Below are 498203 nucleotides of genomic sequence, written 5' to 3'. Positions count from 1 at the left end.
AAAACACAGTAATCTGGCAGCTATAAGGAACAGCCAGCCAGCTTGTGTAAATGCTTGGTCTCAACAGAACATTGGGTCATAGCTGATTGCTCACCCGCTTACCTAGAAGTCCAATTATGCCGATAATGAGGTCCAGGAGAGATAAAACAAAGCTCTGTAGGCTTCCTTTCTCTCCTGCAATAATAGCATTTCCCATTGGCTCTTTCTTATGGAAATTGAGAATATGCAAATGCAGGCATTGAAACAGAGTTGGTGAAATGTCTTTATTTGATTACTGCTTTAACATATCAACAAGGGCATTAGACCCCACAGAGAAAAAAATATACCGTGGCTTGACTATTGTCTTTGAAAAGTCCTCAAAACTGAAAACAAAGACCCTACTAATTTGCCATTTTTCCAATTCCTCTCTAAAAGAAGGGGGGGGGGGCATTTCCATTAAACATGTAAAACAATAGAATGCAGTAGAAATTCAAATGGTGCTTAGTGACACAGTATATTCTTAGCTTAGACAAGGGCAAAGATTTAAATCCTGATAGCGCTACTCCAATATACCTTTAAAACTTCAAATAATCGCTGGTCTCTAATAAACGCCAGGGCTGCTGGGAAATATGGTAAATAGACGCCGGATATATTTAAACGCCAGGTTATGAATAATAATATAATGCGTCATACTAAATGTTCCAGTGAATACACACACATGGCTGTACAGCGAGCTTACCAATTTGTTTTTCAACAGCGATGAAGAGACCCTGAGGCTGTTTTTAGTGGATTTTTCTGTTTTTATTATCATTATTATTATTATTATTATTATTATTATTATTATTATTATACAAACTGTTACTACCCGCTGACACAACCTTTAATGATGTTGCTGGAATGTTGTATATTACTTATGTTGATTCTATAAGGCTGTGTGTAGGCAGCTTTTTCATGGTTGCATCTGAAGTACTTGCACATGTTAGTGATCTTACATAATAAACGGCAAGTCTCAAATAATCGCCGGGGCTACTGGCAAATATTGGGTATTTGAAAGTTTTATGGTAGTAGTCTTGTGCTTGTTTGTCTCACAGAGCAACACTGTAAAAGGGAAGTGATGTCGCACCTCCTTTATAAACACTGCCCTTTCACCTCCACTTTTGGAGGCTTGGTGTTATTCCAGGGGTAGGGCTCAGTAAATTGCTCTAAATCCTGTTGATTTACTAATCTTATAAATAGGGCTTTTGATTTTCGGTTTTAACCAATAAAACCCAATAAAACACCCCCTTGAATACTTTAAACCCACCCCAAGTACTGAGTGACAACACATTCCTAGATTTCTATTGGAGACTCCGCTTGCGAGATTTAAAACGAGATTAAAACAGAATTGTGGCGAAATGTAAAAAAATGCCTACACACAAAAACCCCAGAAGAATGTGATCGTCACCATTGGGATTTCATTGTGGAAGACAGCAAAGGAAAGAAGGTACAACTTAAGTGTGCAAGTACTGTCGAGTTACTAAACATATTTTGACAGAAAAAAAAAATGCTAAAGCATTTTGGAAAGTAACCGAAAACACTAATTTCATACAGTATATCAAAAATGAAAGCCCCGAAAAAAAACAATTTAGATAGAACTCGAAATTAGCTAAAAATAAGCCCCAGAAAAATACAATTAATAAAAACCGAAAAACAGAAGCTCTACTTATAAAGACCAAGCTCACCTTTTCCAAGTAGTTCTTTCTCCTTAGTCTCCTCTTAACCTCCTTTGCAACTGAACCTTCCTTTCTGGGGTCCCCATAAGCCAGCCTGTCAGCCTGGTCAGGTGCATTGTGGAGGCTGTAGTTTTTGAACAGGTGCTTATATGCATAGCTAGATCAGTGCTGGCATGGCAAGTATGTAAACAAATATACATGTACAGCCAGTCAGTGTTAGTTTCTAGTTTATAGATTTTCTAAACGTTTATTATTTGTAAACTAAACAGAGGAGTGTACACGTTTAAAGGATTTTTTGTTTCCTGCTCTTTCACTGCTTAAACCAGCCATAGTAAATAGGATATGGGTTTGGATTGAAACTGTATCCATGTTTCTTTTAATTGTTTCAATATGAACTCATTTCCAATATGTGATAGAGACATCTTCCTTTTTTCAAACCTGTCTACTTTTAAACTGCAAAAAAAAAAAGCAACGTTGATGAGAGGCCATTAAAGTAACTTTTTTTCTATATAAATGGAAATTTCCCAATGCCATTATAGGGAGAGCAGGACTGACAACAATGGACTGAGGTAGAGCTTGCACTATTACAGCTGCATCCATGGATGGTTTAAAATTAGCCTGAGTGGTGTGCATTCGGGAGATAAAGAGCGGTCACTACTAATAAAGTTGTTGTTTGCCGTTCAGTCCTTAGATAATAATCAAATTATTTACTGCTGCCACAAATCTGCTCCAGTTCAGGGAACCAATTATCATTTGGGAGAAAAAGGAGACCTTAAGGACCATAAAACATAATTGGGACCCCTAAATTAACAGCTCCTTCAGTATCTGCAATGTTTGTCTGCACTGAACATTACAAAAAAATGTGTCTCTAGTACATTTCTTTACTGTGTGTGTTGTGAAAATCCATGTCCTTTCTTTGATAGCTGTGAGAATGGGATTATTTAGTCAATGGAATACATACCCGATGCTTGGTATCTGAACTCCACTGGAGGTGAGATTGAGGACTCGCTAAGTTTCGTTTAGTTGGAGCACCGAGTTTTAGTTACAATTTACCAATGTAACTAACTGGATTGTTTCATTCTGTTTAGGTGCCCTTTAGTGCTTTACAAACTGTGATGCTGATTTGTGAACAATGGTGTCTAACGTGTGTAGCTTCTAACTAATATGCCTCTGTTTTTACGAAGCCCTGGAAAAAAGGATCCATTTGATAAATTCTATTTTTGTAAATGTGAAAAGCATATTTTATCTTAAATAAAAACATTGAATTCCATCTTTGCTTGTTCTCTGCTTTTCTTGTGGTTCATGCATTGCTCCTTCCCAATAAAATAACCTGTGCTGTTAAACTAGGGCAAAACTGGGAAACATTACATTTGAAATGCTCTTCCTTTATAGAGCTGGCGTAGTCGGATTGCTGCATGGCATAGTCGTGGCTTAGCCTGAGCGCAGTTGCCCCCGCTGTAGCTGCGTTCCCTCCTGTACTGGTTTTGTTATCCCCCCCACCCCTGTTACACAATTATTAATGGAAGTCAGGCAGAGAGCGTGACCTACAAACCCTTAACTGAGAAATGGTGTTCTGAAAAAATATGTGATACCCCTTAAATCAACAGAACAACTTTGATTGAGTGCTGCGTCTCCTGCTTTCTGAAGCTTATGCCCCTAATGAAGCTCTTTGAGTACCTCTAGACCATTCTCACCCTGGTGAAACTTATCTATTCCAATTTAACAAACACAGATGCCCATTTAAGCAGTGTATGTGAAAAATGAACCATTTCAGTTAAAGGTAATCACTGGGAAATCACACTCAGAGCCTGAAAGTGCATAGATGTATTTATTTTTTAACTAAAAGTCAATTTCTAGTTCTGCAGCATTTACTTTGTCCATGAGATGAGCACTACTTTGTTGCTAATACACTAATTTGCTCACTCCATGCTGTGACAAAGTCAGTAATGGTTTGCTTTAGTTCTCTACCTTCATACTGTCCATTTACTGTTCAGTACACATGCTTCTTAAAATGCTGCTTGCTGTTGTAATAGTTTGTTTTTATATAGGTCCAACATGGACTAAATTATTAAATGTTATATTTTTTATGTTTTTTAGGTAAAACAAAATGTTGGACAGATCTCTAATCTGCTTTAGATAGTATTTTCCATAAGACCTGCCATTTAAAGCACGTTCCTCCTACTAAATTGTTAAACTTGTCTCACAATGTTCCATGGCCAAGCAATGAAACTATCTTCAAATGCTTATGTTGATGGATTAACTGATAAAATCGTATCTAACATAAGTCATTTCACTACATAGGGTACATTTTTCAATGCAGACAAACCACTTGGTGTAGTTAATCCCCCTAATGCTCTGTCCAGGGTCCTGATTTTAGAGGCGGTTAATGTCTGAATATACCTTAACTGCGACTCTGTTTGAACTACTAGCTCCTACGATTCCTTACTTCTTTCCTAACAGGAACAGATACTACCAAGACATAAAAGATTAATTGAATCAGAGAAGATAGGGCTGGCTTTAGCCTCTTGATTTTATAATATTCTTCAGGACACTGACAGTCTATGTGTAAAACAAGGTCAAACTTTTGAATCCATTATAAATCCTACAGTAAGCAAGGTATTTGCACACCTTTTAATGGTAGAATTACAGTCAGTAAGCCTTTTAGGTCTGTTCTTCAGGCAGTGACAAGGCAACATCAGACACTGCCATTGATTCTGGTTGTAAATGTAATAGTGCTGTCACACGCATGCATGAATGCAAGCAGTTTATTGATAAACGAAACATGCACTGGGTTAGTGTGACGGAGAGATTGAATATTGTGAAACAAAATAGGCTAAAAAGTAGTGTGCTTCACTAATGGTGTAACTAGCTCCTCAGTTCAGAAGAGGTTGGAGTTTCCAAACAGCCATACAAGAGTTAGCAATTAATGGGGTGGCATTTGCCAAGGTCCCAGTATCTACATATTGTAACTGGTTTCATGATAGCATATCAAGTTTTCAGCTGGCCAGTATGTTTAAACATATTGATCATTAATTTGTTTTAAGAAAAGGAAGTAACTATAACTTTTTTTACGGCAAAATTCTATTGTCAAATGCTACCTTCCCAGATTGTGTACCTAACATTAATTCTTTATTTGTTTAAATTATTAATGTAGTAAACTCTCTGTCATATATATATATATATATATATATATATACACATATTTAAATATATATACACACATATAACAGATACATATATTGCTAATAATATTTTACTGATGCATGGAAGACTGACAAGTACATCGTTAATTAAAGTAGACTGACAGCTAGTGTTATTTATAGCTATGCACATTATATGCTTTAGGATACATAAAAATACCAATTAAAATAATAATGATGCAAATGATCCATTAGGGTTGCATCCCTGCAGGTAAAACCTGATCCGAGAAAGGTCGAGAGAAGCTCATTGACGACAAGGTGTTAGACTGCCAATTCTTTACAATCTCAAAACTTTTCTCTTCTTTATCCTTCACTTCTGCTGGGACTTTTTAGTTGTGTCCCAATTAGTATGGTTATGGATGTTTATGGTGTCTTGCTTGTGTTTCATTGAAGAACATTTTCGGCCCCTTGTGACCAGTGCAGCCCCTGATGAACAAGGTGCACAGCCATTTATCTTTTTAATACACAAGTCACAGAGAAACACCCCCAAATGATTCATGCATCCTGCTCAGTCTTCTCCTTTCTGGGTGCCTTGGAAAGAACACTGGGTTATTTATCACAATAATGTAGTTTAAGTTTAGTTTAAACTTAAATATTTGTTCATATAAAAAGACCACAATAGTTTAGGGATCTGTTATAAGTGGTTGTATATACATACATAGATAGACAGATAGTGTGGTAAAGTTCTACAAAGCCAGTATGTCAGGCTCAGAATGCATATTTTGTTATTCCCAGCAACGCTAGATTGTGACCAGTAGAGGTATCTGTTTTTCATTTAGTCACACTAACAATGATATTGGATTGGACAATGACTAGTTTATGGGCTAATTGCGTAATCGTAACTTGTTCACTAAACTGAACCGGATTCAAGCCAGTGCCCTCCATGGAGCTCATAGTTAGAAAGGTGAAGCAGGTTACAGCTGTTTATCTCTGAGAGTTAACCAGGCAGAGCGTTCTTCATCCTCCCAGAGGAAGACACCTCACCTCATCTCTTCTCGTTCTGCATGATAGATGAAAATTCTCATCTCACACAATCTCTCAATCTCGCCTCCTCATTTTTCTTCTAGTTGGTCAACTTTTTAAACTTTTGTTACCATTGCAAAGTTTGCATCACTTTTTTTTTTTTCAAAGAGTATATTCATATTCCTGACCTCAGTTGTTTATAATTTGTTTTGCAAGTTATTTTCTCAATGTCAAGTTAATTTATTAGTCAGTAAGGGCTGCTGTTTGATAGCCAATGTTTCCTTTTTGTTTCTCACCAGGTTAAAATATTTATTGTTGTTTATGTTGGTCCTCTGGTACGGCTGTCTGGCCTACATTTTCAAGGCCAGCGTCTCTCATTTGGGTGTCGTCATGCAGGTGGACTCAAAACACACACAAACTCCTGCAAAGTATCCCATCCACATAAATCTCAGCTGTCATACAGCCTAAAGTATTTTCATCTGTGCTAAAAGCATAAATCAACTGTAGAATATTCCCAACATAAATCTTGTAAAGGCCTTCATATGCTTCACACCTTTAGATTATACAATTTCAATCTTTTGTTACCAACTTTTTACTTGTAATCTTTTACCAAGGTCATTTTCAGTTTTGGGTTTCCTCATTTATTGTGTCTGTCTGTCTGTATGTCTGTCTGTCCATGGTGAACAAGATAACAGCCTGGATTCTCACAAATCTCCAAACCTTTATCATAGACTCTCAGCTTCCTAGAGACATTTGAATTTGTATATATACTGTATATCTTGCATCTTATAAAATCCTTATCCCACATTTTACCAATGCAAAACATTTTACCTAAGACAAGCCATCTGGATGGCCTATAACTAAGGAGCCCACAAATGTGAAAACAACTCACAGCTTCGGCTGCTGTCTTTCAGTCCCCTTCAACTGTTTTATAATGTTGGGGCCTACATGCTTAAATGGGCCTTCAAAGCGATTAAATGGCTTTTAGTCTAACAGCTCTGAGGAACAAACAACTAAATTGGTTTGTAGCCAAACTTTGAGCTAATTACAAGGGAAGATTAATGAGGGGATTTGGAGAAATTTATAAACAGTTCAGGCATTTACTATTTAGATAGGAGGTTATATGCAATAATTGAGACATGTAGAAGTAATTCTATGAAAGAGGCTCAGTCATTCAATGTCCACCTGAGACCTTATTAATAATAGACACCTAAAATCTGCCTAACTTCTCTCCTCCAGCTAGAATAATTATCATATTGACCTACTTATCTCTTTGTTGGTCATTCTCTCTAAGGTATTTCAATGATTAATGAAAATGCAGCTATTATAAAATAGCTGTACTGTGTATGTGCCTTAGAAAGTATAATTATGCAAAACATTTTTACAGAAAATCTAAAAATGACAAGCTCAGCAAAAATAAGTTAAAACCATTTTTATCACCTGGTGACATGATATGCTAGAGTCACTTCAAACCCCAGGCATGTCAATTGCCCTGACAAGGTGTGTACGCTATTTGCACTCTATTTGTAGAGACAGTATCCAGTAGAACCCACAAAGTTATTGCCTTAGTACCACAAAAAAACAAAACAAAACAAATAAAAAAAACACCAAGTCCATAAAGATAAGAATCAAGTTATTGCTCGTTTATCTGTTACGTTATACATGACAAAGCTGTCGATACATAGGCATAACTAAGTTTCCAGTGGTTTGGATGAACCCTTCCAGCCCTTATATGTTTTTTTGTTTAGTTTTTCTGTACTATTGTGTACGGTCTTAACACTGTATATCTCAGACTAGCTATGGCATGTTAAACAAGATGGTGCCACTGAAATGATAATCAAGACTGAACTAACCAGTGAATTTTTTTGTGGTTTTTTTTTGTTATTTCCATACAAGAGAATGACAGAAGAATGTATAATTAGCAGTGTAATCTGCACTGAATTCACCAACAGCAATACATTTCAGTGAGTAAACACTTTTGAGTGTTTTGTACTGCATTTTGAGCACATTACTGCCAGTGTTAAGTATGTACAGTGTTTTTAAAGGGACTACAGTAGTGTTCTCAGTTTCACTAACAGACCATTCTTGTTTTAAAGGGGTGTGATGGGGTAACCCCCACCCCTGGGTGTATTTTGGGTTATTTTGTATAGTGTGGGTTATGTAGCACAGGTGATTTCAAATGTATATTGGTGAAGGGTTCAAATAAATATTAGTTAAACAAGTAGTATGAAATGCTTGTGATGTGTGTGTAAGCTATGTTGAAATATGGATAGGCAAGTCAGCGCTTTACAAGGACATCGCACTAACGCTGTGTGCTGAGAACATCTTGTGTGTACCGAGAACATCTTGTGATACTTTGTTTCCTTTTAAGATGAATATACGTTCTGCTGCACGCACAAACTATTTTGTCTCGTTTGTGCATTACTATAAAAAGCTGTAACTTGTAACTGCGTGTCAGAGAAGCATTAACAGATTGCCTGTGAACTGTTGTCTCTCCAGAATTCTGCTTGAATAAAATTACCTTCTGATCAGCAACTCTCAGAGAATCTTTATTTGAAATTTGGTCCCTGTATTGTGCACAGGGATTGCACAATCACTTAACGTGCGGACTGTGCTGGGGCCAGTGATTGAATAGCAATCAAGTCCCGGCACAGCTGCTTAAAAAAGGTGCGTGCAGTTCTAACACTCGGGTTGGTGTTCAGAGTGGAGAATGGGAGAGAGAAGTAGGTACGGAGAAAAACTAAAATACACCCATCCAAATAAAAACAAAGCATTAATATCGTACTGTTATCATATACACACGGATTGCACAATAACAGAAAGCAAATTCAATACTTGCTGAAGCGGTTTTTATTTTAGCCAATGAGGTGTTCACTTGTGGCAGCAGCAATACACTAGCAAAAGTCACAGAGCAGTGACGTCAACTCCTTAGCAACAAGCCTCCTATGTTGAGAATGGGATTGTTTCAACGCAGCGGGTTTGGGCATTTGAGAAAAGAAGACTCATGAAAATTAATTGGAGACTGAAGTTGATGAGAAGCAATTACCTTCAGCAGTACGAATTAAAACGGTGCGCTGCTTTTTATACAAAAAAATGAGAAAAAGCGCGTTGCGTGGAGGACTTATACTGAACCCTGACGCCCCCGATAAAACGAGGGAGTGGTTGTACAGTATTTGTTATTAGCCTAATTGTTTTTCTATGGTCTCTCGCTATATCGCGGCCCTTGATATATAGCTGATTTGTACAGGACCCTGACACCCGCGATATATTGAGTGGGTGGTGTAGTAACAATTGCTACTCGTGCTGGAAGGACCAGCATGGTAAGCTACTTGGTGAGTGTCAGTGTTTTTGTGATCGTGAGTTATTTTTGTTTAAACCTTTATTTTGCTCGGTGAGTTGTTTTGCGAAAGTGTTTTGTTTTGTTTCACTGTTATTTCCATTTGTTTAATAAATCTGTGCAGCAGCGGCTTTCAACCACAGTACTGTGTGTCCGGTCTTCTTCCTGGTCTGACATCACCCACAAGCTGTCCTGCTACAAGGGGTTATAACTAAGGCCCTGTGTAAATTGCAGGTCATGGGTAAAGTGCTGTGTGTGCACAGAACTATTTTATAAATTATGTGTACAAATCATTTAGTTGACTGGCATCATCAAATTCAACATCAAAGTTATTCAAGCACTTTACTATAGCTTGTGAAACAGTGTTATAATTAACAGCCTGTAGATACGGTCCATCTGCAAGGACAGCTTTCAGTTCTATTAGTTGCATGGCCTTGCAAAACAAATACAATGTGTAACATCAGTCGACTCATCAGTGACCACTGACAAGCAGTTGTTTTACCAATTCCATAATCTCCTGCTTGTGGTACTCGGCAGCTTTAGATAAGTATTCATGTCTCAGCTGGGCTGATGAAGGAATCACTCCACCATTTGCTACACTCAGTCTGAAGAATTTCCGTAACTTTTGGTTGTCCAGTTTTTCAAGAGGGATATTTGCGCAAACAAACGCCTGTCATGTCAAAATGTAATAAAAAACTTGCCTCAATCACTTTGTAAAACTCCTGATGGATACTGCTTTACGCAATCTGCTGCAGACACATTTTTAGCCTTTCTAGAGACATCTATTTTCTTTTAATTTCCTGCCTAGATTGCATATAGTCACATGACATAATCACTGCACAGCACTATGTGCATGGTAAATATTACACGCAGGCACACAGCAGAGCTGTACAGTTTTGTTGATGTGATTTTTTTTGTTGAAATACAAATAATAATTATGAAATAATGTATTTTTATTTAAGAATATTGAAAAATGTGCGGTATTAGGTTAATTTCACAATTTCCACACAGTGAAATTACAATTTACACAGGGCCTTAGTTATACCCAAAAACTCTGTTTAGCACATAAATGCAGTACTCACATAATAAATAAATAAAACATCCCTCACTGCCAGCCATACTAATAATATTCATTCTACTACTGAAAATAATACTGTAAAAAATGCACATTGCCCCTAGCTAGATACTTTTCATGATTGATTTCCCAGTTTTTTATTTTCTAATCTTTGATCATCACATTTTTTTCATTTTTACAGCATCATGAGATGTATTCTTCCTTTTTTATAATTACCAATCTCTAAACAGTATTTTACCTTTTTCACTAAACTTACATTTCCATTTTCCCTCCTTGTTTACTTTCAACCCATCTCTCTGCACTGGTCGTTATCTAAAACTCTTGACCTGAAGCAATTTTGTCCAATTGCATTAAGATTGATTGGATTCCTGCCACATTCACTTTATTCCTCTTCACCTACATTTGCATATCGCTTCGTGGCAATTTTTCCATTGCCGAGCTCACCAATCACTGCTGTGTCATATGGCAATACACACAATGTTGTTACTATTTTTAAGAGAAGAGCACGTCAATGTTTTCCATTTGATCACATTGCTTAAAGACACGTTACAAAACTGATCTTATACGGTTCTCTACTTGCGTGCAGTACTTCCTAAGCTACATTTTAAGGGCCTCATTTACTAAAGGTTCTTATGCGATAGCACACATGTTATCCAAGCATAAGGCGCGTGCTAGATAATCCCGTATTCATCAACCAAGATAAAGTGCGATTTAAAGCATAAGATGTGAGTTAGCACGCAGGCCTTGAAAATAACACGATGGGGTACATTAGCATCTGCTGAATATGCAAAATGCATGGTGATGTATTCAAATGAAATGGCATGAGAGCGCTAATGAGGCTAATGATATTCAGACGATATTTATATCAGCCGACTGCATAAAATAAATAAAGAAAAACAACTTTTGAACAAAAATGCGTCTATATACAGGTATATTATGATCACATAAAACTGTACAAACAAAATAAGTAACAGAACATTGAAAATAAATGTGTTTATGTAGCCTATAGACATAAAAAGCATGCAAAAGCTTACTATGCAAACCAAAAAAAAATGGTCATAACTTACTGTGCAAACGAAAAAAAAGACTGCGTTCATACAGACATCATTGAAACACGGTAATATAAATAAATAAAGGAAATTGGGTTTACAATCACAACAGCACATAATATCAAAGAAGGAAGTGTTCTCCTAAATCACATACCTGCATACAGTGCACTTATTTTTCTCCACACGATTTGGGCATGCCCTTTTACTTTGTATCTTGAAACACCTCAGTTTTCACGAAAGGACCACTGATGCATATGGAAATGAAATTCCAAACAACAGTCACTTGATCCAGTTCTGAGATGCGCCCATAATGATATAATGAAATAGAATAAGCATCCGTGTACAATGCAGCAGCCATTACCTGCTAGAGAATTATCTACAGTTAATGATGGCTGCAGAGGATATTAATGCTGTTATAAAACAAACAAATGTTTTTGTGTATGAAGACATTGTTAAAATGTGTTTGTTTTAAATCTGATCACTTAGGCTGCTTGAAATGTATGTTATACTGTTTTGATCATTTGGGATAATGCTGATTTATCCAGAACCTGATTGGCTGAGATGATCTGTGTGGTTTAAAATGTCAATTACCAATTTCTATAAAACACAGTTTACAAGGATTCACCTACATACATTTACATTTGCAAAAGAAAAATGCAAGCCTCCAGTAATACCACATGCTGTATAACTCCTTTTCATAACTTCTATTGGTTTGATTAAGGGCAGTGAAGGCTTTTAACTGGTAAGAATAAAGGTCTATCTGCTAATGGAGGAAGGCTTTCATATGCAAATATTCTGCAATACGAAAAAGAACAATTCTGCTATTAAAGTCATATACTGCGATCCAAATTAACACTTTGTGGTTGTCAGGAATCTTGTGCATAGTAATGGCACCTATCCTTTTGTAAAATATTTTATGCTGTCTGGAATTTAGTCTCTATCAATTGAATGCACACTTATAATTCTAGGAGTATGTCACAGTCAGCAGCATCTCCAACTGGGATAATCTGGACTGGAGTGCCTGCAAGCTTCCCTGAAGGCAGTACCCATTACTGCTTGCAGCTTGATCAGTAGTGTCGCTGCTTGACTTTCCAGTCAAAAAAGTCAAATAGTATTACAACCTCAATACATTGCAACTCTGTGTTCAACTCTACTGGAAAGCAATGATATAAGCCCTTACCTCCCAAGTAAAATGTGTCAATCAGGTGAGCTGAGACAAGCAAATAATGAAATGAAACACAGATCCTGATGGTAAACATTCCATCGGAACAGTTTTTGACATCAGTCTACCTACATAAGGGTCTACCAGTTATCCACATGTCACTATCAGGACAGGGCTAAGCCATAGAGTCATACACACACACGTACACACGCACATACGACAAACCTTTTCAGTAATGGTTTCGGCATTACTAGGCCTACTAGGAGTTATCATCGTATTATTATTATTATTAATTAATAATAATAATTAATAAATAAATAAATAAATAAATAAATAAATAAAAGCTAATGTTAGATTTCCTTACAATTTTTCTGACTGCATCCTGAACCTTCCTCAGGCACTACATTTCATGAAAATCTAACAACCCTCCCCCAACCTGTATACAAGTGGTTGGATTAAAACATTTGCATGAGGGCTGTAAATGATGCATATTATAATTCCCTTGATAGTGTATCAGGTACAGCAGTTCTTCCTCAGCCCCTGTGGGGAATTCTGTCAGGTCCTTTAATAAGAAACTCCTTGGGAATGGAAATTCATTTGAGGTTTTCACTCACTCTTATCATGCCAGTGAAGCAGCTGCAGGCACAAGACCTCCTGAGCCCCCAGCAGAATGAAAGCATTGTAGATATATGCACATGTTTCAAGAGAGACAAAAAATACTGGAGACACTTTAGTGCCTCAGCTCGTTGCATGAATACAAATTTCTAAGGGAGAGACAACTGTGTGCCTGCATTATGGCACTTGCTAGAAGAAAATGTTCTTTACTTTAAAAAAAAAATCACAGCAGGAAGTGATAGGGAACTACTTTAGAATGCACAACACATTTTAAACTAAAAAAAGAAAGGTTACACAGATATACTGTACATGTGGCTACCAGTATTGATTATATAGAGACGTCAAGGCATCTTCAACAGTACTTTTCCTCAATTGCTCTGCCAATGGTTTATTGAATGGAGACTTTCTCATGGTGACTTGAAAGCCATTATCAGTGCCAATCAATCAACAAGGCAATCAATTTATTTACTGTTGCCGACTGCATAAATATGAAAGGGGTTAGATTACAATTATGCATCATGGTGAAGTAAACATACATCTTATATTGGTATACATACAAATGTACAATTATCACATTCCGGGTCTGATTTACAATATTTTGGTCAACTAACTACCTGCATGTACTGCACTATGGCAACTAGCTTGCTAAAAATAGAAGAGAAAGGATGGGGGGGAAAAATCAAAACCAATAGCTGCATGAATTAATTGAAGTCATGCCCTACACTCAGAAAAAAACATACAAGGACAAAACCATATATATTTCTGGTCACTTAAGGGACCAGTAATATGACAAGACACTGGGCCACTGGTATTCTAGATTTTTGGGCCATCTGACTGAAATGATATGGACACTGAAATAGATACAGCTATCAGGTACCTCAGACAGTTGCTCAATATAATATCCAATTGTGGATTCGATTGTGACATCAAAGCAAACAATAATAGTCAATACCCCAAGGGTAGTTTTAACCATTCTTGTGATGCCATATATTGGAACTGAATATTAAAGACCTCTGGTACCCTAATCTAATGTTCTGGTATGATGCAGTTTATAAACTGCTCATGGGCATGCCCTTTCAAGAAATTCCATCTCTAGACGATTCTTGTAGGGCAAATATCATGCGAGGCACCCAATGCATTTCAATTAGAAAAGCTCATGGCAGTTTTTGATTGGCTGGCTGTGGATCCTGGTGGGCATGTCTCAGCAGTCTCGCTATAAAAAGTAGCCGCTGACACCCTCAAGGCTGATGAGCCAGGAAGTGATGATCCAATGGATGGTCCTTAAAATGAAAATTAGGAAGTGCATGTAAGACTGAGTCTTAAAATGCAGTGGAGACTTAAGCTTTAAGCTATTCATAGCTGGAGTAAGGGTTTTATTGAGCATTGAAAACTGGTATGTGTACCTAATGCCAGTATTTAATTGAAAGGTAAAGTGTTGAAAAAGGCTGGCATTGCATTCTAATGCACAGAACTGTTCTGTTTTAGCTGTGGCTGACACTTTACACATTTATCTCTTCAAACTTCAGAACGATTAACACCTTTTTTGTTCTGAAACTTTTTTTCTACAAATATCAGGAAGGTAAAACAGTTACAAACCATGATTAGTAGAATTATAGGTTAGTCTGATGACAAGACCTATATCCAATCAGTCTCTTAATAGTTCAGTAAAGTTTGCTCTTCACAACAGGATAGACATTTTTTGGCCTGCACACAGGCATTTAGTAATCAGTATGGTGTACTGCAGAAGATCAGGGAAGGCTTTACTTGTTGAAATCTAAGCCTTTCTAAAACTGGCCAGGACAAACTATACCAAACCTTTGACTCACCAATATAGAATGCATGAAGGAAAGTTTTACAAACCTCTCTGCATAAACACCTTGTGTTTGTATTACTACAAAATACACATTGAAACAGAATACCTCAGCATTCGGTATGGTCCAGGCTTTAGGCTCATGCACACCCCATCCTGTGACATTAATAGGGCTTGCTGGAGAATGATAACAGAGATTCATATCAACCAAGGATAAAAGAGCTCAAATGCAAGTCCAAGCTGTTTCAAATTCATCTGTAACTTCTTTTTTGAGCACTTATCTGGGAATTTGAATTGTCAAACAGGATGAAATAACAGCTGCTAATGCATACAAGTTGGTGTCACACTGTCCAAGAATTTATTTCAAAACACATCTAGAGCAATGCATTAGGTCTGATGTAATAAACATAAGGGGTCATGCAACAGATGCTACAGATTCATTGACTCATTTTACTGTGTAAAAAGGTAAAAAAAAAAAATAAAAAAAAAAGACAGACACCGTTTTACGCATTGATATGTTAAACTCGGTTTTAAACCAAGTTAACTTTCGCAAATAACAACATTAATATATGTCATAAACTGAATATTTACAACACAGCATAACAATTCATATTTAAAAAATAAACAGTATTTTACTAAAGAAAATAAATAAGAGAGCGAGCATTTAACTGTTAACAATCAGCAATTCAGCTACCCAAATTTAAAGGTGTAGACAGTAAATAACAATTCTGCACAAAACAGTAACAACTCTCTCTCTCTCATATATATATATATATATATATATATATATATATATATATATATATATATATATATTAAATGTATTTTTGTTTCTCACAATTTATATAAAGTTTTTAATTATTTCACAGTTTAATTAAGTGGCCTGCTTTTTAACACTTAGCTTGGCTCTACCAGCTCCTTCTCTCAACCTCCTGGGGAAAGGGCAAAGCTTTTACCACTGTAGAGATTGCCCTACTTAATTGAGGCCTTGTTATATATCCGTTGACAAGTCAAAATCTAATTATTTCCCTTTGCACCACGCAGGCCCACAGGCATTGTCAGAACCCTGTCTATATGTCATCCTTGATCGACAAATGTCAAGGTCAAACAGAAGCTAATCAGGGCCCTCCCTCCTCCCTCAGAAACTAAGTGAGCAGAGCCAAGTATTGATCAGCTATATTTGTTTCACAGACTTCTCTCCCCCTTCTCCCAACCCACATAAACATCATATGTCCCTGGACTGAAGGGAAGGTGGACATTCATTATCTCAGCAGCTAAGCTAAAACCAGCAGGTAAAGAACTTCTTCTCCAAAAAAATGTTTCTAATTTCAAGGAAAAGTATGCTGACAGTGCACAGATTTCTTCCTGACAGCTATGAGTAAGAATATGTGTAAGTAAAGCACTTTGGTAGTGTTTTCTGTATTTTATACAAGCATTTCCTGATGGAAAACATTGTGACTACTGGTTAAGTTCAAAGTTGATAAAATAAATAAATAAATAAATAAATAAATACAAACTTTCAGTTTAAACCCACATTTCAAGTATGTTAAGTAAATAATCTTGTATGAATTTGTACAGATGCTGCTGTACAGTACAGCTCTGTAAATAGCCTGGGGCAAGGTTTTAGCTACTGTAAGTGCTGGATTTTAAACAGTGCCATCATGCAGAGAACTAAAACTGCATTTCAACAAGATTAAAGGCAATACTGATCTTTACTGTACTTCGAAGAACATGTAGATTGTGAAAAATATATTATATAGCAATAAAAAATATCTTTGATTGAATTACTGCAATCTTCTAAATTAGTTACAGTCATTTACTTTGGGATTAATTAATTATGTGCCATACATTCCCTAATACCTTCTGTATCCATCACAGAATGGTGCGATGACCACAAGTCACCATGGCATTAACACATCAGCAACAGTATAGATGTTGTGTCAATTGAGAGGATCAGAGCCAATTATCTGTGGTTAAAAGACAAATTTCCTGAAGAACGACTCTGATGAGAAGAGTAGGAATCAATTCAGGTGCTCATTTTAAAACATCTACGATCATAGATCATAAAATCATATCTGTGAACAACCACATTGTATTAACAGATGTAAGAGGCAGAGTATAAGATTAACTTAGTTAAAACCGCCACTAAAACTAAGAAATTGAATTAAAACATTTTACTAAAACTTCCAAATTAGCAATTCAAAGTGAGAACATGTCAATCCGTAAGTCACTCATTTTACCATTGTTATTGGTTACTGCATTATGGCAAATTTATATAGTTTAAGTAATGGGTAGAGGGTATATTAGAAATTTCTTAACATTATTATTATACATATATACTGGTACAGTATGATACAAAATGTATGCATATGAACTTCCTTAGAGTTGTAACACAGGTTAGCACTCAAATATGAACAGCTAGCCAACTGCTTATCTTCTTTACAAGCACTAATAGAAAAAATAATTATATATTGTAGATCCCTTTAGATGACTAACAAATAGCATTAACCAAAGCTGTATTAAAAGTGAAGGCAGACACAATGTAATTTTCTGAGAAGCCTTTGTGAGGAGACATTCAGAAGACCTTGAGTGCACAGTCCTTTCATCTCTGCCCAATTCTTAGCAACACCCTCTGCTCCATCCAGCTCCTTCTGACCAAATTGTACAAAATCATACTACACTGCTACAAGATGATCCTTCAGTCCGGGGCAGTGTTTCTGCTGACTTCATGTCTTATCTTTAGTATTCACAGTATAATGAGGGATCCACTCATTTGTATTCTGAAAAACTGAATGACTTTGGCTGTGCAAGGTGATGTGGAAGCAATTCAGTTCAATTCAGTCTTAGCCTTTAATGAAATCTGTGATGTCTAGATACCTTCCTATGGATACTAAATACAGAAAAATATAAATGTGTTTTTGTTTTTTGAAATGGAGCTTGAGCACCTTTATGAAAACATTATTATTAAAAATTAAAATTCAACTTCTCATACCAAATGAACTTTGTTGAGTGATTTCAAATTAAAGTGTACATAAGGACCTTTTTATTTTATTGTGTTACATGTTCCCATGTGTTGCTACAACTGTTTATGTAAGGAGAGTGTATTGAACATCATTCAACTTTATGAACATCATGTATCAAAAAAACTACAAAATGATACTGCAAAAGTCTACTGAAGCCATAATAGTAGTACAGTATTTCATATTCATTGTCACATTTTTCACTTATATAGAAAACCATATTATATAGAAAACTTAGTATATAGAAAACTACAAAGCGGTATGTAATTCAATATGTTAACGTAATATTATTTAGCAGGTTTCATTCTATTTTAAGAAGCAAAATGAGTTAATTCTATAGGGTAACACAAAACCTTTGGCCACAGCTTTACTTGCTCCTGACTGCAAGGAATGTGTTCACAGCAAGTGTAAGAATTCTAAAACCCTCCAGCCTACAGCAACCCTGCCTTCAAGGCCTTATTACAGAACAGCAAGACTTGACTAGACTGCTATTCCTTAGACTTCTTGTTGTTTAAATGCACAATTTACCGTTATGAAAAGCATTTGCGTGGGTTCCAACCAATAACCTCACAGTTTTGCCCAAAGATAACTGCTGAAGAGGAGCATTTGCATAGATTATGTGTAATAAAGATGTTGCAAATTGAAGGATTTGTTGGCTGCTTACTTCGCTCCAAGAATGAACAGTTTCTTTCCGTGCCTACTGGGTTATTTCTGTGCCTCCCTATCCATTATTCTTGACACTTCAACACTGTTTAAATCAGCCAAATGCTCTGCCAGTCACAGATGCAACTGCTTTTGCCTCCCCCGCTAAACTCTTGTTAAAACCACTGTTCAGACAGGCCCGCAGAGATAGCAAACTTACGGCCTCCATATTAAAAATTAATGGCTCTAGTCATGCATTCATTGAGTCTGCATAGCGGCTATAAAGACTACAGGTGTAAAAAAAGCCCTAGACTTAACCAGAGCAGGACATCAGAACATGTTTCCTTGAACAACTCTAAGTTTTGTTGTCTTTAAAAAAATACAGCATTGTACAGATCATGATCCTGAGTCCAAAAGTATTATTCTTTATTTCTTAGCAAACGCCCTTATCCAGGGCAACTTACAATTGTTACAAGATATCACATTATTTTTACATGCAGTTACCCATTTATACAGTTAGGTTTTTACTGGAGCAATCTAGGTAAAGTACCTTGATTGTACAGCAGCAGTGTCCCCCACGTGGGATTAAACCCACGACCCTCCGGTCAAGAGTCCAGAGCCCTAACCACTACTCCACACTGCTGCCCAAGTATTTATCTACAGAGCAGGAGTGTGTTTCCAATGTTACTGCGCTCAAGCAGGCAATTCTGTGCATTTGGTATTGAGGTGAAGATATCATTCTCTGCCCCTCAGTGACGTCTTTTCCTCCTTCGACCCTGTGTGCTTTCAGCCTGCATTTGAGATGCATTCTTATTTTAGACAAACAATGTTTTGATTTGCTGTCTAAACTTGTCATGTTTGACCTGTCAGGTTGCATGGCTGGCCATTGAAGTGGGTTTTTCAGTACCAGAGCTTTGTCTCAATAGGCTGCCTTATTGCAATGCACAACAGTTAAGAAAGATACATTAGAAATAACTGTGCTGGCCTTATTGGATTGTGGAAAGTACTAAAGATGAAGCTAAAGGTCATACTGAATGGAATTACATTATATATATTAAAATAAATAATACTTAAAATGGTCATTTCAATACATTTCAAACACAAATATATGGTTACATTTTCTAGTGGTGAAGTGCCTGGTTCTGCATCACACATATTGAATAGAGTGTTGTATGTTCATTCTCTCTCAAGAAATGATTGCCCAAAAATACTGACTGGTGCACAGCAGAGATTTCATTGTCAACATCACCTTTTTAAATTACACAATCAAAAGGGCTGTCACCTGTAGCTCTGCAACTGATATTCAGCAATATGACAAGAAAGAGATGTACACATTTTTAATGGTCTAGTACATGCCTACATCAGGGACAAAAACAAAACAAGGCAAAACAACAACAACAACAACAAAACAGCTATGGTGGAAGAATACATGCTTAGCAATGTTCAGGGTGTTTAACGTGTCTCATCAGATAATCAAAAACACACTTACAAACCGCTATAGGGAGGAATAAGGCAACAGAGAATGCAAAATCTACACTCTCATCAATCAAATCCAATTACTGTTTTGGCGACAACTGTGAGCATAATCCACTCTGCATAAATAAGAGTTCTGGCTGTTTGTACTATTTACTAATGTTGGTTTAACACTGTAGGAGCTGACCAGCTGACAGGTTTTTTCATAAAAGATGTACTTCATATTTCATATTCAGTCCAGATACTGCTGTCCAGAGTAACACTAAGGTTCTTCGCACTGTAATGGACAGTGAATGTACTGTATATCTCATTTGACAGAGTTCCTGCCAGGTTGAAATTAGGACTCCTTTGTGCTGTTGTAGTGAATAAAACAGTGACGAAAAGGTAAATACCCTTTTCCCTACAGGGCCAAGATTTGAAGCATTCAAAAATGTGAGTTATGGTTACCCCTAACACTTGGCAGAGTAACTGGCTATGTCGCATTAACATCATAATTTTGGTCCCTTAGCGGAGACCCTCAAAAAGGTTTGAATGAGCTTATTTTACTCCCCTTCAGGTCTCATGTCTTCTGTGAAATTATAAATTTATATTAAAAAAAATGCTATTTTTATATTTTTATAATGCAGATCTAATAACAACCAGTGTACGCAGATGTACGTAAACTGGTACTGCATATCTTATAATGATCATGCAGGAGGGTTTAATCAATCTGTTTTGTTTTCAGGAGCACTGGGATTTTCAAGCTGCCTGATGAAGAATTACCTTGACTTCATCAAATTTGCCAAAATTTTCTTTTCCTTCACATTTGCAGTTGCTTTCCCTAATCCCCTTTGAGGCCCTTGCTGTGAAATGCGTGACCCTGGAACAGCTTCAGACTTCCAAGGCCAGTGTCCGGTGCTGAACAGCAGCAACCTTTAAGTTGCTTCAACTGGATTTCCTACCAGCAGTAGATACCTTATACATGCTCTTTTACAAAGCAGACCTGATTCTCAGCTTTAATTAGGATAAAGTGAGAGAAGCTTATGCATACTGAAGTTCACCCTGTGGGTATCAGAAGCACTTTCACTTTTGGATCAGATGGTTGCAGGATAGAATTTCTCAGTGAAAATAAACATGCACCATGTACAGTGATTTCATACAGCAGTTACTGTTGTGCACATCACTGTCAGGATTAGGGTTCCTGTGCATTCTATTTGGAAGCATTCCTTAAGGTTTTCTCTATATGCAGGTATTTTTCTTTTAATTTTTATCTTGGGGATTCTAAATATCTTCATCAGGCAAAGTGCTCTTCTTGTTGTTTTTGAAGAAGATCAAGTAGATATCTTTTACATTCCAACAAAATAAATTCCAACATAGACCTCAATCACAGCTAAATATACTAAGATGACATGCCTTATTGCTCAATAAATGTTTTAGCAATGCAAATATTTGTTGAACTTTTAAATTCGTCTATTTCTCTAAAGGTGCAGATGAATTCTAGCAATAAATCAGAACAGATTTGACCAATTAATTATATGACAAGGCAATTGGGGCAGCATCTGCCTGCACTTCTGAGAATGCAGCCAGTTGTCTGGAGTATCTGTCAATGAATGTGTTTTACGGTAAACCACAGCAACCCGTGTGAGGTAAATCGACAGATGGTACATATAAAGGGAATATACCCACTTTAGTAATAAACACCTTATAGAACATGTCCCAGTACTGCGGTTTACTTCCAGCGTGTTGTTCTTGCTATCTCTGTGTATAAAGTAAATAAGCAGGGAACACAGATAGCTGCAGAAGACAAGATCACATGTGAGAAATCCATCCAGAATTCTAATTTACATTAAAGGGGAGCTGTTTGCAGATGTAAGTGGAGTATATCAGTAAATGAAACATCATAATTAAAAAGCCAATAATCATAAAACAGCTGCAGTCTTATTTAAATTCTGGGGGAGTTAGCTGATTGATTTCACAAAGGGGAACCAAAAACAATTTCATTTTAATCAATTCAAACATTATAGCTCCGACAGGATGTTAAACTCATGGTATGGTTGGAATCAAAATTATGGATTAAAGTTGCTTACAGCAAATAAAATTGATGTTTTTGATGTCTAAAAAATCTTTAGCTGAAACTGAAATTTAAAATAATAAGCATCAAATTGGTAGATTATACCTTACATTTCACCTAATGTCAACTGTGCACTAAACTGATTCAAAATATGTCCTCAGTTACACTTTCTTAGAGAAATGGATTGCATTTTTAATAAGACAGTCTTTAATTAACTGTTGTATAACTCTATGCCACCAACTAGGGTATTCATTTAATTCCCTCATTCTGATTAATGAAGACTGATGTACCTCTTAATGTACAAAGTGACTACTACTAGTATATATAAATATTCTGTGGGGACTACAAACAGGTTTGCACCAGTCACAAGCTTTTTTTTTTGCCACCCCCCGAACTGTATACTGTATTGTAACATAACCATAGTGACGTATAACCAATCACAATGAAGGTTGTATTGTTAAAACAATAACTTTCAAGACAGGTTATCTTGTCCATGGCCTCAGGATAAGGATTCGACAAAATGGTAAAATATAAAATTGTTAAACATACTCATCCTTCTCAGCTGTAGAGGTGTGATCCAAATTTCAGACTGGATGGACAGTTCTATGGACTTTGAATGCAGAGCTAAAACTACAAACAGTCCACCAATAAATGTATTGCTTGCTGGGTCATATTTCATGAACAGGCTGGCTGCAGGGGTGACCTCAGGCCAGAAAGGAACACACAGATAGGCAGTACTGGCGGGTGAAACTGAACACTTAAACAAACAGTGGACTAACAGACAAACAAACACGGTGAGTCAAAAACAAACAAGTATCGTGCTGGTCCTTCCAGCACGAAATAGCAATTGTTACTAATTAGTCTTTTATTTTATTTTACTTTTTTATTTTACTCTCCTTCTCTCTCCCATTCTCTACTCACCGAACACCCAGCCCCGAGTGATTGAAACACTGCATCTTTTATATAGCTGTACCGAGACTCAATTGCTAATCAATCATTCAATTTGGAATCTTGGTACATCTGCACGTGAACTAATTCATGCACTTCCTCGTGCCCACATACAAATACCCTTTTTACTCTGCATGTTATATTTCTACAATTATATATTTTAAATCACTCGTGCTACACAGACCCATTTGTATCCTATAGACCAACAAATTAACATACCACACACAACATATAACACAAAATACACACAGGGGCAGGGCACACTGCCACAGACACACAGAGCTTTCTTGGAGGATACATTACTGATAGAATCATCTATTCCCATAAATACATAAGTAAGCCTACAATAAGGCTATTTAATCCCACTCTCCCTAGTGCAGGGGTTACCTTTCATTATTATTTGTTTCTAGCCTAAGCTCTATTATCCTTTTAGTTCTACACTTAAATTATACCGTTTGTACATTCTCGGTGTCATTGCTCACCCTCACCTTTTCAAGATAAAGCTGTTAAGCTTTACATTTGTTTCTGTCTCAAACCTGTATTAAAAGGATCATGAGAGAATCGATTACAGAAAAGTCACATTCTCTTGGACTTCATATGCCAGTCACAACTGAAAGGACAGTTTTACTCCAGGATTGCTATTATATATTTTTAATTAGTGTCTAATGTTAATGAGATACAATTACAGGACAGGGGAGCAGTCTTTTTTTATATAAACAACACAGTGTCAAGCACGAAAAAATATCAATCTTTATCAATATTTTGACGATTTGGTAATAGTTCATTAGTGTTATTCTATAGGCTTAGATATTGTTTATAATACCAAAGGCTTATAATACAAAGGAGCCAGCTCTTTTGTACAGTGGTATCGGTGCTATGCTTTAGTGTGACAGGTTTGCGCCTGCCCTCCGCTTGTGTGTGGATTGCCTCGCCCTGTGCGATGCGCCTGCCTGTGTTAACCAAGATCGCTACAATATATATATATAGCAACGTGTGACTTTTTAATTAAATATCTGCTGTCAAACAAGGCCTTTTTTCTTCTTTCAATTCAAAATAAACACTCTAATTTTCATACTAAATAGTACTTAATAGTACTGTACATGCCACTACGCACCATACTCCATTCGCAAGACAATTGCTTAACCTTCAACATCACACCCAGCTTGAGCAAACCCCTCAGAATGTGCGGTAATATGCAGGAAAAGAAGGGTGTGTGTGTGTATATTTCACGGCATAGCCTGTGACTGCCTACTTGTGCCACTCTGCAATCTACTTTATGTTGAAGAGAAATGCTCAAGCTTTAAAATGATACCCTGCTTGAGATGGCACATCCAGACTATGTGATTTCCCCTAGAATGTGAGCTAATATTCAAAACGTAACTGTGTGAATAAGTATCTAACTTCAGCCCTCGAATCGGGAATAAGTAACTAACTTCGTGCTGGTCCTTCTGCAAAGCTCGGAGCCCCCATCCAGAACTCGTCTGTTGAGTGTCAGTTTTGGTTTCCAGCTAGTTAGCTGTGATTGGCTGAACGTGTTGGCAGACAGCAAGAGCAAGCCCTTTTTTCCTCAATGGCGAGGCTGAGGGGAATGATTGACACTTTGTGGTTGCACTATTTTTTTATACAGCTCAAATAAAGAATTTCAGTTTAAGGTATGCTATTTTTTGTCCTTGAGTAAATCGAATTTCAAGTGCCGCCCCTGCTAGCTCTGCGACGCTCAGCCAATAGGCAGGGACGGGGCGTTGAAAAGAATTGGGGGAAATGTGGGATCAGGCATAGAAGCAAAGGGATATTTCAAGGTCTTAAAATGACATTTCCCACAATTCTTTTCAACGTCCCGTCCCTGCCTATTGGCTGAGCGTCGCAGAGCTAACAGGGGCGGCACATTCAAAATTCAAACTACACAAAGACACGGAGCACTTAGCTTATTTGTTTTTAAGTTACTAACTGTCTCTGTTGAACCGAATACTGTTTTGTTTTTAGCCGTATTTTTATTTTCATCGGCAGACGCGCTCTGGATGCAAGCACAGTGCTGACATGTCATTTCCTAAAATTATATTAAGCGAGGTTTGGGGTAAATATAGAAAGAAAAAAGGGAGTGTATATTTGAGCACTAGTACAACAAGACTATGTACGGAATTAAAATGAATGGACTATAGAATAGTCTTTTTTTGTAACAATTTAATTGGTTTAAAAGCAAACAGGATTATCCATAAACTAATGTTAACAGAAAATAAATATAAAAAGAGAATTTCGACAAAAGCTGCCGGGAAGCACTGTCGCTGCTGATTGCTTGTTTCTACGCGCTGTGAAAAGGGAGTCTCCTCTTCCAGAATATCACTTACAATGTGCGCCATTAAAATAAAAATAAAGTTTCTAAAGAAAATGATTTGAGAAAGCTAAAACACCACACGAACACTTGTCATGTGACACTTTCTGTATTGGCTTGCTAGCTTGCAACTGGCTGCTGGTCCGTGGCAGTGCGGCACTGAGCGCTGGTTTAACATGTTACAGGTGTTACACGCCAGCGCCAGTAAGCACTGAGCGCTTTTCACCTCCAGCGACAGCGTGTCACTGACGCTGGCATGCATATCGGGTGCAAAAACAAACAAACAAAACAAAACAAAAAAAACAGCAGTGACATACAGATCCTGGTCCTGGGGACCCCCTGTGACTGCTGGTTTTCATTCCAACTGAGCTCTCAATTACTTAACTAGACCCTTAATTGAACTGATAATTTGCTTAATTAGACCTTTTTAATTGTTTTCAGCTCTTAAACAGTTGCAGAGTTCAAGTTACTTAGAACATGTTACAGCTAACTTTAAATATACAACTGTTTAAGAGCTGAAAACAAGTAAAGGACGTATCTGTTTAATTAAGTTTAATTAAGTAATTGACCAGGATTGGGAAACCCTGGTGTAGAACATGCATATTCAGGAAAACCCTTGGAATATCTGTTGAAAACAGTGAACATATAACTGTATTAGCCTTCAGATAATGCATCCAAATTCTAATTTTATGAACACATTTTACAGTTTTACATGTATCCAGAGAAATGCTCATCCAGTTGTGATTAAAAAAAAAAAAAAAAAAAAAAAAAGATTGCTAAGGACATCGCACAAGTTATTCAAGTATCAGAATCTGTGGGGTATATGCTCATACTGCTGATGTAGGTCATGCTGATCCACTTTTTCATTATACTGGAAAGTATTTCTGGATGTTCACACTGTGCCAAACGATATATTATTACCAATTATAAACTGCAAAAAACAAAGATTGCACTCAGGAACTACTATTAAACATACAACAGGAAAACACAGGAAAATAATTACTGGAATTGACACATTTTTAAATGGTGATTGGTGATTTAAAAAGTATTTATATCACTCAAAGAATTCAGGATAAAAAACAAACAAAAAAAACAACATTAAGTATTAAGTCCCTGAAAAACTCATTTACAAGATGTGACCAGATAGACCTTACTCACTGAGTTTTTAATTTAGTCAGCTATATTTCACTAAACTACAAATAAAGGAACTGACAATAAATAAAGACATATCCAGGAAAAGACCAATGCCATGGATTGAATTGTATCTTTTGAAATGGAAAAGGTTACAATTACTATCAATTTAGAAAAAGATGTGGCTGATAAACCAAAACTACATTAATGAGAGAAAAGAAAATACGGTGATGGGTTAAATGAATAAGTCTATTAAACTGAGTATCCACTGCGGTTCCCTTCAGGTTAATGATCCATGTAGAATCTTAATCTAGCAGAGATGAGCAAAACTAATACAAAAAAAAAATTAAGAGAAACCCAAAGTGAACAGAAAGAAAATGTGCATTACCATAACAATACTTAAGTTCTAACTTGGAAGAAAAAAACATAAATACTGGTTCAATTTACACAGGGCTGGAATTTCATTTTTGTGTGCGGGGGGGATTTCTCCCCTATGCTGCAGCCAATTGGGGGGGGATTGGCAAAAGAAAATGCACTTTTGCATATAAAAAACGAAATATATATATAACTGCATCATCATTCACACTGGTGTTGCTTTAAAATAAGCTGCTTTCGGGAGACCTACAGCTGTTCATCACTGAGACAGAGCACTCTCCATTGCTTTTGCCATTGCCTGATGAAGTGTTTGCCTGTTTTTCACTGTTTTCATTGATGTTTAACTACTGGATAGTTTGTATGGCATGCATGTAACATATCAAATGAAAGGCCACAAAATTTCCGTTCCTATTATGTATGTTGCAACAGGATCAGGCATACTACATGTGGTAGAGATGAGAATATATGTAAAAAAAGAAGAAAAAATGTTTTTCCAAAACAATCATGTTTGGTCACTGCTATCATTGAACCTCAATATGAAATGAACATGGGCGGGAAGTTGAGCTTCTAAGCTTTCCAACGATACCTCCTCTTTCAGTCTAGCTGCTACAATGACAGAGCAATAGGTTCAAAACGAAACATAAGCGGTTAACTCTGTCACATGATGAGAGGCTTAACTTCAGCTGATTGTATTTCCGGCTAGGAGTACCACATACACACACTGAATATGTCTTTGGAAAGCCCAGAGTCTGTACTTTTAAACAAGCTATGTAGGTGGCTTTTACGGTGCCTGAGTAATATGTGCGTAACCTGCGGTGCCCTAGCACCCCAAAATGAATGGGGCTGAGTTTTAAGAGTGAAAAGCAAAAGTCACCACTTGCAAAACAACGCCTACATAATACGACTTAATATCGTCTTTTTTTTTTCAAAACTGTTTACTTACTGCAGTGTACTGAGTTTCTATAATCCTTAGACAGTGGCCGAGAATCACGTACGAGAGAATAAAGTCTTGCGGTACTTCAAATATCCAGCACTACTTTTATTTATTTATTTTAACCAGAACTATTCAGAATGCAGCTCATAGTGCTTTCGTCACCGACACCCACTTCCTTAGAGATTGTTGTAGCATTTCAGGCATTCTAAATTGGGTGAAAAATAAAGTAGCTTGGTGGCTTAAAATATCTATGCAGGATTTCCCCGCACTGAAAGTTGCAGGTATGCGGTAGCAACTTGGAAAATGCGCGATTCCTGCAATCCCGCGCTGAAATTCAAGCCCTGTTACATGATAAAAGTTATCCCAAAGGCAATATATGCATTTAGTGTTAAAATGTCATTGGAGTTTTGAGGAGAAACAGATTTGCATCTAATGCATCTTGAAAAGCAGTGAGAAAAATAGTTTCTCAGCCAATATGTTGTGAAACCACTGTTTAAGAATACTGAATTCTGCTATGGAAAACTGACCCCACGCAAAACATGTTTTGTGCACTGCTCCAGATAGCAATTGACAATATCGGTCTATTTTTATCTCTCTGGTTGAATTTAATGATGCTTCCAAACTGAAATTTAAAATCAGACTGTCTGCTAGCACAGGCAGTCATCATTGATTTTTAAACCTGACACTGTTTTAGAGTCATCTGCTCCAGTCCCTGTAAAAGCTCAGTGTTTCAGATTTAAAATAAAGCAAGGCTGTCTCAATTAAACATGTAAAACAAAGCGTCCCTGAAGTGCAGTAAAATGAGATTGCCAACTCTGTGATAAACAAGTAAATCGGATAAAAAAAATAAAAATACAAAAAGATTATCCCTAGAAATATGGTAGTCATTTATACTGTGGCAGCAAATTGGTTACTTTTTATTGGAAAATGACCAATCCAAAACCTATTCAAGAGAATGACAGAATACATCTGCGTACTATATGCAAAATAAACCATACCAGTGTCCATTCTACCATGTGGATATCTTAAGTCTTAGAACTTTAATATGTTACTGACACATTCAGTTAGCAGTTTTTATTTAACCCTGCAGTGAGGACAAATGTCCAACAAAAAGGGCTGTGTACAGTTGTGTACCAAATAAGACGGCAATACCTCAGTTTTTGGAGCATCATCCAGAGAGTGGTGTGTGAGTCATATTAGGTCATAGGTCAAGTGAAAGGCAGCCTTTCATTTTTCAAGTTTCCGTACAATTTTAAATATGAAGTTTGTAACTCAAAGTGTTTGAGACATGAACAATTAAAGTAGCAGCAGATTTACAAAAAACAAATTCTCACCATAAGGATGCTTAAATTACACAGTAGGCACTTGTACATGTAAAACTGAAATCAAAGCAATGTCAAAGGCACACTCGAGAACTTGATTCCCACAGAGAACACAAATACTATTTCTAAGATATATGCATAATAAAAAATGTGTTCTATAGACCTAAAGATTGAAATGAACAAATAACTGCGAAAAAACATTCTAAATATTTTTAAGATCTACCAAAGCATGAACACAAACAGCAGTCCTGCTGAGCCCTCATAACAGTTGCTATTTTACTAAAACTGTATTCATTTTTAGTTGGTTGCACACCTCTCAAATTGTATTATTTGGATTGAGTTTTAACTTTGTCTTAAAACCTACCTGAACTTTAAAATGAAAATAAATTAGTGAACTTTATTAGTCTTTTGTTCAAGTATGTAACACATTCTTTAAACGCTATTCAGGTATCACCCCGAAATCACACTTTCATAGAAGAAAAACACTTACCAGCAAATATATTATCAAATCCACATTTACCATAATTTGCATTTATTTATTTTTGAAATTCCAAACTCTGAACACTTTGTGCTATTTGTTAAGCCAGTGCGAGTCTGCCTTCTGATAAAAAGTGTTTAAACTTAAACTTTATTCAAAAAAGAAAAGTTGAATAGATTTCTTATGATAACATTTGCACAGAACTTCTCCGTCTTTATGCTTAAGTCCATAAAAGTCCACATCAGGCCGGAATCTTTCTTCTTTACACAAGTGATTTACTGATAAAAATTGAAAAACATAAAAAAGTTCAAAAACAAAATGTGTAGTCCTTTGGAAATGTTCTTGTTGAGTGCTGTTGGGTGATGGTTTTGGTAGCCAAGTTGTGGTAGATTTCATTTCATACAAGTTCCAGTACCTGAAACATGACAAATAAATGCTGATGTGTAAAAAAAAACACACCACCACACACACACACACACACACACACACACACACACACAACAACCTTGCAGTATTGACTGGAAAGTATAATTTAAAAGTAAAACAATAATGTTACTGAACTACAGGCATCTTCAACAGGAAAACGCACACTACCTCCCCCAAAATAAATAGCCTAATGCAAAGAATATAAAATACAATCCAATATAAACTAAAACTATAACCAAACACCCCTTCTCATAGGGAAAATAAACCAAATTGAATCGAGCCACAGCAGATATGCACAGCCATCAAGCATTTATTTTAACTATATTATTGAATAGAATAACTAGATTTAAACCCAATGAAACATGTCATGGCGCAAGTCATTGACTAAAAGCTACAAACCAACCAATGTATGTCATCTACAAATGCATTAGTGCTGGAATAAGAAACTATGGGAGTAGAACATTATCCAGTTGAGACTAATGTGTTTTAAAATGTAAATGAAAATCAGCACCCTAAGAAACCAGAATGAAGTATTTTTTAAAAAAAATATTTGCAAAATCAAAGGAAGGTCAAGAATAACTTACATAAAATAGAGAAATAAAGCCAATGTCAAAATATCAAAAGGTAATTTTGAAAAATACATCCCAACCTCAAAAATAAAGCAACATTTACCCTGGCATTTATTCCCCTGCCAATTTTGCCCACTGGTAATGATATTTAAATCAATGCCATATTGAACAATGGAAGTGTTTAAATGAAGCACTGAACCGTATTCCTTAGTTTCCATTAACCAAACTGCTTATGTCTTTTTTCTTTGTTATTCCCTCCACACACTCAACTGATAAATAATGTCCCCGGAATGCAAACATAAAACAGGCAGGGTTGTTTTACATTATTATCTGCCATTGTTTCAGAACATTAGAAAGAACAATGCTACTTACCCCAATGGTTTCTAAGCACAGCTCCAATAGCAAATCACCCCTATCAATATCAAAGCTCCTTACACTTTATATAATCAGTTATGTTTATATTTTTCTTGTTAGTGCAGATATGTATAACAGATTTATAACCCTGAAGATGGGTATTCTGCAGATTATTCCAGCAATTGCATTTTTGATATGCATTGTGAAATGTATAACATTTCTGGGAGAGAATCACAATAAGGATTGTTATTTGTATACCATATTAATGCTCTAAATAGGTCTGGCAGCATTACATTTAATTTATCAAATGAAGACACAGACACAATATCATTTACTTCCTTGCTAGATCTTTAAGAATTGTTTTAATAAATCCTGCCCACCTACAGCTATGCTGTATGTGTGGGCTTATTCATGTAGCTACACCAAAGATTTGTTTAGAAAATGAATCCCTCACCTTGATTGTACCTTGGCTGTTGGCTGCGATCAACACATTGGACTCCTGAGAAATAAACAGAATACTTGACAATTAGATTAAAAAGTTAAACTGAACTAACTTATATCCTATTTCCTGTTGTAAGGAAAATTTCACAGTAACAGACACCACTAGATATCAAAGTTCAGAAAAGAAATAGTTGCCATAGGCACTGGCAGGTTAACTACCTGTTGTGTACAGATAACTTTTATAGAAATCCCAGGAAGTCCTCTGACTTAGAGAACTGTTTTAGCCATTTCTCTTCTTTTCTCACAAATAAGGTAAGCAGGATATTACTGTACGGGACAGGCTGCTTCTCACCTTGGTATGGTCAACAGAATTACCACAGAATCTCATTTACAAAGTCAAACAATTCAATGCATTTTAAAAAATCCAAATTTGAGATTCTGGACTTCCTTTCTGACTCGCAGCTGTTTTTTTTCTGTTCTTGTCTTTTGTAAGAGACTTTACATTTCCTATCATATAAGTGGACTGACCAAAGGGATTTTTGTGAAAAAGGTTATCAAAAATAAAATTAAGCTTAAGGTCTCATATGGGAATATATACAAGAAACAATCTCTGCTGTAATCCATATAATTACATTAAGCAGAATTTGTTTTCTAGGTTTTGGGCAAGGATTAAAACGTAGGACTGAAGGCAAGTACAGTACATGATTGCAATAAAGGCACGCTTACAGGGCCTATTCTCACTTGGTTTATGCACTATTCACGCGCTGGAAGAAGAGTGTAAGTGACAATAGGGCCCTTAGAGAGTAATGGTAAGGGAAGACATAATTCTATTACCTTCTCTTGCGGGATTAGCAAAATAACAAGACAAGTTTATTTTAAAGCCAGAGAAAAAAAAACTTCTTATAACAAATGTAATGGACACAGCAACTTCATTTTAAGCTCCAGTTAACAATAAAAAGTTAACTGCACTCACTTGTCTATTACACTAATGGAACTCATGGTTCTCTAACCCCCAACATTGCTGCAGTCTTTAATGGTGTCCCAGGGTAACATGCTGGATTGGCCATGTTTTCATTGTTCAAAAAGGCAATGCAACAAAACATTTTAAATCAACAGTTATTGGTGATGATCAGTGTGACATGCATTAAGCACGCTAGTAACCACTATGACTACTAAAACATGCTAATTTATCAAGGTAGAGTCATTTCAGTTTAAATCTGAACAGGATGTACAGTAACCCACCAGTGTCGCCTTGGAAACCTACACTGATTCAAGAACTGGGCACATGTACTCTGTGTGATTAGAAAGCTTTTATTAAAATAGCATTTCAAATGACAGCCATGCAATTACTTGTAATCTATAAGATTTTTACTTGGCTGAATGAGCTCAAAAGAGAGACAGGAATTAATACCAATTTTTAGGAACCACCAGCAACAAAAAAAAAAGATGCTTCTACCCAATACAGAGAACCAGATACATTAAACAGGTACCCTTTGCAAATGTATTGAAATTTAATGTACTTGTTTAAGCATGTAGGACAAACTGATAACAGTTTCTCATTTACAGCACTGACCTGGGAAACAGGAAAGAGAACTGTATGCTAAAACTGTTCAAAATAAGAAAATATGTTTTGCACAGCAGAGTGGCATCAGTTGGACAAGTGTTGTAACAGCATCAAACCCATTTAAGGGTAACATTTCTGTAACCTTAAATGTCTGCACACATCAATTGGTAGCACATTAAGCTGTGTTGCTTCTGCTGTTGATGAAAGACAATTAAACACTAATCATATATTAAATTATGTAGCACAGACTGCCAGCCACTGTTGGTATGCTTGAATTATTTTCTTTCTAATTGTAACTTTTGTCACATTTTTAGATTCATGATGTTAGATTTGCATCAAAAATGATTTTGTATAAAGCAAATGCAAGTAAACAATACATAATAAATACAGTATATATTTTAATAGATATTAGCAAATAATTCTGTTAAGAATCAATGGTTAGTTTTGTGATGTGGAATTCCCTTTATAAAGAGACAAGAACTCACCATGAAATTGAACACTGGGGGAATTCACTTTTGTAAATTTATAAACGAGTGGTTATCACTTAATTATGTATTGCAGATTTCAGTTAATGAACCATTACCACTTCATAAAGATATCATGCAAATGGTGGTAGAAGATGCATTGAACACTATCTCTAGAGGTACAAAATGACCATATCAAGACACATGAAAATTAGGTTATGACAAATATTTAAGGACATAATGCCTAATCCTTCCATATTCAATGCAAAATAGTATTTACATTAAAAATTATGTTTGAAATAACAAATCATTGCTTTAAATATAAAAGAAAGATTTACAAGAGGCCAGAATTAACCATCTTATTTTAAGGCTGGATTTTGTCCAAAGCAAATTAGCTCCTGCACGTCGCCAGGGATAATGGGTGATGGTTATATGAAGTATTTTCTGATAGAATCAATCTGTTACAGTCCTGACCGATGGATTCATGAAAAGCGGATAAACTAGTGCAGACTGTAATTATGTTTACAAAGATCCATGCCTTTGAAAGGGTTAAGTCTCAAGATAATCCTCTACACCACTGGCCTAAGCCTGGCAATTCTGACAAGGGTAATGATGTTGTCTGCTGTTGGATTTAAAGTATTTAAAAATAAATAAATCCTACTATTACCAAGTCAATTTCACATGTCCATTTGTCTCAAGAGGGGTTATTATTAGCTAGTATGACCAGGATCTTGCTAGGTGATACATTCATGATCTCCTGGTCTCTGTGCTTTGTGAAACTCCTAAATTTTAAAATCCAACCCCCAAAATATTAATTTCTGTCATTCAAACTGCTGTGAAAACATCTCCAGCTTAGCAGGCAGCTCCATTTACAAAATGTCTAGATGCAATGCAATGCAAATCTTTGTTGGAGTGAAGAAATCTTGGAGGTATTTTTTATTTTTTATTCAACAGTTGTTCCAACAAAGAAAACATCAAATATCTTCCTGCATTGAATTATCTACATTTAGTCCAAAGTTATGAGAAAGTCAATGTTAACAGCATGCCTCACTGAACTTAGAGATTTGAAACAAATGCAACACCTTAATTTGCATAATCACATTTTGGAGAACTCATTTGAATTAAAAACACATTCAAATGCAATCACATCCTACAACTGTATAAACCAGAAATGTAACCATAGATCATATTACTGCTGTTATACCAACCAGTTTCTTTAGGATCTGTAGCTACCATTTTGCTCATTAGGGCAACAAAATCTTATGTTTTTTTATTTTATTTTTTTATGTTTAGTCTGTTATCTGATAATTATCATTCATCTAACAAAACCCATTTTTAAAGATAAATACAGTCTTTCTCTTGCAGAATATCCAGCAGTTAGTCTTACCCCATCAGGCAATGCCCTCCAGCACACAGCACTGACAAACTCATTGGTGTCATCCTCCTTTTTATCTTTATCCAGCACACTTTTCACCGTATCAAATTTAAACGTCAACAGTGTCTTTGAGAGGCCCTTATAATACAGGTAAAGGGAGTTGTTTTCACTTCCTGAGGAGAACAAACAGCAATTAGGTTAAAGAGCATACTATAGCAACACTGTTCAACAGTAACATTTGCTTACAAATTACTGAAGCATAATACTCAAACTTGTTATCAGGGACAGTATATATAGATAGTAGGGCTGCTACGATTCAATCAAAAATCGTTTTCTCAATCGATTCCACTCCTCATTATATACATCGATATAAATACTGGAAAATCAATTACATTTTCGTAACGCATATAGTTAATAACATTATTTAAGTTTATCAACGAAACTGCACCGAACACTCTGCCTTGCTATTTAAGACAAACAGTGGGCGTGCTCTTCTTTTCCTGCTAGTTTTAACTAGCATCTGATTTGCTGGTCCCATTCTACCAGCGAATCGGTTTTGAAAATGCTTTGCAAGTACGTGCCCTCTGTATATTCGATGTAAAAAGAAAGCGCGTCGCCTTGGATCCGAGCAGGACGACAGGCTTGTATTCCTGGCAAACAGCCTGTAAATAAATTGTGCACATTGAAGAAAATTGACTGTATATAGTGTGCGCTTCTTTGGAGTTTCAAAATGAAATGTTAGTTTGTTTTTTTAACGATACATTTATCAAAACAGGGCTGCGTGCTCTGTCCACGTTTCCTGATTGACGACCACAAAGATATAGTCGATGTAAGTACAATCAGTGCCGCACACAGCTGATAAAACTAATAATGTGCATTTGAGAAGATTTTTGGAATCGGGTCCGAACCGGGTATCTGTCTTTGGAACCGGGTATTTTGAGTCCGATTCCCAAACGATTTAGAAATACATGTCCGTATGTCAATGTGTGAACCTATAAACATATATATATGAACAAGCACTATGCTACAGCTTTACATCAGCATAAAAAAATTAAAAAAACACATTAGAAAGACCGCAACGATCACAAAGCAAAAAAGAAGTCAAACTAAACTCATCACAGCCGTGATCAGACAGTAGTCAAAACATGGACAACAAAACAGTATATAGTCTAGCTAAGTTTGTGTTTTTTCTTTTTAGAAGTATGAACACGTCCAGAAATTAAAAGTCTTTGTAATTAACTATTTTATGTTTTTTTAATAATCAGTTTTATTAAAAACATGAGTACTCACTGGAACCGGACCCTTGATATTATTTGTATGCGGTTCATCGGTTCCAAAGCAGAAACTAGGTACCCGGTTTCAAAGCCTGTTTTTTTTTTTTTTTTTTTTTTTTTTTAATGCCGGTAACTCCTACAGTACCACATGAAAAGCTATATTACAGTTAATTATCTCATGCATTCAACTGTTGTGCACAAGCTTTTACTCAACAGCAATGATATTAAAATAATCACATCTTGGTTGGTAACAACTAATGTGACAAATTGCTTTGAATTGCACTATTGATGTGAAGCAGGCAGCGATGTGGGTTCCACTGGGACATCTTCAATAACCATGTCAAAAAAACCAAAAACAACTAACTGAACCATTACTCTGTGCCACCCCCGGTCATATAGGAATGTATTTTGAATTTGGGAGGGGAGGGAAGCAAAAATTTATGTGGGCAGTACAATCATCTATTTATTTGAACTGTATTTTGTGTGCCCAATAAATAAATTTGGAGGCTCAACTGACAACCCTAATAGATAGACTAACAGGCGACTAACAGCACACGCTTCAGAGGACAGCGTGTGTTCGTCTTCGCCCCTCCCGAGTCAGCACACGGGTGGTAGCGGTGAGCTGAGCTAAACAAAATAATTGGACACTACTAAACTGGCGAGAAACCAAAAAAAAAAAAAATAATAATACTTAGTGAATACTAAATAAAAAAAGATATGTTCAGTACGACTAAACAGGTTTCACTACAGCAACTGAACAGCATTCCTGGTAGATAGAAAGTTAACCACCTGTATGGTTTTTAAAATTATTATAGGATTAGTAACATGAATCAAGGCAATTCGCTCCCTGATGCTTTGTGGTAGGAAGAGTGCACCTAAAAAACATGTGTTAACCATACACAATAAATACAAATACACAGTAGTGAATATAAAAGCTTTGTTTAGAAAATAAATTACAATAATAATAGAAGAGAAATCATATTGAGCACGTGTCATTATTTTCTCATTGTGTGCATCACGAAAGTGGCTTCCGACCAGGAAAGGCTAGATGGTACAGCTGTCAGCTGCCATGAAAACAATGACAGTGATTCATTATCTGCATTTACATACAGTACATTTAATTTAACCACTACATTTCAAACGAAACAATCTCAGGAAAAAAAACATCCTTCGACACAGACAACACAAACATACCGCATGCAACATAATCTCCATTAGATGCCAGACCAACAAAGTTTTTCTCGTTAATGTGACCCTTAAATGAACGCAGGCAGTGGGGCTTGTTTACATTCCATAACTTCAGCTGGCTGTCTGTAGATCTGCAAGGAAAAATAAATAAATCACCACCACTATGAAGATGTCTAGATAAAAAATAAGCTCCATTCAACACAGCAGACGAGTTAACTTAATTTGTGTACTTAAATTCCCTATTGTTAAGTAAAATTACTATTCATATGCAAGTAGAAAAGTACAAAACACAAATAGGGTTACTGTTGGCACAGATAATTGGGAAAACATACAATTCAATGTATAGTGTAAATAGCACACTCTTTAAACCACTGCCTGTGAGTTATTTAGACCGATAGTTTTTTCGACATTTTAAACTTACGCAGACACAATTTCCTCTCCATTGACAAACTTGGCATACGAGACTGCCTTCCTGTGGCCCTTGAATACCATGATAGGCTGCTTCGTGTTTCGAAGATCATAGTAGTGGACACAGTGATCTACAGATAGTAGAAGATAAGTTATGCTGTCACAAAGAGAAAAAAAAAAACATCTACCAAAATTACACTGGCAATTACTTGGTTAATACATTTCTGAGATTAAAGAAACAGCACTGTATAGTGGGCTGTCAATCAATTTACATTTATATTTTATATAATTGTCATGTTTTTTAGTACAGCTGAACCCTTCCAAACACCTGTTATAGTCTCTGAACCATGGCAAGTTACTACATTGCTTAAGTTTGTTATTGCTTAGTAATAACCAAATATGTTCTGGCAGCCTCTGGATACAGGAACATGATCATCAAACCCTGTTATTCTATGTACCAACTCCAGAGCTTATCCACAACCGTCCCGTTATTTCAGTAATCGTTTAACGCCAGCAATATTTATATATATATATATATATATATATATATATATATATATATATATATATATATAGTTTTGTCATGTTTAGACATTTGAAAAAAAAAAGAAAAAAAAAAAGAGGCATCCAAAAATATGAAGGCTTCTTAATTTAAAAAACGCATCTACCTGCACAGCCAAAAGCAAGGTGGTAACGTGATGTTGGGCTGAATTTCACACAGCACACGTTTGCCTTTGCCTCAATGCTAGCTACCGAGTTGTCCAGGTTTGTAGACCACAATTTCACTGAAAAAAAAGAAATAAAAACTGGAAAAGTGTTTTGATTTGTCACTCCAAGAATGGCATAAACCAAAAGGTTAGACATACTTTAATTGGGATCGCCACCATATGTCAAGTCTATAGCAAAATAAAACTTTAAATAATCCCAGTTAAACCAATTAAATCTCTCTACACTTTAAAGCTATCTAGAAAAGCTTTCCTTCCCTATAAATACTCTCTGGATTGTTGTCCGATTTATTCTATGCAAATGAATGCATGTTTAGTTCTACAGCAAGACCTGAGTTATACCTGACCCTCTTTCTTCCTTACCTTTTGCATCGTCAGAGCCTGAAGCCAAGAGCTTAGGGTCCATTAGATTAAAGTCGACACTCCAGCATCTTTTCTCATGCTCCTGTGAAGTAAAAAAAGATAAAGCATGATCCCAATAACACAGGTTGCATTTCCTTTATGCAGTAAAGACAATGCAGGTACGCGTTTGTATAGCAGCAAACGTTTACAACCCCCCCCCCCGCAAAAAAAATATAAATAAATAAATAAATAAATAAATAATAAAAAGCACAAGCACTCCAATAACAAGCCACCATAAGTTTTAACATTTAATAGAAAGGACAGACTAAAGCCACCAAACCACCATGTTTATGAAATATAAAAACATTTGCATAGACCGCATTTATGGTACAAAAACGTATGCATTACTATGAGCGCTTTTAACATGGACTGCCAGTAGTGTGCAACATTGGTAATTTAAGATGTAAAGGTTACCTTACCAGATTAAAATACATCCATTCCTTACCTGGTAGACCTTTGATCTCTGTCCAGTGAAGCCATCCCACAGGATAACAGTGCCTTCATAGTCACTGCTGGCTAACAGGTTCTTGTGGTAGCTACTCCAGCTGATACAGCTGAGGAAATAGAAAAAAAAATAAAATAAAAAAAGACCATCAAAACGTATCGTTATACCTATTGTATTGAGACCTGCATCATTATACCCCTAAAAGAATGTGTTAGTTGGAACCTTTAATTATTAACATGCAAGTCAGTCCTCAGTCAAAAACACTCCTGAAGCTCCATGAACACCAAAGGAAATGAACATATAGTAGCAATTTAAATACTGCAAGGAATGTCAAAAGTCTTGCCCTGAGATTTCTTATCTGAAAGCAAACTATAGGGTCTGAGCTGAAACAACAGGTTTTCATAGTGAGGTATATCAAATGATGCCACTAAAACCTCTCAATAAACAAACATCTTGAATGTAAATCGGCATGCTGTAGACAGGATGCAGGTCATATCGGATTACATAGAAGTGTGCTAGACCACATGCGAAGCTTACTTTGATACAGGTTTTACATTTTTTTTCTTGTGGCGTGGAGTCATACTACACATTCACTTGTCCCTGCTGTGACTAAATATTTAACACTATTAATTTTTACTATGACTGACTCAGTTGGCAGTTTGTGAGCCCAGCCCAGCCTGAAATACAGCCATTAGACAGATGCTACAAACTGGGAGATGCCACCCAATCCAAAGGGGCAAACTGTATCATGATATGAAGATTTTTTTTTATTTTTTATAATGTTTACTAATATAAAGACACTTTATATTAGTAAACTAGCCTAGATAAGTATCTAGGACAGGCAACTAGACTTCATAGCATACCTCATAATCCAAGCACCTAGACTTTTAAAAAATTGAGTGATTGGAAAAAAGTACTACTCCGAATGACTGCAAACATCATAAAAGGGGACACAAAAAAAAAAGAAAACATATCCTTGTGAAGACGGAGTTATGCTGTCACAAAGAAAAACATCTACCAATTAGACTGCAAACAATTACTTGGTTAATACTGAGGTACAGAAACAGCAATGTATAGTGGGCTGTCAATCTATTTACATTTATACTTTATAATTATCATGTTTTTTTAGTACAGCTGAACCGTTCCAAACAAATGTTATAGTCCCTGAACCACAGCAAATTACTATATTGATTAGGTTTGTTACGGCTTAGTAACAACCAGTATGTTCTGGCACCCTCTGGATACATGAACTTGATCATCAAACCCTGTTATTCTATGTTCCAACAAGATGGAAAAAAGAATTACCTGATTTTGGAGTTACAGGTCATCTCATTGACAGGATAATGAATGTCCACTGCATCCTGGATCACTGTTCCATACTCAAATACTTTAATTTTCTTTGTAACACCAGCAATGGCAAAATAATCACAGTCGCGGTCAAATTCAATACTGAAACAAAATAAAAGTAATTGTTTTGATGTCAAAGACTGGCGTTACAATTATTAAGGAAATCTACTTGAATTGTTTAAGACACACCAAACTATGACATTGTGCAAGGCAATCAAATCGAACCGCTGAGAATTTTTTCTGTTGACACTGATGGTTTGTAACATGTTGTTTCTTTCATTTAAATAACTAGATTTACATAATACAGAGTTGAGAACTGTTTTTCACTGATCCGATAGAAAGCAAGAATTTCTAGATGATTAAAAAAATAAAATGCAGTCAAGTCAACACACACAATACAGACTACTTAGTGTATATAGCAAGACTGACCTCTAGACATCTTTTGTGGAGATAGTAATGTATAGTGTAAATCTCATGCTCTCACCCCATCATCCCTCACCTTGATAAGGTTTTTAAGAAATAATTGTGAGAAAAATTTGATATTTTATATGCTATGAAATATAAATGAGAATTCAAATTGGTTTCTCACTTTGATATATAGCCCCAATTCCCGATCCCAGTACTATTCAATTCAAGCATTCAAAGAAATGATATGACGGGCATAGTTTGCAAATACACTTTACAATTCAGTCACGCTTATTTTATTAGTATTCAAAAAACGGAATAATCTATTGATATGAAGCTGAAATGACTAAGATGCTGCCTGAATTTTATGTTGAACATGTTGTCTGATAATGAGTAGCACAAAAAAAAGAAAATGTCTATAACAAACACTATGCTCTGTGTTGCTGGATTGTGTTTTGTTTACGTTTACTGGTGACCAAAAAGGGGACAGCAGAAACACAAATATAACGGTATTCAGGCCCCTTCTAGAAGCTAGAGCAGGGGGGGGGGTTTCAATTGGGGGTACACAGGACAACTCAGAAATGACTAAAATACAAATTAAAGTAAAATAAAATAATGGTAGTATATATTATCTCTAAACCACTGTGCATAAATGTTTCATTTTTGTTTAGCAGCTCAAAAGGTTAGTACAGTTTCAAAATTATCATCCACATGCACGCATGCATGATTCTGATTCAGCAAATTTCCACTCAGATAATAGGGCGGGTGAAGCAGGCATCTTGCAATTCTGCCTATAGAAACCTCTGCTTAAGAGTGTTCTGTGCTGCTCATGAAGTTTGCAGTTTTCAACTCGTCATATAATTGAATACTAAATAAGTGAAGCACAATCTTTCTGCATTTTTAGAAGTAGAAATGCTCTGGTAAACAAATAATAATTACAATACTCATACTTAGACATTTTTTGTTTTATTTATTAGGCGCAGCTGCACTTTAGTAACAGTAATAGCTGCTAGTTGAATTTGTTTTCGGTGTTTGATAGAGTACTTCCAGACTATCCTGTGTATCGTTTTGAGTAAAAAAATGTATCCATTTCTTATTTGCAAAAGAAAAGCAGAAAAAAACACAAGAGAATCTACAGAAAGTGCAAAGCAACAAAGTCATGCCGAATCCTTTTGGATAATTGTTATGTTGGGTTTAATAAAAAAGTTTCATTGTTGGTTGTTATAGTTTTACCTTGAGGTTAATGTTTTTGATGTTGTAAACATTTTAAATGGCACACATAATTATGATAAGATGGGAAGTAAATGGTAACGTGATATATACAGTGCAGAGCCAGACTATTTTGGAATACCTAACTTAAGCGCTTCCCAAACACTGTCTTTTGATTCTGTGCATCCAAAGACTGTTCTAAACCAGCAGTTTGTCAGTCCCAAACTGTTGTGACAAATTATATTATTAATTAAGCGGGAAAAATATATTTGTTAATCAGATTGTTCAGACAGGAGGGGTACAGTTTAAAAAAAAAAAAAAAAGGTTGAAAACTACTGAACAAGAGCATGGCATTACACACACGGCTGGCGAGTTCTTAGATTGTGCTGTCGAAAGGTATTGTGGGTCATTGTCTTCCTATTAATTCCATGCTTTTCCTGCAGTCAGGACAGTTGACAAGTCTTGCCTTGCACAAGAGAGTGATTCTTTTGATTTTACCCATTTAAAAAATACTACCGTTTTGGTATTGTTTATTAGTAGCCAAAAAAGTGTATTCAATGGAATACTATTGTAACCTATAGTGTTTGGGCCACTAATAGAATAAGCAGAAAGTTTGGTGGCCCTAAAGCAGTCTATGCTGTAGGTGTAAACCTAGACAAATTAACAGAATCAATTTGAGTCAGGTGAATCTTTAATAGCTAGCAAATAAGTCACACTGCTGTAAGAGAAGGAAACCCTGCCACCTTCCAATTAAAATAAATAAAACACAAGGACATTGTGGCGGTCCAATGCTTCTTCAAATCAATTTCAGTAAACAATGTTTTATGGAAATTGAATTACTTTTTCATAGAAAAAAAACATTTAATAGTCTGTTGGATAGCAATTAATGGTGATGCAAGTCTAGAATGTAGCACTTAAGTGCCTCTACAGATTTTTTTTACCTGGAGACAATACTGGAACCATTGTAGAGATCACTGGCATAGGACAGTGTGGCTAGAGGTCTGACCGAATTGTAGCGTGTGAATTTAGAAAGACACTCCATAAAATCATCCAACTGGTTGGCGGTCCTGCTTTCATCTAGAGGAAAGGAAAGAGTAAAAGGTTATTTGTAGTGTACATGATATAAGACGTGACTGTGTCAAAAAGGACCCTTTTTTCTACAGGACTGGTTGTGCGGGCTGTTAATGCACAAGCCTTTCACCTCCAGAGACCTGGTTGGGAATCCAGGTAAGGTCACAGGTGGGATGAGTTTGAGTTTTCAAATTGCTATCCATTGGGCTACATTCTACAGAGCAAACAACACCACTTAATTTTGCATTGAGTAATTTTGCAGATTATCTAAATGGATTCTCTCAAGAATTAACAATACAATAAATATTATAAAATAACATACGCTTATAAAAATAGATTGCTATCTAATGCCGCAATTCCTATAACTTTCACAAGCACCAAAATATCATCTAGTATTCAATTTAAAATATACAATAAACTAGATTTCTCTTTCATACAAGGCTTCCCTGTAAATATATAGCTTATGTCTAGCATACAACCCCCACCACCTCCCCCCCCCCCCCCAAAAAAAAGTATTGTAGCCTGAAAACAGTTCTGAGACACGATTCTGCTATACATGATCGATACATATCTCACTACATGCATTTTGTACATAACAAATGTTGAAAGATATCCGTTTGGGACAAAAAAAAACAACACATTGAACAGTTTATTTTCTTTTCTTTCTTCTGATACAGTGTGTATCTCATACAGTTGAATTATTTTCTACAGCAGCATACTAATGAATTACGCAGAAAGCCGTAATGCAGGGGTCACATTTACATGAATTATGGTAATGCCATAACAACTATTTACATGTTTTGTATCCTGATGACACACGCACAATAATTAAAGTCTCTATATAATTTTAAAAGTGAGTGCCGATAGGTATGACCATATGTTTCTGTCAAAAATAGTAACATAACTGAAGTACTATAACTTACTCGTTAGGTAAACAAAGAAATTAAGAAACAGACAACCCACAGTCCACAAAACGATTTCCTCTGAGTGGGTGTTCAATAGGAGTTTTGTCCCCGCCTGTGTTGTTTAGGTGACATGAATGTTTCAGCAGCACGATATTTGCTGGATGAATTAGCTTTTCTGATAACCATGATCTTAAAAATTGCATCATAACTTCTTCATAATCCCTTTGACACTTGATCCCTTTTCAATCCAGTCTTCCACATGATCACTGCAGCTAGTTTTATCCATTTTCATTACTGTGTACTGTACTCAATACACACTTTCGTAACAGCCTTGACTTGAAGGCAAGTTGCATTTTTCAAATCTTATTTTCATTACAAAAAAAACAAAAACCTTATATAAAGCCTTATATTTGGGCTAATACAGACATTATTTTTTTTTATATTATATAATATATATATATATATATATATATATATATATATATATATATATATACACACACATATATATATTTTTTTTTTTTTTTTACACACACCTGTGTGTGTGTTCATAGTGGTTTCCTATAAAACCTCAATGATGAATTTATTTAAAATAAAATATATTTCACGTGCACTGAACGTACCGCATCTGACTTCAACCTGATTCGTTGCTTGCTTCTAAATCCCATGCTATATTCAAGTAAGTCACCCTCCAGATAATCACTGTCGAAAAAGTGAGCACCACAAACGACAGAATTATTTTGGTGAACGGATTTCGCGGTGAAGTCCTCTCTTTTGACTTGTACAAACCGCACCACGGAGCAAAATACAGCACTCTTTTTCCCCCTCGAAAGGCATGCACCCGAAGCCCTGGCAGGCTGGATTTCGTGCAACCTCCGCAAACGCATGTATTCACCATATTATTATTACTATTTTTTTTTTTTTTAATCTCACAAACCTGTAGGCCAGACATGCAGGCTGAGAACTGTTTCCCTTTTGAAACGTCACGCGTGACGTGGTACAAAAAGGTTGTGTTTTTGGTAGTCATAGTCCATGATCCACATTAATTACATTTTAGTGGCCTATAAAATGTTTTTTTTTTTTTTTTTTTAATAATAATGCTAATATTCTTAATAAACACTGCTGCATCCATTTCAGTGATATATTATATATATATATATATATATATATATATATATATATATATATATATATATATATATATATATGTGATATTATATATATATATATATATATATATATATATATATATATATATATATATATATATACATATATATATATATATATATACACACACATACACACACAGTGCCTTGCAAAAGTATTCAGACCCCTGACCAATTCTCTCATATTACTGAATTACAAATGGTACATTGAAATTTCATTCTGTTTGATATTTTATTTTAAAACACTGAAACTCAAAATCAATTATTGTAAGGTGACATTGGTTTTATGTTGGGAAATATTTTTAAGAAAAATAAAAAACTGAAATATCTTGCTTTCATAAGTATTCAACCCCTGTGCTGTGGAAGCTCCCAGTTTACACCGATGAAAGAAATTGCCCTAACGAGGACACAATTACCTTACCATTGGCCTCTACCTGTGAACCATTAAAGTTGCTGTCACATTTTCTGGATAAAAACCCCACTGTTGAAGGATCATTGGTCAGGTTGTGAATCTGAAGGAAAATGAAGACCAAAGAGCATTCTACAGAAGTTAGAGATAAAGTAATACAAATGCATAGATTAGGGAAAGGGTACAAAATCCAAGTGTTTGGATATCCCAGTGAGCACAGTTGGATCAATAATCAGGAAGTGGAAGCTGCATCGCACCGCCCAGTCACTGCCAAGAAAAGGCTGTCCCTCAAAACTCAGCGCTCAAACAAGAAGGAGACTTGTGAGAGAAGCCACAGAGAGGCCAACAATCACTTTGAAGGAGCTACAGAGTTCAGAGGCTGGGAGTGGAGTAATGGTGCACCAGTCAACCATATCAAGAGCTCTGCATAACACTGGCCTGTATGGGAGGGTGGCAAGAAAGAAGCAGTTACTGAAAAAGTACCATCTGAAAGCACGTCTGGAGTTTGCCAGAAAGCATGAGAGTGACCCAGCTGCGATGTGGGAAAAGGTTTTGTGGTCAGATGAGACCAAGATACAGCTTTTTGGTCAAAACTCAAAGCGCTATGTGTGGCGCAAACCTAACACTGCCCATGCCTCAAGACGCACCATCCCTACAGTGAAGTATGGTGGTGGCAGCATCATGCTGTGGGGATGCTTCTCATCAGCAGGGACTGGGCATCTTGTTAAAATTGAAGGAAGAATGGATGGAGCAAAATACAGGGAAATGCTGCAAAAGAACCTGCTTCAGTCCGCTTAAACTGAAGCTTGGGTGGAAATTCACCTTTCAGCAGGACAATGATCCCAAGCACAAGGCCAAAGAAACATTGGAGTGGCTCAAGAACACAAAGGTGAATGTCCTACAGTGGCCCAGTCAAAGTCCTGATCTCAATCCCATTGAGAATATGTGGCACTATTTGAAAATTGCGGTCCACAAGCGTCGTACAACCAACCTGGAGCAAATCTGCCAAGAAGAATGGGCCAAAATCACTCCGGCACTGTGTGCAAAGCTGGTACATACTTACCCCAAAAGACTTAAAGCTGTTATTGCAGCGAAAGGTGGCTCTACCAAATATTAATGTGTGGGGGTTGAATACTTATCAAGCAAGATATTTCAGTTATTTTTATTTTTCTTAAATATTTCCCAACATAAAACCAATGTCACCTTACAATAATTGATTTTGAGTTTCAGTGTTTTAAAATAAAATATTAAAACAGAACGAAATTTCAATGTACCATTTGTAATTCAGTAATATGAGAGAATTGGTCAGGGGTCTGAATACTTTTGCAAGGCACTGTATATATGCAAGACACACTTTAAGAAGCTCCTGTGTTCTTACCAGTTATCCGAGACATCCGGTTAGAAAAGTAACACTGTTCTAAATCCTCAAAGTGTGCTGTGAGTCTTTTCCGCCGAGATGCAAGTGTACTGTTGTACCAAGTCTGCCTCTTTCCCTGTAAGGGTAAAATATTTTTATCGTAAATATCCACTCAGCAAATCATTCTTTTTTTACTTTAACATTTTTCCGACCTTCTTTCTCATAGGAAGATTCTTGTGAAGTAAATCAAAACCAACCAGAAATGCAGTCACTGTATCAATGGATAATGACACACACCCCTGGTTGTTAAGTACTGTATATATGAATTACGTATCACTAACCGTTTTCAAAATATGTCATGGTGTTCCAAGAATGACACATATTGGAAAACATCAATAAACAAAGAATATAGAATAAAAGCTGCGGACCAAATTTTACAACAAGATAACATAACCTGCCATCGCCACAACTCATTTCAAGTTGTCTCATGTAAAACTTATACTGAGACTTAGAGAATCTTACAATTTCAGAGCAAGTTTAAGTCTATGGTGTTTTATCATCTCAAAATTGGTAACAATGACCACTTCCCAAAGTGGTCATTGTTAGCCAGTACCTATTTATATATAAATCATAGTGCAGCTCAGCATTAGTTACCTGTGAGCTTCCACTGAACCCTGGTGGCTGGCTGTACTCTGTAGAGTCTATAATACTGCTGAAATAAAGAACAAGATCATTAAATATCATCAAAACTGACATGTATGACAAGGCATAAATACCCTACATAACAAAAAACTAACTAATTTTTTTTTATTAAATCTGAAAAGAAAAAATTGTACTAATGTGATATAAATGTATTCATAACAATTCGATATAATTAAATGTACTTTACAAAAATGTATTAAAAAAGGAAACATTTTTAATCTTTCAGGAGAAAAGAAGTGCTAGCCAATGGTGCTACCAATTCATTTTCTTTTAACTGTGAATTTTTGAATGATTAAAAATGTCTTTTAAGGCTCCTGTTCTGTTAATAGCTTACTTTTACATAACTTGTAGGCAATTGTATTTATATTCCACATTATGAATGGTAAAATTCAAATGTGGATTATACTGAAGAACACACATACTGGACACATGTCCATATATTCTTTTTGTTAAATCCCAAGGTTGTGTACATACGTTTTACAAATACAACCTGTTAATATAAAAAGTAAAAGGGTTTTATTTAAAGATGCAATACCAAATTCTGACTATTAAAAGGAGATTCTCAATACCTGTGTGAGGGAGAACGGGCTTCAAACTGAGGAACAGTGCTATCCAGATTATGGTCCAAATCACTACCAGGGGAGTACAACCCACTCATTTCCTAGAACAGAAAAATTAAAACCTTCTAACGTAATCACTATTGTTACTCACCTGCACATTACACAATACTTGTTTATACAAACACATAATGGCATTTCTGCATACTTAATATGAAAATGTGTATTCTCAACCTGTGTACAATTTTATTTTTAATACCACCCAGGAGGGGCTACTAACATATTAGTGTTTGAATTGGAGAAAATGGGGAAATAAAGTAAACACAAAAATAGCCTTTATTTTGGTATATTTAAATCATTATAAAATTCTCACTGGGTAATACTTTACAATTAAAGAAAACGATGCAAATACAGCCAGGTTGAAAGACAAATATATATTTTTTTCAATATACTGATATACATCTTTTGCAGCAATAAATCATCAGTCATTTTGGATAATACATTGCTAACTAAAATAAGCTGTTTTCTGTTACTTCATTTATGTAAAGTTCAATCAAATTCTGTACTTAGGTGTTTGAGGAAATAATCTACTTCATGGCTGCCTTTAGCAACATTCAAAAATATTAATAAAAAAATGTTATTGTAGATTTCCTAACAAAAAGAGAAAGAAAAAATGTAAACAAAGGCACTCTCCTACATTTCAACATTGCAGACTGACAACAAAACAGTGATGTCATGTTTTATCTATCTCACCTCAACACGCTTGATATCTTCCTCCAAAAAGTTCAGCTCCTTCTGCAGCTGCTCCAGTTGCTATAGAATGACCCCAAACAGAAGACAAACAGAGATTCACTATTTCACACAATTAGCCTTTTTTCTTACTGGCACTCAAAACCTAAATTATTCAAGAGCAACCCCCATTTACACCTTGAAAGAAAACATTGCAAGATCTATATTATTCTGAAGCAGTAAAGTAAAACGTGAGCTACTACTGGTCTATAAATATTTTTATTTTGAAGATCGACAGATCTGACTTTAGGGCACTTTCACACCTAGTTCATTTGCAAGTGATTCGAATCATGGTTCACTTGCAAACAAACACATTTTTTTCAAGTTTGCTTCGGTTCGTTTCACACCAGAGAAATTCAAGCGATCTTGAGTTTATTTTAAAGTGCTTTCAAATTAATTTGTTTGGTTCACTTGCAGCTTCATCCAGACTAGAGTTCTGTTGGTTTCACATTGAGCTTTTCCAAATGCACCGGTCTCTCTTGCTTACTAGAGTGGAAGTTCTCTCTGGAAAAACGGTTTTCCATCTTGCCCAACATGGAGAATAACTTACATGATGTGGTTGTGCTGTTGTCCATGTTATTTTGGTTTATTTAATAGCTTGTTGTAAATGTTGTATGAGTGACAGTGTGGTGAGATAGATGCAACAGGAGCTAGTTTACTAAACTCAGGCGGAGAAGCGCAAATGCAGCAATGACTAATGTCTGTACAGACAGTACCGCTTTGTCTTGGCATGTTTTCCCTGCGAGTGTATATGGCACAATTATAATAAAGCCAGACATAATACATGTGCTAAATCATTATTCAATTGTCATTTCACACTTTTGTTTGTTGGTGACAGTTTTGCTATTATGCTTAAAGAACACGCATGATGCAATAGTAATTAAAACACTATTAACATCATTTCATTGAATAGCCAGTTGTGCCAGTTAGTAAATCAGCCGCATTGTATTTTTGTGATGTGCTGTTGTGTACATGTGACATTATGGTGTTCTTGTCTGGTATGTATTTTTTGACAAGCCCTGGGTTGTGTATGTGCGACAAGCGGAGACACTTTACTTGGTGCTTGCTGAAGTACGTCACTTCCATAAATTGCTTTTTCTGTTTGGAGTAGTTTGTTTCACATACTGGAATACGTTTTGTTTCACATTGCAAAAAATTGAAATGGAGCAAAGTGGCAAACGTATCGAGCCCCCTTCTAAGCGAACCAAGATCACCATTTCAAGCGATCTCGGTTCACTTGGTTTGATGCGCATCCTGGTGCGATTACGTGGTACTCAGAGGTTTCACATATAACTCCAAACGAACTGAACCACACTTCAATCCGCATCAAAGGGTGAAACAAATTAGGTGTGAAAGTGCCCTTAAAAAACAAGGCACGTAAGTATTGTTTTGACAATGTCGTTTTCATTAGTGCCAGTTCCTCAATTAATGCTGGCATTATAGCCATCCTGCTGCAAGTTGGAGGAGTTTTAGTGACAATTATGCCACTTTAGTGAATCATTTTGTTCAGGGGCTAATTACGTGTTAGCTTGTTTACTCCTTTTTAAGCAGGTCTAAGTGATGCCCTGGTGAGATTGCAATTTAGTTAACAGGGTAGCTCACTCAAATATTTGTTTAACAGTCGTATTTCATAAGGGATGTGATAGGAAAGTGAGTATATGACTGAAAATGCCAATACACAAATAAGTTACCTTTTCCTGATGGAGCTAGGTTTATACAAAACATGATAAATAGATGAATCTTTGAACTGTGTGTAATACCTGGTTGAAGATGGAACTAACAGCAGCCCAAATCTGATTAGATATTGAAATTTAGTTTTACTGTTTAATGGTGCAGTTAATATTTCTACCAAAGGATGAAAAGGATGATAAAACAAATTTCACACCTCTCTCTTATTTCTTCTGGCTTCCTTTAGAAATTCCATTAAAATCTGGAGCTGGGCTGCTTGTGACTCCTTAAGAACAAACACAGGATAACAAAATAAAAAACTTGCCACAAATATAAGCCAACAGTCAAGAGGTTTGTGTCACGTACCGCCTCAAGCTGTTTCTTTTTCTGTACGAGAAGCTCCAGCATGAAATTAACATTGGCCAGGTCCAAGTTCTCTTGATCTGTACCAAGCACATCTTGGAAAACTTGCCATCGGTGTCCATTCTGGAAAACAAAGAAAAAAATATCAAGTACGGGAATTGTATTGCTGCTGTCATTAATTATAATGAGACAGGGTACGCGGGGAACAGATTAACAGTTTAAATACAAGTTAGGCGTGTTATCTTTTATTTAATTCATAGGATTGAAAGCACACCCATCAAGGGTTGATCTTTGGTAAAAGGCCAGCATTTCAGGAAAGGTGGGTGATAAATCAGCAATGTCTTTGATTTGAAAATATAAGATCGTTACCTTTATTAAAAATGTGCACGGATGAATCTACCGATTGATTAAACTAATGCCGAAAAATTAACCGATCAAAAATTTTAATCGAATGACAGCCCTAATATTAATATGAATGTAATAGCAATCAAAACATTTTGTCCTGGAAAGTATATCTATCAGAAATCAGAGAACTGGTTCCCAGCAATGCTACTGTGACCTGCTTAAGTAATTCCCCATTTATTTCAATGCGATAAACTGAGCTTGGAGCATGAAGGACCTTTTAGGCTAGGTTCCACATTCAGTATAGAAGGGAAACTAAAATGCTCCCACTCAGACAATGTGAACCCAGGATAAATGGCAGGGACACAACATTTTTAGTCAAGCACTGGTGGCAATGCAATCATAAATTGATATATGTTATTGTTCTCATTAGTAGCTAGCCAAATTGTTGTCAAGTTATTTTGGCAGCATCTCTTGATTATCATTTTGTCCATGACATCCTGGCATTTTCAATTCCACAATGAGGTGAATGTTTTAACATTTTCTATTTTAATATTTTGATTAAAAAAAAAAAAACACTGATGTTGTTCTGGAAGGTAGAATATTTAGCACCTACTCTAAATTGGGTTGATAACAGCTCTACAGTGAATGAATTATTTAGAGGTGGGGGGGAAGTTACTGCAAACGTTCTTTTTCCCCAGAACATGCATCTCCTGCAGTACCAAGTAATTTAGGCAAACAGGTTTCAATGACTTTATAGAAGATTTGTTTTAAATACCTGTTATACTGTTAATCATCATCATTATTATTATTATTTTTATTATTATTATTATTATTATTATTATTATTATTATTATTATTATTATTATTATTATTATTATTATTATTATTATAAAAGCAGTTGTGTGCCCAAAATATATGGAAGCATATTAGAATTACTTTGATTCAAACTCCTCACAGCACATGAAGAGTTTGAATAAAGAGGCTCCAGTTTACTGGAGTATAGCTGGATAAATGAGGTCCAACTTTAAAACGAAAAAAAAATACTTGTTTATACTCTTACCGGATGGTCCAGTTTCAGTCGTTTCTCGTCCAACCTCTGCTTTTGTTTGAGGATTAGTTCGTTCACTACAAAACAAAGAAACAAGCATGAACAGCAGCACTGGATTATAAGTGTTAGTGCAACTAAAATGGAACATTACCAGCCATAAAATACACATGCAGGCCTGAATAAAAGTCAGATATTTCTTAGTAATTTCCTACAAACGCAACTTTCATAAAAGAAAAAGAGCGCCATCTAGTGCTTTGCAAAAACACTTCTGAGCACATACCACATATTTATACTGTGTTAACACACTTACAAACTCGGACCTGAACTGAGTCGATCAGATTCTTATCATTCAAGCCACCCAGCTGGCTTTGGCCCAGTATATGCGCGCATAACTCCTGAACTGTAGTGAGTGCCTGATAACATTGCGTGAAGACATTTCTCCTCCCCAAAACACAGAGACAGAAGTATTTAAATCAACAACGAGCCTGTCATTTGTGTTGTGTGTTTCTACTTCAAGGTGGTTGTGCCTTGCTGATTAATCTTATTTTGCCATTGGACATGGAGCGAAGCACTGAAAACCTGTTTATCGGATATATAAAGAAACAGGTGTAATAGGCTTAATTTACACATCAGTCTGACAGCACTTCTTATATGTAAATGTAAACAATAACTCCTGTTTATTTTCTTACCCATGAAAAATACTTATTTTTGCTATTCAACAAAAGCTAAACTAATTAGCAGAATAGCTAAAAAGAAATCTGTAACTTTCAATTGTGTACATTCAGCCCCGAGAACGCCAGTTTATTTACCATATACTAACAACGCATCACAGTACTATCAATGATACAGTTTAAAAACTAAGCCCTTCATAAATCAATAGTACCTTATTTTGACCAGTAAATTGATTTATTTTTTTAAGTGCGTAATTTAAAATTACTTGAGGTAATTTAAACTAGAACGAGAGTTTACCTAGAAAGTTAGGGTATAGCTGATCCACATTGTCAATAATATAGTTACACTTTGGACATCTGTTGCTGTCTTTCAGACTCTTTCGAATACACTTGTAACTAAAAACAAACAGAAAAAAAAACTGTCAAAGGCAAACCAACCACTGACTTAACATACATCAAAATTAATCAATGTTAGTATTCACTGTATATTGCCATATGCTCTGCTAGTCAGAATAAATCCTATCAACCTCATGATTTTCCTGATCTATAATTTAGTGTTTTTAAAGTTTAGTACATGTCTCATCTATGCATTGTGGGAGATATATTTATTACTGGCTTAATGTGTTCCAAGGCTAAAAGCTTGATGAGACATTTAGCGATTTATAGATGAAACTGACCAGCTGAACTTTGTTATAAATTGTGCTGGTGGAGATCCAAATCCTCAAAACATTTACAGTATGTTTTGCTCATTAGGTTTTATACTTTTAAAGTAAGAGGATAACGAAATGCAAAAATGGAACATAAAACCATACATCATTTGTGAACTTGACTGTTTCTTAAAGTTTCTCTGATGAAAATTTTAAATGACCCAGCACAGATTTATGTAAAAACATAATGGTTGAGGTGCATAAGTACGGAAATGTGGTTCCTAAGAAACGCCCCATCAAAATATGATAACTGGAAGGCACTGTCTATGCAGAATCCTGGGGTGAAAGAGCTGGTTCAAGTAAAAGCTTGGAAGACGTTATAAAATAGTAAGCCTTGTAACAAAACTAACTAGATTGCGGCCTACTAGTGTTCAGAGTCACTTACCAAAAACTATGTCCACATTTTGTCATATGAGCTTCCTCGATCATCTCAAAACAGATTGGACTAAAAGACAAAAGGAGCATAGAATTAGCAAATTATGAGCCAGCACTGAACATTTAATTCAGAGGTTCAAATAACTTCTCCTGCCATTTTATGCACATTTGATCTCACACAGGACTTTCTTGATCAACTAGAGGTGACCAGAAGTTGTGTTGACTCAACATTACCTGGCTTTTTTAACTTATAATTTATAGTCAAGGAACATACAAAAATAAATAAATACATATTTTACAGAGCATGTACAAAATTAAATTTACTGGTTGCATAAGTATTCAGCCCCTTAAGTCAGTACTTGGTAGCACCTTTTGCAGCAATTACTGCTACGAGTCTCTTTGGATAGATCTCTACTAGCTTTGCACAGTAGGATGGTGCTCGTCAATGGACTGCAATCTTCAAGTCTCGCCATAAATTTTCGATTGGATTCAAGTCAGGACTTTGACTGGGCCACTCAAGAACATTAATTCTCTACTTGTTCAACCACTCCAGTGTGGCTTTGTGCTTCGGGTCACTGTCCTGCTGAAATGTGAATTTCCTCCCGAGTTTCAGAGTCTTGGCTGACTCAAACCTGTACTTTGCACCATCCATTCTCCCCTCTATCCTGACAAGCTTCCCAGTCCCTACTGAAGAGAAGAATCCCCATAACATGATGTTGCCACCACCATGCTTGACAGTTGGGATGGTGTTGACTGGATGATGTGCATTGTTGGGCTTGCGTCAGATGTAACTCTTGGAATTTAGACCGAAAAGTTCAATTTTTGTCTCGTCTGACCACAAAACCTTTTTCCACATGTCCGCAGTATCATCCACATGCTTTTTCGCAAACTCCATACATGCTTTAAGATGAGGCTTTTTGAGTAATGGCTTCTTTCTTGCCACCCGTCCATACAGGCCAGCTTTGTGCAGGGACCGGCTTATTGTTGATGTGTGAACACTGACTCCCATCTCAGACACAGAACTTTGCAAATCTCTCAAGGTCATTGTTGGCTTCAGAGTGACATCCCGAACCAGTTTCCTGCTTGCCCAACTGCTCAGTTTGGGAGGGCGACCTGATCTGGGTAGTGTCTGGGTGGTATGATGCATCTTCCACTTCTTAATGATGGGACTTCACTGTGCTGGGAGGGATAATCAGCTCCTATGGAATATTCTTGTATCCTTCTCCTGCTCTGTGCCTCTCTACCACTTTATCCCTGACTTGTTTCGAAAGCTCCTTGGTGTTCATGGTGTTCATGGTTGTTGGATCACTATGAGAGTTGCAGCTTGAAGGTCTTTATATACCTGAGGGACATTATCTACAAGTTAAACCACTTTGGGGCTGAAACCATTTCACTAATTTTGTGACCTTAAACAAATAATTTGCACCCGAGGTGATTTAGGGCTGCAGTAGCAAAAGGGGTTGAATACTTATTATTATTTATTTATTTATTTCTTAGCAGACGCCCTTACCCAGGGCGACTTACAATTGTTACAAGATATCACATTATTTTTACATACAATTGCCCATTTATACAGTTGGATTTTTACTGGAGTAATCTAGGTAAAGTGTCTTGCTCAAGGGTACAGCAGCAGTGTCCCCCACCGACCAACGACCCACCGGTCAAGAGTCCAGAGCCCTAACCACTACTCCACACATCTGCAACTGAGATTAATCTGTTTTTCTCTGTAAATCTTACTTAATTATACTCTATATGCATTTTTAACTTCATCAGTGTGGAGTAGTTTGTGTAGATTCTACATGTAAAGTCTAATTTGAAAGCGTTGTGGAGTACACTCGGGTGCAAACAAAATAGAAGGTACAACTTAAGTGTGCAAGTACTGTCGAGTTACTATACATATTTTGACACAAAAAAAAATGCTCAAGCATTCTGGAAAGTAACCGAAAACACTAATTTCATACAGTATATCAAAAACGAAAGCCCCGAAAAAAAAACAATTTACATAAAACTAGAAAATAGCTAAAAATAAGCACCGAAAAATACAATTAATAAAACCCAAAAAACAGAAGCCCTAATTATAATCCTTGCATCGAATAAAGCTACTGTTATGGAACGGCCACCCCTAAGTCACGTGAACTGGACCTAAATTAAGTTCCAAGTTATTTGGTTGAAACATCAGTATTAGTAACCAGACAACCAAGAAGCAGCAGGGAGGTTGGAAAGTATCATTAAAATTGCCCTTTCACCCTTTGCAAGAAATTAAATCACTGTGAACATATTTTCATAAACTCGATCACTAACACGCCTATATGTAGACATTATTCTTGAAAATGTTTCTTTGCTATGGCTTATCCCAGAAGGTTGAGATGCAATGTTGGGTCTATTTACAAAGATACATATTAAATATAGAACACAGTAAAACATTGCAATCGAAACGCAGGAAGCAGCATCTTCGGAAACAGGAACCATTTATTAAATACAGCATCCAGTTAGTTCTGCCTGCAACAGACGTGTTTTGCAGAATGATTTAATTCAGCTCTACAGGCAGTGTTCTGCAGCGCCCAGTGCTGTGCTGGGAAATCATGGTGGGGGGGGGGGGGTTCAATTTATTGACTTTCAGATTTGAAATGTTTTTTAAAGTGTACTGTATGAATACTAGTTTCCTTTGACCTAATTTGTCAAAATTGAAATATGACAGATTTCAGATATTAATGTTGCAAATCATGTTTAAGATAAATAAAGATGCATTATTTTAAAACAAAAAGCTGTTTAGTGTCTAAAAACATGTACCATGATAATATTAATATTGCACAAAAAAACTCAACTTACGTAGGAGTTTTAAAGCTAAATTTCTGACTTGTTTGACTTAATTGCTGTTAATTATTTTGTTATTTTCTGAATTCCATCAAGATTACAATTATTGCAGATTTGTTATTTTTAATAGGAGACTCATCTCTTTCTTTTGTTTCCCTCTACTACAAAAATTACTTTATTTGCAGCAGACTTTTTATGGCAATTTTTTTCACAGTGTAGAAAAGAATGTACTGACAGTCATTAAGTGTTGCAGTGATAATGCTGCTACATTTTAGTCCAAGTGGTTTCATTCCTTAGAGCTACTTGCCTATAGCATAAAACAAGGCAGTTGTTATGTTTCAAGATGCACCCTCAAAATGAGGCCGAGCCAGCTGTGAGGTGGAGAAAGGGGAGATGGTGGGAGAATGAAGCAAGATGACAGTGTAACTAATGAAAGTACATCAGGGGTTATTAAATGTACTGGAAAATAGCACTTGCCACTTTTACCAGGCACACACTGCTTATTCAGGAAATAAATGTTTTACCTACCCACCGTATTTTTTTTTCCCCCCCAACATAACCCGAACTACACTTTTTTTTTTATTTGGCCTGATTAACAGGAGCTTAGAAAGTGTTAATTCCAAATCAATACACCTAATGCATGTGTTGTATATTTACTGAAATAATAGCAATACCTCATTGGCATGTATAAACACTAAAATAAGTTTCCAGTGTTTATTTCATGCTTATCAATTGCTTTCAATGAATGACTAACTAACTGCAAAAAACTGTACATTTTACATAAAGAAAATAAAGTCAAAAGTGTTAAAGCAAAAAAAAACAAAAAAAAAACAGTATGGTCCAAAATATTATACCGTATGATATAAAAACTGTCAGGCATAAAATGTAAATATTGGCAGCTGCCAGATTTGCATTTGCATTAAACTGTTCACAGAGACTCAAAAAACTTTGCTTCTGTTGAAATCTAAAAGAGGATATAAGACTCCTTCCTATGTGTGGCCTTGTGAAATTGCTCAACAGAACGTTGGCTGGATATAAGTTATGTCATCATAGCACTCAGGAACTCAGCTTGCGATACAGTATATGTACAAGACAGCTAAACTACACATGCGTGCCCCTCTGGCCATTTACTGTGGTGTTTGGTCCTTCTTATAAATACATACTAGATGAAGTATAAACACATATTTAGAAAAGCTTGGCTTACAGAATGCATTACATTTAAATTGGTTTGATAAGTTTTCTTCAGTTCATATCTACAATAAAGACACAGACTTTACACTTTTAGGTCAGTCTGCACTTACACAGGAACCATCTCAACAAGTGTTAAAAAAAGTTACAAACAGACTGCAATTGTAAACAGATTTTCGAAGCTACTAAAGTAGTACCACAGGGGATATACTCGTGATGCAAACACAATAATAACTAGTAGACTGCTTTGACTCCGAGAAATGACCGCACATACTGCGATGCATTTGTATTCTATCAAAGTCTTCATCCACTTGAACCGCAAATCTTTTAAGAATACCGGCCTTGGGTAGCTGTAAAGCCCAAGAACACTCACCACACAAAATCATTGCTCTTGTCCTCGTAGGAATTGATGAGGCCGTTGCAGAGGGGTGTCGGAAGGGGCCGCTTTCTGCTGCTACTGCCCGAGGACGAGCCAGGTCTCCCCAAAGAAACTGCGCTACTACGGGAGGAGGGAACCCCCAGTATAGGCACTGCTAATGCCCCAATCCCAGTACCCAGTGTCCGTGACGAGACCGCGTTCCCACTCCCGTCCCCGTTACTAGTGTTACCGCTGCCGCTACTGCTACTACCGCCGCTGTTGCTGCTGCTAGTCCCAGGTCCCGACCCCACTCCGCCGCCGTTCTGATGCTGTTGCCGGCTGGTTGACATAATTCAGACCGCTGCTCAATTCAGCTCTTCCAGGCCGCAATCTACTGCTCACTGCATCCGGACAAGGGAGTGTTTAAATAAAGATTTACACATTGTAATTTAAAAAAAAAATTATATATTATATATATATATATATATACACACACACAATAATAATAATAAACAGCAGCAGCAAACCCCAATTGACTTGTCTGTTCTAAAAACAAATAACAAGAAGAGTTGTTTTAAAAGTACAAAAACAAATACACAATATTCAAGGACATACTGCCAATCACAGAGTTTCAAACTAAAAGCGATCTCCCCGGTTACCGAGATCGGCTGAATTACAGAGCAGCCACTTTAGCGCAACTACGTCAGCACGCAGGACTCCCAGTACGTGCAGATTTAAAAAAATAAATAAAATTTTAAAAAATAAATAAATAAATAAATAAAAGACAACGGGCATCTGGGAGATGGAGTTTTTTTTTTTTTTTTTTTTGTTTTACTAATTTAAAATAATTTATGCTATGGTGTGATTCATTCCTTTCTGCTAGACAAACAAACAGGAGAGAGATCTGTGAATAAATGACCGTTGTGACTAACATGGCATAACTACAATGAGCAACAATAAAACAAAACTAGATATCTCATAATAATATTTATATTTCAGTGGTTCCAGTAATATCAACAGGTGTGAAATGTCGAATAAAAAAAGAATGACCTTACACTGCAGTAAGCACTATTAAGTAACTATTGTAAAAAAATATTTTTTGTTCTGATATATATATATATATATATATATATATATATATATATATATATATATATATATATATATATATATATATAATTTATTTATTTTATTTTTTTCTTAGACGGCACTGCGCTGTGCAACCACAAGAGGACATACGAACATAAGCAACATTAACCAGATTTTGGAAAAATCTCAAGAGACAGACAGAAAAAAAGACAAAAATATGCATTTCGATTTTACATACATGAAACAGCGTAATAAATGAATAAATAATTAATTCCTAATATTATATGAAATTAAAGCCTTCCACCATGTTACCGGTGTCATGTCAGACCAGCTTCACAGTGGTCTACGTCATGGAACCTCTTTAGAGATGCCTCGTTGACCGATATTTGTACTGCAGCTAGCTGGGCTACTCCACATACATTACCAGGTTCTACCAACTTAATGTCATAGATCCCTCTATGCCTTGAAGTTGCTCGCTCACACCACCAACACCAGATGGCAGTAGCGAGATGTCCCTCATGTGCTGTCCTCTCATTATTATTATTATTAATACAACTGGGTTTTTACTGGAGCAATCTAGGTAAAGTACCTTGCTCAAGGGTACAGCAGCAGTGTCCCCCACCTGAGATTGAACCCACAACCCTCCGGTCAAGAGTCCAGAGCCCTAACCACTACTCCACACTGCTGCCCTCATTCTCCCTCGCAACAGCTTTGGTATACTTTCCCAAAAGTATTGATTTGGCAATACTTTTGGGAAAGTCATCTTCGAATTGAAAGGGAACGATAGGTTACGGATGTAACCCCGGTTCCCTGAAAGAGAAGATGACTGCCAACTTTGCGAGGTCGCATCACTCGCATTTGCGGGTTCAATGCAAAAGAGACTGCGGTCTTTATTACCTCGGGAGGCGGGACCGAGGACGTCACTCCACGGAGGGGCCTATCGTCAGTTTTGATATAAAATGCTCAGCAAATACCTGACAAGCAGGCATATCCCAAAAGCATTGATTTGGCGGTCATCTTCTCTTTCAGGGAATTGTTTTTGTCAGTGTTCCAATTTGACCTTGCGTGACTTCTGATATCATCCAGTTTTCTGGGTTTACAAGAAGTTTTTAGGTTGTGCTGAAGAACCGCAAGTGCAGCCTACCTCATTTGGCCACTAAAAATATAATAAAAGGGAAACAAAATCAAAAACCCAGACATAGCGTTACACAAATACAAATAAATAAATAAATAATTACATAAACATAAATAAAAACAAATACTGTACCAACATTCCATAAGAACACGCTTTGTACTGTGCATGTATTATTTGCTAAACATTGTTTGACAGCATAAATATTTATTATAAACCTATTATACAAGTACATATATAATATATACAAAGTTTACTACAGGACGGTGGCTTCAGCAATTCTGATCCTTATGGTAGTCTACCAGCTAAAATCCAGCACTTTAGGTCAATGATATAAAAAATATCCATTCAAAATGTTTAGTTATGAACCTTTTCAAAATACTGGTAGTACATCTACAATAGAATACCTTACTCTACCACATTTGTGAGCTCATAAGTGCGTGTTATGCCACATTCTCACAACAATGAAGAGAGAATTTTGACTTTCTAAAGTGCATGTAAACCAAGCCAGTGAAAAGAAGCAGCAAGTTAAAGGAAACTACCAAATGGGAAACACAGGTTAGTAAAAAATAACACTGACGCACAGCATTGTATATCATGTAAGTCTTTAAATGTCACTCAGCTGATACGATCCAGATACCTGTTGTTTTGATTTAAGCCCAGGTTTCCCTCTTAAAAATAACATATTTCAACACAGAGGAAGTTCCTTAGAGCACCACAAGATGGTACAGTACAAAAGAAAAAAAAAAAAAAGAGAAGAATCTTTCTAGAAATGTTGATTAAGAATTTATCACATAAATTGTAGACATATTTACCAGTACGCTAATGTCTATAATTTCTTATAGTTACAGATAAACATTTTTTAAGACTAATTGCATTAATTATTTTTTTATTATATATCAATGTATTTATTCTAATTTGCATTTTCCCTACCATTTTCAAAACTTGAACTTCACTACATGTTTTGCAATCTACAGAACTTTGATTGGAAGCAAACCGTTCAATTCTTTATAGCCCACACTAAATCAGACTGGGGGGGGGGGGGGTGCGGGGGGCGGTTTTTATTGCTTATTAACCACAATTAACCCCCTGGTTCACTTATTATTGTCCACTCTTCAGAAATAAGGACAAGAAAGAAATCCTGCAAGGGCAGTGCAACTTCAAAATGCATTTATTTATCTTTTTAATCTTCTCCTTTGCTATCTTTTGGGCAATAAATAATGGACTCCACTGTCCAACAGTTACTATTGATATTTATATGAAAATTATTCAGCTTTACACCACAATTCAGCTCTCTGAATTAACATTTGAATGTTGTGATTTTTTGACACTGTAAGTGCCTCTTTGGCTGCAGAAGAAAGGCTATGTCTGCAGTGGTTTATTTTCAGGACTAGTAAATCAGGTGTTCAGAATGAACACATAAAACTGCCTCCCTGTAAGGACAGGGGAGAAAACTCAATGTTTAATCCGCCATCTTGTCCTTAAAATAAAAACTAACTTTCACTACCTGGCCTGCATTAACTGTGGATGCAGAACTATCTTTTTGTCAATGAAAAGATTAATCTACAGAATGGTGAGTAATCTTCCAACCACCTAAAAAGGGATCAATAGAAAAAATACTCTCTCGGAAACCCAATTTCCATAGTTTGACCATGGAGATCAAGTTTTTGGGAAGAAATGAAGATCAGCGTTTAAAATATGCTTATGAAGTATCTTAAACAATAGTGTGGGGACCAATATTCTACAAAACATAATCTAAATTGTATTAGAACTTAAAATGACCATATTTGTGTTCAAGTATCAAGTTCAGGTATATATATATATATATATATATATATATATATATATATATATATATATATATATATATATATATATATATATATATATATTGTATTGGTATGCCAAAAAGATAAGACCTAATAACTTTTACTCTTAAGTAACCCTTATAAATGTTTACTGTGGACCAGGGTAAAAAGCAAAGAAAGTTTAGTTAAAGCATAGTGATAGTCCATGGTAAACTATATGGTTAGCACGGTCTCAGATTTGAGAACATGGTTGATAATGGTAAAGCAAGATAAATAACATGCTAGAAGCTACAAAACTGCAACATTACCATAAAAATGTACTGCGGTAACATTCTGTTAAATGTTTTCATACAGTATTAGTGATAGTGTACAGTAGTTATGAATCTTTATTTGAATATGTTGTATAACAGATTAATCTATTGCCTTTATTAAACTCTACAGGCCTATTTTTAATCATGCTTTTCTGCATATACTTATGTGGCAGGGACAGGGTTAATATATAATCTATAAATATAAAATCTGTGTGTTGCCATATTGTTTAGAAGGTTCAGTGAAGGCTCTGCCCAGCCTGGACAATTTTGTGGTATTTTGTTTAAATCTTTATTTTGGCCCTTGTGCCCTTTTGTTTGTGTTTTTATGTCATTTTGTTTATTAAATGTGTGCTTTAGCACTTAAGCTGAAGCTTACTAGTCTCTGAGTCTCATTCTTGATGCTAACTGCTGCTACATATGGTTTCAGATGTGGGATGCGCCTCAGAGACTCGGAGCAGGACTGCAGGTTTTATTTTGGTTTCGGGGGGAAAAAAAATTGTCATGGACTTTAACAAGGATTGGCACGACGAGCAACGGCTAAGGCAAGCTGAAGGGGCTCTAAGGTGCACAGCCTGCAGGTTGTTTAAAACGTTCAGTGACAGCTGTGCCCAGCCTGAACAGTTTTTGCGGTATTTTGTTTAAACCTCTATTTTGGCCCTTGTTCCCTTTTGTTTGTGTTTTTGTGTAATTTTGTTTATTAAATGTGCATTTTAGCACTTAAACTGCAGCTTCCTAGTCCTCAGTCTCATTCTTGATGCTAACCTGCTACACTTATGTGAATTGTTGTACTTGCCTGTATTTCTCATTTTTGAATATGCTTTACAATACTTACCATGGTAATCAAAAGCAAACAAGGGTGTACAGTGCTGGGTCACAGCAACTATACATGCATTATATATACATTGTTGTTCGACAATTTTGAACTATTGTGAGTGATATATATATATATATATATATATATATATATATATATATATATATATATATATATATATATATATATATGTATATATATATATATATATATATATGTATATATATATATATATATATATATATATATATATATAGTGATGGAGTATGTCTCAGATAGGAATAGGGGGCTTTAGGACCCTGGGGAATAAGGGTTGATGGATTTTTTAAAAGGGCTAAATGGATTGGGTGTATGGAGAGGTGAAGGTAAAAACAGGAAGATTAAAGAACAGTGGTTTTGGTTTGGGGTAAACAAGATTAGCTTGCCCCTTATTAGTCAGGGAAACTGACTAATAACTGACTGAGTGGGATCATATGGTGTACAGTGTAGGACTCTTTGGGAAGAGTTAGGTTAATTTTGTTGGCTTTGTTATATTGTAAATAATAAAAGCACTTAACTGCAAGTTATTGTGTCTGGGTACTATTTTCAAGGGGACAGACCAGCCTTGTCCGGGACGTTACTGGCTGTTCAGAATGTTGTTTTGTCCTGTAGAAATCATTGATTGTTATCTAATACAAAATTAATTTCTATTAAGTGTTGCTCTGCCTTTAAGTCAATTCATTTCAGTTCAACTCGATTTTATTACACTAGCAGAGAAACCCTAACTTTATAAAAACTCATTAGCAAGAGGCTCCTGGCCAGACGGCAGGAGCACACATTCAGACAGGCTATAGAGCCAAGAAAACAAATCCATTTATATCACATACATCAAAGCAATCAGTAACATTAATGCATACAAGTCATTTTCAAATAAGTTACTTTTACAGAGATAAAAGTTTCCACCGATGCCAACGTGACCTGTGAAGAACAATCTAGATTTAAACTCTATCAGACCAGATTTCTGCTGCTTCTGACCCAGTGCAAACTTTGGACTGTTTTCTAAATGACAAATAAGCTATATATAATTAAGTTGCTTTCTTCCATTAACAATATGTGCTTAGCTCGAACAGGTAATAGGTGGAGCAAGAGCAGTGATTTTCATCTGTATGTTTTGATGTCAGAAACTGACAATATGGTCACCAACTACATTATATACCAATGCGCAGTGCCGCCCACACCGGGGGTGGGGGGGGGGTGGGGGGGGGGGGGGGGGGCGGGGCAACTGGAAATTTTGTCCTGGGCCCAGGCATTCCAGGGGGCCAGGTCTGGCCGATTTGTTTTTACAGCTGTGAAGAAAAATTAATGCTGGAGGTGGGGAGCTGACTTAAAAACTTGTCTCAGGCCCTAAAACGTATGTGGGCGGCACTGCCAATGTATATACACGCCACCTACTGGATGCATAACACATTACATCATTCTAAAATGAATGAAGAATAGCCACCCAAATACTGGTAAATGTAAAATTACAGCTGATTGTAGTTGGGTCCAGGTAATTAAAAAAAAATGGTCAAGCTATTCCATCAACTTGCCTAAGTGTCAAAAATACCCTAGCAAATATTGGGCTAGAATTGTCATGTAAAATAATTTTACAATTCTAGTACGTGATTCTGTGTGTGTCACTAGAAAGGAATCTAAAACTCATAAACAATCTGTAACTAAAAGACAAAATAAAAGACTACTAATTATAAAGAGTAAATCCAGTTTAAAATATTGCATGAATCTGACAGGCTTAATGGCTGTTAGATAAAAAAAAGACTTTTCAATAATATTAAAAGTTTTAAAAGGAGCTACTTTGTGGTCCTCATAAAGCCTTTGTATAAATCAGAGCAGCATTAAAAGCACTGGGAATTACATCCTTTTTTACAGATGGATATTTAAAATAATGCTTTTGCCATTATTCTTAGGACAATTATCAAACTGCTTAAAAGTAATTATTAAACCATAAAAAATAGTCTTATATGCAGTACTTACTGTTGATTGAATACGTACCTGGATTACAAACGCCTTAACTAAAGGTTAAGATATTTGTAATAGGTTATATCCCCATTTCCTCTGGCACATACAATTTACATTGTGTATTGAAAGTTTATAGAGGGACTCATTAAATGTGCTTCAGGGGTACATTACAAGATGTCATTGCATTAAAAGTAGATGAATATTTACCATAATTTTTGCAGAACTTAACAATTGATTCAAAGAATCAAGAAGGACTGGCACCACTATACCTCAGCCACTGAATTTCAGATAACATCAAGTCTCTTACACATAGAATTGAGGGAATGCAAGGATTTGACTGTCACATTTTGCTGCAACTGAAAGTGTATACCATAACAGACTTGCATTGTTTCCAGCGCGTCCCTTCCATTTGGACAAGTACCGGTAGTATGTTTCCAATGTATTCATGCGCTTTGACATTTTGTAAGGAAATTTAATTAATGGTACAATTCATACCTGATGTTCATGGTGCTATGAGACTGGTGTGCATTGTTGCATAAGATTTAAGATTGTGTTAATCTTTTCCCCCTTTTTATTGTCGTATCCCAAGTTTGTCACCAAAAGCCTTAACAGTTACAAACATGCAACCTACCCCCTTATGAAAGTGAAACCTTAGCAAATGTGTATTGTTTATACTACTACACTGAAGTCTATCACAACCAAATTGTTTGTCTACTTGGCTTTGGGGTTGATTTAATAATCCTATTCCCAGAATAAATAGTTGATCCAATCTAGGTGGGTTCCCTAGTACTGTACAATCCAGATGTGGTTTTTCCATGCAGGATTATTTGTCGAATCCATACCTTTTAGTTTTTATTCTGTTTTTGAATAGAACACTGAAATATGGAACAATGTCAGAAGGCTCAGCAATCTGGAGTTAAGTTAAATCCTTTTTCCAAATGGAATAAAGCCCTCTAACACCATGGAGCATTAGTTGAATTTTGAACCCGTTGGGAATACAATACATGGAACAGAGTACATGCCCAATACCACCTGCAGAACCTGAGATTCCTTTGAAGCATCCTGACCAGGCCTAACTCTTTTTTCCTTTGTCATTTGATGATGACAGTGTGCTTTATCACAACAGAGAGACTCCTGAGTTCCCGGCTTCCACTCTCTATGTACACCTTTTAATTATACATGAGAACACCATCTCTGCCATCTGAATAATTTATATCTTTCTCAGCATGCAGGAGGGACCTTGACTGGATAAATACAAAAGCAAAACATCTGCTGCTCAGCTCAGGCGATCGGCAGGGGTTGTTTACAGAAAGGTGTTCCATAAATCAAAGGACCATTCAAAAGAATATATATATATATATATATATATATATATATATATATATATATATATATATATATATATAGTTTATTAGCAGACGCCTTTATCCAAGACGACTTACAGAGACAAGGGTGTGTGAACTATGCATCAGCTGCAGAGTCACTTACAACAGCGTCTCTCCCGAAAGACGGAACACAAGGAAGTTAAGTGACTTGCTCAAGGTCACACAGTATATATGAAACACCCGCAAAGTTGGAGTTTTGTCAAATAGAGGCTCCACTCAGAATGTGCTGACACACCACTGTTTTTGGCTGTGTATGTGATCTTCAGGATTTGGGGCAAAGGCTGGATGCAGATGTAGTTTTATTTGTGTATACCCAGACAGCACTAACAGCCTGTTATGAAAATTAGTGCTTTACTACTTATTTGCTTTGTTTCCTACATGTATAAGAAAGCATATGTTTTTTTTATGTTATGTTTAATTTATATATGTGTACAGTGGGATGCTGTGTACAGGAGGTAGTATATACTGCACAGTACTGTAAAAAAAGATTAAATGGTACATGATGAATAAAGTACGCTCAAATGATTTATGGTGTCCCATAGGGGTCATTTTAACTCCATGCTATAATAAAGGATTGATGAAATTCCATACAGTGATCTGCTTTCTAATGCCTAAAACTGAGAGACCTTGTCTGACCCTTTTCCTGTATGTGTTTGACCCACAGCGCCCCTATTAAGATTAAGAATGCATTAAGGGGGTCCTAGTTAAACAGCCACAGTAGCACTGGTCATATTATCCACTTCCATAAATCACAGCGGATTAAAATGACAAAGTCAGAATTTTACAAAGACCTATTTTTTTTTGTCAGACAATAAATATTTACATTTAAACTGAAAGGCAGCAGTGTTTTTAATGTTAGGTTATGTCCCCATTTCCTCTTGCAAGTACAACTTACATTGTCCATTGAAAGTTTATAGAGTGGCTCATTAAACGTTGCTTCAGGGTACTTTACAAGATGTCAGTGCAGTAAAAGTAGATGAATATTTACCATAATTTGTGCAGAACTTAACAATTGCTCCCTTGATTGCAGTTAATGCAGAGTTTTTGAAACTTGCACAAATGTCCTGGAAGCCTACCAATAACGCTTTTAAACAAAAGATGAACCACTCCAATTTTCATCTCCCTTTTCAAAGAAACCTTTCTGATTTCCCACACAATACAGAAGGACAGGCACCAATATACCTCAGCCACTGAATTATAGATAACATCAAGTCTCTTACGCATAGAATTCAGGGACTGCAAGGATTTGACTGTCACATTTTGCTGCAATTGAAAGTGTATACCATAACAGACTTGCATTGTTTCCAGCGCGTCCCTTCCATTAGTATGTTTCCAAGCAGGTATTCATGCTCTTTGACATTTTGTAAGGAAATTGACTATTAATGGTATAATGAATGTTTGATGTTACCTGATGTTCATGGTTCTATGAGACAGTTGTGCATTGTTGCATAAGATTTAAAATTGTGCTCATTTCTTCCCCCTTTTTATTGTCTTTTCCCAAGTTTGTCACCAAAAGCCTTAACAGTTACAAACATGCAACCTACCCCCTTATAAAAGTGAAACCTTGGCATATGTGTTTGGTTTATGCTACAACACCGAAGTCTAGGCTCATCTTTTCCCTTTTGTTATGGAAGTATTCCGAGTTTATCACCATTCACAGTAAGTAAAATGTTATGCAGCAAGTTGCATTAATGCATATACAGTGCAACTGTTACACATTCATTGTATGGCATCTAAGTAAATACTGAGGGTCTCATTTTAACAACCTACACAGTGGCAATATTTAGATCTGTTTATATAAATTGAATAGACCCCATTGTTTTAAAACAATTATATAAAAAAAGGTAAACAATAAACCCTGTTCAAAATAAGTATATGATAGTAAATGGTTGGGGGTACCACTGCACTGGTGTGCTTGTGTTTTAAAAGGAGGTTTTCTATTCAGAGATAGCAACATGCTTAGTAAGAAAGAGACCAGGGTGTGGTGAAACAACCCCCTCATGTTCATGGTATGGACTGGGTCATTTGGTTGTAGTGAAGGGAAGGATGAATGCCTTATCTTATAGTGACATTTTGGACAACTCTGCTTTGATGCAATATTATGGTGAGGGGCCCTACTTCTACCAGCATGACAATAATGCCTTGCCATACTAGCATTGAAAATCTGCAGTGGCCAGCCCAGAGCCCTGACTTAAACCTAGTCAAGCCATTCTGGAACCAACACAATCCACTTCTGAACTGGTACGTGCTCTGATGGAAGAAGGGTGCAATATTACACCTGACATTTACCAACAATTTGGAACAAAGTGTTAGTGACAGGGTCCGAGCTGTGATTGTTGACAAATGTGGACCAACACCCTATTAAAAATCAAATAAACTGTTGTGAATGACTGATCTTCCAAAATGACTAACTGTCCCAATACTTTTGATAATATACTGTATAATACACTTTAGTAAATCTACCCTATACATTATATTGTAATTTTACTTCGATAAGAAAACTGAATTTTTGCTTTATAAAATATGTCACAGGTTGTGCTCTATATGATAATCCACATGTGTATGATGGGTTTAAACATGCCACAGTCTTGCTGTCTTCCCTGCTGGGAGATTTGGAAATGGAATAGCTTTGTCTCCTGGCAGCTACTGTCTGGCATTCTTCTACTTCTAACCATTGCTGGAACCTCACGCTCTCATCCAATATGCACTTATCCTTTCACAATGCTGTATTTTTATATATCCAGGCTAACCCCAGCTAGAAACAGAACCACAGCCTCATGTGTCAAAAGGCAATATATGTTTTGAAGCTAGCCGCCTCATTCTTCTTATTTAAAATGAAACTAAGCTTTCTGGTCCATATTTTACTAAACTTTTGAAAATGTATTATTATTATTATTATTATTATTATTATTATTATTATTATTATTATTATTATTATTAATAATAATAATAACAATACCAAGATCGTTTGTATCTGAGTATAACGATAAGCAAAAGGTCCTAGCACTGTAAAGAAGTACTGTATAGTCATCCAGCATTTTATTCCCAGACTGCCTTTGAGATTACCAGTAGGTCCGGTTGTTCATCTCTTTGTCATTTGAATTGGTGCTAGATTGGAAGGTAGTCTTGTGGTTCTGGCAGTGGGGGTGGGGTAGGGGTAGCTTTTCTGTTGGATTTAAAAGCACTTTGATAAATACAGAATTTTTTGCAGACAGACCCACAGGCCTGGCGTGGAATTCTTGCCTCCTGCTGCTAGGAACCTTTACCCCTGAAAGGGCCCCTGCCTTAACTGCCAACCATTAGTATTTATGCTGCTCACAGATCGTGCATGAAAAAAAAGAGAAAAACCTAAAATCAAACCAGCTGAGTGACTGCTTCTGGGATTAGTTCAGTTTAGTTTTCGTTTACTTTGGAGGGAGCCTTTTGAACGTGAATCATTTTCTTAATATGCTGTTGTTAAAATAAAATAAAAAGTATATGCACCTGCACTATTAGAGCATTTCAAATAAGCAACATTTCTATATATTTTCAGCACATTTTAGCTTGGGTTATGTATGAAGGAAAGCAGATTTTTTTTTTTTTTCGACTTTCGACTCATAGATTAGATTCTGTTTGTCCCTTGACTGCGGCCACCTTTTTTGATTTTGCTAGCTGTAACAGGGGAGATCTGGACTGACTGTCTGGCACATCCGTATTACTGCAGGTAGAGGGCAGCAGTCTCGTGGGATCCGCCTGTCGGTCATGGCGATGACACGGAGAGGTGGGGAAGAGGGTGTGTGTGCTTTCCCTCTCTCTGAGTGGCTGAGGGGCGGGCCTTGGGAGACTGCTCGGCCCATAAGATCTGGTTTGGTTGGGCGCTCGGGTGGCCGTGTTTGAGGAATACCCAGTGACACTGACGAAAGACGTCAGTTTTAAAATAAAACGAGGCCAAACTGGCTGAGAGAAACAGCCGGCCTTAAAATAATTTATCGAAAAAAGACATAACAGAAATCACCACGTACCCGAGGGGACGTGCTTAGTTGTACGGGGAACTCCGGCCATCCCAGTGTATAGAGGGTAATTGAGCGTAGGACGGAGGCCCGTTCTGACCGGCTTAGCGGCAGTGGGGGCACTGCGTAAGCAGCACTTTTTGTTTGTAGTTTTATTACTGTGTTTTATTTTCCCTTTTTCTTTCGCCTTTGGTTTTCATTATGATTTGCGAGCACTTGTTGTGCCTATACCTGTATTGGTAAACGCCGTGATTCTGGTTACTGTTGTCAGTATCCAGAACACGGACAACAGCGCCATCTACTGCATCAAATAAATCAGTACGCCTGAGCGGCGCTACAAATAAAGTACTGTCTCCTTGTGTCAGTGAATTGCCCACCACCCTTCCACACGTGGTGTCAGAAGTGGGATTCACTGGCACTGCCCACATAAAGCAGTGCAAAATCAGGGAGCAGAATGGATCCCCAGCAGTTCACCACCTTAATGGATCTCCTGCGGGAAACCCTTACTGCGGTGGTGCAGGAGAGTGCAAGAGCTGCGGGGCCAGACCCATGGCTACAGCAGCCCACGAAAATGACGGCAGAGGACCGACCAGAAGCATACCTGGAGGTATTTGAGGCGATGGCGATCTCTGCCGGGTGGGCCCGCGAGCAGTGGGCTAGCTACCTCCTGCCCCAGCTGACAGGGGAGGCACAAGCGGCGGCGAGGACCCTGGATCCGGCGGCAATGATGGAGTACCCCACGCTGAAAGCTGCCATCCTCAACCGCGTGGGTGCGACTCCGGAGTGCTACCGCCGCAAGTTCAGGGAGGAGAACTTCTCGGCAGAGGAACACCCCAGGGTCATCGCGCATCGTTTGCAGGATTACGCGCGGGGATGGTTGAACCCGGGAGCCACCACCACTGCCAGGCTGGTGGAGGTAGTGGTGGTCGAGCGGTTCCTGCAGTGCTTGCCTCCGGAACCGCGGGTGTGGGTGCAACGGCAGGCACCCGCCACCCTAGAGTTGGCGATCCAACTGGCAGAGCAATACCAGGCAGCGGAACCAACGCCCGCTAAGCTGCCTGGAAACCGTGCTACACCAGCATCACCCCCTCTACTGGCCCCATGGAGGGCGAAGGGACTGGGGGGGAAGGGTAGCAAAGTCTTTGGACGGAGTGTGGCGGTGGGAGCTCCCGGCCCGAGAACTGGGGCAGAGTGGGGTCACCCACGGGCTGCTGCGGTGTTGGACCGGGGTCTCGCGCGGCCACGCTACCGTCGATCCCCTTTGATGGGTCCTGTGTTTCGACCTCCTGCTGAAGCTTCATGGCGAGAAACTAGTTCACTGATGTGTGGAACAAGCTGGGAGGTGAGCCACATCGACCGGGATTGCCCCGCTATGGGATGTGACGTCATTCGACCAGGTAAGACTGTTCCATTACATCAGTCACTCCAGCAGACGGGTTTTGTGATTCCTGTGTCAGTGGATGATACACAAACCCAGGCTCTCTTAGATTCAGGGTGTAGTCAGTCCCTGATACAAGAGAGCTTAATCTCACCGGGGCATAAGCAAATAACGGGACAGGTGCATATAAAATGTATTCATGGGGATGTGCGCACTTACCCCAAAATGTACGTAAATCTGAAAATTGGCCAGCAGGTGACGCGAGTGCAATTGGGTTTGTGTCCTCGATTGCCGGTACCGGTAGTTCTGGGACGGGACTGCGAGCAGTTTAAAAATTGGTTGGCTGCTGTGGCGGCCCCGTCCTCCTTATTGGCTAAGAAAGAGGAAGTAATTGGCGAGATCTTTCCCTTTCGTGACCCGGATTGCTATTGCCACAGATTTAGACCCCGCAAAACTAAACGGGAACGCCGGGCCGCTAAGAATGAGGGCTGGCAATGGAGGGAGTCCGAGAAGTTTCAGGTGGGGGCGATTGGTGAAGAGACTGGGGGGGAGGCCGCGGAGTCAGCGCAGGGGACTGGCTCTGCTGCCTCCGCTCAGGACCGACCTGATCCCGAGCTGGAAGCCATGGGAGCTGATTTTCTAGCTCGTTCCCGTGACTTCCGACTCGAGCAAGGGCGTGACGACGTGCTGGGCAGGCTCTTTGACCAAGCAGCGGTGGTTAATGGTCGTGTGGTCGAGCCCAGACGCGCCGCCACGTACCCTCACTTTGAAATTGATCGAGACCTGTTGTACCGTGTTGAAAAATTACCCAGGACGGGGGAAGTGCGTCACCAGTTGCTCATTCCTCAGCCCTTTAAGGAGGATTTGTTGCAGCTTGCCCACGCTATTCCCCTGTCTGGTCATTTGGGAAGGGACAAGACTAAAGCGAGGCTTGTGACACGGTTCTATTGGCTGGGGCTGGATGGTGACGTCAGACGTTTTTGCGAACGCTGTGGGGAGTGTCAGAAAGCTAGCCCTAGAGCCGTCCCACGAGCCCCACTGGTGCCATTGCCCCTAGTGGAAGCTCCGTTTGAGCGTATTGGAGTAGATATAGTGGGACCGTTAGAAAGGAGTGCGGCGGGATACACACACCTATTGGTCATTTTGGATTATGCTACCCGTTATCCAGAGGCCATTCCCCTCCGATCTGCGTCTGCTAAATCTGTTGCCAACGAGCTCGTGAAGGTTTTCTCCCGGGTGGGGATCCCCAAGGAAATACTGACCGACCAAGGCACCAACTTTATGTCCCGGCTAGTCCGCGGAACATGTAAACTTTTGGGGATTAAGACCATTAGGACCTCGGTTTTTCACCCCCAGACTGATGGTCTTGTGGAGCGCTTTAATAAGACCCTCAAAAACATGTTGCGCAGATTTATTAGTAGTGACGTGCGTTACTGGGACCAGCTGATTCCTCCCCTTCTCTTTGCGATCAGAGAGGTACCCCAGGCTTCCACGGGTTTTTCGCCATTCGAGTTGCTGTATGGTCGGAGACCCCGGGGTGTGCTCGATCTGGTCAGAGAGATGTGGGAGGAACAGCAGGACAATTCGACCAATACTGTCCGGTATGTGTTGGACCTGCGCAAACGTCTTGAGTCTGTGGGAAAATGGGCGCATGACAATTTGCAGCAGGCTCAGCACAGACAGGAGACCCAATATAACAGGGGGGCTCGGTTGCGCACGTTTCAGCCGGGGGATAAAGTGCTTCTATTGTTACCCAGCTCTGAGTCCAAACTTCTGGCGAAGTGGCAAGGACCGTTTGAGGTTACACGCCGGGTTGGGACGGTGGATTATGAGATCTGCCAGCCGGAGCGACGGAGAGAAAAGCACATTTACCATGTAAACCTGCTGAAGCCTTGGTTACAGCAGGAGGCTTTGTTAGCGGCGCCAGCAGATGACGTCACCGACCTGGGACCTGATCTTTCTGTGTTGGCGAAACAAGGGTCGGTACAGATTGCAGATAATCTGACACCAACACAGAAATGTCAGGCGCGGGCGCTGGTGGCGGAATTTCCTGATGTGTTTTCTCCCGTCCCGGGGCAGACTCGAGTAGCCCACCATCACATTGAGACTGAGCCGGGGGCGCTAGTTCGCCAGAGGCCGTACCGCATACCTGAGCGCAAAAGGCAGGTAGTAAAGGCGGAGATTGACGAGATGCTCAGACTGGGGGTAATAGAGGAGTCCCAAAGTGACTGGAACAGTCCGATTGTTTTAGTGGATAAGCCGGACGGGTCAACTCGATTTTGCATTGACTTCAGGCGGGTTAATGAAAAATCGAAGTTTGACGCTTATCCCATGCCTCGGGTAGATGAGTTACTGGAGCGTCTGGGCACGGCTCATTTTATGACGACACTGGATTTAACGAAGGGGTACTGGCAGATACCCCTGACCCCGGAATCCAGAGAGAGGACGGCGTTTTCGACTCCCTTCGGGTTGTACCAATTTAGGACCATGCCCTTTGGGTTGCACGGAGCACCAGCCACTTTCCAGCGGATGATGGATCGCATTTTGCGGCCCCATCAGCAGTACGCCGCTGCTTACATAGATGACGTGGTTATCCACAGTGAGGATTGGCCGAGTCATCTGCGTAAGGTAGCGGCGGTGCTGCAATCCTTGCGGGAGGCTGGGCTCACTGCTAACCCAAAGAAATGTGCCATTGGGAAGAGTGAGTCGGAGTATTTGGGGTATCGAGTAGGGAGCGGCCAGATCAGACCGCTGATTGCTAAGGTGAAAGCCTTGGCTGACTGGCCGGTCCCTACGACCAAAACCCAGGTGCGCTCTTTCTTGGGACTAGCGGGCTATTACAGGAAGTTCATCCCGAGCTTCGCCACGCTCGCTGCTCCCTTGACAGACCTCACCCGGAAGGCTGCCCCAAATACGGTTCAGTGGACGGAGCCGTGCCAGAGGGCCTTTCTCGCTCTGAAGCGAAGGCTGTGTAGCAAGCCAGTGCTATGCAGTCCTGATTTTAGTAGGAGGTTCACCCTGCAGACGGATGCGTCAGAGACAGGTCTCGGGGCAGTGTTGTCTCAGGAGGTGCGGGGAAGCGAGCACCCGGTCCTGTACATCAGCAGGAAGCTCCTTCCCCGCGAGAAAAACTATAGTACCATCGAGAAGGAGTGTCTCGCAGTAAAATGGGCAGTCGAGTCACTCCGGTACTACCTCCTGGGGCGACACTTCACCCTGATTACGGATCATGCCCCCTTAGCATGGCTTCACCGGATGAAGGATAACAACGCCAGAATCACGCGGTGGTACTTGGCCCTGCAGCCCTATGCCTTCAGGGTTGTCCACCGAGCAGGGAAACTGCATCAAAACGCAGATTTTTTCTCTCGGGAAGGCATGGGGTTGTAGGATTTTCGAATGGACCGGTGGTGCCATTCTGAGGGGGAGGATGTGTAACAGGGGAGATCTGGACTGACTGTCTGGCACATCCGTATTACTGCAGGTAGAGGGCAGCAGTCTCGTGGGATCCGCCTGTCGGTCATGGCGATGACACGGAGAGGTGGGGAAGAGGGTGTGTGTGCTTTCCCTCTCTCTGAGTGGCTGAGGGGCGGGCCTTGGGAGACTGCTCGGCCCATAAGATCTGGTTTGGTTGGGCGCTCGGGTGGCCGTGTTTGAGGAATACCCAGTGACACTGACGAAAGACGTCAGTTTTAAAATAAAACGAGGCCAAACTGGCTGAGAGAAACAGCCGGCCTTAAAATAATTTATCGAAAAAAGACATAACAGAAATCACCACGTACCCGAGGGGACGTGCTTAGTTGTACGGGGAACTCCGGCCATCCCAGTGTATAGAGGGTAATTGAGCGTAGGACGGAGGCCCGTTCTGACCGGCTTAGCGGCAGTGGGGGCACTGCGTAAGCAGCACTTTTTGTTTGTAGTTTTATTACTGTGTTTTATTTTCCCTTTTTCTTTCGCCTTTGGTTTTCATTATGATTTGCGAGCACTTGTTGTGCCTATACCTGTATTGGTAAACGCCGTGATTCTGGTTACTGTTGTCAGTATCCAGAACACGGACAACAGCGCCATCTACTGCATCAAATAAATCAGTACGCCTGAGCGGCGCTACAAATAAAGTACTGTCTCCTTGTGTCAGTGAATTGCCCACCACCCTTCCACACTAGCCCACAAATCAGTCTCAACAATGACTTGTGAAATTTCTATAACAGGTATTAACATTTTTAATTTGTTTGTAACATTTGTAACATTTGCTTGGGGACTGGTTTTCAAAAGTGACATCACAGTATGTGTGTGTTGAGGAGCTGTATTTGATGCAGGAGAGTCAACCCAAGGAACCCCTTTGACAGATTAAATATTGTTGTTAAACGTAATAGCCAATACTAGGTACAGGTCAACCACTTTCAGCTTTCTATAATTTACTGTACTTAATACCATAGTATACCATTGGAAACGACAGTGTTTTTGGACAGTATAATTATTATTTATACAGGAAGATGTTTTACAGTTATTTTGTATTAGTCTGTGTGTTTATTGAATATTCATTAAGCATCATAATGCCGGTAAATGCACTTCAAATTGGTTCAATTCCCAGCACGTTAATGCTTTTTTTCATGTTTCCCCTTTTCTAGAGCAATTTCATCATTCTTTTCATTTGGCTATGCGATAACAGATTTAGTTGTCTTATTTTGGTTGAACTGTTTTAACATCATAAAAAAAACACATTATTAATACCGTATATAACAATAAGAATGAACATTTGTATAGTACTATAATTCAACAGCAGCTGAATCATGCATACAGTCTAACTGGTCTAGTTATATGGATAGCTGCTCTGAAATGTTGTGGTGTTGATACTAGTATGCATCATCCAGGGAAGTCAGGTCAATGTGAACCCCTAAAGTACCACTCTAAGTATAAATACACTTAATAAATATGTTTTTTAAAGTGTTCCACCATTGAAGCTCTCTGTCCGTATGTTGTAGCAGAGACTCAAACACACTTCTGTTTTGCCATTTCATTTTTAAAAACTGTGAATAACAACCTTTTAGAGTGGGGTCTGTTCCATATCAGATGTCTACATCAATCTTGGTTTAGTTTACTATTTTAATCAATTGTCCTAAATGACAGTAAGACTTACATTTCCTTGAACAATTACATAAAAAAGGACGCTATCATTTAAGTAAAAAAAGGGGTGTAACTGTATTGAACATACCTAATTTTTAGTACAAGTATTACAAGTATAAACTATTCTCATAATGTATTTTAAGTTTATATATGTATTATCTTCAGCAGTTTTATTTTTACCATATTTTTACCAAATTTATATAATTCATGGCCAGTTTATGCACCCGCTTTACAGTTTCTTGAACCCTCTTTAAACTTTAAACACTGAATCACAACTTATTCGGTAAACCCTAAAAGAAGTAGATACATGCCTGAAGACAACTGAAAACAACATTGGGCTAGAAGATTATGAAAACCTGCTTAACAACCTTAAAACCCTAAAGTTTTGTAAATAAGTAAATAAGAAAAAAAGCTATGCATCATTTCTGGAGTTGATAGTGGTCTGGTGATGACACATGCAAAGGGACCTTAGTGACTCAGCATATCCACCAAACACCTCCAAATAAAAGGTGATTGTGATAATGATGCATGCTGTCTTGGCCACTGTTACACCACTGAAGTGAGCTTGAACTACAACACAATTAATTGGAACTTTTTTTGTACTACTCTAGATGCAGGAGGAAACACGTCCAAAATAGACAGTTATAGAGGTAAAGGGGTTAAGTAGTATTTAAAAAACAACCAATGATTGCTTTATTATCGTTTGTTTAAAACGTGTTTCAATTAAGTTAAATGGATTTAAATCAGGTATAATAATACCAGATGGCTGTCTAATCTATCAGCAGTGCAGTACCAGTTGGCTTCTTTTTTCACAGAGCCACAGTTGGTCTGCAATGTAACTCAAACCTTGTTTTATCTCCCGAGGAAAATTCCACCGTAGAATCCCAACCTTTTTGTTTCTAATGCAAAATTTTGAAATTCTTCCTAAATACCAAACTCCTGTACACTTGGTTTAAAGCCCATTTTTGCTTCTGTGAAACGAGTGTTTAAGTTAGGAAATGTGTAAAAACTCCTTTCTGCTTTGCAAACCCTTTTCATTCAAACTGCCATCTGGAATTGTTTAGGAACTTGTCTGCATATAGTAAATAATACAATGTTCATATTTTAACTGTCGGGATAAGTTATAGTATACATTACATCTAGTTCATAGCTTTCTATATGATGTCAATATGATGGATATTTCTTTAAAATATCCAAGACAACTGCAGCTACAACACTATACAAGTGCATGATACAACTGAACCTGTTTTTCAGTGTGTTTTTTATTTTTACATGCACAGGGATAAGGTTTTTAATAGTTATTATTATTATTATTATTATTATTATTATTATTATTAAGAAGAAGAAGAAGAAGAAGAAGAAGAAGAAGAAGAAGAAGAAGAACATATTACTTCTAATAAAACTACGACTACTGCTATTAAACTGCTTAAGCATTTATTGAGTGTGTCTTTTCTTTCTCTGATGCCTTGTGAGGGCTATTCATATACACCTGTCTCGTCACAATACGATTCACATGAGTTTGCTTGTATGAGGCACATATGCAAACACTACTACTACTGTACTACGACTACTACTACTACCACTAAGTCACATTTATTTATTGTGCGCCAGGCTGCAGCCGTTTTTCCTGCTGCTTAGGAATCTGTTGCTGCAGTTCTGGCTGCACTTTTCACCCACCCTCCTCATTTTCGGGCACCCTGTTCGTGGCTCCACCAGGAAGAGGGACCTCCTCGTGAATCTCCTCCTGGCTCGTGCTAAACTAGCCATTTACAAGACCAGGAAGCGTAAGATGATCGGGGAGGGTCTCTTTGACTGTGGGGCCACGTTCAGGGCCCTTGTCCGATCCCGGGTTCATTTAGAGCACGCCCATACGGAGTCTGCTGGTGACATGACCTCTTTTGTCGACCAGTGGGCTCTAGGGGGTGTGCTCTGTACCACCTCCCCTTTGGTTTTGCGAATTTAATTTGCAGCTTTTTTGACCCGGGTTTTTTTGTTAAATTAGTTAAGGCTCAGTCCTTGTTAGCACCCCTATTTGTTTAGGGGTGCTAAAATGAATTTTTTCTCCGGTCACCTTTGGGCGGCTGGTGCACCGGCTGCCATTGGGCAGTCGGTGTAGTCCGCCCACTAGGGCCTTAAATAGGACTACTACTACTACTACGACTACTACTACTACTACTACTACTACTACTACTACTAATAATAATAATAAGAAGAAGAAGAAGAAGAAATCCTGGATGTTTCATATTCCTAAAATCTGCAAAATAAATTTATTCTAAAATACACTTTTTATTTTAGTTTTAATTTCTTTTTCTTTTTTTGATGGTTGATTTTGATGGATGATGTTTCCCCACTACACTTTTTTGCACATGTCCAGCAGATGTGATCTTTGTTTATGGTACTGAAATCCTGTGTTAAGAGAGAGAAGGGGTGACTCAGCCCCGCTGCCAAACACATTACAGATTTACAAAAACAGAGAGTAAAAGTGGGGAGAGCTTCTTGAGTTGAGTAAGTTTTGGTCAATAATTACAGGAATAGGGGCTGGATCTGTGAGTGATGTCATCGTGAGGGAAACAGATAAAACGTTTCAGCGCCTTGGTTTGATAAATAATTTTGAATGAAAGGGGGAAGCAAGAGAATTACTGAGAGACGAGATTTGTTATTATAAATATATTTTTAAGAATAATGATGTTGAGGTTTTGGATTTTACGCACAGAGAGCTGAGGGATTTTTCCAAAGTTTATTTGAAGTTCCAAAGGAACAACATCCACGTTGTTTTTCTTCGTCTAACAACCTTCCCAAAAAGAGACATTGTAACAGTGGAGCGTATTCTTTTGAGGTTCTTTTAAATAGCATCAAAATTTGGGGGAAAGTCACTTCAACTATTGCGTCTAGACGCTTGTATTTTACCTTGTCACAAAAATATAGAACGAGTCTTTTTACTATTTTAAAATAATATACTTTTTCATTTCTAACATGTACTGCAACGTTACATTAATGTACTATTAATAACTGTTACAAATATTATGCAGCAACTGAGTGTACCCAGTAAGAAAACATTTAGGACAAGATTTTTAAGATGGGTGAGTGAAAGCTAGACCTTAAATGAACTGAGCTTACCCGAATGAGGGGGTAGGTGGCGTGGGGGCTTCACGTAGGTAACATTTACCAACTGTAAAATCACTGACAATAACGTGTCGTATTATTTTGAAATAGACAATTGCATTACAGAAACAGCATGGAGAATAATTAAAATAAAAAAGCACGGTGATTGTTTAGACAGAACACGAGCTACCGTTGTGCGCTATTGATTTAGCTATAAAAGCACCACATTGATCTGCTCAGCCAAAGGAGCGGGCAGGAAAGTCATGTCTTATTGATTTCTGTCGTCGGTCTCAAGGAGAAGAAGCTGTTTTCATCTTGGAGAAGCTGAACATCAGCAGGTTTGGTCTAAGGAGCACAACGCGATAGGAGATGATGCTCGCCCGGGAGGCTTTGTATTCACTAGGATTTCTTAGATGTTGAGAAGTAAGAAAACACCTGCATCAATAATACTTTTTCTACAAAACAAGTAAGGAGCCGATTAAAAGCAAAAAGGACGTGTTCCGCTTCCCCGTAAACGGTAATTGATGCAGCGTAACATTTCTTCAGAAGTATTTTTAAGTTGTAAGATTGTTTAGGATGCACTGACTGTTTTGATTTTTTACGCCGTTCTGCGTTGAAAGAATGCTCTCACAGACACAAGGTGCAAACGAGGCAAGGGGAGAGTGAGACTTGTAGCATAGGAATTTAAAATATATATATATAAAAAAAAGAAACCTTAAACATTCCTAAATGAAGATGTACAGAACACCGGTGTGCAGTGCTATAGCGCTACATAATTCTCATTTATAATAGTGCCGTGACAGCTTTTAAGAAGTGAAGCTTTGTTACTTTATACGGAACTTTTAGCTAAAGAAACGGTACAACTTACTTTTAATGTTATGCAGTGCATGCTTTTCATAGATTTAGCAATGAAGTACGTGAAGGAAACAGTACAACACATTGATGAACAAAATTGATGAAAGCAAAAGATAAAACTGCCCAGTGTTTAAATGAACCACGTCTTAAAGGCTAGATTGTACTAGCGGTACACTAGAAAAAGGCAACTGACATTTTACACAGGTGGTATATAGTGGACACATAAATACTACTACTACCACTACTACTACTACTACTACTAATAATAATAATAGATAACATGCTGTGTCTTAAACTACTGGTCGTTTCATTGGTGATACTGAATATATGGCTGCTAAATTCAGTTCAATCAGACCGTGTCAGGAGGTACAACTACAAGCGGGCACTAGCTTTGAGAGCAGATCAAATCCGTGCCTCCATGTCGGGTGAGAAGTGCTGGTCAGCTAGCACTGCCCGGCAGCGACGTTCTGTGGCTCAACATCACCCCCTTGGGGCCTATCTGAGAAATCGCGCAGATCCAGGAGTCTACAAAAACAAATCTGTGCAGGGATCCAGCCCATTGGAGCTGGAAAAGAATATGCATGCCCAGCAACTTCAAACAGGCACTTCTAAATCTGGGGTTAGGAGTGAGATGAGACCCAAATGGGAAGTCCCGAGTTTACACCTTGGGTTTAGGAAGGCAAAAACGTCCCCTGAACAGCAAGATCAATACAATAGTGAAGATAATCACCCCTGTTCTAGTGAAACAACTACAACTGTTGAATCACAAGCCGCTGTTACTGGACCTATTGGGGTGTTGGGGGATCCAAAAGAAAAAACGAAAACTGATCCCCTTGCCCATACTGCAAAGCCAGAACAGCACCCTAAATCTCTATACAGGACAGGAAAGAACAGACTGCCAAGGAACACAAGGGTACCCCACGGCAGGAGTCCCAGAAGTCTAGCAGGGGAATTTGTGGAGGATGAGTTACAAGGCTATCCTAGGAGCAGGGTATTAACCCACAGGGGAAGGCAGGCATTGAGACTCACAGATTACTCTGCAGAGAAGGAGGATTATTCAAGAGAGCATGCCGAGTCCTTTGTCCCTAGCAGTGAGTATTGGGGCCCGGGTTCCAGTGCAGGGTCCCAGAGGCACCTGACAACCATGTACTTTTCGGGCAAGAAGGAGCAAGTGAAACTCCACCCCGCCTCAGAGTTGGAGTTGCCCCGCTCAGAGTTCACTGTGGAACTATGGGTGAAGCCAGAGGGAGGGCAGAGCAACCCAGCCATTATAGCAGGTAATACTCCTCTCCAATAATATATTCCTCTTATCTTCATTTTTACTTGCAATTATTTAATTCATTCATTTCCTTGACCTTTATGCTCAATAAAGGACAAAATAGGCAAGAGCAAATCCATTGAATGTTATCCTCATATTTATGATGTTAATAGTTTCGTTTGATTATAATGGAATTTTTCACCATCATGCCATACAAATAACCAATAGATAAAACAGCACAGGGAATAAAAAGTCCCTTTGGATAACTGTACTGTGATACCTTAACTTTCAGCTATTTTTAGTTTTTAGTTTCCAATCAGTTTCCATCTTTTCCATCTTTTATACATCGACATTTTCTAATTTTTAGTCAACTGGTCATAACTTGCTTGTGTGCAATAAATGTTAGTTCTTTCTGTTTTTTTCCCCCTCACTAACTGATGTTGTCTTGCAGGTAGCAGATATATGTCAATTAACACCATTAGACTATATGCAATTGCATATTACAGTAGAGTACAATATACTTTTTACGCTCCAGTTATATATATTGAAAACTAGACACGTCTTAATAAAGCGCAGAAAATGTTCATGTTTCAGAAAGAGTAACAAAGCCATGGAATGGAAGAAGGCTATATTTCTGTGTAAAAAACAGTTCAGATTGGTAATGTGAACCAGAGAAGAATACTATTTTATGAGGTGCAGATAAAATGAATATGTGAGAATAGATAATAAGGAATAATGCACAACCTGACTTCTCTTACTACAATGACTCTTTTACAAGTGCGTTAGGTTTAACTTTACACCATGTTGTGCTTTGGAAAACGTTAAAAAGCAATCTATTCTCTAAACATACAGCACAGATAGCACCTATGATTGTATCATTAATGTTTCCTGTTCAGATATAGATATCAGATATTGAGCTGGATTTTGAATATTCTTGAGTTATACATTTTGTCAAGTTGACTTTGAAGTCTGTCATAAAATTTTTCTGGTGTGCTATTAAATAAGCCAACAACAGTCTAGAACAGTTTCATGAAAGAAAACTTTATTTAATTCAGTAGAAAGTAAAATCCTTATAAATCTATCCTAAATATTTATACCCTTCATAAACATAGAATTTAGAGTAATACTAAAGGAATTGTCATATTATGCAGCAGAGCAGACTACAAATAATTTTAAACATATGGCAACAGTTAAGAGTGAAATGAGTTACAAGATCAAAATGATCCATTTTTGACTGGCTGTCAGAAATATTCTGTATTATGACATATTTAACTACCAAACGAGAGTCCATGCGTTGTTGAATGCAAAAGTCATGGGCTCCAAAATACTAGTATGGTTTTCCATCACCAAATTAAACTGGCATACAGTTTGAAGACAAGCACCAACTATGATGTATTTTAATGACTGTGGAGCTTTGTAACTTTTTATCTTTCATTTGTATACTGTGCAGATAGAAGCCTACTGGTTATTTGAATATAACTGCCCAAGTTGTATCTAGATATTGGGTGTCTATAGATTATGTGCATCTGAAAGATACAGAGAGTTGTAATGTCCTAAATGTCCAGCATGTGGTGTTGGTGCACATACTTTTTTAAATGTATTTTCTGCTGTATTATAAATACATATCTGTATATTATTTTTGCAAGAAAATCTAGTATATCATTTCAGATTCACTGCCTCCTAGTTAGCAGTGCTGAGCTTCTGTAGTTGTATTCTTAAGTTCATAAGTTCATTAATTAATGAAAAGATGAAGGTTTATGGTAAAAGTAAAGCATGCAGCCCCAGAGACAGATGAGAGTCCTTTGTTACTATTCTGTTGACCTGAAAAGAAATGTCGAGAAACTGAATACCCCACAGAATGTACCTTAATATTTAGGTTTGATTTGTGCCAAATGACAGCATAAAGAAAGTCATAAAATAATATAAAATACATTTCTAGCTCTGGGATGTTTTTTCAGTCCTGACAAAGTCATTAAACTGTACTTTCTTAACTCAAACCAGCAAAATATGTGATGTAATTGTAAATGTCACCTAGTTTCACTTAGTGTGACTGTCATGGTTACGATGACTTCAAGAAAAAAAAAGTGACGTAATGCTGTGTGTGAACAAACCCTCTTGTTGCCTTTCAAAATGAAGGCATCAATATTGTAAAACACAAGTGTATACATAACCCATATGAAACCCTTATAATGCTATTGGAGTGCCCCCCAGAATGACAAATTAATTGGTCCTTAATAGGTTAAACCTCTTTGCCATTTGAAGCTAACAAGTGGCAAAAGTAATGCAAGAATTAACATTTGTTTCCGGTACCCTGTACTCTGTAGTTTTTTTTTTTAATTAACTAATTTTTTTTGGCTACAGCTTGTGATTGTGAAAAGGGCATTTTTTGGCAGATTAGCAAACAATGTAATTGCTGATATTAGAAAACCAAATGTCAGTCTCAAATCACTCTTAAAAAACAAAGAGAAAATATGTGCAGCTAACCAAGAGGTAATCTGATCCTAGATTCTTTGCTATGGAAGTGCTGTATAAAAATGAGCTGTTATTGCAACAGCAAGCACAACATTGCTGCACAGCCCTGATCAGGGTATACTCGAAGGAGCAGTGTACATGGTCAGATTTCTCTTTGAAGATAACGCCTGTAAGAGTTTACCTAGTAGTCTGTGCTGCATGATCTTGTGTATGTGATACAGATATAATATAGAATATCATAAAAGGTCAGAATTGATTAGAAAAATATCTCGTGTAAAATGCTTTTTTGGGTTTCCGTTCGCTCAGTTTATTTTACTCGAGTAAACCGGGCTTTTCACCCGACGTCATGCAAATGAAGGGAAAAGGTGGGGGTTGATATGTAAATTAGCTATGCGTAAAGTACTCGTGCTGTTTTTGAAGATTACTAGTGAAATTTAGTGAAAATGTGGTTTCCATGCTCAGAGGACTGGTACACGAGTGAATCTAAGCTGCTGTAATAAAGCAAAATACCTCATGCCTGGTTGGTTAATAATGTGTTTTACTGCTCTTGCCCGAATTGTTTTTCAAATGTCATTAGTGGGGTGTCATGTCGTCAGTAGTGAATACTGTTTCAACTAATTTATCTTACGACTCATTAATTCAAAATGTCTCTGAGGTATAAAATGAAACTGACCGACAGGTATTGCAGATCACATGGCTGAAAACCGACGGAGACGTTATATGTATATATATCCCTTTCATTCAGGCAATACAGCATATAGGGGATCAGGTGATGCTGCGTATACTACCCTTGCTTAGAAACCCTACCCGTCTGGATGGCTGAGGAAGCATTCAACACCACGCTTGGGCAAATACGGGTAGTGGGCACTTGAAAGGGAGGTGGCAGGTACTTATGAAACGGACTGAAGTGCAGCATTAGTTTGTTCCCAAAATTGCCACTGCCTGGTGTATCCTGCACAAACTCTTGTCAACAACAAAATGAGGTGTTCAGGAATCAGTGGCTATCTGTGAGACAGATGGGGAAGGTTATTAGTGTTGCCAAGTCTCACGAGAAAAAAAAGTGGTACTACCTTTCAAAACAAGCCCAAAACAAGCAGACTTGGTAACTGTGAAGGTTACCTCAACTGTCAGTTTCAATTAAACAGCAGCGATCTGAGGAGGAGATTCTCTCCTTTCTTTTAAGTTGTGTTGGATTTACTGTTGTGTTAAATATTAATGATGCAAACAAATAAAACACAATCAATACGTTCATTTGCAATTTTATTTGGTCAGTTCTGAGAGAGTATCAACAACTTGTTGGATGTTGTCACGCTGCTTTTGGGCGATCGAGCTGGCTCATGACATCTAGTTCATCAACTATATTTATTAATGTGGAGGGTGGACATGCGTTGTCTTCGGACATAGCTCGTATCAAAAAAAGGACAGAAATGAATTCAGTTAGACATTTAAGCAGCTCACTTGCTCTTCGTGTTTAACTTCAGCCTTGTTTTTGCAGCAAGGGTATTCTCAAACAGCTGCTTTAATACTATAACAAGGGCATAACACAGTTCATGGTAAGTGGTTTTATACAGAACTGTAATCCCACAAGAGATATACAACATGACAGACTAGACAGCAAAAAAAAAATAAATTAAAAAGCCGCCCGCATTATCATTAAGGTGAACTACACCACTGCTAACCATAAAACCGCCCATCAGCCGCTTACTTTCTGCCGTCTTGGAGTGCACAGTAACAACTGACCTGCTCCCTTGCAATATTTATAGTGATGTCACTTAAGGGTAAACAAGCTCATTCTCATTTACATGTGAAATACGGGTTTCCATGCGAAACTGGGCGTGGATTTTCACATGTTTTTTTTTTATCATTTACACGAGTAAATGAGATTTACCCTGTCCCTCTCTTTGGCCTTTTTTCGGCCACAAACCTGATTTACATTAGTAATTCTCCAAAATGTGCGTGTGCATCGCCGTTTCACATATAAACCCCGCATGGAAACCCCATGAATGAGAACCCTTGGTTGGCGGTTGCTGGGTTACAGTTATTCATAACAGCTTTCTACAAAAAAAAAGAAAAATAATAATTAATTTACATAAGGTAAACTTGTGGTATATAGGATAGATGATTGTGGGCTATTAAGTACTATCTATTTTGTTCCTTCCTTGTTGACATACCCCTACCTAATAGCTTGGAATCAGCTATCCTATACTTTCTCCTATAATTGGTTAAGAATACCCTATTCTGTTTCCTATATTTTCCAAATCTTTGTGCTACACGTGGTACATATAATAGTGATGTACCTTAGAGCAGGAGAATGTTCTCCTGAGCCTTATTATTTGCCAATGACTTTTCCAGATTACAACAGCATTGTTTTGTTTTGAAGAAACACATGTTAAGACACTTGAAATATAAATAAACAATTAGGCAGGAGAAACACATTCTTAGGGGGAATGTTAGGAATGTAATTTTGAGAGTCCCTTTCTTGTATTAGTATTATTTTATTTGGAAGAGAGTTTGATCGCTAGTGTATAGCTAGTAGAGCCAGCATGCTTATTTCCAAACAGATTTTGCAAAAAAAGTTTGCAAAAAAGTAAAGAGTGTCTCATCTATAATCAGATGTTTAACAAAACAGACCCCTTGCACACCTTTCTTGGGACCTGATAGATTTATCTAAATGAAATGTTTGTGTACCTTGGCAGAAATTGCAACAGCAAATCTCGGCACCAGGACTGAATGTGCTGCGATATTGGGAAATGTAATTATAAGCTATAGATAGCCCTCTCAGATATGAAATGTCCTTTTACAGAGGCAATACTAGGTTTACTCTAAAACACTGAAATGTGACAATCAATAGAAAATACTGGAATACAATCTTCCCCTCAACCTAAGAAGCCTGCCTGTTTTGGAGTAGTGGGAGTTGAATGGCTGCCTCCCATCACGGCCACTGAGTACAGTTGTTAAATTATAAGATTTGTTACAGGTTTAATTGCTGTAAAACTATTAGTTAATGTTAGGTTTAAATACAAGCAGTTAAATGAAAGAATGATTTGTTTCTTTCTAGTTTGAAAACATTTGCATTATTATTCTCCTGCAGTTGCAGTGCTAGAAATAAAACAAGGCCCATTGTGCTATTATTAGATCTAATTTTGGTATTCACAGGGTTCTTAGGCACACATCTCATAGAGTATTAAATCAGTGCTTGTCAGTAATATGTCAGAAAGGCAGGGCTGTTAATCCTTTTACTACTTTAAACACAATTTTAGGCAAATTTATGACTGTGCAGAAGTAGTTCTATATTGCAGTTCACATTGCACATGATTGTGAGAGCTCAGGGAATTGATGTTGATGTTATACAAATATTAGCTGGGAACCCCCCCCCCCCCCCCAAAAAAAAAAACAAAAACAACTTTTCAGGGATATTTACCCCAATAGAAAGAATAAATGATTTGTAGATTTGTAGATGGTAGAATGGTTGGTTGCTTGTTCTATATTTTCACCAGTTACACAGTAAGTTGATTTCAAAAAGAGCCTGTCTGCCAAATTAATGGCGCCGTTTCTTCTTCACCTTCACCAGCCATGGTCTGCCTTACCCACAGCATTTGTAGCTGAAGTTTTGTTTTTGTTTTACAATTTATTTCAGATGTCTTTGCAATATTTGACATTCCTTTATTGTGTAGGCTTTATTCATAATGGTGAAGAAAAACATAACACTTTGGAGCTTCTTTTTGTAACATTGATATTTGATTTTTCTCACTTAAATTACTTGAAGAACTGCATCTTTCCTCTTGGAAGTAGTCTGTTTTTCAAAATGACACCTACATTTCAGAGATTTAGGTTCAGACTATCTGAGAAAATGGTACAGGGTCATAAACAATCATTTGAAGAAGCTGATTTATCAACTAACCTTTACTTGCAGGGCATTGTATAATAAGAACTTTTAAATTGACACCCATTGTTTGCTGACATCAGTGGTTACGTAATTAATTATCAAGTGCTGTAATCATTAAGCGTGTTTTTGGCAAGGTCTACGATGTGTAAATAGATTCCAAATAAATACAGTATTTCTCCTCCACTCTGTTGATCGCATGACCTTATAAATTCCTTCAACGTTTCATTCTAGCTAAAAGATAATTGGATTACTTACTGTTTTTATATTGTTGCTACAGGAGCATCACAATACAAATACAAGTTTGTTTTCATTTATTAGACACAGTAGCGGTACCAGTATCTCATGCCTTAAAGCGAGACGCCTGTACAGCTGCTCTGATTACTGAGGAGAGCACCGATTTGCACCTCAGCGTTTTTGTAGATCGCTTAGCATGTTATTTTCCTCTTATTTTCCTTATTGAATGAAGGTTTTGGCAGTCAACGGCTATCACCTTCATTGAAACGAGTGAATGAAATGTCAGGGTGTTCCTCAGCTACACTGGTAGAGGCTTTGTAAAGCATTTTCCCATGGTGTTATTTTGAGAAAGGGGGTGGGGGAGAGAAGGGTTCCCTGAACTAGGGTTGTCTCAGGCAAGCCAATACATCTGGCAACCTTATGAATATAGTCTATGACGAGCAGCTGTGAATCCCTCAGTACCGGAAGAGGGAATACCTTTATTTATTTTTTGGTCTGCATGGCTTAATTTTTTTAATAGGTTTACTAAAGAGTAAGCACAGGTTTATGTAATTTTTCCAGTTTTTTAGCTCTTCTGTTGTTCAATAAAAAGCTTTTCAGTGCCTTTGACAAGAAGTACCGCTGTTTTACTGTCTCTCCAAATGTATTTTTTTATTACCGGTACTTAGAACAGTGTGTTTCCTAAAATAAAAATAATTGTGATCTCTTTAAAAACGGCACTACTCTTGTTGGGATGTTTTTTTGTTGTTGTTGTTGTTGTTGTTGTTGTTGTTGTTGTTGTTGTTGTTGTTTTAAAACACTTTTAATATAGGTAGGGACCTGCAATGTCTTATCTAAGGTTGTCATTTTCAGTGGCCTGTTTCAGAAAACATAAATGACAGTAACTATAGGTATTATAAACGTACCGTGTGAAACATTTTTTTAGAAATCTAAAAAGTGTTACTTCTCAATTTATATCAATAATTGCATGTTTGAAAAATACTTAAACAAGGATTTTAATGGGAACATGTAAATGTTTTACCTTACAAAGCAGTAGCATTACTGTTCTATTTAGCTTCGCAAGCAACAAGGTTAGGTCAGAATGAAAAAATGATTTTACATGTACTGAATTATTTACCAAAGAAGAAGTCCCTTTGGGGTGATGTCATCTGGCTTATTACGTTGTCCTTGGAGAGGACACATGAAAGAGCAATGCTTTATTAGTAGTATAGTCCCCACTGTTGTCTTGCATTTTAGTTTATAATTATTGTCTGATGTTCCAAGAATAACTGAATTCAACGTTTTGGCACATTAAATAATACTAATTTAAAAAATCAGTTTCACAAATAGTTAATTCTGACTAAAGAATACTTTTTATTAATAATATCAAATACTTTTTTTTAAGCATCTGAAAAGTTTCTAAAAAAATATCCTACTCTCCCAGGAGCAGCTGTTGATTGCTGCTGATGATATTTTTGTATTTTATGTTATAGCAATTCCTCATCTGATTCACTTGTACTCACACCAAGCAATCTTGAGAGAAATCTTCTTTATAGTCCATTTGCTGTATGAAAACACCTGCAACAAGCGTTGGTTCTGTGCAAATACTGTAAATCCCCATAAATAAAGAAAATGTTTAGCAAGTCATTTTCTCACTTTATAAACTCAGCATTTCCCTACTTTCTCTGTCAATGACGAGAGCAATTTCCCCTGCATTGCCGGTAGTCCAGCAGCTTTCACATTTACAAGGTATTCCATAAATTAATGAGACTCAATACCCACACAAAAAGCAAAATATATTAAAAAAAACAAACAAAAAAAAACATTTTTATTAAGAATAAGCCATGTACTGCAGGCATAGTTACCACAAGGGTCTCCACATGACAACCACCTCTCTTCTGCTGCTGTACCCAACTAACTATACAGGGGAGAAGGAAACATCAAACTAGGCTCAAATTAAAGATGAAAGCTTGCAAATTGCTTTTTAAATACGCCTCCCAATTTATCACACAATCCTAATTCTTGGGTATTACCTATTATGTGAAATATTTCACAAATGTACTCCTAAATGCTATTCAGCCATGTAACAGCAGTACCTGTGACCATCTGGCATCTGTGAATAGATTACTTAACTGAGACACCAGAGGCCAATTAAAAATCATTAAGAAAAAAATAAATAAAAAATGTAAGGTCTCCCTAATGTTTGAACTATCTCCAAAGGGAGAGTGAGAAGATGAGGGGAGGTTTTGATTGTGAGAGGCCGTGGCCTGGTTGTCAAAAAAAAAAAAAAAAAAAAGCAAAAGGAAAAAAAAGAGAAAGCTTGCAAGCCCGTCTCCAGGGAGAGTCTTTGTGGAGAATGGATTACAAAATAACAAGCATGACATCATCCCTCCTGGCCCTGTCCACTTGAAGAGAGATGATTGCTTCTCCAGACTCCCAGCAGAATCTCACCTTGTGGCCGAGGTCTACGAAATTGCACTTTTCTCGCTTGTCTTTTATTTGGCACGTCCAGGAAACAAAATCCTGCAGTAAACCTAACAGCATCTATTGTAAAAACGTCAGCTCCAAAATGATAATAGTCAAACCAGTGGCAGTACTGCAACCATACTGACTATGCTGAATACATCCATTAAGTATGTACTGCATACTGGATGTATTGTTCTTATTATAGAGAGGCAGTGTGGTCCATTGATTAGAGCAGGAACTATGAGCCATATATACAGACGTGCTCAAATTTGTTGGTACCCCTCCACAAAAAACGAAGAATGCACAATTTTCTCTGAAATAACTTGAAACTGACAAAAGTAATTGGCATCCACCGTTGTTTATTCCATATTTAATAGAAATCAGACTTTGCTTTTGATTTTTTATTCAACATAATATTGTAAATAATAAAACAAATGAAAATGGCATGGACAAAAATGATGGGACCGCTAACCTAATATTTTGTTGCACAACCTTTAGAGGCAATCACTGCAATCAGACGTTTTCTGTAGCTCTCAGTGAGACTTCTGCACTTGTTAACAGGTATTTTGGCCCACTCTTCCTGAGCAAACTGCTCCAGCTGTGTCAGGTTTGATGGGTGTCTTCTCCAGACTGCAAGTTTCAGCTCTTTCCATAGATGTTCGATAGGATTCAGATCAGGACTCATAGAAGGCCACTTCAAAATAGTCCAATGTATTGTTCTTATCCATTCTTGGGTGCTTTTAGCTGTGTGTTTTGGGTCATTATCCTGTTGGAGGACCCATGACCTGCGACTGAGACAGAGCTTTCTGACACTGGGCAGTACGTTTCACGCCAGAATGCCTTGATAGTCTTGAGATTTCATTGTGCCCTGCACAGGTTCAAGGCACCCTGTGCCAGGCGCAGCAAAGCAGCCCCAAAACATAACCGAGCCTCCTCCATGTTTCACTGTAGGTATGGTGTTCTTTTCTTTGAAAGCTTCATTTTTTCGTCTGTGAACATAGAGCTGATGTGACTTGCCAAAAAGCTCCAGTTTTGACTCATCTGTTCAAAGGACATTCTCCCAGAAGGATTGTTGCTTGTCAATATGCATTTTAGCAAATTCCAGTCTGGCTTTTTTATGTTTTTCTTTCAAAAGTGGAGTCCTCCTGGGTCTTCTTCCATGGAGCCCACTTTCGCTCAAAAAGCGACGGATGGTGCGATCAGAAACTGACGTACCTTCACCTCGGAGTTCAGCTTGTATCTCTTTGGCAGTTATCCTTGGTTCACTCTGGGGTCGATTTTCCTCTTGCGGCCGCGCCCAGGGAGGTTGGCTACAGTTCCATGGACCTTAAACTTCTTAATAATATTTGCAACTGTTGTCACAGGAACATCAAGCTGCTTGGAGATGGTCTTGTAGCCTTTACCTTTACCATGCTTGTCTATTATTTTCTTTCTGATCTCCTCAGACAACTCTCTCCTTTGCTTTCTCTGGTCCATGTTCAGTGTGGTGCACACAATGATACCAAACAGCACAGTGACTACTTTTTCCATTTAAATAGGCTGAATGACTGATTACAAGATTGGAGACATGTGTGATACTAATTAAAGAAACTAATTAGTTTGAAATATCACTATAATCCAATTATTTATTATCTTTTCTAAGGGGTACCAACAAATGTGTCCAGGCCATTTTAGAATATCTTTGTAGAATAAGCAATAATTCATCTCTTTTCACAGCTTCTTTGCTTTATTCTATGACATACCAAAGGCATGCAAGTATACATGATAAAATAGCTTTTAATTTCATCACTTTTCAGGAAGAATGAAGCATTATTTCAATGAGCTGTAAGGGTACCAACAAATTTGAGCACGTCTGTATATGGACAAAAAAATGGAAACACCAATGTAAAGTCACTTAATAGGGTGTTGGGCCAGTATGGTATCCCGCTCTGTGGAGTTCTCGATGGACCGTTTTTGATGAAACTGGCTGCTCGCGTCCCAGGTTGAAATTTGCAGTCAGTTGATCTGCAGTTGCTCGCCTGTTTTGCCTTGCACATTGAATTAATGCACAGATATCACAATCCTGGAGTATGCACTTCTGCCCACTGTTGCCCTTTGCTGATGATGTCGGACTTCCATGCCAACATCACCTTAGACACCGTTGCTCGTGAAACATCAGCAAGTTGAGCTCTCTTGGTCACTGAAGCTCCTGCCAAACGCGCCCCAACAATCACCCCTCTTTCAAAGTCACTGAGGTCTCCTCTTGCAGTCATGCTATCCATAATTATAGGCAACCAGGCCTGTCCAGCATTTTTATACATGACCCTAAGCATGCTGGGGTGTTATTTGTTTAATTAATGCATGAGCCACACCATTTACCCAGGTGTTTCCATTTTTTTGTCCACTACTTGTATATATATCTATATATAGATATATATATATATAGATATATATATATATATATATATATATATATATATATATATATATATATATATATAGATAGATAGATAGATAGATAGATAGATAGATAGATAGATAGATATTATGGCTTCTAATTGCTTAATGACCCCATTGCACTGTATTTCAGGGGTTTTCGACAACTGCTCCCACTCGCTGAGTGACAAGGGCTGGTCAGTGGGCATCCAGTTGGTGGAGCCTTCCAGCAGGAAAGATGCCCGCTTCTTCTTCACCATCCACACTGACCGCTCCCGCAAAGCCACCACAGTCATTGGGAACAAGCGCTACCGCGCCAACACCTGGACACACCTGGTGGCTAGCTACAATAGCCAGCAGATGACTCTGTATGTGGATGGTGCCAAGGTTGGTGAGAGTTCTGGCCAGTCCGGCGATCTCTACAGCCCTTTCATGAATGCCTGCCGGACATTGCTTCTGGGGGGCGACCACTCAGATCTTGGACACAACTTTCGTGGACACCTTGGAGGGATTCTTCTCTGGGCAATGCCTCGACCCCAGAACGAACTGTCTGGTGGCTACTACCAAGCGAGGGATGATGAACCCTTTCTGGTCCTCAAGGTCGATTTTTCTAAAGCTGAAGAGCAATGGATGCCCTACAAAGATGGCGCCCGTCCCATTTTAGAAGCCATTTCATATCCGGGAACGGAGTTTGTGTCCCCCTTCCTTCCTCCACCATGTGGGCTTACAGTCTGCGACAATACAGACGTCATCCTGAGCTACAACAGCCACTGGTCACTCAGAACAGAAAAAAATATCCGTTACAGAGTGGTTAACATCTGTAATGATGATGGATCTAATCCTACTGTGTCACCAGAGCAAATCGCCCTCCAGCATCAGGCCCTCAACCAGGCTTTCAGATTGTACAACATAACCTGGGAACTTACAGTGCACCAGGTGCACAATTCCACCCTCTGGCAACGCATCATCCTGAGCAACTGTGAGACCAGCAAGATTGGAAATGACCACTGCGACCCTGAGTGTGACCACCCATTGACCGGTTATGATGGGGGAGATTGCCGCTATCAAGGCCGCTGTTACACCTGGAAGAGGCGGGACGGCATCTGCAACATGGAGTGCAATAACATGCTGAATGATTTTGATGATGGTGACTGCTGTGATCCGGAGGTGACCAATGTCATGAAAACATGCTTTGATCCTGAATCGCCAGACAGGTAAGAACTTCACAATGAGTAGTGTTCAGTCAGTGTCTGCAAACAGGAGTTAACTTTTCTTCTCACACATTGAAAAATTGACATGGCACCTTCCACATTTGTCCCAATGCTCTCAGCTACAGGATTTCAGCTGAACTTATAAAATAAACCATCTAGAATGGATTATAGAATTGAACTCTACTGAAGAAGGGTGGAGCTAAAGTGTGTAAGTACTAATAACAGCCATAACTTAATTGGCAGTTGATTTATTATTATTATTATTATTTATTTATTAGCAGACGCCCTTATCCAGGGCGACTTTCAATTGTTACAAGATATCACATTATTTTTACATACAATTACCCATTAATACAGTTGGGTTTTTACTGGAGCAATCCAGGTAAAGTACCTTGCTCAAGGGTACAGCAGCAGTGTCCCCCACCGGGAACTGAACCCACGACCCTCCGGTCAACTGTCCAGAGCCCTAACCACTACTCCACACTGCTGTCCACACTAAATTTAAGGATTTAACAGCAGGGGCGATGTGTTCCAAATTAGTTTTTCCTGTAATCACTTTTGCTGTTTTATTTTCTGTTTTTTTTTTCTAGTGGTAAAAAATGTAGGTTATGCACATAATTTGTGATTCACAACAAACCAAAACCATATTTTCCCTGTTAAATGTACTGCGTCTCATTGACATCCTCAAGATCTCCATCTTAAGATGAATCAATAATAGGCAAAAGAGCAGGCACATTAACTAGACACTGTACTTCCAGTTCAAATCAGTAAGGTAAAGAAGTGGCCATTTTTCCTGATTGTTGGTAGCGCACAAAAATATTTCTATCAATAAAAGTGTACAGTTGCTTGTAAGGGCTATTGTGGGAGATGTTAAGTGCATAGATGATTGTGAATTAAGCCAACCAAATAAGTTGTGAATTTGACTACAGCACCCACAATATAGTATGTCCGATATTAATAAAATATTCATGTTTCAGTTCCACTCTAGGGGTCTGTAAGTAATGAGGAATCAGAGATGCAGTAGTTTGTTCTTCCAATACACATCTATGGTAACATGGTAGAAACTCAAGCCATTGCCACCAGTGCTTGTTTCCATAGCCAGCTTCTACCCATTAAAAAGGCTTTGGTAGAGGGTTTTTTTTTTTTTAGTAAGTCAGTGCTCTGTATCTGTTCTCAAAGAATTCCCGCTGAGATGAATTGGGCCCCAATGATACATTTGGACAGGAGTCCGAAAACACTTGGCCGCACCACCGTTGTTTTGTTCAGGGCTGCCTTGTATTAATCCTTTAAAGACTACAACAGCAGCTCCAGAGCCAGGCAGTCCAGGGGAAGGAGGGGATAGGGGGATGGAGATGAATGTCAAAATGGAGGTATTCATTCCTGGCATTAATCTTACAAAGATGCACTTTTCTTTTTTTACAGGGCCATGATGAGATTCAAATTAAGCCCTCATAAACAACTCAATACATACAGGCTTCTCAGTGGAGTGTCATTGAATTTCAGTTTACCCCCTATATTATTAAGTTGTGGCTGGGGTGGTAATAAGGAGGTGTGTGATTCAACCAAAGTGCAATACAACTTGCTGTGTCAATAGCTGGAAATTGAGTTTTTACACAGAATAGCCATTCTAGAATGTAGTCTAGGCTGATCCCACTTCAGAGCCAACCATAACTTACCCAGTCCAAATGCACAAGAGGAATTCATATGAAAATTACATTTTGAAGATATTTGTACACTCCTTTTCTGAATCATTCCGAATTCTTATTTTACCTTCTTTCTATTATTATTATTTATTTCTTAGCAGATGCCCTTCTCCAGGGCGACTTACAATTGTTACAAGATATCACATTATTTTTTACATACAATTACCCATTTATACAGTTGGGTTTTTACTGGAGCAATCTAGGTAAAGTAGCTTGCTCAAGGGTACAGCAGCAGCAGTGTCCCCCACCTGGGATTGAACCAACGACCCTCCGGTCAAGAGTCCAGAGCCCTAACCACTACTCCACACTGCTGGCCCATTATCTACTCTGTACAATTACATAACTTAATGTTCTCTCAACAAGGCTTTTCAAACTGAAAATATGTTCTTTTGAAATTAAAAACGTGTTTGGGTGATGCTTTACATTTCTTACATACCTTTATTATTTATTATTTACAGTTAATAAAGGTAAGTAATAATAGACAAGTCAAGTCATCAGTCGGTTGTAGTCTGTTTCCTTAATTGGCATTATCTAACAGTAGTAACATAAAGGGAATAAAGATATTAAATTAGATACACTTTTCTACTAGCAGTCATCTCATTTCTAGTGTTACTAATGTTACGAGCATATTTAAAATACTATATTATTGTTTTATTTTAAAAGAACTTGCCACTTGGGTAAATTGATTAATAGATGTTTGCAGTTGCATCTCTGTAATGGACCTTTGTTGAACTGTCAGAATGTGCAAATTGCAAGTTGTTGTAAATTGCATTGAACATACTAGTGTTCCACATATTGTTGTAATCTTGCCTCTTTAATATAATCACCAATGTTTTTTTTTATTATTATTATTATTATTCACAATATGTCATGGTTAATTAATCAACTGCATTTGCCAATATTTTTACAAATGGCATAGAAAACACCAGAAGAGGTATTGTAAGGACAAGTAATAAATATTTCAAACAACGGACCGGGTGATGCGGCCTGTTTTTTCCTCCAGAAATCGCTAGCAGCTCTAAGCTGTACATAAAATTGTAGTAGGTCTCAAAGAGGGGTTCAAGCTTGAAAAATAACCTGTCTGGTAGTTTACCACTAATATCCAGGGCAGACATGCAAGAAAAACATTTATTTATTTATTTATTTATTTATTTATTTATTTATTTATTTATTTATTTAAGTCTTTCAGGTTGATAATTATTTATTCAGAAATGCCTTTTTCACGAGCCAGGGGAGAAATGTTGGGGCTGCATTATTTTTCTTGGCTGCTGACGGCTGATTTGAAACCTTCGGTGAAAAAAAAAGAAAGAAAATTATAAGAAACTATTTTTGAACGTGGCTTGGTATCTTGAAAATCTTTACCAGACAAGCTGACAACTTGTGGAACAGCCTCTACTTTAAGGATCTCCTGTTTGCTTGTCTGAGTGTTATTGTAAGATACGGTTGGATTGAAAGAAAGTCCTTATTAAATGTAGTGCTTATACCATGCACCATGTTTAAGTTTGGATTTTGGCATGTTGGTGTGGTGAGAAAAAAGATCCAAGAAAGGTCTTGGTTTGAATTACATTTAGTCGTTGGCCATGCTATTTACTTACCTCTTTATGGTCCTGTTTTGATAAAAAAAAAAAAAATGGGCAGTTGAACATGACTTGGCTACACTGTGTAAACACTGCAGTTTTTTTTTGGGGGGGGGGGGGGGGGGTTCACTTTCCCTTTCATATCATTGCCACAATTACAGCAATTGGCCAAACTGTTAATATCACAACCACGGAAACATTTGGACCCCAGTGGTGCTATTTACAATGCAAAAATATCATTAGAACTGAAAAGGGAAAATTTAACAGAATAAGTTGCTATTAAAATATATCATAGCCCTAATTAATAAAAACAACCAATAGAAATTTTGCAGCACATAATCTAATATTAATGAATTCATGTAAATGGCACAGTAAAGCTTAATAATAATATCCAGTAATAATCATCATTATAGACTCTGCCCATAAACACCCGGTTTTGACTGCAATAGCTGCCTGAGTCATAGTAAATTCCTGGCTTGGACTGTAACGAGGTCCGCAGCCTATGCCAGTAGTCTTGATTCATAAGCTGTGAGTGAAACCATGCTCTCGCCTTGTATGCAAGAACAACTTTTCAATCAACCAATTAATAAAAAAATACTCTTTGAAGCAAAAGTAGCGCCAAAACCAAACACGCCACTTGAAGTCAGAAACAAGGCTTATTAAAGAAGATGTGAATATCTGACAGCAGGAATTTTAACAGCTAAACACAGCTCTCCTAGCTTATCATTATTCCTCATGATAAAGACCTTTTATTGAGCAAAAAAGTTTCAGAATGACAGATATTTCAGTCTTATGAACATCCTTCATTCCCTGTTTAACTTTGGGGTTCTTCTGCACTTACTCTTAATTGGTTCTAAAACAGTTTTGATTTCATATTATTTCAAGCCTGATTGTGTTATACAATTATTTGGTACTTTTCCTAATTTGCTTTGTCTTCTAGGCATATGTGACAGGGTGGCTGGGTGGACAGAGATTCAAGCGCTGCTGCGCAGGTTTATTAAACAAAAATAAGAAATCAAAACACAGATCTAATAGCAAAGTAAAGGTTATAACAAAAACAATTACGTACCAAAAAAATGAAAAAATGTATTCTTGTATGTAATTCTTCTGGGCACGTTGTAAATATGAGGATGTCGTCAGCAAATCGTAGTTGATTCAAGTAGGCTCCATTGATCATCAGCCCCTTATTTTCCCAATCCAGTGTTTTAAAATGTCTTCTATGGTGGCCATGAAGACCTTTGGGTAAATTGTATCTCCTTGACAAACTCCTTTTTCAATCTTGATTTTGTGGCTGTTTTTATGGAGTCTTACTGTGGATGTTGCATTCTTGTATATGGTGCTGATCAAGTCTCTGTACGTTTTTTCAATTCCTTGTTTTTTTCAGAGAGCTTAATACAGATCTTGTGTAAACAGAGTCAAAGGCTTTTTCATAGTGAATGAATCCCAAGCAAAGTAGTAGTTCGTACTTGTTGCTGGTTTGAATCACTTGCCGTACAACTTGAAATGATCCATTGTACTAAATCCACTCCTGAATCCTTCTTACTCATTTAATTGTGCAGAGTCAAATTTATCTTGAAGTCTGTTGGTGAGTATCTTGGTAAAAATTGTGTAGATTATAGGAAGTAAGCTGGGTCTGTAGTTCTTGAGGTCTTCTTTATCTCCTTTCTTATGTAAAAGTATCACTGATGCGTTGTTCCAGTTGTTTTGCTTAATACAATCTGTAAAAATACGCAACAGTATTTTTGTCAGTTCTTCACCTCTTTTTTTCACGATGTCAGTCGTTGTGCCATCTTCTCTGGGCGCCTTTCCTGTCTTCATATGTTTGATAGCATGCTTCACTTCTTCCATTAGAACGTCTAGAACTTTTCTGTAAAAGTCTTCAAATTAATTTGTGGTTCTTGATGACAGACCCGTCCTTTTGTTTGATTGGTAAAAATCTGTTTTTTTTTCTGACGATTAGTCTTTGTTTTACTTTCTTCACGTTTTCAATAGTTTTCTCTACCAACCTACAGTTGAACGACCATATATCCTCAGTAATGCGCTTTCTTACCGTCTTGCCGAGCTCAATGTATTCAATCTTTGACTTCAGAGCTGCTGTTTGTTCCATTTCCCTTCTTTTCTTCATGAGGTCTTTTGTCTCTTGCATGATCTTCTGGTCGCATTTTGTACTCTGTGATCCAGCGATTTTTTTTTCTGTTTCTACAATTACTTGTGTCACTTACTCATAGATTTTGTTTACCTCGATTGCTTCATCTTTTTGCAGATCTTGAAGAGCATTGAATCTTTTCTTCAGTTCCAGTTGAAACGCCAGGCTTTGCTTCTGGAGCATTTCTACGTTGATTGTGTTGGATTTCATCATCACGAGTTTCGCTCTCTCCAGTGCTGTGTTTAGGTGTATTTTGCATCTTACAAGTCTGTGGTCACTTCCTGTGTTAAAATTGTTTAGTACTGAGACGTCTTGTACAGTGTGTTTCTTGTTGGTGAGTATGTAGTCAATTTAATTCTTCACTCCGTTGGGTCCTATCCATGTTTAATTCCTGATGGGTTACTTCTGGAAGAAGGTGCTCATGATGAATAAGTTCTTATTCTCTGCAAATTCAACTAGTCTGTCATCCCTCTCATTTCTGTCAACATGTCCAAATTTGCCAACCGAATTCTCGTCCTCTTGCTGGGCTCCTATTTTGGAGTTGAAGTCACCGATGATGAACATATAGTGGCTCTTTGGTGTGCTGTCAATCTCTACTACATTATTCTTGATTCTCTTGTGGACAATGATTCCAACGCCTCCTGTTCGTCCATCTGTAGTGCCTCGGTAGAAGAGAAGATGTCCACTCTTGAGTTCTAATAGTCCTTTGTCTTTTTGCCGTACTTCGCTTAGTTCTACAATGTCCCGCTTGATTCTTCCAAGTTCTTCTTCCAAGTTCTTCTTCCAACTCTTGAAGTTCACCAGAAAGACATCTGCAGGTGTACGTGGCCAGGGTCAGTGTTCTGTGGCAGCGTAAAATCGTAACCCGGTGATTCTTAGCACCCTCTGCCTTCAGCCTCCGGGAAATGTGGGCCATAACTCACCACGCTGGTCAGGTGGGTTGGTGAGTGCCCCTTCCACTTTGGCCAAGTATGTTACTCAAGCTTTCAAAGCATGGTTGAACCTGCCAGAGTCAGGGGACCCCGCTGTACTTAATCTTGTGACACTCCTGCCACTTTGAGGCAGTGGAAGTTGGACTTTAGGAGGGATATATATATGTATCATATACTGTATATGACATCATAAACAAGACCCCCCACAGAAAACATGGTGCAGTTCCTAGCGCCGGGTATGGTTTGGTGGACTTGGATGAAGGGCCTGCAAGGAACACCAACTGCTGCACAAAGTGGAGGTGGTCCTTTATAAGCTACCTGCTTCAGCATGACAATTGTGTGCAATGTACTACACATGGTTCTGAGAAATAAAAGCAGATATCTACTTTGAGCACAGTATCCTAATGGCTCCAAGTCGAGAGGGGGTGTAATAACCTCAGACTGATTGTTCTTAATTCCTGTAGGAGTTGAAAGAAAAGCATAGGAAGTTGTTGCTGGAGCTCCTTTTCCCCTAAACACAATTTCACCATGGCTTCATTTTAGATTCCCTGCTAACAGCGCAAAGTATGCTCAACATTTCCCCTCACGTGCCTCCCTGTCAAAAACACTTTAGTGGAGAGCCGTCAGCAGCAAAGTCTGCAGCCATCTGAAGATCTCTCACCATCTCCCAGGAGCGAGGAAGGGAGGCCAAAAACAACCACTTCTTTTTCTTTTTTTATACAAAAAATGGAAAAATAAAAACCTTAAAAAACAACTTGACATCATCTTTGTTAAGCAATTTTCATTTAAATAGCAATGAACATTTATGAGCCATTCTGTTTAAAATATGCTTTAACAGATTAAGTCAAGGTCAGGGAATACACCGAGTGTATGGGAAATATTGTTTCTTTACCTTTTTATTCCTAGCCTTTTGCTTTTGCCACCTAATTTGCATTAGTCATCTGTAGAATAATATCATTAAAGGACTGCCAGTTGTTAACATGCAGATGAGAAGACATGACTTTGTGGAGATGCTCCTCTACCTGTGCTGTACAATCCTTGTTTTTGGTAGCCAGCTACAGTATTTCCAATAAATTCAATCCCCACTATCGGTCCATGCCCTCTTATATACAGTACTGTGCAAAAGTTTTAGGCAGGTGTGAAAAAATGCTGTAAAGTAAGAATGCTTTCAAAAATAGACATGTTACATGTTAATAGTTTATATTTATCAATTAACAAAATGCAAAGTGAGTGAACAGAAGAAAAATCTACATCAAATCAATATTTGGTGTGACCACCCTTTGCCTTCAAAACAGCATCAATTCTTCTAGGTACACTTGCACACAGCTTTTGAAGGAACTCGGCAGGTAGGTTGGCCCAAACATCTTGGAGAACTAACCACAGTTCTTCTGTGGATTTAGGCAGCCTCAGTTGCTTCTCTCTCTTCATGTAATCCCAGACAGACTCGATGATGTTGAGATCAGGGCTCTGTGGGGGCCATACCATCACTTCCAGGACTCCTTGTTCTTCTTTACGCTGAAGATACTTCTGAATGACTTTCGCTGTATGTTTGGGGTCGTTGTCATGCTGCAGAATAAATTTGGGGCCAATCAGATGCCTCCCTGATGGTATTGCATGATGGATAAGTATCTGCCTGTACTTCTCAGCATTGAGGAGACCATTCATTCTGACCAAATCCCCAACTCCATTTGCAGAAATGCAGCCCCAAACTTGCAAGGAACCTCCACCATGCTTCACTGTTGCCTGCAGACACTCATTTGTGTACCGCTGTCCAGCCCTTCGGCGAACAAACTGCCTTCTGTTACAGCCAAATATTTCAAATTTTGACTCATCAGTCCAGAGCACTTGCTGCCATTTTTCTGCACCCCAGTTCCTGTGTTTTCATGCATAGTTGAGTCTTTTTGGCCACAAGTCTTCCATGAAGGCCACTTCTGACCAGACTTCTCCGGACAGTAGATGGGTGTACCAGGGTCCCAGTGTTTTCTGCCAATTCTGAGCTGATGGCACTGCTGGACATCTTCCGATTGCGAAGGGAAGTAAGCATGATGTGTCTTTCATCTGCTGCAGTAAGTTTCCTTGGTCAACCACTGCGTCTACGGTCCTCAACGTTGCCCGTTTCTTTGTGCTTCTTCAAAAGAGCTTGGACAGCACATCTGGAAACCCCTGTCTGCCTTGAAATTTCTGCCTGGGAGAGACCTTGCTGATGCAGTATAACTACCTTGTGTCTTGTTGCTGTGCTCAGTCTTGCCATGATGTATGACTTTTGACAGTAAACTGTCTTCAGCAACCTCACCTTGTTAGCTGAGTTTGGCTGTTCCTCACACAGTTTTATTCCTCCTTCACAGCTGTTTCTGTTTCAGTTAATGATTGTGTTTCAACCTACATATTGAATTGATGATCATTAGCACCTGTTTGGTATAATTGTTTAATCATACACCTGACTATATGCCTACAAAATCCCTGACTTTGTGCAAGTGTACCTAGAAGAATTGACGCTGTTTTGAAGGCAAAGGGTGGTCACACCAAATATGGATTTGATTTAGATTTTTCTTCTGTTCACTCACTTTGCATTTTGTTAATTGATAAATATAATCTATTAACATGTCTATTTTTGAAAGCATTCTTACTTTACAGCATTTTTTCACACCTGCCTAAAACTTTTGCACAGTACTGTATATATATATATATATATATATATATATATATATATATATATATATATATGGTTAAGTGAAGGCTTAGATTGAAGTCTAACCCTAGTGAGAAGCTTGCATCCATTCATTCATTTCGTTCTAGGGTCAGTGGCCTCATTGAAACCTTTCACATTCAATTTCATCTTGGACGCAAGAGCTCTACTAAAGGGTTGTGTCAGCTGAATTTTGAAGACCTTGGGCATAATTAAAATGATGGTCAATGATAATAGGTGTCTGTTTTTTCTTTCTGCCACAGGGCCTACATGAGTGTGAAGGAGCTGAAGGAGGCATTGCAGCTGAGTGGGTCTGAGAATCTCAATGTGTTCTTCGCAAAGAACTCTGTCCGAGAGGAGCTGGCAGGGGCTGCCACTTGGCCCTGGGCTAAAGAGGCTCTCAGTCACCTGGGTAACATATGTCCTTTTTTCATGTTCCTGGTTTATGCCTGAAAAATATATATTAGTAAAAGAAACAGATTAACAAAATTACTGTAGGGGTCAGTAAGGGGGCATGACTATGACTAAAGAGGCAGTTCTGTAAAGGATAGAACATTTTAAATAAATACATAAATGACATAAATACATAAAGTTAAAATATTCAAGTGTAAAAATAAAACAGTACTAATATTTAACAGTGTTTTTCCCTGATGTAATGTAAATCGTGTATTTATTCCTAGATTAAAAAAAAGTTCAGATTTAGTTAATACATAAAAGATCACAAACACATTCTTAAAAGTTTTGAAAGGTGTACATTTTTTTTTGCAATTGTAGTATGCAGAGGAGGCGGGGAAGTGGAGACATTGGCTCTCGGAGTGTAATGGCAGCTCTGCAGCATACAATGCCAAATCAGATGCTTCAATGGGCTCATTTAGCTTTAGATTTAGCTGGCAAAATAAATATTTATTTTATGAAAACCCAGTTTTATTTTTTCAGATTTAATTGCTGAACGATAATGTTTTTCAGATTTATCTGTTAGGTAAATGTTGAATCGCCAAATGTAAGAAAAAAAAGATTTAAGTTACATGTATATTTTAACAGAATTATTTGTTAGAAATGTTAGCTAAATGTTTTTTTGCCAAGTGTAAACAAAATGTATGCTAAGTAAGGGGGGCGGCTTGTGCACCTCTGGTATACCATACCAAGGAAGAACAAAACCTGCTAGATGACTGTGATTGAATGATGAGAATTGATTAAGGCATGGAGCAAGTAAAAGTAGTGTGTTTTGGAAATGTATATAATTAATTGAAACACAGTACAATAGTTTTTTCATGACTTGTTAATGTTAATTTACAGCAGGGTCAATTATTGTCTCAAAAATGTTAATATACTGATATTTATTTTTTATAATGTCACTTGACATCATCCCAGCCTGCACCAGATAAAGATATTTACTTTCGATGCCTTGTCTACGTGCTCTTTGGTTACTTTAAGTGTCCCGTGCAATCTAATGGTGCAGAACAATACTGCAGGAAATATCTTTCTACAGTTTCTTTTAGTTAAACAATAAAAACAAGAAGAAAAAATAACAACCTCTGGGCAGCTGGAGCTGTAAAAACAAGGGTTTTTTTTTCTGGATTGCCATGATGTAGTTGTTTCTTTAAGTTTACATAGAAACAGCTGTAGTCACTGGCTTTGGCCACCAGTTAAACATGCTGAATGGTTGGAACCTAGCTCTATGAGGGTTCTGCTGGCAGCATGCTGTTTTCTATGAAAGTTTGGCCAATTGTTACTAAGTTTTGCTGTTAATCTTACCACTGCTCTGCTGCCGTGACCAGGAGGGAGGCTTGCTTTCCTTGTGCCCTTGACAATCATCCTGTGCCCTAATGCGTATGAACTACAACTCAGAGTACAAAAGCAAAGACTTGGAGCATAGACTTCTAGGCACGCTGCCTTCCCAACAATTTGGACCCTTTGCTCAAACAAATGGGAATTACCCTGCTGCCATATATGCATGATTGCCAGGTCCCCTGCTTTTATTTTATTATTTTAACTAGTGAGTTATTTTAGTGCTCATTAAATCAAAGTCTGCTCTTCAGTCCAGGTCTCCCATGAATACCTCAATCCCTTTAGCACACCCTTTTAGGGCTCCATATTGTACTGTACAGTATATACTCTTTCTCCAAATAATTATTCTACCTGGCTGACGGCTGCAACCCCTGAACCAACTCGAGAGAGAGACGAAGACGAACACTGGCGTCCTCCGAAATGAGTGCCAATTGTGCGCTGCCCCCTGGGAACTCCCTTCCACGGTCACTAGTGGCATAGCTTGGATTCAAACCAGCGATCTCCAAGCTATAGGGCGCATCCTGCACTCCGGGTGCATTTACCTGATGAACCACTCAGGAGCCCCATGGAAATTGTTATCTTGACAGAACCGCATCTGAAATAATGATCTGCATCTGCCATGTAACCTTGATTTGCTATGTGGAATATCTTTAACTGTTTTTGACCTTTAGCTATCTCAAATCAACCTGCTCCCAGTGATGTGACCAGGACTGTGAACTGCCAGCTGTGTACCATGTACTCTAAATAGCGAAATAGTGGCCTATATTTAGGGCTTCTGATTTTCGGTTTTAACCGATAAAACCTGATTAAACACAAAAAAATAAAATAAAAAAATCGGTGGCTAGCCAATAAACACCGGAAAACCGGAAAAACTGTGGAAATGGTTAATCAATTCACGTTGACTTTACCCTTTTCCCATTAAAAAATAAAACCTACTACAAAAATAATAATAAATACATTTTCCCGCCTTCCTGACTTGCATCTATCATTATTTTGTTCTCAATACTTTAAACCGGCCCCAGCTACTGCATGACAGCACATTCCTACATTTCTATTGGAGACTCAGCTTGCAAGATTTAAAACTAGATTACAAGCAGGATGGAGGCTTATTAGCAGGATTTCAAGCTGTATTACAGTTAAGATACGGAGGATTTAAAACAGAATTGTAGCGAAATGTACAAAAATGCCTATACACAAAAACCCCAGAAGAATGTGCCCGTGACCATAGGGATTTCGTTGAACCCACATAAAAGTGACAGATTTCTCCATTTCATGGCACTTTTTCTAGCTAATGTTTGACCAAATTTTTCCTTTGCAAAGCAACCTTGAATGGAGAATCGTGTGGGAATATCCTGTGCATTTTGTCAGAAAAAATACATACTCTTGATTAGTGGGAGTAAATGCTTAAAACAAACCCTTCTATTTTAGATTTATTTGGGCCAGATGGGATGTTTAGAATCTGCCAGCTTTGGGTAGAAAGAAAAGCTGATATTTAATGTAAGACTGCTGTTTTTGGCTCTGTGTTTTACAGCCCACTTTATAGAGTCCCAATAAGAAAAAAAAGAAAATAAAATAAAAATTGTGAACATTTTTGTTTCTTTTTGGGATTATGCATAATTTCCCAGTTTTTTACAAGCATACCAGGGAAGGTAAATCCACTTCCACTTGTTAATAATGAGTTCTGGGGGACTTTATAAAAAAGTCTAAAGCATTTTTACAAGCCTAATACAAGAATGTGTGTGGAAAGGGTGGGGTGTAAATTAAGACTTCGGGACACCGATCATTTATTTTGCTTTTGAAGGAGTGTACACAGAGGTTTTAGTACAGATGTTACATAACATCATCTTCTTAACATAGTGGTATGGGATTATTAAACAGCTTTTTTGTAATATAAATGAAGGTATTGCCATGTCATTAAACGCATAGGATTGCAATGCACCTACCAGTACGCTAATGCTAATAAATATAGCTCCTTTATTTCAATCTAATTTGCCATCCAGCTCCAGGGTTTACATGGTTTTTTTTTCAATAAAGTTTTAGCATTGTTCAGTTTCGTGACACCTAAAGCTAACTACAAATTTTTTTTTTAAAAAGTATTTCTTTGAAGTAAACCAGATTACAAGTCAGATGGCTTCTTTTGTGCCTGTTGGATAATATCATTTTTTATGTACTTAAACAAAATCCAAATACCATACGCTCCCTCTTCATTAATGGGATAACGTTTATTTATTTATTTTTATTTATTTAGAATCTCCCATTTATTTAAATTTTTTCCCAATTTGGAATGCCCAATTATTATTGTTTTTCTCCTTCACCGCGGCGATTCCCCACACAGCTCAGGGAACCAAGGCTCAGTGGGTGTCCTCCGACCCCTTGAGCCAATCTGCGTCTTTTTACACCCAGGAACTTGAGAGCAGATGTCAATCGACGCCTGGCCTGTAGAGGTCGCCACAGAGCGGTGTGGAGCAGAGTCTGTCGGCACATGCACCATGTTGTCACCAAACCGGTGTGGGCATGCACTCTCTGCAGTGTAAATCTATGAGGAAATCTGTGGTGCAGAAATGTTTTATTTGTTGTAATAAGTTATTAAAATTACATAGAGATTTTAATAACTTCGTCATCTATAAATTGAGGGTTAAACCTTTGCTAAATTGATTTTGTTCCTTACCGCTAGCCAGCATCACAGTGTTTAAAGAATAAAAAAAAAAAACACAATACCGTCTTCAGTTTTACCAGGTGAGCCATTCGGGGACCCCCTAATGGGATAAGTTTAATATGTGTCATGCTTTGTTTTCTCTCTTTCAGGTGGAATGGTGTTAAATCCTTCTTATTTTGGGACTGTTGGGCACACCAATACCATGATTCATGAGCTGGGACACATTCTGGGGCTTTACCATGTCTTCAAAGGGGTCAGTGAGCGAGAGTCCTGTGATGACCCTTGTCGGGAGACCATACCCTCCCTGGAGACAGGCGACCTCTGTGCTGACACAGCACCAACGCCCAAATCCAAAGTCTGTCGTGACCCAGACCCTGTCAATGACACCTGTGGCCCAACACTCTACCAGGGAACACCCTTTAACAACTACATGAGCTACACAGGTACCACAGCCAGTATTGCTGACTTCTGAGTGGGAGGTTATACAGTAGGCTATACAGTCGGGTGACTACTAGGTTAAGTACATGTCTCTCTAAAACACTAAAGCACTCTAAAATACTAAATACTTTTTTTTCCACAGATGATGACTGTACCAATAGCTTTACTCCCAACCAGGTGGCTCGAATGCATTGTTACCTGGACTTGGTGTACCAGACATGGGTCAACAGCAAAAAGCCTGCCCCTATCCCTGTTTCTCCTTTTGTGATTGCACAAAGTGCTGATTCAGTATCCATTCATTGGCTGCCTCCTGTGAGTGGGATGTTGCACGAGAGGTATGGGACTTTCATTACAGGAGTGGGGGCATAAGCCAAAGCTCTGTAAATCTTTATGAAGTTGCAGGTTTTTGCAAGAGTGGCTATACTGTGTTAATTGTTAGAATAGATGCATTAAGAAAGGTTACCATGGGATTGATACAGCCCTTACATCAATGTCTAAAAGGTTATACCTTAAAAACTCAATATTTAACTTGTGGATCTTCTCCTTACAACTTGTGGTGAGAGAACTGCATCAGAGATCATGAACAGTGCACAATTCTTGGGGGGAGAATTACAATATTTCATTTTTCTATTTAAATTATATAGTGATTGATTTGTAGTTCTTTATCAGAAAAAGACAGCTAGGTTATGAAACGCCAGTGAACAGAGTATTTTGATCAGCTGAGAGCAACTCAATAGTTTATAATAACCTGTATATTTAGGCTGTGTTACTTTGTCCCCTAGAGAGGAGGGGACAATATGTGGTGCCTGTGATGAAGATGGGACATTTCGTCAGTATGCACACACTGCAACTTCACCCCGGGTCTGTGACTCCTCAGGATACTGGACACCCGAAGAGGCTGTGGGTAAGTGTGTGTGCAATCATTAAAACCAATTGACAAATCAGTTTTAATGTAACATGTGCCTGTATTTTACAAGCTATACAGGTCCAGTGTTAATTAACTGAAGAACTACCTAAGTAGCCTTTATTGGGGGAAAGCCACTTTTCCAAATTTCCAAATATTCTGCTTTTGTGCAAGTCAAGTTTAAAAAAGGAGTAGGTACCGGAATCTATTTTCATTGTCAAAATGAATTGCGATTTCATGTTTGTAGATATTAGAAATATCCACAGAAAAGAACCCATGATATATATGTTGACATGCCCTGCAATCCAGTGAAAATGTGATGTCTCTTTTATTTTAAAGAAAGAAATGTGAGAACAAGCCAGTGTTGGGTCAGTGAACGTTACACTGATCAATACGAGACTGATCATTTGTTACCCTGACTGCACATAAAGCTAAATCCAACACCACGTCAAACAAGAGATGTCCTCTCATAATGACATCTTTATTTTTATATAGCACCTTTCATTGTGGACCACCATCACAAAGCGCTTCACAGAGATAGGCTGTGAATTGTGCATTATATGCAGAGTCACTTACAATAGGACATTGATTTAACATCTCATCCACAGAATGGAGGTTAAGTGACTTGCTCAGAGTCACACAGTGAGTCAGTCAGTGGCAGAGGTAGGATTTGAACCGGTGACCTTCTGGTTACAAGCCCTGGACTTTAACCACTGGACCACACTGCCTCCTGCAAAAATATATATATACACTGCTGTGAAAAAGTCTTAGACATATTGCATTTTTCTACACATGCATTATTAGCATCAACAATTTACTCAAAGCCTCCACTAGTGTTTTCTACTATTATAACAACTTTGACTTGCATAAAGAAAAAAAAAACATTGAGTGAAATAGCTCGCATCACTTGATTTTCAAGGTGTGGTATCCAAAGTATAATCAACAAGTACAGAGAAACATCATATGTAATTGACAAACCCAGGACTGGAAGACCCAAAAAGCTGTCTAACAAGGATGATCGACACTTGAAGATAATATCCTTAAGGAATAGAAAGAAGACAAGCGTTGAATTGACAACAGAACTGGCCGAAGGCACAGGTGTCGTTGTCCATCCATCAACAGTCCAAAGCACCTTTGACCATTGTTCCATAGTCCAATTTCTGCGTCCTTGTGCATATTTTAGCCTTTTAGTCTTGTTCCCCTTTCTTAACAGAGGTATTCTTACTGCAACACATCCTTCAAGTCCTGTTTTCAAGTGACCTTCGTACTGTTGATTTGATGGACAACGACACCTGTGCCTTCTGCCAGTTCTGTTGTCAATTCAACGCTTGTCTAAGGATGTTATCTTCAAATATTGCTCATCCTTGTTAGACAGGTTTTTGGGTCTTCCGGTCCTGGGTTTGTCAATTACAGATGATGTTTGTACTTGTTGATTATGCTTCGGATACCACACCTTGAAAATCAAGTGATGCAAGCTATTTCACTCAGTGTTTTTCCTTCTTTATGCAAGTCAAGGTTGTTATAACAGTTGAAAACACTAGTGGAGGCTTTGAATAAATTGTTGATGCTCATAATGCATCAGAGTAGAAAAATACAACATGTCTAAGACTTTTGCACAGCAGTGTATATATTGTTTTTCTGTAACTCTTACTGTAGTGTTTTCTTAACACTATTTTAATTTCATAACAAACATCTCCCTTCCGTGCTGCAAGGTGTAAAGCAATTTTAATTGACCCTTGTATTTTAAAAAATTCCAGTTATGATTATAATAAAAATGTAAATTTAGTGCCTCTACTCCTTGCCATCGTGCCGAAGGGTGTTTGTGAAAGAGAGGTCCACTCTCCTCCTGTCTGCCATGTGCGTGCAAGGTAACTGGAAAAGATGAATAGAAAAATGAATCATAAAGGGAATAATTGCCTTCATATCTTAAGAAAAAGCTGACTCTCGCTTTGATCCACTAAAAAACAAGGGTGCTCAGCATAGTTCTGCAGTTTGGTAATGCTGGTTAGGAGCCAGGTATCAGCTGTCATTAAAAAAACAATGTGTACCCTATTTTCCTGAAACTGTATTCTTTGTGCAACAGATGTAACTGATTATTTTAATCAGGATGCTTTTATATTGGAGCGGAATGCACCTGTAATTGATGGCCATCAAACCTTTTTCTTTACTTTATGTCATTCAAACTTAAGAGTCTTCCAGCAAGACAAATATGGTAATGATTTTACTGTAAATAGTAGACATATGCAAAAAATGAAACAAATGGCACAGCATATCTAGAGAAGTACAGTAGCAAAATAAAACAAAAGCAAATGTTATAACAATGAAGAGGATACATGCACAAGAATAAAAACAGAAATAATTAACTACTTCATCTTTTACTTTTTTTGTTTTTGTATTTGTTTTATACTTCATCTTTTTTGAAGTTCAGTTGACAAACATAATTTATCCAGGCAGATCTGTTTGGATTTAATATCCTAGCAGATCAATTGTAGGACATATTCACATTTATGGATCTTCAATTTTACATGAAACAACTGATTTGGAAAGCTTACGGGTGGGTTAGACCTGGGCATACTTGTGCAAATTGATAACAGTGGCCCTTATGACTGATTACAATCTTGCTATAATTCTGACTGTGTTCACCAGGTGTCCAGCAGGATATTTTAATAAAAGTCTGGAAAGATCTGTCAAGATAGAGTTATCTTTTTCTTCACCCATGGCAGGGAATTCCAAATCTGAATCCTCTGCACATCTGTAGTGTTAAACCATCAAAATGTGAGATGTGTTTTTAAAATGCCAGAATGCTGTTTGCTGTTTTCTTTTCCTTGAAATCTGAGTTGGCGTCTTGTGAAGCGGGCAAGATTGGAAAGTCATAAAAAGCCAAGCAGCGTTACGGTAAACTTGTTCAGGGCAGGAAGGATGAAACAGCTTGATTTTCAAATCGTGCTGCATCCCCCATCAAAAACAGTCACATCTGATAGAATAATTAATTGACTGGAGGTCAGAACTTGCCTGCTTATCTGACCAATTTATTTTTATAGTTTTCTTTGGCTTTATGCTGTTTATTCTTCATAGATCTGCACATGTGAAGACACATCAGCAAAATACTGAGATCTTAAAAAAGGATGAATTACTGAATTAAAGGCACATTGCAGTCTTCTAGCTCCTTCCCAACAGACAACAGTAAAAAAATAAAGAAACAGTGTGGTGGCTGTTTGCCTGTGCCATCTTGGACTTAACTTAAAAGAGAAATTGTCCTCAATAAGTTACCTGATTTAAGCTGCCCGATTGCAGTCAATGGGAATGACAAGTTTATTCACCATACAATATTAATACAGTGGGTCTTGCAGCAAGCATGTGACATGTGAGAGGTGTCCAGCAGGCACAGATCAATATATATTGAAAACTATAAGCCTAAGTAAGGGATAAACAATGACAAGTGTTGAATCTGTAAAAAAGAATTCACTGTTTCAAGTTTTGAGTTGTTTATGCCACTTAAAAGATTTCTTCCTAATAGATACTTGTTCGATAACGAGATTCAATTGATTGTTCATTTGGTAGCTGGTTTTGGTTTTTGCTCTTTTGTTATGCTTAGTTCAAACAGTTAAAATATTTGTCTCTCATAATGTTGTCATGAGTTCATCAGAGTTTGAACTTCAAATCCTACTTACACGGACAAAAGGCTAAATGAAACTCAAACTTTGAGTTATTTTATTCTCGGCCACACAGGCCCACCTGATGTTGATGAACCTTGCGAGCCCAGCCTTCAAGCCTGGAGCCCAGAACTGCACCTCTATGATGCCAACATGACCGTGCCCTGTCCTCAACCTCAAGGCTGTGTTCTAGAGCTCAATTTCCTCCACCCTGTCATTGCAGAGAGCCTCTCAGTGTGGACCACCTATATCTCCACAGGTGATCTTGCATGTTCTTTGTTTTCAGTGTAGCTATAAATAAAGACACAAAAACTAACATTTCTACAGAATATTGAAATTCCATCAGATAATGGGCAACAAGACTCTAGGATGACCGGGATGTGTTTTACATGCTTAACAGTACAAACTATCTGAAGTAACAGTTTAAACTAAACCATCTTTTTCACACCATTTCAGGCTTATGCAGTATAATATATTTTTTTATGTTTGTGACCTGTCCACAGACTCTAATGCCATCTCGAACATTGAGGTTCTCACTGACGATGGGGGACCCCTTCAGCTGGGTCCCCTGCACACATTCTGTGATATGCCGCTCACCCTACGCATCAACACCCGAAAGAAGGTGACTGGTGTGAGGATCTACACCTTAGATGAGAAGATGGAGATCGACGCTGTCCTCTTGAGCTCTCGGACCCGGGACCCTCTCTGCTCCAGCTGCCGGCCACTCCATTACCAATTACTGAGAGAGCCGTCTTTTCCTCAAGGGCCAGTGACACAAACAGAGCGCACATTTACAGATATGTAAGTCAATGGATCTTTCATTGCATGTGTGACAAAAGATCAGTGGCTCACAAACACAACTGCCATACTTTTAAGCCAACTTGAGTTTTAAAAAAAAATACTAAGAGCTTGTTGGTTGTTGTAATGCATCTTTTAAAAAGTAAAAAAAAGCATGAATATTATTTAATTAAATCTCTGGACAAAACAAGTCTCCAGAGGGGGGTAAGTACGTACAGGCTAAAAGGTTTGCCATCTGAAATACAATTTATGAAATATTGCGGTTGCTAAACTTGAGTTTTCTTTGTCTCACACCAAAAAGTTGGCCACAGGAACTGGTGTTTATCACTTCCACTGGGTGCCAGACCACAGAATTACACTAGAGTGCACAGAACAAGTGCAAGGCGCATTGACTACACCCAGGGCCCCTGTCTTTCACTTAGACTCTGCATACTACCAGGCAGCAGGTGCAGGCACTACTTGGAAGCCACTTAAGAGTTATTGGTTGCAGCTTTAACTTAAAACATTGAAAGGCAACCTGAGCTTTTCCTTAAACCATATTATTTATTATTGTTGTAACAGAGATTGGAATTTGCATTTAAAATATAAAGTATTTATTACCTGGACCTGAAATCAAACAGTATTGTGGTAAGCATGTGCATACCTTTTAGTACTGGATTTGATCCATGCCCAGGGTTTACTCTGCAAAAACAGAAAATATTGCCTTTTAAACACACAGTGCACTGTTCCAAAGAGGAATAAAATACTTTTAACAGTATAAAACTAGCAAGAAACTGCGCTACACTCCCCAATTTAGTATTATAAACTTAATAAAACCATAACAATATAAAAGCATAAACCAATCAAATAAATTGTTTCCTAAATGCTAAAAATATTACTTACTATTGCTTCTTCAGGTAGCTTCCTCCTGATAATTAAATAGTGGTTCTCTTTAACACGTCAGTGTGTTCAGCACAATGGACAATTCCTTGGTGCATCCATCTACCATTCCTGAGGGACTTACTCCACCTACTGTAAGGGGGCAGATATGGCCAGAGTACTGGGGCCCTAACTTTTCTTCAAGAAGTGCTTTTATGAACTTTTATGAGTAAGAAGCATGATGCCATTTTAAAAGGGCCATTACCTTTTTGTGATTTTATATCAAACCTTCAAGTAAGCTGACAGGAGTTTCTCAGCTACAGCCCCTATCAAGATATTAAAAACCAAACAAAACAAAAACACACACACACACACAAAAAACCCTATCCATGACTGCAAGTTGAGCCATACTAGAATACCACCAGACATTCTCATTGAATAATGAATGGAAAACATGTTTTATAATTAATGAGTGCAATTTGTTTAGACGCTTAAATAAAGGTTATCTGAAAGTCCAGGGTAATGAGACATATGTTGCAGACTTTCTGTATCGTTGGCAGGAGACAAAGGTAACCCCACAATGCTGGGAATCCAAGGGCATATTCTTTTTATGCGGCAACTTCTGAAAAACAAATTGATAGTATTGCACTGTGACCATATGTGTGTGTATATATACAGTATATATATATATATATATAATCTAGGGCTCATAATGGAATGTGAAACAAGCAATGTGATTGGTCGAGCAAGGTTCCAGCGTCTGTATATTGGATGGATACAGACAGTTGGAGCCTTATCTATTCTAAATCACTGCACTGTCTCACAGTATTTAAAGTCATCTTGCTTACACTTACAGATGTACAGCTGTAACTATGAAACTGAGTGACCAATTACCTGCAAAAAATCCCAAAGTAGTAAGCAGACATGCCAATTTGGATGAAGAACAATTAAATGAACTGGAAGATGGCGAAACAGAAAAAAAAGAAAAAAACCCTGTCTTTATGCTTACTCACCCTGACTTGGTCACTTCAAATAATGTATTTTTAGCGGTTTGTAAACGCTAAAGAAAAACACAAAAAGACACTTGTGCACATTATCCACCCCTCTCTGACACAGATCTTGAACAAATTACTGAAATCCGAGACGTCGTTGAATTTATTTTTATTCCTCACATCTGTTCTGCTCAGTGTGTCTGCACTGACAGGAAGAAAAAAAATGCCATCAGTGCCGTCTCAGCTCCACCCCCCTGGTGTATTTTCTCAATGGCAATGTGCACACTATCAAAAAAATGATTTACTTTCTTTTACATGTTTTAATTGAATTTATTTATTCATCTTAACTTAGTGTGTAGTTCAAAGTTATACATGGGACTACTTTATTTGCCGTAAGGTTATTTAATAAAAAAAACACTAATAATCTTTTGCCTTAAACATGATTTATGCTTTTTTTCTTTCTTCAAATCCACAGTTTTACCTGGATTATAAATGCAATAAGGCTCTTTAGGGCATCCATATACGTTGAATATATGGACTTCTCTGGGATCTGAGGCGTCCGTTTATTTGACATAGACAGATGCCCAGTTGGGCTTCATTGCATACATATACGTACAGTGTATATGAAGTCACTTGTAACAAGTTTACTGCACTGTGTTTACTTTTCTTTCTACTGCTGAATGTTCAAAGTTATAGAATTCAAGTATCGAATAAAAAAAGTGAAACACTGACAAGCCTGCCTGCATATGTGTGTTTCAGGGATGTGACTCCAGGGCAGGTGTACAGGTACAGGGTTCAGGTTAAAGCTGAACAGGCTCTGAGTGTGCCCTCTCCAGTCTTGCCCTACGTCCATGGCGCCCCATACTGTGGAGATGGACAAGTGCAACTGTAAGAAAAAAACACTATTCTCTCTGTTCAGAAAAAAAAACCAGATACAGATTAAGTAATACAAAATATATATATAAGAACTGGTATCTAAATTGTGTTTTAATATTTATCTGTCTAATGGATTTTTACTTAGCACTTGCTGCCACCCGGTGGACGAATATTGTAGTTGCTTTGTTGTTTTCAAAATGTGCAAATCCATGGTTATTCAAGCTGAGCTAACTGCAGCCGTCTCCCCTTATTCCATGTAGAATGCGAGGAGAAGAATGTGATGATGGCAATCTGCTTGATGGGGATGGTTGTTCTAAAAAATGTTACAAAGAGGCAGGATTCAACTGTAAAGGTAAGTGGCTTCTTTGAACAGTCAAGATAAGACACACAAGGCCACCAATCAAACAATGTTTTTGCAAAGCGCATCGATAGTGCTTAGGCATGGAGTGGGGTGGGGGGGAGCGAAATTAAAAAACAAAAACATTAACTATGCTATGAAAGCAGGTATTACATTAAGTAAACATCTTCACATTTTAATAAGATTTTTTTTATTTATGTTTATGTTATTTAGTAAGTTGCAACATGTTAAAATGGTTTCATGCCTTGCCAACAATTTTTAGAATGTTGCAAAAAGTTTAGCACGTTGCTATTGCTAACTTTTATAAATCAGACTCTGCATTTGTGGTGTGGAATCTGATTATGACTTACTGTTTACACCAAAAAAAACTTTGTACATTGTCATTACCAAGTTACTACTTCTCTGAATAAACTGAATCATGTACAAAACGGCAGGCAGTTCTTCCAAGCACCATGTTTTTATTTGATTATATATATATATATATATATATATATATATATATATATATACAGACTCAAATTTGTTGGTACCCTTACAGCTCATTGAAATAATGCTTCATTCCTCCTGAAAAGTGATGAAATTAAAAGCTATTTTATCATGTATACTTGCATGCCTTTGGTATGTCATAGAATAAAGCAAAGAAGCTGTGAAAAGAGATGAATTATTGCTTATTCTACAAAGATATTCTAAAATGGCCTGGACACATTTGTTGGTACCCCTTAGAAAAAAGATAATAAATAATTGGATTATAGTGATATTTCAAACTAATTAGTTTCTTTAATTAGTATCACACATGTCTCCAATCTTGTAATCAGTCATTCAGCCTATTTAAATGGAGAAAAGTAGTCACTGTGCTGTTTGGTATCATTGTGTGGACCACACTGAACATGGACCAGAGAAAGCAAAGGAGAGAGTTGTCTGAGGAGATCAGAAAGAAAATAATAGACAAGCATGGTAAAAGTAAAGGCTACAAGACCATCTCCAAGCAGCTTGATGTTCCTCTGACAACAGTTGCAAATATTATTAAGAAGTTTAAGGTCCATGGAACTGTAGCCAACCTCCCTGGGCGCGGCCGCAAGAGGAAAATCGACCCCAGATTGAATAGAAGGATAGTGCGAATGGTAGAAAAAGAACCAAGGATAAAGAGATGCCAAAGAGATACAAGCTGAACTCTAAGGTGAAGGTACGTCCGTTTCTGATCGCACCATCCGTCGCTTTTTGAGCGAAAGTGGGCTCCATGAAAGAAGACCCAGGAGGACTCCACTTTTGAAAGAAAAACATAAAAAAGCCAGACTGGAATTTGCTAAAATGCATATTGACAAGCCACAATCCTTCTGGGAGAATGTCCTTTGGACAGATGAGTCAAAACTGGAACTTTTTGGCAAGTCACATCAGCTCTATGTTCACAGACGAAAAAATGAAGCTTTCAAAGAAAAGAACACCATACCTACAGTGAAACATGGAGGAGGCTCGGTTATGTTTTGGGGCTGCTTTGCTGCGCCTGGCACAGGGTGCCTTGAATCTGTGCAGGACACAATGAAATCTCAAGACTATCAAGGAATTCTGGAGCGAAACATACTGCCCAGTGTCAGAAAGCTCTGTCTCAGTCGCAGGTCATGGGTCCTCCAACAGGATAATGACCCAAAACACACAGCTAAAAGCACCCAAGAATGGATAAGAACAAAACATTGGACTATTTTGAAGTGGCCTTCTATGAGTCCTGATCTGAATCCTATCGAACATCTATGGAAAGAGCTGAAACTTGCAGTCTGGAGAAGGCACCCATCAAACCTGACACAGCTGGAGCAGTTAGCTCAGGAAGAGTGGGCCAAACTACCTGTTAACAGGTGCAGAAGTCTCATTGACAGCTACAGAAAACGTTTGATTGCAGTGATTGCCTCTAAAGGTTGTGCAACAAAATATTAGGTTAGCGGTCCCATCATTTTTGTCCATGCCATTTTCATTTGTTTTTTTATTTACAATATTATGTTGAATAAAAAATCCAAAGCAAAGTCTGATTTCTATTAAATATGGAATAAACAATGGTGGATGCCAATTACTTTTGTCAGTTTCAAGTTATTTCAGACAAAATTTGTTGGAGGGGTACCAACAAATTTGAGCACATCTGTATATATAGAGCAGTGTGGAGTAGTGGTTAGGGCTCTGGACTCTTGACTGTACCCTTGAGCAAGGTACTTTACCTAGATTGCTCCAGTAAAAAAAAAACCAACTGTATAAATGGGTAATTGTATGTAAAAATAATGTGATATCTGTATAATGTGAAATAATGTATAATGTGATATCTTGTAACAATTGTAAGTCGCCCTGGATAAGGGCGTCTGCTAAGAAATAAATAATAATAATAATAATAATAATATATATATATATATATATATATATATATATATATATATATGTTAATACTGGTTCTTGCCTGATATTGTGCAGTCCACAGCTTACAGTTACACAACACAGCTGCCACAGCTACATTTTATGAGTAAAAAATATTTCATTAATGAAAATTCAATTCTCAAGAGTTTGCTTTACAAACAGCAGCTGGATTTCTGTCATCCCCTCATATGGACCTCATTTTCATCAAATAACATATTACAGGAAGAAGCACAAAGCAATTATTTGTATATCTTTTATACCTTTCTAGTGAAAGGACATTTCCACTGATTAATGGAAGAGAGACTCAGATCATATGCACATCAGTATAACCTCCTTGTTTTCCTAATAGGAGAGCCCAGCCAGTGCTATGTGTTTGATGGGGATGGTCTGTGTGAGGAGTTTGAGAGAGGCTCCAGTGTTCAGGACTGTGGAGTCTTCACCCCACAGGGTTTCACAGACCAGTGGGCGGCCAAAGCCTTTGCCTCCCATCAGGACGACACCAAGTGCCCTGTGCTAGCAGTGAAAGGAGAACCCTCGCTCAACCAGGTACTGCAATATGAAGTATGTGTATTGTATTAGTTTTTATAAAAGTACAGTAATTGTGCAGTTTTCTATACTTTTATCATGCTTATGCCATTTACCGTGTTTTTTACCATGGCTAACCATTTATGATGCTTTACTGTGGCAGGGCGGAATGTAAGCTTTCCCAATTGGGAAATGGCCACAACTGTAATTGCTGGCAGGGACAGATTTAACCCCATCCCTGCCAACCTTACATTTCCACACACACATACTTTACACAGGCAAGGTTTCCGCCCTGCAACAGTTACCATGCCTACTTGTCTTTAGTAATGCTTTACTATACTTTATTGCTTTTACTGTGCTATACCACAGTAAACTTTTATAAGCAACACCCATAAGAGTTACTGGGTTTAGGTTTGGTGTTGCTGTTACAGCCTTGTATGGTTTACTTGTCCACACGTTTATTATTCGTTGGGTTATTCACAAAGATGGATTTGTGTTTTTAAACAACTAAGCCATTTCAGATACATACTTATTTGGAATGTGACATTTTGGTTTCCAAATGAGAGCAAACTTTGACATATTAACTTGTGTGGTACACAATTGTATTCTTCATCAAATATGACTGTGCCACATCTGGCCACATACATGACAAGCACGTCTGTTAAAAGGGCCTGTCACATTGCTGTTGCCACAGAAGACGCTTAGATTTTTTCTTCAGTAGAACAAAAACTTTTCAGTCCAATGGTATATCACTTCACGAAAGGGGGCTTACATTTTTTAAAGTTGTAATTGAATAACTGGTGCCAAGTAGTAACCAATTGGACTTGATTAAGAGAAACTTACTGTTACTATTATTGGTTTTATGAAAGAAACCTACTGGTAAATCTATGGTAGACAACATCACCTAAGTCTCAAAAATATAAAAATGTTTCAGATAGAAATATATGTGTTTGAAAGCTGCCTCCTTAATATTTTAATCTGACAATAATGGTTTCCAGGTTTTTGCAATACATATCTTCTTGCCACAAGCATGCTGCATTGAAAAAGCATAGCTAAATAGAGGAGGTTTTTAAAAGAATTTCAATGCTCTACTTCAAAGCACTTCAAGTATGTATTACCTTGGAACAACTGGTTTTAATTGTGGGCTCTATGTGAAGGGTGCCACGCAAGAAAGTTCAGGCCAGTCTATGTTTTGCAATACATATTTTTTCAGGTGTGCAAGTCCAAATTTCTGGATGGGAACAGTGGTTTGTCACAATACGCCTGGTTTCCTTGCACTGCCTACTCTGAGGGACACTCTGTCCCTGACCAAGTGGAGACGGTGTGGCTGAAGGTATGGATTAAATAAGTATATTGTGTGTACATTTTATTCACTATTGCCAGGACTAAGGCACTATTTGTTAAGATTTTTCAAATCACATTTCCATTCCTTTGTGTCTAGGTGTATTTTGCTCAACCTGCAGTGGCAACTTCAGTTATTATCTACTTGGCTTCAGATGGTTCTATTCTTGGAGATCAGATCAGGAAAACAGCGGTGATCCAACTTGGCGATACAAATGGAAAAAAACATACTCTAGGTACAGCACGTAACATTTAGTGTTTGACCATCAGCCACCATAATACAGCATTTGTTGTACTCGGCTACTGTTGATACATTTTTAGTACAATATGGAATTCCTACTATAGCACTATAGCATGTAGAGACTGTTGGGCAAATGTGTTCATTTTATTTTTATCACCCTTTGAATTCTAGGTTCATACCAGCTGTCTTGCCAGCGGAACCCCCTTGTCATCAACATGACCCACAACCTGAGTCTCCCATTCTTCTGGACTGCCTCAGTCCTCCTGAACTTCTCATCTCCGTTGGTGGCTGTCTCTGGCATTGCATTGCGCACCTCTTCCCATATTAGTGCCCTTGCCCTGAACGGGTGCGCTGAGGGTGGGGTCTTCAGTCAGCAAAAACAGATGTACTTACTCGTACCCTATTTTCCAGAAGAGTAACTGGGCAAGCAAGTTGCAATGTCCTGCCATTCTTGTGGTTAAGTTTCAATTTCATGCTTCTTCTATTTGTCCTAACATACCATTAAATCACGTTATTTGAACTTGAGTATTTGATGTGAAGTTAAAAAAAAAACAGGAAAAAGAAAGCGAATCTCAACAACAAAAATGGCAAGTAGAAGAGGCTGTGTACCATTCCACCAAGTGACCCTTTGAATGCATGACTGGGTGCTGGGTAACTAGACTACAACAGGTATGGAGTAGCTGTAGACTCATCTAAAAGTCACAGTGTGTAAACAGTTTCTTCTGGTTCAGTTAACCACTACGTTTTTTCAAGGTGTTACTTTTGAGGACAAATGTTCAATTTGTTTACACAAACAGAATGAAAATCTGGCCTGCTATCCTGTATTTTACTCTTTGATTTTAAATAAATAATAATAATAATAAATTGTCTTCATAGATGTTTTATTTTTTTTTGGTACCACAGAAATCTCGAAATAAACAATTATTTTATTTGATGCTAATATGCTGCTGAGGGGAAAAACAATAGGGGCTACTGCGATAACCCTCATTAAAATAATGCCCTCGACCTTAGTCAAGCAATACCATAGTTTTGCCAGTGCTTTATGAATATCGCAATAATATGTCTGCACTTAAGTTAAATGTTTCAGTGGAAAAAGCTTCTGCCCCAGCATTTTGTTTAACCATGCTCGGAAGGTGTCTGAAAACTATTGTGATGTTTCTGGGTATTACTGACTGACTGACAGTTATCAGTAGAAGTACACAAAAGAACACATATACTGTACTGTAGTATTTAATGCTGTAATTCCATTTTGGGGCACTGTAGTGAATTCTGTTATAATGCAAAAACAACAACATAGTAATATAGTTATTAAATCATGATATTGACACATTTTTTACATGAAGTGTATTTTTAGTACTACTGATGGATATGGATAATCTGAACAGCTAAATCAGTTCCATACAATAGAAGGACTGCCTTGTAATGCATTGCCCTCTGTTTTGCGCAGTTGTGTGCGGAGGTCCAGCAGTGCTGATAAGTGTAGCTCCCCACAGATCCGACGAGCCTCAGTAAATTGCTTCCATGAGGAGGCTCAGCACCTCAAGTGTACCATTTCCTGTAATCAGGGGCTCACACTCCAAGTGGTTGGTGGCATTAATCTACATCCTAGCCAGGTGGGTTTTTTATTGCCTAATTGACCTGTAAGATGCTGGCGAAGTCCTATCCAATGACTGAACCAATCTGTAAACTGGCAAGTATAAATTAACCAATCAGTTACAAATAAAGTACAAGGTATTTTAATAGTTCCTTTTTTTGTTAGTGAAGGTAATTGAATTCACACAGCAGCAATCAATGTTGTTACTTTCTGCCACTAACATTGTTTCAGCCAGTGGGTTTCTTTTCATCCAAATGTGCTTCCACAACTGTTTTTCACATTTGATTGAAAAAAATAAAACACATACATTTACAGTATGGTCTCTGGATAAGCAAAGTAGGAGGTATATGATTAATCTCCAAAACTGTTATTATCAAGAATAGAGAGATTTTTTTACAGGATAGATTCACTCAAAGGAAATCTCTAATGTTCTAGACAGTCATGCTCTTAACCTTTTTACACAGTATTCAATTAGAGCTAGCAACACCACTCCACTTGCTGTTCTTTTGAGGATTCTCATTAATATACTGACTGGGAAGAGTTGTATTTTTCCTCCTGCAGAAGGAGACTGTCCTGGAGTGCATGCATGGGAAATGGGACAGGATGGTGACCTGTGAACCCATTGACTGTGGGGTTCCTGATCAATCCCACGTCTACTTCGCCTCCTTCTCCTGTCCAGAGGGGACCATGTTTGGAAAACGATGTTCCTTTTCCTGCAACTCGCCGGCTAAATTGCAAGGTGTGGCATAAATCATTTTATATACTTTTAGAAACAAAACATACCTGCTACAAAAACCACAGGTGTGATGGTGCTTGATGGTATGCATCAATCTCAAAATGAGCTGCCGTTTTACTGCTGGTGGACAAACTGTAAAAATGGTTTTATTGAGTAGTATACATTTTTTAATATTTTACAGTATGTTCCAATACTTTCCTGAATTTTGTGCTGCTAATGCTTTCCTGTTTAGTGTTGTACTTACTGGGAGCTGCACACACACTGACATTGTGAACTTTCTCAGGAGCATTTCAGAATCACATCAGCAATCAAAGACTTAGGAGAGGGCTGGAACTACTATTAAAATTCAAGCAAGTCCACATTTGTGGTGACTTTATTGGCCAAACAGCCTTCATGCCAGAAAACACAAACAGTGTTATTTTATGTCTGCTGTTTAAATAGAAAGCTATGCAGTTTCAGGTTTGGTGGGTGAGAGTCACAGAAAAATACCGTAACATGGCAATGTCAAGTTACAAATGAGACCTCTAACTGTCCAGCCAGTACACAGGAAAAAATGTGCACCCTATCAAAAAGTGCAGCCTGCATTACGACATTATGCCAATAAATGGATTTTAATACAGTAGAAATATAGAAACAGTGGTGAGAAAGTTTGAGTAATGTTTTTTTAAAACAGAGGAAATGCATATCATTTAGCATTTTATCAAATAACAAACAACCCTCCCAGTCTTAAACAAAAAATAAAATAATGTAATATAAAGGGGCCCATAGAGTTCAGTTTTGTTAAATCTCACTCAGTAGCCTATGTAAGCAATGATTCAGGTACGCTGCCCCAAAGGGACCTTGCAGCTGCTGAGACAGAAAACCACAAAACCATTAGCCATCCATTAATGTTTTTTTTCTTGGGGAAACTGCTCCCTGGTGTACCAGTACCTGAAATGTATTTTTCCCCAAAAGACCCTGGGATTGTCCTGAAGTCTGTTATATAAGCTGTGCTGATGCCAGGCCTGCTTTTCAGGTTTTGTTTAGACATAGTTGTAGTTTTAATGTCTGAGTATTTTTCATGAAGATACGTACAGCTTTTGCAACACATTATAGAATTAAGAAATTCAAGTCGAATGAAACTTGCTGAATACTATGACGTTAACATATTTAATTACATACCGCTTTGTGGTTTTCCATATACTTAACGAAAAACTGACACAAATGAAAAATGTGACATTTCAAAATTTAACATGAAATACTGTACTGCCATTATGGCTTTTGGTAGACTTTTGCGATATCATTTTGTAACTTATTTGATTGCATGATGTTAAATAAAAGTTCTAAATTATGTTCATTTTTTTTTTTTTTTTTTTAATTATGTCTCAATCCTAAAATTCTAGGGGATGCAAAACTTTTGGCACTAGCTGTATATATTCCACACATAATTTCTATGTGTAAAAAAATACATTTTTTATCTGAAATATGATATGAACAGCATTTCAGATTTCATTTACATACAATTGTCAAACTTACTTAGTAAGAGGTTTTTTTTTTCAGTCCAATGCAATTGCATGCATATTATTCAAAATGTTGGATTACGTTTTGTAATACCAACATTTTACTGTAGGTATTTACACAGCTATATGCCAGATCCAATGAAGCTTATAGCAAGCACTGTTCAGGTAGAAATTAAAGCCATACCTTTTAAAATGTCAGTGATTTTTTTCCAGTAGAGAAGCCATGTGCCTTAATTTTAATACATCAACATCATTCATTATTATTTAATGACTAATAACAGGGTTCTGTGCATGATGTAATAAAATAAATATCTGAAACCATGCCATGAAAATATCCATAAAGTCTTCTACAGTGCTCAAATGCAGTCTTAAGCTATCATGCATGAAGAAAACACTGTGTATGATTTATTTTATTAAAAACCCTTGGTATTGTAAAAAATAAATAAATAAAAAATAAAATAAAAAATAAGTATTTTTTCCACCAAAAAACTTGCAAAATAACATACATTTATAAGAAATTGTAGGCCAAGCAGTATTTAATGCTTTTCATAGTATCTACTGTGTCCACAGCACTACCTGTCATTTATTAAACCCTTCGGTAAGGATAGAATAAACAACTGAATTTGGCTTTAGGTATCGTTCAAAAACAAATTACCCCCTTTGTGGCAGTAGTTTTACAAATCTACCACTGCTGCACTGTCCAAGACCATTTGAGGTACTGACAAATCACTAAAGCACAGTTACTGATAATATTAACACAATTCTCAAAACAGTTAACACAAACACCAAAACAGTTGCGCGATTTCCAAAACATCAAATACAATTGCAAAATAAAGCAAACATGTCAAATGTGTTCATATATCTTGCAAAACTTAATATTTACATCAATTCTTCAAACATTTAGGTTCATATCGTTTACCTCTTCAACCAAAATAAAATATTTAAATTGTGAATAGATCATGCAATTCAAAGGCCTTATCAAACAGAAAAGCAGTATGCACAGAACTTGTAATGTTTTTGTCATTTTACTATATTTAGTATTTTTTTTTATAATAAAAAAAAAAAACTTGCATGATCATTGTCTGGTATTACAATTATATTTTCATTCTGCATCACTAAGCATTTAATCTATATCCCAGTGGCTGTTCTCCTTCACCACCATGGGCAGCTCTTTTTTCAATCCATATGCATGTTTACTGTATAAAACATAGTAGGGAGCTGTGTCAATATGCACGATGCAAACTCTATAAATGCATGTAATAGGTTACATAAAATACTGCTATTCATACTTACCTGTTCTCAGTTTGAAATGTATGAATTATAGATGCAGCTGTTGATCGCCACAGATTTGCTTGCATTGCTAGCCCTGACATGGTCCACAACTGTTTCACGGATTTCATTTGTTACAGCAATATGCTGTGGTCTTACCTGGGCTGGCTGTCACCAGTGTCGAATACCATGACCATGACCACGATCACCTCTCTGTTCACGCCCACCACCACATCCACCAACTTGCCCATGTTTTCCTGCCTGCTCTTTGTTTCAGCAGAATTTGTAACATCAACCTTTTATGCATTAGTGACATTTGATTAGATATTGATAAATCGTGAAATTTGCATTTCCATGTGAGGAATGCTTATCTAAAGTAAAGAGGTGTGAGCAACACCATACAGATATATGTGTTTTGAAAAAAAGACACTCACATATGAAACTTGTATTAAAGTGATGGAATTACATTAAGTGAACCATACAGATGGTTTAGAATTTAGCATTCTGTGTGTTAACCAGAGAAATTTGTCAGTTTCGGTGTTTGTGTTAACTGTTTTGAGAATTGTGCTAATATTATTATTATTATTATTATTATTATTATTATTATTATTATTATTATTATTATTATTTATTTCTTAATAGTTTCAAGAATGTTACTTTAGCAATTGAGAAAATCTGTAACCCTATTTATTCAAAGCTTTCCTTTTGGTTACTTTTCCTGTGTTAAAATGCATGCATTTAGCACTGTGAAGATCCCATTCTCTTGGTTGCAGTGGATAAGTAAAGAATGGGACCTCACAGGTAGTTTGGAATGTTGTGATTTCTATAAAGTGACTCCAGATGTACATGGCTACTGTACTTTATTTTTTACATAGTTTTTTTTTTTCTGTCTTCAGCAACTGACAGCAGCAAAGATCTAAGTTCCCTGTTGCCACACTTGTGGAATGACACAAAAGTGGTCTTTCCAAAATGATCCCCCTAACCTCACAAACATCCCAGATGAGAGCGAGCAGCTCTGTGACTGTGCCCTCTTTTGTGTGAGGGGAATGCTAAATGTAATCTTTCTAAAATGCAGACAGCTGGCTACTGTATATCTGAGAGTGATGTGCTTTGTTCATTTATGTGCTGGCAGGAGGGAAGGATTGGCTGGTCTGCCAAGAAGACGGACTGTGGTCCTTCCCTGAAGCGTACTGTAAGCTGGAATGCACTGCTCCATCAGCTGTGCCCAATGCTAAGCTTCTGGTGCCTCGATGCCAACTGGGAGGACACGATGTAGGATCCATCTGCCGATACATGTGCAACCCCGGGTATTATGTCACAGGCATCCCCAACAAGATGCCAAGGAAGTGAGTGTTGCTTTTTATTCCTTGCTCACTCTGCTTCATCAAACTCCTAATAGAGACAAGATTTTAAGGAATATACATTTAAAATGAAATAAAAGCTTAGTTAAGCCAGAACTTTTTTGCAGCTTAATAACCCATTTTCAATATACAGGGTGCCCATTAATCAGGCGTCATAGGCAATATCATATATTATGCTGATTAGAATGCTCTGAGTTAAACCACCCACCTGCCTGCAACACACGTCACGGAAACAAACTGCATTTCCTTAAAGACATTTCACACCTGAAAAAAAAAGAGAATTGACCAATATTAACAATTATATTTATGAAGCCTGACTTATGGTACACCACGTAGGGCAGGATTTTGAAAAGTTTGTATGTAGCATTGATTTGGGCATTTTCAAGCGGTCGTTATGCTTATTTCATTATTAAATAATCGTCCTAATGTGATTTCTGAAATTATGTTGATTTACGAAATAATGTTAATATCGTAACGCGCAGTGCTTCTTGCGACTATTTCTTTTGTTTGTGTGGGAATTTAAAAGCAAATCCGTATTAATTGTCATAATATATCAGAAGTTAATTTGCACCTGGAAAAAGAGGGTTTTAATTAATGAAAGAGTATATAACTGACCTTGAAACAGACATTTAACAGACCGCGCCTGTGACACCGACGATTCAGAGAGAGTGTACAGGACCAGGGTTAATTTCTTACAGACTACCTCAATAGTTCAATATTTGTAATTATGAAAATATTTTAGCCTTTTCTATACTTGTGGTTATGAATGAGATTTATTCACTTATTTTAACCATGTGTAACCTTATGGAACATTTGTTGTATTGCTAAAATTATAGTATCGTTATTTTCACCCAGTGTAATGTTACTACCAAGAAATTATCACTTCAACTGTAGCCTATTTTAATTCTGCATTCGTACATTATATGACAGCTGACATCTACTGTAGATTTTATTTGAATTATACAACCGAAATCTTGGTATAGAAAACGATTTTTACCCACACGTCAGATAATCGTAAATCAGCATTTTATATGGGAAGATTTCTAAATAAATGTACATTCTGCATGACAAAATGCACAATTTTAAATGAAGTTTACAAATTATAAACTAAATAGATATTCCCATTATTTTTTATTTCCGTTTGTACGCTAGTAGTTTCCATAACAGTGAATTATGCTTCCATTCATTTTTTTTGATCTTGTTAACATGCATTCTGATTAACAAGTTCCCCTTATTTAGTCATTTTGATGTACGGTACCTGCGACAATTAATCTTTTTAATGAGAAATGCGTTCATTAACGACCTAATCGGCTCAATTTCAAAGCATTAACGGATTGATTTAATTAACACATTTCGTTTTAAAATCACTTGCTACTAAAGCTCTCGTTACTATACCACGAGCATGATACAATAACATTGTTTTTTGAAAATCCTGCCCATAGTGTAGAAATTGTTGGCAATTGTAAAGAGTTATAGAAATAAAAAGGGAGGGAGGCAGTATGTTACAGATAGGGGCCATTTGTTCATAATAAAGTTCTCTTGTAAATTTGGACTACCTACACTTCTGGTAGCTACTGACGCTAATTAGAGTCTTACTAGTTGGTCAGTGTCAAAGGTCGGTTTATATAACCTGTTGTGTTTACCAATCAGAAGGCTGGTTGGAAGGCTTTGCCTCTTGGGGTTCATTAGTGGCCTGTTGGTGCACGGTGTAGTGTGGGAGTGCTAGCACCTGCAAAGCTTTGTGAGTTTTATACACAAAACCTGCTGCGATGATATAATATTTCTTTTTTAAAAAAAATATTGAGTACTTTTGTAATGGAGTAGCAGCATTTGGTTAATGAGTCCAAATCAGGTTTTAAAATTATTTTTCTTAACTCCTAATTAGGACTAGCAATATTAGCACTGTTTCTTGTGTTGCAGATCCTATAGTACTGCCATGTTTTTCTACTTTAATTCAGGCCACACAGAGCTATAGATGAAAAGATGCTGCTTCCTGGTCCTAATAATTTAATGTGTGGTATTTCCAACTCACTCCATTGGACAATACAGATAAAAGAAAAAGCAGCATCAAATGTAATTAATTTATCCCTTTTTTATGACGTTTGCTGCAATGATTGCTCTAATTACTGGATGGGCTGAGATGGGCCGAATGGCCTCCTCTCCTTCACAAATGTTGTTAATATTGAGTTATTATCATGTTCTTTCTTTATATGGCTCTGTACTTTCTTGGAGATTCAATGATAATATTAATTGCTGGCACCGAACAGGCTTCCTTATTCGTTTGTATAATATTTAACTAAATGCTTCCAGTTTTACACAACCCAGTTTTTGGAAGGTAAGTAGTAATGGTGTTTACACTGGTGTTTCTGAGCTCCTGATTATGTTTTTCTTTATGCTGTCAGGAGATTCCTGAAGATTGCGTGCCTGGAAGGAGGGCAGTGGGAGGAGGGGGGCTGCACCCCAGTTGTCTGTACTCCTCCTTCCCTTGTGTTTGAGGGTATGTACAGCTGCACCAATGGTCTGAGGTTTGACAGCCAGTGCACCCTCAACTGTCCTGACTCAAGCGAAAGGGTAAGACAAACAATGAATGAGGTTTGACATGTATTGTTCGCTCACTTTTCTACTGGATCTGGAGCATAGAGAGACATTTAAACTGATATATTCGCATTCCAATTGCACATTTCCTTGAGCCAGGGAGAGATGGCTTCAAATGCACAATGACTAACACAAGGTTGATCCTGTCCCCAAGGTAAATGGCCATTGCTTTGAAAGCACAGAAGTGTCTTTGCCTACTGAAGCAAAACTCCTCAACAGGATTGTAATTGAACTGTGTTGTCATTTCACCTTGACGAAGTAACTGCCTAAAATTATTTGTGTGTGTGTTTCTTTTTGAAGCACACAATTCGCTGCACTAAAGAAGGTAAATGGACTGAGGAGTTCAAACTGTGTAAAAAGCTGCAGGGAGTGTGCCCACCACCTCCTGAATTGAACCTTGTGGAGTACAGCTGTGAGCAGGGATACAGTGTGGGTAAGTGTAATGCTTGCCTTCTTTAAGACCATCTTTATTATAGATCTACAAGTTTAAAAATAGAAAGGATAATGTTTAGATAATAGACACAAAACACTATAAGCATTGTTCTCTTAAACAGTTCTCTCTCTGTATAAAACAGAGACTGTAGTATAATCTGATATACCTGTACAGGGTGACTTTAATGTCACTTTCTGAAACTGCTGCACAGCAAATAAACCAGGCATTTGAAGGCAACATTCAATGGGCAACAAGATCCTAGCAACACCAGCAAGGGTTTTAGAGGATACATTGTAGCTCATCTAATATTTATTACATTAATATTAATGTTGTGAAATTCTAGCTGCTATATGTTACCCATTGTGCATCATCTCCCTGAGTGACCCAGTGATACTTCCCAATAACATCACGGCTGACACAATGAGCCATTGGATGGAGCCAACACAGGTTGAGGTAAGAGGAAAATATACATATGCATACAAGTCTTTTCCTTTTAATTCAGCACCTGCCCACTTTATTACCTTCCCCTTACTTCCAATGACCTTGTTTCTAGACCCTGAGAGGATGAAAAAATGGATAGGCCACTGGGGGTACAATTAGTTGTCATCAACTACTCAGAACATAACTGAAGACATATCAGATCTCAATTTATCCTTTTATGGGAGACAAACAGCCTAATGAAATCTATTGATACCCGGTCAATAGGAATCAAATGTAAATAGCTTTATTTGCTGAGCTACTATTGGGTGACCTTTCAATATGCTAGAAGGCTATGACCTCTCAAATCAAATAGTTTGGAACTGAGTTCCATAACGTTTGTCATATTTCTGGCCTCCTGTTGCCAAGGAATGGATAGCATTACTTCAAAGCTAGACAGAGTTTGCATCCAAAGCTCTTACCACCTCATGTTTTGAGGGCCCAGAGGAGAGTTCATTTACTGCCTCTGGGCATTCGTTGTTTGACGAACGGCTTATGTTGTAAATCAGCATTTTAAAATGAAAACAAAAAACAGCTCTTTAGATTAAGGACTATTGGAAACCCATTGGCCCCATGTGGATTGTTTGATTACAAATGGCAGGGTTCCCGATCTGCAAAATATCATATTTGTTTAAACAGCTTTCTAAGGCTGCAGAATGCGGTCTGTGTGGTTACTGTTAAGCAATGAGCAGTGTGCCGCGCAGACTACATTGGTAGAGTGCCATTGTGTACTGTGGTACTGGAACTTGATACCTGCTTCATGAAAACCAACCACCGTCTCCCAAAGTCGCTGCAAAGTTTATGTTCAAGCTAGCACTCTCGTGGTTTATATGTCACCAGAAACTCTCAATATAATGACAGCCTTATTATGCACAGTTGGGTATGCATTATGCATTATTCCTTATATTATTCATAATTCAAAACGGCTACAAATGAACAGCATGTGTAAATCAAGTTTGTTACGATGCTACACAACCAAGAACAATCTTCACTGAACCAGTCATTGTGAGTCTTAAATTTGACCTAAAGAATCAGTGGGTGTATTACATTTAATTTAGTTTTGCTCTGTTCCCTAAGTTACCAATTTCAACAGTTGTGTCTTTTTAATATGTTTTGTTTGCAAATAGAACATTGATCATTGATAATGTGCACTACTTTGGGCTTCCACTAATTTCATTTACACTTCCGAACAATTTACCACACACCAAACATACGTCTTTGAAGTTGTGATGTTTGCTGAGGATACTTAACAGCCAACACATGCCAATATTATGTAGGACTGGCTTTTACCTACTTTACAAGTCCACAAAAAGTAAAAAAATAACTCTGCTTTAATTAGTTCTGTTTCTTGATTGTGTTTAGAGTATTGTGTGCACAGGACTAATGAGATGGCACCCGGACCCAAACCTCATTCACTGCATACAGTCCTGCGAGGTAAGTCAAAACTGCATTTACTCTTTAAAGTATTTTAAAGGTGGATACAGCACTTGATTCAAGTGTTGTGATCTTATTTACAGCTGCAGAATGGGTACAGGTGTCCATTTGGGGATACAGCTACAGAACCTCATTTTGCAGAAGATTATCATAAATTTGTCAAAGTAGTTCAATAGACACTTGCATTTTCTCAGTTTCTCAGTGTGTGCTCAAAGATATGCCTTTCCCCCTTGCCAATATATGTCTTTGGTATGTAGCAACATTTCTGACCTGGTTTAGCCTTCCACAGGCTCATATAATTGGTGGTATCCACGACTGGAAATACTTGGGCTTGGATTAAAGTTACTTCTCAGCAGGTGGCCACCAGGCCTTACATGGATTATAATAATAATTTTACATGTAGGAGATCACAGGTACTTTCAGTCCAGTGACAAAACTTGTGATTACATAGTTTCATTCAGATTTGTGACTGCAATGAACTGTGACAGCTAAATACGAAATGTTACTCCCTCTTTACTCTGTTATAAAAGTGTTGAGTATAGCCAGTGCTGCAATATGTCTTATTAAGAATCAGAATTGTAAACAGTCATGTACAAGGAAGTAGGATAAGGGTTTAGTCCAGTGATTGAGATCTAAGGAAGAGACATGGAAGTTGTATTCAAAACGCTCCTCCAGATTTATTTTTGTACAGCAGCACACAATTAGCCATCGGCTGGTACCAACAATGGTATCACCCAGGCAACAATACACAGTGGTGTAAAATAAAGAAATAAACAATGCGCAAAAGAAACTCAAAACAAAAGGGTCTGTGAATACGCTGTTCTCACGAAACAAAGAGGTCCCGCTATACTTTATTTTATTTGTTTATTAGCAGACGCCTTTATCCAAGGCAACTTACAGAGACTAGGGTGTGTGAACTATGCATCAGCTGCAGAGTCACTTACTTCTCGCCCGAAAGATGGAGCACAAGGAGGTCAAGTGACTTGCTCAGGGTCACACAATGAGTCAGTGGCTGAGGTGGGATTTGAACCGGGGACCTCCTGGTTACAAGCCCTTTTCTTTAACCACTGGACCACACATCCTCCTCATCTAAGAATCCCGAAACGAGTCCCTGTCCCTACAGGAGAATGATCAAATGCTGATCCTGGTTCCACTCGCAGTGGTCAGAAGTTAATGACATTTTATTTTTTAGTTTTTATTCTTTATTTTTTCTCCACGGCATGAACAGATTTGTTTTGGCTCACAATGGCTCCCTTTTGAACACGCCCACCAGCCGGTTAATGAACCGCAGCCGCCCAATCCTCGGCCACGATTTCCTGTAAACAAAACACAGCTGCAGTGCGTCACTGGCCGAGCATCTAGCTTTTTCCTGTGGACTCATGTGTGCGTTCCAGAAGCCAGAGGCAGTATGTTGTCCCTGTTATAGGCCCTTTAAAATATTTTTCATTATGTGTAGTTAATTCTTACCATTGTTACTCTGCAACACAGAAACTTGGTGATGCAGCACATTTCATTCAAATGTTGTTGGTTCTGGGCAAAGGTTAAGGGGTTAAGGTTGATGTGACCTATTGCTATCTCTATCAGCTATATCCACATGTAAGGAGCCCCTATCTGTGTTTGATCATGCTTCATTACCTTCTTCCAACAATAATAGGTATAATCATTTTAAAAACTCTTGTTCAACGGTGAGATCACTAAAACTAAAACCAGATGTACCCAAACATCAGTCATCAGTCTCACAACAATAATCCTGATCCGTTTAATAAGTGCAGTCCTGCTCATTCGTACTGTACTGTTGATTAGCAGAACATGACAGGCACCTGATGGAACTGCCGCTGTTCTCAATAATTATACATTGCATATCCTCCGTTAAAGATCTAGTGACACTTAAACCACTAAAAACAACTTTAAAAATAAACACTAAAATTAAGAATACCTTATCCAGAAGAAAAGTACTAGAAACAGGGTAACAGCAGCTAAGCCAAAATACAAAATGTGCTACTTGTAGTTTAAAAGATAGATGGCCAATAAATCACTTTATTAAAAAAAAATGTAATTATCTTAATTATTCATACATGGCAACACTGAAGACCTCTGCATCCACATAGATCTCCTGCAAGCATTATTTATGTCCCTTTTGTGACTAACCCCCCTGGTGGCTGACAAGTGTCATCACTGAATGAACTGTTTTAGTAACTGGTAGCCCTTTACTTACTGGTTAGTGCCTATATCTGCACTATGTGAACAGTTATCCACTTACTTTGTCCTGCACTATGTGCTGAGCATCATTCAAATTGAAGCAGCCATTGTTACATATATGAATCAGTCCTTAGAAATTCTGGCATGTAATTGGTCAAAAGCTCATCACATCACCAACAACAGATCCAGCTATTGCCCCAGTGATGCTGTTTACGGTCAATAGTTTTTTTTTTTTACAAACTCCCTCAAATTACGTCATCATGCTGAGATATATACAGATATATACAGTGCAGTCTGTTTTATAAGAATCACTGATATAAGAATCAACCGCATTTAGTGATCAAAACCACTGGGACCAAATCATTCCTATACCAACCAATGTAAAATAATCCGCTTATAAGAATCATTTCAGGGCAAACTGACTGCATGCAAGTGCAATGACATGTACAGCCAATAAAAGCTGTTTTTGAATTTGAATTTGATCACATCTCACGTGATTAGGCACGAATGCAGTGTGGATAGTGTAATGATGCAGGAAACGCTGCTTTGTTTGTAATCAAACGTGACTGCGCCACTGCATTGTGCAGGTATGTTTTTTGTGTTCTCTTTTAGTGAAAATGTGTTTCAATAAAGTGAATACAAGTTCATTGAATACATATGGAGTACAGCAGTGTTATCGTGTGATATGCATGTAGAGGGAGTGGGATTGCGGCGCAGTGAGGAGGAGGAGGGGAGGGGATTGCAGCGCTTTGCATCTCCATTTAATGAAAAACTGTGAGATTTGCATCGCAACAGAAAATAATTAAGCCATAGATGTTTAAATGCAGTGGTAGTCCTGACAGTAAAATACTGTACTGTAATGTCATTTTAATTTAAAGGCCATTACACGTAACACCGCACAGCAGTTAAATTAGGCACCCTCATGCTTCTCACGTATACTGTAGTAAAATAGGATTCTGCAGCCTTGAGTAAACATAAGTCATAACCATGATTGTATAACAAGCTGCTTACCCATGAGGGCTTGTTTTGATGTATTGTCCTCAGTGATTGAGCATCATTGACATCTGTATACTGTATTTAAACTGCTGATGGCATGCTTTTGTTAATTGTAATGCAACAGAGTGGCCAAGGACAGTGTAAATTATCAGGCTGGAGTCTTGATTTACAGTTTTAAACCGGTGTTGGTTTTATTTTTCTTACACTGCAGTGACGAAAAAACGCTAATAAAATAAACAAAGTAAACCTAGCTCTCAGCTGGATCACTAACTAGCAGTACGTTGTGTGGAACAAACACTAGATCTCTTACTCGAGTTTTGGTTCCTTTTTGTTATTCCTGCTTCCTTACGCCTCTATACCCCCATCACAAAGCTATCGGTTAAACCATTTCTATCGAGGTGGCATTAACTTTAACAAGCAGTTAACCAATTCACTATTATTCATAATTCATAAAGGAAAGCGGTGGATTTTTTGTGGGTGTGCATATCTAGTGGTCAACCCATTACACTGCAGCCAGGGAACAAGCTCTTATCATTCTCATACTAAGTTTGATTCTACACCACAGTAATCATATCGGTCCGCTTTTAAGAATCAACCGCTTATAAGAATCAAAACACCCGGGACGGATGTGATTCTTATAAATGGACTGCACTGTATATACATTCATTTAATAATATATTAAATTATTCATTTTTAAGCTTCTAATTAGGTATACACACACATACATAAAATAAACATGTGGCTGTGAGAATGTGAATAGCCATTCTGTATGTCTATAAAATTTTTGATACATTTTTCAGACCTCTGACTATAAAAGCACCAAGTCTTTAAGACCCCACAGTATAATGATGTATAAATATTATTACTGGATTAAGCCTGTCTGCAGAGTCGCTGACCTGTATAGCTGAACTCTCCAGGTGCTTTATATTACTGAGGCAAACATGTCAGGTTGTCTCTATGGGATTTCCAGTAGCTTTTCCACAAGGCCCCGTGCTGCAGTGATTTACAGTCTGTGCGATACAAACTCAAAAAATAAATCATGAAGACTGGAGGCCAGAAAATCACGTCATCTTCAAACAGACCTGATTGGAGTGAAATCCAGGGGCAGTGCTGGAATCTGTTGAAGCCCAAACCACAAGGGCCAGATCAGCTCTTAAAAATGAACAAACATGAGACCTTAGCCTTCCACTGTTGGCCACACAGGGGGATGTTGTAAAGCATTGGTACAGAGCTGGTGTATTTATTGTCACATATGGCAGGAGGTCATTGTTTTCACCTCCAGTTTGTATTATTTTATTAATCTTTCTAAACTTCACTGCATCCCTTCTTGCAATATTATTATTATTATTATTATTATTATTATTATTATTATTATTATTAATAATAATAATAATAATAATAATAATAATAGTAATAAATATATTTAGCAGAGACCATGTATTCATGTTTTTTCCTATATACAGACATGATTAGAGACAGATTTCTGACTTTATTTCTAACAATTTTATCCCCCTTGTCTTTCGCTTTATGTAAAAAAAATGCACTTTCCCGGTTTTATTTTAAATCAGAATTTACCATAGGTATGGTAATAATGACATCTCTTCAGCAAAACTCATGCCTCTCTAAGTGTGATTTAGTATTACTCAGTTGAACTCATTTCCTAAGTGCATGCAGGTTTTGCATTTCAGTGAGAATCATAGTGTGCTACGTCATTTTGCTACGTCAAACATTATTTTGTATTGTGAATTGTTGCCAGACAGTGATCATGGATGTAAGTAAAAGAGATAGTTTACTACCATCTCCTTAGTTATTTTATACATTGACTGCTGCACTGGTAAATCTACACATATACTGGTTATTTTATAGATTGACCACTGAGCTGGTGATTCTACACATTTACCGCTTAATCTATAGATTTACCATGATTTTTTTTTTTTAACTCGAGACATTTACACAAGAAAAATGTCTTGTCAACAAGAAAATGAGGTGTTCAGGAATTAGGCTGCCTGTCAGACACACGGGGATGGTTACCCGTGCTGCCAAGTCTCACGAGAAAAAAAAAAGTGACGCTGCCTTTCTAAACAAGCCCAAAACAAACGCAACCCATGTTAGAGTATGGGTGTTTATGCAAAATCCAACCCGCGACTCTCAAAAACAAGCCCAATGCCACTTATTATAAGCAGACTGTGAAGGTTACCTCAGCTGCCAGTTTCAATTGGACAGCAGCGCTCTGAGGCTCGTGCTGTCAGAGATTCTCTCCTTTCTTGTAAGTGGCTTATGACATCCAGTTGACCAACTATATTTATTAACGAGGAGGGCAGACATGCGTTGTCTTTGGACATAGCTGGGATAAAAAAAAAGACAGGAATTAATTCAGTTAGACATTTAAGCAGCTCACTTGATCTTCGTGTTTAACTTTAGCGTAGTTTTTACAGCAAGGGTATTCTCATACAGCTGCTTTAATACTATAAGTGGTTTTATACAGAACTGTAAACCCACAAGAGATATACGACATGACACACCAAACACAGCAAAAAACAATAATAAAAAAAGCCGCCTGCATTTGCGTTAAGGTGAACTACAACACTGCTAACCATAAAATCGCCCTTACTTTCTGCCGTCTTGGAATCCACAGTAACTGACCTGCTCCCTTGCAATATTTCTAGTTAAGGATAAACACGGTCATTAACATTTACACGTGAAATGCGGGTTTCCATGCGAAACTGGGCGTGGATTTTCCTGTGTGTTTCGTCATTTACACGAGTAAATGAGATTTACCCTATCCCTCTCGTTGGCTGTTTTTTTCAGCCACACACCTGATTTACCCGAGTAATTCTCCCAAATGTGCACGTGCATCGCCATTTCACGTGTAAATTGACCCGCATGGAAACCCCATGACAGACATACACCTTGATTTAATCAGCCGCTCCCAAAGGATGTTATTTAGTTAAAAAAAACATTTTCTGTCATAACATTTTCATTATAACCCCAGCAATATGGTTTGCATTTATGGATGAAAGAACAGGTGTTTCATTTTTTTTTTTTTTTTTTTTTTACATTACCTAGTTTTTTTAACTGCAAACTTGATTGTTATTTATGGAATCCTTTTTACTTCCACCAAAATACTAACTTTCCAACTCTGGCTTCATCTCTTTCCTGAAAAAGCCAAAAAGAAAATTTACACAACAAATGGATTAGGAAATAATTAACAGGTGTTATATGTGAAAAAAGACATAACACACTTGCTTTTATTGGTTCTATGAAAATAGTTCAAATTAAGACAGTCCACTTTGATCTAATATCCTCATTCAGAGACTTGGCATAAGTAAGTAGACACCCAAATTTGAAAGTATTATCTGCATTATGGAGTCCCGGGAAATGGATTTACTGGGGCACGTTTGCAGGCATTGGTCGAGGATAGCCCACATATGCTCAAGTTCATGTCCGGTGATTAGCCAGCCAGTTGTGATGCCCTGACTCTCTATCTTTGCATTCTATGGGCAGTGGATGGTCACAGTAATGGCCTGCGAAGGACCTGTAACTTTTACATCAGCATTCTCCAAGAGGGATTTCTGCCTGTCTATGACAATGGCCATCTGTCCAAAGAGGGCAGTATTCTTTTATGGAAGATGGTGCCTGCTTGATAACGTTGTTGCTGAATGGCTGTTATGATGTCATAAGAAGAAACGGCGATGGCTTCTCAGTCAATGAAAAAAACAACCTGCATATTGGATTATGCAATTTTAAATAAGTATCTTTACATGTATTTATCTTTCTTTCAACTTAAAAATAAATCATTTCTACCAGCATTTTTTATAAACACAGTTTTTTCTTACTATTTGTCAGAATCGTAAGCTTCCTTTTCTTTCAAAACATACGTAAATATTGCATTTAAAATAATACAAAAATAAAATAATATATCATGGTACACATTCTGTCTACCGTTACTGTTCAAAAGCACTAAAACACAAATCATGCTGGTTGGTTTTATGGAGTATTACGGAACAATAATAAATAAGAATACCGTTTTCCTTATTTTTTCTCTCTATTTCTTTCAGAGAAACCGATAGAAATCAAATACTGTATATTATAACTCACCAGAAAATCATAGATCTCAGTTCCTAAAGCATTGAAGTTCTTCAGCTCTTTTCCAAAAGTTCAAGGATTCTTTTAAACTATTTTCTCTCTTTTTTTTATAAATATAAGTCCAAACAACTTCCTGTTGCTTGCGATTTCTTTATCTTTATTTCCTAAAAAATAATTAAAACATACTATCTATTGCTCTAACAACGTGCTCTGTTGCTTACAATTTTCTCTTCTGTCATTTGTCTATTTTTCTAGAAGCTTCTCTCAATTGTATCTAAAAAAGATACAATAGAAACTCTGTTTTAGAGTGTGCTTAACAAAACAGGGTTACACATACAACACAAAACAATGTGTGAAACTTGGAGTGGGGTTGTATCTTAGCCTTGCTGAACCACCTTCTTTGCTTTGAGACTTCCAGTTGCATGTGTATTGGCTAAAAAGGCCAATTCTTGAAAATAAACTAAGATCAAATAATGTGACATGACTGCAATAGGATATTTAAGTTTTCAACTCGGGTAACACTGTGGATGAGTTTGTAAACTGAGTTTATTATTATTATTATTATTATTATTATTATTATTATTAATAATAATAATAATAATAATAATAATAATAATATGTTTGCAGCTAGTCATTGGCAGTTAATACATTTCATTTGACTGTGGTGTAGTAAACAGTATAATAATACATTGTTAACTTTTATAGTTTGGTATAATATAAGCATATAAACAGCAGAATTAGGCATGGTTATTATTAAAAACACATTATTTATTTCTTACCTCGGGAAACCTTAAAAAAGGTTTGCCTTCTATATATTGCTCTGGAGTGGACCTTTTAGAGAATAGATTTGATGGTTCATGAAGTTACAGGTAAAATAAATGGATTTGGAGGGAGATCACAACTGAACTCATAATTGGCAGGAGCTGCCTAAGTTTAAAAGCCAGAGATATAATTTGCAGCATTACATTTTTGTTTCATAGCTGTAATAAAACTGAAAGCTTTTGTCTACAGAATCAATGTAGAAAACTCATGCAGGTACACCTTTATCCACAAAAATATATATATATATATATCTAACACAACTTAAATGAAGAAACACATTTAAGTCTAGAATATTGTATGCAAGAGACAAGAATCTTTGATTACAACTTTTTTAGTTCCTTTTCAAAATAGTTTAGCAGAGCAAACATTTTGTGAGAAACAAGAAAAAGGAGGAAACCTTGTCAGATCTGGAACCATCTACGGAACACTTAAACTCGGATAAAAACTTTTTCTGTTACCAAAATATTCCTCGTACCTGCCAGACAGTTTTTTTCCCCCCCCTTATTCTCCTTTGTTGCTAAGCAAAACAGTTGCTTGCCACTGGAGACGTAGTGACAACATAATAAATTACACCTCACCATATGTCTTTGAATGTTCCTCAGTAGATCCTATCCAGATGCTTTCTGACAGTAAGGGCTGATAATAGGTTGTACAGTGATGTAAGACTTACATTTACTTTTAAGTCTTAGCTCTTTGTGAAGTATTATTCTATTCATTAATCTGTTATTTCAGCGTGTCAATTTGAGGATGGGTGGTGCAGTTGGGGATATATTCTCTTCTGTGTCAGTGGTTTGATCCCAGCATTTGTCTTACTCAATTCAATTTGAGAGGACTTACAATAATAGATACTCTGTGTTTGGCTAAGAGGTCTAAGTGGACAAATGTCCATGCATGTTAGGAATTTCTTCCATAACTTCAAAAAACACTCGACGTAAGTTGTGCCAGGCCCTGTCTTGTGCTTGCTGGCATCAGATTTATTTTTAATATCTTTCATTAAGTCCATCAATTTTTTTCCCCCTGGAATTGCTACATGCACATTTTGTTAAGACATGTTTTCTTTCTAATGCAGCACAGAGAATACGGAGCAGCACTCTCATTGAAGGAAAGAAACTACACTCCCCGTAGGATTCCTGTCATTCTATTGTGTAGATACATTATAGATACATTTTGACATGTTGACAATGATTTCTCGCAAATTACTTTTTTGTTTTAGGCCAGCAAGACTAAGTAAAGCTGGAGGAGCACTTGAGCTGCCCTTTCAACCACTAGATCTACAGTATATGTTTTCAGTCAATCATCTTAATGCGAGGTGAAAATATTATAAAAACGTACATGTCATAGATTATTCATTTAATAAAGTTTTCATGAAATACAGGACATTATATACCTAAACAAAAAAAAAAAAACATTAATACAGACTTCTTGTTGACTGTTCTTGACAAGTAAGTGTTAATTGAGGGTTTAAGGTATAATAGGAGGGATACTTTAGTTCAACATTACCTTAATGTAATATTATATGTATTTACAAGCAAATTACAGACACATAATGTATTCTTCTAGAATATGGATATGTACAGCTGTGGCCAAAAGAGTTACATTACCTATCAATTTTAGGATTGAAACATAATAATAATAAGACTATATGAACATAATTTAGATCCTTTATGTAACATGTAATCAATAAAACTACACAATTATATCACAAAAGTCTACAGGAAGCCATAATAGTTGAGTAGAGTATTTCATGTTAGATTTCAAAATGTCAATTTTTGTTAGTTTTTCATTAAGTATATGTAAAACTACAAAGCGGTATATAATTCAATATATTAACGTAACATTATTCAGCAGGTTTCATTTGACTTGATGAAGCAAAATTTATAGTTAATTCTATTGGGTGAAAAACCTTTGGCCATAGCTGTAGGTAGCGTTAACAAACATGTCTGTAAGATTGCAATAACAGTGCAATGTCAGAACAGCAACAACAAAAATAATCTTAATTAATTACGTACATGGTTTTAAGATTCCAGCAGCAACACTACTATCCCAGAAGTACCAGATTCCTAACAACCTAGTGATTGTTGCTAGGGAGTTAATTGTGATTATTGTTTTGTGTTTGTTTTGAGAATTTGACACATTTAATTTAACTTTTCTTTGAGCAGATCCCCATCTTTGTTCTGGCAGGGAGTTGAAGGTTTATTGGCGTTGTTTGAGGCAGTCTATAAGGTGGACAGAAGTCTTGGTGATTGTTGCTATGGGGGTTAATTGCTCATGGTAGTTGCAGAAATACTTCTCTCCTGAGGTTTTGACACATTGCGTCAATACTGATAAACTGACTCTGCATTGTTTTGCAGATGGTTTTAACTTTGATGTGTTTTTTTTTTTTTTAATCTTTCTTTATAAAGCTCTGTGTAAGATGAAGGCATGGTTTCACAATTGTTGCTATGGGGTTAATTAGGTTTGTAGAAAATATTTTGTTTTGCACATTTGTGACATAGAAAACGGGTGGTTTCAAAATTCACTTTAGAATGAGGAACAAATTAGCCTTGAAGGCTAGAATGATCATTGGTTGATACACTGTAGCTGTTTGTAGATTTTGTGTGTTACTTCCCTCCTACCAATAACATCTGCTAATCCCCTATTTAAACCCCAAGCCTTGAGTTTGCTCTCTGTCAGAACATCAGAACTTTCATCCCTCATTCAGGAAACTCCATTGTAGGGCACTATCACACGGTATCGGATCGTGAAACTATCAGATAGGTGTTTAGCAATAAAAATAAATAAAAGGAAAGCAAAACATTGATTTAAAAAATAATAATAATCTGTTCATTAAAGATTTCAAACAACCAATAAAAGCATTGTTCACCAGTTTTCTAATTGCAATAAAAATCTTCATGACACGGTCAACTGCCAGATGGTATCACCCTCTAGCTCAGGGGTGGGCAAAATACGGCCCGCGGGCCGGATCCGGCCCATCTAACATTTCTGTCCGGCCCGCCATGACACCCGACAATTGAGGAAACTACTAGAATCTTCCTCCATTAAAACGAACATAATGATAGTCGTCTGTTATCGCTAATACTTAAAATGGTTATTTAAACACCGTTGAAGCAGCAGCAAGCGGAGGACTTTATGGTAATACACCTTTACTTTGTCAGCGTACACTGTACGGCAGAATAAAATACAATGTCTACGTGCACGGTGTCATTACTAGCCTGTGATTGGTTGGTTTTATGTTGCTATGGTTAAGCGTCTAGAGCTGCGAGGGAAAATTGAATAACCCTCTTGACATGTATTCCCATGTCAAGTCTTTTATGACAAAGTTGCTCCTTTTCTCCCGTCAGATTGGTAACAAGCAGTTCACACACTTCCCCACTTTGCAACAGATTACAATATCTGACCAGAACCTGCAAAGATACATGTCGTTACTGCTCGCTTTGCATGCTGAATTTTCTCGCTGCTTCAACGATTTTAGACTGATAGAAAATGACATGGCTTTGATCTCCTCCCCTTTCACATATGATGTGGACAACGCTCCAAGTGATTTCCAACTTGAGCTTTTTGACTTGCAGTGTGATGCATTGCTTGCGGAGCAATTCAAATCAGTGCCACTTCCGATGTTTTACGCATCTCTCAATGAACAGATCTTTCCGAAGATCAAGGCTCATGCCCAAAAGATGCTTGTACTGTTCGGATCAACTTACGTCTGCGAGCAGACATTTTCTGTGATGAAATTCTATAAATCAAAGAACAGATCTTCGATCAATGATGACCACCTTTCAGCAGTGCTCCGCATTGCAACAACACCTGACTTCACCTCCCTTGTTAATTCCCATCAGAGACTTTCTTCTTCACGCTGAGTTTAATTTCTTGTTTTGCACTTAATTTTAATAATGAACGTAAGTTGTAAGTAAAAGTTTAGCATTAGTATTATTATTACAGATTTTACAAGTGTTCACAAAACGTTTTACAATACGAATTACCTCCTAAGATAAGCTTTGGATAAACGTGTATTCAGTTAATTGTTATTAAGTGTATTTACTTTGTTGTGTAAAGAACATAATGGGGTCTTTATACAATAGATGGTGAGGTAATTTAATTAATATAGTAGAGATGTGCGGCCCGTGACAACTTAGCGAAATTCATGGACTGGCCCCCCTGCGAAAAATTATTGCCCACCCCTGCTCTAGCTAATCTCAAGTTCTGGCCTTTGATTGCTTGTGCTAAAGACTAGTTTTATCTGCAGAACCACTGCCCTGAATGTCATGAAACCACTTGAACCTAAATGAACAGTACTGACACCTGAATATTCTGTAGTCTTCAGGGTATGCAGCAAGAGTGCAAGATGGGGTTTGCAAAACTCATTACCACCCAGTTCTTTCAATATGAGTCATGTTTTCGCTTTTTCCACATTAGATATCTGTTCCTAGTTACAGTACTTGAGCATGAAGTGATGGGTCTGAGATCTTTATGCGCAGTATCAGAGAAGGAAGAAAGGAATGTGTAAAAGCTCTGAAAGCCCCAAGGGCCTGGGCGTTTGGTCAATGGAGGAAATACTTCAGTCACACTGAGAGCGGTTTCAGGGTGTAGAGTGTGGAAAATGGAGAGGGCTCAGTGTCTTTAGAAGCAAGAGAGCATGGAAAATGTGCAGGTTACAAAGTCTGTTATAGGTATTGGCCACTGTAGATTCTCAACACTAATCAAAGGCAAATAGAATGCTTGGGTATATAGCGAAAACTGTAGAGTACAAATCAAATGAGGGTCATGGTTAAGTTGTATAATGCAGGGGTGAGATCGCACTTATTGTGTACAATTCTTGTCACCACCAAAATGAAATTGTGGTCCTGAAGAGAACCCAAAGAAGAGCAACCAGAGAGTCAGGCTGAAAGAACTGGATCTATTACGCTTACAACAAAGAATAATTAGGTGGGACTTGACTGAAGTCTTAAAGGTCTTTAAAAAGGAGCAGATATTTAACCATAACCAATAGTTTAAGCGCAGCACAAAAACCAGGACCAGAGGACACAGAGGACAGAGGGTAGGAATAGGTTACATAGTAATGTTGTTGATGCGGAATCATTGGGATCCTTTAAGAACCAACTTAACAATGTGTTGAGATCAATGAGATAATAGGAACTGGACGAGCATCGATGAGCCGAATGGCCTCCTCTTGTTTGTAAATTTCTTTATGTTCACAGCATCTCAGTCCAGATATTAAAGACACCCCCTGATACTCAGTCCTGGGTACCAGATTAATGCTCTGAACTCTGGTGATTGTCCACTGAGGATTACTGAGAAAATGTTTGACTCAATATTAATAGAGTTTTGGTATACAACCAGTATATAGGACTTTGGTCTTTGTGATTAAATGTTCTACTTGTGTTACCCTTTATTATTCTGTAATTTGTTTTCCAAAAAAAAAGTCTATCAAAAAGAGCCATCTATCACAAAGGGGTCTAACCAGTTTATCAAGTTTAGATAGAACATTTTCATTGCCACCAATGTAAACAGTAATGCATTTGCAACATAATCTACGTCTCTGTTTCTTTATTTAGCCTTCTTAATACCCTTACATTTCTGCACAAATGAGGTAAGTCACAAAATCTTGCAGATATGTTAAAGGTTTTTATTTCTGTCACGCCCAAGACAAGAATTACATTTCAATTTCCATTGAAATGTCTTCCAAGTAACCTTAAGATTTTCATTATTACCTCAGCCCTTCCTCGTCTGGTAGGCTGGGATTTCTGACGACTGGAATTAGGCTTTTCCATATTATTTACTCTCCTATTCCTTTTCCTAAGGATATAATAACCAACTGTATTATTTCCATCTCTTTGTGTCTAGTCCTAGCTCTTATTAATGAAATAATAAACCAATGAACATTAACACTTTATTTGAGCATATTAATGTCATGGTGTGTAGTGGTCCCTTTTGTGCTTCATTGATGTTACAATATTAGTTTTGTATTGGTTTTGTTGTTGTATCGCACAGTTTAAATACAGGGTTTTATCTGCAAATGATTTTCAATTCAGGCTAATTTCAGGCTGTTCTGGAAAAAAATCATACCTGTCAGATCTGTTATCGAAAATATAGATTTATTTTATCTTGAACATTTTTTTACAGGCATTATTAATTGTGAAATGTTTATTTTGTGAAAGGCGCTTGTTATTGTGTTGCCATTCTGGTGGTGGTATTCAATTAAAGTATATTTTCTGTCATCCAAGTGTGAACATCTCTGTTGACTTGTCTACCAAGATTTCTCAATGTAGTGGCTTTGGTTTAGCTGCACTTGTGATAAAATAACAGATCGCAGTACATACTTAAAGCGCAAAAACAGAAATAGTGTTGCAATTATAATCACTTAGTTAAGCATAAGCAAAACAGATACTGAAGCATTTGCTACAAATGTAATATTGTTTATACACATCATTTTCATTTGAATGTTGTCTTTCTTCTACAAGACCTACAATTGCACATCTGTTGGATTAGCATCATTTTGTTTCTTTATGGGAAAAAAATGTATTTGTTTTTTTCTGACCTGGTTGATTTTATAGACAGGGTTCACTGGAGTTTGTTTCAACAATCATGTCTGTTTCATTTTCTTACCTTGACATGGCATTCTACAACATCATGCAGAGAGGACTGCTGTGAAGCCATGGGCATCTAATAGATATGCCCGTTGTAACCTCTACCTCAGACATGCATGGTAAACATGATGATGACTTCCACTTCAGTCTTCTAGGAATGTATTTTTGTACTTGGTGAAAGCATAAGTAAATAATAAGCCAGCATGGAATAATCTTTGTAAAAGGCAGAGAAACATGATGGTTAAAAACATGGTAAATACTGACATATGTGACTATTTCCAAGGGGTGGATTTTAAAAAGGGAAAGATCATAGTTTTATGTACCCGGTACATTTTTCATGTTAAAATTATATGTTGGGTAAAGAGGTTTGGGAGAGCAAAGTTTTAAACTGCCCTGCCTGGATAAACCTAAAACAATAAGAATTGAGAATCTTCTCATCAGCTGTCACATTATTCAGGGAAGAGGATTCAGGTATAGCCTGAACTCTTTGATCAATATTGGCAGTTTCTTGTTTATACTGCTGCTTGTGGACTAAGCAATTAGTGCGCCCAAAATGGTAGTGTGCCTATAGAAAGTCTACACCCCCTTGAACTTTTTTCACATTTTGTTGTGTCAGTGCCTCAGAGTTTCATGCATTTAAATGAGGAATTTTTTTCCACTTATCTACACACCATACTCCACACTGTTAAGGGGAAAAAAGTTTTTATTGAGAAAAAAATTATATATTAAAAATACAAAACTGAAAGATCATGAGTGGAGAATGGGAGAGAGAAGGAGAGTAAAGTAAAAACTAAAAACGAACTATTGCTACTCGTCTAGTTGTTTTGTTTAAACTTTTTATTTGTTAATTTGCAATAAACCGGAGCAAAAGCGCGTTTACTAAACAGACTGTGTCCATTCAGTTCCTGGTGTGACCACACGAGCCTTCGTGTCACACCCTCCCATCATTGTTACTGAATAGTGACACTCACCCAACCAATACATTGCAGACTAACGGATTTTCTCTTTTCGCATTCTACAGTGTTAAATAGAAAGCCTGAATATATGAAGCATTAAAATACGATTTATTCCCTGTTTTTTTATTTTTTTATTTTGATAGCCTTTCCAGGGCGATGGCTGGTGTGACACAATAAATAACCGGGCGCACTGTCAGTATGATGGAGGGGACTGCTGTCCTTCAACACTTTCATTTAGAAAGGTAACTGTCATGTTGTTGTTACATTACTACTGTATTACTCATTACTCATGTATTAATTTATTTATTTTTATTTATTTATTTATTAATCTACATTTTTTGAGATGTAAGGAACTGCAAACATTTTATTTTGCGTGGAGTATTAAGGCAGATGGCAATGGTGTATACTTCATCCGAATTTATCGTAGTTCTAGAATAAAAACCAAGCATATGAGTAAGGGCAGAAGTTGTATGGATCAATTTCCTTTATGTTTGAGTCAGTGTAAACATTCAAGCAAAAGTAACCAGTAGGAAACAACTGTAGATAGGAGCATTTAAATGCAAACATAACAATTGGGCCCTAATTCTGGATACATGTGGACCATAAGACCTTAAGAATGCTGCATACTATCGGTAGTGAACCTGCATGCTGGTTGCACACTACTTATGGAATGACACAGGCTTAACTGTTCTGTCTGCAAAGGTCCAGATGCTGCATAGATCAGTAACTTGCAGGCGTTTGTCTCAGTTATGTGCCAAGCTGGCAGCAAAGCTGGAAAGCAGTCGGGCACAGGGCTTATGTATATCGGAATCTATCACCTGTGGAAGACCAGCAGGTGTCATTTCCTTTGTGCAGAAGGCTGTAATAAGGAGGAAAAGCACAATTAAATCATGTTAAAATGGAGCGCATAGGCAGACTTCCTGCATTGTTATGAGACATTTAAATACCACAGAAAATTTGCGCCATCCAGTGACCTCACCTATAAACTAGAATTTATGGCTTATTACCTGGATTTTAAGATCACTTTTTGTTTTCTTTGTTTCTTAATATTTATTTTATAGTAATTGAGGCTTTCATGGAATAAGACTTGTCAACAACTGCTTCCACTTTTACACCGGCATTGGCAGTGACTGCTTTTTCGCTCATATTGTATAGCCTGTGTTGCAAATTTGCATTGCAATAACCTTTACAAGGTTTTGTACTAAATTTTATATATATATATATATATATATATATATATATAATATATATATATATATTAGGTGGCTCAGTTGAATCCTGGAAATGGACAGTGTCCTACCTACTCAGAATGACATTTTCAAATATTGTACATGCTATACACAAAATACACAAGTATCTGTAAGCTTGTCCCATGCTGAAATCCTGTCTACACTCTTCTCCTTTTCTATCCTATATTCCTATAGTTGCCAGGGCTGTTGTAATTAAACAGGTATGTTTATGGAGTAGCAGGACTAAAATTCTGTGCATTCTAAAATGTCTCCTAGCCTCAGCGGTAGATCACAAGCCACTAATATAATGAATTAATTTAAATATTAAGCTGTTGCCACTTTCTTTGTATCATGTGCGGAAGACTCTGCTGAATATGTGTTTGTTTTGTATCCTGCGGAGATGGCATGTTTCCCTTGCTGAGTGCTGGCAATTCCTTGTGTTGATTCTTAACATGTGTTGATCTGCGCTATTTCTCCTGTTGTGGCCTTTTTCTTTTTCTGGTTTACCCCCAATATTCTCAGTTTCACATGATTCTCTGTGCTGCATGATCCTTTAATCACAGTTGCTTTATACTCCAGAGAAGGATTAATGAATGCGGCAAAATAACGAGAAATATTGCACTCTCATTTGTTACCCAGTGCTAGAAGGCTTATTGGATGGAAGTTTGTCTGTGTGTGTGTGTATGTGTATGTGTGTGTGTATATATATATATATATATATATATATATATATATATATATATATATATATAATATACAAAAACACACACACACACACACATATATATATATATATATATATATATATATATATATATATATACATACAGTGGTTTGCAGAAGTATTCACCCCCCCCTGCAAAGTTTTCACATTTTGTTGGCACCTGAGCATACTCCACGACGCTTTCAAATTAGACTTTACACGTAGAAGCTACACAAACTACTCCACATTGATAAAGTTAAAAAATGCATATAGAATATAAATAAGTAGGATTGACAGAGAAAAATGGATTCATCTCGGTTGCATAAGTATTCAACCCCTTTGCACACTAGAGTGATTGAACAAGAAGAGAATTAATGTTCTTGAGTGGCCCAGTCAAAGTCTTGACTTGAATCCAGTCAAATATTTATGGCGAGACTTGAAGATTGCAGTCCATCGACGAACCCCAACAAACTAATCAGAACTGGAGCAATTTTCCTGTGAAGAATGGGCAAAAATGTCACCATTCTACTGTGCAAAGCTAGTAGAGATCTATCCAGAAACACTCATAGCAGTATTGCTGCAAAAAGTGCTTCTACCAAGTACTGACTTAAGGGGCTGAATACTTATGCAACCAGTAAATTTCATTTCATACATTTTCTTTGCAAGTTTTGCTCACATTTAACCTCCTCCTCATGTAACATTGTTCAGTTTAACCACTACAGCTTTGAATAAAAAAAGTTTGTTTGAAAAACTGTGCATAAATTATTTGTAATTCAACAAAATGTGAAAACTTTGCAGGGGGGTGAATACTTCTGCAAACCACTGTGTATATACACAGAATGCTTAGGGTCATTATCCTGCTGGAATACAAACTTCCATCCAATAAGCCTTCTAGCACTGGGTAGCAAATGAGAGTGCAACATTTCTTGTTATTTTGCAGCATTCATTAATCCTTCTACAATGCAAAGGTCACCAGTGCCTGAGGAAGAAAAACAAGCCCATGCCATCACACAACCTCCACCATGTTTAACACTGGGCATGTTGAACTTTTCTTTAAATTCTTCTCCTCTCTTCCTCCAAACAAGGTTGCTTTCTTGGTGAAAAAAGTTAGATTTTAGATCCCTATCACCATAAAATTTGGTTGAATAAATGATCAGGCTTCTTCAACTATTCAACTCCAATCGCTTTCTTTTGTGTATTGTTCAACAAAGGTTTGCATCTTGGTTTCACCCATGGACATTCATCTTGTTAAGGTATCATTGAATTGTTCGCTTGTGAATTTCTTGACCATTGTCTCTCAGTTCTTGTGTCAAATCTTTTGCCAGGCTGCTCGAACGATACTTCTTCCAGATTTTACAGAAATCTTTCTTGGTCTTCCACACCTGGAGCTAGTTGCAGTAGTTCTTGTTCTCCTGTGTTTGTCAATAATAGCCCACACAGTGCTTTTTCGGTAAATCAAATCATTCTGCTATTGTTCTGGTAGTTTCTCCTTTTTTGTTTCGTTGTATCAGTGCCATTTTGAGATTGTTGTACTGGCGGATAGTCGTAAAACAGGGGTGCAGAAAAGAACGGTCGAAAAATGCGATCCTCCAGCTGATCTCCTTTGAAAATAACCCCCTATGTGTTTCTCAATATATAACAGCACTGATCCAATTAATGCTTCAGTAGTACAAACATCTACTCTAAGTAATGCCCATATAAGAACAGAATACATTTTAAGTAGTTAGTCTGAAAGGGAAGTTAGACTTCACCATGGTCACTTACCCCAATTGATATGGAGTTTTCTATTCAGCCAATGAACACTGGCTAGGTCTCTGGGAAACATATCCAAATCAGAAATATATGAATAAATTGTGGGCTATAAATAATTTACCTTCATAGCAGAGGCTAAACTTAGATGGAATTTCATACTTAGCACATATGTGGCAATTTATAGCATCATTATTGTTCAAGGAACCAAAACCTGCATGCCAAACCCTACTGATTAGGATTTTTACTTTTTTTATTTACTTTTTGGCCTACCATACGTTAACACTGGAATATATTCTGGATATCTGATTCCCCAAATTGAATTCAATGTTGAATTAAATATACAGTTAGGTGTTTGAGGTCAGACTGTAGAGGGACTTGGGTGATGTTTCTCATTAGTCTGTGGAGATTCACAAATAGGTATTCCCAGTTGAAGTTTCTAAGGGGATTTATTTTATTATTTTATTAAAGCTTCTGCCAATGTAATTTCTGAACCGGGAGAGCAGTCCTGAAAATTACGAGGTTACTGAATTTTATCAGCTCGTAAAACAGCAACGTGCCATTCCCACATTAAAGCTACTGTGTGCCGCCACAAGGCATGATGTCATTCTCAGCCAAGCAAAACAGCTAATATCTACACACGCAAAGCATGGTCACGCTTTCACTGTGAAAACAGGCAGATGTGCACAGCACTATGCTATGTGGTTTTCACGTCGTGTAACTTGTATAATGACACACCTTTTACACCATCAGTTTCCTATATATAAAATAACAACACTGCACTACCTGTTCCTATTTAAGATTAACTTTCTAAAATTCTTCACTAGATTTCATGTGCTTTCTTGGCCATTTAAGATGCTCTGACCTTCCTGATGACTCATTTTAGCTGTTGATGTGCAGTTCCTTACATTTACAGTTTCAACAACCATCAATTTCTTTGGCGATCTGACATGTTTTCTATTCAGTTAATTCTTGCTTTTGCATTGCTGTTGCTGTTAATTCTTCTGACATGGGCTTTAACTAATGTTATTGCACCTTGTACCAAATATTTATACTGGGTAGATGTACCTGCCAAAGGTGAGACTAGCAGCATGATTTTCAAAAGGGGCAAAATAGGAATTAGGTCACAAAGTGATTACTAAAACCTGATTTGGGTATATGGCTTTCAAAAGGGTTTAGATGAAATTAGTTGTGTATTCACCTGTTGACGCTTTAGAAATATAAATCAAGTGACGTGGTTACATTAATCAGGCTTTAAAAATCATTTTGCAACCTGAAAATCATGCTGAAAGTTTAGCATATACATTGAGGCGTAGCAGTCCCAAACACAAGGCAGTGGCAAGAATAGTAGACCCAAACACAGAAAACAGCAATTCATAGCTTTCACACACTTACAAAACAAATCGTTTAAACAAACAATCAAAAAGGTTTAAACAAACACATCCAGAATACATCAAAACAGCACCCAAGCTTAGGCTATCTCAAGTACTATCTGCTGCTCTCAACACTATTCAGGCTGGGCAACGCCTCCACTGAACCGTCTCCCAAAACAAAAATTTTTTTGTCTTTTATATTGCATGTGGCTTAATTGACAATCAATAAATCAATTACCACCTGGCCACAACCCACACTGTTCTAATAAGCCAATTAAAATGATGTAGCTGTGCTAACAGCCATCTTGGCTGTAGGCTGTTTGCCCACTCTTGAGCCAAGATAGATTTTTAAATTACTCTGTAGTTCAAAGGAAATCAAAGGAGATGAGATTTAGATTAAAAAAACTTCAGTTTCTGAAGCCAGGGGTATGAAGAAATAAGATAGCGATTTATATAATGGGAATTCTATTTTTCAGGTTATTCCATTCGGGGCTGATTGCGACCAAGATGAGTGTTCGTGCCGTGATCCAAATGCTGAGGAGAATCAACAGAGAACAAGGCAGCAGAGTGCTGGATTCCCCTAAAAGCAGTTACAAAATGTGTGTGTGTGTGTGTGTGTGTGTATATATATATATATATATATATATATATATATATATATATATACACACATTAAAATAAGTAATGTAGAATGTTGTTATCTGTTCTTAAAAGGACCATATGAACACCAGGACCATAACAGATAAGACATTTTCCCTCCTCTGAATGGTTTATTTTGCCTCTTGAGGGGTCCGGAGTGAGCAGGGGAGGGTAGGGCAGAAGAAATTAAGTAACTAAAAGCTTTGTTATTACTCTTTCATTTATACCAACCTACAAAATAGACATATCTAATATATTCTGACAGTTTCTAACAAGTAGATGTCTATAAAATTATATTGGGGACCAATAGTTATTTTTATTTTGGAAATGTGTACTGAAAACATGTTATTTATATTATGAGCATGGTTGTAGAAAACTGCTACTCTGCTGCATACAGTATAGTAAATCACAGTCCAAGGCTACATTGAATATTGCACATAATTGCTTTTATATTTTGGTCAGATGGGAGTGTTTGTTGACTTTGCCTGTTATAGGATTCTCAGTGATTGGGCTTAAAACATTTTCAGAAATCAGGAAGGCCTGCAATAAGGATATCATTGCTTATTTCACTTATTTGTTTTACATTCAAAATGCATGGTGTTTGACTTAAGGAGCGTGGATGCTATTTGTTACTACTTTATTTTATATAGTTCTCATAATGTTTGCTTATTCAAAGGAGGGGGGGATATAATGGAGAATGTCCACCGCTCGTTATACATGCCTTACAAACTGGATAGAAAACAAAGATTGTTGCTGATCTTCACAAAAGTAAATATGAAGTGATTTCTTCATTTCTGAAGTTCTGAAGTAAACCACTAGCTTTGTTAAGTCTACCAGTGCGCTAACTGTCATTATAGTCTGCTGAAAATCAGCCAATCAGAGTGCCAGTTTCAACTGGGGCACCTCTCAGAATATCCTTGAAAATTACAGTGGACTGAAAAGCAGTATGTGTGTATATATATATATATATATATATATAATAGTGAAAAAAAGTTGAGCGTCTGTGTAAACAGACCTTGCCTTTCAGCCTCAGTCCCTTCACTTCTGCTCTTGCCAATATTCCCTCTTACACAGACTTTCTCTGTCCTATAGCCCTATGTCCTTTATGGCTGAGGAAAATCTTGTGTAAGGAAAATCTTGTTCTGTTTAACATGATCCTAGTTTTTAAAGCCAGGGGTGTGATGAAATAGAACAGCGATTTATATAATGGGAATTATATAAGGTTATTCCTATATTAGGCAAACCGTGAGTGGAAAAAAAAAAAAATCTTATATGCCCCCTTCTTTACAAAATGCATCACTAGGTGCATGTAACTGTTGCCAAGGTATGTCTAAAACCAGACCATCAACATCAATACTGTAATGGTATCCGGTCCAAACAGATCACTCCTGTTAAGTTTATATAATGGTACCATTTAAGTTTATATCTTTGGTATAATTTTTGGTAGAAGATAACATATAACAACTGCTGCTTAAAAGACTTTGCTCTCTCTCAGCACAAGGTCTGGAACTTGGTTACAATGGGTCAGAAATTAGAAAATAATACAGCCTCCTGCTGAACTCTCTACACAAGCTTACTATTTGTCATTACAGGCCGTAAAGATTGTGTTGTTTAATTGTGCTTTTTTTTCCACTAATCAAAAAAAAAGGAAAGTGTTCAGTTCTCCATTAGCAAATAGGTCAATTTAATTGTTAAGTAACACAAACGGTTAATTCACTATGCAGACTGAACAAAAATTAATCTATATTAACAGGAAAGGAGAGATAGCAGGTTGGTGTTGATGTTTCTGCTTCCAATCAGTCTTCTATAAGTCTGAGTTGCATATTGTTCCATTTCCTGCAAGTGGTTTGAAGCAGGTATGGTGCATATTGGGAACAATGTGGCTGAATGGGAATAGTGTCAGTGCAAGGATCATTTGGGCATGGACACACTTTCAATTTCTCCTTTTTCGCAAGGCTCCTAATAAGCAAAACCAATAATATGTGTAGAGCTTCTTTGTTATATAACACTTTTCAGACTTGTCAAACATCAAGTAAATAATTGCAGATTTTGTGGTATGCTGAGACACTGTGGTGTACATCAAAACAAGTCAATCCAAGCAAATTATTTTATTCACAGATATGTTGCTGATCTGTGTTTAAAGACATTCTTAGTAAAGACCTGTCATTAAGGGTATTTGACAGGCAAACAATAATTTCCTGGCATCACTGTGGAGTTGATATGTTAGCAGTTTAAATAGAGGCTGAGTACCATCATCTCCTAGGCTATTGATTTAACTTTTGATCACTGCTATGAATCTAATATGAACTGCTCTGTCAGTTTGTACGACTTAGTCATTTTGTTTTGCAGAAGTATTACACATTATTCAGTAAACCATATACAATAAATAATATTCAACAGTATGTAAAATGAACAGCTCCAACATACAGTGAAATGAAAAAACTTCTGTCAAAATACACTAGAACAGTGGTGACCAATATGTGGATTGCAAAAGGTTTTTGGTGGCTCTCAGGACAGATCAGAACTAGCAGAACAACAGTTTTTGTTACAGCTGATGGCAAATAAAAATCCCTGACTAATAATACGTTAAAATAAATATTAACTTCTAACAACAGATGGTGCTAATACTTGTAATGTTAATAACATAATGTTTTTAACGTTATGCTCCAATCACCTACATTGAGATCAACAGAGAACGTTCCGCTAGCTGTTCATCGGTGTGCAGTTACAAGTTTGTGTCGAGGTTTCAATGGATCGTTTTGTGGTACGAGTTTCAAAAGATAGGTAGAGCCTTCTGTGTTGTCCAGTAGCACAGATGAAAATATACCGACAGTTTCTGCATATGAGACTAAAAAAATGCTTGTGCGAACTTACATTTTAATTTCGGCACACGTGTGAGACTAGAAATTCCTAAAGGTTGACTATAAAAAATAAACTTGATTTTGTTTCAGCTGAAAGTATAAAACAAACGAACAAAAAAACCTCAGTCTGATCTAAACTCATTGCTCAATCGTAATGTACTCTGGGAATGTAGTTTATTGGTGTCCTCTGCCCACTGTTAATCACACATTAAAAACTAAAATCCCATACCCCACCAGTTTAACTGACTTATCAGTGCGATGGCTACTCGTTTCTAGACAGTTTGAAAACTTGTCAAACCAAGATGAGGAAAATAACAAATTATCTTCATGTGATTGAAGAGGTTTCAAAAGAAAAACGCTATGAACAAAATTCAGATATGTCAGCGTCTTTACAAGAAATTAGCAATTAAGGTATGTCAGAAGATGAACACGAACACGGAACTTTGAGAAGGGCTGTGTTAGTTACAGCGTGTTCACAGTTGTAAGTAGCAAAAGAACATACAAGTTCAATCACAGTGGCTATAAGATTTTCCCTGCCTTAAATTTGACAATGTTTAAAGAAATAAATCATGTTTTGCACGTTTTGTCAGGATGCAGGGGAACTGATGGCAGGCAAGACTGCATTTTTAAAAGGGAGCCAGAAGTTAAAACGTGAAAGTATATTAAAACACAGTGCTTCAAAACTGCACGCAATGTGCAGAGAGGCATACATCCAGAAACGTCAGCCACACCATCCTGCTACCATAAACACACAAGTAGCACATTCTGATAAAGATGCTACCAGTCAGTTAAAAATCATTTAAGTTGAAGAAAAAAAGGTGTCCATTATAATTTTATTGATGCAAAAGTATTGAACTACACAAGTGTTATGTGAGAAAGGAAGGAAAAATGTTTTGTAGATATTCAACAATAAATTTGAGCAAAATTATGTATATATATATTTTTTTGTGTTCCCCTAAATATTTCAGTGTGCGCCTACGTTTTTTAACTTAGGCGCACATGTGCCTAAAAAAAAGTTAGCATAGAGCCCAGCCTACACCAGGTTTCAAGACTCAGATATTAAATCCCATTAATAATTGGTGGTCATAGCTTACTGGTGGATCGTGGAGCCCGTTGAGATCCACCAAATGGATCGCAGTATTTGGTGTATTGGCCACCACTGCACTAGAATTACATTTGTATAATGGCAACTTTTAAAAAGTAACACATAACAAACAATACGCTAACTGTTTTTGTTTTGTTATTTAGTACTTTATAAAATACATTATAAGGGACAGTAGTGGTGCCATATGTAAAATGTAACCCTGTAGGTTTAGTGGGTTAGTCACAGGCCACAACCAAAATATTTTTCCACAAAGTTAGATATTTCCTATTTTTACCCAATGGCCCTGTGATGCATTTCTTTATAAACAAAGGATTCTCAAGACAAAGTGTGAAGAAGAGATCATGGGCTCAGATTAGGGGTTTCATGTTTCTGAGTACATGACATCAAAGAGCTATTGATTTACACATCAGTGTGAAGTATATCTGCGGGCACAGATCTGTCCCCTCCTGATGTAAGAGGAGTGGTCAGAGAGAAATGGGCGTGCAATCGTGTGTGGATGGGATCTATATTTACTGTTGTTATTTCCTGTACATGTGGGATATAATTAACCTTATCTGTGGCATTTGAATAATAATTAAAAAAAAGATATATCCTTAGGGCTCCCTAATTGTGGACCTTGTTGGTTGCTTTACAGTATAACACCATAGTGTTGCTAAATGAGCTTGTTTCGATGTACACATATATAACAAATGAAGCACCAGAACAATGCTTTCCTGTGTTATTTCTTGGGTTAAACAGAATGTATTTTACCGAGCTGCTGCTTTGAGTTCACAACTGTTGACCTCAGATTCAAAACAACATGCCTGTATAATAATAGTGAGCTACAGAGAGCTGTTATACCGAACACTTCATGACAAGGTTTGCTTTTCACACATTAATACTTCAACATGAACAACAATGCTGCTAAATGACATTTTGGTGTATTAATGAATATATGTATTTGATATATATTTGACTTTGTCAATGGCTGGAAAGTACAGTGATTCTCTCTTGCTGGGTTTCACTGCTTAATTAGACAACCAAAGGTTACAAGGTACACAAACGTTCATGCCCAGACAGGGACTACTCAAGTTTCTTTGTGTAACCATAGAATGTGTGTATTTCATTGCCTTTGTTGGTCCAGTAAAAGGCATGGTACTACCTATGCACTTGTTTATTTCTTAAGAACCAAGAATATTTAAACGAATACAAAATTATTGACTTTGACTCTTGGAAATTTAATCACAAATGTTTTTGGTTTTTTTTAACTATAAAGGTTCTGCAATTCTATGTTCTATGAGTGTATTTCAAATCCACTCAACAGGAAGAATAAAGCATACAATACACTGGTCACTTGGAGATATATTTTAACATGGATTAATACTAACATGTAAAACAACATGTATACAATAATAAACTGTATTGCACATGTATTAACAATGTATGAAATGCCTTTTTATTGTTTTGTCTTGATTCAAAACACTGATAGCTAGAACATACAGTAGTTTTTCTATCTATGGCTAGTGATTTACAGGTTGGGAAAGTCTAATTGGGCCTTTGTCATACACTATCCCCATTGTCCTAGGAATGACAGTAGAGAATCAAAAGAGGTAACTATTCCCTGAAATTTTTTTCCTTCTCACTATAATCCTCTAAAGAAAGTTGTCCCCTGCTGCCTCCTTTCAGGCCTTCTTGCTGGCCAGCTGAAACAAGCAGCACTGAGAAAATGTATTTCCTACTGTTTAAACGCTGCTCTGAAGACTGTGCCTCACTGCAAAAGTATTTACAGCAATTGAGTACCTGAGCAGCCTAATTACCTCAAAACAGATTGGAAGTTGGGAGCTCATTATTTCTCATTATTTCTCTCTGCCCTACACCACTTGGACCGTGAGTCCATTTGGACCGTGCTTGTGAAGAGCCAGGCCAAATGAACAGTCAAAAAAGTATTTGGTCATCTTGCATACAGAAACCACAAAACAATATTATATATAACAACCCCTACTTGGGTACCTTAGGTAATATATTGAAGGAGTTTCTGAAGTGCAATAGCCATATACAGACAATGCCAGATCAATTTATGAAGCTGCATCTAGCAATAAATAATGGAAGTAACTTAAGAGAGTGTACAGTAGAACATAGTTACAGTATCTTAGCCTGCAATCACACTTTAATTAATGCCATGACGTTTTGCACAAAACTCCCTACAGGAGCATCATTTAAAAGAGAAGGATAAGCTGAAGAATTTGGCACAAACTGGATCAGATACCATTGATTTAAGAAGATTTGTATTGGTGTGGAATGGACATTACCATAATACCACATGTACATACAAATAGACAATATAACATATTTCTTTTAGATTACATTATTTTTGTTCTCATGTTAAATATCAAAGAACACAATTGAAAAGGTAAAGAGAACATCCGGTATACATCTAGCACACATCAGTTAATCCTGACTTTACAAAATGTTACACATGCAAATTTAAAAAGATATCTATAAAAACAATCCCCAGCCCATGGTTCATTTGAGTGTAATGAATGTAGATGGCTTCAACATTTTTTACAGCTGTATAATTGATTCCTAAAGATATTATCGCTTTCTGCTTCAATCACAACCATTTCACATTACAAATTAAAAGTTAGATTAAAACAAATGCACTCTAGTTGTTTATTCTCATATTGCTCAACTAAATGGAAGCCAGATAAACAATAAAATGACTTGAGCAAAAAAAAAAACTGATAAAAATACAATCTACACTTTCAGAGTCAAAAGATTTGAAACAGCACCCCTAACGTATATCTAATAATACAATGTATACATCTGAATTAGAAGAATAAAACCATGGCACATGTAAGTAAGTAAAAGGGAGAGCATGATTTTTGAAGAGTCGAATTTTTATTTTCGCTGAGGTTTCATTACTGGCCCATCCATCACAATATTGCATTACTGTGGCATCTTTTGACTAATAATATATAACTCTGAGATCATCAACTACTGTAATTGTTGTCACAGTAAAAAAGCTGAACATATTTAAACACTATATATATATATATACATATATATATATATATATATATATATATATATATATATATATTAGGGGTTTTAATCGATTAATCATGCCTGTGGGTGTTGATCAATTAAAAAAATTATTGATCGATTAATCTAGTCTGTCCACGTGCTGTAGCAAAAAGCAGTGCGTGTTAAAGAAATCTAGAAAGATGGCGGAGTACCAACATTTTGCTTTAACTCAGAACAGTGTTTTTCAGATGTTATTAGGGGTACGCCAAGACCTAACTGGAAAATACATTTTTCTGACTTCCTGGCGATTGTAAAAGCTCCACGGTAAATGGCAGACTCAGTGGCTCTTGAGGATGATTTACTCTATCAACTATCCAGGGAGGGATCACGTTTATTCTGACCAACCCCTGTCCACAGAGCATGTGTCGTTTCACACCTATTGTAGCTCAGCGCCTCTATTGCCTAGCCCTCCTTCATTTGAAAGTGTAGTGGTGGCGGGTTTTAATATCAGGTACATTTTGTTCACAAATAAAATAGAATAAAAATTTAGATTTAGATACAGCTTCAGTTTATAAATGGGGGGGTGAGGTGGCTTAGCTTTTAGTTTAATTTACGTGATTTGCTCCGTGCAGAATTTAGAAAACGAGCAAACGAGGGTGCAACATTTAAGTGACTAGTTTTTTGTATTGGTGTCAATACAATAAAAAAATTGTGATTGTAATAAGGTGTATCCCTCTTAAATTTATATTATAATTTTATTTTACTGTTTATTAGAAGGGGTAGGGAGCAAAAAAAATATCTCTGGGGGGCACAGCAAAAACACTTTGGGAACAATTGGCTCAGAAGAAAGGAAAAAAACTACAACTTGCAAGATTTGCTCTTAGGGGTTTTCTTTCACAGCAATACTACAAGTTTATCTTATCATCTGAGTCGCAAGTAAGTTGATTTTTCTTTTTAACAATGTACATTTACAACTCTAGCCTAAAAACAGCCCAATATATCCAACACAGTACTGGTTTTAGTACAGCTGCTAATTTACAGTAATGCATGGCACAGTATTTTATGTATTATATTTTTAAAAAAAAACTTGCTTCAGCTAACTTCAGATTACATGCAAGTAAACATTTTCCTTTATCGTCAAATTGTTAAATTAAAGTTGCCTGTAAAACATTAGGTGTCATTAATCAATGCTTGCAAAAAATAGCATTAATACCAAGTGTTACTTTTAGTTGTAGTTCACTACAATTGCATATTATAGCAAATGGGTGTGATTAATCGATTCATTAATTGTCCAAATGGACTGATTAAACGATTAAAAGAAAATGCAAAGACTGCTCCGATTACCAGATTAATGGGACAAATTAATCAACTAAATATTTGATCGCAGATTCATTATTTTTGGCTGGGCATTTTGAACTCCATTTCCCAACATCCCCTGCTGAGAAAGAATGCGCGCGAGAAGCTTCCCGCGTCAGTTTGTATCTGGTTTGTTGTTTCTACACGCACACACACACACACAGTTACACTTTACATTTTCTACAATGTCCAGAACGATCCTCAATGTCTGCTGCCAGCTTGGAAAAATATGTCTGCATTTACTACAATCAAAGCAGACTTTATTCATTTTAAAACTGTGTTGGTGAAAAGGGAGTTTATGTTTGAGTTGGATGTACAAAGTTCATTTCAACGGAGTTGACTGTGCAGTGCAGCATTTATTATTTACGATTCCTTCATTTGGCCAGGCATGGTTTCGGGCGAGTAAATGTCTTTTACTAGTGTCACAAGCTGCGACTATAACGTTTTGTTTTATTGATTTTAGTACTGTTAATATTATATTACTGTTCAAGTTGTTTATGTATACTTATTTTTACTAGTTTATATTGTGGAAGATGGGTAGGAGAGTTGTTTTAACCGATGTTTACCTGTTTTTTTTTTTTTTTTTTTTTTTAATGCCGAAAACCCAGAAGCCCTAAATATAATGTACAAAATAAATAAAATAAAGGTTGTTCATAAGGAACCATAAGTGTTATATACGGTATATCCATTCTCAGTTCTTGTGCATTATATTTTGCTATTAAACTTTCATGGATTGACGTTGTTCTATGAAAATGTGTTACATTTACTGAAATAAAAACGCTTTTAAAATGACCAAATTCCCATTGGGCTCATGTTATTTTAGATTATATTGAATTTTTTAAGTATTACTATGCAGGACAGCCACTATAAGATTGTTACCTTTATTAAAAATGTGCAGGGATGACTACCGATTAATATAGCAATTAATCAACTAATGCCCAAAAATTAACCGATAGTCTAACTGTACTGTGATCCTACAGTGCCTGGCTGTTATTTTAAATCACTTTTTGGAACTGACCCTGCAGAGCAGTGATTCAGTGTTTTTGACATAATATAATCTTATAACTTGAAGCCTTAAAACTCAACACATGGCAGGGCACATCTTGCAACTTATTGTATATAACCCTCTTAGGTAAGTTAACACCGTTGTGTGTTTGTTATATAAAAACCAGTGTCATAAACACAATTTACCTCTGAAGTTAAGCGCTACAATCAACATTTTAAGAAAATGAAATAGTCAATTACAATATTATTTACATTTTTGGGATTGATTATAAGACTTTTATTCCCCCCAAAACTTCTTCCAATAAATCCCAAGTCTCAGACTACAGTGTGTTTAACATAGGAGGGATGAGATGGCTCAGCTATCGACGTGTTGCATTGGGTTCTGAAATCCGTCCCTGGTTGTTATTTTGAAGCAATGCTGGGATGTAGATGGGAAAGCAAACATCTAGAAGCAAAAACCTGACTTACTGGAGGAGTCAGCACAGGATACTTTAATCTAATTATGTGTAACCGTGTTAAGGGAACTTGAGACGTCAGAGCAGATTTGTTTCAGAGAAAATGCAATCCAGACATGTACCCTCAGACTCAAGTAATGTTTGGCAATCCTTCATCCATTCAGCCAAATAAAGTCTGCTCTTCAGAGGACCTTGAGCTCCCCATAGTCATTATATAGCACCGAGAGCACCTGTTCTTCAGAGGCCTTCCTGATGTCGAGGCTCAGGTCAACCCAGTTGATGCCAAAGGATTTTGTGTCGGTGTAGTGGCAGGACAGATACTTCAGAGAGACTCTGCGCAGACTGATCTTCGGCTCCTGAAGCAGGCCGCTGCACCAGCCACTGAGGTGATCTAAATGGGAGAGGATTAACCCAGCCTTCCTGTAAGTGAACAACAACAACAACAACAATGAGAAATAAAACTAATATCAGATACAGCTTCAGCCCCTTCACTTCTTTAAGATCTCAAATATACAGTGTTAAGAGAGTATCAAGACACTTTGTATTAAGAAAGAAGATTGCTTTGTCTAAGATGTAATTGTTTTGCTTAAATGGTATGCATTGGTTGTTATTATTTTTAAGAAATTGTATATAGTGTGAATGGTGTTTGTTATACTGTAACCGAGTGAACTGCTGCTCCCTAGGACCCCCCTGAAAATGGGATGATTTGCACCTCAAGGAGTTTTTTCCTAGTGTGCGGAATTTAAATGAATACCGTAAATAAATACATATTTAGTTTAGGATATCTTTAATATATCTAAAATGGGCAAGAAAATCTCTCTAGGGTATCTCCAATAATTAACTTTTCTAATGGACCTATAATACAACTGTGGTTAAACCAAACTGTAAGGTGTAGATAATTGTTTACACAGGCAGGAGACGGACTGCTTGGCTGAGCCTCCTATCCAAACCAGAAACTGCAATGAAAAGCAGGGTGAAGAATGAAAACTGAGTATTAGTGGAGGGAAACATAAATTGTTTAACTGGGCCATTACTAACCACAAGGTTAAGAAGCACAACAACAGATTCATCAAAATTATGAGCTTTTATATTTCAACCCTGCTCCAAACTGAAACTAGGCTATTTCATTAAGGGACTTTCATTTTAATTTCATTTATATTCATCTACAGGTGACCACAGTTAGAATGAATGTACAAGTAAGGCTCACCTTAGGGAATGCACTGCTTACCTCTTCAAATGGTCATGTCTGTGACCAGTGGATTGCAAACAGGTTTTTTTGATTACTGCTAACCACAAAGGCAAGTTAAACATTTAGAGGGACATCATGTGGACAAAAAAGGAAGACACCCATTCCCCATGCCACTACTAATAAACCCTTCCAATTCACTGGTTAACACTTCGGGACAGTTCCCTTTAGCTGTTATATGAGTATTTACATTTGTATCTGACCTCCAAAAATAAAAAAATAAAAAAATAAAATCCTATTCCAAGGCTCACATACTGTTCTAGTTTAAAACCTGATCTCCTTAAAACTGCCCATACAAAGCCATGATTTACAAATTATGCAGGTAATGCTTTTAACATGCTTGCATTTGGAAAACTGCCATTTGGTACATTTATTCTAATACAGCATTTATATGTGACACTTTTGTTTACCTAGCCGTTCTCATTCCTGTAATAACCACAGTACTCCATGAATGATCATAGACTATACTCCTTTTATTCAAGGAATGGATTGGATACAGCACCCCCTATGCCAGTGGTGGTAGTCCTTGAATAGTGTTGCTTCCTTCTGCCAGATTGTTTTGTTTGTGTAGTGCTATGTGGACAAGTAACTGTATTGCCAGTCTGTATTTACAGTACTGTTGATTTGCTTCCACTTTCCAGTAAAGACCAAACAGTACAGCCGGAGACCCTGAGCATTCATTTACCTTGGCAATCCTTCACAAAACAAGATAATGGAATATCAATGATGTCAGAAATCGTCGGGTACATTTGAAAAAAAGCTTTTCTTGGCAGTTCTGTTTTAAAATTGTTTCAACCCCCAAAGCCACACACTTTTAGAGTTTTCTTTAAAAAAAATCAAATCAAATCAAATCAAAATAAATGTGTGGTTCTATGAGTTTTTTTTATTGTTATTCATGCTTCTAAAATCTTGCCACAGCTTTTGCGGTTTAAGAAATTTGGATGTTTATGTATCACCATAAATGTAAACATCTATTAAAAGTGGAAACTGGCCTATTTTTCAAGGGTACATTTTTATCCCCCAACCCCTGCTGGAACCTTACCACTACTAACTTTAATTGAGGAAAGACATTGCAGCATATATATATATATATATATATATATATATATATATATATATATATATATATATATTAGCTCAAAGAGCCAGCTGTCCAACGTTTCGATATGTTGTACATATCTTTCTCAAGGAAGCCTGTGTTTGAATCAAAACATTGGAGGTATTTATAGGTTTTTGACAGCATGACAACTACTTGTTATTGTTTACATTCAAATCCATGATTTATTCTTACATGATGTAATGGTGTTCTATATATTGTGACATCATTTTTACTTATATCTTTGAATCTGTATTAATTCTAATTAATACTACTTTATATAAACTTATATTTTTATTATATCATGCAATGCTGGCTCTGAGGATCAGTCTAGATTTGGCCTCCCCAGCGCATCAGCATGCACAACTTTTGAATGAATTTTGTTTATTTATTTAAATGTTATATATTTATTGAAGTTAATTAGTTCATTCTTTTCTGTTGAGTCCCGCTGGCATAATCGTTTTCAGTCTATTTATCCATTTACTTTCTTTTATTCTTCTATATGTTGCATTGTCTAATTTGAGCTGTTCTAATACTACAAACTTTACATCATTTATGTCATGTCCCTGACTGGTGAAGTGCTGTACTATTGGTTCATTCATTTTTTTATTTCTAATTAATGAAAGGTGGTTCTGAATTCTTTTATATAAAGTAGTTCCAGTCTCTCCAACATATTTGATTTCATCACATTTTTCACAGGCTATTCCATAAACGACATTGCTATTTTTACAGTAGGTATTAGTTTTTAGTGGATATGTGGTGTTCTTATGTTTAATTATATTTTTACTTTTGTCTATGTATTTACACACTTTACATTTACTGATGCACATGTTCGTAGAACCTATTTTGTCAATTATTCTTTTATGTTTACTGTGAACTAAAATATCACCTAAATTAGCTTCTCTTTTGAATGCTACAACTGGGGCCTTAAGAAATACTTTTTTTTAATTTTTCTGAATTATGTAGAATCCGCAAGTGTTTCCAAACTATCTTAGAAATATTGGGCAAAAGTTTAGAGTAAGTCATTACTAATGGGACTCTTTTGACCTTTTTATCTCTATTTTTATAATCTAGTAGATCATCTCTTTTTAGTTTATCCACTTTTCTTAACTCCATCTCTATAATTCTTTCTTTGTATTCTCTTTTTTTAAGATTTGTTTTTAATACATTTCTTTGTTTTACATAGTCACTTTCTTTAGAGCATATTCTTCGTATTCTTATTCCTAGACCCTTTGGGATTGCCCTTTTAGTGTGTATCGGATGTGCAGAGGACATGTGTAAATACTGGTGCATGTCAGTAGGTTTACAGAAGAGGTCGGTCTCAATTGAGCAGCAGTGTGGAGTAGTGGTTAGGGCTCTGGACTCTTGACCGGAGGGTCGTGGGTTCAATCCCTGGTAGGGGACACTGCTGCTGTACCCTTGAGCAAGGTACTTTACCTAGATTGCGCCAGTAAAAACCCAGCTGTATAAATGGGTAATTGTATGTAAAAAAAAAAAATAAAAAAAATAATGTGATATCTTGTAACAATTGTAAGTCGCCCTGGATAAGGGCGTCTGCTAAGAAATAAATAATAATAATAATAATAATAATAATAATAATTGAACCTTCTTCAAGTTTTACTATGGTATCTAAAAATTCTATTTCTTTCCTTGTCCATCGAAGGTCCACCTTAATATTACTGTGTATTTCATTTGCTATTTTATGAAACTGGAAAATAGACTCTTCTCCATGTGTCCAAACCCCAAAAATATCATCTACAAACCGAATGTATTCTAAAGGTTCTCTTTCCGATTTTCTAAGTAATTGTTCTTCCCATTTCCCCAGGTATGTACTGGCAAAATGCATTCCTAATTTAGATCCTATTGCTGTACCATCGTTTTGTTTGTAATTCTTATCAACAAATGTAAAATAACTGTTTTCTAAAACTATGTTGATCATGTTCAGTACCTCTGCTTTAGGTATTGATTTATCTAGTCTATTATCTAGTGCTTTTTGACAAGCTTCTAAAGTTTCTTTACGAGGGACACTTGGGTACAAGGATTTTACATCCATGCAAAATAAAATTGTATTCTCTGGAAGGTTGTGTTTTATTGATTCAAGTCTTTTTAAAAATTGTGTTGTATCCTTAACATAGCTTGGTAATTTCTCAACGTGCGACCTAAGTTGTTTTTCTGCTATTTCAGCTATTATGTGTGTTGGATTATCAATTGTACTGACTATCATTCGCATAGGGTGATTTTCTTTGTGCATTTTAGGATTTCCTCTTGCTAGGCCTGTTCTTCCATTATGTGGCTGCATGTATTTTTTAAATTCTTTTGATATAATTCCTTTATTGTATAGTCTCTCCGCAATTTCCTTAACCTCTTTTACCGATTTATTGATCTTATTGCTTTTAACTTCTTCATATGTATCTGTATTAATTAATTCACATTCTACAGATTTCATATAGTCATCTGTGTTCATTATCACTATTCCTGAGCCTTTATCTGCTGGTCTTATCATTATATCATCATCATTTAACAACTCAGTCATAGCTTGTTCTTCAATATTGGTTAAATTAAGTTTACATCTTTTCTTTAGTATATATTTTTTTTACAATCCATAAACCTTTTTTTTGAGAGCTGAAAAATTACTTTGTTGATACAGTCTGAAATCTTTACTGAATCCTTGTTGTGAAATATACACTGGGTGGGTCCTGTCCTCATGACACATGGATAAGATATCTTTACTGGTGCAAACCCAATCAAACATTATCAAATTCTTATTCTGCTGTTTTAGCTGTGGTGGTACATGAACCCGCCTTAAATGCCAGGTACATCATGCAGTACATGGTTGTAAGGATTTTGAAACTCTTGCCTATGTGTTGCCCTGGTCTTGTAGGGAGTAAATTGTTTTTGCTTAATAAGCTGTTTTTTTGTACAAACCATAATCAAACCAATTGAAACTGGTTCTAAAACGATTTACTTTTGTTAAAAGTGACTTGCTATAACTTTAGGTAAGTGTCACGGAACGCATAACACTTAACAACTGTAAGTTGCCCTGGATAAGGGCATCTGCTAAGAAATAAATAATAATAATAATAATAATAATAATAATAATAATAATAATAATAATAATAATAATAACAACACAGTATTGGAACACATAGGCACGCACCTTGTGGGGGCAGTATACACATTGTTCCAGTTAAATGGCACAAGCTCTTATTATTTCATCAGCCTTTGTTCCTTTTCATTATACAACCCGTTACTTATGCTTCCAATTTAAATGGTAAAGAAATCATTGAAACTGTCTGTAAACATTGCATGATTTTCCTGTGTTTAATCTAAGCTCTGAATCAATGCAGGGTTAAAAAAACTCTTAAAATTAAGCTGTACATAGCTGGAGTACATCAGCAGTTTGCAATCACCAGTCTTGTTGTTTGACCTTGTGATGCATGGGTATAGCGCTTTGCTGCCTGCGAGAATTGAGCAAAACTCATATCATTGTTCTTAAATGTAACTTCTTGTTATCTGGGTGTCTGCAGACATTGGTAAAGTGAAGAAGAAACGCAAATGTAACTTGTAATGTGTTTTGTCTCATGGTAGGGAAATAAGACCACATTTGGTCAAGGAAATTACGTAAGCTAGCTGTATATCTGTGCTGTACGAAGCAATTTCTTTGGTGAGGTCGGGTCAGCTCAGCTCAGAAACTAACATTTACACTGATGGCGGCTCAGAAACTAACATCTCTGTGCCATGCTGGCTCAGAAAAAAAGCCAACATCTCTGATGCCATGAAAGCTCAGCTTGGCTCAGAAGTAAATAACATCTATACTGATGCCAGCTCAGAACACCATCAACTGAGACTGTGTGTGAGATCACTGATGTATCACCTTTGATTTGCTTTGTTCCTGTTTGCATTTTGATTCCTGAATAAACTATTTATTGATTAACTTCATCTGAAGAAGAGGAATTATTTTTAAGAAGAAATCGAACCTCTTGCAATTGGCGAGCTAGCCAGGAGGCGTCGACCCCCAACCACAAGATCCTTTCGAGGACAACAGACCTGAAGAGAATCCCTTTCCTAGAAGTAGATGGGCTCTGATCTCGGTGAGTATACAGTGTGTTTACTACACTGAGCAGGGGTAACGTGGCCGGCTGTGGTAAGAGAGGAAGTGGGTATTCAAAGCCAAAACCACAGATGAGCTCTGACTGATCAGCAGAGGTAATGTAGTTGTCTGGGTGACTAGGTAACATACTGTCTAAAATTGGCTGATATTACATGGTTCCTCGTTGTGTCTTACAGGGGTATTTTGATGTCTTTTTGGTATTTATAGTATATATGGTTATGAGTAATTAGCAATAGGACTGTACACCTTCTTGCAAGTGAAAGTGACTGTATAAGATAATTTGTTAGACTTGTTTTGCTTTTGTTTTTACTCTCCGGTTTGTACGTCACGATGAGGGGCATTAGGATAAGCCTCTAATTTAACTGTCCACATCAGGTGGCATGGATAAGGGGTAATCAGATGATAAGTCCCAGTTAAGCCCAATTTAAATGTGCAAAGAAACCAAACCGCTCATAAAAACAGAAATAAAGGTATATGCTTTTTGTTTCCTTAGAATAATTTTAGAACAATACATTGGTGAAAGCAAGGCAAAACCAAACAAGGGATAAAAGATTGTTTGACACTTTTGTAGCCTGAATTGAAAGGCAGAATGTGCGTACGCTTTTGTATTGGATCAGGGTTGCAAAATGGAAGACTTTATTAACCTTTTTCTGTGCTACGGACATACCTGGCACGTCATAAAAAGTGCTTTCCCTGTGCTATGGACATCATGATTAAAAACATGGTTAAAAAAAATATATATCTGGATTTTTTCACTTGGGGTCGCTCAACCAGGAGTTATTACACAACACATTAGGTCAGTGGCTTTAATTTCACTATATTACACGGATAAAATATATTTGATGTGATGCAGTTGTTAAATGTAATTTACAGTCTGTTTGAACGCAAGCGGTGGCTATCTTTGGCTTCTACTGTGAAACATCCCGAATATATATATATATATATATACAGTGCCGTGAAAAAGTATTTGCCCCCTGTCTGATTTTCTGCATTTTTGCATATTTGTGACACTGAATGTTATCAGATCTTCAACCAAAACCTAATATTAGATAAAAGGGACCCTGAGTGAACAAATAACACAAAAATTTGATATATATTTAATTTATTTATTAAAGAAAGTTATGCAACACCCAATGCCATCGTGTGAAAAAGTTACCGCCCCCTTAGACTCAATAACTGGTTACGCCACCTTTAGCAGCAATAACTGCAACCAAACGCTTCTTGTAGTTATTGATTAGTCTCTCACAGCGCCCACTCCTCCATGCAGAACTGCTTCAACTCAGTGACATTTTTGGGTTTTCGAGCATGAACTGCTCGTTTCAGGTCCTGCCACAACATCTCAATGGGGTTTAGGTCTTGACTTTGACTATGCCATCCCAAAACTTTAAATTTCTTGTTCTTCAACCATTCTGATGTAGACTTGCATGTGTTTTTTGGATCATTGTCTTGCTGCATGACCCAGCTGCGCTTCAGCTTCAGCTCACGGACGGATGGCCAGACATTCTCCTGTAGAATTCTCTGATACAGAGCAGAATGATGGCAAGGGTCCAGGTCCTGATGCAGCAAAGCATCCCCAAACCATGACACTGCCACCACCATGCTTGATCGTTGGTACGAGGTTCTTACTGTGGAATGCAGTGTTTGGTTTTCGCCAGACATAACGGGGCCCATGTCGGCCAAAAACTTCCATTATTGACTCATCTGTCCATAGAACATTGTTCCAGAACTCTTGAGGATCATCCAGGTGCTTTTTCGCAAACTTGAGACGAGCATTCATGGGCTACCATTTGTATGTAGATCATTTCTACACAGGAATCCCTCTATTTAGGGCCTTGTACACATCCCAAACAATGGCTTGTGGCACAAAAAGACCAAACAGGAAGGGATTTCCTCATCAATTGGTAGCCAAGAAACAGAGATGTGGTGAAACCAGCACTCTGTGCTGTGAGGAACTGCTGGCAATGAAATATACAGATAAAAAAGATGTGTACCTCCTCACCACACACCCACGATGAGGCAACAATAGCAGTTCCTGTGTGAGGTACGGGCATGCACACAAACAAGCCGAAGTGTGATGTGGACTGCAATAAAAACATGGGAGGTGTGGATAAGTCGGACCAGATGCTGGAGCCGTACAATGCTGTTAGGAAGACCATGGCATGGTACAAAAAACTTGGCATGTACATGGTCCAGATTTCTTTGTACAACAGCCATGTAGTGTACAGTACGGCTCCAGAGAATTGGCTCACTGTTCTGGACTTTCAGATCTCTGTGTTCTCAAAGCTCCTGTTTGATGCACAACAAATGCCAGAGGCTGAAAGAGTGGAAACAATAGCAAGACTTAGTGAACGACGGATACTGCCACAGTCCGAGAAAAAAGCCAAGCCACAAAAAAGGTGCCGTGTGTGTTTCCGCATTGGGCATGCGGAGGGATACATGGTACTACTGTCCCCGCTGTCCCTCTCAGCCAGGCCTCTGTTTGGAGGGGTGTTTTGAAAAATACCACACAGTACATGAGTACTGGAAAGACTAAATAAACCCCAGACACTTGTTTTTATGTCATGCAGCAACATTACCTAGGGCTCCAGAAGGATTATGCCACTTGAAATTAGGGTGGGTACTACGGACCATGGGCTGCTTTTTTCAAAGGGAAAAGGTCAAAGTGGCCTAGTCTCAGTCTAGGGCCTGTAAACGCTTGAAAAACTAAATAAATATACATATATTTGGTATTTTTGAATTCGGGACACTTGGGGGGTGGGGGGTTCAATTCAAAACCACTGTCCTTTTAACAGTGGAACAAAAGCTGTCAGATTCACAAGTCCAAATAAAAGGAAAAACAAGTGACTTTTGCCATATACAGTGGCAGTACCTAAAATTGCAGAAAGATTATGGGTAACACACCATTGACATGCAAGGTCATGTTACCCATTTCTAAAATCCTTATGTTGTGCAGTTTCAAAAAAAATGTATACTTATGTATACTTACCTTATTCTGGTATACTGGCCACCTGGAATTAGGGTGGGTACTATGGACCATGGGCTGCATTTTTCAAAGGGAAAGGTCAAAGTGGCCTAGTCTCAGTCTAGGGGCTGTGAACACCTGAAAACCTAAATAAAGGTGCATGTATTTGTATTTTTTAATTCAGGACACTTGGGGCAATTCAAAACCACTGTCCTTTTAACAGCTGTCAGATTCACAGGTCCAAATATAAGGAAAAACAAGCGACTATTGCTATATACAGTGGCATTACCTCAAATTGCAGAAGGATTATGGGTAACACACAATTGACATGCAAGGTCATGTTACCCATTTCTAAAATCAAGTCAAAGTTGCCTGGTGTCTGTCTAGAGCAAGTAAACCCCCCAAAACCAACAAAAAGATGTACACATAGGCACAGACACATCCAGCAGTTTAAAAGTTTCTACATTCTTACACCAAACATTAGCATTTTAGGGACTAAATGTGATGCAGGAATAATACATTTTATGAAAAAGTAGCATTTTGTTTATAATAATAGCTGTATTTTGTGTTCACATGACCAAATAAACCACAAAAACTTGGCACCAATAGAAACTCCAGAGAGAGTCCCAAAATCACAAAATACCTGTAGCACAGGGAGTCACCAGGGCCTCAGCAGAGAAGGGGTTAAGGGATACATAGAAAAACACGGTAACTATTGTGAACTCATGTTTGGAGATTTGGCTAAAGAAACAGAGCCAGAAAAGAAACTGGCAGAATTGTATGAATTTAATCTGCACATGAAAAAGAAGAATACGAAGGAAATATTGGCTTTTTCACTTTGTGGTCTGAAGTCGTCTATTTGGTGTATAAGGGAAAGTTGGAAATGTGCAGAAAGAATGCAAAATTACACTTGAGGGTCAGTGCAAAGATTTCAGTGACATTATTAAGAGAATTGTACCTGAAAGCACACTGAATGCGACAACACAGCTGCAGTTAAGAGCAGTTTGTGTTGCAAAAGAGAAGGAAATAGATTGGATAAAAGGGGATGCTGATGCATTGGTGAAGGAGTTAGAGAAAGTGCAGGGAGCATATGATTGTCTGACACAAAGATGCTTGAATATCAAAGCAGGACACAATACATGTGCATCTGCAGATTAGAGTATGATCAAAGAGTTAAAAGAAAGAGGACGTGAAGCTGCAGCTTTTTTGCTAAAGTGACTGTGTTAATGGAAAACTTTTTACAGTGAGAGAGAAAGAAAAATGTTTATCTGCAACAAACTAAGATGTATGTAGGCCCGGGAATATATTATTAATAATATTTTCGTGATTGAATTAAGTGCGCTAGCAGTGATGTCACAGACTGTTAAGTGCTTGTCTGTTTGTGTGTGAGTTTTAAGTTTTTAAGGAGACATGTGAATTTAAGTCACCTATAAACACAGATTACATGAAAAATAAAGGGTATATTTTAGTTAAAAGGATACTGTGGAAAGCAGCAAAAGGAATGCTGCATGCATTTTTGAGTGCCACTATGTTTTCGCTATTAATCGTTACCCTGTCTGCATTGAAGTAATTAAGACTTTCATTCAGAGGAGGACAGTGCACATTACACTATGACAATTTAGAGTATAATTATGCGTAAATGTAATTAAAATAATCTAAGGAAAACGTAAATGTATTATTGAAGTAATTCTGTAATGATTATAAGTGAAGCCAGACGTGGTTTTATTTTGTTTTGGTTGCATAAATTGGTAGTATGCTTTAAATTACAAATAGGTAATACTAATTTGAACAGTAATGAAAGCAAAGACTTTTATATTGCAAAAGTGGTTATTTTAATGGTTAATATATATATATTAAACCTCATCTTATGTTTAACTATTTTCTTTCTTGCACAAGGATAAAACACACAATGTTTCTGGATGATTAGGAAATAATTTTGGATCCCACTTAAAATAGAAATAATTGGATTGGACGGTTATGCATTAAATATGATTTTGGCACATCTACCTGGCATTGAGGATATTCAGGGAAGGAGTATGTCTGTCAGTTCTCACACTGATGGCCACTCTCATTATGTTCTGTTTCCAAAAGTGTCAGATTAAACAGAAGTGTAAGAATAGTGGCTATCTAAGAAGGTAATTACTTTTGGCAGACATGATGGATACGATTGGATATTTAAAGATCTGACAACCTAAGACAGGCCCATCATGCTGCCCAGGTAAGCATGTTTGAAGCCTTGGCATTTGTAGCTGTGGCCGGGGTTCAAAGGGGGGATTATGTAAGGATTTCTAAACTCTTGCCTATGGGTTGCCCTGGCCTTGTAAGGAGTAACTGGCTTTTCATAACTCAGCAAGTGCTGCTGTGGCCTCAGGACAGATGATAATACTTTTGCATTTGTTTTTTTGTAGAAACCATAATCAAACCAATTGAAACTGGTTTTAAAACAATTTACTTTTGTTAAAAGTGACATGCTATAACTTTAGGTAAATGTCATGGAATGCATAATAACACACTATTGGAACATGTAGGCTTTTTCTGATAAGCACACACCTTGTGTGGGGCAGTGTACACATTGTTCCAGTTAAATGGCACAAGCTCTTATTATTTCATCAGTCTTTGTTCCTTTTCATTATACAACCTGTTACTTATGCTTCCCATTTAAATGGTAAATAACTCATTGAAACTGTCTGTAAACATTGTGTTATTTTCCTGTGTTTAATGTAAGCTCTGAATCAACGCAGGGTTAATAAACTCTAAAATTTAAGCTGCAAATAGCTGATGCACATCAACAGTTTGCAATCACCAGTCTTATTTTTTGACCTTGTGATGTGTGGGTATAGCGCTTTGCTGCCTGCGAGAATTGAGCAAAACTCATATCATTTTTCTTAAATGTAACTTCTTGTTATCTGGGTTTCTGCGGACATTGGTAAAGTTAAGAAGAAATGCAAATTGAACTTTTAATGTGCTTTGTCTCATGCTAGGGAAATAAGACCAAATTTGATCAAGGAAATTACATAAGCTAGCTATATATCTGTGCTGTACGAAGTAATTTCTTTGGTCAGGTCAGGTCAGGTCAGCTCAACTTAGAAACTAACATCTACACCAATGGCAACTCAGAAACTAACATCTCTGTGCCATGCTGACTCAGAAAAAAGCCAACATCTTTGAAATAACATCTACATTGATGCCAGCTCAGAACACCATCAACTGAGACTGTGTGTGAGATCACTGATGTATCACCTTTGATTTGCTTTGTTCCTCTTTGCATTTTGATTCCTGAATAAACTATTTTTGATTAACTTTAGCTGAAGAAGATTAATTATTTTTAAGAAGAAATCAAACCTCTTACATGGTAGGCATAACATTGTATGCAGTGCATGGTAGGCATAACATTTTGTTGGTAGTACAGCTGGAGCTATTTGATCTGTCTCAAGCCTTAGATGAAAAAAAAAAATGCATTACATGTAAAATTGATGGGAGTAATGATTCTTGACAATGGTTTACATACAATAAATGGTAGGCAACAGATGGCAGCGTTTAGATGGCTTTCCTCTGGCAACACAGCAGTTGCTGTTAGCGTCCTATAGGGCTCCTTAATATTGAATGGCTCTGTCAATGATCTGCCTAAATAAAATTCACAACAGGGTGTGTCCGCTGACAATAAAGTATAATTAAACTGCATGAACCATACTCGATAGAGTAATGTGGATAATGAATACATATATTAACAGTCTGCTTGTACAATACAAAGTACTCTTGTACAGATCCCACCCAGTGTAGAATGTAGAATATATCACCAAAGTTTTAAGCCTTTTGTTTGATTGCTGTAGCCAGATTATTAAAAAAGAAAACTATGCCCTAAGTGGAATATAGCCCTTGAAAAGACTGTATTGCACGGAGTAACTATTTGTTTTATTTAATGTTTTTTATTTACTTGAAACTTTTTTTGGACAACTGATGTTGCCTTAACTGGTTTGTATCAGTTATGTCATGCAAGAGATGTCCTGGATGAAGTAAGCACTGTTCATGTTATTCAATGAGCTGTCACTTCTGATTCACATCGCAAAAATTAAAAGTAGTTTATCTGACAACCACCTGAATAAAATCAAAACAGTTGGGGTGAACCAATTGGTCTGTCTGTAGACTGAATTGATTTCCAGGAGACAAAAGGTTAAATGCACTGAACTATGGGGCTCCCGAGTTGCGCATCTAGTAAAGGTACTCTGCGTGGAGTGCAGGATGCGCCCTATAGCATGGAGATCGCAGGTTGGAGTCCAGGCTATTCCACTGCCGGCCATGAATGTGAGTTCCCAGGGAGTGGCGCACAATTGGCTGAGCACCGCCCGGGTGGGGAGGGCTTAGGTCGGCAAGGGTGTCTTCGTGCACCAGCGACCCCTGTAGACTGGCCGGGCGCCAGCGGGCCTGCCTATAAGTTGCCCAGAGTTGTGTGGTCCTCCGACACTGTAGCTCTGAGCTAGCTGCATAGCGGGCTTGCAGAGTGAAAAGAAGCGGACGGCTGACGGCACATGTTTCAGAGGACACGTGTGTCCGTCTTCGTCTCTCCGAGTCAGTGCGGGGGTGGCAGCGGTGAGCCGGGTTGAAATAAAACAAAAATTGGGTAGAAAATGAGGAAAAAATAATTCCAAATTAAAAAAACAAACAAAAGGAAAATAAAACCATTATATTCTAGGCTGTTGGTAGCTCTGACTAATTTCAATAAGCTAGAACAACACAAAGGATTTCTTACTTACAATCCATTTTCAAGATTCTTAAACCGGTTTATCTAATTAAATATTAAATAAGAAATTGTGGATTGCTAATGTTAGTTTTCTACAGCAGAATGTGTCTATGCAGTGCAATAGGAGGTGGAATGGCAGTCTGGCTCTGTTTAAATCTTGGATACACAGCAGAGCAATGTGGAATAAGAAAAACAATTTTTTTTTTGTGGCCAATGCAGTACATAAAAGCTTGTTGTGCATGCGTGTGTGTGCATGTGTTTACCTGGGCCCTAGCTCATCCTCGCAGCGCCAAGTGAACTCGCCAAAGCTCTCGTACCGCTGGTTGTAGTGGTAGAGGACACGGTGCAAGCTGGGAGAGCCCAGGTCCATCAGGGTGTTATAGGCTGTCTGTTGCTCCTTTCCACTGGTGTAACCATTAAACAGGTTGTAGATCTTGTCAGCTATTTCTGAGTTTGTTAAGAAGAACCATAAACAAAATTGTTAAATAAAAAATTCTCCCATTTCTTCCACCGTTTAAAATAGAAAACTTTAAATCCTAATTCCAGGTGATGCTAAACTTTTGGCCAGAGTTGTCCATCACATCATTCCAGAGTTCACCAGGGCCTACCTTGTGCTTTCACATCATCCACTGCCGGACAGGGTGTCTTGATTGTCACTTCACTCGGCCTGGACCTGCGACCTGTGTTATCCACTCCCCAGAGCCGAAACCTGTGACAGAACAAACTGAGACGCTTAATGGCCTCCCTGTGAATGTGGAGCTCTTTTTAAACTAAATAAGAATGGGGTGAAAAAAATGTTTAAGACATTAGTTACAAACTACACTTAGAATACACTTTAGAAAATCTACACTTACATTCCTTGTTTGCATATTTAGGTAGTTTAAACTCAATGTTTATAAGAACGAGATACAGGTTGCACAGGTACTGTAGAAAGCCTTTTGACAGAATAAAAAAAATACTACATAATGTTTTATTACTACAAAATGTATGTGCCCTAAAGTATATTTGACAATACTATTTTTAATTTGTGTATAACATAGTCTGTGCTACTATATACAGGTTATGTTTTCCTTGAATTAATCAAACCAAAGTAAATTGGGTTCTGTTGCATTACAGCACCATCTGGGGGACAACTCCAAAACAACGACTACATGGAATTGCCAACATAAAGATCACAAAAACATTTTTTTACAATTAAGATAAAGTCCCTTTTTGTGTTAACCAAGGTGAACAAACCATCATTTACTCTGAAAAAGCCTAGGATTAAGGCAACACATTTCATGAACTTTCTTGTGACCTCTAAATCTCAGTAAAACAGTGGGCATCTTGTCTTTGGAGTGTTTTGCATCAGCAAGGGCCTGTAAATAACTACGCACCAAAAGGTTCTGAAAGCTATGATGAACAACCTGTCTGTAAGAATGTTGTGTCATGCCAATATCATATAAAGAGAGAGTGTGTGGTGCTGGTAAGGAGTGTTACCTAAAGATGGGAAAGGGTCTCAACATCAAAGGCATTTTAGGGGTCTTCAGTTCAGTTTTATTTTCTCTCAGTTCTCTTTCCAGTCTGACTTCACTTTTATTAACCTTCCATAAGATAAATGCCTGCATATGTGTGCAGGTTGGGGGTTTGTGGGACGGCTAATGGTGCAATCAATGCCAAGTGCCGGAGAGGCATGCCAGAGGAAGCTTGTCAGACCCCATCACACTCTGTTACCTTTTCTTCAAGCATTTGATCCCCTGTAGCCTCCACTTAGATTCATTTTACATCAACAGGACAGTCAATACTTTCCTACATTTTAGACAGAAATCCTTCAGCAGTCAACAGTAACAATAACTATACACGTAGAAGGGGTCTAAAACAAAGTCAATTTTCTATCATGTATGGGAGTTAAAAAATGTTCTGGGGTTTTGAGTTTTAATCAAAAAAAGAAACTATTGGTACTTGACAAATATCTAGTCTTGATTCCCTTAAATCCATCTTGATCCCATCACCTTTTGTCTTCCCTGAACCAACCCAACAATAAAAAGTATTTTTGAGGAGACCAGTGTGAAACACCAGAAACCGACAAATCCCAATGCCAATGGGAAACTACCTCAGTTTCACAATCCAAGGCCAATGTGGGTCTTTAAAATTCTTATTTTTACAATAATTTTCAGATTTTTCTAACGTTGTGTTTATGTGAACACGGTATCTGTTAGCAACACGGTTCTTGCCTGTGTCATTCTAATGTGTAAACCTGTTTTCTCTGCCTCACCAATGGGACTCACTTATTTCTTGACATCAACTGTGTATCTTTTAATTGTTTTCTTTCCTGGACCCTTGCCCAACCTCAGACCTTTCAATCCCCAATCTCCAGGGCAGGTCCAGTGATCATCCAAAACAAGACTACTATTGTGTCTTGTTTTTCAGTCTTCACTGACAGCTGATAGCTTATACTGTGCAATTAAAGGTCATGTATACACTCTCATTTTTTAGATGCTCCCTGAAACACATACAACAGTGACACTGAGCTTCTCACATCAACAGAGGCAGACATCAATCCACTGAACAGCAATTATTTTCAATAATGCTAAACAGGTGACTTACATGTAGGTTGTGTCAGGCTCCAAGCAACGGATTATCACCCTAATGGATGAGGTCAGCTGGTCTGGGATTCCCCCCAGCATCACACAGGGAGACTTGGTGCCAGAAAGGATATCATCCACAAAACTTAGCATGGCTTCTGTGTAGAAAAAAAAATGTTATTATTAATTGTTTTACTATTATCAGTAAAAATTGTAAATGTCAGCCAATGGCCGGCACCACTGGGCTGCCCATGTGAAGATTGGCCTTTGTGAAGCACTTCCCTATAAACCACAGAGTTACCAAGTGACTTCCTTAAGTATACTTAGGACTTCTGTTTTTCTGTTTTTATTAATTACATTTTTTGTGCTTATTTTTGGCTATTTTCGAGTTTTATGTAAATCGTTTTTTTCGGGGCTTTCACTTTTTATATACCGTATGAAATGATTGTTTTCCGTTACTTTCCAAAATGCTTGGCAATTTTTTTCTGTCAAAATATGTATAGTAGTAACGCGACAGTACTTTGCACACTTAAGTTGTACCTTCTTTCCTTTGTTGTCTTCCACAATGAAATCCTTATGGTCACAGGCACATTGTTCTGGGGTTTTTGTGTGTATGCATTTTTTTTACATTTCACCACAATTTGCAATTCTTTTTTAAATCCTCTGTATCTTAACTGTAATACAGCTTTAAATCCAGCAAACAAGCCTCCATTCCTAATTGTAATCTCATTTCAAATCTCGCAAGCAGAGTCTCAGTAGTGGGTTTAAAGTATTCAGAACAAATCGATGATAGATACAAGTCAGGAAGGAGGGACTTTTTATTTTATGGGAAAGGGGTGGTCAACGTGAATTGAGTAACCATTTCAACTGTTTTTCCCTTGATTATTGGGTATACACCGATTAAATTTTTTTTTTGTATCATGGGTGTTTTATCAGGTTTTATCGGTTTATCAAAAATCAAAAGCCCTAAGTATACTATAGTACAGGCACTGTAATACAGTACATTGGGTACATATAAGGATTCAAGTAATAAATACAAAAAATGAAGTTGTAACTTTTTAAAGCTTTCTGTTTCACATTAAATATCTCATATTAAACATATATATATTAAACATCTCCAGGTGTTGAGCTAGGTATTTTCAAGTCCACAGCTCCATTCGTTTTCTGTATTTCAGAAGAAGCAGTACACTAAATCATTTTTATGGGCTATTTTTGATATACAACATCAATTAGGCCCCTAGAAACTTCAGTCATCAAACAAAAATAAAACAGCCCCTGCCCTCATTAAAACATTGGATCCATCTCATAACATTTTAAAGGATAGCCTAAAGGATATGTATGTAGCCAGAGGGCCTTTTCTCAGGCACTGGACACAACGTCATGCTTCTGATTTTAGTATCCCATGCAGGTAGAACCAGAAAAAAAATATATGTGACACAACCTCCCTCAGAATGAGGTGCTGATTGGGCATGGCAACCTTTAAACTGCCCTTCAAAATCAGACACGTACACAGAGAAAGGTTTGTGATGACTAGCGCCTGGAAAGACCAATGGAAAATAGTTAATTGCTACTTAAGCATTCTAGGTTTGGAAAAGTGTTACTTTAATAAGCTGAGGAGTTAACTATTGTAGGGTAGAAACAAAAAACAATTTTGTTTTTTGAACGTAGGAAGTTAATTAAATTGTTTGATTATTGTTTTATTTTGATAAGTTTAACTTGTTTAACTTGAGCAAAACCGTAGGATGCATGACAGCCTTTGGTGTCTATAGAGTGTAGAACAGGGGGCTTAGAGTTACCATAGCCAGGTCCCAAACCCTTCAAGGGCTTACAGCCATCACGAAAAAGAACAGCTAACAATGAGCATATATGTTTTTTGTGTGAAAACCACTGCCTTACACAATACACATTGTACAACATGGTAAATATTAATACTAAATATGTTCACACATATATATTTTTTTAATCTGTAAAAATCATATCAGGTATTTTTTTAAATTTTTTTTATCAACATTACCATGGCAACAGTGTGTTCTAAACATGCCTGATTTTATTGTATCGGTAACAATGCTGCTATTATTGCACTGCTCGGAACACTGACTTCCTCTCAAACACGGGATTCACTGGAAACACAGCAGGAGGACTAAACTATATTTTCCTCCATTAAATCTTTAAAATAAATAAGTCAGGTCCAGTGTTCAATCCCTGCTGCCAATGTACATCTCACCCTTTAATATAATAATGTACACAGTCATTTTAATGACCAATGTTTGCTCACTGCAGGTTAGAATGGATAAATGGGCAAGTGCAAAAGTAAAGGCAAAAGTAACAGGATACAACTGCACAGAATCTACTCTGAATAATCGTTTGAACGCTTGTTATAATAGTAATTGAAAAAAAATCCTTTCCTTCAAATTTGGGCTCTGTGATATGGAGACTATTATGTGTCAAACAGCCATTTGTGGTGTAGAGTATCTGGTGCATGTGGCTTCTATCACTGTAGCCCCATTGCATTTGGTGTCAGAGCAAGTGGGTACATAAGTAAAAATACACATAATCACAAATGCTCTGGCCCTTTTACTAGCTCAGTAATGTAAGAAGCTTCTGCTCTGTTTTAATATAAAATAAGCCTCAGTGCTTAGTGGATGTTGTGGCCTTCTCTATACAGAGACCAGAGATGCAATGTAGACATAAAAAAGCAACAGCAAAATAAAAGTCCTCCAGTAAATTCTTGTTGTCGCAGGTGTGTGACTGGCTCTCACCCTAATTTGAAATAGCCGGATAACTTTGGTTTGGAAGCTTTCTATCTTGATGAAGGGAACCCACCCGTCATCGCTAAAGGAAGTGATTATTATGAACCACGTTTGTTGAAGTTTGCTTTAATCAATGTTTTGGCAACTACTTTCAGACAATACCCTGCAACTGCAACAATTTAAATTGTTTTACCCTTGATGCCCTGAGAGTTAAGCAAAAGGGGGGAGGGTTGCCAAGTGGTCCACTATTAAACATAAATGAGGGAAAGCATTTCTGGAATAGTCCCATAGTATAGTTGCTGCCGTGGACCACTGGGAGAAAGGGGGGGGGGGGGGGGGGGGGGGGGGGGGGGCTGGAGGTGGGTTTAGGTCCTTGTGGGACAATGAGAGATGAATCAGTACTAAATCCAAACCATGTATTTACCTATCTTTATATTTAAAGTGAATATTGACAGGTATAAAAGTTTACTTTTGTTTTGTTTATCTTTGTCTGTGCACGTTTCACCTTTTCCTGGATGAAATGTTTAGTCTCATACTTGCTGTATATATTTATTTTCCTCTGATGTCATTTCTTGGTGCACCAAAAAAGGTCCCCTGAAGAAACTGTTTTTCTCAGAGCACAGACCATTTTGCCTAGACCAGAGTGAAATGCTGAGCTCTAAATGAACGCATCCAGATTGACAAGAAATACAAGCACTGATATATCACTATTGTAAAATAATTTGTGTCAAGCTTTATTTTCAATAGTACTTTGATATACGTAGTCATTTCTCCATACGCATTGTGTAATGTAAAAGTAATTATTATGGAGATTATTAGCTAGACTGGTGGGTTCTGAGGAGACATAAACAGGTAAAAACTACAGCTGTGGCCAAAAGTTTTGTATCACCTGGAATATTAGGATTGAGACATAATAAATATATATATATATATATAAGGGGTTTTAATTTTTGCATTTTCTTTTAATCGTTTAATCAGTCCATTTGGATAATTAATTAATCGATTAATCACACCCGTTTGCTATAATATGCAATTGTAGTGAACTACATACACAGCACTCCCTCGTTATTACGTGGGTCTCGGGGGACACACAGTATGAGCGTTATAACCAAAGAGGGAGATGGGGTGGGGGGCCCGTGGGACACATATCAACACACATCTGACTAAAATATAAAATAAAATAACTCCCTCTCTATAATGCACATGTAGTGAAGTAAAAATTTAACTTTCCATGAATTAACCATGCATAAAGCAATGTAATCAATGCTAATTATTTACAAAAAACAAACAAACAAAAAAAAAGGTAACATTCCCACTCATGGATCATTTTAAGTAGCAGTTTTTAAACTGTAAATAGCCTGGTTAAATGGCGGTCGGAAGTTCAATTCAAAGCGACAGACAAGCAAATCAAGTGTGAGAGCAGGTCGGGAGAGGGGAAGAGGGAATGGGCTTGCCCCAGGTTCAGCTGCCAGAGCAGGACTGAAGCGAAGCTGAAGCGTCTTGTCTCCCAGAGAAAGCCGCAGCTCCTCTCGCAACAAAAAAGTAAATACATTAGGAAAGATAACCACATAATAGGCATAATATTTATTTAGTTATAGAACATATGCTGAATAAGATGTCTGTGTTATATTAAGTGCCAGTGTAGCTTTTCTTCAGTTCAGATACCGTATCAAAACGGAAGTTAGACTGAGAAGTTGTTTAAAGTTTGAACACTGGTACTGTATTTACTGTAGAAATATTGCATGAATCACTAGTATAGAGAATTATGGGACATGCTGTAGGAGCATTATTTCTGAGGCGCGTTATAATAGACAGCCTTATAGTGAGGGAGCACTGTATATATGAATATAATTTAGACCTTATATTTAACATCACCTAATCAGAAACTACAAAATGATATTGCAATAGTCTACCAGAAGCCATACTAGTAGTACAGTATTTCATGTTAGATTTCGAAAAGTCACATTTTTCAATTTTTGTCAGTTTTTTGTTATCTATATGATAAACTAGAAAAGCGGTATGTAATTTTGTGCATCAGGTTTCATTCGACTTTATAAGGCAAAAATAGTTCATTCTGTAGGGTGATGCAACACTTTTGGCCATTGCTGTAGAAAAAAGCTGCTGGCTCTAATAGAAAAAAAAGTATTGCCTCACATTTACTGGTTAGAACTTGATTTAATTCTCCCTCACACAGATCCATCATCTATTCACCTTGAAGAAAACCAAAGACAATTCAAGAGGTATTTTTTCCTCATAATTAGAAACATTCATTGAGGTCTTACTTTTGTCTTTCTGACAGATAGAAAAAAAAACTATGGCACGAAAACAAAGAATTTTTGAGCCCCCTGAATTTATTTATTTTTTTCTCAAAATGCTTGGTAGTTTTACAGAATTTCCAGATAGGGTGATGAGGACATTGTGTTCTTTGATTAAACAATAGTTGATGTTGCTGATGAAAAGTGTGAAGGAGATGCAGAGGCCAGACTATTAAATGTCTCAACAACCTTTTTGTTTTGTTTTGTTTATGGCAGTAAAAGATATTTCATCCTGTTACACAATATACATTAACATCTGTCCTGCTGGCATCAAAGTTATGGTATAGTTCTAACATACATTACTGAATTTATATATACTGTTGAGACTAAAACTTCATCCCTTTTTTATTGCTGAAACAGCTGGCATGATAGTCCTACAGACTAAAGTACCTACAGTAAGCCCATCACACACACAGTACGTTTCTGCACTTTATTGAGTGAACTGTAACATTTTCTTCTTTCTAGTATAATGAAAACCTTGCCTAGAGCAACTGAGGAGTGACTTTCTCCAGCTTTACTGAAGTACGCACAGCAGTGTTGCAGGAAGGAGCAGTGGCCCACATGGTGATCGTGACGGAGCATCTGGCGAGACTGAGTTTCACCCTCAATGTTGCCATAACCCAATTAATACTGGTGCAAAGTACGGTTTACTGGGTCTCCAGCTGGAATCACTTACAATGCAAGCCTACCTGTCGGATGACAGAGTGGCCGCCATTCACAACTGTCCAACCCTGTTTCAACAGGGATCCACAGTACAATTGGTGTTGTGCCAGAAGGGTCTGATGGCCACAGCTTCATCAGCCTTCCAGCTAAGGTTACTCCATCTGCGGCCGATTCAAGCATGGCTCAATGCCTTTCAGCTACATCCCAAATGCAACAGACACCGTTGGCTGACCGTGTCTCGTGTATGCTGGGAAGCCCTGCGCTAGTGGAGGCAAGCCTCTCACCTGCGCAAAGGCGTAAGGATAGGAGTAATCCACAGCCATCAGGTGGTGACGACAGACGCATCCAACTCGGGATGGGGTGTGGTCTGGACAAGCACAGGAGTCCGCGGGTCCTGGTCGGGTCACTGGACATCCCTGCACATAAATGCGCTGGAACTGCTAACAGTCCACCTCGCTCTCCAGCATTTACACGGACAACATGTCTGTAGTAGCGTATGTCAACCGCCAGGGAGGGCTTCGGTCCCCGGGGTTGCACTGCATAGTCTTCCGGCTGTGGACCTGGGCTAAGAGGAATCTGTTATTCCTCCGGGCTACTCCACCCTGGAGTAGTGAATTGGGCAGTGGACCTCCTCTCGAGGGAGGGTCCTCACCCGTCAAAATAGCAACTCCACCCTCAGGTGGTAGAGCGCATTTGGGAATGGATGCCATGTCCCCACTGACTCAGTGTCCCCAGGTGCTCATATACTAGTGATCCATTTTCTAAAGGGCGCTTGGAGGTTACGTTCTCCTAGAAAGCATGTCCTCCCCGAGTGGAGTCTAGATGTGGTATTGGAGGCTCTCACTAAGGCCTTGTTTGAGCCTATACATTCCATAGAGTTGAAATATCTCTCTATGAAGACAGCCTTTTTGTTAGTCATCACCTCCGCTAAGCAGGTTAGTGAGCTATAGGCTCTGTCAGTCCACAGCTCATGTAGGTGTGTTTAGGCTGATGGAAACAGGGTGTCGTTACGCACAAACCCTGCTTTCCTCCTTAACGTGGTTACGGCTTTCCACTTGAATCAATCAGTGGAACTAGAGGCTTTCCATCGGCCTCCTTTTTCGTCGTAGGAGGGTGAATTCCCTTTGCCCAGTTCGGGCATTGAGATGTTATGTGGACAGGACGAGAGCGCTGTGTCAGTCTGATGGTGAAAGGACTGACTGCATATACCAATGCCGACCTACCCTCACTTGGGAGGGTGGCTGCACACTCTACCAGAGGAGTGGCTACATCATGGGCCCTCTTTAGAGGAGCCTCATTGGCCGATATTTGAACTGCGGCTAGCTGGGCTACTCCGCATACATTCACCAGGTTCTACCGACTTAATCTGGTAGATCCCTCTATGCCTTCTTTAGGCACAAGGGTCCTTGAGGTTGCACCCTCGTACCACAAACATTAGTTTGGCGGTAACGAGGCTTCCCTCATCTGCTGTCTCTGCACACGCTCCCTCGCGACTGCTTTGATATACTTTCCCAAAAGTATTGGTTGTTGGTCGTCTTTGAATTGAAAGGGAATGGATGTAACACCGGTTCCATGAAAGAGAAGACGACCAACAAACCTTGCGAGGTCACATCACTTGCATTTACAGGTTCGATGCAAAAGAGAAGGTGATCTCCGCAGAGTGACTACGTATTCCCTATGTAGGCGGGACCGAGGACGTCCCCCGGAGGGGCCTATCGGTAGCTCTGGCATAAAATACCTGACCTGTTCCAGGCATATCCCAAAAGAAATGGTTGTTAGCCGTCTTCTCTTTCATGGAAAGGTAAATGCGTAGTCTAGGTCTCTGCTGATCTTTTTTTTAAAAATGTTCTTTTACTTATAAACAGAAACACACCAATTCATCACAAACACTACCTCCCTGTCCCAAATTGCAGAGAATATGACTAGTTTTGTTTAATCAATAGCAAGTATACTGTAGGTTATGGTGCACTTGGCAGGTTTCAAAAGAATAGACTCAACAAAAAAAACATCTGTCTTGAATTGCCCTGCTTGATGCTAACAAAAGATGAGAGATAGTCTGTATTTTGTATTATGTTAGTTCTTGGCACTCTTCACCTAAAGATGATTAACAGACTTAAACTCCAAATGGAAAATATTACCTTTTTGAGAGCAGTAACGGAAATAAAATCCTAATTGTAACTTTGAGGGAGTGGAGTTAATATCTGTCCACCTACCTTGGAAGACAGAAAAAGAATGTTCAATCTCCTTTCTTTTTCCAATGTTTAATCTTTGATTTTGGCGGTAAAATTAGCAGAGAGGAGCATCAATGGAAGTTGGACCTGGTAATTGTTCAGCTTTGTCTTGGTTTGTGTCTCAGTTGAGTGAGTTTTGATTTATTGGTGATTTGTCATGGAATATATCAAAATCACACATTTACTAATAAAAATTATAAATGTCAGAGTTATCTGGCGGCTTTCTAATAAAATAGTTTTATGAGTACACATAGATCAAGATATTCTGGTGACCTCAATTGTCTGTTATACTGGCTTCCCCAGTATACCCAAAAAAGCACAATAAATAGGGTTCCTTGAGAGCTTTTGTCATAATTATCTTCCATGGACTAAATGTAAACAAAAAATATCCACAGCTTGACATGTTTGTTTTGGGTCCAGTCATTTTTCTTGCTGTAGAGCAGTCTAGAGAACTACATCTACAGGAATGTGAACTGAGATCTAGATTTGAGATGTGCACTACTATGCATGGTGTCTCAATACTGTCCCAATACTTTTTGGGGGGAAGGCATTAATTTATAATCAGCACCTCTACTAAGGGTAGCCTATTCACCTTCTCATCTTACCAGGGAAAACAATTCACATAGAAGACACATGCAGATCGGTCCATTACACATTAGTTTAATTTGAAACAACCCTAAAGGCCTATTCACAACGGACACGATGCGATTTGTCCTGCGATAAAATGGTACTTTCGCTGCAACACTATCTTTCACACCAATGGCGACAGGCACGCACAATGTGATGGGTGACTCTCCTGATTGGACATTGGTCAGTTCCCTAACTGCCGTGTGACACAATCACAAATATAGACACCAATCCTATTTCTTTTCGCATTGCTTCAGTATCGCTCCAGTGTTGCATCACAGGCAGTATGAATAGTTTGTATCAAAACTTGTCGCATCGCATCCGGTCTGAATAGGCCTTAAACTACACATGTTGATAGGAGCATTCCTGGTTTAATAACAAGCTGAAAGAATAAATCAAAACAGATAGGAAGAAATCCAAAACAACAATTTGTACATACCAAAACTAAATGTCCATGAAGTTAGTTTATAATAATAAATTGGTTCTAAGAAATCAGCTGCATCAGCCAGATTTACTAAACCTATTTTTCTCTTTGACACTGGGACTTGAAAGAGACCTAAATCAGCCCAATTAATTTTCATCTGTAGCAGATCAAGATCAAAACTATTTCAATTTGAACTCTTTCAGAACCAGTTAGGATTGCAGGTACTGAAGGAAGAAGTTACCTAATGAGCGTTAAATGGAAGGATGCAAGAGACGAGTTTTAAACAGAGGACTGTGAAAGCATTATATTATAATGGAAATACTGGAGCAAGGTAATATTTAAAACTCCTAATAAAAAAATGCTGTTACCTTAACGCTATATTTTACACAATAAGAAGTGTACATTGCATAATGGCACATTGTATTTCTTAACAGAACTGGTCTTGATTTGCGTGCAAATGGAAAATCCAAGAAAACCGTCGTCATTATGGCAATTTCTGCTATTAAACCTCCCTTCGTGTGCGTGAATTATTTATTTTTTGCTTTTTTGAAGAATGCCAGCTGAAAAAACAAATGTTGGTAGTTACCATACATGACAAGGTGAAAATGCATCGTTGACTATACCCTTTTTTGGCAAGCAGATAATACATTAAATGACTTACTTAAGGGAATGTTTATGGAATAGTCAAAGAGCTGCCGTAGCTACCGAGGGAGTATTTACACATGGCCATTATTATTAGTGAACACTGAAAGCAAGTGTTTGCGCTGGCCAACTGTAATTATTCCTGAGGTTACCAGGAGGTGCCATTTGCTTATTTTTTTTGGTTTAAATGCAGTGCTTTAGATATTAAATATAACGGTTCCTTTTATTACTGCGATATTACCAAGGACAGATGTTGTGAGCTCAGAGCAGGTACAGTAGCCTACTTGGTTTGAAAGGTACTTGCACTATACTATGACACATACTGCATCTAATTCACTTGTGATGGAAGCTTCTTGTAGGAAAAATGCATGGCTTTAATTACAAATTTATCAGCAAAACTACAAGGCTGAGTGTATGTACCCTAATATTTGTGATTGGGCTGGATTTATGCTATTGCTGCATAATAAATGAATGGCTATCTGTTTTCTGATTGGTTGAAACAACCTTGAGTGTTTATAAACCGTGTTAATTATTCATGATTTCAAATAGAGTCACTCCATGGTTATAAGAGGGAGCAGGTCATCAAAGAGTTCCACAGCTTTACCAGAAGCAACTCAGGAGCTTGCAGTCCTATCTGTTTTATCCCAAAATAATGGTTTTGTTTAATTGTAAATCACTTTGAATAGTGCCCACTACTATAATTAAATAATAATAATAATAATAATAATAATAATAATAATAATAATAATAATAATAATAATACAAAGCAACCCCAGTAGACCCAGGTCATTTACATTCTCCAAATATAGTTTTAACTGTAGGGACATACATTATCTTGTGCCTCAAAACTTGCTTGTACTTTGTCTTTAAAATGAATAGCATCTACAAGTTCTGTTACAGTTCAGAAAGTTTAACTGAAAAATACAACAGATTTTTCCACATCTTGTTTTTTTGTAATATTTATAGGAGGTCTCATACAGCTCCAATGTTTTTTTTTCCCATCAGTTGATAGGGTAACACATTTGTGAAACTCTGTATATATAACATTGATTCAAGCCACTACATATTATAATATTGATTCAAGCCACTACATATTATGCCTGCTTAACTGTTTTAACATTTTCCTATTTAGTGCATATTATTTGCTTCAAATTATTCTTATCCCTGCTGTCGAGTTTTCTTAAATACAATAATAAGTGCTGTGAAGCGACACAGTGGGGTAAACGAAGCAGCAAGATTCTCCCAAATGTAAATCCTTAAGTCTTGGCAACGTTTCACTTTTCATATCTACCTGCCCGGCAGTGCCAGAACACTGATGTATTGCATTTGTAAAATAAACATTTTTCTTTCTTCCTTTCCATTGCTCGTGGTTGTCTAAACATTAGTCCAAAGTGTTATATCTAGGCAAGGGAGACTTTTTTTTTTTGTTATAGTAACCCAATAAAAACCAAAATGTGTTAAAAATAGCTGAATAAAATTGAAAAAAAAACTGCTGTATTTAGATTATAACAAGATTTCAGACAGGAAAATAATAGGGATAAAATATGCAACGTTTTTTGAGATGTTACAATGCACAGATTTCTTGGCTTGATGCCTTAAACTTGATAAGCTACCGTAAAACCTCAGTGCTATCTGTTCTACATGTTCTACTTGATTCTCTAGCAATAGGAAGTACCCAAAGCAAGGAGCATTTAGCCAGAGCATCATGTTAGACTACAGAATCTTGTACCAGAATTTGAACGAGAAACTTTAACATTTTAACAAAGCCCATAAGTATTGAGTAGAGGACCTTAATACTTATGGACATCACTGTATATTAATTGTTCAACATTTCAAAATAATATCTTAAAATACATTCTTAAAGAGCAATCAATTTGCAATGAACACACATAAAACTGGTAGCTCAAACTAGAATGAATTGAAACTCAATGTTTCAATTCATCACAGTTCCCAATCACGATTCCTGATATCATTTTGATTTCTCCTATTCGTGTTTCTGATAACCGCTACCATATGCTTGATATTGATAAAATATTTTTGTGATAGGACAGGGGTTTTGTTAAACCTTTTTTTTTAAACAGTACCCCTTTGGTTTCAGTTAAAGTACTCTTTGTAATTTTCACTTGACTGAATGGTACCACAGTTGCAATAAAAGGCAGAATAATGTGATTAACACTTTTCTTTTTTCCCATTTATTTAATATATAATTTTTCACAACACTCTGGGACTGACACGCTGCTGTTTTAAGATAGAATACCAAACAGTAGGCTTCATTCTTAAAACTTAATTACATGTCTCTGAATACACTCGTATTAGCTTTCTATTTGGCAAAGTCATTATAAATAAAATAATAGTCTCCACTGTAAATGTTTATCACGTTACCATTTACTTCCCATCTTAGCATAATTATGTGTGCCATTTAAAATGTTTACACCATCAAAAACATTAACCTCAAGATAAAACTATAATAACTACAATGATACACTTTTTTTTTTTTAATTAAAGCCAAAATAAAAATTATCTAAAGGGACTCTATAACTTTCTGTCATTTTGCGCTTTATGTAGACTCTTGTGTTTTCTTCCTTCGTTTTTCTTTTTCAAGGTAGATATTCAACCGGCCGCTATTGCTGTTACTAAAATGCAGTAAGTTATTTTCAAACTACTTTATCAGTGTGCCCCCTTTGATTTTTACAATCTGGGGAATTTAGCTCTCAATATATGTAACTGTTTGCTACCATGATCCAGATCTATGTCAAACATGCTTGATTCGGTTTTATTTATTTTTTTAACTATTATATTTAATCAACAGAAAATCCTTTGTAATTGTCAAAAACTTTACAATACATGTTTTTGCTTTATAGGTGTCATTTTTAAAACTGACCTCATTTATTTAACAGGAACCAGCTGTTCCACTAAAACCAGTTAAAACCTAAGGGGGTTCTCCCTACCGCAACCGGCACCTGCCATTAACTGCCGTTGGAATGAGATCGCTCACAAAAACCTGGGAATGCATTTTTTCCAGTCTCTTAAAAAGTCTTGAAGAATTACACAGTACATTTGTTCTTCAATGGGCATCTTTGGGTGCTTCTGCTGTGTTCTGGGAACCCCACCAAACTCATGTCATGTTTCTGAGCCATACTGTAGGAACAGCACTGAAGAGACCAGTGCCCAGCACATGGTGTGACTTATCTGTTTATACATTGGATGTCATGTCCCACTGACCCCTAAATAAACCCTGCCGTTACAGGGCATTAAAGTGCTCACAACAGCCTGGGCCTGGCAGCTGTTTGTTTTCATAGAGAACCTGCCTGGGCCAAGATGAATGCAACCACACTTCCGAATCAGTCAGCTTCAACATCTGGGACCCAGGGTATGATGTCAATTTGTGTGCCTGAATCACATTATGTCCTAGATTAGTGCATAAGTAATCAGTCAGGAGGATTAATTATTAATTATGATACTTTGCACTGATCTATTAACATTGGTGTAATCAGTGCACCAACTCTGCGAGTATTGGATACGAGTCCAGGGCTTGAATTTAATTTTTGTGTGCTGGGGTATTTCTCCCTCTGCTGCAGCCAATGGGGGGATTCCAAAATTTTAGGGGGGAATGGCAAACAAAAGGCACATTTGCATATAAAAATATATATATATATATATATATATATATATATATATATATATATATATATATATATATATATTTACTGCATCATCATTCACACTGTTGCTGCTTTCAGGAGATCTAACAGCTGTTCATCACTATGAGACAGCACACTCCATTGCCTGACGTGAAGTTTCTTTTTATAAAGCTGCGTTGTGTGTACTGCCACTAGAATGTAGACGTTTTGTGGGGGCTCCCGAGTGACGCATCCAGTAAAGGCGCTCCGCGCGGAGTGCAGGATGTGCCCTATAGCCTGGAGATTGCAGGTTCGAATCCAGACTATGTCACAGCCGACTGTGACCGGGAGGTCTGGTGGCATTGCTGTGGATCTGCAGTGCGAAAAATGGCGACTTGGCCATCGTTTGCCTAAGGCGGCAAAAATCCTTGTGCTAAGCCCTGCATAGAGAACTGTTCTGTATTGGTAATACGTTATTAATACATTTGATTAATTCATCAGCTTTACATTAAAAGAAAAATAAATGTGAAGGATAACGTTAAAAATTCCACTGCTTAAAGAGCGATATGCTGTTTTCACCAGCATCTTTCTATCAGCCTATTTCAATCTACAGTGTCTACTCAGTATATGCACATTTTAAAAACCCTTTCTGTACATTTTGAAAAGGCGAGTCTCCAATGTATATTGATGTCAAATAAACTTTCCCAGAAGCTGGAACATTTTGCACCCTCCAAGTCTAACCTAGAATTAGTTATAACAAGGTACAGCTTTTATGAGCAGCCTAAAGTTCACGGGCAGGAGCCAGGGCTGCTTTAAGAATATGGGTTAGTGTTTAGAGGCCTAGCCTCGAGGCAATGATGATGGCCTGCGGGCCAGGAGTGCTTGTTTTTGAACTGTTAGTGGCCTGTGGGCCCCGGGACCCCCTGAAAAACATACAAATCCTCTGTTTCTGCGGAGAATTCTTGGAGGCACTGCTTCATGGACCGGGCAATGCCCCCAGAGGACGGAAAGGTTCATAACCTGGAAAGAAGGAAGGAAAGAGAATCCCTGTCTCCAGGAGCCGCCCTCAAAGAGGTGAGGCAAGTCCTCCAAGGCCAGGCACTGGAGTGCGCCTGCAGGGGTATCTGAAAGATAGAGTGTGTTAGTATTTGGACTTTAGTATTTAAGGATTGTAGATGACTACAGCTCTTACTGGTACAGTGAGAGAGAAACAGCAGAGTCTCTGGGTGAGACAAGAAAAAGCGCATGATCTGCGAAAGAACAGCGTGGCCGGTGGTCCCCTCTGACTCGCTGCGGCGAGGACCCCCCTTTTAAGGAAGGCACGAGTAGCTGCTGCTGACTCGAGGCCGGGGAAGTGAGACTCACTAACCCCCAAAACGATGGACCACCAGCTCCCCGCAAGGACCGCATCTGTGAATACAAACAAGACTGCGTGCCAATGCGTAAACAAAAATCAGAGAAGAAGGACAAACAAGGACAAAGAGAGAGATGGTTAGTAAGACAGGCTATGTGCAACCCTCCGCTCAGAGGAGAGGAAAAAACCCCTCTTAGGAGGAAGGAGAGGTGGATACAGAAAAACTGCAGTGACGGCTAATGTTCCTGTTGAAGGGAATCTGCTGTCTATGCCGTCCAAACGGGTGTTTATGGCTGATAAAGCATCTGCAAGAGGTTGCATAAATTCTTTAATGTCTTGGAAGATTTTTGAGTGCAGTTCTGACATGGCTGTTTTGGCTGCTGGCAGCTGATGACCCGACTCTGAGGCTTCGGGCAGAGCTAGAGTGATGACGTGAGCAGAGGTAGCAGCTTGAGTTGTAGAGCAAGACTAGGCAGAGCGAGGTGGAAAAACCGGCTCAGCTGAAAGAGACTGACAGAGCAAATGAAAAAGATCAATTCTACTAGAAGCAGATGGAATATGGATTCCCTTGTCGAAAAGGGCTTTGAGCAGTTTGGATATCGGCCAGTCTTTGAAGAAAATTCGCTCGTGTTGGGGTTCTGACGGCGTTTCCTTGAGCGACGCGACTAGGAAAGCTCTGGGTCAGGGGTTGCAACAAAGGAGCAGGATGGCGCGGCAGATATCGAAATGTTCCGTGAATGCCCGGATTCGGAAGAAGATGAGTTAGGTAAATCCATGTTCGGTGTCGGGTCCGGTCTTGGTTCGTTAATGAAATAAGGTAGTCGTGCTGGAACTAGGTGAAAACTAAATCGGGAAGTCGTACAAAAAAAGTCAGAAGTCGAAATTGGAATCAGGCAAGTCAGACAGGCAAGGTTTCATTCACAATAATTAATTTAATATTCTTTCTGTCTTTCTCTCTCTCTCTCTCTCTCTCTCTCTACACGGGCAAAAAGCAAAATGCAAGAGAGAGAAAAAAGATTGTGACGTGGTTTAAATAGGCAGATAGCTTTGATAGACAGGAGAAAAAAAGGAGGAGAGGAGCCCTAGCTTCCACCCCCATTAACTGTAACTAATTTAAAGACATCTAAGAATCTCTGTTACGAATGAATGGGGCCAGCGACACAAATGAGAAAGCACAGTTAATATGATAGCACACGCAGTCTGTGCCAACAGCTCATTAAATGATGCAGATGATGAAAAACGAGCAAGGACATCAGAGGTTCCTCAAGCCTCCTTGAGCTCAGCTCCTCTGACACTTTGAAACAATGTAGCAGGATTAGGTCTGTCATTTACAAACCAAAATATTTTATGTAAATGGGCAACCATTAAAGCCTCTCTCTCTCTCTCTCTCTCTAGGAAATAAGTGACGGTAAACTGTTATAATACTTATAACAAAAATACAATGTACCTAAAGGGCACTGATATGTGGGAAAACTGACATTCTGTTTACTAAAAAAAGAACAATCACAACGAAAGCTCATTAGGATCAATGTTTAAACAACAACACCCTAAAACAGGAGTGATTCAGGTTGCAACAACAACATCTTTTGCACATTTTAATGCACTGCAAAGTTATGTGTGTGGGCCTGACATTCACTGAAACACAGTGCATCAGCAAAGGAACAAACAGCATAATTATATATATATATATATGTGTGTGTGTGTGTGTGTAAGAAATAACCCACGACAGGGTGTGCGGTAAGACAATTCTAGTCCCTGAAGTCCCTGAAGACTGACTTGATTCTAACATATATTTTGTACTTTTTTTATTTGCCATAACATTACATTGAACATTGCCATTTATAGTAACATTTTCAAGATTAAATGACATTTGTGAATTGAAAGCAGACTGATTTCCCACATCTGAGGGAGGATTCATGAACAGCCAAACACTGCACTGCACTGGCACTTGAGGGAGGGGCTTCCGAGTGTTTTTTTTTCAGGCTTTGCGGTCTTCAAGAGAAGCTGACCAATAATTTCTGAGGCTGTTTTCACACCGATGCTGGTAACCGGCATAATTTCCCTCGATTCTAAACCAGCATTAGATGATATGTGGACTAAACGACTTCCGTGTCAGTTTGCGCAGTGCCGCAGTCCTTTCCGTCCGTGGGGAGCACAATAGAATTCTGTCGAATTTATATATATGGAAGTACTATGTGATCCCCACCACCGGCTGCTTTTTAAAGATATTGACAAGGTTACCTGTCTCCACCTTCGAATGATCTGTCCTCTCCTTCACCTTCTCCTGGCTGATGAGGTAGTCAACAATCTTCACCCCAATTGGTGGTTCTGTGTGATCCCATTCCAAGACAACCAATGAGCTGCTTGGTTCATAGGCATGAGATAACTTTAACCTGGAAACATGACAACAATAAATAATTAATAAATTATACTTTTTTTAGTGAGTTTTAGAAATGTGGAGACAGAGCCATGGTTAATCAATAAACATACACTGTTTTTTTCAGTACTTGGATCAGAAGTGAGGTGCTCCAGCGTGTAGCCTACTACATATTTGATGTTCTTTATATAGTAACTTTGATTTATAAATCGAATTTATATCAAGTCTTTAAGAAATTCCATTGGTGGTTTTATGGTACAGCAAAATAAAAAGTGTATCACTTCACATATGTTATGATTGAAAGTGTTTGACTCGATCGCATCGACAGCATGGAATACAAAGCCTGGTTCTGTGTTACCGCTGTGTTCAGAACACTGTGAAGACCTGGTTCAATATCTTTAGCAGCAAGGGCCTCTCTGTAAAAGGAATGTGTCCAAATACCGCAAAGTGCAACCGCTTTTATTTTTTGCACAACACCAGAATGCTTTGCAGTCATTGCTGCCGCTCCATCAGTGCAATTAGTCCAGCTGATTTCTGCTGAAGTCATAAAATCATCTAACAGTTTGAAAATGTCTGACTGTTGTTGTCTTGAGCTCCTTGCACAACAAAAAGTCATCCTGTATTCCCTTATTCCACACATACCGAACATAGGCGAGTAAATGGGACATTTTAGAAATGTCTGTGGATTCATCGAGTTGTATAGCAAAATCATTGTCATGCAGCTGATCAATGCACTGTGAAACTATGTATTCTGACATAAAAGCAATCCGTCGTTTGACAGTGTCATTTGACATTGGTATTTTTGCCAGTTCCTTGGCATTCTGCTCTCCAAACATTTCCTTTACAATTTCAGTGGCACACGGCATTATCAACTCCTCAGCAATCATATGCGATTTTTTTTGCTTCAGCAATTTTCTGCACCACTATGTACAATGACACTACAAGCTTTTTATCCGTGGTAGTTGTGGATTTCATTACGGCTTTAGTACCAAGCAGTTCCTTAGCCTTTCGCTCAAAAAATGAATGTTGCTTGTTTGTATTTCATGATTGGTAATTCAACGTCTCTGTAATTTGAAGGGTTTCAAACATTCAGTGGACAGTACCTGTGCACAAATTACACACTGCGGTTGAGGTATATCTCCACTTCCATTACAAATAAAACTTGAAATTCAAGTAGCTGTCTTTGTATTTCCTTAATTATGCAGGGTTAATAATGGCTTTATGTTTTTTACTCACAACACCACCTCCTCGCTGTTCTTCAGCCCTTACGGTTGAACTTGTTGAAGGAAGTTCTTTATCATCATTCTGTGGGTTTTGTTGTTTTGATGCTGATGGTCGAATTGTATCCATATCAGGTATTTATTGTGTGTGTTTCCAGTGATTTTTTCCTCTGCTTTGTAATCTTTCGTGCTCCTGCTGAAATAGCCCTATTACACCATACATAATCTGAGAACGTGTTACCTGCGCATGCGTTAATTTGGGCACGTCTTTATGTCATAAGCATGTTGGGAAAATAACACATTCTCTGGTTTATTTTTGGAGGATCCCTTGAAACCTCCTCAAGGCCCCCTTAAGGGGACGCGGACTCCCGGTTGAGAACCCCTGATATAAATGATGATGATATAGTTTTTTTTGTTTTTTTTTTATGTCTGAATCCTAAAATTGTAGGTGATGCAAAACTTTTGGTCATAGCTGTAAAGACTTTTGGGCTCCTGCTGTCATGGAGGATAATGCTGCTGAAAGGTACACTGGGGGCCTTGTCAAATTACATTCTAAGCTACATGTAAACCAGCTTTATCAAATGGAGTCCATCTTTTATCACTAAAAAAAATACCATGACAGTAATGTGAAAAAAAACTGCACTGCACGTAAACCTTCCGACAGCTTATATAAAATATTGAAATACATTTATTTATGTTATTAATTTTTACATGTTGTAAATCATATTTAAATAAGAAGATGTTTGTACGCTACAGCAATGTTAATTTTCTGCATTGAACCTGAATGTCACTGGGGGTAATCAGTAATGGGTCAAACCACATTAGCAATGATATGTTTTTCTTGTTTTGAAGGGCACCCACTGGAGCAGATATAAAAGTGCATGTATATGCAAACAAAATAGCAATCTAAAATCAACACAATTAAATTACATTCATTAACTATAGTTACACCTTAAAGACACAAACAAGGACGCTTCAACACATGACGTTACATACACAGGGTGTGGAAGGGCTGCACAGGTAGGAAGTCCGTCTGCTCCGAAAGCACTGGAGTCACACCTGCACCAATCATTGATGACATCACCACTTCCTGAGCACCACAGCATGCTCATCATGGCTTTCTGCAGTGCCTGCAATAAATACATTGGGAACTGAATCATGTATTTTTACTTTTTATTAGCAATTGTTTCCAATGCACTGTTTGGCATTTTACAGTTGTACTAGCTTGCATTCAATCGTATAAGTAACCTATAGCCAGTATAAGAAGGTTCTTACTGTACTTCCTTACCCTCTGGGTTTCGTTGTTGGAGACCAGCTCATACAGAGGTGCTGCCTTAGTGATCTGGAGCAGCACTGGCTCCATGGAGCGTCCTGTCCCAGGGCTCACGTGGCACAGGTGACAGGACGAGGGGCACTGACCCTGACTTCCACAGTCCATCCGGACACCTGCCGTCATTCGCTTAGCACCCGAATCGAATAAGCTGGCAATATATGCTGGGAAAGTGAGGGTCTTGGGTTCCTTTTCTCGTTCTTCAGATTCATCAGAAGGAGAATTCCCTGCATACATAAAACAATTTTTCTGCAAATATGTTTGTGGTGTTGTTGTTTTTTTTGGTTGGTTGTTTTTTGTACAGTTTCTGAAGGTATAAACAAACACCCTCAAACACTAACCATTTTTGACAGTTGTGTGTCCACAATCTCAAGTAGGTATAAATGTTTTATATCTGCATAGACTTCTGCATCTTCTGCAGCATGTTTTTTAAATATTACATTTGCCCTAGTTACAATAGTTTAAAAGGACCAGTTTGCAGTCACTGAGATAAATAATTCCTGACTAAGCAGAATACACTGGGGATATTAAGAATAGATGTGTTTTTTTTTTTTTTTTTTTTAACACATTACAGTTAAACTTTACAATAACATTAGCTAACGAATCTCAATGTGTGCATTTGCAAAGTGACTTGTGAGCTTGTGCCATTAAAGAAACATTTTTATTATTCATACATTAGCACTTAGCACATGCTGCTGAGCTTAACAGACACATTTTAAAAGCTCAGAAAACTTGACTTTGAAAACCCTGCTTCTGAAGGTGGCTCTAATGGAATTGGAAAGTAGACAAACCATTTTGGCTAATGTCTTTAGTACATTAAATAATGTTCTGTCCTTTTCGGAAATCATCCCAAAAATATACTAGTGTATGCAATTACATTCTTAGTAGTTTTTATTTTTGTATTTGTTTTATTTTCTATTTAAATAAACCACAGACTACACTACTCATAGTGTTTGCATTTGAAATGCATGTTTATGCATTACACTCTTTATGTGCACTACGTGTCTCATGCAAACAGTAGTTCTGTGAACACCTAACAAACTGTTCCATGTACACCATTAAACGGACAGCCACGAAATACTTGTCACACTGGCGTACTAAACCATGGGTCGTAAAAGCTAGGGTAGTTATGTGAGCAATGAAGCTTTGTAAATTATCAGTTGTTAAATGTACTGCAACATCTGGTAGAAACTCACTGCCAGGCTGAGATTGAAGGGTGTTAATCTCAATGCTTCCTGCACATGAAGCTGCAGATTCATTGCTTAGGTCTGGACAGTCAGAGGTCTCTGCAGATTTTGTTTGATAAATGGTTATGGGACGATACTGGGTGCTACATTTTACAGATGGATGGTCAACTACAAACGATAATTCATCCTTTCTTTTGTCTTCTGTTAATCTATAGTATCTGTAGTATTTTATATTTAATTATATCCTGATGTAACTATCACTGACACTTATCTGCTCCGTTACTGAATCATATTTTGTCATATACTTGTACTTGCTAGAACTGAAGTCATTGTATTTTATCTTGCTCTTAATTGTATTAATACTTGTAGTGTGATTCTTGAAATGTATTTTTGTTTACGATTGTAAGTCGCCCTGGATAAGGGCGTATGCTAAGAAATAAATAATAATAATAATGGGGAAAGCTGACCTGTTGTCCTTTGAAAAACACTACAATAATAATGCTTTTATCTTCTCTTTTTACAAATTGGTGTCATCAACAAAGGCTCTCATTCTCAATGACACTTGTCCATGTTTTTTGTTGTTTTTGTAATACTAACCTACCTGAGTACTGTTGTATGTACAGAACCTCCCTCTTACTTGTGTCCCAAGTTATTTAGCAAATTATCTTTTAGTGTGCCCTTCTTTTTACTGTATTCAAGGTATTCAAAACTGATTTTAGCATCTGTAAGCCCCTGTGAATTGTCCAAAACAATGTGTTATTGAAAGCTGCCACTGTTCCTGAATTCACCATGAGTACAGAGCTGCAGAACGAAGGCTCCCACAGCGTAGCTCACACAACGTAGCTCACACAGGGAGCTCACACAGGGTAGCTCACACAGGGATCTCACACAAGGTAGCTCACACAGAGATCTCACACAGGGTAGCTCACACAGGGATCTCACACAGGGTAGCTCACACAGGGTAGCTCACACAGGGTAGGTTCTGCGTGCACAACTCGTAATTTACGTAGTGCTTCATTGACCCTCAACATCCCTATCACGTGACCATAATACCCCACGAAACTTAGGTTTAGGGTTAGGTTATTGTTGTGAAATAAACTTTGTTTTAGTACCTAAATTCATCATCCTTATCATGTGATCAGGCTGCAGCATATACTGATGACGTCTATTAAGGGTTGCACACGCAGCACTACTCTGTGTGAGCTACACTGTGGGAGCCTTCGTTCTGCAGCAATACCCCTCTCGAAATCACCCTCAACAGCTCCATAATTGTAGGTAATGGAGCGGGAAACACACTGAGCTCATTGATATAAAGCAAACCAAAGCAGAACAAGATAATGTTATAACGATAAACTAGCTGTGACTTGAGCAAACAGCTTATTTAATTTCCTTAATCGTGTGATCTAGTTGGATGACAATGAATTATAATCTGGGCCAATGCCATGTAAAAGTAATACTCAGCTTAACAAACCATTCCCAAGATATATACTATTCTGTATCCAGCCTGTCAGTCAGTCAGTTACAGTTGTACCTTTTGGTTTCAATTGGGAAACTCCCAGAACTAATATAAATCAGGATGTCTAAATTGGCATAAAATGTGTTGATTTTTTTGCTCACTAGATGGCACTGAGCAACCACAAACCTTTTTTAAACTCTACATTTTTCTAGAGGAATGTACTTGCTAAGATGGCACAAATTAACACTGCTTGTCAGCCACAAGGTATCATGCTAGCCATCATTTGGTAGCTGGAACACTTATTCTTTTAGAGTCAGAGGACTGCCCCAGAGAAAAATAATATTAACAATGCACTGATGGGGGGGTAGATCTGCACAGCATACCTCTTCTTAAAAATGCAGCATGGTAAAACCAAGGTCAACGGCAGGTTTGCATTTCCATGCCTGCTTCTTAATCATGCCATATAATGATTTCAGTTGACAGTTACAGAGTTATGCTATTGCATTACACCCAGTTAGCCTAGGATTACTGTAATACCATTGTAAGTATCATCAATCATAATTTCCATAATTTTTTTCAGATTAATTATATCAAGGGCAGACTCAATTTCCTTACACCTATTCATAGGGGTGTTGCATTTTTAGATGGGATATAAATGCTTTCCGTCAGTTCCAGGAAGGAACGTAATTTAATTTATCACTATCCTAAGTCAAAATATTTTTTTTAAAAGTGAATTACAGAAACATACCGAAATAAAACATGTAAATGCAATTACTTTAGCTAAAAACATGGCGTGAAATATTTATTTACAAGTTCCAATAGCACTTAATCTTCCAATCTGCACTTGATTAATCTCGGAACTTTCATCTGATTCCTTTAACGCTAACTGACAGCTCCTTCATTCAATCAATGCAAACTCTGATTTCCAGGGACACCCCATGTACTAAAGCCAGAGATTAAATTAGAGATGCTTGAATTCCAGTTGATTTAAACTGAACTTGTTTTTGCATATTGCATCCTTTAAATTACTTAAATCTAGATTCACACATCATTTTACATGATGTATAAGGAAAATATAAGAACTGTGCAAAGGAGGGTTAACATTGTATTTATATAGGATAATACAGTAAGACATGCTTGCTTATATCATGCAAGCCCAAGGATCTGTCATTAACAGTGCCAAATAATAAAATCTATAATTGTGTACAATTATTTATTACTAACAGTGCATTAAACGCCAAAACCACCTGTTATGTTTGGTGCTGTAGTTTTTAAAAGCTGCTATAATTACTGTACTGTACAGCACCATAATTATAATGTTTTCCTAGAGTAAAATGGAATTACTGTAGCTTAGCAGCCTTTTAAAAAATACCACATACCATAAAACTACGATAAATAAGTGCAGTTATTTAATGATCATGTTACTTAAAAATGTGTGTAGATAGTTTCAGAAAGCACAGAACTTGGAGCTCAGACATCAACACCCTAAAACTCACGTAGGACCAACTTGACTAATAACTTGCTCTATTAAACCACGAAAAAATGCACATTCACAACCTTACATCCAGCATTGGTTATTATTCATACTTTGCAGCATTATAAACTTTTGGTTGGGTGAAAAAACCCTCAAAAACCTGTTAAGATTTTAATTGGGAAAATCTATATTTATCAGGGAGGCAGGTGGCTTTTGAAAGGGTTCAGGATCCCACCTGAGAGCTGTGATTGAGGCAGATGTTTAAAAAGAGAGTATAACACCATATGTTTGAAAATTGCATTGCATATATGCATTAACTTATATATATATATAAAATAACTAGATTGTTTTATTTAACTATAAACATATTTTATTGTGTTGTATTGCATGAACACTACTGCATTTCAAGGGTGTCAAAAAGTATTTAGGTGGTGTGTTCTGTCTGAAATCTGATGGAACACATAGGGACTGGAAGATGAGCAAGGATGCAGAATACTACCTGAAAGAAAAACAGCTGCAAAATGTATCAGCTGGGGGAATAGTAACTGTGGACAAGACTGTTATCCAAAAGTCTGGTGAATATGCTTAAGTAAGTTCAAACAGTGTAAAATATTAAGAATATCTGCACAATAATGTCAAAATTAACTGTGCCTCACAAATAAGTACATTTCTAAAAATAAATAATGTGATATCTGTATAATGTGAAATAATGTATAATGTGATATCTTGTAACAATTGTAAGTTGCCCTGGATAAGGGCGTCTGCTGAGAAATAAATAATAATAATAATAATAATAATAATAATAATAATAATAATAATAATAATTTCTATGAATGATCCCACAAATGTATGTTCTTGTAATGTTCTTGATTCTACAATCACATTTTCAAAGATGACCTCTCCTAGGTGTGTATTGTGTATTAAGTGTACACAAACATTTCAGAGCTATTGTCCATCAGAATTTGTTCAGTCAAGAAGTCCATGCAATAGATTACTTATTAAAACATAGACTAGACAACACTACTACATTATACATAGTTTACACTACATTTGTTGTCCTTTGGCTTTGGCTGCCCTCCCCAGTTAGTCAAAGTCAAAAGCAAATGGAGGCTGGGGAGAAGGAGGCGAACTCTGGAGCACAGTGGGTACATAATGAATTCAGGTAAGATATAAATGCTGATCATTGGACGCATTGTTTATTGAAGGACAAATAAGATTATTCCACTAACTAGTTGAATAACGATTATTCAACTAGCTATTCCACTAACGATTTGATCTGGCAGAGGAAGTGCCTAAAATATGCTTGATGTTAACGTGATTTGATCAAAAGTTAAAGTGCGTTCCCTGCCAGAACCATCGCTTTGCTTAATTACTGACAATTGTATTTTGGAAGTAAGATAAATTTGGACTATGTGACCTGAAATTACTGCCCTTGAAAACGAGTACGAACAATCACCCCAATTAAAACACAATCCTAGAACACTTACAGTATTCTGTCTGTATGTGATGGACATTGGGGTTGTTCACTTAACTTTTAAGGTGTTCCCCTTATTCACAGCACAAATTAAGAAGAAGGCTTTTGGGGAAAGGCAAGGTGCTGTGTAATACATTTTGAAATTCTGCACATGCCACCTTGCTAACTTTGTTACTGAAAAGCAATGGCATGAATCAATGGGAAGGAAATATCTGTAATTAAGATGATAAAATGTGTCCCCTTAATTACTGTCTGACATCTGAGCGGCTCATTAAGCCGAGCATAGAGTAAAAAGGCAATTAATATTTATCAGCAAAAACAGATAAACTGTCAACGCTTCTATTGAGACCTTGCCGTTTCTACACAGTAGGAATTGGAATTCCTATTCATTTAAATGTATTTATACATGGACGTTGCTGAAGTATATATCCCTTCATTTCCCCCCAAAAAGGCCTTGCTTGTTTCTAAAGAGTTACTTGTTTCTAAAGATTAACCTGCAAGCAGACATCTGTGATTTACATTATATTATACATGGAATAATTGGTGAGAGTATGGTGACTTGGAAGACTAAAAATAGCACATTGTGCATTTTATCCACCTCGAAAAAAAACCAAAAAAAAACCAAAAACAAGTGCAATACGTTCTTGACAGCCCATCCTTTGAGTGCACAGCCTCAGCCCGGGAACACACAAGGGCAGAGTTTGCTGACGCATCCCCTGGTACTGTGGGTAAAGGTGCTCAGGTAGGAGTGATGGAGGATATCTGTGCCGGTGCTGACCTATTAACCCTGAGAGTGTCACCAGCTTTTCATCTGTCATACTGCAACTTAACAGGTTAGAAAAAGTTACTCATTTTATAAATGTTTAGAGGATTTGTGTGTGTAATAAACACATTGTTTTTGAAAGGGCCAGGCCATAAATTATTTATCACTTGAATATAAATAGGAAGTGTAGCTGAAAGCTGTTGAATTCAAGTGACATGTGAGACTACAAGAGTGGATCGGAATGCAATGGTGGGGACAGATATAGAAACATAAATTGTATTAAATGTATTAGAACCAGGCTACCTTTAATATACAGTCAGGAGCTCAATGCAAAAATACCCAGGCCCTCCTCTTTCCCTTGTGGTGTAAATAGCAACATTAGCTAAAACCGCATCGTCAACACACAATGGTTTATTATTATTCATTTGAAAATGCTATTTTATTTTTGTGTTTGTGCATTAAATTGATGCAGCAGTGTAAAAGGTACCACACAAAGTTGGCATCATTGTATTTATGTTGCTCTTAATTGTATTATTACTTGTACTGTGATTCTTGAAATGTATTTTTGTTTACAACTGTAAGTCGCCCTGGATAAGGGTGTCTGCTAAGAAATAATAATAACATTATATGGGATGGGACCAGGTGAACAGCAGCGAGCCAGGTCTGAGGGAGTGTCTTTCTCTCTGAGCTGGGGCTCATTACAGTCACCAGTTCTACAGCTACTGCAATCCTCCAAAGTCCTAATTAATCAGTTTCTGAGTGCATTGTTAATTTCTGTAATTCTGTGCTTATAATACATTTTGAAAACAGAGAGGGGGGTAGGGATTTTGAAGTCTGACAGGCTTTTGTTTGATTATTTAATTTGTGCAATTATTAGATGTGATTGGTTGAGCCTTGGTCTATTTAGGTCCACACCCGCACAGGTTTCCTCTGGGGTCCCACCTCGCCCAGCTGCATAGTGGCTAGGCTACTGTGCAACAAAAGAGGCTAACTCTAACCCTGATAATGATAATCTTTGGTGAGGAAGTAATACCGTTAGTCTATGCATTTGATCATACCTTAAAGTGTAGCTCAAAGAATAACATACAATATAACATTATAGTCTCAGTCCTAGATTACAGGCACACTCACATTTCTTAAAAGATTGTGTGCTTCTGCAACATGGAAACTTAACAGCTTCTTCCTGCCCTGTGCTGGTAAGACACTTTATAAACAGTCCTACTCTGAATAATATTTATTTTGGCCACAATCAATGACTTATCAAGCTTAAATTATATATATATATATATATATATATATATATATATATATATATATATATATATATATATATATATACTTCCATTGACTGAATGATAGGGGAAAAGGCTATCAAGTACATCTTACATTCACTAAAGTGCCAAAACTTGCAAGGAAAAATGATACAACAACTATAACGCTGTTACTGATGTAAACTTATCCTGCCTGTGATGCGGTGCTATCCAACTGTTCGTCAGTGCAGTTAATGAGTTCCAATGGAGCCAGTACAAAGGGGTGATTAGATTGCCAGTACTGATTTATGTGTGTATTCAGCATGCTGAAATTCCCTAATGAAACGTTCTTGCTGAGTTGTAACTTGCTGCAAGGATATTATTGTCATCTCTAGAATTCAGCCATGTTCCGGAATCACTCTGATCTTCAGCCTGCTTTGTTATATGTTTCCATTTCACCTTGAAATGCGCCTGCAGGCTTCACTACATAGGTTACTTGTATTTATTTAGCTTGTTGAGGGTGCATGTTATTTGCTATAATCAAAACAATTCTACACACCAGATATCTGACTGAAAGCCCAGAGGGTTTAAATAAGTGCAATTCAGCAGTCTATGACCGATACGTTTATTATACAGATACTTGAATAACTGAAAAACATACTTTATTTGTTTTATTACAACTGTATACTAAACCACATTGCTTTAAGAAATGCAGTTGATGACTAGAAAGATATCAAATGTTCCCAACACAGACATTTTATTTACAGTAACAAAGTGGGATCAGGCTAGTGGTTAAAGTGGTACATGAAGTGAGTTTGGTGGTTAGGGTATTGCCTGCCAAGAGCTCATTTTCAGTGCTCTGCTTTTCAGACGACAGTTTACAGCATAAAACTCACAATTAAGCCTATTTTAGCACAACTGGATATTTCTGCTGAGGAGAGGCCAAGGACTAGTAAACAAGTGTGGTTTTTCAAATCAAGATTGATTTCCATTGCTTTGTAGAGACTATCCAGTCGCTGCTGCCAGTGTTGTCCGTACTTCATTAACACATAATTTACAACTGATCATAGTTTTCAGCCAGATTCCAATGTAGGAACATGTTTCTTTTTTTGAATTTCCACTTTGTTTTCGCATTACGTGACACACTATAATAACTTCTATAAGTAAATATTTATTACGTGTGTTGTAACAGGGGAGTACTGTTACGTGTGGGTATCCGCTGAGAGAACAAGTGAGAGACAGAGGGTTTGACGTTGAAACACCACTCAGGTATCCAGGTTTTATTAATTTAGCAGCAGTCAGGTGCAGTAGTATGTGGCCGCCACTAGGGTACCAGTAATAGAATCCCTAGTGCGGAACAACAACCACACAGGTGTACATAATACAAAACATAAAACCGAAACACTGTACAAAAACTAGAAAATAAAAAGTGGCCAAGCACTACTCCCACTAAAGGGGAGGTCCCACTTCAGGATCGTTCTCCTTGCATAAAATAAATAAATTTGGGAGGGATTAAAATCCCCTAAATGAATCCCGACCCTAAAGTTCTAACAATTATCCTGGTTTGATCCACACGGGGTGATAACCCTTAGCTCACCCTTGTTCCACACACAGTCGTGAGGGCTGTTCTCTTTCACCTCCAGACTTGCAGAAAACAAAAGCACAGCGCCCACCTGCCCGCCCGCTCTGCCCCGCCCCGCACAGCCCCGCCCCGTCAGCCCGCCAACAAAGAACCAAAGAAGAACAAAGAAACTGTTTTTTTCTTTGCCTCAGCCCTGCCACATGTGTGTATAAAGTATTTACTGTGTTCAAATCAAACAGATTGGGATGCCTGCATTGGTTACTATAATGAATGATACATAAAAAAAGGTTTATTCTTTTTAAAAAAAACTTCAAAAGGACATTTTTTTTTGTATTCAGAAAACTGTCCCGTTTCTATTGCTCCAATATTCTGATTTAGGACCAGCAGGCCCTGTTATGTAATATTAATAAAATAATTAGTAGCAATTGACGGAAACCATAAGACAGCGATTCCCTGTGTAGATGGTTTGCATCTCTCTCGCTGTCTGCCCAGTGGAAAAGGAGCTGTCAGTAGCATTTTTACTCCTTTTCCCAGAGAAGCCTCCTGCAGTTTCTGTGGTGGAATGGTGCCAATTACACCTGTCAGTTTCCCCCCATACTGCTTCAATCCACCCTCTCAGCGTCCTCTCGTCCTGTCCTAGTGAATTAACCGACAAATTAAAAATAATAATAATAATAATAATAATAATAATAATAATAATAATAATAATAATAATAATAATGCTTTAATGTATTTTTAATACAATTTGTTGTAGTCATAATATACGCTAACAGGTTAACTACATGGCCATCTGTTTGAACATCCAGTATCAGATTGTTTAAGTGTGGAAATTTGACAGACAGTTTGAATATCATACTTAATTGGTGTTTGGCAAAATCCCCAGGTATGACAATGACTGACTGGGAAACAGTTGAAGTTGTCTGATAAGGTGAACTTCACTAGCTGGCAAAGCTCCCCCAATCTATAGGACTGGGGGAAAAAAAAAACTGTACCTTCAATATCCACAGTGTTTATTTGGTTATTACATGATGATCACATTAGCACCAGCTTGTATAACAAACTCATATTACCGGTATTAGGATTTTGCATTGCACATTTGTCTTCGTACTGTTATGCAGAGGCATTTCTCTTTGCTGCTAATTGCTGACCCCTGATAATTTAACTATTTACACATCACTGCCTCTGCCATTTAGAGCTCAGAACACCATTTGTAAAACTGAAAATGTTTTCACTTAATTTATGCATAACATTATTTAACTGTTCATTCCTTTGTTTTCAGTTATATCCCATATAGAAAGCAGCATTCCACCCTCATCTCTCTCTGCCTCTAGCCTCTAATGTCCTTTTCAGCAATTTTCTGCCAATACAAAGAGCCCCTAAACCTCTCTATAAATACATATTTATTAAATAAACAAACACAAATGACAGGTGAAAACCTTTTAAAAAGAAATTAGCTTCAGAATATTAATTTTGATTCTACATGAAGCTGCACGAAACAGTAATGCAATTATAATTGTGATGCTCTTATTACATTCAAAAGTGGTCCACTGTGCCACACGGTTGAAAACGGCACATTGACAAAAGTTGGAAAATCAAAATTTGGGGTAAAGTTTCACAAAAAGTTAGGAGTTTGCGTTCTTTCATCAGACTGGAACCAATGCCTTCTGTTACTTACCCTGGATCTGCATACTGTATCTGTGGACAACTGTGCAAGGAACATCAAACAAGTAGGTAGGTAACATTTGCAGATAAACTCCAAAGAAGCGGCATAAACAATTCTGCTTTAAAATCCCAATGATCTGATAAGCCCACATTGTTTTTCAATTGAAATCTAACTACATGTCCTTGTTAATGTATTGATGGAAATGATGTGGAGAAAGTAATGACAACCTTGGCTCAGAATATTAGCACATTCAATTTAAATTGAACACACAAACACTATGTTCTCTTTGACAGTGTTAAGGCTGGACATCAATCCCTAAATGAAATGTCTAAGGCAGCAGAAATCGTTTGACATTTGACGTGCACACTGTGCCTCTATAAAGTCATTGCAGGATTGATATCCGAAAAGTAATGCAATGATTGGCAGCTTATTGCCAGCCAAAGACACTTAGGCATAAGTACTTCATAGATGGAATATAATGTGTCTTACTAGTCCCTTGTTCCTCACCATACTTTTTCTCCAAATTGTGGAGCTTGTTCAGTTTAGAGAGGATCATAAAAGTGTTGCCCTATCTACAGTATGCATTTAAACTGTAAATTACCATTTAAAATTGTGGCCCACTGCCTTTAAGAAGATGCCATTTCAGTTCTAAAAGGAGCTGTAGAATAAAATGATAATGTCTTATCTTGCAGCATTCCGTAAACATGTTCCAATGGCCTCAGTCTAGTCCAGGTTCCTTTATAGCTGTAGGTATTTGGAATCTGAATTGCTTTCCAGTGCACATGAAAGGCAGAAGACATTGCCTTTGAGACTATAGACAGTCTGCTGTATTTTTCCTGGTGAGATGTGATTTCAAAATATAATCAATCCTGCAGGGATTGAACCCATAGCACTAATTAAAAAGTGAACACTGTAAAAGGTGCTTGACATCTTCTCAAACTAGGTATAAACACATAAAACTAACCTGGTTTATATTATGATTAGAAAAAAAGTGGCTTCCAGGCATTTTTACAGTATCACAGTTCTGCACACCACAGAATACCAAGTCTCCCCAGTAGATGGCAATCTAGTAACATCATTAAAGTAAAGAATACCTAACAAAAATACCTAAAATCATTCGAAGAGCTATTGTTGGTGCAAAGTAGTCAAACACAACAGCTAGTGCTCAGATAGGCAATCTTGGCTTTTCCTTTGCAAGGCTTTCCTGAGTGTAAATTCAGTAGCAGCATTTAAGAAGTGCTTATTTCTCCCAATCTATCAACAGATCATAATATTTATGTTTTACTATCTGTTGATATCTGTGTCTAGATCTGAACAAAAACAAAAGTAAAATGGCATTCAAACAATCAAAATAACTGTTGCAATACCCTAGTTTACCCAGTTGTTGCTCCAGCCCTTGGAGTGATGTTGGTTTCTCCAGCCATTATTCTAACTTAGCAGGAGTAACTACTGTACCATGACTCTTGATTTATGCTCATCAGGTAGAAGGCTTTTGTGACTTTTGTGTCAAAAGGGTGAAGGGATCTTTGGTTTAATCAAAACAATGAATAGCCAATGCAGTATTAAAGAAACAGAAGAGTGATCAGAGCCAGACACTTTTGACAGCTCACCCATATGTACTCAGACCCAGAAAGCAAAGAAGGGAGTTGTCCTTCAATTCAAGGACAACTCAAACATTAGTCTTAATTACCTCTTGACACAGAGTGGGTTCCAGCATCAAGATCCAGCCTTCCCCCACCAAACGTGACTTAGAATACAACAGGGAAATTGAGAATGTCAAAAACAGTTCCGTTGGGCAAAACTTCAATGTTTAGACAACTATAATGAAGAACTACAATGCATTTAAACACTGAATTATTAAAGGCTTGGGTTTCCAATTTCATTTTAAATCAGATTCTTACTATTAATGAAATACAGAGGCTTCCTGTGAAATGAAGATTGAGTAAAACCTAGAGAGACTGCTTAGTTAACATTCTTATTTTTTTTTTTTTTATTAATATTATTTATTCATGCTTTCTATTTATGCCCACAAGCTAGAAAACTTGCCAAGAACAGTTGACTGGAATTGGTGGGGAAGAATTCTTAGATGTATTAAGTAGACTATATATAGGGCATAATGGCTGGATGCTATATAGCATTGAAGACCAGTGGCCACTTATTCTGCTTCCACTGACAAGTTTGGGGTAGCCTAGTTACATAATTCTCTTAGGGTTACAGTGTTGGTGGCGTTTGCCAAAGGCCTCACCTTCACTGACTGATGGGTGCATCACAAATCTAGCCCAATGAAGACTCTCTGCTCATAAGGGAAGGAAGGCTAGTTTGTTTTGGTTTTGTTTTTCTCATTATGTCATTATATCTATTGTCCATATCTATACACTCATCTATTCAATTATCATCTAAACTTCAATACTATACATAAGAACATAAGAAAGTTTACAAACGAGAGGAGGCCATTCAGCCCATCTTGCTCGTTTGGTTGTTAGTAACTTATTGATCCCAGAATCTCATCAAGCAGCTTCTTGAAGGATCCCAGGGTGTCAGCTTCAACAACATTACTGGGGAGTTGGTTCCAGACCCTCACAATTCTCTGTGTAAAAAAGTGCCTCCTATTTTCTGTTCTGAATGCCCCTTTATCTAATCTCCATTTATGACCCCTGGTCCTTTTTTCTTTTTTCAAGTCAAAGAAGTCAGCCGGGTTGACATTGTCTATACCTTTTAGGATTTTGAATGTTTGAATCAGATCGCTGCGTAGTCTTCTTTGTTCAAGACTGAATAGATTCAATTATTTTAGCCTGTCTGCATACGACATGCCTTTTAAACCCGGGATAATTCTGGTTGCTCTTCTTTGCACTCTTTCTAGAGCAGCAATATACTTTTTGTAACGAAGTGACCAGAACTGAACACAATATTCTAGGTGAGGTCTTACTAATGCATTGTAGAGTTTTAACATTACTTCCCTTGATTTAAATTCAACACTTCTCACAATATATCCGAGCATCTTGTTAGCCTTTTTTATAGCTTCCCCACATTGTCTAGATGAAGACATTTCTGAGTCAACATAAACTCCTAGGTCTTTTTCATAGATCCCTTCTTCAATTTCACTATCTCCTCACTATCTGGTTCTAGCAGTAAGAACAGGAAGAAGTACATTTAAAAAATGGAAAGGACTATTACAAGACTAAAGCTTGTTGTCTGTTATAATATACTTTTATATTGCCACCATCCTGCTTTCATATCAACACACAATAAACCAATGTACACATTTTGTTACAAGATGGATGGGTTATAACACCTAAAATAGGATTTGTACATGCTCCTCCTCAATGTGCAGAAACTCAGGCTGAAGGTCATATTCATTTTTCAACGCTTCACACAGTATTAACATTTCCACTCTAGTGCCAGTGATAAGCTTCAAGTCAAGCATGATGCAAAGCAAACATTTACCAGATCAACGCACCACTGAGCTAAACCAGGCTTAAGTGCCGATCTAATTTCAATCTTCCTCAAACAACACTTGATCTCTCCACAGGAACTTTGTGCTAAATACTGAACTAAGCTCATTAAGGTCTATTCATATATTGGGGGACAAAAAATAAAAATAAAAATATATATCGTTGCTCTTTTCCAAGTACTAACTTAGGACTAATTTCATCATGCATATACTAGCTCCAGTCACCCTTTGATACAGTAGTAACTAATTATTTGAAAACACTTACTGCCATATTCATATTAGCCACCATTAACTTGGCACACTTAAGTGAGCATTATCACTTGAGTATTAGATCTGAACATGGCAGTTAATTACAGTGGGCTCTATTTTATTATCTAAACAGTGGGGGGGGGGGGGGGGGGGGTTTCAATACCGTCACCATGCAATTTATAAACCTGGTTTACTACAGAGGAGAAGCATGAATTAAGCTTCATCAGATTTGTCCATCTTTCTTACATATCTTTAATCATTTACTGAAATTTTGGAATGGGGAGTTGTGCATCTTCCAAAGGACATTAGCTACTGTATATGGGCACTAAAAGCTCCCTGTCACAAGAACCTACTGCCAGAGTACACTGTTACAAGCAGGGATCCAACCCATTGTCTTACACAGTATTAGACTTAAATTAATGTTATGCTCAGTGCACAGCATGAGCTTGATTTTTATGGTCAGGTGCTTTGCAATTGACTGTCACCTACAAGCCCTTGTCCACACAAAGCAGTTCAAAAGGGCTTTTGGAAAGTATTAAACCACGGAAAACATCAGTGTGAAATCTAGCAGCCTGCCAGTGCTTATCTCAGACAATTTATCAAAAGCCCCAGGTAAAACCACCGGATGGGCAGGACTGTGATGGATTCTGATTTTTATACAGACATCTGCTGAGTCATTTTTCTTCAACACTCCAGTGGGCAAGTCATAAGGCACCATCTTGCCTGTGCCAAGAGCTGTGGGTCACAATGACTAACTGAGACTTAATAATGACCAATAATGGAACGTCTCCCTAATCTGGGAGATATACTGTAGCACCTACTGAAGTTTTTAGTATAATTACTGTAATTACACAACAACGTCACTCTAATTAATATAGTTTATAACACTTTAGATTAAAGACCCAATATCACAGAGAAGGTTAATTTTACCATTACATAGATTCGTTTACTATATCAATCCATTGATCATATGTTGGAGGTTCCTGAACAAGCCATTTTCTTGTAATAGCTTTCTTACTGACCACTAAGTGAATACCCCAGATGTATCTATCTTTACTTTCGATGAACTCAAAGGGGAGATTTCCCAAATACATTGATGAAAATTCCAGTGGTACTTCAACATTTACCAACTTCTTTAGAGATAAACTCAAGGAATGCCAAAACTGCTGCATCTTTGGGCAGGACCCAAAAAAATGTGTATGAGTCGTCACCTGTTCCCCACAAAGCCTCCAATACTGTGAGGTTATGCCTTTTGTTGTGATTGTATTTTAGGACTTATGTTCTTCTTCCCAGTTAATAAGTATAATGATGATTCTTCTTTAGTGTCCTGAATGCTATTATATAATTTAGATACAATTTTATTCTGATTTCTTTGTTGATAGGCATCAATGAATCTGAGCTTGTATTTCTAGATTTTATATGTTTGCCTATATAATGTCGCATTTGGATGCATCTAAAAAAATCCTGTCTTTTTAAATTATACTTGTGCATCAACTCTTCAAAACTTTCTAACTGACCCTGCCGCATCACTGTGCATATAGCCGTAATACCCTCCGTAGTCCAAGATTTAAACCTCTGGTCAAGCTGAGCTGGATGGAAGTCTGGGTCATAAGCAATTCATTTTAACAATGCCACATCCGTCTTCACATGGCATGTCTTTAAGAGTTTAAACCACAGTTTAACAGGCAGTATGATCCATGACACTTCAGATTTATATAGAACTTGCCAATCCACCCCTTTCCTTGGATAGTTTAAATCTGATTCTTGGCTTTTTGCCATTCCAAATAAATCTTGAAATAAGCCTATCCCAATCATTAAACTGTGCTGGTGAGATCTTCACAGGCAGGGTCTGAAATAGATACAACAGCCTTGGCAAAATATTCATTTTAACAGCCTAGAACTCAAAGACAAAGGAAGCAAATTCCACCTTGCAATATCATCTTTGATTCTTGAGGTCAAGGGGTTATAATTTAGATTAAATCATTTTGAGAGGTCTTTTGTCAAGTGGACCCCAAAGTATTTAATAGATGCTGATTGCCACTTCGATTATATTTCCCTTTCAGTTGGAAATTATATGATAAAACTTCAGTTTTTTTCACACTCAGTCTGTACCCAGACACTTTACCATATTTCTCCAGGAGAGCCATTACCCCCTCAAGGGAAACAGCAGGCTGCTCCATATATATTAGAACATCATAGAGTGTAATTTTATGATCCTGCCCATTTATTTTTATACCTTTAATCTCCGTATTCTGTTTTATCCATTGCGCAAGTATGGATAAAACAGGGCAGCAGTGTGGAGTAGTGGTTAGGGCTCTGGACTCCTGACCAGAGGGTCGTGGGTTCAATCCCCAGTGAGGGACACTGCTGTTGTACCCTTGAGCAAGGTACTTTACCTAGATTGCTCCAGTAAAAACCCAACTGTTTAAATGGGTAATTGTATGTAAAAATAATGTATAATGTGATATCTTGTAACAATTGTAAGTCGCCCTGGATAAGGGCGTCTGCTAAGAAATAAATAAATAAGTATAAATAAATAAAGAAAACAAAAGAGGGGACAGAGGACAACCCTGTCTTGTACCCGTTTTTAGTTCAATCTGTCTGAAAGATAACCATTCATTTTAATTTGTGCATATGAGTATATTGTTTGAATTAATTTAACAAATTTGTCATTAAAACCAAATCTTTTTAGGGTTTGATAAAAGAATTCCCAGCTAACCCGATCGAAAGCCTTTTCTGAGTCCAAACTAACCAATACCGGACTTATCTTTTTTGTTTGTAAATAATTCATTATATGTAGTGTACACCTGATGTTATCTTGCGTTTGTCTATTTAAAATAAAACTTGTTTGATCTAGATTTATTAATTGAGGTAAAAACTCCTCTAATCTCTTGACCATAATTGAAGCATACATCTTATAGTCCACGCAGAAGATGGAAACTGGATGAAAAGAACCGCATTTAGTCTGGTCTTTTCTTTCCTTTGGAATGACAGAAATAATGGCTTCCTTCCAGGAAGGCGGAAGCTCTCCCCTTTCCCATAACCAGTTGCAAGTGGACAACCTGATCTCTAAACATCTTATAAAATTCGCTGGGGAAGCCATCAGCCTCAGCCCCAGGAGATTATTTATCATTTTTTTTTGTAAAACTGGTTTTATTATTTTACTTTTTGCTGCACAGATAACAAAAACAAAACCAAACAAAAAATTAAAATTACAGTTGGGAAGGGGGATTGGAGAGAAGATTCACATTACAAGGCACTTGGGAGTACTGTAAATCAATTCTGAGACTCACAGTGAATACAGTATAGTTCTATGTGCAGGTTGTAACATCCATACCATTTATATATAATGTATTAATTTATAAAACAGCACATTATACATGTTAAGCAAGCCATCATATATTAATATTATACAACTCGTTGTTCTACAGCAATCAAAAAAATATATACAAAGAAGATAATACAGTTCGACTTTGGCTTTTTTTCCCCCCCATTTAGGATTCGGAGAGCTAGAGGCACCTCACTAGATTGCCCCAAATCTTTTCAAATTGAACTAATTTGTTTTTTATCTGCTGCTAAGCTATGTTCTGAGTTTAAATAATACAGCATTAGGTTTTTACAATGCTGGATTTTAGGAGCTGAATTGGACTTCCAGTTTTGCAGAATTCGTTTTTTTCGAAGAGAGCATAACTATCCAGGCAAGGGGATATCTTAGGTTTAAGTCATGAATTGAATCATGGAGTTGGCAGAGACAGGGGGCAAAATCTATAGTAGTCTGTAAAGAGGAGGACAGCCATAGTTTGCAATTTTCCAGCATTTCTAAAAAGAGTGTATCAGAGAATTTGTTTGTATTTTGTATTTTAAACAAGTATCTGGAATGCTATTATTAAAACTGTGTAGGACATTATGAGTGTATTAAATTCTAGTCATTAATTTATACTGTATTAAACGAAGATTTTCAGTAGTAATATCAAAAGTTTGTGCCCAACACTCTTTTTTGTTCTAGTGCAGATCTTTTTTTTAGCTGTATATGAGATAATTATGCCTCTTAAATACGCTTTAAAAGTGTCTCAGATTATATGAGGATGAGGTTTATCTGGGTCCTTAGGATTAACATTAGTGGCATGAAATAAATCAATATGGTTATTTATATGTTTGATAAAATCAGGATCCAGGAGGTAGTTTCTATTAAATCTCCAAATTTTACATGAGATTTTATTATCAGTAGGAGTAACAGTGCATGACACTGGGGCATGGTCAGAGATTAGAATATCCTGAATTTTAGAAAGCAACAAGTTGTTTAAGACAAAATTGGATATAAAGATATAATCAACTCTTGAGTAACTTTTATGAGGATGGGAATAGAATGTGTAGTCTTTTGTAGTGGGGTACAAAAGTCTCCATACATAAGATAAACAATTTATTTTCAAGAAAGAACATAAGGCTCTAGGGGGGATTGGAAATACTAATATTTTGGCCAAATCTATCTAGTTTATCAAAAGTGTGGTTTAGATCTCCTCCCAGAATAATGATACCAGTTTCAACTGTGTCTATAATATTCTGCAATTTATTTAAAAATGACAAATCTGAGTGAGGTGGTATGTAAAGACTGATTAGAGTATATTTTTCACCATGTAGGTAACAATTGAGAATGAAATATCTGCGATATTAATGTAAAAGGTGTATTTTTGTTTATGAGAATCCCCATGACTATTAGTGCAATATATGGAGGCAAAAGCTTCCCCCACCCAATTTCTATTTTAAATATTCTATTTCTCCTTTTTTGAATAAAGAATTATATTTCAACAGAAAGTTTGTTTAAGTGATCAAGCACTTTGTTTTTTTGTACCGTCATGTAATCCATTTACATTCCAGGTAACACAGTGGATATTATTGGGAAGACATTGTGTTTGAGATTTAGCCCAGATACAGTACATGAGAAGAGTAGAATGTTTTCTGAAATCCCATATGTGTCAGTTTTTCATGTTCAGAGTCAGAAAGATGAGTCTCCTGGAGGAATATGACCTGAGCCCTGTCCCTGTTAACCCTTGTCAGGATTGTACTCCTTTTTATAGGGTTGTTTAAACTATTCACAAGATATTTTGAATCCCTAGAAGTCATTCTCAAGAATTATTTTTCAAAAACTAGGTTGACATCTGATATATAAATCTTTCCTTCTCTTTAGCAAGTTTAACCATTGCTTCTCTCTCTCTGAAAATACCAAAATGCCGGCATGTAGAACGAAAACCTAAATAACATAAACTATAACTATTCTGTATGGACTTCAAAGAGGGGGTCCAAAATCTTATTGAGCCCTTGTGAACCAGCGCAAATCCTGGGTATCTAGGGGAAATCCTCTTCCGCTTTGAAAGAGAAGAGGGCCCTAAATGGCATGTGCGTTCATCAAAAAAAAATTTTAAAAAAAGAAAGAAAAAACATCGGTGCAGTTGTGAAATTTGTAGTCACTGCTCCCAGTCACCGATTTACTGAACTATCACCTTGAATTGCGGAGACCCTTAGAGGGTATTCAAATCGCTGCTTATACTGTTATATGAAATAAGATTAGTTTACTTGTGGAATTAAAGTACAGTATACAGAAAGAGACGCAACTTAATTTCTAAACCTGTGCATAAACATACATTACATGCTCATACTCCCTGTAAGGAGTTACATATAACAAGTAAACAGTAAATCCCTATGTAGACCAATGATCCATTTTAGTACAACATTCGAATAAATCTGTTATGACTTATAGTGTGGGTAATATTAAAGAAACGCTGTACAGTAACAATCTCATCAGTAACTTGTGAACTCCCTCAATTATAATGTTGAGAATTATTTTATTTATTTATTTTTTTCCTTTTGGTGTCCAACTAGTGTTCACGCATGTATTTCAGTCTTCGGGTGGCGTATGGGGACGAAAAGCCTGGAGTGCTGTTTTGTACTGGTTATTTGTTGTTTTTTGTCCCCTGTGTTTCCCTCTCTGACCCCCTGCCATCTGCCATGCGTTGTGTCTGATCATGTCCATCGTTGTTTCAGGTTTCTTGAGGGCGCTGATAGCAAAACCTCTGTCTGATAGACCCTTTATCGCATCATCTGCTGACCAGTACAGTTAGCACACAGATTCAAAGAAAACCGTTAGCTTCGCTGGAAATGGCGTCTGGAATTTGATTTGGTTTTCCTTTAGTATTTGCAACACTTTGTATTCCATCCGTTTCTGTATAACTTCATGTGCATAGCTGTGGTCGAAATATATCCTATTCTTTTTACGAAAGATTTCCTTTTTTTCCATGCTTTCACCAGGATTTCTTCTTTGGTTTTGTATCTCAGAAATGTTATCACTATGGATCTCGGTCTGGCTTCAGTTTGCACAATGCGCTCCTCTGCTTTGTCAATTCTTTTGTTGGTGCGGTTTAAGGCCTCAGTAATGTTAGATAATTTCTTGTTTATATCTCTTCTGAAATCAATCAGTTTGGCATATATTTTTTTGAGACTTACACCGGATGAGTTGTGTTCTTCCTTTTCACTGGGGTAACGTCTCTTTTCTCACTGAGAGATAGGAGAGTTGCTGTGACTCCTCTCCTCTTCCTCATATTCGTTTCTGTCGCATTGCTTTGTAGATTTACGTCCTCCACCTCTTGTCTCCATTGTAACCCAGCATTCAGTGTGGCTTATTAATATTTGGTCGGTTTTATTGGGTGTTTTATAATCAAAGACAGAGAGAGCTGTAGTTTTAGGCAGCCATTAGTTCGATGAAGTCACCGGAAGCCTGAAAACAAATTTCTATGACATTTCTAGTTTTCCCAGTGTGTTGGGAGCAATAGACTGCACACTAAACCCCTCCAGCTCATTATGAGCATCTGTATAGGACCATGATCAATTTTGTGTTAATTGTCTAGGTTATTAAGTAGACCAAGTTAAAAATAATAATAATTAAAATAAAATTAAAAATAATTTAGTTTCAATTTAAAATAATCTTTTATTCGCATTGTACACCAATGTGTACCATGCAGCAGCATGATTTATTTTGTGTTACCAGTTGGCTAAAGTACAAAAAAGTTTGTTAGATATTCATTTGATTTTACTACTGTACTGTATACTCTATAGGCCTACTGTACAGATTTATATTTTTACATAATGTAATGTGTAGCGTACCCAAAACACATCAGTGTTATTTCAGCGCAATGATTTATATTTAAAATACATCAAGAACTGTAAATGTATGTGTGTGCGATTTTATTGTATTGTTTTTAAACCCGACACCTCCTTATGTCGGACAAACGTGACCGGTTTAGCGAGGGGCTACTGTATGATTATGAAAAGCTTTTTGGTGGTGAAGGTTGGGGCCCCATCCGATGGGATTAAACTGCCTTTTTATATATATATATATATAACAGTATTAAAATAGGTAAAATGAAGATGGAACAGAATGCATTGTACAGAGGACATTTACATTTTACAAAAACAATGTTATTTTGATTCTTGCACCCTTGCACGTATAGACGTTATCCTTCGGGCACCCTCTGCTGCAGCAAACCACAACTCAACTGCCGCTATTTTATTTGAAAAAATGTCTCACAACTCTCACTAGAGATAAGATGATGTAAATAATATTTAAATTACTATATTGCGGCTCTCTTCATTAACATATTTGTTCTTAGTACATACGACAAAATGTGCACTTTGCGAATTGTCGTAACGAAAATGCAAACTACGGTATGTTTGCACTGTGACTGGCCAATCTTAGTACATCTACCCCATAGTGTTGTACATGCATTTTATTTATAAAAGATTTTGTCTAACCTAGAAATGTTTTTGGGCTGTGTTTTGTTCTCTCGTTTTCCCATTTCAGAGAGACTTGCCTCCTGTAGGATTACCTGAACAAATCTTTTGTGTATTGTCAGTTAAAATACAGCAATAGAATTCCAGCCATCAAAGTGGTATTTGAAATAATACTGACTTGTTTTCAAAAGTAGCTGCAAGAGTGTATGTGTCTGCCAACTAAAGACTGCACAAATCAAGATTTACCTGCTCACCTGACCACAGTCAAGAATAAAAGGTTAAATATTGGCAAAATGTACTGTTTTATTTATTGCTGCCATAATATACAGACATATATTTTTACGGTCTTTTTCAGAGTGGGTTAATATTTTAATAATTTCAATAGATCTTTGTAAGTCTTGTTTTTCTATTATTACAGTAGTAACTTGAATGAATAAATTAATGAATGCATGCCAGTTCTCCTGCAATGTCAGTACAACAGTTTGGAATGACCATGCTTTTGGTTAGGAAAAGGGGCACAAGATGAAAACCAAGCACTATGTTTCAGACCTCAGCTCACAACCAGAGGGCTTGAAAACGCACCTCTGTTCTTGGTATTTCATTTATACAATTACCTGCAGTAGGTATTTTTAGGGACATTTTAAAAAGACGTTTTAATAGTGTCTAAAAATACAAAAGCAAGTAGAGTCACCACAACAGTAGAAGAGCACACACCAGCTATCTCTGATGAAGAAATCCATAAACAGACATAGCTGCTAGCAGCATTGTTGGGGTTAAGTGTGTAATGAAAGACTTGTTACAAAAACAACCAAAAAACAACCTTTAATTAATATGTCAGCCGGTTCAGAGCAAAACCTCATTAGGCAACCTAAGGGGACAGAACTTGATCGCTGCCGCCTCTGGAGATTGAGTGAGTTTCATACTAATGAAAGTTCTTCCTATTGCACATCAATAGTCATGTTAATATGTTTAAGGAGAGGTCAAAGCTTTTGATTAAAAAAAACAAAATAGTACCGTATCACCAACTTTGCAAAAATGTAGGGTAAAAATGAACAAAACTTAGAGATTTTATTTTCTGTGTAACACAGAAAGGTTGCATACATTGCTTACAGATCCTTTAGAATGAGTGCAATTGGAGAAAACAGTGCAGGGTGTAACATGATTTGTATTGTTTTTATACTTACAAAGCTACTGAAGTATGTGCCAATCATGTGAATCAGTCCACAAAAACACACACAATGAAGGCAGTGTGTTCTAGTAACTGCAGTTATTTTGTCAGTAAATATACACAGGAGTCTATTAATATTGTTGCATTTGCACTCAGCAGTCCTCAGTTGTATATCCAACTTTTAAACAGTTGTACAGCTGGGCTGGGACTAAAGGACCAGGATATCAAGTGATTTGCCCAGTGTCACATAATGAGCAAATGATTCACCCAGTGTCACATAATGAGCAAGTGGTTGAGCAAGAATTCAAAACCAGGATCTGCTTCTATATTTAATCAGTGTAACACACTGTAGTTTTAAAATGAATAACAGAGATGGACTTTGACAGTTATTGACTGAACAACATTACTTGATGCCTGCCTTGGGAGACAAGACATCAACCTTAATCTGCTGAGCCACTTGCAGTTTTCTTTCAAGAAGTTTTCTGACGTCTGAAGTTGGTGTGCTTGAATTTGAGTTATGTAGGCTGGGTTCCAAACTTGGATACTGTAAATTATCATTTACAACAAAAATTAATTTCTTTATATAGTTTTTGATCAGAATTACTCTGCTCTAGCTCCACAACTCATATGAAGGCCATATGATCTATAGTACCTGTGGTTACCATACATTGTCCAGAGTTCTTATAAAACCTACAGGAAAACCTACTAGTGTAAACTTAAACATTTAAAAAAATGTACATTCCAACAATGGAATAGCAAACAGTAGATTTATCACAACGTTTGATCCTGTTTAAAGAGTCACAGTAGTTTGTCTCCATTCATTCTTGGACTGTCAAATAAACTAAATAAATATTCAAGAGGCTTGGGCTCTTTGACAGATTCTATCCTCCACACTCTGCCAGCTTTTGCATGTTATTTATAAAAGTTTATAAATGTTTACATAATAACAAACACCTTTTATTACTCATAGTTGCTAAACTAACTGCCTTGGCCATTGCTATTAGATGTAATTACATAATGGTAATGGAGATGATATAGAAACTGGAATAATATGGTTTAATTGCAACATTTTACATGTTGTATTACAGAGAACTGTGAGCTGTCAGTGTCTACCCTTTTAAAATGAATTTACACTGTAACTGTGGCAGTCTTATCTTCTAAAGAACATCTGTAAATATAATGGTCTCTAGCAACCAAATATTAAAAGCCATTATAAACCTGTTCAGATGTCGGAAATTACAGCACATAGATCAAAATCCTTTGTTGGAATCAAAGAGAAGTCCAACTAACATATCACTCAGCTATCTCATGAAGCATCACTGACAGCAATCTTAAAAAAAGATAAAAAGAATGGTGTGTAATCCCAAATGAAACAAGCCCAGTCATCACAAACCACGCTGTCAGCTAAATCGATCACTATGATACCTCAAAACAAACACTGTCCACTGTAACTGTGTCATTACGTTTGAAGCCTCCCCATTCAACTTAGCTCTGTGCCAGTTAAAATGTATGAATTCAGCAAGTGGGATTTTTTGTCTTATTTGTCTTCGACATGTGCTCAACTTTAATACAAATATTACATTATCAAGAGAATAATACAATAGGCCCAACTTGACTAGTCAGAAAATAATAATACACGTAACACTGTGATATATTTAATATATAGTACATCATTAAGAGGCTGTATGGTCCGTTGGTTAAAGAAAAGGGCTTGTAATCAGGAGGTCCCAGGTTCATATCCCGGTTCAATCACTGACTCACTGTGTGACCCTGAGCAAGTCATTTAACCTCCTTGTGCTATGTTATTCAGGTGATGTTGTTAGTGACTCTGCAGCTGATGCATAGTTCACACAGCCTAGTCTCTGTGAGTCACCCTGGATAAAGGTGTCTGCTAAGTAAACAAATAATAATAATCTTAGACAGGGGGGCTGGTATGGTCTTTATTCACCCCCCGAGAGCTTTATAGATCTAGTAATACACCTAAAGAACCATTGATTCATTTTTTATGAGAATGGTTTAAATTAGATTGGGTCAGCCAAAGTTATTAACTTGGGATGTTTTTGTCTCTGAGGGAATTGGAGAAAACAAGCTCTTGGTTGTACGCTCAATTGTTTTAACATCGTGTAGCGTGTTGGTGGGAGGTCCAGGGCAAAAGACGCAGCGAGAGGGCACTTGGCTGAACCCTGCAATGTAAAGGAGGTCGTGCATGTAAAGGCAATACTCTTTTGCACAGTGGTTAGTATTTGGGCTGGCAAGTTTGCATTCTGTCTCACCCTGTTGATCCTACTGACACCAATGGTACATTGATCCCATTATCGTTATTTATACTCATTTAGATGGGTATTTCACAAACACATTTTTTTTTTCAAAAGAGGTTGTGATATTTGTCATGTGCATGGTAGATACACAACCAAACAATGCTACTTTATGTCATTCAGGAAACAAAGTGACTCCTCTCACCTTGTTAGACATTCACAAATAATAAATAAATAAATAAATAAATAAATAAATAAATAAATAAATAAATACACGAACCATGTTTGTTTGTTGTGGTTTCATAATAAGCAAATGTGTCTCTTTTAATAAGCAGCTTCTGTTGACATCATAGAATGAAGTGACACTCGTTCGGAAGAGTACTCTGTATCTTAGGTATGGACTTGGAGTCTAATTTACTGAGGCAGGTGTAAGCAACCTTTTCTGGTAATAGACCTGTTGCCTCTTTTGCGGTGGGTTTAGAACCAAGCCAAATAAGAGCATGGGTACAGTATGTACACTAAGCAACAAATCCTGGAAATATTGCACTGTGGCAGGTGTTGCTAAAGTGCCCACTCACTCATTTATTAAATATTTGATAAACATGACACTTGATACTGTATAACGCTTAGAAATACAGTAAGTACATGGTTTAATCCGATCGAGCTCGGCCATTTCACTCCTCTGTTATTCGTTTGGGATATTTCATCTCCTATGGTATTCGATAAATAGAAAAGGCCACACAGATAGATTTGGAGGAAGGACTAAGAGCACCATAAAAAGGGCGGCCATCATTTATCTGCCCATAGATTTTGACAGTGCTGGTATCTTTTTTTCTTTTCTTTTAGAGACACACCAGAGTCCAATCTGACAACTGGCTTTACTTACATTAAGTTTTTCAGGGCTCCAAGATTATGATACCTACCATTCTGTAACGTAGTGTAGTACCAGATATCATGTTTTAACCTCTTAAGGTACGCAAGGAATTGAGTGACTGCTCAAAAGGTTTCTTCTTAAACTACATTTGAGAGTTACTCAAGTATCACAAGGAAGCTGATCATTTACAGATAACAACCAGATAACAACCAGATAACAACCAGCCAGCACATTTTAAACCCTCATTGCAAAATACGAAAACGAGCTTAATTTGTATTTAAGGGACACACATGTACCGTGTCCCTTAAAGGGTTAAAATGAAAATACATGTTTTCAAAACGGAATATTTGAGACCCTATGCATTTAATGGGAATGTACAATGAGTAAAATGAATAGGATTATTGTGCTTGCTACATGAATGAACAGTAGCTGTATTCAATTCCCAGTTGCATGTTAAGGGCAGTGAATATGCAGGGTGTCCCAATAATGTCCACATCAAGTTCAATTCTGTTCTTTTTCTAGTTTTTCAGAGTAGAATAAATATTCTTCAAGAATGTTTCAATCAACCCTCAAGTGAATAATGGTTTAGCAATTTGCTTTGTAGTTATTCTTTCTGTACTGGTTTGGGTTTGGGTCTATTTTAATGATCAGCCTTTCATTCTATATTAATCTAACTGGTGTCCTACCCCATCCAGGGTGATTTACCCTCAAATACAGCCCCATAGAGAAAATGTGCTGGTGACATTCCAAATAACTATGAATGCGGAAACAGAAAACAGTACTAAATGAATAAGTACAATAAACATACATAAACCATTAATAATGCTATGCACATTAATAGGGCATAAATTATTCCTTTGAGAGGGAATGCTACATGCTTGAAGAGATGTATAGCAGATTTGTAAAAATAAGAAAACATTTGTTATACAAATGTCTTCAAGATGGCAGATTATTTGGAGGTGGTGGGGGGTATAACAATGAAGGGAAAGAATGTGTAAATAAATGGATGTTGCCTTTAAGGTTGGTAAGGAATGTGTTTTGCCCACAATAGTAAGAAAACAAGGCCAAACGATGTTTGTTTTGGCCACGGAAAAGCTATGTAGCTTTTTAAGTGTGTAAAAAGTTAAATGTTCACCTTTGCTGATGTCTTGGTACTCTGCCCATAACTGTCTCTGAACCTGTTTATTGGGGTACCAGATGGTACACATCTCCTCAAACCCATAGACAGCCTCCTGGACAAAATGGTTGCCAAAGTCCTTTAGGACAGACATATAATCACTCCGCAGGGTGGCTCCATCCAAGGAATGGACTGCAGCATTGAAGGCTACAAGGTAATGAAGAAATTAAATGAAATAATAAACTGAAATAATACATGTTTGAGGCTGAACTCCTAGTGTACGGTATAGGAAAAAGACCACCTTTTGTACATCTATATTACGGACGTCATACACAGTGCTACAGTGCATGTAAAATTCTACGTTGAATTAGTGTATGTTAAAGTTGCTTGTAGAATTCCCCAATCTGTTTAAATGCTGGAAATAACAGAGCATGTCAATTTAATTTGACTTAAAACAATCAATCACTGGGATGGTTTAATAATACTGAACACTGAAGTTGTGTTTAAGTATAGTGCTTACATTAAAAATGTGATGCTACATAGAAAAAAATACTTTTAATGTGTAATGTCAGGAAGCAGTCAGAAGACAGAAATACATGCAAAACAGTGTGTTTTTTTTATTTAAACGGCCGTCTGTTTAGAACACTATAGAATCAGTTATACTTTTAATGTACCAGAAAAGTAATTAGTTCATCATACAAGTCATCATAACCTCCTCCTACACAACAGTCACGCAGAGGAGAGGAGAAGGAAAAAATGTATTGCAGAAAATTAGCAATAAATACATGAGGAAGACTGTGCACATTTTTAAAAAGATGTTGCTTGGGGCATCCTAATTGGAAACTTCAATTAAAAATGTTGGTATGAAGTGGTGCTGTGATACAAATACTAATAGGAGGCAAAAAAATTATTTTAAAAGGCTAGCGCCTATATTTTTAAACTGATAACAATTGCGCACATATGGTGGGTTGCAAAGAGGCATGTGGCAGGCTAAGGGTCTTGATCTCTACTTGGCAACTATATCTGCAAAATGAATAACATAGAGATTCCTAGTGTTGCGAGCCACTCTCAAGGAGATAAGACCCAACGTTGCCGTGCCTCCATGGCTGGGTGCCAAGCTTCTCCTGCCTGCCTGTCTGCCTGAAGATGCAGTTGCATTGGTAATGGGGAGACATGGTGGGACAAAATGTGCAAATGAGATACTGTATGATTCTTGACTAGGGGTTTATATAGCAAGATGAATAAAGATTAGAAGGGGGAGAAGGGGGAGGCCCTGAATCCTGAACCAAACCATGGTTACAGTGATGAAAATAGAATTTGACAAAAAAAAACAAATACTGGAGTCTTTCACTCTGTATACTTTTTGTTTTGTTTGCATTTAGTTTTCCTCATTAGGATAAACCAGGACTGGATACCAAAATTGCCTACACAGCATTTTGTAACAGTGCCCAAGCAGTTGTACACAGACAGGTAATTGGTGCCACAGACACATCACCACATAAAATATCTATAAGGGATGATTGCACAGCGTGGAGCAGTCATGACAGGGCCTGTTATAAAGCATTGGTTTGGTTTTACTGAAATAGTATTAAGCCACAAGAAACTGACAGCTTATTAAGCTAAAGCCAGCGTCTGCATCGAATCAGAGCTGAGCAATGGAAATGCGCTCTGCCAACTGAGGGCCTTGAGCTAAGGTACATGACCAGCCTTCATTCTGCTTCCAAAGCATGTATCTTAATTTCAATCTAAACAACTATACCTAGATAAAGCTTACATGAAAAACACCCAAACTGCTCACAAGAAAGATGTGGTTGTACAACCAGTTCCAGTTATCATGCAGCGATCAGTACTTACCCTGTGAAAGTGCCCATTGATTGAGTCTGACGTGATACATAATGGATTTCAGTTTCCACTGCTGAACCAGGGGATAGCCAGACACCTCACTATAATTTACCATACCTAGAACAAACGAAAGAGCTGAGTCAGTGGATTTAATTATCCGGGTGATACAGTGTATGCCCAATATTGTCAGCATTAGAAGTGAATCTTACAATGTTCTTGATCGGTAACTCCAGAGATAATTAGATTAGTGATTCTAATTAACACTTTTGACTGGATCATCTAGGTACAGCTAATGTATCCATTACAAGACTCATTCTATTTCTGACAGCATTTTTTATTAAAATGGAACTACCAAAGGGGAATCAATTATTATTATTATTTCTTTCTTAGCAGACGCCCTTATCCAGGGCGACTCACAATTGTTACAAGATATCACATTATTTTTACATACAATTACCCATTTATACAGTGTGTACTGGGCAACAGTGTGGAGTAGTGGTTAGGGCTCTGTGTATGGGGTATCCTACAGTATGACTCGGCTACAGGGATGTAGGATCAATAATAGGACCAATCCTATTAATGTTAAAAATATGATAAAATAGCTGGTTTGCTATCAAAGAAGATGTAACACCAACTACTATAGTGCAGTATCCAGGGTGAAAATAGTGTTAGAACACTAGACAAAATAAAAAGAGAGGTTTTGACTACTGTTCAACACTTCGCTGCAGCACCAATAAGCACGCCATTAACCCTGTATTTATCTTTCTTTTTGCTGAAAGACTGGCCAGGCTTTTCAACAACGACTAAGATAATTTGGTGCAGTTGGGGTGTAACTGGAACCTGATTATATTTTTCAATAACTTGTAAATTAACACGCTTTTCATACCATCTTACTAGACAATGGTGTCAGAGGAGGGAACATGTGGACTCAATAGCTGGACCTTCAAAGAATATTTTGAGCTGCTGCCTGACTAAACCAAAAATATATATATATATCTGTAAATGTAAACTGTGCTTCAGAAGTAACTATTTGTAGCTGTAACTGTATCTTGTTACATTATTTTCAAAGTAATATGTTACTATAGAGTTAGCTTTCTTCAAGTAACTTGTAACTGTAGTGGGTTACTTTTTAAAAGTAACCTCCACTACATAGGAATTTTGAGGGCTTTTCCCCTAAACAAACACACAGAGTATAGAAATGTATTCAGCCCCAATATTCCATTTTAATGTATTGCATAAACATATGTTGGCTTTTGAGTCTGGGTATGTTACAGAGGGTGGCATTTATAAGTGTTGTTTTGTTTCTACTGTTTATAGCCTGGGGTCAATTTTGCAAACCACATCTAAAACAAGTTCAATTCTACAGAAGAACTTTAATTGAAAGAAAACATTTTCTTTTAATGTTTCAGAATTAGCTGAAACAGCTTTTTAAATTATTTATTAGACAGCAGTCTTACTGCAGGAATTGCTGTTTAAAACTGAACCCTTATCAGGGCACTGTATTTTCTGTGTCCCCATAAACAAGGGACAATGTATTCAGAGAAGAGGATGAGCTCAGCAGATGACATCTTCATGTATGCAGAGGAATCACTACATCACTACAGTATTTAAAAATAGAATTGACTGGTCCTAAATTCACAGGTGCTGCTCTAACTGTACCATCGTAGCCTTACTGTCCCATCTCTCTGTCCATCTGTGATACATGCTGCTCAGGAAGAGCTCTGCCAAACATGCTATCTAGGGCTCTGGTCATGGAAGACCCGGGCGACTGATAAAGAACTTGGCAGCTTAACTTGTCAGGCATCTGTTTATCTGTCAAACTATAGCTTTCTCTGCAGCTCACTTCTTTTTTTTTTCATGTAACAGAATTTTTAAATGACTGTAACGAAAAGATGCAAACTATTTTGAAAGAATATTCAGACATGAAAAACAGCTCCATGTTTTCACAACTGTGATGATGTAATTACATGAAATAAAATATTTAAAATACCATTCACTTCAAAAGCCTACACTAATATAATTCACAATAATAAATGCATAGGGACACATAGTCGTATCCGCTCAACCATAAATGTTTTCAAAATGTATTTTATTTATTTATGCTGCATTCATAAAAATTTAAACAAACTAGGAATAGTTTAAACAAATTTAGTCAAATGTTCAGAATCACTTGTTTCAGCACAAGTACATATCAAGACAATATATTAAGTAATAAAAGATAAAGCCTTATGGCAGTGTACACAAATCTTGTTCCCATTAGAATCAAAGGTGCCCAATAGTAGCAGACATAAAAAAAAATAAAAAAAACTTGGCAAATGAACACAGGAACAAAAGGCACACTTGTATTTACTTATTCATGAACAGAGTCTTCCCATTTATTATTGAGTTTTCTTTTTCAGGGTAGCCTCATAGGGCAGACACTTCCATACAGTTCCCAATTTACACACACACACACAATCCTTAAGAAAGCAATTTTATCTGAATAACTGAATCCCAGCATCAACAGCAATTACATTCAACACACTACGGAAGAGTGTAATCCAATTCCAAGGTATATCTCTACTCGATAACCTAATTCTTCTCACAAATAAACTCTGTGGAACCTAAAACCAAAACAATGTTCTTCTTTCTATATCTTTGGGTATATGAAAATTGAATTTGTCCATTGATGAAGGCAATATAACCTATAATTGCGTGTATAGCCTTCACGTCGGACATATTCTCCCAAGACACTTTACAATAATCAATAAGACAGATTCTTATTTATTTTAAGTAAAAGATCTGAGAAATGATAAAGCATGTTACTACATCAGATAATTTGAAAGTTACAATATGCACTGTAATAAAGAAAATTAATTTTGCAAATACACCAGGGAATCTGTAGCATAAACCTACAGCTGACAACAGATTCTGCACAATTAGTGAATCTTGGAAGAGACATGATCTTCCAAATAACTGACTTCTGTATCTTTCAAAAAAGCTATAAATTATGAAATAAAAAACAAATTAAAAAAGAAGACTATCCCTGTCTAAATAATGTGTGTTCAACATGTGTTGAAAATGTGATTATGAATGAATGACCATCACACAATATATCAATATGCATTGATCTCACATTTGAGGTATGTAACAATTGATTCTTTTCTATCTTATGAACTATCAAATGAACAATATGTTGTCTGTAAACTACACAAAGATAGGTCAAACGATCAGGTAGAAAAACAGCCGCTTGATTATTAGATATTGATTTACTTCAATATATTTTCACACTACCTAAATAATGCACAGCTATCATGTTCTAACAACATGATTATGAATTAAGTGAGCACCAAATCCTTGGTTTCAACAGGTGTTTATGACACATTATTTAGGTAGTGAGGATAGGGTATTAGGTGTAACTTGATAAACTGTGTCTACCGCATTCAAATGTGGGAAATACCTGTAACATTTCCTGAGCAATTTCTCATCTAAAATTAGTATTCTGTAAAGAGCACCCTATGTTTGACGGGTGTTCTTGGAAGCCAGTCAATCTGAATCTCAAATGTCAATTAAGTATTTAAATTTTCCAACCACTGCAAGTATATTCATGCATAAAAAGTAAATTGCTTTTCATAAAAAAAATGTAATTTGGAATTTCCTCTTCAGAAGACACATATTCAAAATACTATAGACATGAAATATAAATAATGCAGACTATTTGATCTTGTACCTATTAAACTGACTATGCTCTTTAAGTAGGCCTACTTGGTGCATGTGGCGGGGTATCCTTGCCCCTGTGCGTATTTTATGTTTTATGTGGTGTTTTCTTGTTGTATGTATGTATTGTTGCACGGGGTATGGTTTGGGTTATGTAGCATGGGTGATTTAAAATGTAGACTTGTATTTGGGCACAGGCGTGTCACAAAGCAGTTCACGTGCAGACTGTGCCTGGACTCAATTGAATGACTCATTAGCAATCAAGTCCCGGCACAGCTGCATAAAAAAGGCAAAAATCACTCACTCAGGGTTGGGTGTTCTACGTGGAGAGAACGGGAGAGAGTCAGGAAAATAATTAATGCCAATTGCTATGTGTGTTGGTGCTACACCAGCCTGCTACTTGTTAAAGGTGAGTGTTTGTTTCTTTTGGCCATTGTGCCATTTATTTTGAGTGTTTTGTTTTGTTCAAACTGTTTGATTTTATAATAAATTTGAGCAGCAGCGCCTTCGCTCACCACAGTACTGATGTCACCACAAAGCCTCTCTGTGGCAGTGCACATTTTCCTTTATTTTTTGTGTTTCTTTTTAAAGTTAATCTTAAAAATAAAGTCAGTTTATATTCAATCAGCTTGTGTTCAATTTATATTCAGACATTCCAGATAGTGGTTGTTAATTTATTACAAAAGATTATTTTTAACAGATGTTACAAGTGCTTGTTTTGAGCAAAACAGCTGTGCATATTAGACTACACTTAACAACAGTTTAATTAGATACAGCAATACACGGAAACCCATGGTGATAAAACAAGGGTCAGTCTGATGAAGCTGATGTTTTTATTTGTGTCAGCAGCTGGAACATAATTAAGCACGTTAGAGCTGCAGTCACAAATTTAAATTTAAATAATGAAAATAATCACATTAGCCTTCTCAGTCAACCAACCCCATTTAAAATCATTATAGTGGGTCTCCCAAGTGGTGCATCTGGTAAAGGCACTGTAAATGGAGTGCAGGATGTGCCCTATAGCCTGGAGGTCGCCGGTTTGAGTCCAGGCTATTCTATTGCCGACCGTAGACGGGAGCTCCCAAGAGGCGGCGCACAGTTGGCCACCCGGGGTGGGGGGTTGGGGGGAGGATGCCTAGGTCAGCCAGGGTGTCCTCGGTTCACCACGCACCAGCGACCCCTGTAGTCTGGCCGGGCGTCTCCGTGTTTGCCTGTAAGCTGCCCAAAGCTGCGTTGTCCTCCGACGCTGTTGCTCTGAGGTGGCTGCAGGATGAATGTGCAGTGTGAAAGAAAGCGGTCGGTTGACGGCACATGCTTCGGAACACAGCATGTGCTCGTCTTCGCCACTCCCAAGTCAGCACCGGGGTGGTAGCGGTGAGCTAAACTGGGAGAAAATAATAAAATAACTGCCGACTATAGTTTAACCTTGTGACTATAGTGAACACTGAAATGCAACTGCACACACAACACTGTATCAGTAGTTAATATTAAAAGTACAGTTGAATTATTGAGTGTTACACAGGCAGAAAAGTTTAGGTCGTAAGACTTCATCTTCAGTACATATTCAAACAGTGTCAGCATGTATTTGGTAATCCCTGGGCACTGCTTCTCTTCTGACTCTCTGTATAATAAAAGCTATTCAAAATTTTAAATGGGAAAGTACTCTTCTGTGGTCAAGTGCAAATGGTTACTTGGAGTGAGAATTCACAGCTCAGAAAACCTTGCCCATGGGTTTTTGTGCTCTCATTGGCTGACACAATGATTTATAAGCCTTACATTACATTGAGAACAACAGCTCAGTGTCTCCAGCCAACTCCTGTAATTGTAAGGTACGTTTGAGTACCATACAAAGAAACACTTACTGGGGAAAGAAGTGAGGCTGAACTCTTCAGGAGCACACACATAACCCTAAATGACCTTTCTGCTGCTCCCATCCATCAGCACAGACCTGCAGGACCAGAGCTGTCTCCTGCGGGAAAGCTGGGTAATGAAAGGCTCAGTAAACCTTCGACTTCCTGTCCTCCAGCCAGGATAAACATATCAGCTCTTATTAGAAGGAAGCACTACACATTTTCGTGTATCTCCTGATTTAGCAATTGCGTGGAAAGTCATTATACTGACTGCAGTACATATATACACCTGGTATTGTGGTACTATTCCAGTGGATTGAAAATAAAAGTACAAACACCTGCATTGCTTTTGTGAAGCACACTTTATATTAATTTTCACTGCAGGAGGTAAAAAAGACTGCTAAATCTTGGGAGCACTATTTTCCTTAAAATTTTGTTTTTCTTTTTTTAATTTGATAGTGGTGCTCTTCAAACATGAGTACGCTTCGATGACCCCTAGAGAGTCTCTCCTGATACTGAAAAGAATATTGCTTCTCCAAACTTGTACCAGCCCTCCTACAAATTAAACACTTAATTAAGACGTTGCTCAGAGAGGGCATTCTCCTGCTGGGACTCCCACAGTATTAATTATCACATGTAATATAATTCATTAATAAATTGTCATTTAGTACAGAAAAATCAGCTCTTGAATTTGTATGTAATTAATCAGTGTCAAGGAAGACATTAAATTACACCATTATTCACCATAAAGGTTGGTCCCAAGTCTGTTTTTTTCTAATGGTCCATCTCTCTCCAAAAACACCCTACTATGGAATGTGAAACTTGTAAGTATCAAGACATTTATACTGTGGCAGGGTGTGCATGAAGCTGAAGCCTGAACTCTATCAAATAACGAATGTCAATAAGGCGCATGACTTGACATGTTCACTGAGGCAAGATGGCAGGAAGTATTCAGCAAATATTAGCCTACTGTATCAGAAAACTATTGTTCTTCTTACCAAGGGGTAGGAAAGTGGATGCTGCCGAGTTCGAATGCCACACCGTTCCATGTAGTTCTGATTTGATCATACTACTGTCACCATAAGTTCCCAGAATCTATTGTTTTTTTACATTTAATTAATACTAACAACTTCAAATTTCTTAAAAGTAATTATTCAGAATTACCCCTAATTTGGGGTGTGCATCTTTAGATTCACAACAATACAATACATACCTTGATACATGGGATGCATTTCCAGTATAGTTAATTTCTGTGCGGCACATTTGACGAATCACAGGTGATTTAGATTAAAATAAAAATGATCCCACACTTTTGATTTTAAGATTTTTGTATAGGTTTATCTTTGTTTTCATCTGACACTACTTTCGTGACTGCTGTCTTAGCAGTTTGAACTTAAAATGTGTTTTTCTGTATGTTTATAAGTAAAGTAAAAGTATATGCTTGGTTTTATTTTTCTATATAAACTGTTTTCTATATAATCTGTATACAAAGTTACCTTTACCTCATTTTAAATCGATAGATTATCAAAATCGATTAAACCAAACCTTTAGAGTCTGTACCATTGAATCGTGCATACCGACACCGAATACATATTATACATTTTAGAATTACCTTTTTTTGCACTGATCGTGTAGAGGATCTCGTTTTAGGAGGCTGATATAAATAAATGTACACATGAGAGTGTAACTTGGATAAACCACAAGTGTGAAAAACAAAAGGTGAGTTTTTAAAGAGGCCTACAAATGGTTATGCTTTGCATGCATTGTTTAAGAAAAAACATACAAAATAGCCTTGGGTTGTATACCGTTATGCTAGTTGCATTTGCAAAAATCTATTTGTCTCTTAAAACGACAGGCCCAAACCATTTTTTTCCCCCTTTTGCTAAATTATCTGACAAGGATTAAATATGCACTGCATGGTTTTCATACACGCCATATATTTTTTCTCCAAAGGTGTGACATTCTCTTATGCTATAAATTACAGCGTGACCTAATAAAATATAGGTTTTTTTTCTCACCCTTAGCTGCAACATTTTGTCAGGCAATGCCAAGAGATTTAAAAGGAATCTAAACCTCTGGAGCATGATAACATGGAAATTGAAAGGACTCCCTTAGTTTATTATGCAGTTGTCGTCTGTTTGCTGGGTATACTTCAGACAGAGGTCTTTCATACTATATCTCACAACACAGGATTTTTTTATGCAGCCTGTATTTGCTAGCCTTCCAGATAAAGTAACAACCTGTTTACATGACTCATAAAATAAGTTTGTTTCACAGACAGTATATATGGGTGTATTTTATTCCCTAAATACATGTTGCATAACACTACAATAATTACAAGCAAAGAGTACATTTCCCTTTGGATTGAAATTTCCTTTGATATCAACACATTCTTTTCCCAAATGTTTATTAATCAAGACCCGGCATTGAAAAATGCAGTAAAACTTAATTGCTCGTATGTTTTCCTTTCTCTGTAACTAGGGTACTGTGACTACAAAAATAAACAAAAACACAATTTATGTTTCCTCTGAGTACAAGGATTCATATTAATGATAAGTACATATGTTTTTATCCAAAAGATTTAAGGCCACAATGGGCCACCAATCCAGTCGGAATTGAAACTTGTTTGTTCTGTCGAATATCTGTAGGGATTGGATTTACACAAACTTGTGTTAGACTGATAATATGCTATTTGCACACTACACATCTTGATATAACCACATTGGAAGACTCTTGTCTGGCCTTGACTAATAAATTCAAGTGCCTTGATATTTGTTTAGATTCCTACATGCTCTTCGATCATCCGGTAGATACTGTTGTCAGCTGGAGATGTCAGTATTACTATTTCTCAGTACTTCACTTAGTTAGTCACTTATAGTTGTACCTTATTGTAATTTTTCAATACTTCACATGCACTACAAAAAAGTAAACATGTTGGTGCCAAAACAAGATCCCCATATTGTGAGTAACGGTCCCTAACTAATAAAAAAGGCAGTCCAACACACGGTCAAATACCTCTATTATCCTCACTCGTACCAGCCACAACACGTAAGTTATATGCCAAAGCAAATTTGAGAAACGTGTCTCTTACTCTCTGCAGTAACCCGCTGAGCAATTGCCTGGCTTACATGACTCCAATTAAATAAAGATGTATTTGCCTTTCAAAGACTTCTCTCCCTTTCCTCCCAATTGGAATAATTGATAGAACCCTCAGGTCTATGATGAATGGATCTATAACTGGAAGATGAATAGGTAGATGAATGAGCTGCCCTCGAAGGGGAGTTGTGAGAGTGCTCGAAGTGCTGACATGGTGACAAATACACAGACCTTAGCGGCAACAAACCTGAATCAGCGAGGAGATGGTGCAGCTTGCGAGGGCTTTATTCTGTCAAGGTGCAACTCTGACCTACTCTCCATCGTCAACTTATACATTCTTTATTTAAGATATTTAAAGTAATTCTGCCAGAACAGGCCACCAATCAGAAATTCTGTTTAATGTGGCAGATCACTAGTGTCGTTGAACAGAAAGTAATATTAGAAGGTTTATAAAGACAATAAAGTAATTAATTACTGGAATATTATTACATTTTTTTTGAGCACAGGTAAACAGGTTAATTTAAAGTTCAAATTATTGGATGATTTATAACCTTAAATCCTTTTAAGGTATTTTCTAAAAAGTATTTAGACAATAGAGAAACACAGCCTTGCAGGACCATAAGGGTAGTTAAAGGGTTAAATATATTTTAATTGCACAAGCACATCTAAATTCTAACAGAAGGTGATCAATAGAACAAAACTGGCATGGTAACCATAGCAACAAGTAATAAAGACAGAGGCCAAGTTGACTCTGTAATCTCCAGGTGTTGGCATCCCAATTATGTTTGCTATTGAAGCTCCGAGATACTAACATGTATAAGTTGTAAAAAAAAAAAAACCTCAATGTCACAGAAAGAGCAGTTTTTGTTTCTGTCCAATTGTCTCAGTCAGACAGAGGAGAGAGCAAACAACAACTGAAAAATACCAGTTCTCCATTAAATCCAGCTAAACACCCCAAATAATTCAATACACTAGAAAGAAAACCTGAATATTGTTAAAAGAAAAACTTAAAAAGGAACTATATTAACCTGGATCGTCACTGAAGAAAGGAGAGGTTAACAATTGATTATTTAATCATGGACTGATTGAGCCTGCCGGACTGGTCATATCAATGTGAAGCAAAGCTTCATTAAGCAAAGGCTTTGAAGGACAACACTCGACAAAGTCGTCACACAAGGGATCAATGCTGCAAAACAAATTGAGTGTTCACCATTAAACTAAAAGAACAGAAAAGAGCTACAGAAAATATACATGGGAGATATAATACATGTATAATTGCAGAAAGGGTGATATTTGTGAAATGTAAAGGGATGTATTAAGATATTGTAACAAAGAGGCTGAAATAATATTTTATCAACAAAGTGAGAATAAATAGTGACCTAAGAAATTGAGTAAAGGGCTGGAATAAATAAGAACAAATGAAATTGGTGTTACTATACACTAATTGGTGTTTATATACCATGGATTCTAATTAAAGAGATATATTTTAACAACAGACTGATAAACATTAATTATGAGTTCGTATTTTGATATTTACTGACTCATATTTACTTAAACAATCATGTTTGCATAGTCATGTTGCTTGTTTACTGATTTAAGAGTATCATTACTTTCTACAGAAAGATCAGTTTTAGACAATGGATGAATACATTTTTTTTCCACGTAATTTATTTTACTTTTTATTTTATTTTTTTTTATTTTTTTTTACTGAAGCTCAGATATTATCTGAATAGTGTTGATTGCTGAAACGCAATGTACTGATCTATTTTTATATTCATCTTCATTTCTACTTTTGAACTCCATCTATATTCTAACTTTCCTGATAAAATTCAGAAAAAGATATAATGGTGTTATATGGTTTACTGCTAAGCAATGCTGAGCTCGAAAGGAAGACATTTATAATGAAGAGTACTAATTAATTTAAACCATTACACATATTAATGAATGGTATCCTTAAGTTGGGTATTTCAATACAAGTTCTTCCTATAGCCTGGAAAAGATGGCAGTCAATTTCTCTTGCTGTAGTGCATTTGGCACAACAGATCCCCACTACTCAAGCCAATCAAAATTACAGTACGTTTGCCCCTCTCCCAGATCCCATATTTATCAACGAATTCTTGTTCTGACAAGGAACTGTACCATTGCTACAACTTGAAGGGGTCTGTATGGTGACACATTAAACTCGTGCTGTGCCACAATTTAAGCATCTTACTTATAAGCTGAGAAACAAGTGCAACACCTTCCCATACAATTTCATTTGTTTTTACAACTATGTCATTAAATATATTTAAAATGCTCTGTTAAAATAATTTAAATAGCAGCCTCCCTGGAATTCAATTAGATCAATTGAATAAACCCCTTACTATTAGAAACAACCTGGTTTCAAAGATCTCTCATACCCATGATGTACTATATAATGTAATGGCCTTCTTTATGCAATACATAGAGTATAGTCACAAGTGTTTGTGGTAAAAGGTCTTATGATGTGATAGAATCCCGTGGGATGACAGTAGATGTTCTATTTAGTCTCCTTTGAGATCAGTTTTCAATGTTATTGGGAAGTGGCACTGATTGGCAATTAAATTGTCTGGGCAATCATTGTAGGATTACCTGAGTTCTCCCAACCTGGCCATTAGCCCAGAGAGCCTGGTGACACTGGTATAGTCAACAGCAAACCAAATAACACATAATATATATATATATGTATATATATATATATATATATATATATATATATATATATATATATATATATATATATATATATTAACTGTATACTCTGTATATTTTATACTTTATAAACTGTCACAGAAACTCGAGATGGAATTGTTTTCCTGCAACTCACTGTAGAGGCCAATCTTTTATTTTTTATAATACAGGGATACCTGATATATGTTTCAGTGCTGTACAGACGTTCTATGTCGTTATCCATTAGTGCTTCAGCTTCATTTGGATGACTGCCTTTACCTTGTTTTAATTTCACGTTCCTCTCCAGTTCCTCTGAGATACGAATGTACCAGCTTTACATCATTTGTTTTTAACGTATTTTCATTTCATTGATCATTAATGAACATTTCTGTACTGTGGGTGTTGTTGAGTGATTGAAAACGAGACATTTTGTGTTTGAATTGAAAGTGATGGTCTCGAGGAGCTGAATGGGTCAAAGTTCAAGTATATTTTCCTCTAGAGGAATTATCACTTTTCAACGTCACTACTGTGGTATTATGCCTTTTGTTTCGAATGGCTCAGGATGCAAATATAGCCTTCATCCATGTATTATATATATATATATATTATTATTATTATTATTATTATTATTATTTATTTCTTAGCAGACGCCCTTATCCAGGGCGACTTACAATTGTTACAAGATATCACATTATTTTTACATACAATTACCCATTTATACAGTTGGGTTTTTACTGGAGCAATCTAGGTAAAGTACCTTGCTCAAGGGTACAGCAGCAGTGTCCCCTACCAGGGATTGAACCCACAACCCTCCGGTCAAGAGTCCAGAGCCCTATATATATATATATATATATATATATATATATATATATATATATATTAGAGCCAGCTGCCCAACGTTTCGATATGATGTACATATCTTTGAATCAAAACATTGGAGGTATTTATAGGCATATTCAATACATTAGTATGATAACTCTTCATTGTAACTTGGCATAAATTCGAGAGCAGGCAAATGTGGCTGAGGTTTGGGCTGTAATTGTATTCCCATTAGAAAATAAGATAGTGATATAGCACTTCAAGTTTCAAAAACAGGATTGGGAATTTGAGAAAAATACTATTTCACAAGACATGGTATAAAAAGAAGAACAACAAAAAATAGATTGATTTATTTGCTGTTAAAACCTCCATGCTGTTCATTTAGCATTTTGCCTAGGGATAGTAATCCTTCATTTACAGAGTATGCAGGAATCCGAAACATATGTAACTTGAAAGAAGAAGAAAAATGATGCAGCACTTTGAAACCTGGGAACATGAAGGAGTTGCAGAGGTGTGGTAGATTTATTTCTTGATAAGGATACTTCCTTTTGACTCGAGGCACTGGGGTTAGAATAAAATAATGGAGCCTATTTCATGGGCTGTGTTAAATGCCATTTTAACAAATTCAGTTACTTAGATTTGAAAGCAAGAGCACACCACCACATTAGACACCACATTATTTAGCTTGCAGTATTAATTAACCTATTTATGTATCCTTTAATATGTCTGTGTGTACTGTATATATGAATTTGTTTTAGATATTATACTAAAATGCTTTTATATATATGTATTAAACATGGGCTGTTCTGAGAAAATGTATTGCAGTTAAAAAGATACTGTGGGGAGCATGCAGTACACTATCTGAAATGACAAAAACACTGTCACAGTATAAGAAATATAGAAAAAAGCTCCAGAAAGTGAAACTGAACCCACTATCAGGCTATGGGGAATTTGTTTTTTAAAGTGTGTGTGGCAAGGTGATGCAGTGCTCAGTAGCAACAATCCAACAACAGTTCAATGGTGAAAAATGAAGATTTATTATTTGCTTTTAAATAATAATACTGACTATACACAGCAATGTGTAAAGTCTGGAAAAATCCCAGATAGTTTAGCCATCTAACAATGACAAATTCGAACAGTTAATAGATACAGTACAGCACTAAACATTCACGGTTTCTTTATACTCCTCTCGGTCAGTCCGTAACCATAACAGAGGAACAGATTGCTTGGCCACATCCCTGATATACCTTCAGTCCTGCCCCCTTCAGAAGCGAGTGCAATCACATATCCTCCAATCCATGACTGACACCTCGCCTACCGTATTAGGGCGATGACTTCTGGTGCTGTGGCTCCGCCCCCTTCCTGGATGGCTGACTTCCAACTGACCCTGGAATGAACTGTCAAACCATCCAGTCCGGGGCACACTGTTCCTGTTATACCGTGCCCTGTACAGGTCGGGAGGGAGATTGTTCACTCAGATTCATTCGCTCTCTGTCAGTGTGTTTTTAATTCAACCAGCTATCGAAGAAAGTGTAACAAACTCGTTCTGTACACAAGGCATAACAGGCATGTGCCAGTCATGATATGCCGATGATATGCACCAGTAGAGGGTTAAAGGACAGGGAAAGAGAAAAAGTGTCGTCACTTACCTGTCAGGTATTCAGGGTCAGGCACTGGGTCAGACAGCTCCTCCTGGCACTGGACCTTTGTTGGGACTGACGCCACCACCATGGCATCTGGTAGCTGATTCTCAATCCCACGGGCAAAATTCTTCTGTCTGGGGTCACAGATAGAATGAAATTATTGATTTATTTACTGACACTCTTCACACTAATACAGTATAACACATTACAGCAACAAAACGCAGATTACAATTCCAATTTAACAATCAAATGTGTGTATAAGTGCTTAAAGATCATTAATTCAGATATTCTATTTACCATGTGTATTTTTATAGCCATTTGTTTGTTTTCTGTAAATGATCCTTTACAGTTTCTGATATGACCATTATTTGTCATGTTTTATACAATAACTACTCTATGGTATTTTTCTACCAGTTCAACTCATTTTAAAAACACTGATGAAAGCAATTTATAAGTGTGGTAAGGCAGGCCAGGAGTGCTATAGGTGTCTAAATTACACTGGACAAACCAAATATTTTGGAAGTGTTGTCAAAAAAGAAAATTGGCAGAGCAGACAGAAGACATACTGGACTAGTAATAAAAAAAACAACCAGGGATACTGAACTGGTAAGACATGGAATATAACGTTATTACCAGTTTAATGTGGGCCATGCATACCTAAGAAACACGGATGTTAGTACAGTAAGCAATGGATGTTTTTTTTTTTTACTAAGGTGCACTTTTACAGCACTATTAAGCCTATATTTCATTGTTTTAGTAGTAGTGTACCACCTGCTACACTAATGCAACATCAGAAGCTTGCTGCTGCTGCTGCACTTAATTGAGTGGCAGAATACCTGGCCAGGTTATTCCATTTAGTACTAAAGGATAGCTAAACAAGCAAATAATGTTTTTTTCTTAATTAATAGAGGGGAGGCTAACAGAACTCCATTTAGTCCCTCCAGGATTCCGCGATCGTGGAAAAAATCACGGAATTTTAACAATTGTTATGTTTTATGTATATTTTAAAAAATTAGAAACAGTTAAGGAGAGCCTGGGTTGTTTTTCCACTGCACTTAGTTTGCCAAAAGATGCGCAAACAAATGGTGTTCAAAAATTAAGACCAACGGTACAGCTGCATCTGGTATCGCTATATTTTATAGATCTATTTAAGCATTTCTTTGTAGTCCACAAATGTTACTGATGATATTTCAATTACTTCTGTTGAAGGGGGATAAAGAAAGTTTTAAAAATATGATTTGCCAAGGATATCCTGTTTAAGGATAGTTGTTTTTTTTCTAGAGTTGTTTTTTGTTTGGGTGCTTTTAAAAAAAAAAAAAAAAATGCTGTGCGAGTGCAGCGAGAGCCGTAGTTGTATGTACTAAAGCTGTATTTTGTTTTACAATATTTTTGTAAGTTTAGAATTGTTTTATTTTTCACACTATTTTTTTCTTTATATTAATATAATAAAGGTCAAGGATGAGAAATTTGGTAGAATTTTGTGTTTTTGAGTGTGTTGTTAAGTGTGCCGGACCCGCGGTTTATGTCCATTTGCTTCAAATCGTCAGAAATTCGGGCATAAACGTTCTCATTTCTGATGCACGACTGCAGATCTTCCTGAACACTTCTATCTGCCCATAGAGAAACTAGAGCCTGCACTTCCTCAGCTTCCCAAGGCTGACCTTGAACTGCGGCCCAGGCAGGTAAGCCAGCCCTACTTTCATTTAAATGTGACCTCAATGAGTTACGGATGATGGACTATTGCTTGGAACAGGAGCAGAACTTGGAAGACGTACTTCCCCGTGAAAAGACTGTGCCAAAGAAAAACGAAATAAAGAAATAAATACATTTTTCTATGTAAGGTGTTTTTATTTTTATTTATTTATTTATTTATTTTTTATTTATTCTTTATTTTGTTTTCTATGTAATTTATTTATTTTTTAATTTTGGCACAAATTATCTCCATAGGGTTACAACTAACTGTTTTTTGTTTGTTTTGTTTATTGTTTGCTGGATTACAGTACTGGTCTTTTCCATGGGCCAAGGATTACAGTAATTGGGGTTAAACGAGCGCCCCATACATATAGCTCAGCTATATAATTATGTAATTGGGGTTTTGTTTTCTTTTATGATTTGCTGTTTTGTTTTTGTTTTTTGGTCTGTTTGCTTGGTTCAGAGACTGAATTTTCTGCTTTTCCTTGGAAAGCCTGGGATTTTGTGCTTCACAAAAGGACACTGAATTTATTTGAGATCTTGTCGCGTGACTGGAACCCCAGGGTGTGTGTGTGAAGTATAAGCCGTTCTGTAGGGGACTGTAAGTAATTATTTAATGTGAATTGTCAAACAAAACTGCAAACTATTTATGATTGGTATAGATGTTTCATTACTGTCTTTGCATTGCTTTAATTTTCAGGTTGTTCCAGGTTTTGCAATTGCAAATAATGTCATAAATATGGCGGGTTAATGGTTGGTGGTTGTGTTGGGAATTTGCTGAACAATATTTATTGTTTCTGGCATGTTGTTTATAATACACATTTGGTTATAATTCTACCTGACTTATTCCTCAATTGTCTTGGCTCTGTCGCTCAATCCTGCTACCCTGGGTATTTAAATTATTTCAGGGGATTTATATTCATTCCCAGTCACTAATAGCCTTTGCTATAGACTTTGCGTTAGGATTGCTGATTGTTACAGTATTACGTAGCATAAAGTATAGAGACCTAACAGGAAAACGAAACAAGAAAACCAAACAGCTGTATCTCTTGACCTTCAAAACATATATACAGTAATTGCAACTGCCCATTTCTTAAACAACCCTTGAGCTAAAGAAGTGGCTTGAGAACATCCCAATCAGCCACTCACCATCAAGCACTTATAACACATGTGGTCGTTAGGAAAGACGCTTTCAGTGACCATGTCGGCAAAACTCTAATGAGCTGTGAATGTGCTGGTACCAGCAAAGCCCTGCCAAGCACTGATTATTCTCAATTTCACCAGCTGTTAGAAAAGCAAGTGTACTCTAACTACAGGAGAAGCATGTCTGCTTGACTAAATACCACAGTGGTTGGAAATTTCTCACACTAGCATTCCTTTCAAAACCATCACCTTACTTAAGTTTAACCCTGAAGGTACAAGTTCTGCTGTTATCCATAAATCCTATATTTACTTGGGCCAAGTGGAAATGATCAGCGAAATGGGAAAAGAGGAACTAGGAACCTGGGAACCCAGTAAACAGTGTGTGTGTGTGTGTGTGTGTGTGTGTCTGTGTCTGTGTCTGTGTGTGTGTGTGTGTGTTCAATAACAGCAGACAAGAGAGAGAAGACTACACTTCAGTTTAGTTTGCAATGTAGCAATTTAAAAAGGCTTATTTTTATATTGCATATGGGAATAGTAAAACACAGAAAACTAATCAGCTAAGGGACAAGCCAAATGACCACTTTTGTTAACTTATGCTTTTATGTTCTCAAGTCCTTATTTTTGGTGAGCTTACTGTATTGTAGTTCATACTGTATGAGCAACACTGGAAACTGTCACCCTTCAGCTGACTCTTTGTGCAATTTACCCCAAGCCATAAATCTCCAGTTAAAGAGATACTGACTTGGTTTTGTGTTTTTGGATTATCTTGCCCTTCAGCAGCACCTCTGACCAAATTGCTTTTGGTAATAGGCTCTTTCTTATTCTATGAAGCGCAGAAGTAGAAATATATTGGGACAAAGAGGCTTGGTGGGGTTATGCGTTTACTTTTGGAGACACAGATTCACATCCAGTAAAATGAGCTTTGGAGGGAGTTTACATACACATGCCACTGGGTACAAAACATTGAGATATCTTAAAATAATTTAAAGCTATTTGGATATCTAATTTAAAGCTACATTTAAAGACATCTGGAAATAATTTTAAGATATCACTAAATATATTTGAGATATCTTAATCTTAAGACATATCTATAAATTAATTTATTCTCTAAATGATAAATTGGCTTGCCATAGAGAACAGGGGTACAACATTATCACAGAAGTGTGTATACTTTTATCTTCTACAGTACTTATACCTGCATTTTTTTTTAAACCAAAGAGACATTCTTACTGACATTTAAATACAGATGCATGATCATAACAGAACATAATGTATCTGTGATTCAGGATTTTAGAATTTGAGAACCCAGCACCTGAATCATGGTGCCAACAATATTGGATACAAATAACCTAACACTGTTATATCCCAGTAAAGTGAATTTAATACAAAAAAAACTCTTAACAGAGATCTTAGGATCTACAAATTCAATAAAGAAAATTCTTTATGGGATCTCCAAGTCATCAAATTTAATAAAGGGAACTCAGCACTGAAACTCAGACAGCTTGCCAGCACAATCTCACAAGCTGCAAATTAAATGAAGAGAGTTCACTACTGATGTTTGAGTCTGCAAACTCAATACAGAGGCATAACTCCCTTGGGGCAATGAATACTGTAAAGGTTTGAAAGATCGGAACTCACTCTATAAGTGATTTTATAAAAGTCATTTTACCTGTTTTACATGTTGCATTGTTCTACTCTGATGCATTATGAGCATCAACAATTTACTCAAAGCCTCCATTAGTGTTTTCTACTATAATAACAACCTTGACTTGCATAAAGTGGGAAAAACATTGAGTGAAATAGCTTGCATCACTTGATTTTCAAGGTGTGGTATCCGAAGCATAATCAACAAGTACAGACAAACATCATCTGTAATTGACAAACCCAGGACTGGAAGACCCAAAAAGTTGTCTAACAAGGATGAGCAATTGTGGCAAAGTGGGTAATTGTGTGCAGTTGAAGGTAATGCAACCGTGATTAAGAAACAGACAGACAACAATATCCAGGTGCAAAGTTATTTTAGTGAATTTTAAAGTCAAGTGCCTGACGGCAAAACTACTGTAAACAATAATGAATGCGAAGCAATACAGCGGCATGTACTGCTTGCTTTGTAATCCACGGGTTGGCCCCGAAATAATAGTCCTGTTCTTAAAACACCCACACAAAACACATACACAAGTCCGTAGTGAGTGAATTAGTGCTTGTGGTGCAATACAGTTCTCCGTGAAACAAGTATATTGATGTTGTCCAGTTTGGTGCTGGCCCTTGGCGACAGCTCCGGATCGTGTTAACCATCTAATAACAACAGACAAACAGTTTAAGACACGACAATACAAACAAACAAAACAGTCACGCTTTCACCGTACTCCTTTTTGGTTTGTTCTAACCATTCACAAAAGGAACAGATCTGTTGATTTGATGGACAACAACACCTGTGCCTTCTACCAGTTCTGTTGTCAATTCAACGCTTGTCTTCTTCTATTCCTTAAGGATATTATCTTCAAGTATTGCTCATCCTTGTTAGGCAGCTTTTTGTGTCTTCCAGTTCTGGGTTTGTCAATTACAGATGATGTTTCTCTGTACTTGTTGATTATGCTTCGGATACCACACCTTGAAAATCCAGTGATGTGAGCTATTTAACTCAATGTTTTTCAAGGTTGTTATAATAGTAGAAAACACTAGTGGAGGCTTTGAGTAAATTGTTGATGCTCATAATGCATCAGAGTAGAAAAATGCAACATGTCTAAGACTTTTGCACAGCAGTGTACATAAAGAGAAAAGGCTTGTATGAGTACGACGCTGGAGTCAACACAATGGATGCAGGTTTCATAAGGTGCCAGTGTTAATACGAATAATATGAACACTTACAGCATTAGTGTGTTACAAATGGTTGTGTCTGCAATGCAACATATATCAGTTATTATTATTATTATTATTATTATTATTATTATTATTATTACTACTACTACTACTAGTAACTTGGAGAAAAAAAAATGCATCCTCCAGAAACTTGGGACTGGATTTTGTACCTTTAGTTTAAATAAAGCTCTTTAGCCTCCAGCCACATTTTTTTCATTCCCAAGTCAAATGTGGCAAGTTTTAATTAAGTGTGCAGATAAGGTATACTTCTGGTGTGTTAAGAGGAAACACACATGAGCTGTTTTGGGAGAGGGGGGAATCTTAATCATGATTCAAGGCAGACTTAATGAGAATAAAGGGCAATAAAATATTCATTAAAATCTGCTCTCGGCATGTTGCGTGAGAGAGCTGGGCCAGGACCAAGTGAAGGAAAGTAATTAGAAAAGGCGCCATCTGAAACGGGTGCCTTTAAATTCTGTTTCACCGCTCTGCGGCTACTTTCAACAGGAGAGGGACCCAAACAACCTTTTTTTTCTATCACGAGAACCATGACTAAGGGTTTATTTAACACAAACACAGGTTTCACTGAGCCTCTGGAGAAAACGCAAGTAAAGGCAATATCAGTGCTGGCTATTACTGCACAAAGTAGAAATGTAATTTGTTTGTGTCCTCTGAGACACTTTAAATGAGATACAAAAGGAGTTACATATCTCTGGTCTTTTCCAGGTTAATTAGCTCAGAAAATAAATAAAATCAGGAGCATCAAGATGATGGCTTCAGTTACTCTATTAAACAGACAGTGTTGTTTGTTTGATTGAACTCCAAGACCCACAATTCCTTTCAGAACTGCATGCTCAATCTTGAAAGCGAAACTAACTTCCAGTGAACAGCAGCAGTAACTTGTTACGTGCCATAATGAATGGTTAAAATACCAGGCGTGTTTATGTAAATTAATTAGTTGTGTCCTGCCCCAGAATTGAAACAAAGAAAGGTAAAATTCTGTTGCAAATTTTCCAGATTTATGTTCCTGGTCTGGCTTATTGGAGCATCAGAAAACACAAAATAAGAATCTTGTCATGTCTCTCTTATCAGTGAGTCTAATAAAGTGTCTCCCTGTTTATAGAAAGTGTTAGGATATCTGTTCCTTCTGATGTTCAGATCAGGAGTGTAGTCCTTTTGGTGTCTGTTTCGAAGTGCAAACCCATGCAAAAAATCTTTTGTGAGGGAGAAAGTTTTGCCTCGTTTTAGAGGAGAATGCATAACTTTTCAGAAAAAAAATAAAAATGTGTTACAAATTGTTTTTCCATCACAACCAAAAAGTCACATGACCATGATATTGTAGCCATAGTAATCATAAGTCCTACTGCAAGGTGGTATTACATATTGCCAGAGGATTTACATTAAAAACACACATTCAGCATCTAAACAATTTATAAAAAATGAGCAAGGAAGAAGTGGCTGCTGAAGATTCCCAAACAAAAGCTCCCCTTTAAAAGGAAGCCTAACAAACAAATGTAAATCAAGGTCAAGTTGATCGTTAAATACAGTTTTTGTTTCTTCTAAAAGCAGCATGTTTACAAACATTTTTCCTAAATATGGTCAAAGCTGCAGGGCAATCAAACAAAATCTGATTTTTCAAGTTGCTTTTTCTTTCCTTTTGATATTCACTTTCTTTTCATCGTTATGGATTTGCTTTTAACAGCCTCACAGGGGAAATCATAAAAGTTAAAAAAGTCTGTCTTTACTAATATAGCTATGCATGATAAAGGCCTCCAGGAATGAACAGGAAATGTGTAGAGGATGATATTTTACTGTGCCCCTATGCTCCTGTTTTATTATGCACTTCCAAAGCGGTCCAGCTAATTCCATTAAACCTATCTATTTCATGGTCAGTTTTAATTTATTTCTCACTATTACTTTTAATTATACATTTAACGGGATTAGCTGAGATTCCCATGTGCTTATTACTCAAGCTGTTGTGCTACCAGTGAAACTGTTAATGTTTTTCAAAGCCTGATCTAGACAGCATTCCCATGGTGATATCAAATTAGATTAGGGCAAACGTTTGAGATCCAGTTTCTACAGGCATTAATTACTATTTCTAGTTTGCATCAGTCTTTCAGCCATGCAACACACTCACTCAAAACTAGTGTTGCATTAACTTCAAGAATAATATAATTGGACTGTTTGAAATTTAATTTCAATGGCATGGTTTCCTGACCATGTGACTTTATAACAGAAGCAGATGCTGCAATGGCAATTTCTGTGTAGGTACGCTAATAATGATAAAACAAAAAAATCTAAAAGTACAGTGCACTGGAAATTTGTTATTAATGTGCCTAATTAAAGCAAGCGTACAATGACCTTACGATGAGGCCAACAGTTCAGGACATCAGATAAAGGGATAATATGGTTCATAAACTGTCCTGGATCCTCATGCTAATATGGCAGGCAATTATCACTTTCCAGTCCAGGGCTGTTACTTTGTGAAGGAAAAACAGACAGTGTGTCCTAAGGAAAGATAGAGAACGTTCCTTTTATGTGATGTGTTTTACACTGTTTAATCACTGTGGAGCTGAAATTCCACATGGAATGCAGCATTGAGGTTTTGCCTGATTAAGGGCCCTTTTGTTTTGTAAAGGAAAAGTGTTTTGTTTCATGTTTTGTGTTTTTGCTGTTTGAGCTCACTTGTGACGACTGCGTGGCAGTCAGGGGTGAAGACTGAACTTTAATGTGTCTGCCTAAAGACACTGTGATGCTGCTCTACAGTCTAAAATTCATATAGCTGTACTCCCGCAGACTAATATTGAGGTGACTGTACCCTACATCTATCCCTAGCCTTCTCCCTGGCCCTAACTGTTTACTATATAACTATAAGTGGACTACCTATAAATGTAGCGTTATATTTGTCCGTTGGTCAACATCACATCTAGTTTATGCCTTCTCTGTATCATGGTGTCAACTACCCTGCCTGTAAACTGCTTATCAAATAATTACTCACTGTAGTAATTGGACAACATATGGCAAACACCAATTTAAATAGTGTACAATTAGTGAAAAAATTTAACTCAGATCAAAACATTTTACAGGAAATTGTTACATATATTTTTAATGAGCTATATTTTTCATGATGAAATAGGAACATTAGCAGGTGATTTAATTACAAAAGTTGGCACATGTTAGAACTGAGAAAAGAGGAATAGAACTGAAATGTAAAATAACCATAGATTCTGTAAAATGTAGTATCATAACAGTCTTAGGGCTTCCCAATCCACATTTATCCTGACAGCCCCCAGTGTCACTAGTCCCAGTGTGTCTACAGTAATTAAGGCAATCTACCTACTGAGGACAGGTGCCATCTTGTTTCTTAAAGATAGATATATATATATATATATATATATATATATATATATATATATATATATATATATAGGAGGCTGTGTTGTCCAGTGGTTAAAGAAAAGGGCTTGTAACCAGGAGGTCCCCGGTTCAAATCCTGCCTCAGCCACTGACTCATTGTGTGACCCTGAGCAAGTCACTTAACCTCCTTGTACACCGTCCTTCGGGTGAGACGCAGTTGTATGTGACTCTACAGCTGATAGTTCACACACCCTAGTCTCTGTAAGTCACCTTGGATAAAGGCGTCTGCTAAATAAACAAATAATATATATATATATATATATATATATATATATATATATATATATATATATATATATATATATATATATATATCAAAAAGCTGTCTAACAAGGATGAGCAATACTTGAAGATAATATCCTTAAGGAATAGAAAGAAGACAAGTGTTGAATTGACAACAGAACTGGCAGAAGGCACAGGTGTCATTGTCCACAGTCCAAAGCACCTTTGACCATTGTTCCATAGTCTAATTTCTGTGTTCTTGTACATATTTTAGCCTTTTAGTCTTGTTCCCATTTCTTAACAGATGTATTCTTACAACACGTCCTTTAAGTCCTGATTTCAAGAGTGACCTTCATACTGTTGATTTGATGGACAACGACACCTGTGCCTTCTGCCAGTTCTGTTCTCAATTCAATGCTTGTCTTCCTTCTATTCCTTAAGGATATTATCTTCAAGTATTGCTCATCCTCGTTAGACAGCTTTTTGGGTCTTCCAGTCCTGAATTTGTCAATTACAGATGATGTTTCTCTGTACTTGTTGATTTATACAGACGTGCTCAAATTTGTTGGTACCCCTCCACAAAAAACGAAGAATGCACAATTTTCTCTGAAATAACTTGAAACTGACAAAAGTAATTGGCATCCACCGTTGTTTATTCCATATTTAATAGAAATCAGACTTTGCTTTTGATTTTTTTATTCAACATAATATTGTAAATAATAAAACAAATGAAAATGGCATGGACAAAAATCATGGGACCGCTAATCTAATATTTTGTTGCACAACCTTTAGAGGCAATCACTGCAATCAAACGTTTTCCGTAGCTCTCAATGAGACTTCTGCACCTGTTAACAGATAGTTTGGCCCACTCTTCCTGAGCAAACTGCTCCAGCTGTCTCAGGTTTGATGGGTGCCTTCTCCAGACTGCAAGTTTCAGCTCTTTCCATAGATGTTCAATAGGATTCAGATCAGGACTCATAGAAGGCCACTTCAGAATAGTCCAATGTTTTGTTCTTATCCATTCTTGGGTGCTTTTAGCTGTGTGTTTTGGGTCATTATCCTGTTGGAGGACCCATGACCTGCGACTGAGACAGAGCTTTCTGACACTGGGCAGTACGTTTCGCTCCAGAATGCCTTGATAGTCTTGAGATTTCATTGTGCCCTGCACAGATTCAAGGCACCCTGTGTCAGGCGCAGCAAAGCAGCCCCAAAACATAACCGAGCCTCCTCCATGTTTCACTGTAGGTATGGTGTTCTTTTCTTTGAAAGCTTCATTTTTTCGTCTGTGAACATAGAGCTGATGTGACTTGCCAAAAAGCTCCAGTTTTGACTCATCTGTCCAAAGGACATTCTCCCAGAAGGATTGTGGCTTGTCAATATGCATTTTAGCAAATTCCAGTCTGGCTTTTTTATGTTTTTCTTTCAAAAGTGGAGTCCTCCTGGGTCTTCTTCCATGGAGCCCACTTTTGCTCAAAAAGCGACGGATGGTGCGATCAGAAACTGCCGTACCATCACCTTGGAGTTCAGCTTGTATCTCTTTGGCAGTTATCCTTGGTTCTTTTTCTACCATTTGCACTATCCTTCAGTTCAATCTGGGGTCGATTTTCCACTTGCGGCTGCGCCCAGGGAGGTTGGCTACAGTTCCATGGACCTTAAACTTCTTAATAATATTTGCAACTGTTGTCACAGGAACATCAAGCTGCTTGGAGATGGTCTTGTATCTCCTCAGACAACTCTCTCCTTTGCTTTCTCTGGTCCATGTTCAGTGTGGTGCACACAATGATACCAAATAGCACAGTGACTACTTTTCTCCATTTAAATAGGCTGCATGACTGATTACAAGATTGGAGACATGTGTGATACTAATTAAAGAAACTAATTAGTTTGAAATACCACTATAATCCAGTTATTTATTATCTTTTCTAAGGGGTACCAACAAATGTGTCCAGGCCATTTTAGAATATCTTTGTAGAATAAGCAATAATTCATCTCTTTTCACAGCTTCTTTGCTTTATTCTATGACCAAAGGCATGCAAGTATACATGATAAAATAGCTTTTAATTTCATTACTTTTCAGGAGGAATGCAGCATTATTTCAATGAGCTGTAAGGGTACCAACAAATTTGAGCATGTCTGTATATATATATATATATATATATATATATATATATATATATATATATATATATATATATATGCTGGCACTACAGAGATGTTTCAGTCCATTCAATCAGACACGAGTTGCTTGGTCCCAGGAAAAGTTAAATAGAAAACACTTTTTAGATATTGCCACCGCCAAAGAGAAATGACAGCAACTCCCGCTAAATAAAAGCCTGTATCCCGAACGTTTGTCTCAATTATTCATACTTTATTCATTAAAACAAGGCAAAAACAGATATGCTGATGTGTTTCGACATGTTGTGTTCATCAGAGCATATTGAAAGCAGGACTCATTAGATCTATTAAATACACCCGGTACTCATTGTCATTTAAAACCATTATCTAATTACTAGAAATAATGATATAGCAATCAATGCATTCAATTCACATTCCATATACTTAGCAACAATCTGCTATATACCGTATAACGGGAAATTTTGGCTGGTGTTAAATTTGGTGGATTTGTTACCTTGGTAGATTTTGACGGTTTTTAAATTGGCGTTTTCACTAAGCACATTCACAAAGAAAAATGGCACAGTTTTAATTTCAAAAACATTCAAATACAAGTTTACTTAATGAAATCTGTCTTCTAAACAGTATCTCATTTACAGTAACTTGTTATATAATCTACAATGTCACTGTAGCAACTTGGATAAGAACAAAGAAGGTCTTCTAAAAATGAGTTACAGCATTATCTTTATATAGTCCTTAATTAAGATACCAGTAATTGGAAAGGATTAGTAGCTGCAGTACACTTTAACAATAGGCGTTTGTGCAACTTTCAGTTTTAATACGTACCTCTGGTTCACTAACGTAACACAGTGGAATGATCACAATATCATTTAGTAATTGTAGGACAGTATTGCCACGTGTGAAAACTTTTTAACAATAAAGCCAAAACAAAAATGCTTTAAAATGTCAAACTAGTTAATAGACTAACAAGCACTGGCAAAATTAACTCATTTTTATATGGTACAGAACTAATTTATTTTAACATATTGTTTAGGGATGTTGCGATACCTGCACGGTGGGTGTCTTAATAGTAGTATCTACAACGAATCGACAGTAACAATCCAAAGCAAATTTGCTTTTCTAACAAGTCTGGAATAAACTATTTTGGCTGTTACAGTACTTAATTAACCCCTTGTAAAAAAATAACACAAAACTGCTTAACATAAAAAAAGAATAGTCATACAGGTACCACAGTAGCAAGCACAGTTTACACTGCCTCAGAGTTCCTGAGCGCACCATAAATTCCAGATTTTCCAAATCCATTCATGTAACTGTCCGGTCTGCTTTTAATTTTTGCAAACACATTGGCTTCATCACACTGCCATTCTCATATTCGCTTTGACATCCAACACATTCTTTCCCTAAAGTGTAATTTTAATTAAATACAGTAATTGATTTAGTATACTGCAATTGACATATCCAAATTTGATCATGATTTCATATTTCATCAACAGTATATCACAGATCCATACAATAGAAACTATCAACATTGAAGATACTTCAATATAATGTAATTGACATATCTGACTTAAATCAGAGATTTCATATTAAAGAATGCAAATTGACTATATCATTGAGCCCATTTAGTTCTAATGTTTGGAGTGCAAATATCCAGTCACATGAATCTCTTCTGATTGGACATAATAATGGTCTACTCTGTGAAATATGTTTCTTTGTTTCCTGGAAACATATCAGGAAATATTATTTCTTGGAACATGGTTCCTTGTATATACTGAATGATTGTACTGCATGTGGATCCTATCCCTTAGAGGTAAAAATGCACCGAGGACTAGGAATATTGATAGCGCCAGAGGAGGAATACATCAGAATATCTCCGGCCAAGTACTCAAGACACAGGCACCCCCAATGTTTACTCTTGTTCTGTATTCTTGTCTACGGTGTCCATATTAGGACATCGTCATTTCTCACGTCTCAGCGTCAGTTATCAGGAATTTCTTTATCATGGATCATTTAGTTTGGCGATCAGTCGTCATTTCTCAATCATTTTTCTGTCATCCCTCATGTGTTTTTTATGTCAGCCATTATTTGTATCAGGTATCATTTGTATTTTGTGTCCGCCGTCACTCGAATTTCGAGTCACGGAAAACCTCTGTCACTCAAATTTCGAGTCATGGAAAACCTCTGTCAATGAAATTCTCTGTCAACCATCAGACAGCATTTTTTCTGGGACTTAACGTAACAGCCAATCACATTTCTAAGTTTGCATATCCTATGATTTCATTGGCTACTGCGAATGTCAATCAACGGAAAAATGTAAATGAAAAATATGAAGACAAACAAAATAAAATAACTTGAAGTAAATGTTAGTATTGCTACGTGAACGAATAAAACGCAAAATAACGCACTTTATTCCTTAAGTGTCATTAGGAGATTCTATTATTAGAAATGTATTTACACCCTGTGGAAGGGTGGGGGAAAATCACTGACACAGGAGACAGAAAACTGTAAAGGTATTTCACCGCTCACCTACAGCGCACATGCAGGTGCATTAAATAATAGACAAAACAGAAGGCATAAAGAAAAACAAAAATAAACACTGTTAACCAAAATCTACAAAATAAAGGTGCTGCACTTTGCAGCCGATACCCCAACTGTCGCTACCCACACGGCCCGGGACTCCGTCCTACACTCACAGGTGTTCCCTGACTTCACTATACAATCCCTGGGGTCTGCCCATTCATTTCCCCACTACACAATATTCTTTTCTCTATTCTTTATATTTTATTTGTAATGATTTGGCGGCTCTCTTCCAGCCCCGCTCCGTCCATATCGCCTCCGCTGGATCATTCCTCTAAAAAGGGCAGACCTGAGGGAACAACAAAGTATCCGTTTATAGGCCGAACAATCCCCATGAGCCCGCGCCCCAGCCACTCAGAGAGGGCAAGCCCACACACCCTCTTCCCCACCTCTCTGTGTCACTGCCATGACTGACAGGCGGATTCCCCGGAACTGCCGCCCTCTTCAGACGGCCAGTCCAGGTGTCCCCTGTTACACACCCATAAAGAAATTGCAAGACTCACTGAAGCCATTACGACTGAACAATCTCCACTAGTTTAAGAGATGACAAAGACAATTATTAGTACAATTATGGGTCCTGTTTTTGTTTTCCGTTGATTGACATTCGCAGTAGCCAATGAAATCATAGGATATGCAAACTTAGAAATGTAATTGGCTGTTACGTTAAGTCCCAGAAAAAATGCTGTCTGATTGTTGACAGAGAATTTCATTGACAGAGGTTTTCCATGACTCGAAATTTAAGTGACAGAGGTTTTCCATGATTCGAAATTCGAGTTACGGCGGACACAATATACAAATGATGCCTAATGCTGCCTAGGGCAGCAGTGTGGAGTAGCGGTTAGGGCTCTGGACTCTTGACCGGAGGGTCGTGGGTTCAATCCCCGGTGGGGACACTGCTGCTGTACCCTTGAGCAAGGTACTTTACCTAGATTGCTCCAGTAAAAACCCAACTGTATAAATGGGTAATTGTATGTAAAAATAATGTGTAAAGAAAATAATGTAATTGTATGTAAAAATAATGCGATATCTTGTAACAATTGTAAGTCGCCCTGGATAAGGGCGTCTGCTAAGAAATAAATAATAATAATAATAATAATGATACAAATAATGGCTGACATAAAAAACACATGAGGGATGACAGAAAAAATGATTGAGAAATGACGACTGATCACCAAACTAAATGAATGAAAAGAAATTCCTGATAACTGACGCTGAGACGTGAGAAATGATGATGTCCTAATATGGACACCGTACTTGTCAGCAGGTACTGTGTAAATTAATGAACAGCAGTTATCTGTCACTGCATATAAAATGTGCTCTATTAAGATAAAAAGCAATGCCCACCATACATGTCTAATTTCAGTTATGTATTAGCATACCTAATTTAATAATGCAACTTTCTCAGGAAATATTTATTGCACCATTTAAATAACAAAGAATGATTTTAGACACATCTCTCCATTACTCAGCCTACCTGAAAGTCACCTTTAGGATCTGTCCTGAAGTGAGCTCATTGGTGTGATTATTGTAGCCGTAAAAGAGGTCCCCAAAGACTGTCTGGTTGGCTGGGATGTCGTCCAGTTCCCCACAGTCTAGGCCTTCCGTGCATGACTCAGAAAGGAGCTGGCAAGACCGTCTATCAGGCCCCAGCTTATAGTCTTCAATGCAACTGTAATGCAAATATATATATATATATATATATATGTAAAAATATGTCAGTAGTTGACTGAGGTACACACAGGTGTATTTACCCAACTGAGCTCTCAACTATAACATAAAGATAGCTATTTTATAAGATATACAGTTGAATACCTTTACATTGATATGCTGGTGGTGTAGTTTCCCTGGTGACACTTTGTACATCAGTAATACATTCTGTATCCAGGGTCAAACCTTTCAAGCTTACTGAGCGTCAGACAACAAACCTATTCTAAACGGGACCAGGTGTCTGTTACTTTAGGTTTCAGATGAAAGCCGGCTTGTTGTTTTGCTTAACCTACAAAATACATATCTCTAGAACTACCTGTCAGGAAATATTCAGCACTTTGACACACCAAGTGTTAAAAACCTTACTTAAAACCTTACAGCTCAACATCTATTTACATTGGCCCACACATGGCTGCTCAGACTCAACGTTATTTTCAGAGCCTTGGGATGTTTGCGCATGGAAGGTGCTTTATAAATGCAAATTGGATTATATTGTATTGTAATTCAGACTTCTTTCATAGCTGACAACTTTTGGACATGTCTGTGCATGAGATCATATTGAACCTTTGTTAATGAAAGAGAATGCAGTGGAGTGATGATGGCAGCCTAAGGTTTATCTATATTAAAATCTTTCTGATACCAATAAACACTAAAAGAAACTTCATACATTTTATGATATAGCTTTTTCATTTACAGTACATTTACACTTTTGTCTTATTTTGTATTGTTATTTTGTAAAACAATATAAGAATCAGCCTATAGTTCTAGACTCTAACATAACACTAAACTTTATACTACAAATGAGGGGCATAGCATACCTGGGTTATGGTGTTATGACAAATATATATATATATTTGTATAAAAGTTACAATTACAATAGAGTTGTGGAGGATTCGGCGTAGTCAAACCAGGACTGTGAAGGGTGTTATATATTGTATAGTAATTTTGGTAATAAAGATTGTATTGATTAAGTACAAGAGGAAAAATATTAGGGAAATAGTATAATAAATAGAATAAAATCATTCTTGCATCGATACAATAACTCACCCACAGAACATAAGGATGTTGTAGAGAGATGAGTCTTCAGCCAAGGGTGCCAACTGCTGAAGACACAGCTGTCCACACCCCCCATTCAAGCCATCCGAGCAGTCAATCCCAATGTGGTGATCATAGCATCCTGTGCCATCCTTCATCGGGCTTAGACCTGGTGGACACTTTGATAGAAGAAATCATGTTTAGTGGACTGATTATACATTTACTGCACAGAGGAAGAAAAAAACACACTACACTAGTTCTCCACCAAAACAGTGAACTGGTCTGACACAGGTTCCTATGGAGGTCTGCACCACATTAGTGTATTGGGATACTTCCAGAAGGACTTTCAGTGGTACTAGCACTGTATGTAAAACAGCCCATATTTCATGCATTTGCCCAAGCATCTCCTTGTTTGATATTATTTTGTATTATGTGGGTGTTCAAAACAAGAGAAATGTCATTTTTTGCATTAAGGTCAATATGTGTCCTGTCATTGTGATGTACACTATTATTTTGTTACACTAGGTGATTAGCCAGCAGTTTTACTAATGCAATATTTCAGGTACCTAACCTGATCAATAGTGTACTTCCCATTAGTGCACTGCATTGGTTTGATAGCCTCTAGGGTGGTGACCAGAGCTTGGCCTTCCCCCATCAACAAAATACAGTCCCTTTCTCAAGGCTGTCTGGAACTGTATATTTTATAAGAACCTTGTTATCTTCATCAAACTGTAGGTCCATCCATGTGATTGATTATGCTGCAAATATGTGCCCTGTTCTATACTATCACAGCACTATGAATGTTAGTTAATGTGTTAAAATTACACAATAGTTATTTGGCAAAGTACCACCTGATGACCTGATCACCAGCACTTTTTAAGCTGTACTAAAGTGTTTCAAGCTGAACTGAAAACTGCCTAAACATTTATGCTATACTAGCTTCATTTTAACAGTACAGAATATTCATATTGCAATATAACTGTATAGTATGTGCTGGCTTTCTGAATTTTGTACATCTGTATAATAAGCACAGTGACATTCAGTTGGAAAGAATCCACTAAGGTATGAGCAGATAATACATGAGAAAAAATTGCTTTGGCTCATTGTCAAAACAAATACAACAAAAAAGCAGTTGAAACAGAAAATGGAATGATATCAGGATCAAAGGGACAAAGCTGATAAAATGTAGCCTGTTCCTTCCTCATTTAGCAGCTCTGATGGTTACAGATTTAGGTTACAAGCCTCTTGAGTCATCCACTCACTGCATCGGGTATAAAAGGCCATACCTAATGACTAAAACCCTGCCTTGTCCCTGGACACATTTACATTGATTTTGTCACTTCGCTGCTAGCTTGGTGACAACTGAGTTATTGCCTCTAATGTAAAGATATGGTACATTAAATCTTCTAACCAATCCTCAGAACAGACTCTTTAAATCACTACTACTTTTGCTTGATCAATATTTTATGGAAGTAAAATACGTGTGAAAGAATCTGTGTTGCTGTGAACAGTGCCTGCGAACAGTGGTTGCGTGACCCAGTATGTATTGCTTTAAACAATTACTGCTGGAAAAACACAGCTGGTAACTGACAACATGGCAACTGATATCCCTGGACATGCCAGTTGTCTTGCAATTTCTGCAGGAACAGTTTGATGCCCCCGTAGATTTGGTATCTCCGGGCGCGCATTTCTTAACAACCCGTTTCCTGAAAGGTGCTCGGCGGTTATGCCCTCCCTGGAGGGTCGTTCTCGTCTTGAATTGAGCCTTGATGTTGTACTGGAGGCTCTCATAAAGGCCCCGTTTGAGCCTATATACTCCATAGAGTTGAAGCATATGTCATGAAGACAGCCTTCCTCTTGGCTATCACCTCCACAAAGCGGGTCAGTGAGCTACAGGCGCTGTTGGTGCACAGCTCCTGCATGCGTATTTGGGATGATGGCAGCAGGGTGTCACTGTGTACAAACCCTGTTTTCCTCCCTAAGGTGATCACAGCCTTCCACATGAACCAATTTATGGAACTGGAGTCTTTCCATCCACCTTGAACTTCCTCTGCCCAGTGCGGGCACTGAGATGTTATGTGGATGGAACAAGAGCTCTGCGTCATTGTGACCAGCTCTTTGTTTGTCACGGTTTACAGACCCTAGGACAGCCCCTCTCAAAACAGTGACTGTTACACTGGATTGTGGATACAGTCTCTGCGGCGTATGACAGTGCTGGCTTAACCCACCTGGTTGAGTAGCTGCGCACTCCACTAGAGGGTTGGCTACATCTTGGGCCCTCTTCAGGGGGGCCTCACTGTCCGATGTATGTAGGACGGCTAGCTGGGCTACGCCACATACGTTCTCCAGGTTGTATTGCTTGAATGTGGTAGATCCTACTTTGCCTTCAATAGGCACGAGGGTTCTTGAGGTTGCACGCTGCACAGATAAGCTAGGGTTAAGCGGTTCTGATGCGTCCCTCGTAAGCTGCCGTTCCTTCTCCCTCGCGACGGCTCTGGTATACATTTCCCATACGTAATGTTTTGTGGTCATCCTCGAATTGAAAAAGAACTTTAGGTTACTTACCATAACCCTGGTTCCCTGAAAGAGAAGACGGCCACCAACCAGCGAGGTCGCATTGGTCGCGCTCACGGCTTTGATGCAAAAAGAGAACATGGCTTCCATGGTTTGACTATTTAATCGCTCTGGTATAGAGAGCTCAGAAAATACCTACCATATCCCTACATAATGTTTTGGTGGTTATCTTCTCTTTCAGGGAAGCAAGGTTACGGTAAGTAACCCAAAGTTTCCATTCCATACATAATGTGTATGCGTTCACTGTGCTATTATACACTTTGCAAAGTTTATACCATAATAAATCCACACTATAAAGCCATGCTATAAAACACTCAATAGTGCTAAATATAGAAATACAGTACTAAAATAAAATAAAAATATGACAAATTAGGTTTCTTTTAGTATTTCGAAATAACTTGTTTTACAGTCCTACAGTGGACTGTTAAAAACATCAGAGCACTGCAGTTATTGAAGTACCAGGGGTTAGAGGAGAACAAAAACACATTTCAGCTTTCCTTACATACATGGGTAATACAATAACAGAAACACATTTCAGCTTTCCTTACATACATGGGTAATACAATAACAGAAACACATTTCAGCTTTCATAACATAACAAAAAGCTAAATGGTAATGTAGTTTTACTCATGCTTTGATAGATATGATACTAAACACTCAATTGTGAGGTGTTTCTGTATCAAAGACTGAACAAAGGAACAGTCTAAGGAATGGGATTATGGAGAACTGACTTTGCTGCAGAAGGAAAATAGATACAGTATGAGGCATGGTTGCATAAACCTCAGTGATAGCCTGTTAGTGACCAAGCATTTAAAAATGCCAATAATGTATTTTTGTAACGCGTGGACAGTGAACTTTGTCTTTGCCTCTTTTTCTGTATCTTTTCATTATCAACAAAAATACATCATTAGCAGTTTTAAATGCTTGGTCACTAACAAGGCAAACATTGTGGGTTTTGTCAGCTCATGTTTACTGTGTGATTAAGACCACCAGGCTTCATTCATTTTAATTAATTACAATAAATGGAAACGCTGAAAACCTCCAGTTTACTGTTTACAACAAATAGAACCTTGAGGGACTATGTTATCTGCAAAGAGGAAGGCTATATAATCATTTTTTTTTTTTTTTAATTGTATCCATTTTTGTAAGCGGGATAACACACTCCAGGACTTGTGCGTTGTGTTGCATTAACACATGTCTTTGCTGGTTAAAGGCATGTTCCACGGATCACGTGAAGGGAGCCGGCAGACCACCAGTTGTCTGCGGACCACAAATTGAGAACCACTGCTTTAAGGTATCTCTTGAAAAAGTAGCTTTAAAAAGGTCAATTGAAATGTGATTTTTGCGATTACAGATAAAAATACAAATGAAAGAATACCGCAATGCATTTGTGAAGAAATATATTTAAATATATTGTTTTGTCCGAGAATACAGTATGTCTCATGTACTTCAAAAAGTAATTCAAAGAATGAAACTGAAATGAGTCCCTATGTAGATAAAGGTATAACTATCAATTATAAAGAAATGCAGATTGAGCTAGTTTCAGTGACTGCAGTCTAAAATATTTCAATGAAGGTCCACAAGATTAAGGTCATAAAATGCATGATCTATTTGTATCGAACAAATAAAAAGTATCTAGGCTGCAATGCCATTTGTTTGAAAACCCATAGCGTGAGGCATTATTAAACTATTCAGATAATATACCTAAAACCCCTGAAAAGCATTTTGTAAAATCATTTACTGAGAAAAATGAGTATGCACTATAATGAAATTCTCTCTAGTCTAACTAAAGTCTCAGTTTTTGTTTTTTAAACTTTGTAATACAAATTACTAGTACTTTATTTATTTTAAATTAGATTTTTCTTTTTTTTTTTATTACTATTATTATTTGTTTATTTAGCAGACGCCTTTCTCCAAGGCGACTTACAGAGACTAGGGTGTGTGAACTATGCATCAGCTGCAGAGTCACTTACAATTACATCTCACCTGAAAGACGGAGCACAAGGAGGTTAAGTGACACAATGAGTCAGTGGCTGAGGTGGGATGTGAACCGGGGACTTTCTGATTACAAGCCCTTTTCTTTAACCACTGGACCACACGGCCTCCTTTTTAGAAAGAGGTAGATATTAAACTAATTTGTTTCAGAACTAAATGGGAAATGAATGTCAACACTCCAGGCTGGAATGGTTTAAATTTAAATATCATCTCTCGTGCTTGCAGAGGTCTCTTCCAATCATCCTTGCCAACCTTATTATTTTATTTAATTATTTTTATAGAAACCAGTTAGTTTTGCAGTTAAGACAGCTTCAAATTTCTCTTCTGCATAGGCTACATAACTAATTAATCACATAATCATTTAGCAATTATTAGACTATTTCAAAACGACTGCACTGCCTTGGCTCCCACTGGCTGGGAATGGCAGCCTGGCCGAACTAATAGCAGAAGTGGGACTGATTTCTAACAAGTAATGGTTATGAAAGAAGGATAAAAACATAACTGATATACCCTCAGAAACAGTAATTAGAATATGGCAATGGTATGGTGATAGATGTGCGTTTCTTTTTTTTTTTGCGATCCCTTACAGGGAACATATGAAAACTGAACAATAACTGCCATTGAGAGCCGTCACAAGTGACAGCACAAGATTTACAACATTTTAACAAAATAATAATAATAATAATAATAATAATAATAATAATAATAATAATTAATCTTCTTCAGGTAAAGTAAATCAAAAATAGTTTATTCAGGAATCAAAATGCAAAGAGGAACAAAGCAAATCAAAGGTGATACATCAGTGATCTCACGTACAAGTCTCAGTTGATGGTGTTCTGAGCTGGCATTTACTTCTGAGCCAAGCTGAGCTTCCTGTACTTTGCAAGATCAGGGTGATGTATTTGTTCTAATGTAACTGCATCCAAACAGTAGTACAATGTATTGGAGTAAGGGAAAAGTTTCACACAATAATGGTAAACTTTCTTTGTTAGACCTATAAATATCCCCTTTAAGCTACTATGCCTGACTACATAACTTGAATTTAAAAATGATCAAAATCAAATCAAGTTTGCCCCATACAGTTTACCTCAAGAGTCTCATTAAATGGAAATGGAAATTATATTATTTTGTGTTGTGTGTGTACACAACTGTGTAGGGTTGGCAAAGGTAGTAGCTTGACTAGCTTCATTAACGCAAAGAATAATTCACTCCTACTGAAGCAGCAAATTGTTTGTCAAATTTAATAGCTTAGGACAGAATGCAATTTTCTTAAGCAGCTTGTATTTAAGTATTTTTCTACCAGCAGAGCAACCAGGCTTGGCATTGGCTACATAATGATCAGACAACTGAGCCCCTCCTTCCCACAACCAGCAGCATTAATGCCATGAGAATTCAAATGCACACATGCTATTGATTAGATATTTTTCTAGTGTGTTCCCTTGAGGCATTTAAATGCCAGATGCCAGAAGTGAAAGCTAAGGCTGGAGCTAAAGGGGCAGTTGACGCCCTGTGACAGAGAGCGAATGAATCTGAGTCAACAATCTCCCTCTCGACCTGTGAGGGCACTGTGTAACAGGAACAGTGTACCTCGTACTGGATGGTCTGGCAGTTCATTCCAGGGTCGGTCGGAAGCCAGCCATCCAGGAAGGGGGCAGAGCCACAAAGTCATCGCCTTAATGCGGTAGGTGATGTGTCAGTCATGGATTGGAGGAGACGTGATTGGCCGCGCCACTGAAAGAGGGCGTGACTGAAGGTATTTAGGGGAAGTGGCCGAGCTATCTGTTCCTCCATTATGGTTACGGACTGACCATGAAGAAAAGAAAGAAACCGTGAGTGTTTAGTGTTGGACTGTGTCTACTTAACTGTGTCTTGTGTGTAATTGCAGACGGCTAAAGATCCGGGAGCTGTCAAGCCAGCATTAGACCCGGACAGCACTGTACCACTGTAAAGCACTTGTTTCACATTCACAACACCACTTGCACCCGGAGCACTCACTGTTGGACTGCGGAACGTGAAAGTGTCTTAAAGTGTGTGTTTGTTATTATTATTTCGGGACTGAACCCCATGGTTTTGCTGACTATACACATATAGTCAGTGTTATTATTTAAAAGCCTTAATAAACCACTTTGCCACACACCCAAACAAGCAACTAGCAGACCACAGGATTACCATTAATAGCTACACAGTAACAGATTTGGAACAACTTGCACATCATTCTGACTGTTTGCCTACAAACACGTAGCCAAATTACATAATAAACCAGCATACCACACAAAATAAAGAATATGTTGTTGTGTGTCAAATGCAAATTACCTTTAACCTAAACAATCTGATCTTCAAATAATTCAACTGCGAAAGTTGGTAATGTTATTATTATTTATTTCTTAGCAGACGCCCATATCCAGGACGACTTACAATTGTTACAAGATATCACCTTATACATTATTTCACATTATACAGATATCACATTATTTTACATACAATTACCCATTTATACAGTTGGGTTCTTACTGGAGCAATCTAGGTAAAGTACCTTGCTCAAGGGTACAACAGCAGTGTCCCCCACCTGGGATTGAACCCACAACCCTGCGGTCAAGAGTCCAGAGCCCTAACCACTACTCCACACTGCTGCCCAATGTTCATGGCATTTTTTTATACTAACACTTTCCTCTCACATTTCCATGGGATTTAGATCTAGGTATTACAAGACAAATGTCCATGTTTTCAGATTTATTTATCTTTATGTACATCTTCTTAGTACAGCCCCAGGTATTAAAAAAGGGAATGATAAAAAAAGAACCAGCTAAATTTCACATCAGTATGCAGATCAATTTACATAAAGCACTTGTCTGCAGATAACTTGAATGCACGTCTTGGCAGGCTTTCTTACATCTTCTCATTGACTGTATTACAATCACATGCCAGATGCATTATTATTTTTGAACATATCTACAGAATGTAAAATAGATGTAGCTTTTAATACACTGCAATTGACTACACTGGGACAAAAAACGTAAATGGCCACAATCCGAGTCTTGTGAGCAAGGGCATTTATTCTAAACATTTGCCTAAATTTTGCCAAATGTCACCCAAAATGTATTTTGATTGCTTCATACTCAAATCTTTAAATTAGAGGCTGAACTTTAAATACATTACTAGATTGCAAATATATACAAAGAAATAAATCTGACCTTTGAAAAATCATCATAACAGTAGCTACTGAATATGGCATAGGTAGTCCAGTTCTCCAGCCTTGCGAGTCTTTCTCCACTCGAGTCGTGGGTTTGAATAAGGCTCAGTTGACAGTTTGGTGTTCTCAATTTATCCCTGAATGGATATGAGTCCCCTACTCAATTCAGCAGTCTCTGCTCAAGAGTGGCAGAAGACTGGTAAAGGAGTGAACTGCGAGGGAGAACTGCTTAATGGCGAAGCTAAAGAAGATGTTTCTCACTCACCACACAGCCGCTAGAGTCCAGTTTGCGGTCAGAGATGCAGCGGAAGTTCCGGCTGCAGCCACCATTGTCTTTAGAACAGTCACGCACCGGCCCGAACGAGTCGAGCAGGACCTCCAGACTGTCGAAGGCTGACGAGATCATCAGCTCCTCCCTGAGGAAGAACAGAGAGAACTTCAGTGATGCATTTCTAGGGTGTTCACAAAGATCTTTTGAGGAAAGCGAATGTTGTAGTTTTAAATGTACCTTCTCCTGCTATTAAACCAACACAGACGAACTAAGCGTAAATCTTATTTTCATTATCTATTAAATGATATGAACTAATTGAAATATATACTGTATGAAATATAACAGAACTCTTCTGTTGTTCAGATTCACCTTGTGTATCAGTTTCTGTTTCAGCCATCCCATGCTGATGACTTTTTAAAACTGAGAGGTTTAAACTATACTTGTGACCTTAACAGAACTTTCTGGTGTCTTGTTTGAGAGATCTTTTGAGGCCATAGGGGTGTTTTAAACATCTGAGTTTAAAAAATTCACCAGGATGTGATCACTAAAACAGAAAGTAATATGCAAAGTGATCCTAAACAACAAGAATACTGTAGTTAAGATAACTAATATTTCACACCAAGAGCAGACTTTTTTCACTCAATTATCTACCTGTACATTCTCAAATGTTATCGCTAAGGGTCTCATTTACGAAAGGGCGCTAAACTTTATGGTGTGCGATAATTGCACTTACTGTACACATTATCATACTATGGTAATCAAAATGAATATGTGATTTGTAATGCATGATTAGGCTTGCTTCTTTTCAATTTTAATCGGTAAAGCCCGTTAAATGTCGAATTCCTAAAAATATGAGTTTGAAATAAATTTATATAAACGTCGGTAAAACCACTCACTATTTTTTTTTCTTACCAAAAATAATAATTTTTTTTACTTAAATAAGTTTTTTATGCTTGCTGTCTGTCCCGTCTCCGTTCCGCTCTGAATGGCTAGGGGTCACTGTCAGTCAACTCAGTGGTCCCGTAATAGGCTAGTGTAGTTTCTCCGTCAGTCATTTCATGATTTCATTGATATTACGGTGGTCATGGGTAAGTCTCTGACATTATCGTGCACATTAAATATTTATTTTGATTTGCAAATAGCATAATTTTTGTTTAATTTGCATTCAGTGTGAGATCATCCGTAACAAACAATTTGAGGATTTCATTAAACTCTGTAAAACTGATTTTCATCTCCCTTAACCAATTTTATAACAGACTTCAGTATTGTCGGCATACATTTTAAAAAGTGGCTAATCCAGCAGACCAGCAAAATTACATATGCATACCTACACAGGAGACGTATCTCTAATGGGTTTTGAAAGTGGCTTACTTTATTAGGAACTTCCCTTTTACGAAATATTCATCTTCAGAGAAACTACTTTTTACCCTGCTAACATTCTCTGTCATGTCAAGACAAAAACACTTCTGACAGTTTGTATGCAAATTACATGAAAATGTAAAAAGTTGCACAGAAGCACCCATTTAAATATAAATGAATTAAATCTAGGGAGTCACATTTAAAACTTGAAATGCACTCCCATGCAGTATGGCAGTATATTTACAAATGAATAAAGCAAGTAATTTACTTATCATTTACATTCATGAATTACAATACATTTTGAATTGTGTAAACTGTATGTACCCTTAATGTATTTTTTAAAAGGGCAAATGGTAGATAATGTATATACTGTATTGTGAGTATCAGATTGACCGGTATTGTATTGTGAACAACACTTCATTAAAATTATTTAAATACAATTCCTTACTGAAAAACAGGAAAACAGCAAACTTTTAGTTACCCTATTTGAATATCTTATACATTAACTTTACACTGTACATTAAGTGAGGCTATATTTGACATACATAAACTATTTTTTTCTATATGTTCGACACTTGGCTAATGTTTAAATGATTAAATTCCCCATAGCGTGTGTGTTAATACACACTCTTCAACATTTATAGAGTTTATGTTTCAGGCTTCACTAATATAATCCCTGAAATGTAATAAATGCATTTACATTGTTCAGCTGTGTTACTTTTTAGGGAATTCCACCACATAGTAGCTGCTCCAAATATAATACTTTTGAAAAAAGCATGGACAGGTTCCATGGCCAGCTATGTATCATAAACAGTGTGGTATATGGATACAGCTTTGCTTCTAATGGTTTTGGGGCAGCATCTGGACACAGCTGTTTCAGCTCCAGCATTCCACATCACTCATAACAATGCAATCATTAATCGTGACTTGGAACTATGAAAACACAAAGCAATGGATTTGTCATGGTAACTGGTAGATTTCTCAAACCACTGAGCTGTTAAAATGGTACTGGTGATATGGAAAGGCACATTTATCTGAAATATAAGGCAATAACTACAAGCAATACAATAAACAAGCTTTGCCCAGCAATATACTGCACATTCAAACTGTATTTAGTTGCTACATGTATTATAAATTAAAACTTAAAATGTGTTAACACATCTATTTCCAGCAATTATTACAAATCACCTTTAATTAAAAGTAGTTAATGTGTACAGTTGACACTAATTCTGTATGCAGAGAAAATCCATGAATGAAAACTGTCAAGTGAAATGACCCAATTTGTGGCCTCAAGACCTGAAATGGGACACAGAGGAATTCTTGGTTACATCCTTCCTCACTAATTGATTATTTGCATTAGGATGCACAAGATTACACTTAGAGGAGGTTTTCCTGTCACATATACTGTGTAAATTTAAGCCGTTTCTCAAGGTGATTCTAATACTGAAAAAAAGAAAATGAATGAAAACTAAAATCCAGTTTAAAAAATGCTGTGTCCTCCGCATCATATCTCCCTAGTGAGCTACAGTGGGGATACCAGCAAAACAAGACTAATGAATATGCACTGGCATGTGCCTGGAGTTATTTGCTTTGCATGCAATATATATTGATCATCAAAAGAAACTTATCACTTATATTTGAGCATCAAAAGAAATGTATCACTTATATTTGAGCATCAAAAGAAGCTTATCACTTATATTTGGATAGACTTCACTAGATGTAATCGAAACATTTTACATTTGACATTTTTTCTGTGATTTTCTTTATTGCTTTTATTCAAGCTTGCAATTCAACAGCTGAAATCACTCCATATCCAGTGTCCAATCAACTGTCTCACTAATTAGGTGATTAAGTGCATATGCTTCAGTCATAGTCACTCAGGCGTGTCATGGTCAAGGATGAATGATCGAGTGATTAAAAAGAAACCAAAAACATTTCGTCAATGCCATCATTTATTTTTTTTCTGAAAATAAATGTGCTATAATAGTGATAAGTTTCTTTTGACGCTCGGTATATATTACTAGTACTGAGAACAAAATTCCATCCATACAGAAATGATACTTAGAATGCAATGTCTTCCCTGTATTTACTTATTACATTCCTTCTTTTGTAGAAGGTCACATGTCCATATTCTACTCATGGATCACCTGCCTCCCCTCCCTCCACACATGTCACCCTATGGAAGTTGGTTCTGAAGGGCTGTGATTGCATCCTGGAAAACATTCCACTTGCAATTTTTTTCTGATTGTTATGCACTCCACATAAGCTCTCCACATAAATTATTCTTCAGTTTATCAGAAATAATCACTGTCTGGTGGATATGGGGGGCGGTAAAGCACTTCAAACCCAACTTGTTCATTCCTTAAGATGACACCCTGAAAACTGTTACCAGCCTAGTATATTAAGCTGTGCATTTTTAGTGGGGTTATACTACAGTCAAACTGCACTCAGAAATTATTCATCAATTTAATGACCAACTGCCGCACCATGGAATCAAATAATATAAGCGACATGGTAATTTCAATAAATGGAAATCACAAATCCTGCAATGTTTGGCTCGTCCACCTTTTCACTGCTTTGCACAATCATCTTCAGGGCAAAACCTACTCTAAGCAATTGAAGCTGAAAGGTTTATTATTATTTAGGATTTTGTATATTACTGTGCAATGCGGGCAAAAAGGATCATTAGTGTACCAAAATGTTTTACTTTACCACTATGGATAAATCAATATGAATTAGCAAAACTGCCAATGGGGGCAACCAGCACAAAGCAAACCACTCTAATATTTTATAACACAAAGCAAGGTGCACAAGTACAGTTCTGCATACAGGCATATTGAACTGCATATGGCTATATAAGATAATCTGCTTAAATTACTATATATAAATACAATATAGCTTGCATATATCCCAATTTGCATTTTACCATTGGTTGCCTTGACTAAAAAAATAGTATTTTTTTTTTCGATGCAATGTAATTTAAAGATGTACAGTATTACCAGTAGGGTTAAATGTTTCTTAAGGAGCCCCACAGAAATATCTCTGTCAAGGGCTATTCATACTATAGCGTTCATTCGCTACGTTTTTTTAAGCCCAACGTTTCGTTGCTATTTTTGTATTCAGACTTGCACGTCAAATATCAGGCAAGATGGGGGAACATCTGATTACAGCAATTACAGCGATTACAGAAATTATCTTGTTTATGATAAGCAGCACAAGAAATATCTTGATAAAGAATACAAACAGAAATTATGGGAAAATATGAGGAAATCGTAAGCACAATGTTTAGAATTCACATCCTAGCCTTGTATTTAATGTAATATGCCTGTATTTAATGCAGTTGCATTGTTTTTTACTGTTTGTATTTAATGTACTATGCCCTGTATTTCACTGTATTTAATGTACTATGCATTGTTTCTCACTAGCTTGTAAAGCGCTTTGTGATGGTGGTCCATTATGAAAGGCGCTATATAAAATAAAGATTGCTTGATTGATTGATGTCAATCATATATGTTTTTACCATAGAAAACACAGCGAATAAACACTATAATGTGAATAGCCCTTAATTGATTTCTTTGCTTGATTCCTTCGCCTGGAAGTCTCTACAGCAGAGTTGAGCTACAGTCTGGGACACTCAGAACCATTGTAGAAAGTTAAATTCTGGATAACTGAAAAATTGGTTTGGGTTGGTTAAACATTTAGCAGAGAGAAAACGTCTAGTCTGTGTCATCTGAAGCCTACAGCGAGACGTTTGTACTAACAGAAAGCAAGATGTGGCAGATTAACCTGTCAGTTCTTTCTAAATGGATATTGCGGCTGCTAGGGTGACCACCTCTTCTTGTCAGCTTCTGTTAACATTGGTTGGCCTATTGTTGTGCATAACTAGGCTTGCTACTTTTCGATATTAATCTGTAAAGTTTGTTAAAATATAGTTCAATTGAAATAAATGTATATAGGATAAACATCTGTAAAACCACTCACTATTTTTATTTTCTTATAAAAAATAATCATTTAGAAATCATCTCTAGTTTGTGTAGTTTTTATACTTATTGTCTGTCCCGTCTCTGTTCCACTCTGAATGGCTATAGGTCGCTGTCAGTCATCTCAGTGGTCCATTAGTACTGCAGTTTCACTGTCATTTCACCCGGCTCTGACAGATCTCATTGCCTGAAGCAGCGATAGAATGCTCTCATTTGTGTAAATGCATGTCAATCATCAAGACCGGCACTGACTGTGCACTTTCACTTGCCAGCTACAGTGCCTATCATTCAATGCACCAACTTTGAAATTAGCGGGTAAGGTGTAGGTAATCTTTTGCTATATATACTGTGACAGTTACTTGTTAGATTTTAAAATGTGGAGCAAGAGGAAAACATTAAATGAGTATTGTGCAGAACACTGAAGCAGGAGAGGGGCGGAGCGTAGACTCTGAATAATACAGTAGGTGCAAGTTAGTTCTGTTCATCTATCTATTTTGTTCTGTGCACATTATTTTTACTAGTAAATTTATGCTATAAAACTCTGTGTAATAAATGTTTATATTCTGCGTTTTAATTGTGTAGGATCTTTAACTATACAAGGTATAGCTCTACTGTGACCAAATGTCATTTCAATTAGAATGTTGAGAACCATGGTTTTGTTGCATGTATAATAATAAAGGTGTTTCGCAATGGCATACAAAGTCTGTTTTTTTAAAGCATAAAGGTCGATTTCATAAAGATCGAAAAAAAAACTCAAAATTCTTTAAAAAATAAATTTTGATATTAATCGTCGATTTGGTAAATATATATATATATATATAAATCGAATAGCAGCAAGCATACACATAACCTTTACTTTATGCCAAAAGAAGAGTTCCCAGGTAAAGAAAATATGGCTATGGGGCTGAAGATAATACAGAATAGCCAAAGCCTTAGATCAATGATTTGCACATTGCTTGTAAGTATGCAGCCACAATTAAATACAATTAAGATAATTAAAATAATACATTTATATGTGTTGTGTTGTTTATTTGTGTTGCATAGTCACATCTAGGTTGAAAAAGTCAGTTGAAAATCAGCAGCTAAATTGTCACAATTTCTTCAAGTCATAAATCTACATTCAACTGAGTTCTACCTGACATCCACAGCATCCTCCATTACGGTCATGTCTGTTTTGCATTTGGCAGAGGGGTTGATGGCCAATTCGGCAGGTGGGATGACAAAACTCTTGCTGAGGGGCAGCCACATCCCTTCTCCGAGAGTGTAGGTGAATCTAGTGAACAAGAATGCAAAACGTAAGCAGGTTGCTGGAAATGAGGTTCACAGTTTGCGTAAATGTAAATTGTCAATCCTGTGAAATTTAAAGCTTCAAATCAAAAAAGTGTAAATTGTATTTTATTAGACTAATTCTAATATCTTCGCATGGAGACATAACTTACTGGACAAACTGTACAACATGCTGTAAATCGACCTGGACCCCTTTTTAAAAAAAATACCCCAATTCTCAAAATCTTTGACTCATGACTTATCTAAAGATAAAAATAAATTCCAAAATCTGTATTAACCAATCAAAACACACTTTTAAATAACTCAAAATGTGGTGTGAATGAGAGGTACAAAAATGTGGCCCCTCTAGAGGAAATAAATACAATCAGGGAAGTAAACTGGTGAATCATAATTGATAGGAGAGGACACTAGCTGGCAGGGACTTACTCAGCTTACACCCAAACATAAATGCATGTAGTAATAAAGCTCTGCCAACCAGAACAGTGTGCAGGGGGATAAAAAAGATGGTACTTAAAAAAAAATGTCTACACACTAAAGATGCATGAGGCTTTAAAGAACGAATATCACATTTAAATTGCTGTTGCAAGGTTCAGGATATTTTTGTGTCAGTATTCAATGCATGGTATACCTAAGCATTCTGGTTTCCATCTCATCAAATGCTAACTTTGCAGTTAAATGGAGCATCATACCCTAAAAAAGAGGTGCTTGTTAACCTGTTTAGAAAAATATTGCCTTTTAAAACTTCTAAATGGCAATACAAGTAGAAGATTAATTATTTCTATCCAATTACAGTTCTGTAAACACTTCATAAAATATTAACATGTCAGTAAATGTATAAGACATTGTATTTGCACATGTAGTTGTGTAGAATATAGAAAAATTTCACATGACCAATTATTGTCAAAGCACAGCTCGCAACAGGAGACAGAGGTCTTACCTAAATATTCTGTCAGAAGGTTGCTCCCCCATCACCAGGTCAAAGCCACGCTGGAATATGGTGTACGGCCAAGGACTGCAGAAGAAGCAGAGAATGTGTGTATAATATATATATATATATATATATATATATATATATATATATATATATATACACATAAAATGTAAGTACACATGCTCACACACATATACATTAACTGATGTCTATTAATGATGTATCATCACCCTTTATATAAAAATCTAGAAGCTTGACTGCATTAGGTAGAGGCATTCTGAGTGACTGTGATTAATAAGCTAAATAAGTGGTAGTCATCAGTTGTTCTGTTTCTTATATAGCACTGACAGAGGTTGAAGAGGGTGTAAGCAAAACTGTTTATTATTATTATTTATTTCTTAGCAGACGCCCTTATCCAGGACGACTTACAATTGTTACAAGATATCACATTATACATATTATACAGATATCACATTATTTTACATACAATTACCCATTTATACAGTTAGGTGTTTACTGGAGCAATCTAGGTAAAGTACCTTGCTCAAGGGTACAACAGCAGTGTCCCCCACTGGGGATTGAACCCATGACCCTCCGGTCAAGAGTCCAGAGCCCTAACCACTACTCCACACTGCTGCCCTACTACTCCACACTGCTGCCCTGTTTATAAAACAGCAGCTGTGATTAATGTTTGACGACACAAGGTAGGGGGTGCAAGTTTAAATTGGGAATTGGATGTATCTAGTTGGATTGGGTGACAAATCCAGTCGACTTAAGGGAAAAAATATATATACTGGTTCAGGGGATTGCAATGTAATTAGAAAACCAATTACGGAAATTGAAATTGAATTTATAGTCAGGAAATCTAACCGAGTAGTATAGTACTATTGTATGTTTGTGAGAAAAGTCCAATCTTGAATGCCAAAACACACTTAACGGGGGATTCAGAATTTGCCTTGACCTATGTCAGTTACCTAAATATAGTTGAGAACAGCAACAGGTAATTATGACTCATAATACAATTACCATGCACCCACAAACACAGGACTAATACAGAAGAACCCCTGTGAATATTTACTGGAATTAAAAATACATGAATAAAAAGAAGACCTCATATATTGTATTGTTTTAGTTTGACATCAAGGTAAATTGGTTATTTGATTGCCAATTCAACTTTGAACTTATTTTGTTTAATTATTTCTTAGGTGACATATGAAAGGGCTTAATTGTGTATTGTTTGTGTGACCGGATGTCTGAACATCAGACGGGAATCACAAATATATGGAATTAATCCCTTTGGGGGCATTTAGCTAATAATTAGCAAATAAATAAACAAATTAAAAATAGCAAATGCTACTTAATAAGCTATAAAAAAATAAAAAAATCTCTTGGTTTCAACAAGTTGAGCAGATTGCTCTGCTGTCTAATCCAGGTGCTTTTATCAATGAATCAAACAATGAATCAATTTAACCTGATCACGTTCTACATCTGGATTTCCTGAAGGACAATATTGATATACTTCATTGTGCCTTGTAACCATAGCCTCCTGTAGAAACACTGAGTGTAGCAGCATCTAACAATTATCACTTTCCACTGCATTTGTTAAATCCTTAACTTTGGTAATTTCCATTGTGAAACTCCACTACGTGCAAAATCCAGTTAAAATCTATTTACGGTTGCTCACATAAGTGCAAAGTGAACAAGCTCCCAAGATCAGAGCGATTTTATTCCTTCACACTGTCCTGCTGATCATTTTGCTTCTGGCCCTAATTATCAGGTCTCTCGCATGGTACCACTCTCTATATTCCTCTAAATTGAAACATTAAGACAATCACCATGGTTGAATGTTAATGCAAATGTTAACAAGAAACATCCATAATATAGGCAATTTGATTAAAATGTTGCTAGATTCAGACACGTTATTATCATCCCAAGTAGTTTGTCTACTGAGATTTAAAACCACCCTGTTTTTCAAAAGTTATCATTTGTTATTATTAAAATCACTAAAAATGGACCAAGTTGCTCTGATTTCTTTCAAACTCATACACATTGTATTTTACACAGTCTGAGGTTATCTGAATCACACAAGGAAGATTAAATCCACAGTCATTATAAAACAAATTTCAAACAGAAAATCACAGTCCCTGCAACTTTACACCCTGTGTTCACACTCCCAACCTGACCCTTTTGCATGAGTTGCAGTAGACCCAGAGACAACCTCTCATTTCAGGTCTGTGAGGTTTATTAAATGTCATCTTAGCTACCCAGATGCAATGTTACAGATGTTGGTTTTCATAACCTTAGTACACCAAGAGGCTTATTCTAAGAAGCGTCAGAAGATCCATTACTCTTTAGATCAGGGGAGGGGTGGCCAAAGTTGGCCCTTCCAGTCCTGGTCGTTGTTTTAACCCTATTCTAAATAGTTTAATTGAACTGATTAAACCTCCATCCAGACCCTGAAGTAGTTCATTATCTCATTTTACGTGTTAAACCTGGAGTAGGATGGCCCTCCAGTACCATCATTGGACACCCCTGCATTAGATCAATCAGAGTGTGTAAATCCTGTGTGAGCCTGGTCCATGGTGGAACTGTACAGTATAACTGAGACAGCAGCCTTGACAAAATCATCACCATAAAAAAGAACACTAAATAGATGTAGACCTGTCATTTGCATTTCTTAACTCTCAAGCAAACAATTAAAGTTATTTAACTTGTCCTGGATCTCTTTTCCCTACCCATTTAACCATTTCAACAGGCTCAATGGTCATATTTAAATTTGAGCTGCAGGGCCTGGTAAATAGAGCTTTTTTTCCCACAGTTTCCAATATTATTAAGACCACTCAAGTATGGCGTATGATATGTGTTTTCATTAATGTATTTAAATTAACTTTAGGCTACCAGATGTGAAATTGCTATTACCCAAAAAGATACCTAGATTTTTTTTTTTTAGGGCAGTTCCAGCCCATGTCTACCTTTTTTATTTAAGGTATGTATATACAGTAATTATATCATGTTCGGGTTCATTTTCAGGGAGAGCAATTTCAATTGCATAGCATGGGCTGTTGTATAAACACGCTGCAAAATACATTTGAATGGTTTGGTGTATTTAATATCACAATCATAGTCCAAAAAACATCACAGAATTAGCCAATATGTCTGTGTTCTAAAAACAAACCCAAACCTTTCAGAAACACTGCATCTTAACATTAACCTTCCCAAATTGAAAAGTGCTGTCTATTACATTGGGTGGCACCATGAAGATGTATTTAGGTTCTTGTTTACAAGGTTAACTTGTGATTGATCTTTTAGGAGAAACTGTTTATGTCTTCTTCACTGATGTATGACTTCAGTTTAGCTATCTATTGAATGCAATTACAAACCATTTGAAAGTTCTTCTGAATGACCCAGACAACAGGGGCTTCCCTGTATTACAAATGAGACATATGGATGCTCTTCCTTTGCAGAAAGCCCAACTCACAATAATAACCTCTCTCAAATCAAGTTTGTCTCTTATTGCCATATTCACAAACCCTCATGATTTTATTTAAATAATTTATTTTTTTTTGTTTTGCTTTCAAAAACTGTGAAAAAAACTTCATGAAAGTCTTGCATGAATTTCAAACTGTACTTTTTGTTTTCATAAAAAAAAGATAACGATCATTGTAGTAACTTACCAGTCAAAGCTTTATAAATGGTGAGTTCAGAAGCACACATAATTATTATTATTATTATTATTATTATTATTATTATTATTATTATTATTAGCTTGGGTACCAGCAGTGACCCTGTAGGTCTTTGGCTTGTATGGTCACCTAACAGCCCCACATTATAGTATATGGGATTATTTACAGTATAAAGTCTATCAGCTTTTAAAAGGACACTGTGAACAGACCAAGACAACCTGGCAGTCTAACTGGTCATTCTAAAGCCCCCATATTATTTTGAAGTGCTTTTGGTTTTCCGTAGTGGTTTTCTTTGAGGTATAACAATAGCCATAGGGATGCAGCTGCATGGTTAACAATGAGGAGGATACATGACATATCGCAGTCTACTGGTTTTGGAAATGAAAAAAAAAAAATGTAAGTGAAATGTCAGTTTTAAATGATGTGGTTTTGCTATGTACGATCTGGCAGAAAAATGACATTAAAATGAACAGTGCAAACTGATTATACAACATGAGAAAGACTGAGGAGTGCCATGACTTTACATATAATTGTGGCAAAGTGCCCCGCCCCTGTGTGCATTTGTGTGTTCTATGTTGTATGTATGCGTGCGTATGTTAATGTTGGTGTATAGATTGGTACACGGGATATAAACAGGTCTGTGTTTCACGTGTGTTTAAATTGTATATTTGTATTTAGGCACGGGATTGCACATCACGCACGTGCATTTAAAATATAATATGCGAGCACGGGGTTGCACAGAATTAATTCACGTGCTGGGATTCAAGTGAATAATTAATTAGTAATTGAATCCCAGCACAACAGTATAAATAGGCACATTTTTAGTCACTCGTGGTTGGGTGTTCGGTAGAGGAGAACGGGTGAGAGAGAGAGAGAGAGAGAGAGAGAGAGAGAGAGAGAGAGAGAGAGAGAGAGAGAGAGAGAGGAGAAACTAGAAAGTAAAAACGTGGAAGATAAGTGTTTGTTCTCACCGTGTTTGTTTGTCTGTCCGTGCACCGTTTGTTTAGTGTTAGTCCGTTTTGTCTGTCTGTTTATTTTGGCGTCAAGTGCCGTGTCCTGTTTTGTATTCCGTTGTTTAAACCTTTTATTTTGTTATTAAACGCTGAGTGCAGCCATTGCACTCAGCTCATCATCACCACCGTCTCTGTCTGTGTTTGAATTCCTTTCTGGTCTGACGCAACCCACTCTGGCCGTCTTTGTGACAATAATCAACATATTCTTTAAACATAATTACTATTAGAATTTTAGTTTAGCACTCTTGAAGTGTTGACAAAAGCCTATCAATTTAAATGCATTTAAATACAGCAAGTCACCCATTATTAATTAGTCTGTTATCAGTAGACTGTTTTGCTCATTATACAGTACAAATAAAATACGTTCCAACACTCTAATATAAATTAACACACAAGAAGAAACGCTTTCCTATTTGAGACTTTTAACGCTTCTTTCAAACATTATAACCCCAATTCTCTTTGAGTGACATCTGGTTTTGTCATGTAGCAACACATAATGACAGGTTTTGAAAACCTACAAATTGAATGTATGCAGCTTGTCAAAGCAGAATATAAAAATGGCTTATAATGTTTGCTGTTGTGGAAGTGTAAAATTATGTCAGTTTTTCAAGTTTTCACACTGGGGAGGGGAAGAACGAGCAGATGAGAGGGTGAGAAGAGAAAGGAGATTAGTTGATTAATGTAGAGGGTGATTAAGTCAAAAAGATATGGAATGCACATTTTAATATTTTTTATTATTATTATTGTGTATTAGTTTGGGGTTTTGTATACTTTTGGCGGGGAATGTAGTTCCTTAAAAAAAGTTACAACTGTTTCAATTGCTCTTGTTCAAGTTACATTTTTAAGCTAGTCTTTTAATTTCTGGAAGTGATTTCTTGTCCGATACTGAAAGGAATGACAGAGATTTTTGAACAAAATGAGACACTTTTTTCATGGGAATTCTGTTTCAATCAGGATAACTAAAGGTCTGCAAACAAAACAGCAACTCTTTAGGGGAGCTACATTGTCTTTTACACTCTATGCAATTCCAGCTGTTGCTGTTCTCCAAAGAAACTATCTGAATATTCCAATATTTTCTGAAAACGGTTTTGAGATGACTTATTCCTATGTTCATTGCAGCACATACTGAAGCTTACCCCTGATTTGGTCCCCATTCGTTCCGAATGCAGAGATGCTTGTGGACAGGATCTCTCATGTAGCCATCAGAGCATTGACACTCCCCTGAGAAGACAGAAATGACATAACAACATGCATCTTTATAAAACATTGACACTAACCTTAATGTGTTACGCACCCCTGTTACGCAGCTACATTATGACCTGGAAGAAGTGTCTTATTTGACCTCTAAACAGTGCCGTCCTGTCTCCAACAGACATCTTTAAACCTCACTCAGGGCATAATTTGACAAGTCCTGTGTATTTATTGGCAATGGAATGATTTTTCAGGTACAAAAAGATTTGTTAAAGGTCATACAGTGTTTAAAACACATCTAGAACACAACAATAAACTCACAGAAAGCAATAACAGTGATCAGCATTGTTAAACTCGAGTAAAAAGAAAGCACAGTACTTGCATATTCTGCCTGCAATCTAAAACTGTACATTTTAGTCAATTAAAATAAAACTACATTACTTTATAGCTTACCTACATGTATTTAAAAAAAGAAATCTTCCCAGTAGAGTACACAATGGCATGGAAATAGGGGAAAATATAACCTTGTGGACAGGCATTACAGATTGAAATGTGAACGGAATGCAAATGAAACAGGAACCTCACTGTGCATTCATGAATCCAGGTATAACATGCCCTCTAGTTCTCTAACGTTTTCATTTTTTAAGAAAAATATGATTTAAATGAACAAAAGAAGAGGAGACATTGAAAATGTACAAAAGGAAACACAATTTAATATTTGTTAAAAAAGCTGATGCACCCTGTAAAATAAATAACCTGCTTCATATCGCTTTGCTGTTCCATTATCTTCACTGTAAACAAATTATGCATATCTAGCTCCATTATTTTGAAATGCACACATTTAATAGCAGCTTACTTTCTCTCTGTTCAAAAGTTTCAAAAGGTCCAGAATTGTTTTAAGTGCATAACAAGATACAGTGACCCTTGGGCTGCAGAAGTGAACCATGATAGCTACAGTGCCAAGAAAAAGTTTGTGAACCCCAATGATAATTCTGGAAATTCCATAGTTTTACCATGATAGCCTTCTTGAATCAAAACCAGTCTTTTCTTAAATATCCAATAGGGTTTATATGAACCAATTCAATGTATTTTGAAACAAAATGATGTATAAATTAGACAAACAATGAGTAATTAAGATTCAGGGTATGTGAAAAGTAAGTGAACCCCTGGTTTTATCAGCTCAATTAAGGGGATGATTAGAATCAGGTGTTTAAATAATTAGGTAGATTTTCAGGGGTGAGTTTGGGAGGCCCCACCCTATATAAAGATCAGAAACTGTGAGTTTGGTCTTCACCATACAGGTGTGTGGAAAATACATCATGCCACAATCAAAAGAAATCTCTGAGGACCTCAGAAAAACAGTTATTGATGCTCATCAGTCTAGAAAGAGTTACAAAACCATTTCTAAGGATTTGGGGCTCCACCAATCCACTGTCAGACAGTCTACAAAGACCACAGTCACTCTACCCAGGAGCGGTCGTTCTACCAAAATCTCTCCAAGAACAAACCAGAAAATCATCAAAAAAGTCACAAAGAACCCCAGAGTAACATCCAAGGATCTGCAGGCCACTCTCGCCTTGGCTAATGTGAGTGTTCATGACTCAACTATCAGAAAAAGACTGAACAAGAATGGTGTTCATGGAAGGACAGCCAGGAGGAAACCATTGCTCTCTAAAAAGAACATTGCTGTCTGTCTGAAGTTCGCCAAAGAGCACATAGATGATCCACAAGACTTCTGGAACAATGTTCTCTGGACAGATGAGTCAAAGGTAGAACTTTTTGGCCTCAATGAGAAACGAAAACCAAACACTGCGTTCGAACAGAAGAACCTCATCCCAACCGTCAAGCATGGTGGTGGGAGTGTGATGGTTTGGGGCTGCTTTGCTGCCTCAGGGCCAGGACGGCTTGCCATCATTGACACAACCATGAATTCTGCATTGTATCAGGTGATTCTAGAGGAGAATATCAGGCCATCCGTCCGTGAGCTGAAGCTGAACCGAAAGTGGGTCATGCAGCAAGACAATGATCCTAAACATACAAGCAGATCTACAAAAGAATGGCTGCAGAAGAAATTCCGCGTTTTAGAATGGCCTAGTCAAAGTCCTGACCTAATCCCCATCGAAATGTTGTGGCAGGACCTGAAGCGAGCTGTCCATGCAAGGAAGCCCTCAAATGTCACTGAGTTGAAGCAGTTCTGAAAGGAGGAATGGGCCAAAATTCCTCAAAACTGATGTGAGAGACTGACCAACAGGAAACGCTTAGTTGAAGTCATTGCTGCTCAAGGGGGTGCCACCAGTTACTGAATCACATACTTTTTCACACATGGATATTGAATGTTGAATCATTTGTGGATAAATAAATGTTCAAAAAGTTTGTTTTTCATGTTTTTGTGTCATTTGTTTAATCAGGTTATCTTTATCTATTATTAGGACTTAGATTAAGATCTAATAACATTTTTGGTTTGCAATATGTGAAATATGTGAAAATCCTAAGGGGTTCACAAACTTTTTCTCGGCATGGACCTTCACTGAAGTGCTCTGACTGCCTGCTGGAAAACACATGTAGGTGGAACAGTGCCATTCCTCTGAAGCCTCTTTCACGGCATCAGATGCAAAGAATAATACACTCAAGATGATTCTTCAGGGTATCAAATAGGAAAGAGTCCTCTGGTGCTGAGGTCTAGTGAACATGGGGTATCAGTATTTGTCCATCAGGTGACTCTAAGGGGTTGGTTTGGTCAACTTATACACTCTATAGGTTTACTGGAGCATTTTGCAGCACTGGAGAATCACTCTTGATTTGCAACACCTATCAGTGGTTATCCCAGGGTTAACGCTAAAAATAGGTGGTTGATGAATTTGAGGGAAATTTCCTAATGCTGCAAAACGCTCAAAGAAATCCAGAGTTGGCTTATCCAGGGAGGGTTAAGTTAATCAAACCCCATAGTGAATAATAAATGAAAACACTCAATCATTAAATACATATATCGTTTTAAATGATTAAAATACACTTAGTCTAAGTTAATCTACTGTATAACCACTTGACGGTGGAAGCATTTTTGACACAACAGTCAGCTATTTTTTTTAATTTTTTGGCCAGAACAAGCTGGTTAATAGTGACAGAACACCCATGTTGTGCTGTGAAAGTGGTCTCGGTCAGGTGGAACAAAAATGGAAACTTTTGATTCTGAAAATCTGAATGTGTCAGTAGTTTTTTAAGCACTGAAATGTAATGACAACATAAAATATAATAATTAGGGGTCTACTTAAATCGCAGTAAATTTACATAGTTTTTGCGGGTAGGTTGTGGAATAAAATTAGGATTTTGCGGAAATAAACCTAAGTAGACAATATTTCAGAGAACTATAAAGGCCTAAAACTAGTGGTACTTGCTTCCTTACTAAAACAGACTGCTGTCATTTGTTAAAGGCAAGCTTGCAACATCCCCCCAGCAGTTGCTGCCGACATTCTCTGTCTGGTGTGGACTTGCCCATACATTGAGACTGCACGTTCTGCATCCACTGAATTGGTTGGAAGTGTAAGGCAAAACTTTTCCAAGTTATATTGATGTGGAAATCGATTAGAAACAGTCCCAAAACTCAGTTACCCAAGGGCATCTGGCATACTTTAATAAAGGCAAGCATGTTCATTGTCATGTTATTTGTCCCATCCAATAATTTATTTTATTAGAGTAAAAACAAAGAAAATGCGCCTATTCAGGTCTAAAATTCTAACTGTGTTTAAAAAGTAAGCAGCAGGTTGTTTGAAGTGAGGTGGCTGTGCTAGATCATACCTGTAGTAATTATTTAACTTGACCAGACTGCACCCAGCTACCTCCAGACCCTCATCTCTCCCTACACCCCCACCAGACCTCTCCGCTCCGCCTGCACTAGAAGACTGGCTGTACCTCTTCTACGCTCCCCTGCCTCCAGAGCCCGCTCCTTCTCCACCCTCACCCTGCAGTGGTGGAACGACCTACCTACGGATGTCAGGACTACCCAGTCCCTGACCACCTTCTGGCACTTCCTCAAGACACACCTCTTCAGACAACACCTGTAAAACTCAACTCTTCCCTTCTGGACAATATAGCACTCTGCCTCTAATGCACTTTAACTTGCACTTACTCCCTATTTTACTGTATTTAATCCTGCACTTAATCCAATCTGTAGTGTTTTGTATTTCACTTGCACTCGTATCTAACCCTGACGTAACTATCAACACTGTTATCTGCTCTTGAATTGCCCCTATATCAAATTGTATTGTGTTTTGTATTTGCTCTTATTAGGACTGAAGCCATTGTATTTTGTATCTTGCTCTTAATTGTACTGTAATTCTTGATATGTATTTTATTTTGTATACAACTGTAAATCGTCCTGGGTAAGGGTGTCTGCTAAGAAATAAATAATAATAATACTAATAATACTACTACTAATAATAATAATAATAATAATAATAATAATAATAATAATAATAATAATAATAACAACTTGGCTACAGCTGACAGGAATACAGTTTGTTTTCTGAAAGCTGTTTATTTTACGTTCTGTTCAGCAGCCTCTGTAGTAGCCTTTTGTTTAATGTGTGATTCTGAAGCTAAATAGCGATCAATCGTATTTTCTCCAAAGACACATTACAAGATGTGCAAAACAATTACCTCCATCTGCATGTACAGTTTCTTTGGGAAATATCTTGACATGATCATCAGCCGAAATATGCTTTTTTTTGCTTTGTCGTCCATTTCTGGCATTTTACCTCCAATGCTGAAAACTAGATTTTAGCAACCTGAATCAAAATAATGCAGCACTGACTTTGTCCCACCCCCTACAGTACAGAAAAGCTACTACAGACGCATTGAGAGGCTGATTAAAACATAGATGTCATTTCAACAGTAAACAGAAACGTAGCTTTTGTTTACAGGATGACGTAGTTTGCGTTGCTTGCGCAGTAGTTCATTTAAGCAAGGTTTATTTTATTTTTTTTCGCCGTACTTGTCCAGTATGCATTGGCCCCTAAAAGAGGTGAATTTCGCGGTTACCCCTCAATTTTCTGATTTCCGTGAAATCGCAATTTAGGTAGACCCCTAAATATAATGAGTTGCAAAACATCTATCAATCTTTTAAACTTGGCATTCCGGGAGCATTCCAGCAAGCACTAATGCAGTACTAATGATACACTTTCCTTGTCTCACTGCCTCCCCGGATTTATAAAGAGTAAAAGCAATGGGTCTGCTATTACAATGCAAGAACAGGCCAGCCTTCAAATGCTTTATTTAAAATATCTAATGCTAGAAACAGATTTAACACAAACAAATTCCTGGACTATGTTTTGGTGCCCGCGGTAGCCTGAGTAATTACCAAGAACATTTTCGGTATATTATAGCTAATGGTTTGGAAACCAAAAGAACATAAAAACGCAATCAGAAAAACAACATCTGTGAGAAACAACCATGAACCAAATGTGGAATTCGATTAAGCACACATGCTTCAAATTCTACATATTATGAAGAAAAAGGCCTGCCACTTGCTTTTTTTTAATGAGACTGTTTAATAAAAATGATGAGGTTTACGTGCTTCACTTACTAAAGCACTTTGACTACTAAGGCATTTGTAAATACAGTGTCAGTACAAAGTGTATAGTTTTTACAATGGTTTTGTTTATTCATATTTGTGTATGCATGTATAACCAGTAATTGAAGGGAAATGAAGCACACATTTTAATGGTTTAAAGGTTTAAAGAGGACATCAAAGAACCTTGTGACCAGCATTTCACAAAGTACTATAGGTCCTAAAATGAAGCATGTGCAAAAGCAAAAATTCTGAAACAAATACATTATCCTCTCCAGCCTGTAACAAAGGTATTATACAGGTAAAATTGCTGGTTATACTTCAGATTATTGGGCATGAATAATAATTTAATTCCTTTGTTTTATAGTTGGGTAATTTAAAGGGTAGCTATTTTGTAAAAACACGGACATGGCCTTATCAGCAACATCTTTTTACCTGATGAATTTACATGGAGAACCCAATCACAGTAATTACACAGTCGTTACCATGTTATATCAGAAACCATCGTAGTTACCCATTTATTACTAGGTTATTACGTGTTACCATTTTTTTTATTCCTCACAGAAAAAGTTCATTTGTCATTGGGCTGGCTTCAAAATATGAAAAAAAATGGTGCTGGATATTTCTGGAATTACTCAAATGTTCATACATCAAATAAAATTAATAAAAACTGTGGCACAATATGGATGGTACTCTCTCCTTGTTTTCTCATCAGGCATAAAAAAAAAAAAATCCACTCATCTTACTTAAAGTCACCTGTGCTGTGAGGTACTTGGAGGTTTTCATCAGTGGCGATAAAGGAAATTAATCTGATCCTGTCTGATCTATGAGCGTTTGCTTCACTTATTTCTATGGATGTCTGGGCTTAATTTGTGGTATGTATTGGTACAATGTAACATTTTGCAAGATGCTCCTGTTCAGACATATTTGTTTGTGTATTTATCAAGGACAACTATGACAGCGTTTACATGGACAAGTCATGACAGTTTACCTCACAATGTTTTTGCCATACTTTTCATGAAATGCATTGCTATGCTGTTCTGATTTAGGAAAAAGGTTGGCCGTACCAATGCTGATTACTCAATTCATAGTAATTTAGGGGAGGGGATATTTAAATGTCCGTGTCTGGCTAGTAATTAGGAAAAGAACGACTCTGAATATTGTGAGGAGCTTCATGCGTTGCCATGAAGATTAAAAAAATTAACAAGAGAAAAGAATTAACTTGTTGTCGCACACTTTACTTGTTTGTGTCTCGTTACCTTTCCAACATACACACAAGTATACAAAATAAAACTTCTACTAAGTACAAGTTTTACTACTTAAAAAATAGATGTGTAACATGTAAAAGTTTTATTTATTTAAAGTAGTCTATAAACGTATGTGGAAAATGTGGGAACACAGGGGGTTACACTACAACACAATAAAAAAAACAGTATGATCCTTAGGCCTATATGAATATAAGATTGAGAGCAGGGGGGTATGTAAAAATACATACGAGGTTCCTGAGCAGCTTCATCCACTGGCAGTTCTATATGCAGAGTACCAGGCTGAGCATCCTAATGTTCCTGTACACATCTGCCAGACTCTATACCCTGCCTGCTCCGAGAAGCCAGTGACTGCTGGTCTGCAGCTGCGGTAGAAGTGGCAGGTGCAGAATCTGCTTAACACACACACATAATATAATGAAACATGGTTGTCTTGTAATATTATAAACATTCAAACAAAAGTTTTTATTTAAAGCGATATGCTACATTTATGTTGTTTGTTAACCATATCCTTTAATTACTGCACAATATGCCAATTGATGCTGACAATTCATTCCAGTTGTGTGCGGTGGAAGAAGAGGCGAAGCTCTGTTGTTCCTGGGACATCTTAAAAGAATTATAGAAAGAAAATATGACTACTACTATTACTACTACGACTACTGCTAATAATAATAATAATAATAATAATAATATGAGGCTAAAAGTTCAGTTAGTTGTGCTTAACAACATGCATTTATACAAACATTAATAATAGGCTATACAAGAGGTTTACATTTGCAGTGTCTTTTGCGTTCTTTCTTGTCTCTCTCTGTGTGTGTGAGTGTATGTGTGTGTGTGTGTATGCGTGTGTGTGTGTGTGTGTGTGTGTGTGTGTGTGTGTGTGGTTTGGTATGGCTTTGCTGAAGAATAACATGAGATTCCACCAGTTAAACAGGATCTTGACTGCTGAAATCTTGTGAGACACAAGCACGATTCCTGCTCCACTTTACATGGGTTTTTATAGCTATTTTTATCGTGAGAAAGCGAAGGACCCTGCCCTTAAAGCCGCGCTGACCAAAGGACGTTCTTTTGCTGTTTCACAATGTATTTGCGTGACAACATCACACAGTCATGACTGGAGAGTTGATTTTCACTTGCTAGTAACCCCAGCATATGTTGCAACTGTTTTCAAGAAAAGAATGATCTGTTAGAATTTTTTCAGGCTTTGTGAATAAAATAAAACCTATGGAAAAAGTCTTGAAGGGAATCTATTGTGTTTTTAGCAATAATTAGTATTATTTTTTTACATTTGTTTAATACCTGCCTTTTGTGGGCTGTTCTGAGGTTAATTAGTGAATACCCAAAGCTAGATTTTGGTATAGTCTTTATGATACTTGTTTTACTTGTGATCTCCAAAAAACAAATAAAGTCATAGTTGGAGATGGAGTTTGGGTAAAATGCAAATAGGGTACAGGAATTCTTGTAACGGTGACATAAATGAAGGAAGAGTCACAGTGACCACAGTAACAAGAAACGGAGACTTGCATTACAGCAACTCATTATACAGCACAGCAAGAAGAAGTAGCTATAACTGGCATGAAGGATGTGTAAAGTTCAAATGATGACCTGGTAGGAAAAGTATAATTCTTTACTGAAAAAATAAATAAATGAATGAATTATCATTAATTAAATATTTTTTTATTCTTTTTTATTCATTAAACGATAAATGGGGTACAGTAGAGATCATAAAGGAGCCTATTTTATTAGACAAATCCCCAAATGCGCAGGCCTTGGAGACAGACATGCGGTACATATATTTTTCCATTGAATTAATGAAATAGAGAAAACGCAGGAATTTGGAGCAGGAGTAATGAGAGGCAGAGGAAAATATTCAGCTGATTAATAAATGGCTTGTGTGCAGCAAAAGGAGAAAGGGGAATGAAATGAGACAAGGGTCTACAATTACCAGAAGGAAATCCAGTTAAACCACTTGCCCTCGCAGGACTTTCAGACTCAGTACTTACAATTCTGAGACATGTCTAAATGTGTTCTATCAAGCCATTAATCGTTTCTCAACTACCCTTTTATCTGTGACTTTTTTTAATGTACCAGTACCTGGCCTCAGTAGTTAGCCCTGCCAACCCTTTCTATATTATACTTCTTTTTAAATTCATCCACTACTTCACTACACTAAATCATAAAATTGGAGATAAAAGTTACAATATTATAAGAAACTAAATCAAATAAACACAAGTTTGGGCTAATGTGTAGCTACTGTATGTCTTCCAGTAAATTAGTATATGCTTCTAATCAGATTTAGTGCCTATTTCAGAACATACATTTGAGCTGACCACAGCATCTCTAAAGTTTATGAGAGCATAAATGAATCTACACAAAACTTTTGGTCATTCTTTGTCCATTCCCCTAAAAGTTTTTATATTCTTGTAAGAAGGTACATTAAATAAAATGTTAGGTTATTTACCGTAACCCTGGTTCCCTGAAAGAGAAGACGACCACCAATGACATTACGTATGGGATATGCCTGCTCATTGGGTAGGTATCGCAGAGCTGCCAATAGGCCCCTTCCTGGGATGATTCACTCGGTCCCGCCCACCGAGGGGATAAAACTGTCATCCAAAGGAAGCCATTTCTCTTTTTCCATCGAACCCGTGAGGGCTACCGATGGTTCCCTCACGGGTAACCCTGGTTCCCTTCTCTTTCAGGGAACCAGGGTTACGGTAAGTAACCTAACGTTCCCTTTCAATTCAAAGACGAACACCAATGAATGTATACCAGAGCCGTCGGAGGGAGAAGGAATAGCAGCATATGAGGGACGCACAAGCACTGTCTAACCCAAAGGTTAGCGGTGTGAACTTACACCCTCAAGGACCCTCATGCCTAGAGAAGGCAGGGCACGGTCTACCACATTAAGGCAGTAGAACCTGCAGAAAGTATGCGACGTAGCCCAGCTAGCCGCAGTACAAATATCAGACATCAAGGCTAATCTGAAGAGGGCCAAAGATATCCACAATCCATTGTGACAGATGCTGCTTAGAGAGGGGCTGTCCTAGGGTCCATGTCCCGTGACAGACAAAGAGCTGGTCAGATTGACGCAGAGCTCTTGTCCTATGCATGTAGCATCTCAATGCCCGCACTGGGCAGAAGAAATTCAATCTTGCATCCTCCGTTGAAGCAAACAGAGGTGGATGGAAGCACTCCAGTTCCACAGACTGATTAACGTGGAAGGCTGTGATCAACTTGGGGAGGAAAGCAGGGTTGGTGCGCAGAGACACCCTGCTGTCATCCTATCAAATACGCATACAGGAGCTGTGCACAGACAGCGCCTGCAGCTCACTGACCCGCTTAGCGGAGGTGATAGCTAAGAGGAAGGCTGTCTTCATAGACAGGTACTTCAGCTCTATGGAGTGTATGGGCTCAAACAGGGCCTTTGTGAGAGCCTCCAGTACAATATTAAGGCTCCATTCGGGGAGAACAGTCCTGGGAGGGTGTAATCACCGAGCTCCTTTAAGAAACCGGGTAGCCAAAAAATGCGCACCCAGAGACACTGAATCTATGGGGGCATGGCAAGCAGAGATAGCCGCTAAATACACCTTCAAAGTGGAAGGTGACCTACCAGCATCAAGCAGTTCTTGTAGAAACTGTAAGATGACTGACATAGGGAAAGATATGGGGTCATGGCTTCTAGCCAGACACCAAGCCTGGAAATACCTCTACTTATAGGTGTACAAGGACCTAGTGGAGTCTGCCCTAGCACTCTGCAACGTACCCACAACCACATCTGATAGCCCTAGGGCTAACCAGTGGTCCCTTTCAGGGGCCAGACCCATAGACGGAACCTGCCCGGTTCCAGGTGCCAAAGAAAGCCTTTCGCCTGACTGAGGAGATCCATGTGCAGTGGAATCTCCCAGGGCTGGCCATGCAACAGCTGGCACAGGGTTGAAAACCAGACTCTCCTGGGCCACTTGGGTGCCACTAGGAGAACTGATGCTTCCTCTAACCGTACCGTTTCGAGAAAGGCCGGGAGCAGCGGTATAGGCGGGAAAGCGTACAAAAACGCTTTGGGCCATTCGTGCGTTAGGGCGTCTACGCCGAGGGGACCGCCTAAGCTGTGGAGGGAGTACCATAGGGGGTAATGCGTCGTCTCTGCCGAGGCGCCTTCCTGAACTTTTCCCAAATGCACTCCACTATCTGAGGGTTGAGTCGCCACTCTGACGGATGCGGACTGTACCTGGAGAGGAGGTCGCTGCCCAGTTCACCGCTCCGGGAATGTGCATCGCCTGTAGGGACAGCAAGTTCCTCTGAGCCCATGTCAATAGTCTGAAGGCCATGAGATGTAACACCAGGGACCGTAGGCCACCCTTGTGGTTGACATACGCCACCACTGTCGTGTTGTCCATCCGGATCAACACGTGTACTGCTCAGCACTGGGAGAAAGTGGTGGAGAGCAAGGGATACCGCTTGCAACTCCAGCATGTTAATGTGCAGGGATGTCCAGCGGTCCGGCCAGGATCCGCGTACTCCTCTGCTTTCCCAGACTGCCCCACAAAGTTGGAGGCGTCTGCGTCACCACTTGGCGATTCAACATTACTCCCATTCGCACACCTTTGCGCAGGTTAAAGGTTGTCCTCCACCAGCGTAGGGCTGCCGAGCATGCATGAGACACAGTCAGCCAACGGTGTCTGTCGCATTTGGTGTTGAGGTGGAACGCATTGAGCCATGCAAGTAGCGGGCCCATACGAAGCAGAACCAGCTAAATCGCCGATATGGCTGCAGCCATCAGACCCAATAGTTTCTGGCACAATAGGAGGGTGACCTGCGTTCCCTGTTGAAACAGGGAGAGGCAATCCTGGATAGCTGTAACTCTGTCATCGGACAAGTATGCGCGCTTCGCATTGGAGATCAGCTGGCGCCCCAAGTAAGTAGTGCACTGCACCGGTGTAAGCCGACTCTTTGCATCGTTGATAGTGAGGCCCAGACAGGGAACAGATCAACCAGTCGTCTGCAGCCGCAGGGGAGCCAGGATAGCGTCCATGCACTTTGAAAACGTACAAGGAGCTAGGGAGAGGCTGAATGGCAGCACAGCAAACTCGTAAACGCTTCCTTGAAAAGAGAAGCGGAGACACTTGCTGTGCTCTGGACGAATGGGAATGTGAAAGTTTGTGTCCCATAAGTCCACGGTGGTGAACCAGTCACCCGGCCGGCCGGACTGGAGAATGTGCATTTGGAACCTCCTTTCTTTTAAGAACCCATTGAGGAGCCTCAGGTCTAAGATGGGGCAAAAGCCGCCGTCTTTTTTGGGTACCAGAAAATACCTCGAGTAGTACCCCTCTCTGTGGGAGGTGGGGCCTACGAGACAAATGGCTTGCTTGCACAGCAAGGCGGCCACTTCCTCCTGAAGTACCGAGGCCTGGAGAGGGTCTGTCACGAAAGTATTCGTGATGCCTTGAAAGGGAGGAGGTCCGAAGTGGAACTGAAGTGTGGAACCGTTTTGCACGGTGGCGAGCACCCAAGAGTCTGAGGTGCAAGCACGCCAGTACTGTAGCTGTTGTGCTGAAAAGAGGGTCTGAGGCCGCCAGCCTTCAGGGGCCCTGCTCGGGCTGCTGAGACTGAGGCAGGGCAGTCTGGGGTGGCTGTTTAGGGCGCTGGCACTGAAAACGCCTCCTGTGATGCCGGTGTGTGGACTGGCCACGTCCTGCGTTCCCTCTGCCTGCCGCTTGGGCCCATTTGTTTGCTGATGGTGTGCCCTGTAGGCGATGCCTTAGGTCACCCAGCGGAGCCGTGGGGACTGGAACTGTCCTGGTGACAGTACGTGTCTGAGGAGCTCGCCAACGGTTCGATCTGCCCCACGCAGAAGCGTGGGAAGGGAGCAACGCGGCCACCTGACGGGACGCCTCGCGTTCCCGGTGGGATCTCTGTAAGATCTCCTCCACGGCTGGCCCAAAGGTATGTCTTGGGGATGTAGGCACGTCAAGCAGCGCAGCCTTATCAGCATCAGGAACTCTGGCTTGTGACAGCCACAGCTGTCTACGAACTATGTTCAAGCTAGCCAAGCTCTGGCCAAGAGTTTGCCCTTGGAGACCGGAGATCTGCAATAATATACAGGGAAAGTGGCGAGCCAGCTTTCAGCATGAATGCAAGGGAAATACAATCGACTCAATTCGACTCGAGAAGCTCTTTTCTATCAACACGGTGGGCGGGACTGAATGCATCATCCCAGGAAGGGGCCTATCGGCAGCTCTGGTATAGAGAGCTCAGCGATACCTACCCAATGGGCAGGCATATCCCATACGTAATGTCATTGGTGGTCGTCTTCAAATTGAAAGGGAACAACTGGAGAACCTGCCTTTAAAAGAAACTGAACAAAACTGGTAATTCATACACATCACATCCCGTTAGACATTGATATATATTTACATTTTTTAAAACATAAACTCATCTCTATTAAAATGTATATTATTTCTGATCTACAGTAGATTATTAATGCTGAAATGTTATTATTGTTAAGCAGCATTTTTAGCCCAGAAGGGGGTGTCATGATTTAAAAAATGGTTTATTTGAAATTTAAATAACACCAGCGCTAGTTCTTTTGTAGTTTTCATCTCCAAACAAATAAAATAATTTTCCATGAGAGGTCTATCAGTGCAGTGCTTCAAAACTGCCAAAACAGATGGCACATCGTGTTGCATTGCAAAGATGCAAATGAACCAGTTATTTGCACCTTTTTATTTAACTTCAGCAATGTCTATACAATTAAGTGTGTCACAGCTACTCAGTTAAAGAGCTGCATCCCTAACCTGCATACTTATAAGCACAGGAACATTAACATTTGGAGGATGTGAGTTAAACTAGCTCCACTTTCAGGCTTGTTTAAAAGCAAATAGCTGAAACTAACTGACACTGAATGGTTAGTGTTTAAAGGTAGAGAAGGCAAACACTGAAGAAGCTGTTCTGTCGTCAAAGATTTTTAGGTGAAGGTAGTAGGGTTATGTTACGATGTGGACAATTCTGTAGTGGAAGCTCAAGGTATGCTATTTTCAACAGCCAAGGTGGGGAATATGTTCTAAGGGTCTTGCATGTGACAGGTTAACTCATGTTTCATGTAGTTCTAACATACAAAATCATTTAAAACAGTGCATTTGTAAGCAGCCACTGCACAATAGCCTTTGAAGGTTTCCCAAAATATGTTCAGCATATAAGAATACTATTGGGATAGTTGACATGAAATGGAAACCAAACTAAATGGAGCAATATACCAAAGAACAGAAAGTTGTAGAGAAATATGGTTGTTTAATTTTAGAGTGTATATGTATATGGTCATATGGTATATGAAGTTCAAAGGTGGTTTTGACGAATTTGACTTCATACATACATACTACATACATACAATTCATAACTGTACTTTGCCATATGCCCTTAGCCTGCTGTCACCAAATCCTTTAGGTCTTCAAGCTTGCCTTTAATACTTACCCAGCTGAATGTCTCAGTGATTTTCACACAAATCATTGTAAAATGCAACAGAAAGTAAATTGGCTTTCTGTTAATTCGTGGGGGGAGGCAAACTAGCCCGGTGTCAATTTCCAAAGTATAACAGGATTACAGCCCCTATTAGTCAGAACATTTTCCACATAGTCCACATTTTCTTTTGAAATCCTCCCAACCAGAAGCACCACAATGGTTTTACACAGTTTAGGCAATTAACCAATCAAAAAAATGGTGTTTACCACATTTGTGTTGAATGTATATGCACATGTGCATGATTTGAAGTCTTAATGCTTAAGTAACCTTTGGAATGGAATGATTACATTTGAATATAGTTTTTTTTATTATTATTATTTCACATTTCTCATATGACCAGAAGATTAAAATACAATTAAAACCTTAACCATCAGATCCATATAAATCCTAACACAGTATCCACTGTATCCTTGTTTCCAGGGATGTGCTGCAATAAACTTTAGTTTGCTCCATGTCTGAAAAATGGCCTCCAGCCTCCTGCCTCCCACACACACATCCAAATGAAGGTCCCACAAACTCCCAGTGGTGGAATCAACACCTCAACCACTGCCACTATTTTTGCGCTCAAAGCAGTCCTAACACCAATTAAAGTAAAGTCAGAACTCTGCACACTAAAGATACCTTTGGGGGAAAAGGTTTGACAAATAACAGTCCAAGCAATGAAAGAAAAAACAGGAAAAAAAACTCAATGTGAGCGTTCTTCACACCCTACTAATCTGCAAAAGACATCAGCAGTGTAACATGAATTGAAACAGCTTGATCTTTGTTGATTATATTCCCATTCTTCCCTTACGCAATACTTGAAATAACGGTGACTGTGCTGTAGTTACATATTTGTATTTCACAACTACATGTGTAATTACACTTTTAAATCAAGCACAGCTTAAAACTTTAACTGCCAATATCATCAGCAATAATCAATTAATAATAACATAGCTCACTATAATATGGCTCTAATTAAACAAAAATGAATCCCAGGGTAGCATAAGTTGTTTCTTGCCATTGTTTAACTGTTACATTTGTTTCATGCCTCTCAAAGGAGTTGCCTCTAATTCACTTTAATTGGAAATATCTTGAGTAATTACATTTTAAATGGTGAAAAAAGTCACTTTTATTAAATTAATAACTTCTGCAACAATGTCCTGCCATTTCATCTGGTTACTTGTAACACTTTCAGAAATGTATTTCAAAATTATAATGTTTCAATTAAAACTGGCATTTGAGTAGAGTGAGGTTTAACACTTTAAAAAAAAAAAAAAAAAAAAAAAGATTCCAGTTGTAGCTATTGCACTTTGAAAACCTTTATCATAATTACAATTGGCATTTTATATACAACTTGCAAAAGACTGTTTGTGAAGTCTGCAATATGTCATAGATGCCAATTACATGCAATACTTGCACATAACAAAAATGAACACACAGTCCTTTTGCAGCTTTCTGGTTTTATGTTTTTAACTATTTTTGGTGATTACATTTCTCTTAAAATAAACACAAAAGACAAAGAAAAGTACTTTAAATGTACAATTTTGGATACATTACCATACATACTAACTATAATAAATACCCATACTGCTCAGCATTCTGAACAGGATTTGAATTTGTTTTATATTTTTACATGGAAGGTAGACTTCCACACCAACAACATGTTTTTATTTTTTCATTATTCCAACTCAAGTCATCTGTTTCTCACTGGCCTTAAATACATAGTATATAGTAAACACTAAATAGTTAACAGTAAATATATGAATCCCTTAACTAAATGTACAGCTAAGACCAAAGTTTTGGATCAGCCTATAGATTGAACTAATTTTGCTTCATAAAGTCAAATGAAACCTGCTGAATAATGTTATGTTATTGAATTACATACCGCTTTGTAGTTTTCCATATGCTTTACGAAAAACTGACAAAAAATAAAAAAAATGATGACATTTCATATAAAACGTGAAATACTGTACTACTATTATGGCTTACGGTAGACTTTTGCAATGTAATTCTGTAGTTTTTATAATTACATAATATTAAATAAAATATCTAAATTATGTTCATATAGTTTAAAAAAAAAAAAAAAAACATGTCTCAATCCTAAAATTCTAGGTGATGCAAAACATTTGACCATAGGTGTAGCGCATGCTGGACATTAGTACAACACAGTGCTGGACTCCTACCTGTCTCAGTGTCACACTGGTGCTCACAGGGGTCGAGCAGACGACGGCCGCACAGCTCAGCCATCCAGGGCCCGCTGGCATTCTGCTGGTAGAAGAGCAGCACCTGGGCTGGATTCAACCAGTCCCTGCCGTCCAGCTGACTCCCCTGCTGTAAAATAAACCTGCTTCCTGTGGACACAAGAAACACCGCCAACTTACTTTAGTGCCAAATAAATCCAATGTAAAATTTCAAGTATTTTTTTTTTTTCTGTGTTATTTATTATATTATAAACATCCTGTTTTCCAGAAATCAATCGCTAGCTACCTTGTGTGAAAAAAAAAAAAGTCGTGCCACAAACATCTCGCCAGCAGAACAATTTGACCTTCTTCAATGAGCCAATTGAATCACAACATTACATTATAGAACACAAACTAGTTCCCTTGGTGAAACTGCTGCATTTTAATCAGAAAGGGTTCTTCACAGGTATTGATTTTTGAGTAAGATATACAGAAAATTTGATTAATTGTACTTTGTGCTTTGGAGATGATGTCTTCCCTCACTCATTTTGAGAAAAGTTTGTTATTGAAACATTTCTGTCTGTTAGTCTTTCTTAAATAAACAAGTTAGTGGAATTAATAAAACTAAGTATAGTCTGGATTGCACGACTGATGACTGGATTTTGATTTATATTTTCGTTTAAATATTGAAACATGCTATATCCATAATAAATTGACCAGTGGCTTACTTAGAAAGGAGTTGTACAATTAGCTTGTATAACATGTAGAGCTCAAATTTGTAAAATATTCTGAAAATTACAGTCTTATCTTGTAAAATATAGCATTATAGTCAAGTTTTCCAGTTTATAAATGAGTTAACACATTAATTGCAGATGACACAGAACATATTCTCTTTCAAAACACTAACATACTGTATCACCTACAGTTCATAAACTATAATAATTGCTTAAATTGCAGGAACAAATTCAAGAAGCCACACTTGTCATTTCATGTTTAGAAGTTTAGTCTAAATAGTACTGAATTACCCAACAAGGACAGCAAATTAACCCTTTCGTTATGTGGAATAACATTCAGTATATCACATCCTTACTTTGAGTTGAAGGACATGGAACACAGTATCTAAATAATGATGAAACTTACCATCTGCAATGAGGTGCTCAGGCACGTGTAGAATGATGCGAACATTAAGGGGGCAGGTGAGGTGAGATGAGCAGACCAAACCAATTACACAGCTGACAACACTGATCAAAGTCAGGGTCGTTTTATTGATTGGACTTCGTGGAGAACCTGTGAGATACAGAAAGAAGAAGAAACTCTGACTTTACACTTCTGGTTGAGGTCACAGGTTATAAAGTCGCCAAACAAAAGTTTTCAGACAATGAAAGAGCTTTTAAATGAAAACCTAGCATCAAGGAATGGTAGCTCTGTGATCCCTGTATCCCCTGATGGTCGGTGTGTGGGGCCTTCTCAGTGCAGCACAAAGATAAATATTTATCTCTCAGTGCTGCACTATGTGCTTAGAAAGTGAAATCCCTACAAACAAAGTTTTTTTTCTTGTCTTCCTCTGTGCCAACCGGTACAATATTGAGCTGAAAATGCTTCCACATTTGATGTGACTATGAAGAAATCCCCTGGAGATATCCAGATGGATTATTGAACTGCAATGCAGTTCCACGCTGTAGAACAAGTTATCAGAGCTCCAATTTATCATTAGCAGGCAGGTATATAAACAGGCCAAAAAGTTTGTGCGGGGCTGTCTGTGTAAAGCCTGTGTGGAGACCTGTGTGGTCGGAACAAAAAAAACAAGGTACTGTGTGTTTTGCAACCGGTAAATGGCTTAGCCGTCCGGTTTTATAGTTTAAGATTTCTTTAAAAAGTTTAGTTTAGCACTCTTTGATGGATTTAGGTTTTTGCTTTGTTTATTTTCATTTCGGTAAAAAATAAACTAAATTACTAATAATATATTAGACAAACAATTGCAGGAGAAGTCTATGTCAATGTCGTTTGTGTTAGAGTGGTATATTTTGTTTACTGTATCTTGCATGTATCTGCAGTAAGTAAAGCATGTTTTGATTGTTTTGTTTTAAAGACTAGTATCTTGCATTTTCTTAGTTAATTAAAGAAAAAAAAAATCACACCATACTCTTAACACTTTTATCATCAAATATCCCAGCATCAGTTTAAAACACATTTGCAACAATCAGATGTTTGTGAATAAAATCACATTTAAAAAAAAATGTATTATCAACCATATTTTTAAATGTGTTTAACCCCTATTTCACCTGAAAATGTTTTAAGATTCACAGTTCAAAGTACTGTGAGCTGTCATTCTTCGCATGCCAGTTTCTACTTATTTTAATTAAAGGTGTTAGTTACATTGTTGACATAGGCTTTCTGTGGCATCTGTGTGCTAAAAGGATTTTTGTAATTGGATCAAGCTGTTGTTATCGTAAGCAACCATGCTTTTAACTGCTTTTCTCTCCATCTGTTGGTGACAGCATTGTCTCCAGGGTTTTGAGATCCTGGTTTCCTCAACCTTCTTGCTGTCTGTCAGCGAGAGGGTACCAGCAACAATCACTGGCAAGGACAAAATGTATCCACTGAAACCATGTCATGCACTTGGTTTTGTGCTATGCAAATTAAGTAAGAAATTGAAATAAAGAATGTTAAGGGGTATTACTAATCAAAAATATCACTGCACATTCTTCAGGTACTGAATACGAATATACAAATTCACTTAATTCAAATTAACACGAAATACTAGAATTAATCACAGTTACATTTCATTGTGCCTACACCTCTCTCCCCCCTCCACCCCCCATTTTAAAAAGAACCCTGTGAGAAGTGGCATTACCGTTTCTCATACCTCGGCTACGTCTTCTGCTTCTTGAGGGGTCAGTGTAAAAGGTCAGCTGGGGTTCACTGTCCGCCTCAGTCCCCGAATCCCCTTCCGGGTTAAGGAATGCTGACCCTGCTGTGGAGGACAGTCAATGAAATAATAAATAATTATTGGAAATAATCCAATCTGAACACAAATGTAATATTAAAACAGGTGGTACTCAACAATACCAAGCACAGGGACTTTTTCAATCCTAACATTTGGATGTGTAAGATATGGCTTACAGTCTTTGAAACTATTATGCTGAATTTGTACATGCTACAGGCTGTGCATTACTGTATATATATATATATATATATATATATATATATATATATATATATATATATATATATATATATATATATATATATATATAAGGTGCAAAATATAATGGGGCTATCGAACTCTATATAGTATACTAAGTTGTTTTTTCTTGGTTAGTGTACGAGAGTTGCATGGTATACTACAGATGAGTGTTATACAAGAGACAGATTTTATGCAAGAGGTGCCTGTTACATACATGTAAGGAATTTAGCCCAAGGCTCCACAGTACTAGATGGGGTGTGCATTAAGCAATGCTGCATGTTATGTCCTTTAGAATTACAAATCTGTAAACTAAAACATTTTTAGAATCCCTAGTGCAGGCACAAGACTAAGGACTACAAAAAATACCAACATCTAATTTACCATTAAATAACAACACTGGGACACTATCACCCTTCATTTAAATGCGCTTTATTTTGCTCTTATCTGCCCCCTATTTTTACTGCATTTAATCCTGTACTTCAGAATACTGTAATCTGCCAAGTGTTTAACCTGTAGTATTTTATATTTAATCATATCCTGATGTAATTATCAGTATCTGCTGTATTATTGAATTGTGTTTTATCACACTTGTACTTCGCTTGAACAAAAGTTATTGTATTTATCTTGCTCTTATTGTATTACTTGTATTGTAACACTTGAAATGTATTTATTTACGATTGTAAGTCGCCCTGGATAAGGGCGTCTGCTAAGAAATAAATAATAATAATAATAATAATAATAATAATAATAATAATAATAATAATAATAACAACACCATTGGGGCAGTTGAGCTTCACTAAACTAACCAGAGAATGTTTATGAAGACCAACACAATAGATACAAATTTCCTTTTATGAATTTTATTTTATTTTTTTTCTCCAAAAGTTAAATGTCTACAAGTTATGTTGCATGCAACATTCAAGGAGTCATGTTTTGTTTATATGCCAAGAACCAACTTTATCACAGACTACTATACTATTCACTGTGAGAAATCAATAGAAGCACTTGTTTTATGTGCAAGATATATAAACAGATAAAGCAGCAAGCAAAGACATGACTTTGTCTTTAGGGACTAATTGGATGTGGTGCAACAACCAGATCAGACTGAGGGAGTGCTGCTCTCTGTCACAATATAGAAAGGCAAAGTGACTGTGTTCGCTCTGACAAGCTTAGAACAAATGATTCCATTATCTCAAATAACAGAAAAATCCAGATTACATAAGGAATAATACAGTAAAAGAGGAATCGATTAGTTTAACGCTAAATAATTAGGATGGCTTGTTTAGCATTTAGCAAAAAGTCTCTATCACTAGAAATTCGAAACGGTTCTTGTTTTTAGGGTAACAGAAGGACAATGACTTAAAAGTAGCATTCTGTGTAGCTAATGAAACAAATAAAAAAATAATATTAATCTCACTTGAAGGTGTAATTGAAAGATGACATTTTTTACTCTAGTAATTCATTATTTCATTCACCTATTTATTTTTAACTTATTACTTCTGCTGTCATAATTTATGTGTAGGCCTACTCTCAATGTACAGTATATCATGCTAAAAAGAAACACACAGATACAGCTATGGCCAAACGTTTTGCATCACCCCATAGAATTAACACATTTTGCTTCATAAAGTCCAGTGAAACCTGCTGAATAATGTTACGTTAACATATTGAATTACATACCGCTTCAATATATTTAACGAAAAACTGACAAAAATTGAAAAATGTGAAATCTAACTTGAAATACTGTACTACTATTATGGTTCCGGTAGACTTTTGCAATATAATGTTGTGGTTTGTTTGCTTACACAACGTTAAATAAACAATCACAATTATGTTCATATAGTTAAAAAAAAAAAAAAAAACGCCTCAATCCTTAAATTCCAAGTGATGCAAAACTTTTGGCCATAGCTGTAGATTGATTAAGTATAAACACAGACAAGACAAGAAACAAATGGAAGTTCTGGTTACTGTTAATGTAGAATTGCAATGAATGGTAACCATGTGGAATCTATTTTCCACTACTACTTTGTGAGGCATTTTAATATACAAGGAACATGTGCTCTACTGGATGCATTAACTAGGAGCTACTGTACATACTGAGAAGCACAGAAGACAGATTGTAGGCACACAATGCTTATTCCAGCACCAAGTCTGCAAAATGAGCTCTCTGGAGACACAGATGTGGAACAGAGGTTTAAAATTGTCATGTTATTTATAGGTAAAGTACAGAATTCAATATTATCAGTGGTGCGTATCATAGCTAGGTCTGGCTGATTACCAAATCCCTCTGAATATTCCTCTTAGATAAAATGCTTATTGCAGCACCAAGTCTCCAAAATGAGCTCTCTGGAGACACAGATGTGAAAGAGAAGTTCCAAATTGTCACGTTATTTATAAGTAAAGTACAGAATTCAATATTATCAGTGGTGAACACCATAGCTGATTATCAAATACCCTGTGAATATTCCTCTTAGACAAAATAAATTAGGTAGAGCATGTAACACTGTACGACAGAACCTCCAGTGTGCGACCTAATGGAAGTTTTTAAAATAACTATAGAAGTAGACATGTCTGTTTGTTACGCTTTAGCTTTACAACATATAAAATAAACAAATATTGAAGAGCCAGTTTCACACAGTCCTCTGCGGACGTCTTCGACAATGTGTTCCGGTTAACACATTAAAAAAAAAAAGAAATATTTCACACGCAATACAGATGTTGCACAAACCAGAAAAGGTCTGAAAAATAAGCAAATCTGGGTTAAACAGAAGTAGCTTCATATGTGTTTTAATGGTTTTTCTTTAATTTTTAAGACTTTACAATCATTCAGAGTGGTTCTGGGTTATTCTGCTCCAATATTGAGTTATAATAATGTATCTCTATAGCTGTCCTTACTTGGCTATGAGCTTGCTTTGAGAATAATCCTAATTGCCTAGTGATGAACAGACCTCATTTCAGTCAAGTCAATACGACCTTTAACCTCTGTTGGCCCAACCTTCTCTCTCTCTCTCTCTCTCTCTCTCTCTCTCTCTCTCTCTCTCTCTCTCTCTCTCTCTCTCTCTCTCTCTCAACCAAGTTTTGTAGCAGAGGGTTCCGATGATTGGCCAATGTCTTTTGGTATGCTATGGAATCCATTTGACCATGTATTGGAACTAAATATCCTGTGCCATTAGAGGAAAAACAGCCCCTTAGAAGGATATTACTACCTCCATGCTTCACTTGTGTATGATGTTATTTTTTTGTACGCCTCACCAGACTTTCTTCAAACATGACATATTAAATAGCTCGATTTTTGTTTCATCACTCCACCAGCAAAGCTAAAAAGTCCCAGTCAGGTAAAGACAGTAAAAAAAAAACAATATCTTAATGCTGGAGCAATAGAACCCAGAACCACAGAAGAAACAATTAAAATGACACCTGAAGCTACTTACTATTTAAATGAAGGCGCTTACAATACTGTAAAGGTTAATTTGTTCCTTTGTAGCCAATGATAGAAATCTTTGCTCCAGTCCTGCCAGAGCCTGGGAAAGTTTGGAAGAAGGTATTTAGCAAGCAAGAGACAATAGGGTGTTTATTAATCTCAGATACAGAAGAGGAGAAGAAAATGATAAATAGATGTGTAATGGGGTGAAGGTCCGTGTTTACCCCCACCCACAATCACATTATTCTCTCAGGAACATGCAGGAAAACAGTCACTTGGTAGTGTATACAGGTGTAAATATTTATTGTGGCACTGGATACTGCACACAAATTATGACAACTGATGTTCACGGACTAACAGGTTGTAAATACAATGACTGACATTTTCACAGCCAAGCTCACGACTGACTTAATAATCCTCTCTCCTAAGGAAAGACAATGCATTTTATTATCCCCAGCCCCCTACTCCTAACAGGATTAATTAATCAATAAACATTTCCACCTGGAATGACTTTATATAAAAATAAACTCTTATTTAACATTCATACTTTTACAATAAAACATTCATATATTTTACGTTAAACAAGTTTCTTCTCATTTATACGTATTTGTTTAACCTGCATGAATAACATCTTTGTTCACAAACACGATTGTTATATTATATTGTTTAGTTGTTATTATTATCATTGTCATTATTCTTTTGTCCTTAATTATTACCAGTAAAGACTAAAAATTAGCATTACCCCTTCTATTGGAAGATCACCGAACATACGGCTATAACAAAACCCTTATTCCATATGTAAAGCTACGGCAACTTCAAGGGCTGGGCCTTAATCTAAATACAGCAATACACCGTCATATATCAAACACACTCGATCAACAGCATGCACAATACATAATAAACCTCGGCTCTATCACCAGTAGAATAACAATCTCAATAATAATCACAAGAACAGGCAATTCAATATTACAGTGAGGGTCTCACCCTCACAAGATGGATCATTTTCAGGACAGAAACTACTTTTACTTTGCTAGAGAATTAAGAACAAACAGATTTCATCTTTTGTATATATTTTTTTGTTCTGAAATGATCCCCACATTCATCTTCCTGTTTTTCTCTCTGCCTCTCAGAATACCAAGTATAAATAGTCCATGTCTGCATATCGGCTTAGGATAGCGGCAACCATTCTTTAAGCAAAATTCTATTATTGATAAAGAAAGCCTCTATATTTTATTTTTATTTAAGTAATCGTTATTGTTTAAGATGACAAAGTAAGAGAACAAATAATAGGCTTTTTCTCAAGGTCAGGATGAGAAGTACATGCTGCTAGGCTGAGGAAATAATAGCTTTTGGGACCAAGAAGAGACTATTCTGTTTAGAAGCAGATTCCAATAACAGTAAAGGCCCATGTAACCTATGACTGATTTAGGGTTGTTAAGAATTGGAGCCTGGAAGCATAAACATTAACGCAATTTTTTACTGTTGTTAAATAGGTTATTAATATAAATATAAAATAGTATGAATTACAGTTCTTGTTCTAAACTACAGAATTGTAAAATTACAGTAGTATTTGTTGACTGTCAGCCACAGAGGCCGATGGAATAAAATGTACTTTCCCTTCCCACACACCTTATTAACTCTTGTTCCGTTGTTTCTGAGGTGCTATAAAAGATACTGGTTGGTCCCTTATTTTATTATTCTTTTACATCCACTTTAACCAAAATAATAAATAAATACAAAAACAAATAACACATAGAAATTTGTTCTGGGGAATATGGGGAATGACAATGTGCTATAAAACACTTTCCATTTCATCTCATAAGACACTGCATACTGAATACATGTGACTGAATCAGTGGCAGGCTTTTTTGACTTTTTTCATTATACCTATATATTTTGACTATGTTTTGTTTTGGTCAGTTCCTTGTAACATTTTCTGTGGCACACAGACTAGTTGATGGACTGTGATTTGTTTCTGCATGTGGGTAGAAGGGTCAGGCACAATTGATTTTAGGCGTGATATCCCTAGGGCAAGAAAGATCAACTTCAAAGCAAGATTTAAGTGGCTACCCATGGGCAGGTGAAGCCTGTAGCACCTGGCAGTTGAAACGAGGGATCACGTTGCAGTAATATATGAGCAGGCACTCAACTCACAAACTGCAAGGACAAGGAGATTTTGATTGCTGTGGCTACTGACATGTTGGTGATTAAGAGAAAAACAGGAATGGAAGTGGTCATAACATTTTCTTTAATTATTATTATCAGGGACTGAATGGCATGTTGCATCTTGTACAGTGTAAAGTTCATTAAACACAGCAATTAATCAAAGAAAGATGATTCACCTCTAGTTTTGTTTGATAGGTGCTTGCGCTGGTTGCTGGAGGTGTGAGAGAGCAGAGTTGTTTGCTGGTGATTGGTGTCTACAGGGCTGGTGGCAATGATGTTATCCTTGTACTTGCTCATTAGGGACAGCTTGGTACTGTCACTCCCTGATGGAACAGAAAGCACAATTAGTAACTGCAGAAAACTGCAGCAAAGGCTCGTGTCATTCAGGTACACGAAAATCCCCAGTCAGATTGAAAAGTTCAAGTTTTAGATCCTTTCATTACACTACACTTTACAATACCTGCAGTTCTGTGCCTCCGGATATCTGTCATTTTCTGTCACATTTTAAAGCTACTCAACCATTCAGACTGCAATGACTGAAGAGCCTACGTGAAGGGCCTTTGAAAAACAGCTATTTTTTAACATAGCTAACAAATGTTTGTCGTATGTGCTGTCATTTACAATGTTATACTGAGAAAATGTTGGAGCCATTTAAGTTGCAGCAATTAAAGAAAGACATTTTAGGGCAGAATATTATAATTGGATTGACCCAGTCCAAATTAATTGTGTGTCTTACTTAAATAAAACACGTATGTAGGTCAACCACAGAAATATGTGTTCTGTGTGTGTTATTCAGTTAAAAATGGAAATGATTAGGGAAATTAAGTAAACCATAAATTATAAGAACCCAGTTGTATCTTGTTTGTGTGTATACAGTAGATCTTTTTACATACATGAATTGTTTTGTTTACATAGCACCTTTTTTTCTCTCATTCATTTTATTTTATTATTATTTAATGTACAGTAAAATCAACACTTGAGACACAAATACTATTAAAGTAATATATAAAAAGGAATCGTCAGAAATAAAAGATTAAATCACCATTTATAGAGAAAACTTTATGTTACTAATAAGTAATCAAACTGACATAAAGATTATGACCTGAACAAACAGCTTTCTGATTCCAGTAAGGTCTAAATAATTAGGGTTTGTTTTACAATTCCACACAAGGTATCATACTTCCCATTTTTCAAATGGTAATATTTTATTCTTAGTTGAAGTGGCCTCAATTACAAGCACAGCGTATCGTGTAACTGTATTTCATTTGTGTAGTGCAGTTGTGTTATTATGAAATTGCAATTACACATGTATTCGTACATTTGTAAAACCACATTGCCATTACATTGTAATTAATGGTAATACTTTCACTCAAGTGTTACCATTCTCATTACCAGGTGTGAGGTCCATGTTGGACTTGTCATTGCAGCCTTGTAGGGAGTCCAGCGTGCGGGTGACCTGGCTGGCAAAGTCTTCGCCCCCGTTCATGCACTCGCGCTGCAAGTGGTGGCGCAGGTCTGTGATGTCGTACTCGTAGCCGTCTAGGATGGGGGTCTCGCGGATGCCGAGGGTGGAGTTGTGGCACTGGGTACGAGGATTGCGCAGGCTCTCGCGGGCCTGGCCGCCCATGAGCACGGAGGGGATGTAGTGGATTTCATTAGCCGCCTCCGCACTGGCACTCTTCTGGGGCTGAGGAACCCGACGGCGCTTACACCAGCGGCGCCGAGTATACAGGATCAGAACCAAGCACAGGACAGACAGGAGAAGAGCAATCATCCCTCCCTGCAACACAAAGCAGTGGTGGAAGACTTAGCAACCTGGAATAGGGCTACCTCAGTTAATACTGAATGTAATTAGGAATTATGGACCACAAGATCTAGTTTGATACTTATTCTATAAACAAGGCTCTGATAGTGATGTTAAAAATCGTCACAATAGTGATTATACTAATGAGCAGGCCATAAACAACCTTATATAGGTTACTCCAAAACTGATAATGTACTAATTTGTTCCAAATAGCCCTAATGGGTGAGCAGATTATGTTGTCCAGTTGACAGATGATGAGGTCTTACAAAATATAAATAAAAGATTTTCCTTAGGAAAAATGTAAAGTTCTCAACAGGAATCAATGAAAGCAGAGCTTTACTAAAAATAATGCACTTCTGTTTCAGCTTCCTTTTCGAGTGTAAAGCAAAAAGAAAATGCAGTAGTAGCTATAGAGCTACTGTGTTATGGTGCAGTGGGTTCTGTATTTTGGTCCTGTATCAGTAAAAGTGATTTTATTGAGAGGCCTTGTAATCACATGCAGGGGTTGGTATGTAGGCAGTGATAATTCCATACAAAATATCACACTCATAATGATAAATGGTATAATTTGCAGATTATATAATAATAATAATAATAATAATAATAATAATAATAATAATAATAATAATAATAATAAGACAGAAACTGTTGTACTAAAAATAAAAAAACAAAGTTAGCATAAAGATTCTCAACACAACAGAATAAGTCAGGAAAATCAGTCTGCAGTGAAAGGGGAAATTAACCTTTAGAGGAGTATGCAATTAAAACACAATAAGGTGGTATAAAAATAATCAGAAATAATTGTAGCAATTAGAAGATAAAAAGCCATGGGAAATGTGTGCATTCTGGAGATTACTGCAGAAAAAGAATTAACAATAGAAACCAAGCAGGGTTTACTCATGATGCGCTCTTCAAAGCTTGTGTCCTCTACGACCTCTCAACGGCCTCTTTACCACAAGTTATTGAGAAGCTGAGCTGGACAGTCTGGGTGGCAGTCATCTGTCCCAACCCATCTGGCCAGACCCAGTATCACATCAACAACAACTACATCACATTTCTACAATGCATTTAAAGGCACTGGGGTATATTTTAATGATCTAAACAAGACTGTAGATCCCAATACTGCCACACCCTAAAACATTATGAATCCCACTGATGTTTTCCTGCACAGCTGAATAATTGACCCCATAATTATCATCACTTAATAAAAAAAAAAAAAAAAAAAAAATCAGTATAAAAACACCTGTAGCAGAAGCATTACGAGCTGCCACTGTTTAGATTATTAAAATAGATCCCACCCTTTCCATGAGGCATTTTACAATAATAGAAACACTACAGCAACCATACTATCATTAAACATTAAAACCATGAAACCATTAGAAAAAATGTGGATTAACTAAAACATTTACTAAAACTATGCTCAAAATGTCATGCTGTAATGCAGCTAAAACTCAGCGATATATAATCTGTATAATCCAGATCGCCAAGGTCACCTACATCAGTGTAATAGTGACCAGTTATGCTTTCATTCCCGGCATTTTGCCGTGTGGACCTTGGTATACAAGTACTATAAAGTAAATCAATATCAAATGTTGCAGAGAAGTGAATATGTAAACTCTCCTCTCTCAGGTCATTTTAAATAAGCTCTTAATGAAATCGGAAGGCATACAAAAGTGCAATGTGAAAGCAACTATTTCCATCAGTGCATAACTGGATTAGAGGCAAGAGTTGATGTCTGATGGAGTAAAATATTGTTGAATTTCATGTTCATAAAAATGTACCTTTTTGAAACAGTTTTGTCCATTTTTAAATTCATTGTATTTCAGATGCAAAGATGTTAAATTGAATTCAATCAAAACTTGAAGCAATTCAGTCTGAACAAACCCATGTGTAATGAAATGACCAATAATGGATTTGGGATAAGACTAATTTCCATTACACTCGACACAGTAGGATTTACTTTTAATACTTCCGAATGATGAATTTAAGATGGTTGGAAATGTGAGAATTTAAAAAGAAATGTGAAAGCAAGGAGAGAGCAGACAGATCTCATTGACTTCACAAGTAGCATGATGGTCGGCTTGTCCCTCAAAACAGTGGCTGCCCTGAGCAACGGGTCCATCATGACTGTCTGCAGACATGTGCAACGTTTTACGACAAGCAACAGACAGGCTACAGAGGGCCAAACCACAGAAACCTTCAACACTGGAAAACACACACCTGTTTCTACTCTAACAATGAACCGGGAGCTTCCCACTATTATAGACATTGTTCGTTTGTGTAAAGTACTGCACTTGTGCATCATTTCCCAAGGTGTGTGTTACAGCATCTCTGTATGGTTTTACTTTAATAAAACACAAACCCCAAAAGTAAGGGTAGTTTCCCCTCACCCTCCTGATAATGCATGCATGGTTCTTCTATTTTTTAAAAAAAAAACTTTAAATGTTGCCTTCTAAAAAGAAGCAGAATTACTTACTCTTTACAACAGTAATCCATATTTAATATATTTCTTAATATCTGCAGCAATCTTTTGGTTTACCACAGGCCACTGGGAATCAGTACAACTTTTTACCACATAAGCCTTTTTTGTATTTCTTATTATATGATTTTTTTTTTAAATGTATTATTACAGAGAAATTGCTGGGAAGCCATTAAATCACTGTTATTAGGAAATAAACTGTACTTTTCCTGCCTACAGTTTTATGCAATGCATTTCTGGCACATTTCGCTTTAGAGAAATTAAGTTTTTTAGCATGGCAAAATAAAATGTTGGACCATAAAGCTTAATATTCATTAAACATTAGGAGACTATTGTTAATTGAAGCCAAGAGCAGTCTAGGGCCCACTTTTCAGAAATTCTAAGCCAAATGAAGCACAGACTAACTTTAACGATGCCAACATTCAAATCAATGCTTGAATTCGAGACTCAGCTTATCAAAGCTTTCTCATCTTTTATAAAGACAACATTCCACAGAGAAGATTCATTGTATGGAAAGTGAATTTGAGGGGAGGATGGGCACTTACAATGCAAAATGTGTGCCAACTTCTCAGTAGTCTGACCGATAGAGTACACACTGCCAAAGCCAGCAGATAATAAGACAATAAATACACTTGTTTTATTGCCAAACTAAGAGCAAACACTTTTAAGAATTCTTCTCAGGCACAGTGGCACAGCTCATAAACAAGATACATCCTCCCAATTAAACCTACTGTTTTTTTTTCCATAAATCAAATAGAACGTTTATCCACTTCTTGAAGAGCGAAATGCCAGCCCTGATTAGAAGACCCCTTTGATTTCTGCCATGACCTTGAAAACAATTCATCCTCTGTGCATTTGAAAAATTAAATGTGATTGACAAACCAAGGATTAACAGATGAGCACAGACACAAGTTGATGACGGGAAATACAGTACTTGGTAGGAAAACCATTCTAGAGTTGAAACAAAACAACAAAAACAGTGTACTGATACTGAAGTAAGACAGATGGATAAATAAAACAACAAGACACAATGAAAAGACATTTACAACATGAACCATATCTTTTCATATACGATTTCTCTTCCTAGAGGCCTTATTCTTTCAAGTCTATACTTCTGGGCCTTGGTAATGTAACAATATATATCAATATATGTTTGAGTAGGGCTTGGCATACAGAGCTCATTGTAACAAATGAGATTGTCATCAGTCTGCATTATTATGCTAAGGATCCTGTAGCCCGTGTTTAACAAGGTATGGGTTCTGAGCCAAATGCCGCTGCCTCCCTTTATTGCTCCAGCATGGAATTAGAACCCTATCGTGGAAATGGGTAGACTTGCACAACAGGCTTCTCTGCACTAATATCTTCATATTAAAGCAGAACCTGCAAGCTTCTCACGTTGAGCTCATTTGTCCTCTCTGGTTATTACCCATGGACCATACAAATGGGCTGCTGACAGATGCTTCCTAACGGAAAGTGCCACCCGTGCTCTGCATCTCTTTTTGCTGCCTGGGTCTTGGGAAGGCTTGAATTGTGTTTTTTTTTTTTTGAGGATTTATGAATCCATGTCTCTGTACTGCCTGCAGTGAGACAAGCTGAAACATCGGGCTTGAGCCATCTGTCGACATTTCTACGTGTTAATGCCAACCCTGGTAGATTAAAGTTATCTATCTGTGTTTTAAAGACGCTTTTAAAGAAACAAATAAACATAAGATCAACAATAAAAGAGACCAGGTGAGGCTCAGTCAGACTGACAGGATAGCAGACACAAGTTTTTGCCAATAATGCTTTGGTGAACAGGTTTGGCATAACTAACAATATTATTGAAAACACAGTCATGCATACGTTTAATGCTAAAATGGCAATGCATAACAAAATATTAAAAACAGGGAAATACAAGAAAAGGTTTAAGGACCTTTGCACAGTGTCTGTCAATTATGATGTTAATGGAATGAACGTTGCCATGGGGATTTTACTTTTACTGCAAAGTTGTTTACTATCATCCGGTAACACTTGTTATCCCAATTTTTTTTTTTTTTTTTACAATACTGCCATCTGTAATAGCTGATATAAGATTCTAGTGGATATTTGCAATTACATGGTTAGACAAATTTACATATTTTCTATTCTATGCCAGTTATAAATTCTAACAAAAAAAGGATATTGAGAGGTTTATGGCAGAATGCAGTAACCCAACAAAAAAGAAGAATTATCTTGATCCACCATCTTTCATTTGTTTATAGAGAACATTTGTACAGGCCTGACATTAAGTCGTTTTGCTTTGACCTATCTAGTAAGAGTGTTGAATTTTGATACTGTCTCAGAACAGGCCATGGGGAACAATGATATGATAAAAAATGACCATATTGTTAAAGCCTGTAGGATTAATTTACTAGAGCAGCTATACTATAAGTAAGCAGTAACACATGAGAAGACATGGGTTATACTGATACTGCCTTTATGCCTGCCCTGCACTTTATAACTTAAATACCACATTGAAAAGTGTTACCATGACAGAGATGTGCAGGATGCGCAGCTCCTCCTCAGCAGACTCGTTTGATGGATAGTCTGTAGGGGACATGCCTGGTAGATTTTGGCTGCTGTCTTGGTGGTGAATGTGGAAGAGCAAAGTTCCATTCTCCAGCCACTGCTGTCTCCATCTCACCAGAGGGATGTCCTCAGCACTGCCTGAAATTTCTGTTGACAAAAGACTATTAAATAAAATTCTGCATAACAAACAATGACGTTGCACAACCCTGTATAGTTTCTTAATTTGTTTTAGATACATTCAAGGTATACACCTTAAAGCTTCCTTCTTCAAATAAAAAACACAAAATAAATTAGTAAAACTTCAAAATAATCGTTTATGTCCTGAAGCGCGATGGCTCAGGTTTTGTGAGTAAGAGGTAGGTTCTTGTGCCTGTATAACACTGGAGAGTTGCAACGGAAATGAGTGAACAATTTAACAAAGCAATCTGATGGGAAAGGAACACGCTATTCGAGTAATTTCAGAAATAAAAATGAATGCATATATTCTGTGGTATTTTTTGTGTAATACATTATTTCACACTCAATCTAGTATTCTCCTAGTACTTTCACAAGACATCGCAAATGAGGATACATTCACATTACCCCACCCAGGGAACATACAATTCTAGCTATTAGCATTAAAGAAGGTGAACTACTGTATGTAACGGGTCCTAATAGGAACATCCTGTCCCCAGGGAAGCATTTAAACCACTGAGGATCAATTAGGTTGGGAAGCCTGTTCCAATCTCAATGCTAATGCATGGCCAGGGAAATGGCAGCTCCAACGGGTAGATTTCTTTTTTTTATTTAACTTCCCAGGAGTCAGGTTGCAAGTGAGTTTTATAAATGAAACAATCAATGCATAAAATCTCAGAGGGACCACCAATATGTAAATGATAGAAGAAACAGAAAATTGAACTACAGTTATATGGTGTATCATCAGCACACGGAAGTACATTTTTATTTATTTTATTACCACCTCAGAAACTGCAGTATAATGACATTTTTTACGATTTTTTGTGATTCATCACAAAAGTCTTCATTAATAGCCCTTGAATTACCTAATTTATTAATAGTCTCTGCTAACCCATCATCACATCAATTTTATTAAGGAATATTAGTTAACTATTGCAGACAAAATTGTCAAAATTAAGAGATATATTAAACTAGCAGTATATAATACAGAAAGCATTGATTTAATTCATTCAAGTGTTAATAATATTTTTCTTTTTAAAGAAACGTTTAAACTATGTCACACACTGTGGCAAAGTGGTTAACTGTGTGCAGGTGAAGGTAATGCAAAAGTGATCAAGAAACTGACAGGCAACGATATCCAGGTGCAATGATGATTTATTTTTACAATCCAAATGCCTGATGGCGAACAACAGTAGTAAACAATAACAATGTTAATGAGAAGCAATACAGCGGTGTGTATTGCTTATTTATAATCCGCGGGTTGGCCCAGAAATAATAAAAGTCCTGTTTTAATTCACCCACATGTAAAACATACACAAACACAAACACCAGTCCACAGTGCGTGCTCTAGTGCTCGTGGTGAAAATACAGTTCTAAGTGCAAAGAAAATGAAGTGTTGTCCAGGTGAGTGCTGGCCTTAAGCGACAGCTCCTGGATCATGTTTCAGCCATCTAAATAATAACGATAGGTTACGGATGTAACCCCGGTTCCATGAAAGAAAAGATGACCGCCAATGATACTTTTGGGATTTGCCTGCTTATCAGGTATTAGCTGAACATTTTATATCAAAGCTGCCGATAGGCCCCTCCGCGGAGTGATATCCTCAGTCCCGCCTCACCAAGGTAATAAATAGTCACTGCGCGGAGATGACAGTCTCTTTTGCATTGAACCCACGAATGCGAGTGATGCGACCTCACAAGGTTGGCGGTCATCTTCTCTTTCAGCTGCTTAGAGAGGTCATGACCTCGGGTCCGTTCGCCATGGCAAACGAAGAGCTGATCAGACTGACGCAGCGCTCTCAATCTATTCACATAGCATCTTAATGCCCGAACCGGGAAGAGTGAATTTAATCTCCTATCCGACTCCTTCGCAAAGGGAGGGGGATGGGAAGCCAAAGTTGGATTCTGCCCGGTTCTGGATGCCAGAGGGTGCCTTTCGCCTGACTGAGGAGATCCATGCGCAGTGGGATCTCCCAGGGCGGGCCCTGCAGCAGCTGGCTGAGGTTCGAAAACCAGGATTTCCTGGGCCATCTGGGGGCCACCAGGAGACCTGTCGCTTCCTCTCTCCTGACCTTCTCGGTAGGAGAACTACAGGGGGTCGTCTCTGCCGTGGCAAAGAGGTCGACCTGGGCTTCCCTGAAGCGTTCCCAAATGCGCTCCATTCTGACGGGTGAGGACCCTCCCTGGACAGGAGGTCCGCCGCCCAGGTGGACTGCTCTCAGCTTAGCGCATTTATGTGCAGGAACCAAGGACCCGAGGGTACCGCAGGCGTCGAGGCCTAGACGTAGGGGTGCCAAAGCACCGAGCACCAAGTACAGAGGGCAAAGCACCAATGTACTGGGCTGCGTGTCTGTGTCTGGGCTACTTGCAGTCACACAACCAGAAGCAGCACGTAGCTTGCAACGGTGTGGAGCGTAGCCTGCAGACAGTTGCAGTGCAGTCACACAACCAGTGCAGCGCAAATCTTGCAGTGGAGTGGAGCACCCAAGATGGCATCCGGACCGCATGGAGCCCTCAACCGGTGCAGCGCATAACTTGCAGCGGGGTAGTACAGTCACAGAAGAAGGGAGAAGAACAGACAGAAAAAGAAAGAAAACACACGTGTTTTCTTTCTTTTCTCACTTATGGGTGAGTGGTAATGCGTGAGGTCTGCTCAACAATAAGGCCAAGGCCTAATGGAGGAAGCGTGCAGTTGTTGTTTATTTATTTATTTTTTTTTACTGTTAAGTAGTAAAAACAAATAGTAATCGACAACCGGTAGGGTCGCTAGGCCGTGCACACCGACTCGCTGGACTCACTGGAGGGTCGTGTTCTCTTCTAATTGAAAGGGAACAAACATTATTTTTAGACACGACAATAAACCAACAAAAAACTCATGATTTTACAGCACAGGTTCTCCTTTTGGTTACGTAAATTTAACCATTCACAAAGTTACAGATCACATCACTACGTCCCCTTAAATACCATCAACCATGACCCTGTGGTTAACGAGTGCAGCCGCTCCTCCAATCTGCGGATGCCACATTGTTTCCCGTATACATATTATATATTGCTTGTTTGTTTTTAGTTTCTTTTGTTTTATTAAAACCACATTCATATTTGGTATGCATAATTAAAGTCTATGTTTTTCCATCTATTCAATTTCTGTACAAATTATATGTGACAGCATAAATTACTGCATTATTATTATTATTATTATTATTATTATTATTATTATTATTATTATTATTATTATTATTAATAATAATTATTATTGTTTAAGTAATGTGGAAACAATAGGAATTATGTGCAGTGTTTTGACAGTCCTAGATGCCTTTACGAATACATTAACAAATGTTAAATGTGTCACTTGGCTACACAAAAACCCTGCTTTAAACCGTCTGAATGTCATTTTTATGATCACTTTTCTTCAGCAGACCTTGCCTGTAGTTTGTCTAATTGGTGCTCTTAGCAGATGTCAGAAGTATATCTTAACCAAAACTGACATTTCTGTCAGGGCACTGCTTTCTCCTGTCACAACGGGGGCATTTCCCATCTGAACTCCGGCACTCTGTCTTTTCTGAAAACCAAGGCACTGGCCCTTCTAACAATTAATGGAGATAAACATGTTCCATTGTGCTTCAAGAGTCAGCAGAGCTCAGATCAAATAGAACAGTCTGGCTATTTTAAAACAAATATTACTACTGGAAGTTTCAAGGCCATGCCTAAAAAAAGCAATGACTATAACCATAAGAGGTAAATAACCGTGGTGTATTAACTCAGTCAGTTAGGGTATACACTAGACATTTTTTTTAATGCCATACTGTAATATCGAAGACCACACTTAAAGAGACACAAGTCACTAAATACGACACCCTTTAACCTGATTATGGCTACTGTAAGGTGATGTAAAGAGCTGAAGTTGAGGCTGATATTAATCAAGATTACTTTTCCAAAGACTTTTGTTTCCTACGGAAGCGTCCTAGTGCCAATGAAAAAAAAAATGAAAAAAAAATCTCCTAGCTAGGAGAAAAAAAGTCCTACGTAGGACTTTTTATCTCCTAGCTATGAGAAAAAAAAGTCATAGCTAGGAGATAAATCTCCTAGCTAGGAGATAAAAAGTCCTAGCTAGGAGATAAAGGTCCTACGTAGGAGGGATGGGGTAAAAGCCGGAACGAGCTGGAACGGCACTTTAATGAATTCAGTTGCTTTAAAAAACAGCATAGAAAGTTACACACACGTGAGGAGAATATTTTAACAATCAGAACCGATTAGTAACGCGCTGTCATTAACCCGTTCCGGGCCAGAACCCTCTTTTTATCACCAAAAACCTCCCGGAACACGGGGTTCCGAAGCTGCACAGAGTATGAAAATGATACACACAATACAACTAAGTGAGGACCTCATAACACTATTGAGAAAACCCACCGAACTGACCTTTACTGCCCATTCCGGGTAATAAAACAGTGTATTTATTTTGTTTGTATATGATTCTCTCTCTCTCTCTCTCTCTCTCTCTCTCTCTCTCTCTCTCTCTCTCTCTCTCTCTCTCTCTCTCTCTCTCTCTCTCTCTCTAATTGTTTAGAATTGCTGGTAGCCCCTAACTGTAACAGTTATATGTGATTAAAAAATAAAAATAACATGTATATATAGCTGCAACAGTAAAACAACATTTATTTTTTGCACAATTTTTTTTTTGTTCTTACTTACAATGATAAAAAAAAGTATTTAAATGTATTTAACATATTCATATATGTACATAGGCTATATTTGATACAAAATGGATACAATGCAATTCAGTGCAAAGGCAAGCAAACACACTATCTTACAATTAGGTAGTTTACAACATGTAAGGAAAAATGAGCAAACAAAGCAAAACAGTTTAGATTTTAATATTATGCAGGGTGACTTCAAATACAGAAACCTTGATGCATTCTCCATTTTCTTCTTCAAAAAAATTAATTCGTTTTTACATTGTGTGTCATATGCATAAATAAATAAATAAAATAAACAGAATAAACAAACTAACATGTTTGTGTTTAATTTGGGGACCTACTGTCTGAATACGAGAGAGAAATGAAACAATGTATTCTTGCTCTAAATTAGTTGCTGCTATATTAAACTATGTAACAGTGTAATGCCTGAGAAAGCAGGACTGAACCCTTGAAACAATGTATCGAATTGAAGCATTTGGCTGAAACGCTGTAACTAACAGATAGCACTAGTTTGTGCAATATGAGAATTGAAACGAAACTGTGTTTTAAATAAATTTGACTATTTTACATCCCTGGCATTTTTATTGTGAGTTTGTGTTGTACTTGGTCAAGACCTTATCCTCTGGCCCAAATGAAAGAACCTGGTGCTAACAACCTCAAATCTTTAACTTAATCAGATTAATCAGAGAGAGAGAGAGAGAGAGAGAGAGAGAGAGAGAGAGAGAGAGAGAGAGAGAAAGAGATGATCATATACAAACAAAATAAATACACTGTTTTATTACCCGGAACGGGCAGTTAAAGGTCGGTTCGGTGGGTTTTCTCAATAGTGTTATGAGGTCCTCACTTAGTTGTATTGTGTGTATAATTTTCATACTCTGTGCAGCTTCGGAACCCCGTGTTCAGGGCGGTTTTGTCTATACAGCTGTTTATGCACGGAATGGGAAAATAAAGGTCGGTTCAGTGGGTTTTCTCAATAGTGTTATGAGGTTCTCACTTAGTTGTATTGTGTGTATAATTTTCGTCGTCTTTGAAGCTTCGGAACCCAGTGTTCCGGGAGGTTTTTGGTGATAAAAAGAGGGTTCTGGCCCGGAAGGACTTTTTTTCTCCTAGCTAGGAGATTTTTTTTTTCATTTTTTTTTTTTCATTGGCACTAGGATGCTTCCGTAGTTTCCTAACATTGTTTCCATTAAATTATTCCTTAGGTAAAAGTAGCAGAACCTTTATTAATGCAGGACATGCATTTGTAGTTACAGGTAATTCTAACGTACACTTATGAACACCCTGCAGCAATCATGAGGTGCTTGTAACTCAAGAGATTCTACTGCATAGGATTTTTATGAAATGTAATTATTTGGCGTGGTAGAGTATAACACTATTCAGGTAGAAGAGGAGGACAGGCAGTCTTTACAGTTCAGCATTACACCTGATCAGCACTATTCTGCTCACATCCTTCTGCAGTCAGTGCTGGCTTTCTTACTTTTTTTAGCTTCTGGTAAAAAAGTCAATGAGGTTCAAAGTACAGAACTATTAATTTTAGCTCCTGGCATAGCATATTTATATATCCTCTGAAGTCCATAAGGAAATAAGACTGATAGGAAAGCTGTCAACATATTGATCATTTTTGAATAAAGAAGTAGAAAAAATGGTAGAAAAACCAAGCTGCAGAGTTCTAAAGAATTATAAGTGAATGTAGTTATAATCATTTCTAAGGAAGATGCGAGCAAGACAGTGGCTAAACTTGGATATCCTGCTTCCCAGTCCTATATTACACCACTCTTCCATGCTAATTTTAAAATACCTTATTTCAGCAAACCATGAAAACCATGGCTTATTTCTGTTACCTGTTGTGCTGCAGTACTCATATAGCTAAAGGAAGCATGCACCTGCCATCGACTAAAGGGTTAAGTTTCATGGTTTTATTGCAGCTTGGTAGTTATTCAAACCATCACTTCATTACTTTAAACAATCACTGTAGTAGTTTACCACTCATTAAGAATTACTACAAAATGCTCAGTGTAGTCAGATGTATTCAGTTTTTATAACCAGGAGGCTGTGTGGTCCAGTGGTTAAAGAAAGGGGCTTGTAACCAAGAGGTCCCCGGTTCAAATCCCACCTCAGCCACTGACTCATTGTGAGCAAATCACTTAACCTCCTTGTGCTCCGTCTTTCGGGTGAGACGTAATTGTAAGTGACTCTGCAGCTGATGCATAGTTCACACACCCTAGTCTCTGTAAGTTGCCATGGATAAAGGCGTCTGCTAAATAATTTTCTTAATTTTCTTGTAAATGGTGCCAAACTGCAAGCACACAAGCTACTATGCTCCAGTGTATCAGTGTAAGCTTCCTAATTTTGTTTCAAAAGGTCAAATGAAACCTGCTGAATAATGTTACTTTAACATATTAGATTACATACCGCTTTGTAGTTTCCGTATACTTAACGAAAAACTGACAAAAACTGAACATTTGGAAATCTAACATGAAATACCATACTACTATTATGGCTTCCGGTAGACTTCTGCAATATAATTTTGTAGTTTCTTTGATTACATGATATTAAATAAAAGATCTAAATTATGTTCATATAGTTTTGTTTTTTTTAAAATTATGAATCAATCCTAAAATTCTAGGTGATGCAAAACTAAAACTTTTGGACATAGCTGTATATATATATATGATGATATGATAATACTGCTTTCCTGGTACAAAAACCTTGCTGCAAGTTACGGTTTTAGAGGGGATATCAAGAAATATTTGTGAGAAAGACTGCACAGTGCTAGAGCTTGGTGTATGAGCTAAGAAATAACTGTGTGGGCATCTGTGGGAATGTAGGGATTTCATTGCCATAGGTAGAAAGAGTGTGAAGATTTAGCATGTTTATTTGTTGTAACTTCAGCTGAGTCCTTTGCATTATCAGCTCAGGAAGCCAATTAAATCCCAGAAGGGTTGGTTTTGAAAAGCTTTAGTTGTTTTTGAGCTCTGGGCTCACATTTTTTATGTTAATCATGCTGTATATTGGCTGTATTTTCTACACTAACGATTAGCCCAAGTTAAGCAAACTTCTTTTAGAGGACAATGCAGACAGCACTGCAAGGTCACCCAGTGTTAATCAACTTTGGTCTGATGAAAAGTGTCACTTTGGTTACAGGGCACAAAAATGGGTGTTCCTGATAATGATTGCCTGGGGGGGTAAATTGCCTGAAAATTTAGCAGGAATTTAATGCATTCTGATTTTCGAAGGCATCATTAAACAGCCTCAGAGAGAGATAGAAGCAGTACTGTTGTCAGTTAGCAATGGTAAGGCTAGTGGAAGTGACAGCATACCCAATGCATTCTTAAAATAAGGGTGCAGACAACGAAACAGTGCCCATGGCAAGATAATTGCAATCAAAGGCTGGGAAATTAAATAGTTGCAGGAAACTAGAGAGTGGGAGAACTAGATATTTGCACATGAAGGGATATTGCCTACCAACAGATATTGGAAAAGTTATATTCATATTATGAAAAAGTAGATCACTGTAAGTTACAGCATAGCATGTAGAAATATAAACCTTTTTTTTCTAAACTACATTAGCTGAAATCAATTTTGACTAAAGCAATAGTTAGTAAGCATGGCAAATATGATGATGACGGTGAAAATAAATGGTTGATGAGGCAGAGGCAGTTCAGGGTGCCCTTTGAGGAAAGTCAGGCAGGTGCCCTGCTATGCTGTAGCTTTCATTTACCTTAACTAGACCACACTGTCCCCAGCTTGGTAGTAAGAACAAGATGGGGTAAAATTCAATAGGCTACTCTCACGAGGGCCAAGGGCCTCACCACAGTAAAATCTGACAGAATGATGGGCACTGTTCCATGACGTATCTGAAGGAAGAATTAAGCCAAGCATCTTCCAACTGTATCAGGCTCTAGGCCACAAAAGTGCAGGTGTTTAAAATGCACAGCTGTTTTTTAACTGCTATGGGCAAGACTCACTAAGCATTAATTTGAATTTAAGAGATCATACAAATACCTTGCTTATATGATTTTCGATAAATAATTGTGCAAACTATGCACTGGAAAAAAATACTTAGTGAAACTGGAATCATGTTTATTTCCTGAGGTCTTGTAGCTATCCAACACTCTACAAAAAAAAAACAGAAGAAAATATATATGTTCTTGTGACAGGTAGGACCCTGTTGCTTGTTCTTAGTAAACAGGAAGGCTTGCCCGGAGCTGAGCTGATTGGGAGGTCCTGATTGGCTGGGGGAGCGTGCCTGGGGAGCCTATGCCTGTTTAAGAATTCGGCAGTGCCAGCATTCGAGGTGACTGCACCGCCATGGCTACACAAACGGGCGCTTTGTTTACATCGAGGAGGAGAGTGCCCGCTCCGCTCGAAAACTACTATGGAACCCTTCAAGACGATGCCTGTGAAGGCGCTGTCCAGCTAGGACAGTCTGAAAAACACAGAGTCACCAGGAGGCCGGGACTTCGGGAACAACAGCAGTAGGTTAGTTTAGGGGATGTGTGGCAGGCTGGCTCGCAGTGGTGAGGTGTGGTGATGTCACAGACCAGGAAGTAACTGAATCACAACAATGGATGGGCGGGTGAAACTGAACGCAACGGCGTTCAGCTGATTTTATTAATAAACAAAACAAAAGATTTAAACAAAACAACAAAACAGAAACCAAAGGGCACGAGGGCCAAACAAATCTCTATCTCCCCGTACCTCCTCTCTGTACACTCAACCCAGCAGCACAGACAGCTGCAGGTTCTTATACTCTGGCCGAGGGGTTAACTAGCTGTTAATTATCTTATTACCCCTCGGCCACAGTCTGCACGCGTTTGGTAAGGATGTGCGACTGTCAGCTAGTTAAATAATCAGTAGCTGATCAGCCACGCATCCTCACAGGGTTTTTAAATTATAAATATAAAAAACAATAACAAAAGACGCGGCGCTTTTATCCGCGCTGCAAACAGATACAAATAATAATAAATAAGGGCGGGACACTCCGCCACAGGATGTCGATCCCAAACAGTATAGTAAGGGTTAGTTTGTGTACTAGGTTCCTGGAGCGGAACATCTTTCTTAATGAGGCTAACACTCACCTTGTGTGGCAAAGTTTTATTTTTAGTTTTGTTTTGTTTTCTTTTGTTTATTAAATCCAGGTACTAGGATTACCTGTGTTGGTACCCTAGCATCTGGCCTGTGTTGTTTATTAAATCTGTGCGCCTGTGTGGTGTGTCAACACCCACTGCTCTGTGTCTGGCTCCTTATTTATCAGTGACGACCCATGTAGGTAACATCACCTTGTTACAATTCTACTAAATTATTTCTGTTAATATTTAGAAAGAAAGAAAGAAAGAAAGAAAGGTTCCAGGAACTAGGACTAGAAACCACAATATGTATACAGCAAGACCATGCTTTTGAACTTCATAGACTGTTATCCTTTCCCTTACTCTTCTTTCTGTGTCATTTAAATTGATGAATTAAGACTAAGGAATTCAGATTGAAAGCTCTTTTATAATATATTCAAAAGACTTCTTGCCCAAAGGATAAATGAAGGCAAAGGTAGGAGAGACTCAGGAGACCAAGGTAAGCACATACTGAAGGACACATGCATGTATCGAGGTATATTTCTTCTGACTGTGCCAATTTTCTCCATGAATAAGAACGAGAACCAGTCATTAATCAAAGTCAACACTATTTAAACAAGGTGACAAACATTTTGCTCACTAAGCCAGATGGCTGAAAAAACAACGCTTTCGGATGTTTAAAGCAACAGGGAACTGAACAACATCAAGGCAAAAAAGAATACAGCACTAAAAACTAATATATAACATATTTTCTTGCTGAATCTATATGCATATATCCAGCAGAGTGAACATTTTGAAAGTGCCACACAAAACATGTCAACACTACTATTTTACTTCATTAGATAGTAATATGAAAAGGGAAATATACAATGGCATAGGGCATCTAGTGTTTCAACAATGTGGATGTTCTACATAGATAGAGCCTTTTATGAAAGAAACCATTTTAAATTAAACATTCCATTTACAAAAGCTTCCACGGAAATAGCAGTTGTTTAGTGCTGAATAATAGTAAAACACAAGAACTCTTTGAAGATGGTGCTTGAAGGCTTAACTAATCTCCATTTATACTACAGGTGTTAAAAAGCTATTATTTAGCACAGTACAGTGGCAGTGCAAACCAGGCTAACCACAGTATTTGGCTGTAAATTGGGTCTACTATATATATATATATATATATATATATATATATATATATATATATATATATATATATATATATATATATATATATATATATATTGTAATCACCATGCACAGTTTTGCACACACAAAACACCTTGTAAATCATGAAAATTGTTAATAAAAAAATAATCTTCCTAGTGGGAAAATCAATAATTATTATTATTATTTATTTCTTAGTGGAAATAAATAATCCCCCACTCCCACCCGCTAAGAAATGTGATAACTCACACAATGTGGTAGAACCGTAAATCTGTGTAAAACAAAAAACCCACAGCTGCAAATACTCAACAGCTTCCAGGCTCATTAAATCTATTTAAAGTCACCTTTATTACACTGTAACAAACCACCTCATTATGACAAACACAATGGAGTGGCTGTCTCCCATGGGGAAAGCCTTATGGAAGAGTCTAGTTCTTCATTTTGTACCATTTATACTGATCATATGGCTGGTTGCCTTTAAGTCTTAGGTACAGGCAGCTTTTGGAATCCCAGTGTACTGTACTGAACAGGTGACATTCACAGGTTACACTCAAGCAAAGAACATTAGATGCATAGGAAACAACACATTTTAAAATATTAAATAAAAGAAAAGGGCCCCATAGAAACTATTAATATAATATTAACAAACTATTTATTACTCGATTTGACCATTTATAGCACTGTATCCAAGAAGCTTCCTGGCAGACTACTGTAAAACAAATCGGTAATATTGACATGTTTTTTTGTTTTTTTTTCATAAAGGTGCAAACTTCCTCAAGTGAGGAGGCCATCTCTTACAAAATTAATAAATCTGATATTGAACAGCATTACTATACTAATTTTTTTTTAATCACTTAAACAGTACTTATTACACTTTCCCAATTATTAATAAGTAATGTGAAAATGGAAGTTATTAATTGTGCTACTGGCTACTTACTTACAACAGCAGTGTGGAGTAGTGGTTAGGGCTCTGGACTCTTGATCGGAGGGTCGTGGGTTCAATCCCCAGTGAGGGACACTGCTGCTGTACCCTTGAGCAAGGTACTTTACCTAGATTGCTCCAGTAAAAACCCAACTGTATAAATGGCTAATTGTATGTAAAAATAATGTGATATCTTGTAACAATTGTAAGTTGCCCTGGATAAGGGCGTCTGCTAAGTAATTAATTATAATAATAACACAAAGAAGCACATGGTTAATTTTAATACATTTTAGAATGAATACTACAGGTAGAATAACTTTCAAAAGCAGGAAAAAACAAGAACAAAAATGGCTGTTAAACTGTGTTTTTTGGCAAAAAAAGAAAAAAGGGAGGATTGTATAACAGAGGGAATTTAAAACAAATATGTATTTCTCTTCCTGTTATCAACCGGTACTATTAAGATCTAACAAGCAGGTCATTTCTTGGAATGCCATTATCAGAGGCTGTAACTATGGCAGTGGCACTGTAATCTAAAACTAACTTAGTTGCAATAACACAAAATCAAGTTAGGAACATTTTTTTGTTTCATGGTAAACGTACTTTACTGAGTAGCAAAAAATCTTACATAAGCAGTTTTTTATGCCAACAATATCCAAAATGCTGCAGATGCTGCAAAAGGCCAGCTACACATCAACTAAAAGTATCCTTAAATAGATTATAAAATGAAAATTTGTCCGACTTGCACTTTCATTAATGGCATGTATAGAGTTTATTTAGGTCAGAATAATAGAATATAATAGTGTATATACTGAAGTCTGTTGCTCCATGCTCCTAGTATTGAATTAATGCAGCAGAGGCAGTTGCCATGGCTTATCAAACTGACTCAGAAGGAGCAGCTATTAACTTATAAACACTAATCTCAATTTTAAAGCCATAAAAAATTTAACAATTTTTGCTAGGGAGTTAGGAGCCCTGCATTTAGATCTGCAACATTATTCCAATAACACTGCTGAAGTGTTTAACCCTGAATGCCATTAGCTGCTTGAGTTCTGCACTGCTGACAATGAGAAAAGGGACATATTGAAAACTCCATCCAAGGGTAAGGGCTGGAAGTAAATATGTGTCACAGAGGGAGCCAATATGAATGTGCGCAATACAACATAGGGTAGCCCTAAAATATTGACAAATCGGTAACCTCCAAGTCAAAGGTAATCAATTGTGTTTTATGAAGCTAACTTGCACGATAATACAGTGGAGTTATAACATGAAGCTTCCTGAAATCAAAATGTACTCAACATGGCAGATAAATCAAGATGTATTTTTAGCTGTGGTGTCGTGCATGGGAGACGTGGTTAAAGTTATTTGGTTGACCCAAAACGACAATTCTAATGCACAATTTGTTGGCATTGCCAATAAAACCATTGCCAATGCTGGCATTACCAATAAAAGCTGAGTCTTCCCAAGAGTAGTTTTTCCAGGAGAACTGAGTAGAAACAAAGCATCTATCAAATTGATAGTACAGTGCCTGAGACAATAACTGGAGATATGAAAGATGTTTTTGTCTGATAAAGGCCTTTAATATTTGAAAAACTCTTAAACCAGTTTACTGTACATTTTCTCTAGACACAAAGGGCTGCCAATGGTTTTATTGGAGAAAGAACGTCTAGGAAAGCAACTGCAGAGTTCATAAAGTTAAATATTCTCTATACCTCTTTCTGGAATTTGTATGTGGTGTTTAACTCATCATATGAAATTAAGAAATGATTGCATCTTCTGCTATATATTTTTTTGATAACATTTACAAAATGTTTTTTTTTAATGTTTTAAGGACTTTTATTAAGTGTTTATAAGCATTCTCTAACCCTCTCTAAGACAATTTAACTGCAAACTTGATGTTAATTAATCAAACCCATCCTTAACAAAATTCCTAAAAAGCTTTTTTTTTTTTTCAAAGCCTGTTTTTATGAATAAAATACAAATAGTGTTGTTAACGAATGGTTAAGAAAACGAAATAATCCTATTATATTGCTATCACATGCCTCTACCAAATTGTGTCAGATTAATGCACAGTCATTGAATCTGACTTAAGCCCCAGGTACCAGAAGCTTTTATATTACACACAAGACAGCAAGGGTAGATAACAAGCTGTTGAAAATGCATTCGGTGCCGACCAAGAGCGGAATTATTTGAAACATTGCAATGTCATGCATGGTAACAGACATTTTATGGAATGCCATTCCAGTATTAATTGTAGCTATAATAATTATTAATATTAAATGTTTTGATGGATAGAATTCTGTATGCATGAAACTTTTCTAGACCACTGCAGAATATCAAACTATGATTAATCGAACAAAACAGACTTACAAATACATTCTTATATACCTTATAACTTAAGCTTTGTAAAAGAGTGACAGATTTCCTAAATCGTGTAGGTGCACTCTTTATAATGCTTTATAATGTTTGTTTGTTTTTACACATGTTAATGACAAGTTCTATGTAAGAATGGATCCTGGTAGTTTCTACCTACTGAAAAATTGCAGGGCTGACACTCAGTTCCTTGTAGCTTTCCCCATGAGTCCCTTTCAATATACAGTCGTTCAAAAGCCAATCTGAAACCCTTTCACAAAATACAACAAACAGGATTCTGTCCCTTAGAGCCAGAAGGAACTCTATTGCATCAAAAAGCCAAACTGGAAACTCTATAACAAAGAAAAAGAATGGAACAGAAATAACATACATATATGCCTTGTAGAGCCAGGGGTAACACAGCACATAGGACTGAATTAACAGTTCAGCAGTAAAATAAATACTTTTCTCCCATACAGCCTGAGGTACCTTAAACCTGTCACATAGCCCATCTCAGCAAAGAAAGGATATGCTTTAAATTATGCAAATTATGCAAATACTCTTGCCGTTGTCAAGTAAATTAACACCCATTGAATAAGACTAAGTTTTCCAGAGGCGACAGCCTGCCAAACAAAGCAATCTGTGATGTCTGCAACCCGGTGGGTGTATTGAGATTTACAAAATCACAGCATCAACAGATACTGCCGCTTAAATCTTGATTTTAACCTTGCCTCTTAAAATCAAGCGTGAGATACTCCCCATAATACAAGTCAATGGCTTATAATATTAGCAGTTACAAATACTTCATCAGCCAGTTAAGCCCTTTTATGCGTATGATGCACTAATCCTAATATGCTGCCTGTGTATTTCCACAACCAACTGTACAAGCCATTCATGTAAAATGGCAGAGTTCAGGTCCTGTGTGTTAACCCCGGGGGTCCCCAGGTCCAGCTGGAATTAGAACATGCAGGCTGTGTTGTTTTCAGTACACAAAGGTCATTTGTAAACTATGGGTTCAGGGTTTCAAATCATTCAACTTGACACCTTTATTGGAGCCACATGTAAGATCAAAGCTCAAGCATTCAAGACCACATAGGTCCCTTCATCAGGTGGAAATGGGTCATGTTGATGTCCACAATTTAGAACTCAGAGCCATAATGTAACATATCTGTATAATTACAGCAACTCGTTTCCTAATCAAATATGAGAACGGTGGTAATGAGTAATAATAGATGTATTGAGAACCCTTTATTATTAAAGGAATAATCCTAAAAATGTGCCTTCAAATACATCTGAAAGCATGCATGTATATATTAGTATACATAGTCAAATAATATATGCATTGCAAACTATTACAACTATTAATTATATTGTAAAAACCAAGTAGACATCTATTTTTTCCTAAGTGCTTTAGTCTAGCAACGTGCAAGGAAAGCAACTGTTACTTGTTAGCAAAAGGGCTGTGTACAGTGAGGTGCGTTTTTAAAATCAGGTATATTTGATCTAACTGTCTCTTTGGGCTACTTAAAAATATTCTTTATTGTATTTTAGAAAATATTACTTAACATATTCTATTTCTGCTGCTTTCCCTCCCAAGCAAATAATTTATTTCACATGAAAATTACAAACTGCAGTGAAATAGTTAAGGATATAAAACCGTTCCTTATAATATTTTTGATAATGCAATATATTCTCAAGCATAAAATACTGAGATGAATTGCCAATTGAAATATTTTACACAGATCTATTAACTTTTCTTTTTTATTTATGACTTTTTTTAGGCAAATAGGTGTTATAGTTTTGTTGATCACAGACTGAAAGATATAGAATCATTAATCTCTCCTCAGAAATATGGACATTAATATGGTGACTAGCTTCAACACCCTCTGACTGTTGGTCTTCCAGCAATACAGACAAACCCAGTGGCAGGCTCATTACGGTAAATTGGTTTATTTTAGCTTCTGCTGTTGTCAGCAGGAGACAGTAAGTCTTGTGAGCTTTGTTCTTTATTTTTATTATTTTTATTATTATTATTTATTTCTTAGCAGACGCCCTTATCCAGGGCGACTTACAATTGTTACAACATATCACATTATAGATTATTTCACATTATACAGATATCACATTATTTTTACATACAATGACCCATTTATACAGTTGGGTTATTTCTGGAGCAATCTAGGTAAAGTACCTTGCTCAAGGGTACAACAGCAGTGTCCCCCACTGGGGATTGAACCCACAACCCTCCGGTCAAGAGTCCAGAGCCCTAACCACTACTCCACACTGCTGCCCTGTGTTTCTCTTGCATTTTTCTTGCATTTTCTGTGTTTCTGCTTTCTAACTACTGCAGGAACGTCACCAGGGGAAATCTGAAGGATTATTTAAGACAGTTTTTCCCCATATACAGCATATGGGCTTAAGGACGGTTAATGTCTGTGTATGTGGGTAATATCAGCACAAGCAGAAGTGAAAGTACCAAGGCTGAAAGCTAGTGCAAATGTAACCCATACACAGACTCTCACAGTCCTATAAATCTATTATATACAGCTTTATTATTAATATACAAGTTAAAAACCCAGCTATATCTGTTTTCTAATCATTACTCCGTTGTCAATTTTATTGAAAGGGAAAAGGTTGATGAAAAGAATACTATTATGTGGCTGAGGTACGTGGTCAATTGTGATATCCCCATTTTGAATGGATTTCCAGTTAAATGGAATTCAAAAAAGTGCCTCGGGTATGAATTTTTAAAGCAGGTGATGTAAAAACTGAAAGTGGCACGGTTGATGGCATTGTTTTGTGATGTGTTGTGGAATACAGAAGTCAAAATGTGTGCTGTGATTGGCTGAAAGATTCTGAGCAGTCTAAAATACAGGTTAGAATGTTACATGGGTTTCTAAGAGGTATGTTTCAATGTTGGAATGTTTAGATAAAATAAAGACTTGAAGTATATTAATGTGTCATAACAGTTTTTCTGCTATAAATACTTACAACACTACTAGTTCAAGTGTAGTTATTGCATCATTCCTCGACCAATAAGTATACCGTATTCCTTTGAATTTAAGATGCCCTCGAATTTAAGATGCAGCCCAAATTTCCCACTCTCAATTGGAGGAAAAAATAAAACATAAAATAAATATGCATTTACAAAGATACAACCCGAATTACGCATATGGAGGCAGTTTGCGGCCGTCTGCTGTCACACACAGCATTACAGTTATGTGCTGCTTCTCATTTCCAGTCATGGCTGCTCGCACCTGTTTGTCTCTCAATTTGTGAACTGTGGTATTGCTTGGCATGTCGAAAAACACAGGGGTCTGATCAGCATTTCTGATCTGTCCAAGCTGGTATTGTTTGTTAGAATGGAGCCTAATAACGAAATGTTGAAATTGTAAAAGCTTCTCTTCGAATTCCTCAGGAAGCTAATGACGTTCCTTTGAAAATGGTTGCCTGTATGTCATGGATGGTTTGAGATCAGGCAGTAATGTTTTTGTTCATCTTTTCTCGTCAGTAAGTAACGTTGCTGATTGTGTACTTGGGCAGGGACATTTTTGTTCGTCTTTTCTCGGCAGCCAGTCACACTGCTGTTTGTGTACTCGTGTAGTCACATCTTTTGTTGGCGATTTTAATACACGCATCGCTATACTCGAATTTAAGATGCAGGCCATTTTTGACAAGAAAAAAATTGTTTAAAAATTGCTTAAATTCAAATATTCTCATATTTGTCCACAAAGTTAGCAAAAAATCAAAATTTTGATCAATGTCATGTCTCCAACGAGGGCTGGTGTTTAAGGATAATTCTTACCCCGGCAAATCCTCACCCCTGTGAATTGGTCTGGGCTAATATTCACACTCTCTGTGCAGAATATTGGGGTGAGAATGGGCCCAGGATAATTCTCATGGGGGTAAGAATTAGGCTGGGGTGAGGATAAGCCGGTCCTGTCTACAACCCCCTTACTGATCAGGAAAACTTGGATTATTATGCATAGATTTCCCGTTTACATAGATTTAGAGTAAGCTATAATCTTGTGTCCAAAAGACAAGAACGTTACAGACTAGGTCATGACCTGCTGTAGCAAACTATATTAGAGCTCTTTTTTATTGGAGTGAAATTCTTATTTTTACTTGATAATACTGTCCACAAATGTAAGACCTTGCAGGAGATATTGCACCGATAGCTACATAGGGAAATGCCCCACAGCACATGTTAAATTTAGTGAAACACAACAGTGGCAGAGCTGAACCGAGAATCAACATGAAAAGCAATGTCATGTTAACAGGCAAGAGACCGGAACAGGAACCAGCATCTCTATTACATCATTAAAACTGACACCTGCATGTGAATAGAAAATGTCAAGATTTGACATCAAGAATTTAACAACTGAATTCCAAAGGTGAATACAGTAAGTGTTAAACAACTCCAGCACACTGTTAGTTCTTTATTAAAGCTTGAAGAATGTTATTAGAACACGCCACTGTCGACAGGCTGGCCCCTTGTGTCTTTGTAAATGGCCATAATTTTTTTTTAATTAAACTCCTTCAGCAAATGGGTCGCTAGTGCTCGGTCAGAAAAATGTCCCTCTTTACTCTGCCAATCAACAGCTAGCAATACTTTCCATACTAAATGCTGGTGCTATTCAAAAGGAAGAGGCTGAAAACATAATTAAACATGATAGTCACATGATAGTTGCAGGTCTTTTATCTGTTAAGATAGCAAATATCCCACACACTATCCTTACACAGTACTGAACAAAAAGGTTTCTCCCACAGTTTGGGGCTTCAAAATAAAATGCCTTTCCAAGGACTTTTCAAAAACAAAAGAAGAAAATACACAGAACAAAACAGTGCAGTGACTTCCCATCAACTTGAAGGCATAGTTCAAACAGCCCTCTTTTACTTAAGGCTTACTAGTGGAGATCCTTTCATTTTTTTCTGGTTCAAACACAGCTCCCTTTTCTCTACCAAGATATTCCCTCCAGCTAAACAAACATTGGCTTTCTGTAGGTGTGGAGTAATATGAATCTATACTTTCCATGGGGGTTTGTACAAAATGACTTTACTTTGCTGGTCCACTTATAACTGGAAATCCTCTACTTATATACACACTGTTCATGGAAGGACGCGCACACATGTTGTTCACAAGGATTAGTAATGTACCTTGCTTGATAAGACAGCAAATGTCTCTTCCCCGTCACAACTTCCCATTGCGTTTTGGCAATTGGCTTTATCATGGTACACACGCACACGCACACGCATACGCATATACACACAGTAGGTGCATAACAAGCCCATTCAATATTCAAATAAAAGTTTAAAACAATGAGATACCAGTATGTTCTACTCAGGTCCAGAACCATTATTACTCTTAAGCACAAGATGACACATGGGCATACTATAGCTCATAAATACAAGGAAATTAGTTGGGAATATCCTTGTGGACAGGCTGGCTGGTGGTGACATCAGACCCGGAAGAGATGGACACATAGATAGCACTGGGGTAACGAATAAAATGTGCTGTTGCGCCAGTTTATTATAAATAAAAAGATTTAACGAAACAAAACACTGCACACAAAAGACAGACAAATAGACAGACAAACAAACAGTGGACAAACAAACAAGTATCGCGCTGGCTGAAAGTTGACACGAGTAGCAATTGTTTTAGTTTTGTAAGTTCTACCTCCTTCTCTCTCCCGTTTCAACACACTGAACACCAACCCCAAGTGAGTGATTCGTGTCGGGATTCAATTACTAATTAATCATTCACTTGAATCCCTGCATGTGTTCTAATTTGTGCAATACCTGTGCCCACATACCAATACACATTTTATCTGCACGTGAAGTACACATATATATTTTAAATCACTTGTGATACATAGCCCACATTATACCCCGTGGACCAATACATACACACCACATAAAACATAAAGCACAAAAATACGCACAGGGGCGAGGCCCCCCGCCACAATCCTATAAAAACTACATCTTTTATAAACAGAAAAAAGGTGTAAAATGTCTGGTTGATTGATAGACAGATATGATGCAATGCCTGCCACATAGGGCTCCATTTTGATGACGGGGCAAACCCCTAACGCAAGGGCAAAACGGGTTTGCACCAGATTTTGATGACATCCCTATAATGCAAATTTGGTGACATGCTAGTGTTAGTTCTATGGCAAGCGGAAAGCACTTTTCCATATATATTTGCATTTCACCACATTTCATCAAAACCGGACCCATACTGTATGAATGAAAGTAATACTGGTGGAATCCAAAGGTCTCATGTCAAACTGATTCTGATTGTTTAAAAAAAATGATATAAGTTAATACGTCGTGTGAAGCATGTATCTTATTGTGTAAGAGATAGCATCTCGCGCAGTTTGTGTGAGAGGACCACGAATCGAAGCCGAGCGGCTCTGGCTGCACAAACTGCATGAAATGATGTCTCTTGTACAATAAGAGACACCCTTCACATGACATATTAACTTATTATAAATCACACACATAAGGATTAGACACACAAATATCTTTACAGTGAAAATAACTTTTTTTAAAATATAACATTCAACCCCCCTTCTCCTCGTCTAAAAATGGTTTGGTCCAGGATTGACCGTAACTGACCTACAGTAGCCGATCTGTGCTGTGTTTTCAGATTAGATAAACATGACGAAACTATTAAAAACAAATGCACATCCTGTAAAGCTTGCACCACTAGTATTTAAGTGTCCTGAAGCGTCGTTAGTAACTGAAGAGATGAAACAGTTGCTCTGATTTGGTGTAGGGAAGGTATTACTAGCATCGCTGTCACAGCAGGGGGGACTTGTTCCTGAAGACTTGCATGAAGAAATGTATTTATTTCCCTTTTTTTGCATTTCATCAGAGTTTGTCGCGTGATGTTTGAGACTGAGTTCATTCTTGTGTCCAGAAACTGAAATAATGTGCCTGCCTTCAACTCCAGCATCACTTAAAACTTGGCAACAAGTAGCATAAGCACAGTGGTAGGTGTATATTGTAGGGAGAGCAGCTTCTACTTTTTTCATCAAACTGGCAATAAAACGTTCACCGAGGGGATGCTTCCCGTACCAGATGTCATCCGATTTTTTTTTTTTCCGTGGAATTTGAAAAAGCCTTGGCTGTACAACTTAAAGCTTGGAAACGTACAGCTTAAAGCTTTTTACAGGGCAATTTTTGAAATCTGGCTGTGAGTACATTCGTATATCAGTGATATTGGTCTGTATTGCTGATGTTTGAGTGACATATTCATTTAGAGTGTTTTATTTTTAAAATACCAATCATTCTATGCACGGGATGACATTTATACACAAGATAAGCGGTATAGGACTGTTTGGAAATGCTGCTCTGTGATTGGCTGATTTCTCATGTGATTTATAATAATAATAAATTGATAGGTGGTGAAATTCAGTTAATTGTCCTGTCCACTAAAAAGGATTCAAAATGGCCAGTGTAAATAGAGATATTAGCGAGTCTATTAAAAAAGCTTGAACGAATGTGATATTTAAATTATGTTTTGATGGATTAAATAAAGCTTGTAGTTGACCCGTTCAGATGCAGTTTAGACGTTCCATGTATACAAAACAAGAATAAGGCCCTTAATATCATAACCGAGCCCTTCTATCAAATTAATCATATTTTGGTCCTCAAAAATGAAACAGTAAGCGATACTCCAAAATTGACTTGGTTTTCAATAAAATGCAAGCATTAAAAAGATGTTGTCCTTCATTTTCTTTGACGTTTTAGCAGTCACGAGGCAGACACATTCTATGTCTTACATCTAGGAAAGACAAAGGCATTTGCCAACACATGGGGCATGCCTTATAAAGTGTCCCAGGGCTGAAGAGAGTTTCTGCAATGACCCTTCACCCAAACATATCACTGCAACGGTCTGAAACTATGCGACATCCCACTAGCTTGGATAGCACGGAACACAAAAATGCAGTCAATAAGTAATACAGGTGTGGTGAAATATAATTCTGGTTAGTAGCCTTTCTTCTCCTATATTTCCAGTGGTTTTTGTATACTTGCGCTCAATGGAAGATAATTCCACCATTAGGGTGTACCGAGGGTTATCTCTCTGCCTTGGCTGTGAAAGGAAATGGACAGAATAGTGGAATTCATTATGAGGTAGAGATGTTTGAATTATTTATTACAGGAGAAAAATAGTAACCAGCCTTCTCAGACAGGCATTTTTTTTCAGTACTGTACATAAAAGATCAAAACAGATTTAGTCGTCCTGTGTCCGTTTCTTGCCAGCAGGGTAGCCTCCTGGTGACGTCTCCACCTTCTGTTGACATCAGATCCACAAGTTTCTCCTTTCATCTAGATTTACGCACTGTTGGTACGGTCATGACCCGGTGGTAGGATTTATCTTTCATGCAATAATAATGAGCTTTGAGGAAGAAGGCAATGTTGTTACAGTAGACATTTGCTAGAAACAAAACGTTTTGCACTTCCATTAGTTAATTTAGTCTCAAATATGATCCACGTCCTCTGTCTTTTCATTTCAGCAGTGTCTTCTGAAATCATGCCCCTCAATAGGGGAAGCAGCTGATTGGTTATTGACAGGAAATACCCCAGTGAAGGGGTGGGGACAATTTCACCCTCCAGAAAGTGCAAGACAGTCTAATAGCATGGCTTGCAAACAGAGCTTTCATTAAACTGACATCATGTTTTAAAGTGAATTTGCCAAAACACATGTTTCTTTCAAAAAGGTACGTTTGAGACCTATATAATGAGTGAAAGTGCAAGGCAGTGAAAATGTATGTTGTTAGCTAAGGCTTTACCAACCAACAAAACAAAAATCCTTTACCAGAAATGAAGGACCTCATATTGATCAAACAGGCTAAAGGAAATCTCCAATCCTTTTTCTAATTTCATATAGTCTTGAATATCCGGGTCAGTCACCTGAAGAATAAAATTGTCCCACCTTTTTAAAACCTTATTTCCTGTCATTAACCAGCCAGCTGCTTCTACAAATTACTGATATGCTTTGAACCTGTGACAGAAATACAATGATTCTTGGTAGTAAATCTCCCTCCCGACCTGTGAGGGCGCTAAGCAGCGAGAACAGAGTTTCTTGAACGGGCTGGCTTGACAGTTCTTTCCCCGGGTTCAAGGGAAGTCGGCCAGCTAGAAAGGGGGTGGAACTCCGTTGCATTAACGCATTGACCCGGAAGGGAAACAACGTGGCAGTCACAGATTGGAGGGGCGGCTGCACTCGTTTACTAAGGGTTCATGTGTGATGGCATAAAAGGGGACGGAGAGACGCAATCTGGTTTGTGAGATTAAACCTGAAAGGACCCGTGAGAGACCCAGTGATAAAAAAGCACAGTGAGTGTTTTGTTTGTTTGTCTATAATTGTCTTTTTTGTTATTATTAGACGGCTAACGCGTTCCGGAGCTGTCGCCAAGGGCCAGCCCAAAACCCAGAACAGCACTTCACTTTTGTCACACATAAACTTGTATCACCCACCACGAGCACTAAAGCACGCACCCAGGACTGGTGACCGTGTTTGTATATTGTGGGGAAGATACGTGGGTTTATTATTTGGAACTGCAACCCGTTTATTTACTTCCAGTGCATTACACATTGTTGTGTATTGCCTGGAGTTATTGTTTGGTCACCAGACCAGGATTATAATTAATAAAACCTCTTTCCAACTGGATTACAGCTCTCTGTCTGTTCATTACACACTGCATCACTCCTGCACCTGTACACAATCAACCACTTTGAACTATTAAGTAAATTACTAACACCTGAAGGCAAGGGGAGAAAGCTGAGAAGTTATTTTCAGCCAAAATATATATTTTAAGGCAATCCTTCCTAACTATGCTTAAAATAAAAAAAAATAAGGATATTTTTAAAAAGCAGGAACTTTTCCTATCTTCCTGAGGCAGGGGGAAAGATTTAAAGTATAACATATGGTTTATAGTCTTAAGGGTCAGCTGCATTTAATATTAATTCAAAAGAGAAGCTCATAAATGCTTTCATGCATTATTAATTAAATCACTATTCTGCTTTTTTCCAGCATTAAACTGCATCCCCCTTCTTCACCTCAAGAGTCTATTAGTCTTTGATGTCAGCCCATGATAGCGTTGTTTGCAACAGCTTTCACTTATACTGTATCTTGCGCCTATTTAAAGCCCTCGTGGTTGAATGTGTTGGAATGAGGCCCCATGGTGGACTTCTCTCCATTTGATTTCTGACGAGGGGATCATTGTCAATGGTGTTGAATAAAAAACAATTAAAAAAAAAAAAAAACACCATTCAACATCAAAGGCTGGCTTTGGAGTACAAATTTTAACCTACTGTCTCATTACATTTACAACACTTTCAAACCTGATCCATATCTTTTTTATTGAAATTGTTTTCGTGATCTATGTTTGCTGATATGCTATATTCCCTGTTTTATACACTTGTAATAATGAATCATGGGCTCATGGCTCCTTACTGTGTTTGTGTTTTTATATCACAGCTCAGGTTCATCTCTTTTACTGCGTTTTATAATGAGATCTTGATGTCTGTATATATGTGTCTATAAATTAAACATGCCTTGTCAGAAACTAATTATGATAAGTTATTGCACTCTGCTTTATCAAAATATAACAGGCACCTGCATTTATGTTACTATGGCTTTTATTTATTGCAGAAATCTTTCACAGTTACATCTCTGGCAGTTTCACAAATACAGTTAAACAACTTTTACTTGTAGAAAAGGTACTTCCAATACTTAAAAGGCTTTAGAATAACCCTAAGCCTTTCAGAAACAGTGAATATTTGCTACATGCAAAGTTTCAAAGCTAGAAACATGTTTTAATTCAAGCCTGAGAATATCAAAACAACAGTTAGCTATCTACACTAACAGCTAAAGTGTGTTTCTTTTTGTCCGCCAATTACTGGTGCAGTATGTAGTTTTTGTTATTTGTTGGGTTAACATGTGTTTTCCTGTGATGAACAAACATGCTTAATACAAATTATTACTAACTGTATACTGCCTCGGTATATTTCTGTACATTTTGACTTCCTTTATATATCAGACCTCCATCCTTAGTTGATGTTAAAAAGTTTACATTTGCAAAGAAAAAACTCATTAAAGAAAACCAGCCTGTAATATTTATTATGTACTTCTTATATAGTCTAAAATATAACAAATTGTATAGTTTGGCCTTAATTACATATATATATATATATATATATATATATATATATATATATATATATATATATATGTGTGTGTGTGTGAGTGTGTGTGTGTATGTGTGTGTAAGGTATAAACAACGAAGGGTCATGCAGTTCCCATGATATATTCCATGCCTGGGGTGGTGACCTTTAACCACCCCAGAAGTGTTATATATCATCGGTACCACACGGCCCGAAGTGGTTTATACCGCTTATAACACAGCTACTTGTCATTTGAGGGAATTAATTTAAAATGTGTTTTAGTTAATTTAAGACAAAACCAGAAACTTATATTGTGTATACACCCACAGTCTAATATAGTACAACATTTAATTTAATTTATTGTTCACTTATTAAAAATAAATTGCAAGCTAATGATGTTGATGGCCTGCGCAGTTTCAAATAACACTGAGGAAAGCAGGAGAACAGCTGCAATCGATGCTGAAGCCGGATCTTGAGGTGCGTTTGTGAACTCGTTATATGCACCAATCCGACCGCAGTGTCAGGGGACAGTGCCTCAGTTTCCCACAGACGCTTCAAATCCAGGCCGGTAATTCGGGGGGTGGTGTCTGGCCTTGTTTACCTGCTTTTCTAAAAGTTTTCATGACTGACAGGAGTACATTATTGCTGGTTTTAAACTCACTGTCAGCAGAGATGTTAACATTTCTGTTAAAATATCTATTTAGTCCAGCTTTCAGCATTATAAAACTGGAGACTGAATACTGGTTGCCAGTTGACATTCTTGCACTGGCATTAAATCCCCTTTAATGTTGTTGAGACTGATTCCCTTAAAATGAATGTCCAGATTTTTTTTTTCTTTAAGCCAGTCTTTAAGTACATTAACAGCCCATGCTGTCATTTTTTTTAGTGTTTTTTCAATCTTAGTTTTTTTCTATTTCATTTAGCTGTTCCTCATCTACTGTTATGTGTCTACTCTTGACAATTGCTGGTGCACTTATTTTATTTTATTTTTTTTTTCAGGTGGACTGCTGTCTTCACTCAGCAAGCTTGTGTTGTACCAGTTATCTGAAGTTTCATCCCAATATATTAAAGGAAATAGGTGGAGTGTCACTCATTTCTGGCAGTGGTTTTGTAACTAATAACAAATAAAAAGGCAGTTTGTCATGGAATTTAGAATGCAGTGGTGCGTAATGATTTATTCAGTGTGAAGCAGCTCATTAGTATGTAAGCCATGGTATACGCTATATATAGGCACGGTCATAAAAACATAAGTTTACAAACGAGAGGAGGCCATTCGGCCCATCTTGCTCGTTTGGTTGTTAGTAGCTTATTGATCCCAGAATCTCATCAAGCAGCTTCCTGAAGGATCCTAGGGTGTCAGCTTCAACAACATATATATATATATATATATATATATATATATATATATATATATATATATATATATATATATATATATATATATATTAACAAAACGAGTTTAATTTCTTCTGAGAAATACTGTTGCAATAACAACAGTACATACTGTAGACAGTGGATAAAAGATGTCAGTCCGAAATGTGGGTATTGTCACTTTAAAGACTCCACGATAAAGCTCTTGCTCTGGATTTAATGAGGATATGTATTTATAAGACGGGGATCGATACCTATCCCATTCCCAACAACCTTTTACTTGACATAACTAATGACTTTGTCCCTGCCATCTAAAAGTGCTGGCCTTCCAAAGCCCTAGTCAAATAAGCAATGCTACTGTCTGCATCTCAGATGCTATGGCACAGCTCTGTTCTCAAGAGAACTGACTAAAGTACTTTCTGTTTCTGCTCAACATCCGAAAACCATTTACTGTTCGATGTCATTCTTTTTTTTCCAGCTTTCAAAGTAAACATGAAACTGTAATATATTATTGCTTGTGCTGGGACTATATCTTTCTCATACAAAAGCAGTAAATGCTCTGTGTTTTATGAGGAATTTTGGGCTACAATTAAAGGATCAAAACTGACGATATTTTGTTTACAAAGCATGTTCAACACTGATGGTAGAGTGATGGTGTTACATCTGTCATGCCTGCCCAGTATTTTGCATCTACACTACCCAGCAACATTATTAGCAATAACAAGGCAGTTAAATTTAGACCCTCCTAAACCACAAGCAACACAGTGTTGTATGGATTCCAACAGGTTTTCATTTACTCATGGCGGGATGCCTTACAGTATCTCCAACTGTGCTGGAAGCAGTTGGCCAGGGATGAAGGCAAGGTTATAAGGTGTTTTTCAACTCATTTCATTTATTGGAACTAATCGTGAGACTACAACTCGGTGGGTTCAGATTATCCTCATACCTCAAGTCTCTGTGGCTGCTCAAGTGACCTAATTGTGTCTTCTATAAATATATGGTTGGATACATTTCAACACGCTTGTAGGAAGGATGAGTATTCCTCATACGGTGACTACAGCTGGATACTGAACTGCAATTTGGGTGAAAAAACAAAACAAACCTGAATGAGCCAGTGTAGCTCATTCCAGGTCTAATTAGAAGGAACTGTTACTGTAGAAAACTGTAGCCCACAACTAGATGTCTCTAAAGTCCTTATCTAAATGTATGCATAATAAAAGACAATGTATGTATTTGTTGGTCACCTGTAAAAGAGTTCAAAGTTAAAGTAACATTCCAAGATAATCCCAGTGACAAAATGTTGCATTTTTATATACCCCAATGAGTGAACCTAAAATCCAAATAAGTGTAATAAATATGTGCCTTTACAGACTGATAGTATGCCAAAGAGTGTTGTACGTATTACTGATGGCATGGAGAAGATGAACGCCCTTTAAATAAATGGCTACCTTTTCACTGAAGCTCAAGTGACATGCCTGCTCTACAAGTCTACAACCTCTCACACTGCGCTTTCAGATTCGGCTGCTCTTGCAGAAGTTAGCTGGTTTTTTTTATTATTTTTATTGTAACTTTTTATCCTTTTTATTTGCTTTTGGGAATCTTCTTTAGCTGCAGTGCATGGCATTTCATAAATTATCTCTGCTTTAAAACATTTCATTCCTTGCCTTTAGCGCGGCAAAGCTTCAGTTTGCGCAGAGATTTCAGGTTCTTTGCCATACATTTAAGACGTTTAAAACATGGAAGATGTTAAGATAGGCACAAGAGAAGGGTCTGAAAAGGGCATGAGAAAATGCTGCTTATTCACAGATAATCAGTCAGTGACAGCTCTGTTCACACTTATGAATGTATAGACTAGAGTAATGCAGAATACAAGCTTGTATCAACACTATTAAATGGCAGAGCATTCTTATTACTTTATAAATGGATCTCTCTTCAGAGCTCCATCTAGAGTCTGCTATGGTTCTCATGGCAACCAGTCACTGACACACTCTCAATCACTAGTCTTTGTGAAAGGTAAAGATATTAGGCCAAGTGATTTTATGATTTGTGCAGACGAGAGATTTCATACTAACAGGATCTTCAGGTTAATTTAAATAACAGCTGTGCTAATTTTTGTAAATCTGATTCAGCAATTGTCACTGGATTTTGTTTGTCTGTATAGTGACCAGCAAATGTGATGCATAACATAATTACATATAATACAACATTTTATTCTGAAGTCATCATGTCAATCCTCCGGAACTTATCTTTTGAAAGACAACTTGTTTACAGCACTGCTTTTTCCATCCAATCTGAAATATACTGATATAATTGATTATTTTTTATTTTTTTTTATCATCAATTAGTCACATTGTGCACCTACATTAAATTTATCTTTTAGATTTTGCACCTTTTGGTATACAGCAGTTTTCCTTTTTCAAATGTACAATATATATATATATATATATATATATAGATAGATGCAGAATCACAGTCAAATTGTTCTTGCAGTTCAACAGTAGATTTATAGATTCACTTAAATTTAGTAAATAATATAGCAAACTAGGCTACTCTATGGTTTCACTCACAAGTTGTAAAAATAAAACAAATGGATGCAGACTTTATTTAAGCGATCACCAGCAACAGATCACCTGACAGCATTCTGAACAAACTTTATGAACACAACAAAACAGCATGATTACCATAAACATTTTAAAAACATACTGAAATTTAGCTGGCTGCACAAAAATGCACTCAACCCCTATTTAAAAAAAAAAAAAAGTTACCGATAACAAACCCTTCACAAAACAGGGTATGAACAACTGCATGTTGCTATTTACGCAGCAAGACTACAGGGTCCACTTGGATTAAACCGAAAGAACCTGAACAGACCACAGATGTTTTCTGAGAAAACCGCATTACTCATGGAATGCTGAGGTAAACACAAACTAGTTCTTCATAAAATCAGGATAAAAACTATTTATTTTTTATTTTTTAATGGATCGATATTCTAATGGCGCTCCTTAGGGGTCAAATGCTTAAATAAGTTTAACATTTGCACTCAATTGTAATATTTATACTATAGGCTACACTTATGTCTCATGTTCATGATACTGTATACACAGTATGCTGTATGGAGTATTATATATTTTTCACTAATAGAATATAAACGCAGTTTGGTCCTCATTCTCCCTTACACTGTTCTAGAAAAAAAAAATCTATCCTTTTACTGAGTGACATACATATTGAAATGCATTTTGAAAACCAATGGTCTTGGATAAATGTGGCAATGTCATATTGCAGTTTGGTATTTGCATAATGGCAAGTGCGCCTAGTTTTGCATTGGAAGTACCAGCAGTGATTATGCAACACCTTGGTCTGGCAGTATGCACTGAGGTAGACCAACGCATCATCACATCCTGGAACATGGCTTGTTGTTGCTGTAACAAGGATATATAATACTGTGTAACCATAGCCAAATCCGCCCCAGGTTGAGGGGCTGGAGCTCCCGGGTTGGCAGCGTTTGGATCTATTGCGGTATTCAGCATCTCACCCCACAGCTGGTACCACTTGTGAACAGGATGACAGACGCTGAATAACTTTACTTACCCAAACAGGGTTCCCACTGGTTGATGAGAGGTTCAACACAAAAGTTCAGTAAGGACACAGTCCATGTCACAAATACAAACAATCCAAAAGAATGTAAATGGGAGAAATAATAATGACACGAAGAGGAAAACCTTGTAGAGCAGGCAGTCCAAGCAAACAAATCCCATCTGTTCAGCAAAAGCACAGCTCAGAGATAAACAAAGTTCTGGTATAAAACAAGCTCCATCGCTTGGTTCGGGTTAAGATAAGAGACCCCAGGCATTGTTGCCCTTTTATAGAGCACTCAATGAGGATTCAATTGGTTTCGTATAGGCTACAGGTGCTGGCCAACAAGGCACCGATTGACCATTCAGCAATTCAAAATTAACCCTTTCCTAACAGCACCTGCAGCCTATAACCTCAATTAACTCTGTGTTATCATGGCAGGCTGGTTCCAAGCCCAACAGGAATTCCCCCAGTGGTTTGCTATGGTCCCTCTGGGTCGGATCCCAGCCTGCCATGAGTGTCCCCTGTTGGAGTAGCAGTGAGCCAGCTCACAATATATATGTGGGTCATTCCAAAACAAATCAACCAGAAAAGGGGCATTTTGTTGCCCGACCATCTCAGATTTTGCAAGAAAAAATTCATCTGGGGGTTTTTGGGCCCACTGAGTTCAGAAATGCTAATCATTTTTTTATTTTTTTATTTCCCCTTCAAGCTGTGACCTGGCAAAGGTGAACTTAAAGTGAAAAAGAGACCCTGACCAGAACAATCACCCTGAGCTCAACTTAGACGCTTCCATCATGTGTAGCACCTCGTTTGACTCGTAATGAATAGGGCTTTCAAGAAAAGAATACTAGGAGCACCTAACTCACTTTTGACAAGTTGCCAGGCGAAGGGTAAATGACGAGTTTTATTCGAAATTCAGCCCAACTTTACCCTGTAGAGGATGTGGGTCCTAAAATGTTAGTATTCCTATAAGAACCTTAGGGACCACTCTTCCAAATTTTGTGAAACACTCTTGGTTTCAAATCCCCCCACTGGTCATGAACCCCCTCTGAAATTTGAATTTTTGGTATTTCTATCACGTTTATTACCTCCTTCTAAAATGCATACACTGTCGACGTGGAGTGCTGCATTTCATTACTCATCACTGCAACACTCATGTGCTTAGGTTCACCGTCCCTAGTGTAATGATTGTCTTAATAAAGATTTTTAACTGCATACACACTTGTTTGTTTTGATTACTGTACTGGTGATTGGGGGACATTTTAAATATCAGGTTATTGTGTGAGAGTTTATACCGTCCATCGCTTACTGCGGGTGAATCACGTTAACACAAACGCGCCCGTTCTAAGTGGTGGCAACTGTATAGAGTGAGAGATATATATATGTGTATATATATATATATATATATATATATATATATATATATATATATATATATATATATATATTGTAAATTAAATTTGTCATTGTGAGACAGTGCCTTGGACCTTGATAGTCAGTTCCCTGTTGTACTCAGTGAACTCACAAAATCCTTGTCACCTAATAAGAACTGTACCGGATTAGTTAAAAGAGCAGCTCCAATTACCAGCAAGAAAGCAGTCACTTTAATACAAGATCATTGCAGCACATAGTATAAGTCAAGTAATATATTTTACAGCTTTAAAACTCATTGAATTAGTACAGTATTTTTTAGTTCAGATGGGAATGTTCCTATTAAAGCATGTAAACAAGCCATGGCAACATTTAACAGGTATCCTGGGATAATGCATGTTTGTATTTCAGCTTGGCTTTTACAGTAAACAGATGTACCAATAAGAAGTTGGTACAAATTACAAGCTGATTGTCTTTAACGAGACAGGGACATGTAAAATGACTAATTAAATCACCTAATATCCATTATAAAATATTTACATTTTTTTCACTAAAATACATATTGTGAAGAAATAGTATAAGTGCAAGTCAGGTATTTGTAATGAAAAAGGTCACAGTGGCACTTTTCGATGTTTCAGTGTAGACCTGGGTTCAAACTGGAACGGGCCAAACACCATTGTAGATTTGGCAGTACAGATAAAAAAAAAATGTTGTATCCATTTAAGGAACAAAAACATCATTTTATCTGACTAACCACCTGCAACTAATTTGTTTGTTAATTTTTAAAATATTTCCTGTCACACAAAAATTCGGTACCAGTATTTAATTTAAAATTGTGGTTGTTTTACTTGTTTTTGTAGCGCAATATCTTGAATAATGAATTAATATTATAAAATAAAAAAAAATCTTTGCTGTTATATTCGGGGGTTCAAATTGAATTGTCAAAACTGCATTGCTATGCAAATTACAGTAACAAAATTGTAACACTATAATATTCCACAGGAGCACCCCATATTCCAAATATTTTTTAATTTTATTTGTATTTATTTTATGTAATTTCTAAATAAAAGCAAGTTGTATTCGTAAGCAATTTAGAAATTCTTTAAAACGCCCCAGAGCCTGAATTCTTTAAAAGTTTTTCTATATTTTAGAAACGACTTCTTAGAGAACTCACGGCAAAATCCAAATTTAAACATTCATTAAAATGACTTATTGTGAATATGTAATGCACACCACAATTTGTGGTAAATAGTGATCTAGAAAAATAAAAACTAAGTACTGTTCTCCCTGTTAAGGTGTAAATAGTTTCACTTTAAATCTAATGCAATATTACATTAAAAAAAGAAGGATGGATCTTTTACAATAAAACAGGTACAGTAGATAGATGGTTAGATATCAAGTTACTGCAGTATACCATGGTAAAAGCATAGTAAAGTACAGTAAATATTGTACATACACTAGTATAAGAATGGTAAAAGAATAGAGATATACTGTAAATGTGTAAATCAATGACTTATTAAAGTAATGTCAGGCCCAGGGTGTTAAGATAACAAATCGTATTCTGAATTTGTTCATATCTTTGAATGTTTTATTGTTAAATTAATTGTATACAGTATGACGCCCTGTAACTGCTGTAAGACTGGTCTAAGAAGAGACCATAGTAGTGACTGAAGAGTCACTCACTTGATTGCTTTGTTGGTCAAGAACCTGAGTGATACCAGAAAATGTACCTAATATTAAATAGACACTGTTCTATAACCCACACACCTGGATTCAGTGAAGGTTAGAATCATCAAATAAAAATAGGTCTGCTTAAGGCTATAGGGCAACTGTAATCAATTTGCATTCTACCTTCACTGATTTGCAGGCAATTTTGTCTGGCTTATTAAACCAAATTTCCCCTTGTGGGTGGCATGATAATGCCATGCCAAACAGAATGAATACAATCATGCTGCAGCTGCCCTCACAACACAAATTCACTGAAACTTGCAAAACTTCCCGAAATGTAATGCGGCAGTTACTTACATAACTCCATTTGGGGAATCTATTTAGCCTCTATAACTTCTAATCTTGTTCTTGAACATCTTTTTTGATTTCAGTTACTGTAAAGACTGAGACACTGACATCAGCACCATGGATAGTACCATTGCCATATAAAATACGTTCACCTAACTGTTATACCTGCATCAGGGCCGAGAGGGCAGTTACTTCAGAAGGTCTAGAGTTTAAAGGTGATCAGCCTTTGATGATCGGCAACACTGATATATGTGGGAATACCTCAACAGAAAAAAAAAAAAAAAACTGAGTACATTTGACCATACCATTTATAATTATAATATCAGACATAGCACCTTCGATTCCTAAAGCCAGCAGAGATGGGAGGGAAGATGGCCAAAAAACAGTTTTTCTAGTAGAAAGTGGTGTTTGTAGCCTAACAGGGAGTGTTCTCAACCAATGTCCCCGACAGAGACTTTTTGCTTCTTTTATGAGACATTAAACTAAGATTCTGTCTACTACTGTATGTGAGTGTCACAAAGACGGCCGGAGTGGGTGGCGTCAGACCAGAAGCAGGAAATAAATAAACAAAACGAGAGGTAGAGTTTGGTGGAGCTGAGCGAATGCTTTCGCTCAGCATTTAATAAATAAACAGAACAGAAAATAAAAGGTTTGAACACAAAACAGGACACGGCACTTACGCCAAAATAAACAGATAAACAAAACGAACAGACACTGACACACAGGGACGAACACTAAACAAACACGTACCACGTAGCAATTGCTTCTCTATTGATTATCTCCTCACTCTCTCCCGTTCCTTCGCCCTGAACACACAACCCCGAGTGAAAGAAACATGCATCTATATATACTGTTGTGCTGGGATTCAATTACTAATTAATTATTCACTTGAATCCCAGCACGTGAATTAATTCTGTGCAACCCCATGCTCACATATTATTACATACTTTAAATGCACGTGAAGTGATAGTGCAATCCCGTGCCTAAATATAATTATATAATTTTAACTCACACGTGAAACACAGACCCGTTTATATCCCGTGTACCAATGACTATACACCAACATTTACACACGCAACACGCAACACATAACACACAAATGCACACAGGGGCGGGGCACATTGCCACAGTGAGTATTAAACATTCCATGGCACTATTTTTCACACCAAACCAAGCTAATTTATTTCAATAAGACTGCTACCCCCTCAACCCCATACATCTGCATGAATACATTCAAATAAATACTAGATTAAAGCAAGAGATTGCAAGTTAATTAGCAGACACGGACTGCACGCACAATTAAAAAATTATAAAACATTTAAAAGATGTTCAACAAAAAGGAAAAATACAAATTTGTATTAGTTTCATGTACAAAGAAAATGTACAGTTTGGTGTGCAACATAGAATAGATGTAATTAGGACTCCAATATGTGCAGCTTTCCCCAATTATTGAGAGGTCATGCTATAAACCAAAGTGTAAGATGCACAGTCATTCTAACATTTGAAATTAGAAACATTTTGACAGAAAATAAATACATAACTAGCTGTTATTTTCACATTTCATCCAGTGCACAATTAAGTAACCTCACTTTCCCTTCAACCCATAATCTTTCAAGTCAGAAAGTGTCAAAAGATAACACAGTTGTTGTTTTTTTTTTAATATCCTTCACTCAACAAAAATTTCCAACTTTAAAAACGTTGATGAAATGTAGCTAACTGCAGCGCAGGTCATTAAAAAAGCAAAATTGTCTTTAAAATTAAGTGACTTCCAGCAGATTACACTGAGCAATAACTGACCAAGTGCTAAATAAGCAAAATATATCAATGTAGCATACTAAATAATTCTGGGGCAGAACAGAATAAGTGTCCTGCCTTTCAGCTGGGGTTCTAGTCGTGTGGTCTTAAGCATGCTGGTTCCAAGTGAGTACATGAGCAGCTTTGTGTAAAACTTACTGTAAATGGAGAGGCCTTCCACCATGTGTTAGCCCAGGGAGAAAATGGATAGGAGAAAGCCACCAGCTTCACAAAGTTACTAGGTTCCAATAAAGTGGCAGAACAGACTCAGAGTATATATTAGAAAATGTGAGGTCAATAGGCTAGTAATACATTTTTACAATCAAAACTGCAAAAACTGAGGGGACTACTAAACTAGAATGTGTTTGTATCTTTTGCTAGATGTGTAGAAGAGCGTTTTCATTTTGGGTGCTTATACTAACACATAGTGTAACATGACCTGAACAACTGTTGAGGGAAAACATAAGCACAATTTGAATTTAGCCTAATCTTGGCCCAAGTAAACTGACAGGTCCTGAATGGTCTTAATATTGTGCCTTAATCCAGGCATCAGGGAAATATTCTATATGTTTTATTTATGTATTGACTTATTTATTTACTTTTTAATATTCTAACTTCCTAACTCTTTGGTATATTTGACAGACGCAGACAAATCAATCAGATCAGCAAAAAGAGGCATCTGTGATGAAGGCCCGGCTTTAGTGGAACCTTCAATCCAATACCTATGTGTACCAATCAAAGGACATGTGACATTTCTGCCTCACACATGTGTTTGATGAGATTCATGGAAATGACTTTCAGTCACTGTGGCCTTGGAGTAAACTGAGGCAAGTGTCAGAGATAAAAAGGCCACCAGTATTTAAAAGTGTAGAAAACCTAGGCCAATTGGCCCTGCTCTATTTGCCAGATACCAGTATTTTCTTATATAGCCTAAAGCCAGGGCTAATCATGTATCAACTTAAATGTTAATTGTACTGGACATCATCATTCAAAGCCAACTCTGTCTGGCACAAAACAGTGAAGTCCATTTCAAGTAAATGCAATGAAATGTACATAAACAGTAATGCAAAAACAAAATGCCTTAGTATAGTCTATTTCATAAATGCTTTTGTATTATATTACCAGTAATATCTGCATATTTGCAGATCCCATTGGAATTTGCGCCACATGCCTATTGAGAGGGTTTTGGAGAAGGGATGCAAACCCCCGGGACCTCCCTCTCTGAAGCAGGAGCTGATATCGGGCTTGTCTTCATATTTGATTGCGTCACCTACCAGACCTGACCCCTGCCCCTGTGCACGCTACACTATTGCACACATGCTTTTCAAACGTATATTATTTATAGTAAAAGAAAAATCTGTTTTAAAATACAAAGTTCATATTAATACCGCTACATGAAACAAGAATGTTATTTTATGCATCTCCGGCTCATCTGTCCAAGCTGCAGCTAAAACAATTGACCTGTAGCGTACACACACAAAATAACAAATAGCCTATATACCCTCACTTTGACAGGACGTCTACGTGCGTGCAGATGTGAATAAATAAATAACAAAGCTAGAACATACCCAGCACAAAAAAGGGCAGCTCCGTGTTTTCCAGGTCATCCACCACCACTATTTCTCCAGGAAAATCGTTCCTTACAGAGAACAGGAGCTTGGGTTCCGAGGCAGACGGGCTGTGCATGATACTCAAGTCGTTCTCCCTCAAAAACGGCAACGCGGAGACGGTGACACTCTTCATTTTGCACTCCAGGTCTTGGGACTGGTCCTCCTCTGCTTTCAAAGCGGGAATACCTGCGAGGACCATGGCGAAAATCCCCAGGAAGCAACCGATTAGTCTACACCACAGCCGAAGCTCCATCATCCCCGACATTACGTTGCTTGTTCCCTGGCGAAGCAGCTGCAGTGTGTCAGGGAAGCGAGATAGGGAGGAGAATTAGATGCTAAACCACTGGTCTCAGGGTTGCTATCTGTGCAAAATCAGCACTGACAGCTTTTTTAAAATAAACTGGATTCTTATTGGAAATCTATATGTGGATTTATTTAGCAAACAATCTATTGAAAATATACATACCGGTAGTTCTAGTGAATCCAGTGCCTGTGTAAGAATATGGTGGTGAGCCACATAAACTGCAACGACAGAGGGATGCAGCAACAGGGCGGACAGATTGATATTACAATGGTATTTAGCAGATAACAGAACTGGGGTTCTTAACTACTGAACACAAAATTAAAAACTTTTTATACTTTCAGTTTACACTTAAGTTGGATTTAATATGGATAGTCATTATCTGATCAACAATACTTATATATCAATAACACTGCATGTCCTTCTGCACTGGCATATTTGTAATAATCTACACTTATTTGAAATAATCTACACTCTCCTATTCTGTGGGTTTTTAATCTCTAGAAACCCTGAATATGCATCAAGCATAACAAATTGTCAACAAATACAGTATACAGTAAAATGATCTGCCATCGCTTAGGTGAACAGACTGCAAGTTAATTGACCTTAGTTTAATTTGCAGGACTGTTTCTTGGTACTCTCTTTTGACAAACTGAGCTAAAATAGGTCACAGTGAGACATACAATGAGAGCTTTTGTTGTATACAGTATTAATCCCAGTTTAGGAATCCCTTCCCTGCATTTAGATGATCCACAATTTAATATTTTCATAAGCTGATTCCAAATATCAACACAGTATGCTAAATCATCGTGCAGTTTCAGATTTAAAGCGTACTGTTAGTGGTTTTATCATTTTAACTTGTGAAACACTGCAGACCGTCAACATCAAATGTGTTTATTACATTGCATTGTTTACATTTAATATCTATTTTCCTTTTATGGACGTCACAGATACATTTATATTCATTGCCCAAACTACTTATATTTTATATTCATATTGTAAGTTGTCAATAACTTCAGTATAGCACTGGTCAATAGAGTATGTACAGTATATGTACTTACTATAACAAATTTTTATTTAGAGGCCCAATAGACTGTATTTAAGGGGTTGACAGATTATCACAGTTACTGGCCTCTTATGGTGTATTAAGAAATAAGAAGCTAATTAATAACGTCTTGACTGGGACAAACTTTTTGGATTAGCCAAGTATGTCACATATATTATTATTAACGAAAAAGCCACTGGAGACCAGGAGAAGAGAAAGCCAAGCTTGGCCTTCTTGTTGAAGACAACGGAATAGATATCTGAGTGTATTCAAATCTGCACAGTCCCACAATGATGCTAATTAAGGAGTAGGTTTGACAGCACTAATGAATAGAGTTCACTGAAGGTCTGATAGACTGTGAGCAGGGACACTAGACTTCAAAGTCCTGCCAATGCATCTTAAACCTTTCCTACATAAAATGCCCTTTGCTGTGTCATATTTAGTGTGCATAGATGAGGGACTACATTTGCTATATACTGGTTTGGTGACCTGTCCCGAATTACCGACACTGCTATCTACTTTAATCCTAAACCTTTGTCAAAGAAGTTTTTGAAATCGTGTAGCGGCTTTGTGATTTAGCTTCTGAGGACCACTGAATTCATTTGTATTTGAACCCCAGGAGGCTTCAGAGGCGAAAGGCTATTGCATTGCCATTCTGCACCTCCAAGTTTTCCTGCTGTATTCTTTTGTTGTTTTTTTCAGTTGTGGTTGGCATTTATGGCTATAAGGGTCCCCTGTGATATGTCTCAAAAAGGGTTGTAGGTAAAGTCATTTTGCCCAGAGAAACTTGTTTGTGCAATGCCATGTTTCTTACAATGAGAAACCATTCTCCAAAGATCTAGGATCAACTGTCCTGACCAGTTACCATATCTGTTTGCCGACCCAACCAATTGTTTGGGGAATAACATCATTATATGAGATCCAGCTGGGCTGTTGACAACTGCACAATCTATTCTGATCAGACTATGTTCTTCTCTGTAGGGAGAGAAATATCTGTGAAACAAAAATGCATTGCAAGCAAAACAGAATAAAATAAAGTGAAAAACAAGTCTACAGCTAACCCTAATCCTAATCCTAATCCTAACCACGACTGCAATAGGTGAACTGTATGCCAAGTGGAACAGTTTCAAAACCATGGAAGATCTACAATACTGCCTCCCTTTAAAGCTACATTAACGCAGCTTGTGTTTTTCCATATGAGTAATGCATTGCCCCTCTTATTGCTGAAGACAATATAAATATATTTGAACAAGGTCAAGAAAGAGCAGGTTCATTATATACAGTATAGGGAGACAGAATTAAGATCTCCCTCTGCTGTTAAGAATTTTTCAAAAAAGACCACTCTGTTATAATGTGCAGAGGGTAAATAAAGAAGAAAAATCATCTGAATTTTATGAAATTGTTCTGAAAAATGTAAATGTGTCTTTATGCCTGAATATTTCATGTGACTATCTAATGATCAACCCATAGTTATTTTTGCATAAGGATGACACCCTGTTTTACTCTCTCCTAAGTTATAATGATTCTTTATGGTGATGTACAATGAGCAAAGTAAAAAAATTAGGACAAAAAGAAAATAAAAATAAAGAAAAAAGGCTGCAGTGACATTTCATTATTGTAAAACAGTGGTAGGATTATTTAAAGGCACCATAATTCTCAGATCAGCACTCAGCTCTGTAATATATTAAAAGTATAACAATATGCTTTTCCATGTACTGTAACACATAATGAATATGCCTGAGCAGCGTTAGCCGCTTTTCAAACAATATGCAGCAACGCTGAAGGCATAAGAAAAAATGTTTGGTAGAAAGGACCGGGGGTTGACAGGGGTGTTAAAAAATGGTTTGCCTTGACTGGGCATAGCCATATAGAGTAAGCAGTGGATTAATGTACAAGTCTAATTTATTTGATGATATCAGTGATTAGCACTCAGTAAAGAGAAGGTCAGGTAGAAAGGTATTCTTTATCCCTAATAGGGCAGACACATTGCAGGTTTGCCAGGCAATATGGGCATTCAACTGCTTTCGCTTCTGTCTGTATTATTGGAATCTAGTCCAATAGTACCAAACCAGCATTCACTGTTTGCTCCTTGTCAGAACTAGAAGTAGGGCTGAATATGGTGATTCAAGAAAAAAAAAAAAAAAAACAGTACTGTAAATGTTGAGCAGATTATTTAAACAATGCTCCATGGAAAATATATTAAAACAAGATGTATAATGGTTGTTGCTGTCTACACGCATTTTATAGTGGTAAGGACTTGACTTAATTATTAGTTTATTTAGCAGACACCTTTATCCAAGGCGACTTACAGAGACTAGGGTGTGTGAACTATGCATCAGTTGCAGAGTCACTTACAACAACGTCTCACCCGAAAGACAGAGCACAAAGAGGTTAAGTGACTTGCACAGGGTCACACAGCGAGTCAGTGAGTGAGCTGGTATTTGAACCGGGGACCTCCTGGTTACAAGCCCTTTTCTTTAACCACTGGACCACACAGCCTCCTAATGAAGACAATGGATTATGAAAAGAATATACATTTATAAAACAAACACGTGCCATGCCTATAAAAATACAACACCTCCCTATAAGCCTACATTTCAGGCTACATTTCCTACACATCTGTGACATTCCCCTAGTTGACATGTGATGAATACACATGATCTTAGTCCTGTGGTAAACCAATGAAACAATGATGACTGGATGACTGATTCCCTTTACACAATTGCACAGCCCAGTCTAATGATGCCCTGTTTACTAGCTGGGGGTTACAGTTTGAAATTATAATGGGAGGACAGGGGAGCAAGAGCACTAGACAGTTTTCGTTTGGAAGTAGATGCTGTAGGAATGTTTTTAAATCATCAAAACAGATGGAACCTCAGTTCAATGTGTCTTCCTAAGGCCAGTGTCCCTTAGCAGCATGACCGCCTGACACTCCATGTTACCGAGATGGAAGATGGAGTAGGTCCAGGTTGTGTCCTCAGAAGGCTTTGAACATGCAACCGCCTGGCTCCGAAAGACAGGAGCTTCCTCCTGAGCAAACAGCATCTGGCTCTCTTTGATTGGACCGTGGAGTGATATGATAAGAAGTAAAAAGATCAGAGTGGTTTTGTGTCCCAGTGTTTGACCATCTGTGGCTTAGTGGTTATCATTACTATTTCTAATTTGGGGTGAGCTGGGGAATAGCCAAATGAGGTCTTGAAATGTCATTATGTACTTTCATTGATACCCCAGTGTGCTTATTTACATATTAATATTGCTTGATTGCCTTGCAGAATAATCGTGATATTGAAGGTGCAGAAAAGCAAGGTTAAACTTATGTTGTCTGCATATAAGCACTAAAACAGTGCATATGTAGCACCCGGGAGGGGCACTGGTTCTTTCTGATCGGAGATGGGATCAGCCAGCAGAATACCAGAAAGAAAATAAACTAGACCCCATCTCCAGCACTCCTCTAAAACCCCAATGCCTTTTAAAATACTATTTTAAAAACACATAAATGACAGAATGGTGACCAAAAACACAGGCAGGGAGATACGCCCTTAAATTTTTTTCCCATCACCCACCAAATCAAACTCCAATTCCTTTACTCCTGCTGGCTGCACGTTCAGCCTCCACTCCAAACAAACCCAGGTTCACATCACAATGGACAAATCAATCTCTCGAATGGGTGAAATCAGGAACATTTATACCAGCTGATCAGCCCTCCAAATCAATCAATTTACACTTATGGGAACTGCGAACAGGGGATCATTAACGTGTTAGTGTAATCAGTGCAAATCTACAGAAAAGTAACATGCCAAAATAAACATGCTATATACAAGGTGATAAAATCAAAATGACAACATTAAATAAAAAGTGAATATACTACAATAATTAATCAAACGTGCCTATTTTAATATGATGTGAGCAACCCCGTTACATTAGATGAGGTGTATTGGTTTCATTGTTGTTTATTTGTGAGCCATGTCTCCGTGCAGGTATTGAGCCGCACTGCCCTTTAGTTTTAAATTGTAATTCTGTATTTAGTTATTGTTTCAATTAACGGGCAGTGCAACCTCCCTGCCGTGACTGTGTATTCTAGATCTGCCCAGTTTGTTAAGTATGGTTTACCACCTATATTTAATAAAACAATGTTCATTGCCCAACATAATAGTGTGGTCTAGAAGAGTGCAAAGTGCCCAGCATAGGTAGCTAGTCGGCATGATAAAAATACAAAGCTGTGTGAGGTAGGTTAGCTATTCTTAAAGAGGCAACAAGAAAAAAAAAATTGACCTGGCAATTTTCTGAATACAACAAAATGTATTTTAATTTACAGATTAAACATATAGATACATGTCCATCAATAAACAGGAGGCGTTGTCAGTACAAATCTAGTTTGCCAGCTTTCACTACAAATCTGCAGCAGCCAACTAGCTAAAACACAGGAGCTTTATCTAGCCTTCATTATCCAGCTTGTCCCTCCAGGCAGTAAAAACACACCACCCACCAGCTTTCAAACCCGCATTTACAGAGCCAGCAACCAATCACAGATGGGGTGGGTGTGGCTTCAGGAATCAATTGGATGAGGATTGTTGAAAAGAAAGACATACCTTCCTGAAAGACACTCTGGGGCAGTGCTTGTGTGTGAATCATTGAACTACAGCACAATGCTTGAAAGCGCATGATGCCTGGTACAGAGGCTACCCAAGGCACTTTTCTGTGAAGACAGGGGATAGATACTCAAAGTAGATGCCATGCTGTGATTGCAAGGTGTGTTTTTTATTTTTTATTAAAGGGAGCAAGAGAATACAAATACTCTGGATGCACATCCTCATGCTACTTAAGGATATTTTCTTTTTTTCCTGAAGGATATCGCTGATTCTTTAAAGCTATACTATTTATGGTAAATGATTCATAGCACAACTGACTGAACTGGGGTCCAGTGTTAAATGGAGGTTCAACGCTTTTGATAGAGTCTTGAATTGGCAACAGATTACCCGTTCAACATGATGCTATCTACTGATTCAGAAAAACAAAATTTGCATTAGCTGTCAAGCAGAGACAAGTATACCAGGTTCCACTAGCTAATATTCCAGTGACAACGACTGGATTACAGTATCCACATCTTTACAGTTTGCAGCTCAGCAATTTCAGGTGATGCATAGAACTTGCAGCATTCCAAGTGAGCATTAAGACGACACACAGTCAAGTATTTCTACTTGTGACTGAACACTCAACTTGATGGAGTTCTAAAAACAAGCCCAACTGGTGGACCATCCTCTTGAGACTCAGTTTAGTCTCTACTAGGACCAGCTGGACCTGTATTGTTATTGATAGTGACACAGAAAATCAGGCTGTCACAGGTGCCTTTAGTACACGATAAGGGCATATGATCTTGAAATTATCTTTACTTTCTTCTTCCAAGAGACATCAGTTATTTCAATTTTCCTGTCTTTGTCTCCTGAGTTTGGTGGAAATATTTTCTCCACTTACCTTCCTGAAGCTGAGAAAGAAATAGCCTGCATTTTCATTGAAGATATTTTGAAATCGAACAAAATAGAAAGTGCGGCACACAGGGGCTTGTAAGTATAACCTGCTTTCTTTGAATTTCCTGTGCATGACAGGGGGAGTTGGAACCAAGTACAGTACTTAGCAGTAATTTGTACCAACATTTGCAGGCATTCTTTTTTTTACTTCAGTTTTGTGTGATCGTGTTTCTGTGGGGTTTCTTTTGATATAGATGTATTTCCCCACTTGCATTAGCTCTAGAAAAAATGTACAGGCAGTGTTAAACTGTCATTAACCATTTAGAAATGCATGATGTTAATAACAATGATTTAAATGTAATGATTTTTCTAGCTAGTTCATATTGTATAACAAGCCACACAGTTTTGCATTGAGAAAAAACAAATTTGGTTCACCATGGAGCTTTATGGAATGCATAGTGCAGCAGAAGGAGAATAGATTTTATAAATCCTCTGAACTGCACTCACAGGGTCTTTGTTACCTATTCTGTTTGTGTTTGCTCTTATGAGAGACAACCTCTTTAAAAACAAAAATATGATGACTTCTTCCTCCAGGGAGTACATCTAAGATTAACAATGAACTAAACCACTGCTACTGTATAGCTTCTTTGCTGAATATCTTGGATATTTGCCTGGTAGAGCTGTGTGGGCTTGCTAGATGGGTAGAACATGTAGGAATTTATTTTAAAATGTCCCTACTTCCCAGTAAGCATTGACATTACTCCCATTTAAGCAGTGAACTTCCTTCTGGTCTGTGTGCCATGGTAGAGTTCTTGATCAAAACTAAGTGTATTAATACTTTTTTTTACAGAAAATAAACACTATTTGTAAAGCAGTACCTGCCTTTCATTCTCATGGGGCAAAAACAACCCTAATAGCTGTAGTAGCAGATATTGGATGGTAAAAAACATGTGCCCAATAAATATTTTGTAGTATCAAACTAATTGTAATTATACTGTAGTTAAATAGTAGTTACATAATTAGATGCATCAGTCCATTTAAGGTGATACTATATTTTTTGTCATTGAGGTGACCCACACGTGGGTATAGTGTAGCAGTACATTATCTCATCTTTAACCGTTCTGGAAGGGATGATCTCTGGTCACCTAAATATGCCATGCTTTGCCATAGAGGGCACTGTATGCTTCACTGCAAAGTTCCGCCAGCGGTGATAGAAGTTGGAACTGAATCAACAGCTTGATCGAGGTTCTTTCCAGGTCAGCAGAAAACACAGACTTCATTCATCTCAAGCGCCTGAATAGTATTATGAATAGAATGTGATGTCACAATTAAGGGCTATTGACATGATAGCATTTATTCGCTGCGTTTTCTATGGTAAAAAAATTGAACCTATGGAATTGAATACTACCTTTCATACTTGAGAGGTAATCGCTGCAAAAAAAAAAGTGAAATTCGCTGCGAAAAAAAAATTGAAATAGGTTAGATTTTTGGACGAAAAATGCTGCGATCACCACCCTGTCCTGCTAAATTTGGATATAATCTGAAGGAAATATGGATCGGGTGCAAGCTAATGCATAGTTATTGCTCCGAGGAAACCCTAGGGGAGTACCAGCATCTTGTGCAAGAGCTGAAATATAATGTATATATTTATATAAGAGAAATGGTGTTATTGGTAACAAATAATCTCAGTAATGTTATTGGCAACAAAAACATTGTTGAAACAAAATTAGAAATACAGACAAGACTACCAAATGCAATCATTTCAATACATCCTGATGTTTTTATTTTTATTATTATTTTTTTTTTAATAAACAATACAGTAAATGCAGGAGGATGGTACTGTCAATGCAGATGTATCAGACAGCACAGATAGTGTTTTTACATTATTGGGGAAAAAATACACTTATATTAACATATATGATTGACATTTTAGACTAACATATATGATTGACATTTTAGTTTAATTTACTGTAAATACAGTACCACTTACCTGTGTATGCTACTGGATTTAATTAGATACGTGATTTTGTTTTGTAGTTCAGTCCATATTTAATAATGGTCCACAGTATTTCATGGCATGCACTTTATAGAAGTTACAACTGGACATTTAATGGAAACATTGTGTTTATTTGAACATACCAGTAGTGCTTACTTTCCGATTTTCTCATATTTTCCCATAATTTCTGTTTGTATTCTTTATTGAGATATTTCTTGTGCTGCTTATCATAAAGAACAATATATTCTGCACTGCTGTAACCAGACATTCCCCCATCTTGTTTGTGATATTTACAAAAAATAGCAGCAAAACATTGGGAGTAAAAAACACAGCGAATAAACGCTATAGTGTGACTAGCTGTTTGGTCAGTAAAGGCTTCCCACATACCTCAGGCCTGATTTGTTTAAACTTTATACACGTTTTCAGTCATTATTGTGTTTATTATTGTTGGATTAAAACACATACACATGTCTTCTACAAAACTTACTACCGGTAAATGTAGACAATATAGAGTAAAATTAAGTGTCTTCTAAGTAGTGAGATCATTGGGAATCACAGTCTATTCAGAGTATAAAGTTAGTTTTCTTGCACTGTCCCTGACATTAAACAGTTGGTTCTCTAAGTATTTTTGTACATTTTAATGTGATCATGTTGGTACCTAGACCTCCATTTTGATCACACAAATTTTGTTGATTTTAGTTGAATAGCAAAGGGAATGCAATGTGTGACTACAATATGCACTTAATTCAATCAACCAGTAATTATATTAAGTAATTTTCACTGGTCTTGTATGGCCACCAAATGGGGATGTGCCCAAAACAAAGATGGTACTTCTAGACGTCCATATATGCAAGCTGTTGATGTCAGAATTCAAATATGATGCAAGGTATGTGGGATCCAGTTATTGCTTACATATGGTATACCACTATTTCAAAAATGCATCTAAAAACAAAGTATTTAAATATTTTAAAAACAGGAATATTCATCTATATGAGAAAATCCAAAATAATATGTTTAAGGCAACATGTATTTTGGTTTCAAATCCAGACAGATGAGGGAGCTCAATTTAATGGTGTCAAAATAAAATAACACATTGGAAAGGCAATAATGTTCAGGGTTCAAAAATATTTTAGTCAGAATGATTGTGCTAAATGCAGCAGAAGATTAGCACATAACCAATATGAAGTAATAACATATTTAATAGTAAGGTATAGTAATAGGAAGAAATTAAACCAAATTCAAAACAAAGTCTATATTAAAATCCTATCCTGTTAAAACTACTGTGAGAAATGGTCATAGTCAACCTACTTATAGCAGCATTTTTAGGCACACACTAACTGCCAATGAAAGTCAGGGTCAATGGTTACATTTACATAGCCACTGAGGCAAGAAATCTTAGAGAAATGAAGCCTTTTACTGTGCTGTCCCTTGAATGTAATTGTCGCTATTGACTGCACACATGTGCTGAGGCAATGAGCAGACTTGGTTTGAATGCAAAAAATGTAAATGACCATGCTGCAAATTATACTGGTAGAAAAGTATTCTAAATATTGAATCATTAATCATGTAGTCATGTTCCCTGGTTCGTCGCATTTTTTTGTGCTTTAGCCACGCGCTGAAAACTTATTTAGTTCAACATACAATAGAATACAGCAAGATTGATGCTAGCTGTTAACAGCTATCTCTCCTTATTGCTAATTTTCCAATACCAGCCACCGTCTGGTATTTAACATTAGCTGTGTGACCTTTTTTACCACAGAGGCCATTGTGTGAGCTATTGATCAGATCTCTGCCACTCAATCTTTAGCACTTCTAAAACATTGGCAAATGGTAAATTTACAGATTCCCCTAATACAGCAAGCATCCACCGGGCTTTACTATTGTTTTTACTCCACTTCTTACTTTGCTGTGCTGTTGTGATGGCATACCGCTCAAAGAAAACTGCTTAATGAAGAGAGAATGATTTAAATACAAAACATACATAAAAAATGACTTAATTGAAGCTGAAGCTTAGATCAAAGTATATTTGTAAGAATGGAATGTGTTGATACCATATACCAAGTGAACTGAACGGTATATTTGATATATAGTACATGTACTGTATATCATAATTTGTTTAATCTTTAGATTTCTCCTCAAAAGCCGGAGAAAGGACTCTTGGCACAAAGTCAGGTTCACTTTAAACCAAACTAGAGTCTAGAACAAAACTAAACAAATATAAAAACGATGCTTGGGAGGGTGTATGCAGTATGAAACCAATGTCAACCGCACATATTATGGTATGAAAGTGTTGAACCCGACCTTGCTATGATTCCTTTTCCTCTTTTGAACTCTGAGTGCTGGGCCATGAACAAAACATAAATACTGTATGTAAGATGCATATGCTGTATGTAAAATGTAAGAATATCATGTGATATAGTTCAGGCCATATATTTAACATCCACAATGATGATCTGGACACCCAATGGTTTACACTAAGAAAATAGCATTTGATCAAAAAGAACTTGGAGGAACTAATACATCACCCATTTCTTAATCTGGTCCAAAGAATGTAACATTTATCACCAAAGCAGATCCCATAGTCTATATTGAATTTATTATTATTTGCCCGTTGAAGGATTTGAATCTTTTCTCTCTTCAAAATGTCTTTTATACGCAGGCTCAGATAATTAAAATCAAAGGTATGAATCAGCTGCAAGAAGATGAAGCCACTGGCATAAATGTCACAATAGATCATAATAGAATACAATGTCCTCCACAAATAAATGTCCTATTTGGTAAATCTTTATTTTGTTTGAAATTTAATAATAGTAATAAAAAAAAAAACAATATTGAGACCTTGTCTGGTTTCCATGACAAAAGTAGTCAATTGATAATTTCAACATTAATTTCATAAATCAGTAAAAAGAACCTAAAACAAGTCTACCAAGAGGTTTTCATTAAAGACAAGAGTACATGATTAGAGATAAAATATTAGAGATTAGAGATTAGAGATTAGAGATATATGTTTATGTGAAGCCTTAAACATTGGTGTCTCCAAGGTCAGGGAATTTTGAGACTAAAGTCAATAAGTAGAGATCATTATATTACGATTAGAAATAACAAACATATCCACTATCCACTTACAAATAAATGGAAATCATGAAATTGCTTTATTCTTAAGAATCCAGGTTATGCAGATTGTCCATCATTTTAACATTTTAGACTTAGGGTTTAAGTATTAGGCACTGATCACTGCTGTGGTTAAAATAAATTGCATTCAGCTAGTTATTACATTACACTATATTCATATGTAATACTCTGGTGGCTGTTGCCAGTCTTTTAATACGCGTTGAAATGAAGGTCAAATGTTCACAGGCCGGCTCAGCTCTGGTTGGGATCTGACTACACTCCAGTGATACATCAAGGTACCCATTTTCAAACTGCACACATCTGAAAGGTTACCTTCCTCTGCTGTAAGGTGAGCCGTTTGAGGAGTGACCATCAATTTGTTCACCTACAATTACTGCTGATCAGGTGTGGCCATGGCAACCACTGACCTACAGATGTTCCAGCCTGTCATTGTTGTACAGAAGTAGAATCAGTAGGTACCAGTATTAATAATACAAGATATACAAAATTTGGGTTTTACAGTAAAGTTATTGATGAAGCTGTATTAAGATTATATTACATGTGACAGCCAATATGTTTTATTAACCTGCATAAGGACACACTGACTTTCCTGTTAACCTGCCTAACCAACCGGACCCCAGCAATAAAACAACATATAACTAACAACTGGAGTAAATGAATGAATGAAAATGTGTATATGAATACTTTATTTTGCTTTTCCTTTACCATCGCTTGGTATAATGTGTTGTTTATGCTATGCAAAATGGATAAGACGGCCAATGCGCACAGCTGTCTCCTAGTAAGTGTACTAAGTGCACCACTGTATTCTGGACGTTGTAGTTTATTCTAGAAACATGCCATCTGGGCATGTGAGATATCATTGGAAAGCCCCAAGTCTCCTCTTTCATTTGGTATACTGTGTAGCTCTTTCTGTTTTTGAATTACAGGCACTTGAACACGCCTACTGATTTGCTGCGCATCACAGCAGTGGAGCACTGATGAGGGGGTGGTAGAAAGCACACATACGGGCATATCTGGCATCAATGGAAAGCGCAAATCCTGCGCTTTTAAATGATGTTGAAACCAGAACGCTATCTGTTGAAGCGACCGAGTAATAGGCAACAAAAGAAATTCAGGAGGTGACTCATGTCACATGACTCAAGCCTTAGTTTTGGTTTGCTGTAGTTTTGCTCGTGTGTTCAAGACATACGATACATCATTGGAAAGCTCCAAATCTGTACTGTATGCTGCCTGAGATGTTCACACGAGAAAGTCGGGCCATACGGACCCCAAACCTAAAACAGTTAGGGAAATTCAACCGGGCTACCTGGACAAGAATTATCCTTTGCATAGTGTAACAGGATGGGTGTCTGACAACTACCTAAAAGGAAACAAAAATCAAGTCACTAGATCCACATAATAACTGATACTAAAGCACCGTGGGTAAAATGAAGATAAAATGAAAGTGTGTTTGTTGTCTTTAGGAATTTATCATTTATAAATGTACAGTAACCAACCTGAAATGGCTGAAGTGCTGTGCATTCTTAACTCCAGTGGAACCAAGCAGCAGCAGGGACCTCTACAGCCCCTGTATGTCAATGCTTTGTTCCAAGCTGACAGAAATCTGCAATGCAGACTGCCTTCATGTATGGCTTGTTTTTTAATTGCCTTGACAATTTTAAAACCCCTGTTGTTCACCACAATAGTGACAAATAAGTGGTGAGAGTCAGCAAATGAAAGCACAGAGTGGTAGTTTAGCACATTGAGTTAACATGCTGGCAAAGCAACATGGAGCAGTGCCTTTGATGAATATTAACAGTAACATGTTCTTCACAGTAAATCTGGGTTCTTCAGCCCAATTAACATTGAGTGATTAAGAAATATATATACATGAGGTGAAAAACAAGTGGAGGTTAAAACATTTTTTTGAGTATTAAGTGATCTACTTTATAGACTAAATATTAGTACCCAGTAGGTGTCTTGTTATATTGTTTATATGCTTTATATTAAAGAATGTAGTGCCTCCTAACAGCTGATGTAGCGACATCAGCACAAACACATTCTTAACCACCTGACTAGAGCAAGGTCTTTAGTTGACTGGTAAGATCTGAGTATCTGAGCCGCAATGAGCTGTAATGTAGCTTGGATTTATGGAATAAATACATATGTAAGGTTAATATCAGCATACCATCGCACAGGACTGGGTGGCAGCAAATGTTTTTCCGATTGTGATTGATCTACATTCGCTGCAGTTGAGAAACTCAGGCTGTAGTCAGTGTTATTTTCCCTCCACCTTCATTAGCACTACAATAGATAAGAATCAACATTTTAATGAAAAAATAAATACTCAGTCTTTAAGATGTGTGAGATTTGTATGTGAGAATGCAGCTATAAGAGGGACATTAGTAAGGGGAGTCTGCATTGGTCCGGGAGCCAGAACAATATTGATTCCCTAATTTATCCCACCATATCAAGCGCTTTAAGCACAGGCAGCAATCTATAATGACATAATCAGTGTCAAAATCAAATATATTTGTGCCAGAATAAGAACAATCGCCTATGGCCTCTTTTTCTAAAGTTGGTAAGGGTTTTTTTATTGGTAAGGGCAGATACTATATATGTTATATACCAGCAACTCACAGTGCCAGAAACTTTCGCTAACAAATTACTGTATAGTGTGGTCCTTACCTCCCCCAAGACAAAGCAAACATACATTTTGTACAGCTATGAGATCTTATGTAAACGATGAGGGGACTTTTAAGACTGTTGATGTGCTACTGAGAGGTAAGAAAATGGGGTTTCCTTCGATGATCTCTCCTTTATATGATTTCCTATTGCTTGTATTATAGTTGTTTTAATATGCATTGCTGCTGGCAGAGCGGTGTGTAATGGCTGCATTAAGTCACTTGGCTTTGGGTATATTCATGCATATTTATCTAGTTCAGGGGTCGGCAACTGGCGGCCCCTGGGCAAATGGCGGCCCATTTGAGGTTTGGTGGTAGCCTCTCTGAGTTCCCTTATCAATGTATTACATTGTAATAAAACATTAATTAGATCCGCTGCCTCGTCATAAAACCGCGGCACTTGCGCAGCCAGCTTCTGTGTTGTTGTTGCTGGAGTGATTTCTCATAGCAATCGCAGTCTGTCAGTGGTTGCTAGGCAACAGTTTCAAGGCACGTGAGAGAGCACGCAGCCAACGTCACGTGGAAGTATACAATTTAATAACCACATGTAATCAATGGCTTAGAACCAGAGGGGCGTAAGTGACATTTTCATAATTTTACAGGGGAGCGAAAATAAGATTTTGATTTGTTTGTGTTCAATTGCCATTTATCAGTACATGCACAGTATCAATATCATTTTTAAGAAAATTAAATATTTTTGAATTTGAAACTTCAAAAAGTAAGAATAGCACCAGAAATTTTGCTTAAAAGTTAAATTTTCCATCACACACAGAAATGAATACCCATTGCAATTTGTGGTTTTCTTCACTAGTTCTATCCCAGGCTTGTTTTTCTTCAATAACAATTAATAAATCAATATGTGTGGTCCAGTGGTTAAAGAAAAGGGCTTGTAGCCAGGAGGTCCCCGGTTCAAATCCCACCTCATGCATAGTTCACACACCCTAGTCTCTGTAAGTTGCCTTGGATAAAGGCGTCTGCTAAATAAACAAATAATAATATTTCATAAATTATACTTAATAAATACTACTGTAAAATATAATTTCCAAGATTTTCTACAATTGACATGGTCTGGTTCTTATTCTGTAGTGAATGTAGTACAGTACTGTAGTAAAATATCCACAAAAAGTTAGATGTTGTTTTACACAAAGCTTTATTTTACAGCTTTTTTCAGCCATTTTGACTCATCTGATGTCACAGCCATCCCACCATGCAACACTCAGGACCAGGAGGACGTAAGTCGCCCTCCTGGCACTAAGATTACCTAGATTTTGCAGTTGTGTCTTTATTACTTTCTCACTTTATTCAATGCAGTTTGTGATTTCAGTGAGGTCCTTTTGGCACTCGATAGATCTCATCAAGAGCTTTAATTTGATATATAATATGCAATTTTGACAAAAATGTCACTTACGCCCCTCTGGTTCTGAGGCCTCGTAATGTTAAATGGGAATAGCCAGCTAGATGGAAATGGCACTACTGTTTTGATTTACATCTGTATGAATGTATTTATTTATTTACAGTTTTTGATGATTGCGCAACACTTAAACCTTCATTTGTGTGTTATGGCTGATTTTGGTAGGAATCCACATACCTTCAAAATACTATTTGCACACTTATTTTTCATTGGAGTTTTTTGTTTTGTTTTGCTTTGTTTTGTTTGAGAAAGACAGACGTAATAGGCAGCTAGTAAATGTAAATAAAACCCATTAGTTATTTATCTTTGCTGTTGCACGGATTAGTGTTTATCATTGTTTGAATTCCATGTGGTTTTACATTGTGAATTCTGTGTGGTTTTATACTGTTGACTGAAAAGACAATAGCAGCGGTATAGCGGTAATGTCTTTAATCAAAGATTGCCATTTTTATTTTTTTTATTTGTAATAAATACAGTATAATTGTACCCCATGCTTTGCTTAATGTTTCTGTAAGTTCGTTGGTATTGTGTAGGTATTACAACCTGATAATTGAATAGAAAATTGTTCAGTTTAGTAGTGGCGGCCATCAAGCCATTGTGTGGACTGCCAGAGCGGCCCCTGGCTACGTTGAGGTTGCCAACCCCTGATCTATTGCCGACCGACCCCCTTAGATTGCTGAATTGTAGGGCAGAGCAAGCCATGGGAAACACAATGATGCAATAAAATGCAACAAAAAAATCCATGTTGATGCTGCTGTATACATTAATTAACCAACCAACACTGTATGTTTGAGGAATTCATTCAGTCTTGTATCCCTTGTTGCTGTTAACAACAGTTAATACATTTGTGATATAAGCTTTAACAGAGCGCCTTTTATGCATTTAAATGAACTTTTTTATTGCTAGGGAGAAAAGAGATTAGACTTTTGAGTTTGTGGGAACAAAGAATCACTGAGCCTTTCCTTGTCAACCAATGGATTTAAATCTTTTATCCTTTCAAAAGATTATTTTACGCAGCAAATTACACTGTCACATTGATGCTCTCTTCAGCAGCAAGTGTGGCATAATGATAGTATTTAGCAGAGATTGACATACACACTGGGCATGGTCAGAACAGCTGGGACCAACTGAACACAGGCCTCTCAAATAGGATTCATAAAACTGGATTTGATCACCACTACAGACATGTGAAGGCTGAATCCTCACAGCCCACTGAACAGTGAATCCAGTGTAACATGACCCTGTTGATCTTTGGTCCTTACCTCTGAGAGTATAAAACCATATCTCTACCTAGATCCCTGTTACTGACAGTTTTCATTTAAACTCATGTGGTAATGGGACTCTCTTTGAACCAAACTGGTACGGAGAAACTAATTTACCTGCACTCCACGCATCACAAGACTGAGTAGAAATCTGCTCACTCTTCCAATGAATTAGTTATTGACTGTTGACTGCACTTTTTTGCTGTCTGTTTTTTTTTGTGTGTGTGTTTATGATGTGCCCCTGATTTATGGTAAAATAGTAAATATTGCTGACAATTTGTGTTATCTGTAGATTCTAGCCAATGGGTGCATACCAGAGTTGTAATGACTCGAGTCAATGACTTGACTTGACTCGAGTCCCTGCAAGCAAAGACTTGACTCGACTCGACTCCCTGCTGAAAAGATGTGACTCGACTCGAGTCAGGCAAAAAAGTTTCCATCTGACTCTAGTCATTGTCTTAATGATCAAATCAATAACAAACTTATTTCATTTTCAATATATGCAGCCCCTCTCTTACACACACAGTCATCTTGTCATTTTGCACATAAACAGGTTTCTGCCATGGTTGTTAAGACCATTGCTAAGGAAATAGAAAACACCTTTCTAGCCTATAGCACTGTTCTATGATCATAATGTCACAAGCAGCAGGGAGCCCCAGAATCAAAACGTGTAGGCGGGAAGCAAAGATAGATTTCTGATCACTGATAAAAGAAAATCCAGCGGAAAATAGTGAATTTTGAGTTTTGTTACAGACACGAAAAAAACAAAACAGCAACAACATGGAGAGTACACTAAAACTACCTGCGGTGGTGGAGTTCACTTTTAATTATACAGCAGGCTGCATCCTGCCAGCACTGTAAAGCGACAATATGAATAAACTGCATTCAAAACAGCACCGGTAACTGACACTAATTTATACCGGTAGGCTTTTAGTTTTTTTCAACGGCTAAATGGAGAATCTGAATTCATTAAAAACTCAGGCACAATGCAACAGCGGTATTTTTTTTTTAATGAGTAGGTAGTCGATATTTGATATTTTAAAAAATAAATAAATAAATGCCAGGGCAAATTAAACAACACGGTAGAAAAAGCACTGATTATTTATTTTTCAGGTTTTGTTAGCACACAAAACATTTCTAATAAGTACAATTTTGCCTAGTGAAAGCTTGAAAAGTAAATAATTTAGTAAGTATTTGGTGTTCACTATTCTCTTTTTATTTAATGTATGTATGTATGGTTTTATGTATTGTATCTATTTATTTATGGACACCATATCTCATAAGGGGGTGGGTGCTTTGTAGCTAATTTTAAATGACCCTTTAAATCCAATTCTGAATAAAACATTGTTTACAGTACACATTTGTAAAGCTAATGCAAACTAATAAAAACTACAGTACAAACATTTGGAAGTTTACCTAAACTAATATTAGGTAGTCCAAGGTCAGTGCTAATCTGGGTCTGTGAAACTAGAGGTATATGTTTAGGTTTTTAGGTTTACTAAGGCTTTCTTTCCAGTCACGTCTTATACTTTATATATATATATATATATATATATATATATATATATATATATATATATATATATATATATATATATATATATACTGTATAAACTTTAACTTAAAGTTTTATGTATATGTATATTAAAGTATACAATGTGACCGGAGAGAAAGCTTAAAATAGTTGACATTTAATGGAAAGCTGAGAGGAGAGATATGTAGTACAGATTCTATGTTACCTGTGAATTATATAAAACTGAATTATATAACATTTTGCCTCAGTTTCTTTATTTCTCTATTTGTCTCCTATGTGTTAAAACCTTAAAGTAATATATCAACATGAAATTAAATGCCACCAAATTTCCTTTCATTTGGTTAATGTATCTGAAACAAAACTATATGGGAGTGTCAGTGAGAAAATATTTAGATATGTTCTTTGTTTTGTGGTATCATTCATTACTAAACATCCAACCCAATTGAGCACAGAGAAAGGGGTCTTTATACAGTGGCAAAATGTGCTTATAAATAGATCAAGGAATCAAATTCACTAAAATGGAAAGACAAAAACAAAGCAGAAACCATGGACTTTTAATGATCAACATAAGTGGGGCAAGTATGACCACATTATTGTGCATCCTAATTTTGTATTTTTAACATCTTTTTTATGTATAGATTGCTAATCTCCTTAATTTAATCTGATTAAATTAAGGTATCTTGAACTGTCAGAACTAATGACTCGAAGTGACTTCAGCCAGATTGGTGACTCAACTCGACTCGACTCGAGCGTGGCATGTCAAAGACTCGACTTGACTCGAGTCTTACTCCCCAATGACTCGACTCGACTTGAGTCCCAGTTTTGGTGACTCGTTACAACTCTGGTTAATACAGTAGTTTTTTGGGGGGGGGGTTTGTGCACACCCCAGTCTGTGCCACGATTGAATGTTGAATTTAGTTTACAATATGTGGACTTTTTTAAATTTGCATCACTGTTTAAGGAATCAGTAACTTGAGATTATATAACTTCATATTACCCCCCCCCCCCCCCCCCCACACTCTGATTTCATTGCTTTCTGTTAATTGCATTCTATAATTCTTTTGGTTCCCCTAGGAGTAACCTTGAACTTCCCTTCAGCCAGTGCCTGTCAATAGCTGTCTTTGGGTCAGCAGTGAGTCTGCAGCACAATAGAGATGATTGGATCAGCCCAAGTTGCTTTCACATTCACTCCTACAGGAAGACATAGAGGGAAAGCTTGCACATCACTGCTCATTGCTGCTTGTCATTAAAATAAAGTAAAACGTATCTCAGTAGTTTCAGAAACTTTATCTCAGTAACTCTTCAACACTTGTAGTTCCTGGGGTCAGTTATACCATCAGAGTGTTCTAAGTTGAAAATTGATCGATATTCACACCGACGGATGACAGGTCTCCGTGAATGGCTTCAAAACATGTCAGCCAATTACTTAGTAGGATATCAGATACTGAAAAGGTTTAAAGGGCAGGCTGAGAAGTATTTTTTTTTAATACATTTTTTTTTTTTTTTAATAAAATGTAATGTATGCTTGGAATACCGGATTACATTTACCCAGCAGAGTGTATCCTCTTTTATTAGTAGTTACAAATCAAGACATTTGATAGGCTCAAAAGGGTTTAAACCCACGAAATTGGCCGTGTATCAGGAGAAAAATATTTGATATTTATATAAAATAACACACTTAAAGGCGCTTGGATGCACCTAAGGCTGGGCTTGTCTCTGGACATCTGCATACCTTCTTGCTTACATCATGTGACATAATGAGTAGAAAGTAAGCAAAATAATTTTTGCTTAACAACAGCTGGGAACTAAGAAGTAACTGGGGTCTTATGTCCCAGGACACTGCAGAATTTAGAGCCAACTTATTTACTCAACAGCTGGGAAAATTTTACCCAACCCTGATTCCTGTTAATAGAGAGTTGGTATCTTCATTATCGTGCACCTGGGAGATTTTGGAGGTTTTGATGGATCTTCATTATCCATATGCTCAGAATCCTGACAGTTGGCCCAGTGGAACTTTGTATTGAGTTGTTGTTGCCGGCTTTGGTTCCTCTACTTTTGAGCAGGTCAGTGAATCAGTAAAGGGTGCCTGTGAGTGTGGTCGACTCATCATTGTTTTATTGTCTACCTGGATAATAAGCATAGGACATAAGCTTGGAATCGAATATGAATATAACATGTTATGTTATGTTATACCTTTCCTAATAAGTGAAGCATTTTTTATCTATTCTGTGAATACATGATGATTAGGAGCAAAAAATATATATATATATATATGTTTTTTTTTGCTTGTTTGTTTTCTGCACTCCTCTTTTATTTGGTGCACAATGAGGCCTGTGGAAGTAATAGGAGAATAGATGTAAAACATTAGTTTTGGAGAAAAGCAGTGGATACGTCTGACTGATTGATAATGCTCATCATTTCAAAAATAACTATAACTTCCCCACATTACTTATGTTTAGATACCAATATTTATATTGTTAGTTACATTTGAATGGGTTGAGTTTAAGGGTTAAATATAAAAATCTTTACATTATTTCAAAGAGTGAGCCACGATAATTTGTTCAATAATGCATATCAATCCAACTGCTCCAAATGTATATTACTGTGTGGGATGTATACTAATAACTGCCATCATCTTTTGTCACTATTATCCAACCTAATTGTGTCGTGAAGAAGCTTTACTTTCTCCTGTGCTAATTTCTTCTCAACAGTTTGAGAGGTTGGTTCTGCACTGCAAATTGTACGTTATCTGTATAATTATATTGCACATGACTGCTGGGCAATAAAACATAATAACACAATGTGAAGAGAAATTAACACAAAATTGTATTTTGACTTTGGTATGAAATACATTGTACACAGATATCATAGACGTATGAGGAAATAATACAATTTAATCATATTATACACACTTTTTAAAATCCAACTTGACTCCAGGTGTTAGAAAACAGAAAACAGAAAATATGGAAAAAACATAATCACATTTAGCACAGAATTTTACCTCCCAATATAAGGAAGTGTTGTGTAGAATATAAGTATTGACGAGCTGTTTTCGAAGGCAGAGGCTTCTGAATTAAGACCAAACAGCAACCAGCTTTTTCAGAGATCTTCAGAAAATGGACCAAACAGCTTGTGTTACCAAGAGGAATGATACTTGACTGTAGTCTTGCCTCGACTTTTATAGAACTTTTCCTCCACTTTGTGTGTCAGAACACTTAATTAAGTTTGTCTGTTTTGGCAACTCTTTAAGTGAATAATGTATTTAAAAAGGAGTTTAAAGGAACTCCTTTAAAATAAATTGATTATGACCTTGTGTTTTCTACCTTTCTAATTTCTAAAATATGTGCGGTAATCTTCAAACTGATAACATATTTTCCAGTACCATAAAGTTCTTATTACTTATTAAGATATATATATATATATATATATATATATATATATATATATATATATATATATATAGAGAGAGAGAGAGAGAGAGAGAGAGAGAGAGAGAGAGAGAGAGAGAGAGATGTTTTTAATATATAACACCAGCTCTGTTTAATTATTCCAGCCTTGGTCTAAAATATATTTCCTTCTTAACAGTAAAAAACCACTTCTCAGTATGTTTTAATAAACTTGTTCATTTTCATTTAGCAGTCTGTTTAACAAACTTGGCTTCTCTCTACCTAAAAAATCCCCTGCTTCAACAGACCCTGACAAACAATAGATAAGAATTCGAAGAGGCCCGCTTTCTAACCAGAGTTACTTTAATTAATAAGAAACTTCGACTGTAAGCACTTTGCCAAATCCATTGCATGAAGTCTTGCCTTGGCCGGATTTAAGAAACTGCTCGGACCGGTATCTCTACAGATAAGAAGATGTCCACATCTTAATTTCAAGCAACTACCAAGCTTTCATTAATTTTATAGATAGGTAATGAGAGTAAGATCATTTTTTTTGTTTTCTTGTACTATGCAGTACTTCTCGTTAGTGAAATATAACAGTTTATTCAGAGCAACAATCTTGAATTGAAGACAGTGTCTAACCAGCAAAATCTCGCTTTGAATGCCACAATCCATTTTTTCCCTATCTCCGAAGGTCTAATGCTGCCTCACTCATACAGGCAAAAACTGAGAGGCCTTTTCAGTAAGTTTACTGAAAAGAGCTAGTAGCTTCATGCAACTACCAATGGTTTTTAATTAGGTCACAGTTTATACTAAATTGTCTCATTTTAGACTTAACAGGTTTTCTGTTATAAGACTTCTGTTTTCTATTACAGTAAAACCTTTACACTTACATTGTGATTTAATTAGATTTGAATACCTGTGTTTAGCTTAAAGACTGCTTCCAAATCAAGTTTACCTCTTTTTTTCTAAATAAGAAACATGACTGTCAACACATTCTCAAGCCAATTAAATCAGATGCTCATTTCTGCCTTTAGAGTCTTCCTGTAAAAAGACTTCTATTTTTATTACAGTAAACATTAAATCAGAATGCTTATAAAAGCTTCTGTGTTTAGTTTAAAAAGATTTTTCCCAACTAAAGTTTTTCTACTTCTACTTCTAACGGAATTTGAACTGTGAACACATTTCCAAGTTAATTAAATAAGGTCCTCATTTCTGCCTTTCCTCCCAAGGTTACAGGCCTTGGCACCAGTAATGCTCAGATAAGGGAGGCCCATGTCTTAAGTCTGGCCAGTTTCCAAGAAGTTTTTGCCTCTTCCTCTCAAGGTTAACACAGACAAACCTATTTCTAACAATATTTTAATTATATTTTAACATTGTTGCAGTTTCACAACTGTTCAATTTGTATCCCAAAGATCAGCCTGCTTCCAGCAGGAGTGACAGTCTTGGGTCAGGTTCTGCTCTCAGTGAGTCTGTCAAAGCCACCACTTGATCCTTTATCCATTTCTGCACATCACAGGTGTGGGTGCTTGTCTTTAAAAGCCTGATACCTGCAAAAAACTTAAACCTTGTTAGCCGGGCTCCCATCTTTGCATTTTCATGCCCATCATCAGTGGGAAAACTTCAATGAAACTAAGATGGTTCTATCAAAGAGCCATGCATCTCTGCCGCATATACCTTTCACTCATAAAGGTGCTTTCCTTTGGGAGTTATGTTATTATGTAGCTATGATTGAGGTAAATAGCTACAGGGACAGTAAATAAATCATCAGATCTGAGCAGACTGGCTGTTGTGCTGAACAAATAATTCATATAGTGTTTATCATTAGTGAATCAGAAAATGCCATGAAAGCTCTAGAAACAATACATGGCTCACAGTTTGGTTTAAGTAAGTATACCCAATTCATTATCTATTCTGTTCTCGAAACATGTTTTCTTTTTTTTAACCCTCACACTATTGTAAGTTAACAGGATTTGTTCCTCTGGTCAGGCTGATAAACAAGTGTTCTGTTGCAAATCAGACAGAGGGCACTAGGTGGCAGTGCTTCATCTATCTTGCAGGGGCACTTATAACAAGAGGACAGAATGCTCATTGAATGCATTTTCAGCTTACTCTTTTGCAGTAAGGACAATTAACCTACTTACCGGTACGTCTAAGCAGTCAACTCTCTGCAGTCAGAAACTTGCTTTCTTTTGTTCATTCTTTTTTTCTTTCTTTTAGTGGTCCATAAATTACAATGAGACTGACAACAACCATGCACAGTGCTGGTAGGTCTTTTATACCATACAGTCCAAGCCTGTACCAGAGTTCTCCACTGTGCCCTATAATTCTTTTTCTACCTCATTTGAAGGGCATTTTTGCAAATGAGATGTTCACCTCAATGAGTTCACTTACATAAACAACTTCAATATGGAAAATTAAGAAAAAGGCAATGAACTGAAGTGTTATAGTTCCAGCTGTTTCAGAAAATGCCTCTTTACCCCTGGTGCTGTGCATGCATTTTGTTTCTAGCTTGCAGCGGAATGAGCAAATTATAAAACTCGGTGCACTGAGACATGGGATGGGAATGAAAAAGAGCAGAGCAGGGAGAGAGGCAGACAGAGCACTAAAGAAAGCAAGTGTGGGAGGGCATGAAACTGAGACAGGGAGTGGGAGTGAGAAGGAGAAAGGAGGGTGAGAAGAAACATTGCTGCCAAGTGTATGCTATAATTATATTTTTTTATTCCAAATGTCAGTTAGAATGTAGAGTGCCGGCCACTTAAAAAAAAAAAAATACTTATTTAAGGTATCCTTGTGAGGCCTTGCAATATTGGAAATACAATCTGCATTATGAGGCAGTTCTATTTTTAATCAGTAACTAGTGAAACAAGAAAAACAAAAAAATTGTATTCCAAAGTGAGATTTACGTAGTCATTAAAAAGTGTGTTCTCAACCAGTGTGATGCCGAGTTGCTATCGAGCACCTCCAGGAAATCAATTGAACATCTCCAGACCAACCTTCTGCTCTAATTTATTAGCATTTCATATTGCAAGCATACAGGAATACAGTCATTTGGTGTGTTTAATAAGGCTAACAACATTAAAACATTATTAATCTTTGCAACTTCCAACCACCTCTCTAATACGTCTGGCTTTCATCCAACTACAGTAGAAATAACTGTTAAATTAATCTTGAGGCTGTAAAAGTGTGTGAGTTTAAGAAATCAGACATATTTTTGTTGTCTCAAGTTTCCTGAATCCTTAAACTCTAGCCCCTGTGCAATCTTCTATTTAAAGAACAGCAGTAATGTTCAATAGGCTGAATCCCTCTGTGCATGTATTTTTGGAGCTTATGGTCTGAAAAAAGCTGTTGATTGAGTGAGTGTCAGTTAAAACTAGAATGCATTCTAACATCATTTCAGGCAGGAATGTAATAAGATGTGTGGGAATTGTAGATAGCCCCCAAAAGCATCACTACATCCTTGATGTGTGACTGTGAAATGCAGGTCAATTAATCCACGTGTCCAGAGCTTTAGCTGATACAGGCTTCATATTTCTTTTACTATGCAGTACTGTTAGATAAGGAAGATGTGCACCCATTATATCCTACTCATTTCAGCTTAGTAATGTTTGGAATTAAAAGGAATAATAGTGAGCAACTTCTTTGGTCAAGTTAGGACTTCACCTTAGAGTACCTTAATGCCAGGAAAGCAAGTTCATGGGAAATGTGTAAAACTGAGGAAATAATAGAAAAAATATTAATAGATTAGAAATTATCCCAAAAAATGTGAAAACCATAAACATCTAAATAGAGGAACATTCACATATTATTCACATGCTTGCAACGTTAAAGGAATTATAGATAGCAGTATATGCAAGTCAAAGACCAGGTGATACTGGTGGTCATTGTAAAACATAATCTTTGGACAGCGAAATAGGTTTCATCTATGATCACAAGGTGATCTTATGTTGTATCTCCCCTTCTTCTTTGCTCTTCAGGTCCTGAGAGATTACAAGAAGAATGCTGGTCCCGGGTGCACTAGGGCAGGATGCAGTTGTGTTGGCAGTGCTCGTCAGCTGCTAGATGGTTGTCGTTGATGCTGCTATGGCAGTGGGCAGTGCTGGGTCATCTCGGCTGGTTTTTGGTTCTTGCTGCTGCTCCGGATCAGCATGCCACCTCCACAGATGCTGCCAGGGTGGACGGGCACCTGGACTGGCTCCTCTTTGACAGGGGACCTTTTCACCGCTCCCCAGAGTATACCGACTTTAAGGAGAGGTTCCAACAGGGCTTCACCACCAGATACAAGATCTACAGGTGAGATAAACTCAGCAAATTATTTTGTATTTTTTTCCTTATACATAATTTGCTTATACTTTTCCTGGTTGTGTAAATGTGTTGCCTATATGTTGTTATATGTATTGGGTTTTTATGGGTTGTTTTTTTTTCTAAAAAGCGATAAATGAGATTAGGCAAACAAAACAAAACAAACCATCCCAGTTGGGTTTCTAGCTGTATGTTTGGGCCATCTGGTACATTCTGGAAACTGTCCTTGTCATAGGTACATTTCCATTGGAAAATAGTTTTGGATTACACTCAGCTGAAATGATGATGAAAAAAACAGAGCTTCACAAAAATGAAAATGCAGTGGGTGCAGGCATCACATGAAAAGTTGGGGGAGGAGAAGTTTTTTTCTCAAAATCTGAATGAATGCATTGCTCCTATTCTTATCATCTTCCATCTCTAAAGCTAAAACATGTTTGGCCCTTTGCTGTACAATCTACTAAATTTCCATGAAAACACCAGAAGCAAGGATATCAATTAGGGACTTAGTTGAGGATCTCCTGTCAAGAAGGTCATACAGAAACTCGGTTCTTAACCAATTCAAGCAACTTGATTAGTATGAAAATGACTACTTAACCATGGTGCCCTGTGACTTAAACTAGTCTGGAAGGTCTTATAATGCCCCTTTTTAATGTCTTGTGTTACAAGATGTGTTTTTCTGGTGCAATGGGACAAAATAATTTAAAACAGAGTGGTGTAATCTATAAAACAGAAGACACTGACAAAAGCACTTGTCATAAAATTGTCTGGGTAATTTTAGAATTTCTATTACAATTTACAGCGAGACTAAACCGCTAATTCTCATGCCTGCCATTCTCCAATGCCTCAAAACATTGTCCCAGCAGGAAATACTATTTTGTGCATCTCAGAAACCGCTAGTGGAAGCCTTGTAGGCACTGAAGCAAAGAGATAAAACAGATGTATAGACCTTGTGAAGATTAAACACCACTGATCCTCACATGCTGATATCTAAATATGTTTTATGAGAATCCACAATAGACCTGTATGCATTGATAAAATACTTCTTTCAAATCCACAATGTATCCCTTGTGGCAGGTTAATGTTGTTAGAGGTGTCTGAGGTCCAATTAAAAAAACACCAAACTGTGATATTTATGGCACAAGTTATATGCATTAAGTTATTATAAAATAATTGTATGAAGATTTCCTATCATATCGAACTTTACAGTTATCTTCTTGGGACTTTATTTGAGAGTTCTTACATGTCTAGTGAATATAAAAAAAAGCAAGGAAGCAGATTAGTGTGTATATTAGGGTCACTTGAATTGATGTTCTGAACTGCAGAATAAGCTATAGTTATCCTGTATTTCATGGGGAAGCAATAGCGTGTTATACAAGGTTGATTTAAAGTCTATTTCAAGGTTTTAAAATACAGTAAATCTTTGATAAATAAAGTTAAGTGATATCTCTGATAATATTGGGTATATAAGTGGGACACTGTTCAGATTAAGTAGACTCATGCTATAAACTGGTTTTATGTAATGGGTTTGTTTAGACCTGCTAATCATCAGTACAATTAGTGATTTTGACTTTCTCGCATAATGAAAACAGAATCACCGGTATTAGAATCTGTACAATTTGGAATAAGTTAAGGGTCCCTTAGCCACAGTTTACAAAATAGATTTCATATTGTTAACAGTACCTTACAAGCCTAAAATATTAGACGTCCATTTTCTACAAATCCAAACAATATGTTGAAAAAGGGACCATTGCACAACAATGAAAGCCAAAGCAGCACAATAATACAAACCAAACCATTAATGTAGGAAGGGTCCCTCCAAATGCGGGTCAGATGAACCCCGCTAGCTGGCCGCAGATACCTCTAAAAACTAGGAAACTAGTGTGACTAATCAGAATAACCAAGAGATTCACATAGCACTTCCAGTGTAAGTCATTATGAGATTGTATTTGAGGTCATATGATTTTGAAGACATCATTTAAAATCATTAAAATAATTTAAAAGTAGCCTTTTGTTGTTGCTATTGTTAACAGCTTGACATGTGAGCCAGAAAGGTGTATTACCTCTTTGTCTAAAGGTATTTCAGAGAAAGCTTCATTGTCTGAAATACAGATTGTTACCTTTTCTTCTTTTCCCTTTCAGCAGTTCTTGTTATTGCTTTATTATTGAGCGGCTTGCACTCAGTGCTGACGCAGGACCCCTTGCCTTTTTGTTTCTTAATCTCCCTACACGCAGCTGACATTTGGCACCCCTCACTGCACAGTAAATTCTGGAATAGGCAAGTAGAAACCAGCATGATAGAGTGAGCGACTGCATAGTCTCAGCAGACAGGGAAGGAGAGAATGCCGGCTCTGGCAATTTAAGTTGCAAACATTTTCTTTATTTTTTTTCACTGTTCAAATTGTCCACCTAAGCCCCATAGTCATCCACAGCAGCAAAAGAAAAATGCGTCAGCAAGAAGTTTTATTAGAAAAGCTTTCTGTTTTTATTTACACAGTAAACATGTAATACTAGAGCATTTTCCTTTGTTGATTTTTTTTTTTTTTAATGGTTGCTGTTTATTGAATTACCCTGTGAAAAATTATTTTATTTTTCTGTTGCTCTGACTTTTCTTTGGGCAATGCTTTTTGTGCATTTAATAAGTAGAGATGTAAGAGCTGTTAAAAATACTATAATATTTCCACAGAATGTGTCTTTCCAAATTAAAAGCTTCCTAACTTGAATGCATTACCCAATTATAAATACCTCCTTTACAAATGAAAGCTCAATGCAGAACAGCATGAAAATAAGAAGCAAAACAAACCAAAAAAAAATACAGGATTATGTTTGGAGAGCAGTAGTCCCTGGTGATTTTTTTGGCTTCTCTGGTAAGATATGTTCTATACATTCACATAGAAAATGTTAAAAAAAAGTTTTTGTTAGTCAGCAATATATATCAGAACCATGTATGCTTTACATCTTTCAGTTTCTCTGCAAGTTTGATGTGGTTTTGAGTACCTGTTTATTTAACACAGACTGCACTGAAATGAATGTAGATATTGGGTTAAGCCATTAACTTTATGGTTTTACTGTTGCTTTTTTGTTTTGGTTGGTTGGTGTTAGGTGAACAATGATGGTGTCATCGACCTGATAAACTTGTATTATAGAACGATTTTAATTTCTTATTAGTTTTCTTTCTGTTGAAACCCCTCTAAAAGTACACCACTGTTGATCCGCATTTATGAGTCAACCAATGCCCCTTTCAGAGGAAATATTTAACTGTGTCTAGTTTGGACAAATGAATTAGACACAGGGTTAAAATTGAAGGATGGCAGAAAATGTTTTTTGGGGCACCTTATAAACATGGACCAACATGGTTACAATCAGTCTGTTACTGTACCTAACGTACAGTATTATAAAATAAAGGGTTAACTGCGGTGGTTCTGAAGGTAATAATGAGTAGGAACATTAATGTCAAAACCTAGCCACAAAAAAAACAACACAATGTTACAATGTGTAACATTCCTGTGCAAACTACATTTTTAAAGGTTCTGTTTAAATTATTTAACTATACAGTATGAAAGCAGAACCTGTTCTTATTCTGAATATTTTTACTGGGTAAGGTTGCAATATATAAGGAGGTATTGTGCTGCTGGTTAGGCAAAAGACTGTGAACCCCTAGATCCTTGGCCTGAATTCTGGCTTAGCCACTTTCTGAAAGGAGAAAAAACACTCACCACTGAATTTACAAAACAACAAAATAAACAACTTTAGTCAACACATTTGGAATAAACTGTTGCAGTGTTAAAATTTACCTCTACATTATTAATCGTTATTTGTTCAAATGATTCAAAATTCAAAAACTAGTGCTACTTGTCTGTAAAATCACTCCACTATATCAATTGTTAATAGTTGTTCATAATGTAATTTTGTTTCTCCAACTTAGTATCTCCTGGTGATACTAAACATTTATTGCATGATTTTTAATGGGGGAATCAAAACTAAATATTCAGTAAACATCAACAGCAATTGTAGTTTACCTCCTGTGTCTACAGCAGCATACACAGATTAATGACGGTATGCATTAAACCAGAGCACATTATCAGAAATATAAGATCCCTGATGAAGGGGGGCTTAATGGAGCTATTGTATCGGAATTAGACAATTCCCAGAGTAAAGGACTTAAATGCACTGATACACAGCTTTTATCTGTCTCGCTTTCATTTTATAAGGGTAAGTGCAGACTGCTTTTATAAAGAGCTTACAATGCGACTGCCACTGCCTGAGGTTATCTGCATTGGCTAACAAACACAGGAGCTTAAAACAGAAAAGGTGCCTGAGCAATGCAGCTGTCCAGGTATCCGAAGTGGAGAAGCATGTTTTATAATGCATGCATATTGAAACCCTGCATAGCTCCAGGTTGCATCATCTTGCATTTAAGCGCTTTAATTATGCCCATCCATCATCATTAGCGGCCGACGGGACATCCTCTGCTTGTTCAACTTCTAATTAACTTAATAAAACCATCTTGAAAAGGCCAGACAATAGCTACAGGTCATTTGAAAAAATGAAAGCATGTGCAACCTTTTTTTTTTTCTAAGTGCGTGGAGTCCATTTCAGAAGCCTTCCGCCTGGTTGTATTTCATGCTTGCCTGACCATTCCACTCACATCAGTTTACTAATGATCAAGTGATGGTTGTTAGAGGTTTTGGTCTCTTCTGATTTGGCTTGGTTTGGAGGTCCTGATCTTCATTCATTTACTGTGTTGTCGATAAAGAGTAATAATGAAAGTAATTATTTGATTTTCATAGTTCTGTTAATTGGGAGGGAAGGGCCCTTCAGCATATTTGTCAAAGATTGTTACTCCAAATGCTTTATTAAACATCTATTACAATTCTCACACTAACTAAATATATTATAATAAATGTATCTATTCAGATTTTTTCAAGGGGGTTCCTGTTAAATAACCATGGCTATGGTAAATCTACTTTACTCTCACTCTGTGACACACCTACTGAAACAACCAACTGATATGGTTTTATAGCTTTCCATAAGGATGCAACACATCTTTGAATAAAAGGTTCATAAACACGTGACAGAACGTATGTTTTATTGCAGAGAGTTCAGCCACTGGAAAGTGAACAATTTGGCTGCAGAACGGCGGGACTATTTTAAGGCACCCTTACCCCTGACCCCCGAGTTCATTCGTAACCTGAGACTGCTGGGACGCCGGCCCAGTCTGCAGCAGATCAATGAAAACCTGATCAGGAAATACGGGACCCACTTTCTGGTGTCTGCTATACTAGGAGGTAAGCACAGCGCATTTGTTTCTATTCCTTGAGCTTGTGTGCCCATCAGCTGTACAGTACTGGTGTGTGTAAACTTAATTACTTACCATCCCTTGAAAGCAGTAATTGGTTACTACATGATCAATCGGTGAGAGATAATGGGAAGAACTATGAACTAGATAGTTTATCTCACTTGAACTTTTATCTGGTCGATTTTGGCACACACAGACACATTTTTTAATCAATCTATTTATCTACCTGTTTATCTTTAACAGGTTGATTATTATTTGATGTTTTAGCGTAAATTATGTATCTGTGTCTTGATTAACTCTTTACATTTTCTCTCACAGATTGATCTTGTACAGATATAGGACCTCCTTGTCCTAACTGGGGAGTGGGGACACAATAAATCTGTAATGTCAATACTGGACGATGCTTCATCATATCTAATGAATGCTTGGTTTTATAGGCGAGTGCACGATAGTCACATGCAGCGTCTACAATCACTTTAGATTATAGCTGCACTTTAACCCATGTTTCATTCAGGATAACACTATGTAACACAATTTTTGTTCCTGGGTAGTAAGTGTTATTTCCTAATTGCTTATGCCTCAAAAGTATAGAAAATGGCTATTATTCCCCACAAACTTTGCTTTTGTGACCAGAACAGTGATATTTTGAAATGTACCTATTTTCAATGAGAAAACGGGCCAATTTGTGTCTTTTCGTTCACATAAAGTCAGAAAAAAACAACATACGAATCCAAATTAACATGTATTTATACTAAAGTAATACAAAAATGACTACAAAAGATTTAGAAGTGAGTAGTTTTTCGAGATTTACGATTATACTGTAAATCACTTTCACGAATCAGCCCCCAAATGTAGTCTCCCATCATGTTCTCGTTATACTGTCCTTGGTAGCGGGGTTCAAAGTCCAGTATATCCTGGTGGAAGCGCTCGCCTTGCTCCTCCGAGTACGCTCCCATGTTCTCCTTGAATTTATCAAGATGAGCATCAAGGATATGGACATTGAGGGACATCCTACAGCCCATTGTGCCGTAGTTCTTCACCAGAGTCTCAACCAGCTCCACATAGTTTTTGGCCTTGTGATTGCCCAGGAAGCCCCGAACCACTGCGACAAAGCTGTTCCAAGCCGCTTTCTCCTTACTAGTGAGCTTCTTGGGGAATTCATTGCACTCCAGGATCTTCTTTATCTGTGGTCCGACGAAGACACTGGCTTTGACCTTTGCTTCAGACAGCTTAGGGAAGAAGTCTTGAAGGTACTTGAAGGCTGCCGACTCCTTATCTAGAGCTCTGACAAATTGTTTCATAAGGCCCAATTTGATGTGCAGTGGTGGCATCAGCACCTGCCGGGGGTCCACCAATGGCTCCCACTTGACGTTGTTCCTCCCCACAGAGAACTCGGCCCGCTGTGGCCAGTCCCGCCTCACACATCTTAGCAGATGCTTCCACTGAGTACTTTTTCGCTCTTGTCTTGATAAATTGGCCGCAGACATAGCAAAATGCGGCTGCTGGATGCTTGCAGCCTCTTGATGCCATCTCAGAAAAATGCAGATATGTATCCACTTAGGCAGCTGGAACTAAACTGAACTGGTGGGCTTAAGGCCCCTGTATTTATACTACTATTTATATTACTGGAAAGTTCTAGAAGTTACTCCAAGTTTACTCAGCACTGAATCTATCTGGAATGTTCTGGAAAATAGGTAAATTTCAAAATATCACTGTCCTGGTCACAAAAGCAAAGTTTGTGGGGAATAATAGCCATTTTCTATACTTTTGAGGCATAAGCAATTAGGAAATAACACTTACTACCCAGGAACAAAAAAAAATAAAAATTTGTTACACGGTGTAATTATTTGAATAGTACAAAAGGCAAACATGTTTATGATAAAAATGTAAACATCATCATCATATAGCATGCTTGTCTTTCTGTACATTATTATTTCAAGCTTGTGTCTGTGTTTTAAGCTCATGCCATAAAACAAAGGAAGATTGTTGTGCCATTAAGATGCACGATTAGACAATCTCCCTGGCTGTACCGCTCTTAATGCACAAAGGAGCTGAAGGTTTTATTTTATCTTACTTCATTTTTATAAAGTTTTACTTCCTTTCTGTTCCACTCTAGTGGGTTTTCAGCCTTCATAGGCTCACAGGATTTAAAAGGCTTTACTGACTGCATTTTAAAAATCCTTACTTCTTTGCAGAGTTTGCTATTCCTTTCTTTTAGCTGTGAAATGCACACCCTGATGCCATTGTTTCATTAACACACATTATGGGCTTTATGATATATCTGTGAGACATTGTTATATTTTTTAATTAACTGTCATTTTGGCTCTGTGATGGAGTTATAGTGCTGCAAATTGACTTTTAGAGAAAATTGTGTTATTTTCAAAATACATTTAATTTTGAGCAATTTAAAAAATGAATGTGTGTGGTAGTTTAATGTAATATGTAATTTACTTTTCTAAAATACCTAACCTGACACAGTATCTATTACCCTGTGTTTTCTCATGATGTAATTTAATAATCTGTGTAGAAAGTGCAATGTATATTTTCTGCAGAAAGGTCCCGTCAATGTGAATAGCTAGGAATAATCTTGAAGCTGAAATCCCAGGGGGAAAAACAGAGGATTTGTGGCTGCCTGACCGAGGTCTCTGTGTCATTTACTTAACCTGTTATAACATAGAGCACCAAAAAAAGGACGCTTCATTCTAGTCACCTGCTTTCACTGTTTTACACTCAATACAGTATTGTGTTTCTGTTTTAATAATGGTATACCAACACCCCTGTTTCCAGGGCAACTCCCTCCACTTATTTTGCAAATATATTATGTTCATAAGTTTACAAAGGGATATCTAAATATGTTGATATTTAAAAAAAAAAAAAAAAAAAGACATGCAGTAAAAATGTTTTAAACTCCCTTCTCTATAGTATATTATTTGTGTTGTAAAGTGGAACAATACATGTACTGGTTGTACAAGTGCAATGAACAATATAAGAGATGCCATGCCTGGGTTATGGACAGTGCATCTACAGTATCCTTCCACTGAGAGGGGTTGAGACTAGTTTGCAGAGTACAACAAAGAAACCATACCTCGCTTGAGCAACCACTCTAAATCCTTATGAACAAGACCAGTGTCTCAACCTACTGTACTACATTTCTTACAAAGTTTTATTGTTTGGAAGAGTAATGATTCCTGATTCCTTTTTCCAACGTTTGACAGTGAATTATGAAGACCACAGATACTGTTTTATTACTTGGTAAAGCAGTGTAAATAAGAGATATGAAGTTAACACGACATATAATGTGTGTTATTACTCACAATCCCCACTTCCTAATGTTTAAATTATGTTTGTAGGAGAAGAATCACTTACTATATTTTTGGACAAGCAGAAGTTGAGCAAAAAAGCAGAAGGCAATGGCAACAGTTCAGCAGCAACTCTGGAGACACTGCATCAGCTGGCAGCCTCTTATTTTATTGACAGGGAGAGTACACTAAGAAGACTGCACCATCTCCAGATAGCAACCTCCGCCATCAAGGTACTTTAAGTCTCCTAACCACACTGTCTATAAACCATTCTCTATCTGGTAAGCTGTCACTGTCAGGTTAACTTTAACTCAATGTACAGAGCTTTACTTTGGCACCAGCAGGATCAGATATGATCCTGTGGCTCAATTAGCTTCTCCTGACACTTTTAAACCAGTTTCTTCAAAATAAAATCATGGAAAACATTTGTTTTTCTTTTCTGTACCACATAAAACAACCTGTGTGTGCAGTATACAATATTCAGGGAACATCTTTAACTATCTCTGTAATTACTACAATACAAACTGTATAACAGCTCAAAGCTCCTTTCTGAGGATACAATAGTTAAACCAACTTTAGACACGCAATGAGTTAAACCATGAAAGTTACTGTACTCCACTGAAACAGGTCAATAAAACCTGCTTCCATCTGAAGACAGAAATGTCAGTTCTCCACGGAAACTCTCTATACAAACACCATTTCATCTTCTCCATTGACAAGCACCATGTTCTAAAATGGAACTGCATTTACCCACATTTTGTAAGAAGTGAGTTCAGTTGAAAATGACAATTATGCAAATAAAAAATGTATTTGTTGCTCAGCAAAATCGCAGTAGCACATAGGCTTAAATAAAACTGTACAAATCAACTTCATCTGTCCATTTGCTAACCGCTCTATTTAGAGACAGCAGCTTCTGCTGCAAAGGTAACCTTAACCTTGTCTGCAAACAGTGCACAAATAACTGTCTATAACAAGGCTAACAGGCAACACTATATAAATAACATTGTCTGTCAAGTATATTGAACTCCATCAACAACTACTTGAAATTCTGCACCAGGATTCAAGTGATCTAAATTCTAACAGTTGGTAAAAACCTGATGTCTACAGACTGTGGGGTTGCCAGAAGGTAGGTTGCTATGTCAGTAATGGATCAGATCCCCAATGAATGAATGTCACTGTGATTCTCTGCCTCATCCTCAGGTGCAGGACATTATCCATTATATACAGAGCTGTATTTTCTTCTGAATTACAGCAGGTTTTGCATTACTGGGTTAAAAATAGATCACAACGTAAAGCTGTTGAAATATAAAGTGGTTAGGAATAAAAGCTTGCAAGAAGCAACCCACTCTAATTGTGCTCTGTTATGCTGTGTCTTTTTGCAGAGATAGGAAGGTGAAATATGTTTTGTGGGTGGTATTGAACTATAGAACTTAGACAGTTGTATGTGTTATTATATGACACGTGGGATCTCATTGCCTTTCACTTTCATATGGTATAGTTTGGATAAACAAATGTCCCAAAGGGTCCATGACCACAGCAGCCTGGTGCCAAGCCAAATAAATACTGGTTGATACTTCAATGACAGGTGACTTCTAGCCTCTCTGGTAGTGCAACTGTCAGGTGACCCAAGGAAGAGTGGTTGTTAGAGTTGAATTTACCTCAACTGTAGCTTTGCGTTTGCACAGCCATCTCCCTGTTCTAGTAAGACTTAAGTGTGAACCAGCTTTGACTGATTCAACTGAAGTCAGACTCAAAGCATACTACTACCCTTTTTTTTAATTAAAATCCAGGACCAAACCCTTACCATATAAATAGCTATATCTAAAGGGTGCATTAACTGTCCATCCAATCAGAAGACTGTGTTATTGCAACACCTGAAGGATGCACCGCACTTCAGATAGCTCTTTAAGGAGGTGGATTTAAAACCTAGAGCCTATGACATTTCTGTATTGACGAATTCCTTAAGAAAATCAATTGGTGTTCTTTCATGTAAAGTGTATCAGTGGAAAATAATGCAATGCTAATAAGTGATTTTAAATGCCTTCCTGCTTCCTAGGTAACAGAAACCAGGACTGGACCTCTAGGATGCAGTAACTATGACAGCCTGGATTCAGTCAGTTCAGTCTTAGTGCACAGTCCTGAAAACAAAATCAATTTACAAGGTAAGAAATCTTGTTCTCTCTCTCTCTCTCTCTCTCTCTCTCTCTCTCTCTCTCTCTCTCTCTCTCTCTCTCTCTCTCTATTTGGGGCATTTATTCAAGTACTCTATGGAAAATTCTTTAGAGTCAGCTTCTGTCTCTGGGGAACCAAATCAATAAATGCTGTACTTACAGCAAGAGGCATACAAGTGAATGTACTGAACAAGTTCTATTCAGAAAAGCGTCAAATTATTTCCAAGTTAACACATAATAAAGTGCAGATAAAAATATGTGCAATGACTTACCTTGGAAAAAAAAACAAAATACAACTGTCTGTATTTGATGGATAAATACGGATACAAATATCACACTCTGGTTTCTGTCTGAAATGGGTTTATTATTTTCTGGAAGCAGTCATAAAGAAGTGGGACAGATGGGGAGAGAGAGCGGAGGTTACAGCGGGAGGCGACAGTGGGGGTAGGTGGAGTAGGGAGAGAGGGGAGAGACAGAGAAAAAGAGATGAAATAGTGATTAGAGAGTTCCAGAGGGGTGACAGAGAGGGTGGAGGGGCAGCAGGCCCTGGAGAAGGTGAGGTCCAACTGACGGCCAGCTTTGTGGGTAGGAGGGGATGGAGAGAGAGAGAAGTTGAAGGAGAGGAAGGAATCCAGCAGAGTGGGTGGGGTTGGAGAGATGGATATTGAAATCACCTAACAGGACAGTTGGGGTAGACAGAGAAGGGAGGGAGGAGAGGAGATAGTCGAGTTCATCGAGAAAGTGAGCGAGAGGTCCAGGGGGACGGTACAGTACAGTTAGCAGGAGTTGACAGGGTGAGGAAGGTTGGGCGGCATGAAATTCAAAAGGTGTTAACAGAGAGTGAGGAGAAGTCAGAGGGGACAGAAAAGAGTACGGAGGGAGAGAGGAGAAGACCAGTCCCACCTCCCCATCCAGTGAGACGCGGACTATGGGACAGGATGTAGGGAGAGGACAGGGCAGCAGGAGTTACAGTGTTATTAGGAGAGAGTCAGGTTTCAGTGAGAGCAAGGAAATCGAGAGAGAGGTGGGAGGCAAAGGCAGAGATGAAATCAGCTTTGTTAGAGGAAGAGTGGCAGTTCCAGAGGGCACCAGAGAGAGTGCGGGAGGGGAGAGTGGGAAGGGGGAGAGGCAGAGGGATGAGGTTAGTAGGGTTAGGGGAGCAGCAGGGGAGAGAAGACAAGAGGACGGGAGCGAGAGGACAGAATAACAGGGATGTGAGAGACAGTCATAGCAGGACAGGTGAGACAGATGGGTACAGTAGTAGTGGGAGCAGGAGCGGTGGGGGGAGGGTACAGACCTGTCTAGTAGTTGGCGTCTTCCAGAGTGCTGCTAGGTTCCTATTTTCTCGAACAGCCTCTTTGCAAGGGAACTGGTTAACAGCTGCTAAACTGTGCTAAAGACAATACTTCAGCAATACAATAGTTTCTTTGTGCTTCAATGGGATCACACAACTACAAAATGTGTGTGGAAGCCAATCAAATTGCAAATCAACCTCTATTCAATTTAACCACACTCACAACAGTAGAGCACTTAATTAAAACACCACCTTAATGATGTTACTTAAATATAGCTAATGTCAAGAGTTGGAATGAGGCCTCTAGAAGCCACTGGGAGAGATTTGGAAAAGGTCCTCGCTCGGACTGCCACAGTTCAGACTGCCACAGCTCAGACTGCCCTTGGACGTGTGGCCCTTCGATGGCCGGTTGGTGTGCTAAGACACTGATTGTCAATTTATACTGTCCTACAGGTCTAGAGCTGGTCCAGTTTCCACGCTATCTAAATACACTTCAATCAACCACAGCTCTGAATACTTTAGAAAATTAATTCCTTCAAACCAGCTAATGTAGTTACATCAGCAACAAGGATTCAATTGTACTTACCAAAATCGCTATTTTCTGCCTGTCTACTGCTAACAGCTAAACACAATCCAAGCAGGTCGGTCGCTAGAGACAACTGTGTTAAAATATTTCTTTACAAATCTCTTTACTGTTTTACACGACAGTAAAGAGATTTGTGTTAGCTGGAAGAACATTCAGAATTCTATTTTTAATTTCAAAATGTGTCATGTGAATGCTGGAATGCCAGCAGCTTAATATACTGTTTAAAATCAAAGGTAAGAGGCAAGACAGGGGAAAAAATCTCTCCAAAGCTTATTTTCATTATAGCTGCTTTTAGTTATCTGAAACAAAAACACATTGGAAATTTGAAAAAACGCCAAGTTATAAATAGTGCCAAGCCATTTAAAGTGGAGATATCAAAAACACAAGCTAAGTTTCAAGGAACCATTGGGACAACCTTGCCCGCACAAAGCAGTTAGTAGAAACAATTGGGGCAACCTTGACCCCCACCGCTTTTACAGTTGTGCCTGTTTGCTTGGTGCTGGCCAAGGTTACCCCAATTGTTTGCAATATAAACCCTGTGTGGGAATCAAACTGTGATGGAGTGAAACAAATATAAACTCCATCACTGTGTAACAGTAAACAAACAACAGGACTCACAAACTCTGTCTCATTGTTAAATTGGTTTTAAACAGGGTTGTGTAAAATAATTATTTAAACAAAGAAAAGCATTGCAGTGGCAAGATAATAACATGAAAACAATTTACCTGGGTATCCTGTGTTCCAGTGTGCTGTTGTGTTGTTAACCAGGCCCAAAAAAGAGAGAGAGAGGGGAAAAAAAGCTGGTTTTAAAAAGTGTTTTTTTCTTTCCTTGTAAAAGCGGTGCTTCCTGTTTCCAATGTGCAAAGTAGGTGGACATATTCTTAGCAATGGGTATGTTCAAGCACTAGCGAGTTATTTAAGAGTTATGTTGCTTTATTATTACCAATAAACTTGGGTTAGTTATTTTAAAACAGTACTTACCATGTCATGAAACGTGTCTGCGCTGTTCGAAGCAGCAGAGGTCAGCCATGGTAAGGGGTGTGTGCGCACTGTACGCATTCGGATATAGATCTGGGTATGCGCAATACAAGTCTATGGGTAACATATTAAATGGAGATTATTTTTGCATTTGTATTGTGATAGATATGGGAAATGAATTTTGAGAATTGATAAATGGATATTGTGCTGTGACAATTTAGTTAAAATAAGTTTATGTGAATTTTATAAATTAAATTTAACTTTATTTCAGGTTATTGAAATGGTTTAGCCCAGGGGAGGAGTTATGGGGTGTGACAGAGACAAAGTGATTCTTGGTGATACATCTCCCTCCCGACCTGTGAGGGCGCTGTGTAAACCCTGGACTGGATGGCCAGACAATTCATTCCCAGGGTTAGGTGGAAGTTGGTCATCTAGAAAGGGGGCGGAGCTCAAGTACACTAAATCATCGACCCGGAAGGGAAACGATGTAGCAGCCGCAGATTGGAGGAGCTGTTACACTTGTTAACCAAGGGGTCATGATAGATGGTACAAAAGGGGACAGAACGATGTGATCTGTTCCTTTGTAAATGGTTACAGTGAAACCAAGTGTAGACCTGTGTTGTGAACCGTGAGTGTTTTGTTTGTTTTGTTTGTCATGTCTAAAGTGTACTTGATTGTTATTTAGACGGCTAACACGATCTTGAGCTGTCGCCAGAGACCAGCACTAAACCCGGACAACACTTTAATAAACTGTATTTGCACTACGAGCACTAGAGCATGCACTGTGGACTTGTGTTTGTGTTTGTGTTTGTGTTACGTGTGGGTGTAAAAGATCGGGACTGTTTGTTATTTCGGGACCAACCCACAGATTACAGTAAAGCAATACACGTCGCTGTCATTGTTATTATTTACTTCTGTTTTGCCATCAGGCAATTGGATTATAAAATAAAACACCATTGCACCTGGATTATCATTGGCTGTCTGTTTATTGATCATCTGCACCTACACACTGTTAACCACTTTGCCACATGGGGCTAGAAGGTATATATAGCTAGCAGTAGCTCATTTCGGGAGAGGTTGGCTTTGAAAATTTCTATCTTTAGAAAATAAGAACAAAAATTATAGTTTTAGTACTGAATACTAGGCATAGTGTCTTGTTGATATTTTATTGACATTTTATTTGTTTGTTTTATATATCTATTGTTGTTTTAGTTTTTTTTTTGCTAATTTGCCTATTTTTGTTTACTCTTCATTTCAACTGAGGCTGAATAAATCCCTCATTTTTTGCACCTAAAGTCTGATGTCTACTTTTTGCCAGTCCTGCTGTACCACTTGACCACATACCTTTACACAAACCCAAGACATGTTTCCAAGGCAGCTTACAATGCAGACGCCCTAGCTTTCACGCCACAAAGTTTGCCCTTCCATTTGACAACATTAGCAGTAAAGTTACAGTTTTTAACAAGTAACGAGACAAACAACATTTTGTAAATAATGATTATGTATTATCCTGATTGTATTGAAAGCTTTCATCTGATTTTGCAAACTGTCATAATAAGCTTGATCCGTTCATTTAGTATATTGTAACAGTTTCATGTTTAGGAAGTAGTATTCAGGGAGACGGTGTTGAGTTCTCAAAATGTTTGTTTTATTTGAAAATTCCTGTCAGGGGCTGGAATTCACGGCACCAAAATAATAACCCTACATTTTAGTCTTGGCACTTTCACTGCATATACTCTCTGGTCACAGCTCACACACTCGCTCAGTTGCACCCACAGTTTTTCATTCAAGTTCAGCGCTGGACTGTCTCCAGTCCCCAGGCTCATACACCCCCTTATTAAATAACCTCCCGTCGATTTCCGCCACTGTCCAGCTCATCAACCAGTGACATCCATGTTCTGCAACCCCTGAAAACAACAACACACATTCTCCCCACTCCTCCTTCCCAGGCTAAGTAACGGCGTGACCCATTCCCCTTACAATACATGTAACATATAAAAGACAGACGAGATAAACTGAACAGACAACTGCAACAAAGCAATTGTCTGGGTCGTTACAATATATGTTTTATTGGGAGAAAAGGGGGAAGGGGATTTTTACATTTTTTTCTACATTTTCTACAGTTGGGAACTACAAATTAAAAGTGAAATGGTGCTTTTGGCTGATGATTTGCTTTTGCTGCGCCAATACCCTGAAAACACGTAAACTATCCTTGCTGTATAGAGAGTCTGGCAGTTCTCGCGCTTTGCTGATAACTTTGTGTGAGAAAGTACTGTTCCTCTCAATCTCAATATATCCCACTTCTGTTGATTTTCCTCTGTTTTACATTAAAATAGTCAACTGACTTGACACTGTCAAGGCCTCCAGCTGCTAGGGATCCTGTAACCATAGTAATAATTTATAGGAAAATCAGAGTAGGTATTTTATATGTGTTACATGTTCCCATGTGTTGCTACAACTGTTAACGTAAGGTGTGTGTATTGTTTTAATTTTTTTTTTTACATTTTGACCACTTTTTTAAACTTTTAAATTGCATTCCCTGCCTCTAGATGGCTTCACGTGTACCCGCATGGACCTCTCAGAACTACATTTCCCATCATCCTCCTGCTCACATATGTAACTGAGATGGATTTACCAGTGAGCACGAGGATGATGGGAAACTCTTGGTAGGTGGGTACACTGCCTTGCAAACAATCCATAAGACCCTGAACAGTTCAGAGAAAGGATTTCCCAGGATGTTTTTTTTTTCTACTCATTTTAATCTTAGGCCTCCAGGGCATCCTCCCAGAGTTTCTTCAGAACCGTTTCGTGGAGGCAGCCCTCAGCTATGTGGCCTGCAATTCAGAGGGTGAGCTCCTCTGTCGCAACAATGACTGCTGGTGCCAGTGCAGTGGCAAGTTCCCGGAGTGTAACTGCCCTTCCACGGATATCAACGTTATGGAGGACAACCTACGCAAAAGCAAAAAAGCCTGGGCCAGCTTTAATGCAGACTTTGAGGAATCAGGTAAGAACCTACCAGAACCTACCAGCTTTGGATTGTCCAAACCGTCATCCATTTACCTTTGGAATTGTCTATTCTAGATGCCTCTAGTTGGCCCTCCCCCTTTACTTAGTTCTTTGGTGGGTGTACACTTTTGTCCAAAAGGTTTGATATGTTACAGAGTTAAACATAGCTGTGGATTTTTTTCACTGCTTCTAAGAGATCTGATGGGGTGCATAAACACAGCCCTCATCCACAAGCCACTAATAAGGATGGTGCTATTATGAAAGGGCCCCCAAATCCATTTAACTGTAACAGTCTCATCAGAATGCATATCTCTCCTTAGCAGGCAACGTGATTTGCTCTTGAGGAATGTTATAGCAAGAGTGGAGCACAGCTGAAGATTGTATTTAGCCAAGTAACACATCTTGGTGAAGCCTGAAAAGAATAAAATATTTGCTACAGGACCATATCTGATAGTACCTATAAATACCTTTCAAGTGTTCTTAGAAACAATAGCTGCCAAGACCATTCCTCTAGCTGCAAGTATCCCCATTCTGTTATATTGCTTTCTCAACATGTATTCTTTTCATCATTTCCCTCCACCTTTAAATGTGAAATTTAAAAAAAAATAAGTTGTCCCAAAATGCTGTAACTGGTTTACTTCAGACACTGGCTTTCTTCCATATCCAGAATTTAATTATCATTTTATAAACCATTATGCACGCAAGATGAAGATTAGGTTTTTCTGAAACAGAACAAAAATAGCAGATGTCACCTCTAAAGGTGTAAGTAACACTGAAATCTCAGGTCATATAAGCAATATTGATGAAACTATTAATAACACATCACTTAAAAGATAACTTGTAAAAGCACTCTTTAAAAATAATAGAAGTAATGATAGTCTGTAGATTCATTTAATGGGCTTATGTGCAGTATTAAGTGGAGTCAGACGCGAAACTGTATGTATTTTACCTAAGAAGAAGAAAGCACATAGATTGTATGCCATGCATAGAAAAATGACATGGCAGGAAGAGAAAGGTTTTCTGCTTATATATTGCAGTCAGAATAAATAAATACATGACACATGGTGTCTGGTTGGGTTCCTTTAATCCTTTATTGTTTCTTTTACTTTCTGTTCTGTTAGTTCATAGGGAAGAGTCCGAATTCCCCCTGACACTTTTAAATGTTGTTGTTTTATACTCCTATGGATAGGAGTTACGGTAAATGCATTCATTTTGTACTTATAATGCATTAACAAAATAATGTTTTGGAGAGGAATTCTAATAAATTGTTAGGCTGCAAGTACAACACTAAAATTCTGCCTTATATCTGCTTTAACAGTAGATGACGCACATTAGCATTACATTAAATCTATTGTTTCTCTTAAAATCCTGAAATGAAAAAAAAAACAAAAAACATACCTGTATTCTTGGTTGGGTTAATAATGACATGGTTGTGTAAATAATCATAGCAGTGACTGAGATCCCTGACCTGTAAGCTATTCTCATGTAAAGACAACCGACAAGAGAACCTAAAGCAAACAGATCAATCCACACAATCCATTAAATGTACGCCAGCAAAATATATACGAGCTGTGTCAGCGCAGCGTTTTACTTTCAATATAGAGAGAGTTCGAAATCAATTGTGTTATTCATGCTGACTTTTCTTAGACACTGTTATGAAAAATTTGAGCAGTTAAATATGTAACACATGTTTACTTAAGTGGCCGGTGACACTTTAAAATAAGTGCATGTTTATAAGAAATTAAGAAGCAGAGTATCTCCCCTAAATGAATAATAATAAAGCAAGTACAATTTATAAGTGAAACACAGGGTGTTTATAAAAATCAACTGACAACTTCTTTTGCACCACTATGGTCTAACAGCACTGTCTAAATTGAAGGATGTCATCCATCAAGAGCTGTTGACTATCCCTGTGGATAGTTTTTCTGTTGTTTATAATGCTATTCCATGGTTGGAAGTGATCCTTAAGATGAATGGTGGCCATATTTAGCAGTTAACTCAATATATTAAGGCCAAGACACAAGCTCTCCCTACAACATATTGGCAGTATTAGAATGTTGTTGCTCATTGGTTTTGTGTTTTATGGTTGCAACATTAAGTGGCTACATGTCTTTAAAAATATCATACTGTTTGTTTCTCTTTAATGATGCCAGTAAAGGAATCAGAAGGATGACTTCCCAGTATTTTTTCCTTGGGTCTTTTCAATGTTTTTTGCTTCGGTTCATTATGTGGTCATCCCCAAAACTCAACAGCCAACAAAGAATGAGCTGCTCCCCAATATGTTCCAGTCTGACAGGAGTCTGCTGAGATCACTTATTTGGGGTGAAACAGTTTTTAACATCTAGAGACCGCATCTGCCACTTGCTCCCGTTTTGAGTCAAACAGCTTATGAGCAACATGAATAATATGAAAGCTATTTGTACTCTTTGCACTTAAAGTTTAGTGTGAAAGAAGGATACCATAAATACATTCAAAACTATTCAAAACAGCAGCTGTTAGGCATTGCCTGTTACAATGGGAACCTCAGGAAGGCTCAGCATCTACTAATGAGCAACCACCATCCATCTTTTTGACCCTTTAAGCTTTCTGTACTCTCTTGGGCCCATGGACCTGCTATGTGAGCTGACTAGCAAAAGCCCCAGTTCTTGTCACAGTCACCCCCGCTGAACACTAAACTCAATTTTGCTTTTAAAGCACTGCAATACTTTGAACAATGTGCCTGCTAACTTAAGACTTTTACATTGCCTGTACAATACAGTGACTAGACAAACCAGCATACAACATCCCACATACAACATAAACAGGTACATTTACAATTTTGGACCAGAAGCAGTGTTTCTTTTAACATGTGAACCCTGATTATGTTGGTGGTTCATGAACCCAACCGTTATAACACAGTTAGGAGTTGATAACCCCTATGGGGTTGAGGAGTAATACAATTACTGATTATCTTTACATTCTGAGCTTTCCTGCCCTGACAGGAACTGGAACAGCAATGAGGCACTTTTTCACTGCACAGCACATAATGCCAGTTGGGATTGTAGCCTTTATTACACAAGGTGCCCATTAAAAGTGACAGCGACACAGTGGATGGTGACATGACCCTTGCTGTACAATCTACCATTTAGGAAGGGTAACCTCTTAAGCTTTTACTTTATAATTCAAGCTGCAGTATTTGCTGTAGTGGGCCAGTAGCACATTAGGTTACTTTCTTGACCCTTGTTGCAAACTGCTTAGTTGTAGTGTGTGGGTAGTGGTGAGGGGGGGAGGGACTGTTCTCAGACTTGTTTATTATTATAATATAAATCGTTATCTTTTTTTTTTCAATGTCTTGTGTTTAGTGTTACTTGTTTGCTTGTTTGTTTGTTTGATTAATTGCTTTAGTGTTTTTGAGCTTATACCAAACCTACAAAAGAAATCCTGACAAGCCTCTTAATTACTAATTCAGTCCAGAAATAGTCTCAAATTGCTAAGCCACTTTTTTCATAGCCCATGGCTATTTTTTAGGCCAAGGAACATAAAGTGGTTGACATCCTAGTGCGAGTGCAGAGATTCTTGATTTGGTGAAAGCTTTTCTTTACTGTCACTGAGGTATCAAATACAATTGCCACTACTTCGCCATGGGGCGCTTCACACAAGGTATTATCTGAATATTAGCTCTGCCTTACAGTTAAAGTGGTGACTGTCATTGTTAAATGGAAAATAAAACATGACACAGTTAAAAGCACAAATGGTTTGTACATGGAAATGAATGTCCATATCGTCGGCACTCTTTCAAAACTTTGTCTACAGTGGGAGGTGGTAGACCATTCCCAGACCACTTTGGTATGAGTCATTGTTCATGTTGTTCTTTTCTCTGCTGAAAGTGATCTTTATAAAATTGACTCAGCTGGCAAATGCAATAGCACTGCTTTGTATTTACTATATAGAAAGCAGTGATGTAAATAACTGCTGTGTCCACTGTAATTAACATGCATTATCAAAATAGCTTTGTGTGGTGTTGCAAGCCGGTGGTAGTGCAATACCAAGACTATAACCCCTGAAGGCATAATACTTTCCTGCCTGTAGCTATAATTGGCTCTACTGCACTGGTTTGCAAACCACAATTTATTCCTTTATGTGGATTCCTTAGGCAATACTAATGTGTGGCCTGCCTCCCTTCTGACTTTCCACTGGGTTGCCTTCTGTAATGCCAACAGCAAATGTATAGTCACTAACCTTGATTATATGAGAGAACCGTATATCTTGGATTGTTGTTAGGTCATCTGCAACGAATAACCAGGGCAATATACAGAATCAATCTTCATATCAACAGCTGTATACCAATTTGTACCCTCGGATGAACATTTACTGTAGCCATGTATCAGTCACAATTATTTAGACTTTTCCAGAACATTTGTTTTTGACCAAATGGCAAATCTTTTAGGCAGATGACCAAATTACTATAAACTCTTTGTTTTAAAAGCCTGAAATGTTTAGTTGTTTGTTTAAGTGTTTTGCTTGACGGAATAACTGTAATATATCCATCCTTATTGGAATCTGTGGGGACCCGGTCCTGGACTAAAAAGATGTGCAGACTTCTATCAAATCGTCACTGCCTCTGAATAGTTTGGAATAGACTCCTGGTCTATTCCAGACTATTCAGTCAGTTTAAATTGCTCTACCACTGCAGTGCAGCTTTCTAAATAACCTCCAGCCTGGTGGCCTTTATCTTATACAAGCACTATGAAAAATAGTTTGGACCATGGATGCGTGTAGCTTATAAAATGGTCTCTCAGTAAACGTTAATGACAGTTTTTCTAAATTTAAACTCCGTCCAGATGTGGCAACCATAAATGAACTGGAGCATTCTTACTTGTAGTAAGCTTCCCGGTTTCCACATGGAGACAGGGGCTCATACAAAAACAACCCCCTTTCCTGAGGGGGACAATTACAAGAAGATACAGAATTCTTTAAATGGATTCAAAATCCTCATAGACTAGGCAGAATGATACCCCAGGTATTATTGTACCAAAAAACGGGGAACAAAGCGTATTCCTTTTGTTATGAGATATTGGGGAGTTACAGAGGCAGTCTCCTTTAAGGAGAAAGTCATGCTGGGATATCAACAGATCCCTTGTCAGCTGATGGCAAAGAAGAATGGAGGAGATCTGAAGAAGAGAGCTTGGAGACAGAGCGGTAAACTTAAAAAATAAATCTGGGTCAGAGTACAATACTTGGTACCAATATGCACTGTAACATTTGTTCAAGTTTATCTTTGTTATGAAAAGGTACATTTTTTAAAATATTTGGTATATATATATATAATTAAGAGTAGGCATTTATTTTAGTATTGACAGCAAAATTCTTCTTTGGTTCAGGAGATATTACCATACACTGTTGTTTAGAATGATTTGGATTATGGAACTTGGCCTATTTTTAACAGTTATTAATTATTACAAAGGCAGAGAGTTCATATTTAAATGCAATTAACAGTTTAGGTATGAGGTGTTTGTGCAGTTGCTGTAATTAATCTAGCTCTGTCACAATTTCTGTGCTAACATTGCTTCATAGATTGCATTTAATATCAAACTATGATCTGAAATATTTATTGTATTGCATATTTATTGTATTTTGTATAACAAAAGGGTAAGGTCTTAGAAAGTTCTCAGGTCAGAATTATAGAATACTATTTTATTTGCATTTAGGATCTTGTACCTGGTGAGATACTACAAAATACAAACCTGATATAGTCCATACATTATTATACAAATACATACAGTAAACTGGTGTTCTGAAATACCTTGCCATTAATCTAAAATTATGCATGACATCTGTCTATACTTTTCCATAGAGGCTATGTGAGTCCCACAAACAACAACAGCAAATAGCTCTGATGAGCAGGTGCATTCGCCAAGCACTCCAGTGGAAGAGTGCATTGACCATATCATGAAAAGTTCCAGATTTATTCAAGATGTGACAATTAGGCTGAGATCTAAGCCTAGAGGTGTTGGCTTTGAGTCTTATTGTGCACAGAAAGGCACAATGTGACTCAATGATAATTAACCTATAATATCAGTGGGAATAAGCTCAATGACCCCTGGGGTCACTACTGCTATTTAACAAATGTATTTCCATGGATACCATTCAGTACAACACAGCAGGTACCCAATTACATGCAGTACTAGTACCTGAGTTAATCTGATGCATTTCTATGTCATTCATATACTGTAGCTTTTAACCCTTACAGCCTAATAAAAACAACATGATTTTAAAAAGCAATTCACTAGTGAATTGGAATTCTGTGAGAGACAAACTGGTCCCATAAGTTAGGGGCACCCATAGATCGGTCAGAGTGTTCTGTTCAATTGCTTTATCCAGTGCTAAGTCATCTTGTATACCCACCAAATTTAGTTGGCTTTGAATTTAACAAGGACCACTGCACAAAGCTATCATTTAAATCCTGTCTGCATTTTGAATATGAATATCCTGTTCATATTTCTACTCAATCTCTGTCAACGTTATGATACAAGGCAATTGGAAATACTAATTTACCCAATGAGACTTATTACAGTAGGTCTGAAAATCAAACCTGAGGCAAATGTGCTATTTATCTCTCGCCTTTCTCAACTGGGCTATTCCTGTCATAGACAAAAACATAATAATTTAAAGTTCAAATGGACATGATTTCTTCTTTTTCTTGAAAGGGATTGTGAAATCTAAATTTTCAGTACAACCTTAGGGATGACTTGTAACTGCTGGGCAGTGCATGTTTTGTCTTCAACTAAATCTTGTAATTGCTTATACAGCACCAGGTATTCCCAACCCCCCCCACCCCCCCACCCCCCCAACTCAGTTGCCCAGAACATATGCTATTTGCTTGATTATGTCCAAACATGATTATATTTTTTCCTCAGATGAATACAAGGTTTTCCTGAAGAGACTCCCGACTGATCGCTTTTTGAATACATCAGTCATATTCCAGTTCTGGATGGCAGATACAAATCTCCAGCGACGTTATGGACAACTGGAAACCAGCAGCAGACTGCTTCTCGAGAAAGCAAAAAAGATTGTCCGCAAACTTTTCACGTTGAGCAAACGCTGCCCGAAACAGCCAAAGATTAGCCTCCCCAGGGAAAGGTAAACAGTATCTGGCACCTTTGTTTTAAACAGGTTTTAATTTGTATTTTGCTTGAGTACTGGTGTAGTTAACATTAGACTGTTGGGGGATGGGAGTCTAGACAGAGCAAACTATTTATTTGTAAAAGTGTTGCTGATAATTAATTCTTTGACCCCTACTCTTTGTTTTAAATGTCTTTCTTATGTGACTGACAGAAATAGCCGCTTTTTATTGAAACTATCATAAGGATTTTTTTTGTTGCATTTGTTGTATGTTAAGGGGCCATTAATACATGCTTCTCTCCTATGGTGTAAACTGCCCCCGGCAAAAGCAATTTTGTTTTAACACAAATCAATACACAGTATGTGCCTGTATTTTAAAGTCAAAAGCAGTATTGGCCTTGAATGTTATTAGAGCAAGACCTGCATACTGTAGTTTACCAACTCAGGTACATCAGGCCATTTTATAAAGAATAAAAAAGACAAGAAACAAGTGTGAGCAAGTGACACTTATTTGAGTTGAAAGCAGAGCTCTCCAGCACAATGCATTAGTCGCATGTTAATGATAGCCGTACAAGCTTCAGAATGGTTATGACAAATGTAAAAGGGAGGTTGAATTTTTACTCAGATTGAAAATGGCTCAGTTAAGTGCTGTTGTTTTTTGGCTCTGTGTAATCAAAAACTTTGATGGGTTGGTTTTAGCCACTTTATTCTGCTTTTTAAAATAGGCATAATCCAACTTTCAACTAGTCAGCATATGAACCCAGTGAGACTTCCCCATTAACCCTTCTCTCCTAGGAGCTGCAGCAGATTTCCTCCTTCTAAGCGGGTTTTTGCAATGCTTTGAGTCTTTAGTCTGACTAAGAATTGATTACAATTACAATGAGTTTCTACTGCAGCACAACCTGTAAAAGTTGTTTAACGCTTTTATTATGTACAAGCCAACAGAATATAAATTTATATTTTACTCGTACCTGAAGCTCTCACAAGCAAGCAAAAGCAGGAAAGGAAAACAACCTTCAAGTCACCTAGAGGTTCTTAATAGTTTTTATATCAATGGCTACAGCTGACATGAAATGTGAGTTTAGGAGAAAAACAACAAACTGATGAAAAGAGGAATCTAAATCCCTTAAGATACGAATCAGTCAGTGTTACACTTAATCTATTATAACTTTAAAGGGATAAGAACACATCTTCTTAATTTGTACTTTGTACTTTTTTTCTGTTTTCTACAGACCTTTGAGTTTTTGGCTGAACCGTGCCCAGTCCCTCTTATACTGCAATGAGCACAGCACTCCAGGAATCTTTTCTGAAGAGGTACATGGCTGTACCTGCCCCTTTGATCAGACAGCCTGCCAGGGGACAGTCCCTTGCATGGTGGCGGATGCAGCAGCTTGCTCCTCCTGTGCCCCTGACAATCTCACCCGTTGCGGCAGCTGCAACCAGGGCTACCTGCTGCTTCATGGTGCCTGCAAGCCCAAAGTTGCTGACTCTCTGGATCACTACATCAACTTTGACTCAGAAAAGCTGGATGCAGAGTTGAAATATCTCCTGCAGCATCTGGACAGCAGGGTGGAAGTGCACGCCATTTACATCAGCAACGACATCCGCCTAGGCAGCTGGTTTGACCCGGCCTGGCGCAAACGCATGCTGCTTACCCTAAAGAGCAACAAGAACAAGTCCAACCTCATCCACATGCTAATGGGTATCTCCTTCCAGATCTGCTCCACCAAAAACAGCACCCTGGAGCCAGTGCCTGCAATCTACGTAAACCCCTTTGGGGGAAGTCACTCTGAAAGTTGGTTCATGCCTGTAAGCCAACAGGATTTCCCAGACTGGGAAAGAACTAAATTGGACGACGGACTTCAGTGTTACAACTGGACCTTAATGATGGGCACCAAGTGGAGGTCCTTCTTTGAAACTGTCCACATCTACTTGAGGAGCCGGATCAGGTCAGATGATCCTAGCAGCAATGAAACTCTCTTTTATGAGCCTTTAGACCCTAGAAATGGTGCAGACGACATGGGCTACATGAAGATAAACAGCATCAAAGCGTTTGGTTATAGCATGCACTTTGACCCAGAAGGGATCAGAGATTTGATCATGCAACTGGACTATCCCTACACTCATGGATCTCAGGACTCAGCTTTCCTCCTGCTGTTGGAGATGCGAGAGCGGGTCAACAGGCTGTCCCCACATAGCCCACAGCGCCTGGATCTTTTCTCCTGTCTGCTGCGGCATAGGCTCAAGCTCTCCACTAGTGAGGTGGTTAGAATCCGAGACTCTCTCCAGGCCTTTAGCTCCAAACTGCCAAACACATCTGATCAGGAACTAATCCAGTTGTGCAGTTAGAGTTGGACTCCGTGGGTAGTCTGTCATGTCCCAAAAGAGAAGGTCTTATTGTACATGTTTGTACATAATTATTTTCAGTTGTGTATACATTTAAACAAGGCAGAATTTGGAGCATGCATGCTCTTTTTCAAGGTTAATCATAATAGGTGAAAGGAAATTAGTTAAGATGGCCTTGCTGCTTGGTTTGATGTTGTTTATGAAGCACAGCATTCAGAAGAAGAAGCAGGATAAACCTGTCAGTTCAAAAGTACACAACTTTTTTTTTACTTCAAGATTATTCTTTTGAATGTTAGACAAAAAGGAAAAAAGAACAGATTTTTTTACAGAACATTTTGATTGTATTGAATGTTGTGTTTCAGTAGTCTTTATGTTGCAGGTGAACAAAGAATGAAGGCAAGGTTTGGTTATTAGTGTACATAATGACCCTGTAATACCCATTGTTGTGCCTCTGCCTTTCAGTACTATTCCACACTCTGCTTTGAGTGTGGGTCCAAGGAATGTAAATTGTAATGTTTTGCTTTGTTTTTAAATGTACTTGGGCACCAAATTGCCAACAAATAGAACATTTTATCAAGGGTTAACCCTTCATTTACTTAATCAAAATTAAGTCAATGAGATATACCTCGATTATCAAATTAACAAGGTGGTTAAGTCACTTTTTAGTTTGTGATTTCATTGAAATCATGAATCCCCTGTTCACCTGTGACTGACCTGAAATAAAAGTTTTTGTGATTCAGGTTAGAAGTAACCTTCTTTAATTTGAAGTAAGACAGTGTCTTACAGTAGTTACAAAGGACAAGATAACATTCAATGTATTTGTTGTTAATTTATATACTTTTTTTAAAATCTACTAATCGTGCATTGTTTCCAAATAATAAAGTGAAATGTGGAAATTGTGAAAGTAAAAACACCAAAAACTATTGTGAAGATTTGTGTCTGTATTTTTCCTTATGTGGAGGTGTTCATATTTGGCAATCAAGCACACTTATACAATAACTGAATGAAAGGTATTGCACATTTGGCAGTGCAATTTAAGCTTAAGATATGTTTTGAGCTGTCTGAAGCACTGAACAATTGATTTGCCAAGGTGCTCCCTCCTTTTAATGCACCTGTGACAGGGATGGACGAGTGGTGACGTCACGCCAGAAGCAGGAAGGAAAAACTGACACCAGGTAGTACTGCAGTTCAAAACAAACGTGGCGTGTGCCGTTTATTTAAATAATACAAAAAGAAATAAAAGTTTTAAACAAAAACACTGTGCTCACAGAGCGAAATAAAAAAGATAAACAAAACAAATCTTGAACAAAAAAGAACACTAAGGTCAGGCTGAGCAACTGCCTTCACTGATCCTTACGTTTAAATAATTTTCTTTCTCCGCTCGCTGTCGTTCCTCCTCTGAACAGCCACCTTGAGTGCAGAGAGCTGCAGGCTTTTATGCAGGTGACCATCTCCCGATTAATAACAAATGAATCAATTAATTCGGGAGATGGCCACCTTCTGCACAAGGTTTTTTAATTATTCCTGGCAGAGGACGAGTACCCACTCTCACCTCTGCCAGAACACGTTTTAAATAAAACCAAAACAATAAAAAAACCAAAACGCACGGCTACGCCTTCATATTTAAATAAATAATAAATCATAATACAACAACAATACAAAATAACACAGGGGCGGAGGGGGAGACCCCGTTCTAAAAATACATAAACAATTACATGTACAGGGCTCCTCGCCCTGTTACAGCAACCATTTCCCCCTCTCATTTGAATATCTGAATCCTGCACATCCCTTATTGACAGTGTTATTATGAAGTATCTTCTTAAAGTTTGGACTTTTGATTTGTACATAATCTTTACTCTGAGGTTTGATGTGTTACTATAGCAACATACCCATGGTGCTTGCTCGGCTGAACACCACAACTGGAATTGTGACGAAAGTGTATGTGATCATCACTTCTGGCTATATTCCTGGCATTTTTAAACAGGCACAAAAACAATTGTATAATTTCAGCTTGCCAAGGGATTTGCAGTCACCATGTCAATCACATGCTAAAATGGTGGAATTGTTGTTGTTCAACCTGGGATTAGTTAACCTAAACCATGCCTTTTTTCAATTTCTATAAAAACTTTACTGAAAAGCCATTGTGTTGGGGGCAATTAGATGAAAAGCAATGTAACAATATTCAACAACTTAATTACAAACAGAGCAGCCTTTTACATAGTATTATTATTATTTGTTTATTTAGCAGACGCCTTTATCCAAGGCGACTTACAGAGACTAGGGTGTGTGAACTATGCATCAGCTGCAGAGTCACTTACAATTACGTCTCACCCGAAAGACGGAGCACAAGGAGGTTAAGTGACTTGCTCAGGGTCACACAATGAGTCAGTGGCTGAGGTGGGATTTGAACTGGGGACCTCCTGGTAACAAGCCCTTTTCTTTAACCACTGGACCACACAGCCTCCTATCAGAGCATCTTAAACTCTGTCAAGCTGCTCTTTTTGTCTTGCATAGTCACAACGCGCAGTATTTTCCACCGTGCTGTAATGGTAAGGCCAAATATAAATATTGCTTTTTCAGTACATGACTAAAAAATGTGTACATCACTGTTAAAATTGAAAATATTCAAAAGGTGATGACGATGATAATGTGTAATTGTCATTTCTTATCAAACAGTTTAGGTACTGCCTTAAACCCAAGGTTCTCTGTGAAGGGCTTTGGTTTTCTCACTGTACAACAAGACTCATGGGGAAGCTCCTGAGTGTATACCTAAAATGGGCATCAGCTGGAGTTTGTAAATACAAGTTGTTTATATATGTGTCATTTATAAATCATTGCATGCCCTTCAACTAATCCTGCTACTCTGAAGGACAGCTAATCAATCAAGGAGTGTCTTTAATGCTGAGTTAAAAATGCTCTGAGAAAAAAAAAGAAAACATTTTTTAAAGATTGTTCTCTTCTAATGATTTATAAGGCCTCAACATAACAGCAGTGGGATTCTGTGTTGAAACTTGTCAAAAGTGGCGATCTTTAGCTTTCCTGTCCTTTGGGTTTCGTTATTTAATGTCATATTTTTCTCTTCCCCCATTATATCATTCCACCATCACCAGTAAGATGGTAGGAGTGAGTGCATGTTCACCCATAGCAGCCTCTGCCTGTCCCTACCTGCTCCTGGATCATTGAATGAAGCATGGCTTATTTTAAGCTTCCTTAATAAAAGACTCTGTTGACATAGATCATTCTCATAACTAGGTTAGGATAAGAATTCAGGATAGGGTTCAATTAAGTGCTATGTTAGGTGTTTGGGTTAACATTCTGTGATGGAGGTGTTTGAATAGGTCTTTCCAATCCAAAAAGTATATGTACATTTTTTCATCCACTCATGCATTCCAAGCATCAGCATGAGAGAGATCCAGAAACTCAAGAGTTAATGTAATCCCAGGGTTGCCAATGCCTACAAACAATGTACTGAAAAGGTTATTTTAGTGCATGGAGTGCCTCCATATTTTCACAATCCCTGAAAGTAGCACTATACCAGAAGGAAATCCAGCTGCTGGTATACTTTGTTCCATGTTGATGGGATTTTGATGTATATACATAACAATTTTTTTTTTATATATATATATATAATATTTGTCTGGTACAGCGAACATATGCTTTGTTTCTGGGAACATTGTATCAGGAATTAAGTTCTTAGTAATGTTCTTACAAAAAGAAATAAGCAAAAATAAAAATACACAAATCTTGAGTGTCAGTGTGCTTTTGTTTTCCGTATGAAGAATTTATCAAGGCAATTAGTGAATTAATTAAGTCATTGGATACCTTTAAGTCAACTATTGATCTATTTGGTATTATAAAACGTTGTGATTGTTTCAGCCAATCAGGTTACGTGTAGAGTGTTCAGTATCCTATGGTACGTTCCCTCTAAAAACTAATATGGCTTTAGATTTGTAAACTCACTTTAAAAGGCAACGTAAATTTCAAGTATTTTAAGCGATCCAGACCAAAAAACACATTTTCAAAATGTCCAATTGTTTAAAACTTGTAGCAAGCGGAGACTCCTTTTCTCACAGTCTTCATTTTTAAAGAGAGGATTATATCAAAAGTAACTAACTTGTGGAAGTAATCTTGAATATTATTATTCTAGCATAAACCTTTAAAAAATAAAAGGTCAATGTAAAGGAAAAAAAAAGGAAATTGGCATGCATGCAGTCCATGCTCTGGTAACGATCTCTGAATCGATAGGCCGACTGGAGCCTGACAGAATGACAGGCGCTGGGATAGCTGAAGGACATCTGGGGCCACAATGAATCTAACAGCCCTCTGTAATGAATTATAATTATTTCTCAAAAGGCAGTTTGAATCCTTAAAGGGGACATGTTTGTCTAGTAAGCATACTCTGCTTCCAGATGGAAGTTGGTTTTTACTGTAATACACTTTAAACCACAAACAGTCAACAGTATCAACTAGTAAGGAGAACTACATAGCAGCAAACAGAAATGTACCTGGTTTTAGTGAAGTATTGTATACAAATGTAGATATAAGCATAGAGATATAAGAACATTTGAAATTATAAAATATATGTACATTTAAAAAATGTCTCTGTATATAAACTTAATCAGCTGATCACATAAACTAAACTAATTGGTTCTGTTTCAGCATCTGTCTGAGTTGTTGTTTTCTCATAGAGCTGTATATATAATTTGCCATGTCAGTCTAAAGTAAGACAGCTTTGTTTTTTTGGCAGCAATTTGCAAATCAGTTATCATATTACAGGTACAGTAGGCCATTTTTTAAAAGGAGGTAGAAATGATGATTGAATCTCAAGTACTCTCAGAATGTGACCTCTGGTATAAAACATACGAAGCAACATGGATTCTGTTCACAAAAACTTTAATGTTCCTTGATCTGTTCTATATACTGAAGGCTAGTCATGAAGTGGGGAAGATGAAAGCCTTTCACTGGCGGTGGCTGATTGATCCTGTTTTGCCAGTTTTATCTCAAGGCACTGAAGAAATCACATTCAGAAGACACAAAAGTGTGAGGGGGGGGGGGGGGTTAAACAATTGATCCATTCACTGTTTTTGTACAGTTATGATGTGGAATTATAATCCACTTCTTTTGACAATACATGATCACCAATGATTGCTCAAGACAGTTCAGAAAACGGGCAACACTGATTTATTCAAAGCAATTGCTTTGATGTAACTAAGGTCACAGTGTTTATTCTAGGTTTATAATTTTGTATATTGTGTATTCAGTAAACTTTAGAACCCAGAGAGAGTGTATCACATTAACAGTGATATAGCTTACTTGAAGTATTTTTCGGCTGGTACATTTGGCATGGTTTAGGGTTTGGCTTTGTGCACACCCAAAGTCTGTTTTCTGAATCGAGTTGATACATTCTTTTAAAACACTGACCTGGTGGCAATTCAGAACAAATTATATCCAAAGCAGGAATATATATCCAGCCATGTAGTAATACATTGATTTAACACATAGGGCCTAATTTATAAAACGATTACCGTACGCAACCATGTTCAGTTCGGTCCTCGTCCTATTTACTATTCCCATTTTCGTGCGGAAAACAAGGATTTAGCAGATGCAAAACGAAAGGGTCTGAATAGCGGTGCCAGGTTTGCATTGAATTGATGTTGTTTACGTATGCAAAGCAGCATGTTAAACACAGATAATGAGCTGTCATACATTCATGAGCTATTCATGAAGGTCTGATAATGATTTTGCGCAGGCAAAAATTACCCAAAAATTCATGAATGCTGCCGCAAAGCAGAGAGCATAGGTGGCAGAAGCTGTGTATCATTTTGAAATGGCAGATATTTAAGGTCCTGTATAGCCATAACCTACAACATGGCCTACAACAATGTAAAGCCTACAACGCATCAGCATGGTTTGTTTTGTATAAAGCCTCTTAGGTATTCATTTGATTTTACTACTGTAGGCCTACTGTTACATATCTATATTTTTACATAATATAATGTGTACAGAGAACACATTGATGTTATTTAAATAATCCCTCATATTTATTAGGCTATTAATATCTTTACTAAACAAACATAAATCGATTGAAAACATACAAATACATATATACCGCTAGTACTTTAATTTATTAATTAGATTTTTTCCGACCTGTATTTTTGCTTCTAATTAGTTAGTAAATAGGGCGTGACACTATAGGAAATGCCATGCCAGTCATCTCAATTTTCCTCCCACAATTCTGGCCAAATGACAGCTGCTTAGTAAATGAGGCCCTTAAACTCTGAGCTTGAATTCATAATCATTAAAATATGCTTTTCTTAGTTTCCAGGCACTAAAGATGATTACTTTTCAAATTATTATTATTATTCTTATTATTCTTATTATTCTTATTATTATTATTATTATTATTATTATTATTATTATTATTATTTAGTAGATGCTTTTATCCAAAGTGATTTACAGAGACTAAGGGTGAACTATGCATCACAACTGTTGCTGCAGAGTCACTTACAATAGGCATCAGTTTTACATCTCATCCAAACTCTCCAGGAAAGTAAGATTAACATTATCATTCATAGTGGTTTCAAAGTTGGAAACAATACATAAATCCTCTCTCAATTTACCCTGAAGTCAATGCAGCCAATTAGTCTCTTCGCTGAGCTGATTTGGATAAGAGTTTTTGTGATCCTGCCAGTTGAACTTTGACAGCTGAAGTGAATAATAGTTGAAAATGGTGTAATGTGCTTGCAATTATAGCTACATAGATAGAAAGATAAAACATGTACACATGGACTTCTGAGAGAAATCCCCTTTTCAATATCCAGATTTATTCCTATAATTCTGCTTCCTAAAGTTCCTGGCATTGAATAATTAACTATCAAAATGGAATCTTCACAATATAACTTGAGATTATTAATGCCATTGGGCATACCAACACCTATTATGTAATATTTGTGTATTGTTAGAAGGCTCAGAGCCCACTTAAACACAAAAGACTACCACCACCTTAAAATAAAAAGGTAGATTAAGAGTTCAAAATGCATCAAATCTTAATAGCTTTAAATAAAGCTGCTAATCATATTGTTTTTTCTTCCAGAGCATACTATATGCATTCCATAAAACAATAATTTAAAATGTATGCTAGAAATCAGTGCATTAAGCAATAAGAAATTGAATTATATACTGGAGCAATAAAAGATAAATTGGAGTCAGTAATTAAGAGGAAACTACATAAGAATTGAATTGTAACCACTGTACCACTGGGAGATGGGGGGGATTAGAAATGTTAATAATGTCCCCTGTTGAGCATACCATACTTGTTTTTAAAGAGGTATGTCTCCTGTCTTAAGAAACAAGCTTACAACTTGACCAGGGTGGCAATGTGGCAACCTGTGCACTTCAAATCAATACATTGCTTAATATTGAAGCAAAGAAACCAAATACAAACTTTGCAGCTCTCTAAAAACAACATGCTAAGTATTGTTTGTATCTAGGATTGTCAGCAATACATTTTCTGAAATGAATTCTCTTATTGCTTCATACAGTTGTCAATTGTTACAATTGTTATAATAATTGCAGTTTCTTTGTATGAACCACCTGGTGACATAATAGAATAGGTCCTATACTGTAAGTCATGCATAGCTTTGTAAGTACTGTAGATTACTGAAGGCCCTTTCCACCATACAAGTTATAGAAAAAGCAGGGCTGGCCTTTTAGTAAGATGTACAACGTAAAACAAAGGCATTCTGGACTGTCAACACTATTGCAAAACTATTCCTGTCTTCTGAGCTCTCTTCCTAAGGTACAGGTAGTGTGAGGAAACCCTGAATAATTCATGTTATGGAAGGAGAAATGGCAGAATGGTAACATGAACGAAACAAAAGGCTTACTTGGTAACCATGGTAACAAGGGAGGCAGTTCATGCTGGGAGTGTCGCATAGGTTACATGGAAGAAAAGAAAGCACCATAAAATGTGGTATTACAGTACATATTTTTAAAGTGTTTACTCCAGTCATCACGACGGGCCGATATTCCCAACATTATTGAACAGAACAAAATTGGTTGAAAATAACCTGGATTGGGGGGGCTCCCGAGTGGCGCATCCAGTAAAAGCACTCGCTAGAGTGCAGGATGTACTCTATAGCCTGGACATCGCCGGTTCGAGTCCAGGCTATTCCACAGCCGACCATGGACGGGAGCTCCCAGGGGGCGGTGCTCAATTGGCCGAGCGTCGTCCGGGGGCAGGGAGGGCTAGGTTGGCCAGGGTGTCCTCTGCTCACCGCGCACCAGAGACCCCTGTAGTCTGGCCGGGCGCCTGCGGACTTGCCTGTAAGCTGCCCAGAGCTGTGTTGTCCTCCGACGCTGTAGCTCTGAGGCGGCTGCACGATGAGTCTGCAGAGTGTAAAGAAGCGGGCGGCTGACGGCACACGCTTCGGAGGATAGCGTGTGTTCATCTTCACCCCTCCTGAGTCAGCGCAGGGGTGGTAGCGGTGAGATGAGCCTAAAAATAATTGGGCATTTCAAATTGGGGAGAAAATAATAAAAAAAACTAATTGGCAACGACTAAATTTTTTTTAAAAAAAAGAAAATAACCTGGGTTGTTATCCATTTATTTTTGTAGCTCCCCATTGCTACCCCATCAGTATCCTGATCTTGTTATACTATGGCAATATTTGACAAAGAAGCTGCAAAAATATTTGTCTATAACAGTGAGAATATTTACTTATGACTGTCTATACAGTACAGGGTTAGTCGATAAAAAATGATACTTCTTTCCAAAATCTTTGAAGTCCCTGATTAATAGTTAATAGACACAGGATTTATTTTTTTTTTTTTAAATCCACAGATGCTGGCAAAAGCCTGAGCATAGGGGACCATATGAAATATTGCTGCTGGAGATCAGATAAAAGAGTTTTTAGATTCAGACTTTTAGTTCATTGTGCATGCTTGCAAATGCCATAAGGGGTCAGAATTTGTTAGGCTGAATTCAGAGTGATATCGCATTCAAGCCAACGGGGTACTGCTTTCGTTTCGCGGCTTATTTTGCTTGGATGACCCATTATTTAAGAGAATGCTTTGAAAATATACTGTATAATTCCTAGAACTCTAGGAACAAAAGAGGAGGGGGGGAATTCTCAAATGTAGAGTCATCCATTTGACTATAGAATACAAGGTCATTGTAGAAGTTTGATTTACTCTGTACTGAGGATCAAGGACTGCTTTGAAAGTTTTAAACACCTTTACTCACTGACAGCAAAAATTTTAACTCCAAGTAAGTACCCTACACCAAATGACTGAGATTTGAATTGTTTGATAAGATAGATATATAGATATATATATATATACACACACACACACACAATTACCCATTTATACAGTTGGGTTTTCACTGGAGCAATCTAGGTAAAGTACCTTACTCAAGGGTACAGCAGCAATGTACCCCACCTGGGACTGAACCCACAACCCTCTGATCAAGAGTCCAGAGCCCTAACCACTACTCCACACTGCTGCCAATATAATTGCTCCAGTGAACAAGACAGTATTAGGGATTGTATATGTTTTGTACATCCTCATAATATTTAATTTGCTACCCATTGAACATTTTTTATCTGAACTATCATTTCAAAAGAACAAAACATTCACATTTGTACATTGAAAAAGAGACATGTTCATACATTTTTAAATGCCCCTATATGTAGTTATGCATAAAACTAACTAGAGAAACAGTCCAAAATATACAATTGCAACTTCTATGTGTATCCAAGTTTCTTCTTGCTAAAATTCCTTGGAGAATTGGAAAGAATGGATGCAAACATTGCACTGGTGACAGCAGAATGAAAAGGGGCTCATTCACTGTGTTCTGCTTGCAAGAACTATACAGTGATGAAAGGTCAGCTAGGAACTGTGGACAGTTTATAACAAAGCACTGAAATGTGAATCACAGCAAGCAAAAATCACAGCTACGTTTCTACATTAATGACTCTTTTGATAACCTTTCATTGACTCAAGAAACAGTTTCATGTTTTGTTTCACTCCAGACTCAGAAGTCAACCAGATCAACCATGATCCTTTTCGTTCAATTTGGCACTCCTCCACCTCAACTATCCTTCATGTGTTTGAGGCCAAAATGTCTGTATAATTAACATATACAAATGCTTACCAATAACATTTGTCCAATTCATAACAGTTATGTGGTGTTTCCCTGATCTCCCAAAGGCAGTCATGACCTCCTGAATATAAACGTCTTTGATGTATGGGTTTGCTTTTGCATGTCATATTAATAATTCTACTTTTTAAGTCTAAAGGGGGAGTATTTGTGTCAACATTTGTTGCCTGCTATATCTTATTCACTATTTCAAGAGGCATGTACTTCTGTTGTGTGTAACACTATTTCAAACACAGCCTCTTATTTTTTTACACTTGAAAAGTTTTGCTTGCAAAGCTCTAGCTAATTATGCAAGACAATTTATTAATATAAGGTAAACATGAACTAATGTAACACAAAAATAGCTTGATTGCCAAATTACTTTTTGCTCTGAAAACATTAAACACTTAACTACTGCCGAGCTGATGTGTGCTTTATTTTACATTAGAAAGTCTGGGTGGCTAAGTGAATTGGCAATGCAATCCCTGTTTGAGATTCCAGCAATGTCCAACAACATTTGTTGAACTGAAGAGGCACCATCAGTCAAGATGGGTCCCTGTGGAAATATTTCTTTCTGCTATATTAAGCATTACTTATCGTTGTCAGCTACAGCGCACCCATAACCCATTGTGAAGGTACTGACATCCTGATGTCCATTGTCTGGAGCCTCCATCTGCCCATTTTGGGTTTCCCTTTAGGGGCTTATTATGATTACTCCAGTTTCTATGTATCATGTTTTAGAGCATTTTACAGGATCTCAGGATAGCAGCTCATAGGTAATTCTGGCAATCCAGGGTGACACCCAGTGCTTCAAAATGCTCTAAAACAAATCAGAAATTAACTCTTCGGACACTCAAGTTGTGAGTGTATGCTTTGAAAAATATGCCCCATAGTCTCAGAGTAATTGACAGGTTCCTGAGCTGAATTCATGGGGTGTGGGGGTGTGGGGGGGAATCAATAAACTAATCTTGCTCATAGATACAGTAGAAGTTCATAATAACCTAGTATGGTCTTGTAATATGAAATCGAAAAAAGCCAAATCAAATTACATATTTTTCAAGAATGCATTTTTAAAAATGTATTTCTACAGTGCTTAAAAAACTTAGAACAAGGTTTAAAGTAGTAAAGAGAAGGGTTTGTTAAAAGCTAAATAATTACTTACTTGTTTACCATGCTGACACTATTTATTCCTTATAAGACTTAATGCAAAAGAGAAAAAAAAACTTAGTCTGCGATGGTTGCAGTTGGATTTGTGTGGATGTGTGTTTACTCGTGTCCAATTTTTTATTCTTACTATGTTTGGCTGCAAAGACAACAGGGCTAACCAGTGATTGGATAATGTTTTGTTGGGTGGGTTTTTATTGTGCACAGTTTCCTAGTAATTGTAATAGAAAATAAAAAAAGGACTCGTCATTAATATCTCAGTCATGGAGCCTGAATGTTCGAGTCAGAGTCTTTTGCGGCTGTGACAAAAAATGCGACTCGAGTCTTACAAGTCTGAAAGATACTGAAACAGTTTTTTTTTCTAAAACAGAAATATATCTTTCTGAATTTAGTTAACTGAAACTAAAACTAAATAGAAACAAAATAACAATCTTATCAACTAAATAAAAACTGAAACTGAATTGAAATGCTGAAACTGAAAAAACACTGATGCAAACCCATGGTTTTATCTTGCCATCTACTCTATGACAAAAAATATAGATGCCATTCAGATTGCAGGTGGTTTTCAGATTCAAATATCTGCCATAAAATGGATTTTACTGTTTAAGACACTGACATGTTCTCCATGTAGCACATATTATAGGTACAGTACTAAAATATATTAAATAAGATCACACTTCCCTAGACACATGTACAGCAATGGTAACCTTGCCTGTCATATAGTCACTTTAGCACAGCCAAAGAAATATCTTCTTAATGCAGGACAAAAGATGTGTAAGATGTATAACCAGCCCAATATTACTATAGATTTGTGGATAGTACTTTAAAAGATATTTGTTGTACAGGTCAACTGGTAGTCAAAAATAGCAACTGAAATCAACATAATTGTAAAATCACAGACGTTTCAGTATCCATTGCTCGGTTTAATGGCAAAACAATTGATTTCATCTGCTTTTTCAATTACAACCCATCTCCTTGTACATTATCTTTTCCTGTAAAAATCAATTGCTTCGTAACTACAAAGTTAAAAGGTACGTAAAAAGTACAGCTATGTACACATGAATACACCATTTAAACTGCAGTACATAAATCCAGCTCAAGAGTTTTTTTTTTATTATCTTATTATGATCATTTAAATAATTATGCTATATTCAACAATATATTCAATACATATCATCAGAGATTCAATCATTAGCAAAACTTTAGATAGTGATATGTTTTGGATTCACCAGTTATAATGGGGACCATGACTACATACAATCATACACAGAATTCAAAGTCTTTTGTTAGGCTGTCCTTGGGGCTTGGATTAGGACCAAAACAACTTGATGTGTCTGTCTGGCCTGTGTCAGTGTACCCTGCCCCTGTGCATATTTTGGGTTTTATGTAGGTGGCGTGTTTTATGCTGTAAGTTATATGTGGATATAGTGGTGCACGGGATATAAATGCGTCTGTGTAGCACTTATTTAGGCACTGGAATTGCACTTCACATACAGATAAAATGTGTATTAATATGTTAGCACAGGGAGTGCACAAATTAGTTCACATGCTGGGATACAAGAGAATAATTAATAAGTAATTGAATCCCAGCACAGCTGTATAAATAGTTGCACAATTCACTCACTTGGGGTGGTGTGTTTGGGAGTGGAGAACGGGGGTTGAATACTAAAAAGTATTCAAATAATAATTGCTATTTTATGCTGGAAGCATCAGCATGGTACTTGTTTGTTCATCCACTGTTTAGTTGTGTTTCGTCTGTTTCATCTGTCTCGTCTGTCTATTTATTTTGGCCAGCGTGCCGTTTATTTTGTTAAGTGTTTTTTCGTTTGTTCAGCTGTTTTATTTGTTCATTTATTAAACCGTGCAAGAAGAGCAATTCATTCACCATTTCACCTTGCGGCACTGTGTGTTTCTTCCAGGTCTGAGTCACCACTCAAGCCATCCTGTGACAGGCCTCAACACACTTTAAGGTGGTCCTACTGAACAAAAGAATAAAGCTTTAATTACTTTTTTGTGTATCTATACAACAGCAGCACAACAGCCCCTGCAAGGACTAGCTCAGATTCTGGAACCCACGAGGAGCACATCTGAACCCTTCTTTTGTAGGTCATGTGCAGAAGGAAGGAAAACCAGGACAAATTAGCATTTTAACAACATACCATGATCTAACAAACACGACAAGGGATCATTCAAGCATTGAATCAAAAGTATAAAAAGTGCATTATTAATATACTGTGGCAAGGTAACTAGCATACCTCCAAGCTGCTCCTTGTTCTGTATAATTGCCGTCTTAAAAATGAAAATAAAATGCAGCAGTGTTGTGCCTTCTGGTATTATTAAAATGTAAAGTTCCCCAGTGAGTAACATAAATTCCAACTTTAAAAATATATATTAATACAAAGAATGACTGAGCTCTGAAAACCCACCAGGGTAGATTGAAGTTCTCCAGTGTTCACCTCCTTCACTCTCTTTCATGCATGACTGGGCAGTGGTCACTTGAAAGATGGGAGTCTCGGTGGGATTGTGACAAAGGTCTGAGGTACACTGGGGTTGCTTTCAAAATTAAAGTTGGTCAGATGGAAGGGAACCAGGGCTGTTTCTCTTTGAGTGTGAAAGCTTGTTTCGAGTTGAAAACATTGAATTCAAACAAACTGTAGATTTTAAAAATGTCTGGTGGACTCATTATGCATTTTTAATTCAAGAAACCTTCAGTTCAGTGTTAAAAGCAGGATAACCAAGAGTTTAGTTTTCCAAGAAGAGTTTCTATCTTTTAAACGTAGGATTAAACATCTGTTTAAAATATGATTCTTAAAAAAAAATGTAAAAAATATATCTAAGATTAAAAAAAAAAACTATATATAACTTCTATATAATATATTTCTATCTTTTCACATCCAACACCATTTTACCTTCAATTGATCTATCCACTTAAAAAGCAAAACTGATATAGGTGTCACTTTTATAGACTGTTTTATTTGTATATTAACTAATTAGCTATTTTGCAAAATGAGAATTAAAAGAACAGAAATCCAACTATTTTAGATATGCACATCCATACATAATTACACAGCTTGATTGCCTCTACAGGAGGCATGTAAGCCATGCTTTGCCAGAGGCACAAGATATGGATTTAATAATAATAATAATAATAATAATAATAATAATAATAATAATAATACAGTATAATATCCTGTTTATTAAAACACTGAAAAAAATATCCTGCTGAAGTCAGATTTGAGAAAGACTTAATTAGCTGTTTTTTATTTCCCCTAGTTTATGTCATTGTATCGAACATCCAAACCCCTTGAGCATTCAAACACCTAATTGTTATATTCTCAATACCTACTACTGCAGTCTCCACCATAACGAATAGATGCACAGTCTGGTGATTGTTTTATTTTCTGCACTGGAGCTAGAGCGGCACAACTGTTATCTTTACTTGCAATGTATGTGTTTTTTCATTATTAATTCATTCATTGAAGAACTCATTTGTCGTGTGAGTGCATTGCCCTACTCCTCCGCAGTGGTAATTATTAATAAAAGCAAAAGCACCATAGTATTATTATTATAAAAACTGAATTGTTTTAACGTCAATACATAAATATCTGCACAGAATTGATTGGTCTGGTCTTTACAGATAGCAAAACCTATTTGACAGTAAAAGATTTTGAAGAGCACTGAGACTATAGATATCAGTGGGACTTTTAATGTTTGCATATAATGAGGGATAAAAAAATGCATTTTATGTTGCGGCAAAGCAACGTGTAAAAGAGCCTTAATAAATAATTTAGTATGATTTTAACTGAGGCCATGGCCTCGGGTGCCTCTGGCTACGGCCTTGACCACACTAATTACCATTTACTATACATACCAGTAACTTTGGGAAGATGTACGTGTATTAATGACATGTATTTAATATAAATTTCAAATCCTATACTTTTGTTTTAAGTGTGTGTATTAAATCATGTAACAATGTAGTTAATGTGTTGTTAAGGTACCTGCATTTTGAAGTGTATAAGCTATCCTAAAATGTATTACAGTAGTCACTTTAAAGTAAAGGAACAAAAAGAGATACTAGCTAATGTTCAGTATTCAATTTGAAAAATCAGGCCAGTTAGATTATACAATTTTTAGCAAGTCAAAAAGATTGCTTTTAATTTATGGGGCACCAAGCGTAAAAAAAAAAGCACAAATATTTTAGCAGGTGTTTATTTATTTTTTTTAAATCACGTTTGTTCCTAAATTTAAACAATTGGGTTATGAGCTCCAGAGTACTGCATCCGGCAAAGGCTGGAGCCTGGAGGTCGTCGGTTCGAGTCCAGGCTATTCCACTGCCGACAGTGGATGATAGCTCCCAAGGGGCAGTGGTTAAGCGTCGTCCGGGTGGGGAGGGCATAGGTCGACCAGGGTGTCCTCAGCTCACCCCACACCAGCAACCCCTGTAGACTGGCCGGGCGCCTGCGGGCTTGACTGTAAGCTGCTCAGAGCTGCATTGTCCTCTGACGCTATAGCTCTGAGGTGGCTGCCTGGTGGGTCTGCAGAGTGAAAAGGTGGGCTGATGGCACACGCTTCGGAGGACAGCGTGTGTTCGTCTTCGCGGCTCCCGAGCCAACACGAGGGTGGTAGCGGTGAGCTGAGCCTAAAATACTTGGCTATTTCAAATTGTGAGAAAAACGGGTTAAAAATCAATTGGCGACTACTAAATAAAAAATAAAATAAAATAATAAATAAATAAATAATAAAACTGGGTTATCTCATGCAAGAATTTCAGAGGGCAATGTTCTTTTATCTTTTCATACAAATCAAAGATGTCATCGGCCCCAACTTTATGAATTGACTGAAGCATTTATGACTGAAGCATTTTTTTTTTCAGATTTAGTTTTAAATGTTGAATTTGTGATAAGGGTTTTCAATATATATAAATTATATCTGAAAGTACACATTTCAAAACTTTTAAGTATGTTTTTGTTAACATTTATGTATTAAGCAAAATCTGGAAAAAAAAACTATTAAATCTAGGAAAAATTACGTGATTTAAGTTAAATCCGGAAAATAAAAAAAATAAACATCTGGTAAAATATTTGTGCCTTTTTTTTCTTTTTTTTTTTGGCGTCCCATAAAATGTGTTTCGAAATGTGTGTCAGGCAGTGTCAAGTAGTGTAGTCATCGAGACAGTCAGCTTTTCTTCTGACCGTCACTGGCTTTCAGGTTCACGGGAGCTGTAAGATTCCAGTCTGAGAAACAGCTGTCTATAATTCGTCAGTGTATTTGTTGACAGTGCTGCAGCATCCACGAGACAGAGGGCTATTGCCAAAGCACAAATTAGTGCTCTCTTTGCTGTGGTAGCATAAGAGCTTTAGGCTGTTACCACTTCACCAGTTAGCACACTCTGTTCAAAAACAGTCAACACACATGCTCAGTTGTGCTTGTCTCAAATCCCCATGCAATATCAAATATGGATATTCTTTTGGGCAGAACTTCTGCTGTGTTTTTAATACTTTCACTGCCTATAGAAATAAAATTAATTACATGTTATGTTCACAGTTTTAAAAGAAACATGCAAATGCAAATGTACAATGCAAAATACTTCAAGCACCCATTCTAAAGCTATTTAATCTTTAACAAATCCTAAAATATTTTAAAGACTTGTCAATTATACAAGCATATTAATTACAATTGCACAGCTCTCTTGACATCTGTGCTAGCTATGTCTTAAAAATGCATTTTATAATGTGGCAATTCTGTTTCATGGCCTGTGGAGTGGAGTAGTAAAAATGGCAATTTACAGGTATATGCAATGTGCTTCATTTCTGTACTTGTCATCTTCTCTTACTCTAGATTACTCCACTGCACATGTGCAAAGCAATGATGTCTGCAAGCATTCCTGAACAAAAGAGAAATGGAAACTAAATTTTCTTGATAGTGAGCTTTGTAGTGTTTAAAGGGTTAAAACTAAAAGCTATGTTCTTTTATAAGATGCATTGTTAAGAAGAGAGTCTCCTATTTGGTGTTCTTCTTAATGGGGTGATGCTTATCTTTAATTCTATTGGCTAATGATGTACTCAGATGATGCAACTTAGAACCCTCATGTTATAAAAAACAATAGAACTTTCTGGAAAGCCAGTGTAGTGAAATGGAAGCTGTGAACACGACACGCTACACTCCTGCTTCTATCAATGTGAAGTCATCTGAATAAAGCAGTTTGTTCTTTTCTCTTTTATTTTCCCTCTCTTAATACATGACAGGCTTATCTTATTGGGTCATTCAAAAAACTAAAGTAAAAGAAGGTGAGAATTCGGTGAGTTATCCTCCACAGCAAGTAGAGGGTGTTTTTGCCGTCATTCACAATTTGTATTAAGGCCAAAAAAACTTGGAACATACCATTTTAACCTTACAATTGTATTAGACCAGGCAATAAAAAATAAAAAAATAAAACCTGTCAAGCCAACAAAATTAGAGATGAAATTAATTATAATGTAATCATTTTGGACCTGTATGCAATCATCAAAAGCAATTTTCTTAGGCAGTCTGAAGTGTAAGGTACAAAATACAAGTATAATTTATTCTATTAACAAAAAATGGTTCTGAATTCATTATGTTGTCAGGAGCATATCTGCTGTATATCATTCATGCTACTTAAATTCCTACAATAAAATAGTTTTGTAAAGGCTTATTTGCATGCAAAACCTGCAATATTTCAGATAATGGATGAGCCATGGCAACAATTTATGGACATCTTGCGGTCACAGCATGCCTGCCTTGGTCTATTTTTAAAATTATATTTAATTGGTACAGAAGTAATTGCAATATGTCTGGCTAGTGACACATTATAACCAACAAAAAGACATAATTATTATTCTTGATGATTAACAATTACCAGTGATTAGCAATCAGGTTGATCCAGCACTCCAGGTTATTTGAATGATTATTTTATATATAATATTATATATATATATATATATATATATATATATATATATATATATATATATATATATATATATATATATATATATCCTGCACTTAAATCAATGTACTGTAGTCTGCATGATTGGAAGGGCAGAGATAGTGGTAATTTTTATTTTCAAATTAAATATTTAAACAAATTATCACACAACCTACTTTATTAGTGCCAAGAAAGGTCTGTCCACATCTTAGGAAGAAAAAAAACTTGTTGATAAGATCAACAAAGCTCAATAATGTACTGTTTTTTATTATTATTTGTAACTTTAAAGTATTTCATCTGTGTTTTTGACAGAAAAACGTGTAAGAAATCCCTTCTCATTTGCAGTCCCTTTCTACATTCCCTCCCACTCTCTGTCTCTCTGGTTCTTAGCCTCTCTGTATTTTAAGGAAAAGCTAAAGAAATTATAAAGCAACTGCTGGGCAATTAAAGCTGTCTGGCCTGCTGACATTCCTCAAGCACAATGAAGTAAGACTGTTGCTTATGTGTTGCTTTGATTGGGACCAATTATTCAATTAAATGCAACTGTCAAAATAATAGTTCACTCTTACCTTTTTCTTTTAAAGCGCAGTCTCTAATGCCCGATTTACACTCTCAACATAATGCACAATCAACACATTGCTGAAAACATGATCATTATTGAAATTTAAAACAATCCACATTCAATGAGGAAGAAATAGAGGTTGCCCATTACAAGATAAATATCACCAAAACCTTCATCTTGCTCTATATTCAATCTAGTTATTTTCCCTCAATGGAATATTGCCATCTTGGTAGAACCCATTCTTATTACAAAGACATTTTACTTTGCAGGCAGGAGGCTTGATGCCTGGAATAATGTCTGTTGTTAACTTGTGAGTCGTCTCCTTCCTTTCAAACCATGATTAATTCATCAGAAAGTAAATAATGTTTTCTAAAGATCAAAATCGAAAAACTGCTTGATATACCTTAGTAAGTACAAGCCTGGACATTGTACACGGCTATATTCTAACTCCCCATGCAATGTTCAAGTGAATTTTGCTTTGCCTGGATGTGGGTTGCATTCCATGTTAGGCTGATTGGTAAAACTACATTATGTTCTGTACTGTGCAACGATTCTCTCAACATTGAATGATATTATGTTATAGTATGGTGTTTAAAATACTCTTTTCTGTGTGCTCTTCGTTGACTGAGTCAGTTCCTGGATGTTTAAAGATGTCTCTAGTACATGTTGTATGGTTGTCATCTTGTTACAGTAGGATAAAAACTACCATGGACACTGCTAAATCGCATAGAGGAGACAGGAACTGCCAGCATTATACACCCATCAAGAACCAGCATACAAACTTCTGTCAAGCTTTGCTGTTAATAGCGGAGATGTGGAAAAAACTATCGCCAATACCCTGGGGATGGGTGGGTGCCTGTCATGAAATGCAGGAATAATTTTATGTGACATTTAAAAAAAAAAAAAACTGTATACAAAGAAAAGTCTGAATGCAAATGATTCCCTTTGCACCTAAGATGCAGGTATATTGCAATAGATTTACAAAGCTTTGCATTAGCATTTAATTTAGAATAAAATATTAAGATTGATGGCTCAAGAAAGTACCTGAATATGGTTCAGTGGGTCCTAATCACAAAGCTGTGACTTGTGAGCTATGTAAAGAATATTTCTGTGCTTTGATGGGTTACATAAAAACGTATATGCATGTACCATTAATAGACTCTTGTTGAAAAAGCCATCAACACTCCACATACCCCCATTAATTAATAAGAACCATATCATAATTACTAAATAAAGTCTAACTATTTCAACATAGTACAGGTAATAGGCAAAATGAGATATTTTGAATCATGACTCTCCAATTACCAGGCCACAACTCCACCAGATGAGAAACTCCAGGATGTATGTACTGTAGCGCATCCAACATAAATTGAAAAAAAAAAAGTTGTAAATGAATTGCATATAACACACTTTGCGACTTACTTTAAAATCCCTTTCAAGAAACGGATATGTGCCTGTAAGAACTGAGTGCTTTGGGAGCTTCAGACTGACAGAAAGCATCCTCCCAACTCTCGCAAACAATGTTCTGACAGGTTCAGCCTGCAGCACAATTAAAATTTTAAAAGTGTGTCAACCGTCTGCCCTCTTGTGTCACAAACTCAGTTCCCAGTAGGTTAGAAATATATTCAATAGATAAATAAATGCACAGATTGTAAGATCCTGAGGACAATGTGATTAGTTACAAATATGGACATCTCATAGCATTGGGCTAAACCATTTTCCAAACCTCTATAGAAGGCATTTACATTGAAATCTTTAGATGAAATACTCTTATTTCTTGGAGATTTTGCTCTGACGTTTATCAACTTTTATCACTTGCACTCTAAACAAATCAAGACTAAATTAAATCGCAATTAAAATAAAATTGATATTGTCAAGACATAAATTACTCTAAGAGTGAAACCTCAATCTGAGTAACATGAGGAACAGGATCCACTGTGCAGTTTTGCACATATTGAAATATTTGAATATTATTGTATTAACTGCTGTACAAATCACAAAAGGAGGATACACTAAAGATATACAGTCTCTGTTAGCCATTATGAATCTTTTCTGTCAAGTGTTTTGGGTGGATGAGTTTATGTTGTGTGTGTGGGTAAATGAGAATACATTCTTTTCAATGTTCAATAGAAACCTAGCACATGGAGCACCAAAAATAAATATTTTAGCATTGCAGTATGTTATTAAAAAATAACTTTGGATTGCTTTTATGCTAGGAATTCACTGACTTATTCAGTAGATGACACAAAATGTCCGAACTACAATCAATAATATGTATTATTCAAAGGGTTACCTCACTTGTTTTTTTTTTTTTCGGACTACAAATGGAAATGTATCCAGCTTCTTTTTTGTTAATTACCTTCAGCTCAATCACATCTTCTCGTTTATGATGTATCCTTGTAATATAACCTGTCTTAGATTGATGTTATGTTAGTGTGTGAGAATAATGTGTAGCTCTGCTGCCTCCTTGGTTCAGGGCTTCTGTTTTAAATGCAGTAAATATTTAAAACAAGAAATTCATCTTTGTATTGTTATATAAGGAACATGAGTTTTTCATCAAACCAATAAGTGAATATGCTCTCCATAGTATCCAAAAGGTTCCAGTGTGTTGTGTCCAGCAGTGTGTTCCCAGCACATGTTAATCTCAACCTGCTTTTCCCCATGGCTTTCTATTGTTTTATGACATGGTTTTGCATGCCCAAACACAGCTCAACTCAGGTTTGCCTGCAGAATTAGATTGTTAGGAACATGACAATAACATCCATCCATCCATCCATCCATCCATTATCATTAACTGTTTACTCCTTTACAGGGTCGCGGATGACAATAACAATGATGTCAAATTGTCCTTCTAGTGTACTACTACGACTACTATTACTATTACTACTACTACTACTACTAATAATAATAATAATAATATGCAAAACAACTCACAGAAAGAAATAAGCCATGGTCTCCTGGGGTGTTTTAGTTCTCACAGGCAAAAACCAAACACATTCTTACTGTAGCTAGGTCTTTTCCAGGCTCCACTTTCATTTCTACTGGAGTCTGTGGTCTGCAGTATTAGCGCACATTTACACATTGTATATAGTATAGTATGTTGATATATATATATATATATATATATATATATATATATATATATATATATATATATATTAATACTACTACTATTACTACGACCACTACTACGACTACTACTACTACAACTAATAATAATAATAATAATAATAATAATAATAATAATAATAATAATATTTATTCTTATATAGTGTCTTTCATAGTGGACCACCATCACAAAGCGCTTTACAAGATACGATTCTATAATTTACTGCTCCACCTATTTTAGACTGTTGTGCCTTTTTTCCCCAGACAAAAAAAAAAAAATCCCAGTTCAATTTCAACATTTCCAAGTACATTTTTTTTTTAAAACCCATTTATCGCTAACTACTTAGATCCAGTTCCTTCTCAGTCCATTTTCTACTGTGGAGGCAGTCGTCAGAGATTGCTTATTTAGCTGTCACAGTAGCATACTGGTACTGATTTAAAAACAGAAGATTATGGGTGAGAGGTTGCCATTACACACCAGGGTCCAATAAATGAAACATGAAACAGTGTGGCTATTATGTCATCTAACCGCTGGCATATTTAACCATCAGTTACTTTTTTTTTTTTTTTACAAAGAAATCACTTATAGTTTAAAAGTATGGGCTAACTCCTAAATCACACTCCAGTAATCCTTTTCTGGCAGAATAATACATTCTATACCGTTTATAGATATTGCAATGATAAATCTTAAAGTATTTAACATATCCATTTGTTTTTCAAAGGACACTTATGATAACACAAGTCAGCCATTATTCAAAATGAAATACATTCTTCTGACTGGTCAGTTCAAAAGCATTGTTTTTTTTTATCTCTGTATTTTAAGCAGATATAAATGTTTGGATCCATCAATCTCCTGGTCACTGCCTTATCAGGTTAGATCCTCCATGTGACACTTGAAAGAAACAACCTTGGACTTGACATTCCTCTTTAAAACTACTGTAAGGCTTATTTTCATTCAGATATGGAGTTTTAAAAGCTTAAAAACAAAATAAGGAAAGAAGAACATGTATTTTTCTGCTGGAGTGACTGTTTGAAAGTGAACCATTAAGATCTCTACATGACAAGCAAAATGCTACTAACTTCAACTGCTACTAACTTCATTATCTGTCACGTTATTACTGTGTCCAGGGATCACATTGACACCATTGTTCTGATACTGGCAAATGTTACAAAATGGAGGTAATCATAATTCAGCTTGTGAGCATCTATTACATTAAAAACAAGCGTATAGCAGTAGTGTTTGCCTGAGCAAGGATGTGCAAAATAGTTTGTGGTTATAATTGTCTCCAGTTTGGATGCTAATACTTTTTTTTTTTTTTTAATATGTGCAGTTTTCAACATTTACACTAATATGTACCAAAATGAAACTTAAAATCAATGCAGCTTTCATATTATCTGCTTCCATCAGAAAAAAATAACACAACCACTGTATAATCTAGTCCAGGAACTATACCACCTAACCCTCTTGTAGCAGGAGACAAAGAAGGCATCTATTGTCTGTTGCAGTTTTATGTATGCCACAGGTAGCCTGAAAAGCTATTGTGATAACATACCAAGGTTATGAAACAAAAAAACAGGCACTCTGTGGCAAAGTGGTGTGCAGGTGCAACAGTGTGCAGGTGCAGGAGTGCTGCAGCGATCAATAAACAGACAGACAATGATAATCCAGGTGCAATGGTGTTTTATTATTATAATCCAAAATCTGATGACAAAACAGTAAACAATAATGATAACAGGCAATACAGTGTTGTGTATTGCTCTGTTTAATCCACGGGTTGGTACCGGAACAACAGTCCCGACATTTAAACACCCACACATAACACAAACACAGTCACAAGTCCACAGTGAGTGCTATAGTGCTTGTGGTGTAAATGCAGTTGATCGTGAACAATGGTGCAGTGTTGTCCAGGTAAGTGCTGGCCTTAAGCGACAGCACCAGATCGTGTTAGCCGTCTAATAACAACAAACAAGTAATTCTTTAGACACGACAAAAACAAACAAAACACTCACGATAACAATACGGGTTCTCCTTCCAGTTCAGCATTAACCTTACAAAGGAGCCGATCACTTTGCTACGTCCCCTTTTGTACCGTCAATCATGACCCCTTGGTTAACGAGTGCAACCGCTCTTCCAATCCACGGCTGCCACATCGTTTGATTCTTAGACTACAGTATTATACACACCTTAATTTTCAGCTGCTACTTTTTTCTTACTGCCGGTGAAAAAATGTGAAAGGACAGATTATCATTTATCATTTATTTCTTAGCAGACGCCCTTATCCAGGGCGACTTACAATTGTTACAAGATATCACATTATACATTATTTCACATTATACAGATATCACATTATTTTTACATACAATTACCCATTTATACAGTTGGGTTTTTACTGGAGCAATCTAGGTAAAGTACCTTGCTCAAGGGTACAACAGCAGTGTCCCCCACTGGGGATTGAACCCACAACCCTCCGGTCAAGAGTCCAGAGCCCTATCCACTACTCCACACTGCTGCACAGATTACCACTCTTGCTGACAGTGTGTGTGCTCCAAACTTTAATACATCTAAAAACAAAAGGGAATACAAATGGAACATGTCAGTCAGAATTTCTTGACATTGACCACAATGCAGTCATATTTTTTCAATATGTTAATTAGGCTACCATGAGCCTCATATAAATCTACAGCCATTTCCCAAAGCAGGAAGACAAACGACATTTTCCATAGAATTCTTTTAGTTCTGATTTTCTCCTGTATTTAACCTATTTTTTCTTACTGGTAAGTAACATTTCCATCATCCCATGCATGAAAGCTTAATACAAGCTCTTAGTATGAAAAAAAAGACACTAGGGTCCCTATTTCTAAACAATGCACTACAGTATGACAACACAAAATGTAAACCCTTGGAATTAAGAAAGTTGTACATTTTAAAGATGCATTTGCTGGCTTTTTAAACCCATTATTATTATTATTATTATTATTATTATTATTATTATTATTATTATTATTATTATTATTATTATTACCTCAGTAACTGCTATGGTTATTATTGTTATTAAATGTGCTTGTAGTGCATTGTGATGCTGTCATCACTGAGTGTGGCGATTGACATGATGCATCTCAAAGAACTGAGTAACTAAATAAATCAAAAAACATTGTTTGCTGCATACCAGCTCATAAAACTGTAGACTTGACTACCCTCTCAACAAAAGCAGTGGCTTGTAGACAGCTCCCTACAGAGTTGGTGTAATATAATTCATAGAGGGAAGGTTGCAACTGCTGTACCCACAGAACAAAATCAATCCAGCCCTGTGAACCATTTATATAATCCCCTGCCTATATTCCCCTTAAAATATATTGTTCAAGATGCCCATCAAACTGATTGTTACCATGTTCTTTTTCCCCCTTAATTCATATACTAACAACCTCTCCAGCAACCAACAAAGATGCTCTGACCTACGACCTGGTTACAGGCTGTGGGACCGGTTCTGTAGGATAATTGACAGGGCCTCTAACAGGCTTAACCGATTAGACTACCACTGCCTTCACAAATAGATACTTTCACACGTTTGATTTGTCTGCTGAATGCCCTCTTTCTGTAAGTTTACTGCCTCAAGTCTGCCTTCCTCTTGTCTCATTTTAACATCAGCATTATTCACTGACTAATGCAGACTAAATAAGTCAGCACTGTCCTTGGGTATGTATGACTAACTCTCTCTCCATTATACAGTATTTGATGAAAAAAGAATCAACATAATATTTGATTTACACTGGACCAATATTCTCAACAGTGATTAAACAATTTTGTACACCACACACACTTTCTATAATTAATACACTGCATTTGTTTCAATGTCACTAAAAATAATAACAGAGATAGGCCTTGTTGTTGTTGGTTTTTTTCTTTTTGACTCATCAATCCCCCACTTCGTTTTCATCAAATATTTCCATTTTAACAGTGCAAAACAAAGGTAGCTGCCACATCCCAAAACGTGTGGGAATATCAAGATACAAATGGTTATTGCCAGTTAGTTGGGTGGTTGCTTGTGGTCGTTTGCAAAAATCACTGAGGGCACAGAAGTGCCCTTTGAGCTGTGCTGCCCCTTTCCATGTTTGCTGTTACTTTCACTCTTAAGACAAATGCTTAGTTTAAAATATAAATGATTTACAGTATTAGTCATTGACTGCTAACACCCACATAGGAGCTGACTCATATAGAGTCAAAACATCAGTGAACAGATAGCTGGCAAATACCTCAACACTAATCTGAAGAGTGATTTGTAGTATAAATATAGGCCACAAACTAAAGAAGCATCCACAGTCTTACAGCAAAGCTAAATGTGTTATAAATCACTATTGACCACTAACACATATGTATATAATGCTGTAATTTGCGGAAATAGGATGGCCACTACCCCCCACCATTCCCTCTGACAATTTTCCTGACCTCTCCCTCCTGAGGTATTAACATTTATGTTGCAAATTTACATTGTACACTAGAAGCTCAAATTAATGCGGTCCTATGTTGATATAACTGAAAAATCAGTGGAAATTTAAGAGATGACAGGAACATAATGACACATCGAATAGGGTCCTGTGGCAAAGTGGCTGCTGAGTGCAGTGCAGGAATAATCACACAAAAGCAAACTGTAATCCGGTTTGGAAAAGGGGTCTTTATTTTGTAAAACTCCCGGTCTGGCGACCAAACAGTAATCCTCCGGCAATACACACCAATGTGTAAAGCACGGAAGGAAACGATAATAATGGTTTGCAGAACCAAATAATAATAACATGTTATCCGCCCCACAATAATACTAAACGCGGTCATCAGTCCGGGTGCGTGCAGTAGTGCTCGGGGTGGGTGATAACAATAAGCAGTGTCTGTGGTGTTGTTGTTCCGGGTAGTGCTGGCCCAAGGTTACAGCTCCGTAGACGTGTTAGCCGTCTAGTGAATTTACAAAGACAAAAGACAATTACTAACAGTGCTACAAACAAAACACTCACAAACTCTTTGTTTTTAACAATTGTGTTTGGGAACTCTCCCGGTCCTTCCAGTTCCATTTGTTTATTTAGCAGACGCCTTTATCCAATGCAACTTACGGAGACTAGGGTGTGTGAAGTATGCATCAGCTGCAGAGTCACTTACAACTACGTCTCACCCGAAAGACGGAGCACAAGGAGGTTAAGTGACTTGCTCAGGGTCACACAATGAGTCAGTGGCTGAGGTGGGATTTGAACCGGGGACCTCCTGGTTACAAGCCCGTTTCTTTAACCACTATGCTTCTCTGAACCAAGCGAAGGAAAAGATTTACGATCCTCCGTCCCCTTTATGCTATCACACATGACCCCTTGGTAAACAATTGCAGCTGTCTCTACTGTCTGCAGCTGCTACATCGTTTCCCTTCCGGGTCTATACGTTCTTGCAACAGAGTCTCGCCTTCTTCCAGACTGACCGACTTCCCAGCCCATCCAAAGCCTTTCCCTTTCACTGCTTATATTTCTGTCACAGGTCCTCACTTCATTACCATGTCATTATATACCACATTTACTAAATACATATGTGTTATCATTGGAAAAGCAATGCTGCCTAAATAAAAAGGTGTAAGTAAAACAGATGAGAATAACTTGTTTCAATGCAAGACACATGCTTTATTAAAGGTAGAGGGGCAATTTTCAGTGCTTCTGTAGCTGGTTAGAAGAACTATTTTTTGGTATTTTATATATTTTACATAGGGTCCTAAAACCCAAAGCTCTTAGAAATGATAGGAGTCTCTAAATAACTAGCAAACTACTCATAGTATTTTAAGTTAATTGCAAGATATGTTTTCCCATGCACTCTCTGGGGTTCTGTCAGGTATTTAAGTCCCAGTGTCCACAGCAACATTAACTGCAACTACAGTACAGCACCAACTTTAATTTATGAATTTCATAAGTGCGTCATCCCAAAGCACTCTGCAATAAAACAAGAGCAGTATTTTGTAATTAAATGCAATTTAATAGAGTAGCAACAATCAATTTTTTATTTATTTTTAATAAAAAGTGGGCATCACAGTAGCAGTATTTACTCCCATATGGATACCTTATACTAGACTTACTGTAATCAGGATGAATCATTATTAGTTTGCTAAATATCACATTTTATTGTGAAGTGTTGCAGAAGCTTTTATATCAGTAACACCCTGTGGAAGGGTGGTGGGCAATTCACTGACACAAGGAGACAGTACTTTATTTGTAACGCCACTCAGGTGCACTGATTTATTTTGACCAGTAGAGGGCGCTGTTGTCCGTGGACTGGATACTGACAACAGAAACCAGAACCACGGTGTTTACTAATACAGATACATAGGCACATCAAGTGCTCGTAAATAATAATGAAAACCAAAGGCGAAAGAAAAAGGGAAAATAAAACACAGTAATAAAACTACAAACAAAAGTGCTGCTTACGCAGTGCTCCCACTGCCGCTAAGCCAGTCAGAACGGGCCTTTGTCCTACGTTCAATTACCCAATACACTGGGATGGCTGGAGTTCCCCGTACAACTAAACACGTCCCCTCGGGTACGTGATGATTTCTATTATTTATTTTCTCTTTAAATTATTTTAAGGCCGGCTGTTTTCCCCAGCCAGGTTTGCCTCGTTTTGTTTTAAAACTGACGTCTTCTGTCAGTGTCACTGTGTGTTCCCAAACACGGCCACCCGAGTGCACAACCAATCCAGATCTTAAGGGCCGAGCAGTCTCCCAAGGCCCACCCCTCAGCCACTCAGAGAGAGGGAAAGCACACACACCCTCTTCCCCACCTCTCCGTGTCATCGCCTTGACTGACAGGCGGATCATACGCGATTGCTGCCCTCTACCTGCAGTAATACGCATGTGCCAGATAGTCAGTCCAGATCTCCCCTGTTACACACCCCCATAGTAAAAACACTGCAAACATGGTAGTTGATTGTTATATGATGTAACAAGGACATTGTGATTTATTGTTCGTTACTGTAGGTTTACCAGAATGTGTATGCAGTACTATGTTTAGTCTCTTTGTCCTGAATGCTTGGCTCGGAGGTTGAGAGTATCACACAGAGCACACATATTTCTTTGGGCCAGCTGAGCCTGTCATTGCTGGTTAAGGTGGTGGCTGAAAAGAAATGTGACTGACAACGTCGGGTATGCTGAGATACTCAGTGTGTCACCAGAGGGTTTAGTGCCATCCATTTTAAACCCACAGGGAAAAAAGGAGCTTCAAGCTGCCTTCATTTCTCACTTACAAAATAGCCTTGTTGTCTGTTGACAAGGCCAGAAAAGAAACTCAAAACCTTTAATAGCAAATTGTTTGAAAGTGATGTTTTATTTTTTTTTTATATGGGGAGCAGCTACCGTTTTTATAACACCCCGGGTCTCATGAGTATTACAGGTTGCTTTTTTTATATTCAGTCTGTACTGTTTCAATCACTGTATACAGCTTTTCTCTTTCCACAAAACTTTTCAGAACATTTGTCACATGGGTTGCACCAATAACAGGCTAGTACAACATGTAGGACAAAATCATTTTTTAATTTTCTGAATCAGAGTTATGTGGCCACTGTAGCTTATTGTACACTATCAGTGATTGGGTCATTAGTGTTCAATATGGCTGAAGTCAGCCACTTGGGCCCATACATTTTCTAGATAGACAGTGGTATAATATAACACCAGAATGGTGCTGCTCAGCACAGGAAGATAGATTGATTTTCTGTTTTGGACAGATGCCCAGACTGTGTTTCAATACCAGATTGACTTGACAACCACATCATTCTCATCTAGATGGGAATTGAAATGATGAGCAACATATAAATCAAGACAATAAAAGCATTATGCGTTCTTAATCAAAATCAATGAAAGTTTAATATCTTCCCAGGCATTTTTGGGTTTTTTTTTTTTTTTTTGTCATTTTTTTTTTATTGCTTGTCATGCAGAAAGCTAAACACAGATTAAAAATTGTTAAAACCAATAATGGAATAATAGATTTCTCCTATCTGATTGTATTGTACACGGTTTACAAAAATACTAAATGAATCACTCAAGTCTCAATGCAACTGTTCTTGTCTGTTTTGGTGTTCAGGAACTCAGTATACAGTGATGCACAATTCAATGGACAATGAGATGAAGACATTTATTAGTGGATAAACAATCGTTACAAATAATGTTAAAAAACTGAGGAGCAAGTCCCAATAGTCATAAATACATGGTGGTAATAAGCTGGCAGCCTTGTACTGCAGAGTAATTAAATCAGGCAGGAGAAAGCACAATATGATGGGCACTGCAATTGGGGCTGAGCATTGACACTGGCATTGAGACAACCACCATGGATCGTGATGGGATGCTAATGAGTGATATGATAGCCATAAAGAACAGCAATGCCCCCAGCACTGATCGTATAAGCACCACTACAGTATTCCACCTACCAGTTTTTATGGATCCATTATATCATATCAGGCACATGTTCTAATTATAAGATTTATGTAACAAGCCAATGTCATTGTAGTAACAGTGTTCATTATGTAGTAACATAACAATTACCACACTTACATTGTGGCGGAGTTACAATCCAACTTAGTTCATTTAAGTGAATGATTAATTAGTAATTGAATCCCGGCACAGCTGTATATATAGATGCACAAATCACTCACTCGGGGTTGGGTGTTCATGAGTGGAGAACGGGATAGTGAGAAAAGATAAACACTTGCTACGCATGCTAGTTTAAACTAGCACAATACTTAGTTTGTTCTGTTTGTTTGTTTTGTCCACTGTCTGTTCGCTTGGCCATTGTGCCGTTTATTTTCAGTGAGTGTTTTGTTTTGTTAAACCTTTTTATTTGTTCATTTAAAATAAACCGGCGCATCAGTGCATGTATTCATACCTCACAGTCCTGACTGTCTGTGTTTCTTCCTGGTCTGACATCAGCACCAGCCATTCTGGTCACACTGGTCAAATACATGTGATTTAAATACAGTTCTCAACTGCATACTGATACATTTGAATATGTTTGAGATTGGGGTTTGAGCTCAACCCCCCCGTGACTCACCACTTAAGCCTTAGCTTTCTACTTATCCTGTAGATAATGGATACGATACTCACAAAGCCTTTTTTTAAAGCTCTAATAATTCTTGAAGGAGGTAGTAGAGAATTGGAATCATAGACACAGGCATGAATAATCTCCCACAGGTTCAAGGTTTAAGATGAAGAATTAAATAAACTCAATCTCTTTGCTGTACCTCAGTTGCAGAGGGAACGTAGTTTAGTATTCAATGAAAGTTGCTAAATATTGTTAAAAAAAAACATTTGATGTCTGTAAATCAATAAATACTTTGAGCAAAAAGGGATGCTTTGAAATTGACTTCAAATGGCGAGGTTTCCAGCCTTAGTTCAAAAAGGTGTGGGTTTCAGGCACATAACAAAATCTACTCTTTAAGCAAACCTTTCTATGGGGTTTCTGATATGCACCATCAGTGGTATGTATAATTAAAAACTAACTAGAACATAAAGTAATGAAGAGCCGTGGGTGGAGCCCACTCTGGATGCAATTGATACAAGGAGTTATCCAATAATAGGTTGCTCTTATTTAAAATTCCATGGGATGGTGACTGACAAAGCTTGGAATGCATGCTAGCAGCAATACAAGAAGAGGAATGCGGTAATACTGAGACAGCCTATGCATCAAGCTCTTGCTTTGTACAGGCCATTTTATAATATCACATATGGATTGGAACACCTGGCCATGTTCATCAGCCAATTACAACGCAGTTGCATCCCCACAGATATACTTTATGCTTCTGTATATTTATGTTCATAATGCATAAGTTGAGTGCTTTAGGACTCAATTGAATGACAATTTACTGAAATATACAGTGCAATAATGATAGTGTACATGGATTTTAAAGGTTGTGAAATTTCACAGTGACATTTATTCTTAACTTATGATTGTAACCTTTAATATATATATATATATATATATATATATATATATATATATATATATATATATATATATATATATATATATGGGAAGTTTTATTTCTATATTTTAACCATTCTTTGTATTATTGTTTGGTTACGTTTTTGTAGGCAGCTATGTACTGTATTGAGTTTACGGCTGCAGTGGGTGACGTCAGACCAGAAACAGGAAGTAACATACTACCTTTAACCAGCACGTGAAGTGATTTGTGCTCTCCTCGTGCCTAAATACAAATCTACATTTTTAAATACACGTGAAACACAGACCCGTTTATATCCCGTGTACCAATCTTTATACACCAACATTAACACACGCAACATACAACACATAACACACAAATGCACACAGGGGCGGGGCACATTGCCACACCGGGATATGATCGAGCATCAGATAAATAACCAAAATGGATCAGCTAAACAGAGAATAATGACTAAGATTAAATATATTTTAATGAGTATAGGTTCCAAGAATTCTTGAAGCGTAAATGTTTCTGATCCCAGATTAAATGTATGATTTAGAGTGATGATGTTTTTTTACGGATGTGACATTACTGCTGTCTGTTTCTAGTCATCTTGACGAGACAGTCTGCTACAAATTCTGTGAATCAATTATAAATTGCTGATATAATTCAGTATCTGAACTAGCATGCTTCTGCTTGATTCTGATGAACACATGATAAAATGCTGATATAATTGGGTGTTTAAACTGATAGTTGTGGCTAAAGCCCTGTGAATTGTTTATATGCTATCATTAGGGCTTTGACTTGATTCATTTGATGCCCCTGTGTACTAAAGGTTTTTAGGTTTGCTGAATTAAACAATTAATCTGACTTCTTTTTATGTGTATTATTTTTGCATTCAAATTTCATAGTGTGTGTTCACTTGTATAGATTATTCACACACACACACACATATATATATATATATATATATATATATACATATATATATATATATATATATATATATATATATATATATATATATATATATATATATATATATATATATAATTAACTTGGTTTGCACTTTTAGCCTTTACATTGGTTTTTCTATTGGTCTGCTTATTGAAGTCAGATTTATTGTAATTGTAATGATATCCCAATTAAAATATAACTATTAATAAATCCTGAATATTGCAACTATTACTACAAAGTTGTTTACTCTTGTATATCTTGCCTGAATATCCAGCCTTGTGTTTCTAAGAAAAGTACTTTTTAAATATCCTTCTTTTCCAAGTGCTTCTCTTTGTTCCCAAGCTATTTTACTCCCTGGATTTATTTGCCTGGTCCTTCACAGATTATCAAAACTGGTGGCAGCTACACACTACTCTCTTTCCATCCAGTTAGAACACTACCTTATACATTTATTATTCCTTTTTTTAAAGCATTATTTTATACAACCTTTGGAAAGTAATTATGAGTCTGGCTTCAAATACAGGGTACTTTAATTTAATCATTGATACTGGTTTCTATAACCACTATTGAGTGACATGGAGGGCACTCGGGTTAGCCACTCAAGTGTTGCACCATTAGATATCTGACCTCAAAGAAGTACCAGTATACCAGCAGAAAGGCACCCAGACCTGGAAAAGGAAAGATCTAGACAGGTCCCATCTGAAAGAACTGACCTCCATCAGGCGTGAGCCCCACGGGACCTGGAGGAAAGGGGAAGAGGGTTAGGATAAGAGAAAGGAGTATAGATTAGAGCCTTGCTAAGGCTAAAGTGCACAAGCTGCGAAAGAACAGGTGTGGCCGAGGGTCCCCTCTGACCTAAGAGGAAACTGGGAAGCATAGCCAGGCCCGGCCGGAGGATTGAGACTCACTTCCCCCCCAGAGGGGGCCCTGTGTGGACAATGCGGTGAAGGAAGAAGAAGCAGAGGAGGAGGGCAAACACAAAACGAAAGACAAGAGCAGGAAGGAGTGCACAGCTTAAATAGAGTAGAGAGAGACTGACAGACGGAACAGCCAGAGGAGATCCCCGGCGTCGTGCAAACCCGACCCAGAAACCAGCGATACGTGCACGACGCCAGCTACTGGAAGCAGCTCGGATGACAGACAGCAGCTGAGTCATCCTCACCAGGAAGCGGATATTAAAATGTGGCCGCTTCTTTCTCCGGCCAAATGCGGCCAGAAAAGGCAGGACGGCGCAGTTTCGGGATAAACTGGCTGAGAAAGAGAGAGAGGAGAGCAGGTGAGTGCCTTCTACGGTGCCCCCTGAACTATGCCATAAAGGCTACATTTAATGAAACTGAAGAGTTACCAATAGTGTCTTTACAATGACACAAAAGAACCAGACTCTATTGGATGAGCTGTCTGTAAAATAAGTGAAGTATTATCCATTATATTTTTATTAAATAACTAAAAAACAATGAATTTGTATGTGATACTGTTCCTGCTGAATCTGTTTAATATTATAGGGTACTGGTTTGTTGGTACCCCCAAAAAAACATCCTGTTTTCAGCATAAGTCATAATTAATAAATGTAATATTGAAACCTTTTGTTAATTAAACCTATAATTTGTAATGCTGCTACCGGTACTAAATTGCTTTCTAACACCAAAGCACCTATTGTAAATGATATATAAATGAAAATCCTCAAGTCTAAAGAGGTCACTGCTTTCACTCCAATGCCTCTGTGACTAATGTGTAGTATGGACTTGACAGAAGTGCGAGGAAGTTTATGTGAACAGACTACTATTTAGTCTTCCTGCTGTGTGATTAACACATTGTGAGTGCTGACAAGCCTGGGAAGGATCAATGGAATTGTTGAAAGAACCTTTGAATAAGACTGAGGAGGCATCTGCCTACCTGCCAACTGTTAAACCTCTTGCTCTGCAGAGATTTCATGAAGAGTGTTGTTTTTTTATTTGGCTGGTTGCACAGTAGGTAACTTGTTTGCTTCTCGTCCAGATGGTGACTGGTTTAATGTTGTCTGGTGATTACTGGGATCTATAAAACAACTAAAAGTACTCCTGAAAATTTAGCAATCTACAGATTTTCTTAATCTATAATATGTGCAAAAAAGGTTTATATTCCATGTTTTATTAAACATCTATTTTTATAAATCTTCTTTTATTCAACCTTCTATTGTGTGTTCAGACATATCAGAAAATAGTATCTATCTTTGCAGTTAGTAATGCAAATAGATTTACCTTCATACATACTGTAGTGTTTGAATATACAAAACTTTCAACAGAAAAACAGTTGTATTTGTTTCATTTCATTTAACAGTCAATGAGAATAAGCTGTTTTAATATTTGAAATGTTTTGTGCCTAATGATTTAAATGATGTGCAGAAGGCTTAAAACACTGGGAGATTACACATAATAGAAATGCGATCTTTCCATTTGGAAGGAAAATACATTTGATCTCTTTATTGCAAATAACATTAGCGCAACTTTAGTTATTACCATACACCTATTAAATTATTGTAAATACTAGAAATGAGGGTTTCAGTTGAGAATAGGCATATTAATACTGACAGAGTTCAAACATAATGTAATGTAAACATTAGACTCAATAGATCATTCAAAAGAGCATTACTAATGTATGTATGTATGTATATATATATGTATATATATATATATATATATATAAACCTTTTTCTGTCAGTGTATAGGCATACTATTTGACAGCTCAATCCTTCAGTCAACCGTTCTCTGCATGTAAACAGTATGATTAAGACTAATATAATAGATGAGAAAATTGTTTTGACTACCAGTATGTATTGCAGTTGCTATGGACACATCAGTTGTGTCCCCTGCTGTTCATCTTTTTTTACCATTGATGGGATATTATGATTAAATCACATGTAACCTACGTGACCACCATGTATATGACTGAATGTACCACAGTGTTTAAATCAGCCCAGTTCAGGTCCAGTTTACAAAGCATATCATCTACTCACAAGTACAGTAGGTCTGAATTATGGAATAGGTAGATTCTATGCAGAATGTGATATATAAACTGGGTTCCTGGCACTGGTCGAAGCTATACCCCTGATAAATTAGGACCCTACCGTGCTCTCTCTTTCAGTATCCAAAATCTTAGCGGTACTAGGACTTGTCTTATTTCTTCTAATTCTTAGCTCTCTACACAGATTTTATCAATACTATTACGCTCCACAAATCTTACTTAAAGCTATCAAAAAGGCTTAAGATCTCATGCTACCCTGCTGAGTTAAAATGAGTCTCCATAGAAAGAGAATCATTATCTGTCTCTTCACAGGCTTTGAGCTCTTGAATTGAGCCTGGATAACAGACTAGTAGTTTTCAGAGTAACATGTTCATGGAGCATTGGCGTGAAAGGCAAAATTTATTTAAAATAATACCTGTAATATGTATAGTGGTGTGAACGAAAACAAAAAGTATGGAAGTGCTATAACATGTTTTAAACCACCAGGTGTTCATTTTTTAAGGCTGTTTCCTATAACAATTGTACATTTTTAAAAGACAAATTGTTTAACAAGAGGTATTTAAAATCTTGTTTATGAAAATGATCATTACGTCTTACAAAACTATATAAGAAAAGGAATTACAAACAACACAAACAGTTACAGGATCTACTTGAATAGTCCTGTACTTCTTACACTCTGAAGACTGCTCGAGGAGTAAGTGTCCAATATCCATTATGAATAAAGGAGTGATGATGAAGCTCATAAGCTGCTCCTATACTTTGCTGTGGATAGCTTCCACCTTTATAGACCAAGAACCTCATTAGGCACTCATCGGTTAACTCTGTTGCATTAGCGTTTTACACATCCCTCAGGCTTTCATTCCTAACAAAGCCTGTGTGTGATTGTAGATAACAAAATTGTTCTGGAAATTTTCTCTGCTACATACATACATTCATTTTTAGGTCTAAAATATGCAGTTTTGAAAGAAATACATGTTTAAGGTTAAAGAAATCTCTGTTTGCAAACCATGCTTTTAGACTGTATTGCACTTCCTGGGTCATTTCCCCTGGAGGGTGAAATTATCCCCACCCCTTCACTGGCTTCTTTCCTGTCCATAACCAATCAACTTCTTCTCTTGTTTACTGACTTGCTTTTAGCCAGTAAAATGCTTTGACCTAGAAGACACTGCTGGGATGAAATGACCAAGCGAGTAAAACAGTAACAGACTTTCTGGAAAGCAATGGAAAGAAAAAATAGACCTTTCTTTAATATAGTGTAGTAGCAGATGTCTGTTTTAGAATTAAAACACCTTTTTGCTGCAAAATGTGTTTCTTTAAAAAGTGCACATTTGAGATATATGTAGCTAACAGAAATGTAAAATGGGTGAGAGGTATATATTTTTATCTGTAATTACTTGAATACATCCAGCCCCGTTTCCTTTTTTCAGTTATGGCCAGTCTTAACTAATAGGGCTATGAGTCATGAATCACTGAAGAAAAGTTTGCAGCACAAGTGCACTGTTCAACAATTAAACTTGATTTAATTTATTTAGAATGACTTTGGGGTTTACAGTTACCTTATTCTACGTAGCTCTCATGTGTGCAGTATTGTAAAAAAATATGTCAAAGAGTATTTTCATAAAAAATATATATCTCCTACCATCTGATGCCATTAAAAACAATACATATGAAGATGTAAGTAACTATTTCGCTAGCTGTGGTGACTGGCCACAAGCTAGCAACCTTGCATTTGTAAAAAAATAATTGGTACTCCAGCATGAGAGTTTATTTCTGGAAAAAATAGTATAAATTAAGTGTAATGCCACCAATTAGGAATGCAAGAATGGGTAGGTTACTAAGTCAAGAAGTAGTTTTTGAGAACGATTATGTAGCTTTATTGCTCACAGTATGGATGTTTCAATTAAAGTTATTTTGTGAAGTCAAATGTCTTGTTTCTGTGCAAATCTACTTTGTAAATGGTATAATTTAATTGACTTACTGCTGCTAAAACTAATCGCTATTCCCTATATCAAAGATTCTATTCCCAATGGGATTTAATCTGCAAAATTAAAATCTACATATTTCAGATAAGTAAACTGATGGGGATTGTTTCGTATTAGAAATAGTATTGTGAAAAATATCAGAAATATTTCTTGTAAAACAACTGAATACATGTTTCTGCAAAAAATAGCCCCCACAGATACTTTTAGAATTACTGGTGTTGTTTTAAGGATAATGAATATGGTTTCAACCATCTGAGACTCATAGCCATGTCAAAACTATGTTCATGTGAATTTGTAATGGGTGTATAGTCTCTGCTGGAAAGGGCTGTTTAAAATCAAACAGCTGTTTGATGTTGCCTTGTTTGATTTTACTCATTACAGGTTTTCCAAATTTCAAGAGTGCTTATTCCTCACTTGTCAGTGGTGGGTCGGGGGATGTGGTCTCCTTTGAATTCCAACTGAGGTACTCAATTCTTGATGAAGAGCTCATGCTTGTCAGGCCCAACCTGAAAGAAGTTTTAATCAGATACTAATGACAAAGATTATCAAAGACATGTCATGGAGGGGACTCCTGAGTGGTGCATCTAATAAAGGTGCTCTGCATGGAGTGCAGGATGCTCCCTATAGCCTGGAGATCACAGGTTCGAATCCACTGCCGACTGTGACCGGGGGTTCCTAGGGGGCGGCGCACAATTGGCCAAGCGCCGCCCGGGTAGGGAGGGCTTAGGTCGGCAGGGGAATCCACGGTTCACCGCGCACCAGTGACCCCTGGTGCCGATAGGGCGCCTGCGGTTCTGCAGTGGAGCCATCAGATCTGTGTTGTCCTCTTGCACTGTATAGGTCTGGTGGCTGTGGATCTGCAGTGTGAAAAATGACGGATTCGCAGGAACACGTTTCGGAGGACGTGTGTTCCAGCCTCCGTTTCCCGAGTCGCCAGGGGGTTGCAGCGGTGAACCGGGATACAAATAATAATTGGACATTCCAAATTGGGGAGAAAACCGGTGTAAAAAAGCATTGGCGAGGACTACATTTTTTATATAAAAAAACAAGACACGTCATGGTTGTAAAAGCAGTGCTTAACTACAGCATTGTTTGAAAATGTATTATTTGATATTCACTATGTGATATGCGTATCAATTAAAAAAATTATACAGGCACAGAACAGTTAACCTGCCACAAGAAATAATAATAATAATAATTAAAAAAAAAAACATTTGGATAATTTTCTTTATAAAATAATGAATGTGGCAAATCACTCAGACAAGGATTTGTCATGGAAGTTTGAAAATAGGTTTTAACCAAACTTAAAACAGAAAAGAGACACTCATTACTTGCAGTGGTTACTGGAAAAGTGATGACTACTTTGATGATTATAAGTAATAGCAAGTATCCTTTTAGAGTTAAAAAAAATAATAAAAAAATAATAAAAATGACCAGTGGCGCGAGTTTAGCTTTTTATTCCCCTCTTCGACTCAGTAACTTCTTAATTAGTTAAAATGGCACTGGCTAACAGCAAGGCTGGCGCCAGGTTTTTGTGGTCCCCGGGCAATGGACCCCCCCCCCCACCCAAAAACGCATACAGTTTAGTTTAGTTGTGTTAGTCAAACACTCTGTACTGCAGTCCTGTGAAATGAGAAATTGAAACGTGTGTTAAAATTGAAAAAATTGCTATCATGTTATTGCTGCTATAAAGGAAAAAAATAATCAGTCACTACTGTGAATTATCGATATCCCTGTCTGATTCATATACTGCGTATTGATTTGTTGTTTATGTAGGTTAACATAGACTCTATTCCTAACATCACAGTGTTCCATACACTTGACTTTTATTTTTATTTTATATAAATTACATATAAATACATCCTGGTTCAAATTAATTCTGATATAGAGCCTATTTTCCTCTCTTTCCAGTTCTGGCACAGAGAGTATCACCTGTACAATCATATATCTGAGTCAGTAACCATACAGGAGAGTTATGAAATTGTATAAAACATAAAAAAATAAACAAAAATTATTTTCTATGTAAAGTCAAAGTGTACGAAATACAGTGAGTATATGGTATAGCATTGTAAAATGTCTTATGCATTGACTTAGATTAAGATAGATCTGAAAGCATTATACAATTCATTCAGGAAACGATATTCGCATGCACAATTAATTAATATGACTGTTGATTATTTTCTTTGTATGTGCTTTGTTTTGCTGATTCAATCTTTATTAAACGAAACATATCACTATATGAGCTATAAAATGTTCCAGTCAGATCTTTAGCTGCATGTTGCTGTAAAACTGTGGCCTAGTAATATTATTGGCTGTTTACACACAAAATGTATATACAGATAAAAAGTACACACACACACGTACAAATATGTATAAACACATACTGTGATTATCTATACATGTTTACATAGGCACGATACTAAAGATGATTAAAGACAAAGGTTCTTTATTTTAGAAGACTATCTAAATTCACTTTTTAAGAAGTTCAAGTCAAATGGAAAATGATGTTCAAACTTACGTACAGTGCACAACCGTTTTTATATAAACTGCCTAAAAAAGAATCTCTTCTTCCTCGATCATCCTCCTCTTCTGTTGATGTCACACTTTCCATGTCTTCCCAAAACACAGCTATAATTTATTTTTATTAAAGAGCAACAGTGAGGGTATTTTCACGTTAATGGAATTCTATAAAGTACTTTTTTTTTTACCTGGGAAAGGGAATTGATGCTTGGATATAGACTCACTGCTGTGGCACTGGCTACCACGCATCAAAAAAATAAAACGAAGTCAAGCAATGTGCTGGTGTGTCCAGGCCTTAAGATTGCTCTATAGCACAGGAAGGGATTAGCTACCAGGAATCAGCATTTTAATGCTATAGTGTTGTATTTTAGAAAGTTATATACATGCATTAATATATGAAAACAAGAAATGAATGATAAGATCTCCACAAGCAAAAGGCAACTGATATTGTTGCTTATGCTGAAAAGAGGAAAATAAATGTATTCTAAAACCTTGGTTATTACTCCTGTAACGCTTTTTTATACAATCCAAAAATTGTTAGCTAGATTGGGATTATATATACAAAAACCCACACAGACACAAACCAAAATTAATATGGTCAGGTCTCTGTCGGTCAGGCCTAGATTAATTTAGATAGTGGCAGAGAAAGTAGCAGAGATTTCTAAAGCTCCTTACGCTACAAAAAAGTCTATTGATGAGAATAGCCTGCCTAGTTGATGGGGTTTGGAGAGAGAAGAAAAGCCAAGGGGCTCAAGAGGGAACAGAGCAAGCATATGAAATCATGAGCTCTGGAGGAGCTGAGCAGCCTCCCACCACTGCGAGGGATATTTTTGAAGAGCAGATTTAGAGAGGCCGACCACAGAGGACTGTGAGCCTCCAAGCAGTGGGGAGGAGAGGCAGAGTGAGAAGGTTCAGATGAAATGGGAGGGAGAGACAGGGATCTGAGGAGGCACCAAGCTCGAAGTACAGCTAGACTAATAGGAAGTTAATGGGGGGTTGGGGGAACTTCAAGGTTGATATCCTTCGAGAGACAGAGAAGGAGAAGAAAGATCAGACAGAATTTGGTTGGTATGTCTCACCAGGGAAACGTCTTAGATTCCTCAAGGCTTCTTCTCCTGTTGGTTAAATTGGGTTTCTCAGGAGGAAGCTGCTTAATCACTTTCTCATTAGATTTTAAGGAGGAACCAGGCTGGTATCAGCAGGGAGATAATTACACAGAAAAAATAAATGTACAGATCTATGCATATTCCAAAATGTAGAACACATTATAAGTCTACAAAGGAGCTCCACATTTAAATGGACTATTCACTTTGTAACAAGGTTGAAATTAATTCCAAAATACCACAATGCACTTCCTTCCCACAGCAGACCTTCAATGCAGTGCATCATGTCAAGAAAACAGACTGCTGTAAGCTGTCTACCAGTTGTTTATTTTATTGTTATCACAGGTGCTTCTGAACAAAAAACAAAAGAAACCTTTATTTAAAAAGTATAACTTGGGTGTTTGCAGACAGTTTAAACTTTTAAAAAGCTAAAGTGCCTTGTTGTAATTAATGTATACCTTAACCCTGCACACATCTCTATAATGTGTTAACATAATAAAAAGACGTGCATTAGTTACAATCTTGGGCTCAACTGATCTTGTTTGGAATAGGAATAGGAATATATGTATATATTTTTAGTCAAACTGTCTGACTGTTCAAATGGCTGTTCTGTTCTTTAAACATAAGAAAGCAGAAATTATAAATAAACAAATCAATCAATTTGTGTATGAGTTTATTGTTAACTCAGCTCAATATATGAACTTTAAATCTTCTGTCACCCAGCTCTGTTGATTATTGATTCAATGGTAATTCACTTATAGGCGCATTAAGAAGTCACATACAAGAATCAAGTGACACACTTTCAATCATTCTGCTTATGTGTCCTTATTATTAAGTGAATTATAATTAAGCTGGTTATCAACAAAGCGTGTTGATGTTTCTTTAATCACTTTCTTGTATTCAATTAAACTCTCTCATTGGTTTGGCATTTCATCAGCCTTTCCAACATGTTTTTCTTTTTTCTTTTCTTTTTCAAATATGTCATATGCCAGGGGAATAAAGCTTTGAAAAGAGGCTGGATAACAGATAGAAATCTTAAAATGGAAGATGTCTCTTTTATCCTGATTGCTAAAATGTATCAATTTTAAACAGAGAACGGTTTTTGATAGCTCTTTCAATGGGCATTGTATTTGCTTTATTCCTTTTCCTGTATTTTCACTGGGATATTCAGAGAGAGAGTGATTGAAGCAGCTGGACAGTGTTCATTTAGAGATTCTTTTAAGATTATTTTTAGCAGCACGGTGTTCTAAAGTGAAGTTAAAGTGTCTGACACAGTTACCTGTATCTAATTTGTTATTAATTTGCCTTTACAAGTTTCAAGTGTCTGCCGCCATTAACTGTCAATGCACTTCAAAGCATTACCATGCAAGTGTCGTTCTTGTTTTAATGCTGCATTGGGTTTGCCATTAAAATATATGCAATTGATTACTGAATTAAGCAAAAGCATTACATTAATTCAATTCAATTACAAAGTACATTGAAATGATGTTCAACATTTTTTAAAAGTGTCTTTGATAACATATTCCACTTAATCACACATCTTTGCATACTGGGAAGCACATTTATTATTTACATCTATTCCTGATAATTACTTGATACTCTGGTAAATGAAAACAGATTATTAGCTTCTTTTCTTCCTGTTAGGTTGTTTCTAGTTTGCAGTACCCCTCTCTTACATGCTGTTTGTGCAGTTCAAATACCCTTTATTTGGTTCAGCCACTTACATTTTGCTGGCTAACTTAATTTTCATATTTTTTTTTGAATTCCACTATTCACAAATTTCCATCCAGTCCATTACCCAAATGTGCTTCAGTAATGACTCTATTAAACTTCAATTTACACCTCCTGCGTGGAATGAAGGAGGCTGGCGATTCAAAGGAGCTCAGTTTTCACAGAGCCACTGGATCAAAGAGAAGTTACTGTAGATGCAAAAACATAAATAAAAGACTTCAAGCAAAATATCAGCTACCTGCTTTCCATTTATACACGGCCCCAGCTAAGATTCTCACAGGCTGAAAAGTTAACCTTTGCACCATGGCTGGGTAGTGCTCTGAGGCTGGCTCATACACATCCTCTGCTTTGTATTTACACTACTCTTCAACAATGGGGGTGCTTATATGGTACACACACTTACAAAGAAACAGAGGTTGAAAGCTGAAAGAAAGATCCTTACCAGGCAACACATTTCTAGTTGAAACAATTTGTTTTGTGTTACTATAACACCATTTATTTAGTGGTTTATAATTAAGGATAGATGAAGAATTTCAATCATTTATAAAACTGACCAAATATATGTTTAATTGCAGAACAGTACATCTGCATGCAATAGGTGAGAGCATTATTTTTTTGTTACAGTCTCATGTTTAAGTCGCTGAATTCAGTTTTTCATGCAGTAGGGCTCAGACCCAGCTATTAAAGGTGTCAGTTGTATTCCTGCTAAGGCTGTGTATAATAAATGAGATCCCCAACACAGTTATTAAGGCTGAAGTCTAATGTATTCTGGTAGGCCTGTGCAGTTGTTATTTAACATTACAAGGACAGATTTCTACAGCTTACTTATGTTCCTCTAATAAGGGTCATTCTTACCCGCTGCATGTTTATTAAATTTGACTTTCAATTTTCAACACCAATGTAAGGTGGCAGCAGCTTTCAGCTCCTCTAAGTGTAAATCAATAGCACAGCCAATAATTCACCCAAGTCTTTGCAACAAGTGGAGATCGACAGCATTGGAAAGAGGCAACAGCCATGCAAAGAGATTGGCATTAGTGTTTACGTGTTTTTTTTTTTAAACACTTAATGTATTATAATAAATACATGTTTTCCTAACTGTTCATTATGTTTGATATATATATATATATATATATATATATATATATATATATATATATATATATATATATATATATATATATATACACACACTGAGCATCACTATTATAACACATTTATTTTTTAAAACAAAATAAAGTATATAAATGATGGACATTGACGAAATGTTTTTGGTTTCTTTTTAATCACTCGATCATTCATCCTTGACCATGACACGCATCAGTGACTATGAGTGAAGCATATGCACTTAATCACCTAATTAGTGAGACAGTTGATTGGACACTGGATATGGAGTGATTTCAGCTGTTGAATTGCAAGCTTGAATAAAAGCAATAAAGAAAATCACAGAAATAAAAACAATATGCCATGTCTGTCAAGAGAGCAGCGCCTTCATGCAATCAGCATGTTCGAGGCTGGACTAGGGCAGCGTACTGTGGCTTGCCATCTTGGCGAGCCAGTATAACCAGACGCATTCTGTCAAGGACAGGCCACCAACTGGGAAACCAAGAGTCACATCACCTGCCCAAGATCAACAGATCATTTTGCAGCATCTTCGTGATGTCAGTTATTAATCAGCACAATAAAAAGTCACTGCACCTGTTTGTCATTTTTTAATCACATCTCTTGAATTGTATCCAAATATAAGTGATAAGTTTCTTTTGATGCTCAAATATAAGTGATATGTTTCTTTTGATGCTCAAATATAAGTGATAAGTTTCTTTTGATGCTCAAATATAAGTGATATGTTTCTTTTGATGCTCAAATATAAGTGATACGTTTCTTTTGATGTTCAAATATAAGTGATAAGTTTCTTTTGATGTTCAGTATGTATACATTTAAATTGTAATTTGTGTTTCCCCTTCCTGCACCCCCCTACCCTACCAGACTTCAATTTACATTTAACCCTCACTGCAGTATGTGTCATTAACTGTTAATCATGTGGAGAAATGGGCCCCATACCTCCTCAAAATCTTTTCATTGATCTTGTATATTAGCCTCTCATAAGAAGCAGTTTCAGCAACGGCTTTGTGCCACTGCATATGTGGGAGGGTCTTTATTATTATTTGTTTATTTAGCAGACGCCTTTATCCAAGGCGACTTACAGAGACTAGGGTGTGTGAACTATGCATCAGCTGCAGAGTCACTTACGTCTCACCCGAAAGACAGAGCACAAGGAGGTTAAGTGACTTACTCAGGGTCACACAATGAATCAGTGCCTGAGGTGGGATTTGAACCAGGGACCTCCTGGTTACAAGCCCTTTTCTTTACCCATTGGACCACACAGCCTCCTGTTTATCCTTCCAATATTACCCTGGTGTGCATCATTATAGGATTTTGTATAATTTCTTTTGAAATCTCACTCAAATAATCCCCTTGGTCAAAAGGTTAATTTAAATGAACCTCCATATCAACCCATATTGGCTTTTGTCCTCATCTCTAAGTCCTGAGTAATCAATCTATCTATTATTTTAAAGTATTTTACAGGCATTTTGAGCGGTAATATGCTGGTTATATAGTTTATTTGTGGAGCTATTATCATTTTTATAATCTGGACCCTTACCCATAACGGAATTTGAAGTTTATCCCAGCTTTTAAAGTTGGTCTGTATTTTAATTATCAATGGAGATATATTGTCCTTCATCATATGATCCAAACTGGACTTCAGTAGAATTCTCAGGTATTTTAAGTTTTTGTGTACACATCTGAATTTCCACTTTTGGAATTCCTGCAGAGTGCAGTATTTTGACAGAGGCATCACCTCAGACTTGACCCAGTTTACCTTATAACCTGATATGTCAGAAAAGCAGTGTTGGTATTGTGGTCTGGGGGTTTGAGGCTATTAATAGTATATCGTCTGCATAGAAAAGCAGTTTATGCTGCTGGTTTCCAATAGAAATACCTTGTATAGATTTATGAACCCTGATGGCTTCTGCCAATGGTTCCAAAGCAAGTATAAACAATAGTGGGGACAGGGGGCACCCTTGTCTTGTGCCTCTGCTAAGTTAAAAGGAGTGAGACTGTAGGTAATTTGTAATTACTGCAGCCGTGAGTCTGCTATAAATTAGCTTTGTTAGTTTCTGAAAAATAGGCCCAAAGCACAGCAGAGGTAACCCCATTCTACCCTGTCAAATGCCTTTTCAGAGTCCAGTGATAAGGCTGCCACTGGAGTATCCTCCTTAGCTTTCCAAGTATGTAGCAGGCGCCTCAATAAACTTTAACAAAGTTTGTTCCATATATATAGGAGGCTGTGTGGTCCAGTGGTTAAAGAAAAGGACTTGTAACCAGGAAGTCCCTGGTTCAAATCCCACCTCAGCCACTGACTCATTGTGTGACCCTGAACAAGTCACTTAACCTCCTTGCGCTCTGCCTTTCGGGTGAGACGTAATTGTAAGTGACTCTGTAGCTCATGCATAGTTCACACACCCTAGTCTCAGTAAGTCGCCTTGGATAAAGGTGTCTGCTAAATAAACAAGTTATTTAAGGATGTTCTCCCCTTAACAAACCCAAACTGGTCAGGGTTTATAAGTTTGTTAATAACCTGATTGATCCATGTTGCTACTAATTTTGCTAAAATGTTTCTGTCATTATTGAGCAAGGAGACCGGCCTGTAGCTGCCACATTCCTGAGGATCTTTGTCAGCTTTATGAATTAATCAATGCATCATTCATAGATGGGGGCAGTTCCATTCTGCTATTTGCGGCATTGTATGTTTTATGTAATTCTGGACCTAATACTATTTTAAATTTTTTATAAAACTCATTGAGCATTCCATCCAATCCAGGTGTTTTACCTGATGGCAACTGTGTTATAGCTTCCATTACCTCTTCCAATTTTATTGAGCTATCGATCCATTCTCTATCCAAATAATTAAGTTGTGGTAGTTTTAGATTTCCAGAAAAAACATTGGCTTTTACTTCGTCTAGATGTGTACAGTTTTTTTTTAAATAAAAATCTTTAAAATAGTTATTAATTTCTTCATGTTTAGTGACAAAATTCCCTGATTTGCTCTTAATTGCTCCTATCTGTCTCCTATTCTCCCTTGATTTTAGCTGGCTTGCCAAGAGTTTTCCTGCCTTTTCTCCAGATTCATATGTTCTTTGTTTTAATCTATATCGAGAGTATTCTGCTTTTTTACTAAATATTATGTTTAGATTATTTTTTGCTTTTGTTATTTTGTTTCTATGTTTAACCTGTCAATTTATTTTGTTAGTTGCTGTGTGTTTTATTTTAACTCTCGTTATATAAGCTTTAAAAGCTTCCCATATACTTGGTTGTTTTGCCTCAGTATTCTTATTGCTTGAAAAAATATTTTATTTCAGTTTGTAGCGCTTTACAAAGCGCACTATCATGTAGTAAGCTAGTATTCATAAGCCAAGCCCTTGTCTTTACAAACTTTCATCCAATGTCAAGTAGTATGTTTAACGGAGCATGGTCTGTTAGTGCAATTGTACTGATGCCACTTTATCTATTATCTATGTGAAATTAGGAAATAGTCAATTCTTGAGTAAATATTATGAGTGCTTGAGTAAAATTATGATTTTTATGTTTCTTTGCTCTATTTTCCGGGCTAGGCGTAGCATTTGTGGGTTTTCCCATATCTTCTCTGTTTATACTTACACAATATTGTATTTTTTAGTTTTTAAAATGATTACGGTATCTCAGATTATTACGGATTTAGGTTGGAGTGACGCAGTGCTTTCAGTTTGCAACTGCTCCTCTTTGCACCATCACGCGACTCGGTAATCAGGTTTTCATTTTTAGGTGAGGGACTTGTAATGGATGACATCTCGGTGCATTCATTGAACTGAATGAACAGGCAAGGGCTGCACACGAATGTCTTACCATTACAGCCCCCCGCCCTCCATCAAAGTATGTCCTCGAGCACATCCACCAAGGCTCAGGGAGTTTCAACAGGAGTGACTTGTCACCGTGACCACTAGCCGCCCGCTAGGATCCAGATCCACTTTAGAATCCTATGTCTTGCAAGCCAGCATACATGCTATAGCTTAATGCTCTGAACACATATTACCTGTTTCTACCACAGGGAGCAAGATTTTATAGTTCCCCAGAAAGCTCCAGGAAATCACCAAAATCTGTGGGCCATTCCCTGAGCAATCTCTCTTGAACTCTATTCTACGTTACTCTATTCTGAAACTTTCATACAGGAACACCCAGCATGAATCTATACAAAACTATTTAAACAAGTGTAGAATGACAAAAAAAAACAATCAGTTTCCACATTCACAGCAAAGGGCATATACTGCAGGCATAATTGTATCAATAAACAGACTCCCAATCCAAATGCACATCCTCCTCTGTGCACCAAAACAAAAGACAGTCAAGCTCATTGAAATCCATCAACAACACTTTGGATATGCTTTCTTCGCAGTCATATCTCTGGAGTAATATCTTCCTGCTTCAGTCTGCAGTCCCCTAATGAGTTTAAAGAGCCATTGCTTTTGCAAGCATCTTTGAGGTTTCACACTCCGCAGACCATTTGCATGGAAGGAGGTCTGCCTCAGGGCAGGAAAACAATCCCAGAGAAGAGACACAGAACACAGCAATGCACCTGGTGGCAGTTCTATTCTAATTAGTTTAAAAAATCTCTTTAAAAAACAGAGACAAATAACTCTCTTGCTATACATATTGTACTGGCTCAGCACTTGTGCACAACAAGCAATAGAGCTTTCAAAACAATAATTTGTGCTCCGGATGACAGCTGCATCTGTATTGGTGGTTCAGGAGGTAGTGCAGGTGCTTATGGGTGAGGTGGTCAGAAGTTGAAAGCCTGTCTGGGGATCTACATGGACATACTACCAGCATCACAGCATGGTGTGTGTGCTGCTTCACATAAGACTGTGGCTGCTCAGCAGGTTCTCAAAGTGGCCAGTATGTTTCTCTCCCTGTCTTGGACAGAACCCCTTTGGAAAGCACAGTGCAATATGAATAATCATGGATCATTGCAAGTAACACCAATTGCACAGAATAGAATATGTTGACAAAGATAGTGACAGCAACATGAACTAAACTGCACATGAGCAAGTGATGTTTTTGGTATTAATTAAAAGGCTTTGTATTAATATTCAAAGGGTTGGGGCTGATTTTTAAAGCCTTTTACCCCAAGGTGTAAATTATACTCTTTGAAGTTACATCCTGTCAAATTTCAAAATTAGAAATACATCTAACTTCCTTAAACTGCCTTAAATTACAATTGGATTGCTCTATCTATAAGTACCCATCTATGTATGAACCATTCCACACTTAATAAAGCAGCAGTCAATAGAATCACTAATTAATGGTTTAAGAAAGGAACAGGAATTGAACTGCTCAGTCAGTCCCTATTTATTTGGACTGAAGTTCATATTTATAAAAGCCTTTGTGAGTGGATTCCTGACACATTTTTACTACGCTATCCAGAGCTGCTAAAATAGAAAATGTATCTGTACAGTTCAGGGACATTTAGTTGTATGAGAGAAGGTGGTCTATCTATCTTTGATAATGGTCGACTGTCAAAGAAAAACTTCTAAAGGGATCAGGCAAGGGAATTAGGTTGTCTTGTAATTGCAGCCCACAGAAAGTATACAGATTATGCAAATTACTCCTATTCAATAGGGGAGGTCAGGGTTTTAACCCTGGGACAAAACATTTTACTGTCTCATAGTTCGTAGTTAGAAACCCATAGAGTAGTACCTGTATGAAAAACTAAAGGCACATTACAAATGTTATGGTACTGTATTGCTTAAATCTGTATATATTCAGAATAATAAAAAATATATATTTTTGAATACCTAAGCAAGTTTAATTCTCAAATAAATACAGACATAAAACTTTAACATCGACTGCAAGCCTGTTTTACTCTCTAGACCTCGGCACAAAATGCAGAAACTATGTTATATATAATATATAATTCCTATAGAAGAGACAAGAATCTAAAAGAATACGTGGTTCACAGTGAAATTCACTCTTCTGCAGAACCTTTAAAAGGCACAGTCCCATGCAACAGACCACGATGTACAACATGCAAATATATTAACTCCCAAACTGAGATCAGAGGCCCTAAATCATCACTCCACATTGTACTGCATCATTTGCACAAAATGCAACCAATTATACATTGGGGAAACTAAAAGACGTTTAGCAGATCGTTTTGTGGAACATTTACAAAGCATTCGAATCAACACCTTGACATTTCCAATAGCCCGACACTTCAACAGCAATAAGCACACTGCTGAAGACATCACCATCTGTGGAATCAGTCAGTGTTTTGGTACAAATTCGACTCGGAAGCAAAGAGAATATATATCTTTGTGCTTCAGTGGGATCCTAAGAAGTATTACGATGAACATATACAGTATAATGAAGGAACAATGAAGCAGGTAAACTTCCCAGCTTCTTTTGTGAAATGCTTCTCCCAGTTCCATACCCAATGGTCATGATGAGTGATTTGTATTCTCAAACAGCAGGCTGTATCATCAGAGGACCCTATTTCCATATCCGTATCTTGTCTCAGGAATGTTTCATTTGGCTCTTGCCGGGCATGCTTTAATTAAATAACATCAAGAAACTGTTCAATTAGATACAAAAATAAGATTCCATAATTTGCTCAGATTACATTATTCCAACCTCCCACCATGTATTCTCAGATTCAAGGTCAAACATGAACATGAATCAAATTTCTGTGTAGTGAGATTGATGCTGTTGTTCCAATTTAAATGCAGTAAGAGCAGTCTTCCTCAGACAATTATATATATATATATATATATATATATATATATATATATATATATATATATATATATATATATATATATATATATATATATACACATGTGAGAATGTGGCTGTTCCCAAACAAGGTAATTGGTGTTAATTGGGAACAGCCACATACTATAAAAAGAGATCTTCCAGCTCATTAAGGGGGAGATCACCAGGGAGCTGGTGTAAGAAGAGCTGGGGCTGCAGAAAGAAAGGTAAACTGTTTGAAAAAGTGTTTGTTAACAGGTAAATGGCTTAGCTGTCCTGTGGGTGAGTCAGGGACCTGTTAAGTGAAGTTAGGCTCTATGTTGAGCTAGGCTTTTGTTTTGTTTTGTGTTGTGAAAATTAAAGTGTGCACTGCATATATATAATGCTTTAGCAGGAATAAACCACACTGAACCATGGGCTGTGCATGAAATGGAAGTAGCATTTAGCAGGAATTATAGGGAAGTGAAACACATTTCTTGTTTTGACATAAAAGCAGTTCACAGTGGCTAATCGGTTACAAAAAAAATAAACTTAAAATCCATTATATAGGCATGTATAACAGGTATGAAATCTGGTATTTGATGAACAATAACGGTAAAATGTCATAATTGTGGCCAAAATGTTCTATTGGGCCTAATTTTGATATTGGCTTTTTTGTTTCCCTTTTTTTTTTTTTTTTTTTTTTTTTTTTGGCTTTGCCTTTAAGTTTTATTACACTAACTGGGCACTGCAGGCTGACTGGTAAAACTAAGAGAGCTGCAAGCTATTGTCAGGGTAACACGAGCATCATGTGTAGAAAAACAATACCTTTTTATATAGATAAACTATGATTAGTAGCTCTCACCAGTTATAATTATATTTCTGTCTACAAAAATGAGGGACACTTAACTTTTAAATTCACTAGAAATGCTAATGTGACATTGTGATATGTTTTTAGATTCCTATTTCTATGTAAATGATTGTTGCTGCTAATTTTGTCCTTCACCCAGGACATTTTGCAAATGAGATGATTCAATCTGCACTGAAGCAAAGAATATTATTGGGGTAGAGAACTTGAAACAACCCTATTTGTTTGTTTAATGAAGCAACCAAATTTTCTATTCTATCTAGTTACTCAGAGATTATTATTCCTGTGGATATTTTCTTGATTTCTTATTCAATAGAATGCATATTTACTAGTCTCCAAGTAATTATACCTCTTAAGATATTAAATCACTGATTTCCTAAAAATGTCCTGTGCCCCATTCTAGCCCGAGTCCCACAGCAAAAAAAAAAAAATGTAATGCCCTCTGAATTTAATACCAGTAACTACACTGATTTCAATTCTGGGGATTTTTTTTTTTACTATAAGCCTCAACACTACGAACTCAGATTATTCACAAGCATCTCTTTCACATGAGCTTTCAAAAAGTTCAGTTATAAATACCAGCTACTTGTTTCTTTTAAAAGAGAACAATTCTCACAGACACCCTAAAAGTTGACTTTACATGCACTGTGTTTTGTTTTTAGTTTTAAAATTGAAGTCAAGTAGTGCCAATGATTACTCTTTGAAAGACTGCAGTGTGAAGACCTGTATTTTGTGCCATTCACAGTGGAAGGCAAATGGGAACAGTAAATAATAGGCTTTACAGCAGTCTATATTGCCCTCTGCAGAGTGAAATAAAAAAAAAAACATACATTTTGTAAAACAGAAGAAAAAACTAGGAACCCTGCAGACCAACACTTTGTAGCCACATGTATAAAGCTGATCAAGTCTGTAAATATATAGGACTGCAGTGTTTTCTGCACATCCCCTCCCCCAACAACCCACAATAATTCTCTTTTCATTTGAAGTACTATTGTGTTTCATGTGAAAGCAGAATACAATCATCTGGCAGGGGTATTTGCTTTTTTATTTTGTTATTTATTCACTAATACATTTCAGAAATGTCAATACAGTTTGATAACAACAGTCAACATAATAGATACACAGATGTTAAGACAGAAGAGCAGGCCATGTAATTGACAATAATTGGTAACCCAAGGCCGACCTCACCTGTTCCAGGCAGGCCTTGTGTTCTCTAATACAAAGAAATGCATGTTGCATGAAATCAGCTTTTAGGGTGGATTGTTTAAAAAGAGCACAGAAAGTGGAGAAACACATAACGTCAACACATCTGAATTAGTGGAAGCCTTTGTGCAGCCTTTTTTAATGAGAAAAAAAAAACCTAATTGTGGAGTTGTGCCTAACAGTGACACACTCAGACAAGAGTATCTCCCTAAAGTGCCTTTTATAAAGAAAAAACACAAAAGCTTTGTTTCTGTCATTTCAGGCTTGCAGTTAAAGTTGCTCCCTTCCATGGGAATTACACTGTCATTGTAAATAATATGTCAACATTAATTACAAAGGTATAGAAAACTGGAAAATGTTGCTGAATATGTCATTCAATGTTGTTTTTAACATTTTTTGTATTGTTACATTTTTTTTATTGCAGCCAACACAGATCATTTTAAACTACTGTTTCCAGCAAAAGTTTCATTTTTAAAGATTGTTTCAATAGCGACTCGCGTTCCGATGTTACAATGTACTCGTACATCCTCAGGCAGTGAAGATTACAAGGCAAGTGTATATATGCAAGGCCATGTTAATATATTTATATAGTCACCATGTACTTGTGATATTTAAGTAGGCTATGCTTAAAATAGCTTTAAAATATACAAAAGAAAAGGTAAATGTCCAATAAATGAATGTACACAGAGTGCGAGTTGAGGTGCAGTCATAAATACAAGCAATCAAATGGCATATAATGTTAAAAAAGCAACGTTTCACCAAGCACCTTTTGAAATGTAAATAGTGAACTTTTAATTGACTCGGAGAGTGCTTTGTTGATTTCTGATTAATATTACAAAATAATTCAGAGGGAGATCAAGTTGAACAAACAAATATGTATTTGATTTGCAGAGTTAATGTTTAATTAACAATTCGTTTCTGCTTTGACTGTCTCGCAGGACGCTGTGATTTGGGATAAGACCTCGCCCTCCTAAGGAGTGCATTTATGTTGTCCTTAATGTTTAATTGAAGTTAATGTTCTCGCTGAATTAGCACCAAAAAGCCTTTCATAATTCCCACCACTTCTTCTGCTAATACATTTAGCTCCTGGTCTGTAAACTTTAGATTCCTCACTCTGTCCTCCCTGGTCGCAGTCACTGTGACAAACTCAGAACCGTACTTACATTTTCCTTCGAGCGCCCTTATAACGCGTGCGATTATATCATTAATATCGAATACGAATTGCAAGACTCAAATGCACGAAATACTGTTAATATAATAATAAAATAAAACACGTACAAATACACTAAAATGCAACCCTGTTAATATCAGAAAACAAGTTTGTATTTGGCTTACTTTCAGCAGGCTCAAAAAAGCTTCACAACTGGTTTTAAAATGAATAACGTCATTTAAAAAAAACTGTATGCATTAGGTCTACCTTAAAATAAATTAAATTCAGTTTTCTTATAATTCATACTGAGCCTCAGGGAATATTTATCGCTGTTGAAAAACAAATTGTTAAGCTCGCTGTACAGCTGTGTGTGTGTTGTCTGGAACATTCAGTATGACGCGCATTATATTATTATTCAGAACCCGGCATTTAAGAGACCCGGCGTCTATTTACCATATTTCCCAGCAGCCCCGGCGCCTATTAGAGACCGGCGTTTATTTGAAGTTTTATGGTAAGCCTTATCTTGTTTAATAATGATTGATTTTCATGAGCGTAACAATCATGCAGACAGTGCTAAAAGCCACCTGTATTTCTATATTTATCTGACTATTTCCAGATTCTACTCTATTCAAAGCCCTATCATAAGATATTTTGATAAAAGTATATGTAGTCTTGAAGGATAGAATCCTGTCTAGAGGTTAGCAAAGGAAAGATCCAGCCTCACTCCTAAACTACTGCTTGTCTCCTTAATTATATATATATATATATATATATATATATATATATATATATATATATATATATATAACTTTTACTAGCATACGGTATCTAACCTTGGTAGTTAGAGCTCCTCTGTAGAACTCCATGAAAATAAAGACAATGATTCAACAGCTGAAATCAATACGTTTGCACACTCTTTGTAAGCTCTCTGCAAGTTTAATTAAATCTTCAAATGATTTCAGTTAGATGACAATAACTATTGACATTTTGAAAAAAAAAAAACATCCTTAAGTACTTCTGAATGATTTCCTCGAAATATCAATATATTGTAATTACTGTTCATATCTATTGGAAATGTAATAAAGACTAGATAGATTACTAATGTGTGCAGTCCTATTTATTTTCTTAAGCAACACCACTCAGGACCATACATGTGTGCACATACCCATTTTGTATTAATAATGCAATAGCATTCCTAATACTGTAGTCATGTCTGGGATTAATGGCAAGATGGATAGAGGTGCCCTACCTGATACCTCTGACTGGAGCAGTGCTGCTTCACTGTCTATACCCATACATTCTTGCTGTTATTTCTCACAGCTCCATTCTGAGAATTAACATTAATTGCTTGTTTCCAGAACTCATATCCTTCATTGTTTCTGTCTTTTAGCATCACCTGTGTTTGTAACACACAATCCTAATATACCACCATTCTTTGCAGCCTGACTGTACTACCTTGGAGTATTTTCTTGTCAGATCTCACTAAATAAGGTTGAGCCAGGTCAACACTGTATGTGGATGGAGGGACCTCCAAGGTAAATCAAATTCTGCAGGGAGTGGGTTGTTGGTGGCTCAGTTGAGTGGTAGGAGAAGCTATGCTGTAGAAGGTTTTGTCCTTTGTATTAAACTTAAAACAAGGGTAAGCAAAGAGTAAATAACCTGTGGCCCTCTTTTTAATTGGGCATGATTGGTTAATGTGTCGATTATTATTTTAAAAAATTCTTTGCATTTTATTCTGAAATTGGGGAAGGGTTGTATCAGTTGAGGGGCAAGACATGGAAGATCAAAAGGACAGATTACGGATAACAGGCAGTTGGATGTATATAATTGCAATTAGCTTTAAATACGGATAATTGACAGAATCAAAAACTACACAAAATCAAACCGTTTTTAAGGTGCAAGAAACCTGTGAAACCTCAAACTACCTTTGGGCAATTGTAACTGGGTACTATTAAATTATTTAAGGTGCAGGGCAGACAAAAAGCTATCCACCATCATTGTTATTGTTTTGTATTTTAAACATACCTCGTGAGAATGCGTGACTGTCAGCTACTGATTATTTAAGTGGCTGACAGTGACGCAGAATTATGACTGTTTAACCCCTCGGCCATAATATAAAAAGACCTGCAGTTTGGCTGCACGGGAGAGAGTTCAGGAGTGGAGAATGGGAGTCGGAGAGAGAGAGAGAGAGAGAGGAGGTAAACCATAATATAAAGAAATCCATTGCTACACAAGCTTGTTATTATTATTGTTTGTTTGTTTTGGCCAACGTGCCGTTTTGTTTTTGTAAAGTGTTTTGCTTTGTTTAAATATTTTATTTATTAACCCTCTATGGTACCATGTATGTATAAACATACAAATGAAAATATTATACTTATTATTATAGTCAGTTTCCTTATTTTGTTGGTGATTTTCATCATAGTTGATATAGTTTTTATGATTACTGAGTATTTTAGTATTTTTTTCACATGCTTTGTGCAATAGACTTAGATATCTGTCGTCATTTCCTTCCACTTTGTATTTGTTGAAGTGGTATTAGTTCTAATTCTATTTACTATCCCTCCATCAAAGTATTTATTTTTATTTACAGATTCAGATGAATCTGCCAATAGTTTTGATGACAGTGAGAATGAAGTCCTATCTGAGCCAGAGTCTTCTTCTGAACCGGATAGTGAGACAGTAACACCCACAGATGAGAGAGCATATCAAAATGCAACCCAGCCTCTTTTATGACTAATCGAAGTAAGCAAGTACATGCAACACCAGAATGGAAAGGTTATCAGCCTTTTAAGTGTACAATCACCAATAGAATATGATGACCGTATTTTGTCTTTTATAGTAGAGCAGCCCAATCTTTACACATCTCAAACTGACATTACCTCTTGGCTCCAGTTAGACACCAGTGAACTAGAACAGTTCTTAGAGGTTACTTTCTACATGTCCCTCATAGGAATGTCTGGTTCAAGAAAATACTGGAGCTCAAGATGTTACATACCACAGGTTGCTGAGGTCATTTCTCTTTATCGATGGTAGTTCATCAAGAGAAGCCTTGAACCAATCCGTACAAATTTGAGGAGCATTCCAATGGAAAGATGTCTTGTAGTAGATGAGCAAGTAGATCCTTTCAAAGGAAAAAGAAGCCTGAAGCAATACAATCCCAAAAAGTCAAAGAAGTGGGGTTACAAAATATTTTTGCTTCGTGAGGCAAGTGGCATTGCTTATGATTTTGAAGTGTATGCTGGACCATCAAATCACCCAGCCCAATTACCAGACATCAAGCCTAGTGGAAATGTTGTGCTTCGACTTGCTCATACCACAGCACCAAAATTACCAGCTGTTCTTTGATAACTAGTTCTGCAGCCCTGCACTTCAAGTTGAACTTGCAAAAATTGGCATCCAGAGTTTGAGAACTGTGAGAATGAATAGGGTCCCTGTGATGGGGTGCAGCCTATTTTGTGGTGGTTCTGTGTTTTTTGTATTGTTTAGAGTGGATGTGAGTGAGTTTGGGGTGTGGTTCAGTGAATTTATGTGTGAGGAATGTGTGGAATGTGCCTGGGCTAATGAGGTGCGAATTGCCCAATTAGCCCAGGCACCTGTATGAGAGAGAGAGAGAGAGAGAGAGAGAGAGAGAGAGAGAGTGTTTTTTGGGGTTTGTTTAAAGCCTGTTTTGTGTTTGTCTTTTTGGTTGGCCATCGTGACTTTCTGTCTTCCCTCTGCGGCTATCCTGCCACAGTCCCAAATAAGAGAATGCCAACAGATCTCCAACTAAAAAAAGAAGGATGTGGATCATTTGTGGAGGCGGTGTGGATCTGAAACTGGTGAAATGGCAAGAAAACAGATTGTTTTGTTGAGCACATTTCTGGGTGCACATCCAGAAGAAACTGTGAGAAGATGGGACAATGCACTCTATTGCACAAAACTTCGCGCCAAGAATTATTATTTGCGTTTCTTCTTTCACATGATGGATTTGTGTTGTGTGGTTGCCTGGTTGATGACTGTGGCATCAACAGCAAATAGCAGTTGTCTCTGTTTGATTTCAAGTGTGATATAGCACAGTCACTAGTCAAGAGAATGTGCCCACGGTGAAGAGGTATTCAGCACCTCCTAATGTGGACTGCAGAAAAGACAAGACTGATCATTGGCCTACATATGAAGAAAAGGCTGGGAGATGCAAAAATGCTAGCTGCCAAAAACTCACAAAAGTGAAGTGCATCAAATGTGAAACATTTCTTCGCCTCGCCTCTGGGCAGAATTGCTTTTTAAAGTTTCACAACTATGTGTCAGACAAAAGAGAAAAGATGAAGCACAGCAGGGAAAACAAGTTCAGAGAAGTGCCTACTGATTTGTTACAAAAAACAAAGTTAATCCACAAATTGATAGCCGAAGATAATACAAAACCAGTTACATGTACTTGCTTGCTTACTTACTTTTAATGACTTTACTTTGTGCAAGAACAATAAATAAATGTAATGTGTAAAAGTCCATAGTGGGTTGAATAATGAAAGCTCAGTTTAGTTTTTATGGAAATTATATACAACATGTATAAAAAGTATTTTCTTAGGCCTAATCAAAATTGAGTCTGTCCGGGGGAATTATTATACCAATGTAATCTCTGCTAACCATCATCAATTAAGATGAATGCCTAATTATTTAATGTTAAAGGCTTAACAATTAAAGCTGATAATTGTGAAAACATCTTCCAGTGCCAGACCTATTATTAATCCGTTTTTATTTTCTGTTATGAAGCTGGAAAAGATACAATAGTAACAAATATTGCAAGTGTGTAATGGTTTGGCTAACAGCACTTTTGAATATGCTTAAGGCTTGGTAATCCAGTCTTCTGTTATAGATGTTTTGAACATTGCTACTAAAATTATTATATTTGACAATCATTCTTCTCATGACTGAAAATGTTACATCACTGTTCACTTTATAAATATCTACATTCATTTTTAATTTATATGCACTGGACTGGAAAGTTCTAAAAAATGTAAATGCACATTATAAATCAAGCTGTCATTGCTAACCAAACAGCACTGGATTTTAATGCCAATTCTCAAAGTTGTTTACTCCAGTCTTTAATGTACTTATATTTGCTAAAAGGATAAAAATCCCCCAAAAACTAGAGTGCTTGGAGACCCTAAGAGATCCAGAATTATATAGTTTAGCTGTTTGGTTCTAGCTTTGTAAAATTAACATGTTTTTCCACCTTTCAAACAAAAAAAAAAAAAAAAAGAAATACATTTCGGACTGGAGAAATGTTTAAAATGGGTATACAACTTTCATTCTTGCAACACTAAAAAAGTGATTTTTAATGTTTTTATTTCATGTTATATGTTGACTTCCAGACTTCTTTCATGGGTTCCTCACTGTATGCATACAATACTGGATGTTTTATGGAACAATACTGCCATCTATTGCACGGGCACTGGAACACCATTTACAGAATCAAGCAAACATTTTTTTTCATTTCAACAAAGGGTATAAAGCGATGAGTTGTGATATTTTTAATTATTACCTTTACTAAAGTTGTGGGCCATTATGAAGTCAGGAAAACATTTTTTTGGATACAACAATGTATTTATTCTTCAATAACCTTTCCAAATGTGTGTAAAAAAAAAAAACACTGGGAGCGATCAATGCTTCAAAACATAGTTTTCTTATTTCAGTCATTTGCCAGTGAAATTTCATGTTATACAGTATTAACCACTTAGAAGAACAAATAATGCTGAAAGGGTGATGGGCAGACTTGGACAAAAACAGAGAAGTTGATTTCCTTTTATTGGACAAAGAAGTTAGAAGAGTTAATTTGAAAGAAATTGAACCGTGTTGGAAGGAAACTGTACATGTAATTTAGATTCTGTGTAAAGTGGATTCGAAACAGTCGCCAAGCAGTAGTCAATTACATGAATCAGTCCTTATGCTAGATTAAATGGAACCTTATGTTCTTAGTTTATGTTACAAATATGTATTATTACTGTTCATATAATACAATAAAGTGGGCCCTTTCATCTCAAAAGAATGTTTAATGATATGCAAAATATGTACTATTGAATCCATCCATCGATTGAAGCTGAAATCTCCCTAGTATTTTTGTATGGACAAAAGCTACTTTTTACCAAACACAAAATTAAAGAGCAACACATAATAAATATAGCACATGAAAATGTTGAAAAGCTGTTCATCTTTGGGAATACAAAAAATGGCTGTGCAGGGTTAAAAAACATGATTTATCCATGGCCACCAAATTAATAAGCTGTTGTCTTGTGGTAATAATTTCCATGGACTTGAACTACACGACGCATATTGAAGACAAATTGTCCTATTTAAAAAGATTTTTTAAGGGTTTGATTATTCAAATGAAAAAGGCTGATCTAGGTACATAACATAGAACAACATATCGCATCTTTCAATATTTTCTTTGTTTACATAATTCATTATTCAAAATAAATAATACATCAGCTCGATTGGTACAGCTCTCAAAATGAAATAATATACTTTAAATATTACGAGAAAGAACTGACACTGGCCAACACGCATTGTATTTTCTTGTTCTGGCATCTTTATTTATTTCATTTTTTTCAGAAAGTAAGCTTTATATTTCAATGTTTTATAACAGTATAATTAGAGTAAGGTTGAAGTGTGTTCTTGATTAGACTGTATGACAAGAGGAATCTCTCTGCCCTTAACTTTAACTAACAGCATAGTGATAGCAGACTGTTGCAGAGACAAATGATTGACACATAACTGGACAAAGCAAAGGACCAAAACATTTGTTCCATAAAAGTTACAAGTAAAGGATGTATCAAGTATATTTGGAGAAAACCATCTCCCTCATAGTAAAAACGACACTTCGTCTTTGATTTTAACCACTCAAAAGTATAGAAAGTCAACAAAATCTCATTGCCAGCAAGCAACTTCATGTGTGATTAAATCCTTTCCCACTGGCAGGTATCTCAGGTTGCTCCCCCTCAGCCTCCTGGCTGACTGCGGGCCATGCGACGCTGATGTGGTAAGGCACTAAGTCTTCTGCAGCCACAAAGTCTGGGGCATTACTCATGAGGTCACGACCCCGGTAAGACTTGGGGAAAGCAATCACATCTCGTATACTTGGAGCTCCAACTATGATTGCGATGAACCGGTCTAAACCTGGGGCAAGATAAAACTAATTATTATTGTGAATGACTGCAAATATATATGTACCAATTTTAAATAATATATTGAGTATAATGTTTCTGTTACATTTTTATAGAAATTACATTATTTGTAACATCTTTATAAGTACTGTGTTGTTAATACATACCCAGTGCAATTCCACCATGAGGGGGTGCCCCAGAATCTAGAGCTTCAATCAGGTGTGAAAGCAAACGCTTGTCCTCCTGGAATACAAACAGAATAGGTGTCAGAAAAAAAAAAGAAAAAAAAAATTGTCTATTAAATATAGCCAAATGCAATGCAGCAACCTTTAGTATCTTCTCCAAGACATATTGCTGCAGTTCAGCATTGTGAATACGGATAGACCCTCCTCCAATTTCACTTCCATTCAGGACGAGGTCATAGTGTTGGCTACGAACCTGGATATATATGTATAAAAGAAAAAACATTTTTAACAGTGTTCTTGTATTTGCATTGTGGTTTAACATTTTGTTTTAAAACAGGTCTTGCAAAGGCATGTAAAACATGTTAACCCGACCTTGTCGGGCTGGGTGTAGAGGAGGAGGGCATCCTGGGGGTGCGGTGCAGTAAAGGGGTGGTGGGCAGACTCCAGCTTGTCTGGCTCGTCCTCTTTGGGAAGAAAGAGGGGGAAGTCCACCACCCACAGGAAGTGGAAGGCGGAGGAGTCCCGAACTGCCACCCCCCTCGACTCCAGCAGCTCGGCACACTGCAGTCTCAGCTTCCCCAGGGCACGGCACTGCAGATGTACATTAAAGTCACTGTGAAACGGCTATACAAATTTATATGATTAATAACATACATTCATTGCAGTGTGTATAGCGCTGTATCATGATAAATAATACAAGTATTCAATGCATGAATCTGAAGCCACTCTTACCACAGGCTCGTGCTCCCCGGCAGTAAGCAGCAGCAGGTCTCCTGCTTTGGCTTGTGTTGCCTGACAGAGGAGATGTTTCTGCTCCTCTGTCAGGAGCTTGCTGAGGGGAGACTTCCAGGTACCGTCTGGCTTCAGGGCAACCACACTCACTTCCTGCAGTTTTTCAAATTAAAAAAAACTATCTTATCACCAACTCCCTCTTAATCCATCCTCCTTCTTCAATGGAAAAGGAATTATTATTAATTTTTTATTTAGCAGACACCTTTATCCAAGGTGACTTACAGAGACTAGGGTGTGTGAACTATGCATCAGCTGTGGAGTCACTTACAATTACGTCTCACCCGAAAGATGAAGCACAAGGAGGTTAAATGACTTGCTCAGGGTCACACAATGAGTCAGTGGCTGAGGTGGGATTTGAACCGGGGATCTCCTGGTTACAAGCCCTTTTCTTTAACCACTGGACCACACAGCCTCCTATATTTTGTGGCTTCAATGACTATTTTATTATTTTAATGACAATGCTTTTTCCAAGAAAGACAAAATATTTTGGTGGCATTAGTATTTGATGCTCAAGCACAAGTGAAACAGTTTTTTTGCAAGTAGTCAAGATGCAGTCTTAATTTGTTATATACGTTTGTGTTACTGAATGCATGACAAACCTGATTGAATTGTGCCCTGGAGTCTTTTCTGAGGAATTCTATATCCTTGCTCTTTAGGTGTTTCTGAAACAAAAGCAGACAGCATGTCCAGAAATAGATATACGATTGAGGAGTTTCCAATGTTGTTCTTTATTTATTGAACATAATTTTTAAGTAAATGAACCCATAGACATACACTGAATGTCTGGAATCAGTCCTGTTCTTGTACTTACTGCTCCGTCAGGCACACAGATAGCCCTAACAGATCCTTCTGGCTTGCTCAGAGCATCTCTGAGGAAACCAATGTCTGTATTTCTGAATCCTTCACTGATGTCAATGATCTGCCATTAGAAAAAAAAACAAAAAAAAAAAACAGGTTATTTATGCTGACACCATATACAAAAATATACAGCAGCCCTAACTTATCTATATCTTTATGCATTAAAGAAGGTTATCTTGAACAAAAGTACAGTCAAATATCCAGAACACAAGGAGGGGGTGTTGAATAAAAGAAAAGGTCACATATCTAATTCCAGCTGTGGAGGCCTGTTATTATTTATTTTTTGTAAGGAGGCATACAGTTACATTGAAAGCTTACAAGTATTTCAGGCTACAAGTGAGAATTAGATTGGCAGAGAAGATCTTTGAGGTGTATCTTTGTTTACATCTGTAAGTCGCCCTGGATAAGGGCGTCTGCTAAGAAATAAATAATAATAATAATAATATAATAATTGAATCACAATGACCTTCCATTCGAAGCGTGTGTCTGGCTTGTCAATGCCATAGTATTGCATAGCCTCAGAGTATGTGATGGAAGGGAATGGGACACCAATCTGGCCCTTGTCTTCCGGCCAGGAGTACTGGATCAGTCCTTCAATCAGCTTGCGGATTCCAGCTTGGTCCACAAAAGACATCTCAATATCTACCTGCAACACAGACACAAAATATGACACAGGAAAATGAATGCAGGGCTATCATTAGGACAGTGTTACTATGTTTATTTTTGTGTTCTGTTTTCTACTTTTATCTCATAACCTCAATACATCTCCTTGAAACAGGGTATGTACTGTTCAAGCCTGCAGTTGTAAGAAGCACATTACCTGAGTGAATTCTGGCTGCCTGTCTGGCTTCGACCCTTCATCCCTGTAACAGCGAGCCACTTGGAAGTACCTGTTATACAGTTTTACTGAATGTCATTAAACACAAAACAGCAGCCAAGTGTTGAATGAATAATACAAAGAATGTTATAAGAATTGGTTAACAGCCCTTTGCTCCTAGGCTCACCTGTCGATCCCAGCAACCATGAGTAGCTGTTTGAACTGCTGTGGACTCTGAGGGAGTGAGTAAAACCTGCCAGGCTCCCTAGAGGGCACCACAAACTCCTTTGCACCCTGAATAACAAATACAAATATAACCATGAATATTGTTGGCTGCAGCCCAAATAACTAGACTCATGTACTGAAGCGATCTTCCCAATACAGTACCTTCCAGTTTATAATTTTATCTTTTGCTGTAACTTTAAATGTAACCTGTTTTTGTCTATGGAGTGAAAATCATTAGATTATTTGTGTGCCTGTGATTTTAGGGCACATGCAATTTTACAATGCCTTTACTTTTTGACCCTTTCTATTTTACTTAAAGGAGGAGATTTAGCCAGGCCAAAACGTTTTAGAATTGAAAACTGCATTAATATACATTACAGGTAATAACATACCCTCAAAAAGACCATTATTGTGTGAAAAATGAATACCTACCCCTGGTGTTCTTTTAAATAATGTTGGCGTTTCCACATCCACAAATCCTGCAATCAACAAACGAATGAATGAATGAATCAGCAGTCACTTAAGTAGATGAAAAAGCAGGCTTTCCTAAGGGTCTTCTATAAGCTACTTACCATGTAGATTACAGAGATACTCTTTAATTTTCATCACCATGCGAGACCTCAGTCTCAGGTTGTACTGCATCTGGACACTGCGCAGGTCGAGGTACCGGTACTGCATACGGAGCGCTTCTGATTTCTATAACACAGGAGCATTGTTAAGAGGAGAACCATTCCCCGAGACATCTGTATATTCTACCACAACACAAGATGTGTTTAGAATTCCAACCCTCACCTTCACAAAGTCTTTAATTTCAAATGGAAGCTTTTTGCAGATATTCAGAACTTCAACGTCTTGTGCTTGGACTTCAATTTCCCCAGTTGGCATCTCCTAAAAAATGTAATGATATAGTTTACTATGACACTAAAAAACATAATCTTTCACTCTTGTTACCTATATTATAATTGCATAAGCATTCTTTTTTTTCAGTGCAACAGTCATGGTGCAACTTCTTTTAAAGCCATGACATCCAGCCAGCCTTATTTTGCTATCACTGCTGATGACTCTAAATGATAATGTAAAATAAGTTCAGGGACTGACCGAGTTTTCCTGTCCAGGTGGCCGGGGAACAACATTTCCTGTCACTCTCACAACAGACTCCAAGGGCAGATCATTCAGAGTTTTCTTCAGGTGCCCTGCTGACTGAGAAGAGAGATGAAGATCATCAAAGAAGTTGCTGCGAGGCACTTTGTTGTTGCATCAGCTGCTATTTCCCTTAAATATAAATATACATGTACTATATTCTGGCTTGCTCAGAGACTATATACCGACTGTAGAAATTAACAAACAGACAAGTGGTTCCTGCAATTTTCCTTCAAAATCTAATTTTATACTACAACATTTTAAACCAAATGCTATTTACATTTAATGATGTTTTGTTGTTCAAAAATGAGTTATTTCATTTTGGAAAATAAATCAGTATTAATTCCAATGTATTTATAACAGTGAGTTAAAGGTTTGCAATGGAAAATCCCTAACCAGGGGGTATAAAGTGTTACTAATAACAGTATTTTCTATTTAGAACAAAAAATGCCAGTCACTCTTGGCTGCATAAATAACCTACCGCATCTTGTGGAATGAGAATTTGTATCAGACCGCTGAAATCTCTCAGGATCACAAACAGACCATGTCTAAAAATAAAAATAAAAACACTGGCACTCCAAGTCAAAACTCAGAACTGTAAGAAAATCTATACAAAACAGCCATCTGACTACAAAGTTTTTCTTAAAGCCTTTTCAGTTTTTAATATGTCCTCAAACCCCATCAAAATACCTTTGATACTGAATCCATCCACAAATAGTGACCTGTTCTCCAATGTGTGTACACCGCATTTCTCCACAAGCATGGGTGCGAGATGCAAAACTGTTTTGATCTAAGAGAATTAGAATAAAATAAAAAAAGAAAGGATGCAGTCTTTAATTGTTGTCTTACATACAGACAGCAGCATTTCAGTTGAATTGTGAAACTATAAAAATGTAACTATTTTTGCCCATAAATGAGGTTACATAGATAACACTTAATACAGATTTAACCCCTGGATCATTATCAAAAAATATGATCTGTTATAGCTGCAAACTGAAATTCACACTTACACCAAGTGATAGTGTATACAGAGAATGGTATGCAGTGCCCTGTCATTACCATTATCAGAGACATAAAGACAAACGGGTCTATGGCAAGCTCTGTCTCAAAGTGATTATTACCACAGGTTTGTAACTTTTTTGAAGGTTAAAAGTCAAAGGAACATGTAGTTTGATTATATTTGTTAAAGTTTACTTGTAATTTGGATTAACTACATTTCCGATAATTATTGAATGATAAGCAGCAAAGTTGTTTCTTTTAAACTTACCCTAACTGAATGTAATGTTGATTATTCAGGTTACATACTATAGTAGAGCAGTGTGTTGTGACCTGTAAACAACCGACTGATCTTGTTATTATGCAGTTTCAGTGACGAAAAACAACGCAGTCGGTTGGATTTATGCCACATTGGAATATATACAGGCTCGTTGTTAAAAGAGGGCCAATTTAAAATAACCACCTGGGGATTTAGAGGTATTAAATAAGTAATAACCCCTCCACCCTCCTCTTAATAGTATTAACATCACTGATGCTTCTCAGCTGGAACACACTGGAGTGAGATCGAACTACACAGCACAAGAGGCGCAAGAGCAACTTTCCATCTACAGTATAGCATTTGAATGACTAATAATTAAAAAAAAGAAACTAAACATTTTAAGTACATGAAAAGAGGGATCGATGATCATTTTGCAGCTTGCCTTGGTTAACTCGCTTGACTAATATATGGTTTACCTGGCATGTTCTTCTGTGAACACAGTCTGTGATCGGTCGAGATCCATTGCGTGGTATTTGATACTATGGGCAATGAGAGCCTAACACACTTCTTCCTTACTAAACCTAAACTATTAGTGCTTTCCCGTCTTATACTGCTCACAAGGACCTTGTGTACAATATTACTGATTCTACATGACATAATTACAAGCATTATTCTACAGTTTAACAGCTGGATTCATGTGACGTGGGAGATGTTTTTCGAATTCCAAGAAACATGCACAGTAACTCATAAATTATTTTAAAATAAAGCCACACTCCGATAGCAAACTGTTTTTCCAAAAGATTAGACGTACTACAAATAAAATAAATCAGTCATCTTTTTAAAGCAACCATGCATTGTGCCCCTACTCGATCTCCATTAGCTGAGCTAGCTCTATACTGAATCACCCACAGCAAATACAGAAATTATGTCTTATTCTACTGATTTTGTCTCCTGTCAAAACTGGCAGCCCAGCATGCCCTTCCGAAGTTCCATACAGAAGTGCACTGTAACCTTTTACCTTTCTTTCGACCAGACTTTACTAATCAAGTTCTGAGTATATATCGAGCAGCTAGAGAGTCGTTGAGAATTTAAATATCGAGATATCTACAGTATATATGTTGTTTTGCTGCAGACTTCTTTCAGATTCTTTTCGTAATATTATTTGTATCGCTACAAAATTATAGGTGAAAAACGTCTTTCCTAATGAGTTCTAAATTTGAATGAAAATTATTATTATTATTATTATAAGATTATTTTTCTCTGAAAGTCGAGAAATGCATTTTTATCTTCGTTGTTCATGTCCAAATTGTGTCCTACAATGTTCTAGTGTTTTAAATAAACAAACATTTGTCTGTTTTTGTTGTCTATTCGTTGATTTTTTGGGGATTGCTAAATTGCGTTAACATTTGGGCGGTTCCAGTTCGATTAACTCGGCCTGTCTGTGGTGCATGATGGGAAGGCGCGCTGTTCAAATTATACTGGATAGAGGAGAGAGCTGAAAACAAACCTCTGTACACGTTGGGATTCAGGGCTGTTTTGTTATTGTAACTCCTACCGCCATCGGTAAACATGGAGGACAGTCAGAGCAGGTATGAGTTTAACTCGGCTTCAGCCATACATTTTACACTGGTCAGACAACAATGCGATGGGTGGTTTAAGCCTGGATCAAGGCACTGCGCTACCTCGGGTACATTTTTTTTATTATTAATGTTGTTCAGTTGAGTTACATGTATTTTTTAAATGATCGAACATCAAGCTTCCTCTGCTGTGTGAAGTCTGTTTTTGTGTTTTGTGTCTGTAACACTTTAAACCATGTTTTTGTTTATGAAATGCCCCACATTGTTGTCTCGCCGCTGCAACTCCCTATCAGGAGGAGAAAGCTTTGTGAATGGCAGTCCTTCCATGTGAGCTCCACTGTCGCAGGCAATAGAAAGTTTACGCTCAAGTCTTATAATAATATACATATAATAATACAAATGTAATATATTACATTTGAATCATGAGTGATTGAGCTCACGAAACAAAACAAACGTTTGTGTCATTTTATTTATTTTTGAAAGGCTATTTGTCAGTAATCTTTTAAAAAGGCACTTATCGTTTCAGGGGGACCCCAAGTAATATGAACTATACACCCAAGCGAGCTCCAAACAACTTGTACCGAAGCTATGGTGCTGGAGCAGGATTGACATCTGTGCGTAAAGGCAAATTAACTTCCCTGAAACTCCCAACGAGCAGGGAAATACCTAAAGCACGTGACCTATCGGTGAGTTAAAATAAATGATAAAATAAAATGCGATTTTTGATTTATTTATTTTCTCAATAAAAACATCTGTAACGTTTCCATCTTGTAAATTACCGCTACAGTACTAGACTATACCCACAGGGTGATCTCAGAAAAAAACTTAAACATTTATGAATTCTGGTTTAGATAAATGGATTAAAGAGATACTGTGCACGATGGAATGCATTCACTAGATCTAGGTGGGAGGAACAGTACACACTTGGGTCAGGTGACAATAGTGGCAACTGAAAATTATTACCCTCTTTTTTTTTTTTTTTTTTATTTAGGAAAAAGACCCAGAACAGATTTCTAAATTGACAGAGAAGAACTGGAATCTGTATTATGTGACTCCATTATATAAGTTTTTATACACAGGGCTTAAGTCCTATTCCAGGCAGCTCTCTGCCTTCATAGTAGCAGAGAAACAGAAGGGCATTGCAGTTGAGGTGGGGCTTGAAACCAACTTCAAGGTGAACTTCTCCATAATCCAAGGGTTGACTGAAATTAAAGAGGATGCAGAGGCTGTTTTCATTCAGGTATAGTATGAAAAAAATTAAACATACTACTATTTTCATTTGCACCATGTATTGTTTTTAAGAGTAAGATGTTAAGGGAGCAAAATCAAATGCTGTTTTTTTTTTTTTTTTTTTTTATTTACTTGGAGATTTTTTTAGGAGTAGCTGAAACAAAGCACAATGATACTGCAATGCTGATTGTCCCTTCATTTGTGATTTCAGATTTGTTCTAAGCCTAAGTTTGCCACTGAGGCCATGGCTGAGACAGTGGTATGGAGCGGATGGCTGTCCTGTGTTAATGGCAATACAGAATACCTGAGCTCCATGCCACCAGAGTTCACCTGTTTACCCCTGTTCTGTGCTAATGGAGCTGAGACTATGACTGCCCTGGTGACCACCTGGTTCCAGAGGACCTTTGACTGTAACTTTGGTCCACTGCGCATTGGCTCCAACAGCCTGTGCTGGTTAGCAGCAATGTGGACTGGCTGTGAGCCTGAGATGGGCATCCGGTACCTGAAGTTGTCCTGGAGTCTACCTTGTAGTCCTCCATTAAACGTCTCCTTCACTGTCCACCCAGGGGATGCTTGGGAGTTGTGGAGAAGCATCAGGCAGGATCAGGTCAGAATGACCATAGAGGAAGTGGACCAGTTTATGAGCTGTATAGAGTCCCATTTCTTCAGACATTTTAAAATACATTTGTCAGCTGGGGAGTTAATTGACGTGTCCACATCTCTCGGATCAGCTCACAGAGATGGAAAAATAAAGGTAAGCAGTGTTAACCAAGTAGTTTGTTTAACGTTTCTGTATCTTTTGATGTTGAAAGGGGTATAATGTTTATGTCAAATGGAGTTCTGTCAGTTGTTCTGTTATTGACAGGCTTTAGCTTTTTGTACAATAGATCCTTTTGACATTAATCACCCACTACAGCTTTAAATGCAAAAGTTTAGATCACCTTGAACTATCTCCAAAATAAGTTTCATTGCAATTTAATACAGTATGTGCTTAACTTTCAATTGTTTGTTTCTTCATTATTTTGCAGCTCATGAGTAGTCACTACATGCCTGGAATCCTGACGCTTCTTACAGAAAGTGCATTTGTAATGATGCCCATTTAGGCTTCTAAGGAACAAGGTCTTCTCGGAACTTTAAATTGTGGTCTTCTATCCTTTTGTATGTATAATAAAATGATTGTTAAGTTGCGTCTGTGTCCTTACACCAACGTATTTAAATTCTATTATTCTGGTGAACGTGGGTTTTTCATTTTAGAATATTTCAATCCAATACCTTTATTTGGTATTTTGCTCACTGTACATGTAAATGTGCCTGCTGGCAATTAAATTAAGACAGTAATGTAAAATTATTTTATTTACAGACTAGATTATATTGTGCACAAACATTTTTTCAGGTTTACATACAAGAAAAATAACAAATGCACAGATAACAATCAAATGAACTCGGAAATGGTTTGGATTTGTGAAAGGATATGATTTGCTCTGTATCAGCACAAGTGTCAGATAGTCAGTCACATTTCTGGCTTTATATTAAACTGAACAATACTGTACAGAAAGTTGGAATACAGTATATTTCTTTCTAGAGGTGTAACCCAAATCAGATTTTTGTTGGTTTTAGGCTTTATACAATCGTCCTGTTAAATAATTGCATTTATGGATGAGATTCACAACATTTATGAGCTAATTGCGTTGACCAAAAAAACCCTGGGAGATCATAGGTTTGAATTCTGTATAACCACAGACCCATTCTGTGACCCTGGCCCAACTTATTTGATCACCTTGATCTGGACAAATGCAGCAGAAAGACACTAGCAAACTAATTAGAGTACCTAGTTATCAAGTCCTAAACAGGGAACAAGTTTTACCTGGTATCTATGACCACACCTTCCAGTCTGTGCTGTACAGTTTCTATCTAGTGATACCAAAAGCCATTAATGTTGAATCAATTTAAACTAAAAACTACTTTCCTTAAACCCTTATTCCCCTAAAAGTGAGCAAGTGGTTCAAATTGCATAACTGTTATCTTTTACAATTATAAAGAAGTACTATCTGATAATTAAATGACCGCTTTTTGGCAAGGGAGTCCTGTCTTTATTTAAATCCAAAATATAAATGTCCAGTATAAATCTAAAATTCAAAATCACTATGTACTACTAGTGCAGGTAAAATCCTGCATCCTCATTAGCAGACTAGTAGCATTCACTACATTGTGAATGTCTCAGTAAAACATTACATGGCAATGTCATATATGGTGTAATAACAGCAAAAATACTGACTGTCATTTAAACTTTTTATCAGTATGCAATTATGCTATAAGCCTCCCAGCTCATGCAGCAGGAATCTTCCAATGACCAATATGCAAATATAAATAGGGGCATCTTAATGGAATTTGTGTATTGTTACACAGTCTTTCCTACCTGGAAAGTTTAAATGTATCATCCTAGACAATGATTAATAAATATGTTTTAATACTGGTTTTGACTTGTACGTGTGATACTAGTTTCACTTTTCAAAGCTTTTACACTTTACAGTCCTCAACCCAAAAATGCATATAATGTGCTCATCCTTGGCTACAGAATATTTTTCAAATTGGGCACATATCCAATACAGGATATATGTTTAAGTTGCAGTTAGAAGACTGTTCAAAGCAGTGTATATTAGAAATTGAAAACTGGATGAATTATTCAATTTAAGAGAAAGGATACTGACTAAACAGTACCCTGTCACTATTAGATTATTAATAATGTTCTACTAAAAACTAAAATAAATATGTAAGCAGTGTCTTGTATGTTGATAATCCCCCAAAAATACAATAGAAGAGACAGATGAGCAAATAAAAGAATAACCATTAGACAAAGCCCTCCCCATATTTTGCATTAAGCAAGGCAGGTTTAAGCTGGTTAATGTAACTAGTAGGCATTCTAAAAGGCCAGGCCCCATCCGAGATGACACTCCTATGATACTTCTTCAAGAATTAAGGGAACCAACCATATTCACAGACACTTCAAACAATTTATTCATTGCATAAAATGCTCTTGCTGAATGACTTCAGTCAACCGATATTGCTTCTTCACCTGGCAAAGAGGACAAGTCCTTGGCAGCCTCTTGCAAGGTGAATCCACTGTATGCAAGGAGTGATGACTTTTTGTCTTCAGACTTTCTTAAATGTTGGCATTCAACCATATATCACTGGATAGGTTTAGAATGCATTTAAAGTCTAAATGCATAAAAAATAAATAAATACTGTCCCTATCCGGTAAATGCTGTTCAGTCCTTTGCCAGGTAATGCATCCAAAATAAAAACATAGCTTCTGCAATCTGACATTACTATAGGCACTAAAACGCAGTCAAAGGTGCACTCCAGTCAATAAAAGCTGCATAGAAACTCCAATGATGGATCATTTGGACATCTTGCACTGCAGGGATCATTCAGGTATAAATCCAGGTTGTGTCACTTAGATGGTTTTACATTTGTATTACACTTTTTTTGTATAATCTTCTATTATACATGTGGTTAACATGTCTGATAAGCAGCTCAAGACGTGGAGGCACAAGGGTTACCATATATGAGATTCACAGTGAGTCATTTTAATTACCCCTACTCCTCCACCAAGCCTGCGATAGTTCATTCCACCATAAAGCCTAGAGAAATAAAAGAAAAGTGATTAAAAAAAATAAAACTACTAATTTATATGAATCCGTATATAACAGAATGTTAAGGCATTTATGGCTTGTCTTTGACAATGGGGAAATTGATCCTTGTATATTGCCCTATTCTGGGGGAGAGGTCAGAAATAGAAACCTTATCATTATTAAAACATTTAACAAAAACATCCAATCCATGAATGCTTGTGTACAGACAAATGTAAGGTTGTTACATTTAACATGTGAACCAGTAGGTGGCAGCAACTGCTTACCTCCATGTATTCGCATCAGGATCATACACCTCAATGGTTTTCAGGTATGTTGTACCATCAAAGCCTCCAACTGCCATTAACTGTCCATTTACTACAGCTAAACCAACCTGCAACAAAAGAGGAATGCACAGAAATGAGCTTTTGTATTTCCAGCTATGATGATGCGTACAAAATAAACAAATAGTATAAAAAATGTAATGTAATAAATTGCAAGTAAACTATACTTTAGTTTTATTGTATTTGAAATGTGTTGAACTTTCAATATTTTTGTACACATAAATGGGGGGGGGCTATGCAAGAACACCTATTGTAGAAGACCTTAAAGAATAGTGTCCACTTTGATCATTAACTTATCATTTTAAATGTTCTTTACTAAACATGCCTCTGAGCCTGTATGACTTGTGCATAAACTGAATTAACATGTGACTTGTTTTTAAAAAATTTCGTCGGTTTCGAGCCCGAAATCAACCAGCATAGCCATCCAATCAGACTTACCCCACTCCTTCTTGAAGTCATGGCCACCACAGGAGACCACTGGTTGGTTCTGGGGTTGTATCTCTCTGCGCTGCTGAGCTCCGTGGTGTCATCTCGTCCTCCCACAGAGTAGATCATGTCCTGGTACACTGCACAGCCCAGATGCTTACGACGGGTTCCCATTGGCGCCACAGTGTGCCAACGGTTCTCTTGAGGGTTGTAGCGCTCAACTAAGAAAGAGAAGAGCTTATAAATGTCTTAAAATAGCTCAAAGGCTTGCGACACTACTAGTAGAGCGATTATCTGACGGTAATGGGAGGCTGTGTGGTTAAAGAAAAGGGCTTGTAACCAGGAGGTCCCCGGTTCAAATCCCACCTCAGCCACTGACTCATTGTGTGACCCTGAGCAAGTCACTTAACCTCCTTGTGCTCCGTCTTTTGGGTGAGACGTAGTTGTAAGTGACTCTGCAGCTGATGCATAGTTCACACACCCTAGTCTCTATAAGTCGCCTTGGATAAAAGCGTCTGCTAAATAAAAAAAAATAATAATAATGACCCAAATGTGCCAGCATTAAGGCACAATAGGTCATAAATGTGCTACACACCGGTATTGAGAGGGGAGGTCCCATCTGACCCCCCTACTGCATAGAGGAACCCTCCTAACACTGCAACTGCCACTCCCAGACGTCTGGTACTCATTGAAGCGACCCGTGTCCACTTGTTCTCCTTAGGGTCATACCTACAGTGGAAAAAAATAAAACTTCCATGTTTGTGGACATTTCTTTATGGGTAACATTATGTGATATACATGCAATTCTATATTAACCCTTTGCAGTCCATTTATTAAGTGAGTGTCAGGCGCGTCAGGTCCAGTTTATTTTCACACGTGCAGTTAATTTTAGACGCGCTGTTTAAAAGTATTTTTTTTTCCCCACAGTCAAACGGGTTTAAAAGGCCCTGCATATCAACAAAGCACTCACTAGGCATCTCCAGCCCTGCCCCACCCTTTCGTTCACTATAGCTTTCACATATGCGAAGAAATAAATAATAATAATAATAATAATAATAATAATAATAATAATAATAATAGTCGTACATACCGATCAATCATCTCCTGATCACTCGTTTTATCACCAAACGCCTCAATAATGCAATCCAAGTCATTATTTTATTACTGTAACATCTGAAGAAAGCTCTGCAAATGTCTGTGATATTCTCCGAGCGCTGATGCAGTAGCAGCCAGCTTGTTTCCTTATGGCCGCCGTTATCTGATGCCAGGGGCAAGTATGACTATTCATGAGACACGCCCCCTTTTTTTTTTTTCGGCTTGTCTCGGCTCCTGTCGCTCCCACTCGGCCACTGAATGGTTTTCTCGGCTTTTTCCGGAGAAAGAACGACTAGAAACACGTTTTTTGCATCTTTCTGATGATGTCGGACAGGATAGGAATAATTGCAATGTCGGACCAGGTCCAACATTGGACCGCAAAGGGTTAAATGCATGTTACATACTAATGGAAGCATATTTTTTCTAAGCTAACACTTGACTATGCCTACTAGTATTTGTATGCCTTTACCTTTCAACAATGTTGAGACAGGAGACCCCATCCTGCCCTCCCACTGCATACAGATACCCTCCGAGGACGGCCACTCCAACGCTGGTCCTACAGGTGCTGGTGGGGGCCACATCACTGCTCCACTGGTTTGTCTTGGGATCGTACCTGAGAGGGGAAAATAACACATGATTTCCAAGTAAAATCTGAGCATCAGAATCATCAAAGTTCTGCAGTGGCTATGCAATACTGTTTATATGGAAATGTAAAAAAAATTGATGTAGCAGACCCGAGAGACTCTTAATTATGGTAGCTCTGTTGAGACCAATTAAAGTTCCAAGAATAATTTCACCAATATGTGAATAACACTTAAACTTGCCTTTCTACACTGTTAAGATACGAAGAGCCGTCATGTCCTCCTACTGCATACAAGAGATCATCCAGGACGCTCACACCAACTCCACAGCGTCTCTTGCTCATCGAAGCCACCATGCGCCATTCGTTTGTTTGGGGGTCATATCGCTCCACACTGGAAATTGCATCCCCACTGCACCAGCCTCCAACTGGAAGACATTTGGTACCAATTACAGTATGTGCAAAGCTATATACAAAGACAATATTCAGATATATAGAATAGCTAAAAAATACTAGTGTCATGGATAAAATGTTCATTGTCCACCTATAACTAATACAATTAGACATAGAAGTCTATTGTGTTTGGGCAATATATGTAATTTTTGCATGTTATCCTATTTTATCTATTTTGATTTCTGTGGAAACAGCTGTCTGTCTGTTTTCCATTTTTACAGTGTCTAGAAATTAGGTCATTGGTTCTAACACTGGGTAAAGACTTGTCATCCTGCATATGCATTCAATCTAGAATTTCTGTCTGAATGCCAAAGAGGCTTGAAGGGTAATGCAGATAACTCCACTCCTCTTCTTTCTCAGCCTCTTAAGAGAGAAGTGTTACACACATCTTGAAAAAGGCATCCAATGTTTACTTAAGACACTGTCTTAAATAACTCCCTCCTCATGTCAAAGTGGTGCAGGAAACATGTTAATCTGTTTTTCTCTTGTCACCAGTGATGAAGTGGTGGTTGTATGCGTCTATTCCTGACTTTTGTCATAGCCCAGTGTATAAACATTCTCAATAACACCCACCTGCAAAAAGAACCTCTCCACAGCGGATGGGCTTTCGTGAACGCGTTCTTGGTCCCTGCATTAAGGGGCGTTCTTGAGGTAGGAGCAGGTAGTTCTTGGCTTCATCAACCAGGTCTCTGTTTTACAACAATTTAAACTTGTTAATCAATAATCGTTCCCCTATTCCCTCACTGTAAGACTATATCGATTCCTGTAGTAGACAGTGGTTCTTTTGTCTTAAGTACTAAATACATTTAATAGGAATTTCCACTTAACATTTCCTGGAAATGTAACCTTCAAGCATTTAATCTAAGTCATCAGAGAATGTTTCACATACAGCATTAGTTCATTTGCTGGCTTGCAATACTGAATAGCAATTCAGTTTGTAACCTCCGCTTAGATACAGCATGCTAGCTAACGGATGCTGGGAGACTAATCTTGGAACATTACTAATACGATCAGTATGTTTAAAGGCCTGCGTTAGACAAGCAGTGATCCGGCTGGTGTTACACTTTAAATCATCAAAATGCAAATGTAGATCTATGCAACTATTTATCATCATTGATTTTGCTAGTTTTCTTGCATCAGTTTGTTTTAAAATAAAACAGCACATACAAAATGATGAGCCATTGCTCTATGCAACACATCACATAATATTTGAGCATTGCACGAAAGCAGGTGCAGTACATTACCACTTTTCATACATGCAAGTAAATACTTCACTAAACCATTCAACGTTTTTACAATTTGGACTTTCATATTATCAATTACTACAGCTGTATTAGGTGTGTAACACTATGGACCATGTATACATCTCTTCTAAAGTAAGCAGCACAGATCCCAGAGTAACAATGTCCCCAGTTTACAAGCAAAGTTCCACACAGAGCAGAGTAACATTATTTTCCTGTCCTAATTTAATTATACAGGTAGTTTTACTTTCTCTTGTGCATAAAGGTTGTTCCAGTTTAAGGATACCAACGTGGATTGCCTTACGCTAAATAATTTTTGATGGAAAGCCTTTGAAACAAGCTTTGAAATGTTATCTGTCTAGGTCATGCCTCTATATGGAGAAAGATTAGGTCAAAGGTCCTTCAGACACATTCTCACCTTGTGGAGCAGGAGTTACACAGCTTTTCTCTGGAAGCATTTCACCATCACGAATAGTGTATGTTATTAACCACAAATGCAAGAAACACCTCCACTGTCCACATGAATTGCAATGACCCAATTGCAGGATTGAAATAAGAAGGGACATCCTAATACATATATTTCAGATGGTATTAAGACCTAATTTCATTGTTGCTTTATTTGGGGGTATTATTTTTCCACTGGGCCTAATAATAAGTCAAGTTAAACGTCATAGTAACCTGAGCTACATTCAATGCGTGCAGCTGAGCAGGCAGTGTTTGAAACCAAAGCAAACCCTCTTGGCACTCCAGATGGCAAAGAGGAGACCCACAGTGAGCTACAATTTCTCAAGAGGTATTTAAAGATGATTCTCCTTCATACTAAAAAAGCTGTAAGTGAGTCCAATCATTTAGGATTAGAAACTTGCCATGCAATTAGAGTGTAGAAAAACGGGTGCATGACTGAATAAGAATTCCATCAAGGGGTCAAATAGTTGCTGTAAATGCAAAATAGTTTGCAGCCAATAGAGAATGCGTTTGCAACTACTGCATACTATGATGCCAAATTTGAAACCCCAAATCATAAGGACATACATTTGGACCTAAGGGATAGTGTAATGTTACACAAAGATAACCTATTAAAATAGTACCTGCACTCCTCATCACTCTTTATAAGGGGATCCGATCCCACTGTCCCAACTAAGAACTTCGGGCTTAGGAGTGGTAATCGAACATGCTGCAGCACCTGATGGAAACAACATTAAACAGCATTATTTCTTTTCAGAACAAATCTCATACATAACAAAATGCTCTAATAAATGCTATGTTATGAACTTTATTGTATCTCTAAGGGCTTAGCTATTCTTTAAAACCTCTAAGTTGGAGTTTATTGTTAACACTTCTCCTTGTGTAATGTTTGCACAAAAAAAACCATGTTGCTTCATTTTAAGGCTCTGCTTATGCTGCTTATTAATAAAAGGGGTATTAAACACAGTGCAGCCTTTACACCAATGACAAAACCATTGGTTCATGTGTTCTACATATCATAGAAATATTCAATATCCTCCAACAACGCTTACGCTGATAATCTGTTCCAACAATATGCATTCAATTTGAGCAGCAGGTGTTGTAAAGGCCAATTGTAGATTTATACTGGACATATGCATCTGTGCTGAAAACCTTTTCTTGTTGATCCAAGTTATTATTATTATTATTTGTTTATTTAGCAGACGCCTTTATCCAAGGCGACTTACAGAGACTAAGGTGTGTGAACTGTGCATCATCTGCAGAGTCACTTACAATTACGTCTCACCCAAAAGACGGAGCACAAGGAGGTGAAGTGACTTGCTCAGGGTCACACAATGAGGCAGTGGCTGAGGTGGGATTTGAACCAGGGACCTCCTGGTTACAAACCCGTTTCTTTAACCATTGGACCACACAGCCTCCAAGTTAAATGTACAATACATAAGACAGGAACAATAAGTAACAAGTTTATTCACACTACATGGTGTTGTGTAGACCTACAAGATCTTTACTGTATGTGTCTAAAGTCCAGACAACCTGTCACTGTGATGGCTCAATCCATTAGTTATAAGGGAACCAGTAGCTGGTGAGGCACTGTGATCTTTCTCTGCACACACCAGCTGGATATTGTAATGCCTTCACCTGTGGTAGCTGGGGACGTCTTTCTTGAATGCTGTATTTCACCCAGGCCATCACTGCGCTGAACACCTGCTCCTCACTGCGCACATTTAGCTCGTCACTCGAAATAATATCGATCAGTTGGTTGGATGGCAGCAGCATAAACTCCTCACTCTCCATTACCTAAAAAAATGGAATTAAACAGAGTTACTCCAAATACACTCTTCTAACCTCCTAAACATGATGAAAGGCAGGCTGGTATCCTCACGTGTTAATGATCGGCTTCCCTACGTAGAAATCCATTAGTCAAGTGCTTGACAACCAGCATATTAAATACAGACTTCAACCGAACAAATGCAGTATACTGAACATCCCACAAGTGGTCTTTATAGACTAAACTTGAAAGATGTTCCTAAATATAGAAACCAGCATGACTGCAATAAAACTCCCACTGGCACAGAGACGTGACTAGTGTAGAAATACAGGAATCAATAGTGTGCATCAGTGCAGTGATGATGGGCAATCGAAGCAGACGGAAGAGAATATAAGACTTCTATATTCCAGTACTATACCTATACAAGTTTGGGTGAAAAAACAACTTAAAATGCAAGTAACTTTAAATACATATAAACATTTGCCTGCAGTGATACACTGCTCAAAACTAAGCCTGCTAATCTCAGTATTCTCATATTGGGCCTCCATGCAATTTTAATTAACGCCGCTTAGGCTTTTAAAATGTTCGACTCTGTTTTGTCAGATTGTGTCATGCTACTTGTGTAATCTAGTGCTCAGTTTTTGTTCCGTAACAAATTGCAAGATTACAAAATTACTAATGTATTTTTTAGGTTTGAATTTTGCTCATTGTAGCATCTTGTCATGTAAACAATGTAAAATATCAATAAGGTAATGAAGAAATGTAGTGTCTAGGGGCAAGGTTTTAGCACCTTGTATCCAAAATGTTTCTCTAACCAGGACTTGTTAATCTGGCTAAAATTAGTCACCACTCTGCAAATCAATGTGGGTAATAGACCTGTGCCTGCTACCATGAAATAAGTTCAGATGACAAACCTAAAACTTGAAGCCTGTCAATCACAGCTTATTGAAAAATGAACCCCTTCTACCTAATTCTGGGAAGTGTTTACAGCTGACAATGTGAGGCACCCTCAAATACACAGTGTAGTTTTCTGGGTACACGTATTTGTATTGTCTGCCATACCGAACTTGCCAATGCAGACGGGCAGTCTCAAGAAATAACCTATTTCTAACCATTGTTTTGGTAGTCTAGCCTTCAATTTATTCCATGTTTATTATCTTTGCATTTAGAAGTTCCTCTTGAGGACGCCCACAGAGCCTCAGGTCCCTGAGCTGTGTGGAGAATCGCCACGGTGCAGGAGAAAAATCATCATCATCATAATAATAATAATAATAATAATAATAATAATAATAATAATAAATGGGCATTCCAAATTGGGAGTAAAAAGAATAATATTTTCCTTAGATAATCATGAGCTCTGACAATTATGAATGAACCATAACCGGAATGATTTCCAAAAAGAGCCCCAATACAATAGCTAATTTAAACAGACTGCATAGATGTGTGCTCTTCTTGAAAGATTTAAGACAGATGTTTGTTGTAACATCCTGGCAGGAGGTGCAAGATACTTAACCTTTTCACTGCTCGAGAGGTCACCTCATAAATATATTGTTAAAAATAAAGGTTGTGAACGCTGTGAATATCTGGTCATGTGTAATATTGTGAGATGTAGCAGCAAAACAAAAGCAGGTTTAAAATACAGTTGCAGCTGGTCTGATTCAGAAAACAATGACGACAGTAGGTATGAGTTATACATGTATTGGCATTAAAAAAGGTTAAATTACACTAATGAGACTCCCTCTATCAAGTGTGTTCAAATTTCTGAGCTCCAACTAGGCTGAGATTCAACATAGCGATGCTGAGTGTTTCTTAAAATCTATTCAAAATGCTAATTAGACCTAAACATAAAGCAATCCATATTCCCTTTGGGATGTAAAAGCACTTTCCACAGATTGCTGTCAACTAAATGGACATAATTAACTGTATAGCACCTTTTGCTGTGTCAACATCAATGACTAAAAGAGATACAGCAGCATGAGGAAACTCTTTTCATGTGTAGCTTTTATGTATGTTAACCCCAGCAACTGCAGCATGTATTGACAATAATGACCTTGTTTCAACAATACTGGAATTAAAACACTGACTGAAGTGCTTCAGTGGTTCCGTACTGCCAAAACACATCATGCCCTGAATGTTATAACATACAAAGCCCTTAACTCATGACTACAGATTAGAGAGTCCACTCTACACTTACTCAATTATACTGTGTTATGTGCATTTTCCATAGTACTGTTTATTGTTAATTGTACCCTGTATTCAACCATTACTATAGATTTACAGCAGCTCTGCATACAAATAAAATAAAAACAACAACACTTTGTACCGCAGCTTCTAAAACAACACTGAAGGCTTTTGCTTCTTAAGTTCAATCCATTGTGATTGAGATCCCTGCTAACTAAGCACTTAGTCACTGCTCAGATTTCATTGCAGAAAGTATGAAAAAGCTTAAGTTGCACAAATAAAAGTGTGCAAACAACTTAACACACGCTCTCTGAATGACAGAATCAGGAAACAAATATGATCCAGCCTCTGTAGAATGTGCATTTTAAGGTAAAAATAAATGTATTTTTTCTAGATGTGCTAATTGTTTTGAAACCTTACAGATGTGCAGCACAGCTATTTCCACCGATGAAAGGCTTACCTCCTGGAAGTTGTGCTGAGTGAACTTGTCTGCGATCCTCAGCAGCTCACGGCAAGAGTGGGTGTCAGCGAAGGCACGGATGCCCAGGCAGTTGGAGGGGTCTAGCTGCCGTTTGAGGAACTCGCAGCAGGCCTCCTGGATTTCAGCCAGCTGCAGAAGGCAGGCAGCAGGGAGCAGGGTTTGCACGTTTCCCTCCTCCACAGTGACCTGTGAGGTGTAGGCGAAGTCGATGAGGAGCTCCATGGCACGCTCATCAATGTCACGGATCACCACCTCCGTCTGCCGGCTCTCAGCCAGCTCACCTGTAAACATGGCGCGAAAGTAAGGGCTGCAGGCCGACAGGATTACACGGTGGGCATAGATCTTTTTGGTGCCCACCACCAGGACCACGTCACATAGCTCCCGGTGTTTGCGCAGCAGGTTGATAACCTCCAGAGTCTGCCGTGGGTGCTTGTCTGACACATAGGGCATTCGTGCCGGCTGTGGCACTCCCTCCGGCAGCTTATTGGGGTCTCCAAGGGTGCATCGGCTGGTGATGTCCATTCCGGTGGTATCTGCTGGGTATGCACTGATACACCTAGGGAGTAAGGGGTTTGCAGCACAAAAATAACTATTAGTATTTTAAGGCATAACCAGATTGGATAAGAAGTAGAGACCTTCTTCACATTAAAGTATTCTTACTTCCCTTTAGAACCTTAGTAGATAGATAAGAGGATGGCAACATTAGATCAAAAGTATAATACTTGCCAAACATACAGGTTTGCATGACTTAAAAACATGACTTGAACACTTCTTAAAGAATTCCCAGCTACGAAACACAATCACAATTGGTTAGATATAAGGACAAGGCAAACATTCTAGTAGCATTAACATGCACCTAATGTTTATTTATTTATTTTTGTATTTTACTTTATACAACCTACAGGTCACTAGTTGTAAAGTCCATCTCTGCTTCCTCTGTCATCTCAAGCTTGTGTTCATTAAGCACAAATAATGAAAGTTCAGTACAGTAGAGCAAGTGCAGTACCCTTCCTCCCCTGGTCTCTTTCTCTCTCTGACAGTTCAATCCTGGGAGTTCATGAAATCCAGCTACAACTACTGTATCCTGTTGCTACCCAGGTTCCACCCAATCAGCTGCTACTGTACAACTCAAGATATTTGTTTGGGTAGAGGGGACGTGGGGGTTATTAACGCAAAGCAACCAGCTTGCATTAATTTAGCAAAGGACTGACATACGCACAGCTGAAACAGGGCACAGTCCGCTACACAAGACAAGATCAGGTTACAGCTTGTGTCTCAGTAACTACAATTTACTCCAGCTATAACTCGTTATTTTTTCACATTGATTTATAATGACTGAAATTATGCAAGTACGGTACATTTTATTATATTAAGGAATGACATTAATTTTAATCAAAACTGTAACAATATGGGAGGTTGGAAGGCAATTTGTATTAGTGAAGTATACCACTACTCTCACATTGATTTAAAGAGAACCTCCCTTCGCTGCATATCACAGTACTGTATCAGAGCACAATGAAGAGCTTTGCTTTACACTTTGGAAGCTTCCAAAGCCGGGGATTCAGGTCACACCTACTGAACACAGCTACTCTAGTTTAATAGACGTCCCCTGTTTGATCAAAATGGTTTCCTTTACAGCAAGCATTTTATTTACTCTGTCCAGTACACAGCAAAGAAGAGGCACTTAAACTAACATTGCATACAATTCTGAAAATGTTTAATGAAATAAAAGCCTCTTGATTAATATATATATATATATATATATATATATATATATATATATATATATATATATATATATATATATATTGCTTTGAGTTCTTTAAAAAAAAACCAAATACAATCATTTTACTCAGTTGTAAATAATTGATTTCTTCATTTCAACTGGATATAACGGTCTTGTCTTATAAAAGTCTAGCTTAGCTCTAGCGTACGAAAAATCCAACAGCTGCAAAGTACTCTATATTCATGCAGTGGTGTATATAACTTGCTTTGACGGTCGATGAAATTGCAGGCATACTGGCAAGCTTAACACTTCTAGAATTACCAGCTTCTTAACCACATTTAACAAGGACCATTATCAACTCAGTTGAGTTTAAAAAGAAAATTGACAAGCACCACGCCTGTGGAGTCCACTGGTTAAGAGGTATTTTGAGTCTGCAGGAAGTGCAGTGCAGGAAAACAGTTGTCTACAACAAGTAAGGTGCTATCCAAGCTTGTTACAATGATGAGTAAATACTAATGAGGAAGTAGCTTCAAATGTCTATTTATTTTGTCACTTGTTTTATGTATACCATCATTTGGAATGTTTCTGAGTTATGTTGCTTCCGTCATTCGAATGAGACGTAAAACCGGGTCCTACAGTAAGTGACTCCGCAGGAGCAGTTGTTGGTGCATAGTGCACCCCCTAGTCCCAGTAAGTCGCTTTGGATAAAAGCGTATGCTAAATGACTCATTAATATGGAAACATATGTGAGACAATGTCATAAAAAGGTAAGCGAGAAAAAGAAAAATGAATATGGTAATCTACTACCACAACCGAATTGATTATGTGTTATTATCAGATCATTTTGTAAAAGGACATTTTCAACTGGAGTCAAACATAACATGCAAGCCCAGTGGAACATCATTCTTACCTGCGCATTGGCTTTCCGTCCATGCACTGAACAGAGAACCTTCTGTCCCTCACCTGCTGGGATAACAATTTACGGTAAGCAAAGGTTATCCAATATCACAAGTGGGCGTAACCTGAAGAGCTGCATCTTATGAAGACTGCAGATCACAGGAAAATGTGCACTGGCTGCCAGTGCTAACTAATCCCCATTCAAGTATTACAGTTGAAAGATAAAACATTCACTACAGTATGCAGACACAGCAGTTATGTTAACAGTGGAAGGTGCAAAAAGAAATTATGATAGATAGCTGCACAGTAAATCAAGGTCAATAAAGTCATTGAAAATGCTCAACAAAATGCAGTTGCCATGAAAAATGCCTAAAACCATTACTATTGTTTGACTTTTGTGCTGGGACGTTGTTTGGGTGGTTCGTGTTTGATTATTCTTTATTTAAACCATCTTTCATTTTGAATTAGTATTATGAATAGGAAAACTCCAAGGTACTGCATAAAATAAACCCAGAACTTTGCCACATACAGTATACTTCTGAAATACTAAACTTAAAAAAAATGATTACAGGTTGGAAGGATATATGCCTTTATCTTCTGCTGTTCCAAATAAATTAAATATTGTTACTGAGCCTATTGCTTACTTTTCCATGTTAAAATAATCCAACATCACTTATGTTAAATCTATATTAAGCCCTGGCAGGACGTGAAGCAATTAAGGCATTGCAACTGCGCTAGAACAAAATAATTGATGAATCAGTTGAGGTGCTGAGGACTACTGTCTACTGTAATAATGCAAACCGCCATTGGCAGTGACAGATTCCATGTTTCACCAAGATAAATATTCCGGGAAAAATACTTTATGTTGCGTTGGAGGCCAAGATAAAGTAACATAATGGTACTGTACAAACTAGCTTTTTAATCAAAAAGGGCAATTGTGGAAATCTTAGATGACTGCAACCACATCTGCCAAGAAAAAAACGTGGCTCACTGATCAACACAAGCTGTTTCTAATTTAACACTGTAATGGTGCAACTGACAACTCAACAGGGCCATAATGTTTTGCTGGGTTTTAAAATCAGCGTTTTTTGAATTTCCATCGATTACATACGAAATCTAACAACCAAACTGTATTCCATTTTGAAGACTGAATTTATTTATGTATATGCCTTTCATACTTAGACAGCATTTGTGAATGTGGAACTGCCTACTGTTGGTCGCATACTGTACTGTACTTCTAATACTACAGTAAACTGGCTAAAAGAACGGATCATATTTTGATACTACTAAAGCTACAGTGACTCTTTTAAACATATATATAAAATATAAAAAATGTGTTTTTGCTTTGTTTATTGCTGCATTGTACCATTCGGTGCTAGCGTTCAGTGTATTCTACAGAACAATAGCCCACTATTTTTTTGTTTGTTTGTTTTTCGCGTTCCCTAAATGTCGATACAGATGTATGGACACACACTTCCTCCTTCCTTTAAACCTTCTTGTAGCTTTGTGAACAGGTATCAGATCTTGCCACTATCAGCAGTATCATCAAGACCACACATTGTGTTTTCTTTATTACAATAGAATTTAAAAACGGATATACAGGATTACTTATCTTAATGTGGACAAATTATACCACATCCACGTTTTTACTTTTTGGTCAGAAAAGTTCATAACGTACATGTGTTTTTGAAAAAAAATCTTGCCGCTACTACAGTAATATATCTATTTTTCCTAATAACGCTTTAACATCTTAACAGACACTGTATTCACGGTATTGTTTTCTTTTGCACGTACATTTGCGTTGAAATTATTAGTTTAGATCCAGTTTCAAAACAAATAGCCTGGATCACAGTGAACTTAATATTTAGCAAATAGATCATCACTTTATCAATACTTGTATTTAATGATTCAAGTCTACAATGTGAAATACAATTATTTCAAACAGTTACTTCTTATTACTCACGGACGATCCTTAAAATATGTTTAATATCCAAACAATACTTCTTCCTCCTCCATAAGTCGTCCATCAACAGGAAACGGACATACGATGTAAAGCGTCCTCCTAGAAACAAAACCTGTAAACGAGGTGATAAAATTAGTTCCGTTTTTTTAACACACTCTTTTCACAATGTAATAACGGCAGTTGATATAAAGTCCAAATAAGATACCGTACCAATTTTATATAATATTATGGATTCGTTTATGTAATAATAATAATAATAATAATAATAATAATAATAATAATAATAATAATAATAATAATAATAATACACCTCAGTCTCCATTCATTATCAAACAATGCAGTTTTAACTATGCAGTACTGTATTAATGAAATGCACCCTCAGTAAATAATAAGGAAACTACTGTATGGAAACAAATAAACGCATTTGAGAAATATTTTGCGTTCCTCTGTTCTTCAGAACGAGATTTGTTATTCACTGTCACGGAGCACAATAAAATGCACTCTAGGTTTCCACGGTGACGATAGACGCCTTCAACCCCGGAGGAGTGCAGTCATCAGACGCTGTGGGCAGAAGAGTCCTGTTCACAGCCTGCATGTTGGGCAGGAGTGATGTTGTCAGAGAGCTGGTCAAATATGGGTCTGACGTGAATGAGTTGACTCTGAGAGGTAAAGTAATTGGGATGGGTTAAAAATCTTCAGTAGATGTAGTGAGGCAGTATGCCACATATTTAGAGTAATACTTACCAAACAGTACATTTTCTGTAGATAAGCTTTTATTTTAGATATTGCAATCCACAAATACATAAAGATACATAAACTATAATGATTTGGTTGGTCCTCCATCACTGTCCTTGTTTCAGGATTTGCTAAACATCCAGAATAACATTCTTATGTTTGCGTAGTTTGCCAGATCGCAGTCTCATTGGTCGAAACAATATTGGATTTATGGCAACAGAAAGCTAAATTGAGCTGTTGACTGTATTTATCCAACAAACCAGCTAACTATCTTTAGTTAACTTGTGTATGTGAGGCAGCCGCCTCCTCATAGCTCACTTCTTCAGGACCTGCAAGGAAAAAATGGGTTAATAACAAAAATGGTAGCTATTCCCCAATGTTCCTCCCCATTTCAAAAAGTTTGTACCTCAGCAGTGCATCATCATTTGCAGTAACACCACATCACTATAACATAATGAAGGAGCATTGTTTGTACCCAATACAATGCCCAAGGTGATGTAGTCTGCATGCCCTGAACGTGAATACTGAACAGTGAGATCCTTGGAGAACATACCTTTTGGTCCACAATACACTCCTCTGCCATGCCACTCCCACCACTAACACCCATAACACGGTCACCTTGCAATGAGATTTGATACTCTAAAAAAAACAGCGAGAAGCCAAATTACAGAATTTCTTGTAGACATGGTGTCTTTCTTTTGGAGGGGGATACAAACACTATAGTATAGGACCTATTGTGAACCATGGTTATGATAAACTGCAACATATCAGACAAGTCATCATTTGAAGTACTCATCACAAAACATAGTGTGTTCAAATTGCAATGGGAGGTATCTGTTCTGTGTGATTTGATTATAGATGATTGGTTATGATATTGTAACACGCTGCCACTGTTTGCAGCAGATATCCTATCTCATGTGATGCTTGTTTGGGTGGAAGTTTAACCTTTATAAATCAGTCAACCAATAACCACATCGGGTCATATTTTCAGAGCATTTACTCTAAACTGTTTTCTCTAAATGAACACACACCCCCCCCCCCCCCCCACACACCACACCACCACCACCATTTCTAGTTTGAGGTCTCTTTTTTCTCTTTGATAAAATTGCACTAATCATAATTAATGAGTAAGAGTTTTTTGTTAACCTTGTCCAACTTGTCCAAGCATCAAGATTGTTTACTCCTTACCTTTTGTCCCACTGCACCATTGAACCTTATCCGTTTGGTTCAGAGTTTGTTTTGCTGGAGTTGCCTTGGTTACTCAAGACAGTGAACAAAACAAAATGTGTGACAATGCAGAAGCCTGTCTAAAAAGGAACATAATTAGGGGTTGATTACCAGATAGTAGTGAGGGCTCCTTGAAACTGCAATTCATGCTTTCTTTTCAGATTTAAAACACAAAACAGAATTTTTAAGTTCAGTCAGCCATATACAGTATATATATATATATATATATATATATATATATATATATATATATATATATATATATATATATATATATATATATAGATATATATAGATATAGATGTGTTTTGGACCATATTCAAAAAGCAGGATGGTGATAGTCGTACTGTGTACACCGTATTCCAAATGCTTAATATTAGGCAGCCTATTTCTGCATGTGAAAGTAAAGCACCTATCACAGTGAACCATCATCACAAAGCGCTTTACAGAGGGTAGGCTGTGAACTGTGCATTATATGCAGTCACTTACAGTAGAATATTGATTGAACATCTCATCCGCAGGATGGAGCACAAGGAGGTTAAGTGACTTGTACAGGATTACATAGTGAGTCAGTCAGTGGCAAAGGTGAGATTTGAACCAGCGACTGTCAGTGGCTAGACGTGGGATTTGAACGGGTGATTTTCTAATTATAAACCGTGGATTTTAACCACTGGACCATACTGCCCCCTTTAAGTAAAAGCATTTAACATTAGCATAGGCATATTTGGTGAATTTATATTCAGACCTTAAAAGTTGCCTAAAAATCCGTTCTGTAACTGTTTGAAATTCATAACGTCCTGCCATCACTGGTTCCCAAAGTAACCTTTTGTGTATGATTTTGTATGTATGATATGTTCCATAAACATTTTTTTCCCAATTCAATAAAATACAGTAATATTAAATATGTATTCTTAAACTTAAAAAAAAATGTTGGTAGCATAAATACGTGTTTGAGATGCAAATATTGTTAGAGAACGAAAGAGAGAGAGGGGGTGGCAAAATTGGGTTTTAAAATGGGTAAAAAAAAAAACTAAAAAAAAAAAACTAATCTAATTAAACGTGAAATTATTCCTACGTATTTTTTGTAAATCTTTGAATGTGACTATACTAAATATCCACAAGGGGGCACCATCAAAGTTCTGGCAACTAAGAAGGCAGTTGGATTTTGGCAGACATCAGCAGTCACAAGGTTGCAGCAGACTCCGTGTCTTTTATCAAACTATTCATTTTCCAACAAAGAATTGTATGTACAAAACAGGCTACCAGAAGTTTTATAGCAGTTTTATGAACTGTACTGTTGAAAAATAAATTATAAAGCTGTCTTCTGTAAATCTGGTGGAGGATGATATAATGTGTAACTTCCATATACATACTTCACAAAGTTCTGTTACGGACACCACAGCACAACCCCCAGACTAATTAGTAAGAGTCTATCTAATTCCCACAGAACACAGATCGCTGTTGATCGCTGTTCTTGGTTTATGTCTCTGGTTGGAACTAAACATTAGTTTTGGAAAAACATTTTGAGGCTTCTTTGAACCTTTCTTCCATCCAGAAATGCCCCCATTCATGTATATTAGAATTTTTGTAACCTATTTAGTTCCTTTATATTTACTATCAATCATAATAAAAACAAACATTTCCATAATTGCATGTCTGCATCTTAACTTTGTCTATTCATTATGTGCCATGGGTTAATATTTGCATGAAGTCTGCCACTGAATAAACAGGATTTGTGTACAGTACTATTTAGCCTTTCTCTGTCTTTCATAAACTTGTACTCTTTTTCTGAGTGTTGTGTATTTGAATTATTCATTGACGATATGTATTGCAGTGTGCTGTACAATGTGATATACTAGACAGCAGAACACCTTGAGCCAATCAAATAAAAAATACACATCAAAAGAATGAATTCAGCTAATTTATAGAATAAGAACAAAAACTCAGCTTGTGTAGAATTTGAATCATTAACTCCAGTTTCACCCGTCTATTGGCTCAATCTGTGCTCCAGACTTTTTTTTAAACATTTGTTTATAATGGTCCAATGACAGTTCGGAATCCCGTTTTTGCCAGTAAACATTTCCCTGATCCTGTCTCCCAGCAAACACACCAATGGAGTTCTGTGAATACTTTGCTGGTTGAGCACAACCACAGTAGTTTCTGATGCCAACTTTGATAATAGCAGAAAAGGAGCCGAAGCACGGTTGCATGCTAAAATAAAATGATAATTCTTAGAGAATGCTGTTACAAGGGGTTTTACATGGCTCACAGTTTTACAACATACTGTAACCCTTGAACAACAATCTTCTACAGGCCAATTTTCAAAAGTTGTTATGTTGTACTAATAATGTTGTGACAGTATTTTCAGAATTAAGTCTGCTAGTTTCAACTACAAATGGAATGCACTACTTTGCTTAAAGTCACATTGTAATTATACTGCAGTTGATTTCCAAAAATATTTATTGATAGATGAAATGATAGCCGTATTTGTCCAGAGATGATAGACAAAGAGAAGGAGATCTGATATCTTTTATTGGACTAATCAAATAATAATTAATCACAAGCTTTCGAGACCTCAAGGTCTCTTCTTCAGGTGAAAATAGGAAAGAGAGATTGATGTTTACATTCAAAGGTAGCATCAGAACTTTAACAAAAAGAACCCATTTTGAATCACTACAATTCTAATCTAAAGAAACAAGCTGCATAATAAACAATATATATACACACACACACACACACACATATATATACACATTTTTATACATACATACACATACACACACATACATAGACATATATGCAATGTATATACACAAGTACTATAAATTGTAATGAGGTAGAAAACCAGTATCCCTATTGAGTCCTTTATTTTTTGTTCTCCTGTCTTGTGTGTTTTTGAAATTGCCCTTTAAAACAAGAACCGTCAGATCATGCAGAGACTGGTTAGGCATGGTGAAATGGTTGCCAGTAGGAGTGCTGGTAATTTTGTTGCTGATGGTGTGTCTGTGTACATTCATCCTTCCGAAGATGTTGTTTGGTTTCTCCTACGTAAGTCCCATCAGAGCATTTGCTACATTTAATCATGTAGATCAAATTAAATATTTAATCAAAAATATTTAGAAATTTATACTCAATTTAAGTTACCAAGATTTGAAAACCAGGCTACAGTGCATCTGAACAACATGCTATGACACTGAAAGGGCAAACATTAAAGCACCAAAGTTGCTTTGTGAGTGTAAACAGGGGTTTAAATTTGACTGAAGGGTAAAAAAAATGGAAAAAACTGTTTTCCGCATTCCTTGTCTCACTTTGCTGAAGAATACAAGGCTTCTTTCTCAAGTCCCCCAAATATTCTTGGCAGCTGTTTGTTTTTTGAGCCAGTTTTCATCACACGGTCAGTTTTCATTATTTTTTATTAGACCAGAGAAGAAAAAAGCATCCTGCCACACAAGTACATCTAAATGTATGGGAACTACAATCTTATATATATATATTTTTAACTCATAAATATTATTTGTTGTTGTGTTGGTGGTAGCAGAAGCAGCAGCAGTAGTAGTAGTGGTAGTAGTAGTAATAATAGTAGCGGTTGTGCATTTTTAGCATTACTGTGTAGTTAATCCCTTCCTGGATATTATCTCAGAGGAGACAGAGATCAATTACTCCAAGGTTTCACTTTTCTGTTGATGCTGCAGTTTATTACTCCTGCATCTTAGTATCAGAGGAAGCCTCACATCCAGATCAAGGCACAGTCAAGGCACGGTTTAATAGTATTTGAACCACACCTGGTGTTCTATAGTTACAATGGGAAACAATTCAAGCTGTCTAATTCTACTTGCACATTTTAGAGCATTAATTTTCATTATTTGTTATGTTGTTATCATCAATTGTTGAGTCTTGAATACCCTACTTTTAGGGTGCGGTGGTGTATATTGTATAAGTTCATAGGGGTTGGGCAAAGACACTGAAAGGAAAACACTTTTCCTTCTTGCAATGAAATTCCAGTAAGTGCTGGTAATGTTTTATTATTCTTCTGCTTGTTTATTTATTTAGAGACAATATAAATAATACGAATAAAAACGTTTCCTACAAAGAAACAGGGAATAAAGAAGCATGGACTATCCCAGTTGCAGAGCACCTTTAGTTTGAAGGTATTTCCAGTTTTTGTTCAAAGCTGGATTCAAATCTGTTATCAACTGGCTCAGAAATCCATTGTAGTTATTAATGAAGTTATGTGCAACAATGCAAGTACTTGTCATAAGTGCGCTTTAACATGATTTAGTTGCTATAACGTCGGTAGTTTTTGTTATTGTCTTTTGATACCGTACATACATGCCAACAGTCCCTATATGGTCGGGGCAGTACCGATATCCTAGCAAATGTCACGCGTCCTGATGAATAGGAAGAAGTCCCGATATTTACCTATATAAAAAAAATCATCTATTCTGCACAGTACAGTTAGTGAAAAACACACGCTGTGCTCGTGCTCTTCGTGCGGCTGACACATCTGCTGATCACTAACTTATACAAAGGTAAGAACGCTTCATTATGTCTATTTTTACTGTCATGATGGTCGTGCAGTGTTGAGTTGGGGGATACTATATGATAATACATATGATCAACGTCCCGCTGAACAGTTTCCAAATGTTGGCAAGTATGACCGTATCCATAAAAACTGCATTTATCCTGCATGATGGCAGATTTGGCAAATGTGTGATTCCTAAAGATTTG

The 498203-nt window shown here is 37.3% G+C and overlaps 7 protein-coding genes across 21 annotated transcripts; 3 read left to right on the top strand and 4 right to left on the bottom strand.

Annotated features, from left to right (window-relative positions):
* Nucleotides 1-29637: 29637 nt before the first annotated feature.
* LOC117416458 (E3 ubiquitin-protein ligase COP1-like) lies at nt 29638-59394 on the bottom strand. 3 transcript variants are annotated; one of them, XM_059034898.1, is made up of 21 exons: nt 59312-59394; nt 58712-59097; nt 54347-54406; nt 53553-53650; nt 52596-52660; nt 51194-51313; nt 51045-51113; nt 49124-49183; nt 48383-48474; nt 47766-47823; nt 47133-47247; nt 43142-43277; nt 40545-40688; nt 39240-39348; nt 38756-38837; nt 38336-38452; nt 37681-37798; nt 37266-37390; nt 34810-34970; nt 31408-31452; nt 29638-30019 (listed from the first exon to the last, which is right to left on the bottom strand). In XM_059034898.1, exons 2-21 carry the CDS (start codon nt 59044-59046, stop codon nt 30002-30004), a joined length of 2127 nt encoding a protein of 708 aa, XP_058890881.1. In that variant the 5' UTR covers nt 59047-59097; nt 59312-59394; the 3' UTR covers nt 29638-30001. The 3 variants fall into 3 exon arrangements, with proteins under 3 accessions (XP_058890881.1, XP_033883423.2, XP_033883424.2); XM_034027532.3 differs by having other exon boundaries at nt 58712-59348; XM_034027533.3 differs by having other exon boundaries at nt 47766-47820; nt 58712-59348.
* Nucleotides 59395-80340: 20946 nt separating this feature from the next.
* LOC117417215 (pappalysin-2-like) lies at nt 80341-156024 on the top strand. Of its 3 annotated transcripts, none has more exons than XM_034924616.2 (23): nt 80341-82952; nt 94540-95599; nt 104904-105052; nt 109234-109527; nt 109665-109857; nt 110305-110426; nt 114156-114338; nt 114583-114880; nt 117487-117615; nt 117864-117955; nt 120702-120898; nt 122091-122210; nt 122319-122454; nt 122631-122805; nt 123907-124072; nt 124615-124792; nt 128690-128903; nt 131321-131489; nt 131814-131946; nt 132290-132399; nt 133786-133857; nt 149644-149742; nt 155031-156024. In XM_034924616.2, the coding sequence occupies exons 1-23, from the start codon at nt 81956-81958 to the stop codon at nt 155136-155138; spliced, it is 5394 nt and encodes a 1797-aa protein (XP_034780507.2). In that variant the 5' UTR covers nt 80341-81955; the 3' UTR covers nt 155139-156024. The 3 variants fall into 3 exon arrangements, with proteins under 3 accessions (XP_034780507.2, XP_058890877.1, XP_058890878.1); XM_059034894.1 differs by having other exon boundaries at nt 122631-122844; XM_059034895.1 differs by lacking the exon at nt 149644-149742 and having other exon boundaries at nt 122631-122844.
* Nucleotides 156025-160389: 4365 nt separating this feature from the next.
* Nucleotides 160390-352833, bottom strand: LOC117417311 (astrotactin-1-like). Of its 5 annotated transcripts, none has more exons than XM_034029362.3 (24): nt 352746-352833; nt 352238-352571; nt 314958-315145; nt 309561-309948; nt 308345-308491; nt 302249-302368; nt 300535-300681; nt 299398-299565; nt 282835-282919; nt 277009-277083; nt 275920-276057; nt 269440-269590; nt 261428-261594; nt 260148-260342; nt 244634-244761; nt 230848-230952; nt 229012-229200; nt 201207-201475; nt 200915-201048; nt 198563-198714; nt 181718-181853; nt 179740-179840; nt 179395-179578; nt 160390-165398 (listed from the first exon to the last, which is right to left on the bottom strand). In XM_034029362.3, exons 2-24 carry the CDS (start codon nt 352542-352544, stop codon nt 165161-165163), a joined length of 3912 nt encoding a protein of 1303 aa, XP_033885253.3. In that variant the 5' UTR covers nt 352545-352571; nt 352746-352833; the 3' UTR covers nt 160390-165160. The 5 variants fall into 5 exon arrangements, with proteins under 5 accessions (XP_033885253.3, XP_033885256.3, XP_033885255.3 ...); XM_034029365.3 differs by having other exon boundaries at nt 302261-302368; XM_034029364.3 differs by having other exon boundaries at nt 302249-302365.
* A 5395-nt stretch (nt 352834-358228) lies between these two features.
* LOC117416566 (BMP/retinoic acid-inducible neural-specific protein 3-like) lies at nt 358229-405776 on the top strand. Of its 2 annotated transcripts, XM_034027732.3 has the most exons (9): nt 358229-359186; nt 376695-376741; nt 378452-378767; nt 383871-384061; nt 387423-387604; nt 389428-389533; nt 395168-395404; nt 402303-402525; nt 403740-405776. In XM_034027732.3, the coding sequence occupies exons 3-9, from the start codon at nt 378502-378504 to the stop codon at nt 404854-404856; spliced, it is 2322 nt and encodes a 773-aa protein (XP_033883623.1). In that variant the 5' UTR covers nt 358229-359186; nt 376695-376741; nt 378452-378501; the 3' UTR covers nt 404857-405776. The 2 variants fall into 2 exon arrangements, with proteins under 2 accessions (XP_033883623.1, XP_033883622.1); XM_034027731.3 differs by lacking the exon at nt 376695-376741.
* A 58665-nt stretch (nt 405777-464441) lies between these two features.
* Nucleotides 464442-472843, bottom strand: dars2 (aspartyl-tRNA synthetase 2, mitochondrial). Of its 2 annotated transcripts, none has more exons than XM_034028739.3 (17): nt 471934-472843; nt 470893-470992; nt 470684-470750; nt 470161-470262; nt 469855-469950; nt 469635-469758; nt 469495-469541; nt 469025-469131; nt 468841-468910; nt 468487-468666; nt 467974-468081; nt 467762-467824; nt 467103-467255; nt 466743-466961; nt 466513-466623; nt 466353-466428; nt 464442-466198 (listed from the first exon to the last, which is right to left on the bottom strand). In XM_034028739.3, the coding sequence occupies exons 1-17, from the start codon at nt 472124-472126 to the stop codon at nt 465969-465971; spliced, it is 2046 nt and encodes a 681-aa protein (XP_033884630.3). In that variant the 5' UTR covers nt 472127-472843; the 3' UTR covers nt 464442-465968. The 2 variants fall into 2 exon arrangements, with proteins under 2 accessions (XP_033884630.3, XP_033884631.2); XM_034028740.3 differs by lacking the exon at nt 471934-472843 and adding an exon at nt 471470-471598.
* A 73-nt stretch (nt 472844-472916) lies between these two features.
* Nucleotides 472917-475750, top strand: LOC117417052 (centromere protein L). 2 transcript variants are annotated; one of them, XM_034028744.3, is made up of 5 exons: nt 472917-473046; nt 473561-473720; nt 474026-474274; nt 474476-475018; nt 475293-475750. In XM_034028744.3, the coding sequence occupies exons 1-5, from the start codon at nt 473027-473029 to the stop codon at nt 475365-475367; spliced, it is 1047 nt and encodes a 348-aa protein (XP_033884635.3). In that variant the 5' UTR covers nt 472917-473026; the 3' UTR covers nt 475368-475750. The 2 variants fall into 2 exon arrangements, with proteins under 2 accessions (XP_033884635.3, XP_058890876.1); XM_059034893.1 differs by having other exon boundaries at nt 473039-473144.
* A 1505-nt stretch (nt 475751-477255) lies between these two features.
* LOC117417051 (kelch-like protein 20) lies at nt 477256-491644 on the bottom strand. 4 transcript variants are annotated; one of them, XM_034028741.3, is made up of 12 exons: nt 491514-491644; nt 489564-489616; nt 486907-487483; nt 484136-484294; nt 483121-483215; nt 481365-481480; nt 480583-480766; nt 480228-480371; nt 479259-479392; nt 478676-478884; nt 478181-478287; nt 477256-477905 (listed from the first exon to the last, which is right to left on the bottom strand). In XM_034028741.3, exons 2-12 carry the CDS (start codon nt 489584-489586, stop codon nt 477821-477823), a joined length of 1833 nt encoding a protein of 610 aa, XP_033884632.1. In that variant the 5' UTR covers nt 489587-489616; nt 491514-491644; the 3' UTR covers nt 477256-477820. The 4 variants fall into 4 exon arrangements, with proteins under 4 accessions (XP_033884632.1, XP_033884633.1, XP_033884634.1 ...); XM_034028742.3 differs by having other exon boundaries at nt 489564-489619; nt 491514-491643; XM_034028743.3 differs by having other exon boundaries at nt 489564-489619; nt 491500-491641.
* Between the last annotated feature and the right edge of the window lie 6559 nt (nt 491645-498203).

This window comes from Acipenser ruthenus, chromosome 12, assembly GCF_902713425.1.
Source record: "Acipenser ruthenus chromosome 12, fAciRut3.2 maternal haplotype, whole genome shotgun sequence".
Taxonomy (NCBI): Eukaryota; Metazoa; Chordata; class Actinopteri; order Acipenseriformes; family Acipenseridae; genus Acipenser; species Acipenser ruthenus.
The sequence above is the reverse complement of the archived record's forward strand: the minus strand, read 5'-3'. Positions and strand labels throughout refer to the sequence as shown.

Coding starts and splice junctions, on each gene's coding strand:
- LOC117416458 (XM_059034898.1), bottom strand. CDS start 59,046: ATGTCAACCAGCCGGCAACAGCATCAGAACGGCGGCGGAGTGGGGTCG. Junction 52,661..53,552: donor GCTATACCCTAACTTTCTAG/GTAAACTCTCGT, acceptor TTTGTTTTGTAG/TGAACGAACTAATCCTCAAA. Junction 43,278..47,132: donor CCGGATGTCTCGGATAACTG/GTAAGAACACAG, acceptor CCTTTCCTCTAG/ATGAAAGCAGGACCGCCAAC.
- LOC117417215 (XM_059034894.1), top strand. CDS start 81,956: ATGCTGTGTCTTAAACTACTGGTCGTTTCATTGGTGATACTGAATATA. Junction 95,600..104,903: donor GATCCTGAATCGCCAGACAG/GTAAGAACTTCA, acceptor TTTCTGCCACAG/GGCCTACATGAGTGTGAAGG. Junction 122,455..122,630: donor TGGAAAAAAACATACTCTAG/GTACAGCACGTA, acceptor TTTGAATTCTAG/GTTCATACCAGCTGTCTTGC.
- LOC117417311 (XM_034029362.3), bottom strand. CDS start 352,544: ATGTCGGGGATGATGGAGCTTCGGCTGTGGTGTAGACTAATCGGTTGC. Junction 230,953..244,633: donor TGACCCTGAATACCTGACAG/GTAAGTGACGAC, acceptor CGTTTGTTCTAG/GTATGGTAAATTATAGTGAG. Junction 201,476..229,011: donor GTACCAAGACATCAGCAAAG/GTGAACATTTAA, acceptor TTATGTATGCAG/GGAATTCTCCTTCTGATGAA.
- LOC117416566 (XM_034027731.3), top strand. CDS start 378,502: ATGCAGTTGTGTTGGCAGTGCTCGTCAGCTGCTAGATGGTTGTCGTTG. Junction 378,768..383,870: donor ACCAGATACAAGATCTACAG/GTGAGATAAACT, acceptor GTTTTATTGCAG/AGAGTTCAGCCACTGGAAAG. Junction 387,605..389,427: donor TAGCAACCTCCGCCATCAAG/GTACTTTAAGTC, acceptor CCTGCTTCCTAG/GTAACAGAAACCAGGACTGG.
- dars2 (XM_034028739.3), bottom strand. CDS start 472,126: ATGCTTGTAATTATGTCATGTAGAATCAGTAATATTGTACACAAGGTC. Junction 469,132..469,494: donor TATTTAAAAGAACACCAGGG/GTAGGTATTCAT, acceptor TTTGTTATTCAG/GGTGCAAAGGAGTTTGTGGT. Junction 467,256..467,761: donor CCAGGGCACAATTCAATCAG/GTTTGTCATGCA, acceptor GAAAAACTGCAG/GAAGTGAGTGTGGTTGCCCT.
- LOC117417052 (XM_034028744.3), top strand. CDS start 473,027: ATGGAGGACAGTCAGAGCAG. Junction 473,047..473,560: donor ATGGAGGACAGTCAGAGCAG/GTATGAGTTTAA, acceptor TTATCGTTTCAG/GGGGACCCCAAGTAATATGA. Junction 473,721..474,025: donor CTAAAGCACGTGACCTATCG/GTGAGTTAAAAT, acceptor TTTTTTATTTAG/GAAAAAGACCCAGAACAGAT.
- LOC117417051 (XM_059034892.1), bottom strand. CDS start 487,870: ATGACAGAGGAAGCAGAGATGGACTTTACAACTAGTGACCT. Junction 478,288..478,675: donor TGACTTCAAGAAGGAGTGGG/GTAAGTCTGATT, acceptor CTTTTGTTGCAG/GTTGGTTTAGCTGTAGTAAA. Junction 477,906..478,180: donor CCTGATGCGAATACATGGAG/GTAAGCAGTTGC, acceptor TTATTTCTCTAG/GCTTTATGGTGGAATGAACT.